The sequence below is a fragment of the Sus scrofa genome, chromosome 1 (assembly GCF_000003025.6).
Source record: "Sus scrofa isolate TJ Tabasco breed Duroc chromosome 1, Sscrofa11.1, whole genome shotgun sequence".
NCBI classification, from domain to species: domain Eukaryota; kingdom Metazoa; phylum Chordata; class Mammalia; order Artiodactyla; family Suidae; genus Sus; species Sus scrofa.
Window position 1 is genome coordinate 126,798,846 of NC_010443.5, and position 462,296 is coordinate 127,261,141.

Sequence of the window (462,296 nt, forward strand, 5' to 3'; positions counted from 1 at the left end):
AAGTGCAGAGGAAAAAAACCCTGACAAACCTGTCAACTAAGAATTCTGTATCCATCAAAATTAACCTTCAAAAATTAAAAAGGAGTTAAGACTTTCCCAGACAAACAAAAACTATGGAGGTAATCACTAGTACACCTGCTCTACAAGAAATGCTAAAGGGAGTCCCTCAGGCTAAAATAAAAGGACGCTAGAAAGTAACTTGAAGACATATGAAGGAATAAAGAACAATGGTAAAGGTAAACATAGGTAAATATAAAAACCAAAATTGTTGAAGTTTTTGGTTTTTAACTCATTTATGTTTTTTTAATTCATAAAAACAATAATTATATGTTCATTGGAACACAACGAATAAAGATGTAATTTGTGACAATGATAACATAAAGGAGGAAATGAAGCTGAAAAGGAACAGAGTTTTTTGTACTATTAAAACTAAATTGGTATTGATTCACATTTGAGTGTTAGAAAATTCAGATAGTAATTTTAATTCCCTGGGTAACCAATAAAGAAAAATACTAAACAAGATATAGAAAAAGAAATGGGAAGGGAATAAAAATAGTATACCAAGAAAATATTTGAATGTAGTAATAGAGGAATTTAAAAACAAATATGCTATTACATGTAAAAAGAGGAAAATGTCATAAGTGAGTTTTCCATTATCATTAATTACTTTATATGAAAGTGGATTAACCTCTGATAAAAGGCAGATACTAAAAGAATGAATAAAGAGAACATGATGCAACAGTATGCTATAGGAGACTGACTTTAGAGCAAAACCATAAATAGCCACCAAAAGAGAGGTGTAGTAGCTATGCTAATATTAGACAAAATTGACTTAAGACAAAAATTGTTACAAGAGACAAAGGAAGACATTATATATTGTTAAAATGGTCAATCTATCAAGAAGATATAACAGTTATAAATGTATATACAGGAGTTCCCGTCGTGGCGCAGTGGTTAACAAATCCAACTAGGAACCATGAGGTTGCGGGTTCGGTCCCTGCCCTTGCTCAGTGGGTTAACGATCCAGCGTTGCTGTGAGCTGTGGTGTAGGTTGCAGACGCGGCTCGGATCCCGCGTTGCTGTGGCTCTGGCGTAGGCCGGTGGCTACAGCTCCGATTCAACCCCTAGCCTGGGAACCTCCATATGCCGCGGGAGCGGCCCAAGAAATAGCAACAACAACAATAACAATAAATAAATAAATAAATAAATAAATGTATATACATACCTAACAATAGAGCACCAAAGTATCTGAAGTAAAAACTGACAGAATTGGAGTCTATATTCATAGTTGTAGATTCCAGTACTCAACTTTCAGTAATTAATAGAATGCTAGAAGACTATCAGTAAGGAAACAGAGGACTTGACCAACATTATAAATCAACTAGACCCAGCAGACATATATAGACCACTCTACCCAGCAATAGCATAATACACATTTTTCTCAAGTGCACATAGAACATTCTCTGGAATAGACCATATATTAGGGCACAAAAGTCTTACCAAGTTTTAGAAGATTAAAATCTTATAAATTATCTTCTCTGACTACAATTAAATGAAACTATATATCAATGACAGAAGTAAAACTGGAAAATTAACAAAAATGTGGAAATTAAACAACACACTCTTAAAAATTATAAGTGAAATGCAACTTAAACACAAAGCTAGCAAAAAAGAAGGATGTAAAGATTAAAGTGAAGATAAATGAAAGAATAGAAAACTGGAAGTTCCCATTATGGCGTAGCGGAAACAAATCCTACTAGGAACCATGAGGTTGTGGGTTCGATCCCTGGCTTCGCTCAGCGGGTTAAGGATCCAGCGTTGCCGTGAGGTGTGGTGTAGGTCACAGACACAGCTCAGATCTGGCATTGCTGTGGCTGTGGTGTAGGCTGGTGGCTACAGCTCTGATTAGATCCGTAGCCTGGGAACCTCCATATGCCACAGATACAGCCCTAAAAAAGAAAAAGAAAAAAAAAAAGAAAGAAAAATAGAGAAAATCACTGAAACCAAAAGTTTATTCTTTGAAAAACACCCACAAAACTGATAAACATTTACAAGACTGAGAGGGGAGGGAGGGAGAAGGAAGGAAGGAAGACAGGAAGCACAAAGAGACTGAAGTTACTAAAATCAGAAATGAGAGTAGGGATATTACTTCAGATCTTACAGAAATAGAAAAGAATAATAGAATACTATGATTAATTGCATACCAACACATTGAGTAACCTAGATGAAATAGAAAAAAAAAAACCCTAGAAACACAGAAATTACCAAAACCAACCCGAGAAGAAATTGAAAATCTGAACAGACCTATAACAAGAAATTGAATCAGTAATTAATACCTGCCAGCAAAGAAAATCCCAGGGTCAAACAAGCTCATTGGTGAATTCCACCAAACATGTTTTTGCCTGTTTGTTTTTAGGGCCACATCTGAGGCATATGGAAGTTCCTAGGCTAGGGGTCGAATCAGAGATGCAGCTGCTGGCCTATGCCACAGCCACACCAATCTGAGCCGCATCTGTGATCTATGCTACAGCTTGCCACAATGCCAGATCCTTAACTCACTAAGTGAGGCCAAGGATCAAACCCACATTCTCCTGGATACAACTTGGATTCTTAACCAGCTAAGCCATAATGGGAACTCCACCAAACATTTTTTTTAATATTTTTTAATTGAAGTATGGTCGATACACAATGTTGTTGATGTACAATGATATACAATGTTCTGCTGCGAAGGAAAGTGACTCAGTTATACATATTTATACACTTTTTAATATTCTTCTCCATTAGGGTTTATCATAGGACATTGGATATAGTTCTCTGTTCTATCCAATAGGATCTTGTTTATCCCCTCCATATATAATAGCTTAGATCTGCTAACTCCAGTCTTCCACTCCATTCCTTTCCCAGCCCCCTCCCCTTCTCTATGTCTGTGAGTCTGTTTCTATTTTATAGATTGGTTCATTTGTGTCATATTTTATATTTCACATACAAGTGATATCATATGGTATTTGTGTTTCTCTTTCAGACTTACTTCACATGGTATAATAATCTCTAGGTGCATCCATACTACTGCAAATGGCATTATTTCTTTTTTTTTTTATGGCTGAGTAGTAGTATTCTGTTATATACATGTACCACATCTTCTTTATCCTTTGATCTGTCAGTGGACATTTAGGTTGTTTCCATGTCTTGGATATTATGAATAGTGCTGCTATGAACATATATATGTATTTTTTCAAATTAAAGTTTTTTTCTCAATATATGCCCAGGAGTGGAATTGCTGGATCATATGGTAACTCTATCCTTAGTTTTATGAGAAACCACCATACTGTTTTCCATAGTGGCTGAACCAACTTGCATTCCCACCAACAGTGTAGGAGAGTTCCTTTTCTCACCACACCCTCTCCAGCATTTCTTATTTGTAGATTTTAGTGATGGCCATTATCACCAGTATGTGGTGATACCGCATTATAGTTTTGATTTGCATTTCTCTAATAACTAGCAATGTTGAGTATCTTTTCATGTGCTTATCGGCCATCTGTAGGTCTTCTTTGGAGAAATATCTGTTTTGGTCTTGTGCCCATTTTTCAATCAGGGTATTTGTTTTTTGGTTATTGGGTTGTATGAGCTGTTGGAATATTTTAGAAATGAAGCCCTTGTCAATCACATCACTTGCAATATTTTCTCCCAATTCATAGGTTGTCTTTTCATTTTTTTTAATGGTTTCTTTTACTGTACATGTGCTTAGAAGTTTGACTAGGTCCCATTTTTTAATTTTTGCTTTTTTGTTTCTTTTGCCTTGGGATCCCAACCTAAGAAAACATTGCTGCAATTTATGTCAGAGAATTTTTTGCTATGATCTCTTCTATGGGTTTTATGGTGTTGTGTCTTATATTTTAGGTCTTTAAGCCATTTTGAGTTTATTTTTGTTTATGGTGTAAGTGTGTGTTCTGACTTCATTGATTTATATGTGGCCATCCAGCTTTCCCAATACCACTTGCTGAAGAGACTGTCCTTTCTTCATTGCATGTTCTTGCCTCCTTTGTCAAAGATTGACTGTAGGTGTGTGGGTTTATTTCTGAGCTATCTATTCTGTTCCATTGATCCATATGTCTGGTTTTTTTTGTTTTTGTTTTTGTTTTTTTTTTTTTTGTCTTTTGTCTTTTTGTCTGTTGTTGTTGTTGTTGCTGTTGTTGCTATTTCTTGGGCCGCTCCCGCGGCATATGGAGGTTCCCAGGCTAGGGGTTGAATCGGAGCTGTAGCCACTGGCCTACGCCAGAGCCACAGAAACGCGGGATCCAAGCCGAGTCTGCAACCTACACCACAGCTCACGGTAACGCCGGATCGTTAACCCACTGAGCAAGGGCAGGGACCGAACCCGCAACCTCATGGTTCCTAGTCGGATTTGTTAACCACTGCGCCACGACGGGAACTCCCATATGTCTGTTTTTAGGCCACTGCCACACTGTTTTGATTACTGCAGCTTTTCAGTATTGTCAAAAGTTTGAGAGGGTTATGCCTCCTGCTTTGTTCTTTTGCCTCAGGACTGCTTTGTCAATTCTGGGTCTTTTTATGGTTACATATAAATTTTAGGATTATTTGTTCCAGTCCTTTGAAAAATGCCATGGTGATTTGATAGGGATCATGTTAAATCTGAAGATTGTTTTGGGTAGTATGGCCATTTTAACAATATTAATTCTTTAATTCTTTCAATACAAGAGCATAGGATATATTTCCATTTATTTATATAATCTTCAGTTTCCTTTATTAATGTTTTATAGTTCTCAGCATATAAGTATTTCACCTCCTTGGTCAGGTTTATTCCTAAGTATTTTATTTTTGGGGGTGCAATTTTAAAAGTGTTTTTTTTTTTTTTTTTTTTACATTCCCTTTCTGATATTTCATAGTTAGTGTAAAGAAATGCAACTGATGGGAGTTCCCATTGTGGCTTAGTGGTTGACAAATCCGACTAGGAACCATGAGGTTGAGGGTTTGATCCCTGGCCTTGCTCAGTGGGTTAACGATCCGGCGTTACCATGAGCTGTGGTGTAGGTTGCAGACGTGGCTCGGATCCCACGTTGCTGTGGCTCTGGCATAGGCCGGTGGCTACCTACAGCTCTGATTCGACCCCTAGCCTGGGAACCTTCATATGCCATGGGAGCAGCCCAAGAAATGGCAAAAAGACCAAAAAAAAAAAAGAAATGCAACTTATTTCTATATATTAATCTGTAGCCTCCTACTTGCTGAATTCATTTATCAGTTCTCGTAAATTTTGTGTGGAGTCTTTAGGGTTTTCTATGTGGAGTATCATGTCATCTGCATATAATGAAATTTTACCTCTTCCCTTCCAATTTAGATACCTAATATTTCTTTTTCTTATCTGATTGCTATGGCTAAGATTTTCAATACCATGTTGAATAGAAGAAGTGAAAGTAGGTATCCTTGCCTTGTTCCAGATTTTAGTGGAAAAGCTTTTAGCTTTTCACCATTGAATATTATATTGGCTATGGGTTTGTCATAATGGCTATTATTATGTTAAGATAATGTTCCCTTTATAGCTACTTTGGTAAGTTTTTATCATGAATTGACTTTGAATTTTGTCAAATACTTTTTTTCTGTATCTTTTGAGATGATCATGTGGTTTTTGTCTTTTCTTTTGTTTATGTAGTGTATCATATTGTTTCATTTATGTATGTTGAACTTCAGATGCATCCCACTTGGTCATGGTGTATGATCTTTTTTATGTGTTGTTGGATTCAGTTTGCTAATAATTTGTTGAAAATTTTTACATCTATATTCATCAAAGATATTGGGCTGTAAATTTTTTCTTTTTCTTTCTTTCTTTTTTTTTTTTTTTTTTTGGTGGTGGTGGTGGTATCAGGGTAATGGCTTCTCAGAATGTCATTGGGAGTGTTCACTCCTCTTCAATTTTGGGGGAGTTTGAGAAGGACCAGTATAAGTTCTTCTTTGTATATTTGGTCAAATTTGTCTGTGAAGCCATCTAGGCCAGGACTTTTGTTTATAGGGAATTTTTAAATTACATGTTCAGTCTCATTTCTAGTGATCAGTCTGTTCAAGTTATCTATTTCTTCTTGATTCAATTTCTATCAAACATTTAAAGAAGAATTAACATCACTCCTTCTTAAACTCTTTCAGAATATAGAAGGGAACATTTCCTAACTCATTCTATTAGGCTAGCATTATCCTGATATTAAAGCCAAATAAAGACATCACAAGAAAAGAAACTAATTTTAGTTTTCTTTTCACAAGAGAATGAAAGGCAACTCACAGAATGGTTTCTCAGGGGTGGCGGGGTGGGGGGAGGCAAAATTTGCAAATTTTATACCTGCTAAGGGTCTAGTATCCAGAATGTATAAAGAACTCCTATAACTCAACAGCAAAAAGACAATTTAAAAATGAGCAAAGGACTTGAATAGACATTTCTCCAAAGAAGACAGACAGATGGCCAACAAACACATGAAAAGATGCTCAACGGCATTAGAGAAATAAAAAAATAAAAACTACATGAGATACCACATCATACCCACTAGGATTGTTAGATTTTTTTTTTCATGGAAACAATAACGAATTAGAACCCTCATACACTGCTGTTGAAAATATGAGATGGTGCAGCTTCTGTGGAAAACAATTTGTTAGTTCCTCAAAAAATTAACCATAGGAGTTCCTGCTGTGGTACAGCAAGTTAAGGATCCAGCCTTGTCTCTGAGGCAGCATGAGTTTGATCCCCAGCCCAATGCAGTGGGTTAAGGATCCAGTGTTGCCACAGATGTGCTGTACATCACAGATGCAGCTTGGATTCAATCCCTGGCCAAGGAATTTTCATATGTCGTGACCACAGCCAAAAAAAAAAAAAGGAAAAAAGTTAACCATAGAATTACCATATGACCCAACAATTCTACTCCTAGATATATTCCCAAAAGAATTGAAAACAGATAGACAAACAAACACTTGTGCACAAATATTAATAGCAGCACCATTCACAGTAGCTATAGACGGAAACAACTGAAACATCCATCAGTTGATGAATGGATAAGCAAAATGTGGCATATCATTAAAATGAAAATTATTCAGTCATAGAAAGGAATGAAGCATTGACACATGCTACAGCAACATTATGCTACATAAAGGAAGCCAGACACAAAAGGTCACATTTAATATGATTCCATTTATATATATGAAACACCCGGAACAGGTAAATTCATAAAGACAGAAAGCATATTAGTTGTTGCCAGAGGCTAGGGGAGGGAGAAACAGAGCATGCCTTTTTTTGGGGGTAGGGGGGCTTTTTAGGCTGCACCCATGGCATATGGAGGTTCCCAGGCTAGGGGTCCAGTCAGAGCTACAGCTGCTGGCCACAGCCACAGCAACGCCAGAACCAAATCATGTCTCCGACTCTTACCACAGTTCATGGCAACGCTAGAACTTTAACCCACAGAGCAAGGCCAGGGATCAAACTTGCATCCTCATGGATGCTAGTCAGATTCATTTCCACTGAACCGTGACAGAAACTCCCAAGAGAGTGACTTCTTAATGGTATGGGGTTTCTTTTGGGGGTGATGAAAACATTTTGTAACTAGATAGAGGTAATGGTTGCACAATATTGTCGATGAACTAAATGTCACTGAATTGTATATTTTTAAATGGTTAAAAAAAATTTTAAATGGTTACTTTCATGTTATGTAAATTTTACCTCAATTAAAAAAGATTGGAGCTTTATCTGACTCCAAAGTCAGAATTTTTATGCTGAACAGTATCCTGCTTTGCAGAATTCTATATTTTAGCTATTATCATCAAAAGGAGCCAGCAGAAGTGGCTTCGATCTCAATACTTCAGAGTCTAATGAAATAAACATTCAGCAATGCCAGCTCTGTTCTAATGCCCATATTTGCTGGGGCATGAAATGGGTAAGATAGAGGCTCCACCCATGAGCTGCTCAAATCTGAGTTTCCACTGGCACTGTGGCAAAGTACAATGGGAATCCCCTTGCCTATTCTTCCTCATAAGCATGTGAAGGAAAAACCCAACCCACAGAACCAAGCTCCATACCCCCCCCGCCACCCCTACACACAGCTGCCCTTTGAGCGCATAGTTGCCTATGGGAGCTACGAAGGCCCTTGTGGTCGGCTCACAATTTTTGGACAGGTAATTTTATAGTCATGGATACACGGCATGTGGTTTAAAGTAGGAGAGAGCATAAACTCCTTGAGCTCATGGACTCCTCTTGTAAAGAGGATCATAGCTCGAGGCATGGGCCTCTCATTGTCCAGACCTCAGGGTGGTACTGCCCTCCACATTCCACTCACTCATTCTTTCTCATCTGAGCACTAACCATGACTTGAGCCTGGAATCAGCAAGGAGAGGCTGGCCCAAAAGCAGGCCTGGAGTTTCAACTCACAGGCCATGTTCTAACCAGAACTGAATTCTTAGAGTCTCAGGGGCCCTGTGGGGTTTGCCTGATCTAGCTGTCTGAAGATATTTTCATCTTCTGCAATTACTAAAATGATTTTGTCCACCTTAGACTTATAAATGCCAACATCCACTACTTCCAGTATGTATCATTACCTACTCTGTGCATTCTTATCCTTTCCTAAAGGCTAAAGCTAAGAGGCTGTGATTCAGGGGTATAAAAATAGGGACAGGAGTTCCCGTCGTGGCGCAGTGGATAACGAATCCGACTAGGAACCATGAGGTTGCGGGTTCGGTCCCTGGCCTTGCTTAGTGGGTTAACGATCTGGCGTTGCCGTGAGCTGTGGTATAGGACGCAGACGCAGCTCAGATCTCACATTGCTGTGGCTGTGGCGTAGGCCGGTGGCTACAGCTCCGATTGGACCCCTAGCCTGGGAACTTCCATATGCCGTGGGAACGGCCCAAGAAATAGCTAAAAAGACAGAAAAAAAAAAAAAAAAAAGGGACTGATGGAGTTCCTGTCGTGGCTCAGTGGTTAACGAATCCGACAAGGAACCATGAGGTTGCGGGTTCGATCCCTGGCCTTGCTTAGTGGGTTAAGGATCTGACGTTGCCATGAGCCGTGGTGTAGCTTGCAGACAGGCTCGGATCTCACATTGCTGTGGCTCTGACATAGACTGACAGCTACAGCTCCGATTGGACCCCTAGCCTGGGAACTCCATGTGCCACGGGAGTGGCCCAGGAAATGGCAAAAAGACAAGAAAGAAAAAAAAAAAAAAAAAACAGGGACTGAGATGAGACCTCCTCAAAGTAGGAGTATAATTTGTATAAAGGAGATAAGTATGTTTTAGGGGGACATTATAGATAGGTCCCTGATGCTTGACTAGGGGGTGTGGTCAAGGGAAGTATCTAGGATATCTAAGAGGGATTTAAAAGACCAGATCTTAGGCAGATAAAAGAAAGATTATTGAGGAGGAAATGAAATGTTAAATATACGTATACTGTTTTGTAATTTGCATATTGTTTCCTATGAAGGATGAAAAACTTAAATATAGAAAGAAGACTTATTATGAGGCAGAATCTCTGAGAATTGGTCCATGGGTTACTGTCATGTTCTTGAGAGGGAAAGTAGAACTCAGAACTTGCTCTGACACTTGAGTCAATGGTAGAATCGAGGAAATCCAGAATTCTAATCCTAAGACCAGAGCTGTCTCTGTCTGCTGTACATCCCCTTGAAAATTTGAGTATACAGAACTGCTTTATTATTCATTCCTAATCCTCCATTCCCAATTATAAGTTTGTATTTGCCTCTACTTTGGGACTTAATTTCACTCATACTCGAATCTGTGCTAGTCAGGAGAACGTGACTAAAAATCCTTTGCCTCACCCATTCTCACTGATGACTATTTTTCTGTTGCTCTCTTTCCATACCTAGATTTTCACTTCTACCTGTCCAAATGCTTTGGCTTGTGTCCCTAGACCTTTGCTCCCTAGTTTCCCACACTGCCTGTGTTCCTTAACCCTGACACCTCATATCCCCAAGCCTGGGTCTTCCCTGCCTGGGCTTAATATAGCCATTTTCTCTTGGAAGATTACCTCTTGGAATAGTGATTCTTTGAAGCTCCTATTGGACAAATATTAGAGTTTCTCATTCTAGTCTCCATTTCTCTTAGTTTCCTTCTCCTATTCGCTAACTCTGTAGTTCTTTGTCCTTTGCTCTGGACATTTCCCCTACTATTGTTTTATAGATGCTACTTATTTTTTGCTTATTTAAACATTGAATGAGGTGAATCAGCTATTTGCAAGAAACTTGCAAGAGGGTGGAGGCAGGATCTTTTTTGTTGTTGTTGTTGTTGTTGTTGTTGCTATTTCTTGGGCCGCTCCCGCGGCATATGGAGGTTCCCAGGCTAGGGGTTGAATCGGAGCTGTAGCCACCGGCCTACGCCAGAGCCACAGCAACGCGGGATCCGAGCCGCGTCTGCAACCTACACCACAGCTCACGGCAACGCCGGATCGTTAACCCACTGAGCAAGGGCAGGGACCGAACCCGCAACCTCATGGTTCCTAGTCGGATTCGTTAACCACTGCACCACGACGGGAACTCCAGGATCATTTTTAAGATGATTTTCTTTATGAAACAGTATGTGCATGAGTTCTTATAGCCCTTTCTTTTCTCCATGATCAGCATTGCAGGGTTGCTTATAATGCAGAGTCTATGTCCCTCACGCTGCCTCACCAATAGACTGCCTCCTACAAAAAATATGGCTGTCCTTGTCCAGCGCTCCATCTTCCCTAGATCTTAAATCTTTGTAACAAATGGGTATATCCAGCTTTCCTGTTCTCATTATTCAGTACAAGGACTTATGGGTCTTGAGTTACTTTCCTTGGAAAGCTGATGTCACTCTCACTTTATAAAATCTGTATCTGTAGGCATCCATTATCATGTTCCTGATTGACTTTCACTGTATTGGGCAGTACTTAATCATAGGTGGTTGTCCAGGCTTACAGATGTCTCTAGTTACATTACGAATAGTGCTTGTCTATCTTTCATTCTCCCTGTGGTTTTGAGTTAAAGAAGGATGCCTTTCCAAGAGGAGAAAAACATCAGTTTTTATTCTGCCATTTGAAAACCAAGGCTTAAATTGTTTTTGACAATTTATCCAATCTTTTCATGTATTCAGAGAAGGGCTGTGGGAAGAGAATGGGAAAGATATTTCAATATATTCCCTATGTATCATCTAGACCACATTGAGTAATGGACTTTCAGCAGTAATCAGTGTGGATGCCTCTCTTCAAAAATTACAAGTTGAATTTTCCTCCAGCCACAGGAATAAGGACCCAAAGTCAATATTAAGCAGTATTATAGGAAAGGCTATGTGATATTCTTTCTCCCCTCAATTTTTTTTTTTGGGGGGGGGTCTTTTGTCTTTTGTCTTTTTAGGGCTGCACTTGCAGCACATGGAGGTTCCCAGGTTGGGGTCGAATTGGAGCTGTAGGTGCCGGTCTACGCCACAGTCACAGACAGCAACGTGGGATCCGAGCCGCATCTGTGACCTATACCACAGCTCACGGCAATGCCGGACCCTCAACCCACTGAGCAAGGCCAGGGATCAAACCCGCAACCTCATGGTTCCTAGTCAGATTCGTGGACCTCTGAGCCACGACGGGAACTCCTCCAGTTTTGCGTTTTTTCAAAGGACCCCAGAATTCAGAATTCTCTACAACATGTTTCAAACTCATATTTCTGGTCTTATTTCCTACAGTTCTGTCATACAGTGAGAATTTTTAATTTGCCATCCTTTTGCATATTAATGATTCATTTAATTCCATTAACCAAAGATAACAAATGCTTTTCTAAAAGATTATTCGATTTTATTTTGTATTAGGCTGAATGAAAAATTCTGTGAAAGAGGAAAAAATATATATTTATTCTCCATCCTCTCTCAATATGTGCCTAGAGGATCAAACTCAGAAAATTATGCCCATCAGGGAGCATGAAAGGACAAAAATTATTGCATTTTAAGCCTTGTAAGACTGTCTTGAAAACTTTAAAATTAGATACATTCTGTATAAGATGAAACTTGTGGTAGAACCTGGCCAGTTGGAAGTGATTTAAGAGAAAGTCTTGCCTACCAGAACCAGTTTTTAATCTACGTGAATGCAGTATCTTTTGGAAGTAGATGCCACTTAGGAATTTATTTGATGTGTTTTATACATATATTTAAAATAGATTAGTGGTTTCTAGGACTGGGGCAAGTGGGAAATGAAGAGTGATTGCTAATGATACGGAATTTTAGGAGAGATGAAAATGTTCTAAAACTAGGTAGTGATGATGGTTGTACAGTTTTGTGAATACGCTAAAAAACCAGAGTTGTAAGTTTAGAAGGGTGAATTTTATGATATGAAAATACATATTTAATGTTATTAATTGTTGACATAATTGAATTGTTAACTCATTTTGCCAGTTGAGGTTTTGGCAGTTACCCTGACTTTCAAAAATACAGCCTCTGCTATAAAACAAGGGATACATTTACTCATATTAGCTAATATTTTCTGAGCATTCCTTGTGCAAAATGATTTCCACACATTAATTCTCACATAAGTTTATGGAAAAGATATTCTCATATAAGTTTTTAGAAAAGATATCCCAGTTTTAAGAAAACTGAAGCTTAAAGTGGTTAAATAACTTGCCAAAGCAACACAGTAATTAAGTAATGGAGTGGGGATTTGAACTGTTTATCTGACCCCAAAACACATTATCCTAATCACTGAGTCACCAGAGAGCCAGTCAGTGTTTTGTGAAATTGAATTTATTAAATGGGTCAAATTCGTGAGGCAAAAAAGCTACAATTTCCTACAGCTTTAGAGGGAAGAAGAATAGAATTAGAAACCAAAGAAGACTCTGAAGTTTTTCTACCTGGATATCTTAGGAAATCACGCCCACTGATAGCCCCTTAAGGAACGTCTGTCTAACTTTAAGGCAGAGGGAGAGAAATTCATTTCTCTAAAGCCCACGGCTGGCAGAAATCACTTTCTAAGAAAGCCCATCCTCTTCCTCTCACTACCAAGCATATTCTCCTAGAACAGAGAAAAAGCATGGAATAATGAAGTACTTGGAAATTTGCAGAAGAAATACTTAATTTTTCCCCAAGGTTTTTTGTTGTTGTTGTCGTTTTGTTTTGTTTTTGCTGAGAAGTTTTGGATTGTGAAATCATGGTTACTAAAATATTTAAGGGAACATGTTTTTTGGTAAGGGCATTTCTTGCATATTTAAGAGCATTTGCTGCTCAGCTTTTATTCCTTCAAACAAATGTTTTTAAAACTCTAATGGATTTTTTTTTCTTTTTAGGGCCACACCCATGGCATATGCAAGTTCCCAGGCTAGGGGTTGAATCGGAGCTGTCTGTAGCTGCTGGCCTACACCACAACCACAGCAACATGGGATCTGAGCTGCATCTGCAACCTACACCACAGCCCATGGCAACACCAGATCCTTAATCCACTGGAACCTGTGTTCTCTTGGATGCTAGTCAGATTCATTAACTGCTGAACCATGACAAGAACTCTGTTTTCAATCTAAAATAATAGTGATTGCATTAATAAGGAAAGTACATTTTTGTATAGTATTTAATTTTTTTCAAAAGTTTGTGATGGGTTTCATTACTTTCCTACCAACCTCTATTCTCTAAATTCTCAATTGTTCCAAGTCCAAGAGAGAATATAGAAGTTATAAGGTGCCACAAGTGAACTATTTCCTTGAATTTTATTTCATGCTCTTAGAGCCACACCCTCTTCTGTGATCTGGTTTTCTACATCATGCTTAGGAAACTTACCTCCATGAAGCTCTATCAACACGCCACCAGGGGGCAGAGGCAGGTACTTGACCAGAGCTTGATAGGCCTAGGACAGCTGCAGACCTGGAGTCTGTGACCTGTTAATTTGCTAAGAATGGGCCCAGAGCATGACAGAAGGAGGGAAAGTTCAGGAGCTGGGGAGAAGGAGAAGGCCAGAGTGAGGTCTGGCAGATTCCGTGACAGTTTGTCAGTTGCTTTGATCATCATTTGCTTAAGAGAATGAGAAAGCCTTTCACTGGGATGGCCTACTGACCCACTATTTTTTGTGAGGCAAGAAAAGGCAACTTATTTAGATTTGAGGTAGCAGTCTAATCTTAAGGGTCACATATCCCATTTTTGATCTAGGGTGTTCTACAAAAGAGGAAATAAACATTATAATTTGCCTATAAGTCTAACAAATGAGAACTAACCACCTCATCCATGCTTTCATCATGGCATTGAGACAGCAGCTAAGCGGCTTTAACAGAGAGCTATTCCACCTCTCAGACCTCACATTCCATTGAAACAGCTTGGACTCTATCTCTGAGGAAGTAACAGATGCCTGGAGAACTCCAGACCATAGGTGTTTTGCCAAATGTCCCTGGGAGTATGGGAGTGGAATATAACACCAGCTGAGAGCCATAGCTTTACACATTTCTATAATACCCTAGATCTTTGTACATGCTTGTACATAATTATTTTAATTGTTTGATTGCATGTCTGCCCCTTCTCTAAGTTGTGAACAACTGCTGGGTTGTGCTGTGTTTTGTTTACCTTGACAGTACATGGCATTCACTGGATCAAATTCTTTGTCAAGTAAATGGCTATGAAATGCTGATGACCTAGAAATCATGTCCCTATGTGAAAAAAAAATTTTTTTGTTTCATCTTGAATGTTTTGTTGTTGGCTTAAATCTTTAACAATGTTTAGTAAAAAAGAATACTAGCCTAGGGAGTTCCCATTATGTCTCAGCAGTAACGAACCCAGCTAATATCCATGAGGATGCAGGTTCTATCCCTGACCTCCCTCAGTGGGTTAAGATCTGGCATTGCCACGAGCTATGGTGTAGGTCACAGATGCAGCTTGGATCTGGTGTTGTGGCTGTGGTGTAGGCTGGCAGCTGCAGCTCTGATTCAACCCCTAGCCTGGGAACTTCCATATGCCTCCAAGTACAGCCCTAAAAAGATAAATAAAATATAATATAAAATAAAATACTGGCCTAGAAGAGAGAAGCCTAGTCTCCCACCAGAACAATGAATAACTTTGGCTAAGATGTTTAACTCCTATGGGCATCAGTTCTTCCATCTGTAAATTATGAATTCCTAAGATTCCCCTTCTACCTCCAAAGTCTGTGATTCCAAAACATGTATAGTAAGAGGTCCCAAATCTTACAAAGGGGCACTTCAAGTTTTTATTTCACTATTTGAAAACAAAGTTTTTGGAATGGGGGCAGTGGACAGTGATGTTTAATAACCTGCATACCAGATTTTACTGCATAATGGGTATCGGGTGAGAAACAAAAACAGAGTCATAAACTAAAGATACTTTTCTTTTCCCTTCAATTTTATCATATATAAAATAGAAATAATAACACTTACCTTACAGAATTGTTGTAAGAATTAAATGAGATGATGTATATAAAATGCTTAACAGTACTTGGCACACAGCACTCAATAAGGTCATGGCTATTATTGTTATTGCACTAACATTGGTATAGAAAATGGTTTTAAAACTTCTGCTCCCTCAAATTAACTTTCTGTCTTGAAATATAACAAGAAATATAAGTAGGTATTAATCTTCAAGAACTCCAGTGGGGCTAAGTATAAAGTTCGGTTTTCCATCTTCTAGACTCCAAGGAAGCTAGTGAGAAGTCAGAGTTATTTCCTCTTTTATGCCTCAGCAGCACCTAGCAGATATTTCAATCATAGCTTTTATTACACTGCATTATTTCTTTCATTGTATTATAACTATTTATTGTCACATTTTTTACCCACTAGCTATGAGTTTCTTGAAGACTGTCTCATTCCCTTTTAAATTACTTTTTAACATAGGCCTACCACACTATCAAAATTTAATAAACACTAGGTAAATGAGCAGATGAGTAAATGATTAATAAATGGTCTATGCCCAGCAGTGCACTGCACCTTCTCTTTTCTGGTTGGAGAACAGAGTAGCTGTTGTGTCTGTGACTTGGGTCTATTCTGAGGAAAGAAAGAAAGAAGTTTGTTCTCTAAAGGCCCTCATCTCAGCAAGGAAACCAAGTGCTGTAGGTAACTGTTGCCTCTATCTTGTCACATCACACCAGCAGCCCTCCTGTCCTCCCTTTAGAGGGTCAGTGATGCTGGCAGAGTCACACCTGGGGCCACATGCCTTCTCCATGCCACTCCACAGAAGAAAGGAGTATGTCCTGTAGGATGTTTTTGCCGAATGAAAGCTAAGGGGGCAGGGAAGGCCCCATATCAAATGCTACCATGATTATTGTCCCCCATATGGGAGGGTTTCCATGTTAGAGCTATCTATAAATGATCTCTGGATAGTGAAAAAGATTTCCTCAAAGTTAGAAACCTATCTGCAAAATATCATGAAACTGAACTATGAAATTGGAGGTGGAAAAAGAAAACTACATTTTACTTTCAAAGTACTATGTTCTAAAATAAATGTATAAAACTGTTATAAAGAAGGCTGGCAGCAGAGCCCACTGTTCGTAAACATGAATATCTCTTTAAGAACCACCAGTAGAACCCAGTCTTGCCTATCAGCCTCACATCCCACCCTAGCAAGAGAACACTGGAGGGGTCCAGGATTGGAGGGCGCTAGGATAGAAAGGCTTACAGACCAAGACCTGTGCCCTCCCTGAGACTTTCCTTGGTCCTGAGTCTCCCTGAGGCTGTCAAAAACGCCAAGGAGGAGTTCCCGTCGTGGCGCAGTGGTTAACAAATCCGACTAGGAACCATGAGGTTGCCGGTTTGGTCCCTACCCTTGCTCAGTGGGTTAACGATCCGGCGTTGCCGTGAGCTGTGGTGTAGGCTGCAGACTTGGCTCAGATCTCACATTTCTGTGGCTCTGGCGTAGGCTGGTGGCTACAGCTCCGATTTGACCCCTAGCCTGGGAACCTCCATATGCCGCGGGAGCAGCCCAAGAAATAGCAAAAAGACAAAACAAAACAAAACAAAACAAAAAAGCCAAGGAAACCAGTAGTTCCCTACTGGCTTCTGAACCCTGTGCACCTGGGGAAGTGCTGTTGCTGCTGCCTGCTCTCATTGAAGGGAGACCACTGTTTTAGAGACAAGATACTGAGCCAGCAATACCATTGAAACCTAATTTACTCTATTAACACTCCCGAGGATAGTCATACTAGTATGCAGATTTTAATAGCTAATTGATATAGCTAAACTTTTAGGAAACCTAAAAGTTTATCCCTCTGAATAATTTTAGGTTCTCTGAGAATAACTTATTTCTTCTGGCAGCAAGAATGAATTCATTGTTGCTCAGACAATAGAAAGAAAAATGATTGAGAAATAGCTCCAACTTCTCCACTCTCTCTCCCTTAACCCCTTTCTTCAACAGCTCAGTTTCAATCTGTGGTTGATAAAACCCCCACATATTATAGATCAAGAGGTTTGGCTTTAGTTCTCTGCTTTAACCTCAGAGAGCATTAGGAAATGGCAAATTAAAATTGCCAGCTTGTATCACTGTGAGGCTAACTTGGTCTAAAGCTAAATCAGTCATCAAGTGGATAAATTTAATTGTGCAGCCTCCTCTAATCCACTTATACTCTGGTCATGTGAGCTTCTACTCTTCCAAAAAGGTACCTGAAAGCTAAATCCAAACTGCCACAGCTATTCCCTCACTTCCCATCACTGCCACCTCACATCAACAACCATATCCCAAGAACTGCCGTAGCTCAAGAGACTTGGACAGCTCTGCTGGCTGTGCTAAGATGAAACTGATAACATCAAGGGCAAGAGAGTACCAGTACATTACCACATCCCTCAAACCAAGGTTACTTCATCCTTTTTCTTATACATTTCATAAAACGCACTTCTATTTGGAGAGGAAAATTAACGCCAGAATTTTTCCTTCCTAATTCTACCTCCATGTTTTCCCCTCAGTTTTCAAACAGTATCTTCATCCTTCACTGCTGTCATGCTGAGTCCTTAGGAATCTTTCTTTGGAGGCTCTCCTTCAGACCCTTTAATGGTTCCTTAGCAACTATAGAATAAAATCTAAACTCCATAACACAGCACACAATGCTCTACTCATGATGTGACCTTAATCTTTTTCTTTTTCTAGCTTTAGTTCTCACTTCTTCCCAAAGTCATATCATTAGTCAGCCAAGTTATTCACACTAATGTGCCCTGTGGCAGCTCCCTTCAGCTTTTGCTTGTACATCATGTTGGGTCCCTGCTGTTGCATAGATGTATACCTTGACTGTCTGTGATGTGTGAAGTCCCTATAGTATGCCTGGAACATAGTTATTTAATAAAAAGCAGGTGTACCTTCTTCCTTCAAATCTTTTTTTTCCTCGTCTTTTGTATTTTTAGGGCCGCACCCGCGGCATATGGAGGTTCCCAGGCTAGGGGTCGAATCAGAGCTGTTGCCACTGGCGCGCCAGAGCCACAGCAACGCCAGATTTGAGCCGCATCTGCAACCTATACCACAGCTCATGGCAATGGTGGATGCTTAACCCACTGAACGAGGCCAGGGATTGATCCTGAAACCTCATGATTCCTAGTCAGATTCGTTTCCCCTTCGCCACAATGGGGAACTCCAATTCTTAAGAGAGATAATCTGTCATGCTCCCACTAAAATAAACTCTTGATCCTTGCCTCATTGATTATACTCCACGTATCCCTATTAATCTTTCTTCCCTGATGAGCTGGGCTAGACTATGAAGTAATAAAAGTCAGTGTCCTTTGAGTTCCCGTTGTGGCTCAGTGGTAGCAAACCCAACCAGTACCAGGAGGATGCGGGTTCGGTCCCTGGCCTCGCTCAGTGGGTTAAGTATCCTGTGTTGCCATGAGCTGTGGTGGTAGGTCACAGACTCATCCCAGATCCCTCATTGCTATAGCTGTGGCATAGGCCTGCAGCTGCAGCTCCAATTCCCTAGCTTGGGAACTTCCATATGCTACACGTGCAGCCCTAAAAAGAAAATAAAAAAGAAAAAGTGACAGCGTCCTCAAACATATCTATGGTGATAGTAATTTAAAAAGTGGTTGCCTGTGGGGGATAGGGATTGACTAGATGGGCGCTTTCTGGAATGATGGAATTGTTCTTCATATTAACTGGGATTTTGGTCATATGAATATATACATTTGCCCCATTGCCCCAACCCACCTAATTATACACTGAAGATTGGTAAATCTTTTTTTTTTTTTTTTGCCTTTTAGGGCCATATGTGTGGCCTATGGAACTTCCCAGGCTATGTGTCAAATCAAAGGTACAGCTGCCTATGCCATAGCACATCAACACAGGATCTGAGCTGCCTCTGTGACCTACACTGCAGCTCACAGCAATGCCAGATCCCCAATCCACTGAGCTAGATCAGGGATCGAACCCACATCCTCATGGATACTAGTCAGATTCATTTCCGCTGTGCCACAATGGAAACTCCAAGATTAGTAAGTTTTTCTCTATCTGTAAAATTTATCTCAATTTTTCAGAAAAGTCAGAATCCCTTCTATTTTTCCCTCTAACACAGAGATCAAAAACTCAAATGTTTGCATAAGTTTGGCAGATAAGATAAATATGTTGTGGACTAGATAGAACACAAGAGGAGGGTCGAGGGCTCCTGGCAAGCTGGAGAGAATATGCTCTTTTTCCTGATCACATGGACAATACATGTAAAAGCTGAATCTGTATTTAATAGCTACTTCAGGTGTTGCGATCATTAGCCAAGTTTGTGATACATTGTGCTGTATCACAGAGAAATTAATAATTTCCAAAGTGAAAAGCATAAGATAGTCTATTGAAATGTAGGAATTTATACATCTAATTATTTAGAACTTTTGCCTTTTTTGTTATTTTTCTTCCTCATTTCATTTTGGAACATACAGAGAAACCCACAGAGCATACAAAGATATCACATTTATCTTGCATATCCTGTGCCATGTCAGACAACTGACATCTGGAGTGTGGGACATTGCAGAGAGTGCATTGAAGAGAATACAGACATGATGCTGGGATAGGCACTGCTCCATTGACATGACTGAGCCTCCACAGAGGAAAGCAACATTGCTACAACCACTGTAATTACAGAACAAACTTAACTGTACATTTCGTTCTGAAGGATAAGAAGCGAGCACAGAAGAAATCACATTCTCTATAATTTTAAAATGCAGACGGAAATCTGAGTCTTATGTGATTTTCTTCAAAAGAAAAAAGAGCTAGTGCGTGCGTGTGGTGGGGGGGGTGTAGGGAGTGGTTGCGAGGAGGGCTTCTCAAGTTCTGCGACGCAGCCAGGTTGCTGGAGGAGCTAGGATGGCAATGCAGTATTTCTTCACAGAGAAGCATGCCAATTTGTTGATTAGCTGACCAATATGGTGGAAGGCAGTCTTTGGCACAACAGGTCACAGAGAACAGAACCACGATTTTAGATTCCAGTGTGTTTAGACAACTCCTCAGGCTGGTTTCAAAAGCTACTAGGATTCCCAGCAGGCCACGGTGCCTGCCCATATACCCACCTCCACCCTGCTGATTGGAGTCAGAAGGACTGAATTCCTTCTACTGCAATGAAGTCAGGAAATCCAGAGAAACTAGGAGATATCACTCTTCATGGTCCATTAATTAAAGCAAAGTTTCCACTGGGAGTTCCCATGTGGCGCAGCAGAAACAAATCTGACTAGTATCCATGAGGATGCAGGTTCAATCCCTGGCCTTGCTCAGTGGGTTAAGGATCTGGCGTTGCCGTGAGCTGTGGTGTAGGTCACAGATTCAGCTCAGATCCTGCATTGTTATGGCTGTGGTGTAGGCTGGCGGCTGTAGCTCTGATTCACCCCCTTAGCCTGGGAACTTCTGTATGCCATGGGTGCAGCCCTAAAAAGCAAAAAAAAAAAAAAAAAAAAAAAAAAAAAAAGTTCCACTGCTCTAAATAATACCCAATATAATGGTTGCTTAAACCAGAATGAAGTTTATTCATCTTTCAAGTAAGAGCCCAAACTTGTAGGTGCTCTGGTTTACAAAGTTGTCAGTCTTTCAGGTTCCATCCATGTTCTTGCTCCATCATCTCTAGGATGTTGCCCTTATTTACATGACCCAAAATCCCACATGTGGCCAATTAAAACTTGATTGCTATGAGAAAGAAAGGAAAATTTGCTTTGAGGACAACCACCGGTCTCTGGCACACTATGACAACCAAGTCCACCCCTGCAGCATGAAACAAATCAAAAGTAGCCTTGGAGTTCCTGCTATAGCACAGTAGGTTAAGAATCCTACTGCCATGGCTAGGGTGGATCCCCTGCCCAGCACAGTGGGTTAAGGAATCCAGCATTGCCACAGCTATGACATAGGATTCAGTCCCTGGCCCAGGAACTTCCATATGCCATGGGTGGAACCATTAAAAAAAAAAAAAGTCTCATAGTATGTAGGAAATGAAAGATTTTTTGTATACTCCAGAGAGCAATTTTTCAAATCAGGCTTTTTGAGCTCAGTGCACTGAATGCCAACAACCCATAGCTTCTGCATAAGGACATGGAAAAATCTAGCTAGGGTGTCTGTCTGTCCTAAGCAACATAGTACACATCATATATAAATGCTGTGGTACTGATGGCAGCTGATTTTTTTTCAAACGAACTGGGCAATTTGTATTATGTTTAAGGGAAGTACACAGGCATTGCCTACAGAAGATATGGCCACATTCTGTCATTTACTCAGTTCAGTCTCTGAGTACCCATACTTACAAATTCAATACCATATATAACCAGGTACTGAGCCATTTAAAGTTTTTTCTTCCAGGGCATTATGGTAGGCACTGTTGGTCACATATACATCTCTGTCCCTCATCAAGCCCTCCTTATCACTGCCCACACAGCTGCCAGTTTGGCCTTGGAAACATGTGTTTCCCCTTGACCTCCTCCTTTCTTCAGTAATCACAACGGACTCATGGTGAGTTAGGTCAATCACTGCAGGCTCCAGAGATTCACAAGTGAGGTTAACTATTTCATCACTTTCTCCAAGTTCTAACAATTCTGCTTCCAAGATCACCTCAGGAATTGTGCTCCCTATCCCAGCTGTACGGAATTCTCATGTCTATCTGGACTTGACCCTGGTACCATAGGACATTTTTGTGTTCATTGTGCTTTTTGGATCCAATCTTCAGAGAAATAAGTGACGTGTGCTAAAGTTTACAGTGAATGCTAAAGTCCTCAGTGTCTCACAGCTGCTGCCCAGTCAGCCTCTGACATATAAGAATTTAGAGCCCAGATTTTCCAGGATATTTGAATTCTGATTCTGATTCCATTCCTATCTCTTCCTCCACAACTGCTGTGTTCCCACAGTGGGGTAGGGTGAGTCTTCTGAGAACCACTTATGAGAAAACACAATTTGAATTTTTAACTGAAAAAAAGAGAGAAAAGTTAAGCATTAGTAATATTTAAAATAATACTGACAGAGCATAACATATAGAGATATATAGAAAATATGTATACTCAAAAATTTTTGATAACTATGCATTTAAACAAAGTCTAATTTTTGTGTTCCTCCTCATTCCATCCCCTGATGGTAGTGGGGAGAAGGAGAAGCCCACCAGGCACTTACACTAAGAGAAGCACAAAGTCATTAAATACCAGGAAAGGATCATTACTTTATCCAAGATCCATTATGAGGATCTCAAGAAAACATTTATTTTTTTCAAAGTAAAAATGGAGAAACTAAAAAACTCTTTATATTGAGTTTCTAATAGCAAAGAAGAAATTAACTACTGAGGGTACATGAAAAAATGTTCAACTTCACTAATCATTAGAGAAATGCAAATCAAAACTAAAATGAGGTGTCTGTCGCCTCACTTTGGTCAGTATGGCCATCATCAAAAAAGTCTACAAATAGGAGTTCCTGTCATCGCTCAGTGGTTAACTAATCTGACTAGGAACCATGAGGTTTTGGGTTCGATCCCTGGCCTTGCTCAGTGAGTTAAGGATTCGGTGGTGTAGGTCGCAGACGTGGCTCGGATCCCAAGTTGCTGTGGCTCTGGTGTAGGCCGGTAGCTACAGCTCTGATTCAACCCCTAGCCTGGGAACCTCCATATGCTGAGGGAGTGGCCCAAGAAAATGGCAAAAAGACCAAAAAAAAAAAAAAAAAAGTCTACAAATAATAGGGAGTTCCCCTTGTGGCTCAGCAGTAATGAACCTGACTAGTATCCATGAGGATGCAGGTTCAATCCCTGTTCTTGCACAGTGGGTTAAGGATCCAGTGTTGCCATGAGCTGTGGTGTAGGTTGCATATGCGGCTTGGATTCTGTGCTGCTGTGGCATAGGCCGGCAGCCGCAGTTCCAGCTCTGATTTTTCCTCCATCCTGGAAACTTCCATATGTCATAGGTGTGGCCCTAAAAAAAAAAAAAAGTCTACAAATAATAAATGCTGGAGAGGGTATGGAGAAAAAGGAACCCCCCTGCATTGTTGGTGGGAATGTAAAATGGTACGGCTGCTATGGAGAACAGTATGGAAGTTCCTTAAAAAACTAAAAATAGAGATACCATATGATCCTGCAATCCCATTCTTGAGTATATATCCAGAGAAAACTATAATTCAAAAGGATACATGCACCCGTGTTTATTGTAGTACTATTTACAATAGCCAAGACATGGAGGCAGTCTAAATGTCCATCAACAGATAAACAAAGAAAGAATACACACACACACACACACACACACACACACACACACACACACACGCATACACACACTGGGATATTACTGAGCCATAAAAAAGAATGAAATAATGCCATTTGCAGCAACATGGATGGACATAGAGATTATCATACCAAGTGAAGTAAGCTAGACAGAGACAGATATATGATATCGCTTATATGTGGAATCTTAAAAAAAATGATACAAATGAACTTATCTATAAGACAGAAATAAACTCAGAGACATAGAAAACAAACTTATAGTTACTAAAGGGGAAATGGAGGGAAGGGATAAGTTAGGAGTTTGGGATTATCATATACACACTACCATGTATAAAATACCTCCAATTTGACCCCTAGCCTGGGAACTTCCATATGTCACAGGTACAGCCCTAAAAAAGCAAAAAATAAAAAAATAAAATAAAAATTAAATAGGTGGGGAGTTCCCGTCGTGGCGCAGTGGTTAATGAATCCGACTAGGAACCATGAGGTTGTGGGTTCGGTCTCTGCCTTGCTCAGTGGGTTAACGATCCAGCGTTGCTGTGAGCTGTGGTGTAGGTTGCAGACACGGCTCGGATCCTGCGTTGCTGTGGCTCTGGCGTAGGCCGGTGGCTACAGCTCCGATTGGACCCCTAGCCTGGGAACCTCCATATGCCGCAGGAGCGGCCCAAAGAAATAGCAGAAAGACCAAAAACAAAAACAAAAAAAAAAACCAAAAAAAAAAAAAATTAAATAGGTAGCCAACAAGGACCTACTGTATAGCACAAGGAAATAGATTCAATATTTCATAATAATCTATAAGGGAAAAGAATCTGAAAAAATATGTGTGTACATATATATATACACACACATATACATATACATTTACATATATATGTATAACTGAGTCAATGTGCTATCCACCTGAAACTAACACAAAATTGTAAATTAACAATTCTTCAATTAAGAAAAAAAAGGAATTAACTATTTAGTCCATGTATCTTGCCACGATTCCCTAACAGTGGCACCAAGTAGGGTTATGAAGAGTTTTATCCTAGATTCTTTCTAGGAAAGAGGGGATGGAGTTCAAGCATTTGCCAGAGAGAGATTTGGTTTGAGTTGAGGCTCTGTGACTTTGGGGCATGTGACCTAGATTAAGATCTCAAAACCACTGCATAAAAATAATTTTTAAAAAGTATTTTGTAACTTTAAAAACTATATAATTAAAAAACCACATCATTAGTTATCACTAGGGAAACTCAAAGCAAAGCCATAATTAGATACCATTTCACACCAACTAGGATGGCTATAATTAAAAAGATAGATAATAACAAGTGTTCCCCCGACACAGAAGCATCAAAATATATAAAGCAAATATTAACAGACATAAAGGGAGCAATTGACAGTAACATCATAATAGGGGACTTTACACCATATACATCATACAATGGAGTATTATTTAGCAATTAAAATGAATAAGGTGCTGATGCTTGGTATAATATGGATGATTTTTTAAAACATTAAGTGACAGAAGCCGATCACAAAAGACCACATATTATATAATTCCATTTATAGATCAAGAATAAGCAAATCCATAGAGATAGAAAGATTAGTGATTCATTAGGGCCAGGATGTGAGGGAAAATGGGGAGTGATGGCTAATCAGTACAGTGTTTCTTTTGAGGGGATGAAAATGTTCTTAAATTGAGAAAATGGTTGCACAACACTGAAACCCACTCAATTGTACATTTTATTTTTTAATTTTTTAAATCAGAAAATATCTAATTTATTATTATAATAAGAATATAAATGGAAAAAGTACTGAGAAGAGAATGATAAATCTAAACAATTGAAATTAGGGAATAACATTTTTTATGAAAAATAATCTTGACGTGTAGTTAACTTACAGTGTATTAGTTTTAGGTATACAGTACACTGATTCAGTTCTACAAACATATATATATATATACGCACACATATATATTTTTTCAGATTATTTTCCCTTATACTCAATACTGAGTATGGTTCCCTGTGCTATATAGTAGGTCCTTGTTGGTCATCTTGAATTTTACATTTTAAATAGGTGAATTGTATGGTTCGTAAATTATGTCTCAATAAAGCTCAATAAAGCTTTAACCAAAACAAACACCTAAGATGCCACAGTAATGATACACAAAAAAGGTGAGGGATGATCTGGATTTAGGCACAAGCACTAGTACCTGGTGAGGAGGTGTAGAGCTCCAGAATAAAACAGGGCAGCCCAGAGGAGGGTACAGTGCTCAAAGCTCTACCAGCTGCACCAACCTATTTAACAGGCATTTCTTCTCTTGGATCCCACAGACACCTGCCTCTAGTAGGATCACTACCCTCGTGATTGGCCTACCCCTCCTCTGCTCTGGGCCCAAGACTGAGAGAACCCTTGGGATGACACTAGGACCCTGAAAAGCGGTGTGCACCATGCTCGACTCCACCCAGGCACCTAGCAGCTCTTCAGTGATATAGATATTTTGTCCTGTCCCTCCCTGAGCTGCCCGGTAGCTACCCAGGAAGAATAGGGCAGTAAGCGTGCGCTCCAGCAGCATGCCCCTTTGCAGCTTCTCCGTGGCTTGTGGTCTGTCCTCTTGGGACCAAGCCTGAGCGAACCGAGCCCAGATGCCTGGCTACAGTGGGCCGGCAAAGAGGGCCAAGGAGCCAGACGCCAGGAAATGCCAAGGACAGAAACGGAGAAGCAGAGGGAGGGGGCGGCGCGGGAGGAGGTACTCATGGTGAACACGCCCAGGCTGGCAGCAGTGCTCAGTGAAGAATAGAGCCAAGGTCATGAAGCCTGGAATCGCAGTCCTTATTCCCACCTACTGTATGGTGGTAAACTCTGGGGTTTTCTGTTTTTAACCCTCTATTTTAGTTTCTCAACTGTCCAATCAAAAATCTGAGCCCAAGGTACTTCGTCATCAGTCTCTGGGCAGAAAGCGCTGTTCCAGGTTAGAAAAGGGGACTTTCCCATCCCTAGTCTTTCTCTGAAGTCTCATGTTTCCTTAGAAAGAGGAAGGGCGGGACTGAGTTTAGTTGATGTTGTTGTTGGGTTTTTTTGGTTGGTTTTTAGGTGGTTGTTTTTTGAGGGGGGGGATTTTGTGGTCTTTTTGGGTTCTTTGTTTGTTTTCTTTTTTTCTTTTTCCTATCACTAGATAAGCAATTTTCACTGTCTAGAAAAGTGGTTCTCAATGGAAGCAGTACGCCCCTCTAGGAGAAGTTTTGGGAATTAATAGGGCTGGTTTTGGTTGCTCCAGTGATGGGGGTCACTATGGGTATTTGAAAGCTAAGGGCAGGGAATGCCAGCCTACACACACGCATGCACACACGCACACACACTCTTTCTCTCTCTCTCTCTCTGTCTTCCTATGAAAAACAAACTTATAATCTTTATAACCTGGGCTTTACAATCACATATAAAAGTATGTTTCATCTTTCAATTATTTTAAATTTTCTCCTTGATTATTTATTGACCATTTAATATGCCAGGCCCATATATAATGAGTTTTCTAGGAGTGCAACTACCAGGCAACTCGAAGATATGATTTTGGTTTGTTTTGGGAATTTTATGTAGAGACTTTAACCACTTCAGAGAAACATACCATAGCCAGCAATACCCTATCTGAATTAGAACCATTGATATAATGCAACCCTCAGTTTTCAGTGTCTTGGGTCACAGAAATTTGAGGCCAGTTGTGAGCATCTGACACTTCTTTCACCAGTGTAGCCAGTCTAGAGCATTCACATACTCAGTTGCTTATCTTTCATAATCAAATTAGTGAAAGGATCACCATTAAACAGTTGATATAAAAAGAAGCTATTGGATCTGATTGGAGTTGTAACCTCTAATTTACACTGGAGTCTTAGGGACTGTGCCCAACTCAGTACCAAGCCCGAGCCTAAGTACTGACTCCTTGTCCTAGAAATCTGGCAGATAAGACTCTAGTACGCAAGTGACCTGCTTACTGTGTCATCAACAGTTAGCAGTTCAGAACTGTTCATTTTACAGGTAAGGAAACTGAGGCCAGGAAATGTTATAAGATTTGAAAGAGGATGAACTGTGACAGAGTCAGTACTAGACACTTTGGAAAATGCAGTTAGATTTTGTGAATGGGCTCTGAGCAAGATCATTCTCAGAAATCCTGAGACTGCCAGAAGAGAGCTCTGCCTGCAGGCTTACCTTTGGAGGAAGAGTCCACAGTGAGTAGGGACCATATTTTACCTAAGGCCTTTGGAAAAAGGAATTCCTCATTTCTTTTTTTTCACCAGCTCAGTGCCAAGAAGTTTTTCCTTGTACTTCCTTGCTGCAGTTTTTGATAATTTTACGTGTTCTAGTGAGCTGTGAAATGAAATAACCACTGGAAGTAAAATAAGTTGCCTAGAACTTTACATTTTACAGAGGTTTTATTATCATCATCCCCTTCTCAGAATAACTGTGAATGGAAAATGACTTAGACACTCCATATTTATTAGGTGAATGATTGAGCAAATAAGTGAATAAATTTCATGATTTAGGGATAACTTTTGCATTTTATGGATAAAGTGACAGAGTCAAGACAGTAATAAGACTTTTCCAATTTCTTTTGTCGAGTTAGGATTCAGACTTAAACAGTGATGTAACTTTTCCCCCATTTCTTTTGTGGAATTAGAATTTATTTATTTATTTATTTTTATTATTTATTTATTTATTTTTTTTTGTCTTTTTGCTATTTCTTGGGCCGCTGCTGCGGCATATGGAGGTTCCCAGGCTAGAGGTCGAATCGGAGCTGTAGCTGCCAGCCTACGCCAGAGCCACAGCAACGCAGGGTCCGAGCCGCGTCTGTGATCTACACCACAGCTCACGGCAACGCCGGAATCTTGACCCACTGAGCAAGGGCAGGGATCGAACCCGCAACCTCATGGTTCCTAGTCGGATTCGTTAACCACTGCGCCACGACGGGAACTCCGGAATTAGAATTTAAACTCAAGTTTAAGTTCAGTGGCATTCACACTTAGAAACAAGCTCTTAGAAACTTTGATTTTTTTTTTTTTTCTGTCTTTTTGCCTTTTCTTGAGCTGTTCCCATGGCATATGGAAGTTCCCAGGCTAGGGGTCGAATCGGAGCTGTAGCCACCGGCCTACACCACAGTCACAGCAACACGGGATCCGAGCCGCGTCTGCAACCTACACCACAGCTCACGGCAACGCCGGATCCTTATCCCACTGAGGAAGGGCAGGGACCGAACCCGCAACCTCATGGTTCCTAGTTGGATTCATTAACCACTGCGCCACGACGGGAACTCTGGAAACTTTGAATTTTTAATAGCAATTTGGGATTGTATGTGTTGTGGGCCCTGAAGAGGAAGTTAACAGGAAACCCATAGTAGCAGACTAATGCCACACCCTTGCTCTATGAGCACATCACCAGCTTTTGTATTTTGCTGCTAACAGCTAGCACCTGCACAGTAGCCCCTACAAATTACTGTCCAGCACTGGAGTGAGCTGGAAGTACCTAGGAGTTTTATATTTCACCCCACTGCACACTCCTGGCAGCCTATAGCCAAAGCCAGGGTGATGTGGACTACCAGAGCCTAGCTCCTTTCCTTTAAGGCAGAACAAACTCTGAGATATATCCTTTTGTTCCGAGCTCCTGTAAGTAGGTTGAGTATAGGACTTATGAAATCACACTCTCAGTTGGCTTCTTCCCATTCCCTATCCTTCATTCCCCATGCCCTATTGGTTTCTCCTGGAAGCCCTTTCTTAATAGTAAATCACTTAGTCCAGATCCTTGGCTTAGGGCCTGCTTCTGCAAGAACTCAATCTGAGACATTCACTGATTCTTCAGATAATGAAAATGGTATGCCCAGTTGCAGACAGCTGAGCATAACTATAAAACCATTTCAAATAACAGTATAGCATTGTGTGGCATCAAGAGTCCTCTGCTTTTTTTTTAAGTGAAAACAGTAAAAAGAGGAAGTGGCCCATGGGAGACGGGAGGCCTGCACATCACTGTGGTCTTCAGTTGGGCCTGTGTACTATAGAGATATAAATACCTCCTTAGTTTCATAAACTTTTTTTTTTTTTTTTGCTTTTTAGGGCCACACCCAAGGCATATGGAGGTTCCCAGGCTAGGGGTCTAATCCGAGCTGTAGCTGCCGGCCTACACCAGAGCCACAGCAGTGCCAGAGCTGAGCTGCATCTGCAACCTACACCACAGCTCACAGCAATGCAGGATCCTTAACCCACTGAGTGAGGAGGCCAGGGTTTGAACCCAAAACCTCATGGTTCCTAGTTGGGATTGTTTCTGCTGCACCACAACGGAAACTCCAGTTTCATAGACTTTTAAATCGTCTGTGCTGTGGAGGAACAAAGAAGGTGAATAACTTTGCATCCAATTAATGAGAAGATGTATGAAATTTAGTACATAGTGAGTGCTTGATACATGATCAAATTATGATTTTTGAAGTATATTTACTGTTTGTTTGTTTTTTTATTAGCCCTTCCTGTGCTTTCTAAAGTATCAGAATAGTTTTTAATGCGTAAAGTTTCCAATCATGGTACTCACAAATACTTTATTTCTTTTTAAGATATCTAGGGGGAGTTCCCGTCGTGGCGCAGTGGTTAACGAATCCGACTAGGAACCATAGGGTTACGGGTTCAGTCCCTGCCCTTGCTCAGTGGGATAAGGATCCGGCGTTGCTGTGAGCCGTGGTGTAGGTTGCAGACGCGGCTCGGATCCCGTGTTGCTGTGGCTCTGGTGTAGGCCAGTGGCTACAGCTCCATTCGATCCCTAGCCTGGGAACCTCCATATGCCGTAGGAGCGGCCCAAAGAAATAGCAAAAAGCCAAAAAAAAAAAAAAAAAAAAAAAAAAAGAGATATCTAGGAACCAAATAATAGTCTTCAGGGTTTTTTTAAATAAAGGCCTAGGATTTAAGAAAAATAGGCTAAATTTTTACCCCTAAAACCTTGACGGCTACATCACAGACAAAATACTGTTTTTATTAAAGAAAGACTTTGAGTTTTGCCTCAAGAGTTTACAGTATAAGAAGCATAAGCAAACAGCAACAGCCCAAACATATTGGGAAAGTAGTTGTTGACAAAAACAGAAAAGAACATTTGCTGGTTCTCTGTTATTTCCTTTTTTTGCCATTTTTTCATTGGGGATAGTGAGATATAAAAATTATTATTTCAGAAATTTAAAAGTAAACATAATAATGTGTCCATTTTTTTAAAGATAGAACAAAAATTTAAATTTCCTGAAATGCCAACCGCACCAAAATGAACACTAATAAGTGATCATCTCTAGATTATAGGATTAACAAGGATTTTTTTCTGCCTATGTAAACTTCCTATTTTAAAGTTAATAAACATATACTCAAATAATGAAAGTCGTAAAAATTCAAATCACATAGAAGTATGTAGAATTATATCTTAAAAAGTCTGCCTTCATCTTTCTCCTGCCCTTAGGTAAACATTGTTAAGAGATTGTTGTATATATTTCTGGACCTTTTCCTGTGGCTGTATCTGCTTGGAGAGGTTGAGAAAAAAGTTAAAAGGTTAATATAGTTTGTTTTAAATCTATAGAAAAATGATATCAGAGGTAGCACTTCAGCTTAGAGTACCTGAGATGGCAAATGCTGATGCTCTGAAGGAGGAGATGAACAGGATGATTGCCACAGATGCCAAGATCTGAGCATTATTCTTGAGAAATATTATGCACAAACCACTAAGAGTTACAGTCTCATCTCTTGATGTTTCCTTGTATCCTTGGAGCAACAGAGCAGTTCCAGGTTAAAGTTGATAAATTCTAACTCACATTTCTGTCTTTCTCTCTGTATTTGACTCTCTCTTCCTGGTATGTTTTTTCTCCCTTTACCTTAGTGAATTGACTTAGACCATGGCTCCCACCTTATGGCTTTTTCTCACTATCATTTGGTTTGGTCAGTTAAGATATGGGGTCCCTTCAGGCTGTCCCTGCAGTTCTAGAACCTGCATGCAATCATATGCTGTTTTTCTCTGATTTCTTCTGCCCTTGTAAATTCTTCTCAATAGGGAAATATAAGGAAATGCAAGAACTATTTAACAAAAAATAGCCCTAACATAAAATGGAGAATGATGGGTACACACTGAGAGAATCCAATGGGGTCCAAAAGGTGGTGTTCTTATTATAAAAGATTGCAGATGTTTATGATATTTTTCTTTATTTTTTAATTCGATGATGAGGTGGACAGTTTTATCTTTTGTCTTTTTAGGGCTGCACCTGTGGCATATGGAAGTTTCAAGGCTAGGGGTCGAATCAGAGCTGTAGCTGCAGGCCTCTGCGCAGCCACAGCAACACGGGATCTGTGCCTTGTCTGCAACCTACACCACAGCTCATGGCAATGCCGGCTCCTTAACCCACTGGGTGAGGCCAGGGATCAAACCCACAACCTCATGGATCCTAGTGGGGTTTGTTAACCACTGAGCCATGCAGGGAACTCCCAAGGGGGGCAATTTTAGAACAATTCTAAAATCAGTGTCCTGAAAGAAAAATTTTGTTTATCAATTGCCAAATAATCCTTCAAATAATCAATTTGCCTCAAGCTAAGAAACAGCTTCCTTGGGCCCTTTCACCAACGTAGTCTGGGGTGAGATCAGCCCTCTGCCTAGGAGAATGGAGGAGTCTTGTGGGTTCCACCCTCCTCCTGTCTGGCCAGGCCACGGTAGATGATGTTGGCTCAGCTGCCACTTCCTCTATCTAGTGTTTAGAAGGACAGGACACAGGCCATACTGTTGGCCATGGTGAGCAGCAGGAGGGAAACACTGCTGCGTAGGATCTGAGCCTACCTTGTTTCCTCTTCTACTCCTCCACTCCCATTCCGCCCCCAATCCCTCCACACCCTCCACCACATACGTATGGTTTCAGAAAAACATCAGCTGACACTCAGGAAAATGGCTTTTAGCAAATTGACTCTCTAACAAATTAGTCAGTCTTCTTTTATTTACTCCTTCATCTGTGCCTTGAGAAACTACTAAAAACAATTCAGGGCATTACCTACCAGACCTGCTTTTGCACGTGACACCAATATGAAATGCATGTGTTTGTGTATAATAGTTTACAGAACATATTTTCTAGAACCTTTTTTATTTTAGCAACATAGCATGGATATTCTTCCATGTTAGTATGTAAGATCGAATTCTTTATTACTACAATTGAGACTTTTTAATTTGCATTGCATAGTTATATTTAATAAGCTAAATTACGCTCCAGTATTTCTCCTCTTTGATCAGTCTCTTCTTCTGAAATGGAGGACTAAAGCATGGTCCAAATGGGCATTACATTGGACCATCAGCCAGCAAAGCAGCTTTTCACAAAATAGTTTTGTTGAGTGACATGGAACAAAAAGTCCTTTATGATGTAGCCCCATGGATCTCTACCTTGGCTGCACGTAAGAACTATCTAAAGATTTAAACAGTACTGTGAAAACTTATCTCCACACAAAAATCTTCCCACGCTATTTATAGCAGCTTAATTCATAATTGCCAAAATTTGCAACAAGCCAAGATGTCCTTCATTAGGTGAATGGATAAATAGACTGTGGTACATCCAAACAATGGAATATTATTCAAAGCTAAAAAATGAGTTACCAAGTCATGAAAAGACATGGAGGAACTTTAAATGTATATAACTACCTGAAAGAAGCCAATATGAGAAATCCACATACTGTGTGATTCTGGATATGACATTCAGGATAAGGAAAAACTATGGTGACAGAAAAAGATCAATGATTACCAAGGGTGGGAGGAATTAATAGGCAAAGCACAGAAGACTTTTAGGGAAGTAAAATACTCAGATACCATAATGATGGATACATGTCAATATACATAGTATATACTCATTGAACAAAACACCAAGAACAACCTTAAACTATGGACTTTGTTGATTAGGATGTGTCAGTGCAGGTTCATCAGCTGTAACAAACACCACTCTGGTGGAGGATGCTGATAATGGGCGAAGCTGTGCATGTATGGGGACGGAGGTATATGGGAAATCTCTGCATCTTCCCCTCAGTTTTGCTGTAAACCTAAAAACTGCTTTAAAAACATAAGGTTTTAATTTTTAAAGAAAAACAGTAATAGTAATACTGATAACTGGGCTCCATACTTACAGATTGTGATTTACTTGGTCTGGATGGGTGCCTGGGAAGCTGAGTTTTGTCCTGTTTTTTTAATAGACTATTTTTCAGAGTTGTTTTTTTTTGGGGGGGGTTGTTTGTTTGTTTTTGCTTTTCAGGGCCACACATGTGGCATATGGACGTTCCCAGGCTAGGGGTCGAATTGGAGCTGCAGCTGCCAGCCTATGCCACAACCACAGCAACATGGGATCCCAGCCACATCCGCAATCTACACCACAGCTTGTGGCAACACCGGCTCCTTAATCCACTGAGTAAGACCAGGGATCGAACCAACATCCTCATGGATACTAGTCAGGTTCGTTTCTGCTGAGCCATAATGGGAACTCCAAGCCGGTATTTTTAAAATAAGTTCCACAGGTGATTCAAATGTGCATCCAGGATAGAGAGTTCCCATCTAAGTTATCGATCTTCTCAGTTAAGTTCCTACAAGTCTTCCCCCAGGTACTTCCCCCAGGTAATTTATTTATCTTGCATCTTTTTAGGGCCACACCCTCGGCATATGGAGGTTCCCAGGCCAGGGGTCAAATCGGAGCTACAGCTGCTGGCCATGGCAATGCAGGATCCGAGCCATGTCTTCGACCTATACCACAGCTCACGGCAATTCCCAGGTCCTTAACCCACTAAGCAAGGCCAGGGATCGAAGCCACAACCTCATGGTTCCTAGTTGGACTCATTTCCACTGTGCCACAACTGGAACTCCCCCAACAGGTACCTTCACCACTGTTTGGAGTTTAGTCACACATGTCATAGCTCTGTACTTCTCATAATTTTACCCACTTACCTCAGGCACCATTTACCAACTGGAAGAACCACTACCCACCAAGTCTCAGCTCAAGCAAATGTCTTCCATAACACTTAAGTTTTTGTTTTTGATAATGTTTGGAAGTTAGTTAGTTGGATGAATGGATGGAGAGAGAGAGGGAGATAAAGATAGATAAATATTGGAGATAAGAAAACCCTAGTACAGAGTTAGTGGGAATGTAAATTAGTACAGCCTCTGTGGAAAACAGTGTGGAACTTCCTCAAGAAATAAAAACAGAACTACCATACAATCTACCTAAAGTTTTTGTTTCCCTGAATACATTTTCCTATCATCTAGTTCTTCAGGCATTCCTATGTATACTTTTTATCGCAATATATTTTAATTTTTCAAGTGCATGTCTGTCCCTCCACTAGGGTAATTTGAGAATAGTGTTGTTTTATCCACCTTGTCAGTACCTAGCACTAACTAACTCAAATTCATGATAAAATAAAAAAAATAAACAAGGCTAGTCATCAAGCATAAAATATGTCTTGAAATCGAAAAGTCTAGTGTTTCATTTAAGTATTGCTTGTTAAAATATGAAATACTCCAGATACTTTTGCTCCCTCTTAGAATCTGCACATTCATTATGTCTTGGCCCAGGGAACAGAATTCTGGTTAAAAGACAGAAGCTATAAAGCCTTAATTATAAGACAAGACACCATAAAACTCCTAAAAGAGAACCTAGGCAAAACACTCTGTGATGTAAATTGGACCAATGTTTTCTTAGGTCAGTCTACCAAGGCAATGGAAAATAAAAATTGGAGTTCCCATTGTGGCACAGAAACTTACTGCAGCAGATAGAATCTCTGCAGATGCTGGGAGCCACAAAGTGGCTAAGAAGAATAATCCTGTGTGAGGCCTAACTGTAAGCAAAGCTACAGCAGAGGCTGAAGAAACTGAAGCTGCAAAGCAGTTTTGAAGAATCCCCCAGCTGATCCTGTTTAGTAAAAATTTCTGAAATATGATTTCCTCTTCTAGTCTTGCGCTTCTTTTCTGTCTGACGCTTATGTGTGTTGTGAGTCATTCTTGGCTCATAATATTGGGAACTTTCTCAAATTCCTGCGCTTCCACCCAAGTATGGGCCATTATTTACTTATAAAACTAAGCCCTTGTTAAATAGGTTAAAAACAATTGAACCATGCATAAAGAACTTTCCTAAGAATGGGAAGTTTACCTTCAGAGGAGTAATAGTAAATATGCAGAACTACCATGTAGGCCTGGAGATCTTTGTTGGACTCTGGTCCGTCCCCATGGAGACAGATTAGGGGGTGGTTTGGGTGTTGCCCATGGCCCAACAATTGTGGATATTATAAGACAAGACATTTTTTTCCATAATAAACGCTACCTGTTGGGACCCAGCAGGTGGAAATTATTATTATAATTGGCAAGATTTTTTTGATATATAGATTTTATAATTAATAAAGATCTTTATAATAGATAAGGTCTATTTAAGACAGTTTATGTTCCCACAACCTGCTATTGGTTTGAGGTCAGCCTGACCTCGAAAGCAAGCCACGTGTGAATACCCCACTCCCCATCAATGGCTGTTCATGCCTGCTAGAGGAGCACAATAGGTAGCTTAGGCAAGAATATCTATCACCTTATGCAAAATCAATTGTTAAAGTAAAAATTAGATACCTATTATTCTGCTTGCTATTTACTTATTTTCTAAGAATAAAAGTACAGTTTGTATGTAATCTTCATTTAAAATCTAAAACTAAAAGAATACTTTGGAATAATAAATTAACATATATTGTTGTTTGTATAATCATGCATAAGAGTAAAATGTATAAAAGCTGATGCTCTCCTTTCAATAAACGGGTCATCTGCAGCACTTGCTGAGGGAGTTGGCTCCAATTCTTTCCGTGCCTGTTTGTAGCCCCTCCTCCTGTTCGTCATCTCCTGGCTGCTGGGGCTGGACCCCGGCATGCAGAAGTGTAGGTTCAATATCCAGCCGGTGCAATGGGTTAAAGAATCAGCATTGCCACAGCTGCAGCTAAGCTTTAATCCCTGGCCTGGGAACTTCCATATGCTGCAGGCAGGCGCAGCCATTAAAAAAAAAAAAAAAAAAAGGAAAAATAAATAAATAAATAGGACTTAAACTTATAAGATTTTGCACAGCAAAGGAAACTGTAAACAAAATGAAAAGACGACCTATGGATTGGGAGAAAATATTTGCAAATGATGCAACAGACAAGGGCTTGATTTCAAAAATATAAAAACAGCTCATATGATTCAATAACAGCAACAACAACAACAACAAAACAACCCAATTGAAAAATGGGCAGAAGACCTAAGTAGAAAGAAAGTCATACAGATGGCACGTGTATCTGCCATACTCATGGCAGAGTATGAAGACATACAGAGAAGGCCAACAGACACATGAAAAGATGCTCATCATCACAAATTATTTGAAAAATGCAAATCAAAACTACAATGAGTTGGAGTTGCTTTGTGGCTCAGTGGGTTAAGGATCTGGCATTGTGGCTGCTGCGGCTTTGGTTACAGCTTTGGTGCAAGTTTGATCCCTGGCCCAGGAACTTCTGAATGCTATGGGCATGGCCAAAAAAAACCAAACAAAGAAACAAAACAAAACAAAACAAAACAAAAAAACACAAAACCAAAAAACAAAGAACAAAACTACAGTGAGGTACAACTTCATACAGGTCAGAATGGCCATAATTATTACTGTATATAAAACAGATAATCAACAAGGACCTACTGTATAGCACAGCAAACTTTACTTAATGTTCTGTAATAACCTATGTGGGAAAAGAATCTGAAAAATAATGATGTATGTATAACTGAATCACTTTGCTGTACACTGAAACTAATACAACATTGTAAATCAACTCTACTCTAGTATTAAATAAAAATTAAATTTATATTTAATTATTTTTTGTCTTTTGGGGGCCACACTCACAGCTTATGGAGGTTCCCAGGCTAGGGGTCAAATCACAGCTGTAGTTGCTAGCCTATGCCACAGCCACAGCAACACAGGATCTGAGCTGAATCTGTGACCTACACCACAGCTCACGGCAACGCCAGATCCTTAACCCACTGAGCAGGGCCAGGGATCAAACCTACGTCCTCATGGATGCTGGTCAGGTTTGTTAACCACTAAGCCAAGACGGAACTCCTTAAAAATTAAATTTATAAAAAGCCTACAATTAATAAATATTGGAGAGGGCATGGAGAAAAGGGAGCCCTATTGAAGTGTTGGAGGAAATTGTAAATTTGTGCAGCCGCTAGGGAAAACAGTATGGAGGTTCATAAAAAAAACTAAAAATAGAGTTGCCATATGTTCCAGCATTCCCACTCCTGGGCTTATATCCAGACAAAACTGTAATTAGAAAAGATACATGCATGCTTATGTTTACAGAAGCACTATTGACAATACGAATATACAGAAACAACATAATGCCCATCGACAGAAGAATGAATGAAGAAGATTGTGTGTGCGTGCGTGCGTGTGTGTGTGTGTGTGTGTGTGTGTCTACAATGGAATACTACTCAGTCATTTAAAAAGAGTGAAATAATGGAGTTCCCTTGCGGCACAGCAGATTAAGGATCTGGCATTCTCAGTATAGTGGTTTGGGTCACTGCTGTGGCAAAGGTTCGATCCCTGGCTCAGAAAATTCCACATGCTGAGGGCAGGGCCAGAAAAAAAGAAGAATGAAATGATGCCATTTGCAGCAACATGGATAGAACTAGAGATGATGATATTAAGTGAAGTAAGAAAGAGAAAGACAAATACTATATGATATCATTTATATGTGAAATCTAAAATACAACACAAATCAACATATCTATGAAACAAAAACAGACCCAGAGATATATAGATAACAGATTTGCAGTTGTCAAGGCAGATGAGGAGAGGACTGGGAGTTTGATATTAGTAGAGGAAACTATTATATATAGTATGGATAAACAACAGGGTGCTACTGTATAACACGGAGAACTATATTCATTATCCTGTGATAAAACATTATGGAAAATAGTAAGAAAAGGAGTGCATAACTGAGTCACTTTTTTATACAGCAGAAATCAATACAATGTTATAAGTCAACAATACTTCAATAATTTTTTTCATAAAAAGACAGAAGCCAGGTCTCCCAGCAGACATATGTGTCCCCTAAGTCATTTAACTTCTTGGAGATGTAGTTCTTCATTTGTAAAATGCAGGCACTGATACACCTTCAACTGTGAACCAAACCTAACATATACATGAGGAGTTTCACTCTTGTCCGAGTGATAGTGGAAGACAATTTCCCTGTTTGAACAAAGGTGTTAGAAGGCATATGATATTTAAGTACTAAAAATCAAGTTTTACCATCAGTTTAGTTGGACAAACAAAATAAAAACAAGCACAACTATGTCTCAATCAAAAGATGTAAGAAGTAAATATGATTTTACATGACAAAATGTCAACTCTATAACATATTTCCAATAATTCTGACATTATCTTTTGAAAAATTTCCCAAAATTCTGAGAAAAATGACGAACTGGAGGTTTACTCTAAAGTTAGATTGCTGTTTTATTATCTAGTTTTATGTGCATTTGAAACTGAAGACTTTATACATGACCAAGATGTTTGATGTTAACCCTGAAATTCTTTCCTCCACATCTCTAGGCTACCGGCACCCCCTCTACATCTACCTGCTCAGACAGTTTAAACATGGAGACTACACCCAAGGTAGAATTACAAAGAAGACAACATTTGTGGTAACATCAATACGATTTCTGATTTATGTGCATAAAGTATAAAAGCTTATCAGTATTAAAAAGCAACAAATCAGAATTTGGATTCATCCAACCCAGATGCAGCATCTTCATAATCTGAAAACAAGGGGAGAAAACGTAATTAGCAAATACATTTATTTTATTTGAATTACAGATAGCACCACCAATTTATCTAACCTGTGCTGTAGGAATCACTGTGGGTCAAAGAAGTAGCTGCAAGCCACCTTCCAGACCCCTTACAGACCCCTTCCATACCCAGTTAGTTTATCCCACTGGTTCTCCCACAACCTTAGAGGAAAGAATGCTGGTATTAGAGATTAGATCCTGGCTCTACCATTTAGAAACTGTGTCTCTCTGGGAAGGGCACCCAAACTCTCTGATGTTCCTCACATTGATCGGCCAGGCCCAGGATGTAACAGGAAATCTGAACAGGTTTTCAGTGCCAAGGTTCCCTGTGGAGTAGAATTTCCCAGAAAAGCTGGATTATCCCCCTGTAAACTCCAAACGAAGACACAAAAGACGTGTCCAATGAATGCCTCCGTGCTTCATGCAGTTAGAGCTACTTGCAGGAAACATCGGCTGCAGTATCTTTATACTGAGTTACAACAGTCTGTTTCCATTTCTCTCCTGTACTGGACTGAGAGCCTCCAGAAGCAAACATAGTGCCCACACTGCTGAGAAACGGTACGTCTACAGAACCAGGTCCCTCCTGGCTTGTGGCTGAATAACAAAGCAACTGCCATGCAAAGGAAAGGACGGTTCCCTCTTGAAGGCCCAGAGATGCCCAGTGTAGAAATGGCAGAAGAAAGAGCAAACCCTTGCGAGTGCTGTGGGTAAATGCTGCCTCTGCCCTGTCACAGCAGCCCTGCGGCTCCTTCCTTTAGAGGGTCCGTGGTGCTGGCAGTGCCACACCCAGGGCCACATGCCTTCCTCACGCCACTCCACAGGAGGAGGGAATGTGACCCCATGGGATTCTTCTCTGCCTGCTGAACTGATGCCTTGATTAATGTCCTGCAGACAGTGAGTGCCAGCACCTTAGAGCTGTCTATAATAGTTCCCAGGACAGTGACATTTAAAAAGACCACTGTGAGGTTAGAAACTCACCTCTGTGATGCCGGTTAGTGGTCTCGATCTATGCAAAAGAAAATGGAGAAAGGAAAACAGTTAAAGTTTACTTTTGAAATACTGTGTACTAACAAGTGTCTGAAACTGTTATAATACAACTGGCAGGAGAGCCCCCCGTCCCTGACCATGAGCGCCTTGTTAGGACCCAACCTTGCCTGGTGGCCTAGATCCCACCCCAGCCAGACAACTGGAGGGGTCCAGGATTGGAGGGCACCAGGAGAGCAGGGCTTACAGACCAAGGCCTGTGCTTCCCTGAGACTCTCCTTGGTCCTGACTCTCCCCGAGGCTGTCAGGAAAGCCAAAGAAGCCACTAGGGAAGAACTGTTGGAAGTGCATGTGCACTTGTGCAAGTGCTGCTGCTGCTGCTGCTGCTGCTCCTTGCTCTCACTGCAGGGAGACCACTGTCTCAGGCACTGTGCCAAGCAGAGGTCTCTCAGAAGGTGCTACTAGACGGAGCTTTAATAAAGTCCCTGATAATCCCAGGATGCAGATGCTTTTAGGTCAGAGCAGCGTTCTGCTGTGGCTATGCTCAGATTCGGTTGGCAGCAGTGAAGGAAAGAACTTGAAAACTCACCCCACTTAACTATCTTGGGCTTATCGAGAGTCACGTGCTTCACGCGGCAGCTATACTGATCCACAGCGTTAGGAGTGAACTCAGTGTGGACCAGAAGGTAGAAAGACCAGTCCTTGCTGAAAGACAGGTCTGACTGCTCCGCGTTCATCTTCTCCCCGTTTTTCAGCAAATCAATTTCAATCTGGGGCGGATGGAACCCAGATACATAGCAGTTCAGGTAATTTGGCTTTCCGTTTTCCGCTGGGTGGCGTGAGTAAACCTGAACCTTCGGGGGACCTGAGGAACATCAAGGAAAGACAGATGAAACGCCAGAGGATTTCACCGGGGGCTACCTGTGTCTAAAGCCAGGTCAGGCACCAAGTGTTTAAACTTGGCCATCCATTTCTCCCAGCCCATTTCCCTTCAGGCCAAATGAGCTTCCATTTTTACACATTGCAGCATATGGAGGTTGCCAGGCTAGGGGTTGAATTGGGAGCTGTAGCTGCTGGCTTACACCACAGCCACAGCAATGCAGGATCGGAGCCCGGTCTGTGGTGTAGCTGCTGGCCTACACCACAGCTCATGGTAACACCAGATCCTTAACCCACTGAGCTTGGCCAGGGATTGAACTCCCAACCTCATGGTTACCAGTCGGATTCGTTTCCGTTGCACCACAGCAGGAACTCCACAGCCTCCGTTTTGAGGGATAAACCCTGACGTAGTGACTTGCCCACACAGTTCCCCTACACAGGCCTTTTAGGCTTTTTTTCTAGCAGATTTCTAGTAACATCTTTTTCTGTCAGTGGAGATTGTGCCAAATCGTTAAGGACCTTTCTGTGAGGCTCCCAAGAGCTTCTCATGGCTCCTCAGCAGACACTGAATTCGTGCTCACTCCAGCGTCTGCATGATTTGGTCCCACCTACTTCTCATGCTTCATTTCTCACTGCACAACCTTCCAGAGTAGCCACATCAAAAAACTCACATTATTGTGCCCTGTTTCAGCCCCGTCAGTTTTCTTCCTTATGTTTACTCCTTTCATTTTTGCCTCTTGCCTAGATCCACATCCAACAGACCTCTCGGTATGTGCCTAGTACACTGCCTGGCACACAGCAATTGTTCTGTAAGTGGCAGGTGTTGTTATTACTACCTCCTTGCTCAGGTTCCTGAGAGAGTCAACTCAAAGTAGGTTTGTACTTGGAGTTCCCGTTGTGGCGCAGTGGTTAATGAATCCGACTAGGAACCATGAGGTTGCGGGTTCGATCCCTGGCTTTTGCTCAGTGGGTTAAGGATCCGGCATTGCTGTGAGCTGTGGTGTAGGTTGCAGACACGGCTCGGACCCTGCGTTGCTGTGGCTCTGGCATAGGCCGGTGGCTACAAGTCCGATTCGACCCCTAGCCTGGGAACCTCCATATGCCGTGGGAGCAGCCCAAGAAAATGGCAAAAAAGACAAAAAAAAAAAAAAAAAAAAAAAGTAGGTTTGTACAAAACACAACCTTTTTACTATGTCCAGAGCCTATGTGACAAATCTGACTTTGTACCTGATTTCATGAGCTAGAAAACAAAGGAACAGAACCAAAAGGCCTAGAGGAGCTGGCAAACACCTTAAATGAGTGAGTTGGGATGGGTAAGAACAACAGGGAAGGGTGAGGACTGTAGCAAATGGGAGAAAACATACTCTCCATTAAGGCCAAGTGTGTGAGAATGGGATTCCCACTCTTAATCAGCATGTCAAGGTTGATTGCCATCATCTGCCAGGCTGTCAATATTGTATAATGCTGTAGAACAGTGGTTTCCAACATGGGATGCATGACTAGATCCTCCATGGGGATGTGGGAAAAAAGTACTGTCAGTTGTCTAAGTGTTTCTCTCAAAGTGGAGAGAAGTGTTACTGCTACTAAAAATACAGACTGACACTTCTACATGTCAATAACCCACCTTTAAATACAGCTACATTCAGGGTACATGGTTATAAAGGTCATCTCTTCCTCCATGTTCAGAAGGTGGGGAGGTGGGTAGTACCTGGTCAATGACCAGATGTACCTGCCTAGAGACACCCCATCATCAAAGAAAAGGTCCCTAGTCCCACCAAGAGCTAGACTGCAAATACCACGAAGCCCTGATATGTTTTCATAGTTAAAAATGAAGATAAATCAGAAATCTCTTTGCTTTTGAGCTTCTAGTAATTAGAACATAATAAATGCTAAAGTCATGAGAACACATGTTCATCCTGCCTGGAGTTCTCTCTTTGTGGTCTCTGCAAGACCATCACAATAATCTCTTCCAAGAAAGCAGCAATAGCAGAATCTGGTCAGCCACTGCTGGCTATGTGACTTTGGGAGAGCTGAGTTTCTATAGCTAAACTGAACAACTAACTTATGCCCACAGTGAAATGAAATCCACACACAGGAAACAGCACAAAATACAACCCCACAGGCATTCCCACTTAACACTTTCTTATATGTCTTCCAGAAACATTCTTGTGTATCTTCCAGGCATGGATTATTTTGGAAATTATCAAATTAAGATAGTTTTCATGTCGAGGGGGGGTTGTTTGTTTTTGTTTTGTTTTGTTTTTGCTTTTGGGGGCTGCACCTGTGGCACATGGAGGTTCCCAGGCTGGGGGTCGAACTGGAGCTACAGTTGCTGGCCTACACCACAGCCGCAGCTGCATCTGCGACCTACACCACAGCTCACGGCAACGGCGGGTCCTTAACTCACTGACTGAGGCCAGGGATTGAACCCACCACCTCATGGTTCCTAGTCGGATTCCTTTCCCCTGGTCACCATGGGAACTCCTCAGTTTGTTTGTTTGTTTGTTTGTTTGAAAGGCTTACATAGTCACTACCAAATATCAATAACAGTGATGACACACATAATGTTTTATATTGTCAACAACGTATAAGTTCCTTTTTCTCTTGATCAAAACAAAACAAAACAAAACCCGACTTCACAAAGGCTTTTGTGAGTGAGAAAAATCTGAGGGTCTGATACACTGCGGAGTATGTAGAAGGTACTGGAGTTCCACAGTGTCCTGACAGACAGCCTGGGTGAGCATGTTAATTACTCCTATCTGGAGTTTTGCGGCTGATAAACCTTCTGACTGATAAACCTTCGCTTACTCAAAACTGAAAGCAGACTCAGCTCATCGCAGAAAGAACCAGGCAAGGAGCCAAAGAGGAAGTCCTCTGTGAAGAAAGGCAACAGGGGCCATGGCGCCCAGCTTGCTCCCAAGAATCTCACCCTAGAAGGATGTGGAGAGCGCCCGGATTACAGCCAAAGGGCACACAACCCCGCCAAATGCTCCGGTCTGGCTCCCCTGTCTGCCCTTTGTCCCCGGTGTAATTAAGTTACTTCAAAACTCTTCGTGCCTCCCTTTCCTCATCTGTGACGTGCTGATGATAAGACATCTTGTTCGCCTCGAGGACGCATTTCACGATTAAATGGCAAACATATTTGGGGAAAGTACAGAAGGGCAGCTGAACCTGGCGGGTGCCTGGTCGAAGCTCAAGACCCTCAGGCTCCCAGCCGATTGACAGACCTGGACTTGGGGGCGACTCCACCCATTCGCCCGCCCCACCCCTGCGCTTTGGGACCCGCTAGCGGGTCCTCTGCTCCAGGTGCGCCTAGGGAGCCTGAAGTCCCTCCGAGCAGCGGAAGAGAACCCCTCCCCCACCTCGGTCGATCTGAAGCTTACCCGCACCCCGAGAGTCTACCGCTTCCCACCAGGCACCGGCGTGTCAGAGGTTCCCTCCGCCGAGCCCACACAAGCTGGACTCGCACCCGGTCCCCACACCTAGCCCACCCCACCGACTCCACAGCGAGGAAGCCCGGGGCTTGTCCACCGAGCCGGGAAGGGAAACTTGGCGAGCGGGACCTGACCCCCCCAGCGTTCGTGCCCAGAGTGCCCCCAGAGTTAGCGCCCGGAGTGCCCGATGGCTTGAGCGGGAGAGGCAGGGCTGGTAGAAGAGGGAAGAGGGAGGGGAGGAGGAGGACTCACGCGCGACCGCATCCAGGCCAGACAGTGAGAGCAGCCCGAGCAGGACCAAGGCCACGAGGGGAGCCATCGCTACTGGAGCGGTGCTGGCGGTGGAATGAGAGCTCGGCTCCCTGCCCGCATTTATAGCCCACGTCCAGGCTGCCAATCAGAACCCTGCCCGCCAGGCCCGTCACCCGTCTCTTAGCGAGCGCTGCCCGAGCAGGTTAGAATGAGGGACCAACCCGTTTTCAGTTTCATTTTCTAAGTCTTATGATGCGTAGGAAGGCAAAGGTTGGACTGGGTGGATTCACTCTCTGTACATCTTCGCCCTCCGATCTGGGCGGTGCACCCAAGCCTGGAGCGTGGGCCTTCTGCCCTAGCAAAGCAGTTTGCACCAACGTTCGCTTTTCAGATCAGCGCTAGAAATGCCGGGGGACTTTCATACCAAGCCCCAGGCATTTATGAACCCAGAAACTGTAGTTTTTAATCACGAAAACAGAAAACCAAAGCAGTTAAGGCTAAGGACAGAATGGAACCGGGCAGAATCAGAACATGGGTTCACAATTACAGCCTAGAAATAAGCTCTGGGGCTTTTGTACTCGTTGGACAAGAAGAAGAGTCCAGGCACCTCGAGGCCTCCTGAGGCCAGCTCAGAGAGCCAGCAGAAGTGAAGAAGGACCTTCTGGCTTCCTGAATCCCTCCAGGAAAGTTTCTTTTTGGAAAGCCCTGTGCCAACAAAGTCTTGCTTGTATCTTGTCTCTGTTGTTTAGGTAATCTTCTTTACTGTATTTTCTTTGTCTTGTTGATTTGGGGGAATTGACCATTGACAGTAAAAAATAAAAAGTCACTGCTTACAGCAGTAGAGCTTATAGACCTCTTGAATGACATCATTCCCATCCCGACACCACACAAGACTCGTGCTTAGCATAGAGTAGGTATTTGTGAAATGAGTGAATCAAATGAAGGAAGGAAGGAAAATTGGATCAAATATGTGAATAATCTCTAGGAGGCTTTGGGGTCTTTTTGTTTTGTTTTTCTTTTTAGGGCCGAATCTTGTGCATATGGAAATTCCCAGGCTAGGGGTAGAATGGGAGCTGCAGCTGCTGGCCTACACCTCAGCCACAGCCAGGCCAGATCCAAGCTACAACTGTGACCTAATCCCTAGTTTGTAGCAATGCCAGATCCTTAATCTACTGAATGAGGCCAGGGATCCAACCAACATCTTCATGGACACTAGTCGGGTTTTTAACCCACTGAGCTGCAACAGAACTCCTAAGGTTTGTTTTTATGTATAGGGAAACAAAGGCTAAGTACTAGATTTCAAACTGGTCTGATTCCATTGTCATTCATGCCTCAGACACTTAGAGGATAGAGGCCTGGGCAATTTTAGTGAGAATTTGGCTTGCTTCTACATTTAGGTCTAACCCAAAAAGTTAGACTTATAGACTAAGACTGTCAGTGCTAAGAGAGAGACTCCTTAAGAAAACCTGCCCTCCAGAGAGAGGTAGAATAAAAAGATGCTGCCATCCCAAGGTGACTAAGTCCAAGGGTCTTTCCTGGGGGAACAGAAGAGGAAGTGACCCTGGGGGTGGGGAGGAGCAGCAACCTGGGAAATCCCCTGGTTTGCAGCTGAAGGGAGTTGGGTCCTGCTTCCCCAAAGAGCCCAGCAAATGTCACCCTCATTTCTTTTACATATTTTTAGACCTTCTCATAATCTTTATTGTGGAGGTTGTGTGGACACCAGAGAAAGTGGGATCCTCTCCGAAGCCCTGGTGAAGGGAAATAATGCACAGGGAGAGCCTCAGGGAGTCCTAGCCCACAGAGAATGTTGTGCAATGATTAACAGATGTACCAGGATTATTGATGCTATTTACCTAGTTTTTCTACGGGCTCTACCTAGAACTCTTTTGAAATACAAGGGTAGTTGTTAGGCACATAGTCATGCGTAAAGACAGTCCTGCCCCTCTCATGTGTTTGTTTGTCGTTAACTCATTTAAGGCTCTTAAGGCCTGGATAGTTGGTGTTGAATTGTTTTCTAGTGCCCTGGGAGTATGGGAAGAGATGAAGCTGGAGGTTATCTCCCAGTATTGGGATGAGCAGCTGGAAACCAATTTGACAGTGGGTTTCGGTTTTGTTTTGTTTTGTTCTGTTTGTAATTTTTACTGAGGTACGGTTGATTAGTTTGACAGTTTTTTATTTATTATTATTATTGTTTTATTTTATATTATTTATTTTTTCCACTGTACAGCATGGGGACCAAGTTACACTTACATGTATACATTTTTTTTCCTCCCTTTGTTCTGTTGTGATATAAGTATCTAGACATAGTTCTCAATGCTACACAGCAGGGTCTCATTGTAAATCCATTCCAAGAGCAATAGTTTGCATCTGATAACCCCACGCTCCTGATCTCTCCCACCCCCTCCCTCTTCCCCTGGGCAGCCACAAGTCTATTCTCCAAGTCTATGATTTTCTTTTCTGTGGAAATGTTCATTTGTGCTGTATATTAGCCTCCAGTTATAAATGATATCATGTGGTATTTGTCTTTGTCTTTCTGGCTCATTTCACTCAGTATGAGAGTCTCTAGTTCCATCCATGTTGCTGCAATGGCATTATGTCATTCTTGTTATGGCTGAGTAGTATTCCATTGTGTTTATATACCACATCTTCCCAATCCAATCATCTGTCCATGGACATTTGGGTTGTTTCCATGTTCTGGCTATTGTGAATAGTGCTGCAATGAACATGAGGGTGCATGTGTCTTTTTTAAGGAAACTTTTGTCCAGATATATGCCCAAGAGTGGGATTGTGGAGTCATATGGTAGTTCTATGTATAGATTTCTAAGGTATCTCCAAACTGTTTTCTATAGTGGCTGTACCAGCTTATATTCCCACCAACAGTGGATGAGGGTTCCCTTTACTCCACACCCAGCATTTGTTATTTGTGGACTTATTAATGATGGCCATTCTGACTGGTGTGAGGTGGTATCTCACAAAAAAGAAAAAAAGTTTAACATATTTGGCCCCTTGATACAACCACTCCATCCTAGGTATTACCCAAGAGAAAATGAAAGTGTGTATCTGTACAAAGACTGGTTCACAAAGTTCAAAGTAGCTTTATTGGAAATAGATAAGCAGCAAGGACTTGCTTACTACACAGCACAGGGAACTCTACTCAGTATTCTGTAATAACCTATATGGGAAAAGAAATATGAGAAAGAATTGATATATACATATATATAAATAACTGAACCACACCAGAAACTAAGAAAACTTTGTAAATAAACTATACTCAATTAATTTTTTTTTAATTTTTAGAAAACTTAAAGAAGTTTTTTAAAAGGCAGCTTCATTGGTAATAACCAGAAACTAGAAACAATCAAAACTTCCATCAGGCAATTGGATAAATACATACTGGTAGCTATCTATTCAATGGAATACTATCAGCAATAAACAAGGAATGAACTATTGATACACACAGTAACATGGATGAAATACTCAGACTGAAAAAAGGAGCAAGGCAAAAGAGAGTACATGCTGTGTGGTTCTTTTTATTTAAACCTCTAGATAATGCAGATGAATCTATGTAACAGAACCAGATGGTTGGTTTCCAGGGGATGGAAGGAGCATCAGAAGCATAAGAAAACTTTGGGGTGATGGATATGTCCATTATCTTGAGTATGATGATGGTTTCTCAGGTGTGTACGTGTAGTAGAACTTATTAAATTGTAGACTTTATGTCAATTTTACCTCAATAAGTCCCCATTGAAAAGACCAACCGAAAGCACAGATGCCTGTATCATTGTTAGGCATTGTAGGCAGCCACCTGTATGGCCCTTTTTGGCAGTGTGGCCTTGTGGGGGTAGTCTGCAGCCTAAGCCCTGCTGGCCCCTTGGCTCCCCTTGTTGGTGGAGAAATTGGGTTCTCCTCTTCTTTTTTACTGCCCTTCCTGTCTCCTGGCATGCATAAGTTCCTGGCCAGGGATCAATCCCATGCCACAATAGAGGCCCTAACCAAAGCTGTGACAATGCATAATCCTTAACCCACTGAGCCACCAGGGAACTCTTGGGTTCACCTCTTGATCAATGTGGAACCAAAGGACACAACCAAGCCAAAGATCAGGAAAAGGAAGAATTTATTACTTGCAAGTTAAGTGAACACCAGGTATCTTTCCCAAAGCAGTGTCTCCTAGAACAGCAAAATTGTGGGAGCTTTAAGCTAAGGGTACATGCATATTCCTGAAGGTACTGGGAAGGGGGAGAGTCTAAGCTTTAGTTGAGTGAAGTCACAAGGGTCTGAAAAGTCAACATCATCATACGTTAAGTTATAATTGACCTGGTGATTGAATGCTTCAGGCTCATCTTTACCATTGAAACAGAACTGGAAGTCTTTATAATTGATATATTATTTTTACTACTTTTATACTTCTCTAGCTTGATAACAGCCATGAGTTCCTGCATTCTTTTATTCCTTTAAGGTCATTAATTACTGGGACCCGTTCAAGAACAAGCGCTGTGGCCAGGCTCAGATCACCAAATGGCTTCAGCCTAAAATGGCTTCTCTTATGTCAAGAAGGCCATGCCTGGTTCTTTCTCCCAGGACCCCCTCTCCTCTCTGATTACACCCTTCAGGCATGGAGGTAACAGGAGAGGAATGACAGAGGCAGCAATGCCTTAGAGATAGCCTGGTTCCTTCTCAGAACCTTTGCTCCTTTTTTTTGTGTCCCTATATTTGCTTCCTGGTTCTGGGGTGGGTAGAGACTATGCCCTGATCCTCTGCAGCCCCAAGGAACCTGGAATGGGTCCCGGCTTGGTCAATGAGTCTTTTATTCATTCAATATAGATTGATTAATTGACACTGTGCTGTGTACCATGCCCATTTTCTTCAGTTCAACCTGTTGAAGATGTCAGCTGAGGTGGAGTCATCTCTAATTAGAATAATTCTGATACTTTTTTCTCATCCCTGAAACTGACAGCTATTTCCTTCACATTTGGCCTCTTTCTTTTCTTCAAGAACAGAGTTTAGTTTATCCATCTGTTTTTTCATTTATTCAGTGAACAAATAGTTATTACATGCTTACTGTTACCAAGGAACAGTGCCTAAGAAGTTTGCTTCCTACTCAAAGTATATATGGTCTTTTTGTTGTTGTTGAAATCACTGTTCACTCTATAGCCTGTTCACTGAAAAGATGTCTTTTCATGTGGAAATATAGTTCATGTGCTAATGATGTTACTGGTTTCACAGTATTCTGCCTTTTAAGTATATCTTAGTTTGTTTAATCTTTTCCATAGTTAGCATTTAGATTTTTTCCCGATTTTTCACTCTGAACCAGTATAAAATGTTTATGAAAAATCATTAATCTAATTATAAAGATAGAAATATAAAATGTGTCCATCTTTGGGGTTCCTGTCATGGCTCAGTGGTTAACGAATCCAACTAAGAACCATGAGGTTGTGGGTTCCATCCCTGGCCTTGCTCAGTGGGTTAAGGATCTGGCATTGCCATGAGCTGTGGTATAGGTTGCAGACACAGCTTAGATCCCACATTGCTGTGGCTCTGGCGTAGGCTTGGCAGCTACAGCTCCGATTAGACCCTTATCCCGGGAACCTCCATATGCCTCGAGTGTGGCCCTAGAAAAGGCAAAAAGACATTAAAAAAAAAAAAAAAAGTGTCCGTCTTTTTCTCCAATAAGGACATAATGAAGTGGTACAACATTGGAAAGTAACTATATTTTAATAGAAAAGAACTTTTTTTAGTTTTAAAAAAGAGCATAATGGCACTGAGTCCAGTTTTTTAAGATATAAATCTTAATACTTTTTGATAAAAAACTGTTTTCTACTAAAGGCAAAACTTTATCAACATAGTAGCCTCATCTCACTCCATTGCATTATTTTCAGAATTAGGACTCTTATTTAAATATGACTTCATTTTATTATTTAATTTGAAGCTGTAGCATCATTAGTCCCTCAGTTGCACTACTCACATTTTCAAGTGCTCAGTGGCCACTTGTGGCTACTGAACAGTGCATAGAACACTTGCATCATCATAGAAGGTTTTGTTGGACAGAGTTATTCTATAATATGCCACTTTGGAGTCTTCAAAGTCTGTAAATACAAATAATCACTTTTTTAAAGTCATTGAAAGCATTCATATTAGTTAGCAAAATGTATTTTGTCAATTGTGAAGACCATCTTCTATAAATAATAGACATATTTGGTTGTTGGGACTTATCCTTGATTATGACAATTCCTTTAAACATGTCATTGTCTTGGTTTAGGATGAAGAAATAAAAGCAGCCACTATTCCTTACTCCTTGCCCCCTTTTCACCACCCACTTCTATATTCTTGGTTTGCAGTGAAAGAGGCTGTGGGGAAGGAGGTGAGGAAGGGAAAGGGGCAGAAAATCCTAGAGCAGTTTATATTCTCTTAGGTTGTATATAGAATTAATGTTATTAGGTGAACTAAAGAGTTGTTCTCTACTAATTCTGCGCATCTACCCTCACCACTGTGGATAGAAGAATATAATAAATAGTCTAAACTTTTTCCTTAGGTTTATATAGGAGGATTCTCCTAACAGTGGGAAACCACAGCAAGCCCAGACTGCTTGCTTTAGTGAAAATTATACTGTTCATCTCTGGATTTAATTTGAAAGATGGAAGGTGTAATGCAACTGTTTTGTATAGTTATAGAGAGGAGACATTGCAAAAGCCCATGAAGATCAAAATATCATAAATATTTGCAGGTGGTCTTTTAGCATGTTTGAATCTATGAATTACTATGTAATTTTATGTATTTTAGGGAAAGTAATCAGGGAGGGATATGAGCCTTGTCCAATATAGACCATATTTTGAAGACAGTACTGAAATAAAATATCTCTTTAATAGTTTTTTGTAATAAGTACATGTTGAATGATATTTGGGAATGGGAAGGTAAGTGATATATATTACAACTAGCTTCAGGAGTTCCCGTCGTGGCTCAGTGGAAATGAATCTGACTAGCATCCATGAGTCTGATCCCTGGCCTTGCTCAGTGGGTTAAGTATCTGGCGTTGCCATGAGCTGCGGTGTAGGTCGCAGACGCAGCTTGGATCCCAAGTTGCTGTGGCTCTGGCATAGGCCAGCAGCTGTAGCTTGATTAGACCCCTAGCCTGGGAACCTCCATATGCCACAGATGCTACGCTAGAAAGACGAAAACAAACAAACAAACAAACAAAAAACTAGTTTCACCTGTTTCTTTTCTCGGTGCAGCTACTGGAAAATTTAAAGTGATAAGTGTGGCAAACATTGGTGGCTAACATTGTATTTCTATTGGACAATATGCTGACCTAAACTGGCTACAGAGCTATTTACTGTGTCTCATCCTGAGAGCTCAAGGCAGCAGAAATCAAAGCACTCAGGCTTTTTTTTTTTTTTTTTCTTTTCTAGGGCCACACCCTCGGGGTCCGAGCTGCGTCTGCAATCTAAACCATAGCTCATGGCAGTGCCGGATCCTTAACCCACTGACTAAGGCCAGGGATCAAACCCGCAACCTCATGATTCCTAGTCAGATTCATTAACCACTGAACCACAATGGGAACTCCCAAGCTTCTGTTTTTTAAGTCAGAAGTATCTTCACCACCCTTGATTATAAAATTCCTTCTTTTTCTTTGAAAGACATCTGAAGGAGTTCCCTTGTGGCATAGCAGGTTAAGTATCCGGCATTAACTGCAGCAGCTTCAGTAGCTGCTGTGGCAGGGGTTTGATCCCTAGCCCAGGAACTTCCAGATGCCATGGGTGTGGCCTAAAAAAAAGTCTTAATTGTTCTTGTGAGGTCCCATGTGTAAGTAGGCTTTTTTTGATCTTCTGGTGTGCTGTCAGAAGGCATAGCGACATCATGGTCATCTTTATCTATTCCCTTAGCTACCTTCCAACGACTACCTGCTAAGGAGTGTTTGAACAATAACTGCCTAGAGTTGGGTTAAGTACTGTTTCCCTTTTGTTTTACGTGTTATGTTAACAGAATCAAACTTACGAGTTGTAAAATTGTGACCAATGAATTTGAAACAGTATCATTTTGTTTTATAGGTATATCCTTATTATCATAGACATGTCTGTCATTTCACAGTGACAGCATATTGTTGTTCACCAACAAATGTACCTTCCTACACATTATGTTTCCTGAAAGAGATGCTTAGAATAGGGTACTCTACTGTTTCACATTTCTCTTGCCTGTGCAGGCAGTGGACAGGATTATTGACACATAGCTCTGCAGAGGAATTCTCGTTTTGAGTGGTTTAGGTTGGATCTGTACCTTTGTTGATAAAGATGTTGATGGTGAGGGAGAGGAGAATACCTAGAAAGATAAGCATTTTTAAGCTTTTAGTTTTAGGGACTGGGATATAGGGAGAATGGTCAGTTCTGTAGTAAAACTTCCAGAGGAAAAAATACTCATGAACTTAAAATACTCAGCTGCTTTCCAGGATATATGTATTTACCCTGCATGGAGTTGTTTCTTAGTGGCTTAATGTCCTGGATGCCTAGATCACCTCTTAAAGAACTTTGACAAGATACATTAATCTCACTTTCTCCAGTTGAATATTTCCTGAAATGTTTCCTTTGGAAAGTCCACATTTCTGGCTCTCGAAACATACTAGCAAAAATTGAGTGCTTTTTTGTGTAGCCTTTTTTTTTTTTGCTTTTTATGTGCACTTGTGGCATGTGGAAGTTCCCAGGCTAGGAGTTGAATGGGAGCTACAGCTTCTGGCCTACACCACAGCCACAGCAACACTGGATCTGAGCCGCATCTGCAACCTATACCACGACTCACTGCAACACCGGATCCTTGACCCACTGAGCAAGACCAGGGATCCAACTCACATCCTCATGGATACTAGTCAGGTTTGTTACTGCTGAGCTACAAAGGAACTCCGTACTTCTGTTTTCTAATGTTTGAGAGGAATATGTATATATGTGAGTGTACACACACACAGAACAGCCTATTTATTGCAACTTGCTTATCTTAAAATAGGCTAATCTGTGACTTTCAGTATTTAGGGCCATTTCAAACCATTAGGATTTTTGGTCATAACTTCATATGAATGAAATAAACAAATATCTGAGTACAAATTGGAAATGTACTTTGATGGGCTAATTGCTCATTGTTTGGTTCACAAAAAAGGGTTAATTTCCTCTTCACTTATCAGCCAGAACTTCTTCCTACTGTGATATTTTTCATTTGTTTCAAATGGCCTTTTAACACTTTTTTCTTTTTTAAAAAATCTTTTCTCTATGTCTGAGTCTATTTCTGTTTTATAGTTATGTTCATTTGTGCCATATTTTAGATTCCATATGTAAGTGATATTGTATGGTATTTGTCCTTCTCTTTCTGACTTATTTCACGTAGTATGAGAATCTCCAGTGGCCAAAGGGGAGAAGCGAAGAAGTGGGATGGATGGGGAGTCTGGGGTTGGTAAATGAAAACTATTACGTTTAGAATGGATAAGCAATGAGGTCTTACTATATAGCACAAGGAACTATACTCATTCTCTTGGGATAGACCATGATGGAAGATAATGAGAAAAAGAATGTGTATACACACACACACACACACGCACACATACACACATGAATATGACTGGGTCACTATGCTGTACAGCAGAAATTGACTCAACACTGTAAATCAGCTATACCCTAATAAAAAATAAGTTTGATTTTAAAAAATCGTTGAGCAGGGATGATGAGCACATTTTAAGACTGTGTGCTTATTTATCTGTAGGTCATTTTCACCAACTAAAATATGTCCTTATGTGTAGAGTTGACTCCTAATCTTCTTCCTTGGAAAACAGTTTGACAGGTGAGGAGGGAGGAAAGCCACCTCAGCTGCTCTGGTGAGTGTAGGGTTCTTTTCCTCTGCATGTTTTGGCTGCATCCCAGGAGAACACTGAAGAGAGCACCAGACACTTCCTCAGGACAAATTTCACTGAAGTCAGCCCCTGTAACATCAGCCAGTGAAGACTACTGTTCTGTTCCCTGGAGTCAATTTAGGGATCTGTCCTGTCCAACTAAATGAGTGATCGCTATCCATTACCTGTTTACATCGGTGCACTTTAATTGTGTGACTTCTCCAGGAAGTTGACTGGGTGTTTCTTTTCTAAGAGTGCTCTGAAATATGAAAGTGTTTGTACCGTTCCGGCCTCCTGACACTAGTTCTTTCCCACCCCCACCGAACGTCAGTCCTCTCTTTTCGTTTATCAAGTCCTGTCCATGCTCTGAGTTCCACCTCTCTCGTAAAGTTATTCCTTATTAAAATTTCTTCCGTTTGTACATTTCTGCTCATTTTATGATTCTCCCCTTCAGACTTCTCGAGCACCTCTGCTTTGAACTACAGTTTGGCACTTCATTGGGTGTTCTTGTTTCTCTGATTGTGTGTGTGTGTGTGTGTGTATGTTTCCTATGGAGTTTGTAAGCTCCCTGTAAGTTCCTCATGGTTTGTTCATTCAGTTCACTGTCAGTGACTTTTCCGTCTAGTTTACCTTAGCTGTCCTTTCCCATAGTTATACCCTGGGCTTTGTCATTATGTGAAACTGCTCCTGCCATGAATCACTGTTCTGCACACCCCAATCTGGCCACAGTTGCTCCAGCTTTAGAGCTTGCTTACCCAAGTACCCCCACTTCTGTCATCTGGTGTCATTGGAATCCCAGTCCTTTGAGTTCACAAGTGAAGACAGGAGGGGGTCCTGTTTTCATGTCCCTCCCTTGGCAGCATAGATTCTGTGACCCGTCATTTCAGTCACTTTCTTGCATGTGCCCTAAACTCTTGCTCCTGCCCTGTGGTAGCACTTGGTCTGACAAATCCTTTTCTTTTATTCTGCCTTCTCATTCCCTGCACCCAAGCAACTGCACATCTGTGAGAGAACCAGAAAGGAAAATGGGGACCACTCTAAGTTCACACTCGCTACCTTCTGCGGTCTCTCATGTTGCCTGGAAATTTTACAATGACTTTTCATGAGTCCATTCTTTACAACAGTGGTATTAAACCTCCACTTTCCTCGAACCTCTGTTCATCTCTTTCCTTTCAGTTTACCTCCTACTTTATGAAAGAAGTGGAACCCATCTAAAGGGAGCCCTTTCAGTTTCTCACAGGAAATTGCAAATCCCCCCCACACCCTGTCCTGCACTCATCTTCTCCATCTTCCGTCCTCTTACAATGAAAGGGTTCCCTCCTCCCATGAAGGTCCATCCCTCTGTGTGTGCTCTGGATCCCATTCCTCCCCTCATCCTCAGGGACTGGTTTCTGTTTCCTCTCTTATCTACATCTCCAGCCTCTTTTGAGTATTAGGTCCACGTCCAGTTAATCACCAGGTCCTAGCCGTTCTGTCTCCCGAGTCTTTCTGGAATCTGTCCACTTGTCTTAACTCCTCTGCCATCACTGGTCCGTGCTGCTGTCCTCGCTTACTTGAACTAGCCTAACAGCCTTGTAATTACTCTCCTCATAGCTGTTCTCCCCCCGTCAAATCCATCCTCTGTGGAGTAGGCAGAGGGGTGATGTTAAAATGCATATCTTATTAGAGGACAGCCAGGTCTGAACATCGGGGGACAGGGTGTCTTTTCTCACTGTCACCTGGCCATCTCTAACTTCTTTTCGTCATCTCCTTGACAAATGTATGTCAATCTGTTCCCTTCAAATTGCTGAAAGGGTCAAAAGTTTATCATTTAAGTGCTCAGGGGGTTTACGTGCATCCCATTCTCCCCACAGCTGCTCTTCTGTGTCTGATCATATGGCTTCTTTGCTTAAAACCCTTCTTTAGCTTCTTTCTCTCCCAAGATCCAAGCTAAAAGTCTTGAAGCCTAGCCCCATCTGTCCCCTGCCAAGGTCATCCCTCACCATGTTGCTTCTCATTGACTATCTTTTGCCACCATAGCCTTCTTTATGCTTCTGAAATGTGACAGCCATCTCTTCATCTACACCTGCACTCATACTTTGTCTTCCTAATTCTTATGCATTCCCGTGGTCTCAGCCTCAGTCTTATTTGTGGGGGTGGTATAGTGAGAAAGTAAAAACTTTGCATTTTGGACACATTGACCCTGTTCAAATCTCTGAGCTTTAGTTTCCGTATCTACAAATGGGTGTAGATTTACCTCATAGGATGGTTGAAAAGTTCAATGAGATATTTTTATGTAATGTTTTTAGTGTAACAACAAATGCTCTTTTTATAAAGCTAATTTCCCTTAAAATTCAATTTCTTTTTAATTGGGATATAATTGACATATAACATATTAGTCTCAGATGAATATATAATGATTCAATATATGTGCATATTCCAAAATGGTTATCACAATAAATCTAGTAAACATCCATCACCACACACAGTTACAAGTGGGTGAAGTTCTGGGGTTGATTTTATCAGTCTGTCCTAAGCAATGGGGATAAGGAGTCCATGTCAGGGAAACTTAATGTCTTTATACTCCTCCTCTCTGTGACACCTCTCCACCTTGCATTTTTAACAGGAGCAATAGTAACACAAATTTGGGTTTGATCATCATTTATTGCTGTGCTTATTGTTTTTAAAACATAAACAAGACCCACGACACCTACTAGAGTGAAAGAACTCTAGAAGACATTCCTATTCAAGGCCCTAAGGGGATAAATGAAGACGATCATATTAATTATGACTACAACATGAAACTGGCCAAGATTTCCTTCCAAGTTGTTAGGTACAGAAAACTTCTTTTTGTTTTTTCTATTCAGGGCCGCACTGGTATATATGGAAGTTGCCCGGCTAGGGGTCAAATCAGAGCTGCAGCTGCTGGATTACACCACAGCTGTAGCCACACAGGATCTGAGCCACATCTGCAAGTTACACCATAGCTCTCTGCAACACAGGATCTTAAACCCACCGAGCAAGGCCAGAGATTGAACCCACATCCTCATGGATACTAGTCAGGTTCTTAACCTACTGAGCCACAATCGGAGCTCCCAGAAACCTCCTTTTTGCATTTACTTTATTATTTCCATTTTTTGTCTTGCTGACACCCTACCTTTTCACTCAAAATCTTTACAGAGATAGACACTTTTATACTCTTAAGTACATCTTTGCTTGGTTCCTGCTTTACTTAGTGCCTTTCACTGTCATAGAGTTCTGCCCTAACTTCCAGGTCTTAGAAAGCCCAGCTGTCATCGTTGCATTAAATAATAAAGAGCTACAAACTAGAGGATTCCTATTGTGCTCCATGGCTAGCATACTTCACATTTGGAGTTCCTTGAATCTGGTAGCCACAGTGACAGTGAGCCAAGCTGGACACTCACCTACAGAATATCTTGTATCAGATTGAAATCCATTGCTGAGAGGTGCTCTCATTTATTTTCTGCTGCCTGAGTGGTGGTAGTACCTACTTGCTCCTGTAAGAGTAGTCAGTGATGAAGACAATTTGGTGTTACTCTCCATAAATTTGTCTCATATGTTTGATTTTTATTTTTTTATTTTTAAATTATTATTGTTATTATTTGTCTTTTTGCCATTTCTTGGGCCCCTCCTGCGGCATATGGAGGTTCCCAGGCTAGGGGTCGAATCGGAGCTATAGCCCCCTGCCTACGCTAGAGCCACAGCAACATGGGATCTGCAACCTACACCACAGCTCACGGCAATGCTGGATCCTTAACCCACTGAGCAAGGCCAGGGATGGAACCCACAACCTCATGGTTCCTAGTCGGATTCAATAACCACTGAGCCACGACAGGACTCCATCATATGTTTGATTTTTAATTAAGGTTATTTGTGCTCAGCTAAATGCTAGAATACTGAGTCAGAAAGAGTTTAAGAGTAAAAAAGGTTGGGTTTAACCCAGGGGGTCTTTCACAGGACTTTAGCCTGTACAGGCAGTTGCAAACTGACAGCTTATGGGTCATGTATGAGTTTGGATTTATATTGCATGGCCAGCACCTCCTAGGACTTTTTAAAGAGATTTTATGTCTCATAAGCATGTAAAATTACAAGATTTCATACAAAATCTGGATTTCCAGTTGTTACTGAAAAATTAGAAGATCTGGCACCCTGGGGCTTCATTCCTTCATAGTAATTTATGGATTGGAGCTGGATTTCAGTGCTCTTAGATGGGCCACTTTTTCTCAGGTTAAGATTTCTTGTACTTCTCTTTCCACCTGCTTAGCCCCTGTAGGCATTTGGGTTTGGTATGTTAGGTATACCTTCTTCATTCAGCATATGTGTCATAACCTCCTGCAAAAAGGTACTGAGTGTTCTTTTTTTATTTTTAATTTTTAAAAAATTTTTTTATTTTAATTTTGTTTTGTTTTTTTTCTTTTTAAGGCCATACCTGTGGCATAGGGAGGTTCCAAGTCTAGAGGTTCCACAGCCACAGCAACATGGGATCCAAGCCACATCTGCAACCTACACCATAGCTCACAGCAACGCAAGATCTTTAACCTCCTGAGCGAGGTCAGGGATTGAACCTGCATCCCCATGGATGCTAGTCAGATTCATTTCTGCTGAGCCACAATGGGAAGTTCCTAAACATTTTAATTAAAGTATAAGTTAATTTACAGTGTGCCAATTTCTGCTGTATAGCAAAGTGACCCAGTCATACATACATACACACACACTCCCCTTCTTAAATTATCTTCCAATATGGTCTATTCCAAGAGATTGTACATAGTTCCCTGTGCTATACTGTGGGACCTCATTGTCTATCCATTCTAAAATGTAATAGTTTGCATCTACTAACCCCAAACTCTCAGTCCATCCCACTATCTCTCCCTCCTTCTTTGCAACCACAAGTCTGTTCTCTATGTCTGTGAGTCTGTTACTGTTTTGTAGATAGGTTCATTTGTGGCATATTTTAGATTCCGTATATAAGGGATATCATATGGTATTTGTCTTTATTTTTCTGACTTACATCACTTAGTATGATAATCTACAGTTGTATCCATGTTGCAGCAAGTGGCCTTATTTCATTCTTTTTTATGGCTGAGTAGTATTCCACTGTGTACAGATACCACATCTTTTTAATCCATTCATCTATTGACGGACATTTAAGTTGTTTCCTTGTCTTGGCTATTGTGAATAGTGCTACTATGAACATAAGTGTGTATGTATCTTTTTGAATTATAGTTTTGTCCCGATGTATGTCAAGGAGGGGGATTGCTGGATCATATGGTAGTTCTCTATGTAGTTTTCTGAGATACCGCCATACTATTTTCCATAGTGGTTATATCAATTTGCATTCCCACCAACAGTATAGGAGGATTCCCTTCTCTCCATACCCTCTCCAGCATTTGTTATTTGTAGATGTAATAGTGATAGCCATTCTGACCAGTGCGTGGGAACTCACTGTAGTTTTTATTTGCATTTCTGTAATAATTAGTGACATCAAGCATGTTTTCATGTGCCTACTGGCCATCTGTATGTCTTCTTTGGAGAAATATATATGTAGGTCTTCTGACCATTTTTCAATTGGATTGTTCATTTTTTGTTGTCAAGTTGTATGAACTGTTTATATATTTTGAAGATTAAGCCCTTGTCAGATGCATCGTTCACAACTCTTTTCTCCCATTCCATAGGTTCTCTTTTCGTTTTTTTTACGGGTTACCTTTGCTGTGCAAAAGTGTATAAGTTTGATTAAGTCTCATTTGTTGATTTTTGTTTTTATTTCTGTTGCCTTGGGAGACTGACCTAAGAAATCATTTGTATGGTTTATGTTAGAGAATGTTTTCCTGTGTTCTCATCTAGGAGTTTTATGATGTCATGTCTTATGCTTAAGTTTTAAGCTGGAGTTCCCATTGTGGCTCAGTGGTTAATGAATCTGACCAGGAACCATGAGCTTGTGGGTTCCATCCCTGGCCTTGCTCAGTGGGTTAAGGATCCAGCGTTGCCATGAGCTGTGGTGTAGGTTGCAGACAGGGCTCGGATCCTGCTTTGCTGTGGCTCTGGCATGGGCCAGCAGCTACAGCTCCAATTGGACCCCTAGCCTGGGAACCTCCACATGCCGCAGGAACAGCCCTAGGAAAGGCAAAAAGACAAATAATAATAAACTTTAAGCCATTTTGAGTTTATTTTTGTGCATGGTGTGAGGATGTGTTCTAGTTTCATTGATTTACATGCATCTCTCCAGTTTTCCCAGCACCGCTTGCTGAAGAGACTGTCCCATTTTATATTTTTGCCTCCTTTGTCAAAGATTAATTGACCACAGGTGTGTGGGATTATTTCTTGTCTCTTTGTTCTGTTCCATTGATACTTACATCTGTTTTTGTGCCAGTATCACACTGTTTTGATTACTATAGCTTTGCAGTATTGTCTAAAGTCCATTGATACTTATGTCTGTTTTTGTGCCAGTACCATACTGTTTTGATTACTATAGCTTTGTAGTATTGCCTCCAGCTTGCTTGCTGCTTGCTTTTTCGTTCTTTCTTTTTTTCAGCATTGCTTTTTCAATTATGGGTCTTTTATGGTTCCATATAAATTTTAGGATTATTTGTTCCAGTTCTTTGTAAAACGTCATAGGTAATTTCATAGGGATCATAGCACATATTTTTTATCTATTCATCAGTTGATAGACATTTAGGTGGTATTTCCTTTTTGGCTATTATGAATTATCCTGCTATGAATAGTAGTGTACTAGATTTTCTGTCATCATATATTTTCATTTCTCCTGGGTATAGACCTGGCAGTGGAATTATGGGGTCATTTAACTTTTTGAAGAACCACCAAACTGTTTTCCAGAGTGGCTGCACTATTTTACACTTCCACTAGCAATGTATGGGAGTTCCTGTAGCTCTCCATCCTCACTAACACTTGTTATTGTCCAATTTTTAAAAAATCATAGCCATACTAGTACCTGTGAAGTCAAAATGAAGTGGTATCTCATTGTGGTTTTGACTTGTGTTTTCCTAATGACTAAGGTGTTGAACACGTTTTCATATGCTTACTGGCCATTTGGAGAAATGTCTACCTTAATTTATTATTCATTTTTTAATTGAGTTGTTTTTACTGTTGAGTTCCAAGAGTTCTTTATATATTTTAGACATTTATGAAGTATATGATTTGTAAATATTTTCTCTTATTCTATGGGGTCTCTTTTCACCTTCTCAGTGGTATCCTATGAAACTCAAAATTTTTTAATTTTGGTGAAGTCACCTTTTACCTTTTATGAGTCATTCGTGCTTTTGGTGTCATGTCTAAGAAACCATTGCCTAATCTAAGACCATAAAGTTCTTTTACATGATTTTTATAGTTTTAGCTCTTACATTTAGGTCTTTAATGTATATTTATTATTTTTTGTGTATGGTATGATTAAGGCACCATCTTCATTCTTTTGTATGTGGATATTCTATTTTTCCTGCACTTTTTAAAAAAAATTTTTTTTAATGCTTTGTTTGTAGTTTACTCTCAATTACATTTGTAATGTTTTCAGTTTCTTTTTTTTTTTCCTTCTTCTTCAGTTCGAGAGTGTCTCGGCGGCATACCTAGATCACCGAAAGTAAACCAGGAGAGAACAAAACACGCGACAGGCGGGAACCCGGACCACTCGTACAGACGAGATGGCAGCCAGGCCATTGAGTCTTTCCAGCACCATTTGTATGAAAATTTACCTTTATTAAATATCAACATAGAAAATTTGAGTAGTAGAAGAAAAAAGAAAACTTGTCACTTATAAATCTGCTGTCCAAAGTGATCTTGTTTACTATTAGGATCATTTCCTTATAGTTATTTTTTAATATCTATGTTCATAATCAGGTGTTATCTCATTAATCTTAACAGTTTTATAGGTAAATACTGCTATTATTTCCATTTTGCAGAGGAAGGAATACAGAGAGGGTAGGAATTCTAATTCAGATATACTTGGACAGTAAGCAGTAGTGCCAGGATTTTGAACCCAGGCAACATAACTGCAAAGCCTCTGCACTTAGACAATATGCATGCATGTGTGAGTCAAATTAGGGTTGTGTGGCATAACAGTATTGTTCTGGCCTTCCTCTCCCTATTTACAAATGAATGAATATATATGATTTAAGTGACAACAACAATAATAAAATACATAGTCTTTCTTTTTTTTCTTTTTTAATGGCCACGTGTGTAGCACATATAAGTTCCTGGGCTTAGTATTGAGTCTGAGCCACAGCTGCTACCTACACTGCAGCTGTGGCAACACTGGATCCTTTAACTCACTCTGTCAGGCTGGGGATCAAACCCATGCCTCAGCACAAACTGAGTCACTCCAGCGGGATTCTTAACCCACTGTACCACAGCAGGAAGTCCTAAAATGCATAGTCTTGTTCTCACCATCCCAGCAAGAACTCGGTTATCCTCAAAACCTTTAAATTGATTGTGCGTGCTCATCCCCATTCTGTTCCCTTACTTGACCAGCCTCAGGGTTAACTACCATTCTGAAAGTTTCTACCATTCCCTTGTTTTTCTTTATTTTTCTATAAATATATGCCCAAATAATACTATTCAGTTTTGGCTACTGTTTAAATTTTTATAAAATAGAGTCACTGTATTTATCTTGGGGGGAGGGACTTGCTGGGATTTTTTTTCACTCTATTTTTTTGTAATTCATCTATATTAATTTTTATAACTACAGTTTGTTCATTTTCAGCCGGGTAGCATTCCATTGTCTGAATACATCTTATTTATCCAATTTTAGATTGTTTCCAGTTGTTTACTATTAGAAACAGTATTGCAGTAAACATTTTCTTTCACATCTATTGCAGCAAGTGTACAAGAGTTTCTCTAGTAGAATTTCTGGGTGATAGGGCATGTGCATCTTTAATTTTACTTCATAATACTCTATTTTACAAAGTTGTTTTGTCAGTTTATGCTTCTACCAGCAGTATGAGTTCTCATCAGGGGTATGTCTTTGCCAGTACTTAGCTATCCATATTTGTAAAACTTTTGCCAATCTGATGTGATGAGTTTTAATTTGCAGTATGGCAAGCATCATATATGTATATATGTGGGGGGGGTGTGTGTGTGTCTGTGTGCGTGTATTTTTTGGTAAAGTGACTATTCAACTATTTTGCCTACATTTTTTCTTCAAAAGGGGTATTGCCTTTTTCTTAATGGTTTGTAATGTTGGATATAGTCTAGATACCAATAGGTGTGGTGTATATGTTAATCTGCGGCTTGACTTTTTTTTTTTTTTTTTACTTTTTTTAGGGCCACACCCACGGCATGAGGAGGGTTCCCAGGTTAGGGGTCTAATTGGAGCTACAGCTGCTGGCTTACACCACAGCCACAGCAACACAGGATCCAAGCAGCATCTGCAACCTAAGCCATAGCTCTCAGCAACGCCAGATCTTTAACTCACTGAGCGAGGCCAGGGATCAAACCCACAACCTCATGGTTCCTAGTTGTATTTGTTTCTGTTGTGCCATGATGGGAACTCCCTTTTTATTTTCTTCGTGGGGTCTCTAATTTTAATGTAGTCCTAAATTCTAATGAGATTAATCAGTCTTTTGCTTTATGCATGTAATTTGTGGCTTCTATTTTGAGGTCATAAAAAATGGTTTTACATTTGTTCCTATGTTTAAATTTTTTATTTTCACTAAGTCCTTTTCCACTGGAACTTTTTGTGCACAGTGTGAAGTAGGGGCCTGTTTTTCCCTGACATACTGATTCTTTGTCTCAGCACCATTTTTGTCAAAAGTTCTTCCTTTTACTGTTGATCTGAAATGTCTTGTGTGTCAAGTTTCTGTATGTGCATGAGTTTGTTTCTAGGCTCTAGTCTGTTCCATTGATCTTTGTCCATTCCTAGGCCAATTTCTTCCTGTTTTACTATAAATCCCTCACATATATTATATATTATTCTTCAGGAGTGTCTTTGTCATTCTCTCTCCATTAACCCTCTTCCATCTTTTAGGGTCAGCTTGTCAAATTTCATGAAAAATTATTAAAATTTTTAAATAATTACATTAAATCTATAAATCAAGTTGGGAAGAAATGATATAGTTAGGATATTAAAATTCCTGTTCATAAACATATTCTCTCTCCCCATTTTTTTAGTCTTAATTTCTTTCAATGAAACATCATGATTTTTACAACTTTTCCATTAAGATCTTGATTTGTTTTATATCAGTGTATGCATCTGTATTTAAATACTATATATATTTAAATGTGCATATATATGTATATATTCAAACTGTATATTTGAATATATATAGCATATTTATTTACATATATATAAGTACTATGTATGTTGTTTCTTACCCGTACAAGGAAATATACATTTAACTTTTATATGCTGATTTTTGTGTTCAGCAAATTTATTAAATTCTCTTATTAATCCTAATAATTTATCTTTTAGATCTTATTGATTTTTCTATGTAGTTAATATTCATATGACATCAAAATAATAAAATTTTGTTTCTTCTCTTCAAATCTTTATTCTTTTTACCTTTTTTCCCTGTCTTCATTTGTTGCTGGGACATCTAGTATAATATCCCTCAGAAGTAGCAGTGGGCATCCTTATCTTATTTCTTATTTTCCCTGTAAAACACCTGCAATATATCTTTATTAATATGTATGTGTCTATTTATGTGTGTTAAGAAAATCTCTCCAAGTAAATTCACCTTTTTTTCCCAGCTATGAGATTTTTTTATTGTGTGTATTTGAGATTTTATTGAACACTTATTCTGAATCTTTTGAGATAACCATCTGTCACTATAATATACCATATGAATTTTTATTTTTATTGGGACATGTAACATTAAAATGTGCAGAATATAATGTAATTTTTAACTAAAAATTACAAAGTAAAATCTCTCTAGCCACCATCTATGTCAAGAAATAAAACACTCTGTGCCCTGTACAAGTTGGATACTAAATATTTGGTTTATATTTTTTGAGAGGATAGCATAGGAAATACAATGTATGTATTTAAATTACCAAAATGTTTATAACTTTAACCTGAGTAATATAAGGCCATTGAATGCTTCAGCATTGTTGATGCTTTCTATACTGATGTTATTTTTGTGTTTTATTTTCTACCACTTTGGCAATCACTACAATTGTTAGATTGATTTCTTTTTATACAAAATTGATACATTTCCTTTGTTCTTTGTTTCTTCTCACATCTTAGGTCTTCCCTTTTCCTGAGGTGTATCATTGAGAGGATCTGACAGGTACTGAAATATTAATTTTTATCTAATTATATCTACTTTGCTGTCACTTTTGAGAGATATTTGTCTTTCATATGGAATTCTAGGTAGGCAGTTGTTACACCATATTCATGATCTCTTTCTACCATGCTCTGGATCCCACATTTGAGAAGTTAGCTGTTGTTCCTTTGATAAGCCGAACACAAAATTTTACCATTGTTTAAATAGTGAAACAAAAATATAAAAGTGGGCACAACCAAATCCTCTCTAACAGATGTAAGAGATAGGTATGTTTTATATGGCAAAATGTTACATCCACTATAACAAATTTCCAAATTTTGAAAATTATTTTTCAAAAGATATTCCAAAATTAGAAACTGGAGGTTTATTTTTTTTAATTTTTTATTTATTTTTTGCCTTTTTTCCATTTCTTGGGCTGCTCCCCCGGCATATACACGTTCCCAGACTAGGGGTCGAATAGAAGCTGCAGTTGCCTGCCTATGCCAGAGCCACAGCAACGTGGGATCCAAGCCGCCTCTGCAACCTACACCACAGCTCACGGCAACACCAGATCCTTAAACGAATGAGCAAGGCCAGGGACCGAACCTGAAACCTCATGGTCCCTAGGATTCGTTAACCACTGAGCCACGATGGGAACTCCTGGAGGTTTACCTTAAACATAATTAACTTATTATCCAGTTTTGTATTCAGAGAACACTGAAGAGTTCAGATTTGACCAAGATGTTGATGTTAACCCTGAAATTCTTTCCTCCACATCTCTAGGCTACCAGCACCCCCTCTACATCTACCTGCTCAGACAGTTTAAACATGGAGACTACACCCAAGGTAGAATTACAAAGAAGACAACATTTGTGGTAACATCAATACGATTTCTGATTTATGTGCATAAAGTATAAAAGCTTATCAGTATTAAAAAGCAACAAATCAGAATTTGGATTCATCCAACCCAGATGCAGCATCTTCATAATCTGAAAACAAGGGGAGAAAACGTAATTAGCAAATACATTTATTTTATTTGAATTACAGATAGCACCACCAATTTATCTAACCTGTGCTGTAGGAATCACTGTGGGTCAAAGAAGTAGCTGCAAGCCACCTTCCAGACCCCTTACAGAGAGCATACCCAGTTAGTTTATCCCACTGGTTCTCCCACAACCTTAGAGGAAAGAATGCTGGTATTAGAGATTAGATCCTGGCTCTACCATTTAGAAACTGTGTCTCTCTGGGAAGGGCACCCAAACTCTCTGATGTTCCTCACATTGATCGGCCAGGCCCAGGATGTAACAGGAAATCTGAACAGGTTTTCAGTGCCAAGGTTCCCTGTGGAGTAGAATTTCCCAGAAAAGCTGGATTATCCCCCTGTAAACTCCAAACGAAGACACAAAAGACGTGTCCAATGAATGCCTCCGTGCTTCATGCAGTTAGAGCTACTTGCAGGAAACATCGGCTGCAGTATCTTTATACTGAGTTACAACAGTCTGTTTCCATTTCTCTCCTGTACTGGACTGAGAGCCTCCAGAAGCAAACATAGTGCCCACACTGCTGAGAAACGGTACGTCTACAGAACCAGGTCCCTCCTGGCTTGTGGCTGAATAACAAAGCAACTGCCATGCAAAGGAAAGGACGGTTCCCTCTTGAAGGCCCAGAGATGCCCAGTGTAGAAATGGCAGAAGAAAGAGCAAACCCTTGCGAGTGCTGTGGGTAAATGCTGCCTCTGCCCTGTCACAGCAGCCCTGCGGCTCCTTCCTTTAGAGGGTCCGTGGTGCTGGCAGTGCCACACCCAGGGCCACATGCCTTCCTCACGCCACTCCACAGGAGGAGGGAATGTGACCCCATGGGATTCTTCTCTGCCTGCTGAACTGATGCCTTGATTAATGTCCTGCAGACAGTGAGTGCCAGCACCTTAGAGCTGTCTATAATAGTTCCCAGGACAGTGACATTTAAAAAGACCACTGTGAGGTTAGAAACTCACCTCTGTGATGCCGGTTAGTGGTCTCGATCTATGCAAAAGAAAATGGAGAAAGGAAAACAGTTAAAGTTTACTTTTGAAATACTGTGTACTAACAAGTGTCTGAAACTGTTATAATACAACTGGCAGGAGAGCCCCCCGTCCCTGACCATGAGCGCCTTGTTAGGACCCAACCTTGCCTGGTGGCCTAGATCCCACCCCAGCCAGACAACTGGAGGGGTCCAGGATTGGAGGGCACCAGGAGAGCAGGGCTTACAGACCAAGGCCTGTGCTTCCCTGAGACTCTCCTTGGTCCTGACTCTCCCCGAGGCTGTCAGGAAAGCCAAAGAAGCCACTAGGGAAGAACTGTTGGAAGTGCATGTGCACTTGTGCAAGTGCTGCTGCTGCTGCTGCTGCTGCTCCTTGCTCTCACTGCAGGGAGACCACTGTCTCAGGCACTGTGCCAAGCAGAGGTCTCTCAGAAGGTGCTACTAGACGGAGCTTTAATAAAGTCCCTGATAATCCCAGGATGCAGATGCTTTTAGGTCAGAGCAGCGTTCTGCTGTGGCTATGCTCAGATTCGGTTGGCAGCAGTGAAGGAAAGAACTTGAAAACTCACCCCACTTAACTATCTTGGGCTTATCGAGAGTCACGTGCTTCACGCGGCAGCTATACTGATCCACAGCGTTAGGAGTGAACTCAGTGTGGACCAGAAGGTAGAAAGACCAGTCCTTGCTGAAAGACAGGTCTGACTGCTCCGCGTTCATCTTCTCCCCGTTTTTCAGCAAATCAATTTCAATCTGGGGCGGATGGAACCCAGATACATAGCAGTTCAGGTAATTTGGCTTTCCGTTTTCCGCTGGGTGGCGTGAGTAAACCTGAACCTTCGGGGGACCTGAGGAACATCAAGGAAAGACAGATGAAACGCCAGAGGATTTCACCGGGGGCTACCTGTGTCTAAAGCCAGGTCAGGCACCAAGTGTTTAAACTTGGCCATCCATTTCTCCCAGCCCATTTCCCTTCAGGCCAAATGAGCTTCCATTTTTACACATTGCAGCATATGGAGGTTGCCAGGCTAGGGGTTGAATTGGGAGCTGTAGCTGCTGGCTTACACCACAGCCACAGCAATGCAGGATCGGAGCCCGGTCTGTGGTGTAGCTGCTGGCCTACACCACAGCTCATGGTAACACCAGATCCTTAACCCACTGAGCTTGGCCAGGGATTGAACTCCCAACCTCATGGTTACCAGTCGGATTCGTTTCCGTTGCACCACAGCAGGAACTCCACAGCCTCCGTTTTGAGGGATAAACCCTGACGTAGTGACTTGCCCACACAGTTCCCCTACACAGGCCTTTTAGGCTTTTTTTCTAGCAGATTTCTAGTAACATCTTTTTCTGTCAGTGGAGATTGTGCCAAATCGTTAAGGACCTTTCTGTGAGGCTCCCAAGAGCTTCTCATGGCTCCTCAGCAGACACTGAATTCGTGCTCACTCCAGCGTCTGCATGATTTGGTCCCACCTACTTCTCATGCTTCATTTCTCACTGCACAACCTTCCAGAGTAGCCACATCAAAAAACTCACATTATTGTGCCCTGTTTCAGCCCCGTCAGTTTTCTTCCTTATGTTTACTCCTTTCATTTTTGCCTCTTGCCTAGATCCACATCCAACAGACCTCTCGGTATGTGCCTAGTACACTGCCTGGCACACAGCAATTGTTCTGTAAGTGGCAGGTGTTGTTATTACTACCTCCTTGCTCAGGTTCCTGAGAGAGTCAACTCAAAGTAGGTTTGTACTTGGAGTTCCCGTTGTGGCGCAGTGGTTAATGAATCCGACTAGGAACCATGAGGTTGCGGGTTCGATCCCTGGCTTTTGCTCAGTGGGTTAAGGATCCGGCATTGCTGTGAGCTGTGGTGTAGGTTGCAGACACGGCTCGGACCCTGCGTTGCTGTGGCTCTGGCATAGGCCGGTGGCTACAAGTCCGATTCGACCCCTAGCCTGGGAACCTCCATATGCCGTGGGAGCAGCCCAAGAAAATGGCAAAAAAGACAAAAAAAAAAAAAAAAAAAAAAAGTAGGTTTGTACAAAACACAACCTTTTTACTATGTCCAGAGCCTATGTGACAAATCTGACTTTGTACCTGATTTCATGAGCTAGAAAACAAAGGAACAGAACCAAAAGGCCTAGAGGAGCTGGCAAACACCTTAAATGAGTGAGTTGGGATGGGTAAGAACAACAGGGAAGGGTGAGGACTGTAGCAAATGGGAGAAAACATACTCTCCATTAAGGCCAAGTGTGTGAGAATGGGATTCCCACTCTTAATCAGCATGTCAAGGTTGATTGCCATCATCTGCCAGGCTGTCAATATTGTATAATGCTGTAGAACAGTGGTTTCCAACATGGGATGCATGACTAGATCCTCCATGGGGATGTGGGAAAAAAGTACTGTCAGTTGTCTAAGTGTTTCTCTCAAAGTGGAGAGAAGTGTTACTGCTACTAAAAATACAGACTGACACTTCTACATGTCAATAACCCACCTTTAAATACAGCTACATTCAGGGTACATGGTTATAAAGGTCATCTCTTCCTCCATGTTCAGAAGGTGGGGAGGTGGGTAGTACCTGGTCAATGACCAGATGTACCTGCCTAGAGACACCCCATCATCAAAGAAAAGGTCCCTAGTCCCACCAAGAGCTAGACTGCAAATACCACGAAGCCCTGATATGTTTTCATAGTTAAAAATGAAGATAAATCAGAAATCTCTTTGCTTTTGAGCTTCTAGTAATTAGAACATAATAAATGCTAAAGTCATGAGAACACATGTTCATCCTGCCTGGAGTTCTCTCTTTGTGGTCTCTGCAAGACCATCACAATAATCTCTTCCAAGAAAGCAGCAATAGCAGAATCTGGTCAGCCACTGCTGGCTATGTGACTTTGGGAGAGCTGAGTTTCTATAGCTAAACTGAACAACTAACTTATGCCCACAGTGAAATGAAATCCACACACAGGAAACAGCACAAAATACAACCCCACAGGCATTCCCACTTAACACTTTCTTATATGTCTTCCAGAAACATTCTTGTGTATCTTCCAGGCATGGATTATTTTGGAAATTATCAAATTAAGATAGTTTTCATGTCGAGGGGGGGTTGTTTGTTTTTGTTTTGTTTTGTTTTTGCTTTTGGGGGCTGCACCTGTGGCACATGGAGGTTCCCAGGCTGGGGGTCGAACTGGAGCTACAGTTGCTGGCCTACACCACAGCCGCAGCTGCATCTGCGACCTACACCACAGCTCACGGCAACGGCGGGTCCTTAACTCACTGACTGAGGCCAGGGATTGAACCCACCACCTCATGGTTCCTAGTCGGATTCCTTTCCCCTGGTCACCATGGGAACTCCTCAGTTTGTTTGTTTGTTTGTTTGTTTGAAAGACTTACATAGTCGCTACCAAATATCAATAACAGTGATGACACACATAATGTTTTATATTGTCAACAACGTATAAGTTCCTTTTTCTCTTGATCAAAACAAAACAAAACAAAACCCGACTTCACAAAGGCTTTTGTGAGTGAGAAAAATCTGAGGGTCTGATACACTGCGGAGTATGTAGAAGGTACTGGAGTTCCACAGTGTCCTGACAGACAGCCTGGGTGAGCATGTTAATTACTCCTATCTGGAGTTTTGCGGCTGATAAACCTTCTGACTGATAAACCTTCGCTTACTCAAAACTGAAAGCAGACTCAGCTCATCGCAGAAAGAACCAGGCAAGGAGCCAAAGAGGAAGTCCTCTGTGAAGAAAGGCAACAGGGGCCATGGCGCCCAGCTTGCTCCCAAGAATCTCACCCTAGAAGGATGTGGAGAGCGCCCGGATTACAGCCAAAGGGCACACAACCCCGCCAAATGCTCCGGTCTGGCTCCCCTGTCTGCCCTTTGTCCCCGGTGTAATTAAGTTACTTCAAAACTCTTCGTGCCTCCCTTTCCTCATCTGTGACGTGCTGATGATAAGACATCTTGTTCGCCTCGAGGACGCATTTCACGATTAAATGGCAAACATATTTGGGGAAAGTACAGAAGGGCAGCTGAACCTGGCGGGTGCCTGGTCGAAGCTCAAGACCCTCAGGCTCCCAGCCGATTGACAGACCTGGACTTGGGGGCGACTCCACCCATTCGCCCGCCCCACCCCTGCGCTTTGGGACCCGCTAGCGGGTCCTCTGCTCCAGGTGCGCCTAGGGAGCCTGAAGTCCCTCCGAGCAGCGGAAGAGAACCCCTCCCCCACCTCGGTCGATCTGAAGCTTACCCGCACCCCGAGAGTCTACCGCTTCCCACCAGGCACCGGCGTGTCAGAGGTTCCCTCCGCCGAGCCCACACAAGCTGGACTCGCACCCGGTCCCCACACCTAGCCCACCCCACCGACTCCACAGCGAGGAAGCCCGGGGCTTGTCCACCGAGCCGGGAAGGGAAACTTGGCGAGCGGGACCTGACCCCCCCAGCGTTCGTGCCCAGAGTGCCCCCAGAGTTAGCGCCCGGAGTGCCCGATGGCTTGAGCGGGAGAGGCAGGGCTGGTAGAAGAGGGAAGAGGGAGGGGAGGAGGAGGACTCACGCGCGACCGCATCCAGGCCAGACAGTGAGAGCAGCCCGAGCAGGACCAAGGCCACGAGGGGAGCCATCGCTACTGGAGCGGTGCTGGCGGTGGAATGAGAGCTCGGCTCCCTGCCCGCATTTATAGCCCACGTCCAGGCTGCCAATCAGAACCCTGCCCGCCAGGCCCGTCACCCGTCTCTTAGCGAGCGCTGCCCGAGCAGGTTAGAAAGAGGGACTTACCCGTTTTCAGTTTCATTTTCCAAGAAGTCTTATGATGCGTAGGAAGGCAAAGGTTGGACTGGGTGGATTCACTCTCTGTATGTCGTCCCCCAATCTGGGCGGTGCACCCAAGCCTGGAGCGTGGGCCTTCTGCCCTAGCAAAGCAGTTTGCACCAACGTTCGCTTTTCAGATCAGCGCTAGAAATGCCGGGGGACTTTCATACCAAGCCCCAGGCATTTAGGAACCCTGAAACTGTGCGTTTGTTTTTTTGTTTTTGTCTTTTTCCCTTTTCTAGGCCGTTCCCGCGGTATGTGGCGGTTCCCTGGCTAAGAGTCTAATTGGAGCTGTAGCCACTGGCCTCCGCCAGAGCCACAGCAACGAGGGATCCCAGCCGAGTCTGCAACCCATACCACAGCTCACGGTAACGCCGGATCCTTAATCCATTGAGCAAGGCCAGGGATCGAACCCACAACCTCATGGTTCCTTGTTGGATTTGTTAACCACTGAGCCACAACGGGAATTCCCCGAAACTGTGGTTTTTTAAATCGGGAAAACAGAAGCCCCAAACAATTAAGGCTAAGGACGGAGACTGAATGGTACCGGGCAGAATCAGAACATGGGTTCACAATTACAGCCCAGAAATACGCTCTGGGGTTTTTGGACTCTTTGGACAGGCCTCCTGAGCCTTCCTGAGGACAGCTCAGAGAAGCCTCCTTAGGTCAGCTCAGAGAGCCAGCCAGAGTGAAGGAGCACCTTCTGGCTTCCTGAATCGCTCCAGGGAAAAGTTCTTTTTGGAAAGCCCTGTGCCAACAAAGTCTTGCCTGTATCTTGCCTCTGTTGTTTATGTAATTTTCTTTATTGCATTTTCTTTTTTTTAATGATATTTATTTTTTCCATTATGTTTGGTTTACTTATTGCATTTTACTTTTTAAATTTTTTTATTTTATTACACAAATGAATTTATCACATCTGTGGTTGTATAATGTTCATAACAATCTGATTTCACAGGATTCCCATCCCACAGCCCAAGCACATCCCCCACCCCCCAAACTGTCTCCTCTGGAGACCACAAGTTTTTCAATGTCTGTGAGTCAGCATCTGTTCTGCAAAGAAGTTCAGTCTGTCCTTTTTTCAGATTCCACATGTCAGTGAAAGCATTTGATGTTGGTGTCTCATTGTATGGCTGACTTCACTTAGCATGATAGTTTCTAGGTCCATCCATGTTGCCAAAAATGCTGGTATTTCGTTCTTTTTGATGGCTGAGTAATATTCCATTGTGTATATGGCCCACATCTTCTTAATCCACTCCTCTGTTGATGGACATTTAGGTTGTTTCCATGTTTGGGCTATTGTAAATAGTGCTGCAATGAACATCGGAGTACGTGTGTCTTTGAGAGTCATGGTTTTCTCTGGGTAGATGCCCAGGAGTGGGATTGCTGGATCAAATGGTAGTTCTATGTTTAGTTTTCTGAGGAATCTCCATACTGCTTTCCACAGTGGTTGCACCAATTTACAGTCCCACCAACTGTGTACTAGGGTTCCTTTGTCTCCACACCCTTTCCAGCACTTATTTTTTGTAGACTTTTGGATGATGGCCATTCTGGTCGGTGTAAGGTGGTACCTCAGAGTGGTTTTGATTTGCATCTCTCTAATAATGAGCGATGTTGAACATCCTTTCATGTGTTTCTCGGCCATCTGTATGTCTTCTTTGGAGAACTGTCTGTTTAGATCTTCTATTTATTGCATTTTCTTTGTCTAGTTGATTTGGGAGGAACTGACCACTGACAGTAAAAAATAAAAGCCGTCACAACTTACAGCAGTAGAGCTTACAGACCTTTTGAAGGACATCATTCCTTGTGAATTTGTGAATAAACTCTAGAAGTTTGTTTCTGTTTTTTCTCATCAGGGACTCACCTCGTTCATATGGAAGTTCCTAGGCTAAGGGTTGAGTGGGATCTGCAGCTGCCAGCCACAGCTACAGCCACAGCAAAGCCAGATCTAAGCTGCATCTGCAATTTATGCTGCAGCTTGCAGCAATACAGGATCCTTTACCCACTGAGTGAAGCCAGGGATCCAACCCACGTTCTAATGTATACTAGTTGGGTTTTTAACCCACTGAGCCGCAACAGGAGCTCTTAGTTTATTTTTATGGATAGAAAAATGAAGACTAAGTACTAGATTTCAAACTGGTCTGATTCCATTGTCATTCATGCCTCAGACACTTAGAGGATAGAGGCCTGGGCAATTTTAGTGAGAATTTGGCTTGCTTCTACATTTAGGTCTAACCCAAAAAGTTAGACTTATAGACTAAGACGGTCAGTGCTAAGAGAGAGACTCCTTAAGAAAACCTGCCTTCCAGAGGTGGAATAAAAAGATGCTGCCATCCCAAGGTGACTAAGTCCAAGGGTCTTTCCTGGGGGAACAGAAGAGGAAGTGACCCTGGGGGTGGGGAGGAGCAGCAACCTGGGAAATCCCCTGGTTTGCAGCTGAAGGGAGTTGGGTCCTGCTTCCCCAAAGAGCCCAGCAAATGTCACCCTCATTTCTTTTACATATTTTTAGACCTTCTCATAATCTTTATTGTGGAGGTTGTGTGGACACCAGAGAAAGTGGGATCCTCTCCGAAGCCCTGGTGAAGGGAAATAATGCACAGGGAGAGCCTCAGGGAGTCCTAGCCCACAGAGAATGTTGTGCAATGATTAACAGATGTACCAGGATTATTGATGCTATTTACCTAGTTTTTCTACGGGCTCTACCTAGAACTCTTTTGAAATACAAGGGTAGTTGTTAGGCACATAGTCATGCGTAAAGACAGTCCTGCCCCTCTCATGTGTTTGTTTGTCGTTAACTCATTTAAGGCTCTTAAGGCCTGGATAGTTGGTGTTGAATTGTTTTCTAGTGCCCTGGGAGTACAGGAAGAGACAGGGCTGGAGGTCACCTCTAAATTCTGTGTTTACTACATCACAGACAACTGCTATTATACTTAAAATTCTTTAAAGATAGGATCTGACCTATTTGCTTAGAAAACCAATTTTGGAGTTCCTGTTGTGACTCAGGGGTAACAAATCAAAGTAATATCCATGAGGATTCAGATTCAATCTCTGGCCTTGCTCAGTGGGTTAAGTATCATGCATTGCTGTGAGCTGTGGTGTAGGTTGCAGACTTGGCTCAGTTCCCTCATTGCTGTGGCTCTGGTGTAGGCTGGCAGCTAAAGTTCCAACTTGACCCCTAGCCTAGGAACTTCCATAAGCCACACCTACAGCCCTAAAAAGCAAAAAGCAAAAAACCAAACCAAACCAAACTAAACAAAACAAAATTGAAAACCAATTTTAAAAGATCTAAACAAATATAGCAGATGAGTCCTCTCCTGTTTTGCAATGCCACCTCCGCCAGGAGTCCAGTTTTTGTTGGGCTTTTATGGCTGCTCCAGTGGCCTTCCAAGACTCTTGAACCATTATAGTCAGGTTAAGTACTGATCTCTCTAATAGAGGTACTCCAGCAAACCAAAATAATCCTCTAAAGATAGAATGTCCTACCCCTCGGTTTTGAAAAGAGAGGCTGTTTTCCCACTAACATGCTAAGTATCCCCGTGGGCCAGCCTCATTCTGGGTATCACCATGGCTCTGCCTGCTCCAGTTTTAGGTCTTTCAGCAGACTACTGGATTGATGGATTGATGGTGATGCTGGTGCTGGAGAGCAGGGTGTGGATGATGGCAGTGTTACTTACCTCTGTGTGTAATGTGTAGGTGAATCCACCTAGTGTTCCTTCCAGCTTGATGGGGTCTTCTATGGCTGTGGGGTGAGCCTTGACCTCAATGTCTCGTACCCCTATAGGGTCATTCTCATGCAATCATGCCCAACAATCAGTCTTGTATACCAATTTTGACATTTGAAACACTATTGAACTCCATGGGTGGGGGAACTTGGATCTTTTTGTTGGTCATATAGGCTATTATTAAGGTGAAGAGCCCCCTCATTTTGTTTGTTAACCAGGGATGAGGGGAACTCCCATTGTACCGGGAGTCAGAAGATACACCACACAAATAAACAACCTAGGGCCCTCTTCCAATTCCCAACTTCAAGTACAAGGGTTAGGGTGATTTCAATGGCTAACGTCCCCACCAGAACGTGTTCAAGTTAAGTCTCACACGGAATTCCTCAGGCTTCTACCGTGCGTAGACTGACCAGCTTCCAGTGGTGGCCAGAGCAGGGCTTAGCTCTCTCTGATGATGGCGAAGGGAGTCTCTGGAACTTAACCTTGAGGGGATTCTCAAGGTGCTGTACAGCCTCCCAGGTGTCTTTGTCAGCAGCAGATGCAGCCTTCTTGATTCTGGTGTGATGGATCCATGGGGTAATATCTGTAACCTTTATAGCAGTTGGGGTTGCTATCCGACCCTGAATTTACAAATGCTAATCAATAGCCACATCAAAGAATGTATCGAAGCCCATGTTCTACACCGACTACCTGAATTAATATTCTTCCTCAATCCCTCTGCCCCGAGTTGGAGACTGTAACTGTGGGGGAAAGGGGCGATGACCACTCTGACTTCTTCCTGCTGAAAAGGGGCATCATTAGGGGAGTTCCCGATGTGGCACAGTGTTTAATGAATCCGACTAAGAACCATGAGGTTGCAGATTCGATCCTTGGCCTTGCCCAGTGGGTTAAGGATCCAGCGTTGCCATGAGCTGTGGTGTAGGTTGCAGACGCTGCTCGGATCCTGCGTTGCTGTGGCTGTGGCATAGACTTGGCAGCTACAGCTCTGATTAGACCCCTAGCCTGGAACCTACATATGCCGCAGGTCAGGTGTGGCCCTAGAAAACACAAAAAAAGGGAGGGGGGGTCATTAGGGAAAGCAGTTAGGTCTCCACTCATGGGACAGTCAAGTGGGCTTTGATACATTGCTTTGGGTACCCCTTCTATCAACATTTTAAGGTTGATAGCTTTTAATCAGGATGTAATGATGCGAGAAATACATCATATAATTAATTATACAGGGTCTGAATAAAAGGATCAAGATCACAATGAATATGGTGAAGAAATATTTTCACCAGGAGGAGAAGATCAGCTGGTTCCACTGGGCAGCTGCAAAAGCTGGAGCTGGATAGGACATCTCATGAATCTATTGTTGAAGATCTAGCAGGGAATTCGACACATTCTGTGAACAATCAGGAATACAACATTTAGATTTTAAAATAGCACAGGTAACTTGTATGATTTTTCTGATTTCTCTGGCTGGTTATGAAATATTTGTATGCCTTGGTCAGCATGTAATTGAAAGCTACCTTATGTCCTTGTGAGGAGCATGATTTATGGCATCAACTTACTTTTCAAGTTAACTTACATATATTCTAAACAGTCACCACCATGCACAAAATTCTCTTCTCAGTGTCCACTTCCCACATGCCCCGTATCACTTTCTGTGTCCATATTAGTCTGTCCCTTATTTTCCAACCAGAGCAATCAGCTAAAGACAGACTATCTTTCTTTTGCCTTAATAAAATGAAATTCCATTCCTCATTTCTTCTATATTGAAAGCACACACATTCTACTTTTCTAAAGCAACCACGGACTGTCCTTTATAATTTCCAAAAACACATGTTTTTCTTATAGAGACCATCTCAGGGTGGCACTGATCATATCGATTAATCATTCTAAATACCTTTAGTTTCTGTTTAGTAACTGATGTCTCAGTGTCTCATTTGACTTCTGTTAAACCTAGGTATGATAAGATATTATACCTAATGTTGACAGCTGTAATGACATGTATGTGTTAATTAGATCAGCAAACTTCAATTCTAATTTCAGATATTAATTTAGTGCTGAATATTTCCCAGTTTACTTGAACCTAAAATTAATTCTGGCCAGTTAGTTATCTCCCATATTTTAAGAATTTATATATGCAAAGCCTTAGTCAAGGAAATGCAAAATAAAGGCGTCTTTTAAATCAAATAGAGTAACCCATGCTGCTGTTTCTGGAATTTGGGAAAGAAGAGTGTAGGGATTGGACACCATTGGATGTAATGGGACCAGTGTCTCATTTATTAGACAAAGGTCTTGTACGAGGAGCCAATCCCTGTTAAGTTTTTGCACTCCCAATATAGGAGTGTTACAAGGGCTGATACATTCAGTTAATAATCTGTTCTCTTATGCTTCCTATAATTGGGATAAGTGCCTGTCATGCCTTGGGTCTCAGATGATACTTCTTTTGGCAAAGAAAGAAATTCTGGTCTTTAAGACTTATTTCCACCAGTTGAGTATCCTTTGCTCTTCCTATGTTTCCTCCTATGGCCCAGACTTCTGGGTCAATATATACTTCCATTGAAGGCAGGCATAAACCTTGAGTAGGATCCATTGCCCTGTGCCTTTTTTTTTTTTTTTTTTTTTTTTTTAGGGCCGCACCCACAGCATATGGAGGTTCCCAGGCCAGGGGTTCAATCATAGCTGAAGCCGCCAGCCTATGCCACAGCCATAGCAACTTGGGATCTGAGCCACATCTGTAATCTATACCACAGCTCACCTGAGCGCTGGATCCCCAACCCACTGAGCAAAGCCATGGATTGAACCTGCAATGTCATGGTTCCTAGTCAGATTTGTTTCTGCTGCGCCATGATGGGAAATCCTCCATTGCCATGTGAGTTGAAGCTTTAACCTCTTACAAAATATCTCTTTCTAAAAGAGGAGTTGGACTCTCTGGAACAATCAGAAAGTCATGAGAGAAGAAAATGGATTCCCAGTCACAGATCAAAGGTTGTGTAAAAAATTTTGTAACTGGCTTGCCAGAAATATTAATGTGGCAGATGCGTGAGGGAGGGGCCCAGGATTGGAGAGGAGGACTGAAAAGTGGTTCCCGTATTCAGGAGGAAGTCAATAGGCTGTCTTCCTCTTTTAGAGTCACCCAGGGCTCCTGAGTGGTGATAAGGATAGGAGCTATTATGGAAATGTCCCTTCAGTCTTGAGGGGTCAACCCCAGAGACCTTCATCTTCAGGGGCAGTCGCTCTTCCTGTGATCTCCCCAACATATGGGGCATGGCCTAGGTGCTATGGTCTGAGTCTTGCGGCATTCCCCTTTAAAGGGTCCCTCTTTTCCACAGAGGAAACAGGCTCTGGGCATAGGTCTCTGCCCTAGTCCTTTCACCTTGAAACTCCCAGGTTGACTCCCTGTAGTGCCATAACTAGAGCCTCAGCCTTTTCTGTCTCTCCTCTTGTTCTCCTTTCATTCTTCCTGGCCCCGATTATAACATACTTGAGTTCCTACTCTGAGGAGGTGCTCCAGGTCCTGACCAGGGCCAAAAGCCAATTTTTGGAGCTTTCTCCATTTATCTGGCACCAATTGAGCTATGAATTTATCCTTAAGAATTATTCAGCCCTCCATTGTTTCTGGGTTCCTTGGTGTATGTTTTCTCAATGCCTTTCTGAGTCTTTCTAAGAAAGCTGATGGACTCTCTTGTTCTCCTAGTAAACCTCTGATAGTTTTTAATAGGCTTTACTCATGAGGCTTTTAATCCCTCAACTATACAAGTAATAAAATGATTTCTATGCCAATTATGGTTATCTCCCTCATCAACAGACCAATTGGGATCGCTCATAGGAACTGCCTGACACCCTGTGGGGAATCTTGTTCATTCATCTTCTAATCCGCCTCTGGCATTTATAGCATCATTCCATTCATCTTCCCCAGCTTTGAGCAGTTTTGAAGACTTTATGTATTTTTTCCACCTATACTCAATGTCTGTTTTCATAATAACATGACATCCTTCCAGGCTAACTCAAAGAACTGCATGAGACCCTGAAAGACCTCAATATATCTGGGTCATCAGCAAATTTTCCCAAATCTGTTTTTATTTGCCTTAAGTCCGGAAGTGAAATAGGTGTATGGGCCTGTATTTGGTCCCCATTCTCTGTTTGCTACTTCTTGTAAAGGGAGTAGAGAGATATATAACTTTGGCGCTGGAGGGGGGAGAGGAGGAGCCTTGAGCAGTATTGGAGAAGGCTCATTAACTTCTGGCTAATTGAAGAATAGTATTATAAGCTAGAGAGCTTTCAGACAGCCATCACTCTCCATCTGACAGATTATATAGTGGCCAGGCTTTTGTTCAAAAAAAATTAAATGTCAAACTTTTTCCAGTTCTTCAAGGCACATGTCAAAGGAGGATGTGTCTCCCATCCAAAAAAGAGAAAAGATCAGCATCCAGTGCCTATTGTCCCTTCTTGGTTATGTGAGGGCATCCCCTCTCTTATATGGATCAGCTAGACATTAGTGGTCAAATGTCCCATCCAACCTCAGGCTGACTGGAATTAACCACTCTTTACCAGTGTAGTCTGTTTTCCCATCATCCCTGCCTATTGCCTGTCTCTGGACAGAAGTAAAGAAAACCCAGGCATACAGGCCCTGCCCTGAGTTTTCGAATCCTAAGATGCTCACTATGACATGCCCTCTATTAATATTAGGAAAGTTTCTAAGCCACAGTTAACAGGTAAATTGGATGAACAGCAGAAAGCCAAACTGACTATGCTGAGGCTCTGAGGCTAAACACTTGGCCTAAATTGGATGAATACTAGCTATGAACTCCTTTTCCCCACAGGCCTGGTGGCAACTCAGGATGGTCTTAGCATCTAGAAGTCTATTTCCTTTGCCCCCACAGGGGCAATAGCAAAGGACGTGATGAAAGATCAGGTTAGTTTTATACCATAATCTTCAGAAAATCCCTTTTTGAAATCTTTGATCACACAGTCTACAACCATGGATTTAGACTTGGGCGAACCCCTGGTGTCTTTCTGTGGATCTTGTCTATGGCCTGATATTATGAGACCTTCTCTGACCTAGTGAGCAGTATCCCCAGTAGCTTTGCCTCCGCCACTCTTGAAAGCAAGACAGCTCCCACTCAGCTCGCTCTATGACCAGGGATAACACCTGCTTTGTTGCAATATCTCTGATCCATCTGGGCCCCCAGTCTCGGGAAGGCACTCTCAGACAACTTCTAATGTTTTGGGCAAAGGACAGGGGACCTGGTACTCAATCCTCCCTATACCCTGAACTGAGACGGGGATGACAGTCTTGTCTCCATTACTCAGATCCTGGGCCTAAGTGAACTGACAAAATGGGCAGTCCCATGGCTGGTTTGGAATCTGGGCCAGGAGTTCCTGGAGGCCCAGGGGCAAGGTCAAGTTAGATTATCTCCTCAGAGGAAGTTATGTCTCACAAGACGGGAGCACAGGGTCTCTGGCTCATGGGTTTCTGGGTTAGGTCCCACCCCATGTGGCTGCCCTGTGCAAGTGACACAGACAAAACAAGGGAGCATGCCCCCTTCTCAGAATGTCTGCCTGACCGCCCCCCTCTCAGGAGTTTAGGTGCCTCTTAGCAATTTGCTTGTTCATATAAGCCCTGAACTTGGATTGGACTCACAGGGAGGGAAGAGAACCCCCAGAGTCTGCTTCAGCCATAAGCCGTATGAGGACCCACTCGGACTGCAGGTTAGGACCCACTTGGACTCCGGACTCCGTAACTGCTAAGACCATGGAGTCACAAATTCGAACCTGAAGTGCAAGCGAATCAGGCCGCTCATTCACTCTCACATGCACTCAGAGGTTATCACAATGCCTCCCACTCCCTGGGAGTTCCTAACTAGTAGCTTGATCAAGCACAACTTTCGATTGGCTATGCCCGACAGTTGCTCCACCCAAGCAAGAGGTTCCTCTGCTTTGGCTCTGGAGCACTAGGACTACTACTCTGGTCAGGCACAGTTTCTGGAGGGGGAGAGTCTCCCTAAGAGGGTGATCAGTCCCCTCTTCTGCCCACTGGGGCAGGACCTGACTGGGGTTTGCCCCGGGGCCTTACCTTGTCCGGATGCCTTTCTGGTGAGTTGGTCTGTCTCTCCACTGAGTCCAGTCGGGGTTTGGTCACCTGGGAGTCAGGAATGCCACTCACAAAGGAGGACCCAGAATACCATCAGGTGATGTGCCGCCTCATTGGGTTTGAGGCTCCCGGGCGGCCTTGCCTCTATTCCAGTGGCTCAAGGGGTCAGAACGGTTGGAATCTCTCTGGGGCCTCCAGAAATGTTGCAGTGGCTGTCAGCAGCCCAAGGCCGGAGTGTACCAGCTCCAGCAGCTCTGTGGCTGCAGTGGATCAGCTCTTTTACCTGGCGAGAAACTAAGTGAGCACTTGGAGAGTTGGAGAACTCAGGTTTATTACGCCAGCGGGCTCAGAGGAGATCACTCTCCAGAGTCTGAGCCCCAAAGAGGGGTTTCACAAGGCTTTTATGGGCTAGTTCTTCCAGGTCCATGCTTGGCGGACTGGAGTGAGAACTGGCAAAGTAATAGATGTGGGGGTAAGTTTTACAGAAGCAGATGTGTGGGGGAGGGGTGATTAGAGGTAGTTGGCTGGGTTGGGGCAGTTTGGCCAGATTTTGCTTAGTTATCATGGCTGGGGTGTCTCCTTTCGACCTTTTTGTCAGGACATTTTCCCCTACAGGAGAACTCAGATTTATTACGCCAGCGGGCTCAGAGGAAATCACTCTCCAGCATCCGAACACCGAAGAAGGGTTTCACAAGGCTTTTATGGGCTACCTCTTCTGGGTCCATGCTTGGCTGGTTGGACTGGAGTGAGGTCAGGCAAGGTAGTAGATGCAAAAACTAGTTTACAGAAGATGTGTGGAGGAGGGGTGGTTGGGGCAGTTGGCTAGACTTTGCTTAGTCATCATGGCCGGGTCTCTCCTTTCTGCCTTTTTATCAGGACATTTTCTCCTACAGTTTTAGTGTTATCCTCCAGCATTGGGATGAGCAGATGGATTTTTTTTTTCCCTAATGACTTGTAAAACTTTATCTACTATGAATGTGTATTCCAAATAATATTTTCCAGAATGTAGAAGAACCAAAACTTTATACCCTCCTGTCAGAAATGTGAACTTGCACAACTATTTTGGAAAACAATTTGACAGGTTTTCTTTTCTCTCTCTCTCTCTTTATATATATATATATATACACACACACACACATATATATATATATATATATACACACATATATATATATATATATTTATTTATTTATTTATTTATTTATTTTTGTCTTTCTAGGGCTGTACTAGGCATATGGAGGTTCCCAGGCTAGGGATGTAGCTACATCAGAGATTTAGCTACCAGCCTGCACCACAGCCACAGTAACGCAGGCTCCAAGCCGCATCTGTGACCTACATCCTCGAACCCTCATCCTCATGGATACTAGTTGGATTCATTAACTGCCAAGTCATGAAAGGAATTCCCAGTTTTAGCTTTTTTTTAATTAAGAAAAAAAGTTGATTGAAGTACAATTGATTAGTTTGACAGTTTTTTAAAAGAAAAAAATTTTAACATACTTGGTCATTCGACCCAACCACGCCATTCTAGGTATTACCCAAGAGAAAATGAAAATGTATGTCTATACAAAGATTTGTTCACAAAGTTCAAAGTAGCTTTATTGGAAATAGATAAGCAGCAAGGACCTGCTTACTACACAGCACAGGGAACTCTACTCAGTATTCTGTAATAACCTATATGGGAAAAGAAATCTGAGAAAGAATTCTCAGAAACTAAGAAAACTTTGTAAATAAACTATACTCAATTAATTTTTTTTAATTTTTAGAAAACTTAAAGAAGTTTTTTAAAAGGCAGCTTCATTGGTAATAACCAGAAACTAGAAACAATCAAAACTTCCATCAGGCAAATGGATAAACACATACTGGTAGCAATCTATTCAATGGAATACTATCAGCAATAAACAAGGAATGAACTATTGATACACACAGTAACATGGATGAAATACTCAGACTGAAAAACAGAGCAAGGCAAAAGAGAGTACATGCTGTGTGGTTCTTTTTATTTAAATCTCTAGATAATGCAGATGAATCTATGTAACAGAACCAGATGGTTGGTTTCCAGGGGATGGAAGGAGCATCAGAAGCATAAGAAAACTTTGGGGTGATGGATATGTCCATTATCTTGAGTATGATGATGGTTTCTCAGGTGTGTACGTGTAGTAGAACTTATTAAATTGTAGACTTTATGTCAATTTTACCTCAATAAGTCCCCATTGAAAAGACCAACCGAAAGCACAGATGCCTGTATCATTGTTAGGCATAAGAAAAATGAAATTCTTGAACAGAAAGAAAAAGAAGGATATTGAAGTGGGAAGAAAATAGGAATAGGTTAAATCTCAAATGAGTCAGGTCATACCTCAGGGAAGCCCAGTCAGCAGTTTTCTGAGGTGGGCTCATCAAACAGCCAGAAAATCCAGGCCCACTGGAAGGAGAAGAATGGCCTTTCTTTTATGATTTCTGGCTTAGAGATCATAAGGTTTGTTTTCTTAGAAAGGCACTTCTTGGGAGCAATGTGGACAGTAGCCTGGGTAGACACACCCAGGGGACAGACAAGAAACCCTATCTGATAAGACTTTTCAGGGAAGGACCATTTTTGTTCACCTAAGTTCAGCTCATTAACACTTACTGAGAACCTACTCTGTTGTTGATACTGTGTTAAGTGCTGAAGGCAGAACGATGAAGACACATCTCTGTTCTCAAATGGGAGTGACGAATTCAGAATCAGAATTAGCACTCAGTGTGGTAGGTACAATGAGAAAAAGCTATAAGGGACAAAGAGTACACAAAAGAAGGGTAGTGCATCTGGCCTGGAACGGAGGAGGGTGTCTGAGAAGTCTTCCTGGAGGAGGTAAGGCCACAGCTGAGGTGTCTTCTCTTCATTCAAATATTTAGAATATTAGAATAAAACAGTTCAGTCAAGCATCTGAAGTCACCTTCTAATTAAAATAATTCTTTCTTCACAAATTTATTTAGCTTGTGTGATATAGTGAATGGTATATTACCTGCTAGAAAATACAGATTTAACCTCATTGGAAAGATAGTGGATACAGCAGAGATTGACAAAACATTTTAAATAAACTATACTTCAATCAAAAATTTTAAAAAGAAAAGATAGCAGAAAGGAAGTTCCTTTAATCAATAACTAAATATAACTCTCAGGCCAAGGGTGAGGGGTGCCCGAGGCAGGGAGAGACATCCAGGTGCAAAGTGATAATGAGAGAAGGCTCTGTCTGATCCTGTTCTCCCCACACAAACAGAAGCAGGTCACTATTTCTGAAACCCAAACTAGAAGTCAGGAAACTTGAAAACAGAAGGCTGGAGAGTCCATCAGCATGTGATCTGATGGAGGATTATGCCTTATGTAAAGGATGGGGGATGAAAACCATTGAGGTGCCTTAAGTTGGGAGGTGTCAGATCTGTCAGTCATCGGCATATGGGTGGTAGGAAAATGTGAGTGGATGAGGGATACCCAGCTGCGCAGGACTTTTAGAGGGATTCTTGATCATTTTGAGAATGTGATGAAAGCTCTAGACTGTCTTTCCAGAAATTTGCACCTGCTGGAGTTCCCTGGTGGCCTAGTGGTTAAGGATTCAGTATTGTCACTGCTGGGATTCAGGTTCAATCCAACGTCCAGAAACTTTAAAAGAAAAAAGAAAAAAATGCACATGTTAAAAATCACACAGACATCTATACAATTTCAGGGGACCTGCTGATGAAGAATATTTGACAGAAGAGAAAGGGAAGATGTGTGGGGAAGAGGTGTGAGGAAGTGGTTATTTGTGTAAAGGGAAGAAGATGAGCAGAGCAGAAACGGGGCCAAAGAAAGACGACCCAAGAAGTCAAGAAGGACCAGGAGAATGAAGTGTCAGGAAGCTGTGGGAGAATAGAGAAGTAAAGAGGCTGGGGTCAAAAGCCACAGGAGACTTCTGCTGAGGTAAGGACTGAAACATGTCATTTGCACTTAGTTGAGGAATGACCAGTAATTCAGAAGAGTATTGAAAATGATTTCTGAGGAGTAATGGATACTGATAGTTCTACATATTTTTTTTCTTTTAATCCAAGAGGTTTTTAGAGGTGACTTATGGATAGAAGTTGTGGTAAGGGTCCTGTCGTGATGGTGTGTTTGCAGAATACTAACATAAGGTTGAAAAATTGTCAGTGTTCTATAAAGAGAGTTGGGAGACTTAGGGATTAAGTCCATTGTATCTGCTAGGGCCTCCAATATGATGGAGTCAGAGCCAGAGAGCAATGGTTGAAGGAAGGGTATGCCTTGAGGAAATAGGCTTAGGTTGTTAGGTGGGAGAGGGAGGGATAAGGGGCAGTTAAAATAAGAAACAAAAACAAGAAAGTAATTTTGTTTTGCCCCTCTGGGGCTGCAAAAAGAAGTAATTTTGTTTTTAAGAATGAACTTATCCTGTTATTTCTATTCTTTGCTAACAGAAGAAAGAGGGGAAAATGGAGAGGCTGAAGACACAGAGGAGAGGAGCTGGCCTGAGGTGGCTGAAGGTATAGCATCCCAGAAGAGAGGCTGGACTGGAAAGCAGGAGGGACACCCCACCAGCAGAAGGAGGTAAGGAGGCCTGTGGGTCATATGCATTTCTTCCAAGTAGAAATTTAAGTAGACCAGCCCCAGTGGTCTCTATTTTCTCAGTAACATAAGGGGTGAGGTGGACTGCTGAGAGTCAGAGATGAGACTGTGCGTAGGGGATTTGAGGCCAGTGGTGTTATGTTTTAGGCTCGCCAATGACTGATGGATGAGAGAAGAAGTTGAACAAGAACAAGAACAGAATGGCTCAGCAGGCTGGTGGTGGAGATAGTCAGTCAGGATCCTGACAGGAAGCAAACAGCACATTCAAGTGGGATAATTGAGGAGAGTTTGGGGAAGAGACTACCTACCAAGCTGTGAGCAGGGTTAAGGGAAATGCATTAAGAATGTGAAGCACCCCCAGTTCCCGTCATGGTTCAGTGGTTAACGAATCTGACTAGGAAGCATGAGGTTGCGGGTTTGATCCCTGGCCTTGCTCAGTGGGTTAAGGATCCGGTGTTGCCATGAGCTGTGGTGTAGGCCGGTGGCTACAGCTCCAATTGGACGACTAGCCTAAGAACGTCCATATGCTGCAAGAGCTGCCCAAGAAATGGCAAAAAGACAAAAAAAGAAAAAAAAGAATGTGAAGCACCCAAGGACTAGCGAGAGTGAGGAAACTTTACCACACCTAGGTCTCAAGAGGCAAGAGGAGGAACAGATTCCAGACCTCAGAGAAAAAGGATATCCCTTAGAGGAGAGGACTGTCACTGGAGCCCATAGGATGCAGGTGTTGAAGTTACCTGCCAGCCAGGCAGCCTTCTGTCTCCAGGTTCTGGTAACGGCTCTATCCTCTGGCTCTTGCCCCAAAGTGCTAACAACCAACTATAACTACTAGTCCCAGGGGACCATACTCTTCCTTATGATCATACCGTATTCTTTATATACACTTATAAATATCCTTTTATTAAAATTCTATCTTTAAAAAATTTACTTTGATTAAAAGTACTCAACTTGAGGAGTTCCCATCGTGGCGCAGTGGTTAACAAATCCGACTAGGAACCATGAGGTTGCGGGTTCGGTCCCTGCCCTTGCTCAGTGGGTTAACGATCCGGCGTTGCCGTGAGCTGTGGTGTAGGTTGCAGACGAGGATCGATCCCGCGTTGCTGTGGCTCTGGCGTAGGCCGGGGGCTACAGCTCCAATTCGACCCCTAGCCTGGGAACCTCCATATGCCGCGGGAGCGGCCGAAAGAAATAGCAAAAAGACAGAAAAAAAAAAAAAGTACTCAACTTGAGTGTACTTTCTATTTCCTGTGGAAACCCTGACTATGTATGGTGTTTTGAAAAGACTTATAAACTCTGGAAAGAAGAAAAAGAAGGTGATATATATAAATAGTGTTAGAAAAATATGTAAATAGTGTTAGAAATAGAAAGGAGGACAAAGTACAGATATAGCCTGGATTTTAAAAATACTCTTCTACTATGAACGACTTTATACCAATAAATCTGAAAACTTATAAGAAGTGGAATGTTACTAGAAGACAAGACTAGAGGACAAGACAGTCTCAAGAAAAAAACTGACAACCAGAATAGATCTACAACCATTAAAGACCCTGAAATAGTGGATTAAAAATCTACCCATAAATGTGGAACAGCCCTTAGGTGTTTTATTCAGCAAATGTAAACATTTCTAACATATCTTTTTTTTTTTTCTTTTGCTTTTTAGGGCTACACCTGCAGCATATGGATGTTCCCAGACTAGGGATCTAATCGAAGCTACAGCTGCCGGCCACAGCCACAGCCATGACAGATCCAAGCACCATCTGCGACCTACACATCATCTTGAGGCAATGCCAGATCCTTAACCCACTGAACAAGGCCAGGGATTTAACCCTCGTCCTCATGGATACTAGTCAGGTTCTTTTCTGCTGAGCAAAAATGGGAACTTCCTAAGATATATTTTATCTGATCCAAAAATCCTATTAAGCTTTCTGTACTTCTTATTCCGTTCTGGGAAGTTCTATAGGCCGTGGGTGCCACTGTCTCATTCACTGCTGTACCCCAAGGTTAGCCCAGCCTTGGCTTAAACTTGGCATAAACCTAGGAAACATAAAGGATCAATAGACATGTAAGAATTCAAGCAAGGGTAGGGGACTTTTACAAAAGCCTCTACACATCTCAAGTGACACTTCAAACAGCCAAGAGAGGGCTGTGATCTGGCAGACTGGGCCTTAGTCCACCTGCTGTGCTACTAGTTGGTACAGAAAGTTCCTTGAGAATGAAACTCTGCCTGCAGCAATAGAATCTCCTAACACCTGGTCTCTATAACAGTCTGATAAGTCACTGCTGGAACAATGAAAGTCACAATTTGGCCCTTTCAATAATAATACCAGGGTAAATTATTAGGAAGTTTTGAGAAAAAAATAGCTGAACAACATTACCAAAAAGGCCTGAACCCAACTCAGCTACCTGAAAAGAGTTTCAGGAACTCGCAGGTACTTAAAAATTTTCCCTCAACCATATTGTTATGACCTATAGCAAAACTTTTGAAAAGAATATTTTTCTTGGAGTTCCCATCGTGGCTCAGTGGTTAGCAAATCTGACTAGGAACCATGAGGTTGTGGGTTCCATCCCTGGCCTTGCTCAGTAGGTTAAGGATCCGGCGCTGCCGTGAGCTGTGATGTATGTTGTAGATGCGGCTTGGATCTGGCATTGCTGTGGCTCTGGCATAGGCTGGTGGCTACAGCTCTGATTCAGCCCCTAGCCTGGGAACCTCCATATGCCACAGGAGTGGCCCAAAAAATGGCAAAAAGACAAAAAAAAAAAAAAAAGGAATATTTTTCTTTAGAGGCACCAAGAATCATGGATCCATAACCCTGAGGATAGGACCCTAACATGGGGATTTCCCATTGTGGCTCAGCAGTAACAAACCTGACTAGTATCCATGAGGATGCAGGTTCGATCCCTGGCTCCGCTCAGTGGGCTAAGGATCCAGTGTGGCCATGAGCTGTGGTGTAGGTCTGAGACACAGCTCAAATCCCATGTTGCTATGACTGTGGTATAGATTACCAGCTGCAGTTCTGATTAGACTCCTAGCCTGGGAACTTCCATATGCCTTGGGTGCAGCCCCAAATAGATGAAAAAGGAAAAAAAAGGGACCCTAATTTGGATTTCTGGTGTAGAGAATTAGCTTCATTTTCAGTTTCATCCAGAAGTTCTACAAAGCCATGTGTGAGCCAAGACATGGAAACAACCTAAATGTCCATCAACAGAGGAGTAGATCAAGAAGATGGTACATATACACAATGGAATATTACTCAGCCATTAAAAGGAATGAAATACTGGCATTTTTAGCAACATGGATGGACCTAGAAATTATCATGCAAAGTGAGGTCAGCCCATACAATGAAACACCAACATCAAATGCTTTCACTGACATGTGGAATCTGAAAAAAGGACAGACTGAACTTCTTTGCAGAACAGATACTGATTCATAGGCTTGGAAAAACTTATGGTCTCCAAAGGAGACAGTTTGGGGGTTGGGGGTATGTGCTGGGGTTGTGGGATGGAAATCCTATAAAACTGGATTGTGATGATCATTGTACAACTACAAATGTAATAAATTCATTGAGTAAAAGAAAAAAAAGAATTGAATTTACCTAATATATATATATATATATATATATAATATATATATATATATATATATAATTAAAATTAAAAAAAAAAAAAGCCATGTGTGGTTCAGGTGAACACAGGATTGGGGCACCAAACCCAGGATCACTGAAGGCCTTGATCAGGCTCACAAGGGTCTCAGGTTTTGCTACAATTGGTCCTGATGTGCTTGTTTTGTTGTTGTTTCCCTTTCATTATACTCCTGAACTTCTGAACCAGTTTTCCACTGCAGCAGCCAGAAAGGTATGGGTTTATCTGTATAACTCAAGCCAGAGTGTTTTTATCTTCTGTATTCACAGGGGTCCCTCGTCAGTGGGAGTGGATAGCAGGCTTAAACTCACAGGACACAGTGGAGGGCAAGCTAACTAGGTGGACCGCAGAGACCCACAGGTGTCCTGCCTTTAAGCACTGAGACCTTGGCTGCTAGGTAATCGCCTCAAGATCCACCCAGGGATTTCCCATCTAACTTAATGGGACAAAATTTAGGAATAAAGAGAACAGACCCTCACATAATTCCTATTAAGAGTGTGGAAAACAGGGACCCTCTTTTAAGACATCTGTCCCCAAATATCGATCTCAATAAGCTGAACTCACAACCCTGGAAGGTTAAAAATGCACTTTAATCCTCTTGCCCTTTCAAGGTTTTTTTTTTAATCCTAAGATTCTGTTCTGACATTTCTACCAAGATGTTGGGGATGCTGGCCCTTTAACAGGAGCAGGGGAGGGGCTGGGAATTTTAAAGGCAGGGGCGGCAAGCCTGCTTCAGCCCAGGCTGCCAGGGGGTAAACTGGGCAGGAGGGACAGTCACAGTCCTGGGGTGGGTGTTTGCAACCAGGCAGCTGTGAGCCCCCTCACTGTGCACAGATTCAGGCTGGAGGTGACTGTGGAAGTGCTTCTTCTCCACTCCCATCCTGGTTACTCATTTCTGCTGTCCTTTGCAGGACAGCTTCTTAGAGATGAGCTAATGAGGTCAGAGGGTGGGGGTTTGGGGCACTCTGAGAGCCAGGGATCCTGCCCCTTTAGATCAGAGCCAAAACTCCTCTGACATCCTTACTGGAGAGAGACATTGGCGGTTTGGGTGAGAACAGGGTCTCTGGGTCTCTTTCTGTCCCAGGTTGACCTTCCAGAGGCTAGCAGTGCTCTCTCACCAGAGGAAACAGCCATGGAGCACGTCCTCCAGCCTGCAAGGATGAAATACCTTCAAGGTAGTATCACCAAGTGGCTGTGTTATCTGATTCAAAGCCCAGGAATGAGGAGGTTTGCCGGTCTGGTTCTCGGGATAGACATGGCTTTGGGATCCAGATTGCAAGTTTTTTTCGTTATTAGCTACATGATGCTGAGTGAAGTGACTGAGATCACTTTTATGGGCCTTGTTTTCCTCACCTTCAGAGAGAAAGAATTAATACCAACCTTGTATGGTTGTTGTGAGAGTTAAATGAACATATATATGTAAAACACATGGTAGTCTAGGGTTAAGTTGCCCTGAGTTGGGACAGCTGGAACTTTTTTGATTAGAGAGGCCTGAAAAGGGCTGTGAGTGGGGTGAGCAGGTGGAGCCTGTGGTGGTACCAATGAGAGAGTGGAAGAGGGGGTGCAGACAGAGAAGGGGATTGGCACCTGCCGGGTTCCCTGTGCTCTGGTTGGGGGTGGTTAGGGGCCCCCTGGGGTAGCGAGGCTGAGTTAAACTCTGAGAACTGGTGCCTATGTTTGAAGTGAGTGCTGGAAAGGGCTTGTGAACAGAAGTGCTACAAAGAAGCTTCCTCTCTAGACCAGACTCCTTGAAACTGAAGCCCAGTCTACTTCCTCCTCAGGCCCCCACATAAAGCGAGGCCCAGGCAGGGCCTATGGCCCCTTGGCTCTTGAGGTAGAATTGGTTTCTGCCTCCCATTTGGAGAAAGAGGAACCAAATGAAGACGAGAAGAAGGAGGAGAAACAGGATCCAGATCTTGCCTCAGACCTCGAGGAGGAGGAGGAAGTGGAGGAGGAGGAAGGAGAGAATGACCTTGGAGATCCAGCTGTCCTCAGCGCTGTCCATAACACCCAGGTACCATGGCAGCAGGGGACAGCTGGCTGTAGCTACCCACCCCTCTCCTCTTCCCCACCACTTTCTACCGGCTTCTGGATGAACAGTTTCTATTTCAGGCTTGAAGCCCAGAGAGAGGCTCTCCTTACCCTCCTTCTTGCTTTCTGTCTCCTGCTTAGTTTCTATTGCTGCCCTCACCTCGAATCCAGGTCCTAGCAGGCTGTGCATCACCCAGAGATGCTGGCCCTGCTCTTGGTGAGGAAAGCGAGTCATCTTTGGTTCTGGGCCCATGTGTCTTTGCAGTCCATGTCTGGTAATTATTCCCTTGGATTCCTACAGCAGGGGAAGAAACGCAAAGATTCCCAGGTAGAAATGGACTTACTCAGACCCTGCTTCAACTTAAATTTTAAGAGGCCAGCCTTGCTTCCCTTCAGTGGAAGGAGAGGGTCCTGACCCTGTTAATTGAATCTGAGGGAAAGCCAGGCTGCCTCGGTCCTGGGTATTGGAGATGCTTGGTCTTGCTGCTTCCCTCCCCCCACCAACACAGGTGAATGGAGGAGATGCCACAGGGGCTCATTGGAGCCTGGGTTTTCCTCCCTCCCATTCCAGAAAGGTCTTCTCAGCTCCCCTGGAATCAAGGCCTCTGGTGTCCTGGGGATGTCACCTGCCTCCTTGCACTTTCAGTGGCAGGTGAGTCAATCCAGTCTGCACCCTGTGTGAGAGAAAGACTGGGTGCTGAAGAGTGGTATGCAGCCTGACCCTTCTTAAGATGACATGCAGTCTGCTCTTGACCTCCCTCTGGAGATTTAGCACCCAAAGCAAGGTGTGGGTATGGAAGTAGGGAGTCTCCCATCATGCAGAGAAACTCGGTAAACAACAGAGGTGATCCTGGGACAGCAGGCCTTCCTAAGAAAAGGACAGACTAGATCCTACTTCCATCTTTGAGGATATCTCAACACATGAGCACCACAGGGCCCAGGGATTTGTGGCCGAGGAGGGCTCCAGACGAGTCCCAAAAGAGACACATGAGTTTTGCCCCAGTGGCTGAAGACAAGGTCTGAGATAAGACCTGGTGGAAAGGGAGGGGAGTTGACCCACACACAGTAGGAAAACACAGGCCCCCACTTGGTTAGGGACTGAGGAGATGCTCCCTGGGATGTGACACACCTTTTGGAAGTGAGAGCAAGATCCAGGTCTGGTGCCCTCACCAGGGGCCTCAGGACAGCAAAACGTTAGGTGAGGTTCTTGAAGGAAAAGGCAGGTGAGGGTAGAGGGGCAGAAAGGCAGTCAGCACAAAAGCAGACTTCTCTTGGCAGAGATGCCCTTCTCCCAGACCCTAAATTCCTCTCCCAGACTCCGGACTACCTGGTGCCACTTCCCTTCCAGCCTGCCTTTCCCAGTGCCAGCTCTCCCACCAAGTACTTTGGACCTCCACTGCCCTCGCCAGACCCACCTCTCCTCGGCAGCCCATCGACCTCGTGGCCCCTTAGGCTCAGGTACTGGCCCCCAAAGTCCAGAATGAGCTGAGCTCTTCTCCAGAAGTCTCGGGAGGTAGTGGCAGAGGAGACGTGACTACCACTCTTCCAGCCGCCACCAGAAATACTCACTGAGATAGGTGTGAGGTAAAGTCCAATCCCTTCACCTCACAGAGGACATGGAAGCCCAGGGACTAATCTGAGGTCAGCTGGCATGGCAGAACTTAGACTAGGACTCAGAAGTCCTGATCTCCAGGCCAAATGGTTTTCTGTGTGTCAGGATTTCTTGCAGTCAAGTTTCAGGGAAACATGTGCTAGAGAGGGGAAGGCCCTGCTGAGCTAGGACAGTGATGCTTCACGAGGCTGGTGTTGGACAGGCCCATGAGCAGGTAGGGTCCCACAGATGTCCAGCAAGGTTCCCAGAGGCTAAAGAGATGAAGGTGGGGTAGGTGGGAGGCTGAGCGCACCCTCCCACACAGCCCATGTTTCTCTCTAAGTTTTCCCAGTCATCTGACCCAGCTCCACCCTCAGCACCAGCGGATCTTGAAGCAGCAGCAATCTAGTCAACCACCAAGGTAAAGCTTAGAGGAGAATTAGGGTTTGGGGGAGCCCCCTGCATGCTGAGTTCCCTTGTTCCTTCTTCTGGGATGCCTTCCCCATAGCCCTGCCAGCAAAGCCTCCCATACAGTGGCCCACCTCTGCACTCCCTCCCATCCTTCTTGACATCCTGCTCCCTGCTCACCACTTCTTGGAGAGTTTGCTGTTGGAGGGGTTTAAATTCTAACAGGACACTTGGCCTGGCTTGAAGTTCCCCAGCCAAGGAGCCTTGGTCTCAGCAGCCAGACCCTTATGCTAACCTCATGAGCCAAAAAGAGAAGGACTGGGTGGTAAAAGTGCAGATGGTTCAGCTGCAGAGTGAGAACCCCCGCCTGGATGACTATTACTACCAGGTGAGCCCAGGGGCCCTGCACAACCTCTGATCTTGGGATCAAGTGGGCCTGACTTCATGCGTCCTCAGAGATTCTCCCTTCAGCTCACCAGGGCCATGTGCCTTCAGGTGGGAGAGATGATTGCTAACAGATGGGGGCTGTATTTCTACAGCTGATTTCCAAACTCCTTCCTCTTCTACTCCTACATTTCAGCCAAATGGGATTATTTATGATTCCCCAAACACACTCTGAGGTTTTTGTCTCCATCCTTTGCCAGGCATTTCCCCTCTTCAGTCTTCAAATGAGGACTTTCTCATGTGGGTACACTTTGGTTTGTCTTGGAAATGACTTGTTTTAAATATCCATCTACTTTTACTTTTTAAGATCTAAAACACAAAAGAAGTAATAAGCGGTGGGGTTCAAATTTCTTGAACACATGCTGGCAGGCTTTGGGACTCCTTTCTGCCTGCTTCCTATCTGCCCTTTGTCCATGAGTTTATGAATTGCCTACATTCAACTCCAGAGGCCCCTGTCAAGGTTCCCACCTTTTAGCTCCTTCTTCTGGATAGTAGTTTCTTCCTTTGTTTGCACCAGGCTTCCAAACTCTTCTCCTTCTGGGAGTTCCCTGGCGGTCTATTGGTAAGATTCTGCACATTCACCACTGCAGCCTGGCAATCCCTGCTCTGGGAGCTGAGATCCCACATCAAGGTGTTGCAAGGTGCAGCCCGAAGAAAAAAAAAGAAAAAAGAAAAAAGGAAAAAAAAAAAAAAACCAAAAACTTAACAGGTGTAGAACTGTCCTAGATGCCAATTGACAGGAATACTTTCTTTGTGCTTCAAGCTGCTAATGGTCTTTGTGCTACCAGATAAGTCTGATTTCAGAGAGCACAGGTAGGCTCAGCAAACTAAAACAGGGAGGGAGAGGGTAGGGGTGTCTCATGTGTAACATGGTATAATGAATGCAGGAAGGTTGCAGACACTGGGACACGTTGGCATCCTGGCTCCCTGCTTTGCTCTCTGCCTTTGCATCAGATCTGATACTACCTCTTCAAGTCCTTAGGATGGGGATGCCAAGATACATGCCATGAGGCCCAGGGTGCCTAAGATGCTTTAGCATGGCTGCTAGAAGGGGCCTAAGGTGCCAGGAGCATTTCTGGAATGAACGCTCTTGGCAAAGGTGTGTTAGGAGGATGCACTGGAGAACCTTACTCCAAGTTCCACAGATGAGTGTGGACACATCTCTTCCATGGACTCTCAGGAATATTATCAGAAACTAGAGAAGAAGCAGGCAGAGGAAGAGCGGTTTGGGCGGAAGACCAAGGTTGAGTCCCTCAAGCTGGTCACACCTTATATTCAGAAGGCTGAAACCTATGAGTCAGGTAGGACTGGGGCTGAGCTGCCGGGTTGGACAGGCCATCTGGGTGGCCAGAGGTGGAAAGAAGAGGCCATGTGACTGCCTGGCTTCTTTTGTGTAGTGGTTCGAATCAAGGGTTCCCTGGGTCAGGTAGCTGTTTCGACGTGTTTCAGCCCTCGCCGAGCTATTGATGCTGTGCCCCACGGAACTCAAGAGCAGGTAGGAGTGTTTTCTTCCTGCAGCCTTTTCTCTCTCCCGTTTTGGAGCGAGGCCTAGAGCATTTAGGTTTGAGTTCAGACTGTGACCTAAGGTGAGGAAGAAGAGGTGTCAGACTGAGTAGTCTAGCCTTTCCAGCTCATTTTCTAGCTGGTGTAGGCTTGGGGGGCTGCTGCAGAGGTGTGGCTTACAGCCAGGGACTTTCTCTAGGAGACAGGAGCCGCAGGAAGTCAGAGGCTTCAGGTGTTGTACCGGATTGAGAAGGTAAGAGGTCAGCCTTAGTGCTGAGTTCCTTACCTCCCTTGAGAATAGCATATACTCACCTTGACCCCTTCTACCTCTCTCCCCATGCTCAAATTCCCAGATGTTCCTTCAGTTACTAGAGATAGAAGAGGGCCAGAAGGATGTGACTTCACAGCCCTGTGACCCTGAGCAGCAGAGCAACCAGGCTGAGAAGCTCTTCCAGGCCTTAAAGACCCATGAGCAGAATGATCTGGAGTAAGTGTGAGAGGGTCACACCTGGGCCCAGGAAGGAAAGGCTAAGGAGTTCCCTGGTGGCCTATGGCTTAAAAGTTAGGCATTGTCACTGCTATAACTCAGGTTTGCTCCCTGGCCCGGGAACTTCCTTCTGTCTTGGGGGCGCCAAAAAGACAATAGTTTCTGCCTCTCCTTCTGGCATGTAGAACTTTGCTCTGTAGAGTCTTGCAATGCTCCCCTCTGTCATCTGTAGGGAAGCAGCAGATGGCTTCCTCCAGGTGCTCTCCATCAGGAAAGGCAAAGCCCTAGTGGCCCGGCTGCTCCCCTTCCTGCCCCAAGATCGAGCTGTCAGCCTTCTTCTGACCATCACCCGCCATCTGCCTTTCCTGGTCAGGAGGGATGTGGCTGATCAGGTACTGTGGCATTGAGTGGAGGAAAGGAGGGTTTTGTGGACGGGTTAGGGGTGTTTCTTCCTCCAGGCTGTTTCTTCTCTTACTCCTCTCTGCAACCCTAAAGAAGCCAGAAAGAATACTTGGTAGGGGAGGGAATTACAGAACAAACCATCGCAGGAACAGCTGATCACCTTCAGGCACAATGAGCCAAGGAGAACCCATTGCTATACAGTTGCATAGGTATGAGTGAGCTCTAGATGATTGAGAAGATCAAGCTCCGTGTTAAGTGCTGAGCCCCACAGTACTTAGCTTAGGGGAAGGCATCCTAGAACGAGTGGGAACTGAAGGACCGGTGTTAGGGATGGAGACACCGGAGTGTGGTGTCTGGTAAGTAACCTAATGAGGAAGGGGTTAGAGGAAGGTCAGCAAGGAAAGAGGCTGGAGGTGAAGTTATCATGAGTCTGAGAGAGGTAATTTCTGACCTTCTTGCAGGCCTTGCAACTGTTATTCAACCCTCTGAGCAAATGTATCAGTCACTTGACATTCCAAGAACTCCTCCAAGGACTTCAGGGCCTCATGGAGCTACCACCTGGCTGCTCAGAGCGGCCGGTCACTGTGGTGCTTCAGAATCAGGTAACACATCTGGGAGGCCCCTGTCTTTCAACAGGTGCTCTCTGGAGTGGGGCCCATGCTCTGCTTTTTCAACACCTCTGTGATGCCGTGCTGCTGTCGTATCTAGAGTAGATGTCAACAAACCTTTTTGATAGTAAATCCTTTTTACTGAGAAATATTCTGAACCATACCACCTCCGTGTGTGTTTATAAATCACCTACATGGGAAGTTACTGTCGTGGCGCAGTGGTTAACGAATCTGACTAGGAACCATGAGGTTCCCTGGCCTTGCTCAGTGGGTTGGGGATCCGGCATTTCCGTGAGCTGTGGTGTAGGTTGCAGACACGGCTCAGATCCCACGTTGCTGTGGCTCTGGCGTAGGCTGGTGGCTACGGCTCCGATTTGACCCCTAGCCTGGGAATCTCCAAATGCCGCAGAAGCGGCCCTAGAAAAGGCAAAAGGGCAATAAAATAAAATAAAATGAAAAATTAAAAAAAAATCACCTACAAGGAACACTATGCTTATATTAGGTACATAATAAAATCAAGATGGGGCTCCAATGTGTATGTTTCATATCTTGTAAAACCCCATTGGGTTGTCTTGTGAACCCTTTTGGAAGACTTTGCCTAAAGCAACGCCTCTTAAAATGGGTCCACAGCCTACTGCATCCACCTCCTGGGTCTGTCACTGATCTACAGTCTCTGACCCTGGGGGTTGGAGATCACAAGTGCATTTAATCAACTCCCTGCCTGGAGAACCCTTTTGGTACAATCACAGCAGTGATTTCCTTGGAAAGAGCTCAAATTTCTCAGGCAGCCAGTGAGAACTTGATGGGTTATATAGGTGTCGGATTCCATGTGTCCCTGTGAATCTGCCCTTTTCATTGGGAAACAGTAGAGCTAGGGAAGCTCTGAAAGCCTCAGGTGGACCCTTTTTACCCTGGACACTTTAACACTTGCAGTTTGGAATATCTTTGCTCTACACTCTGCTGAGTCATGGGGAGCAGCTGGTATCCCTGGATTCTTCCTTAGAGGAACCCAACAGTGGCCGTACAGCTTGGTAAGATCATAAAGGTCTGGAAAACACCCTCAGTACCCCTGGGATGTGTAGGCTGAGCCAGGTGAGTTGTCTCCTGAGGTCTGCATTCAGGCATAGGGGAGGAGGTTGGACAGAGAAGGGAAGACTAGCAGAGCTGTAGCTGTTCTGCTTGTTTTCCTTTTTCTATAGTGCCCTAGACTGCTATTCCTCAGCAGACACAGTGTAAGGTAGTAATCAGAGAACAAGCTTTAAGAGCCAGACAGCCCAATGTTTGTATTCTGCCTCTGTCACTTACCAGCAACATAACATTGGGTACCTTACTTCACTTTTCTTAGTCTGTTTCCTCACCTACAAACTAGGGATCTAAGGAGATCTAAAGAGGTGTAAAGGCTAAACGAGATGAAAGATGGGTAAAGCACTAAGCACTGCCTGGCACATACCAAACATGCAGATGTTGTCTCTTATCTGCTGCAGGTACAGGGGGTGATAGCAAGCAGTGGTAGAAGGATAGTAAGAAACGTGGGTCTTGAGCATATTTCCTGCATCAATAGAAAGATGCTGATATATTTCTTTTTGTCTGGGCTCCAGGACAGACATGGTGGTTCTCACTGCCTGGGAGATAGCCCAGATGCCCACAGCCTCTCTGGCAGAACCCCTGGCTTTCTCCAGCAACCTCCTTCCCCTGTTCTGTCACCACGTGGACAAACAGTTGGTCCAGCAGCTGGAAGCTAGGATGAAGTAAGTTACTGTGGAAACAAGGTCATAGCCCCTTGTTTAAGCCCTAAATAGGTCCTGTCGCTTCTCTACTGCTTTTAAAGCAAGAGTAGGGAGGATAACTTGCTTTCAGAATTATTTCTAGACATTGGTATTTACAGACTGATGAGTCTGCTCCAGGTTAGGTCCCTATGTCCTGCAGGCCAATCTTTGAGTTTATTCCCAAGTGCTTTGGTCATTTGTCACTCCAAGCTATTTGCGGGCAAGAATTAATTTGAGAAACTGAACTGTTCATTCAAGAAATATTTGAAGATAACTTTTCTAGATGTAAACGCACGAAGCACATGTAGGTCATTTCTCCTTATAACATCATCTGCTGGAAAGAGACAGATAGTAATCCCATCACACAATTACTTCAGAAAACTGAATTGTTGGGAGTTAACACCTCTTCTCTTTATAGGTTTGCCTTGACCTACTGATGAGATTGTTCTGGAATATGTATATGTGGGAAGAGTTTAATCATTGGACACTAGCTATGTAGGGGTTATGCCAGCAGGGATCCAGAGAGTCTGAGGACAGTTCTGTCTTGATGTATTGGAGGTCTCTGCCCAAAGCAGTATCTCATGCCTTTCTTCAAAAATCTGAACTATGTGCCTAAAATGGCATGGCAAAATGAGGTATAATTAAAACAATAATAGAATGATGTGTTGCAGCATTTTTGTAAGTAAAGAGATGTAATGAAAACCATTTTCTTATGTGTGAAGCTTCACAATTGTCCTTAATGTAAGGGACAAGTCCTTGTTATGTCTAACAATAGTCTGACCTTGGAAACTGTTCCTGTGTTGCTGTTGTTTAATAAGTAGCCCTAGCTGAGCTAAGAGGGTTGCATAAAAGTACCTTCCTTGAGATGTGAAATGTTTGGTTTCCTTTGAGACACAAGGTCATGAAGTCATCAACAAACACAAAAAGAGTTCCTTTTTTCTGTGTATTTTTGCCATTGTGTTATTGTCATTAACAACAACAACAACAACAAAAGTTCCTTTCATGAACCAGGTACCCTTTTAGGGGGTGGTGTAACATGGTGACCAAGGAAAAGCCCCTGCTCTTCTGAAGCTTACATTCTGGTTGGAGAGGGACTAATGGAAGACGAGACATCAAGTAGTGATAAATACCATGGTGAAAACAAAACTGGATGATGAGTGACTGGAGTGGAATAGAAGGCCTGTCAGTAGAGGTTACAGTTAAGCTGGAAGAAATGATGAGTATTCCATGCAGAGGCACTAGTGGGCACAAAGCCCCCAAAGTGGGAATGACCTGAATGTATTTTGGGAAAAGAAAGAAGGAAAGTGTGGCTGAAGTATACAGATAAGGTGGGTGGGTGATGAGGTAGGAGCGAGGTGGGCAGGGTACACATCTGTAAGCTATAACTTTTTTTTTAATCTGGAATTGTGATGGGAAGCCATAATTTTAAACAGGGAGGTGACATGATGTGGTTTTGTTTTGAGAGTGTCTGACCGTTGAATTGTTAGGGGAACAGGAGCAAAAGCGGAGAAAAAATGTGTAGAAAGGTTTTTATTTGATTTTTCCTGAATCGGGGCAAGAATTGAAGAGCTGTGGGGACATGAAGCAAAGAAGAAGTTTGGAAAAGATTTTGGAAGAGCCGACAGACGTTACCAATAGGTTGGATATGGGTGGTAGTGAAACATCCAGGATGACTCTCAGGTGGAGTGAATGGTGGGTGCCAAGACTGAAGTGGGGGAAAAATGAGAAAAATACATTTGGGAGGGTTATAATCAACATTTTAGACATGGTACTATGAATCCTGTTAGAAATCCAAGTAAATGTATCAAGTAGGTCAAGAATAGTCCTGAGTTGGAGTTCCCGTTGTGGCTCAGTAGTTAACGAATCCGACTAGGAACCATGAGGTTGCGGGTTCAATCCCTGGCCTCGCTCAGTGGGTTAAGGATCTGGCGTTGCCATGAGCTGTGGTGTAGGTTGCAGATGCGGCACGGATCCTGAGTTGCTGTGGCTCTGGGATAGGCCGGTGGCTACAGCTCTGATTCAACCCCTAGCCTGGGAACCTCCATATGTCATGGGAGCGGCCCAAGAAATGGCAAAAAGACAAAGTCCTGAGTTAAAAGGAGAAGTTCAAGGATGAAGTCACAAAAGGAGGAGCTCTCAGCACATGGCTGTATTAGAAGTTAGGAGAGAGGAAGAGATGATGTAGGGAAAAAAGCCAACCTAGGGGACTGAAGGGGAGGTAATATGTAGAAAATCGGGGAAGTAGTGTCAGAGGAGTTGGAAAGAAAGTGCTTTAAGAATGGAGTGAGGAATAAGGAGAGAGTTAAGAAAGGAGTGAGGAATGAGGAGAGAGAAGTGGTGATTGGTTGTGGCAATAAGATCATTGACCCTGAGGGGTCGTTTTGGTAGAGATGGTGGCCTGAATAGAAGAGTTGAGGAGAATAAAGAGGGAATGACTACAAGAAGGATCAACTTGCAATCTTGTGAAAAGGATGTAGAGAAATGTGACCGTAGGTAGTAGTCAATGTATATAAAGGAAGGATTTTTTTTTTTTTTTTTTACTTTTTTTTAGGGCTGCATCTGTGATATATGGAGGTTCCCAGGCTGGGGGTCAAGTCAGAGCTACAATTGCCAGCCACAGCCACGGCAACACAGGAACCTAAACACATCTGTAACCTACACTACAGCTCATGGAAACCCACTGAGGGAGGTCAGGGATTGAACCCGCAATCTCATGGTTCCTAGTCGGATTCGTTAACCACTGCGCCATGACGGGAACTCCAATGGGTGTTATTTGATCTCAGCATCATGTCAACTTCCTCACGATGGATAGGTCCAGCTACCAAGGACACTGCACCACTCAGAGTGTGTGAGCAAAAAACAGCTCAGTAAGGAAGGCTGAGAGAAGAAGCAGGGACCAGCCTGCAATAGACAGGAGGCAGCTGGAGTGAGAAGGCAAAGGGTAATGCCACAGAGAGAGAACAGCTGTTGCAGCCTCCTTAGGGAGCTAATGGATGCCCTCACTTCTCATCAAAAATGAGCTTGATATTAAGACTGATCCGACTTTTTTGGAGTGGGTGGGAGTGGAACGCAGCGTGGCAGAGATGTGTAACTGGGCGGAATTTCAGCGCTGCTTTTTCCCAAAAAGTCACGAGACTGACAGCGGGTGGGCTGTACTGCGCATGCGCAGGAAGCAACTGCGCGCAGGGGACCGGAAGGAACAGCGGGCCCAGAATGACTGCAGAGAAGGCAGCAGGAAACGCTGAAGTCATGGAGCGGGTTTTACCCGTGTTGTTGGTGTCGGTCCCCTCCGAGGCAACGGGGCGGCTGGGATCCCGGGCGCAGCTGCACAGAGAACAGGAGGTCCTGGGGAGCCTGACAGCTGCAGGGTCCCTTCAGGTGCTTTCCTTGGCTCCGGGCGGCCGGGGCGGCTGCGGCTGCTGCCTGGACGGCCCTTTTCGGCAGTAAGTGCTGAGGCCTGGCCTGTCCGTGCAGGGGAAGCCAAGCCAAGGCTAGCCCCTTTGCTCCCCTCCTGTCCTAGAGGTAGCGAGAGAGGAATGACGACGGAGGGCAACGCCTCAGAGGCTGGCCTGGTTCTTTCTCGGAACCTTTTCTTCCCAAGTGGCGTCTCAGCCCGGTCCTTTCTGGTTTTGAGTGGTGGGAGACCATCCTGATCCTCTGCAGCTGCGGAGAAACTGGAATGGGTCTGTTTGGGCGCTGGTTGAGTAATTGTCGCCTTGCTTTGCAGCACGCCCATTTTCTGTTAAATCTGTTGGAGATGTCAGCTGTGGAGGGGGGGAATCCTCTGTAATTTGAATTAGCCTGTTTGTTTCGTTTTGTAAAATGGCCTTTTACTTCATTTTGGACTTTCCCTTTTCAAGGACAGAGCCTAGTTTTTCTACTCACTCATTCACTCAACAGATTCTCATGAGCTTTTTGTTCGTTAGCTAGTAGCAGTGCCTAAAAAGTGTAATGAGACAGTTCTTCTATGTGAGGTTGTATGGTTGGGAGAAAAGAGACATAATTTCAATCATGTATTACTTTCCACACTGTACATCATTAAGTTCGAGAGTACCTCCTGACTCTTCTAGTGGACTCTTTCTAATAACAGAAAACATGTTAGAAATATTCTGTTTACGGCTTAGTAGCCAGGGAAGATTCTTACCCTGGAGTCTCCAGATCCTATAACAGTGACTGACAGTAGAGATTCGTTTGTAAAATCAGTAAATGCTTTAGCCTGTTTCATGTTTGTCTTCCTTATTCCTGATCTCTAATTGCTAGGAAAGAACGCTTTCCTTACTGGAAGTTAGTTTATTGAACAATGTTAAGTACCTATGACCACAGCCCTGTAAAGAATGAGGCAGAAGAACTCTAGGTGTTTGAGAACCTAATAGAAGATAAGCAGAACACATATGAAATAATGGGGGCTTTCATAAACTATTATATAAAATTAGAGTGAGGGAGGATCAAGAGGGCTTCTTTTTAGTTTTTTTTAGTTGAATTAAATTTTAATTCAGTTAAAATACTTAAAAGGGTAGAAATAATGACAGGTTTATAGTGTGCAGAATTTGCATCCTAATTTTCTCAAGGAATATAAGGTCCTTTGTATACTGTTGAAATCACTGTACACTCTATAGTCATTTCACTGAAAATCTTGTTTTTCCACGTGTCAGTGTAGTTCTATATGCAAGTTATATCACTGGGTTTATAGTATTCTGTCTTTTAAATATATCTTAATTTGTTTAATTTTTTCAGTATTTGACATTGAGATTTTTCAGGTTTTCTGAGTAAACAGGAATTGACTATTTATGAAACATTATCAATTTAAATATAAAGACAAATAGAAAGTGTCAATATTCTTCTCTAATAATAACAATACCACCAAGTCCACTGTTTCTAGAAAAAACAACTTACTACTTCTGTAGAAAAAAACTTTTTTAAAAAGATGTAGCTTTTTCAGCATGGTGGTCTCAATCTCATTCCATTGCATTGTTTTTAGATTTGGGGCACTTTTATTTTTTTTTTAAAGTAACTTTATTTATTTTTGTATTTTTAGGGCCAAACCTTTGACATATGGAACTTCTGAAGCTAGGGGTTGAATCAGATCTGCAGTTGCTGGCCCACGCCATGGCCACAGCAATGCGGGATCTGAGCCTCTGCTGCAACCTACACCATAGCTCACAGCAACACCAGATCCTAAACCCACTGATCGAGGCCAGGGATTGAACCTGCATCCTCATGGATTCTAGCTGTTGGTAACCCACTGAGCTATAATGGGAACTCCTTAGAGTAACTTTATTTCATTATTTAATCTGAAGTTGTAGCATCATTAGTCTTTTTCCATCCTTGTTAGCCATATTGGTTGTTGGGTTTTTTTTTTTTTTTTTTTGGTCTTTTCTAGGGCCCCACTCGCGGCATATGGAGGTTCTCAGGCTAGGGGTCTAATCGGAGCTACAGCTGCCGGCCTATACCAGAGCCACAGCAACGAGGGATCCGAGCCATGTTTGCAACCTACATCACAGCTCAAGGCAACGCCGGATCCTTAACCCATTGAGCAAGGTCAGGGATCGAACCCGAAACCTCATGGTTCCTAGTTGGGTTCGTTAACCACTGAGCCACGGCGGGAACTCCTATTTTGATATTATAATACTTAAAATATTCTGTAATGGCCTGTCCAGCATGTTAGCCATTAGCTATTAGTTTCTCAGTTGCACTACCCACTTTCAAGTGCTCACTGGCCACATGTGGCTGTTGGACAGTGCAGATATGAAGGACACTTCCATTATCACAAAGTTTTTGTTGGGCAGAGCTTCTTACTGTGCTATTTAAGTCTTCAAAGTTTCTGAATATAAATAATCACTTTAAAAAAAAATCATTGAAAGCATTTAAATGAACAAAACATATTGTTAGGGAGTTCCCGTCTCGGGAGTGGCCCTAGAAAAGGCAAAAAGACCAAAAAAAAAAAAAAAATTTTTTTTGTTAGTTTTTAGCACCACCTCTTATAAATAATACAAGTATTTGGTGGTTGGAACTTATGCTTGATCATGACAAATTCCTTTAAACATGTCATTGTCAGGATTTAGGATGAAGAAATAAAACAGCCACCATTTCTTGTTCCTTGCCACCTTTTTACCACCCACTTCTATATTCTTGTTTTTCAGTGAAGGAGGCTGCGGGGAAAGAGGTGAAGAAGGGAAAGGAGGAAAGGGAAAGGGACAGGAAATCCTAGGGCAGTTTACATTCCCTTAGGTTGTATATAGAATAAATGCTATTAGGTAAACTAAAGAGTTGTTCTCTACTCGTCCTGTCCGTTTACCCTCACCACTGTGGGTAAATATTAATGTGGGTATAGAATATGATAAATAGTCTGTACTTTTTCCTTAGGTTTGTATGGGAGGATTCTCATAACAGTGGGACACCAACAGACAAGCCCAGACTGCTTGCTCTTAGTGAAAATTATGAACTGCTCATCTATGAGTTTAATTTGAAAGATGGAAGATGTGATGCAACCGTTTTGTATAGCTATAGTGAGGAGACATTGCAAAAGCTCATTGGAGATCAAAATGTCAGTAAGTATTTGCAAGTGGTCTTTTAGCATGTTTGAATCCATATAATTTTATATATTTCAGGAAAAGTTCTTACAGAGATGAAATCAGAAAGGGATAATCTCCCTTGTCCCATACAGTAGGCACCTAGCTACATGAGGCTACTAAGCCCTTAATGTAGTTAATATGAATTAATATGTCCTTTGCATGTCAAATACATTCCAGATTTGAAGAATTAGTATTTAAAAGTTTTTGAGTTATTACATGTTGATCTGATATTTTGACTATGGGGTAAATAATATATATTAAAATCAGTTTAACCTGTTTATTTTTTTAAATGCAGTTACTAGAAAATTTAAAATTACACGTGGGCTCATATTTGGTGGCGCACATTGTGTTTCTGTTGGACAGTGTGAGAGTGAGACAGAGCTGTTTGCTATATCCCATCCTGAAGGCTGAAGGCAGCAAAAATCAAAGCAGTCAGGCCTTTATTTTTAAGGCAGTAGTATCTTTGCCACCTTGGTTATAAGGTTCCTTCTTTTCCTTTTTTTTTTTTTTTTTTTCTTTTCTAGGGCGGCACTTGTGGCATATGGAGGTTCCCAGGCTAGCGGTCCAATCAGAGCTGTAGCTGCCATCCTATGCCAGAGCCACAGCAATGCTGGATCTGAGCCGTGTCTGCGGCCTACACCACAGCTCACAACAACGCTGGATCCTTAACCCACTGAGCAAGGCCAGGGATCGAGCCTGCAACCTCGTGGTTCCTACTCAGATTCGTTAACTACTGTGCCACGACTCCGTCTTTTCCTTTTTATAAAGAGTCTATGATTGTTCTTTTGGGGTCGTGTGTGTTAGTAGTCTTTTTAAATCTTCTGGTGTGCTGCCACACTCTGGCCATAAACAGAAGGCACAGAGACATCATAGGTCATCTTTATTTATCCCCTTACCTACTTTCCAATGACCATTTACTTAAGTGAGTTTGATCAATAATTGCCTAGAGTTGGGCTTAGTCAAATGTCTGTTCTTTTTTATTTTACCTGTTTGTGTTATGTTAACAGAATCATATTTACAAATTGTAAAATTATAACCAATGAGTTTGATACAATATTCTTTTGTTTTATAGGTATATCTTTATTATCTTTGAGAATTCTGTCATTTCACAGTAACAGATCATTATTATTCATCAACAAATGTATCGTCCTACACATTATATTTCCTGAAAGAAATGCTGACATTAGGGTACTCAGCTGTTTCACATTACCCTTACCTGCACAGACGGTGGACAGGATTATTGACACACAGCTCTGCAGAGGAATTCTTTTTGTTTTGAGTAGTTTAGGCTGGATCTGTATCCTTGTTGGTAAAGGTGTTTATAGGTCGGGGAGGAGAATACCTATAAAGATGGGCCTTGTAGGCTTTTAGGTTTAGGGACTGGACTATAGGTAGAATTGTTAGCTTTTCAGTAATGCTTTCAGGGAAAAAGATGTTCATGAACTTAAAATACTAGTTACATTGCTTTATATTCCATTCAAATGTTTTTCAGATTATAAGTATACATTGGTTTTATAGTCTTAATCGTCTTCTGCAGCCAAATGTTGTTTTTAAATTGTGTGTGTTCTACATTACCTTTTTATTCAGAATCTTCTTACCAAATACCTACTTTGTGCTTGTCCGAGGAAGGATTTAGAGGACTGCTTAGGATGTGATATACACATTTTCATGTATGAATGTAATATGTCTCTTATCTCTAATGATGATTCCATCATGCTAGACAATAATATAGTTTACATAACCATTTTTAATTTGTTTTTGGAAAGCATCATGGATTTTTTTGTATTTAGCAGATTCATAGGTCATCAACAAAATTATTTTTTAAAGAGTGACCCCTTGAATGTTTTTGGAACTTTGACCTCTGCATTTAAGAAGTAGTTCTTCTGCAGTTCCCGTCATGGTGCAGTGGTTAACAGAACCGACTAGGAATCATGAGGTTGTGGGTTTGATCCCTGGCCTCGCTCAGTGGGTTAAGGATCCCGCATTGCCGTAAGCTGTGGTGTAGCTTGCAGATTCGGCTTGGATCCCGAGTTGCTGTGGCTCTGGTGTAGGCCGGTGGCTGCATCTCTAATTAGACCCCTAGGCTGGGAACCTCCATATGTCACGGGTGCGGCCCTAGAAAAGACAAAAAGACAAAGAAGTAGCTCATCCTTTTACTTATATCATAGCCTGTATCAAAATTTCTGTTGTAGGAGTTCCCGTCGTGGCTCAGTGGTTAACTAATCCAACTAGGAACCATGAGATTGTGGGTTCGATCCCTGGCATCGCTCAATGGGTTGAGGATCCGGCCTTGCCGTGAGTGTGGTGTAGATTGCAGACGCTGCTCGGATCCTGAGTTGCTATGGCTCTGGCTCCGATTGGACTCCTAGCCTGGGAACCTCCATATGCCTCGGGTTTGGCCCTAAAAAAGACAAAAAAAAAAAAAAGAAAAAAAGAAAATTTCTGTTGTGAAAAATGTTATAGCATATTGGATTAACTTCATTTTTGTTGCCAGCAGAGCACAGTTATAGGACTGTGCTGTCCAACACAGTAGGCATATGTTGCTGTTGAGCACTTGAGATTGGCCAGCATGACTGAAGAACCGAATTCTTAATTTATTTAACTATCAGATTTAAAGTCTGATAATTGAATTGATTCAGTTATTGGAGAGCTTTTGAGTATATTTGGAACAACTTTGGTTGTTCCAAGTTCTCAAATATTAATTTTTGAAGTCTAAATACAGACCAGGTATTTCCAATGAAAATTCATCGTCTAAGTTGAGATGGACTGTAAATTTAAAATAACCAGATTTGAACACTTGTATGAAAAAAAGATGTAAAATACCTCAATTTTTTACAATTAAAAAAAAAAAATTATGACCTCACCCGAGGCATATGGAAGTTTCCAGGCCAGAGACTGAATCTGAGCAGCAACTGCAATGTACACCACAGTTGCAGCAAAGCCAGATCCTGTAACCCACTGCACTAGGCCAGGGATTGAACCCATGCCTCCATAGTGACCTTAGCACCTGCAGTCAGATTCTTAAACCACTGTGCCACAGCAGGAACTCCTCAATTTTTAAAAGATTTATTACATGTAGAGATGATAATATTTTGGATGTGTTGGGTTAAATAAATTCTTAAAATTAGGTTCACTGGCTTCCTTTTACTTTTTTAATAAGGCTACTGAGAGATTTACAATGACAGATAAGGCTTGCATTATGTTTCTTTTGGACGGCACTGTTGTAGAACACTAGTGGAAAATATTAGAGATGTTTCAGGACCTGGCACAGGGTGGAGATTTAGCAAGTATTGTTGAGCAAACTCTCTATCAGATCATTTATTGGTTCACCAACTTCATAGTCACCTGGTTAATGTGACAGGGTTGTTAGTGTCCATTTTCCTTCTGTTATTATTCCTATAAGGTTGGAGCATCAAAGTCTGTAACTCTATCTTGTCCTGTGTTTTAAATGGTTAGGTATACTTAAGACTGGCATTTTCTTTAACTCTTACTCAAAGACATTTTTGACATTGTGGATGGCAGACATGTAGCTCATGTGGACTTAGCACTTCATCAAGAAGATATGTGTAATGAACAGCCACAGGAGCCATCTACGATTTCTTCCTTTACTTCACTGAAAGTGTCTCAAGACCTCGATGTTATAATGATTGTCAGCTCCTCCAACACTGCAGTTGCTCTTAACTTAAATTTGTATTTCAGGTATGTGGATCACTTCCTTCTCTAATTTGAGGTGAATAATTGGACCCATAAGAGGTTAAAAATGTATGTGTTAGCTTTTTTGTTTGTTTTAACCAGTTTTCTTCCTCTATTTGTTGATCATGTTCTAGCTACTGCATAGTAAGCTTACAGTATAAAAATTTGTACAGACGACCACCTTTTTATTTCGGGATGCATGTCCAGGTTTGATTTTGATTTATATATGTTATATGTGGCTTATATCATCATAGATGAAGAGTAGTCAAGCACATTTTAAAAAGCCCTTGGCTATTATGCGTTATTTAATCACCTCTTGTCAACACTAGAGTAGAAGAGAAATGGGACTTAGCCTGTTTTAGTGTTGTGCCTTATGTAGCTCAGGGTTCTGACTGCCTAAGGGATCACTTTTCACTTTAGGGACTTTGAGAAGATATATTAACCTCGCTTTCTCCAGTTGAGAATTTCCTCAGGTGTTTCCCTTGGAAGGCCCACACTTTTAGCTTTCTAAATGTATTGGTAAAAATTGAGTACTTCCTTTTTTTTTTTTTTTCTTTTTCTTTTTACGGCTTCACCTGAGCATATACAAGTTCCCAGGCTAGGAGCTGAATGGGAGCTACAGCTTCTGGCCTACACCACAGCCACAGCAACCCTGGATCTGAGCCGCATCTGCAACCTATACCACGACTCACTGCAACACCGGATCCTTGACCCACTGAGCAAGACCAGGGATCCAACTCACATCCTCATGGATACTAGTCAGGTTTGTTACTGCTGAGCTACAAAGGAACTCCCTACTTCTGTTTTCTAATGTTTGAGAGGAATATGTATATATGTGAGTGTACACACACACAGAACAGCCTATTTATTGCAACTTGCTTATCTTAAAATAGGCTAATCTGTGACTTTCAGTATTTAGGGCCATTTCAAACCATTAGGATTTTTGGTCATAACTTCATATGAATGAAATAAACAAATATCTGAGTACAAATTGGAAATGTACTTTGATGGGCTAATTGCTCATTGTTTGGTTCACAAAAAAGGGTTAATTTCCTCTTCACTTATCAGCCAGAACTTCTTCCTACTGTGATATTTTTCATTTGTTTCAAATGGCCTTTTAACACTTTTTTCTTTTTTAAAAAATCTTTTCTCTATGTCTGAGTCTATTTCTGTTTTATAGTTATGTTCATTTGTGCCATATTTTAGATTCCATATGTAAGTGATATTGTATGGTATTTGTCCTTCTCTTTCTGACTTATTTCACGTAGTATGAGAATCTCCAGTGGCCAAAGGGGAGAAGCGAAGAAGTGGGATGGATGGGGAGTCTGGGGTTGGTAAATGAAAACTATTACGTTTAGAATGGATAAGCAATGAGGTCTTACTATATAGCACAAGGAACTATACTCATTCTCTTGGGATAGACCATGATGGAAGATAATGAGAAAAAGAATGTGTATACACACACACACACACACGCACACATACACACATGAATATGACTGGGTCACTATGCTGTACAGCAGAAATTGACTCAACACTGTAAATCAGCTATACCCTAATAAAAAATGTTTGATTTTAAAAAATCGTTGAGCAGGGATGATGAGCACATTTTAAGACTGTGTGCTTATTTATCTGTAGGTCATTTTCACCAACTAAAATATGTCCTTATGTGTAGAGTTGACTCCTAATCTTCTTCCTTGGAAAACAGTTTGACAGGTGAGGAGGGAGGAAAGCCACCTCAGCTGCTCTGGTGAGTGTAGGGTTCTTTTCCTCTGCATGTTTTGGCTGCATCCCAGGAGAACACTGAAGAGAGCACCAGACACTTCCTCAGGACAAATTTCACTGAAGTCAGCCCCTGTAACATCAGCCAGTGAAGACTACTGTTCTGTTCCCTGGAGTCAATTTAGGGATCTGTCCTGTCCAACTAAATGAGTGATCGCTATCCATTACCTGTTTACATCGGTGCACTTTAATTGTGTGACTTCTCCAGGAAGTTGACTGGGTGTTTCTTTTCTAAGAGTGCTCTGAAATATGAAAGTGTTTGTACCGTTCCGGCCTCCTGACACTAGTTCTTTCCCACCCCCACCGAACGTCAGTCCTCTCTTTTCGTTTATCAAGTCCTGTCCATGCTCTGAGTTCCACCTCTCTCGTAAAGTTATTCCTTATTAAAATTTCTTCCGTTTGTACATTTCTGCTCATTTTATGATTCTCCCCTTCAGACTTCTCGAGCACCTCTGCTTTGAACTACAGTTTGGCACTTCATTGGGTGTTCTTGTTTCTCTGATTGTGTGTGTGTGTGTGTGTGTATGTTTCCTATGGAGTTTGTAAGCTCCCTGTAAGTTCCTCATGGTTTGTTCATTCAGTTCACTGTCAGTGACTTTTCCGTCTAGTTTACCTTAGCTGTCCTTTCCCATAGTTATACCCTGGGCTTTGTCATTATGTGAAACTGCTCCTGCCATGAATCACTGTTCTGCACACCCCAATCTGGCCACAGTTGCTCCAGCTTTAGAGCTTGCTTACCCAAGTACCCCCACTTCTGTCATCTGGTGTCATTGGAATCCCAGTCCTTTGAGTTCACAAGAGAAGACAGGAGGGGGTCCTGTTTTCATGTCCCTCCCTTGGCAGCATAGATTCTGTGACCCGTCATTTCAGTCACTTTCTTGCATGTGCCCTAAACTCTTGCTCCTGCCCTGTGGTAGCACTTGGTCTGACAAATCCTTTTCTTTTATTCTGCCTTCTCATTCCCTGCACCCAAGCAACTGCACATCTGTGAGAGAACCAGAAAGGAAAATGGGGACCACTCTAAGTTCACACTCGCTACCTTCTGCGGTCTCTCATGTTGCCTGGAAATTTTACAATGACTTTTCATGAGTCCATTCTTTACAACAGTGGTATTAAACCTCCATTTTCCTCGAACCTCTGTTCATCTCTTTCCTTTCAGTTTACCTCCTACTTTATGAAAGAAGTGGAACCCATCTAAAGGGAGCCCTTTCAGTTTCTCACAGGAAATTGCAAATCCCCCCCACACCCCGTCCTGCACTCATCTTCTCCATCTTCCGTCCTCTTGCAATGAAAGGGTTCCCTCCTCCCATGAAGGTCCATCCCTCTGTGTGTGCTCTGGATCCCATTCCTCCCCTCATCCTCAGGGACTGGTTTCTGTTTCCTCTCTTATCTACATCTCCAGCCTCTTTTGAGTATTAGGTCCACGTCCAGTTAATCACCAGGTCCTAGCCGTTCTGTCTCCTGAGTCTTTCTGGAATCTGTCCACTTGTCTTAACTCCTCTGCCATCACTGGTCCGTGCTGCTGTCCTCGCTTACTTGAACTAGCCTAACAGCCTTGTAATTACTCTCCTCATAGCTGTTCTCCCCCCGTCAAATCCATCCTCTGTGGAGTAGGCAGAGGGGTGATGTTAAAATGCATATCTTATTAGAGGACGGCCAGGTCTGAACATTGGGGGACAGGGTGTCTTTTCTCACTGTCACCTGGCCATCTCTAACTTCTTTTCGTCATCTCCTTGACAAATGTATGTCAATCTGTTCCCTTCAAATTGCTGAAAGGGTCAAAGGTTTATCATTTAAGTGCTCAGGGGGCTTACGTGCATCCCATTCTCCCCACAGCTGCTCTTCTGTGTCTGATCATATGGCTTCTTTGCTTAAAACCCTTCTTTAGCTTCTTTCTCTCCCAAGATCCAAGCTAAAAGTCTTGAAGCCTAGCCCCATCTGTCCCCTGCCAAGGTCATCCCTCACCATGTTGCTTCTCATTGACTATCTTTTGCCACCATAGCCTTCTTTATGCTTCTGATATGTGACAGCCATCTCTTCATCTACACCTGCACTCATACTTTGTCTTCCTAATTCTTATGCATTCCCGTGGTCTCAGCCTCAGTCTTATTTGTCGGGGTGGTATGGTGAGTGATTAAGAGCCTGGGCTTATGATCACCTTTACCTGGTTCAAATCCAGTTCCACTGTTTCTCTGAGCCTCAGTTTCCCATATCTTCAAAAGAAGCTTATTTTACCTCATGAGGTTGTTGGAAGTCTCAAATATATTAGTTTAGGTAAAAGTTTTTTGGTTTGTTTTGGGGTTTTTTTTGTGTGTGCTTTTTAGGGCCAAATGTGAGGCGTATGAAAATTCCCAGGCTGGGGTAAAATCAGAGTTGCAGCTGCTGGCCTACGCCATAGCCACAGGAATACCAGATCCGAACTATGTCTGCGATCTATACCACAGTGCACGGCAACACTGGATCCTTAATCCACTGAGCAAGGCCAGGGATTGAACCCACTTCCTCATGGATACTAGTTGGATTCGTTTCTGCTGCACCACCATGGGAACTCCCTAGGTAGAAGTTTTAATTTCTTCCTAAACTTAAATTCCCCTAAGGGTCAAATTTTTAAATATTGATATATAATTGACATATAAAATTATATTAGTTTCAAGTACACACGTATATGGGTATATTGTGAAATGATTACTATAATCAATCTAGTTAACATTGATCTCCACACATAGTTACAAATGAATCACAATTTAAGGTTGACTTTGTATCACTCTGCCTTCCATTGCTATGCCTTGAACAATGGAGAATAGGAGTCGGAGTCAGGAAAACTTATTGTCTGTATACTTTCTACCTTTCTACGCCGACACCTCCGCCCCATACCCCCCTCTATTTTTTTTTTTTTTTTTTTTTTTTTGTCTTTTTGTCATTTCTTGGGCTGCTTCCCGCGGCATATGAAAGTTCCCAGGCTAGGGGTCTAATCGGAGCTGTAGCTGCCAGCCTACTCCAGAGCCACAGCAACGTGGGATCCGAGCCGCGTCTGCAACCTACACCACAGCTCACGGCAATGCTGGATCGTTAACCCACTGAGCAAGGGCAGGGATCGAACCCACAACCTCATTGTTCTTAGTTGGATTCGTTAACCACTGTGCCATGACGGGAACTCCACCCCCCTCTATTTTTAACAGGGGCAGTAATAACACAGATTTGGGGTTGATCATCATTTTTTACTGTGGCTATTATTTTTAAATATAGGCAACACCCAGGACACCTATTATGTGAAAGAACTCTAGAAGACATTCCTATTGAAGGCCCTAAGGGGATAGATGAAGATGATCCTGTTAATTCTGAGTACAACATGAAATTGACCAAGTTTTCCTTCCAAGTCGATAGGTACAGAAGCCTCCTTTTTGGATTGACTTTATTATTTCCATTATTTGTCTTGCTGACACTGTATCTTTTCACTCAAAGTCTTTACAGAGGTAGACGCTTTTATATTCTTCAGTGCACTTTTGCTTGGTTTCATATTTTACTTAGTTCCTTTTAGTGTGACAGATGGGAATTCTGCAGTTCTGCCCTATCTTCCAGGTCTTGGAAAGCCCAGCTGTCATCACTGAATGAAACAATAAAGAGCTCTAGGCTGGAAGATTACTGTTGTGCTCCATGGTTCCAGGATATTTTGCATTTGGAGTCCACTGAATCTGGTGACCACCGTACCTGTGTGCCAAGCTGGTCCTTCATTCTGCAGAATGTAATGCACAGCCAGTATAATTTTCCACAGAAAGGTCCTTCCAAGACCGTTGATCCAGGAAGATCATGGAAAAGAATGCGCATCAGTGAACAGGAGGAACCCTTTGAGCTTACATGTGTGTCTGTGACAGGCTTTACTGCACTGTTTACTTGGGCGGTGGAAAGGACAGGCTGTACCATTGCCCTATGGGATTTGGAGACCCAGGGCATGCAGTACTTTTCCCTGGGTAAAAGATGTATTCCTGTAGACAGCAGTGGAAGCCAGCAACTGTGCCTTGTTTTAACAGGTGAGAACATCTTGTATCAGATTGAGATTCATTGTGGAGAGGTGGTCTCATCTATTTTACCTCTGCTGACCAGGTGGTGGTAGTGCCTTCTGGTTCCTCTAAGCATAGCCTTTTATGGAGATAATTTGGTGTTAGTCTCAGTGATGTTGTCTCGGATTTTTTTTTTTTTTTTGGCCGCACCCTTGACATGTGGAAGTTCCCAGGCCAGGGATTGGACCCAAGACGCTACAGTGACAACACCGGATTCTTAACCTGGTGTGGTACAAGAGAGCTCCCTGAGATGTTCAGTTTGTAATTAAGTTCATTTCATTTCTGCTCAGCTGAATGCTGAAATACTGAGTCAGAAAGTGTTTAAGAGTAAGGTAGGCTGGTTTTAACCCAGGGAGTCTTTCATGGGACTTCAGTCACTTCACATAAATGTTGTAAGTTGGCAGCTCGTGAGCTATGTATGAACTCAAATTTATTTTGCTTGGCTTGCACTTCATAGAGTTTTTAAAACAATTTTATTTATTATAAACATGTAAAATTAGAGGATTTCACACAAAATCTAGATTTCCAGTTGTTACTGAAAAATTAGAAGATTTGGCACCCTTAGCCCCATTCCTGCACAGTAATTTATGGATTAGAGCTGGATTTCAGTGTTCTTAGATGGGCCACTTTCTTTCAGGTTAGGTTTTCTTGCACTACTCTTCCCACCTGCTTAGCCCTTGTAGGCATTTGGGTTTGGTATGTCAGGTATATATTGGTTTAGCATATATGTCATAATCTCCTATAAAGGTACTGAGTGTTCTCATAGAACTAACCATGTGTTTCTTCTTCAGTATCACAGGTTTTTTTTGTTTTGTTTTGTCTTTTCTAGGGCCGAACCCACGGCATATGGAGGTTCCCAGGCTAGGGGTCTAATCGGAGCTGTTGCTGCCAGTCTGTGCCACAAGCGCAGCAATGCGGGATCCAAGCCACGTCTGTGACATACACCACAGCTCACAGCAATGCTGGATCTTTAACCCATTGAGCAAGGCCAGGGATCCTGCAACCTCGTGGTTCCCAGTTGGATTCGTTAACCACTGAGCCACAACAGGAACTCCCCCACTTTAGTAATCATATTTTTCTGTGTGTTGAGAGCATGCTATTACTTGTTTTCTTTTAGTAAATCAGAAATGTGGTATCTTGGTAAATAGTTAAAGGTTCCAGGTATTGATTGTGGAAGATAGTACAGTTGTATTATTTAATAGGATGCATTGCTCTTAGGAGAATTTGCCTTGTGGTTAGTGTCTAAAAAATAACATTCTTTGAAAAATTATGGTGAATTTTTTAATTAAGGTCATATTTGTTACTGGTATTCAATAATATATTTGTAATTACAGTGGTGAAGTATTGAGTAATTAGAAATTAATTCCTATTATAATCCTAAAGCCTAAGTCCTAACAATTTATCAAAGCAAACTTTGGTTTCTCTTACAGAAAATGGACTCTCTCTGGTTTTGTTTGGTTTGACTCAGGAGGAGTTTTTAAATAGACTAATGATCCATGGAAGTGCCAGCACTGTGGACTCACTTTGCCATCTCAATGGTTGGGGGAGGTGCTCCATCCCCATACATGCCCTAGAGGTAACAGATTTAAATGTCTGTAGAACTTTGCTTGATTATTTTGTTATCTACTCTCATTTGATTAAAAATTTAGAAAATTCATCTAACCTAGCAGTGAAAGATCTGTAGTCTCTACCCATCCATTTTCTTAGTTTTGGCTATTTCATTATCCTAATTCTGCTTAGCAGTTTACCCTTTTTGGCTTTAAAAGATCTAAGATCATAATAAACACTATTTAAGACAAAATATTTTAATACATGGAGGCAAAAATAAGCTGATGAGAATAAATAACGTGGAAATAAGCTATGGACAGCTCTTATTCCTACTTTACTGTTCCTACTCTTCTAACCCAGCTGTAGTAGTGACATAACCTGAATTTATATGGCATTTTATAGTTCATAAACACTCTTTTCTATTCATTCTCTAAATTATCCTAAAATAATCACATGAGATGGGTTGGGTAGTTTTTATTCATTTCATTTTACAGATGAAAAACCTAAGGTTCAGAATGGTTGAGTGAGTGGCCCACAGCCATACTAATAAGGCAGGAGCTAGAATCAAAGTTGGGCACTTTGTCCTATACCACACAGGCATGAAAGGTAGAAAACTGGAAGTTAATAATGTTGGGTGCCAGTCTGTTTTGTTTTGTTTTTAAAACCCAGTTCCCACAGCATATCAAAGTTCCCAAGCCAGGGATTGAATCTGAGCTGCAGCTGCATCAATGCTGGATCCTTTAACCCACTGTGCTGGGCTGGGGAGTGAACCTATACCTCTGCATCAACCTGAGCCATTGCCAACAAATTTCAAACCTATTCTGCCAGTCTGTTTTTTTAATAACAGCTTTATTGAGATGCAAGTCACAAACTGTAAAATTTGTCCATCTAATGTACAACTCAGTGGTTTTTAGTATGTTTGGAGTTATAAAACCATTCCCACTATCAAATTCCAGAACATTTTTATCACCCCAAAAGAGAAACAGCACATGTATTAGCAGTCATTCCCAAATCTTCATAATTTCCAAACACTGATTTTTCTGTCTCTGTATTTGCCTATTCTGTACATTTCAGTTCAATGGAATTATAAAATATTGGTCTTTTCATGACTGGCTTCTTTCATTGATGGCGTTTCCCTTTTGGCTATCATGAATTATCCTTCTGTGAACAGCGGTGTTCTAGTTTTTGTGTCACCATCTGTTTTCATTTCTTTCTGGTATATACCTGGCAGTGGAATTACAAAGTCATTTAACTTTTTGAAGAACCATTAAACTTTTCCACAGTGGTTGCACTATTTTACATTCCTGCCAGCAGCAATATATGGGAGTTCTTATAGCTCCATATCCTCACCGGTACTTGTTACTGTCCATTTTTTTTTTTTTTTTTAACCATGGCCATCCTTTTATCTGTAAAGTCAAATTGAAGTGGTATCTCATTGTGATTTTGACTTGCATTTTCCTAGTGACTCATGTGTTCAACTTTCATATGCTTACTGGCCATTTGGAAAAATGTCTTCTTAAATTCTTTGTCTTATGTGTAATTGGGTTATTTGTCTTTATTGTTGCGTTCTAAGAGTACTTTATATATTCTGGATACTAGACCCTTATGAGATATATGATTTGCAAATATTTTCTCCTGTTCTATGGGATGTCTTTTTTTTTTTTGTCTTTTTGCCTTTTCTAGGGCCATGCCCGTGGCATATGGAGGTTCCCAGGCTAGGGGTCTAATTGGAGCTGTAGCTGCCAAGCCTACGCCAGAGCCACAGCAACACGGGATCTGAGCCATGTCTGCAACCTACACCACAGCTCATAGTGGTGATCCTTAACCCACTGAGCAAGGCCAGGGATCGAACCCGCAACCTCATGGTTCTTAGTCGGATTCGTTAACCACTGAGCCATGACGGGAACTCCTATGGGTTGTCTTTTTATCTTTCTTTTTTCTTTTTTTCCCCGGTCCATACCCATGGCATGGGGAAGCTGCACCACAGAAGCAACCTGAACCACTGCAGTGACAGTGCTGGATCCTTAACCTGCTTTGCCACAAGCAAATTCTGTCTATTTACACCCGCTCCTTTTTTTTTCCTTTTTAGGGCCAAACCTCCAGCTTATGGAAGTTCCCAGGTTAAGGGTTGAATTAGAGCTGCTGCTGCCAGCCTATACCACAGCCACAGCAGGATCCAAGCCTCATCTGTGACCTACACCATAGCACAAGGCCAGCCCAGATCATTAATCCACTTAGTGAGTCCAGGAATTGAACCCACATCCTCGTGGATACTAGTCAGTTTCATTACTGCTGAGCCACAATGGGAAGTCCCATTTCCATTTTGATGGTATCCTTTGAAGCACAAAAATTTTTAATTTTAATGAAATTGGCTTACCTGGGTTGTGTGTGTGTGTGTGTGTGTCACTTGTTCTTTTGGTGTCATATGTAAGAAATTAGTGCCTATTGTGAGGTCATGAAGATTTACTCTTTAAAAGAATTTTAGCGCTAACATTTAGATCTTTGATGCATTTTGATTAATTTTTGTGTGTGGTAAGTGGAAGGGACCCAATCTCATTCTTTTGTATGTGGATATTCAGTTGTTCCAGGATCATTTGTTGAAAAGCTTACCTTTATGTTCTGTAAAATATTATTGTAGAAAATTTGAGTAATGGGGCAAAAATAAAATTAGTGTCTTATAAATCTATTATCCAGAAATAATGATGCTTACTCTTAGGTTTTTTTCCCTATAGTTACTTTTCCTAAATATTCTTAATAATTGAGTATTATTAATTTTTTTATCAACCAATGGGTAAATACTGTTATTTATTTCCAGTCTATAGATGAGGGAACACAGAGGTTAGGAATTCTAATTCAGATATACTTGGACAGTAAGTAGTAGTGCCAGGACTTGAACTCAGGCAGTGCTACTGTGAAGCCTCTGCCTTTGTACATTGTGTGTGCCTGTGGTGAGTTTAATTACAGCATTGGTGTGGTATTACAGCATGGTAGTTTTGGCCTTAGTCTCCTCTCAAATACAGATGAGCAAATTTGTTGAGAGTCACTTATAGCCTATAAAGTACTCAGTTTTTATAAAATGTTCCATGTGCCTGAAAACTGAATGTGTATTTTCTAGTTGTCACAATGGTGCTTTTATCAGAAGTTGTTAGAATTTTCCTACTTTCCTCAATTTCTCTTTCTCTCTCTCTCTTTTTTTAATGGGCACACTTACAGCATATGGAAGTTCCTGGGGCAGAAATTGAATCTGAGCCAGAGTGGCAGTAACGCTAGATCCTTTAACCCACTGCCCTTGGATGGATCAAACCCAAGCCTCCGCAGCAACCTGAGCCGCTGCAGTCAGATTTTTTTTTTTTTTTTTTTTTGTCTTTTTGCTATTTCTTTGGGCCGCTCCCGGGGCATATGGAGGTTCCCAGGCTAGGGGTGGAATCGGAGCTGTAGCCACTGGCCTACGCCAGAGCCGCAGCAACGAGGGATCCAAGCCACGTCTGCAACCTACACCACAGGTCATGGCAACGCCGGATCCTTAAACCACTGAGCAAGGGCAGGGATTGAACCCGCAACCTCATGGTTCCTAGTTGGATTTGTTAACCACTTCGCCACGACGGGAACTCCCTTTCGGTCCTTTTTTGACTGCCCTCACAGCATTTGGAGTTCAGGAATCAGATCCCAGCTGCAGTTGCAACCTACACTCCAGCTGTAACAATGCAGGATCCTTAACCCACTGTGTGGGACCGGGGAACAAAACCTGCGTCCCAGGGTTCCAAAGTCGATCCTGTTGCCCCACAGTAGGAACTCCTGCAGTCAGATTCTTAGCCCACTGCACCATAGCAGGAACTCCTTTTTTCAATTTCTTAAAATCTCTCTGAGTCTTTGGATAATTTCTTTATATCACTCAATTTACTAATTCTCTTTTTGGCTATGTCTAATCTGGTACTAAATACATCTACTGAGTACTTAGTTTAAATTTTTATATTTCTTATTTCTAAAATTACTATTTTAAAGTTTTATTTTGAAATTACCTCTTCGCCCTTCACCAACTGTTAACATTTTGCCACATTTATTTTGACTGTATGTGTAGTTCTTGTTTTTCATGAACTATTTGAAAGTCGAAAACTTGAGAACTCTTCATCCTAAGCACTTTAGCATACATCACCTAAGAGTATTGACAATCTTACTTAATCATATGTAATTCAGTTTTTTTTAATCTCATCACCCAGTGCAAAGGCATAGTTTGTTTATGGGCTCCATCTAGTGGCAGTAATTTTTGTAGTTCATCCTCTTTTGGAGATTGTCAAGTAACTCTCACCAATACCTCTCACCCGGCCTGCCTGGCCTAACACCCAGAACTTTAGCTCATTGTTTCTTCAAGTGTGGTCCCCAGATCAGCAGTATCACAACTACCTGGGAATTTATCAAATTTTTAGGCCCTGCCTTAGATTTAGGGAATCAGAATCTCTGGGGACAGGGCTCAGCGATCCACATTTTAACAAGCTCACCAGGTGATTCTTCGGCACATTTCTCTAGGCTAGGAGTGGCAAACTTTCTGTCAAGGGCCAAGAAATAACTATTTTAGATTTTCTAGACAAATTTCTGTTATAGTTACTCAGATACGTCATTTTAGCCATTGACAGTATGTAAATGAACAGCTGTGACTGTTTTCCTATAAAACTTCTTTTACAAAGACAAGCAGGGGCTGATTTTTTGGTTGGTGGCTCCTGTTTTTCAGCCCCTGCTTCAGACCATCAGACATTTGCAGATACATTTGGGCAGTAGCAATTAGCTTTAGAGATTTACTTTTCTGGGTTTATCTTTCTGCTTGTTTTTATCTTCTGAAGATTTTTCTCACTTTCTTTTCAGTTCAGCTGGGCATTTAAAGATATATTTTATAAACACACATATAATTGACCCTTGATTAAAATAGGTTTGAGCCACACAGGTCCACTTCTATAATTTTTTTTCCATAGTAAATACTACACAATCTAAGTTTGTTGAATATGTGAATGTGGAACCTGTAATGCAGAGGGATGATGGTAAAGTTATATGCTGGTTTTCCACTGCACAAGAGGGTTGGCATACCTAACCTAAGTTGTTCAAGGGTCAGCTCTGTGTGTGTGTGTGTATCTGTGATATTTAAATATTCTATATAGAAATTTTCCTTAGATGCCTAATTAAAAATGGGAGTATTTTTTGCCTGCTTTTTCAGTTTAACTTTGTATTATACTACTTTAACATTTTAATTCAAAAAGACTATAACTTAACTGTGAGGATGATTCCCCAGGTAACTAACTTTGAATGGGTTTTAGAATTACAGAATGGTAAGAGCTGGAAGTGTTTGCTCATCTAACTTCCTATTTCTGCTGAAGCAGAAACTGATGTTCAGAATGGTTACAGAGACTTGCCCCAGGTCACAATGTCATTGTCAGAATTCTCACTTGAACTCAGGTATTCCTGCACCATAAGAGAGCCTTGTGTCTCTTTCCGTGTCAGCACATTAAGTTCTAAAGTTTAAAAAACAAAAATCTGTACTGGTGTTTTTTTCTATTGTAATTTTTTCCTGATTTTCTCCCATTTCAGGCAGGTATAGAAAATCGTCAGCTGGACACAGTAGATTTCTTCTTGAAAAGCAAGGAAAATCTTTTGAATCCATCCTCAAAATCTTCTGTACCTGATCAGTTTGATCACTTTCCATCCCACTTGTATTTAAAACGTAAGTAGAATAAATACTTCTGAAGTTTTATTTATCATTTTACCTTCTTAATCACCTTCAAATTATTGTTGTGCTTTCTGATGAGTTATTTCCTTGTCAGGACACAGTCATAACATTTTATATACTTTCTGGAATCTTAAGAATGTTGTGAGAATCTATAAGTGTTCTCGTTGTATGTTGGGTTAAATACTATAGTACATATCTTGCACTATACTTTATATTTTTAGTATGCAAGGAAGAGATGAACATTCAAATGCAAGAGAATTTTATCCAAAAGAGAATAACATTCATTCGTAGAATTTTCCACCCTTGCTACTGTCTGAGATGTTTAGTGACAGTGCAGCTGGCTGAGTTGGGAATTGGGACTTGTTATAAGAATTTTCAGCCTGACTCTCCTGCTTTTTTATCATATTACCAGCACTTCTTTTCAAGACTGTGGCTTTTGTTTTTAATAAATGGGAGCTCTACTTTTATTCCTGGACCAGGCAGTCATGGAAATCCTCTCTTTAGAGGAATAGGATAATAAGATGTTTTCATTTGTACATAAAATTTTATAATCTGCCATTTTTTTCACTCGATAATATAATATGGACATCTTTCTTGATAATAATAGAAGTATTTGTATATAGTGGCGTAGAAGTTCATTGTATGGGCTGTACCATAATTTACCCAGTGAAACTCCTATTACACATTTAGGTTGATTTCAGTTTTTACTATTATTGGCAGTGTGCCATAAGTGCTGTGTGTGTATGTATAGTTTTACATATATACAATGATTGGGATTAATTTCTAGATGTGAAATTCACAGGTCAAAGAGACACACAGTTTACATTCTTCAATGTTTTGATAAATTATCCTCTAGAAAAGTTTTACCAATTTGTACTCCTAGGTGGAGAAAATGACAACGTACTTTTTCCATCAGTGTAATGTTAGTTCTCACTGACAAGGTGAATTAGAAGTTTTCTTTTTAAAAATCATTCTCTTATTTTGAGTGCAGAGTTTGGTCTCCTCCTTTCTGAAATGCTAACTTTTCTTATGCTCCATTTGTTTTTCTAAGTCTGTTGAATTTGTAGAGAAAGGCCTCGTTTGTGGTGTTGAGGGGGTCTCGGTCAGCAGTTACATGGTCGTAACTCACTTCTACTATTTGGTTGTCAAGGATTTCTCTTTACTGTACTCTCACCTGCACTGCCCTACCCTCAAGGGTGGGGATGGTTCTGGAAACAAGAAGCATAGGACTAGCTTTACCTGCTCTTTCAGGGTAAAACCTGTGTTTCCCATCATTCTCATATAGATGCTGTTCTAGAGGTGGGGCTAATAGCTAAGGTCAACAGGAATCATATTTTTGCAGAGGATTCAAGGGCCTACATCCCTGCTTTCACCTGCGTTGATTAAAAGAATAATTTTGGAATAAGACAGACTTAAGTTCAAATTTTGTCTGTGCCACTTACTTTCAAATTGGCTTGGACAAGTTATTTATTCTCTCTAAACCTCACTTTCCTCATCTGTGGAAAGAGGGCCATAACACTTACCTCTCAGGTTATTGAAGGGAACAAGTGAAATAGCATTTATAAAACACTAAGTACAATACTTAAAATATATTAAGTGGTCAGAAAAATCATAGTGATTAATAATTCCAGTAAATAATGGCTAGTAGTAAGTAGTCGCTAAAATTTTTGTAAGCTTTTTGAGATGAAGACATTGGTCCTTATCCTATGTTTTAAGATATTACAGAATGATACATTTTAAAATGATTTTTATTTTTTCCTTTATAGCTGGTTTACAGTGTTCCGTGAATTTTCTACTCTGCAGCAAAGTGACCCAGTCACACACACACACATATTCTTTTTCTCACATTATCCTCCATCATGTTCTATCACAAGTGACTAGATAAAGTTCCCTGTACTATACAGCAGGATCTCATTGCTTATCCACTCCAAATGCAAAAGTTTTCATCTATTAACCCCAAGCTCCTTGTCAGTCCCATTCCCTCCCCCTCCCTCTTGGCAACCACAAGTCTGTTTTCCAAGTCCATGCATTACTTTTGTTTTTTTGGTTTTTTTTAGGGCCACACCTGTGACATATGGAGGTTCCCAGGCTAGGGGTCAAATCAGAGCTGTAGCTGCCGGCCTACGCCAGAGCCACAGCAATGCCAGATCCAAGCTGTTGTCTGCAACCTACACCACAGCTCATGGCAACACCGGATCTTTAACCCACTGAGCAAGGCCAGGGATTGAACCTACAACCTCATGGTTCCTAGTCAGATTTGTTTCTGCTGTGCCGTGACAGGAACTTCCCATGCATTACTTTTCTGTGGAAAGGTTCATTTGTGCTGTATATTAGATTCTAGATATAAGTGTTATCATAGGGTATTTGTTTTTCTCTTTATGACTTCTCTTAGTATGAGTCTCTAGTTACATCCATGTTTTTGCAAATGGCATTATTTTGTTCTTTTTTTATGGCTGAGTAGTATTCCATTGTGTATATATACCACATCTTTTTTTTTTTTTGTCTTTTATGGCTTCATCTACAGCATGTGGGAGTTCCCAGGTTAGGGGTCTAATTGGAGCTGTAGCCACTGGCCTATACCACAGCATAGCAATGAGGAATCTGAGCCACATCTACAACCTACACCATAGCTCACAGCAAAGTCAGCTCCTTAACCCACTGAGCAAGGCCAGGGATCAAACCCGTGTCCTCACGGATGTTAGTCGGGTTCGTTAACCACTGAGCCACGACGGGAACTCTAGTACCACATCTTCTTAATCCATTCCTCTGTCGATGAACATTGTTTCCATGTCTTGGCTATTGTGAATCGTGCTGCAGTGAACATACAGGTGCATATATCTTTTTCAGGGAAAGTTTTGTCTGGATATATGCCCAAGAGTGGGATTGCTGGATCATATGGTAGTTCTACATTTAATTTTCTGAGGTACCTCCATACTGTTTCCCATAGTGGTTGTACCAGGGTGATATTTTTGAATAGGTTAATTTTATTAGGAGTGTCCTGGTGTTCTTCATGTTTGTTTCTTTTTCCTCAGATGTGGAAGAGCTGACACCAGCATTGGATTTACTTTGCTCAGCAATTAGAGAAAATGATTCTGAAACCCAAAGCAAACACTTTTCAGAACAATTGCTTAATCTTACACTGTCTTTCCTTAACAAACAAATAAAGGAGCTTTTTATTCACAATGAAGGTAAGAACAGCAGCATAGAAGTGGGTAATTATCCCATTCTTCTGTCAGGACAGAGATATAAGTAGTCCTGTTGTGTGAGAGGGCATAAGCTAGCGTGCCATTTTCGGAGGTTGGGTACAGTCAGTGTGTAATTGAACATAGAGATAACTTGTACATTAGAAAAAGCTCAATGATTATTTTGTTTGACTTGAAAACACTGAGTTTGAATTTTGCCGTTTTGTGAACTTCTTTATCATTGTAATAGCTCATGGTATATTCTCTCTCTACACACACACACACAAACACACACACATTTATATATATGTGAAACTGGCACATTGGTGTTTTCTATAGAGCTAGATGAACATCTACAGAAAGGAGTGAACATTTTCACCAGCTACATTAATGAACTTCGAACCTTCCTGATAAAGTTTCCTTGGAAGCTAACGGATGCTGTAGATGAATATGATGTAAAAGAAAATGTCCCCAAAGTAAAGGAGAGCAATATATGGGAGGAACTCAGCGTTGAGGTAAATATGAGTAACTGTCACTTCTTTTATTTGCCAGATTCAGAGGATCTAAAAAAACATAGAAGAAACAGAATTTAGAATCTGTGCCCTTGTGATTCAGAATCTTTGACAAGGGTTTTCAGGATTTGTAGATTTTTGAATCTCTAGGTACAACTCCAAATTTGTCTATAAGTTTCATTTATTTAATACAGAACACAGATAGGCACCCTTTTTATGCCTGATCTGCCCATTTGGATCCAATGACAAATACCCAACCTCAAACTCATTGTGAAGTGTCACTCCTTCAATGTTTAGGGCCTGCACTTTGGACTAATGCATTCTACCTGCCCTTTGAACAAATCAAATTGCTGCTGGTGATTTGATTTTTTTAAATTAATTAATTATTTTGCTTTTTAGGGCCGCAGCCGTGGCACATGGAGATTCCCATGCTAGGGGTCCAATCAGAGCTATAGCTGCCAGCCTACACCGCAGCCACAGCAATGCCATATCCAAGCTGCATCTGCGACCTGCACCACAGCTAATAGCAACGCCAGATCCTTAACCCACTGAGTGAGGCCAGGAATCGAACCCAGAACCTCATGGTTCCTAGTCGGATTCATTTCCACTGTGCCATGGCAGAAACTCCTGGTGATTTGATTTTAGGAAAGTTTTATCTTATGACATTATTGCTTGGAAGTATATTCAATTTGAGTCCTATCTCAGGTTCTAGTTAAGATATTTTGCCAGTTAAATTTGCTGTACTCATCTACTTGCCTTTCTTATAGTAGAAATTAATATATGATGCCTTCTTTCTGACTTGGAACTGGAAGAATTCCTCCACCAGTCAGAGAATGTTGACATTGGAAAGACAAGAGCCAAAATAGCTTAACCCAGATAATGAGAATTGATAGGGTTTGAAAGTGATAAGATTGAGATTCCGTGAGGTCTGTAGGACTGCTGTTCTTGGGGTAGAAGGGTAAGAAGGTACCTGGTATGACTGCATTTTTTTTGTCTCTTAATCATTCTCTAGTCAAAAAAAATTACTGGATTTGGAGTTCCAATTGTGGCATAACGGAAACAAATTGGACTAGGAACCATGAGGTTTCGGGTTCGATCCCTGGCCTCGCTCAGTGGATTAAGGATCTGGCATTGCCATGAGCTGTGGTGTAGGTCGCAGACGTGGCTCCGATCTGATGTTGCTGTGGCTGTGGCTCCGATTGGACCCCTAGCCTGGGAACCTCCATATGCCGCAGGGGCGGCCCTAGAAAAGACCAAAAAAAAAAAAAAAAAAAAAAGAAATAAAATAAAATTGGATACAGAGTTTGAATTCCCATTGTGGCTTAGTGGATTTTCCTTCGATTCTTTTAGGCTGCTCTCTTCCAGTCTTCTTCACAGGTTTCATTTCCTGTTTCCCTCCTTTAATGTGCTCCAAGGCCTCATCCATGGTCATCTGCTCTTTTTACTTATTGTTTTTTTTTTTTTTTAGGTCCACACCCACAGCATATGGAGGTTCCTAGGCTAGGGGTCTAATCGGAGCTATAGCTGTGGGCCTACATCACAGCCACAGCAACGCCAGATCTGAGCTGCATCGGCAACCTTATGGTTCCTAGTTGGATTGTTTCCGCTGTGCCACGACGGGAACTCCTGCAGGCCACTGTGATAAAAGCTGTGGACCCTGTCTCTAAAAACATTCATATGATTGTGTGGATGTTCTTCCTATTATATAAATGACCCTTGCTTTTAAGATCCTAAGTTTTGGGATAAAACCCATCTCTCACACACAACACCCTTTATGGTGGAGACTCTGCTTTTCTTTCAAGTCTCTTCTGCTACTCTCTCTAGCTCTTTCTCCAGTTATATTAAGTAATTTGGAGTTCTTTCAAGGCTTGGTACTGTTCCTTGCCTTTATGCCTCTGCACATAATATTCACTCTTTTTGGAAGACATTCTTTTCTCAGTAAATGTATGTAATTCTTGTCTGTAAAACTTTTATTTATTTCATCAATCATCTTTACTAGGAAACCTTTTTTTTTTATTCCTCTTATTTAGTTTTTTTTTTTTTTTCTTTTTGACTGTACCCACAACATGCAGGCTCCTTAATCACTAGACCACCAGGGAACTCCCTCATCCCTCTTATTTATTTATTTTTTTTGCTTTTCAGGGCCACACCTGTGGCATATGGAGGTTCCCAGGCTAGAGGTCGAATCGGAGCTGTAGGTGCTGGCTTATGCTACCAGCCACAACAGCACAGGATCCAAGCCGAGTCTGTAGCCTATACCACAGCTCGAGGCAATGCCAGGTCCTTAACCTGCTGACCGAGGCCAGGAATCATACCTGCAACTTCATGGTTACTAGTCGGATTCATTTCCACTGTACCACAGTGGGAACTCCATTCCTCTTATTTAGATGTTCTTTTCTGGACCCTCCTTTCTGGAAACCTAGAATACTTGTATCTTCACCCTTATCATGCAGTACTATAATCAGTGCTTTATTTACATTTCGTCATTAGTCTAAAAGCTCCTTGGAGTTCCCGTCGTGGCGCAGTGGTTAACGAATCCGACTAGGAACCATGAGGTTGCGGGTTCGGTCCCTGCCCTTGCTCAGTGGGTTAACGATCCGGCGTTGCTGTGAGCTGTGGTGTAGGTTGCAGACGCGGCTCGGATCCCGCGTTGCTGTGGCTCTGGCGTAGGCCGGTGGCTACAGCTCCGATTCAACCCCTAGCCTGGGAACCTCCATATACTGCGGGAGCGGCCCAAGAAATAGCAACAACAACAACAACAAAAGACAAAAAAAAAAAAAAAAAAAAAAAAAAAAAAAAATTTCGTTAAAAGCTCCTGGAGAGCAGAGTCCAGTTTATATCCTGCATGAAATCTGGTAGTAGCTTTTCAGTGAGAGTCCCTTAGTGACATGCCCAGTAAATATATAAGTCCCATGTCAATAATCATAATAAGGTATTAAACTCAAAAAGCAAATGTTTTTCTTCCTTTTCCTAGGAAGTTATTGCTGATGCCATTTTAAATAACAAAATACCAGAGGCACAAACTTTCTTCAGGATTAACAGTCATTCTGCTCAAAGACTTGAGGAGTTGATTAAAATAGGCCTAGATTTGGTCTTTGACAGTTTGAAAAAGAACAATGTAAAGGAAGCCTCTGAGCTTTTGAAGAATATGGTAAGTAGCATAATCTGTTCATAAAGTCTGATCATAAAGTCTCTAATGTAAAAGTTCTGTATGTACTTAATACAATTTCCAGTTGATATAAAAATTGATTTGTATTCATTTGTGTCACAAAGTGAAAAATTTATGTAGCTTTTACTAGGCAATAATGACAATAATAACTGAGAAACATTCTTTGTTACTAAGAACTTTCTTGAAGAGATTTTTGATTGGAATTTCCATCATTTGTTGTCTATTAGATTTGTCTCTGTGGTTAGGAGACAGTGTTTCTCATAAAAGGTTTCACACACATGTCAGAGCATGCATAGGACCTCAGTATTTGTTGGGGGACATTCTTTATTGTTTATATGATCTCATATCTCCATTTGAACTTTCTAATGGCTTATACCTTTGCTTTGCGCTCCATGGTTTTACTTCATTTGAGAAGGGAATGTCCTAAGAGTAGAGTTCCTAGACTAAGCTGAGATCTGGCTGTCATCTGCATTGTTGGGGTCTTGCCCATGGTAACTTTCTGGAGGAAGTGAAACTATATAAGGGTTGTTGTTTATGTTGACTTTTGTCTTCAAGTGAATCATCATAGCAGATACCTGTAGTTTTGGTCCTATGGTAGCCTGACATTACTTAAATTGTGGGATGCGCTGCCTTTCTTTTGACAAAACAAAACACTTTAGGACTTTAGGTGTAGGCAGTAAATGTGAAATGATAAATGTGGAAAATGAATGTTAACAAGAGCAGAAAAGGAGTTCCCGTTGTGGCGCAGTGGTTAACGAATCCGACTAGGAACCATGAGGTTGCGGGTTCGGTCCCTGCCCTTGATCATGGGTTAACGATCTGGCGTTGCCATGAGCTGTGGTGTAGGTTGCAGACGCGGCTCGGATCCCGCATTGCTGTGGCTCTGGCGTAGGCCGGTGGCTACAGCTCTGATTCAACCCCTAGCCTGGGAACCTCCATATGCCGCGGGAGCGGCCCAAGAAATAGCAACAGCAACAACAACAACAACAACAACAACAACAAAAAAAAAACAAGAGCAGAAAAGCTGTGCAATTCTAACAAGGCACATGTATATAATAGAGAATACTTCTGTATTCATCATATGTTTATGTTCAGAATAGCTCCATTACAAAATGTAAGGTTTCTTGATTTTTTGTTTACTACAGGGCTTTAATGTAAAAGACCAGTTGCTCAAGATATGCTTCTATACAACTGATAAAAATATACGGGACTTTTTGGTACGTAAAGGTTAGATACGTAGTTTACATTTTCTAGTAAATGGTGGCGAAACTTCAGAATGAATCATTTTAATCTTCAGCTAATACCTAGTAAGTAAAAGTATGACAACTCCTTTGTGTTTTTAAATGATCATTTTGCATTTGTGCTGAAGGAAAATTTGTGTAAATACATATGTTACCTCAAAAATTCAAACAGTTCTTGGAGTTCCTGTCATGGCGCAGCAGAAATGAATCCCACTAGCAACCATAACGTTGTGGGTTGGATCCCTGGCCTTGCTCAGTGGGTTAAGGATCTGGCATTGCCATGAGCTGTGGTGTAGGTCACAGATGCAGCTTGGATCCTGCATTGCTGTGGCTGTGGTGTAGGCCAGCAGCTGAAGCTCTGATTTGACCCCTAGCCTGGGAACCTCCATATGCAGCGAGTGTTGCCCTAAAAAGAAAAAGAAAAGAAAAAAGAAAAAAAAGGAAAAAAATTGCAAAATACAGTTCTTAAATTGCATTTAATTTCAGTGGCATTTGTTTTTAAAATGTTTTTGATTTCAGTGTGATTGCTGCTTTAATTTCTTTTTATTCAAGGTTGACATTTTAAAAGAAAAAAAATATTTTTCTGAAAAAGACAAAGGAACTGTAGAGTTCGTGCATCAAGTTGAGAAGTTTTATTCAGGATCTTTCCAAGAAAATATGCAGATCCAGTCCTTTCCAAGGTAGTCTCATTAGCCCCCTCTTTATAACATGGGAAGAATATTATAGACAGTGTTTTGTTTTTAATTGTTAGTACAGACTTCTTCTGTGGAGTTTATATTCCTTATGAAGATAAAATTTACATCATCCAGAAGGGACTCAGGAATTCCTGCCATTTTAATATATGTGTAATCAGATACATATTTTTAAGGTAATAAATACAAAATTAAGTGTATTTAATTATGTGTTCCCAAAAGAATAGAGCTTCCTGAGCAGAGAGAAAGAAATGATGCTTTCTCCTCCAAAATTAAAAAAAAAAATTGTATCACTGTTTTAGGTATTGGATAAGGGAACAAGATTTTTTCAAGCACAAGTCTGTTTTGGACTCGTTCCTGAATTATGATCATAAAGATAAAGATAAACTTAACAAACAAGGTCATAAAATTGTGTTAAATTGGGCTCATTGGTGGCATCGACTAACACAAGAATCCATCCTTCTCCCCAGGATAAGTCCAGAAGGCAAGTCTGAACATAAAATCTGAACGTAAGAAATTAGGCACTGGTATTTGAATTTTGGTGTGTCTCTATTTTATAGTTCTTTTGGGGGAAAAAATACTCAGTTGCTTTAAAATGCATGTAATTATGTTAAGACCTTTTTCTTACCTTGAGGTTTTTGTAAGAGATTTATTATGTGATTGTGAAAGAAAAGTCATGTGGTTCAGTGAGTCGAGATTTCAAGGCTAAGAGTTCTCTTGTCAGCCTCAACATGGCTTATTTGTTTTTCCAAATAATCTTTGAGTTTCTTGTATAAACCCAGAATTTGTATCACATCAGGTGGGGAATAACTAACAGTGGTAAAGAGTGGTAATTCATAGGGGGTCAAATTCATGTTTTTTATTATAGCCGAAGTTTTTAATTATATTAAAGAAAAGAGAAAAGGAGGGCTGAAAAGATAATTAAAACACACAGATAATTCCCAAATTTCATTTAACCACTGTGGCATGAGAAGAAGCAACCTTTAGCTCTTCCAATAGCTGATGTATCAATTATAAAATGAACAGCAACACAAAAGAGGAATATAGTAAAAGAAGCAGAGGCCTGAATAATTCTTGCATGATATAAGTATTTGTCCAGATCATCATATTTATTCAGTTAATTAGTGTTGAGTTTTGTGTCAATAATCATAATTCATTGCTCTTCTCAAATGTATTTTGTTCTTAACATAGAATACAAATCATATTCTCCTGAAGCCCTTTGGAGATACCTCACGGCTCGCCATGATTGGGTCAGCATTATCTTGTGGATTGGAGAATTTCAGACCCAGAATAGTTATGCTTCACTTCAGCAGAATAAATGGCCCCCTCTGACTACTGATGTTATGGATCAGAATACTTGCTGCAACAACTACATGAGGAATGCAATTTTAGATAAGCTGGCCAGGTACTGTAACTGTGGGGGTGAATAAAAGGAAGAACAATAAAATATAGTGGTGTAATTTTTCCTTTGAAATGCCAAAATCCAGTGCAGCATTATTTTTGTTTGTTTGTTTGGTTTTTTTTTTTGCCTTTTCTAGGGCCTCTCCCATGGCATATGGAGGTTCCCAGGCTAGGGGTCTAATCAGAGCTTTTGCTGCCAGCCTACGCCAGAGCCACAGCAACTCAGGATCCAAGCGGTGTCTGTGACCTACACCACAGCTCACGGCAATGCCAGATCCTTAACCCACTGAGCAAGGCCAGGGATCGAACCTGCAATCTCATGGTTCCTAGTCGGATTTGGTAACCACTGCACCACAATGGGAACTCCCAGTGCAGCATTGTTTTATAGTATTTTAAAATTGGAAGGACATTACTGTTTATTGAGGTTTTAAAATCACATGCATTTAACACCACATAGTGAATGGGCTCTCAACTTCTAGATGAGGGTTCTTTCTGAAACATTGTATGTGCTTTGGTGGAGAAATGGTAAGCTGTCTGTGGAGCTGCAAGGAACAGGTGATAAGAGCTGAGATGAGGATTCCTTAGTATCCAAATCCTATAATGTCTTCCATTCTTCTCAGTACTATTCATTGCACCTGTATACCATATATGGCTTGAACTAAAGAGGATTGATCAACTAAGAAAATAGCGAGGAAGGAGTTCCCTGGTGATCCGGTGGATAGGATTTAGCACTTTCACCATGGTGGCCTGGTTTGGTCCCTGATTTGGGAACTGAGATCCCTTATCAAGGTATCTCTTGAAGTGATAACTTAAGATGTTAAACTTTTTAATTCATTTCTACAAGTAATTGTTAGCCTGTAGTTCCCATTGTGGCTCAGCAGTAATGAGTCTGACTAGTAACCATGAGGATGTGGGTTCAATCCCTAGCCTTGCTCAGTGGGGTAGGGATCTGGCATTGCCAGATCTGTGGTGTAGGTCATACACGTGGCTCAGATCCCAGGTTGCTGTGGCTGTGGTGTAGGCCAACAGCTGCAGCTCCTGTTTGACCCCTAGAGTGGGGATTTCCATATGCCGTGGATGTGGCCCTAAGGAAAAAAAAGAAAAAAAAGGAACCATGGTTATTAGCCTGAACCATGTGAACTTGTCATTTGTGGGGATCAAAAATTGTTGAATATCAATAATTTTATATAGCTCAACCTAATCTGTCTCCCTAAACTATCAAAATAATGTAAGGAGACTTAATGTATGTTAATTTTTACTTAAAATTATTTCAATTATATTATTTTGTATTTATGCTTATTGTGGAAGCATAGCTGTATTGTCCTATCCAACTTAAAAATGTGGAGAATGAGATCCGAAGAAGTTAAGAGCTTTGTCCAAGCCAGTTACTTACAGGTTTTAAGCATTCTATCTCTGACTTTCTATTCACTTTTCTTTGCACTAAATTCTTTTATTCTTGTTTACTAAAAGTTAAAATTTTGTATAACTTGTGTGCTTATCGGATATTTTGCTTAATTCTTGATTATTTAAAATGGCAATATATGTACAATTTAACATAAATTATGACACTAATGAATTAATGAGATCTACTCTAAGGGAAAAAAATCATACCACCTTGATAGATACAGAAAAGCACTTGATAAAATTCAACATGTATTTCTTTTTAGGGCCACACCCACAGCATATGGAGGTTCCCAGGCTAGGGGTCCAATGGGAGCTACAGCTGCCAGCCTACACCAGAGCTACAGCAACGCAGGATCCAAGCCGCATTTGCGATCTACATCACAGCTCATGGCAACGCTGGATCCTTAACCCACTGAGCAAGGCCAGGGATTGAACCTGCAACCTCATGGTTCCTAGTCAGATTTGTTTCTGCTGCGCCATGACAGGAACTCCCAATATCTATTTCTAATAAAAACTATTAGCAGACTAAGAAAAGATGCAAAAAAACCTCCTTAATTTGAAAAGGATGTTTAAAAAAATCTTCTAGCTAACATTATTCTTAATGGTGAAACATCACAAGCATTCCCTTTAGATTTGAGGCAAGATAAGCCTTCTATCACTTCTTCCCAAATTGATCCTTTTTTTTCTTTTCTTTTTTTTTTAGCTGCACCCACAGCATGTGGACATTCTGGGCCAAGGATCGAATCCAAGCCTCTGCTGTGCCACAGCAGGGACTCCCTGATCTTTAGATATAGTGCAATCTCAGTAAAAATCCCAGTAGTGGATTTGATAAGCTGATTGATTATGAATATTTATATGGAAATTCAGAGAGTCAAGAATAGCCCTGAAAAAGAAGAACTTGCCCTATCAGATATTTAAACTTACTCTAAAGCTATGGCATTAAGACAGTGGGAGTACCGGTGCAACGATAGACAAATAGACCAGTAGAACAGAATAGTGATCATAGAAACAGACTTAAATATATATGCTTACTTAATATATGACAGAGGTGGCCCTGCAGAATGTTTTCTTTTCTTTTTTTTTTTTTTGGAGGAAGAAACAGTCTTTTCAACAGATGGGGGTGGGATAAGTATTTAGGGGGAATTAAATTGGACCCTCTGCATTATGTCATGCATAAAATCAATCCCAGGTAGATTTTAAAACCTAAATGTCAAATGTAAAACTATAAAATTTTTAAAATATATAGAAAAATATCTTCATGGTCTTGGGAGTAGGATATGCTTCCTAAAAGGCCTGACAGGGCAAAGGAAGTCAACAGTTACTGAGACCAAGGGAACTGCCCATCAGGAGCTGTGTTCCTTAGTGGAGAGTGTCAGCCGGACTTCTGTCACCTAGCACAAAGGGCACCACGGTGTCCCCAGCCTCCCTTTTTTTTGGATTTTTATCTCTTGATGGTGGTCTCCCATAGGAGACCGAATGAAAACAGAAGCCTGAGCACAAAGGAGTCTCCTAGAGCAACCCATACAGGTGAGCCTCTTGAGACACAGAGCAGGAGAGAGCAGAGCTTGGATCTGGAGGGGAAAGATACCAGCACACATAGACATCTCAGCATAGAGGAAGCACAAATGGCCAACAAACATAAGAATATGTTCTTCATTTGCAGTCATGGAAATGTAAATTTATTTTACCAAAGTCCAGGAACAATGACCATTAAAGGTAGAGCAGATAAATAAATTGTAGTATTCGAATACTATATAGCAGTGAAAACTAACAAACTATAGCCACATGTATCAACATGGGTAAATCACACAATATTGAGTAGAAGAAATAAGACAACAATATATCCAGGATGTTCCATTCATACATAAAGTCTGAAAAAGTCAAAACCAAACCCCGGGAGTCCCCGTTGTGGTGCAGTGGTTAACAAATATGACTAGGAACCATGAGGTTGCAGGTTTGATCCCTGATCTTGCTCATTGGGTTAAGGATCCAGTGTTGCCATGAGCTGTGATGTAGGTCACAAACGCGGCTCGGATCCCGCATTGCTGTGGCTCTGGCGTAGGCCGATGGCTATGGCTCCGATTCCACCCCTAGCCTGGGAACCTCCATATGCTGCCGTCATGTCCCTGGAAAAGGCAAAAAGACAACCCCCCCAAAAAAAAAAAACCAAAAAAACCCCAAACCCTGTACTACTTAAGGTTACACACATGGCTGCTAAAACTATATGGGTGAATAAAAAGTAAGGAATAGTTATCATGAAAGTTAGGATAATAGTTACCACTGAGGGTAAAGTACATGTAAAGGGGGAGGAATACACTGAGAACTTCCAAGTATAATGTTCTATAATGTGGCTGGTGGCTATGTGGTGTTTTTCTGAACTCCACCTAATAAGTTTGCTATACTCCTTTGATGGTATGTGTGATGAATTTAATGGTAAATTTATAAAAAGTAAGATTTAAATGCACATTTCTATTCTTATTTAGTACTTGGTCTATCTAAATTATTCTGCTTTCATTTCTTAATGATTTTGTTTGGATATTTTGGTAAATTCCTCAGTGTCTAAGGCATCTAGCTTCAAGTTGCCACACTGAGTTGTACAGTTCCAATTAAAAACAAACAAAAAAATGGAGGTAGCTTAGTTTAGGTTTTTGAAATATTTAAGATAACTCAAGATTGTCATAACTACCTTAAAATACTACAGTGGTGCAGAAACCTTTATTGACAACTAGCCAAGGGTGTCAGAGCATATTTATGGAGTAAGAATTTCTGCGAGTTGTGGCACAGCAGAAACGAATTCAACTAGTATCCATGAGAATGTGGGTTCGATCCCTGGCCTTGCTCAGTAGGTTGGGGATCCAGCATTGCTGTGAGCTGTGATGTAGGTTGCAGATGTGGCTCAGATCCCTAGTCGCTATGGCTGTAACAAACTATAGCCACATGTATCAACATGGGTAAAGCACACAATATTGAGTAGAAGAAACAAGACAACAATATATCCAGGATGTTCCATTTCAACTCCTAGCCTGGGAACTTAGGCCGAGGGTGTGGCCCTAAAAGGCAGAAGAAGGAAAAAAAAAACAAAAAAGGATCAGCAGTCTTAATTTTTAATTACTTATCTTTAATTGAGATTACCTAACAATGGAAATGACTTGGTCTGCTTTGAATCTAGCAACTTAACTTGCCATCTTTTATTTAAATCTATCCAATAGGAATGGGATTTTTCTTACATCTGAACTAGAAGACTTTGAACTCTTTCTCCTAAGACTGAACCGTATTGGGGGCGTGATGCAAGATAGCCTCCCTGTTCAAAACTACAAGTCCAAAGAAGGTTGGGATTTCCATTCTCACTTCATTCTCTACTGTTTGGAATACAGTCTGCAGCATCTGCTTTATGTCTACCTTGACTATTACAAGTGAGTACTATGAATTAATTTGTCCTCGAGTAGGCCTTCACTGTCTTTCCATACTACTTTTGAATTTTAGGAAAATATTAAGCATTCTCAAGAGGAGTACTGATCTTTTTGAAGTAGTCCCCTCCCTGCTCTAACATTTGGTACATCTTTTAGTTCAGTAGTAGTTGTGTAAAGATTTTCAGAAACCTCTTTAAGTTCGAAAAAGCTGAAGATTTTTTGTTGTAAAAAACAATAAAATACAAAGTATCTTAAAGTACAAGTGTATCTTTTAATCTTATATAGAGTTGGTAAAATTTTCATCATGGTAGGAAACATTTTAAATGCTATGTGTCCAAAATACTCTCTATTTCAAGGTTGTAAGGCATGTGTAAAATGCAGGAGTGGGAGTAAATTGTGTTTTATTAATTATAAGTTTCTTTTTTAATGCTAGTTATCACCCGAGAAAACATAGTTGTAACTGTCTTATCCTTTATGTTAATCAGATAGTTTTTGTTTTTGTTGTTTTGTTTTATATACAGACTTAGTCCTCCAAATTGTCCCTTTCTGGAAAAAAAAGAATTGCATGAAGCTCACCCTTGGTTTGAATTTTTAGTTCAGTGTCGACAAGTTTCCAGTAATTTAACAGGTATGGGTATACTGTATTAAATACAAAATTGCTTTGGGTGAATATCTGGTCTGTTGAATGGAGTTTAAGTTGCAAACTCTTTAAATAAATCATTTAGCTGTAGGCAAATATTTGACCATAGTTTAGACTCGAGCTTTGTTTAAGAAGCAGACGACTACAAAGTTAGCCTCTTGACAGCCAAGTAAAGCCAGTCTTGAGCAGACAGCATTTGAGGTTATGTACCCTTTCCGCTTCAGACTCTTGCTCTGTTCTCTCTGGATCTTTCTCATCCTACCAGTTCATCACAGGCTGAATTCCTGCTCTGATAACTTGACACACTTGTTTCCATGGGAAGTAGTCTGTCTTCCAGGTGACTGCCCTTGAATCTTTTAGTAAGTAACTCCAGAAAGAGTGAAGACAAATCCGTAGTATGTGCAGGATTATTGAGTCTTTTGTAGTGGAGCCATTGATGGAGAGCCTGGCTGGTAGAAAAGCCCTGTGACCCCTGAGGGTTTAGTGTGTGTTACTCCAGAGGTTCAAGAAAGTGGCCAGGCCAAGCCACAACATAGGCAAGGAATGTCAACAGCCAGTCTTTCACTTTTATGTAATGCCCAGTTTCTTTCCAAATGAATACTTGTTGAGGGTTTTTTTGGCTTTGTTTTATTTTTGATGATCATAAAGTAATATATGTTCACTGTTTAAAAATGATAAAGGAAACCACAAACAACTATTAAGAAGATAACACCTCCATAGGTAGATAGCCTACGTGGACAGTAGGATAACTATCCATAGGTAACTCTTGATGTTTTTTTTTTTTTTTTTGGTCTTTTTTGCTATTTCTTTGGACTGCTCCCACGGCATATGGAGGTTCCCAGGCTAGGGGTCCAATCGGAGCTGTAGCCACTGGCCTGCGCCAGAGCCACAGCAACGCGGGATCCGAGCTGCATCTGCAACCTACACCACAGCTCACTGCAACGCCGGACTGTTAACCCACTGAGCAAGGGCAGAGACCGAACCCGCAACCTCATGGTTCCTAGTTGGATTCGTTAACCACTGCGCCACGACGGGAACTCCCTCTCGATGTATTTTAATGTACTTTGTTGTGGTTATTTTCCTCTATACTTTTTTTAAACCTAGTCTCTATTGTATTTTATTCATCCAGCAAATATTTATTGATTCCCTGCCTTGTGACAGTCTGTAAGTTGCTAGGGATATAACCAGAAACATCTATGTATTTGTATACTGCTTTTTTCATATAGTAATTATAACATAAGAATTTTCCTGTATTCTTAGAGACAATGACCATTTTATGTCTACATAATATTCATTGTGTAGAAATATTCTGATTTACTATGCTCTAATTTTTTGACATTAAAAATGTGTTTTCAGTTTTTTTCTATTATAAATATTAGTCTTGAATATATTTGAACATAAAGTTTTGTCCTTGTTTCAGATTATTTCCTCAGTATAGCTAGGTTCCTGGATTTTTTTTTGTTGTTGTTCTTTTTGTCTTTTTCTAGGGCCACACCAACAGCATGTGGAGGTTCCCAGGCTAGGGGTTGAATCAGAGCTGTAGCTGCCGACCTATGCTAGAGCCATAGCAATTCGGGATCCAAGCCGAGTTTGCGACCTACACCACAGCCCATGGCAATGCTGGATCCTTAACCCATTGAGCAAGGCCAGGGATCGAACCTGCAACCTCATGGTTCTTAGTCAGATTCGTTAACCACTGAGCCACGATGGGAACTCCCAGGTTCCTGGATTTAAAATTCCTGGGTCAGAGGTTATACACATTTTGAAGGTTCTTGCTATATGGCTACATTGCTTTCCAGGAGGGTTATACCATTTTTTTTCTCCTAAATCCCAGCTTCTGTGCACACTGACCAGCTCTGTATTTGAGGATGGACTTTAAAAAATCATTACCGACTTGATAGGTGATATATGGCATCTAATTATTATTTTAATGTACATTTCTCTATTGCTAATGAATTATATATTTTTATGTGTCAGATATTTATATTTCCTCATTTGTAAAGTGGTTCTTTTGTCCATTTATCTGTTAGAGTCATTATTTTGGGCTTTTTATGAGCTCTTTGTTAAAGACATTAATTCTGAGATTGTCATCTCTTGTTGATTTTTTCCCCCTTGTTCATTATTACCTTTCAGTTTTCTTTGAACAGAAGGTTTTATTTATATGTAAACAAATCTTTCTTTTTTCCCCCTTCATGATGTTTTCCTGTTGCTTTTAAACTTAAAAAGTCCTTCTTACTGTGGATAACGTTAAAAATTAATATTTTCCCTCAGAACTATGTAATTCTTAGTTTAGTATTTCTCTCTCTCAAGGAGAAAAATGTACTCTTTTATTTTTTAGATCCCAAACTGATCTTCCAGGCTAGCCTTGCAAATGCTCAGATACTGATTCCCAGCAACCAAGCCAGCATAAGCAGTATGCTATTGGAAGGACATACGCTCCTGGCCCTTGCTACCACAATGTATGCCCCTGGGGGTGTTAGCCAGGTATGGACAGCTCTTTTACCTGTTATGGCAAAATAGGACTGATTTTAAATTTAGCAGAGATATCTGTGGGTTTTCTAGATCTCAGTTGATATTGCAGTATAACCACTTATAAGTATTTCATTAAAGAGCATAAAACAAAGGTGGATTTTTAAACTTTATGTCATATCCTCTTAAGTTAAAAGGCAACTGATGTAGTCAGCTCTCCATAGCCTATGGCAGGGCGACTGTACTGCACCATTTTATATAAGGAACTTGAGCATCCATGGATTTTTGATATCCATGGGGGTCCTGGAACCAATACACTAAGGAAACCAAGGGGGTCTGCTAAATGTTTTGTAGAGATTCCCCACACCTTTTTGTTTTCTAATACTCCAGGTTTGTTTTCAGGATAGAGTCAAGATCTGATTGCTCCGTGGAGTAGGTATACTTTAAATCTGTGACATGGGAATTATTCTCTATTATTTGACCTCTTTGAGAGGGAAAAGGGAAATCATAATTTTTAGCTCCCTTAAAAACTCTTTTGAGGAACTCAGTGAAAATTTGTCCATCTCTGCTTTTTTGAAAGTATGGTGTGACTGGTTAGAGTGTACTTGAGAATGCTGTTAAACATCTAATCTTCAAAAGTTTGTTACTGATACTAGCTTAATTTAATACCATCTCTTAGATTCTTTGTAGTATACCTTAACTGCATGATTGTTTATTCCTCTGTTTTTAATCACTTGTCAGAAATTAGTCATAGAATAACTTGAGACTTGAGAGGGAAGAACCTAAGAGTCATCCAGTCTAGTAGATTTTTTTCTTTTAAAATATTTACTATTTAATACCTAATTAAATATTTAAATATTTTCCTGGCTGTGCCTTTTTTCAAATAGGTTTTCCATAAACAGTTTGAAAACCACTCATCTAGCTGGACTTTCTAATTTTCTAGATGAGGAAACTGAGGCCTGCCCGATACTAAATATCTTGCCTAAGGTCACACAGCTAATTTGTCTTAGAACCAGAATTAGGAGTTAGCATTGTGGCTCAGTGGTTAAGAACCTGACTACTATCTATGAGGAGCGGGTTTGATCCCTGGCCTTGTTCAGTGGGTTAAGGATCTGGTGTTGCCCTGAGGTGCAGTGTAGGTCACAGATGTGACTCTGATCCCGCATTGCTATGGCTGTGATGTAGGCCTGCAGCTGCAGCTCTGATTCGACCACTAGCCTGGGAACTTCCATATGCCACAGGTATGGCCGTAAAAAAAACAAACAAATAAACAAACCACAAAGAACACAAATTAGAACTACAGGCTTCTGATACCTTGTCCAGTGCTCTTTTTCATGACCACCTACTACTATCTCAAGCTAATTTTGTTTCACAGGGTTCTTGTGAAGAAAAGACTTAAATTTGGAGAAGATAAAACTTTACACTGTGTTATCTGTCTTTTTATTTAGGTTGTTCAGAATGAAGAAAATGAGAACTGTTTGAAGAAAGTAGATCCCCAGCTACTGAAGATGGCATTAACTCCTTATCCCAAGCTTAAAACTGCTCTCTTCCCACAGTACACTGCCCCTACTGTCCTGCCGTCTGATATTACACTCTACCACCTTATCCAGGTACGGTATTTAGGAGTATCCGTCAGGGTTCAGCCAAGAAAACAGAAACCATCCTAGGAGGCCATTTAATGTAGGGAATTATTTATACAAAGTGATAGGTGAGACAACCCCAGATTGATAAAGAACAGAGGCATCAACACCCCTAAGGCAGTAAGAAAATGATGTCAGCTAAACCCAGCAGCTGAAGCCTGTCTAAACTTACAACCAGGCTGCCTACTGGCAGCTGGGAACATAGAGGGTAGGACTGGAACCTTGCAGGAGACACCCCAGAAAACAAAAAAAGTGGGGGGAAATGTCCTGGTTTCTCCTCTTTCCACCTTTGATTTCCTACTCTGTTTCTTATGGCTAAACCTGTCTGGTAGCCGGAGGGCAAGTGAGTTTGGGAAACACAGGTTTTTTTGCAATTCAGGGCAGAGCATGAGAAAGGTGCAAATGGATCATCAAAAGCTGGTTCATTCCACCACTGATAACTCCTGACTGTCTCTTCTAATTGAATTTTTAATTTTTTTTTTGTCTTTTTAGGGCCACACCTGCAGCATATAGAGTTTCCCAGGCTAGGGATCTAATGGGAGCTATAGCAGCTGGCCTATGCCACAGCCACAGCAATGCCAGATCCGAGCTGCATCTGTAACCTACACCACAGCTCACGGCAACAGCGGATCCTTAACCCACTGAGCAAGGCCAGGGATTGAACCCGAAATCCCATGGTTCCTAGACAGATTCGTTTCCGCTGCACCATGACAGGAACTCCATTTCTCTTCTAATTGAATAGGGCTGTTTGTTTACTTAAATCACTGCTTAACCTTATCTTATTTTATTTTATTTTATTTTGGGGCTGTAGATGCAGCATAGGGAGGTTCCCAGGCTAGGGTTTGAATCGGAGTTGCAGCTGCTACGCCACAGCTGTAGCAAAGTGGGATCCAACCCGAGTCTGGGACCTGCACCACAGTTCAGGGCAATGCTGTATCCTTAACCTACTGAGTGAGGCCAGGGATCAAACCTGCATCCTTGTGGATTCTAGTTGGGTTTGTTTCTGCTGAGTCACAATAGGAACTCCTGCTTAACCTTTTTGTGGGACGAAGAACTCTAAGTATGTAAAAGAGTTATGAACTCTCTTCCCAGGAAAATTGCATACATTTTGCTTATATTTCTTTCAGTCAGCCTAAAATATAAGTGGTTTCAGGTTGTTCTTTGTTCCATTTTCAGGTTGGCTGATACAATTTTCAGTCTTTTTTTTTTTTGGAAATGTAGTCCTTCCTTAATAAACCACGGATTCTCACTTAATTTAAAGTTGCTCTTTCCTTAGCCATCCAAATCTTGACTTAATAATTCTATTATCTCTTTTATCCCTCCCACCATATATTTACAATCTTTGCTAAACCTTGGTCTACATGTTTCAATTTTTACATTTTTTAAATTAAATTAAATTTATCTTTTTGTCTTTTTAGGGCCACACCCACAGCATATGGAGGTTCCCAGGCTAGGGGTCTAGTCAGAGCTACAGCTGCTGGCCTACACCAAAGCCACAGCAACGCCAGATCCAAGCCACGTCTGTAACCTTCACCACAGGTCACGGCAATGCTGGAACCTTAACCCACTGATCAAGGCTAGGGATCGAACCTGCAACCTCATGGTTCCTAGTCAGATTCATTTCCACTGCACCACAATGGGAATTTCTGGTCTATAGATTTCAAACAGCCGTTGCTCCCTACTCTCAAGCCTTTTCTGTCTGGCTTGACCTTGGTCTACTATATATATATTTTTTTTTGCTATTGTTATTGATGGTTTGGTCATCATATTCCTTTAACCTTTGATCTAGTTGTCTCAGTCTTTCCTTTCCTGACCTGCCTCGGCACACCAATGTTTACATGGTAGCATTTTCTAGTCCTCTTGCCTTTTGACTCCAAAACTTTTTAGGGCCGCACCTGTGGCATATGTAAGTTTCCAGGCTAAGGGTAGAATCAGAGCTACCTGCTGGCCTAGGCCACAGCAACACCAGATCTGAGCCGTGTCTGTGACCTACACCATAGCTCATGGCAGCACCGGATCCTTAACCCACTGATTGAGGCCAGGGATCGAACCTGAAACCTCATGGTTCCTAGTTGGATTCATTTCCACTGTGCCACAATGGGAACTCCTCCAAAGCATTTCTGAGACCCAATTTTATGTTGTAATTGATGCTGTACACTTTGCTGAGCCACTTTGCAGACACGGTTTGAAGTAAGAAGAGTCTTTAAAGGGAATATAGCCAGTTTTCTTTTTATTAAAGTAGAAAAATGTTTCACACGCTCTTTATTTTTAGCTATGTTCAAAGAATTTGTCTAGAAAGTTGGCAGTTTTTAATTGCCCTGGATGGAGAAGGATAGTAGACTACCTGTGAGGCCCTTTCATACCATTTTGTTTACTTACTTTAGAACCAATTAACTTTTAACTCTAATTTGACTTTTCTCCTTTTTCAGTCATTATTGCCTTTTGATCCTAGCAGATTGTTTGGCTGGCAATCTGCCAACACACTGGCTATAGGAGGTGAGTCATCGTGGATTCTCCTTGCTTTAGAAGCACCTCAGCATTGTTGACAGTAGGAGTTTATATAAAGCCAACCTAGTTTTCCCACTGATTTCTGTTTTAAAAATAAAGACACATTCCACTGGAAAACATTTTCAAGGAGGCTGAATTGAGAACATACTGTGAGGTAAAAGTCATTGTATTAGGTCACTAGTGATGTACTTGCTGGGAAATGTAATGTGGACCTTCTGCTTAAATTTTTTCCTTTCCAAAAATCCTCATTCATTTGCAGCATAGTATTATAAAGGTTAAGAGGATAAGTGTTGGCAATAGACAAATCTTGGCTCTACCATAATAGTCATATGATCTTGGGCAAGTGATTTAACTGTTCTTCAATTTTCTATAAAATAAGGTAAGTACCAGTGTGAACTTCATATATTACATGAGAGTGAAAGGAGAGAAAGCATTTAAAAAGCTCTAGACCATAAAAATTTTTGATTTTTTTGTATCTCTCTTTTTTTTTTTTTTTTTTTGCAAGCAAAGTCTTTATTAAAGGAAAGCAGATAGTTCCCAGGGCTGCTGGGAGGAAGGAGAAGAGCCCTCCCATACATTTCTTAAACTCTTACTTTTTCTGTTTCTTTTTACTTTTTCATTTTGAGTTAGCCTTTAGTTTCATACTATGTGTCGTGCTTCCTGCCTATGTTACTCGAAAGTAGTTTTAAATTAGTACTTTGTACAGAATATATATCCCCCTGACATACATAAAAATGCATTTTTGCATTTTCTAATTGTCGGTTTTATGAGTTCAAATTTCAATATATTGAATTTATGTGATACCTAGTGCCCAGTGCAGTGCCAGGCCTGTAATAGATAGTCAATTGATATTTGTTCAGTACAGAATAAAGTAGTGCCTATTGTATCTCAAGTGAAAATACTAGGGAGTTCCCATTGTGGCTCAGCTGGTTAAGAACCTATCTAGTATCCATGAGGATATGGGTTCGATGCCTGGCCTCGCTCAGTGGGTTGAGGATCCCGCATTGCTGCGAGCAGCAGCATGGGTCTCAGACATGGCTCAGATCCTGTATGGCTGTGGCCGGTAGCTGCAGCTCCAATTTGACTCCTAGCCTGGGAACTTGCATATGCCACAGGTGCAGTCCTGAAAAAACAAACAAACAAAAACCCTCTTTTAATCTCAGTGAAGTTACTGGAAAGTAGACAGAAAGAATCCCACGTCCTGTTCTAATGTGGCTCCAACTCCATTGATTTAGCCAGAGTCCTAGCCCCCTAATGGGACTAACCTCTCCACTGGGCCCACTAGGAAATTAAAGGTAGTTCCCTGCCTGGTTGTTAGCAGTTTAAAACAGACCTGAGGAAATAAAGCACAAATTACATGAAACAGTTACCATGAAGACATAATACAGATTTGTAAAATTGGAGAGTTGTATTTAATTAGAATGTTTACTTCTTTTTCATATTATTTTACTACTGAAAGTAGCCATAAGGCAACTGCATGGTGATTTGGCTTCTGCAGCAGGTCAGAAAAGTTTCCCTTCAGGTAGAATTTTCTCTTAAACAAAATCTCCATACCGGCTCCCAAACCATGAAAAAATCAAGGTCTTATTTGAATAAAAAACTCAAAACTTTTCATTTCATTTTATATGAAATCAGCAAATATTTAATTAATGATTGGATGGTTTTATACATAATTATAAGTTACCAAAGTCATTCTGATCCTACAAAGAATACAGATAAAGCATGTGACAATTCCTTAATCTCAGAAGGTCTATACTTTTAAGTAATAGCTTTGTAAGATGACAGGCACCTCTAAAGTCTTCATCTTTTTTTTTTTTTTTTAATAAGACCCAAGTCATGATATAAAAACTATTTGGAGTTCCATGGCAGGGTACAACTTTATTTCAGAAATAATCTTTGAACTTTGAAAGTAAGAGCAGATGCACTCTTTTCCAGAACCAGTTCCTTAACAATTCAAAATGTTGTTTTATCTCATTTTTTTTAAATAGGTAGTAAGTGGTTAAGAAGCAATTGAAGATTAAGACTTGATTAGAATAGTTATCTCATACCAGCTTTTCACATCCAAATATCTTTTATCTTCATATTTCTCTAAAATGAGAAAAAAAAATTTTCATAATCCAGAGGAACTTTTTTTTTTTTTTTTTTTTTGTCTTTTTGCTATTTCTTGGGTCACTCCCTCAGCATATGGAGGTTCCCAGGCTAGGGGTCCAATCGGAGCTGTAGCCACAGGCCTACGCCAGAGCCACAGCAACGCGGGATCCGAGCCGAGTCTGCAACCTACACCACAGCTCACGGCAAAGCCAGATCGTTAACCCACTGAGCAAGGGCAGGGACCGCACCCGCAACCTCATGGCTCCTAGCGGATTCGTTAACCACTGCGCCACGACGGGAACTCCAAGAGGAACTTTTTTTTAATCATTTTTATTTTGTCCATTATAGTCAGTTTACAATGTTCTGTCAGTTTTCTACTGTACCACAAAGTGACCCAGACACGTATATATACACATTCTTTTTCTCACATAATCCCCCATCATGCTTCATCTCAAGTGATTAGATATAGTTCCCAGTGCTGTACACCAGGATCTCACTGTTTATCCATTACAAATTCAATAGTTTGCATCTGTTAACCCCAGATTTCCAGTCCACCCAACTCCCTCTCCCTCGCTCTTGGCAACAAGTCTGTTTTCCAAGTCCATGAATTTCTTCTCTGTGGAAAGGCTCATTTATGCCATATATTAGATTACAGATATAAGTGATCTCATATGGTATTTGTCTTTCCCTGACTTAATTCATTTAGTATGAGTCTCTAGTTCCATCCATGTCACTGCATATGGCATTATTTTGTTCTTTTTTATGTCTGAGTAGTGTTCCATTGTGTATATGTACCACATCTTAATCCATTCATCTCTCAGTGGACATTTACATTGTTTCCATGTCCTGGCTATTGTGAATAGTGCTGCAATGAACATAGGGGTGCATGTGCCTTTTTCAAGGAAATTTTGTCTGGATATATGCCCAAGAGTGGAATCGCTGGGTCATATGGTAGTTCTATATTTAGTTTTCTGAGGTACCTCCATACTGTTTTCCAATAGCAGTTGCACCAATTTACATTCCCATCAACAGTGTAATAGGGTTCCCTTTTCTCCACACCCTCTCCAGCGTTTGTTATTTGTGGCAGAGGAACTTTATTTTTTTTATTTATTTTCTTTTTTTCGTCTTTCTCTCTTTTTAGGGCCATACCTGCGGCATATGGAGGTTCCTAGGCTAGGGGTTCAGTCAGAGCTGTAGTTACCAGCCTACACCAGGGCCACAGCAACACAGGATCCGAGCCGCATCTGCGACCTACACCACAGCTCACACCACCGGATCCTTAACCCACTTAGCGAGGCCAGGGATCAAACCAGCATCCTCATGGATGCAAGTCAGGTTTGTTAACTGCCGAGCCACGATGGGAACTTCCTTTTTTTAATTTATTTATTTTCTTTTTTTGTGGCAGAGGAACTTTAAAATGAACTTGACTCGGGGTCACTTCTGTGGCTCAGGTTTGATTCTTGGCCTGGGAACTTCCACATGCCATAGGCACAGCAAAAAAAAAAATAAAAAAAAAAAATAAATAAATAAATAAAGTACTGATAGTGATAACAAAAGAAGATTATAGGAGGGTATTAACATGGAGAAAGGAATGTTCTTAAGGTGTTGGAGAAAGGTACAGTGAGTTGGCTTTGGTGAGTAGAGGATTCATATAAATACGATACAGAGGCATTTTGTTGTGTAATGAACTGCGTGAATGAATAAAAAGGCCCATTTGCACATCATTAGCAGAGATTTTGTAATTAAAGGGTTATTTGCATTCTGGACATAAAGGATCATCAAATGCAGAATTAAAGCATCTAAAATAACAAGTCAATGGGGTAAAGCATAATTTACAAGATTTTACATGGCTTTTTAGGTGCACATTTTTGTATAAAATGAGGGCTACTTCTACACATTAAAATAAAATTATTACATTTTGGTGGTTCAAAGTGATAGGGGTATAAAATAATTATAGCAACAAGTTTTCATTGCAGAGTTAAGTTTTCTACATGCAGATCTGAAATTAATCATGGTGAGGTGCAGAGGATTAATATTGCTTCACTTTCCCCTCAGATGCAGTGAGTCAGCTTCCACATTTCTCTAGCCCTGACCTGGTTAATAAATACGCTATAGTAGAACGTCTAAATTTTGCTTATTATTTACATCACGGACGACCATCATTTGCATTTGGTACTTTTCTGGTTCAAGAATTAACCAAGAGCAAGACTCCCAAGCAGCTGTGAGTATTTAAGACATAATCTGTACTCTTATTTTTACACACCCACTTATAAAAATCTACTAGAACACAGTAATTATATCTGGCTGGGAAATTATATATATTTTTCATTTGTGATTTTCTGTGTACTCCACGTTTTTAGACTTTAGCTTTTCTTTTGTAAATAGGATAAACTATAAAAATATGATTTTAAAAGATTTAAAATCATATTTTTTAAAAAATGATTCAGGAGCTTGCCAAATGTTAGCAGTTATAAAGAGGGAATTCTATAATGAGATGTGAGTTCTGTATTTAAGATTTTGGTCTTTTATAATACATTTTTATAAAGCACAGAATTGGGAGAAGTATTTGATATAATCACATTTTTATAAAGCACAGAATTGGGAGAAGTATTTAATATAACCAGCAGCTAAATACAGATTTATTTATTGGTTTATTTTATAGTTAACAAAGTAATGCAGCTTTATGGTAAAATATTGAAGTAGTTCAGAAGGGTGAAAAAAATGAAAGAAAAAAGTCTTTTAGCCTCTCATCTTCATTCTACATAATAAATAAACATAGTTAATTTCTTGTGTATTTTTCCTCAAATTTTTTTTTCTTTTTCTTTTTCTTTTTTTTTTTTTTTTAGTCTTTTTGTCTTTTCTAGGGCCGCTTCCCATGGCATATGGAGGTTCCCAGGCTAGGGGTCTAACTGGAGCTGTAGACGCCGGCCTGTGCCAGGGCCACAGCAATGTGGGCTCAGAGCTGCGTCTTTGACCTACACCACCACTCACAGCAACGCCGAATCCTTAACCCACTGAGCAAGGCCAGGGATCAAACCTTCAGCCTCATGGTTCCTAGTTGGATCCATTAACCACTGTGCCTCAATGGGATCTCCAAATTTTTTCTATTCATATAAAGTACATATATGAGGAATTCTCTTGTGGCTCAGCAGGTTAAGGATCCATTGTTGTCACTGCTGTGGCTCTGGTTACAACTGTGGTGTGGGTTCAGTCCCTGGCTTAGGAACTTCCACATGCTATAGGTGTGGCCAAATATATATATAAGTCCTTTAAAATGTATATGCTTTGGGTATTCCCATTATGGCGCAGCGGAAAACAAGTCAACTAGTAACCATGAGGATGCGAGTTTGATCCCTGGCCTTGCTCACTGGGTTAAGGATCCTGCATTGCTATGGATTGTGGTATAGGTCGCAGACAAGGCTTAGATCCCACATTGCTATGGCTGTGGTGTAGGCTGGCAGCTGCAGCTCCAATTTAATCCCTAGCTTGGGAACTTCCATATGCCCGCAGGTGTGACCCTAAAAATAAATAAATAAAATATATGTGCCTTATGAGGTTCAACTTTAGGTGGCATTAATTTCCTTGATAATTTTGTACATACTCATAGTTAATAAGATCACAAACTTTTGTAAGTTCTACACCATGTTCCCTGGATGAAGTTGGAAGCAAAAATTATTTGGACTACCAGTAGGTGTTTTAGAAGAAGTTAAAATATAAGGAAATGGGGGGGGGGGACGGCTATAGAGCCAGAAGACAACTTAAAGCTACCACCAACCTAAGTGGATGTGTACAAGGGGTGAAAAAAAGGAAGGGGAAGGAAGTAAAAAATCACGTGTGTCTGACACTCCATGTATCACTAATGTAATTCCATCTGTTTTTTTCTGGTGAGAAAAAATGTTCTTGTGCTGGTGTGATTTTGATTCCTTTGTTTTTCAGGATCCAGCAAGTAGGCAATGAAGCCTATGTTTTAGGGCTCTCCTCCTTCCACATACCTTCAATAGGAGCTTCCTGTGTTTGTTTCTTAGAATTGCTTGGCCTCGACAGCCTCAAGCTCAGAGTTGATATGAAAGTGGCCAATATAATTTTGAGCTACAAGTGCAGAAATGAAGATGCTCAGTACAACTTTATCAGAGAGTCTCTCGGTACAGTACATTTACCTTATGGCATTTGTTTCATTTAGAGGACAAGGGATGAGATCTAAGGCATTGGATTGTGAATGGCTGGGGAGGAAACAGTTACCTTCCTGTTTCAGCCTTTTCCTGCAGAATGTTTGTACTTGATCTTACTTTATTGGGCCCTTTAATGGGTTTCTGAATTGTCTTTGGGCCACACTCTTCAAACAGAAATGCCCAGTTTTTTTTATCTTTTCTTTATATTCTTTATATTTTTTTTATAGCTGAAAAACTATCTAAACTGGCTGTGGGTGAAAAGGCAACCACAGAAGAATTGCTTATTCTCTTAGAAGAAGCTATATGGAACAACATTCAGCAGCAGGAAGTAAAGAGGTTTGTGAGTTGCAATCCCAACCTCTTTTCCAGCAAGCTCTATTTTTCAGTCTTTGTCTGCCTGGTGATGTTTTCACCAATCCCCCTAGACCTTAACTTCTTACTCACCCCCATATAGCAGAAACTCAGTAAATGGATAATGGGTTTTAATTGCATCTTACCATCAGTGGAAGACGGATTATCTCTTTAGAGACAGGGTTTCCAAGAGATGGAGAAGAGCTTCGTCTCCTCCACTACCCTCCTGCCCAGAGAAGTCTCTTAATTGTTAAATGTTGACATCATTTCAGAAGGTGCAAGGTGGATCTCACAAAATTTGACTACAAGTGATGTCCTTAATTTTTTCTTGCTAATAGATGTCAGTTGATAATAGAAGGTGAGGTGATCATCTGTCCACAAAAGCCCCACCTCTTACATATTCCTGTCATCTTTCCTCTGTGGTATCCACTGGTGCTGACCCAGCCACCCCCACCCCTGGGAATGCACCATTCTCCTATATCTCCTGTCATTGACTTTGTTCTCAACAGTTTCCTTCCCATCAGGTACCCTGCCCTTAGTGAGGAAGCCCAGACACCTGTCAGGGCTCTGATACCTAAAGTGAATCATGCAAGAGAATTAAACACTCAATTTCTTGAATGACTGTTTTCTCAATTCTCCTAAAGATGATGCATAGCTAGTTTGATAGATACTTGGTTAAAACAATGAATTTGCCGGTATGCTAGGAAAGTTGTTGTGCATTATGGGTGAGTCTTTTATTTTTCAAAGCAGTCTAATAAACATTTGGTATTTATTGAAAGGCTTTTTTAGAGGATATATTGTAGTTGAATTTGTTTTTTTTTTGTTTTTTTTTTTTTTTACTAATTTTCCAGTTTAAAGCTATATTTCAAGAAGTCTTTTTCCTCTGCCACCCCCCACTTTCAATTACAGGTTATCCAGTGAATCCAGCAGCCAGTGGGCATTAGTGGTACAGTTCTGCAGGCTCCACGACATGAAACTGAGCACATCCTACCTTAGAGAATGTGCAAAAGCAAATGATTGGTTACAGTTTATTGTTCACAGCCAACTCCATAATTACCATCCAGAGGAGGTAAGCCACCAGTTGTTGCCAGTTATTCAAGAAGAGGAAATTGGAACACTACTCAGAAGACAATATTCTTTCTGTTGTGTATACATAGGCTTTTATTTGATATGATACTATTATTTTTTACTGAGATTTCAGTGGGTTGACGTCAAAGGACTAGTCATTACTACTAAAAGCTGATGGAAGAGTTTCTGTGACTCTAGATTGAATATGGGAAATTCACTCAAAAGCAACAAAAAACTTTATAAAATTATATGGTCACCTCTGACATGGTTCAGTCTGAGAAAGAACAATTTTGCCTGTGCTTTTCTCCAATATATTCAGCTCCAGCTGAAATTGGAAGTTGGTTGTCTTTTTTGATCATTAATCATCTAATGTTTTCTAGGTGAAATCTCTTCTCCAGTATTTCAGCCCTGTTCTTCAAGACCACTTAAGACTAGCTTTTGAGAACTTGCCCTCAGTCTCCAACTCCAGAATGGACAGTGACCAAGTCTGCAACAAGTTCCCACAGGAACTCCAGAGAAAGAAAGAAAAGACTGATTTCTTTGAAATTCTGCTCCAGTGCTCAGAGGTGCCAAACTCCTGGTGCTGGCTCCTAGCAGAAGCAGTGGAACAACAGGCTCCAATCCTTAGTGTCCTGGCCTCATGTCTCCAGGTAAGAATCATGAGAAGCCTGAATTAAGGACTCAGAGGGCAATTGGAAAAGTGGGAATGGCAGAGAAGGCTGATAATCAGGGAGGAAGTGGGGTGATGACAGGCTTTGCATATGTTTCCAAGGTCACTGCTACTTTCTGTGCTTTTCCAGCTTACGTTCCAGACCGTTTAGTGCACTTTCTTGTGTCTTGATGCTGAGTGACCTAAGTGGTCAGAGCCTTGGTTCCTGGTTGGCAGTCATAGTAAAGGATCCTTTGGTGGACACCACCTCTGCCTTTTGAGCAGGGAAAAGGATGCTTAGGACAATCCCTTGATCAGCAGTCTGTGGGGACGGTCTTGTTTTCTTATACTTAGTACATCCCTCCCTTCCACACACATCCCCTCAGTTTCTTGGCATTTTGACCTAGCACGCAGGATGGTTGTTCATTAGAGTTTGTTTCATGTTTGAAGGCTTTTCAAGTCATTTTAACCAATTAGTGAGGTACCTGTTCTAAACAGGAAATATCCATCTGTAGTTGTAACATTGCTGGAAACTTCCTCTGTCAGGTAATCCAGGCTCAGTCATTATCTTATTTTGAAAAATTCTTACCCAATGGCAGGATGCCAGTGCTATTCCTTGTCTCTGCGTTTGGATCATCACTTCTGTGGAGCACAGTGTTGCAGTTGAAGCAATGGGACACATTCAGGGCACAATAGAAGACCACACCTGGGACCTTGAGGACCTCTCAGTCATCTGGAGAACATTATTAACAAGGCAGAAGAGCAAAACTCTCATCAGAGGTTTCCAACTTTTCTTTAAGGTAGTGTTCATATCTTTCCTCAGTTTAAAAGGGTTACTTCACAATATCTGAGACTGGATTTTTTAATTATTCCTATTCCTGGATTTTTTTTTAAGCCAACAACAGATAATGATAGTAGAACTGCCATTTATGTAGCAAAGTGCTTTATATACATTGTTTTAGTCAATTCTCATAATAATCCGATATAGGAGTTCCTCTTGTAGCTCAGTGGAAACAAATCTGACTAGCATCCACAAGGACGCAGGTTTGATCCCTGGCCTCGTTCAGTGGGTGGAGAATCCAGTGTTGTGAGCTGTGGTGTAGGTTGCAGATGCAGCTCAAATCTGGCATTGTTGTGGCTATGGTGTAGGCTGGCAGCTACAGCTCCAATTGGACCCCTAGCTGGGAACCTCCATGTGCCACTGGTGAGGCCCTAAAAAGCAAAAAAACAAAACAATAATCCTATACAAAGTAATATTGACAATAATCCTATACAATATCGACAATAATCCTATGCAAAGTAATATTGTATAAGGATGTAATGAAGTGATAGTATCCTCATTTTACAGAGTGATACACCAAGGCTCACAGAACTTAAGTAACATGCTCATCAAAGTACTTTAGTAAGTTGTTTATTTATAGTTCAGATCCGAATTTTCTAATTCCAACACTTCTATCTTCTGATCAAAAAGTTCCACGGAAATGATGGAAATGTACAGACTGATGCCACAGACAAGCAGTAGGTTAACAGGTCGGTGGACATAGGCATTCCAGGGCTGCACCTAGAGGTGTCTAAGCACCATCTCCTGCTCACATGTAGTAGACCAAATATAGAATAGATAGAAAAGGGGGTGCAGCGGAAGTGAATCTGACTAGTATCCATGAGGATGCTGGTTTGATCCCTGGCCTTGCTCAGTGGGTTGAGGATCCGGCGTTGTTGTGAGCTGTGGTGTAGGTCACAGACGCGGCTCACATCCTTTGTTGCTGTGGCTGCGGTGTAAGCCAGCAGCTGTGTGCAGCCCTAAAAAGCAAAAAAAAAAAAAAAAAAAAAGGAATAGATAGAAAATGAACTGTTGAATAGTTGGACCTGACCTGAATATCTTTTTTAAAAAAGGAAATATAAATGTAACTTCCTTTCTTTTTAACATATATGATTTAATTCTACTACAAAGCTGATATTAATAGTATATTTTTTTACTTTAATCGCTCTTATATTGGCATTTTTCATTGAGAAAATAGTATTGAATAGGTTTCAGGTTTTCATAACTTCCAACTCTTCTCAAAGGATTCCCCATTACTATTGATGATGGAGATGTATGAACTTTGTATGTTCTTCAAGAATTATAAGGAAGCTGAAGCTAAACTTCTGGAATTCCAGAAAAGCCTTGAAACTGTAAGTTGGAATTAAAGTGCTCTTTCTTGCTGATTTGAAATTGGTTAAAAAAGTGGCCCGTTTTCAGCTCATAGTCAGAATATGGCAGCAGTTGAATAGTTGTTATGTGGTGTAATTGAAACTAAATCATTTGTACTGTTCCAGAGATGGAGAGGCAGGGCAGGGGTTGCAGTGACCTTGTTTACAGCGTATCAGTTGCCAGGGATGACAGAGAGGTTTCATCCAATGTGCTTATGAACTCTGATTAGTATCCTGGTGCTGCAGTCAGGCTCAGTGGGTAAAGGATAAATAGTATCTGCTATGGATGCTGCAGTGGAGTGTGGTGGTACATGGGCCATGTATTGAGAATTCAAAATAACTCCAACAGAATTGAGTATGAAGGGTGTTTAATATTGCTTTATTCATTGTGACAGAAAATAATGGCTTTTTCTCTCAATATTCTTCATGGTCTCTGTCCAGATGTTGCTGAGGCTTTACCTATTCAGATGCTTATTTCAAGGCCCGGTTAGCATTTGGAGCTAATTAACCCTATGGAAAAAAGAGGAAGTTATAAAAAAGGAAAAGGAGTATACCTTAGTCCTGCTTGGGGTTTCAACACTTGTCCCTTCTAACCCCAAAGTGCTTTATGATGAGACAAAACTATATACTGATTTTACTTAACAAATACATCACAGTGGAACCTCAGTATAGGCTTTTCCTCTCAATCACATTTCTCCTACCTGTAATGAAAATGTAAGAGTTACATTAGTTGAAAATTTTGAGTCAGTTATTCAAATATGCCTCAGGTTCCTAAATCACAGAAAATAGGGGCATTCATTTCCTTAACCTGTCACTCTCCATGATTGGGACCACACCAGGTATCTTCTTTTTTAGAAAAAAGATTTTTTTTAAATTGTGATAAATACACTTAACGTTTACTGTGTTAACCATTTTTAAATGTATAGTTTAATGGCATTAAATATATTCATGTTGTTGTGCTACCATCACCACTCTCTAACCCCATAGCTCTTTTCATATTATAAAACTGAAATTCTAGACCTATTAAACAATAATTCCGCATTCTCCAAAATCCCCTAGCTCCTAGCCCCTGTCAGTCACCACTTTCTTTCTGATTTTGAGTCCTCTAAGTACCTCAGAGAAGTGGAATTGTACACTATTTTCTTTTTGTGACTGGCTTATTTCACTTAACATAGTGTCCTTATGATTCATCCCATGTTGTAGCATGTGTCAGAATTTCCTTCCTTTTTAGTGCTAAATAATATCCTGTTATATTTGTACATCACATTTTGCTCATCCATTTATCTGTCGTGAATATTTGGGTTGCTTCTGTATTTAGCTTTTGTGAATTATACTGCTATGAATGTAGGATACCAATATCTAGAGACCCTACTCTCAGTTTGTTTGAACGTCTACTTAGAAATGGAATTGATGGATGATATGATGATTCTACTTTTGATATTTTGGGAAACTGCTGTACTATTTTCCACAGTAACTATGTAATTCCCACCAACAGTGTTGATGAGGAATTTTCCACATCCTCATCAACACTGTTGATTTTTGTTTTGTGGGCGTTTTGTGGGGTGGTTTTTTTGGGGTTGGTTTGTTTGTTTGTATTTTTAGGGCCATACCCACCGCATATGGAGGTTCTCAGGCTAGAGGTCAAATCAGAGCTGTAGTTGCTGGCCTACACCACATCGGAGCTGCATCTGTGACCTACACCACAGCTCCCGGCAACACTGGATCCTTAACCCACTGAGCAAGGCCAGGGATTGAACCTGCATCCTAATGGATGCTAGTCAAATTCGTTTCCCCTGAGCTACGACAGGAACCCCTTTTTTGGGTTTTTTGATAGTCATCCTGATGGTTGTGAGACAGTATCTCATTGTAGTTTTTTGTTTTTGTTTTTAAGGCCCATGCTCATGTTTATTTACTCATATTGCTTTCATTTTTTTTTTTTTTTTGTCTTTTTGTCTTTTGTTGTTGTTGTTGTTGCTATTTCTTGGGCCGCTCCCACGGCATATGGAGGTTCCCAGGCTAGGGCTCCAATCGGAGCTGTAGCCACCGGCCTACGCCAGAGCCACAGCAACGCGGGATCCGAGCCGCGTCTGCAACCTACACCACAGCTCACGGCAACGCCGGATCGTTAACCCACTGAGCAAGGGCAGGGACCGAACCCGCAACCTCATGGTTCCTAGTCGGATTCGTTAACCACTGCGCCACAACGGGAACTCCCATTTTTTTTTTTTTTTAATTCTTTCCTGGTGTCAGTTGTGGGGTTTTTTATTTTATTTTATTATTTTTTTTACAAGTTTAAAGGATTTAATGTAACTTAGTTTTAAAAATATTCTTTGATGTACACATAAGAAAATTTAAAAAGATCCTGAGGGATATATTGATATAGATATAGATAGACGTATATAACACATGCACACATATAGAATGTCACATCTCCCATTCCCTAGGCATCCAGGTCATCTGCCCAGAAACCACAGTTAACAATCTCTCATTTCTCTTTCCACAAAAATATTTGTCCTTTTTGTAAAATACAAATTCATGCTTATATAAGGTCATTAGTGTGTGTCAGTAAAAGAGCTTAGGCCACAGACCAGGAGAAAACACTTGCAAATCACTTATCTGATAAAAGACTTGCGTCTAGAATACACAAAGAACACTTAAAATTCAACAATAAGAAAATGTGCAAAATCTGTGTACCAATTGTAGATTATTGGTTTGCAGTTATTCTGAAGTTTTGATATGAGTCTATATATATATATATATATGTGGGATTGTTTTAAGTTGTTGGTCTCTTAATTGCAAGTGCATCTCCAGTGTCTTGCATTTGTACCCACCTCTTCTCATGATTTATGATTTTGGTGGCATAATTGTGCTTGGATAATTTCGTATCTTTACTGTACATATACCTTTACTGTCATTTGCAGTATTTTTGTTTCCTGTTGCGGCCTTTTCTTTTCCACCTAGAGAAGTTCCTTTAGTATTTGTTGTAAAGCTGGTATAGTGTTGCTGAATTCTCTTAGCTTTTGCTTATCTGTGAAGCTTTTGATTTCTCCTTCAAATCTGAATGAGAGCCTTGCTGGGTAAAGTAATCTTGACTAGAGGTTTTTTCCTTTCATCACGTTAAGTATATCATGCCACTCCCTTCTGGCCTGCAGAGTTTCTGCTGAAAAATCTGTTGATAATCTTATTGGGGGTCCCTTGTATGTTATTTGTTTTTTTCCCTAGCTGCTCTCAAGATTTTCTCTTTGTCTTTAATTTTGGTTAGTTTGATTAATATGTGTCTTGGGGTGTTCCTCCTTGGGTTTATTTTATTTTATTTTATTTATTTTATTTTAATTTAATTTTTTTGTGTTTTGTCTTTTTAGAGCCGCACCCATGGCATATGGAGGTTCCCAGACTAGGGGTCCAATCATAGTTATAGCTGCTGGCCTACACCACAGCCACGGCAATGTGGGATCCGAGCCACATCTTCAACCTATACTACAGCTCACAGCAATGCTGGATCCTTAATCCGCTGCGTGAAGCCAGGGATCAAACCCGAAACCTCGTGGTTACTAGTCAGGTTTGTTAACCACTGAGCCATCACAGGAACTCCTGGGTTTATTTTATATGGTACTTGTTGCACTTCCTGGATTCAAGTGAGTGGTTCCTTTCCCATGTTAGGGAAGTTTTTGGCTATTATCTCTTCGAATATTTTTTCTGAACCCTTCTCTCTCTCTTCTCCTTCTAGCACCCCTATAATACGAATGTTGGTGCTTTTAACGTCGTCCCAGGGTTCTCTGAGACTCTCTTTGTTTGTTTTCAATCTTTTTTCTCTTTGCTGTTCCACATCCATAATTTCCGCTAATCTGTCCTCCACCTTGCTTATTTGTTCTTCTGCCTCCTGTATTCTGCTGTTAGCTGCTTCTAGTGAATTTTTTATTTCAGTTATTGTATTATGCATCTCTTCTTGTTGAAGTTTTATATCTTGTATCTCTTTGGTGAGTGTTTCCTGTAAGTTATCCATCTTTGCCTCCAGTTTATTTCCAATGTCTTGCATCATCTTCATCATCAACAGTCTAAAGTCTTTTTCCTGGAGGCTGAGAATCTCCTGATCACTTAGCTGATTTTCTGGGTGTTTTTCTTTCTCCCTTATCTGAGTTATAGTTCTCTGTCTTTTCATTTTTATAGGTTTTTGGTGTGGTGACTTTTTTACAGATAATAGAGTTGTAGCCTCTCTTACTTCTGGTGTGGCTGAAGTCTGTATGGGGTCTTGCTGTAGGCTTCCTGATGAGAGGGACTGATGCCTGCCCATTGGTAGGTGGAGCTGATTCCTATCCCTCTGGTGGGTGGGGCTTTGTCTCTGGATGAGATTAGAGGCGCTATGTGCCTGGGGGTCTTTAGGCAGTCTGTTTACTGATGAGCGGGTCTGTGATCCCACCTGGATTGCTCTTTGCCATGGAGCTTCTCAGCACTGATGGGTGAGGCCAGATTTTCCCAAAATGACCACCTCCAGAGAAAGGCACACTTCTGAATATTCCCAAGAGCTTTGCTTCCAATGTCCTTTCCCCACAACAAGCCACATTCACCCCTGTTTTCCCAGAAGGTTCTCCAGGAACTGCAGTCAGGTTTGACCCAGATTCCTGTGGAGACTTTGCTTTGACCTGGGACCCAGTGCACGTGAAAATCCTTGTGCACCTTTTAAGAATGGGGTCTCCGTTTCCCCCAGTCCTGTGGCGCTCCTACACACAAGCCCCACTGGCCTTCAATGCCAGATGTTCTGGGGGTTCTTTTTCCCAGTGCCAGATCCCCTCACCTGGGAGTTTGATGTGGGGCTCAGAACTCTCACTCCTGTAGGTGAGTCTCTGTGAACCAGTTAGTTTCCAGTCTGCGGGGCTTTCAACCTGGGAGGTATGGGGTTACTTATATCACATAATCGCCCCTCTTACCTCTTGATGTGGCCTCCTCTTTGTCTTCTGGAGTAGGATACCTTTTTGAAAGTTTCTGGTCCATTTGGTTGAAGATTGCTCTCCCTTTAGTTGTAAATTTTGTTGTTTTTAGGAGAGAAGTTGAACTCCAGTCCTTATATTCTGCCATCTTCCTGGTAGCTCAAAAATGTGCAAAATCTGAACAGATAATTCACCAAAGACAATATACAGATGGCATACATAATAAAGTATATTGGAATAGATACTCAATATCATGTCATTTGGGAAATGCAAATTACAAAAATAGTATGCTGTTACACATCTATTAGAATGGTTAAAATACAAACTGGTACAGCATTTGCAGCGACATGGATGGACCTAGAAATTATCATCATAAGTGAAGTTAGTCAGACAGTGAGTCACCAGCATCATCTGCTATCACTTACATGTGGAATCTTAAAAAAGGACACAATGAATTTCTTTGCATAACAGATACTGACTCACAGACTTTGAAAAACTTACAGTTTCCAAATGAGACAGGTTGGCGGGGGATGGGCTGGGGGTTTGGGATGGAAATGCTATAAAATCAGGTTGTGATGATCAATGTATGACTATAAATATAATAAAATTCATTGAGTAATTTAAAAAATAAATAGGTAATTAAAAATATATAAATAAATGTTAATATATAAATTAACAAACTGGTGGTACCAAGTACTGGTGGGGATGTGGCCTGTTAGGATTTCTGTAACAAAATACAACCACCTGGGTGGTTTATAAACAAGAGAAAGTTTATAGTTCTGGAGGCTGGGCTGTCCATGAAAAAAATTTTTATTATGGTTCATTTACATTGTTCTGTCAGTTATTGTTGTACTTTTGATTTGCATTTCTTTAATGATTAGTGATGTTGTACATCTTTTCATGGGCTTATTAGCTATTAGTATATCTTCCTTGGAGAAATGTCTATTCAAGTCCTTTGTCCATTTTTTTTTTTCCTCTTTTTTTGTCTTTTTAGGGCTGCACCTGCGGCATATGGAGGTTCCCAGGCTAGGGGTCTAATCAGAGCTACAGCTGCTGGCCTACACCAGAGCCACAGCAACACCAGATCCAAACAGCGTCTGCGACCTCTGCCACAGCTCATGGCAACACCGGATCCTTAACCCACTGAGCAAGGCCAGGGATCAAACCCGCAACCTTATGGTTCCTAGTCAGATTCATTTCTGATGCGCTACTATGGGCGCGCTCCTTTGCTCATTTTGAATTGAATTGTTTGGTTTTTTGTCGTTAAGTTTTAGGAATTCTCTATATATTCTGGCTAGTAATCCCATATCATACATATGATTTGCAAGTATTTTCTCTCATTCTGTGTGTTGCCTTTTTACTCTGATGATAGTGATGATAGATGCACAAAATTTTAAAAGTTTTCTTGAAATCCAATTCGTGTATTTTTCCTTTTGCTACTCATGCCTGTGATGTCCTATCCAAGAAATTATTTCCAAATCCAGGGTTGTGAAGTTCTTGTCCTATGTTTTCTTCTAAGAGTTAAATTGTTTTAGGTCTTCTGTTTAGGTCCTTGGTCCATTTTGAGTTAATTTTTGTGTATGTTGTTCAGTAAGGGTCCAACTTCATTTTTTTTTGCATGTGTATATCCAGTTTTCCTAGCACCGTTTGTTGAAAAGACTGTTCTTTCTTCATTGAATGGTCTTGGCACCCTTGCAAGGTTATTTCTAGGCTTTTTATTCTATTCCATTTGTGTACATGTTTCTTTTATGCCAGTATAGTGTTGTCTTGATTACTTTATTGTCTCATGTTGTCTTGATTATGACATTTATAACAATGTAGTGTTGTCTTAATTACTTTGTAGTAAATTTTGAAGTCAGGAAGAGTGAGTCTTCTTTTTTTTCTTTTTTGGCGTTTTTTTTCAAGATTGTTTTGGCTATTCAGGGTCCCTTGAGATTCCATATGATTTTAGAATGGGTTCTTCTATTTCTGTTAAAAATACATCATTGAGATACTGGTAGGGATTGCATCGAATCTGTAGATCTTTGGGATAGTATTGAGATTTTAACTATATTAAGATTTCCATTTCATAAACATAGAATATGTTTCCATTTATTTATATCTTTAATTTCTTGCAAAAATGGTTTTTAGTTTTCACTGACAAGTCTTTTACCTTGTTGGTTAATTCCTAAGAATTTTTTTTTTTTTTTTTTTTATTGCTGCACTGTGGCATGTGGAAGTTCCCAGGTCAGGGATGGAACACACATCACAACAGTGACTGAGGCCACTGCAGTGACAATGCTGGATACTTAACCTGCTGCGCCACAAGGGAACTCCCCTAAGTACTTTATTCTTTTTTGATGCTATTGGAAATAGAAATGTTTTATAATTTCATTTTCAGATTGCTCAACGCAATGGATTTTTGTGTGTTGGCTTTGTATCTTGCTACAATGCTGAATTCATTTATACTAAGTTTTTTGTTTTTGAAATCTTTATATAAGATCATATTTGCTAACAGATAAATTTATTTCTTACTTTTCAACATGGATGCCTTTTATTTCTTTTTCTTGCTTAAACACTCTGGCTAGAATTTTCAGAACAGTGTTGATAGAAGTGGGGAAAGCAGGCATCCTTGCCTTCTTCCTGATCATAGAGGAATGCTCTCAGTCTTTTACCACTGAGTATGATGCTTGTGAGTTTTTCACATATGGCTTATTATGTGATGGTAATTTCCTTATATTCCTAGTTTTTTGTATGTTGAACAATTCTTGAATTCCAAGAATAAATCCCATTTGGTTATGGTGTGTAATCCTTTTAATATGCTACTGAATTCAGTTTGTCAGTCTTTTTTTGAGGATTTTTGCATCAATGTTCATAAGAGATATTGGTGTGTAGTTTTCTTGTAGTGTCTTTATCTGTCTTTGGTATCAAGATTACACTGTTTTCATAGAATAAGTTGAAAAGTGTTACCTCCTCTCCAGTTTTTGGGGAAAGATTAAGAAGGGTTTGTATTAATTCCTTAAAAGTTTGGTAGAATTAACTAGTAAACACATCAAGTGTATGGATTTTCTTTGTTGGGAATTGTTTTGGGTTTGGTCTCATTTTTTAGTTGGGAGGTTTTTGTTTTGTTTTGTTTTTTCGCTTTTTAGGGCCTTACTTGCAGCATATGGAAGTTCCCAGGCTAGGGGTCAAATCAGAGCTATAGCTGCTGGCCTACACCACAGCTTACAGCAACTCCGGATCCTTAATCCCCTGAGTGAGGCCAGGGGTTGAACCCACAACCTCAAGGTTCCTAATAGGATTTCGTTTCTGCTGCGCCACAGCAGGAACTCCTTAGTTGGGAGATATTTTACTACTGATTAAATCTCCTTACTATGTGTCTCTTCATATTATCTATTTCTTTATGATTTAGTCTTGATAGGTTTTGTGTTTCTAGGAGTTTGTCCATTTCATCTAGATCATCCAACTTTTTGGCATGTATTTGTTCATAGTACTCTCTCATGATCCTCTTTTTATTTCTGTAAAATAGTATTGTCCCCACTTTTATTTCTTATTTAGTAATTTGAGTCTTCTTTCTTTAAAAAAATGTTTATTTCCACAATTTTGTGAATTTTCCAGTTTCCTTTTGTTATTGACTTCTAACATCATCCCATTGTGGTTAGAGAAGATACTTCATGTGATATCTATCATTTAAAATCTATTGTGGCATTCCTGCTGGGGTGCAATGGAATTGGCAGCATCTTGGGAGTGCTGGAATGCAGGTTTGATCCCTGGCCCAATGTTGCGGCAGCTGTGGCTTGGGTCACAGCTTTGGTTTAGATATGATCTCTGGCCCAGGAACTCAGTATGCTGCAGGGTGGGCCAAAAAAATCTATTTGGACTTAATCACAGCTTAACATATGTTCTCTCCTGGAAAATATGCCATGTGAACTCAGTAAGAATGTGTTTTCTATTATTGTTGGGTAGAGTGTTCTGTGTGTCTCTTATAGCTAGTTGGTTTACTCTATGAAGTCCTCTGTCTCCTTACTTATCTCCTGTCATTGTTATTCTATCCATTTTGTAAGTGGAGTACAGGTGATATTGCAGGTTCAGTTTCAGAAACTGCAATAAAGTGAATATGCAATAAAGCAAGTCACATGAATTTTTTGGTTTCCCAATGCATACAAAAGTTATGTTTATACTATACTGTAGTCTCTTAGGTGACAATAGCATTATGTATGTGTGTGCATATGTGTGTGTGTATTAGAGTTCCCTGGTGGCTCATCAGGTTAAGAATCTGGTGTTGTCATTGCTGTGGCTTGGATTGCTGTTGTGGTGTGGGTTTGATCCCTGGCCTAGGAACTTCCACATGCTGTGGGTGTGGCTAAAATAAAATTAAAATAAAAACACTTTATTACTAAAAAATGCTAATCACTATCTGAGACTTCAGCAAGCACTTTTCGCAATTGTAACATCAAAGATCACTGATCACAGATCACCATAACAACTATAATAACAATGAAAAAGTTTGAAATACTGTGAGAATTACTGAAATGTAACGAAGAATAAGCAAATGCTCTTGGGAAAATTGTGTAGATAGACTTGCTTGGTGTGGGGTTGTGACAAATCTTCAATTTATAAAAAACACAATATCTGCAAAGCACAGTAAATGAAGTATGTCTGTATTAAAGTCACCAACTATTATTATAGAACTGTCTGTTTCTCCCTTCAGTTCCATCATTTTTTTTTTTTTTTTTAGTTCTTTTAGGGCCACATCCTCAGCATATGGAAGTTCCCAGGCTAGGGTTGAATTGGAGCTATAGATGCTGGTCTACACCACAATCACAGCAGCTTGGAGTCCAAGCCACATCTGTGACCTATACCCCAGCTCATGGCAATGTTGGATTCTTAACCCACCCATCAAGGCCAGGGATCAAACCCGCATCCTCATGGGTACTAGGTCAGCTTCGTTACCACTGAGCCATGATGGGTACTCCCATCAGTTTTTGCTTCATGTGTTTTGATAGTCTGTTATTAGGTGTGTAAATATTTTTGTTTGTTTTTGCTGTACTGAACCTTTTAATAATATATAGTGTCCTTTGTCTTTTATAACCTTTTTTGATTTAAAGTCTATTCTGTCTGATATTTGTATAGCCACCTTTGCTCTCTTTTGGTTGCTATTTGCACAGAATACCTTTTTCCATCTTTTCACTTTCAGTCTGTTTCTGTCTTTGTATCTCGTGAATCTCTATAACTGGACTATGTGTTTTTATCCATTCTGCCAACCTCTATATTTTAATTAGAGAGTTTAATCCATTTAAATTTGAAGTAATTACTGATAAGGAACTTCTGTTATTGTGCTATTTGTTTTCTATATGCTTTATAGCTTTTTTGTCTCTCATTTTCTGCATTACTGTTTTCTTTTGTGTTGATTTTTTTTTGTGATGAGATTTTTATTTATTTTTTTAAATTCCTTTCTCATTTCAGTTTGTGCCTATTCTGTAACTGTTTTCTTTGTGGTTACCATGGGGACTACACTTGACGTTCTAAAGTTTATAATACTGTAATTTGAGTTTATACCAGCTTAACTTCAATAACATACAAAAACTTTACAGCACTGTCCCCACCCCATTTGATTGATGATGTCACAAAACTACATATTTATATATCATGTGCCCCAGATTTGAACTAATAATTCTTTTCGAGGCATTAGTCTCTTAAATTATGAAGACAACAAGATTTGGAGTTACAGGTCAAAGTTAAAATAATACTAGCTTTTGCACTAATAGTTGTTCTTTTTCCTTTAAATGTATTGGTTTCTTAAACCACATAGAAAACAAAAAAATGTTGCTACAGTACTACTAATTTTTATGTTTTCCTGCATTATGTATCGATTAAGCTTTTATATTTGCCCCTGTTGCATATTTATTAAGCTCTTTATTTCTCCATATCACTTTGAGGTACTATCTAGTGTCATTTTATTTTACCTTGCAGGACTCCCTTGAGCATTTTTTGCAGGAAAGATATGGTAGCCTCAGACTCTCTCAACTATTGTTTACCTGGGAAGATCTTAATTTCTCCAACACATTTTTGTTTTTGGCTGCCCCATGGCACATGGAGTTCCCAGGCCAGGGATCAGATCCGAGCCACAGTTGTGACCTACACCACAGCTGTGGCAACACTGGATCCTTTAACCTACTGTGCCAGGCCAGGGATCAAATACCTGTGCCCTGGTGCTGCAGAGATGCAGCCAATCCCACTGTGCCACAGCAGGAACTCCCTCCATTACTTTTGAAGGATATTTTTGCCAGATATAGGATTCCTAGTTGACAGTTTTTTTCTTTGAGCACTTTGAATATATGGGCCCACTGCCTTCCGGCTTCCAAAGTTTCTGATGAGAAATCTGGTGATAATCTCACTGAGGCTTGGTTGTTTGTATGGGATCAGTTGCTTCTTTCTCATTGTTTTTCAGATTTTTCTTTTTGTCTTGGAAAGTTGATTATAATGTGTCTCATTTCGGGTCTTTGAGTTCATCTTACTTGGAGTTTGTCAAGCTTCTTGGATGTTTATATTCATGTCTTTCATCAATTTTAGGATATTTTCAGCATTATTTCTTCAAATAATCTCTTTATTCCTTTGTCCTTCTGGGACTCTTATGTTGCCTATGTTGGTCCACTTTATGATGTCCCATAGATCTCCTAAAGAAATCTGTTTGACAGAAATTCCCTTGTGGGACAGTAGGTTAAGAATCTGTCTGGTGTTGCCACAGCTGTGGTGCAGGTTACAACTGTGGTGTGGGTTCAGTCCCCAGCCCAAGAATTTTCACATGCTGTGGGTGCAGCCAAAAAAAAAAAAAAAGAAAAGAAATCTGTTTGATTTTCTTTAGTCTTTTTCTTTTTCAGACTTAATAGTTAACATTGTCCTTTCTTTAAGTTCACTGTTTTTTTTCCTTCTGCCTTTTCTAGTTTTTTTCTGCTTCCTTTGAATCTTTTTAGTGAATTTTTTGTTTCAGTTATTGTACTTTTTAGCTCCAGAATTTGTTTTCTGTCTCTTTATTGGTATTTTCATTTGCTCACACATTATTTTCCTAACTCTCTGTATATCTTCTGTGGTTCTTTGAGCACCTTTAGTTTATTTAATTTTTTATTTTTTGGCCACTCCATTGCACATGGAGTTCCTGGACCAGGGATCAGATCTGAGCCACAGTTGTGACCTACACTGCAGCTACAGCAATGCTGGATCCTTTAACCCACTGCACTGGGCCAGGGATCAAACCTCTATCCTGGTACTACAGAGACAGTGCCAATCTTGTTGTACCACAGTAGCAACTCCTAAGCATCTTTTAAATTAAAGTCTTTGTTTGGTGTATCTGCCCTTAGGTCTTTTTTAGGACACTTTCTATTAATTTTTTTTCTCTCTTTGGATGGACCATATTTCCTGTTTCTTTGTATGTCTTGTGATTTTCTGTTGAATGCTAAAAGTTTGAATCTAATAATGTAGTAAATCTGGAAATCAGATTTACCCCTTCCCACGGTTTGCTATTTTTTGTTATTATTTTTGTTTTTCTGATTGTTGTAGGCTATACCAAGGGTAAGCCTGAGGTGTAAACTCAAGGTCTTCTCAGGCCTTTTTTGAGCCTTTTCCTGGGCATGCAGAATCACTTTATAAATTTTTTTTTTTTTCTTTTTAGGGCCACACCTGTAGCATATGGAAGTTCCCAGGTGAGGGGTCAAATCAGAGCTACAGCTGCTGGCCTGTGCCACAGCCACAGCAACAAGGGATCTGACCCATGTCTGTGACCTACTCCACAGCTCATGGCAATGCCAGCTCCTTAACCCACTGAGAGAGGCCAGGGATTGCACCTGCATCCTCATTGATTCTAATTGGGTTCATTAACTGCTGAGCCATGAAGGGAAATCCACTTTATAATTTTCCTTGTATATGCAGTTGTTTTTTAATATCCTATTATTCAATGTCTGACTCCTGAAAGGGGAAAAAGCAAAAAATGAAAAGGGGAAGAAAAGGGCAGAAGCCTTTTAAATTCCCTGGAAGTCACATCAGCTGAGGGGGGGAAAAGCTTACAGCAATAGTGGAGGTGAAATAATAATGTCTCTCTGCCTCTTAATTTGCTCTGTGATCAGAAGCAGCAGACAGAGATATTTGAAGGACCCAGGGTCCTTTTTGCTGCCCCCAGCAATTTGAGTGCAAGCTCCTCTAAGAACATGTGCAAGCTTCCTGACAGGTAGCTAGGAGTGAGAAATGGATAGCAGCTACTGTGCTAAGGACAGAAATTGACCGAAATTATCCACAATTTACCTTCCAAGTCATCTTCTAGAAGTTGCAAGCCTTCTACAGATTCCAGAGTTTCCAAATAGTTACATGTTGGAAATGGACAGATCGTGCCAAGTAATTGTTGTCTAGGTAGGGAGACAGAATCCTGGTGTTTTTGACTCTGCTGTTCCTTCCCTCATACACATATACTTTTTTTTGAGGTATTTATTTATTTATTTATTTAGCCTGTATGGGTCCATATGCGGCACATGGAAGTTCCCAGGTGAGGGGATAGATCAGAGCTACAGCTGCTGGCCTATGCCACAGCCACAGCAATGAGGGACCTGAGCCGAATCTGTGACCTACACCACAGCTCACTGCAATGCCGGATCCTTAACCCACTAAGCGAGGCCAGGGATCAAACCCACATCCTCATGGATACTGGTCGGTTTCATTATTGCTAAACCACGACAGGAACTCCAGAATTTATTTTTTAGAGTAGTTTTCGTTCACAACAAAATTGAAAGGAAGTTACAGAGATTTCCCATGTACCACCTTTCCCTACACTTGCATAGCCTTAGTCATTAGTCACCAGAATGATCCATTTGTTACCATGGATGAACTTATATTGACACATGATAATCACCCACAGTCCATAGTTTACTTTAGGGTTCACTCTTGGTGTACATTCTTTGGACGTATATTTGGACAAATGTATAATGACATATACCCATTTTTGCAATATCATACAGAATATTTTCACTGTCCTAAAAATCCTCTGTGCTCTGCTTATTCATCCCTCCCTGTCCCTACCCCTTGGTAACCACTGATCTCTTACTGTCCTCCATAGTTTTGCCTTTTCCCGAAGGCAGTAAATTGTAATTATACACAATGTAGACTTAAGACTTGCTCCTTTGTTAGAAACGGTGAGGGGAAAAGGAGGCAGAGAGGCAAAAGGAGGCAGAGAGGCAGAGACGGGAGCAGTGAGATCTCAAGCAGCTTTCTCAACCAACGGAGTGGCAAGGTGCATCAATCAGAGAGAATTCCAGCTTCTTGCAGCTTAGGGACCAGCTAGCTACATAGGGAAAGGGGTAGTTTCTATTTTTAGCACAGGTTTGTGATAGAGTAAGAAATAGGGAAGATACAAGTTATGTTGTTAGAATTTAACAGTTTCTCCAGCTATTTTTGTCTTGCAGCTTTGTGTTTCATTTTGTATAGTTACCACCTAACACCTTCCACTTAGTAATATACATTTAAGGTTCTTATGCATCTTTTTCATGGGTTTAAAGCTCATTTATTTCTCTCTCTCTCTTTTTTTTTTTTTTTTTTTTTTTTTTGTCTTTTGTCTTTTTAGGGCCACACTGGTGGCATATAGAGGTTCCCAGGCTAAGGGTTGAATCGGAGCTGTAGCTGCCGGCCTACACCACAGCCATAACAATGTGGGATCCAGGCTGCGTCTGTGACCTACATAGCTCATGGCAATGCTGGATCCTTAACCCACCGGGCAGGGCCAGGGATCAAACCCGTGTCCTCATGGGTACTAGCCAGGCTCGTTAACCACTGAACCACAACAGGAACTCCAAAGCTCATTTCTTTTTAGTGGTGAATAATACTACATTGTCTGGATATACCTCAGTATGTATATCCATTCACAAACTGAAGGTCATCTTGGTTGCTTCCAAGTTTTGGCAGTTATGACTAAACATAAACATCCATGTGGAGGTTTTTGTGTGGATGTAAGTTTTCAGCTCATTTGGGTAAATACCAAGGAGTACTGGATCATATGATGAGAGTATGTTTAGTTTTGAAGAAGCCACCAAACTGTCTTCCAAAATGGCTATAGTGTTTTACATTCCCACCAGTGATGAATGAGAGATCCTTATGGCTCCATATCCTTGTTAACTTTTGATATTGTCAAAGTTCCAGATTTTGGCCATTCTAATAGGTATATTGTGATATGTCATTGTTGTTTTAATTTGCATTTCGCTGATGACATCGTATGGATCTTCTTTTAATATGCTTATGGGCCATCTGTATATGTTCGTTCTTTGGTGAGGTGTCTATTAAGGTCTTTGGCCTATTTTTTTTTAATAGGGTTGTTTGATTTCTTATTGTTTAATTTTAAGAGTTCTTTGTATATTTTGGATAATAGTCTTTTATCAGATACGTCTTTTGCAAGTATTTTCTCCCAGTCTGTGGCTCGTCTTCTCATTCTCTTGACATTGTCTTTTGTACTGCAAAAGGTTTTAAATTTTAATGAAGTCCAGCTTATCAGTTATTTCTTTCATGGAGTCTTTCTTTGCTGTTTTATCTAAAAAGGCATCACTGGAGTTCCAACTGTGGCTCAGTGGGTTAAGAACCCTGCTAGTATCCATGAGGATGCAGGTTTGATCCCTGGCCCCTCTCACTAGGTAAAAGGCATCACCATACCCAAGGCCATCTTCTTACTATCCACGGCTCTTGACCTCCTTAATCAATAGAAATTGATGAGCAGCCAAACAGGAAAATTTAGGCAAGGCTTTATTTGGGCCCCTGCTGCAGCGGGGGGAAGCAAAAATAAGCAACAGGTTACCTTGCTTGCTCACTCCCCAAGGCGGGGGTGAACTAGTTCCTTATATGGGGCCAGGGCAGGGGCGGGTACAGAAATCAGGCCAGAGGGTGGCTTAGGTGGTATGCCCACCCCTTTGGTGATGTTGTTTGCAGGGGCATGTGTTGTACCCTACTTTTGCTCTTGAATCTTAGGAAGTGGCAGTTGGAGTTTTAAGGATTTTGTTCATTCCACAGCAACTCACAGGGCTACTGTTTTAGCAGTCATTAGCTTGGGGGTATTTGCATTGCTTCATTCCATAGTTAGCATTCAGTATTTGGGTTTCTTTCCCATTTATGACTTTTACATATACGACTCTCTACACCTGATATCCCTTGAGGAGAGAAACTACAAAGCTGCCAAGGAGGGATTATTTTTGCTACTCCTCTGATCTGTACTACCAATTCCTGCTGTTTGGAAAGGACCTGAATAAGACTTTGTAATGGGAGATGCCTTTGATGGTATCCTGGTATTCTTAGACATTCCCAAGTTGGGAGGTTTTGATTTGCTATTCCTATGAAATCACTTTCTCTGGCCCTTTCTTTTTTTCCATAGCTTGAAACAGCAACCCCAAGGGTCCATGCTATCATCCCTGCCCCTTGGCTGAAGGAGCACGTCTGTTTTCTTTTGAAGCTTATGCTGCAGCAGTGTAGGACCCAGTATGAGCTGGGAAAGCTTTTGCAGCTGTTTGTTGGAATACAGCATCTCTTCTCTGATGGTAAGATAATCCTTACAGTTAAGTTGCTATTAGGAGGTTAATTTACTTAATCTTGAATGTATTTTAGAAGGGAATTCAGAAAATTAAAATCCATATGATATAAAACATTGCCTTTATAGCCCAGAATGGGGTGTAAAGAAGAGGTTTAACTTGTCGTGGTTAAAGCATTTAAAACATATCACAAATAGTGCAATAGAATATAACACAAATAATACAGCTATCTACTCATTCTGGCAAATAGCCAGATTTCCCCCTACTGGCCTCTGACCACCCTGTCACTATCATTCTTTATTTCTGACAAGTAACCCTAACATGTCATTGTTACACAAGGTCACACACTTGTTTCAGGAATGCTTAATTTATTTTGAAAGTTTCAAGAGACCAACTGTTTGCCTGTTTTTAGCAGATTCCTCCAGACACTGGCAGTCTCTAGTCTTGTTGCTGATTGAGTGAAATTAATATTGCTTTGCCTTCTTTTCTGCTAGTTTGATAATTTTAAGTTTTTGTTGCGTGATAATAGCGTTCTTACACTAGATGCTGGCATTTTTCACTATTTAGGGTTATTTTATCACATTTTAAATCACAGATGTTCAGCTTGAGAGCTCACATTTGCACAGGACAGTGATGGAATGCATGGGCTCTGTGCCAATGTTGTAGGCTGTGGGGCTGATGACTAGAAAGAAAGGGTAAATGTGTCCAAAAGGTAGTGTATATAAGTGTATATAAGCTGATACTTATCAGTTACTCTATAGACCAAACAGTAGATCCTTTTCTGTATTAACTTTAATTTTTTTCAGAAATGAATTTCCTGTTTTCTTGCCAGAGTTATGCTAACCTTAAAAAAATACAGGGATTGTCTACATTGTTAACTGTTACTTTAATTTATTCATATAAATATGGTTTTTATAGAATATTTGAATGTGTATACCATGTATAATACTTAGGGAAAAGAAATATATATATTTTTTAATCCATGTTTTATATGATGCCAGCAAAGAAACCCAGCACACCCACACTGCTGGCTGTTGTGCAGGGTGTCTCACTGTCACAGGAACTACCTAAAGTCAGGTCACAGCCCAGCAGGCAGCATTGGGTGCAGGCTCCTTTGGAATGTCGTTCATGCCCCTTCGTTGTGGTAGAGCACACATAGGCTCTATTTGGAGTAGGAGAAACAGCCAAACAATTTGTTGGCAGAGAATTCCTAATGTTATTGAGGATAAGGATTTTTAGGGCAGACAAAAATATTATACAATTTTACTTATATGGGGAATCTAAAGAATGAATGAACAGGAGTTCCCCTTGTGGCGCAGCGGAAACAAACCCAACTAGTATCCATGGGGACGTGGATTCGATTCCTGGCCCCGCTCAGTGGGTCAAGGATCCAGCATTGCCATGAGCTGTGGTGTAGGTCGCAGATGCTGCTGGGATCCCACGTTGCTATGGCTATGGCTGTGGGCTGGCAGCTGCAGCTCCAGTTCAACCCCAAACCTGGGAACTTCTACATGCTGCGGGTGCAGCCCTGAAAAGCAAGAAAAAAGAAAAATGAATGAACAAACATAACAAAACAGAAATTGACTCATAGATACCAAGAACAAACTTGTGGTTGCCAGAGGGGAGGAAGGAGGAGAGGGTGGGCAAAATAAGTGAAGGGATTAAGAGGTACAAATTTTCAGTTATAAAATAAATAAGTCATGGGGATGTGATGTACAGTATAGGGAAGTGTAATAACTTTGTATAGTGGCAGATAGTAATTAGACATCATTTTATAATGTATAAAAACAGAATCACTATGTTGTAGTGATTCTAAACTAATATAATATTATAACTAACATTATAATACCACTAGTATTAAATAAATAAAACAAATAATAAGTATTATTATTAGTAAGCCACTTATACTCAATTAAAAGTCATTTGACTTAAAATTATACTCAATTAAAAAAAGAGAATTTCCTAGGGACATCAGGAAATGCTTAGCCGGGTCTCCCTGGGTTAAATTAGATGCCTGGAGGATTAAGTGGTGCTACATTCTGAAGACAGTGTATCGCATTACATACACTGTCAGTTTGGCTATTGACCAGCTGCAGTTTTAGCTGTCCTACTAATTCTGTTTCTTGATCCACATGATGCATGATGCCTGAATTGAATGAATGAGTGAACAATCATAAAAACAAATTTGTCCAAGGTAGGAGAAAAATCTAGAAAAAGATGGAATTAACCTGAATCAATGGCCAAATCTTCCCAAGGTTAACTGAGTTGCTAATACATAGTAGGCCCCCAGTGTCTGCCCTGAATATAAAGCTAGATGTGTAGGTGGAGTCTGTGTGCTAATCTCTAATAGTTCTTACTATGCAGGAGCTGCATTTTTCTTCCTCTGCCAGCCAACAAGAACAAAAAGCAGGTTTTCGTTTTCCCTGTAATTACATTATTATGTTAAACATACATACTCTCCCCTCATATTTAGTTACCCTTGAAATGCCACGGCAGTATTTTACAGTTTAAGTGTTTATATCTGCTTCTCTTTGCCACAGGTCCAGATGTGAAGAAGCTATGTGTCCTTAGCCAAATTTTGAAGGATACATCCATAACCATTAATCATGTAATTATTACCAACTACAGCCTAGAAAATTTTCAACATGAATGTAAGTCTATTTTGGAAAAGCTAGAGACAGATGGACAGTTTGCCTTGGCCAGGAGGGTAGCAGAATTAGCTGAGCTACCTGTGGACAACTTGGTTATTGAAGAGGTATTATTATATTAGTCTTTTAAGTTATATATATGTATATATTTTTTTCTTTTTCTTTTTAGGGCCACACCTATGGGATATGGAGGTTCACAGGCTGGGGTCAAATTGGAGCTGCAGCCGCCGGTCTATGCCACAGCCACAGCAGTGTGGGAGCCAAGGTGCATCTGGGATCTACACCACAGCCCATGGCAACACCAGACCCCCAACCCACTGTGCAAGGCCAGAGACAGGGATCAAACCTGTGTCCTCATGGACACTAGTCAGGATTGTTAATGCTGAGCCACGACAGGAACTCCAAAATTTTAGCATTTTGAAGCAGCATAAAACAGAGAATCCAGTGAGATATGTAATTTATCTGAGATGATGCTTTTTCACTTTTGACATATACATTATTTTCAGAAATGGATGAGCCTAGAATACCCATTTTTGAAGAATGGTTGTTTTAAATTTAAATTTAGCTTATAGGACGTGCTATAACTATTTTACACTGAATAGAAATAAATACAAGGTGGCTTCAGGAGTTTCCATGTTGGCTCAGTGGATTAAGGATCTGGCATTGTCACTGCTGTGGTGCAGGTTTGATTCCTGGTCTTGGAACTTCCACATGCTAAGGCCAAGATGCGCGCGCACGCGCGTGTGTGTGTGTGTGTGTGTGTGTGTGTATGGAACATATATTTATATATATATATGTTGGCTTCCTCTTTTTTTTTTTTTTTTTTTTTTTTTTTTTTTTTGTCTTTTTGCCTTTTCTAGGGCCACTTCCCACGGCACATGGAGGTTCCCAGGCTAGGGGTCTAATCGGAGCTGCAGCCACCAGCCTACGCCACAGCCACAGCAACACGGGATCCGAGCTGTGTCTGCAACCTACACCACAGCTCGTGGCAACACCGGATCCTTAACCCACTGAGCAAAGCCAGGGATTGAACCTGCAACCTCATGGTTCCTAGTCGGATTCTTTAACCACTGCGCCACGACGGGAACTCCAATGTTGGCTTCCTCAATTAGATAAATTTACAATTCTTTTTCATACCTTAACTTTCCAGAAAAAAAATCTGTAGCCATCCTTCATGTTCCTGAATTGATTTGGATTTTAACGTGTATGGTATATTTAGGGAGCATTAGAATTTATGATATTTTTTATTCACATTTATCTTTACTTATAACTTAATGTATATGATACTTCTTTATCCCCAGGAGAAGCTAAAAATTGCTTTGTTAAATTTCACAGATAACGCAGGAAATGCGGGCCTTAAAACACATTGACCAGTCGTCTCTGAAACAAGCAAGAATTGACTTCTGGAAAAAATGTCATGAGAATTTTAAGAAAAATTGCATTTCAAGCAAAGCAGCATCTTCCTTTTTCTCAGCCCAGGCTTTTAAGGCATGTGAGTGCCCAGCTGAGAAGGGATGGAGCAACACTGAGGAGCGCCATCTGCTGCTAACACTAGCAGGGCACTGGCTTTCCCAGGAGGACCCGGTGCCTCTGGAAGAGCTGGAGGAGTTAGAGAAGCAAATCTGGCTCTGCCGTATCACCCAGCACACTCTCAGAGGAAATCAGGAGGAAATAGAGCCCAGATGTTCTCAACACATCTCAACTAGTGGTGAACTTTCCTTTGACAGTTTAGCCAGTGAGTTTTCATTCTCTAAGTTGCCTGCTCTGAACACATCAAAGTACTTAAAACTTAATGGCCTTCCTTCCAAAGACAACTGTGAGAATAGACTGGATTGGAAGGAGCAGGCATCCCTAAACTTTTTGATTGGGCACCTATTGGATGATGGCTGTGTGCATGAAGCAAGTAGAATATGCCGGTATTTTCATTTCTATAACCAAGATGTTGCTTTGGCATTGCACTGCAGAGCACTGGCTTCAGGGGAAGCTAGTGTGGACGACATGCACCCAGAGATGGGTGCTCTCCTACGAAGTGCTGAGCTGCTTGAGGAAGAAGAAGAAACTGGCATTCCTCTAAGGAAAGTCCAAAGCAGTAAGTGAAGGAGGTGAAATTGCCCTGAGGCCTATGAGGTGCTTTTGGCATTCTCTCCTGAAAGAAAGCGTCCCTTTGAGCACACTAGTTAAACTAAGTTAAGAGTAATCCACAAACTAGGTAATTAGCTAGTCAATGAAATAGAAACACCTATGTCTTTTAACTAGCTTAGTAGCAAATTTAGTGGGAATCTTTCTGACTTGTAGCTAGTTCACTGAAATTTATTGTATATAATCATGTTTCCAATTGTACATGACCATATATAGAAATACGGTTGATTTCTTTATGTTAAACTTGAATCCTGTGACCTTGCGAAACTCACTTATCCTAGGAGTTTTCTTATAGATTCCTTGGGATTTCTATAGAGACAATTATATCTATGAATAGAGGCAATTCTATTTACCTCCTTTCCAATCTATTTGCCTTATTTTCTTGCTTTATTCCTCTAGCAAGAATTTCCAGTATGATGCTGGATAGGAGTGGTGAGTGGACATCCTTGCCTTGTTACTGATTTTAGGGAAGAAGCATTCAGTTTTTTGAAGATACCCTTTGTCACGTTGAGGAAGTTCCCTTCTGTTCTTCATTTGCTGAGAGTTTTTATCATGAATCAGTGTTTAATTTTGTGGTGTTTTTGCTGCATCCATTGATAAGATTGTGGGGTTTTTTTTTCTTTCTTTCTTTAGATTAGTAATACAGTACATTGGAATTCCAGTTGTGGCTCAACAGGCAAAGAATCGACTAGTATCTGTGAGGATGCAGATTCTATTTCTGACCTCGATTAGTGGGTTAAGGCTCTGGTGTTGCTGTAAGCTGCATAGGTGGCAGATGTAGCTCAGATCTGATGTTGCTTGGGGCTGTAGTGTAGGCTGACAGCTGTAGCTCTGATTTGACCCCTGGCCTGGGAACTCCATATGCTGCAGGTGTCGGCCTAAAAAGAAAAAAAAAATAAAGTGATACAGTAGATTACAGTAATTTATTTTTTTCTTATTGAACCAGCTTTTGCATTCCCAAGATAAACCTCACTTTGTTATAGTGCATTATACTTTTTGATATATTTGCTATTTTTTGATAATTTTTACATTTATGTTCATGAAGAATATTGATCTGAGAGTTCCCATTGTGACCCAGGGGAAAGGAATCAGACAAGTATCCATGAGGATCCTGGTTCCATTCCTGGCATTGCCGTGAACTGTGGTGTAGGTCACAGACTCGGCTTGGATCCTGCATTGCTATGGCTGTGGTACAGGCCGGCAGCCATAGCTCCTATTTGACGCCTAGCCTGGGAATTTCGATATACTGAGGGTACAGCCCTAAAAAGAAAAAAAAAAAAATTGCTCTGTACATCTTCTTTTCTTTCTTTTGTTCTTTTTTCTTTTTTGTACTATCTTTTTTTTTTTTAATCAGGGTAATGCTAGTTTCATGAGTTGGAGAGTACACCCTATTCTGTTTTCTGGAGAATATTATGTGGAATTGGTGTTATTTCTTCTTTAAATGACCAGTAGAATTTACAAGTAAAATCGTCTGAACCATTTTTAACTACATATTTAATTTATTTAATAGTTATACAACTAATCAGGTTATCTTTTTCATCTTGGCTGAGTTTTGGTAGTTTGTGAGGTTTTTTTTGTTGTTTTGTTTTGTTTTGTTTTGTCTTTTTAGGGCTGCATCTACAGCATGTGGAGGTTCCCAGGCTAGGGGTCCAGTCAGAGCTGTAGCCGGTGGCCTATGACACAGCCACACCAGTTCCAAACCGGGTCTTCGACCTACACCACAGCTCACAGCAGTCCTTAACCCACTGGGCAAGGCCAGGGACTGAACCTGCATCCTCATGGTTACTAGTCAGATTGATTACCATTGAGCCACAGCGGGAACTCTGTAGCTTGTGGTTTTGGAAGAAATCTTTTTTTCCTGCCTTTGGGTTACTTGAACGTTTTTTAAATTCTTCTATTTTAATTTGTGATTTAGACTGTGTATATCTTTGCATAGTTTTTTTGATTGCTCTAGAGATTATATTATACATTCTTAACTTTTCACAGTCTACTTAAAATAATATTTTCCTACCTCAACTGAAGGTTTTACCACCTACCACCATGTAGGTCACTTTACTTTTCTTCCTTTATGTACTAGTTGCTTTACTATATTACATATACATACATTGAAAAATCTCATCAAACAATGCTGGTTTTTTTTAGCTTTCAACTGAAAAATATAGTTTAAAAAACTCAGGAGTAATTTATTATATTTACTCAGATATTTGTAATTTTTATTGCTCTTCCTTTATTTCTTATGTTCTAGGTTTTCTCCTTAGAGTTGCTGGTTTGAAACAGATTCTCTTAGTTTTACTTCATCAGTTTTTCTTCATCTGAGAACATCTCTATTGTGCTTTCACTCCTGAAGGCTGATTTTTGCTGGATATAGAGCATTTATTATTTTCTTGTTGCGCTTAAAAATATTCTGCCACTTTCTTTTGACCTCCATGGTATTTGATGAATAATATGCAGTTATTTGAATCATTCTTCCCCAGTAGATAAAGGATTTTTCTCTTGTTGCTTTTAAGACTTTTTTTTCAGTCTTCAGTCTTCAGCAGTTTGTTGATAGCATCACTGGGCATGTGTTTTTGAGGATTTATCCTACCTGAGGGTCACTGAGTTTCTTAAACATATTGGTTTATGTGTTTCACCAAATTTAGGTAGTTTTCAGACATTATTCTTTTCAAATATTTGATTTCCTTCTGGGACTCCAGTGACATGAGTCTTAGAACTTTTTTTATTCTCACAAGCCCTTGAGGCTTTGTTCGTCTTTCTCTGTTGTTCAGATTGGATAATTTCTATTCATCTTTTTTCAATTTCACTGACTTCCTCTGGTATTTCCACTCTATTAGTTTTTTAATTCATTTATTTCTGTGATTTTGAAATTTCAGTTCTAAAATTTCCATTTTCTTCTTATTTATGCCTTTTTTGGGGGAGGATGAAGGAGAAAAAGATAACTTTTATTGCTTTGCCAGGCAGAGGAGGCCACAGCAGGCTAATGCCTTAAAGATTGTGACCACTTCTTTATACCCTCTACTTCTTTGCTGAGACTTTGTATTTTTCTCTTTGTCTTAAGAGTGTTCATAATTGCTTGTTAGAACATTTGTAATAGATGCTTTAAAGTCTTTTTTTGGTAATTTCAAAATTTATGTCATTTTAGTCCTGGGTATCGTCTGTTGTCTTATATGAGTTGAGATTTTCTTATATGACCATTGTTGTATGCTGAGTAATTTGGGGTTATATATTGGACATTTTGAAGAGTGTGTTATGAGATGTGTTGTTTAAATCCTATGAAGAATGTTGATATGTTTTTAGCAGGCAGTTGACCTGGTTAGGTTCAGTCTACAACTTCCAACCCACTTTCTGTGGGCTGTGGTTCTAACATCAGTTCAGTGTTCAAATTCTTTGTGGTGCTGTTCACATCCATCCTGTGCGCAGCATCCTATGTTGGTCTGCAACCTGGTAGTCGTCTCCTTGATTCATTTCTCAAAATCTTGGATGTGTTGGTTAGGATCAGATCCATACATGCAAAGCTCAGGAATGAGCTCTAATGTTTATAAACAACTTTATTGTGTTGCTTTCCTGAATCTCTCTCCCAAGTATTTTCTGGTTGCCTAAGGCTTCCCTTTTCAGTCTTCTGGACAAAGCTAGATGTTTAGTTACCCTCTTCTGTCATTCGCTTCCCTGACTGCCTGCACCTAGGGCCAGCTGACAGGAGGGTAATGCAAAAAGGAACCAGATATTCACTACCCTCTTTGGACAAGAGCACCTCTGATCTTTAAAGAGACTCTGTGTCTTGACTCTTGCCAGCTGCTGCTGCAGCCCCTCCCACCATGGCCAAGGGGTTGCTTAGGACCTGGGGCCAGAGAGAATGGGCAGTAAGAGTTCCCTTTTTGCTCTGTGAGCCCATCCTCGAGGACATCTCCTGAAGCCTACCCTCATGCTTGGTTCTGGGTTTCAGGTAGCATTACATTCAGTCTGGAAGTTACTAGAGGGAGAAAATGGTAATTCAGGTCATCTTCAGTCCAGCTGCTGCTACTGTTTACTTTTCAGAGTCCTCATATAGCACTGCATGCACTGTGTCCAGGTTTTCTATTGAGTCCAGGGGGAGAGACCTAGAACTGGAAACCCCAGTTTTTTTTTAAGCAGGGGAAATAATATAGTCTGAGTTATTTTTTGTCTCTAAAGCTTATTTTTTATGAGTACTATCTTTTTTTGTTTTTGTTTTTTTTCATTTGTTTGTTTGTTTTGCTTTTTAGGGCCCTTCCTGCAGCATATGGAAGTTCCCAGGCTAAGGGTGGAATCAGAGCTACAGCAGCCAGCCACAGCCACAGCAACACTGGATCTGAGCTGCATCTACGATTTACACCACAGCTCAGGGCAATGCCAGATCCTTAACCCACTGAGGGAGGCCAGGGAGCAAACCCATGTCCTCATGGATTCTAGTTGGGTTCGTTAACTGCCGAGCCACAACAGGAACTCCCAAGAGTAATATCTTAAATGCAAAAGTATTATATACTTCCGTAACAAACTCAAAATACATAAATGCACAAAGTAAACAGTGAAAGTCAATTACCCATTCAACACCACTCCCCCAAAGTCCCCAGAATAACATATTTTACTTGCTCGATATGCATTATTTTCTATATGTAGACTTGCACACATACACAATTTATTTTCTACAAAAATGCAATTATATTGTTCTACCTATAATTCTACATTTTTCACTGTCAGTACACATAGATTGTCCTCATTCTTTTAATGGCTGCAGATTTGACTATATGAATGCACTATGATTTTTTTTAAACAATGGTTTACTCTGATAGATTTAAAATTTTCCAAGTTTGTTTTTGCTATTAGAAACAGTGTTATAGGGAGTTCCCGTCATGGCACAGTGGTTAACGAATCTGACTAGGAACCATGAGGTTATGGGTTCAATCCCTGGCCTTGCTCAGTGGGTTAAGGATCCAGCGTTGCCGTGAGCTGTAGTGTAGGTCGAAGATGCAGCTCGGATCCTGTGTTGCTGTGGCTGTGGATCCCCTGTTGCTGTGGCCGTGGTGTAGGCCAGTGGCTGCAGCTCTGATTCGACCACTAGCCTGGGAGCCTCCATATGCGGTGTGAGCAGCCTAAGAAATGGCAAAAAGACAAAAAAAAAAAAAAAAGAAAGAAACAGTGTTATATAAACATTCTTTTCTACTTTTTTTTCCTAACAGAAACCTTGCATCAAATTTAAAAAGTTTTATTTTAGGCTGAGAGCTTTTTTTTTTTCCCTTCCTTTTTTGGCTGCCCCAAGGCCTATGAAGTTCCTGGGCCAGGGACTGAATCTGAGCTGGAGTTGCTACCTACACTACAGCTGTGGCAGCACTGGATCTTTGACCCACTGTGCCAGACCAGGGATCAAACCTGCATCCTTGCTGCTACAGGGACACTGCCATCCCTTAGAAACTCCAAGGATAAGGGATTTTTTTTTTTTAATCAAGAACATATTTGAATTTCACTTTACCTTTCAGATATCTAGATGATCCTTGAATTTTTTTTTTTTTTTTTTTTTTTTTTGCTTTGCTTTTTTAGGGCCGCGCCTGAAGTATATGGAATTTCCCAAGCTAGGGGTTGAACTAGAGCCGCAGCAGCCAGCCTACACCATAGCCAGAGCAATTTGGGATCTGAGCCACATCTGTGACCTACGCCACAGCTCACCGCAACACCAGATCCTTAACCCACTGTGTGAGGCCATGGATCAAATCCACATCCTCATGAATATTAGTCAGATTTGTTTCTGCTGTGAACTCTGATCCTTGATTTTTGTGATTTGCATTTTATTTATTTATTTGTTTATTTCTCTCTCTTTTTTTTTTTTTTCAATTTAGAGAAGTCCCTTTCAGTATTTCTTTTAGAATGGGTTTAGTATTGCTGTACTCTTTTAGCTTTTGTTTGTTGGAGAAATTCTTTTTTTTTTTTTTTTTTTTTTTTGTCTTTTTGCCTTTTCTTGAGCTGCTCCCGTGGCATATGGAGGTTCCCAGGCTAGGGGTCGAATCGGAGCTGTAGCTGCCAGCCTACACCAGAGCCACAGCAACGCGGGATCTGAGCCGAATCTGCGACCTACACCACAGCTCACGGCAACGCCAGATCTTTAACCCACTGAGCAAGGCCAGGGATCGAACCCGCAACCTCATGGTTCCTAGTCGGATTTGTTAACCACTGCACCACGACGGGAACTCCTGTTGGAGAAATTCTTTATTTCCCCTTCTATTTCCAATGATATTCTTGCTGGATAGAGTATTCTAGGTTGCAGATATTTTCCTTTCAGCACTGTAAATATATCTTGCCACTCCCTTCTGGCCTGTAGTGTTTCTGTAGAGAAATCAGCTGATAGCCTTATTGGGGTTCCCTTATAATTAGTGCTTTGCTTTTCTCTTGCTGCCTTTAGAATCCTCTCTTTAACTTTTGCCATTTTTATTATAATATGTCTTGATGTGGGCCTGTTTGGGTTCAACTTGTTTGGGGTGCTCTGTGCTTCTTGTATCTTGATATCAGTATCGTTTAGATTTGGAAAGTTTTCAGCCATAATTTCTTCAAATATATTTTCAGTCCCCTTTTCTTCTTCTTTTCCTTCTGGAATTCCTATTATGCATAGATTGGCCTGCTTTATGTTATCCCATAGGTCTCTTATATTGCTTTTATGTTTTTTTTATTTGGTTTTCTGTCTGCTGTCCTGATTGGGTGATTTCCATTATTTTATCTTCCACATCACTAATTCGTTCCTCTGCATTATTCATTCTGCTCATTATTGCCTTTAGCTCAGTTTGTATCTCTGCAAATGAATTTTCTAGTTTTTCTTGGCTCCTCCTTATATTTTCTAGTTCCTCTCTAAAGGAATCTGCATTACTATTCATATCCTCTCTTAATTCCTTTAGTATTTTCAATACCTCCCTTTTGAACTCAGTGTATGTCAGACTGCAGAGGTCTGTTTCCTTGTTTGCTGCTTCATGTGAATCATGTTCCTTTAACTGGGAATGGTTTCTGAGCTTCTTCATCTTGCTTATATTTTTCTTTTTCTGTGAATTTATGGAAGCCAACCTGTAGTCTTGGAGGACTACTTCTATGCAAAAGCACGTCTTTGTATTTTGTGGGGGGTTATTTATTTTGGGGGTGGGAGTTTGAATACTTGCTGTTTCTTTCTTCGGTGTGAGCAGGCTGTTGTTCCCAGGATGCCCAGTGTGTTTTCAGGGAGAAGGAGGCGATGGGTAGGGCCAGCAGTCAGTGCCTGATTGTTGGACTCTCAACAGCAGCAAGGACCTGCAGGAAGGTGGCACAGGCTACTCCTAGTTGCAGGGCCCTGGGAAGTGGTAATAAGCTCTAGGCAGATCTTCAAGGTGACCAGAGCATTTGGCAGTAGCAGCAGCAGGGTGCGTGAGTCCCCAGGGGAGTGAGAGCAACAACAGCTTGTGTTCGATTGCAGTGCTCTCCTCTGAGGTGATTGGAACCACAGGTGGTGCCTGTTCGGGGACCCCTTGTGGGAGCAGGCCATGACCTTCTCTAGAGTCAGTGATAACTGTGGTGGTTGGCCCCCCCCACCTGTAGACCATGCATGAAGCAACCTGTCTCACTTAGCCCACATAGGAGGTGTTGTACAGCTTGCTCTTAGTTGCAGGATCCTGGGAAGTGACAAGAGATCAGGTGTGTGGGTACTGCCTGGAATGTTTGGCCGTGGCAGCAGCAGGACGGGTGTGCTCCCAGAGATGCGAGAGCACCGACAGGTGGTGTTCAGTCACAATGCCCTCCTCTGTGGTGCCGTTGAGGTGAATGGGGCTGCAGGTGATTTTTGTTCAAGTGTCCGCAGTGGTGGTAGGCCACGCCCACCTCTGGAATCAGGGATATCTGCAGCAGTTTGCCCCCGCCGACCACAGACCACGCAAAAGGCACCCTGTCCCACCTAGCCCACGCAGGAGGTGCTGCACCAGCTGCTCCTAGTTGTAGGGTCTTGGGAAGGGACAGTGACCAAGTGTCTAGGTGCCGCCCAGAGCATTTGGCAGTGGCAGCTGCAGGGCGGGTGTGTTCCTAGGGGAGTGAGAACAACAGCATATGGTGTGCTTGGTTGCAGTGCCCTCTCTTTTTCTTTTTTGCCAACCCCTGAGGTGAATGGGGTCGAAGGTGGAGCCCACTCACAGGCCCCCAGTGGTGACAAGCCACACCTCCCCTGGCCTTTGAGACGACTGCCGGGGTCTGCTCCTGCCACCTGTAGATTGTGCAAGAGGCACCACTTTGCACTTAGCCCCCTGATACCCTTAGCCCACGCAAGAGGTGCCTGGCCACTGGTAGCCTGCACAACAAGCGCCCAATCTGCCCTAAATGAGCAAGAGGCTTCTCACCACCCTTGGCCTGCACCAGAGCTGCTCTGCCCTCTGAGAGCCTGCAGGCATGAGCACACTCTGGTGCAGGCAGTTTCCTGTGGCCGTCTGCCCCTCCTCTCTCCTCCCCAACAATGGTGCCTTGCCTGTCCTGCGGGTTTGGACCTTCTCCTGGGTTCCCTCTGCCCTGGCATTCCCCTCCTCAGCCTGTGGCGAATCGCTCCCCCGCCCGTGGCGCACTGCTCCTTAGCCCCTCATGCCGTCCCCACACAGCCAGCCCCAATTCTGTCCCTGGGACTGACCTCCAGAGCCTGAGTCTCAGCGCCCAGCCCCTGCCTGAGCGTCTCAGGATGTGGTGTCCAGGCCGATGGTTCAGATGATCTGTGTGGCTCTCTGCTGTTCTCAGTCCAGCTGCTGCACTTTTCCCAGCGACTTTGAGGTCCCGCCAACTCAGGTGATCTTTCCGTCAGTTAGGTGGCTTCCCAGGAGATGGGTTCCTTTTCTCCTTCACAGCTCTCTCTCAGGATTGCTAGTTCTGCCCTGATTCCTTTTCTCTCTCTCTCTTTTTTTCTTTTGTCCTACCCAGTTAATCTCAAGAGTTTCTTGCCCTTTTTGGAGGTTTAAGTTCTTCTGCCAGCACTCAGTTGAGATTCTCTGCGAGTCATTTTACATGTAGATATGTTTTTTTGATGTGTTTGTGGGAGAAGGTGAGCAGGACCTCTTCCTCCTCTGCCGTCTTGCTTCGCCTCCCCTGATTTGCATTTTAGAATATGCAAAGAGCGCTAAGTGTGTGGAAGATTGAGTTGGGGAGAGGAGAGGCTGGCAGCAAGAGACAGAAACAGTGCCTCAGATGCAGGGTGATAAAGGCTGGAACTAAGGCAGTGATTGGAAAGATGTTTTGGAGATAGAGTCAGATAGACCCGTGACATTTGATCTAAGGGGAAATTGGTGCAGGCAGTTTCCTGTGGCCGTCCGCCCCAGGGACGGGAGGGAATATGTGTAGAGGAGAATCTAGCAGTCATCTTTGGTGATGGTCTCTAGAGTGTTCATTAGGTAGCTTTGAGTCTTTTGAAGCCTGTGAGGCCTTTGAAGTATCCCAGTCTGGGATTTCCTGGAAGAAGATACCAGAAAAGGTTTAAGGGAGGTGTGAGCCTTGTGAGAAGTGGTCTCAGAGCCAGGGGGATGTCACAGGTGCAGTGAAGGAAGCTGTGAGCAGAGAAGTACAGTCATAGGGTACTGGAAAGAGGCCTGAACTTACCAGCTTAAAGCCCTCCTCAAACCTGTATTTGTTCCCAGCTTCAAGTTTGGATAGTCAGTCATTTGTGATGCTGCCCCCCAGTGATGAAGTGGTGACTCATCTGGAAACTCTGACAAGCAAATGCCTCCATGGGAAGAATTATTGCCGGCAGGTCCTGTGTCTGTATGAACTTGCCAAGGTATGTGCCAAAGGGTGGGGTCTCCACAGGAGGCTCCTTCTGAGGGGGAGGGAAGTGGGAAGTTAGAGGTAGATTTTGGACATCACCCTTCAGATTAAAATCATGACCTGGGAGCAGAGGTCCCTGTAAATCCATCCCTGGAGAGCAGTGGGGAGTACGTCAGGCCAAGGGCTGGGGCAATTTGAGTGCTGGCTGCAGTTCACCTAATCAGAAGCTAGGGCAGGACTTCTCACTTCTCTCAGCCCCTGGTTCTTGATCTATAGATGATTTGATGAGGGTCTCTTCCTGCCCTAATATCTTAGGTTTCCCATATGGAGCTTTCAGTATGGGAAAGAGCCCAAAATAACATTAAATGGAATATAATGACTATAAAGACAGGAGCCAGAGCAGCCAGGAATTGTTTGTGGCTTTCTGAATGAAAAAGAAAAAGAGTAAACTCTAAGTGCAGAGAAAGAGCATGGAGAGGAGGCTAAGCACTAAGAGCCCACCTTGGACTCAGACACTTCTTTGGAAATTGAGGGTTTTTTGCTGCCATGGGAATGGTAAAGAAAGGGCTCTGCGTTTTATGTAACTTTGTCTTTTTTTTTGTCTTTTTGTCTTTTTTAGGGCTCCACCCGAGGCATACGGAAGTTCCCCAGGCTAGGGGTCCAATCAGAGCTACAGCTGCTGGCCTGTACCACAGCCACAGCAATGCAGGATCTAAGCTGCGTCTGCAACCTATACCACAGCTCACAGCGATGCCAGGTCCTTAACCCATAAAGCGAGTCCAGGGATCGAACCCTTGTCCTCATGGATGCTAGTCGGATTTGTTAACTGCTGAGCTGCAACAGGAACTCCAGGTTTCATAATTTTTGAAAAGCTCAGTGTTCAGTGAGAGCTAAGTCACCTGACACTTTCTGAAGACAAACCTTTCTCTTGCTTGTGTTCAGCTCATTGGCAAAGAAACAGAAAGGGCTAGAAAATAATGTTTTGTTTCTTCTAAGATTACTGTTCGGACTGAGTGATCTTTAAGCTTAGAGCATTATGGCATCTGTCCACATCAGATTTCAGGAAGGTCTGTCTTCTGCTGGCTTATTCCTGGCTCCCAATGATGACCTGGGTTGGCTTTGCCTTCCTCTCAGGAGTTGGGCTGTTGCTACACAGATGTCGCTGCCCAGGATGGTGAGGCCATGCTTCGGGCAATCCTGGCCTCTCAGCAGCCTGATCGATGCAAGCGAGCCCAAGCCTTCATCAGCACCCAGGGCCTCGAGCCAGACACAGTGGCTGAACTTGTGGCGGAAGAGGTGACCCGGGAGCTGCTGACCCCATCAGAGGGAACAGGTGCCCTACCTTTCAGGCCTCCCCGGGCTTTCAGACCACATTCTCAAGTTCCCAGTGTTAAGAATTTGCTGTTATGCTCATATACTTCTTGTGCGTTGTCCTTTCAAGTTGCCAGGTTGCACTTGTAAGAGAAAAACATACTGCATTTATTTGGTTGTTGTTGCTTTTTGTTTATTGTTTTATGATTGTATTTAGAGTAGCTGTGCCTTTTTCTGAGCTAATGAACTCCTACTGTCCTGTAAGATGCAGCTCAGCCAAGGTATTTGAGCACAAGAGGAGAGCTGCCCTGGGAGCTCCTTCAGCATTACCTCCCGGTGCCCAGACCTGCGCAGAGTGGGCCTCCTGCCCTGGGGCTCTTGTCTTTCTCTCACCTCTCTCAAGGTAAAACTAGCACCTTTCCCCCCATCTTTTTGTACAGGACATAAGCAGATCACCCCAACAGAGGAAAGCCAGTCATTTCTTCAGCTGACTACTTTGTGTCAAGACCGCACCTTGTTAGGCATGAAGTTGTTGGATAAGATTTCCTCTGTACCCCATGGGGCACTGTCTTGCAGTAAGTTCTTGGCTATTTTTCTTAAATTTTTTTTTTCTTATTTTTCTTAAGCAGGTCTCCAAGAAGTCTTCTTGGGGTTCAGTCTTTTCAAAATTCTGTTTGGATCCTTGTTCCTTCTCTGGATCCCTACTCCTCTAGGATTGGTTGTAAATTCTTAGTAGAAAGCCCTAAGTTCATTGAAGAAAATTTAGAAAATATGTATATAGAAAAGCAGCAAAATTTAAAATCACACAGAGGAGTTTCTGTTGTGGCTCAGGAGGTTAATGAATTAAATCTTTATAAAAATTTAAGCCAAGTTTTAAGAGTCAAGAGCTGGAGTTCCTGTTGTGGCTCAGAGGATTACAAACCCAACTAATATCCATGGAGGATATGGGTTTGATCCCTGGTCTTGCTCAGTGGGTTAAGGATCAGGCATTGCTGTGAGCTGTGGTGTAGGTCGCAGACATGGCTCAGATCTGGCGTTGCCATGGCTGTGGCGTAGGCTGGCAGCTGTAGCTCATATCTGACACCTACCCTGGGAACTCCCACATGCCATGGGTGCAGCCCTAAAAAGACTAAAATAAAATAAAATCATGCAGAATAGTAACCTTTCAACATTTGGCATGTTTACCCTATTTTACTCTTATATCATCCTGTAAAATGGTTATTATATCCCCCATTTTAGAAGAAAGAAACTGAAGCTTTAGAGAAGTTGATTAATTAAATCTATTAAAATCTATTAATTAAACCTATTAAGTGGCAGAGCTGGCATTTGAACCCTGCGTGATTTCAAAGACTGCTTACTTTTCAGTGTCTTGACTCATTATACACATTCAGTTGCATGTGTTCCTCATCTTTTTCTATGCAAATATACAGGTTTTTATTTTTCAAAAATGGCATTATACTGTGGTTACTGTTTATAATTCTGAATATGCTGTCATATATTTCCTTGACATTGACTATTCTTCTGTATCATTTTTAATGATTACATAGTATTTCTCTTTTTTCATTTTATTTATTTATTTATTTATTTATTTGGAGCTGTAGCTGCTGGCCTACCCCACAACCACAGCAACATGGGATCCAAGGCATGTCTGTGACCTTTGTACACCACAGCTCATGGCAATGCCAGATCCTTAACCCACTGAGTGAGGCCAGCGATCGAACCTGCATCCTTATGGATGCTAGTCAAGATTCGTTTCTGCTGAGCCACGATGGGAACTCCTTTTCATTTTTTAAAATTTCATTGAAGTATGGTTGATTTATAATGTGATAATTTTACGTAGTATTTCTCTCATATGTAATTTTAACACATATACCCTATTGTACAACCTATGGATTGCTTCCACTTTTCTGCTGTTTTAAACCACTGTTAGCAGACATGCTTATATAGGCATCTCTGTACATATCCATGACTATTTCCATAAGACAAATTCTCGATTCAGGAGTATGCCCATTTTTAAGGCTTAATATATATATTGCCAAATTTTACTTCAGGAAAAATATTCACTTCTCACTCCCTCTTAAGCATTGTATATCATTTTCTGGAACCCATTAATACTCTACAAGCAATTTGATAGACACAAAAAGCATTTTACTGATGTTTAGTGAACAAATAAATGTATATTTTAAGAAGTTGAACAGTTTTATTTTGAAAATAGCCTTCTGTATCCTTTTTCAGTTTAGCAATATCAGTTACTGTGTACTAACTGTGTTCAAGGTACTTTAAAAATCAGAGATCTAGTGCACAAGTTAAGCACCAGTCCTGGAGCTCACAGACTAGGGGTACAATCTATAGGAAGAGCCAGATGGATGACGTCAGGAAAGGTTTTGGGAGGAAATGTGCAAAGTAAGGCCTGAAGTGTTGGTGGTTTGCAGAGGGCCCCAGAGGGCACAGCATGTATTAAGGCTGAGAACCCTTTTCTGTCTTCTAACATTGTGAGTGTTTTTCCTGTTTTGCTTTTCAGTTGTGCTTAGAGTGATTTTGTGTAGTAGTTTTAAATTTATATGTAGTCTAATCTTAATCTAGAAAGGCTGTAGAAGCACAGAGCATTAAATAACACTTGATTAGGGTAAGACTCTCCACTGAGATACTGAGAATACCTTTGGACTCATGTTGGCAGGTACTCCATCAGTTTGCAGAAAGTTTCGCCATCTTTAGAAAGCTGGGGTTCTTTGTTGTCATTTGGGGGAGCCTTTTGGAAATACTGTCACTATATGCAGGCTGTCTTTGAGGAGAGAGTTAATCCCTATGTTATCACTGAGAGAAGAATGGACTTCGTCAATGGGCTGACCTAGAGCTAGATCTGGTGAGGTCAGGGGTCTCAGAGGACTGGTGGGAGAGCCTTTGCTAGACAGGCCCCTTCACTCTTCTGCCCAGGAACAGAGCTAGACAGCAGGTGGCCAGGGTTGACAATCCTGTCTTACCAGTGCCCACTCCACCCAGCCACAGAGCTGCTGATCCTGGCTCATCACTGCTTCACACTAACATGCCACATGGAGGGGATCATCCGAGTCCTGCAGGCCGCCCGGCTACTCACAGACAACCACTTGGCCCCCAGTGAGGAGTACGGGCTGGTGGTAAGTCACCCTCTCACTGCCTCCCCAACCCCCATCCCAAGGAAGCCTCTGTTAGAGCAGAGAGGCTGGAGACCAGTTCAGAGCTGCTCCGATCTTCAGGAATTTGCTCCTCTGGATACCACTACCTACTTGGTAACTGGTTAGGCAGCTCAACCCTCTGCTCCAGACTATTTCTGTCAGAATCAGAGATTGTTCCATAGGAAAGGAAATCAAGAGGATTCCCGCCATGCTCTAGGACCGTCGTTCTGCTTACCAGGCAGTTAGCTTTTCTAGATAGCTAAGTTAGCTTTTCCAAACTAAGACAGCAGTTTCCCGCCAAACAAGGTTCAGATCTGCCTCTTATATCTGAATTGAAATAAGCTGACAACTCAAGCCTCCTGGACCTCAGCCAAATCCTTTTGTCTTGAAACTGACCCAAGTGGCTGAGCAAGGCTTTGAGTGCTGTAATGAGTGGTAGAAAGAAGAAAAGTGCCTGCCCAGGAGGATGGCACTTGATAGTCATGTTTAGAGACAACTGAGGAGGGAACAGCCAGTGATATTTCAATGACTAGCATTTCTGAATCCTTTAGCGAAGGCCTCTACTGGGTACACTGGATGGGAGGGAGGGAAATAGGCAAGGAGAAAAGGAGTTAAGCATGGCAGCCTGGCTACTGGCCTTTCTTCCTGTTGGAACTTGGCATTTGAAAGCAGCCAAACTATCGGGATAGTGGTCTGGCTCAGAGAACCCCAAGTGATGCTGATGCAGGCTGCCCTCTCCCTTTGCAGGTGCGTCTCCTCACTGGCATTGGAAGGTACAATGAGATGACCTACATATTTGATTTGCTGCATAAAAAGCACTATTTTGAGGTACTGATGAGGAAGAAGTTGGATCCGGTAGGTGTACGGTTTTTTTTTTTTATGGTATTACTATACTTGATTTTTGTTGTTGTTTTATTTTATTTTCCCACTGTACAGCAAGGGGATCCAGTTATCCTTACATGTATACATTACATTTTTTCCCCTTTCTTCTGTTGCAACATGAGTATCTAGACAAAATTCTCAATGTTACTCAGCAGGATCTCCTTGTAAATCTATTCTAAGTTGTGTCTGATAAGCCCAAGCTCCCGATCCCTCCCACTCCCTCCCCCTCCCATCAGGCAGCCACAAGTCTCTTCTCCAAGTCCATGATTTTCTTTTCTGAGGAGATGTTCATTTGTGCTGGATATTAGATTCCAGTTATAAGTGATATCATATGGTATTTGTCTTTGTCTTTCTGGCTCATTTCACTCAGGATGAAATTCTCTAGTTCCATCCATGTTGCTGCAAATGGCATTATGTCATTCTTTTTTATGGCTGAGTAGTATTCCATTGTGTATATACCACATCTTCCGAATCCAATCATCTGTCGATGGACATTTGGGTTGTTTCCATGTCCTGGCTATTGTGAATAGTGCTACAATGAACATGCGGGTGCATGTGTCTCTTTTAAGTAGAGTTTTGTCTGGATAGATGCCCAAGAGTGGGATTGCGGGGTCATATGGAAGTTCTATGTATAGATTTCTAAGATATCTCCAAACTGTTCTCCATAGTGGCTGTACCAGTTTACATTCCCACCAGCAGTGCAGGAGGGTTCCCTTTTCTCCACACCCCCTCCAGCACTTGTTATTAGTGGACTTATTAATGATGGCCATTCTGACTGGTGTGAGGTGGTATCTCATGGTAGTTTCGATTTGTATTTCTCTTATAATCAATGATGTTGAGCATTTTTTCATGTGTTTGCTGGCTATCTGCATATCTTCCTTGGAGAAATGTCTATTCAGGTCTTTTGCCCATTTTTCCATTGATTGATTGGCCTTTTTGCTTTTGGGTTGTATAAGTTGTTTATATATTCTAGAGATTAAGCCCTTGTCGGTTGCATCATTTGATGTACAGTATTTTTGAGCTGCAGTATGATAGGTACTAATGACATTCAGGAGTCTTAGGTTTTTGGACTTCCAGGATAAGGAGGGAGAGAATTAAGGACCTCCCTAGGACATATGCTGAAACCAGTAGCTTAAGGTTACAATTACGTGGACAGATGCTAAATAATGAAGAAAATGAGTTTGTGCACCTTCACCTCAGTCTCTGTCACTTACCTGCCTTACTGTCTCAATGCCTACTTTGTTTGGCAGGGGCAGAAACCCTTCCTGAGAGCCATGTGGAAATGGACAGACCAGCTTGGATGGCTATGTCTGAGGGATTTTAGAGCGGGGCATTTTCAGGAGTTCCAGTTGTGGCACAGCAGAAATGAACCTGACTAGTATCCATGAGGATGTGGGTTCAATCCCTTGCCTTGCTCGGTGGGTTAAGGATTGGCCATTGCCATAAGCTGTGTTGTAGGTCAAAGATGCAGCTTGGATCTGGTGTTGCTGTGGCTGTGGTGTAGGCCGGCAACTGCAGGGCCAATTCAAACCCTTGCCTGGAACTTTCATATGCTTCAGATGCGGCCCTTAAAAAAAGCAAAAATTTTAAAAATTAAGAAAAAAACAGAGTGGAGAATTTTCAGGGGACTCTCAGAAAGTGTGTTGCTAAAAGATGTTCAGAAATGAATGCCAAGCTCTGGGCCTGGAAAGCTGTGGAGCTATTTATGATGATGCCATGAAGAAGCCTGGGAAACAAAGACATGACTTGCCAGGACTTAGGTCTCTGGGTGCCTGTCTGTCCTCAACAAACTGTGTGACACTAGGCATGTCACTCACAGAGCCTCTGTTTCCAAGTCATTCATTGGCTGATTCATTGTTTCAGCCCATTTCTAAGGATTTAAAAATCTAGGTGCACTTTTGACTTCCAGGAACTTGGACCTACCCAAGCAAGATTAATGCATATTCAATGTTAAGATACTTGGAAAACAGAATACCGCAGAAAAAAAGCCCTGTGTGTTTAGCTATTATCTGGAGACAGGCACTGCTACCAATTTGGTATAGGCCCATTCCTCGCACATATACCCACAAATATATATACATACATGTTTACGTATTAACAAATTTCTGTCAGGCTGTGCAGACAGGAATTGGTCTGCTTTTCTAGTTAACAATAAGCATGAGTATTTCCCAAATCAACATCGATTTTAATGTTTACGTGGTGTTCTCTTAGACCTTATTCTGGACATCTGGATTATTTCTCATCATTTGCTAGTAAATGTCCTTGTTACATCCACCTAATTAGCACTTTCCATTTTTTCTTCTTCTTTTTTTTTTTTTTTGTCTTTTCTAGGGCTGCTCCTGTGGCATATGGAGGTTCCCAGGCTAGGGGTCTAATTGGAGCCGTAGCCATCGGCCTACGCCAGAGCCACAGCAACGCGGGATCTGCACCACATCTGCAACCTACACCACAGCTCACGGCAATGCCAGATCCTTAACCCACTGAGCAAGGCCAGGGATCGAACCCTCAACCTCATGGTTCCTAGTCGGATTCGCTAACCACTGAGCCACGACGGGAACTCTTCTGCTCACTTTAGAAGAATCCTTTAGAAGTTCAGAATCCTAAAAGCAGAGTTGTTAGAATAATGCATGCATGCACTTTTAAGTTCCCTTCTGACAGGTCTTACCATTCACGCTCTCACCAGCAGAGATGTGCCAGTTTCCTTATACTCAAGATAGCATAAATTTTTGCATTCATTTTTGCTTATCTCTTCCTTTTCCTTGGTAGTTTTTGAGGAACGTTCAGAATCAAAGAACTCAGCCAGTCCTGTCAGCCTTGCAGTTCCTGGTTGACACCCTGTCATACCCTTTTTTTTCTCCTGGGCAGAGTGGTACCCTGAAGACAGCCCTGCTGGACTACATCAAACGTTGTCGCCCTGGGGACAGTGAGAAGCACAACATGATTGCCCTGTGCTTCAGCATGTGCCGGGAGATCGGGGAGAACCATGAGGCAGCTGCCTGCATCCAACTGAAATTGATTGAGTCTCAGCCTTGGGGTAAGCAGAGGTCACAGCAGCAACCCAGGGCAATGCTGTTGGCCAGAGAAGGTTCTTGGGGCTAAGGAAGAGCCATGAGACTAATACGCACCTCAGCTTCTACATTCATTCAGTAGAGCCCAGGAGGGCAGATAGGAGAATGGAGGGGGACTTGGAAGGCATTTACCCTCTTGTAGCCTGTGCATCCAGGAATGTCATCGGTCCAGAACCAGATGTATAGTGATGCTGAGTCAGCCTGCCTTGTGTTCCAGAGAAAAATGAATTAGATGATGCAGTGAATCCTATTCTAGAGTGTGTATACTTTTGGCCCAATAGCCCTTCCCTGAGACATACCTGCCTCCCTACGAACCTGAGCTGGGATGTTTCTACAGCCCACCCAACTGCTGAATGGGATGAGAGTAGCCAGCTTTGAGAGTCAGACACACCCGAGTTTTTTTACACTCCTGCAGAGGACAGCCTCAAGGATGGGCACCAACTGAAGCAGCTGCTGTTGAAGGCCCTGACTCTGATGCTGGATGCAGCAGAGAGTTATGCCAAGGTAATCATGATAATCTTATTCCACACTGGCCATGGGGTTTGGTGTCTACAGTAAGAATAATTTTGTTCTGTTGCTCAAAAGTTCACAGGGGAGATGATGGCATCAAAGTCTTTCTTGACCTGTGCCTACCTCTACCCTTATCCCTCAGGATTCCTGCGTGCGACAGGCCCTGCATTGTCACCGGCTCACCAAGTTGATAACACTGCAGATCCACTTCCTGAACACTGGCCAGAACACAATGCTCATCAACCTGGGCCGCCACAGGCTGATGGACTGTATCATGGCACTTCCTCGGTTCTACCAGGTAAGCAAGGCAGAAAAATCTAGCCAATGCTGCCAGCATCCATTCCTGCTGTTCCTCTCATGAGACCCAGAGGGTGAGTGACTTGCCTAAGGTCTCAGGGTTAGTGACAGAACCAAGACACTCCGGCTCTCCTGATACCATACTGCCTTTTCATAGCTGTATTTCTGACCAGCATACTGTTTGGGCAGAGGTTGGAGAAGAGTGAGACAGTACTGTCTCCTTGGCCCACACTATTAGGCCAGCAGAGAGGCAGACACCTTTGCACAGTTGAGTTTCAGGGAAGCATCCCTACCACTGGTCCTGGGAGCATCTCTTAACCCCAGCATTTCCAGAATAGGTTAGCATAGGGAGCCAGGGCTTCCAGGAGGCAGGCTCTACTCCTTTACTGGGGAGGGGTGGTTATCAGAGAATTAGCCCTTTCACTCTTCTCAGAGTTGAGTTAGAAAAAAATTTTTTCTAATTTTTTTGTCATTCAGTGGCTCGAATGTTGGATTTTAGTTCCCAGACCAGGGCTTAAACCCTGGTTAACAGCAGTGAAAACACTAACCACTAAGACTATCAGGGAATTCCTGAGAAAAATATTCTTGATTAGCAGTTCTTTTAACCGTTGTGAGGAAGATTAAAAATACTGGAGGTGTCTGGGTTGAAAAGGGATGGGAAACTCCTCACCAACCCTGATACATAGAGCCTTTTTAATACTAGGGTATTGATCACATTCACTGTGTGAAATGTACAGTATTAAGTTTTCTAGAACCGCCTACCTTCAATTTTACATCAGATAGGCTCTAATGGTATCCTGCTTCACCTCCATCCTTTTAAGGCTTCTATTGTGGCTGAAGCCTATGACTTTGTTCCTGATTGGGCTGAAATTCTATACCAACAAGTGATTCTTAAAGGAGACTTTAATTACTTGGAAGAATTTAAGCAGCAAAGATTATTAAGATCCAGTATATTTGAAGAGATTTCAATGAAGTAAGTATTAAAATGCCTTTGCTTTGAGACCAGGCACGGGTTAAGAATTTTATGGCTAAGTGTAACATGCCTATAGCTACCTCTCTGCTTGAGACAGTAAAGAGATATTAATACCCAGAATGATATCTTTCAACAAATTTACACAGATGAATGAGAATAATATGTTTATGGTGCCCTGTACTTAAAATAGGATACTTAGCTTACCTGAGGTGCCCAAAACATTAAACATCAAAACATGTAGAGTACTGAACTCATTCTAATAAAAATTTTTTTTTTTTTGGCCTTTTTTAGGGCCACACCCAAGATATGGAGGATCCCAGGCTAGGGGTGGCATCAGAGCTGTAGCTGCTGGCCTACGCCTACACCACAGCTCATGGCAACACTGGATCCTTAACCCACTGAGCATGGCCAGGGATGGAACCTGCCTCCTGATGGCTACTAGTCAGATTCATTTCTGCTTGAACCATTATGGGAACTCCAAGATATTCATTGTTTTTGTTGTTGTTTTTTTTTTTTTTGTCTTTTTAGGGCTGCACTGAGGCATATGGAGGTTCCCAAGCTAGGGGTCTAGTTGGAGCTGTTAGCTGCTGGCCTACGCCACAGCCATGAGGGATCTGAGCCACATCTGTGAGCTACACCACAGCACATGGCAATGCCGGATCCTTAACCTGCTGAGCGAGGGCAGGGATTGAACCCACATCTTCATGGTTCCTATTCGGATTCGTTTCCGCTGCACCATGACGGGAACTCCCAAGATACTCATTTTTAATGAAGTAATTTCATTGTGTATCAAGCACCCCTAATATGAGTCTGAGATGATTTCCCAGACTCAAGCATCTTCTCCTCTGTAGGTAGTGTTAAGTATCAGGGCTGATAGCCTTCAGGTACTGTATCTTTTTTTTTTTTTTTTTTTTTTTTTGGGGGGGGCGGCTGTGTCCACAGCATGCAGACCATCCCGGGCCAAGAACTGAACCCAAGCCATAGCAGTGACAATGCTGTATCCTTAAACCTGCTGAGTCACCAGGGAACCTGAGATACAGTATCATAACCTGTACACTTTTCTGTTTCTTTGTCTAGATGTAAACATCATCAACCTACCGACCTGGTTGTGAAAAACCTGAAGAAGTTACTCACATATTGTGAAGATGTCTACTTGTATTACAAGTTGGCATACGAACACAAATTTTATGACGTTGTAAATGTGCTTCTGAAGGACCCTCAGACAGGCTGCTGTCTAAAGGACATGCTAGCAGGTTAGATGGAGTCAGATGACATGAGGATAGTTACTGCCAGGAACTGATAAGTGCCTGATTTTCTTGTACTGAAATAAATAAACGAGATGTTTGTGGTCAGAGAAGAATAATGCACTGGGGATCTCTGATGTCTGACTATAAAACCTCAGGGCTGACCATACCAGTCCTTTGTGAATAGTGGGTAAAGAATGAGAGCATTTTCACAAGGACATTCCTATTTTAAAATGATTGTTCATCTATACCATTTTATAAAGATACTAGTATTATGACTGATAGCTCCATCTTCCTCAGGATAGCTTCTACTTTAGGATATGATACGATATTCTAGTAAAAAATACCTGTGCCTGCAGATTCCAGTTTCAAAGGAATTTAATATTATTTACACAGTTAAGGAACAGATGATACATTTCCATTTGTTAGAAACTGATGTCTATAATAAAATAGATTTTTAAATTCAGTGTATGTCATTATTACTGCTAAGGAAATCTTAGCTCTTGTCTACCTTAAAACAATCTTTATTGGCTGTAATTATTGCTAGGTAGTCATTGCTTTGTTAATTCCTCAAATCATTTAGATGGTCCTGCTTCCATTTAGTGGTCTACAGAGCTTTGATTGAGGCTCCTACTTCCAATGTAAGAGAAATTTAAAACATTTTTTGCTCTGTCCCTGCTTTTGTTTCTGTGGCAGTTTCAAAAAATGATGCCAACAACAAATTTAGTTAAACCGCTTAAAAGAAAATACCTAACAGAAGATCACCCAATCTATGCTTACAGCCATAACCTGAGTTATAACCTTAATTACTCCAAATAAATAGTTATTACTTAAGCCTTAATATCTAAATAACTAAGTACTTTCCCCAAATAAATAAGAGGACAGCAGCTCTATACCTTTGTTGCTCTAGAGTGACACTATTAAGGACCTGGCAAATTATTTTTGTTTTAAAGCTACATCTACTCATCAAGTACTTACTAATCTCTGTAAGTATATTGAGAACTCTAGTCCCAAGAGCTTTGTTCTATACTCTCCAAAGGTATCTCTTGGGAGGTAACACAAAATTTAAGTCCTTACAATAGTAACTTTATTAAATTAGTTGCTTTATAAAACATTGCAGATGTCATAATTGTTAACATAACAATTTACCAAACTGTAATTAACTGGTGCAGTTTGCTGAGCATGTTTTATAAAGGAAAGGAAATGCCAAAACCCTGTTAAAGTTGTCCATTGCAGCCTAGGAGAACAGAAGAGGTTTGTTTCTCAGACACTTAAATCAGGCAGATAAAACAGGTAGAGTTCCCCTCCCCCATCTGAAGCACTCCATTGGTAGAATAGTCTGATAAATAGAAACTAGACAGTCTATGCATTCAAGAGATTCCACAACTTGCAATGCAGTAATGGAGAGGTTTACCTTCTTCAGCTTCAAAGTTGGAGGGTTTTGGTCTTTTAATTTTTAAGTATCAAACTAGTGCTTTTCAGTCGCCGTATCTTCAGAGATAAGCAGTCTTCTTCACAATGTATTTTTAATATCCTCACGCTCAATTTTAAGACAAAGCAATTTTAATACTAGGTGCATACCACATGCCCTTGCTGCAGACTGCTTTTCTTGACAAGTTATGAAGTAGTTCAAGGAGGTATGGTTAAGGCTGTATTACTGAATGGTGCTGGTAAATACTACACAATTTTTTGTCATGTTGCAACCTTTGTTTCCAATTTAGTGACTGCTGCTATGGAATCAGATAGCAACAATGACAACATTATTAGGTTTTTTTTTTTGTTTTTTTTTTTTAAACTATGATTTAGTAGCAACGAAGGTTCCCAATTTTAACCCCTTGGCAGCAAGATCCAAGTTCCCTCATTTGCACATTAGCACCTAAGTGTCAAGGAGTTAAATAAACAGCACAAAAGATACTGCACTTCTGATTGTAGCATTTGGCAGAACTGAAAGGAAAGGAAGTTGTGCTACATGTTGAAGGGATTGTGGGCAACAGAAAGAAGACACCAGGAGAAGATAAAATGTCACATGAAGTCTTCATAGTCTTGTACATATCCTCCATCATAACCACCATAATCTGCGAGATCATCTTTCATGGTGGCCTTTAATCCCCCTCCAGGAACCACACCTTTCTTCTTCTTTTTGGCTTTGCTTTGCTGAAGACAGAAGAGAGTTAATTCATGAGACTTTATCTACTACAGGCATCTTATATCAATATACCAAGGCTTCTGGTCCCAGAAAAACCTAGTTCTCTAGGGGAGATCCCAGACCTAATCCAGGGTAATTTATTAATTCAGAAAAAGATGGACATGACTGTAAACAAAAGGATGGTAATGGCACTCACATTCTTGGTCCTCTTCTAATATAAAGGGCACTGGTGAACTGCTTGACTTGTCAGGCTCCTATTACACTTGTTAAGAATATTATGTCTATACCTCAATCCTAATTAAATACACATTTCCCACACAGCTTGCTCTTACCTTTTCTTGTTTCTGTTTTTCACTGCAGAGTACAGTCAATGAATTGGTAATCTTTTTCAAGTCATCAATTTCCACTAAAAAAAAAAAAGCATACCAAAATTAATTTTAATTTAATTTTGGAGAGTAAGTACAAGCAAAATATATATTCTTCCACAGTGTTGTAAGATACCAATTTGTCCATCATTAACTTCAGTAACTTTGAAAAGGCTATTATTTCTCCTGTTTAACATGATAGAGAATCACTCAGTTTATGGCTAGGCTCACAAATCAGAACTCTTTAAAGTAAAATGGCAAACTCAGCAACAAAAGTTTATAATGACCTGTAACCACCAAGACACCTCTGCTCAACCAGGGAGACAGTGCAAGTGTCTTCATAGCTCACAGTGCTCCCTTTTCTTTTTTCCATTCTAAAGACGCTAAGAAAACCGTGAGTTACAGAAATAACACATTCCTGATGCCTCAATGAGGAGTGTCTGAATGAACATGGAATGACAATTCTTAAACCTAGAGATGATAACTCTCATCCTGTGGCTGCCTCCATTTTCCAGCACAGGAAATCTCAGAAATCTAAGTGCTCTACCATGAAAAAGCCTGTTTAGTGGATAACATATCCTTCTATCTTAGCTGGAAACAGACATGAATTTTTAGCTACCAAAAAAAAGTGTTCAGTTTTGATTAGAGAGCACCTTCAAAAACAGGGAAAACTGGAGCTCCCCTTGTGGCTCAGCAGGTTAAGGACCCTATCAAATACAGCACTGACCAAATTCAGAACCCCACATTAGTAATAATTTCCCAAAGAAAACCCAATTTAAAATTGGGTAGAATTTCTTTTTATCAATCTTAAAAACAGCAAATACTAGCAAAGCCAATCCCTTCCACCTTAGTGCTATATCCACCCTGGCTGTCACTCCCATATCCCTGCCCCTGAAATGTATGACTCTTCTCAGGGCAGGAAACCAAGTTCAAGGACCCAGAGAATGCTGCCACCTCTGTTGAGCATGGGCTTCCTCATTTATAAAATGAACAGACACGCACTGTGGTCTCATTCAGCTCTAAAATTCTTTATGATTTTCCCCCAATGACACTCTCCTAGCCCCCTTCAATATGTAATTAGATAAAAGAAGCAGCTAGTGTTTTATTAGCTGTTGTGCCAACAAGCACCGATGTCTCTGAGAAGCTGCTGTAAAAGGATTTAGAAGGCATCCTCCAAAGACAAAAATCCACTCAAGGTATCTTTGCAGAACAACATTCCCAAGCTAACTGCTAAAAAGCAAATCCTTAAGTATATTACAGCTTTCCTTCCCCACAAAGTCAATCTCCATCCTCCTGAGAATAACGTGCCCTTAGTAAAATCCATCCACAGAGGCCAGAGGTTAGAGTTACTTACATGAAATACACACATCTCGAACTAAGGCTTCCAAAAAACTGGCATAATATAATGACTTTTCATATTGTGTAATTTTATCTTTTAGCAACTTTCCAAACTCTGTGAAGTCATCTCTTGAAGATGGGTTCATGGCATCTATTCCATAAATTGTATTATTAACACCTGTAGAAGAAAGGTAACACTGAAAACATCAAATATTTTTTTAAGTTTAGAGACCAATTAGATAACTGAGTGACCTTGGTATTTCATTCTAAAGCAGAGATTCAGAGTTCCCGGCATGGCTCAGTGGTTAACAAATCCGACTAGGAACCATAAGGTTCGATCCCTGGCCTCGCTCAGTGGATTAAGGATCCGGCGTTGCCATGAGATGTGGTGTAGTTTGCAGATGCGGCTTGGATCCCGAGTTGCTGTGGCTGTGGCGTAGGCTGGCGGCTACAGCTCCAATTCGACCCCTAGCTTGGGAACCTCCATGTGCCACAGGAGCGGCCCAAGAAATGGCAAAAAGAAAAAAAAAAAAGATATTTTATTATTTTTTTTGTCTTTTCTAGGGCCACACCCACGGCATATGGAGGTTCCCATATCAAATCGGAGCTGTAGCCGCCGGCCTATGCCAGAGCCACAGCAACACGGGATCCGAGCCGCGTCTGCAACCTACACCACAGCTCATGGCAACGCTGGATCCTTAATCCACTGAGCGAGGCCAGGGATCAAACCTGCAACTTCATGGTTCCTAGTAGGATTCGTTTCCACTGTGCTATGATAGGAACTCTTAAAAGCAGAGGTTCTTAAGCTGAGTCCACTGAATTGCTTGGACAGGATTCAAGTGGTTTGTACATAATTATTGCATCACAAGTTATTTCAATATTTTGATACCTATTTCAATACAACAAATTTCCTTTCTAAGTAATAAAACCCTGAGTGTTTTACACATTTAAAACACTATATTGGAGTTCCCTGGTGACCTAGTGAATTAAGGACCCAGGGTTGTCACTGCTGTGGCTCAGGTTGCTGCTGTGGCAAGAGTTGAATTCCTAGCCTTGGAACTTCTGCATGCCACAGGTGCAGCCAAAAAAAAAGTAAAAAACATTATATTAAGGGGCCCACAGGCTTCACCGGACTGCCGAAGGAGTCCCTGGCACATAAGGGTTTTTGTCTAAGAATACCACAGAAAAGTGGCAAGAAAAAGAAAAAAGCAGAGCAAGGAAAGATAGTTCCAGTGAAAGTATCCAGCTCACTAGTATCAGAAGCTAAGCAGGAGTAAACCATGTGTTAAATCCCAATAGAAAAATGAATCTGACCTAAAAGGATTCTAGGCTATGAGACATTATGCTTCTGTATATGCCTCAATAGTCAAGTAAATTAGTTGTTAACGTACCATTAATTCAGTATTTTAGTGTGAGAAACACAACACTAAATTCCTATTAACAAAATGATCACTGTGTGAATACATGTTTTTCCCTTTTAATCTATAATTGGTGTCCCATCTTAGAATTTACAGCTACCACATAAGCCCTTCTCTTTAATAAACACATGGGTGGCTTTTGCCATTCTATGAAGACAGGATAATAGCCAAGTGCCCTCTGTAGCAGTGTACTAAAAAACATGCCAAGCACATGCCAGTGCACAAGAGCATCCATGGCAACTCTTGATATTGTTAGAGATCCACTGAGAGATAAAGTCACATTTCCAATAGAAAGGAGAATGATCACTAGAGTCAGCCTGCTTGATCCATCTTAAAGAAGGGGGAGGGGGAATCAAGATAACTAGATCATTCTTGGCTCCAGGTTTCAACTCAAAGTTATTCAACTATTTCAACATGATAGTCTATTCTGAAAAATACTCTTATCAGTAGAGACAACAACTGTTAAATGAAGCGAGAGCTTTTAACTATTTCTCTGGCCATGTTTCTTACTTTACCTTCTATACCACGTAAATCACCCCCTGGAACACTCTGAACTTCTGTATTTACAGAATCCTGAACATTATCTACAGTCAGTTCAGTGTGTAAGTCTCACAGCTACAAAACTCTTCACAAAAGCTGATAAATTTCATAAAGCTGATAAATACATTTAAAGCAGCAGTACACTTTATTTGGGTTTAAAGACTTTTGGCCATACCCGCAGTATGTGGAAGCTCCCAGGCCAGCGATCAAACCTGAGCCACTACAGTGACAATGCCAGATCCTTAACCCGCTGTGCCACAAGGGAATTTCTTTAACGACTTTTTATCTTAATAATCTTTTATATGATACTCAATATAATTATTCAAAATTCTGAACATGTATCTCATTCTACTTTAAATAATGAAATCTCAAAATATAAACGAGATTAAAAACTGCTTTCTAATATCTAAATAAGCTAGTATCGTGTTTCTTCAAATAAGATATCTTCTGGAGTTTTCATTGTGGCTCAACGGTAATGAACCCGGCTAGTATCAATGAGGATGCAGGTTCGATCCCTGGCCTTGATCTGTGGGTTAAGGATCCAGTGTTGCCGTGAGCTATGGTGTAGGTCACAGATATGGGTTGGATCTCATGCTCCTATGGGTGTGGTATAGACCGGAAACTGCAGCACTGATTACCCCTAGCCTGGGAACCTCCATAAGCTATAGGTGTCCTAAAAAAGCAAAAAGCAAACAAACAAAAAAACCACCCCGAATTTTCATAACTAGTAAGACTGCCGCAGTATTCACCTGGAATTACAATACTGCACTCCTATCACACCTCCACTTACCAAAAGTTTCTTTTGCTAATTCGAGGTCTGACTCTTCCTGTAGTTTCTTTAGCCGTAGTTTATCTGCTAGTTGTTCTTCTGGAGTTAGCACTTTAGGTTCTTCAGGCTCTTCTAACTAAAATGAGACAGAAATGAAGTTTTAGAAGGGCTAGGACTATAACGGACCCAGTACACTTCTGTACTACATGAATTTTTTACCTAAACATGTAAATAATAAAAGACACTTATAAGTATTTACTGTATTTGAGGCATTCTTCTAAACATTTTAGATATTCTTACCCCAATTTTAAAGGAAAGAAATTTGAGGCACAGAGAGGTTAAACTGTCCTTTGTAAGAGGTAACACAGGTGATAATTTGATAAGAGTTGAGATGTGAAAACTGGGTTTACTTTATAATTATTTTAAACTAGGGAACTGAGACTGTAGGTAAGGTGAAAATGGCACCCTCATATACTCTGGCTAAGGCTGTATATGGAAACCACCTTTCTATACCTTTCTAGTAATATGCATCAAATCTTAAAAATACTCTTCTATGCTTATTTCTTTAATTGATTTAATTTTTTATTTTTCGGCCAAGCCCATGGCATGCAGAAGTTCCCACGTGAGGGATTGAGCCCATGCCACAGCAGCAACACAAGCCACAGCAGTGACAAGGTCAGATCTTTAACCCACTGAGCCACCAGTCATTTTAAAGAGAGAAAAAGAGACACTCTAGGAGATTTAGGATACATTAACAATGAAGTACAATGAAAGGTCCCTGTCTAAATAAACCATATTTAAAGACATTTGGGGACAATTAAATAAATTTGTATAAACTGTATCGGTTGATGTTTAAAAAGTACTGTTCATTACATTAGGAATGTGAACATGTGAGACATATTCTTGCCTTTTCAGAGATGCAAACCAAGTATTTAAAGATGAAATGCATAATGTTTATTTACTTGATTATATTTTAGAAAAGAAAGAAAGAAAGAAAGCAAAAACAGATGAAGCAAGTGTAGCAAAATGCACCCACGGCATGCAGAAGTTCCTGTGCCAGGGAACAAACCCATGCCACAGCAGTCACAATACTGGATCCTTAACCCACTGAGCCATAGGGAACTCTTTATATAGTCTCTTGAAATTTTTAAATGAAAACTCAAAAAAATAAAGCTCTCTATGATCTATGGAAAGATCTCCATGATAAATAAAGCAAGGTGAAAACTAAAAAAGGGGGGGAATACAACTATAATGTTGTATCCAAAGACAAAGTCACCTGGAAGACATAAGAAGCCAGTATCAGAGTTCCAATTGTGGCGCAGTGGAAACAAATCCAACTAGGAACGATGAGGCTGCAGGTTCGATCCCTGGCCTCGATCAGTGGGTTACAGATCTGCCGTTGCCTTGAGCTGTGGTGTAGGTTGCAGATGCGGTTCGGATCTGGCGTTGCTGTGGCTGTGGTGTAGCCCGGTGGCTGTAGCTCCAATTTGACCCCTAACCCGGGAACCTCCATATGCTGTGAGTGCGGCCCTGAAAAAACAAGAAAAGAGAAAAGAAGAAAGAAAGGAAAAAACAAAGGAAGGAAGAAACCAGTATTTACTTATGGGAGAGAGGGAGAAATAGGACAAATGAGTGAAGAGATGGGAGTGCTTCTTAACACTGTTTTGATTTTTTGGTGGGCTGGGGGCACAACCATAGCATATGGAAGTTCTTGGTCAAGGGATCAAATCCAAGCCACAGCTGCAGCAATGCCAGATCTTTAACCTGCTATGCCACAGTGGGAACTTCACTGTTTTGATTTTTGAATCATGTAAATGTTTTTTATTCAAAAAGTAAATTAACATAAAATTCCTGATCTTGCTCCAAATAATCAAGAACAAAAACATTTATATAGTACATGACAGAGAAATGGACACTTGTGTATTTCACTCAATATGTACACTGCAAATAAAAGACTAATTGCAGCTAGCAGAAGTGCAGGCCCTGACAAAAATCACTGGCTACAGTCACAACACAATCATAACCATTCTCAAATGTCTGAAAACTTAAAAGGCATTCTAATTTATAAAGCTTCTGGGTTTGGTTTTTGTAAAAACCACAAATTCAGTTTGTTTTGGGATCACCTTATCCAGTGGTGTCCATTTACAGTCTTTACAAAGCTCTTCAAATGATTAGGTAATGTTTGCCTCCTGTTAAGATACTGTACCACTACTGATGTGAGAATTCTGTATTTTAGAAAATGAATAGGGAGTCCCAGTCATGATTCAGACGAAGCAAATCTTAGTAGTATCCATGAGGACACAGGTTCTACCCTTGGCCTCGCTCAGTGGGTTAAGGATCCGGCGTTGCTGTGAGCTGTGGTGCAGGTTGCAGATGCGGCTCGGATCTGGTGTTGCCATGGCTGTGGTGTAGGCCAGAAGCTGTAACTCCAATTCAACCCCTAGCCTAGGAACCTCCACATGCCTCTGATGTGGCCCTAAAATAAAGACAGGAAAAAAAAAAAGTATTTACCCTCTTTTTAATTTCTTCTTGCCTTTTCTTCTGTTGCCGTTCTTTCTCTTTTATCTTCTCTGCTATTTTTTTCTTTTCTGAAATTTTTACTTCTGAAAGTAAAGACGTTTCAATCAGTTATCTTGAATATTTTCCACATCCTCTATTTTCTCCTCTAACAGAAAAGGGGCAGAGGTCTAATTGCATTATGTTTTAAAAAGAGAGAAGAGATGCAGGGAGGAGAGAAGGAAGTAGGAGTGGAAGGATGTTGGTTTCTAAAAATACCAAATTTTCTAATTTTGCAGGCATTTTGTCATTTGTCTTAAGTATCAGAAATTCAGTAAGATATAAAACCAAAAATGGAGGAACCCTAGTGACTTACCTGGTTTTACTTCTGCTTCCTCTTTTTTTTCATCATCATCATCATCATCCCAGTTATCCTAAAGAAAAAGGACTTCCATGAATACTTCTTGCATGTTTACTTTTCCATGTGATCTTTACTATCAGCCTACCTCCACAGAAACAAGCTTCTTGGTATTTGGGGGAGAGCTGCGTTAAATTTACAAATTATTTTGGGAGAATTGACATCTTTTAATGTTGAACTGCCCTAGCCCAGAAAAGCGCTATCTTTACATTTGTTCAAGCCTACTTTTTTTATCTTTCAAGGAATGTTTTTAAGGTTGCTCTCTTATAGGTTCTGTGCATTTCTCTTTAGATTTTAACCCTGAGTATTTCATCTTCTCTGTTGCCATTGTATATAGGTTTTTTTTTTTTTTTTTTTTTAATGTCCTCTAGCTGGTCATTATTTTAGCATATTTTTTCTTTTTATGTCCTCTAACTGGTTATTATTTAGCTTTTTACATTTGTTCAAGCCTACTTTTATATCTTTCAAGGAGTGTTTTAAGGTTTCTCTCTTACAGGTTCTGCACATTTCTCTTTAGGTTTGTCCCTGAGTATTTCATCTTCTCTGTTGCCATTGTAATATAGGTTTTTTTTTTTTCTTTTTGTTTTTATGTCCTCTAACTGGTTTTTGTATGTTAGTTCTATATCCTGCTACCTTGCTGAATTCTTTTATCACTCAAGTTAGTTCCACCATTCATTTTCTAGGGTTTGCAAGGTATACTACCAAATCATCTACAAACAAGAGATAGCTTTCTTTCTTTGCCAATTCCTGTGCCTATACAATTGATTTCTTTCATCTAATTGCACTGGTGAAACCTCTAGTACAGTGTGAATGAACAGTGGCAGATAAAATGAGCATCACTGCCTTGTTCTTCTCTTAAAGGAAATGCCTTTAGTGCTTCCCCATGAAGTGTTACGCACCCCACCACATTTACGCAGGAAAATTTATCCATTTTTTTCTTTTATTGCCTCTGGAGTTCAAGTCAGTTAGAAAGTCCTTTCTGGAGTTCCCGTCGTGGTGCAGTGGTTAACGAATCCGACTAGGAACCATCAGGTTGCGGGTTCGGTCCCTGCCCTTGCTCAGTGGGTTAAGGATCCGGCGTTGCGTGAGCTGTGGTGTAGGTCGCAGACGCGGCTCGGATCCCACGTTGCTGTGGCTCTGGCGTAGGCCGGTGGCTACAGCTCGGATTGGACCCCCTAGCCTGGGAACCTCCATATGCCGCGGGAGCAGCCCAAGAAATAGCAAAAAAGACAAAAAAAAAAAAAAAAAAAAAGAAAGTCCTTTCTTAAAGTATTTTTTGGGAGTTCCTGTTGTGGCTCAGCAGTAATAAACATGACAAACATTCAAGAGGATGAGGGTTCGATTCCTGGCTTCTTTCAGTGGGTTAAGGATTTGGTGTTGCCGTGAGCTGTGGTGTAAGTCACAGATGCGGCTCGGATCCCAAGTTGCTGTGGCTATGGCGGAGGCCAACAGCTACAGCTCTGATTCAACCCCTAGCATGGGAACCTCCATATTTTTAGGGCGGGTGCAGCCCTAAAAGACAAAAAAAATTCCACTTTTCTCATATTTTATAATAACTATAGGAGTTCCCATTGTGGTGCAGTGGTTAACGAATCCAACTAGGAACCATGAAGTTGCGGGTTCGGTCCCTGCCCTTGCTCAGTGGGTTAAGGATCTGGCGCTGCCGTGAGCTGTGGCACAGGTCGAAGACGCGGCTCGGATCCTGCATTGCTGTGGCTCTGGCATAGGCTGGCAGCTACAGCTCCAATTCGACCCCTAGCCTGGGAACCTCCATATGCTACAGGATTGGCCCAAGAAATGGCAAAAAGACAAAAACAAAACAAAACAAAACAACACCTATAAACGGACTATAATGGAATATAATCTTTAAAAATTGTGAATCACTATGTTGTGCACCTGAAACTTACAATACTGCACATCAATTATACCTCAATTTAAAAAGGTCCATCTTTGCCCCATGATTTACCATACACTACTTGGTCTATTTTTGCTTTCTACTCTATTCCACTGGTCTATTGTCTTTTCACATACCAGTCCTATAATGTTTTAAGTAGAGGCTTTATATATTTTTCTAGATAGCTAGAAAGAATTTTAATGACAAAATCGGTATGTGAGAACATAGTTTCTTCTAGCTAAATGGGATTGCCATCACAAGATGCAAAGAACAGTTTTAAGAAAAGAAGCAACAAGAGTTCCCGCTATGGCACAGTCGGTTAAGAACATGACTGCAGAAGCTCAGATGCTGCATAGGTTGCAGCTGTGACTCAGATTCAATCCCTGGCCAGGGAACTTCCATATGCCCCAAGAGCAACCATAAAAATTTAAAAAAAAAAAAAAAAAAAAAAGGCAATGAAGGTAGAAATGATTAATATCTACAACTTCTTGATCAACAAGTGTTCTTTTTTTTTTAAAAAAATTGGGACATACAGTTACTTTACAATGTTGTTAGTTTTAGGTGTACAGCAAAGTGATTCAGTTATACATATGTATATATTCATTCTTTTTTGGATTTCTTTCCCATTATAGTATGTTTTTATGTAAGCTGGGGATAATGTTCCTTTGCAGGTTTTCAAGTTTTTTAGTGTTTTATTGGCCATTCTTGCATGTTTGCTTTTTCATATTAACTTTTACACTGCCTTGTCTAATGCCACAAAATAGCTTCTTCATTAACAATTAAAACATGAGACAACCAAGCCAAAACTAATAGCCCTTGAATAATTCAGTTGTTTTAAATGAAAAATTGAGAAGGCTTTATTTTATACTTCTTACTTTCCTAAATGTAAAAGCACCCACTATTCTAGCCCATAGCTTGATTATTTCAAACAATATTCTTCTATACAACACAACCCTTGTTAATGAATTAAATCTTTACAAAAATTTAAAGGCAGTTTTGAAAGAGTTGAGCTGGAGTTCCCTCTGTGGCTCAGCAGGTTATGAACCTGACTAGTATCTATGAGGATGTGGGTTTGATCCCTGGCCTTGCTCAGTGGATTAAGGATCCAGTGTTGCCATGAGCTGTGCTGTAAGTTGCAGATGTAGCTTAGATCACACCTTGATGTGGCTGTGGTACAGGCTGGCAGCTGCGGCTTATATTTGACCCCTAGCCTGGGAACGTCCATATGCTGTAGGTATGGTTCTAAAAAGCAAAAAATAAAATAAAATTTTTAAAAGAGTTAAGAACTGATCAACAGCTTCATCAAACTCACTCCCCAACTTGGGTGGGGCACTTTGAGGTAGATCTACACTCTGTCTTTTCTGTACTTAACACAGTCACTGAGCTAAGTATAAACCAATTATCAAGCAATCTCCTAAAGGCTTCTCAGAATTTAGTAAAGGCTTCTCAGAATTTAGAAGGTTTAATAGAGAAAGACACAGCCCTGTGTTTAAATAGGGCTTTAATCTATAGGTAGCCTGACACCACTACCTCAGCAACCATCAGGCACACTATGACTTGCCATTTGAAGCCGAGCCACAGGATGGCAAATGCAATGCAGGAGGCCCTGACGCTACTGGAAGAGGGAGAGGCTGAGTAATATGCCAGAATTATGATGCCAAGCTTCTGGTTTTATAACAAGACAGGTCATAAATCTGAAAGTCTAAGTATATAAACTAGCCAAGTCTTGACTCTTAATAAAATCTGTAAATCCAAAGAAATAATAATTAAAAAAAACTGATTAAGTCTGCCATGGGGTCTACAAGCAGTGGGAAGGACTTTGTATAAAAGTATTTTTTTTATAATAACCTTACTTTTGCAATTTAACCCAAGTTCATAGTTAAGACACTGAAAGCAAACCAGATAGTCACAGAACATCTAAGATATTGGAGTTAGAAATTAGAGAGTAAATGTTTATATTGCCCTGCTGGCTTGCTTAAGTGCTTGTATCAATACACCATAGTACAAAAGGAACCAGAGAGCTAAAAATAAAAGTTAACTATCAGGAGTTTTTGGTTGTCGTTTTAATCTTCACAGAACATAGGGAAGCTGGGTCTGTGAGTGATATGCTGCTTATGTGGTGCTTCAGATAGAAGGAACATGTGCTTACTTCCAGGGGATGTTTATTTATAACTCCCTACTAATAATAGTGATGATACTAATAATCATAATAGATAGCATTTACTGAGTGCTTACTTTGCACCAAGCACTGCAAAGGACTTTACATAGAGTAATAGAGTTAATCTTCACAAAAGTCCTATAAGGTGGTGTTATATCCCCTTTTACATAGAAGGATACTATCCCATGATTTCAGTGAAAAATAACGAAGGAATGTGTTCTGAACAGGCCCAAATTCCTTTAAAGTGACTTTTTCTTCTTCTTTTTTTTTTTTTTTCCCGCCTTTTCTAGGGCTGCTTCCATGGTATATGGAGGTTCCCAGGCTAAGGGTCTAACCCAGAGATGTAGCCTCTGGCCAGAGCCACAGCAATGCCAGATCTGTTCTGAGTTTGTAACCTACACCACAGCTCAGGGCAATGCAGGATCCTTAACCCACTGAGTAAGGGCCAGGGATCAAACCCACAACCTCATGGTTCCTAAGTCGGATTCGTTAACCACTGAGCCACGATGGGAACTCCTAAAGTGACTTCGTACCCGAGTCCTCAAGTATAAAATAAATACCTGGGAACTAGGTCCCTCCATACCAAAATTTGTTCTTTCAATTAGCTCTATAATGAGCTCCCCTGGAATTACAGGAAATCTCATCAAAGAGAGGAGTTATGGCACTTACTAAGATATACCCAGTGCAACTATGTCCGTTATTCATCTCAAAATGATCTGTGATGGATTTTTACTAATTTTTTTTTTTGTGTGTGTGTCTTTTTAGGGCTGAACGTGCAGCATATGTAGGTTCCCAGGCTAGGGATTGAATCAGAGTTGCAGCTACTGGCCTACACCACAGCCACAGCAACATCAGATCTGAGCTGTGTTTGCGACCTACGCCACAGCTCACAGCAATGCCGGATCCTTAACCAACTGAGCAAGGCCAGGGGTCAAACCCATGTCCTCATGGATACTAGTTGGGCTTGCTACTGCTGAGCCATGACGGGTACTCTGACTTCTACTAATTTTAAGAAACAAGTCTAGCAGCCTCTGGTAGTAGGAGGACAAGAAGGGAGAAGTATAATTGAAAATGAGGAGTTCCCGTCGTGGCTCAGTGGTTAATGAATCCGACTAGGAGCCATGAGGTTTTGGGTTCGATCTCTGCCCTTGCTCAGTGGGTTAAGGATCTGGCATTGCAATGAGCTGTGGTTTGGATCCTGAGTTGCTGTGGCTCTGGCGTAGGCTGGCAACTACAGCTCCGATTGGACCCCTAGACTGGGATCCTCCATATGCCGTGGGAGCGGCCCAAGAAAAATGGCAAAAAGACAAAAAAAAGAAAAAGAAAAGAAAAAAGAAAATAAGCAGTTCCATCTCAATAACTCTATCACAGAGAAACAGACACAAAGGGTAGCAGTACGGTTTGATGCTGATGTTCCTCAGCTCCCTCTACATAAAACACTGCCCCACCCATATCACTACTCCTTCAGTATCTTATTCACGCCAACTTCATGTCCCACCTCTATCCCGTCCCTGGTTTCCCTATCAAAGCATAAACCTTATTCCAGACAGTTTTTAAACCGTCTCATCAGTGCAAACATGAGGAGGTTACCCAGAATTCCACTATACAATCAATTTTAGTGGCAAAACAAGTGGTTCCTATCAATTAGTCCTGGAAACAACCATGACATCTGCTCTTCCAGTTCATAAAAGGACCATGAAAAGCAAGCCTTGCCTTATCATAATATCATAAATTGACTATACTTCAATAAAACATTTAAAAATGGAGAGAGAGAGAGAGAGAGAAAAAAAAAGCAGCCTTTGCCTGTCACCCTTACCTTATAGTGCTTGAAACAAGTCTTGCCCTGATGTTACTCCCACTTTAGGGACAAGTCCCTAAAGAAGGGAGCATGGTGATGTCAGCCAAAAATGACTGACCATACTTCCAATAGATGTAATCTCAGATGCAGAAGGCCAGGTAGCTTTCCCAGGAACTTAGTTTTTACTTCTTCAGTTATAAAAGTACATAAAAAGTAGGATATCTAAATCTGCCCAATTTTCCATAAACATCACAATTTTGTAAATGCTAACAATCAATTCAGATAAAATGCAAGGTTCCTAGAGAAACACCTAAAATTAACTCTTGAAATAGGGAGTAAATCTATAATTTAGTAAGCCCTAAATGACTCTTTGGTTCAAGAGATTACCTATCAATATCCAATTAAATTCTTCACTCAATTATTTTTGGTAGCCAATAAATCCTCTAAAAATAATATCCAATTTATCTCTCAAAGTATCAACCAGGTTACTCTCCTAAAATGCCTAGTTTCCTTAGAAGAGAGACTATTTATAAACTACCCACTTATCTATACTCTTGTTCTATAGATACACACCCAGCATCATTTGAGCTGTTTTCTTCTGAAAGGGATGGCTGCTTTTCAAGTTTAAAGCCTGCTTCCCAATCGAATATGAATAAGAACTGAAACAAAACAAATTTTTTAAATCCTTTCTTTTTATTTCTAATAATGCAGCCAGTATTTGGTTAGTCTGTCATTTTTACAATGTACAACTACACAATGTCACATGCAATGAGAGAACACATTTAGGGCTGAAAATGCTTTCCAACTTAAGCAAGATATATTTATAGATCGTCAAATAGACGTAGCTTCAAATGAGCAGTAAAATTCTTCTGTCCCATAGCAATAACCCATTAACTGAAATATACTCCTCCCTCCTTTTCCTCTTTTAAGTAGTTTGGCTTAGATAAAGCATAATCTCTTGCAGGAAACGTCTTTTACTGGTTTTCTGTAAGCTGTATCAACCTACTCTGACAGACTTCAGAACTCTAGTGAGCTCCTGCCATAGGCAGACCTACCAGCAAAGTCTACTTTTTAAAAGAAGCCCAAATATTTTTCCATCACCTCAGAAATATGCTGGTCTCTAGAAGCCATGGTACCCGCCTCAATAAATTCTACTTCATTTAATTCAATTCATTAAGTTTTCAACATCCTATTATGGCTTAGCATTCAGCTGAATTCCATCTTGATGCCAACTTCTCTCATATTCAGAACTGTTATCAATCAAATTCTTGGTTAAGCTAGGTCAAGAATAAGACAATGAACACTAAACAAGTGGCGTATTTATTTTCAATGGTACAGCATGATAATTAAATGAGGTTAAGTATTTTTCAGTAACAAACATGCTTCCTAACTAAAAACTTCCTAGTTTATAAAACCTGTTAGGGTATTGAAATGATATAGTTAGTACTGTCTTCAAAATAATCTGGTTGGGAGAGGAGAGCAGTAACTGGGGATATAGAAGAAATAAGATTGGTCATGGGTTTACTAAATTTTTCTTTGTACTTATTTCTCACAAGAAGTTACACACACATACTTGCAGATACCATTTCCTAGCAAAATGCCCACCTTCTGAGAATTTCCCAACAATCTCCCATTTCTCTGAAATGTAGATCCCTTACTTCAGAAGTGCTGTTTCCAAAGCTTGAAAAATGTCCTTACTCTAGTATATTTAAACTATTAAACAGGATTGAAGTCTAACAGGCAGTTCAATGGGTAGGATAAGGCAGGCAGTTTTCTATTAAGTCAGTTCTTTAGGATCTTCCCAGGAACTTCTGCATGCCACAGGGGCAGCAAAAAAAGAAAAAACTCAAAAAACAAACTCTACACATTCTGAATAAATGTAGCTTCGAATATGTTTTACTGAAATGACAGGAAACTAGTAAAATGGAGTAAAAGTTGTTTTGTTCCTGCTTGCACCAATGGATGGATACTCACTGCCTTCTTAACAGTCTACACATCATTCCAGCAACACGGAAAGAATCCAGAGATACATGCCAAGCAAACAATTCTCCCCACTGCCTCTGCATAACATCAGGAGGATAATAAGAAAGGGAAAATAATTTGACAGGAAAGTACGCTCCCTAGTTCTCACTTTTCTTTTTTTCTTTGTCTTTTTGACTTTTCTAGCCCCGCTCCCAAGGCATATGAAGGTTCCCAGGCTAGGGGTTTAATTGGAGCTGCAGCCACAGGCCTACGCCACAGCCACAGCCACAGCAACAAGGGATCCAAGCCGGGTCTGCAACCTACACCACAGCTCAGGGCAATGCTGGATCCTTAACCCACTGAGCAAGGCCAGGAATCAAACCTGCAACCTCATGGTTCCTAGTCAGATTCGTTAACCACTGCGCCACAACAGGAACTCCCTAATTCTCACCTTAAATGGGAAGAAGCTTGGGCTTTCCCTCATGAATATTAACAGTTCTATAGTTTCACCCAAATCCACTCTGTCACTTTCAGACAGCTCCTTGCAAAGTCAAGGGCATCAAAATGCTATGTCTACTTAAAGACAGTAAACTACTGGAACAAGTTACTCTAACACAGACCTCAGTTTTCCTTTCATTTCTCAGGACATTACAAACGACATTAAACCTATACTCTTAAATAAACACTGGATGCTGACATAAACTGAAGAACTTAACTGTTTCTACATACTTTACTTTTGAAGACTTTTAAAAAAATTCACATACAGTATTATTTAAGGACTAGGAGTATTTTTCCTGCTGGAAACTAAACTTTGCTTGCATCCCCTTACAAAAGGATTAAGTGCTAAAACATGAGAATTCAGAAATTTGGTATTATAGCTATCCCTTTTTTGGCTGCACCCACGACATGTGGAAGTTCCTGGGCCAGGGATCAAACCCACGCCACACAACAACTCAAGCTGCTGTAGTGACAATACCAGATCCTCAACCCTCTGAGCCATGGAACTCCTACCCCTCTTTTTGAAAGTTCACTTTACACCACTTCGGAACGCTTTTATGAATACCTACATTGGCACCTGTGTTCACTAGATGAAAGAAATCCAAAGAGGATTTTTGCTTTTGTGACAAGTGAAAACAGTATTCAGCATTTGTTTTGCCAGGAGCCATTAGAGAGGCAGCGTGCATCCCAAGCAGCAAGACTTGCATTGCTAAGCTCCTTTCCCAAGCTACCCAGTATCTCAGCATCAAGGTACCATACACAGCTTTGCACTGTATCTGTAAGCATTTGTGCTTTATCTTGATTTATTTTGTGCATCTGTTAGCAAGATGTGTCCTAAGGTTAACTGCTTCTTTTAGCTTAGGAAAGGTTTCATAGCAATGCTCTATTTTGGGGGGTAGCAGGGAAAACCTGTACTCACTAACATTGAAGGTGACAAATTTCAACTCTAGATTGGTAACCTCTGAGCACGCAAAAACTTGCTTGATAACCATGGTCATTCCATTCAAAACAAATTCACAGTAAACAGCCATTGTGGAGAGAACTTACTCCTTCAAGCTTAATAAACCACAAACTGTGGCACAAAAATAACCCTCAGCTACTAGATCTACACAGCCTTAACAAATTTTCCATTAACCAGAAAAATTAAGACTACATCCTCAAGTGAGACGGAATTAACATTTATTGAACGCCTACCAAGTGCCAGGTAACTATGCTTAATGCTTGACACATTATCTCATTTAAAATGCAAAAGGAGTTCCCGTTCCCGTAGTGGCACAGTGGAAAGGAATCTGACTAGGAACCATGAGGTTGTGGGTTCAATCCCTGGCCTCGCTCAGTGGGTTAAGAGTCCGGCATTGCTATGAGCTGTGGTGTAGGTCGAAGACTCGGCTGGGATCTGGTGTTGCTGTGGCTGTGGTGGTGTAGGCCCGCAGCTACAGCTCTGATTAGAACCCTAGTCTGGGAACAAAGGTCTGGGAACCTCCATATGCAGCAGGTGCAGCCCTAAAAAAAGCAAAAAACAAAAACAAAACCCCCCAAAAAATAGAAAATGCAAAATAATTTCCTGAGGTAGCTTCTGTGAAGACTGGGAAACTTAAAAAATTTAAAAATTCTTTATAGAAAATGTCAAGACAACAGCATAGATTCTGGTCTGTCTGATTCCAAATTCCAGGAATCAAACTACTCCATGGATACCTTATCTTAGAAATCTTTGGAGAAACTAAACAGAAATAAACCAATATTTCAACATGGAAATAAAATGAACAAGTTCAGCTTTCTATTCCAAGATCTACATCAAAGTTTCTGTAAAAGAAGTACGCTATTTGTATAAAAGAAAGAAATTCTGCACTTAAAAATGACTGGACAAGATGATCTTTATGGTCCCTCACCAATTAAAAATGTCCAAAATTAATTTCAAGTGGCTAGAACTGTATTTATCAGGATTGATGGCATTTATATCAAATAATTTCAGGCACGCTACCTCATGATATTAATCCAGACTACTTTATTCAAACTTCGTATTTTGGTAATTCTTTCCTGATTTCTCTAGTTGTTTCTTCTCACTCATTCCTAATTTTCTTAACAGATGTCTTAACTCCTACAACCACTATGCACAGAAAAAGTAAAAGGATAAATCTGAACTAAAGGTTCAAGACAGAAAATCTGCCACCACGTAGGGAGGTAACTAGTATCTTGCAATGAGGCTAACACAATCCATTCTCATGTCTACACAACATGTAAATGAAGCATCTAAGTATCTTCACAATACTATTGCTCATTTATTAATCCCAAGGTCTGCAAAACTCAAATCATACTTGAACCTCAGGCAATTCAATGAATTGAACATCCACCTCATCAGATTCAGGAGAAAAGGGTACAATCTAAAAAAGGCAATATTAATATGAAGCTCATAGTGATTATCTAGCTTAAATTTTTTTCAACACAAGCAGAAGGACTTGTAGGGTTGTCAAAGTGAGCTGAAGGGTAAACATTCACCAAATGAATCAAAACCATAAAAAAAATTTCCAAATCATACAAAACTTGATTTTCACAAAAATGAAGTATTTGAGAACTTAGTTAATAAGTCTTAACATTCCACCCTTGAGACTCTGTAGATACTTGAAAACAAAAACAAAAACAAAAACAAAACGCAGTAGTCATAATGTCATCTGAAGTCTTATGATGAGCCCCCAGGAGTTTTCATAAACAAACAGCGAGAGTAAGTTGGGTTCAAATCTATAAGGCATAGGAAAAACACACAAAAAATCACTGTCTCCCTCGTCTTCTCCAACCTTCAAATCTTCATTATTTCCTTATGCTTTCGTGTGTAGGTTATTAAAAACTCACTCTGTAAACCTCTCCATTTTTCAGGTCGCTGTGTGGACTACCCAGGTTTCTGACCACTAACTGCTAGCTATCTCAATACTCAGTTCACCCTTTTACCATAGGGTGGGAGAAAGGAAGCTAAAAATTCTTTCATTTGCGTGGGGGGAAAAAAAGGTGGCTGAAATTAAATCATAATATTTCACTCCTCTAACAGCTCGAACAAACTCTTCAAATGAAGCTTGGGATGTAAATGAGTTACTGGCCTGGGGAAACCTGAGCTCGAAAAAGCAATGGGGTGCAAGACTTTCCATATGGGATAAGCCAGAGGCTCCATCCTCAACTTCCCAGTCTCACCACTGAAGAGCAGCTCCGGACCGCGAAGTTTGCACGTGGGCCGGTCCAGCCTCTGCTGTCACCTCCCGTCGCCAGTTGGCGAGTGGGATCCAGGCCGGAGTGCGGTCCTTCAAAGGGATGGGGCTGGCGTCCTCGCCAAGGAAATCCGAGAGACCACGCTATCGGCCTCCGGCCCCCAGGGCCGGCGAGCGAGGGGAACAGGGCACCACCAGGCCCTACGCTTGCGCCTAGACCCACAGCCCGCAGGCCGGGGCGGCGCCTCTGGGCCCAGAGTCCGTCCGACCGACCGCCCCTCGGCGAGCACCCCGGCCCGCGACGGCGCCAGCTCGCTCCCGCGCTGGCCGGAGCCCCGACCCGCACCCACCTTGACGTCCTCGTCCTCGTCCTCGCCTTCCCAGCGGTCCCCGCCGGCGGTGCCGCCGCCCCCCACCTTCCGCACTGGGTCATCCACGGAGAACGTGTCTGCGTCTACGGAAGAGAGCGAGCTGTGTTAAAGCTTGCTTGGGCGTGGGGCTGGCGCCAGCCCCGGCCTACCCCCGGAACTTCTCCTCACCCCAAGAATCGGAGTCCCCCGCCGCTGCTGCCGCCGCCGCCGCCGCCATCTCGCGCCGGGTATGAGCGTGTGTGAGGCGACAGCGAGCGAGGAGTTAGCGCGGCAGTGAGTCACTGGATCTGCTCTCGTTTGCCGGCGCGGGGCAGGCTGGGACTGTGGCTGACTTAACGCCGGGGCCCAGGCTCCTCCCCCTCTGGCGGCGGCGGCGGCGGCGATGCTCTCGCGGGCGGGAAGGGGGCGTGGAACGCGGTGGGCGAGGCGGAGCGTCCAGTACCCCACGCACCCAGCAGGGTGGTCCTGTCTGCTAGTGGGGTGGGGAGAGAGGAAGAGGCTAGGAGGCAGCCACCCTACGCCCTGGGGAGAAAAATGTAAGTGCGGCGAAGTTAGCAGGGCAGTCCTTTTCCCGGTGCTTGGCTCTCTCCTGCCCTTGCCATCCTAACCCATACCCGCCCGGACCGGTCGGGTGCGCCCTCCTTCTGTTCACATGGATCGCCACCCTTGGCCTCTGGCTGGTCCCAAGGAAACCCGCAGCCTCTCCACGCGGCACTCAGAAGTGGGCTCTGAACGCCGAGCCCGCCTGTGGCGGCAGTCGCCTGGCTCCCCGACCCCAGGAGGGTGCGGTCGCTGGCGGAACGAGGCGGGATCCCTCTGGAAGCCGGTGGTGCATGGGGCGGCCAGGAAGAAGCGAATAGAGAGGGCCAAGCTCCTGGCAGTCTTCCCAGTCAGGGTGTTCAGTCAGCTCCTGGCACGTTTGCCTCCAGGTAGTCACGAAGATATGGAAGGGAGTCCCCATGTTCAAGAATTTTTCCTTCCTGTGAGCCCCCTGAAGTCAATACATTATTCATTCTTTTCGCAGAATAATTTCGGAACTCGATCTGCGCTAAGCGTAAGCTCTAGCCTTGTCCTCGCTCACTCAAGTATAGACATATAAACAAATTTCGACACAGTGAGATGACTGCAACAAAAAGGCATTGTGAGGTTTAGTGTAAAAGGATAGCATTAACCGCAGAGAAGAGAGGTAGGATATATGAAAGGCTACCTGAGGGTAAGTGAGGCCGATAAAGAGTTTTAAAGACCAACCAAGTGAAATGTGTTCAGTGCCTTTTATGCTTGTGGTCCCTGTTCTGACTGAATGGCGCAATCAGAGATAAGCTGAAAAGATAAATTTATAATACTAAAGGGTTTAAGATGAGCTAAGCTGCACCTAGCTTGGGCCACTGAGCTCCACTTCAGGATTTTAAAAGGTGAGCTGTTAAACATATTTTTGTTTTTGTTGTTTTCTTAATTTCTTAGTTTTGAATATGTAACATACGTACTTGGTACAACATTCATTCAAATGGGTATATAGGATGATCAGCCATTATGTTCTTTCTGGTGGCAACCAGTGTTCCCCATTTCTTATGTATCTTTTTCAGTGAGTCTACAAATAGACCACATTTTATAAAGATGGTCTTCCAAAAGATATTCTGCAGCCCAGTTACTCAAAGTTTTTTCCTGATCAGCCACACTTGGGAGTTTGTTAGAAATGTAGAATCTTAGATCCCAGCCCAGAATCAGAATCTGCCTTTTAAGAAGATCTGAGGATGGGGAGTTCCTTTTGTGGTCTAGTGGGTTAAGAACCTGACTAGTACCCATGAGGTTGCCAGGTGGATCCCTGGCCCCGCTCAGTGGGTTAAGGATCTGCTGTCGCTGCAAACTTTGGTTTAGGTCGAAGTTGCTGCTCTGACCTGGTGTGGCTGTGGCTGTGGCATAGGCCAGCAACTGTATCTACGATTGGACCCCTAGCCTGGGAACTTCCATATGCCACAGGTCTGGCACTAAAAAGAAAAAAAAAAAAAAAAATCTGTGGATGACTGTGAAGCATGAGAGGCTTTAATCCCTTTATAAAGAGGGATTGGAAGGAGGCAAGACTGGTGGCAAGGAAAGGCTAGGAAGAATGTAAGGTACCTAGGGCACAATCTGTTTTTATTCAAAGTTTTATCTCCAGCATTTGGCACAGTATCTAATACATTAGTAAATATTTTATGAAGTGAGACTACAACCCTAAAGTAAGGCAATGGCAATAGAGATGAAGGAATCAATGTGAGAAATAATTAAAAGTCAGAATCAACAGAATTTAGTGACTGGTGATTAATTTTGTGTCAGTTGGGGTAGGCCATGGTACTGTTTTGGGTTAAACAGTAGTCTAGTTGTTGCCGTGAATATGTTTTTTTGTTTGTGATTAACCTTTAAATCAGCAGACTTTGAATAAAGCAAATTACACTCTGTAACGTGATGGGTCTCATCCAGTCAATTGAAGACATTAAGAAAAACACTGAGGAAAAAGAAATTCTGCCTCCTGACTGCCCGTGGACTCTGCAGCATCAGCTCTTCTGTGGGTCTCCAGCCCGCTGACCTGCCCTGCAGATTTCAGACTTGCCAACTCCCACAATTACGTGAGCCAATTTCTTAAAATAAATCTTTCTTCCTTTACGTGCACATCCTATTGGTTCTGTTTCTATGAATAATCCCAGTATAGTGACTGACTGGATATGGAAGAGGAGGGGAAGGGAGCAGTAGAGGATCATGCCTTTGGACACTGAGTGAGTGGAGGTAACACCTGGCAGCTATCCTTGCTCTCTTTTCCCATCTACCCCTTAAATTCAGACCATCACCAAGGTCTGCAATTTACTTCCAGTATTAATCTTGAATTTATATAATTATCCCCCTGTGTCGTGCTTCCACCTTAATCCAAGCTTTCTATAGACTCTTCTACTATAACAACCTTCCAGTTGTTTTCTTTCTTTTACTCTTCCCCCTCCACAATCCGTTCACTACACACCAGGCAGTTTATTTAAAAAATGTAAATCAGGAATACCTGCTGTGGCTCAGTAGGAAAGAATCTGACTAGTATCCATGTGGACGCAGGTTGATCCCTGGCCTTGCTCAGTGGGTCAAGGATCCAGAGTGAGCTGTGGTATAGGTTGCAGATGAGGCTCCGATCTGGCGTGGCTGTGGTTGTGGCCTAGACCAGCAGCTGCAGCTCCAATTCAACCCCTAGCCTGGGAACCTCCATACGCTGAGGCTGAGCGTGAAGCCCTAAAAAGAAAAAAAGAAAAAAAAAATGCAAATCAGATCATCACACCCCTTCCTCCCAGTTGAAATCCTGCCTCCCATCAACCCTCTTATGCCATTCTTTCCCATTAATATCATTGCTGCTGGCCCTCTGAGGCTGCTTAAGCCTTTCCCTATTTTTGGACTTTGTATTTGCTGTTCTTTCTACCTACAGTGCTCTTGCTTTCTTCCTTTCTTTTTTAAGAAATTTTACCAGAGTATATTTGAATTTATCTTAGTTTCAGGTATACAGCAAAGTGATTCAGTGATACATATATATACTCTTTTTCAGATTCTTTTCACATGTAGGTTATTACAGTATTTTGAGTGGAATTCCCTGTGCTCTATAGTAGGTCCTTGTTGGTTATCTATTTTATATATCATGTGTGTATTACAGTGCTCTTTCCATACCTCTTTACATGGCTTTCCTTCCTCCTTAAACCCAAAGTTCAAATGTTACCTTTGCAGAAAGCACTTCCCTGATCTCTGTCCAGCAAGGGGCCTCACCCAATTACTCTAGCTCATCACTCTGTTTTTGTCATAGATTTATGACAATCTCCAGTGATCTTGTTTACTTATTTAATATCTGTTTAGAGCACAGGGATTTTGTCTGTGTTCTTTGCTGCTGTATTCCCAGTGCCTCACATGTAGTAAATGCTCCATAAATGTTTCTGAAAATGACTGGTGTTTCTCATCATAATAAGGAATGAGGATGAGTTTTAGCCACATGGATCCTGACATTACTATGAGACATTCAAGTAGAAATGTCTAGTATACATGGAGAGCTCTGAGCTACAGACAGTGGATTAGGAGTTATCTGATGATAGTGGTAGATGGAATCATGTGAGAGTAGAGGCCGTATGAAGATAGGATAGAATGAGAAGAAACCTTGAAGGATTTCAGTACTTACAAGTAGCCAGGGGAGTTCCTGTCGTGGCTCAGTGGTTAACAAATCCTACTAGGAACCATGAGGTTGCGGGTTCGATCCCTGGCCTTGCTCAGTGGGTTAAGGATCCGGCGTTGCCGTGAGCTGTGGTGTAGGCTGGCAGCTACAGCTCCGATTGCACCCCTAGCCTGGGAACCTTCATATGCTGTGGTACAGCCCTAGAAAATGCAAAAAGACAAAAAGACAAAAAAAAAAAAAAAAAAAAAGTAGCCAGGGAAAGAGTTCCTGCTGTGGAACAGTGGGTTAGGGATCCCGTTTCTCTCTGTGGAGGTGCTGTTTCAATCCTTGGCCTGGGGCAGTGGGTTAAGGATCTGGCATTACTGCAGCTGTGACATGTGTAGGTCACAGCTGCAGCTTGGAACTGATCCCTGGCCTAGGAATTTCCATATGCTGTGAATGCAGCTGAAAAAGAAAAGCAGGGGAAAAAAAAAGTAGCCAGAGAAAAAAGGGTTTAAGTAGTAAGTTTAAAACAAACAAACAAACAAACAAAAAAACGTTGTATCCTTCCAATTCTACTACATTTGGTTTTTTTTTATATATAAATTTTAAAATACTATGTAATATAGTGTATTTGAAAATTCACTATTGGGAGTCAGGAGACCTGGACTCTAATCATTCAAATCATCACATTATATAGAACTGAGCACTGGACACTTGTGGTGAGCTGTGGGAAAAGCTCACAATGATTTCTCCTTTTCTGCAAATTGTCCTAATGTACAAGAGTACATGGCTTCCCAAGCCATATTTACTCCCTTACTATCACTGATCTGGGCAGGGGGTTCAGAAACTGATTAACTATGAAGCTAATAAAAGTGTAGCTTTAGGGCCCCTAATTGCATAGGTCCCTCCATTCTTTAAGAAAGTCCTCCAAATTGTATATACTTCAAACTATAAAATCTAGGTATTAGTAGGTAAGATATTAGTTGCTCATTGGAACTATCAAAATCTCCAAAGATTATCCTTGAATGCATAGTATCCAAGTCCTTATATAATTTTCTCCCTTGAATCTGGGCTAGCCCTATGATTCATTTTTGACCAGTAGAACAGGACTGAAGTCACCCAAAGCTAGGCTATAACAAGCCTTGCAGCTTCTACCTGCATCTTTTGGAATGCTTACTCTGGTAGAAGCCAGTTGCTATTTAAGAAGTCTTACTACCCTAAGATTGCCATGTTGTTTCAAGCTAACCTCATGGAAAAACTGTTTAGGGAGAGAAAAGTACTCAGCAAGCCCCTGGCCGTTCCAGGTTATGCCAGCAGATGCCAAACTTGGGAGCAAAGAAGCCACCTTGGACATTCAGCCTAGTTGAGCCTTCAGATGATTCTATCACTAACTACCATTTGAAGGCAACCACAGAAGAACCCAAGCAAGAGCTGCCCAGTTGAACCCAGTCAACCACACATCTGTGAAACTTATCTTAAGCCTCTTAAGTTTTGAGGTGAATCATTATACAGTGATAACAGAAAGATTCTCTTTCCTAGGACTTTAGAATTTGGAACTCAAGGAGTTCCTGTCGTGGCTCAGTGGTTAACAAAATCGACTAGGAACCATGAGGTTGCAGGTTCGATCCCCAGCCTTGCTCAGTGGGTTAAGGATCCAGCATTGCCGTGAGCTGTGGTATAGGTCGAAGACACGGCTCAGATCCCGAGTTGCTGTGGCTCTGGCAGAAGACAGGGTCTACAGTGCCAATTAGACCCCTAGCCTGGGAACCTCCATATGCCGTGGGAGTGGCCCTAGAAAAGGCAAAAAAAGACCAAAAAAAAAAAAAAAATGAATTTGGAACTCAAGACTCTCGGGGCCTGGTTGTTGGCAGATGACAGCAGCCTGAAGGGAAGACCTCCTGCAGAAGTGATGATTTCCAAAGCCACCTTATTTCCTCTTGCCTTCCCTTGAGGTCCACCTGTCCAGCTCTTCCTTAAATGCCATGAGATACCCTAGTATCCTTCCAATAAATTCCCTTATTGGCCTCAGCTAAAATTTTTAACAAGTATATGCTAGTTGTTTTATGTGCAGATAAGAAATCTTGAGAGCCTAAGCTCTGCTATAGTTAAGTCCGTTTGGCACATAGTAGGCACTTTACTGTTGAATGACTGCATGAATAAATTTCTGTGGAGAACTGGGTTTCTTTTCAAAGAAAAACTCGCCCATTAGGCCACTGTTTCTCCTCTTGAAATGCAGTCTCAAAAGAAATTTCATACAGCTGGGTCCCAAAGAAAGATGCTTTTTAAAATTATGTTACTAGTATAATAGGAAATAATAAATAATTGGCTAAGAAGGTGTCAGATTCAAATACCCCAAGGTGGAGACTCAGGAAAGCAAGACTGTATTATTTCTGAAGTGATAATGTAGTCACCTGTATTAACTTATCTGAAGATGTTCTAAGACAATGTATCTTCAAACAAACAAAAAATATTAACAAGGTGAAATATAGGGGAAGTGAAGCCAAAGAACAAGATTTTGACAGACCCCAGAGAAAAGGCTAAGCCGACCTACAAACTGCTGGCAGATACCTAGTAGAGATGAAGATGAGGGCATCCTGTTGACTTGATAGTAGCCATTATGATTCTCTTTCAGTAGACTTTCTCTCTGGTTCTACCCTTACCAAGCAGGCATCTGATTGTGATTTAGTTTCATTTAAGGAGGAAACCTGCTGACAGTAAATGAATGAAATTGAAATTTGACCTAAAAATTTTTGTGAGTTTACTTAGCATGAACTAATTCCTCTGAACCTCATCAATTCTGAGTTGCACATTCAGAATCAATTTTCTTATAAGTAGAAATCCAAACTTTGAAATGTGAGCTCACTCATTGTTTCATTTATTCAACAAATAATCACTGAGTGCCTACCCTGTTCCAACTACTATTGCAGGCTCTGGGCATATTCACTTCAAGGTATTAAACCACATGCAATTGAAAATGAGGTGTGAGGGAGTTCCTATTGTGACTCAGTGGGTTAAGACCTGACATTATCTCTGTGAGGGCGCAAATTCAATCCCTGGCTTTGGTCAGTGGGTTAAGGATCCAGCATTGCCGCAAGCTGTGTGTAGGTCACAGATGTGGCTCGGGGGAGCCAGTGTTGCTGTGGCTGTGGCCCAGACCTCAGCTGCAGCTATAATTTGACCTCGAGCCTGGGAACTTGCATATGCCACAAGTGCAGCCCTAAAAAGAAAAAAGATTGTGTTATCAGTACTCTCAAAGCCAGCTTTTTTCCTTCATGATCCTTTTCCCAACAAATAATGTCCATCTCCATCGCCAGTGTCATGTTTGCTTTCTTCTGTCACCCACAGAACCTGGCACAGTAAGGCAGTGTTTTAAAATGAATTTTACTGTTCACAAATATTGTTATATAACAAATAAAATATTTGTTTTCTCATGGTTCAGGAGATTAAGGATCCAGCATTGTCACTGCAGAGGCTCTGGGGGCTGCTGTGATAAGGATTCAACCCCTAGCCCAGAAATGTCTGCATGCTGCAGGTGCGGCCAAAAAAACATTAAAGCTCATTATATGGGCATGGCTAAAAGATCTAGTGCATTTGATTCACCCATTATTAAGAGACTTGTAACTTGGCAAGTCATTTATATCATCCTGACATCCCAACTATTTAGCATACTTCTCAAGACATTTAATAATCACTTTAATTTCCTCATCATCCATTACTTAACATTCAGCATTATTTTCATCAAACATGTTCTTAACAATCATAGGTGACCTCTCCATTACTTCTATAGTCTTTTTTTTCCAAATGACTGCTTACAGCTCGGGTCTTTATTAAAAATTCTCCGACATATTTGATACTATAAAACCCTGATTCTACTGCCCATTCCTGCCTCCGCTATCTTCATATATCTCCCCAAACCCTGTAAATATCTCCCATACAAGGAACTGCTTTAACATTTCCATCCTGGGGTAAACAAGTCCTACTGTATAGCACAGGGAACTATATTCAGTATCCTGTGGTACACCGTAATACAAAAGAACATTAAAAAAAAAATGACTCACTCTACTATACAGCAGAGATTAATACATTATAAATCAACTATAAAACTAAAACTAAAAACTAAGATTTCCATCCTGGTAGTTACCTTATATATGTTTCATAACCCATTTTACAGATGAACAAATTTAGACTCAGAATTGCTCTATTAATGGGATGAGGTCTTAAGTTCCTGAATTCAGGCCTTTTGACTCTAAACTCTCTTCCTTTTTATTAACCATACCCCTTAATTCAGCTGTTCACCTCAAGTCCAATCATTTATTTCTCAAAGTCTACTGGGGTAACTCTCAAACCTGTGTGCATTAAACTCCTTTGAAGCTTAGGGAAAATAGTTGCCAAGAGTCTCATCACAGCCAGCACCTGGTGGGGAGAGGAATGAAGACATGTTGGCCAAAGGGTACAGAGTTCTAGTTGTTTGAGAGTCTGATATTCCAAGAGTCTAATGTCTAGCATAGTGATTACAGTTAACCATACTGTACTGCATTCTTTAAGGTTGCTGCTTTGAGAATAGATTTTAAATGTTATCACAATGACAGAAAAGGTAATTATGTGAGGTAAACGTTGTGTTAACCTTATGGTAGTAAACATTTCACATGTGTATCAAATCATCACAATGTTTACCTTAAATTTACATATGTCAATTTTACTTAGTAAAGTTTGAGGGAGGAAAGTCTCATCAGAAAATGGGGTAGGACCAACTCATTATATTTTGGGGGGTCTGATATCAGCAGCTTGGTATGGGATCTCAGTTCACAGATCAGGGGTTGATCCGTGGTGAAAGCAATGAGTCCTAACCATTAGACCACCAGGGTAATCCCCCAGCTCACTATTTAGTAGTTACACTGGTTCAGGTTATTCAGCCTATATGTAAAGTATTTCCTCATCTTAGCTCACCATAATTCTGGTTCCTTCTTGCCATCTTATCTCTTGCTTTCCAAAACTAACCCCTTTATTACTCAGGTTTTATTCCAGAAATTAGGAATGTCATTCCTGGAGTTCGCTTGTGGCACAGCAGGTTAAGGATTGGGCATTGTCACCGCAGTGGCTCAGGAAAAAAAAAGAAATGTCATTCCCCCTGAAGTAATTACTTTGAGAAATGGTAAATAAGAGACCTTAGTTCTAATTCCAACTTTGTAATCTTGGGAGGACACTTTTTCTAACCTGTAAAATAAGGATGAACAGGTAGAAGATAGAATGTTCTTCTAGTTTAAAAGTTGTTATTTTGGGGGGAAGGGGGACTGTGCCCTGGGCATGCTTATAAGTTCCCAGGCCAGAGCAGTGACCTGAGCCACCGCAGTGACAACACTGGATCTTTAACCTGCTGTGCCACTAGGGAAATCCAAAAATTGTACTTTTAAAATCCAGGGACTAGTTTGTGCCACAGACTTTTGCACTGAGTTAATAAATTCCTTTATAAGAACATTTTGGTTGCTAAAGTGATTTTATAAAAAACTTGGAAAGCTTTGTACTTATGTACAAACATGACTATACAGAAAAGCCAAGGCTCTTCTGGGAAACAGGAAATAGCCTATTGGAATACCTGAATTCAGGTCTCCCAGAACAGTTGTGAGGGTCATGGTCCCCTGAGCTTTGGTTTCCTTATCTGTTTCTCTTTATCTGTAACATACTCTATGTTCCTTACAGATTATCAAAAAGGAAAGCTATGTGAAAAAAACAAAAGTGTTTACTTGTGAACAAAAAAAGCACTATACAAATATAACCTATTAGATATATTGTTTCCAGTGGCTGATAAAGTATCACCAAAGAAAAGTGCTTCCATAAAAGTTTTATTTATCCCCACAACAACCCTGTGAGGTAGGGTGATCAGGGCATTTGAAATGAGAAAACTAAATCTACATTACTTGTTCACGGCTATACTGCATAGTAAATATGTAGAAATTAAACTGAAATTTTTAAATGTTCATGACTTTATATTGACTCACGTGGAAAAAGGCAGAGAAAATATTAACTCCCCCCTACCTTAATGCCAAAAGGACACTGCCTTGAAAAATCCCATTTCAAAAGATGAAAGTAGTATTTCATTGCTTATTTCTACAAAGATTTATAAAATAAAAAAATAGTGAAATATTTTACAGTTAATATATATAATGGTCTCATTCAGGGATATGTCCTTCAGCTGAGTATATGATCAACTATTCCAAGTGCTAGAAATGCAAATCTTTAAAATAATGAAAGACAAGAATGATAATGAGCAGTAGCCTCAATCTTCTTTATTATTCCTCCATGTATCTTGAATAAGTTCTGTGAAATCTGGTCCCAGTTTAAAAAGGAAAAAAAAAAAAAAAAAAAAAAAAAACTCTACCACAAAGAGATGTCTGGTAAACTTTATTTTGTTCCTACTCTCAATTCTCAAACCACTGTCACATTATTTAAAGCAGTGATTTCCCAAACCTGGCTATTAGAATCACTTGGAGAGCTTTTAAAAAATAAAGACTTCTCAGGCCCCACTCTAGACCCAGTAAGACAATTTTGCAGAGGCCCAGCCGCAGGAATCTGTATTTCAGAGTAATTCTAATCGACAGTCAGGTTTGGGAACCACTGATGTATTTTATAACACTAATAACTAATATCAAAACCATAAAGTAACTAAGTATAAACTTGTTGCTCTACTCTCCCCCTTTTAAAAATTTCTCAAAACGCACTATAACCTCGGAACTCTTGCCTCTGGGCAAGTAACTGCAATTCAAGATACAGAGAAACATTTTACAAAAACGTATACTAGTGAGCGAGACTTGAATTCCGATAATAATTTAAGTAGCATTTAAATATAAGATACCGAGTTCTGTGGTTCTTATTCTGAAATTTTAAAATGTATTTTATACAGGTTCCTAGCAGGCTTTTTTAACTCAGGGGAAGACATGAAAAGTAATGACATAATAAGCACATAAGCACTGAAAAAATACTATATTCAAATATAGCTCATGAGAGGAATAAGAAAGTGAATGAATGACAACCTCAGGCCTTTTGGCCCATACATTTTTGTTCCCAGTCCACTCTTCCCCTATAAGGGGAAATAAAATAAACATTCTTTCCTAGTTGCTTGGCATAGTTATTCGGTGGGTAACTATTAACACTAATTTAGATACACAAGATTAAAAGAGATAACAAATAAATACCTACGAAGACAAAGAGAAGTCAGGTCAGAAAATCTTAACTAGCTAATGATGTAGTATATAACACCATCATGTTAGTACAATTAAATGAAGGCTTCAGTGTCCTTTACATTTCAGCTTAATGTGATTGATACAAAACGTGGAAGAGATCTGGTCCTTATGAAGAAGTCTGTGCTCGTGGTAAAGATTTGTAGAAATAATGAAATGCTTTCTTCATTGATGAGGTGAAGTTTCTTTGCTTTTCAGGAAGTTGACTGAACAAAACAATGAAAAACAAACTTCTTTAGATGGTTGAATCAAAGTAATATCTAGCTGAAAAAGTCATTGGCCAAAGATAACTTCTTTAAAAAAAGATTTTAACTACCCCCCCAAAAGCCCCCCAAAACCAAACAAACCAGGAAAACCAGAGAAATATATATAAAAAAAAATGTACACATCCATTTTCACTGACAGTTACAAGAAAATAGCCATTTATAGAAGTTACAATGTTTTCAATGAATTCCCCCCCCCAAAAAAAATTGGGGAGAAACAAGATAAAGCCATCGGGTAAATAAATATACATACTAGCTAATATAAAACAATTTATGCTTTCAAATTGTTAACTCTCTTTTAAGACCCAAGGAGAAATATGGTGATATAAATCTGATTAGGGCTACATATATTACATGGAATTAAAAAACACAACTGATTAAAACATCCTAACAATAATACAAATATTTAAAAGAATGTCTTTAAAAGTCAGACATTTATCACTGGAAATATCACAATTATAATATGTACTTCAGAGTTGTGATGTGTATATAGGTCACTTTTGCTGTCTCTTATCAGGTATCCATCTCTCCTGCATTTACTACAGTCAGCTTTTAAGAGTTCATGTTCCTGTGTGAACTAAAGGGGTTGGGCACATCTCAATTCCTTAAACACCTCCATTTAGCTACATGGAAGTAGATAACATCTATCAATATATAAAGGAAAGGGGTCATAAGATAAAACATATTAAGATGGAATAACAAATTGATTTATTTATTTTGGCCGTACCCATGGCATGTGGTAGTTCCCGGGCCAGGGATCAAAGGTCAAACCCACTCTGCATTTGCAACCTGCGCCACAGCTCTGCCAACGCTGCATCCTTAACCCACTGTGCCACATGGGAACTTAAAAAAATTTAAAATGACTCAAGTAATGAAGAAAAATATATTAAGTTGATCAGGAAATTTTTAGGCCATATAAAAATTTCCTTTAGTTTATATATTTTTAAGAATCTTGTTAGGCTTGATTCATTTGTCAGCTGACTTAAAGGAACTATCCTAGTGGGGGATTGAAAACAGCTTTACCAATAATAAAAGATGATTAAAGGTTGGTGTTTATTTAAAGTGCCCACAGGCACAATGGTATATATAGGTGCTTACACTTCCCTTTTACTTACGGGAAAGCCCTTTGAGACTGTATTTACTTAATTAGAAAAGCCTTCAGCAATTACAATGCACGCTGAAAGTTTAGATCTTATATAGGTTTTGGGTTTTGCTGTTTGAACATTAAAAAGGGAGCAAGGAGAAATGTAACTAGGTTCACAATTTTGAGCAAGAGCATATGTAAAGGTAACGTATGTACATTTTATTTCAAGAAAGACAGAAGACAAACAGCATAAAGATGCCCAGATGCCCTAAAGATAAATACATTTCAAAGATTCTCATTAAAATGAATCTATATTTTTTCCTGCAAGCAAAATACCTTTCTTTAAATTAAAAGAAAAACAAAAAACCCCCCAGTATTCTGAATTGCAAATGCTTTTGCTTTTTTTTTTTTGCAGAAAATCTGCCATGATTATTTTTTTAATGAATAAGGAGTTTCCACAAAACAGGCTTGCTCTACATGCTAGATTTTTAAACAGTTCAGTGACACAATATGCTAACTACATACACAACAGATAATATAGTAAGAAAACACTCAACCTGATGAAAAGTTAAAATCTTCATTAATACACTGAAAATTGACATAACTCATGCCTTTAAAATCAAAAATACAAAAATTAAATGTTTTCCTAAAAAGATTTCCTTATTTTAAGGATTCATTTGAAAATGAAGCTGCATGTAATTTGTACAATAAGTTGTACAAGTAAACAGGTAATATACATAAAAAATTAAGTGACATACTCCTCAATTATCAGTTGTCCACCTTTAATTTCCAATACTGTACTTTCTTAACAAGCATACAAAATATCAAACTTCTCTTTAGAAAAAGTGCCGTTCTTTGACATCCTTTACACAAAAACAGTCTGAGCCTGTGGCATGTTAATGCAGTCGAGAGGCAAAGCATAACTAACTTTTACAAATTCTACCTTCCATAAAAAGCCTCCCGAAAAGGAGATTACACGCCACTATAAAAATATCAACCTCTTGTGGTAGCTGCATTAGAGAACCAAGGCTTGAAGACTATTTTCATATAGCATAGAAAACCACTATGAGAGCATATTAACTGCATTGGTGGCTTGGGAGTTTACTGTGCCACAGGATTATGCATAGCTACTGTAAGGTACCAAGACTGTTACACAGAGTTTTAAATTGATTGTAACCGAGAGCATAACAGAGGTACTACCAGCCCATGCAAAAGAACTAAAAATACTGAATCACTGTGCTGAATACTTCATTCTTGGAGAAAACCAAAGGCAGCAGTAACCAAATCAAGCCCAAGAGGTGACCAAACTCATTCTCCTCAAAGATTGGTGAGCACAGTGAAGTCTGAGGTATACCTTTATCCATCAAATCTGTGTGACACTGCAAGATATTACCACTTGGGAACACATGCCATCACAATGGTTTAAATCTTCTGAATATTAGTCATTCATATATTCTTATCTACCCAGTCTCTTGATTTTCTGAAAAGATTCGCCTACAGTAGAATATTACAGAAACAAAATATAAATGCATGTCTTTCTAAATGAAACTTACATGGACTAAAAAGTAGAGAATATTTTTAAACAAATATACAATATGCAGGCAGACAAAGCAGGAAAACGGCCATTCAAATGTATAATAAAAAACTAAAAATTGACTATTTCCAGAAAACTATGAAGCGCCTCAACTAATAGGAATGCATAATGAAATTCTAATCTAATACAGGTCAAAAATGTAAAAAGGTTATAAACCTTAACAGGAAAAATAAAACAACTTTTACTGGCCATTCCTGTTGAAATGAGAATTTTAAAGTAACAGAAAAGTGGCTACAAACCCACTTAGAGCACCAAACAGAGAGAAAATAAAAGTCCATTTTCATCTCTGTTATTATCATAAAATCCTGTGTGACTACAGGTCAAACTGCTGGTGGCAGAAACAGAATTCTTTATAAACTGCAGATGTCCTGTACATAAAAAAATTTCACTGGAGTTGCACTAGTTCTAAAGACTCTTCTGTTTTAGCCTACCTACTGTATGTATTCAATCTGAGATAAAGTCTCTTTCTGTAACCCTTGATTATTATTGGGCACCAAAGATAAGAAAAGCAAGACGGGGTACAAAAATGCAAAATTTCAACAGTAATGGCAATGTTTTTGTCTTAGTCCAAAAGGGTCCTGCATTCTCTCCCCCTTCAGTGATTTGATAAGTCTTTGTACTTAATCTGGGGGCAGCAAATCATGCAAGCGAAATCTGTCTCTGATGTGAGGTCGAACATCTTCATTCTGTGTGGAGAAATTGATATTTAAAAGTTATGTAATTTCAAAGACATGATCCTCATAACATTATGAACATTCTTAGCAGAGAAAATATACCACATTCACTTTACAACTTACATTACTTTGCCAAATAAAAAGAGAGTATACAAGCAATTAAGTAAACTTCAGATGGGGGGGAAAAAAAGCCTGTCATTAATGTTTTAATATTGTAAGAGCAATTATGCAATAAGAGTTCAAACCAAAACAAATGTCAAGCATTAAGTCACTGAATTCTATGTTACACAGTAGTTTTAAAATTAATCCATGGATATAGGAGTAAAAAATTCCCAGAATTAAGACAAAGTTTCAGTAATGTAAGCATTCTAGGCTTGAACTACAAAGTCAATTTTACATAACTGGTTACTGACTTGCAAGAGGAAGTTTGGTGAAATTTTAAATGTATAAATTTTTAAATGCTGATAAACACGATTTTAATATAATTTATAAGTTTCAAAAATGCTTGTAATCTTTTTTCAACCTCTGCCCCAATCTCCCACCATGCTGACTTAAAATTCAATACACATAAAGCAATTAAAAAGATTTATTTCAAGAGTTGAGGCAACAAAAACCTAACAAAAAGATAAATCATAAGTTATACTTACCAGTTCTACTAGCTTCTCCAGAAATGGAATCAGTTTTAGAAGTTCATTGTCATTTTTATCCATAAACCAGCTTTCTATAGGGATTCCATTAGATAGCTAAAATGATAAATAATTAAATTCTTTTTATTTATATTTTGCCTACTTTGGAAGAATTTAAAAGAAATAATAAATACTAATCATAAGTTTCTTTATAAAGGAATGTCATCAGAGTTTATTCTTGTCATATTCTTAAACAACTTAATAGTGCAAGAAATAGCTGTTAGGGAATAAATTGACACCTAATTGGTTTTTCAGTATCATTTCTTCTTAGTTTTATATAAAAAACAAGAAAGATTCATTAAAACAAGTTTTATATTAATATAACTAAAAAATATTATTCATTCAAGAAATACTTATTAGTCAAATGCTACAGGCATTCTGAATGAAGGAGTATTGCCAATCTAAATAGAGACCACTATCAGAAAGCATATGCTCTTACACAGGGACTGTGTCCCATTCATTGTTTTACTCCCAACCATGAACAAGATAAACATAGTAGGAATGTATAATAAATTGACTCAGTGTTATTTCATTGAAGAGTCCGAAAACAAAAATACAAACCGTATTTGTTTTACAGTAAATAATCTCTAGGATAAAATATCTTTTAACATTTATACAGAACACTGTGTTTGAGGCAGAGGATAACTGAAATTATTTTATATACAAACCAATTCTGAAAAACATATTTCAAAATGTAAGCAAATAAAAATAGTGACTTAAACAGTATCATGTGCAATTTTCACCCTTTTATTCTTTTTTATGTTTTATTATGGACATTTTGAAACACAAAAGGGCAAATCTTTTTTTTTTTTTTGGGTCGCTCTGTCTTTTAGGGCCACACCCCGCGGCATATGGAGGTTCCCAGGCTAGGGGTCCAATTGGAGCTACAACAGGGCCACAGCAACGCAGGATGAGAGCCACATCTGCGACCTACACCACAGTTCACAGAAATGCCGGATCCTTAACCCACTGAGCAAGGCCAGGGATCGAACCTGTCTCCTCACAGATGCCAGTCAGGTTCGTTAACTGCTGAGCCACAAAAGGAACTCCTGAAGGGCAAATCTTGTTTCATTGACACCCAATTCACTTTCCACTCTTCCCAGTCTCACTGATTTATAGTGAATAAAATCTCAGATATATCACATGAACATATTCATAATGTAAAATATATCTTACAAGGATGGCCCATCTCTAGTTGAAATTATACTTTGTATTTCAAAGAATCATTGACAAAGTGTGCAAATATATTGACAAAATAATCTAAGAAAATATTTCAGAACATCATGTCAAACAGACCAGAAGAACATGTTAAGCCATTTGTAATTCTGTTTACAGTTATTGATTTAAGTGATAAGAATGCTCTTAAATGAAATATATCTTATAGTCCCTTCTTATTTAGACTTACTACTCAGATTTTTATTTATGTTGTACTTCATTTAAAAGAAAATTTCCACAAGGAACATACCAATTTGGCATTTCTAATTCTGAAAGATGACACTACACAGGAAAATTCTACCAGTGAAAATTCTGTCATCCCATCTTACTACTTGGTAGCATTTGTCTGAGCTGGTTTAGCAACCCTCTTCCTACCTGATATGCAAAGGCTTGTGGTGAGTTGTCAATTATGATAGTTTTTGAAAGGTCTCTTCCAAGGATATTTAAGTCTTTTATATAGTTTCCTTGTACACAAACACAATGTTCACGGAAAAGCCGGTGCCTAAACAAGAATAAAAACGAATTAACTTTAAAAAAAATCTGTAAAAAGCATAACATATACTGAAACATATACACAATACACATACCAGGCTTTACAAGTTAAGCCTTATCATTTTCTCTCACAAAGAAAATTTAAATAGAAGTGTGGGCCTAAGCTTTGGGCTACAGTTTTAATATATTCTTAGCAATTATTGAAACCTTATAACCAAGTATTATCATGCCTTAAAGAACTCCGGTTTACCCCAAAATTTATGTTAAATGATAAAAAACTCTGTAAATTGTTTTTGTAATTTATTTACCCAGGAAAGCTCAGTTCAGATGAAGCATCTGGTTGTCAGCGAGGTCCTGCTTTTTAACCAATTTTCCAGATGGTTGACTGAGGCACAAGGAGGTCAAGTGACTTGCCCAAGGTCACAGAGTAAGTCAGTGGTTAGCCCCGCAATGGAACCCAGGATCCTCCTGACTCCCAGTCCTTTGCTCTAACCAGAAGACCACACAGCCTCCCTATCCCTGCACATGCCAGAATAGAAAGTATAAGAAGGAATGTTTCTGTGTTGGCATTAGAAAAATATGTTTTTAGTTTCTCTTATAGTTTTTGAGGAAGGATGCAGAGGCCAAAACATTCCATCATTTCAACTTTTCCCAAACACGCACCTTTATTTTAATTATGTGTGTGTGATCATTTGAAAAAACAAGGACTGAATGAAATGAATTCAGATTTAGTTAACAAATGTAAACTGATTTTTCACCAATGAAACTGAAAAATGCTACATCATTTTAAAAGCTATTAAAAGTTTTATAATAATATTTACTTATAATAATTATATAATCTCTAAATATTACTAGTAACTGATACAGATCACCTAAAAATACTCCATATGTATTACATTAATAATTTGGTAATTTGGCTTCTTGGTGTCTTAATCCTACTAAATTTTTCTAGGAGCTAGGGTTTACACATACCTGTATTTTTAATTATACAATTTCAAGAAATGGGCATTTTCTACCAACAAAATCTGTCAAAGATCTAACAACAACAAAACTCAAACTTTGAAATATCAGTGCCAGTGGTAATGGCAAAGAGAAAAAAATTTTTTTTTTTTTTTTTTTTGTCTTTTTTTGCTATTTCTTGGGCCGCTCCTGCGGCATATGGAGGTTCCCAGGCTAGGGGCTGAATCGGAGCTGCAGCCACTGGCCTACGCCAGAGCCACAGCAACGCGGGATCCGAACCGCGTCTGCAACCTACACCACAGCTCACGGCAACGCCGGATCCTTAACCCACTGAGCAAGGGCAGGGACCGAACCCGCAACCTCACGGTTCCTAGTCGGATTCGTTAACCATTGCGCCACGACGGGAACTCCAAAAGAGAAAAAATTTTAAAACCAGACAAAATGTATATAAACAGTTCTTTCCCCTTATTATAAAGAATACCGCAAATTAAACATTCATGAGTTAAGTGATCATCTGCCTCTGAAAGGTTTTTAAAGACAGTCCAACTTTGAAAAAAGCAAGACTAGACAAAAGAATTTAATAAGCCCAGGTTGGACCTAAAGTAAGATTCCATATTTTATTTGTATAAACATTTAGATATGTGGAAATTGGAGAGGTAGTTACAGCACATGCATGCAAGCCACTACTAATAACTCTTTTCCAAGAGCAGCACTCACCAGAGACAGGAGACAACTGAATATGGAGTAGATACTAAAAATTATTTTAATTAGCTTATTCTAAACTCCTTCCAGTTATTCAGTAATCTAAGGGTCAACAGCATGTATTTGCAGTTTTAGAAAGAAACTACCTTTGCCAGCCATCAAATTTTCATTCCGACTCAAAGGATTTAGAGATCATAGGAATTTGAGTCTATCTTGTCACCAACAGATTATTCCCTATAGCACTCTAATGAATTCAATATACTGTTCAAAAAGTTTTTCCTGTTTTAAGTTTTCAAAATACTACTAGATAACAAACAAATTTAAACTCCCAAATGTGTAGATTTTAGAAAACTAGTTTAAAAGCAGGGTTTTAATTTGTAACATTATCTTGCATAACTATGATTTGTCCCCTAGTAAAATGAAAGCTCCAAAAGGGAAGGGCTTGTGTTGCTCACCACTGTTCCCTGGAACATTGGAAGCGTAGAAGAGAAATCTTCAGAATGAATGAAGAGCAAAAATCACTTGTATGCATTTTTTAAAATTAGGCAAAATGAGCATAAATAATATACTTTCATGAAATAGAAAATACCATTCTCATTTGTGTGTCTGAGGTTGCTCATGTGGAAGATAAAATATCAGTGCCAATGGGAACTCTGGGACAAATTTTGATCCTTTAGATAAAAAAAACCCAACAAACCACCATAGTTCTATTTATAAGAAAAAACCCTCCTAAATGTGGACATTAGAAAAAGCCTTTCACCATAGTTGAAACCATTCAATAATAAAAGTACTACTGACATGAGAAAATAATTTTAGGATTTTCCACTAAGATAATATGGTAGGAAGTATTCAAGAAAATGAATACCTAGGTGTCTTTTAGGAGCCTTTTGTGGCATCTCTCTCTCAGCTCTTGATCAAAACTCAAAGATTAACTCCTACTATCTGAGAGGATGTAGTACGACTGCTGAGTCTTGAGATCTCACTTTGGTTGATAGAAATAATGAAACTAATTTTCAAATTGTTTTAAATAAATTACCCAAGGCTCTCCAACCTAACCAGGAACACACTGCATCTGCTGGCTCAGGACACACACAAGGAACTGAGTCCAGATCAGGATAACTTGAGTGACTAAACCAAATGCAATTTCCAACTAGAGTCATGTAACATTTTCTTTCCATGGAAGATAAATTTGCTCTTGAAAAAAGCAAAAGAGTTTAATTTGATCCTTTCTGTTAAAATTAATTTTTATTTCTCTATGCCGTTAAAAAGGTGACATAACATGCATTATCTCAGAGACATAAGGAAGTGAGAACATCATGCACACAGTGAAAAATTCCACATACCCCCAATCTCCCCCAGTCCAAAAAGAAATGAGGATACAGATGTACAAGTAAATAAATTCATTTGATCTTTGTATCCTTTAAAGAACGTCTGTCTGGAATTAAATAATAAAGAACTCTTAAAGAGTTTGGGGGCTTTAAAAAAAATTCACTTATTTTCACCATTTAACACAACAAATCTCTATATATGCAGCCAACTAAAAATGGCTATTAAAATTAAATAGAATCATAGTAATTTCATAGATCAGTGCGACAGACATTTTCACTATTTCTTAATTAAATTTACCTGACCAGTTGCTTTTTAGGGTCTAGTATGTTCAGTAACTTGTCTGCATACACCTTCTTAGAAGCAGTAAAAAGAATGATCTACAAATTCAGGGGAAAAGAAGTAATCATTATACATGATCTAAATATGGGTATTATATTGAATAAAATAAAAATACTTATGTAATTAGCTTAAGTATGTTTACCTCATACATCTGAGACATTCGTTCCAGGAATTCCCTGAAGAATGGTCTTAATCTCACGTAAACCTAAAAAAATACAAAGATAGTCTTTAGGGAATAAATATATAAAACATAAACAACCTATTTATAAGATATGTTCTAACTTTGGATATGATTTAAAAGTTCATGTGTTAAGGTAATACAAAAGTATACTAAGTACCACTCAACCAAATGTATTTCACATACCAAAAGTCACTTAAAAGAATCTTTTGGTAGGGTAGTAATAATCATTGGTAATCATTTCACTTTTTAATAATTAAACAGCAGCACACAATATAATAGCACTTTGTGGAATATAATTTTAATAAACACTTAAACTAAAAATGGCAGGTTTCCCTCTGAGATTTTGATCCACCAATCAACTCCATCTTCCAGCCAGGTAGCATCCATCCAATTATTAGGCAGGCTGTGTATCCACCTCTAGCTGACCTGTCTCAATGACCTTCTTCAATAATTACTCAGAATTTCTTCTCATCAATCACGGGCTAAGAGTATTTTTATTATTATTATTATTTTTTTTTTTTTGCTTTTTAGGGCCGCACCCATGGCATATGTAAGTTCCCGGGCTAGGGGTTGAATTGGAGCTATAGCTGCTGGCCTACCCCACAGCTACAGCAACAGTGGATCCAAGCTGAGTCTGCAACCTACGCTGCAGCTCACAGCAACACTGGATCCTTAACTGGTTGAGTGAGGCCAGGGATTGAACCTGCAACCTCATGGTTCCTAGTCGGATTCATTTCCGCTGCTCCACGACGGGAACTCCAGAATACTTCTATTTTAAATTGCTATTACAGTAAACAATTTTCAAGAAAGAGATGTCTGGATTGGTGGGTTTTAATTAACTGGAATTTCTTTTCAGAAATCAGTCTTCTACATTTACTGCTTCATATGTGGTATCTAAATTAGCACTATTGGGCTTCTTGAGATTAAAAATATAATAGTCAAACATACTGGTTATCAAAACCAACTGACAGTATCAGGAAAGACTACAGTACCCAAAGAACTAACTTACATACATTACTTTCTTATTTTCGTGTCTGTTTTCTTGCCTACATTTCTTGTAACTCTTGAAATATACTCAATATTCAAAAAGCACAGAAATATAAGCCATAAAAAAATCACTAAAAGTGATTTACAAAAGATTTTGACTCCTTTAAATTGTATTTGACAAAAATTTATAAAAGGAAAATTTTGTACTCCACTCAAAAGGTAGTTACTGACATCAAACAATAAACCACAAACACCAAATACTCATAGGACACCTATGTACCAGATTCACTGGATTCAACAAAACAAAACTGTGAAGGCAACAAATTCAAAATCTAGGCTTCATGGATTTTAATGACAAACTTCAACATACATACAAACAAAAATGCCCTCATGATAAAAATCTAGCTCTGGGAATGTTTTGGGGCAGAACAGGCAAAGGATTCTAGGAGGGAGGAACTATGTACTATCAATCTTGGTAATTTCCAAAGCCCAAAAGGCATGATTCCAAATATGCCTTTGGAATCATGATAAAAGTAACTGATAAAAATCTGCTAAGCAAATTAAATAGAACTACCTTAAGTCAACAATACAAACAGAGTCAAGCCTATATAAGGACAAATACTGAATTTCCTTAAGAAATGATCACTTGTGAAAGGCAAATTTTAAATAATTATTAATCTTACTCTATCCCAGCCTATGGGCTAGAATAATAAAGGTTTACTCATTTTAATCCTAGTAGGCACTTTATTTCATTTCTTTGTTGTTGTTTTGCGGGGTAGGGTATGCCCAGGGGCATATGGAAGTTCTGGGCCAGGGACTGAACCACAATGGTGACAATGGTAGGATCCTTAAGCCTCTGAGCCCTAAAGAACTCCCCCAATTTCTTGACTAATCAAAAACAAAGTAAGACACACCCCCATCCCTAGCAAATAAAAACAAGGAAATCCTTAGTCTCCAATCACTAGGATGAGGTACAAAAAAATTTTTTTTGTCTGTACTTATGGCATACTGAGGTTCCCAGGCCAGGGACTGAACCTGCACCAATGCAGGATCCTTAACCTGCTGTGCCACATAGGAACTTCAAGAGGCACAAAATTTTTAACTAGAGTTACTCTTCTAATTAACTTTGATATTTACATTTTAAAATATCTGGTATAGTTTTCAACACATCTGGTAATGCAAGTAAGTGATAGACTTAAATATATGAGAAAATTATGGAACTTTTCAGAATACTTCTGTGATGGTTAAGGAAAAAAAAAACATCAATTCTGGGTTTGAAAAAAATACTTTTTCAACTACTTTTATCTCATGGAGGATGATAAACCATGAACCACCAGTGCCTTTTTGTTTTTTGCTAAGGCTTATCAGTTAAATGCATTTAATAACCAATAATATTTCATTTTGTATATGTATAAATATTTTCATTTGCTTTCAGTATCTATCAAAATGTGAACACTAACACACTTCCACTGCAGAAGAATACTTCTATTTAAACAATATTATCCAAGCATAAGTGAAACACTGTACATAATAAGGTGACATTTTCTAATTTCTTACAAATTGACTTCCAGATTAGGTCAAAACCCTAGTTATCTATGTATTCTACTACTTTGACTACACAAATATGAAAAGTATCTTAAAATATGACATTGATTTTCATAATGTGCATGTTTATTAGGGATAAAAGGTGGCACTGATGAATATAATGCTACAGTGTTTCCTTACAATGAGAACAGAATAACTATTGACTGTAAAAGTTCCTATCCTCAAAAGAGATTCACCATATGAACAGTGTTTCAGGGTTAAAAGACATAGGCAGAAACTGAGATGGTTAGTTAAAAATAAAAGAATGTAGAAAGGTACAAAGTAATAGGGAGCAGGGGTAGGCTTGGAACCATATAAGGTTCTGCCATGTGCAACAAAGGCAAATGGAAACACACATAAGAACAGCAGGGTCTAAGTCATTTGCATGGATATATTAAAGCAAAAAATACATAGAAGTCAAGAAACACTAAGTACTGTCCAGGAGGAAACAAAGAAAAATTGTAGTATGTATAATACAGTGAGACTACAATCACTTATTGTTAGGTCAGAGACACACAAATATACAGATACACAGATAGACATGAATTCAAATGCTTCAAAATCTATTCTACAGATGTTTAACTCCGTTTTTCATCCTAACCTTCTCATAACAACAGATTCCGGTCCCAAGCTGCCTACTTCCTATTTTCTACATTCTTCCACTTCTTAGCATTTCAGCAACCATCCTTCAAACGAGCCACTCTTTAAAACCATGCAAAACCTAGTCCCAAATATAAGACTAGGCCGTAAGTTTCATTTCAGGATGGTATACATATGTTCCTCCAAATATACAGTGAATATTCCACCTACATAACCAACAGTTTTAATCTATCACTAAACCAAATATATTTTGAAAAACTCAGTTTTAAAGTAATTCATAATGCTCTAAAAAGGAACAATTAAAAATACCATATCAAATAAGACTTACTACTTCACAAAGATGTTTATGTTGTGAATATACTCATTACGTAAAACATTTTTTGTACACTTCATACCTGTGACACAATTTATTTTGCAACTGGAAGTTTGTACTTCTTAATCTCCCTCACTTATTTCATTATATGTTCATGATATAAACTTTTAAGACAAAATCTACTAGGATAATGTCTGCAAAATAGGGATAATGAACTAATCCTGTATAATATATTATACTAAAACTTAAAAATATATTAGAGAAAAATAACATCACACTAGCAATACACTAATACTACTTGATATGAACAATATCTGACTGCCTGTACTTTCTTAAGTATTAAGACAGGAGAATATCCTGTAATTATATAAGACTAGCCTAGAAGGCCATAAATGCTCAAAAGAACTAGATTTAATAAAAGTCATTAAAATAGCAATCCAGTTATAAAATGATTATAAATATTTTATGATTGTCTAATCTCTAATTCACATCTATGTATGCAATGTCAAGTTATATACACTAATTTCTTTCTTTCTTTTTTCAGCTGCACCTGCGGCATATGGAAGTTCCCAGGGCCAAGGACAGAACCCCAGCCACACCTGCACCCTACACCATAGCTGTTCCAGGACACCAAAGTGTTGCTACCTAAAAAGCAGCAAGCCCTGTTGAAAAAGATCAGATACTGGATTTTGAAGTTATCTCTTTTTACATCCTCACTTTTAGTAAGTGTGAAAATCAAGTGTGGGGGAAAAAAAAAAAAACAAACAGCTGAGGCAATGCTGGATCCTTAATCCACTACACCAAGCTGGGGATCAAATCTGCACCACCACATACATAACACCAGATCCTTAACCCGCTGCACCACAGCAGGAACTCCACTAATTTCTGATTACTAGTTTACCAAGCCATTATCAAAGCATAACCAAAAGAGAGAGAGAGAGACAGAGAGAAAGAGGAAGAGGAAAGAAAACATGCAAAGATAAACAATTTGTGGGAAAGTGATTAAGAAAAAAATGTCTTACATGTGGGATCTTTTTAGGAAAAATATTTCTAAATAGTTTTTTTTGTTTTGTTTTGTTTGGTCTTTTTGCCTTTTCTAGGACCGCTTCCTGCAGCATATGGAGGTTCCCAGGCTAGGGGTCTAATCAGGCCAGCCTACACCACAGCCACAGCAATGCAGGATACGAGCTGCATCTGCAACCTACACCACAACTCACAGCAACACCAGATCCTTAACCCACTGAGCAAGGCCAGGGATGGAACCCGCAACCTCATGGTTCCTAGTCGGTTTCGCTAACCACTGCGCCACGACGAGAACTCCTCTAGTTTAAGCACAGATAACACCAACACTAACATATTCAAAAAGATACATCTTTATTAGTTTTTCCATGAAATCCTTTGAACTTACTGCTGCAATGAGTAACGGGGTAAAGTCAGTGGTATTCACCCAATTACGAGTATGGCACCTTTAAATTAAAAAAAAAAAAGATTGATGGATGCTATTTAATCAGCAGTAAGAATTATAGCAGTAGAAAACTAACAACACTGAAGAACGTAAAGAATGACATGCTCCAGGTATTAGCAGATACCACAGGTGTTCAGGGGGCTCTGCCAACTTTTTTAACCTTTCTGGTACACTTGAGTTTCTTTATCTAGAAAATGGGTGTAATAACATTACATAAAGTTGTTGTATTCAATAAGTTATACATGTAAGGCACCCAGAACAGTGCCTGGCACACTGAGACTGCCAACAGCTATTGTCACTATCCATTTAGTTATTTTGAAGTAATCAGCCATGAGAAGAATAGCTGGAATTAACAGGGTTTTACGGGGGCAGAACTGGGCAATCTCAACTCTAAAGAAAGCTATAGCTATACTTTTAGAAGAGGTAAAGTAAGTCAGTTGAATACTTAACTATTTAATTTAGTTAATATTTTCTTAGCATCAACACCAGAGAACAGAGACAAAACCCAAACCTTCTCCATATAAAGAGGGTTGCTTAGATAGGCCCTGTGGAGGCCTCAACTTCATAACCCATTGGGTTATGTTTACAAGTCATCTTTTGCTTCAAACAGTTCCAATAAGGGGTAGATGGCTGCTGGGGATAGTGGATCAATCTGAGGATGAACAGGTAAATACTAAAACATCAGAACCAACAAAAACAAACAAAACCCCCAAACTAAAACCTTCTACAAAACCTTACACTATATTAACTAGAAATAAATTTGAAGGGGAATTTTCTTACAGAGTCCAAATGGGATAAAATGCTTATTAATTACTGTATTCACATAGAAGATATACTAAAAATAAGCAATGAAGCATAGTTTTCAAGTCATGGCCTATATATATACACATATATACACATACACACACACACACAACTTTTAAACTTAAAAAGGTACATACACATTTTGACTACATAAACTATTAATGTGTTTCTATTAAATTTATTCATTTTAAAAGGAAAAAAAAAAAACCCCACAAATGTTGCCTTTAAAAACAAGGTTGGGATTAACATATACATACTCTATATAAAATAGGTAACTAACAAGGACCTATTATATAGCAAGGGAAATCTACTCAATACTCTGTAATAACCTATATTGGAAAAGAATCTGAAAAAGAATGGATGTGTGTATAACTGATTCACTTTGCTGGATACCTGAAACTAACAGCTTGTAAGTAAGCTATATTCCAATAAAATTTTTTAAAAAAATTCTTAATTTTGAAGGCTCCAATTTAATATGCTTAGTAATCAACTATTACCTCTCCTAGATTTATAGAATATTTTCAGCTGTTAAGCAAGAGCTTTCTGTAGATTCTGTAAATGAACTACTTCTAATTTTAAGATATTACTCATAGATAATACAAAAACCATGATGAAAAACTTAGTATCAATAAGTAACTATACTTACTAGAAAGTTACTTTAAAATTTTTTAATATTGACTTATAATAAATTATCAAAATAGTGTTTTCTACTAGCTGTAAAATATTACTTTTATCCTCAATACTAAGAGTCCACGACTCCAGATGTTTTATTCAAGGTACAAATATACATACTACTTTTGTACAATAAAATTATGTTTAATGAATGTCAAAACAAAATGCCTCTTGTTTAGTATCAATTTAAGTCAGAGCTTGAGGGGAGGAAAAACTTGATTAGGTATTTACTAACAACACTCTTCATTTAAATGATTGCTTTTTTCCTCATGAAGCAAAAATAATGCTGACTTTTCTGGGAAAGACTGTGGAAGAGAGATGCCACTGACCCTCTACTTCTATTGTGGTATAAAATATTTGATATCCTTATGAAAATTACTCTAGGCTGTAAGTTTCCCAAAAAACAAACAAGCTATAATAATGGAGAAGAGGCTGAGCTTTGCTAAACATGGGGTTTCCCACCCACCTCACCCCCCAACTTTTCCCATAAAAGCAACCTCTACTGTTAAAACAAAGCATCCTTTAGCAATTAGCTCCCTACAGGATCCTATCTCTCCTTGAGTGCTTACCACAATCTGATTTCTGGACAGCTGACCCAAAGTTTGTTGATTTTACTGATCTTCAGAAAGCCACTGACTGGCTAAAGTCTTATTGGTGAACAGAGTCAAAAATCAGATGCCCCTGCCATACTTTACAGAATGAGGAGTTGGACAACACAGTTACGTTTGGTTGCACTGTGGTGAAACATATGAGGCATCTTCTTTTTGTCTTCAATTAGCCACGTTTGGGCTGAGTAGCTCTATAACATCTTCAAAAAACTGAGCTCCAGTTCTTGATGGAGACAGAGGAAGGTCATTGAGGAGGTGGTTCAGCTCAAGAGCTAAGTGAAAAATCTGTCTTTTGATTCACTCCTGCTTGTGGATAGAAGTCATCTTCTGGATGGAAGAGGGAGTGAGATGACCTAGAGTCTTGAATTGGTGGATCTGCAGGAACAGAAACTAAATACAGTGGAGACCTCTTAACTGAGTAACACCACGAGATGGTTTCCTGACAATGTGTCAATATAAGCTAAAATAAAGATTAAAACACGTGCATTGGAAATTATCATGCACTTGTTTTTCCAGATATCAAAATGCATTTGTACCAGTCTATGAATAAATACTTTTCCCAATATCTAAATGTAAAACAATCCATGGAAAAACTACCAATTAAGGGGAGGCGGGAGGCCCATTCAAACAAAAATCTATATACTTTGTCTTTGTGAATGCTATACCCTCACTTTAAAAACTCAGTCCTTTCATATGACTTTTTCTCCAAACATACAAACTGTAATCTGTCTGTCTACATAGTGTCAGTCGTTAACCTATATCAAAATTTTGTGTTCAATCTTTTAGGTTTCTTTATCTCTTACAGAAATGGAAATTCAAATATACTCAAGGTACTGAACTGAGGTTTAAATAATCTACCTCCTCATATATTCTAAGACTTGCATTAATTGAATACTATATATCAATCAAAAGAAGAGTATACATCATGAAGTAAGGCAATCTTTAAATGTGAGCAGTGACCACCTTAAATTTCCCTCAAACTTTCATCTGAGAAAAACTAAGAAAGACATAACTAGATTACAGTGGATCTAATTTTAAATCTATGTATGAACCAGAGTTTTGGTGAACATTTGATTACTTACTTCCACTTAGAATTTAAATATGTAAGTTTACGGCATATATTCTAATACTTATTAGACCAAGGGTCAGCAAACTATGGCCTTTGAGCCAAATCCAGACCATGGCTTATTTTTGTAAATAAAGTTTTATTGGGACACAAACATGTTTATTTTATCACGTATAGTCTATGGCTACTTTCATGCTACACTGGCAGAAAGTAGTAGAAACACAGACTGCGAAATCTAAAAAATTAACAACTGGCCCTATATAGGAAAAAGTTTGCCAACCCCTGATATAGATAATTATTGAAACATATATAACACAATTTACATTTTCAATGTTTTGAAAGAAAGAGAGTAACAAACAAAATCAGCTATAGTTCTACCATAACAAACTTACCACAAAAAGAAAGTAAAAGTAAAGTCCCAAGAGGACACTTTATCTGGCTTTGATTCAGAGGAAGAATTTGATCCCTACTTAACATTACTATTTAAGAGTATATATACATAAATGTTATAGAATTGACAGATTCAAGAGTATATCAAATGTCATGAAACTGTTCCCTTAAAAATGGTTAATTTTATGTTGTGAATTTCACCTTGATAAATTATTTTTTGAAAGAGTATATACAGGATTTTACAGGTTTCTGCCTTTAAGTGAGCCACATTATACTGTAGTGGTTAAATATGTAAGTTACATCTTACCTAATAATGTGGTTTCTCCAAAATGTCTTAGATCATCCCAGACCCTTGTGTATATCTCTTCTTTGCCAGTAGATGGAGACAACACCACTGAAAGTTTAAAAGACATCATTCCCTGTTTAAAGGGAGCTTGCTGGTCTGAAAACTGGGGGAACCCTAACCCAGGATTTCTTCAAAGTTATTTTTTTTTAAAAGACAGAATGGCTATGACAAAACCAGAAATAGAAGGTAATATACTCAATATTAACTATGGGCATCCTCAAAAACTTACTGAAAGGGAACTAAACTCTGTGCATGATATAGTAACAAAGTCATGATATTAAAACTCAAATATCTCTAAACTTCCTGCTCACTGCTCCTGTTTTAAGCTAATCATTTTTCTGTTTCAGAAAGCATAACTCAACTATTTAAGAAAAAGAGTTCTCTGAATATCCACAGAGGTAGATGCAGTCCATATGAAGTTTTTTCAAGGTATTAGTCATATGTACTGCTAGGAGCATTTTACTCAAAATAAGATGACCATCTAGACCCAGATGAAATAATCAGAATATCATAAAGATGAGAATTAAAGAAGAAATGGTGGAAGCAGTAAGAAAAAATACAATTTTATGGTCACGCTGAAAAGAAATACTCATGAAAAGACTCAAACTTATCTACTCTCCAAGTTTCTTATTTACTAATAAAAATTACATAAACCAAAACCACCTGCAAGAAATTTCAAATTTGGAAGCTTAAGTCACCTCAAAATAATTATCTCTTTCCAAATTCAAAGCCTGAAAGGCCACTGTTTTTAAGGGCAATTCTGAACATAAAAATAAGATTAACAAGCTAAGAAGAAAGAATATATTTGCCACAAGACTCCTGTCCTTAAAGTGCACTAAACAAGAACAACCTATTCAGCTGAAAATGTCTGAAGAAAAAGATTTACCTTAAACAAATGATATCCAGTTAAAAAGGAATACAAAAAAACTTAAAATTCTTTATTTTTATGTATATTTTGCTCATCCTGTGATCACATATCAAAATCAGTTTACATAAAAGGGAAATAAATATAGTAAGGAAAATAAAGTAGAACTGACAATAACTGCTTAAATAAATCATCTTATGACTAATTACAAGATGAGGTAAAGCAGACCCTGAACCACAAACTCTAAAAATCTAACTCTAAAATTTTATGATTCCTGAGAGATAACTATCATGCCAAGAAAACTACACCCTCATTCTAACTGCCTATTAAGAGCATATAAACAACTATAAACACCTTTTCATTATTCATGTGGTAAATATTCTGTGGCTTTTAGTTAATCTTTGGGTTGGCTTCCCCTCAACAAACAACAAAGTTTTTGACCCTTTCTCAATCCTTCAACAACTAGTATATATGAAGACAATGTGAATTTAATAACAACCGCCACAACTGAAAGGCACTCTGCAGTTTTCAAAGTATATTCACACATATTAACCCAAATTTTATGATAGAAAAATCTCAAACATAAGTAAAACCAAGCCAACACACGCAATTCACAGTGAAATGTAAATGATGTTTGTATGTATTTACATTGTTACCTGTCCATCAATACAGATGAGGGAGAAATGCTTATATTCCATTTTTTTAAAGTTAAAGCAGTAACTAGAAGAGTGTCCTGGAATTATGTTATTAATATAAAGTAGATCTATCACACTACAACCTACAGACCATATTACTACAAAAGGCAATAAAAAAACGACCAACAAGGGATGAGATTTATTTATGTTAATTGGGTTTTGGAACAATACCACCACCACCAGATGTTAATCTGGCAAGTTCTTCTTAGGGATCTAAGATGTCAGTGCTCCTGCCTCCACCTGCTGGCAAACAGATTATGAAACTAGCAGAGATCACTGGGTAAAAAAGTTCAAATTTTTTTTGGTAACAAATTAATGTTGTTTTATGTGGTTATTTAGCATGATGCTACTTTGTGTTAACAAATCATTAAAATATTGATGAAATCCACTGGGAATAAACACATAACACTTCAGCAAAAAAAAAAAAAAAAATTTCACAAAAGATTTCTTGGTTCAGAATATCTTAACAGGCCAAAACTCAAGTTAAAAAATTTTAATTACCTGATAAATGACATCTTGGAAAAGGACTGGAAAAGTAAGTGCTGCATCTTCTAGCTCATTTAAACTACAGTGTACTAGTGTTTCATCCTTAAAATAAAAAGCACATACTGAATGAACCAAGATATTAAAAGACATTTCAAATGGTAATTTTATATATTCATGACCACCAAAAACATTTATCAAAGCACCCATTCATATATGGAATTTTATATTTATAATACAGAACTGTGTGTGGAATAGCAATTTGGGATAGAATTTCTAAGTCACTGGTTCTCAGGTATGGCCCCTAAAAAGAGAAAAGCAGCATCAGCATCATCTGGAAACTACTTGTTAAAAATTTTAAATCTCCAGCTCCACTTCTGATAATTTATACTCAGCAAGAAGTAGAGAGAGGAGTGCAGGGAATTTGTTTTTAATAAGCCCTACAGGTGATTTGGATGTATGTGCAAGTTTGATGACCACTGTTATGAGTTCTATAGTTTCCAACTTTCTGTTAGGTAAACCACATATATATTCTTTTTTTTTTTTAAATAATTTGCCAATGCTAGTTTAGAATCTAATTAGTAAAAAAAAAAAAAAAAATGTTCTATTCATACATAGCTCCTTATCCTTAAACCTTTTATAAAGAATTTTATTTCAGAAAATGGATATTTTAGTATCTGTTGAATTTTCCAAAGATACAAACATTGTTTAACTAAATTAGCAGTCAATCAAGACTTGTCATCTTTGATTACCAAGCCCTGTTTTCTCATTACGAGTATAAGGTGAAGATCATTAAATTTAAGATATGTGCAAATATTTATATTTCTCAAATCCTGAATGATTATAAAACAAGGCTTCCATTTGTAGAAAGTGACAGTACTTAAAAAATAAAGCTGCTAACAACTACCCCCCAAATTTTTCAAAGTGTTTAAGATGAATTAAAATGAAACACAAATGTTCATACCTTGTGATTCCACATCTTATTAGCTGGAGTGTTTCTTTTAACCTAAAGTTAAACTCTGGGGAGGCAAAGAGCAAAACATACTCTAGATATGCCTCATTTTCTTTTAATAGCATATCAGACTACACAATTCAAGGTATTCTCTTAGCATCTTTAGAAAGGTATTCTCTTTTCTATAACTGAATCACAGTAATTTTACTAATTCTTCATTTACAGCCTATCTAAATTTTGATCATTCTTCTTTATCCAATTCTGTAAAATTACTTATTTATGTTCACCAATTCTTTTTATAATTTTTTTTGGGGTCGCACCCACAGCACGTGGAAGTTCCCAGGCCAGGAATCAAACCCAAGCCACAGCAGCTACCTGAACCGCCACAGTGACAATACCAGATCCTTAACCTGCTATGCCACAGCGGGAACTCCTTGTGCTCACCAATTCTTTTCTTTTTTTCTAATTATTACCTTCACATTGAATTGAAAATTACATAGCCAAACTTGCTATCATGACATCAACTGTCAATACAAAAAAATCTATCCAAATCTCCTTTCACTAATTTGTACATCAAATCTAAACTACTCATAATCAGGGAGCTCCTGTCGTAGGTCAGCGGAAACAAATCTGAGTAGTATCCACAAGGACACAGGCTTGATCCCTGACTTGCTCAGTGGGTTAAGGATCCAGCATTGCCACGAGCTGTGGCATAGGTTTCAGACATGGCTTGGATCCTGCACTGTGGTGTAGGCTGGCAGCTAGAGCTCCAAATCAACCCCTAACCTGGGAACCGCCATATGCAGTGGTGTAGCCCTAAACAAACAAACAAAAAACCCTACTCATAATCAGTTTCAAAATTTTCTCTTCTATCTATTCTCTAATGAACACCTTAAATACTAAGGACTTCCATATACTTATATCTCTTTCCCTAGGTAAAGGCTAAACTGCTGAACTCTCTGAACAGAACTGCATGTGCCAGATTTACCCAGATAATTTTTTTTAATGAAAACAAACCCACATCTCTAAAATATTACATAACAGAAACGGGTTTTGTTTTTGTTTTTTGGCTATTATCAAGAAGTTGCAAGCAGATGGTAAATAATCATGGCTATATATTAAATTTGGTTTGGAAAAGATAAGATATATAAAGTTTCTAAAGCTCTTATGGTACCCTAAAATATAAATTTTTAAATCATACCAAGAAAGCATATTAAAAGTTTTATGAGTTAGCATAGGAGGTCACACTTTGAGATTTTATTAATAAAGTTATTGGTATTAAATAATATGCAAAAAAAAAAGGAACAGGAAAAGGAGTATGGTCTTGCATAAAATTAACTCATTTTAAAAAAAAGGTGAAATACAGGCATGAAATCGAACTCACTGGGAGATTTCAAGAAAATCATTTAGAATGGATAAGCAATGAGGTCTTACTATATACAGCACAGGGAACTATATCCAATCTTTTGAGACAGACCATGATGGAAGATAATATAGAAAAGGAATGTGTGTGTGTGTATATATATATATATATATATACATATACATATATATATACACACGACTAAATTATTGTAAATCAACTATACTTTAATAAAAAAAATAAAAAATTGAAAGACATAGGAGTATGGAGGAAATAATTTAATTTAAAAAGAAAAATAAAGCCTAATTTATTTTCAAAGGGTACTGAATACCAACAAAATGAGTGGCCCTGGCATTAGATAGTGCTTAAAATAAAAATATTTCAGAACACCTAAGACATGTTTATAGTACATGTACATGTAAGGCTATTCATTCACTTCTATTCTATTCTAACTCTACAGATAATATACTTACCAAGTCTAAAACTAGGGAGAATTCTGGTGTGCTTCTTGTTTTCAATGGAAGAGCAGGTTTCCTATTTAGTTGTTCTTCTGTCAGTGGTGGAACATGTTTGATGAAATAATAGCTATAAATCAAATTTTAAGAAAATTTCAACTTTTTGCAAATATGAAACACATTATTAAATTCAGCCCATCTTTAAATATTTAATTAAATAATGCATATTTAATGCAAATATTTAATTAAATAAATTTATTAACCTAATAAACCCAGCTTATAAAACATCTAAGTAAAACACACAAATTTGGATTTCAGTAATTCAGTAAAAGTATTAATACCTATAGGCCAAATGCTCTTTGTAATAAACCATTCAGCCATCCCTCCACACAAGTACTTTCATTCAGTTCCAAGAAGGAAAGAGGAAAAACCCAAAAAACTCACGGGTCAAACACTTCCCAGTCTTCTTCATAGGTGGCCTCTGCATGGGCTGATGAGTAACCACTATCTGGAGTTACTGGTGCTATTTAATAAAGTGAGAAACAAAATGTTGCTTTTACTTAATGCTTCCATGAAGTATGCATTTTTATTGCTTTTATTAAGATCCTCCTGAAGCCCTGTGTATTTTAGGTTAAAAATAAGACTGAAATAATTTGTAAAGAGTATTTAAAAGCAAATCTATTGGAGTTTCTGGTGTGGCACAGCAGAAACAAATCCAACTACGAACCATGAGGTTGCAGGTTCGATCTCTGGCCTTGCTCAGTGGGTTAAGGATCCGGCGTTGCCCTGAGTTGTGGCATAGGCTGCAGATGTGGCTCTGATCCTGCACTGCTGTGGCTGTGGTGCAGGCTGGCAGCTAGAACTCCAATTCAACCTCTAGCCTGGGAACCTCCATATGCCACAGATATGGCCCTAAAAAAATAAATAAATAAATAAATAAAATAAAATAAAAGTATTAACACAAAGATCTAACTCTGGATCCAAAGGAAAAAAATACCATTACAGACAAAATAGCAAGCTGTAACAGTTAGCAAAATTTAAATCCCTAACAGCTAAGAGAAAATTTACTACTTATTACTAGAAAAATACACTTCACAAAAATTCCATTTCTTTCTTCTTTTTTTCTTTTGGCTTTTTAGGGCCACACTTGCAGCATATGGAGGTTCCCAGGCTAAGGGTCCAATTGAAACTACAACTGCCAGCCTATGCCAGAGCCACAGCAATGCCAGATCCTAGCCGCGTCTGCAACTTAAACCACAGCTCACGGCAATGCCAAATCCTTTAACCCACTGAGCAAGGCCAGGGATCGAACCCACAACCTCATGGTTCCTAGTCGGATTAGTTTCCACTGCACCACGATGGGAACTCCAAAAATTCCATTTCTAATTGGATGATATTTCTATGTATAACCATTAAAATTTCATTGTGCTCTTTATAGCAATAATACTTCACAAAGTGCACTGTACATACAGGCAAGTCAATATATGTATGCTGACAACAGACCCAAAGGCATTTTTTTGGGGGGTCTTTTTAGGCTGAAACTGTGGCATATGGAAGTTTGGAGCTGTAGCTGCCAGCCTACACACAGCTACAGCAACACAGGATCCAAGCCATGTCTGTGACCCACACCACAGCTCACAGCAATGCCGGATCCTTAACCCACTGAGCAAGGCCTGGGATCAAACCAACATCCTCATGGATACTAGTTGAGTTCGTTACTGCTGAACCACAACAGGAACGTCCCCAAAGGTAGTTTTTAACCTAAGATCCCTGAACAGTATTTAAGAGGTCCATGAACCTCTGATGATTGGTTAAAAATGTTTTGTACATTTTTCTAGGAACCTCAAGGTTGTCTATGATCTTAAAAGTTAAGAAATGATGCTCTATACAGAAATCATTGCTTTAAAAGACCCATTATTTTACTTCTCATTTATAAGCAACTTAAAAATAATCAAGAAGCAATTCTACATTCCACGACACATAGTTCATTCTGTGTTTGAGCTAAAATTAAATCAACTGATATAAAATTCCCAACATAATTTCTGAAGCTCTAAGACAATATTTACAACTTAAATTCAAGGAAGGGACAAAGATAACTTACAAACTAAACAGGTAATGTCTTGCAGATGAAAGTTTAAGTAGTAGATAGAGACTGAATATTTGTGTTGCCCCAAAATTCATACATTGAGTCTAATATCCAATGTGATGGTATCTGGAGATGGGAGTCTTTTGGAGATCATGAGGTCATAGGTCATAATTGGAAACCTCACAAATAAGACTAATGCCCATATAAAAAAGATCCCTAAGAGCTCACATGGCATATGAAGACACAAAGAGAAGACAGCTATCTATGAACCAGAAAGCAGGTCTTCACCAGACAGTGAATATGCTGGGACTTTGACTTTAGATTTCCTAGCCTCCTAAACTATGAGAAATAAATTTTTGTTGCTTATATGCCACATAGTCTAATGATAGTTTGTTAGAGCTTCCCAAAAGGACCAAGAGAGTAAACCTCAATAAAAACTGCTGTACTCTGTCTATGGGAATGGAATACTGGTAGATAATAGTCTTTCGAGACAAAAACTTATCCCTTTTTGTTATAATCATGTATTCATACTTTCTGAAACAGAGCCAATACAGTATTTATGTTCAATAAATGACAACAGATGTAAAGCAGAATTTTCGTTCACCTCTAACAATTTTATGCCAGTAGCAGTTCACTAGTACAAGAGAAAAAACTGAAAACATCTTCCTACCACTTTACTGTTTCAGATTCCTATTAACCTCGGAGAAAAGGAGAAAGGAAGTAATTAGTATTTTAGTAATTCTGTGCTAAACATTTTTAATACTTCATCTCATTTGATCTCTAAAATCTCTAAAAAGTTACACAGTAAGTAAATGGTAGAGCCGGCCCCCTTACTTCTTGTTCCTTTTGGCTACATTCTTAAAGTTGAGGAAAAGGAACACTTCTGTCACTAACACTCGTCTTTTTTGGGGAGTGGGGTGCCAACGCTAGAGGCAGGCAGATGGGCCTGAAGCATGTGGAGTTTTCAGCCAGGGACTGAACCTGAGCCACAGGAGTGACGACACTAAATCTTTAACCACTATGTCACCAGGAAATCCAAGAGTCATCTTTTAAGATCAGCAAAACTTTTCTTTCTTTCCTCTCATAAGCCTCCTAGAGTAACTGCAACATTTTACTCATTTATTTGTAACAGTACTCACTACACTTTACAGTAATTTTTGTGTACACTTAACTCAATTAGATCACATACTCCTCAGGATCAATGAACATATCTTATTTATCTTTATAAACAGGGTCCAACATAACAAATAAGTGATTAATTAAAATGTTAAGCAAATGAATAAGACAAATGGAATAAATCTCTTCCTCTCTAGAAACTAAAGTTACAGAAATCCCTTCTCCATCTTTACAGTTGTCAGAAAAAATAATACAAAGTGTTATCCAGAAGCACAAAAACAGGAAAAAAAAAATCAAATAAGAAGCCAAGAGCTCTGACTTCAGTCTTTATCTTACCACTCAATAGCCTGTAACACTAAACAAAGTAATCAACAGTTGGAGTTCCCGTCATGGTTCAGTGGTTAACGAATCCGACTGGGAGCCATGAGGTTGTATGTTCAATCCCTGGCCTTGCTCAGTGGGTTAAGGATCTGGCGTTGCCGTGAGCTGTGGTGTAGATCACAGACACGGCTCGGATCCCACGTTGCTGTGTCTCTGGCATGGGACGGGCAGCTACAGCTCCAATTAGACCCCTAGCCTGGGAACCTCCATATGCCTCGGGTGAGGCCCTAGAAAAGACAAAAAAACAAAAAACAAAAAAACAAAGTAATCAGCATTAAATAATATGTCAACAATAGGTTCATTTGCAAGTCTTTTCAACCCAAGAACATTATTCATGTTGATTTGCTTGTGAGATTCACTATTACTCTTAAACTATAAGATTATAATAGTTTATGGATATTTATATTTCACAAACGTAAAATTTTTTATTATGGTGCTTTTCTCTTTAAATTGGTATAGGGTGGCACTGTATGGAAGTTCCATAATTGTATGTATTTTTTCTTTACATGTTTTCTGCTGCTTCAATGATTTTTTTAAGTTTCCTCTTTATATCCGAGAGATCATCATTTTACTTCTAATGCCAAACTCTATTTATTTATTTATTTTTTTTGTCTTTTGCCTTTTCTGGGGCCACTCCCATGGCACATGGAGGTTCCCAGGCTAGGGGTCTAATCGGAGCTGTACCCACCAGCCTACACCAGAGCCACAGCAATGCGGGATCCAAGCCGCGTCTGCGACCCACACCACAGCTCACAGCAACACCGGATCCTTAACCTACTGAGCAAGGCCAAGGATCGAACCCACAACCTCATGGTTTCTAGTTGGATCTGAGCCACATCTGCAACCTACACCACAGATCACGGCAACACCAGATCCTTAACCTACTGAGCAAGGCCAGGGATTGAACCCACAACCTCATGGTTCCTAGGCGGATTCGTTTCCACTGCACCACAATGGGAACTCCTAAGATCTCCTTCTGAAAAAAGATGTCCATCTTCAGTTTTATTTCTGTTTTTAAGCATAATGGAACATACTTTCATCTTTTAGTCTTATATGTCTATCTACCATAACCCTCCGAAGTAATAAATTCTGATTTCAAATTTCTACATTTCCATGACGGCTGGCTTGGGGACCCAATGATTATGTTAGCCCTTTAAAAGGATCCAGGACTGGGTTGCAAAGTTGGGGTATAAGGACAGATCTAGGAACAAGAGTTTCTTTGGGAATGTCATCCATATATGAAACAAATCTGAAGGTATGGAACTACCTCTACACAGGGACTTTAGACCTCAAGGATCTAAGACTGATGTAATTATAATAAATATATTAATGAATATATTATTTTGTTAGCTGTGTTAAATTTCCCCTACTAGTAAGATTGGTACAAATAATTAAACTGTAAAATGACTGATATATAGTCAAAACAACCTTTAAGAAACTGAATTTCAAAATGACTGGATTTGGGGGAGAAGGATTTATTTCCAATTTTAACTTTCTTAACTTCAAGAAAGAAAAATTTATGAAATTAATCTGCCTACTTAAGAAATAGTTTTTGCAGTTCCCGTTGTGGCTCAGCGGTTAACAAACCTGACTAGCATCCATGAGGACTCTGGTTTGATCCCTGGCCTCACTCAGTGGGTTAAGGATCCGGCACTGCCATGAGCTGTGGTGCAGGCTGGCAGCTACAGCTCCAATTTGACCCCTGGCCTGGCACCTAGCCTGGGAACTTCCATATGCCACAGGTACGGCCCTAAAAAGACAAAAGACAAAAAAAAAAAAACACAAAAAAAGAAATACTGTGTTTTTGTAAACCATTTATGAAGGTATACAAGGAAAAATAAGGAATCTTTTTCACCTGTAAGGGGTGGGATATCACGATTAACTGTTTCTTCTGCTTCTTCTAAACCATTATTTATTGATGGCCTCACTTGAACTGCTTGACTTGAGTAAGCCGCTCCATTGGTTGATGTAGTAGTACTGGTAGTAATTTCATCCACCTGTTCCATATCAAGTTGTTTTACTATTTCTTCAGCTTCCACAGCCTGTCCCGGGGAATCGGATCCTGATGTTCCTGAAATCATGATTCGGTGTACATTAATCATTATTTAAGAGCTCACAGTGGGTGGGGAAAGATGGGAACAAACTTTTTGTTGTTGTTGTTTGTTTTTGGCCACATGCATGGCAAGCAGAAGATCCCCAGAATTGAACCTGCACCATAGCAGTGATCCAAGTTCTCTGCAGTGACAACGCCAGATCCTTAACCCACTGAACCACAGGAAAACTCCAAGATGGGAGGGAACAAAATTAAAACAAGTAATAAATAATCCTTAGATATCTAATGCACAGTATAGTGAATATAGACAACACTGTATTATAATCATCAAACTTGCTAATAATGAGACTAGAATTTCATTATTCCAAACACTAAAAGAGAATAATTACACAACATGAGAGAGCACATGATCATAGACCACCGAATCAACATGTTATACACTTTAAATTTACAGACTATTATATGTCAAATATATTCATAAAAATAAAAACTAAATTCAACACAAAGCTAAGAATACTTTTTTTTTTTTTTTTTTTTTTTTTGCTTTTTAGGGCAGCACCTACAGCATATGGAGGTTCCCAGTCTAGGGGTTTAATCGGAGCTACAGCTGCTGGCCTATGCCACAGCCACAACAATGCCATATCCAAGCTGCATCTGCATCTTCGACCTACACCACAGCTCACGGCAATGCCGAATCCTAAACTCACTGAGCGAGGCCAGGAATCGAACTTGCAAAGTCATGGTTCCTACTCGGATTCATTTCCGCTGTGCCATAACAGGAACTCCTAAGGACACTATTTTTTTTTTTTTTTTTTTTTGTCTTTTTGCCTTTTCTAGGGCCGCTCCTGTGGCATATGGAGGTTCCCAGGCTAGGAGTCTAGTAAGAGCTGTAGCCACCAGCCTACACAAGAGCCACAGCAACGGGGAATCCGAGCCACATCTGTGACCTACACCACAGCTCACGGCAACACCGGATCGTTAACCCACTGAGCAAGGCCAGGGATCGAACCTGCAACCTCATGGTTCCTAGTCGGATTTGTTAACCACTGCACCACAACGGGAACTCCTAACCATGGAATTTTCATTAAAGCAAATATCATTTATTAAGTGCCTACTATGTGCTGGGCAACACATATATTTTTCATTATCCCCAAATGGCTCCTGACCTTTCCAATACTAAGCATCCTAGCCATTTTGTGCAGTTCTATTTTTTAAACCGGAAATAGTTATCTAAAAATGAGCTGTTTCCCTAACCATGAGAACTTGTTAATTCAAAGACATAAGAACAATATCTCAACAATATTCCATCTCAGTAACAAAGGCAGAAGTTAGCTTCCTCATGATATTCAACCATCACCTAGATGAACCTTCTACCTAATTTTTCTTCCACTATGGACTGACACCCAACCCTCCATTTCTTTATGGAATCCTCCAAATATCATTTTCAAATTAAAATCAACCTTCAAAAACTCAATTTCTCACAGGATATTCCTTCCCCCTCATTGCTTTAGATTTAACCTCTTTCCAAAAAACATCTTTTCCAAATACCCTTCTCTCAAAGCTATTTATTCTCCCATACTCAGTGTACTCACACAATCAATTCATTTACCTCCACTGCTGTTACCAGATCACTGGTTTTCCACTAGTGTGCAAAAACATCTGCTCCTTTGAGATTGATGTCACCTGGATGTAAAACTCTTCACCTATCCCCTCTACTGTCATCTACCTTCTATTTCAGCATCCTCTCTCAATTAGAGAGGAATTTAACACCTAGCTACCAGTTTACTGCTGTATTAATGCCAGTATAGTTGTTATTACAGATGATGTCAATGACTCATCCAATAATTGACCCTCAAAGGTCTTGCCCTCTTTAGTTCCATCTACATTCATAGGGCTATTTAGTAGTTATTACATGGCCTTAACCTGGACACTACCACTGAGAAACCGTTTACCTCTGAAACCTAAAATTCAAATCATTAATCCCCTACCACAACCTCATAATCTTCTAAATATCTATCTCATATTTTTACTATGTGTGATCTTCATGTTTGATAAAAAGCCAGGCTTTTATCCAAACACACCTCTCAAGGGCTTCTTCTCCATCCTCCCCATCTAGTTAGACGTCATAGTGAATCATTTAAACCATTCTCAAACCAGCAGCCTCAGTGTTCTTGCTTCCCTGTCTTTCCACTGTTATTCATCATAGAAATACTTCTTGAATCTAACTAACAGGCTTCTTAGGCACTAGTCCCAGGCTGTTAAAGGAAATAATAAATTATAAAAATTGGCTGTACTCCAAATAAAACCCTCTAATCTTAGCTCGGCCTATAGCATGATGCTCAGTACTTCTGTGTAGTGTATGTGAGACATTCAGCTTCTTTTACTTATACCCAGTAGCAAACATTTCTAAACCTTCAACACTGTCTACAATCCCTGACACCAGAATCTTCTCAGCAAGTAATACCACGTCTTCCTTCAAAGAAAAAATTCTAATTACCAAACATCAACTACTTCTGCCCAAACATTTATTTCTGCACATACTTTCTTTCCTCCAGAATCTGAGAAAAATGTGTATTCCTCTTGATTCAATTCTAATCCTACCTATTCTCTTGATCCCATCCCTAACAGTAGATTCTACAAACTTTCATCAGTTATTCTTTTTCCTTTATTTTCAAGCTCTTCCTATTAGTCTCTTCCCTGAGGCTTAAAAACATGTTCATTTCTCACAAATACAAACCACCCCTTGAGACTTTGCGACTGCTCTAATTTTTTTCATATTCAAGTTCCATATAACAGTAATCTTTGATCCCTTTCTATTTTACTCTTTTAACCCATGGATTTTAGACTTCAAATTCCAACCACTCCTCTGAAAATCTTCTGGCAAATGAGACCAATGACCAATTAATTACCAGGTTCAGTGATGTCGTTCCAATGCTCATTTCCTTTCATTCTATCTTTCCGATTGTTTGACCCTGGGTTTTGATAGTCTCTCTTCTTTTGGCTTCCATGGCACAAGGTCTCTCCTGGTTTCCTCTATTCCCCTTTTTGCCCAGTCCTTATATGTTTTCCCCAAAGACTGTGGTCTCAGTTTGATGAACCAAATGGACAATTTACTCCACTGGTTTCAATTAATATTTATAAGCTTATAATACTATGCTCCATTGCTTAAATCCAGATTTCTAAGCTCCATACCTGAATGACAGATTATTACTAGACATTTTTATTTGGTTGTTTCATGGCATCTCAAACTTGGCATGGTCCAAATTAAATTCAATTATCTATTTGCTAGGAACTTACTTCTCTCCAAAATCTAATGTCGTGTACATCTTTGTCTCTTCTTTCACTTCCAATCTGTACCCAAAATTTGTCCATTCATTATCTCTAATCCTTTCCTTTTCTAATACCACAATTAAGGTGGTGTGAAGTCTCACATGGACTACAAATCTATTAATTGTTCTCCCTGCATCTAGCCTATTTAACACTACTGCCAAGCAGAGCTTTAGAAAACACACCTGTTCATATTATTCACAGTTTAAAACATTTCATAATCCTCCATTACTAAGTATAAAGTTCAAATACCTCACCAAGTTAGATCTATAATCTGACAACTTTATAATTCTCCTATCTTATCTCTTCCTGTGCACTCTTCAAATCCAATGCCCCACAGATCTATGACAATCTAATTTCTGTTTCTGAAATACACTATCCCTTTGTTCACACTGCTCCTGGACCTGGAATGCCCTTAATTACCATTCAGGATTTAGCTTTTCTATGAAGCCTATTGTGAGCCATCATCTAGAACACAAGACCAGTCCATTCTTTGCACTTATAAAAATATATTATACATCTCTTCATTTGGTAAAAGTAATAATCTCCTAGAGGGTAGGAAGCATGTGTTAATGACCTTTGACTCTCCAGTGACTAGCACAATGGCTGGAACATAGCAGATGCTCAATATCTTTTGAATGAACTGAAATCTTCACCCGCTTATATGTGATTATTCTCTCTCATGGATTAAAAGTTTCAAGAATTTAAAGAACTGGTCCAAGGTAAAATGATTCAAGAGTGGCAGGGCTGAAAACAAATTTAAAACAAGTTTAACTCCAAAGCCCCTTCTTTTCCCACTGCACCAACATTTCCAAAGACGTCTTTGCAGGCACTAGTTTTTAAAAACATTAATAGATGTTCCACAGAAACGAGTGCTTGGTCAAATACATCTAGGAAATACTGGCTTAAACAAAATTAAAGATAGGTAACTGTTTCACCTAAATTCACAGAGACAGAGAAAGTTAAGCAAAATGAAAAGACATAAGAACTACTTTCGACTGAAAGAGCAAAAGAAAAATCCCGAAAAAATAAGCAATTAAACTTAAAAATTTACCATGCTTTGGGATTAAGATGGCAGAGTAGAAGGACTGGAGCTCACCTTCTTTCATAAAAGCAACAAAATGACAAGCAACTGCTGAACAACCTTCAATCAAATAAAGTGCAAACTATCAAAAAAGATGCCCTACTCCAAAAGACAAAGAGGAGGCCACATCAAAAGGGCAGGAGGGATGATTATGTGATATAAGCAACCCCGTACCTGCTGCATGGGCAGCCCACAGACTGGAAAGTAACTGTATCACAGAGCCTCACCCACAGGAATGAGAGTTCTGAGCCCCATGTCAGGTTACCACACCTGGGGATCTGGCATCTGGAAGAGGAGCCCCCGGGGCATTTGGCATTGAGGCCAGTGGGGCTTGTGTGCAGGAGCTCCACAGGACTGGGGGAAACTAAGACTCAAAGGTGTACACAAGCTTTCATGTGCACTGGGTCCCAGAGCAAAGCAGAGATTCCAAAGGAATCTGGGTCAGACGTGACTGCAGTTCGTGGAGGATTTCCTGGGAAAACAGGGGGTGACTGTGGTTCGTTGTGGGGAAAGGATATTGGGAGAAAAGGTCTTGGGACTAATCATCAGCCTGTGCTCCCCAAGAGGTGGCCATTTTGAAAAAATATGACCCCACCCATCAGGGCTGAGAAGCCCCAGGCTCAACAATAATCTGAGTGGAAACACAGCCTCACCCATCAGCAAACAGGTACTGGCACCCCTGTAACACAGATATTGGTGCGTTTAACACTGTCCCAGAGTTCTTTCAGACTGTCTTCATTTCTTTTCAATCTTTTTTCTTTTCTGCGTTAGTGATTTCCACTAGTCTGTCTTCCACCTTGCTTATTTGTTCTTTTGTCCCCTGTATCCTACTGTTGGTTGCTTCTAGTGAATCTTTTATTTCAGTTATTTTTGCATCTCTGCAAAATACACAGCCACCTTTAATCTCACCCAGAGACAAAGCCCCCCCCACCAGAGGGATAAGAATCAGCTCCACCTACCAGTGGGCAGGCACCAGTCCCTCCCATCAGGAAGCCTGCAGTAAGCCCCTGTACCAATTTCAGCCACAAGCAGGGCAGATATCAGAAGCAAGAGAGGCTACAACCCTATTGTCTGCAAAAAGGAGACCACACCAAAAATCTATACAAAATGAAAAGGCAGAGAATTATGACTCAGATAAAGGAACAAGAAAAACAAAAACAAAAAACAAAAAAAAAAACCCAGAAAAGCAGCTAGGTGATCTGGAGATTACCAACCTCTGTGAAAAAGACTTTAGACTTATGGAGTTCCTGCTGTGGTGCAGCAGAAACGAATCCAATTAGGAACCATGAGGTTGAGGGTTTGCTCCCCGGCCTCGCTCAGTGAGTACAGGATTAAGCATTGCCATGATCTGTGGTGTACGTCACAGATGTGGCTCGGAACCTAAGCTGCTGTGGCTCTGGTGTAGGCTGGCAGCTGTAGCTCTGATTGGACCCCTAGCCTGAGAACCTCCATATTTTATGGGTGCGGCCCTAAAAAGCCAAAAAAAAAAAGACTTTAGACTTATAATAGTAAAGAAGATTCAAGATCTTGGAAATAAACTGGAAATATCTTCATAAATTACAAGAAACACTGAGCAAAGAAATACTGAAATAAAAAATTCACTATAAGGAACCAAAAGCAGAATACAGGTGGCAAAAAAATGAATAAGCAAGGTGGAGGACAGACTAGTGGAAATTACTGATGTGGAAGAGAAAAGATAAAAAGGTTCAAAAGAAATGAAGATGGTTTAAGAGAACTCTGGCACAATGTTAAACACACCAACATCCATATTATAGGGGTGCCAGAAAGAGAAGAAAGAAAGGGTTAGAGAAAATACTTGAGGAGATAATGGCTGAAAACTTCCCTAACATGGGAAAGGAATCACTCACTCAAATCCAGGAAACACAACGAGTACCATGTAAAATAAACCCAAGGAGGAAAACCCCGAGATACATACTAATTGGACTGATCAAAACTGAAGACAAAGAGAAAATATTGAAAGCAGCTAGGGAAAAAGCAATATAGGGAACTCAGATAAGGTTATTGGCAGATTTTTCAGCAGAAACTCTGCAGGCCAGAAGGGAGTGGCACGATATACTTAAAGTGATAAATAGGAAAAACCTCCAACCAAGATTACTCTACCCAGCAAGACTCTCATTCAGATTTGAAGGAGAAATTAAAAGCTTTACAGATGAGCAAAAGCTAAGAGAAATCAGCACCAACTAAATCAGCTTTACAAAAGGTGTTTACTAAAGGAATTTCTCTAGGTGGAAAAGATAAGACCACAACTAGAAACAAAAATCCTACAAGTGACAAGGCCCACTGATAAAGGCATACATATAGTTAAGGAAGGAAATCATCCACATGCAAATATCTACCGAAACTAGAAATCCTGAGAAGAGGAGGGTACAAATGCAGGACACAGGAAATGCACTTGCAATTAAGAGACCAACAAACTAAACAATCTTGTGTATATCCATCTTGTATGTATGAAATCAGATATTAATTATTAGAAAAGGTAGGACACCAGCTATTTTTTTAAAAAATATGTTGAGCAGTTCCCATTGTGGCTCAGCAGAAAGGAATCTGACTAGTATCCATGAGGATGCAGGTATGATCCCTGGCTTTGCTCAGTGGGTTAAGGATCTGGCATTGCTGTGAGCTGTGGTATATATAAATCACAGACGCAGCTTGGATTTGTCATTGCTGTGATTGTGGTGTAGGCTGGTAGTTACGGCTCTGATTCGACCCCTAGCCTGGGGACCTCCATATGCCATGGGTCCGGCCCTAAAAAAATAAAATAAAACAATAAAAAATATGTTGAGAAATAGGCCATTTAAAAATTTTTTTTGCAAAGGCATTATACAGTGGAAACCTTCAATTCACATAAATTAGGATACATTCAATATTTGTTTAAATTTAAGATCCTTGGGTGGGGAAGGGACTAGCAAATGATAATAAAAATAAATTGTTTTATAAAAAATAACCTAGTGTCAGCTCACTTAAAATATTCAACAAATTATACTTTACTGATCCAGAACATTAAAAATGCTTCTCAATTCTCTGTACATACTCTAAAGATACACAAGCCATCCCAACACAGAAAAAATAATACTTTCCCTGCAGCCCAAAGTTTACCATCTAGCTTTTCAGACAGTTAAAAGCAGAGTTGATTTACTTCAATAGATCTGAACATAACCTACAATTATTTCAAGTGACTTAAAAAAAAAAAAAAAAAAAAAAAAAGACCTTTTTAGAAGCTGTGTGTTTTTAATGGGACTGAAAACAAACATAAGATGCTAACAAAAACATGGCAATAAAATCAAATAGATTTTTAAAAGAAACCAAACAGGAAAATTATTAATTTTTAAAATACAGTTTATGGTTAGTGACATATTTACCATTTTTATTTGCTGGTGAAAAAAAGTTGAAGACAGGAGAAAATATGGTCCCCAACAGCGTAGTCCTTGGAGGACTGCCAGAGGAAGGATTATCTTCTAATTTTCCATTTTGTTTTACATGTTGATTTGTCATTTCATAACTACCAGCTTCTAAGAAAGAAACAAAAGAAAAAAGTTGCAATCTGGAAAACATACTTTTCTAAATGTGTTCCAAAACATTCATTACAAAGATAACTTTTTTCCTTCAAAATACGTAATAAAAACTGATTAACATTAATGTTAAAAGGAGTTTCCGTTGTGGCTCAGCGGTTAAGGAACCCAACTAGCATCCATGAGGACGCAGGTTTGATCCCTGGCTTTGTTCAGTGGGTTAAGAATTTGGCGTTGTAATGAGAATTTGGTGTAGGTAGCAGACATGGCTCGGATCTAGCATTGCTGTGGCTCTGGTGTAGGCCAGCGGCTACAGCACTGATTGGACCCCTAGCCTGGGAACCTCTATACACCACAAGTATGGACCTAAAAAGATAAAAAAACAAATAAACATTAATGTTAAAAAAGCTTATCATTTAAATAAATCTTGAGGTAAGTCACAAATAAACCAATCTTTATAACAACTTTATTTTATATTTGGATTTATAAAAATAAATTTTGCAATTACATAGACTGAAAGGCTTCAAAATCAACACAATGTAACATAAAATGAAATAAATTCTCTGTAAATAAAGCAAAATACAATATGAAAAACAGATGCAAGATTTTGCCTTTGTTTATTGACATTCTGCGATGCTGCCACTTCACAAAACTTGCCCTCCTATCTATTTCTAATGAATAATAGCTAATTAAATAGAGGCAACTAACTCTACCAAAACAGAAGACCATGTATAGAGCAGTGTCAAAAATTACTTATGGATATTGAGGCACCATTTTAGAGTAGTTAGGAAGAATAATCATATTTCTTTTTAAAGTTTCTTATAAATAAAACGATTTAATGGGTTTTTAAAAAATATAAAATAAAAATTAGTTCAAAAAAATGTCTGGGTAAGTCATCCTTGACTGTCCACAACTTTACCACATCTCTTTTCTTCTTCACTAGAGCTCTTTTAACTAGTTTATCCCTTTTCTCTCTGATGGTCAATTCTAACAATAGAGATATATCACTGCATTAAGAGGAAAAGAAGTAAGGAATTATTATCATTGTTGTATTCAAAATAGCACTGGTTAAAAGGGAGAAGTCCATGCTCTAAAGTGCTATTTTTTATAGCTTTCTTTGCTTGTCCATCTTATTTTTCTCCTTTTTGACTTTGAGGAGCTGGTCAGCAACACAATAAGGTGCTGAAATAGATCAGGGTTTATAAACAGCAGCACTAGCAGCTTTGGGGCTGTATAATTCTTTGCTATGGGAGAAATGTTCTGTGCATTGTAGGATATTTAGCAGTATTCCTGACCTCCGACCGCTAGATGTCAATTTCTGTGGAGGAATTGCTACTTGACATCTCCATACATTGTGGTAAACCAAAAAGGTCTCCATACATTGAAAAGAGGGAAAGAAACACTCCTGGTTGAGAACAACTGACCCGAGAGCTCCAAATCCCCTCTTGGCTCTGAAATTCCATGACTCAGAAATAGATTCTTTATACATATTTTAAATAAATTAAGTGATATTTATTACCGTTTTAAGAAATGAAAACTTGTTGCTTCACATACCTTTTCAAGCTAAATAGTATAAAGTTAGTTGCTTTGCCTTTACCTGTCACTTTAACTCATCAAAGTAGATTTATATTAGGAAGGTAAATATTTTTATTTACCTTATACTACTAATATTTAATCCAAATGAAATTACAAAAATAAGGCAGAAACTACTCAAAGTAGATTTTTAAAAACAGAAAACAAAGTGTCAAGTGAGATCTCTGCTTATACCTAATAAGGCAATATCTAAACATTAACAAACCTCCATTTACTTGACTTTTCCGTCTTACTCGAGATATCTGTTTGTTAGGCTTTTCTCCTGCTCTTGGTGTTGATGTGATCAAATTATTATCTATATCACGTTCAATTTTACTCCGTTTCGAGGGATTTTCTCTCTCTTCCTTAAGATATAAGAGGAAAAAACATCCATTGAATAGTCATTCTGCTTTATAGGTTACAGTTTAAAATAATAGAGTGATATGCACCCCCATGTTCACTGTACTACTTAGAATAGCCAAGATGGAAACAACATTTAAGCAGTCACCAACTGATGAATAGATAAAAAAGACTACACACACCATACAAAAAAAAATATGAAATCTTGCCATTTCTGATAACACAGATGGATCTTAAGAGCATTATACTGAAAGTCAGACAGAGAAAGACAATTATATATGACCTTACTTAGACGTGGAATTAAAAAACAAAAACTGGAATTCCTGTCATGGCTCAGCAGTAATGAACCTGACTAGTATCCATGAGGACACCAGTTCAATCCCTGGCCTTGCTCAGTGGGTTAAGGATCTGGCATTGCTGTGAGCTGTGGTTTAGGTCGCAAGACGCGGCTCAGATCTAGTGTTGCTGTGGATGTGGTGTAGGCCAGCAGCTACAACTCTGATTCGACACCTAGCCTGGGAACCGCCATATGCCATGGGTGTGGCTCCAAAAAAAAAAAAGAAAGAAAAAAAAAAAAAGACAACAAAAAAACAAAAACAAAACAAACCAAAAAATCCCACCAAATTCATAGATACAGAGGACAGACTGGTGGTTTCAAGAGGCAGGGAGGGCAGGGAGGTGAGGATGGGTGAAATGAGTAATTGGAGTCAAAAGGCACAAAAGTTTATAAAATAAAGAAGTCACAGTGATGTAATTTATAGCATGATGATTATAGTAAATAATACTGTATTGCATACATGAAAGTTGCTATGAGAGTAAATCTTGAAAGTTCTCATCAAGTGACTCAGCAGAAACGAAGCTGACTAGCATCATGAGGACACAGATTCGATCCCTGGCCTTGCTCTGTGGGTTAAGGATCCAGCATTGCTGTAAGCTGTGGTGTAGGTCACAGATGCAGCTTGGATCTGGTGTGGTTATGGCACAGGCCAGCGGCTACAGCTTCAATTCCACCCCTAGCCTGGGAACCTCCATATGCCGTGGGTACAGTCCTAGATGTCGACTAGACTCACTTTGGTGAGTGCTCATTTTGCAATATAAAAAAATACTCTATCATGCTATATACCTGAAACTAGTATAATGTTGTATGTCAATTACACATAGATCTTAAAAAAGGATAAAATATGCCATGATATCCTTTTTCCTCTTTTTTCATATCCAGGAGAAACAAACAGAACTAATAACTAATAGTTGGAGAAAACAGAAAAGAGTTGATAGTGTCATAAGAGTATTTATTAATGCAATTACAATACACAAATACAATTACAGCATCCTAACATTTCAGATCCCTTCCCCAAGTCCATTAAATTTTCATGCTACTGAAATGCTGAATTTCACAACGTGCTCTAAATTTTCAGCAGTTTTCCTTGCTTTTAGAATCACTCAAAAGAACAGGTGTCATTTCCTTGAGAGACCACTACTGGAATCTGCTGGTATATCACATATTACCAAAAATGACATAAAAATAACAGGGCCTGCCACGCACCTAATACCAACCTCAATTCTTTAAATGTACAAATCAACACTAGGGAATCTACTCCTTAACAAAGCTCTCTATATGGGGCAAATCCACATGACCACTTTACACTATTTTTGCAATACAGACTTATGATTTTTTTCCTGGACTAGCAATATGCAGGTACAATATACTCTCTTGTGATGCTGGGGGTCAGTGGCAGTGAGCTACAGCTTCCACTTAGCCACTTGATCATGAAGGTAAACCACTTACAAATATTAAATTACATGAGATACTCAACACTTTATTATGAAATGGGTTTCGTGTTAAATGATTTTGCCAACTGTAGACAATGTATTAAGCATGTATTAAGGTAGGCTAGGCCAAGCTATCATGTCCGGTAAGTTAAGTAGGCACTTTCAACTTACAGTGGGTTTATCAGGACATAACCCTATCATAAGTCAAGAAAAATCTGTATTACTAACTAAAATAGTATACTCCATACAATAGCCTGATTTGTCTCCATTTATATAACCATTTTTCTCATTTGTACAATTCTTCTAGTAATCTACCACATAAGCGATTTACTTACATTGTTGTAATATTGGTCTATATAATATAATCTCTTGCTGTTTTAATGAAAGTGCCTGAAATCTTTTGATAAGAATTAGATTTTCCCACAGAAAATACTACTATGCATTTTCTAAAGGTTGAATATTATTTTATTATTTTTGAAACAAACCTTGGTATTGTAAATGGCCAAAATTATAACTCCCTATATGGATAAAAATAGAAAAAATAGGGAGTTCCCATCGTGGGGCAGTGGTTAGCGAATCCGACTAGGAACCATGAGGGCGCGGGTTCGATCCCTGCCTTTGCTCAGTGGGTTAACGATCCGGCATTGCTGTGAGCTGTGGTGTAGGTCGCAGATGCGGCTCAGATCCTGTGTTGCTGTGGCTCTGGTGTAGGCTGGCAGCTACAGCTCTGATTTGACCCCTAGCCTGGGAACCTCCATATGCCGCAGGAGCAGCCCAAGAAATGGCAAAAAAGACAAAAAAAAAAAAAAAGAAAAAAAAAAGAAAAAAGAAAAGAAAAGAAAAAATATAATACTGCAAATATCATTCAATATAGAATTTTACTTTTACTCAGCAGTTTCTCTAATTTCAGGTAGGTTCATCAAAACAACATCATTATAGCACAAATAATGCTTCAGTGACCCAGAAAATAATTCTTCAAATTTCTGTTTAACATTTCCCCCTGCATCTAAAAATGATGAATAGGAAACTTCATATCCCAAACATTGGATCTCTAGCATAGAAATATAGTTCTTTTTATAAAGCCCTTTAAGAACAGAAATAATGCCAGAAAGCCTTACTACACTAAGCTCCAGCATTTTCTTGAAGAAGTGTCTTGGTACATCTGCTATAACATAAATACATACACACACATCCCTAGAAATCTCATTCTGCAACCCTAAGCGAAGGTGATGGGGAAAAACGAAAAACGAAAAACAAAAAACACATAACCAAGCTTATGGGAAAAAACTGGGTCCAGAAGTACAGTGGGGCAGACTAGCCAATGCTCCTCTAACTCTGTAATCACAGCACTAAGAAAACCAATGTTTGGGACCTCCAGAGAGAACCTGGACACACCAGTCAAGCTGCTAAGAGCAGCTGAAAAGTTATCATAGAGCTTAATAAAATGTATTAAAAATGAGAAGTAGAAACAAAGGTTTATGGGAGCTAAGAAGTGGAGCTTCACGCCAGGAAGAACGCTAAAGTGACACAAATGGAAACGCAAATTGCCATATAAGAAGAGTCCCTGCTAGACCAAGGTGTACCTCCCTGGGATGGAATTCCTGCCATAAGATACTGCTTTTAATTAAAAACTTTATGTGTAACATAAAATTAAACCTCCATTACTCAGGATCCCCTTGTCTAGTTTAGGAAAAATCAGGTATAAACCAAAATCCAACCATGTTATAGTGAAAATATTTCCTTATTTACCAGTAGTGTATAAGCTTACTGATAATGTGGTGTTACCACATACAGTAGAAAAGGCTATTCTGTAGTCAACTAAGAATACATTCAAATACTTTAGCTTACATCTCTAAAGAGAAAGAGGGATCTATTAAGACTAGGGTTAAAGGCCTGCAGTCACTGACAATAAAATCCTATTCTTCAGAATAATGCATTCAAATATCTGATGATGCTCCAATTCTGCAAGACAACTCATCACCAAATCCTAGTCTTTCTTAAATATTTAAGTATATCTTCTTTGGAGAATTGTCTGTTTAGATCTTCTGCCCATTTTTGGATGGGGTTGTTTGTTTTTTTGGAATGGAACTGCAAAAGTTGTTTATAAAGTTTGGAGATTAATCCCTTGTCAATCGTTTCACTTGCAAAGATTTTCTCCCATTCTGTGGGTTGTCTTTTTGTGTAAAGAAGACATACAGATGACCGAGAAACACATGAAAAGATGTTCAGCGTCACTCATTATTAGAGAAAAGGAAATCAAAACCACGATGAGGCACCACCTTACACCAGCCAGAATGGCCATCATCCAAAAGTCTACAAACAATAAATGCTGGACAGGGTGTGCAGAAAAAGGAACCCTAGTACACTGTTGGTGGGATTGTAAATTGGTGCAACCACTGTGGAAAGCAATATGGAGATTCCTCAGAAAACTAAACATAGAACTACCATTTGATCCAGCAATCCCACTCCTGGGCATCTATCCAGAGAAAACCATGACTTGCAAAGACACATGTACTCCAATGTTCATTGCAGCACTATTTACAATAGCCAAGACATGGAAACAACCTAAATGTCCATTGACAGAGGAGTGGATCAAGAAGAGGTGGTCCATACACAATGGAATATTACTCAGCCATCAAAAGAACGAAATACCAGCATTTTTAGCAACATGGATGGACCTAGAAACTATAATGCTAAGTGAAGTCAGCCATACAATGAGACACCAACATCAAATGCTTTCACTGATATGTGGAATCTGAAAAAAGGACAGAATGAACTTCTTTGCAGAACAGATGCTGACTCACAGACATTGAAAAACTTATGGTCTCCGGAGGAGACAGTTTGGGGGGTGGGGGGATGTGCTTGGGCTGTGGGATGGAAATCCTCTGAAATCAGATTGTTATGATCATTATAAAACTACAGATGTGATAAATTCATTTGAGTAATAAAAAAAATGAAAAAAAATTTAAGTATACAATTTAGGGACATATTTAGATACAACATGATTTCTAGAAGAGGAACTAGAAAAAACATTTCTACACTGGAGTTTCCTTTGTGGCGTAGCAGAAACAAATCTGACTAGGAACCATGAGGTTGTGGGTTCAATCCCTGGCCTCACTCCAGTGGGTTAAGGATCTATCATTGTTGTGAGCTGTGGTGTAGGTCTCAGATATGGCTCAGATCCTGTGTTGCTGTGGCTGTGGCATAGGCCAGCAGCTGTAGCTCCAATCTGACCCCTAGCCTAGAAACTTGCTCATGTCCCAAATGTGGCCTGAAAAAGCAAAGCAAAACAAAACAAACAAAAAAAACCCATACCTACATTACCGTACAGGTTATTTTAATAAATTTAAATACAAAGTCTCTGCAATTTGTATTTTTTAAAGTTGACTCTAAGATTGACTTTTAAGGAAAAAATCTTGGGAAGGTGGTGTTCTTAAATCTCTGAATTCCAAAGGAAACAGAACTAAAGAGACAACAAAAACCCAAGGGCAGAATTCCCATTGTGGCTCAGTAGATTGAGAGAACCCAGCCAGTATCCATGAAGATGAGGGTTTCTCAGCACGTTAAAGAATCTGGCATTGAAAAAAAAAAAAAAAAAAAAAAAAAAAAAAAAAAAAAAAAGGAGTTCCCGTCGTGGCGCAGTGGTTAACGAATCCGACTAGGAACCATGAGGTTGCGGGTTCGGTCCCTGCCCTTGCTCAGTGGGTTAACGATCCGGTGTTGCCGTGAGCTGTGGTGTAGGTTGCAGACGAGGCTCGGATCCCGTGTTGCTGTGGCTCTGGCGTAGGCCGGTGGCTACAGCTCCGATTCAACCCCTAGCCTGGGAACCTCCATATGCCGCAGGAGCGGCCCAAGAACCAAGAGATAGCAACAATAACAACAACCAAAAGACAAAAAAAAAAAAAAAGAATCTGGCATTGCCAGAGCTGCAGTACATGGCTTGGATCTGGCATTCCTGTGGCTGTGATGTAGGCTGGCAGCTGCAGCTCGTATTCAACCCCCGGCCTGAGAACTTCCATAAGCCACAGGTACAACCATTTAAAAAACAAAAAGCAAAAAAGACCAAAAACCCAAGGGCAAATTTATAAGAAAATCAGGAAACAAGTTATCTTCCCAAACTCCAAGCAAATGAGGACAAACTAACAACTATAACACTGGTGTAACTGTAAGTACCAGTGCAGAAGAAAGCAAAGGAATGCAAAAAAGTGTGTGACACATCTGAGAACAGAAGTCCAGAAAGCATAGCAGGCCAATTTGATGACAGCAGGTGAAATAGGATAGGAAGTTTCTATCCAATGCAATAGCAAAGGAGTCAATAGTGAGACTGAAAAAGGAGCACTTTAGCTCCTATGAACTCTTGAAATTGACCACCTATGGCTCCCTTCTAGAACATGGCTCCACATGAGGGTATCTGCTGGGAATGGAACCAAAATTTCACTGTAGAAAAGGCACAAGAGAAAATGAAAGAGAAATTTCAGAAGAACATTGGGTAGGGATAGAGAGACAGGAAAACTCAAAAGCAATCGCTGTATTTTTAAAAACTATACGAAAACAACAAAACTAGTTAGTAAAGATACCCTGAACCTTACAATCTTCTAAAAATTTACAAAAATCTCATCTCCTACAAGAAAGAGTACATGTCTATCAACAGACGAATGGATAAAGATGTGGTATACATATGCAATGGAACACTACTCAGCCTTAAAAAGAATGAAATAATGCCATTTGTAGCAACATGGATGGACCTACAGATTATCACACTAAGTGAAGTAAGTCAGACAAAGACATATATATATATTATATGACCTCACTTATATGTGGAGTCTCAAAAAAAATAAATAAATAAAAAGGAACTTACACACAAAAGAGAAACAGACCTGCAGACATAGAAAACAAACTGAAAATTATCAAAGGGGAAAGGAAGGGGAGGGATAAATTAGGAGTTTGGAATTAACATATACATATTACTATATATAAAACAGATAACCAACAAGGACCTAATGTATAGCACAGGAACCTATACTCAATATTTTGTAATAAACTATAATGGAAAAGAATCTGGAAAAGAAAACACACACACATATGTATTAACTGAATAATTTCGCTATATACCTGAAATTAACATGACACTGTAAATCAACTGTACTTCAATATAAAATTTTTTAACAAACAAAAAGAAAGTATAGCTCTCAAATCCCATACAAAATTATTATAGTAAAACACACAAGGAGTAAACTAACATCTCTTCAGATAAAGAAAGCATGTCAGAAAAACTTCATATGCTGCAGATGCAGCCCTAAAAAGCAAAATAAATAAGAGTGAGAGAACAGATAAAAATTATAAACTGTATTTCAAAAAAACCCCAAAAACATTAGGAAAGTGGTATGGAACATACACCAGAGTGAGAAAAACTCATAAATGAAGACACAGAACTAATAATTAGAAATAAAAGAAACCCTTTTTGGCAATAAAAACAAAACTAAAACAAACATTAGGTAAGTAAATAAATTATGCCTTTAAGAGAAATAGAAAATAAAATAAGGGGAAAAAATTTAAGACATCAAATTGGCAAGAAACAGAAATCTTTTTAGTTGTTCACTTTAAGGCATTATGAGACAGAAAAGATTTCCAGCTGATCTGCATGAGAAATACCAAATGAAGTTCTTTAGGCATAAAATAAATACCACCAGGTGGAATCCTAAATCTGAAGAAAAGAATGAACACTACCAAGGCAAATATATGAATAAATACAAAAGATTTTTGCATTCAATACTTCTATTGTGCTCTTACCAGCTGTCTTGAACACTTACACCTCCTACAATCTTTGTAGCTCATTATGATCCAATAAACTCAAGGAATCTCAAAAGTTTATATATATATGGAAACAAAGAGTATTCTTGTTGTTTTGCTTTACAATAATATTAACTTTGATTTTTAAATTTTTATCTAAAATACTCATTTTAGAATTTAGTAATTTATTTTATTCTTTAAATTATTTTTTTCATTGGACCATGCCCGTGGCATGCAGAAATTCCCAGGCCAGGGATCAAGCCACAGCAATTACAACAAGCTATACCAGTACCAATGCTGAATCTTTAACCACTAAGTCACCCAGGAACTCCTAGTAATCTTTTAAATAAAAAGTAAGTTTATAATTTATAATTAAGAACAGGCTATTGGATAGAAAGAGGGAGATCTGGCAATTTGTGATTTTAATCCATTGGTACAAGTGATGAAAAGAAACTGACACAGAATTCTCTGACTCACAAAATGGGGAAAACCACTCCAAAGAAACTGAATGAAACAGTAAATTTACAAATGAAAATATGATAAAAGCTATTTTCCCCTTGGTTGCAAAATTACTGTTTTCTTACTGTGTCTTATGCTATAGAATATATTCAAATAGAATTATGGTGCAAATTCAGTTACACTGTCATGTGAGAACAATCACATCAGTTTTTTTAAAAAAAGAAAATCAATACTTTAAACGTACACATGACCAGATCTTTAAAAGCCAAAAAGTTACAGCTTTTCTTTTCTAAAAAAAAAAAAAAAAAGTTTTATTGAAGGTTGATTTACAATGTTGTGATAATTTCTGCTTAGAACAAAGTGATTCAGTTATACATACACTCTTTTTCAGATTCTTTTCAAACTAAAATTACAAAACCAAGTGAGGTATCTTAAGGAACAAGTTATCATATTGCATTGGTTGAAAAAGTATACATAATATATGAGAGACTTATAAACTCTTGCACAGTATGATGGTGCTGAAAGCCTGCTCAATAACAAGTCAAAGAAACAGGCACTTCCACTTTCTAATGATGAAATAAATCACTGAATTAAACACAACTGTAAATACAGAAAATGAGCTAATACCTGGTCTGTAGAACTATACTTCAGCCTTACTAATACGGCTGGACTTTCCGTTTTAACTGTATTTATCTGACACTAATATCAACAAACCATCAAAGATCTTTACTGTGAATGTATGGAAACAAACACAGACGGTGAACAAATTTTCTTTGCATCTCAGTTTATCCTGGAATAACTTGTGTTGAAATTTGAGATGACTGTGTAAAATCAATGGTTTATAGCTTCTGCCACTTTGGCATAAATCAGGGCATCAACACTAACAGGCGTCAACACCTACCATATTTTTCACTACCATGCACTTGCAAAGGGGAAAAAAGTCAGTTCTACTTGAGAATGTCTTTTATGGGAGTTCCCTGGTGGTCAAGTGGGTAAAGAATCTGGTATTGTCACTGCTATAGCTCAGGTTCAATCTGTGGCCGTGGAAACTTTTGCATGTCACAGATGAAGCAAAAACAAAAACAGAAACAAAAAAAACTTTGATGAAGCAGTGAAATTAATTAAATCTCGACCCTTAAATATGTGTTAACATTCTGTAAGACAAGATGGGAAGTACATATAAGGCACTTCTGCAGTAAACTATACTTTCACAACTGTCTTTGGAAAAGCATGTGAGTGACTAAGTTGTAAAGTCAATTAGAACACTTCTGATGGAAAGCCATTTTTATCTGAAGTAGATTACTTTCTAAAAACTGAACAAAGCAAGCCTGTCACTTCAAGAAAAACTTACTTTTTGTTGCCGACAATAAAAAAAAAATTTGGGTTTTCAAGCAAAAACTGGTATTTTAGAAAACACGGACAAAGCACCATGAGACTGACAGCTTCCCAGTACTTAACGATTGTTCCGTGGAAATCAGTGGGTTTGTTCACAAATGTGATTTTAAAAAAATGAATAATGAAATATCAATGTGCATATATATGTGGGAAATCTACATAATTCAGTGAACCAATATTTTCCAAATAACCAGTGTACAATGTTACAAAATCATATATAGGTAAAAGTGCAAGACAGACCAACAAAAAGACCACTGCAGTACTTTCAAATTCAATCTTGGAACAAGAACTTAAGATACTACACCAGAGTTCCCGTTCTGGCACAGTGGTTAACAAACCCGACTAGCATCCATGTGGACAAGGGTTTGATCCCTGGCCCTGCTCAGTGGGTTAAGGATCTGGCATTGCCGTGAACTGCAGTGGAAGTCGCAGACACAGCTCGGATCCCACGTTGCTGTGGCTGTGGTGTAGCTTGGCAGCTGTAGCTCCAATTAGACCCCTAGCCTGGGAACCTCCATATGCCACAAGTGCAGCCCTCAAAAGGGGTGGGGGTGGGGGGGAAGACACTACACCCATTACACCATTTGTCAAGTTTTGGTATAGTATCTGTAATTATCTAAAAAGGATATTAAAATACTCCTTCCTTTTCTAAATACGTATGAGTATGGCTTTCTTTACATGTTTCAAAAAACTACATTCTACAAAGCCACCATTAAAGAGATTTATAAAACTGTAAATAATGTCATTTCCCACTAATTTTCTTTTTTTAAAAAAATAGTTAAAATGCTATTTATATCAACATGTAATGGGTTTAGAATTGCAATTTTGACATTTTTAAAAATTCCTCAGTTTTAATAACTAATGAGATATATATGACCTACATAAACAAATGTTCTTTAGAGTTTCCAATAACTTCTAAGAAGGTAAAGGATCCAGAGTTCATAGAGAATCACTTGCTCGAGAGGGACTACTAATGAAATCACAAGAGAAAAGTTAAAAAGTCATCCCCACAAATGAGGAAAAATTCTGAACTGGAAAGAGCTGACACATGATAGTCAAAAGGTAGAGAGTTTCTTTGGGTGATTACATAAATGGTCTAAAATTGCTGCAGTAATGGCGGCACAACTCTGTACATGTACTAAAAGCTACTAAATTTATACTTTAAGTTTCTGAGTTTTACGGTATGTGAATTATATCTCAATAAAGCTACCATAAAAAAATAAACATATCTATCATATAATCCAGCAATGCCAATTTCAGTTATATATTCAAAATTAATTTAAATATATGCCCACACATAGATTCAAAACAGAATTAATCATAGCAACTTCACTCATGGTAGCCAAAAGCCATAAATAATCCAAGTGGATAAACAAATTATGTAGTATACTCATACAATAGAATACTACTTGAGGCATGGGGGAGGAAGGGAGGGGATAAATTACAAATACATGCAGTAACACAAATGAATTCAACAACTTTATGTTGAGTGACATAAACAAGTATTCATATGGAATTCCATGTATTCACATGGAGCTCTAGAAAAGATTTATACAATATATAATGATAAAAAGCAGATCAACAATGGTTGTCTAGGGTGATTATGTTTGCAAGATTGTCTGCAAAAATTCTAAGGGTACTTGTTGGTCATAGGTGTATAATTCTATTAAAATTCATGAAAACATATACTTTAAACCAGTGTGTCTTATTATATCCCATAAAATTAATTTTTTAAGTCTCCATATGTCTTGGCTGTGGCCCTAGAAAGATTTAAAAAAAAAAAAGGACTTGAATTATTATTATTATTATTTTTTTTAATGTCTTTTTGCCATTTCTTTGGCCGCTCCCGCAGCATACGGAGGTTCCCAGGCTAGGGGGTCAAATCGGAGCTGTAGCCACCGGCCTACACCAGAGCCACAGCAACGCAGGATCCGAGCCGCGTCTGCAACCTACACCACAGCTCACAGCAACGCCGGATCCTTAAACCACTGAGCAAGGCCAGGGATTGAACCCGCAACCTCATGGTTCTTAGTTGGATTCGTTAACCACTGTGCCACGACGGGAACTCCAGGACTTTAATTATCAAATGAATCTAGAAATTTCACATAGTACCAGGTCAGTACAGCAAAGTATATTTAAATATGTTAGAAACAAACAACTAACTACAAAGTAGAAACTTTAAATGTATTATTAAAATATCTGATCACAAAACATGAAATATGTAAGAATAAGACGCATGAAAGTCATATAAGAACTTTACATTATGGGTAAAAATTTGAGAACACCTATATGAACATAAATATGTACATGATGATCATAAACCAGCAGGCTCAATGTTAAGACATCCATTCTCACTAAATGACCTACATATTTGATACAATCTCTAATATAATTCAAGGCTTTTTAAGAGATAGACAAGCTAATTCTAAAATTTACATGTAAGTATAAAGGATCTAAAATAATAAAACAAACTTGAAAAAGAACTAAGAACATTCATACTATCTCATTTCAAAACTCACTATTAAAGCTGCAGTAGTAAGTACAGTACAGATGTAAAGATATACAGATCAATGTAACAGAAGACATTTCAAAAACAGATTCAAACTTTTTTTCTTTTGCTTTTTAGGGCTGCACCCACGGCATATGGAGGTTCCCAAGCTAGGGGTCCAATTGGAGCTGCAGCTGCTGGCCTACACAACAGCCACAGCAATGTGGACTCCAAGCTGCATCTGAGACCTACACCACAGCTCATGACAAAGCCGGATCCTTAACCCACTGAGCAGAGCCAGGGATCGAACCCGCAACCTCATGGTTCCTAGTTGGATTCTTTTCCACGATGCCATGACTGGAACTCCCCAAATTTAATTGTTTTTTTTTTTTTGCTATTTCTTGGGCCGCTCCCACGGCATATGGAGATTCCCAGGCAAGGGGTCCAATCGGAGCTGTAGCCACCGGCCTACGCCAGAGCCACAGCAACGCAGGATCCGAGCCGCGTCTGCAACCTACACCACAGCTCACGGCAACACCGGATCGTTAACCCACTGAGCAAGGGCAGGGACCGAACCCGCAACCTCATGGTTCCTAGTCGGATTCGTTAACCACTGCGCCACGACGGGAACTCCCCCAAATTTAATTTTTGACTTTCAAGCAAAATACCAATTAATCTAATGTAGAAAGGAAAATCTCTAACAAATGTTTTCTGGCTAGATATTCAGAGAGGGGAAGGGGAAAGAGGCAGAACTTTCCCTTTCATCTCATTCACTCCTCTATATATTTACTATGGTCTCATGAGTTATTTCTTTCATTCTAGAGGTTACAATTTGTACTACTAAAGCTTTAGAATAAGATATTTCTTCAAAGAACACTGATTCTTTTTAGTAGAAGACAGTATTTAGAAACTTAAGATCTGGGTGCGAGGAACACGTAGTTCAGCAGACCAAGCAAGGAAATATAAGAATATACCAGTGTATGCAGGTACATGTGTGGGTACAAAAGGGGGGAAGGGAAGGGTAGGGTGGGAGGAAGAGAATATGAATATGAATAAATAAAACCAATTCTTTTCCTTCATTAAATCCAACCATCAGCATGGGCTTCTAATTTTTCTTCAGTCCATAATAAACAGTAAATTAGCATAGTTGTTAAAGAACACATCTAGAGAGATGTGCTTATTACACAAACAAGTGAGATTTAACTTTGGAAGGAAGATAATTCCCAAATAAAACTATGAAGCTTGATAATACAAAGGTTAAAGAGAATTAAGTTTTCATCTAATCATGTTTTTGTTTTTGTTTTTTTTTTTAAGGGCCCCAACCGTTTCATATGGAAGTTCCTGGGACTAGGGACCAAATCGGAGCTTGTAGCTGCAAGCTTACGACAGAGCAACGCAGGATCCGAGCTGCCTCTGTAACCCACTCTGCAGCTTGCAGCAACACTGGATCCTTAACCCACTAAGTGAGGCCAGGGATCAAACCTGCATCCTCATGAATACTAGTAGGGTTCTTTTTTTTTAGGGCTGCACCTGTGGCATAGGGAAGTTTACAGACTAGGGGTCAAAAAGGAGCCACACCTGACAGCACAGCCACACCAAGACCAGATCCAAGCCACCTCTGCGACCTACACCACAGCTCACAGCAAAGCCGTGTCCATGACCCACTGAGAAAGGCCAGGGATCAAATCTGCATCCTCATGGATATTAGTTGGATTCATTTTCGCTGTGCCACAACGGGAACTCCCACTAGTCAGGTTAACTTGCCACAACAGGAACTCCTAATCATGTTTTTCAAACTAAGGACCAAAACCCATCAGTAGGATCATAAAATCAATTTGAAGTATGAAAATTGCCTTTAAAAAAAGAATAAGAAAAAACAAAAAAGAAAAATCACAGCACATCAAGTCATTAAGGGTGAATTCTGTTTCATATATATGCATGTAGTATATAAGATGTGATGTCTTTCTGTGGATCATAATTAAAAGATCTAAACTGATTTAATATAACAAGAAACTGATGACTCCTAACTATGACAGCATAACACTATTTAAGTATGAACAGAGAAAAAGGAGTTCCCGTAGTGGTGCAGTAGAAACGAATCCGACTAGGAACCATGAGGTTTTGGGTTCGATCCCTGGCTTTGCTCAGTGGGTTAGGTTCCGGCATTGCCCTGAGCTGTGGTGTAGGTTGCAGACAGAGCTCAGATCCTGCATTGCTGTGGCTATGGTGTAGGCCGGCAGCTCGGCAGCTGTAGCTCTGTTTAGACCCCCAACCTGGGAACTTTCACATGCTGCGGGTATAACCCAAAAAAAAAGGAAAAAAAAAAAAAAAACCCCACAAAAAACAAAAAAGAACAGAGAAAAAGACCATTTTGTTATGGGAAAATTCTAGAAACCAACTATTTAGAAAAGTACAGAGATCACTGGTATAAAGAAAATATATTTTACTTGTGAGGCCTTCCTTCACTTCAAATGTGTATCAGAAATCTCATCATGCTAAGAGCATAAAGACCCTGTACAAACAATTCCTGAGTGCTCTTACTGACAATTACATAATTTTGAAATGAGGGAAGTGGTAAATTACTGAGTCATAAAGTCTGGATTTGAAACAGACCAGAGATTTCATTCCTTCTGTTATGGGCTGAGCTTGTGTGCCCTAAAATTCCTATTGGAAGCCCTAAGGCTGACAATCTGAGAATGTAATCATATTTGGAGATAGGGCCTTTAAAGAGGTAATTAAAGTCAAAGTGGGGTTATCAGGATGGGCCCCAATCCAAATATGGGCCCCAATCCAAAAATTAAAATAAATGGTGTCCTTAAAAGATGAGGAGATTACAACACAGACACCAAGGGGCAACCATATGAGGACACAGCAAGAAGCCTTGACAATCTGCAAGTCAAGGAGTGAACTTGACTCAAAAAAAAATCCAACCTGGAAACACCTTGATCTTAGACTTCTAACTGCCAGAACTGTGAGAAAGTAAACTTCTGTTTTTTAAGCTATCTAATCTGTGATATTTTGTTATGGCAGACTATTATTATATACACTAGTAAACTAATACACATCTGTTACATAAACATATGTTTAAATTATCTGAATACTCTCATGACTAATTTATGCCAAACTAAGATTAGAATACAGATTAAAACTTATTAGCAATATAAAATGGGACAGTGGGAGTTCCCGTCATGGCGCAGTGGTTAACGAATCCGACTAGGAACCATGAGGTTGCGGGTTCGGTCCCTGCCCTTGCTCAGTGGGTTAACGATCCGGTGTTGCCGTGAGCTGTGGTGTAGGTTGCAGACGCGGCTCGGATCCCGCGTTGCTGTGGCTCTGGCGTAGGCCGGTGGCTACAGCTCCGATTGGACCCCTAGCCTGGGAACCTCCATATGCCACGGGAGCGGCCCAAGAAATAGCAACAACAACAACAACAACAACAACAACAACAACAAAGACAAAAGACAAAAATAAAATAAAATAAAATGGGACAGTGATAGTAAACTGGCAAGAATACCAGTAGCCATTCAAACTAAAAATCATAATACTAAAATAGAGCAAAAAGGTTGGCTAATATGCAGAGACCAATTTTCAAAGAAGCAGACTCCTAAGACAAGCATGAAAGCAAGTCAGACACCTTAGAAGGAAGACAGCTCAAAAGAGAAAGCAAGAAGTCTTGTCTAAAAAGTTCAATTCTGGAGTTCCACTGTGGTGCAACGGGATCAGTGGCATCTTGGGAGTGTTGGGACACAGGTTCGATCCCCAGTCCAACACCAGTGGGTTAAGGATCTGGCATTATGGCAGCTATGGCTTATGCTGCAACTGTGGCCCGGATCTGATCCCTAGCCCAGGAACTCCACATGCCACGGGGAAGCCAAAAAATTAAAATAAATAGATAAATAAATAAAAAGTTCAATTCTGACTACATAATTCTGAAAGTCCAAAAGAGACTTAAGAAATTAAGAAACCAGTGGCAGCATAGGGAGTTATCTAATTTGGTTTTTAAAAAGGATACTTGGAAAAATAAGAGAAGTAGTCTTTTATCCAGTCAGAAAGACTTAAGAAAGAGGATGATGATATATGCAAAAAAACACTAGGTGAAAAACTTTCCTAGAAAAAGAATAAGCTTCAAATTTCGAGCTGATGATAGAATATAAATAAATGAAAAAACAAGCATAGGAAGACTCAATTCTTATTTACTGTCATCAAGAAAAATTTTCAGTCCTTACACAAGATAAGTGATGCTATAAAGAAAGTATCTTGGCTACTCTGACATAGAATGGTATAGGAAAAAAGAGCATAAGTATCAGAGTCAAACTGCACTTGGGTTTAAATCTCAGTATTATCACTTACTGGAAAGGTAGTAGTGCACAATGACTAATAATGTAGGCTCTGACAAGGGTATCTGGGTTTCAATTTCAGTGTTGCTACTTAAAGTTAAATAACCCTGTACAAGTTATTTAAGGCTATGTTTCCTCACATGTAATACAGCGATGATAGCAACTACATCATATGGTTTGAAGGCTTAAAGAACTTATTAACTTAAAGCACCAAGAACAATGCAGGACATACAGTAAGTGCTCAATTAACTGTTGTTGTATTTGTTTCTTATTGTTATATTTTACACTTGCCAAGCTATTTATTATAATTATAATTGTTATAATTAACATTGTACAAGTTACCTAAACTCACTAAGTCTCAGTTTTTCTCTTCTGTAAAATGTCAAAAGATGGTTATAAGGATTGAAATGATACTGGATATAAACATTCCGCATTTATAAAATATTCAAATAATATTCAATAAACATCAGCTACAAACTCCTACACCAATTTTTTAGTTTAATTTTTATTTCTTACTGGAGTATAGTTGATTTACAATGTTGTGTTAATTTCAGGTGTTCAGCAAAGTGATTCAGTTATACCCTGTAAAAATTTTGAAAAAGACAACATTGTATTTAAAATATGAACATAAAAGTAAGCATTGTATGGAAACACAGTAAAATTTTAGAATGTAATCAAGAAGACGGTTTAATAACAATGTAGATAAGAAATAACAATTAGAACCCAGAATAAGCTCATTAGGAATAATACATGACAAGATAATCTTTTAATTTACTTCTAACATAGAATTAGTTGACTGGGAAAAGAAACAGTACACCCTCATTTCAGTAAGGTATTCAAGTACTAATTTTCATAATAATTTTATAGAATATAATAATGAAATCTGGGATGAACCACAGTACAATTAAATAAATTTGTAGCTGTTGGAAAAACTGCTTAAAAATATTAATTAATGAAGAATACATTAGTTTGTAAACAAGTTTTTAGTAATCCTATCCTATTTAAGATCTCTTAGTAAATAGGCATCAATGAAAAATCCTGCATTTTGGTTAAAAATAAATAAATCGAGAGCAATTTCTATTAAAACAACAACAACAAAAAAAAAACCAAGTCAAAAAGATACATGCAGTGTTCCCGCTGTGACACAATAGAATCGATGGCATCTTTGCAACACCAGGACGCAGGTCTGATCCTCAGCCCAGTTCGGTGGGTTAAAAGATCCAGCACTGCCACACCTGTGGCATAGGTCACAACTATGGCTTGGAAATGAGCCCTGGTCTAGAAACTCCATATGCCACAGGGTGGCAAAAAAAAAAAAAAAGATACATGCACCCCAGTGTTCATATCAGCACTATTTACAATAGTCAAAACACAGAAGCAATCTAAGTGTCCATCAACCGATGAATGGATAAAGATGTGGTATACATACACAATGGAATGTTAACCATAAAAAATAATTAAATAATGCCATTTGCAGCAACATGGATGGACCTAGGGGTTATCATACTAAGTGAAATAAGATAGAAAAAGACAAATATGATATGATATCACTCACATATGAAATCTAAAAAAGAAAATGATACAAATGACCTTATTTACAAAACAGACTCACAGACAGAGAAAAACTCATGGTTACTGAAAGGAAAAAGAGCAGGGGGATAAACTAGGAGTTTGGTATTAAAAAGGAGTTTCCGCAGTGGCAAAATAGCTTGAGGATGCTACCGCAGGAGTTCCCATTGTGGCTCAGTGGGTCAAGAACCTGACTAGTATCAATAAAGATGCAATCCCTGGCCTCATTCAGTGGGTTAAGAATACAGCACTGCAAGAAGCAATACAAGTCACAGAGATGGCTCAGATCCCACATTGATGTGGCTGTGGCATAGGCTGGCAGCTGCAGCTCCAATTCAACCCCCTCTTGCCTGGGAACTTCCAATATGCCTCAGGTGCAGCCCTAAAAAGATAAAAAAAAAAAAAACAGATTGTGACCTCAACAGCTCTGGTTGCTGCAAAGGCGCAGGTTCAATCCCCTACCTAGCACAGTGGGTTAAAGAATCCAGCACCGCCACAACTACAGCAAAAATGGCAGCTGTGGCTCGGATTCAACCCCTGTCCCAGGAACTTCTGTATGCCACAGGTGCAGCCATTTAAAATAAAACAAACAAACAAAAAAAAAGATACACACTATTACATGCAAAATAGACAACAAGGACCTACAGTATAGCACAGGGAACTATATTCAATACCTCATAATAAACTGTAGTGGAAAAGAACATAAAGAATATATATATACACACACACACACACATATATATATACACACACATACATCTATGTGTAACTAAATCATTTTACTGTACACCTGAAACTAAAACACCGTAAATCACCCATATTTCAATAAAAAACTTCTTAAAAAGAAAGAAAAAAGGAAAACCCTGAGTGTTTTCATTAACATGGGCAAAATTTACTGATCAAAAAAGACATCTAAAACTACAAAAAGAGAAAAAAGCATGATGATATGATGCCATATTAATAGAAGAATGTCTAGATCAAAGAAATTAAGTATGAACAGAAGTCTTCACTTCTGGTTGCTTATTACCTCTCATGAACAAGAGAAAAGGCTGACCAAGATGGTGACCTGTATCATATAATGTCATATAATGAAAACTAGAAATATTTAGCCAGGACAGTGACTGAGGGTTTGCACTTGCATGTGGAAAACAAGAACATATGAAAAAGCAAAGGGTGGAGTTCCCGTCGTGGCGCAGTGGTTAACGAATCCGACTAGGAACCATGAGGTTGCGGGTTCGGTCCCTGCCCTTGCTCAGTGGGTTAATGATCTGGCGTTGCCGTGAGCTGTGGTGTAGGTTGCAGACGCGGCTCGGATCCTGCGTTGCTGTGCCTCTGGCGTAGGCCGGTGGCTACAGCTCCGATTCAATCCCTAACCTGGGAACCTCCATATGCCGCAGGAGCGGCCCAAGAAATAGCAACAACAACAACAAAAGACAAAAAGACAAAAGACAAAAAAAAAAAGCAAAGGGTAGGTATATTTTCTTCAAGATGTGGAAGAATTTTACAACACTGAATTGTTCAGAGAATGAACTGACACAGAGTAATACTCTCATCGACAGAGTCTAATGCCAAACCATTTGGAATGTAAAGATAAAGGAATCCATGTTTCTGGAAGGAATCTGATCTTTGCTACACAATAATACTAGAATACTTCTAGGTTTATATAAATAAACTCCAAAAACTTTTAAAAATTCTATTTAAAATTAACAAAGGGAGTTCCCTGGTGGTCTAGCAGGTAGGATTCAGCACTTTCATTACTGGGGCCTGGGTTTAACCCCTGGTCTGGGAACTGAGATCACTTATCAAGCCGCTATATGCCTCATACAAAAATAAAACCAAGAAATTTTACTTATATTATTAGAAAAAACAAAACCAAATAAAGCCACCAAAACAATGAGGAAAATTCTATAAACACAGAATGCTTTTTTTTTTTCCTGGCTGCACCTGTGGCATGTGGAAGTTCCTAGGCTAGGGAATCAAACCTTCCCACAACAGTGACCCAAGACTCTGAAGTGATAACACTGGGTCCTTAACCTGCTGCACCACAAGAGAACTCCTGAACATAGAATACTTCTAAATCTTGGCCAATGGTTCACAGGAACTAGGTTTTGTTAGTTCTATGACGACAAAATCTATCACTATGAATAAACCATCACACTTATTTTTCTACTTATAAAAGTGATAAATTTACATTATAACAAAAAACATAAAAACATTTATCATATAAAATATGACATACTTATAAAATATATGATATACTTATCATATATGTATAAATATATATTATGTATTTATATATCATATATATTTGGTTGCTGCTGTGGCATGGGCTCAATCCCTGGCCCAGGAATTTCTAGAGCATGCCTCTGGTGTGGTCAAAATAAATAATAATCCCAAGAAAGAACACAAAGGTAGTCAACAGTGATAACAAAATCCACATAAAATGAATGGTAACACTATCCATTTAGAGAGCGCAATACAATTTCTCAAACTGCTTTTCCATCTGTTTGCCATTTAATTTAAAAACAACTCTGAGGGGAGTTCCTACCTTGGCTCAGAAGTAACAAATCCGACTAGGATCCATGAGGACGCAGGTTTGATCTCTGGCCTCACTCAGTGGGTTAAGGATCCGGCATTGCCATGATGCCATGAGCTGTGGTGTAGGTCACAGATGTGGCTCAGATCCTGTGTTGCTGTGGCTGTGGTGTGAGCCAGCAGCTAGAGCTTCGATTTGACCCCTAGCCTGGGAACCTCCATACGCAATGGGTGTGGCTCTAGAAAGACTTGAAAGAAGGAAGGGAAGGGAAGGGAAGGGAAGAAAGATAGAAAACGACTCTGAGGCATAAAAAGCGGTTAATATTAGTCCCATTTTACTGTCTTCCTGAGGCTCAGAGGGGCAAATGACTTTCCTTAGATCATTCAAATTGGTTCCAGCGTATACATCTGGGGGTCAGTGTCCATTCTTTCTTTAATAACTGTTTTCTCTTTAATGAATAACATTTGCATTGTACAAATGTTAGAATTCAGATAGACAAGAGAAACTATGCCATAATTAGACAATGTATTAATATTAACATAAAACTTTAACTCATCTTTGAAACAAAAAAAAAGGAAGGGGAAAAACAACTCAGGTAAATAAATAAGAAAAAATTTCTTTTACTTGTCATAAATAGTATGATGAAAAAACAGAAGGCTAAGTAGATCAGTTAAGTAGAATGAATAATGTTTTCTTGACTGGCCATTAATTATTTTACATGTAAATACTCTTAACATCAAAAAGTGGGCTCCAGGAGTTCCCGTCGTGGCGCAGTGGTTAATGAATCCGACTAGGAACCATGAGGTTGCGGGTTCGGTCCCTGCTCTTGCACAGTGGGTTAACGATCCGGCGTTGCCGTGAGCTGTGGTATAGGTTGCAGAAGCGGCTCGGATCCCGCGTTGCTGTGGCTCTGGCGTAGGCTGGTGGCTACAGCTCCGATTCAACCCCTAGCCTGGGAACCTCCATATGCCGTGGGAGCGGCCCAAGAAATAGCAACAACAACAACAACAAAAAGACAAAAAGACAAAAAATAAAAAAAAATAAAAAATAAAAAAGTGGGCTCCAGCAATACTGAATTTCTCTCTCTTTTTTTTTTTTTTTTAAAAAAAAACTACACTGTAAGCATGGGGAAATTGTTAGGCCAAGCAGGGCTCAAACTTGTGCGGCAGCAACTTGAGCCACAGCAGTGACAACTCCAGATCTTTAACCTCCTGAGCCACCAGGGAACTCCTTAAGTTCTCATCTTCACATGCTTAAAAAACAACCCAAACTTCACTTTTAATGTTATAAGTAAGGTAAAGCGTTTACCTTGGGTGTGCTTCCTTTAATAAATTTTTTAATTGAAGACAATAAGCCGGTTTCATTCTTCGGTGGTTTTTCTCCTCCTGAAGGCAGGCTATCGTCAACCTCTGAGTATTTCCTCTTTGCTCTGGCAGTGCGTTGTGTTTGGATTTGATTTGATTGCTGAGAAGCTTTCCGTGTTCTCAGCCTCATGTTTTATGGGTGCCACATGTAAAACTGTAAGAGAAAAATAATAAGGGTTATTACAATTAAACCTAGCGTACTGACATGTGCCCAGCTTATATAACAAAAATCTCATTAAAAAGAAGTCCAAGTCTATAGGAGATTGAAATGAGAAACCTAATATTTTAATTCTAAGGCATAAACGCTCTGAACTCTATAAACATTCTCTCAGATAACCTTCCCACAACTTCATATGCTATGATCAAATTAATAAAGAGTAACACCAAAGAGTGTGCATGTTTCTTCAAGAGCACTATGTTGCCTCCACCCATGCCAACATTATCATTCATTTAATCTCTCATTCATTCATTCATTCAACAAATATTTACTGGGCACTTAACCACATTCTAGGCACTGGGGTAGGTAAATATCTAGTAAAACAACCCTCTGGAGCTCACAATGTAATGGAAAATACCCTTAGTCAACAAATTAATTCATGAGTTTATACTAATAATAACAATTCTATTGATCAACAAGCATACAAGTTTAATAAGAATGGCTGGATGGTACAATCACTATGGAAAACAGTATGGAGGTACCTCAGGAAACTAAATATAGAATTACCATATAATCCAGCAATCCCACTCCTGGGCACACATATGGACAAAACTTTAACTGAAAAAGACACATTCAAGCCTATTTTCACTGCAGCACTATTCATAATAGCCGAAACATGGAAACAAATGTCCATCAACAGATGAATGAATTAAGATGTGGTACACATACACAATGGAATACTACTCAGCCATGAAAAAGAACAAAATAATGCTCTTTGAAGCAACATGGATGGAACTAGAGACTCTCATACTAAGTGAAGTAAGTCAGAAAGAGAAAGACAAATACCATATGGTATTACTTACATCTGGAATCTAATATATAGCACAAATGAACCTATCTACAGAAAAGAAACAAACTCATGGTAGTGGAGAGCATACTTGTGGTTGTCAAGGAGGAGGGAGTGGGATGGACTGGGAGTTTGGGGTTAGTAAATGCAAACTGTTGCATTTAGAGCAGATAAGCAATGAGACCTTGCTGTATAGCATAGGGAACTATATTTAACCACGTGTGATGGAACATGTTGGAGAATAATGTGAGAAAAAGAATACACACACACACATATATGTACGACTGACTGTACAGCAGAAATTGACAGAACATTGTAAATCAACTGTAATAATAAATTTTTAAAAAAGTGGCCCCCCCAAAAAAAACTTCACCAAAAAAGTCCTAAAGTATCTCTCCAAATTACTGTTTTCATCACCAAATGGTGCTCAGTTTTTAGTTGTGATCCCCAAATAAAATAAATATTGCCTTTTCTCCTAAGGAGTCAATGTGAACTTCTAAAGGGATTTACTCAAGGCATGTATTATTTACCTAAAAACCCTATTTAGTAAAATAATCTTATTATGAGGGAAAAGAGTCTGCAAAATACATATAATTGAATCACTGTGCTTTATGCCTGAAACTAACATGATACTGTAAATCAGCTATACTTCAATAAAATAATTTTAAAATAAAAAAGAAATAGGAGTTCCGTGGTGGCCTAGCAGGGTAAGGTTCTGACATTGTTACTGCTATGGCTCAGGTCACTGGCATGGCACAGGTTCAATCCCTGGCTTCTGCATGCTGTGGGCATGGTCAATAAGTAAATTAAAAGTATTTTAAATAAAATAAAAACCCTATTTACAGTACATAAATTTTGTCTTAATTCCTTTGTTCTTCACCACAGCACTCCTCAGAAAACTACCGATACATAGCAAATGTATGGGAGAATTTCCCAAAAATAAAGTTATTTTTATTCAACTTTTGTAAAATGTTTTTGAAATATTTTCAAAAATACCTACAAGTGAACCTATCTTAAACCTAGAATCATTACATGGAAATTATAAAAACTTATCAAATAATATACTGATATAAAGTAGGCCTTACTAAAGACATAAGGGCTAGTTAAGTCCTATGAGGTTCAGCTCATTAAAATTTAAATACTTACTGAACATCTGATACAAAAATGGTGATAAATGGGTAAAAATGATAATCTCGTCCCATGAAAATCAAAAAGTCTAGCAGGTAATCATATATACATATCATAGTGTATATATAAAATGCTAGATCATTCTTTATGGAGAAAATAAAGGTTTTGGGAAAGTTTAAGAGAATGATCTTTTGAACTTAAAAATAACCAGTGGATATTCACTGGAAAGAAAAACAAGTACATTTAAAGAAGAAAGCTGAAATGCAGAGTTTTGACCAATTCCAATAGTAAGTTATAAAAAGTATACTTAACAGGTCTAAAAGAGATGGAACAGTCAAGCACTCATAAACTTTCAAAATGGACCACTCACAAAACAGATCCAGAAAACACACACTTTTCAATTTCACATGGTCTGTCTCTGTGAGATAGACCATATGCTGGGCCTGAAAACAAATTTTGAAATTTTTTTTTTTTTTTTTTTTTGTCTTTTGTCTTTTTTGTTGTTGTGTTGTTGTTGTTGTTGTTGCTATTTCTTGGGCCGCTCCCGCGGCATATGGAGGTTCCCAGGCTAGGGGTTGAATCGGAACTGGAGCCACTGGCCTACGCCAGAGCCACAGCAACGCGGGATCCGAGCCGCGTCTGCAACCTACACCACAGCTCACGGCAACGCCAGATCGTTAACCCACTGAGCAAGGGCAGGGACCGAACCCGCAACCTCATGGTTCCTAGTCGGATTCGTTAACCACTGCGCCACGACGGGAACTCCTGAAAAATTTTAAGACTAAAATCTCACAGGAGTTCCCATCGTGGTGCCATGGTTAATGAATCCGACTAGGAACCATGAGGTTGCGGGTTCGGTCCCTGGCCTTGCTCAGGGGGTTAAGGATATTGCACTGCCGTGAACTGTGGTGTAGGTTGCAGACATGGCTCGGATCCTGCATTGATGTGGCTCTGGTGTAGGCCAGTGGCTACAAATCCGATTAGACCCCTAAACTGAGAACTTCCATGTGCCATGGGAGCAGCCCAAGAAATGGCAAAAAAAGACAAAAAAATAACAAAAAAACAACTTACAAAGTATGTTCTTTGACCACAATTATTAATCAAAAACAAACAAAAAAATTTTTTTGGCCACACCCAAGGCATGCAGAAGTTCTGGAGCCAAGAATCAAACCCACACTGCAGCTGCAACCCAAGCCACAGAAGTGACAGCGCCAGATCCTTAACCCACTGCACCACCATGGAACTCTCCTCAAAATCTTAGACAGTACCACATACTTGAAATTTTCTTAAATTTATAAACCACGAGTCAAAAAAAAAAAAAAAATTCACAAGGGAAATACAAAGTATTTAGAAATGAAAAACAACAGAAACAGAGCATATCAAAATTTCTGGTAATTCTGTAATAAACAGCACTTAGAGGGAAATTATAAACATGCATGCACATAACAAGAGTCCCCAAATATATACAATCTAAAATGAAAAACAGGCAATTGAACAAAAGGTGGAGACCTTAATACTGCACTTTCAATAATGAATAGAAGAGTTTCCTCAGGTCTCAGGAAGTTAAGGATCTGGCATTGTCTTTGTTGTGGCTCTGGTTACTGCTGTGGTGCAGGTTCGATCCCTGGCCCAGGAACTTCCACATGCCACAGGTGAGGACAAAAAATAAAAAGAAGCCCTCTCCCACATAATGCATAAAACATCTAGATAAAAGATCAACAAAGAAATAGAAGAACTGAACAATCCTTGAGACTTAAGAGACATATATATGTAATACTCCACTCAAGAACAAAAAACACGTTTTTCTCAACTTACGTATATTCTCAATGACTGACTACAAACTATACAAAACAAGTCTCATTTAAAAGGGCTGAAATCATACAAGTCTAGAATCTCCAACCATACTGGAATTAGAAATCACAAAGAAGGAAATTCTAAGAAATCAATAAATATGCAGAAATTAAACAACAAACTCATAAATAAACACTGTCAAAGACGAAATCACAAGGAGAATTAGAAAATACTTCACTACAAATGAACACTAAAACACAACACATGAAAACTCATGGGATGTCCCCAAAAGCAGTGCTCAGAGGGAAATTTAGAGCTGAAAATACCAGTATTTTTTTAAAAGACTTCAAATCAACTTTTCAAAAAGCCTTTTAGCAGGCTTAAAAAAATAGGAAGAGAAAAGTAAACTAAATCTAAAGCAAGTATAAGAAAGAACATTATGAGAAATAGAGGAGAACAAAGTTCCCGTCATGGCTCAGCAGTAAACAAACCCGACTAGTATCCATGAGGACGCAGGTTTGATCCCTGGCCTTGCTCAGTGGGTTAAGGATATTGCACTACCATGAACTGTGATGTAGATCACACACGAAGATCAGACCCCACACTGCTGTGATTGTGGCTGGCAGCTACAGCTCCAAATTGCTGGAGCTAGCCTTGGAACCTCCATATGCTGTGGCTGCAGTCTTAGAAAAAAAGAAGAAGAAGAAATAGAGGAGAAAGAGGAGAATTAAATCAGATACATTTTTCTGAAATCAATGAAGCCAAAAGTTGGTTCTCTGAAAAGGTCAACAAAATTGACAATTTTTTTTCCTTTTTATGGATGCACCTGCTGCACATGAAAGTTCCAGGCTATGGGTCATACTGAAGCTGCACCCTATACCACAATCAAAATAAAATCAGACCTCAGTCACAACTGTGAACTACTACACAGCTTGAGACAATGCTGGAGCCTTAACTCACTGGGCAAAGCCAGGGATTGGATCCACATCCTCACAGAGACTACATCAGGTTCTTAAACCACTGAGCCACAAAAGGAATTCAAAAACTGACAAATCATTTGTTTTGTCTTTTTTTTTTTTGGTCTTTTTGCCTTTTCTAGGGCCACACCTATGGCATATGGAGGTGGGGGTCTAATCAGATCTGTAGCCACCAGCCTACGCCACAGCCACAGCAACGCGGGATCCGAGCCGTGTCTGCGACCTACACCACAGCTCACGGCAACGCCAGATCCTTAACCCACTGAGCAAGGCCAGGGATCGAACCTGCAACCTCATGGTTCCTAGTCGGATTTGTTAACCACTGAGCCACGATGGGAACTCGAACAAATCTTCAGAATTAGCCAAGAAAAAAGGAGAAAAATCTACCTACAAAAATCAGGAATGAATGAATATTAATACCAAACTTACAGAAATAAAATGTATTATAAGGGAATACTATAAAAAACTGTACACCAACTAATGAGATAACCTAACCTAGATTCAATGGACACTTTTCTAGAAAGACACAACAAAAATAGACACAAGCTCTGATCACAATGGCATGAAACCAGAAATCAACAACAGAAGAAGAAATTAGAAGAAACTAACTACATGGAGACTAAACAACATGCTACTAAAAAACCCATGGGTCAATGAGGAAATCAAAAAGGAAATTAAAAAATACCTCGAGACAAATGATAATGAAGACACAACCATTCAAAATCTACAGGATGCTACATAAGCAGTGCTTAGAGTGAAATTCACAGTAATACAGATCTTCCTCAAAAAAGAAAAATCTCAAATTGAAAACTTAACCCACCTCCTAAATGAATTAGAAAAAGAACAAACAAAACCTAACATCAGCAGAAGGAAGGAAATCATAAAGATCAGAGAGGAAATCAGTAAAACAGAGATTCACAAAAAACAACAGAAAAAAAATCAATAAAACCAAGAGCTGATTCTTTGAAAAGGTAAACAAAACTGACAAACCTCTGGCCAGACTCACCAAGAAGATGAGGGAAAAAACCTGAAAACAAAAAAAATAAGAAATGAAAAAGGAGAAATCACAATGGATACTGCAGAAACACAAAAAACCATAAGATAATACTATGAACAATTATATGCCAACAAATCTGACAACCTAGAAGAAAGAGAAAACTTTCTAGAGACAGCCTGCCAAAAATGAATCAAGAAGAAATAGATCAACTGAACAGATGGATCTCTAGAAGTGAAATTGAATGTGTAATAAACACAGTCCCTACAAACGAAAAGTCCAGTACCAGATGGTTTCACAGGTAAATTCTACCCAACATATAAAGAGGAACTCATACCCATCCTCCTTAAACTTTTCCAAAATGTTGAAGGAGAAGGAACACTCCCAAAGACATTCTATAATGCCACCATCACCCTAATTCCAAAACCAAAGATACCACCAAAAAAGAAAATTACAGGCCACTATCTTTGATGAATATAGATGCAAAAGCTCTCAACAAAATTTTAGCCAAGCAAATCCCACAACACATAAAAAAAAAATCACACACCACGACCATGTGGGAATCATCTCAGGTTCACAAGGATGGTTCAACATACGCAAATCAATCAATATCATAAATCACATTAACAAAAGAAAAGTCAAAAACCACATGATCATTTCAATAGATGCAGAAGAAGCATCTGACGAAGTCCAACATCCACTCATGATAAAAACTCTTACCAAAGTGGGTATAAAGGGGACATACCTTAATATAATAAAAGCCATTTATGACAAGCCCACAGCAAATATAATACTCAATGGAGAAAAGCTGAATGCCTTCACACTAAAATCTAGAACAACACAAAGACGCCCACCCTCACCACTTTTATTCAACATAGTATTGGAAGTCCTAGCCACAGCGACCAGACAAACAAAAGAAATAAAAGGTATCCAAATTGGAAGAAAGTAAAACTGTCACTGTATGCAGATGACATGATACTATATATAGAAAACCCTAACACAAAAACTACTCCAACTGATCAACAAATTCAGCAAAATAGCAGGATACAAGATTAACATGCAGAAATCGGTTGCACTTCTATATACTAACAATGAAATATTACAAAAGGAATACGAAAATACAGTATTTTTAAAAATTGCACCCCAAAAAATTAAATACCTAGGAATAAACCTGACCAAGGAGGTGAAACTTATATGCTGAGAACTATAAGACATTAATCAAGGAAATTAAAGAGCACACAAAGAAATGGATGCTCCTTGGTTAGCAAAATCAATATCATAAAAATGGCCATACTACCCAAAGCAATCTACAGAGTCAATGCAATCCCTATCAAATTACTCATGACAGTTTCCACAGAACTAGAACAAACAATCCAAAAATTTATATGGAACCACAAAAGACCCAGAATTGCCAAAGCAGTCCTGAGGAACCAAAACCAAGCAGGAGGCATTAACTCTTCCAGACTTCAGGCAATATTACAAAGCCACAGTCATCAAGACAGTGTGGTACTGGTACCAAAACAGACAGACAGACCAATAAACAGAATAGAGAATCCAGAAATAAACCCAGTCACCTATGGTCAATTAATCTTCTCCAGAGGAGGCAAGACTATCAAATGGGAAAAAGACAGTCTTTTCAGGAAGTGGTGCTAGAAAAACTGGACAGCTGCATGTAAATCAGTAAAACTGTAACACACCCTCACACCATGCACAAAAATAAACTCAAAATGGCTGAAAGACTTAAAAGTGAGACAAGACACCATCAAACTCCTAGAAGAGAACCTAGGCAAAACACTCTCTGACATCAACCACATAAATGTTTTCACAGGACAGTCTCCCAAGGCACCAGAAACAAAAGCAAAAATAAACCAACGGGACCTAATCAAACTTAAAAGCTCTTGCACAGCAAAGGAAACTGTAAAAAAAACCCAATAAGACACCCCACAGAATAGGAGAAAATAGTTTCAAATGATGCAATTGACGAAGGCTCAATCTCTAAAATATACAAACAACTTACGTAACTCAACAGCAAAAAAGCCAGCAACCCAATGGAAAAACGGACAAAAGACCTGAATAGACATTTCTCCAAAGATATACAGTTGGCCAACAAGCACTTGAAAAAAAGCTCAACATCACTGATTATTAGAGAAATGCAAATCAAAACTACTATGAGGTACCACCTCACACCAGTCAGAATGGCCATCATTAATAAGTTCACAAATAAATGCTGGAGAGGGTGTGGAGAAAAGAGAACCCTCCTGCACTGTTGGTAGGAATGTAAATTGGTGCAACCACTATGGAAAACAGTATGGAGGTACCTCAGAAAACTAAATACAGAACTACCATACGACCCAGCAATCCCACCATTGGGGATATAACCAGACAAAACTTTCCTTGAAAAAGACACATGTACCTTTATGTTCACTGCAGCACTATTCACAATGGCCAAGACATGGAAACAACCTAAACGTCCATCAACAAATGAATGAATGAAGAAGATGTGGTATGTATACACAATGGAATGCTACTCAGCCTTAAAAAAGAACAAAATAACGCCATTTGCAAAATAATGTCATTTTGCCATTTGCACTAATGGAACTAGGGACTCTCATACTAAGTGAAGTAAGTCACAAAGAGAAAGACAAATACCATATACTATCACATACGTAGAATCTAATAACAGCACAAATGAACCTTTCCACAGAAAAGAAACTCATGGACTTGGAGAACAGACTTGTAGTTGCCAAGGGGGAGGGGAAAAGAGTGTGATGGAATGGGAATCTGGGGTTAATAGATGCAAACTATTGCCTTTGGAATGGATAAGCAATAAGATCCTGCTGAATAGCACTAGGAACAATATCTAGTCACTTATGATGGATCATGATGGAGAATAATGTGAGAAAAAGAATGTATGTATGTATGTGTGACCGGGTCACTTTGCTATACAGTAGAAAATTGACAGAACACTATAAACCAGCTATAACGGAAAAAATAAAAGTCATTAAAAAAAGGAAATAAGAAGCAAAGCAGGACTCTGCCCTCTGGAACTCTCCTTTGCCCTCTGGAACTCTCCTTTGCCCTTCCGGCCTCCTCCTCTGCCTCTCCTCTAAGTAAAATCTGAACAAGTTAAGAAAAAAAGGAAATAAAACCTTTCTATAAAATGAAAAAAAAAAAAGACAAGAAAAAAACAGAATATCTGTAATATTCACAGTGATAGACTGAATTAATAATAACAAATACTTGCCCTTAAAGAAAAGCCCAGGCCCAAGTGACTTCACTGGTGAATTTTACCAAATGTTTAAAGAACTAACACCAATCTTACTCAAATTCTTCCAAAAAACAGAAGATCACCTCCCAACTTAAACAATGAGGCAAGCATTACTCTGATATCAAAGTCAAACAAAAACACTTTAAGAAAACTACGAGTCAAGAACATAAAATGGGAAAAGGAAAGTCTATTCAGCAAGCATTGCTGGGAAACCTGGACAGCTGTATGCAAAGCAATGAAACTAGAACACACCCTCACACCATGCACAAAAATAAACTCCAAATGGCTGAAAGACTTAAATATACGACAGGACACCATCAAACTCCTAGAAGAAAACATAGGCAAAACACTCTCTGACATCAACATTATGAATATTTTCTCAGGGCAGTCTCCCAAAGCAATAGAAATTAGAGCAAAAATAAACCCATGGGACCTCATCAAACTGAAAAGCTTTTGCACAGCAAAGGAAACCAAAAAGAAAACAAAAAGACAACTTACAGAATGGGAGAAAATAGTTTCAAATGATGCAACGGACAAGGGCTTAATCTCTAGAATATATAAGCAACTTATACAACCCAATCAATCAATGGAAAAATGGGCAAAAGACCTGAATAGACATTTCTCCAAAGAAGATATACAGATGGCCAACAAACACATGAAAAAATGCTCAACCTCGCTGATTATAAGAGAAATGCAAATCAAAACTACCATGAGATACCACCTCACACCAGTCAGAATGGCCATCATTAATAAATCCACTAATAACAAGTGCTGGAGGGGCTGTGGAGAAAAGGGAACCCTCCTGCACTGCTGGTGGGAAAGTAAACTGGTACAGCCACTATGGAGAACAGTTTGGAGATACCTTAGAAATCTATACATAGAACTTCCATATGACCCTGCAATCCCACTCTTGGGCATCTATCCGGACAAAGCTCTACTTAAAAGAGACACATGCACCCGCATGTTCATTGCAGCACTATTCACAATAGCCAGGACGTGGAAACAACCCAAATGTCCATCGACAGATGACTGGATTCGGAAGAGGTGGTATATATACACAATGGAATACTACTCAGCCATAAAAAAAGGATGACATAATGCCATTTGCAGCAACATGGATGGAACTAGAGAATCTCATCCTGAGTGAAATGAGCCAGAAAGACAAAGACAAATACCATATGATATCACTTATAACTGGAATCTAATATCCAGCACAAATGAACATCTCCTCAGAAAAGAAAATCATGGACTTGGAGAAGAGACTTGTGGTAGCCTGATGGGAGGGGGAGGGAGTGGGAGGGATCGGGAGCTTGGGCTTATCAGACACAACCTAGAATAGATTTACAAGGAGATCCTGCTGAATAGCATTGAGAACTATGTCTAGATACTCATGTCGCAACAGAAGAAAGGGTGGGGGAAAAAACTGTAACTGCAATGTATACATCTAAGGATAACCTGACCCCCTTGCTGTACAGTGGGAAAATAATAAAAAAAAAAAGAAAACTACGAGTAAAGTTCCTGTAGTGGCTTAGCAGCTTAAGAATGCAACATTGGTTCATCATAAGTGACTACAGAAAAAACAATGTATACTTCTACGTGGAACTAGGTCACCATGCTGTATAGTAGAAAACTGACACAACACTGTAAACTAGCTATAATGGGAAAAAAAAAATCATTATATAAAAAGTTAAAGTAAAATAAAATAAAATTTAAAAAAAAATGTGGATTTTCTGTCGTGGCCCAGCAGAAACAAACCTGACTGGGAACCATGAGGTTGTGGGTTTGATCCCTGGTTGTGAGTTAAGAATCCAGCGTTGCCGTGAGCTGTGGTGTAGTTTGCAGATCCTGCATAGCTATGGCTCTGGAGTACAGTGGTAGCTGCAATTCTGACTGGGCCATTAGCCTGGGAAGCTCCATATGCCGTGGGTGTGATCACCCCCACAAAAAAAATAATAAAAGCAAAGAATGCAACATTGTCTCCATGAGGACATGCAGCCTTACTCAATGGGTTAAGGATTTTGCATTCCCACAAGCCGCAGCAAAGGCCTACAGTTACAGCGCCAATTCACCCCCTAGCCCAGGAACTTCCATATGCAGATTCAGCCATTAAAAAAAAAGAAAACTACAGGTCAATTTTCCTTAGGAAAACAGATACAAATACCCTCAGCAAAATACTAGCTAACCAAACCCACCAGCTTATTAAAATACAGGAGGTCCCGTTGTGGCTCAGCAGGTTACAAACCGAACAGTATCCATGAGGACGCAGGTTTGCTCCCTGGCCATGCTCTGAGTTAAGGATCCAGTGTTGCTATGAGCTGTGGTGCATGTCACAGACGTGGTTCAAATCCCATGTTGCTGTGGCTGTGGGTATGGCGTAGGTTGACAGCTACAGCTCCAATTTGACCCTAGCCTGGGAACTTGAACTTCCAAATGCTGCAGGTACAGCCCTAAAAAGCAAAAAAAAAAAAAAAAGGATCATACAACATCATGACCAAGTGGGATTTATGCAAGGCTAGTTTAGTATGAAAACTAATCAATCTAATATACCATATTAAAAGATACTCCAAATGATCATATTAATTGATGGAGAAAAGAATGTGACCAGATCCAAAATACTTCCACAATAAAAAATACTCAATAGGAAGTTCCCATCATGGCTCAGCATAAACGAATCTGACTAGCATCTATGAGGATGCAGGTTTGACCCCTGGCCTCGCTCAGTGGGTTAGGGATCCAGTGTTGCCGTGAGCTGTAGTGTAGGTTGCAGACACGGCTTAGATCTGACATTGCTGTGGCTGTGTTGTAGGCCAGCAGCTACAGCTCCAATATGACCTGGGAACCTCCATGTGCCACAGGTTCAGCCCTAAAAAGACCAAAAAACAAACAAACAAACAAAAAGAACAACAAAAAAAGAAAAACAAACCTCAACAAACCAGGAATAGAAAGGAATTCTTCAACCTGATAAAAGACATCTATAAAAACCCCATATTTCATATTGAAAAGCTAAGATTAAGAATAAGACAAGGATGTCTACTCTCACTACTTCTATTCAATATTTTACTGGAGGTTCTAGCCAATTAGGGAAGAAAAAGAAATCCATGTTATAACAGACAAGGTAAAACCATTTCTTTGTAGATGACATGATCTTGTATAAAAAATAAAATCAATAACCAGGTATGAATACTCTTCATATATATTAACATTTTTCTGTTCACCAAAGTACACCAGTGAGAAAATCAAAAGGCAAGCAACAAATTGAGAATATTCACAAAACATATATCCTGTAAAAGAATTTGTATGCAAAATATAAAGCCTTAAAACATAGTAAAAAAAAGGCAACAGAAAAAAATGAACAGAAGATTTGAGAAGATACTTCATAAAATCTAGATGACTGGCCACAAGCATAAGAAATGATACTCAACATTATTCATCATCAGAAGTGCAAGTTAGAAATATAACGGCCTAGTAATCCACATCTACTTGAATTGTAAAAAGACTATATAAATGGCAGCAAGGATGTAGAACAATGAGTGCTCTTGCATTCTGCTGTTGGGAATGTAATTTCAGCAAAAGTTGAGCAATTTCTAATAAACAACACATAGTCCTTTGATCCAATAATTTCACCAAGTTTTGATCCAAGAGAAATGTAAACATGTCCACAATATGCTTTTTTACCAAAATGTTCCAGGCAGCGTAATTTACAACAGCCCCAAAGTGGGAACAACGAAAATGTCCAGCAACAGAAAGATGAGTAATGTTTTGTTTTATACAGTGGAATAATAATCAGAAACAGAAAGCAACAATTACTATTAACATCAAAAACATGAGAGAATCTCACAGACACTAAGCAATGGCAGATCCAAAAGAGAATGCATTTAGTGATACCACTAAAAAGAAATTCTATCAGAGGCAAAAATCATAAAAGGAGAAAAAATATCAGAATAAAAGTTCCCTTGGGGAAAGGAAATGTTCTATACTGTGATAAGGCTGTAAGTTTATTTGTCAAAACTTACAGCTAAGATGTTATGCATTTCAGAGTATATAAATTTTACCTAAACACCTGTAAAAAGTTCTCAGAAACAATAACAATCAGGAAAGAAGGAAGAAGTTGGGAGATCCAATGGAAAAGACAAAACGTTAATTACTATTGAAACCGAGAGATGGTTATATGGAGAGTAAACAATGTTGACACCATTGTTTACTTTGTGCATAGGTTTGATATTTTCCATTACAAAATAAGAACTGGAGTTCTCGTCATGGCTCAGTGGGTTAAGAACCTGACTAGTATCCATGAGGATGAGGGTTCAATCCCTGGTCTTGCTGAGTGGATTAAGGATCCAACATTGCTGTGAGCTGTGGAGTAGGCCAGCAGCTGCAGCTCCTATTTGATCCCCTACCTAGCGTGGGAACTTCCACATGCCACAAGTGAGCCCTTCAAAAGACAAAACAACAACAACAAAAATCCTGACCATCAGAGCTACTAAAAGAGTTCAACACCAAGAATGTTGAACAAAGTCAAAACAGAGTAGAACGGATCAAAGAGAATGTTAGAAAAAGTGGGAAGAGGAATTTAAATTAAGCAATCTCAGAGAACAATCCTCCATATTTTCAAACACTGTAAGAAAACAACAGAAAGCTCCACTAAAGCCAAAACCTATGTTGAACGAAACCTCCATCTAAAAGCTCAGGAAAACAAATTTCACATTAAAAGGTAAAAAAAATCAGGTCAGAGTCCATATAGTTATAATAAGGAAAAAAAAGAGAAGCAGAATAAAATCTTTGGAGTTCCTGTCGTGGCGCAGCAGAAGCGACTCCAACTAGGAATCATGAGGTTGTGGGTTCAATCCCTGGCCTCGCTCAGTGGGTTAAGGCTCCAGTGTTGCCATGAGCTGTGGTGTAGGTCACAGATGTGGCTCAGATTGGGCCTTGCTGTGGCTGTGGCGTAGGCTGACAACTACAGCTCCAATTTGACCCCTAGCCTGGGAAAAAAAGACAAAAGACAAAAAATAAATAAAATAAAATAAAATCTCTAACTTCCTAAAAACAATATAATTACAAAAGGTAACCCCACAAAAACAGATCACAACTGTAAACTACTTCCAAATAAGCTTAAAAACAAATTCAATAGAGTTCCCTGGTGGTTAAAAACACGAATTCAATGGAGTTCCCTAGTGGCTTAGTGGGTTAAGGATCCAGCATTGTCACTGCTGTGGCCCTGGTTACTGCTGTGGCACAGATATGATCCCTGCCCTGGGAACTTTCGTGTGCTATGAGTGTAGCAAAAAAAAAATCTACCAATACAAGAACAAATTAAACCAAAATTCAGGGGGGCAGGGATGAAATGACAACTCAGAAAAAATTAAAGAGCAAAGAAAAAAATTACTTTAGAAGTAAAAGCTGAAAAAAAGAATAAAGAGGAGTTCCCGTCGTGGCGCAGTGGTTAACAAATCCAACTAGGAACCATGAGGCTGCAGGTTTGATCCCTGGCCTTGCTCAGTGGGTTAAGGATTCGGCGTTGCTGTGAGCTGTGGTGTAGGTTGCAGACGCGGCTCAGATCCTGCGTTGCTGTGGCTCTGGCGTAGGCTGGTGGCTACGGCTCTGATTAGACCCCTAGCCTGGGAACCTCCACATGCCGAGGGAGCGGCCCAAGAAATAGCAAAAAAAGACAACAACAAAAAAAAAAAAAAAAAAAAAAAAGAATAAAGAAGTAAATGAGGAGTTCCTATTGTGGCTCAGCAGAAATAAATCTGACTAGTATCCACGAGGATACAGGTTTGACCCCTGGCCTTGCTCAGTGGGTTAAGGATCCAGCATTGCTGTGAGCTGTGGTGTAGGTCACAGATGTGGCTTGGACCTGGCATTGCTGTGGCCTTGGTCTGCCGGGCCAGCAGCTACAGGTCCAATTCGACCCCTAGCCTGGGAACCTCCATATGTCGCAGGTGCAGCCCTAAAAAGACACACACACACACACACACACACACACACACACACACACACACACACAACACTAAACTTTTCAACAGCAATGCTTCAGGTCAGAAGAAGAATGGAGTAACATTTAAAATACAATAATCAAGGAAAAAACAGTAAACCAAGGATTTTATGTCCAACAAATATAACTTATAAGAATGATTATAGACAAACTATCAACATGCAAGAGTTCTAGGAATAAGCCTACCAGGGAGCCCTTCCTGAAAAAATAGAGCACTTCAGAAAACCCAAATGACTACAGTTATTCCGTAAGAGCCAACAGTGAGCATCAAACATAAAACATACAGTTACTTGCAGTTATGTAATAGCTATATTCTCTGACAATGAAAATGTAGACTCAACCACTTAAAAATGAGGGAAGAGTAGGGAGAACACAGCAAAAAAGTATATAGGGCTTTGATAATCACACGTATTATCCCCAAATCCCCCAGTACTGGCATTGTTATTCCAAGACTGCTGTGAGATAAATATAATTAATATTTAAATTTCTAATTCCAAGTTTGCCATCTACTGAGTCCTTGAGAACCAAGACACAGTACGGAACAAAAAACAGAGATATAAGATAGATAAAGTTAAAATAAAATCCCTGGAATTCTGACTAGGCCAAGTTAACAAATCCTCTCCCTATAAAGCAATATTACAGCTGGACAAAATGACAAAAGCCACCTTATCAGCCCTCTGGAAATCAACCAAAGCATTAAATGATTTGACAGTGCTTATAAAAGTGCTCAACTATGGGTAAAAACATTAGGAGTCTATGCTATTCTTATCTGGGACTGCTCCACTTCCCTGACCCCATCTGCAAGCCCCCAAAGATCGGCAGGCTAAAAGCACTGGCAGCTTTGAGGTTACCATAAAAAAAAGATTCACATGATTTAGAGTAGTTGGACAATGACCACACTTAGTAGCATCATTGTATAAGTGACAATTTTGGCATAAGTAATAATTTTTGTGGCAGAACTAGGAGGGCCAACAGCTCTACTAGCCTGAAGTTGTTAGGTGGTTAGGACAAGAATATCCCTGACTGAGCTAGCATACACGCACAGCAGAGACTAAAAAGGGCCCAAGCTATCCAAAGAGTCTTGGCTAACTCTGCAGCTGCACTTATGAACAAAAGATATAAAAAATGAACCAGTGGAAATAAGAGCTGAAACAGACTTGGGAAAGGCCTGAACTTTGAATGTGCACCCCACACAAATCCATAGGTAGAAACAAGAAGCATTACTTCACAAGATGTGTTCAATAGTTAACGGACTATCGAAGGCTATGCAGACAAGGGTGTATCCCAGTAAGCCAAGCTTAAAAATTTTTAAAACAAAGATTAAAATAAGAAAGAAAAAAAAAAAATAACTAAGTGGAGATACCAGTGGCTACATGCTGCAGGGGGACATATTTCACAGATTTTACCTATGGAAGCTACTAAACAAACAATGACCTTCAAGGGAAAAAGTCCTAAATCCAGAGTGGCTATATGTTAGAGTAAATGGCTGACTTTCAACAAAAAAAATCATGAGAAATGCAAAGAAACAGGAAAATATGACCCAAACTCAGGGGAAAAATACAGTGAATATATATTATGTGCCAGGCTTACAACAACCCAAGGAGAGGAAGGAGTAACTACTTAGTCTACATATGATAAAATTCACTCTTGATCCCTTATGAGTTTGAAAACTTCTCTACTTCAGGTGGACATACCACATTTTTTCTGATTATAAAACATATGTGAGAGGACTTTCGGAGCACAAAAATATGAAAAAAGCTCATGAAATTCCTCAATCCAGAGATGACTGAAATGTGGTTACTATTACTCTGCTGAAACTATATAGATATTTTAATCTACAGTAGTTAGAATTACATTACATCTGTTATGATCTGACTGGTTTCTTCCCTTTTTATATTTGAACTCATTACTAATATTCTTTTAAAAATCCAAGGACATAATTTTTAATGGCCATACAATATTTCAATATACAGATAAATGTTCTACAATTTATATGATCACTGACTTGTTAGAAAAATAAAAATTTTCAAAATTACTAGTATCACCTCGAATCCAATAGCTTTGTATATAAATTTCAGTCCACATATCTGATTTTGTCCTGAAGATAATTTCTTAGGGAATTTATTGGGTCAAAAATTGTTAATGTTTGGTAGTACCTCAGTACCTCTAGGAATACTAGCAAACTGCTTGTTGGAAAGATGGTTTCAACCAGCAGGACAGAAAAAGTACCTATGGCTGAATGCTCATCAAAATTTACTTATTTATTTATTTACTTAACTTACTTACTTATGGCCCACCCAGAGCATGTGGAAGTTTCCAGGCCAGGGATGGAACCTGTACCATAGTTGTAGGCTGCACCACAGCTACAGTTATGCTGGATCCTTAACCCACTGCATCACAAGAGAACTTACCAGGATTTATTTTTAATTTTAAAAATGCTTGCTAATTTACAGTAAACATTACTTTAAATTACAATCATAGGAGTTCTGGCAGGAGCTCAGTGGTAATGAACCAGACTAGTATCCATGAGGATGCGGGTTCGATCCCCAGCCTCACTCATTGGGTTAAGAATCCAATGTTGCATACAGACTTCAGCCACAAGGAGGGCAGACACCAGAAGTAAAAGGCTACAACCCTATTATCTGTAAAAAGATCACCACACCAAAAACCTACAAAAATGAAAAGACAGAGAACTATAACTCAGATGAGGGAGAAAGGAAAAACCCCATAAAATCAGCTAAGTGATGAGAAGATTCTTAGCCTCCAGCAAAAAGACTTTAGATTGTTGATGCTGAAGATGATGCAAGACACTGGAAATAAACTGGAAGCAAAGATGGATAACTTACAGGAAACACTGACCAAAGAGATACAAGATATAAAACTTAAGAAGAGATGCAAAATACAGTAACTGAAATAAAAAATTTACTAGAAGCAAACAACAGCAGAAAACAGGAGGCAGAAGAACGAATAAGCAAGGTGGAGTACAGATGAGTGGAAATTACGGATGCAGAAAAGAGAAAAAAGATTGAAAACAAATGAAGAGAGTCTCAGAGAACTCTGGGATGACGTTAAAAGCACTAACACAGTATATATACACAATGGAATACTACTCGGCCATAAAAAAGAATGACATTATGCCATTTGCAGCAACATGGATGGAACTAGAGAATCTCATACTGAGTGAAATGAGCCAGAAAGACAAAGACAAATACCATATGATATCACTTATAACTGGAATCTAATATTCAGCACAAATGAACATCTCTTCAGAAAAGAAAATCATGGACTTGGAGAAAAGACTTGTGGTTGCCTGATGGGAGGGGGAGGGAATAGGAGGGATCAGGAGCTTGGACTTATCAGACACAACTTAGAATAGATATACAAGGAGATCCTGCTGAATAGCATTGAGAACTTCGTCTAGATACTCATGCTGCAACAGAACAAAGGGTGGGGGGAAAATGTAATTGTAATGTATACATGTAAGGATAACCTGACCCCCTTGCTGTACAGTGGGAAAATAAAAAAATTAAAAAAAAAAAAAAAAGCAGCACCAACATTCCTATTATAGGGGTGCCAGAAGGACAAGAGAGAGAGAAGGGGACAGGAACAGATATTCCAAGAGATAATATTCCAAAAACTTGCCTAACATGGGAAAGGAACCACTCACTCAAATCCAGGAAGCACAACAAGTACCATGTAAAACAAACCCAAGGAGGAATACACCAAGACACATATTAATCAAACTAACCAAAATTAAAGACAAAGAGAAAATCTTGAAAGCAGCTAGGGAAAAGAAACAAATAACATACAAGGGAACCCCGGTTATCAACAGATTTTTCAGCAGAAACTCTGCAGGCCAGAAGGGAATGGCATGATATACTTAACGTGATGAAAGGAAAAAACCTCCAACCAAGATTACTTTACCCAGCAAAGTTCTCATTCAGATTTGAAGGAGAAAGCAAAACCTTCACAGATAAGCAAAAGTTAAGAGAATTCAGCCACACTAAACCAGCCTTACAACAAATACCAAAGGAACTTCACCAGGCAGAAAAGAAAAGACAGCAACAGGAAAGAAAAATTCCGCAAATGACAAAGCTCACCAGTAAAGGTATATATACAGTAAAGATACAAAATCATCCATGCACAATTATACCACCAAAATCAGAAATCATGAGAAGAGGTGGGTACAAATGCAGGACACTGGAGATGAATTTGCAATTAAGAGAACAACAACTTAAAACAATCTCATATGCATGTAGACTCTAATATCAAAACTTCAGCATATCTGCAAACCAAAAATCTACAATTGATGCACAAACAAGGAATCTCTGAAGAAGAAATGTATCTCATAATAAATAAGCACATAATCCACCATGAAGGGGGTCATTTGACATCATTCTTGGAATGCTGAAGTCTTCTTAGAACTGATTCTGATTTCCTCTCCATCAAAGAATTTATGATAATTATAACTAAATAATGCAACTGTACAATTAAATAATACAGTTCTACAATTGCATCATTAATAACCACTTCTCTCCATGGTACAATGTAAGGTCTATAATGTCTTGTATATCACATCACCTAGAATGGTGTAATGCCTATATTAAAAAAAAAAAAAAAAAAAGAAAAAAAAAAAGGATCCGATGTTGCAACCACTATGAGGTACCACAATTACACCAGTCCAGAATGGCCATCATCAAAAAGTCTACAAACAATAAGTGCTGGAGAGGGTGTGAAGAAAAAGGAACCCTAGTACACTGTTGGTGGGATTGTAAATTGGTGCAACCGCTGTGGAAAGCAGTATGGAGATGCCACAGAAAACTAAACACAGAACTACCATTTGATCCAGCAATCCCACTCCTGGGCATCTATCCAGAGAAAACCACAACTCACAAAGACACATGTACTCCCATGTTCACTGCAGCACTATTTGCAATAGCCAAGACATGGAAACAACCTAAATGTCCATTGACAGAGGAGTGGATCAAGAAGAGGTGGTACATATACACAATGGAATATTACTCAGCCATTAAAAAGAACGAAATACCAGCATTTTTAGCAACATGGATGGACCTAGAAATTATCATGCTAAATGAAGTCAGCCATACAATGAGACACCAACATCAAATGCTTTCACTGACATGCGGAATCTGAAAAAAAGGACAGAATGAACTTCTTTGCAGAAGAGATGCTGACTCACAGACATTAAAAAACTTAAGGTCTCAGGAGACAGTTTGGGGAGTGGGGGGATGTGAAAAAAAAAAAAAGAAAGAAAGAAAAAGAAAAAGAAGAATCCTATGTTGCCATGAGCTGTGGTGTATGTCGCAGACACAGCTTGGATCCCAAGCTGATGTGACTGTGGCAGAAGCCGGCAGCTGCAGCTCGACCCGTAGCCTGTGAATTTCTATGTGCCATACATGCAGCCCTAAAAAGCAAATAAATAAATAAATAATAATCATAAATCGTAAAACTAAATGTTTTAATTCTATTTATAGGTTACTCGCATTTCCCATTTTGGTGAATGCCTGTACATGCACTTTTCTCTTTTCTTCTCTAAAAAATCTAAAACACTAAAGTTGAAAAAGACTTCAGTTCAACCTCCCCAACCAAAGTAGAAATCTCTCAGGTAGCATTCCTATCTAACATCTGCTAGAATGTGTAAAGAGACATAAAGTTCACCATTTCACAATGTAAATACTCAGAAATGTTTTTTTTTTTTTGGTCTTTTCTAGGGCAGCAGCCACAGCATATGGAAATTCCCAGGGTAGGGGTCTAATCAGAGCTATAGCTGCCAGCCTACACCACAGCCACAGCAACACAAGATCTGAGCCACGTCTGCGACCTACAGCTCAAGGCAATACCGACCAGATCCTTAACCCACTGATCAAGGCCAGGGATTGAACCTGCAACCTCACGGTTCCTAGTCAGATTCGTTAACCACTGAGCCACGATGGGAATTCCCAGAAATGTTAAATTCTAATCAAAAAAATCTTTTAAAAACAGAACTGAGTAAACCTGCAAATATACACTGCCAATCCCTTATTTAACAAATGTCTAAAGAATTTCTAAGGAGAATTTAACTCCAGCAACTTGGTTAGGCATAACTTTCCTTGTTTTAAACACAAAGTTTTAAAAAAGCTATCATTTTAATACTTAAAAACAGATAGTATATAACTTTTTCAATTTGCCAATTACAGCCTAATTTAGAGGAGTTTAGATATCTTCATTATTTCCTCCCCAACTCTCCCAGATAATGGAACTATATGTAATACTTTAAAATAACCTGTATTTCCAAAGATCTCAATAAATATTTGCTAAATTTAATCTTTACATTTCCTGCAAACTCCTAAAATAAAGACTTCAATGTTAAAGCTTACCTGAATAAACATAATTGGACCAAGTATACTATCAAAGCACTGGGTAAAAAGTATTAGGATGGTTTTCTTGTAGATTTCCTATCTGCTGACTTCAGAAAAACCAATTGCCAACCTACTCTTGTCAAAAATAAAGTATTTTATCTATATTTATTTGAACATGGAAAAGGTAAAAGTGATATATAACCAACAGCTATCCTTTACTAATCACTGTAATCACTGTAATACAAAACACTGTCCTAAGCCCTAAGACATTATTTCACTTAAAACAAATTTGTGTCCATTATTTCCCTTACATTTCATTTGTTTATTTTTTTCAATATTTCCATTTCATGACTGAAAGAAAATGAGATGGAGACAATGACAGAATTGCTTTAATTTCTGGATAATTTTAATAAAAATAATAAGCAATGTAAAAAGTCTATCATCAATGAAAAATTCAAATGAATTAAAGTTATCAAAAGTTTCAAATTCTTATCACCTTCAATTTTTTTTTTTACTTCTGCTCCTTTTCTAAATAGTCATTTACAATGGGTGATTTTTCCTACAAACAAAAGGTTAAGGAAGGTTAAGAGAAGAGGTCTAAGAAAACATAAGAAAAATTACAGAGGAGGTGCTGACCACAAGATAGTTTGGGGGGAACCACAGTGTTTTGGTAAGAGGAAAAAGTAATCTAGGGCCAGTTGAGAAATAATTTCTCTTTCTTTACTATCAGTTTAGCCAATCTGAACCTTTTCCTTTGGTTTAAACCAAGAAGGCAAGAGAGTTTATCCCAAGCAACCTGAGGCCAAAGAAGTTATGGAATTACAAACTACAGCTCTAGAAAAGAGAGCTCCCCTGACTAGTAATTGGAATTCTGCCTTTAAGATTAATTTTTATGTATTAACTGGGTTCTTCCTATGTAAAAAGTTGGGGGGAAAAATACCACTATCAGCATAACAAGAAGAAAAAAAAAAAAAAACTAAACCAGAGAACTGAACCCACCAGAGAGAGAGCTAAGGACCCAGGTCAATCAAACCAAGATATAAGAAAAAACAAGCCTTGGAGTTCCCTGGTGGCCTAGCAGGATGCTGCTGTGGCTCAGTTTCGATCCCCGGCCCAGGAACTTCCACATGCCACAGGTGTCTTTTTTTTAAAAAAAAAAAAAAAGACAAGCCTTTCCTAGGACAGACAAGATGTAAGCCCTGGCTCACCTGTGGCAGAGCAAGGACAGAGACAGTGATGCCATAAAAGCAAGTAAAAAGAACTTATCTTAAATTCTTACTCCTGGAATTCCCGTTGTGGTGCAGTGGTTAACGAATCCAACTAGGAACCATGAGATTGTGGGTTCAATCCCTGGCCTTGCTCAGTGGGTTAAGGATCCGGCATTGCTGTGAGCCGTGGTGTAGGTCGCAGACGCGGCTCGGATCCCACATTGCTGTGGCTGTGGTATAGGCCAGTGGCTACAGCTCCAGTTAGACCCCTAGCCTGGGAACCTCCATATGCTGTGAGAGCGGCCCTAGAAAAGGCAAAAAGACAAAAAATAAAAATAAAATAAAATAAAATAAATTGTTACTCCTGGGAGTTCCTGTTGTGTTCAGCATTAACAAATCCAGCTAGTATCCATGAGGATGCAGGTTGGATCCCTGGACTCGCTCAGTGGGTTAAGGATCTGGTGTTGCCGTGAGGTGTGGTGCAGTTCACAGGCACAGCTCAGATCCCACAATGCTATGGCTGTGGCATAGGCCAGCAGCTGTAGTTCTGATTTGACCCCTAGCCTGGGAAGTTCCATGTGCTTTAAGTGCGGCTCTAAAAAAAAATCAAAAATAAACAAACAAACAAATAAATTAAATTGCTTCTCCTAAAGGCAAAGTGTGGGCTAGCATAAGCCACTACTACTCTTTAGGAACAGGAGACACAATGGAATCCAGATCTATTTATAGGATCTTTGCCACAGACCTCCACCTGGTGCTCCAGTCTATGGGAACATGAGACTGGAGAGAGTCTTCTGTAATGCAGGGCTGGAAGAACAGAGCAGACTCTACTATGGGGGGAGAGAGTTTAAAAAAAAAAAAAAATCAGAGCCCCAACCAGATACTTCTTCCCATGGTACAAAAACTTTAAGGCTCGGGGAGGGGCAGCAAGTCCAGTCACACACTCCCACTCCAGCATAAGTCTAAACATCATTAAGGATAAGAGCAGAGTGAAAGAAAAATCTCCTCTACCAATCCCTCTAGAGAAAGGGCCAGAAACTATCTTGGGCCCAGGATCTTATACCAGTGCCATCAGAACTCCTACCACTGAGGTAAGTTTTTCCAAAACAGGACCTGTAAAGATACATGGCCTAGTGTGGAGTACAAAGGCAAGATCCCTGAAACAGCCCCACTTCTGATGCCCAGACAAACAAGATAAGATTGAGACTGGACCAGGACAACAGAGATTCCTGGCTCTACCACTAGGTTAACAAGCACCAATGAACATAACAGTAGTCTACTGCTGGGCGAGGATCAGAAGCACCTAGACTACAGAGATGCACAGGCACAGAGGGAAAGCCAAAATCTGTGAGTCAATCAGAAAACTGAGAAACACCTTCTCATATCTCCACTTCCAGCCTAAGCAAAAAGTAACCTAGTGAAATTTGAAGCCAATGGTGCACCTGTAGCATCCTTTGCGACAACAAAACCAAACTTCAGCTTGGGAGAACCCATGGTGAAGAGTGTTAAGGATACCACTGCAGGAGTTCCCACTGTGGCTCAGTAATTATGAACCAACTAGCAAGCAGGTTCGATCCCTGGTGTCAATCAGTGAGTTAAGGACCTGGTGTTGCCACGAACTGTGCCATAGGGTGCTCAGATCCTTCTGTGGCTGTGTTACAGGCTGGCAGCTGCAGCTCCAATTCGACTCCTAGCCTGGGAACTGCCAATGCCACACATGTGGCCCTAAAAAGCCAAAAAAAAAAAAAAAAAAAAAAAAAAATCCCAACGCAGTGGCTCGGGGTCGCTAGGAGGCATGAGTTCCTGGGCCCAGGTTAAAAGATATGGCATTGACAGAAAAGAAATGCATGGACTCGGAGAACAGATTTGTGGTTGCCAAGGGGGAGGAGGAGGGAGTGGGATGGACTGGGAGTTTGGGGTTAAAAGATGAAAACTATTGCATTTGGGTGGATAAGCAATGAGACCCTGCTGTATAGCAAAGGGAACTATATCTAGTCACCTGTGATGGAACATGATGGACGATAAAGTGAGAGAAAGAATACACACACACACACTCACGTCTGTGACTGGGTCCCTTTTCTGTACAGTAGAAAATTAACAGAACACTATAAACCAAGTATAATGGAAAAAATAAAAATCACTTAAAAAGTTAAAATATTGAGGAAACATTGTAAATCAACTATAATTTAAAAAAATTTTTAAATGGAGTTCCCGTCATGGCACAGTGGTTAACAATCCGACTAGGAACCATGAGGTTGTGGGTTCGATCCCTGGCCTTGCTCAATGGGTTAAGGATCCAGCATTGCCGTGAGCCATGGTGTAGGTTGCAGATGCGGCTCAGATCCTTCGTTGCTGTGGCTCTGGCGTAGGCTGGTGGCTACAGCTCCAATTAGACCCCTAGCCTGGGAATCTACATATGCCACGGAGTGGCCCTAAAAAAAAAAGCAAAAAAAGATTAAAAAAAAATTTTTAATGAATTTTTTATATACAGCAAACTAACCTTCTATTAAACTTGCCAGTTACCTTTAAAAATTTTTTTAAATAAACAAAAGATCTGGCATTGCCACAGCTGCAGCTCAGATTCAATCTGTGGCCCAGGAATTTGCATATGTCATGGGTGAGGCCATGAAAAGAAAAAAAAGGAAAAAAAAATCAATGAAGTTAAAAACAGAAAACAATAAAACCAAAAGATGATGTTTTTTAAAAAATGACTTAATTGATAAACCTCTAGCAAAAATGAGTGGGAAAAAAAGAGGGAGAAGACACGAATTACCATTTTAGGAGTGGTAGCGCAAACATCACTATATATCCAAGAGACATCAAAAGAAAAATAATGGAATATTACAATTTTATGCCCATACATTCAACAATTTAGATGAAATGACCAAATTCCTCAAAAAAATATGTATCACCAAAACTCACAAGAACAAATAACCTTATCAGCCCCACATTTAAAAAACTGAAATTGGAGGAAAAGTCTCCAAAACTCAATATTCCAGATCCAGATGGCTTCACTGGAGAATTCCACTAAAAATCTTTGAAAAAAAAACAAATAACACCCCCAAACGCAAACAAAATCTACACAAACTCTTGTAGAAAACAGAAGAGAAGGGGCCTCTCACAAACTCATTTTATGAGGGCAGCATTACCAGACCAAAACCAAACTAAGACAATACATATTAATTGAGCCAAGTACAGGAAAGAAATTGTTTACATAATATCTGTAATAATATAATTACCTAAACTGAAAATATAAGAGAGTCTTACACATATAGCCTCATCTTGGCAATTCTATTTATGTTAGAATTTAACCATCCTCTAGGTGCTTTAAAGGAGTTCCATTACTAGACAAGCTCTTTTTCTTTTTTTTTTTTGTCTGTCTTTTTAGGGCCGCACCTGCCGCATATGGAGGTTCCCATGCTAGGGGTCTAATCGGAGCTGTTGCTGCCGGCCTAAACCACAGCCACAGCAATGCCGGATCTGAGCTGCATCTGCAACCTACACCACAGCTGACAGCAACACTGGATCCTTAACCCCTGAGTGAGGCCAGGGACCGAACCCGCAACCTCATGGTTAGTAGTTGGATTCGTTTCTGCTGTGTCAAGACGGGAACTCCAGCTCTTTTTCCATTATCAGTAATAATAAATTAAAACAAGTAAGGATCAGGAAATAAGTACACCAGGGAAATAAATCTACTACTAATGAATGAAAATGATACAATTTAAGTAGATTACATCACACACACACACACACACACAAAACCACAGCAATGACTGCAACAACATTTTAAGCTTAAGAACTCATGACATGGAGGAGGGAAGTACATAATGTAAAACATTTCCACTTTTCCAACATTTGAACCAGATTTCTTAAGGAACAGAAAAAGCTGATTGTTTAGCAATCTAAAACTTGGCAATAAAGTTTGCTTTCTATGTACCTGCAGCCCAACTAAAAGAATTAATTGGTGGTAAAGGGTGGGGGACTCTTCCAAATTGCAACATTAATTCTTGTAGCTGCTCTATCATCTCTAAATTTCAGACTCTCATTCAACAGCTTTCTCTACACTTTTATTCTGCACTTCAAATTCCACTTACCCAAAGTTGAATTCCCATTCCCAAACCTGCTCTTGATTTTGTATTTTTCCTATTATATTATTTTTATTTTCTTTCTTTCTTTTTTTTTTTTTTTTTTGGTCTTTTTAGGGCCACGCCCATGGCATATAGAGGTTCCCTGACTAGGGGTTGAATCAGAGCTGTAGCCACTGGTCTACACTACAGCCACAGCATCATTAGATGGAAACTGCATCTGCAACCTACACCACAACTCACAGCAACGCCAGATCCTTAACCCACTGAGCAGGGCCAAGGATCGAACCTGAGTCTTCTTGGATACTAGTCAGATTTGTTTCCGCTGAGCCACAGCGAGAACTTCATTTTTTTTTTCTTACTATACTCTTGATCACAAGTACTCTTCCTACTCAATCAAGCCAGGAACCTTTCTAAATACCTAATCACCAAATTCTGATGATTTCACCTCTTAAAATATTTGTCTCGTCCCATTTAAATCCATCCTTGGCACTCTGCAGATTTGCCTATTCCTTCCCACCGACTGCCTTCAAAATAAAAACTAAACTCTGGCGTTATATATAAAACCCTCCAAGATCTACCTCTCTGTCTTTTTTCGTTGCTATTTGCTGCCTCACTCTTTGCAATCCAGCTTAACAATGGTTTCCTGCCCACACTGTGCTGTACCATGCTTCTGCCTTTTTCTCTACCTCAAACATCCCTTCCTTTCAACTAATGCTTATCCCCATCATTTAAAGCTCAATCCAAGTATCACGCACCCCAATAAGTAAACACTTCCACATGCCCAAGCCTGTGTAACCCTATGTTTATCTCTCCTCAGCTCTTAACAAAGCATATTTGTTTATATTTCTTTAACTGCATTAGACTGTAAGAGTCTTGAAGGCAGAAATCTTATTTGTAACTCCAACCACCTGGCACACAAGATAGCTGCATCTTTGTAACTCAAATTCTTCTCATTTCCTTCAAAGTGACCAGAGAATGGGGGAAAAATTATGTCACTGAAACACAAACAATCTTCGATGCAGTAATCAATTTGGGCTCAGAAAAAGAGGCCTACAAAAAACACTAAAAATATCCCTTCCTCATAAGATTTCCTTCCTCTTCACAAAATCCCTGACCCCAAGCAATATTTGATGCCAACAATTATGGTTGCAAATTGCCTTGTTAACAAGATTATAATAATGATACAAGCATAAACTCAGCTGATCATTTGCTATTGAGGCCTTGAGTATACAAATTTCTATCAAAAAAACAAAACAGAAATTCTTAACTAATTATCTATGACTAACCTGATGTGTATTCTTTCAAATAAATTTTTGCTGAATAAGAGAAAGAAGAGGGAAACAAAAGAGGGTAAAAAATATATAAATACAGAAAACTGTAAAAAGATCACAAAGCAAACTTTAAAGCTAACTAAGTCTGGGTTCCAATATAAAACTTTATATATAAAATTATACACACACATATAAATTAACAATTGTCTATATAAAGAAAAATATGCATCCAAGGTTCTGGAGTAGGCTCCTGAGCAAGTAACTAGGGGAACAGTCCCTAGAGTAGGACATACATATCAGTTCTGAATTTTCCACTATTTAGTTCTAACACTGATTAAGTCTTGCAAGCATTCTAGCACTTCACTTCCTCAACAGCAAAAGAAGTTAATGGACATCAGATCTTTGCATTTTACAACATGTAAATTTTACCTAAAAAAAGAGCTGTCAAAACAGGAGATGAGTCATTAATTAATCTAAGCTGTTTCCATTCTTCTGTCACATACAACTCATCTAGAAGCACTCTAATAGAGACAAACATTTACTACTTGTTAAAAAGTCTTCAGAAGGTTCATCACTAAGGAAACAAAGACTAGATGACCCTTTTGGTCTCCTCTAGCTTTACATTTCCATAGGTTTGTAATATTCTATTACAAATGGCATCACTACTTAATTTATATTAATGAAAGAAAAACCTGAAAAACACTACCTTAGCTGACACTAAATGACATGTGCAAAAGTGTCAGCATCTGTTTTCTCTGCCTATATTTCCAGCCTGAATAATATGAAATCAACAGGTTTAGATACTACAACTGTCCACTACCTTCCCTGGTCCTTCATTAAATTACTTTAGAGAGGGAAGAGATTTCTTGGTCCCTTCCATTTATCACCTAATAAAAGTCAAAAGTCAACTAGGGCAGAAGGATTAAGTGGACGAGTATTATATGAAGAATCAACTCTAAAACAAGGAGATTCTTTTCATCAAACCCTTCCCAACAAAGCAGTGATAGAATGGTCTTTGGAGGTCATGATTATTTCATGTACAACTTACTTTTTTTTAATAAGATAATATTATAGACTTCTTTAAAAACTACTAAATATAACAAACTTATAATCAAAAACATTTGAAAAATATAGGAAGTATACAAAACATAAAAGATAAAAAATAAAAATTAAAAAAAATTAAAAATTAAAAAAGTTGCTGAATTAGATTGATAAAATTATGGGTCTTTTTCCTTTCAAATTTTTCTTCAATGAACAACAACAAAAAAAAGATGCATTTCCTAAAACCATGATCAATTCATTTTCTCTACAGAAAAAGAACATACGGTTTGTTACATTATTGATGACCTAACATTCAATGAAAACATGAACTGATTTTTTTAAAGATGGCATTATTCAGTTTGTTGATCACTGAAAATACTTCAGGCATAGCCACTCACGCACATGTTTTAAAATACTATTATCAGCACCTCAAATTAAAACTTTGTATATAATCAGCAGAAATATTATTAAGGCAAAATCAATATTTGTTATGTACAGAAAAAGACAGTATGTATTCTGCTGAGGACAAACTTAGTATTTCTTTCGCCCAAGTTTTAACAGAACAGCAATTTGGAGATTGTTTTAATTTTAACTACCTACAATAAATATAACCTACACATCTTATAAAAAGAGGATTTCATTACACGGCATAAGGGAAATTCATACCATTAAAACTTTATAACAAAATGTGCTATTTTAGCAAAAATATAAAGCTACAAACTCATAAAAACTGGGTACTATAACATTCATGAGAAACTTGTCAAAAGTACCTGAGAAACTTGTCACTATAGTCTATCACTCTTCATCGTATTACTATCCCTTCTAAAGAATATATACATTCCAACATATGCAATTTTTAAAATTTACTGGAGTTACCTATATACATGCAAGTTACCATGTACTTATTGGATACATTAACACAGAAAATTTGAAGATTAAAAAAAGTGAAGTTAATTTTGGCAAAATTTTGCTAAAAGTGCTTATTTAAGTAGTTCTCACCAAAACCAGGCAAGGGGAGAGATATAACTACTTATTTATTCTCTTTCAATAAAATGTTCTACATAAATAAAATTAATTTTGTATTCAACTTACTCTCAAGCCAGTAGAAATATGAAACTCTCAGAACACAATAGTGACAGTAAGAACAGAATCAAGGATACGTTGACAAAAAGGAAAAAATAGTTGTTATCTAATAATCTCTGAGTACCTAAAATAATTTCCTACTATTCTTATTACTATCTACCAAGGAAAAACTAATCATTATGATTGAGCTAAACTGAAGACAAGAAATTTTAAGATGAGTAAATTTTTATTTAAATTACTAGTCAAAGATGAGGTATAATTATAATTCTCTAACAGAAGTGCCCTCTTGTTTACTACTACTAAAATAATAGCAAAATAAAATAAAATGGTATATTCCCAATGAGATGAAAATGCGTGATTGTTGTTTGAAATGTGATTGTCAATGTTTTTCAAATAATTTTATTGGCACATCAGAAATTTAAAGGATGGTACTGTATTATTTAACTAAATACACTAAAGCAGGTACTTGTAAGATCAATGAGAGGTTAATCATTTTCAACTAACTAGAATAATCATATATATATTTGGGGAACACCAGGAAGAAAGCAAGTACTCCTAAAACAAATAATCAAAGTTGTCGTCAGTTGAAAAGATACTTATTGATTCTGAATATTTTTCTTTAGCAAATACACTCTTAATAAAATGTACTTTTAAATTCCTAAACATTACTTTAACTAGTCAACATGAGAAACTTAAAATATCATGGTATGATTTAACAGAGTCTTAATCTCCCTTTCTTATTTATTTTTAGCAATGGCTCTGCTTTTTTAGTTCTCAATTTCTCCATTTGGAAGTGTTTAGTCCAAAGAAAGAAAACATTCTTCCTAAACTATATATAAGCCACTATTATTAAATAGAATCCCAATTATTTCTGAAGTATTCAAGTGCCTTCTAATACTACAATTTTGTTTCTTTAATCAAAGTAATAAACACATTTCCTTGTCCTAAAATTATTATAGCTATTATGAAAATCTGACTCTAGAATCTCAATTTAAAGCACAGTTGATGATTCATGTTTAATTTAGATATACTTCCTTTTTTACAATCTCTCTAAATTAGTACAGGAGAGCCTATGATTACCAGAAAATACTGGGTTCCTATTATAATCAGTCAGCTTTAGTGGGACCTTGCATTAATGCTAGAAGACTTTTTATGTAAATATTTTACAACAATTTTTTTTTCAATGGCATTTTAGTGTTTTCCCTCACTCTTCTCTAAAAATACCATACTAAATGGGGGACCTTCGGATGAGATAAGCAAACAAAAGGGCTGGCCAAATCTAAAGCCATGTCTGTCCTTAAGATCCTACAATTTTTCTTGGGATCACATTTAGTCTCACTTCTCACTACTGTCAGATTCACAAGATTCTCAAAGACCCCACGTACCCCAAGATTCTCGCTATAACTGTACTCCAACCATGCCTTTCTCTCTCAGACAATGTTCTTATATGCCACACCTCTCCCGATCACAGTGCAAGAAGCTTCTGTATTCCACTGCCTCTGAACTCTCACCTTCTTGTGGTATCAGCAAATTTATCTGATAAAACTAATTGGTCCTAATATTGTCAATAAAAGCAATACTTTTAAGGTTTCTCTTCCAAAGAATATGATTTTAAACAAAACATTTTAGAAAGATTCCCTAACATGAAGGAGAAAGACAAAGTTTGGCATCGGCAATTCTCAAATTATACCACCCAGTCAACCACACAGTCTAGCTATTTGTAATGTAGACCCAATTACAATTCAATAACTTTAAATTAAAAATTAATGTGGTCATACAACCCGTCGTGAATATATACCTGGCTTAGATATATGTCTCATGGCAAATGCAAAGTGGAAACTAAAAGTAATTGTTTGGTTTTATCTTCAATCCCATCTTTCTTAAATCTTCTCATCTTCAAAGTAAAGCAAAGGACCCCTAGAGCAATCCAGTTAAAATGTCAGGTAATTTTTTTAACCTACCCAGAAAAATTACTTACGGTATATCATATGAGGTTTTCTCAGCACATTTGGTATACATGATTAAAGTGTCTTTTCTAAGGTATGCTTTCACGACAGCGTGGAAATTAGAAATTTAGTTAGATCTTGTTTATCACCAATTCTGACAAAATAATTTGCTCTTTAGCGCATTAATCCAAAAATCTATGACTGAGATAATTTAATACCATTTCATTCAATCTTCAATTAACCCTATAGTTACAAGTCTAGAACATCCTTTCTGAACAAAAGTTTGTTTTTTTAACCAGAATTGTATGGACTCTGTTAAATAATATTCTTGTGAAGAAGCCTCTCAACCAGAAATCTCAAACATGCGATCAGCTAGATGAATTTAGGAAAAGACAAAACACACCTAATTCTGAGTTTCTTAACAACGGGAAATGAAATGTCCAAGAACACACCATGTAGAATATTATAAAACATAACAATCCTATTTGGTTTTTCTATAAAGTCCTATTTGTAATGTCTATACAGCTACAAATCCACAGAGGTTAAGGACTATGTGACGTGAGTTGTCTTTCAACCTACACTGAGAAGAGCATTAAAAGAGCTGAATGAATGAAGAATTAAAAACAATTTATGAGAGTTCTTAAAGACCAGTCTACATACAATGCTCACTCAGCTATTTGTAAAACAAATTTTATTAAAAACATTAATGCTCGATAAATTACCCCAAAGGTCATTAAAGTACAGACAAAACCTACACTAGAACAATAATTTTACATCCTTTTAAGTCATACATTTGGCCCTATTTTTGGAACAAATTGGCACAGCAAGTATCCAACATGACCTCACCTCCACTTCCCACTCTTTATTCTTTAGGTTTAGAAGGTAAGTATGAAATTCAACTCAATCCTAAAAGACTGCTTCATTTAAGTGCTACATTTTGCCTTGACTTTCTTTATGACCTTGGAAGGAATCTACCAAATAACAACTATTTTGATGTTTCCATGTTTCTGTTTATTAATGAAATTTAATCTGTTTATTAATGAAATTTAATATGCTAACAATGTGGAAGTCTTTTAAACTGAACCTAGAGAGCAGAAAGCCTGAGTTACAAAACATCAAATGATATGTAATGCGAACCACATTTTTAAAACCTAGTTTGACTAGTTAAAAATAAAAAACTACAAAGTTTGGGCCTCAAATTCAACAAGATTGAAAAACAAGTTCTGCAAAACACCAACAGCCTCCTTATTACCTCTCTTTATGGACAACTGGTCTGCAATGTGGAAGAGAAGAAAAAATAAAAGTAGCTTTAACAAGCCATGTCCTTGCTTTTATAAGGATAACAGGTGAACAACAAACGAAAATTTAAAACTTGGCAAAGAATGAGGAGACTGTATATAAAGAAATCTACAATCTGAAAATTACGAAGCTAAGTATCTTTTAAGCTACCAATTTGTATATCTACGTTGGGCAATAATCTTGGTATTACTGCTTTATTAGCATTAGAGAGATAAATCCCTGCCTTGGAGGAACATCTACTAAGTACATGTCATTTCAGAATCTTAGTGCAGTTTACGGGCAGTGTCTCTGTAGGTTTCCCTAAGGTACTCTTAAGGGCTTACCATCATTCAAACATCCAGCTACCGCTAGGGTGAGAAGTAAATAAACACAATTTACTTATGCAATATATTTACCCCGGAATTATAGTCAAGAATGCAAAAGTAAGCACCCATACAGGCATTTAACACCCAAAGAAAGCGTAGAATACTACGGACGATGAGATTCACCCTTAATCGACCACTATAGAAACCAGAGGCCTTCCACATGAGCTGTTCTTTACCAGCACTCTTGATTGAAAAAGTAACAATGTCAACTCAATATTTTAACAGCACAAAAGACAAACAGAACTCAGTGAAATCTTTTCTTCCAGATCCTTAAAAGGTGCTTATAAAAACTAAGAGAGAGCAACGCCCCCCTAAAAACACCTTACTAGAAAAAAAGAAATACCCAAAACATCAGGTGGGTCAGGGTTAGAAAAGCTGATCTAACCCAATTACCCGGAGGGACCACAAGGTTTGGAACTAGGGACGTGAGATCGGGGTGGGGGTGGGTAGGAAAGTGAAATCTAACCCCAGAAATCACAACACAGGCCGCAGCCTGAGAGCTGAAGCTGGCGGGAAGTGAGCTCTCTTTCTGTTCCCAGGGGAAAGTCCAGAGAAGAGAGGCTCCACACAGCGGACGTACGAGGCGCCAACAGTGCCTGCCTACTAAGGCGCCGGAGCCGCTGGAGAACCAGGTTGAGAAGGGGAGGAGATCCCGGCAGACGGCCCTGGGAAGAGGAGGAGGACTAAGGTTGGAAGCCGCGGCAGCGTCTGGACGAGGGGAATTACCTAACTGTGACGACAGAGAAGTGTCCTCAGGCTCCGGCGATGGTCCCGACTGCGCAATGTGCGGTGTCTTTCCCCCTTAGCCCGCAGCAGCAACAGAACCAGCTCCTTCAGCCAGTCGCCATTTCCCGCCTACCGACCTGCTGCACCGCACGGACAGGGACCCGGATGGAAAGCGGCCTCTCCGCGCAGGCGCCTTGACTTCCTCCTCCCCCTCCCGCCACAATTCCGAGAGGTGGGAGGGAAGGAATGCAGGCAGCCACGGCGTAGCGGGCGGGGGGAGCCAAAAAAACAACTTTACTTCCGTGAAGAGCGTTAGAGTTCCCGCCGGCGGAAGAAACTCGCGATCCCGAATTCCTGACAAAAACTGAACAAAGGACCTTGGTACCAAGTGGAGTAACAAGGAAAAAATCTAGCAGGCTACGCCAGTGCCTGGGGGATGTTTGTACTTTAGGGGCCTCCGTAGCTGGTTGTGGAGTGGTCGCAGGGGGAGTAGGGAATAAAGCGTTGGGAGTGGAGAGGCGGGGACCCGAAAGACGGTTTTTCCTCCCACTGCTAACGGAACTGCTTAGGCAGAGCGGGGAGGGGGTGCGCGCCCTAGCCCTGGAGGCGGGGCTTACGAACGCTGAGCGCAACCTGGCTGCTAGGGTTTAGTAACCCGGGTGCGCCAGGTGGGTGGAGCCGAGTGAGAAGGGGTGGTACTTAACGGCTTGGCGCGCTGGAGGAGGAGGTGGTGTGTAGAGAGCAATGCCCGAGGCCAGGTTAAGGCGAATTCTTGGTCTGTCCTGGCGTCCCGGTGGCACCTGAAGAGCCTTTTTCCAGCTCACTGCCTAGAAGGCACAGCAGTTGCTGTGGGTTGTATAAACCTACGCCACGCGTGTTGGCTGTGGTTGTGCTAAGTTAGATCGTAAAAACGAAGGAATTCATACCTGCAGGCCTGGGTCAAAGGACAGCCAACCTCACGCGGTGAAAATGAATCAGTCCCGAGCGTCCAGTGCTAGTGGAATGACAGAAAAGCAAGCATGGTGATTGGGAGAGCATTATCTATTAAAACTCCAGGCCACTCTCGTTATCCAATCAAGAAATATTTATTGAAAAACCACAATGTCTGAGGACCATACTAGATGAGAGGAATGTAACAGTGAACAAGGCAGACGGAAATACTGACTTCCCAGAGTCTGCAAATTGTTGAAGAAGGCAAAAAAACAATTTAAATACCGTGTGATAAAATGATTACAAGAAGGGGTTCTTCACACGCATTGAAAAAGCGCAAGGAAGGGTACCAGTGAGGAGGTCTGGAAACGTTTTAATGAAATGACATGTAAGTGAGATAGGAAGAGTTGATGTTACAAAGGAAGAGTTGATGTTACAAAGGAAGAGTTGATGTTACAAAGGAAGAGTGTCTAGACAAGGAAAAACGAGATGGAAAAGTCCAAAGAGGAGATTGCGTTGAGCATTTGGGGAAGTTGTTCTGTTCTTGGGATGGTGGAAAGAGATGAGGCTGAGGTAAGGACAGAACCTTGTGAATCTGGTTGTTGATGTTTCAAAGTGTGGAGCAGATGAGTTGTCTTCTGAAAGCCTTATATACTACAGATCTTGTGAGAACTCAGAATTCACTTGAGTCCTAAATCTTCCTGGTACAAGAATGCTCTGAATACAACATTTCTTGAGAGGCAGTAGTATACAGTATGTAAAACTGGAAATAGTTCACAAAATAATAGATTTCAGAAAAACTAATTGAAAATCAGAAGATAACTACTGATTGTCCAGTGTGTATCATGGAAAGCAAAAGCATATTAAATAATTACCCCCGATTACTGAAATAATTATTAAATGATTACTACAAGGAGTTGAAAACTTACGTCTACACAAGTGTTTATAGCAGCTTTATTCATAATTGCCAAAATTCAGAGCAACCAAAGTGTCCTTCAGTAGGTGTAGATAAACTGTGGTACATCCATACAATGGAATATTATTCAGCTAAAAATAAATGAGCTATCAAGCCATGAAAGGACATGGAGGAATCTTAAATGTATATTATTAAGTGAAAGAAGTCAATCTGAAAAAGCTATATAACTGTATGATTCCAACTACATGATATTATGAAATACTCAAAACTTTAGAGACAATAAAAAGATAAGTGGTTTCGAGGGGGTTAGGGGTAAAGGAGGAGGCCTAAATGGAACATAAGGGATTTTTAGGGCAGTGAAACTATTCTATATGATATAATAATGATGGATATATGTCATTATACATTTATCCAAATCCACAGGATATACAATAAAAAGTGTGAATCCTGACATAAACTAAGGACTTTGGTTGATAATGTTATGTCACTGTTGGTTTATCAATTATAACAATTCTACACTGGTGCAGGATGTTGATAGGCTGTATGTATGTAGGAATGGGGTAGGTGGGGATGCTCTGTACTTTCTACTCAATGTTGCTGTCAACCTAAAACTGTCCTAAAACGTAAGTCTATTGTTAAGTGTGCTTTGAACGTATGTAAACATACGTATTCAACTGTAAGTTTCATGAACTCTACCCAATCAAATATTTCCAATGACAATTTAGTATCCAAAATAAGATGTTTTGTAAATATAAAGTATGCACTACATTTCAGATTTCGTATAAAAGAATATAAAACATCTCAGTAGTATTCCAAATTGATTACATACTAAAATGATATATTGGTTAAATATCAGGATTTCACTTGATTTTTTATTTTTATTTAAAATTTTTTTTTTTGCTTTTTAGGACCACATTTGTGGCATACGGAAGTTACCAGGCTAGGGGTTGAATTGGAGCTACATCTGCTGGCCTACATCACAGCTACAGCAATGCCATATCCAAGCCGTGACTGTGACCTACACCACAGCTCACAGCAATGCAGGATCCTTAACCCACTGAGCGAGGCCTTAACCCACTGAGCAAGGCAAGGGATTGAACCTGCATCCTCTTGAATATTAGGTTTGTTACTGCTGAGCCAGAATGGGAGCTCCTGATGGATCTTATTTTAGCACGTACATCAGTTATTTAGTGGTCACCTTAAACTAGTATAGGCTTGATTGTCTCCCATGCCAACCTTTTTATTTTTATTTTTTTTGGCTACTTCTGTGGGATACGGAAGTTCCTAGGCCTGAAATTAAACCAAAGCCACAGCAGTGACAGTGCCAAATCCTTAACTGCTAGGGCACCAGGAAACTCCCTCCCATGCCAATCTTGTCAGAGCTCATTACGGCAGTCTTTACTCCTAAAGTGCAACCTTTCTAGTGTTTCAGCTGGAACCCACAGTTGTGAAGATGTCTACCTTGGCAGGCCCAGAAACTCAGTGTCCCTTAGCACTGTTTTTATGCCAACACTGCTTGACCTTTGGTGTTTCCATTCCAGTCTCACCTTGCAGCAACTGTTATCTGGTAAGCATCAGGTGGTCTTGCTATGGTTATATACAGCCTGTTCTCAGCCGTGGACTTGTGGGGACCCCTCTATGGACTCCTGGGGCCACCTTTCTGAACAGCTTCCTCCTTTTCAATGCCCCATCCCATAGATTCCAACACTGCCCACTGTGATTGCTATCGTCCTGGCTTAGCACTCCAGTCTCTTTATACCATAGGAAGCAGGTGATTGTGGGGCTCAAGTGCTTAGGTTCCTTTCTCTCAGAAATTTTAGTTTTGTGCTACCTGAAAGCAGCTGCTTAATATATTTTGTCCAATTATATAGTTGCTACTAATCCAGGGGCTATCATAGTCAGAAGCAGAAGCCTCCCTTCCCTCAGAATTTTTTGAAGTGGAAACAGGGAAAAAGGAGCAGCCCTCCTTAGGTAACAAAACTAAGAAAATACGACCTGCTAGAAGTCTTGGTTAGAGCCTTGAGAGGGAAGCTGATGTGAAAGAATGAAGGTAACACATAGAAAGAAACAGCAATGGAGAGCTCCTGTCGTGGCCCAGTGGAAACAAATCTGACTAGGAACCATGAGATTGTGGGTTCAATCCCTGGCCTCATTCAGTGGGTTAAGGATCTGGTGTTGCCGTGAGCTGTGGTGTAGGTCAAAGACGCGGCTCAGATCTGGCGTGGCTGTGGCATAGGCCGGCAGCAACAGCTCCAATTCGACCCTAGCCTGGGAACCTCCATGTGCTGCAGGTGCAGCCCTAAAAAAAAAAAAAGAAGAAAGAAAGAAAGAAGAAACAGTAATGGAAGTTGGCGAAACAAATTTGGCAGCATTCAATCCTTGTCTCCCAAGTCCAGGAGACACCTGCCCTGCCCTATATGATGTTGGCTTTCATGGACCATTAAATCCCCCCCCTTTTCTGGTTTGTTGGTTTAATTTTCAACAAAATTTTTTTTTTGCTTTTTAGGGCCACACCTGGAGCATATAGAAGTTCCCAGGGTAGGAATCGAATCAGAGCTACAGCTGCCAGCCTACACCACAGACACAGGAACTCGGGATCTGAGACACATTTGTGACCTACAACACAGCTCACAGCAATGCCAAATCCTTAATCCACTGGGAGGAGCCAGGGATCAAACCTGTGTCCTCATGGATACTAGTCGGGTTTACTACTGCTGAGCCCATGGTGGGAACTCCTCATTTGGAACTTTTTTTTTTTGTCTTTTTGTCATTTCTTGGGCCACCGCCATGGCATATGGAGATTCCCAGGCTACGGGTTGAATCGGAGTTGTAGCCACTGGCCTATGCCAGAGCCACAGCAACGCCAGATCCGAGCCACGTCTGCAACTTACACCACAGCTCATGGCAACGCCGGATCCCTAACCCACTGAGCAAGGCCAGGGATCAAACCCGCAACCTCATGGTTCCTAGTCAGATTCGTTAACCACTATGCCACAACAGGAACTCCCCGTCATTTGGAACTCTTAATGAAATAATCTACTAAAAGGAACTGGACCTAAGTCCATTTAGAACTGAATGTGATGTTAAGACTCAATAACTTTGACTTGAGAAATGTATTCATGTCATACTGTTTGTCTTACTGGAGCTGTACAGCAAGACGTGAAAGAAGTTTCCAAGGGCAGTCATTGTGAGAAGTGACTATCTGCCTCATAAATATGTTGCTGTTGTTGTTTACAGATTCTCTGCCCTCATATTCTACCAAATTTTGTTGGTACAGGATAATACAAATGAAAAGTCAAAAAGGTACATGATCTTAATATGTTTTAAAATAAGGAGACATGTTTTAGATAGGAATTTGGAATCATCCTTCCATGTGTATTTCACCTGGAATCATCCTTCCATGTGTATTTTATGTTCTGCATTTTGTGTTTGTGGGTCAGCAACAAATAACCTGAACTTAGAAGGTTCTCTGTATCTTACCCTTTCTATACTTCTTGAGTCTCTCTTCTCTCCTCTTGCTCATGATTCTCTAGCCTCATAACTGCAGTGTTTCAGTTATGTGAAAACTGGTTATTTGGAACTGAGTTTTAGTTATTTACAATATCTCATCACTATTTAAAATTATTTGATTCCATATAATAAAATCTATGGCTAGATATGCCAAAAAATTTTTTTAAAAATAAAATTATCTGATTTATGTGTTTACATGTATATTGTTTGACTGCTCCCACTTGAATGTAAACTCCATGAGAATAGAATAATACTTGAGTGTAAACTCCCACTTGAATGTAAACTCCAGAAACCTGGTCGATATTAACCTACTGCAATATTCTTACTATCTAGAACAATGCTGGGCATGTAGGAAGCATTCAAAATTTGTTGAATAAACTAGCATTAAACAGCTTAGTGTAAAAATTTCTGCCATTCTTGTTTAGCTTTGCTTAAAATGAATTCTAAATTTACTGAAATTTTAGTGTTAAATGTAACTATTTGCATCACATGAGTGTGATGTGTGTTTATGTATCAGAATCAGCAAAATAGTAAGAAACAAGTTTAATTTTTAATTTATTAGAACCCAGTAAGTATGATTTTAAAAGCAGAGTTTCCATCAAATTAACATTCCCCCCCCCCTTTTTTTCTACATGCACCCATGGCATGTGGAAATTCCTAGGCCTGGGACTGAACCTGAGCCACATCAGCAACCAGAGCCGCATCGGTGATACCTGATCTTTAACCCACTGAGCCACCAGGGAACTCCCAAATTTACATTTAATTCAGGGCAAAAATACATTTTAAAAACCTAAATCTTAAGGCAAAAGTAAAACACTGTAAAACCAGCATGTCTAATACAGACTGCAAAATGTCAGAATTTTAAGAGACATAGTATTTTATAGCACTAAAATGTTAATACAGTCAGAAATATTATCAATTGGTCCATGATTTCTCAGTTTACAAAATGTCTAGACTGCTAATTGAAGAAATTTTGCTCTGTAAGTAATAGCTACCATATAACCAAGTGATTGCTTTTAATGACAAAGGAACTAAGGCAGGAAATTTCATGGTTTTCATGTGTAAAGATTTTACAGTATTAAGTATAAAGTATTACTAGGACTATGTTTTATTTATTTATTTATTTATTTATTTATTTACTTATTTTTTTTGTCTTTCGTCTTTTTTTTTTTGTTGTTGTTGTTGCTGCTATTTCTTGGGCCGCTCCCACGGCATATGGAGGTTCCCAGGCTAGGGGTTGAATCGGAGCTGTAGCCACCAGCCTACACCAGAGCCACAGCAACGTGGGATCCGAGCCGCGTCTGCAACCTACACCACAGCTCACGGCAACGCCGGATCGTTAATCCACTGAGCAAGGGCAGGGACCGAACCCGCAACCTCATGGTTCCTAGTCGGATTCGTTAACCACTGCGCCACGACGGGAACTCCTAGGACTATGTTTTAGATTCATCTTCCCACCCTAAATTCCAAAAAGTGTACAATTCCCTTTAATTCCATTTTTTAAAATTCTGTGAACTATCATACCTAGTCATTATAGACCTGACTCTACTCACACAGTAAAGGCATGAATCACCTACTTTGATATGGTAAAAAAAACAATTTTAGTAAACCACTATATCTTCTCTTGGTTGCCAAATAATTTTAAACCAAAGTCTAAGAATTTTTGCACCTCCAATAAGTGAACAACGTATTTTTTTTCTAAAGTCTGAATTTTGACTAGAACCTGAGTACAAGGAGGGGAGAAGAAAACATCTCATGTTTACATGCAGTTAACAGCAGCCCTTCTGAAAAACAGAATTAACAAGCTTAAATTTATCATGATCAAAACCTTTTATTTGGGGGAAAGAGGGTAAGATTTAAAAGTGCTTTCAATCAGAAAACAAGGATTAGCTAGCTTACACATTCTACTGAAGAGTGTCAAAAAAGACAAATGCATTTAAAATAATTTTGTAAGTCTAGCAAATATGAGTTTTATGGGTTCTCAGCTAACATATTAAGTAAATACAAAGATTCTTTGTCTTTATTACAAACTTTTAAACTATTTTAATAAAATGGCTGTAGACCTCACTGTACTTCTATTTATCTGTGCATTAATAAAAACCTGTTAAAATTCCTTATTTAATACTTCTGAAAAAGTCTAGTCAAATAAGGTCACTAAAACTATCAGAGAAGCTTTGAAATACTGATTAAAAATTCATTTCAAGGTTGATTTAGCCTCTTTCAGAATCTGGCATTTAAATCATTAATATCTTCACCAGCTTTAACTCTGAAAATATAAAAAATTTAGCCAGTACTAGTTATAACTAAACAGTACTGGTATTATGTGAAAAAATAAAAACTGAAAATATATTGTCAATCATGCATTTCAAATTTCATGAACTAAGCACGGTATAAATCATAAATATTGTTATGTCTTTGCAGATTATCTCAACTTCCATCAGGCCTCAGCTGAAAGCTTATCTGCCAAAACACATCAGTACTCATGTAAAATAAAAGGAGTAGGGAAGTGATTTTGTACACTGCTGCCCAGTGTTTGGCTTCCCGGTTCCCCTCTTTTTTATGTCACTATTCTAGGTATAATTCCCTGAAGAGCATGAGATGAAGGGTACATTAAACAGAACACCTGTTGGACTAATAAGACTATATTACTGCATAAAAAGTTTTTCAGCTTAATAACTGTTCTCATTATGGTTATGCTATGTGCAACATATAAACTGTACAACCATTTTTCCTGTTTGTCTACCTGTGGAAAGAATTGGGCTCAACAAAATGTAAAATATACATTAGTTTGCTTTAAATACAAAGATTACAGTTTTGCTTTCTTTGTTTTTGGCTCAACTGTAACATAACAGCAGAAGTCTCTGCTTTAATAATACAATATGAAAAGTTCACATATGTACATGGGTACATTTCTTCATTAAAATTTTTCCTTAAATCTATCTCAATGTATCTTTACAGCTGATACAACTGATCTTTACAACAAAACTCAAAATTGACAAAGTAGAAATGATTCCATTTTACAGCACTTTAGGTTTTTGAAGTTTTCCTTTACGGTTTAAAGGACATCATTGAAACGTTGCTTTCCATAGTCTGCAGGATCCATTTGAAGTTCACGTTCTTCATCATCTGTGAGGAAAATAATCAAGTATCAAGAATATTATTTTTAAAATCACTCACAGAAATCCAATCAAATAATGCCTCTTTTTTCCTCTTCGGCCTTAATGTAGTTTTCCACTTATTATTTTACACCTTCTGCAAGTAGTGTTCTATTTCTTAGCTGCTTTAGGCTAATGATTGAAAAGTCTGTAACGGTTTTAGAAGATCACTTAATTTTAAATCTTGTGATGACGGAGAAGAAAGAAAGAATGGAAGGAAAAGAAGGAAGGACGAACGAGGAGAGAGGGAGGAAGGGGTAGAGGGAGGGAGAGAGAAAAGGAAGGAAGAAGAAAGAGGATGAAAGAAACAAGTTAATAAAGCTTTAGGAACCCACAAGTACTGAGGAGTTGATCCTTTTATATAAATATTTTTTTATATATATAGATGAAAGTTTTTTAAATTAAAGCTTTGGTAGAAATCTTTATACACTCTTTTTTTTTTTTTTTTTTAAGTTCTATTTTAGGGCTGCACTTGCGGCATATGGAGGTTCCCAGGCTAGGGGTCAAATAGGAGCCACAGCTGCTGGCCTACGCCAGAGCCACAGCAACGCCAGATCTGAGCCATGTCTTCGACCTACACCACAGCTCATGGCAACACTGGATCCTTAACCCACTGAGAAAGGGATCAAACTCACAACCTCATGGTTCCTAGTCAGATTCATTTCCGCTGCACCACAACGGGCACTCCTCTTTATACATTCTCATGCCTTTAAAAACCAAACATTTTTTTTCTCATCATAAAATTAATCATACTCATCATGTAAAAATTAGAAAATAAAAGGAAAATAAAAGTTACAATCCTCAAATTTAACATTTTAGTGAATTTCTTTGCTAGTCTGTAAAGAGCTTACCAGCAACTTCCTAAATGGAATATAGTAACCCAAAATTTAAACTTTTCTTTACCAAAACCTACTACATAATATTGTTAGACAGTAAGATTCTCAAAGTCACTTTGAGTAGCTATATCATATGACTCCATATAGTGCTTTGGAGTTTTACTTAATTGGCTACTAGCATGTTTTTCTGGCTCCTTCTTGATAATCACCTGTCACATCACTAATCTCAGCTTAACTGCCAACAATTCTTCTTTTCTAATTTTATAGTTATTTATAACTACAGGTTTTGAAATAAGTGCTGAGAGTACTCAAATTAGTATTTTAATCAGCCTAAGAAGCTCCCTTTTTAGTACATGGTTTTTAATGAAATCTTTGGGCTCCTCCACAGCTTCAAAAATAACTTCTGTTACTTTCTGGTTCACAGTTACAATTCTCCAATAGGTTAGTTTCTGAAAGACTGAAATATTACTATCATAACTATCTAGGAAATAAATTTTATATAATTTAAATAGTTGTATGTTGGATTCCAAATTCATATTTATACCATAGCTTTCTCAAATCCACTCTTTTAGGTTTGATAGGTTTTCCACTCTCAGTTTCTCTAGTATATCCTATGCTAAAATTTTCTCCAAAAAAGATGCCATGTGGTGTATGTACTATGTATGTGTATTTGTATGTACCATGTGGTATATATACTGTATCAACTTTCCATAATGATGTTTTCTTATTTTTTCTTTACATTTAGGCATTAAAAATGCTAAACAGGAATTCCCTTGTGGTACAGCAAGATAAGGATCTGGCATTGTCGCTGCAACAGCTTGGGTTGCTGCTGTGGCACAGGTTTGATCCCAGCCCGGGAACTTCCTAATGCCACAGATGCAGCAAAAAAAAAAAAAAAAAAAAAAAAAAAAAAAAAAAAAAAAATTGCCAAACAATCTAAGTTTCTCTTATGCTTCAGTAACATTCCTACTAGAGTTCCCATTCTGGCTCAGCTGGTTAAAAACCTGAGTAGTATCCATGAGGATGCAGATTTGATCCCTGGGTTAAGGATCTGGCATAGGTAGGTCACAGATGGAGCTCAGATCCTGTGTTGCTATGGCTGTGGTACAGGCCTGCAGCTGCAACTCCAATCTGACCTCTAGCCTGGGAACTTCCATATAATTGCAAGTATCCTAGAAATAAACAAAACTCAAAAAACAAAAAAAACCCAAAAATTTATTTCTAAAGTTTATAAAAACTCGCTTTTAGAATTGTAGGCAATCATTCTGCATATTCTAGCAAACTGAGTTCATATTTTTAATATTGTAATTCAATAGGAATAACTCTAAACCTGTTATACATAAAGGATGAAATTAAACCTATAATCACATTTGTATTTTGAAAATAATACTAATCATTCACTTATCAAAGAACTCTTTGTACTTTAAAAATTATCTTAGTTTTAAGATGGAAAATATTCACTGGTACCTTTCCAGAAAGGTCTCCTGTTATGGGACCTCACCTTATTGCTATAAAGACATCTTTCAGGACTTTTAGTAATTAAATGAGAGAAGAAAGAAAGAAGGGAAGGAGGAGAAGGAAGGAAGAAAAGGAGAGCAGTGTTAATAAAAACTACTGGCTCAGACACTTAACAAACATGATCTAGTTCCTAAACCTCTTTATAGCTCTAATAACCTTCTCAGTAGAAGAGGGGTAACAACTATTTTTCCTACCTCAAAGTAAATGAACGCATAAGGAGGCAGTCTTCACTTCCAAAGTCCTCTATAAATGTAAGGGGTTTGTTGATTTTATCTATTTATGCTCTTTATTTTTTTATTTTATTTTATTTTTTGTCTTTTCTGCTATTTCTTGGGCCGCTTCCGCGGCATATGGAGGTTCCCAGGCTAGGGGTCGAATCGGAGCTGTAGCCCCTGACCTACGCCAGGGCCACAGCAACACGGGATCCGAGCCGCGTCTGCAACCTACACCACAGCTCACGGCAACGCCGGATCCTTAACTCACTGAGCAAGGGCAGGGATCAAACCCGCAAACTCATGGTTCCTAGTCGGATTCGTTAACCACTGAGCCACGACGGGAACTCCATATTTATGCTCTTTATTTAGCATAATTTTAACATGGTGCCTTCACATTGCTTTTCAGAATTTCATTGGACTTTTGACTGCCTTTTTCTTTTTTTTTCATTGAGCTATCATCTACATTAACCAGAATCCACTTTCAGTATAGTTATTCTAACCAGAATTCAAGTTTCTACCAACAACCTCTTTCCATTTATCTATAAGTATGACATTACAAAATTACCTAATCTGATACAGAATAACAGATAACCACTAAAAATAATTATATAGACTAATATTTCATTTACAAAAAGCAGCAAAATCTGTAAATAGCTCATCAATATACACTCTTAAAGGAAATATTAAAATATTCATAATTTATCAGATAATTTCTAAATTTGCTCTTAAGTCAAGGAAAGACCATTTCTATAAAGCAAACTCTACCAAGCAAGAATGCTTTGGGGATATAAGACAGTGAGGCTCTGCTAAAAATGTATAAATTAATCCATGGGCCCAAAGTTCAATTATCCTCTAAAGCAGGCAGCCCAGGGAAAAAATTCTACACTTGCTTTCACTTTTTTAAAAATTTATTTTATTCAACAAACACTTATACAGAGCTTACAGTATGGAAGACCTTGTTCTAAGTGCTGAATATTTATATCTTATAATCCACATAACAATTGTTGAGTTAGGTAATATATTTATCCCTATTTTACAGATGAGGGTTTTGAGGCATAGAGGTATAGGTAATTTACAAGGTCACAAAGCTAGTAAGTGATGATCTAGGCAGTCTGGCTCCAGAATCCAGGCACTTAGGCACTAGGTTAAACCTCCCTCCATAGATATACTTAGTAATGTGCATTTTGTATTCTATTAAAAAAACTTAGAACTTCTATAGGATTAAAGGTAAGACTAATGGGAATTTGTAAATATCCATATTCTTCTTACAATAAAGAATGAATTAAAAGCTATATCCATCAGATGTGCGGTGTTTTCAGAGCTAATCTTCAAGCTAATCTTTTGGATGGGTCACTACAATAAGTCAGGAAAAAGTGTTTACACTAATGTAAATAATATTCCTTTTAGGATGCTTCAGGAAATCAGGAATTAAAAATCAAAATAAACTAAGACTAAACACAGGAAAAACAGACTTCACTTAATTCTACAAGAAAACACTCTGCAGGTAATACTGACCCAAATGATCAATATGCATGGACAGAAATCAGAGATAAAGCTGGAATTCTTTAGCTCCCTATTGGCAAAAATGCTGCCAAAGCCTCCATATCATAATCCAGAATTTCAGAGACCAAATCCAGTGTCCTTAGCTGAAGCCAGAATCTCAGTCCTGCAGCTGGAATCTCTAATTCAAGGGACTCAACAGCTTAAGAAAACTGCTCCTAATACTAGGGAGGGCAGAGCAGAACCCCTACTGCTAGAACCTAAATAGTGCTTCTGAAGTACTTGCTTCAATTTTTGATATCTCTGGCTGCAGAGTTTCAATGGTGGCAATAAAGTTTCCACTTTCTTTCCAGGGTTTAGGGTAAGACGGTGTTTCAAGCATGTTGAGATATGAAACATCTTTTAAGACGGTGTTTCAAGCATGTTGAGATATGAAACATCTTTGTCCCTAGTACTTGTGTTATATGTAATGATTCCACTGTGAATGTGACCACAGAATTTTAGAACTGAGAAAGACTATCTATTATAGTTAAAAACTCTCACATTAGAGATGAAAAATGGTGGCCCAAAGAGTACAAATGAGTTGAAAAGGAAAATACAGCTGATCTCTTAATTTTCAGGCTAATGTTTTTTCCATTACTGCCTGCTTTGGCTGCAAGTGAAAACTGGCCTGAGAACCCAAGCATTATTTCTACATTAAAGTTATGAAGAAATGCTTTTAAATTCTAAATATTCTAACTTAATAATAAACATTTGGAATACGTATTGTTGATAAACTAGGGAAAAACCATAATTCTCCCTCCCTACTTTTTGGACAGTTAATATTATACCTAAAGAATCTCTGAAAACATGTTTAAAGTTATTTAAACATGTTAATACTGGGTCTCCAGTATTCCTTTTCAGTCAATTCACCCAAACTTCTCCCTCTTTATTTGCTGGAGCTGATGTTCTTATATCTTTCTGTACCCTATGATAAGGGAGTCCTTTTGCAGCTGCCCTATCCTTATCTAGTGAACCTTAAAATAGGATAAAAAATGTTAAATGGCAATCTACAGCTCCAGTAAGGTTCACTTGCAAACGAGGAAATCCCCAAATATAACCATCCCCTCCCTACTTCATGAAGATATCAGCTTAGGTCATTTCCTTATATTCCATAGAATGGATGAATTTATTTTCTTGTGAAAGGAGAAGCAGGGGCAGCATGACCGTACTGGAGACCTAAAGTAGAAAGTGGCAATGAGAACTAGGGGTGGGAGAGGGAAAAGAGCATAGGAAAGAGAGAAAGAAGGCACTGAAGATAAATGTACCTATTAATGGATAAAAATCATCAAAAAATTAAACTGAAATTTTGTAATAAAGGTCATCAACATTAAGCCAAATATAAGGTATGATTTTCAATTACTGTTTAAATTAATTTCTCTAATAAAAACCTCAAAATTATCCAATGAGATGATAGAAGCCCCTATGAAAGAAAACTGGAGAATGTTTAAAATGTAAACCAAGCAAGATTATAAGACCAGAAGTTAGTGGTTACTAACCTAGACACATTTATGATAGTAAAAGCTCAATGAGAAAGGCATAAAATTATCAGTTAATAATATTTACCAAGGGCCCTATGTATGCTAAGTACTACTAGAGGGAGAGGAGTAAATACAAAGGCAGAAAAGGATACAAACAAAATAGAAGGCAAAATAAATGAAAATTCCTGCCCTCCGAGAGCTTACAATCTAATTGGTGATATGATATGCATGCTTGAAGAAGCCTTAAACAAAAAACCTTATATATAATTGCAAACAAATATAATCCATATTACAAAAGCAATGAGAAAGAAATGGTAAAAAATGTATGAAAAATGAATGAGATTGTAGAAAAATGGATGAGTAAAAGTTTTTCCAATGATACCAAAAAATGTTTGAGAAGTTCTCACTAACATATCCTCATATAACTTCTAGCATTTATTAATCTTTCTATTCTCAAAAATCATTCTTTCAAAACTAGAATATACTATCAAAACAATACCTAGGTGGAAGTGAGAGTCTCCAGTGTCCCTTTTCTATTAACTATGAGGTATTCTAGGACAATTATATTTTCTCCTAAGTTTTATAAAAACAATTATTGTCATGAACCTAAATAAAATTTAATTACTTTAAAAAGAGTTAAAGAAGAAATCAAGACAGGTTACATTGAAAGATATTTCATGCAACATATTATTAAAGTGAATACATCACACATTAAATTCATAATCAATTTTTATAGAAAAGAGAAAAAGCTCCACCAAAAATACGAAACAATATAAGCAGGCAGAAAACAGGCTTAGAAACTTGCAGTAAAGCAAACATACTCTGATATGCATGCATGGGTAGGGCTGCATGCACACAAGTAGATTCTGAACTTTCACTAAGTTAAAAGCTCAGAAGTAACAAAGTAAACAAGGAAAATATGTTGAATCTGTGTATTAAACACAAAACAGACAAATCTTCACAAACTGATTGTTAAGTATAAATTTTCAACCTCTCAGAAAAAAAATTCAAAAACAGCCTTCCTTTGCTGAATTATTAGTGAAACTAAACTTATCTTCAGTGTGGAAGAGACCATTCCCTTTGTGGCTATCTGGTCAATATTAGTACCTAGAATAATGAAATGCTTTCAGATGAGAAACCGGAAAAGAATTATTTTCTGGGAATATTTTCCTTGGGTAAGTCCATAGCCATTTTAAACAATTTAATTCTAAAATTTCTGAAGAGTCTGCATTTCAAATTGTAACTATAATCAATAATACATATAAAATAATAACTAAAAATGAAAATAATTACATGATGTAAAGATCTACATATACCATTATCATAAATGGTTTTCAAAATAAAAAGGAAAAACTGCAGAGAACCTCTTCGTATTGAGATTGTACTGCTATTTGTAAGTGGGGAAAATTCTACACAAATTCAACCAAAAAACTTAGAGGTGGATTTCATGGTCACAGCATGGAGGCCAGGCCCACGCTCACCTTGGACGTCTTCCTCTCCACCATCACCATCTTCTTCCTCATTGTAAGCCAGCTCAGCCTGCTTGTCTGCCTCATACTCACCTACGTTACCATCATCCCCATTATAATCCGCCAGTTTAGAGCCATGCTGCGGATCAACAGGGGATTCATTCTCATCAAAGAATCGGCCTGTGAAGTAGGTAGAGGATTAATTCAAGAGTAAAGAGAGAAGAAAAGAAGGGACCTATGCTGGAGGTAGACCAGAAAGTAGACAAGTGAAACCTGGCAACTTTCAGGGTACTGGTTATAAAAAAGACACATTTTGTGAAGGTTATCCAAGACAAAAGGAAATAAGAATGAAGACTGAAAATAATTTTAAGAACTTCTCTTAATTTTAAGTACTTGCTACTTAAGGTAGCAATGTTTTCTTAAAGAAAAAGGCACAATTTTCAGAATTGCTTTCCTAATAACCAACAACTTCTGATAAAAGTATTTGTCTAATTTAACACTTTAGGAGAAGAATAATTTTTTTTACTAGATATATTACACACTTGAAATTTAGAGCCATTTATTGCTTTATGAAATAACTTTCCATGAATAATTTTGGTAACTTTTCTTATCAAAGTAAATGAGTACCTTGTAGGTTAGTTTCTTTTTGGATATTAAGACAAACTAACATACCAGAGTGCTATCTCAAGTTTCTTCAGTAACAGTGATTCACTATAGCCATGGATTTCCAAGGAGGGTAGTAAAGAGAGTAAACTATGAGAATTCCTAGTGGTATTATGTGTCTTGAAAAACATCCCAAGTAATTCTGATTTATTTTTTATCATTTCCCAAACAAGATATAGTCTTTTTAGGGCAGCACCTGTGGCACATGGAAATTAGGGGTTGATTCAGAGCTGTAGCTGCCGGCCTATATCACAGCCATAGCAGTGCAGGATCCAAGCTGCATCTGAGCCTCGTCTGTGACCCACACCACAGTTCATGGCAACACTGGATCCTTAACCCACTGAGTGAGGCCAGTGATCAAACCCGCATCCTCATGGATACTAGTCGAGTTCATTACCACTGAGCCATGATGGGAACTCTTCAAATCAGATTTTTAAAAGCCAATGACAGAGGATGTTTTAAGGCTATTATATCATACACATTCTTAACAACTGGTAATCAAGAAGAGCAATAGACATAACATCTAAAATAGAAAGCTATCCAACAATATTCAACAACTGGACATTGAAAATAAAAATGTTAAGGAAACTAAGGTCTGACTCACAAACACAAATTAAACTCTATTTTGACATTAAATCTAAGTAGCACAAAAGTAAATCTTATTCAAATCCCTAAAATATGAATAACAGCTTACTGATGTTATAAGAATTTAAGACTTTAAGAAATTATAAAAACTTTCTATGATATATTTAAAACTTTTAGATTATTTTTCTTTTTAGGGCCACACCCATGGCATATGGAAGTTTCCAGGCTATGGGTTGAATCGGAGCTGCAGGTGCCGGCCTATGCCACAGCCACAGCAATGCCAGATCCGAGTCTCATCTGTGTCATACACCATAGCTCACAGAAACACCAGATACTTAACCAACTGAGCAAGGCCAGGGATTGAGCCCATATTCTCATGGATATTAGTTGGGTTCATTACCACTGAGCCACAATGAGAACTCCTAGAATTATATTTTTAAAATTCATATTGCAGTGAAAAAATCAGGAAAAAAATTAACAACATCCTCTGCTTGGAAAGAAAGGTCAAGTACAAACAGAATTATGGAGGTATTGGTCAGTTCTAGAGATGGCTTACCACATCATCAGGCAGGTCCATGAGGATGCGGAATTGATCCCTGGCCTCGCTGAGTGGGTTAAGGATCTGGCGTTGCCGTGAGCTGTGGTGTAGGTCACAGTTGCAGCTCGTATCTGGCGCTGCAGTGGCTGTGGCATAGGCTGGTGGCTACATCTCCAATTCAACCCCTAGCCTGGGAACCTCCATGTGCCTCAGGTGCAGCCCTAAAATAGCAAAAAAAGAGAAGACATCCAGATGGCCTACAGGTATATGAAAAGATGCTCAACACTGGTAATTATCAGAGAAATTCGAATCAAAACCACAATGAGATATCACCTCACACTGGTCAGAATGACTATCATCAATAAGTCTAAATAATAAATGCTGGAGAGGGTGTGGAGAAAAAGGAACACTTGTACACTGATGGTGGGAATGGAAATTGATGCAGCCATTAGGGAAAACAGTATGAAAGTTCCTCAGAAAAACTAAAACTAGAACTACCATGTGATCCAGCAATTTCACTCTTGGATATACATCTGAAGAAAATGAAAACACTCATTCAAAAAGACATATGCTTCCCAATGCTCAGTTTGTTTATAACAGCCAAGATATGGAAGTTACCTGTCTCTCAAGAGATGAATAGTTAAAAAAAGATGTGAGGTATACACACACACACACACACACACACACACACTACTACTTAATACTATTTAACTATAAAAAAGAGTGAAATTTTGCCATTTGCAACAACATGGATGGGCTGGGAAGGTATTATGCTTAGTGAAATAAGTCAGATAGAGAAGGACAAACACCATGTTATTATCACTTATACGTGGAATCTAAAAAGTAAAACAAACTAATGAATATAACAAAACAGAATCAAGACTTACAGATATACAGAACAAAATAGAGGTTACCAGTGAGGAGAGAGAAGGGGGAGGTTCAATATAAGGGTAGGCGATTAAGAAGTACAAACTACTATGTATCAAATATGAAGTTCCCATTGTGGCACAGTGGAAATGAATCTGACTAGGAATCATGAGGTTGCGGGTTCGATCCTTGGCCTCGATCAGTGGGTTAAGGATCCGGTGTAGCCATGAACTGTGCTGTAGGTCATAGACTCGGCTCAAATCTGGTGTTGCTGTGGCTGTGGTGTAGGCTGGCAGCTGTAGCTCTGATTGGACCCCTAGCCTGGGAACTTCATATGCCATGGATACAGCCCTAAAAAGCAAAATAAATAAATAAATTAACAGATATATTGTTCAACAGCAGGAATATAGCCAATATTTTATAATTACTTTATTTATCTTTTCTTTTTAGGGCTGCACCTGAGGCATATGGAAGTTCTGCATCCTCATGGATCCTAGTTGGGTTACCGCTAAGCCACAACAGAAATTCCCTATAACTTTAAATGGAGGCTAATCTATACAAATTTTGAACCACCTGACAATTATATTGTAAGTCAACTGTATTGCAATTAAAAAAAAAGTCAATCAGAAGAATAGTTAACAAATTTTACTCACAAAGGCTATTTTTGGGGGGTGGGTTCAGGGAACAGTCTACAATAGGAGACTGAAGTAAATGGCATTAATAAAAAAGAGCATGGTTCCTGGTTGCTCCCAGGTTTCCGCCCAAAAAAATAAATAGACAAAAAAATAAGAGCACAATGTCATCTTAAACCTACTCTAGAATAGAGTTTGGTATATACAGTAAATAAATAAATGGAAAGTTGATAAAATAGAGTTAGAAAAGAAAATAACAGAGTTAAAGAAAACAAATGGTTATATAAAAGTTAAAAGTAAAAACAGTGACAACAGAAGAACAGGTAAGCTATTTGTGAGAAAGAAACCATGTCTCCTAACAATAGTAATACAAAAAAAATTTTTTTTTGGTGGTTTTTATTATTAGCTGTTTCTCTAATGATAAATGAGGCTAGTGTAAAAAGAAAAAGGGAGATTTACAGTAATCTATATTTTGTTTTTCTTTTCTTTTTCTTCTTTTTTTTTTTTTTTTTTTTGCTTTTTAGGGCTGCATCCACAGCATATGGAAGTTCCCAGGCTAGGGGTCCAGTCGGAGCTACAGATGCAGGTCTACACCACAGCCACAGCAACGCAGGATCCGAGCCTCATCTGCAACCTACACCAGAGCTCACAGCAATGCCGGATCCTTAACTCACTGATTGAGGCTAGGGATGGAACCCAAAACCTCATGGTTCCTAGTCAGATTTGTTTCCACTGCACCAGGACAGGGGCTCCTATATTTTCTTTTTCTTAATATGCAATATGATGGACAAAATACCTGAAACAGTTAAGTCATCTTTATATAATGTGAATTACTGTTTTAAACATAAAAACATTTTAAAATGGTAGTTACTAGTGAGTTTCTCCAGGTACACTATTTCCTCCAAGAAAATATTTTCATTCTTTATCAGAGTTATAACAGACCAAAAAATTAGCCTAAAAAATTTACTCTAAAATACAGCCAATTTAACTATTACTATCAGACGTGGTATATTAATCAAAGAAATGGCTGTCCTGTACCTATTATAATATCCCAACAGAACATTTTACAAAGTTCTTCTGTTTTTTAAAGGTGTGTGATGATAAGACTAGCTTGAATTCAGTCATAAAGTTTTCATACTACAATTACAGTGACACTCAGAGATTATCAGAAAACCAATAACAAGAATGGATGACCAAAGTAGTAATTAATGTTGTCATATACACACTATGATAGACAACAAGGGAAAAAAAAAAAAAGAGAGTCAACAACATAAACTTGTGGTTATCAGACAAACTTCACAGAAGACAGTGAATGAATATGACTACATAAATAAAAATGCATAATGCTGATTAATACAACAGACTACTAAATCACATGATTTTTGAGCAAAATATTTGCAAAAAATTATACAAGGGAGAAATCAATGTGGGTTAGAGCTAGAAAGGAAGGACTCAAAAAGAGGCAAATATATTGGACCATGACAGAAAGAAGGAAAGAAGCATTCAAAGAAGTAAGAATGAAGATGGAGTATTCAGGAGACAGTAAAGAGATTAATTCAACTGGATTTATACCACAAAGTAGAAAAGGTAAGTTTTTGGTTTTTTTTGGTTTTTTGTTTGTTTGCTTTGGGGGTTTTTTTGGGGGGGGTATTTTATTTATTTATTTTTGGTTTTCTTTTTATGGCTGCACCTGCAGCATATGGAAGTCCTGGGCTAGATGTCAAGTTGGAGTTGCAGCTGCTGGACTATGTCACAGCCACAATACCACCAGATCCGAGCCACATCTGCAACCTACGCTGCAGCCTGCAGCAGCACTGGATCCTTAACCCACTGAGAGAGGCCTGGGATCAAACCTGCATCCTCACAGACACTGTAGGGTTCTTAATCCACTGACCCACAATGGGAACTCCTGAAAGAGGGAGTTTTGACAAGTAAATTGAGAATTGACCTTTAAAGTAAGAGATTTATTCTGCTGGGATATTAAAAAAAAAAAGAGGTGGCAAATGAAGTTAGAGATTTAAAAGACTTCCTATATCTACTTTACAAGGTCACTGTTAGAATAAATGACAAAAGTATCTAAAACACTCTTTCATCCATCTATCCAACAAAGGTTCGTTGTTGTATGTGATAACGTATTATGCTAGATACTGTGATACAAAAATAAACTTACCATCTCCATCTCCATAACTCAGTGTAGTAAGGGAGACAACCATGTAAAAAATATAATTATTTGTGATGCTATGTGTGCTGTAACACAGTGATCTAGAAAGTGACATGGAGACTGTTGCTACTGTTGGTTTCTATTTGACAGACGAAGGATGAACTTTATGTAGGAGGCAATAGGCAGTTGTCATATTTAATCTCTCTGAGAAGAGGAATCTAATCTGCTTTATGTACCATAGCACTCCACTACCCATTTAACTAAGGATCTATGAGGATTTAGACTAGGAAGATATCAGAGGAGTATGTTAGGAAGAGATGAGTCAAATACATTTAAAAGTGACAAACAATACATGGCACAATGGAGTAGAAAGAGTCAATGAATGATTCTATAATCCCAGCCTGGAAACTAAAATAATGGTCTTTATAGCCCAAATGGAACAATTGGGAGGGTACAGGAAAGCAAATGCTGCTTCAGATATACTGAGTTTAGGATTACAATAAGATTTCCAAATAAAATATTTTACAGACACATGGAAATATGGAACTAGACTCTGGTTGCAAATCAAGGGCTAGATGTGTAGATTTAAGACTCATAAATGTAAAGATGATAAGTGAAATTATTAGAAGATAATTTCTCTTTGAAAGTAACTATTTACAGAAAACAGCTGTAAATCAAAGGCATGACCTTGGGGAATGATTATATTTAATAAAGGAAAAAGAAAGTATTGAGGGTAAAGTAATCACATTATGGTATAAACCTGTGATGTGTTTCAATGGGAATTAAATATTAGACTTCATCTCTACAGCATTTTACCTATTTAAAGATTTTTAATTCATTTCTCTGAGTAACCACAATGTTAAAGCTGTGTGCAGGAAGTTCCCTGGTGGCCTAGCAGTTAAGGATCCAGCATTGTTCTGTGGTGGCTTCTGTGGCGTGGGTTCAGTCCCCAGCCTGGGAACTTCAGCATGTCATAAGCGTGGGAAAAAACAAAAAACAAAAAACCTGCTAAAACAATTGAATTTTGCTATAATATAAAGATATTTGGTGATCCAAACTAAATATAATTAACATATTATTCCCCTAGCTGGACACAAGTTGTTTTTTGGCTGTGCCTGTGGCATGCAGAAGTTCCTGGGCCGGAGACTGAAACCACACCACAGCAGTGACCCAAGTCACTGCAGTGACAATGGCAGATCCTTAAAGTGCTGTGCCACAAGGGAACTCCACAAAATTCAATTGTGTACTTGAATATTTCATTTTCACTCTGGTGGCTGGTTGAAAATGATTAATTTAGAGCCTATCAGTAACCAGATAGCTTCATCTCAACAGTTTAAACACAAGCCCACAAAGAAAGAAGCAACACATACACTAGCTTTTGAATGTCTTTCAGCAATATTAAGTTGGAAGAACAAATCATAAGAGATTATTAACACACTTTTCAGTTCACTTTAAATAATATGTATTTAAATACATTCTATGTCTTTCTATAAGAATAAGAATGATAGATATTCTTTAAAACATCTTTAACATCAGACTGAAAACTTTAAAAACCTGTAGAAAATGAAAGGATAATGACAAATAAGTAAACATTTCTCAATCACAATCTAGTTCAGTCATAAGAACTAGAGCACATATTTTAATTCTGTATTATAAATCAAACCAAGATAAATCATTTTTTTACTTTATTAGTTCAAGATTCATTTATGTGTTTCAATTTTTCAATTATTCTATTAAAAAGAAACTTCTATTTTTCATATCATTCTTTTAATATATAACCACTTATAAACAAAATGAATCATTCTGAATTGGTTATAATAACTCTAGAGAAGAAAGAACTTGGAATTTTATTCTAAAGAAGGCAAACTTTTTTTCATCTATCGGTAGTATTCATTCTGTACTATTCATTTGGCATTTAACACACTCAACTGACTCTTGCATTATTCAATTTAACACCCACAGTTTTGACTATTTCAAGTACCCTCAAGGTCCATGACAAGTAATAACTTATAATTGTTGAGACATGAGTTAGATTCATGAGGCTGGGAGGATGAGGTGTGCAAATTATGACAAAAATATTACTATCAGCTTTCCTCACAAAACTAAATATAGGGAACACTAATAGGCTTTGGAACTAACTAATGAGTTTCTTTGATTTCATTACTGGGAACATTTTGGGGCAAAAAGACCACAATTATTCTGCATCTAAAAGTTTAAGACTTGCATGTAGTAGACACAGAAAAGTATCTGTCAGTATACTAAACTTACAGAAAGTAAAGAGAAACCAAGGAAATGAAAGAAGCATGGTCACTAGAAGTTACTGCTAATGGCATCTGAAGAATCACTCCTCCCATTCCCAGTGCAGAGGTTCAACTGCTCTTTTCCCTTCTTTACAGGCTGTTTTTTTGTTATTTTGTTATTTTTTTCCTTAAGACCAATACAATGGTGGGAAGGAAAAAGGGAAGGGAAGTACACAATTTAATTTGCTTCAAGATAAAACATTGTACTCCATGCATCTTCTTTTTATCTTCCACCAAACCTACTAAACTAGTCTTAGCACCAGATTAGGATAAATGGGCCTGAGGTGGGAAGTAATTAGATAATTTTTGAAGAACTAATACCAGGCACACATTTTACATATATATATAACAACTGTATTAATCTAATGACACTACATTTCAAGTTTGGTATGCAAATATCCTCCAATATTAATTATTTAATTTGGAATACACAAGGCAATAAAATAAATGATTAACAAATTATTTTATGCCAAACTTGATTCTTTTATGCCTTTTCAAATCCATATCAAGAAAAAAAGTTGGAGTTCCCATCATGACTCAGTGGGTTAAGAACCTGACTAGCATCCATGAGGATGAGAGTTCGATGCCTGGCCTCACTCATTCACTTGGTGGATTAAGGATCTGGCATTGCCATGAGCTGTGGTGTTGGTTACAGACATGGCTTGGCTCCCAAGTTGCTGTGGCTATGGCATAGACTGGCAGCTGCAGTTCTGATTTGACCCCTAGCCTGCGAACTTCCATATGCTGTGGGTGCGGCCCTAAAAAAAAAGAAAGAAAAAAGTATCATCACAAGACAACATTATACTATACTGAAGGGAGATGGGATTAAGATGGCAGAGTTGAAGGACTTAATCACTTTTTCTCACGAAAACACCAAAATTACAACCAACTGCTAAACAACCATCAGCAAAATAGACTGGAAACAATCAAAAAAGATATCCTACACCCAAAGACAAAGAAGCCACATCAAGACAGTCACAAAAGAGCAGTTGAACCTCTGTGCTGGGAATGGGAGGGATGCTTTAGCGATATAAGCAATCCCATACCCACCAGGTGGGCAACCCACAGACTATACAGTAACTATAGCAGAGGCTCTCACGCAGGAGTGAGAGTTCTGAGCTCCACGCCAGGTTCCCACACCCAGGGGCCTGGCATTGGGAAGAGGAGCCCCTGCAGCATTTGGCATTGAAGGCCAACAGGGCTTAAGCACAGGAGTTCCACAGGACTAGGGGAAACAGAGACTCCACTCTAGGAGGGCGCATATAGGATTTTCTGTGCACTGGGTCCTAGGGTGAAACAGAGACTCTTTACAAATCTGGGTCAGACCTTTTTGCAAGTCTTGGAGGCTCTCCTGGGAAAACAGGGGACAGCTGTGGCTCACCATGGAGGAAGGATATTGAAGGTAGAGGTCTGGGGAATAGTTATCAACGTGAACTCCCTTGAAGGTGTCCATGTTGGAAAAAATTTGGCCCCACCCATTAGGGCTGAGAAGCCCCAGGCCAAACAACAAAAAGGGTGGGAACACAGCCCTACCCATCAGCAAACAGGCCACCTAAAATCCGCCTAGGTACACAGTGGCCTATAATCACACCCAGAGACAAAGCCCCACCCACCAGAGGGACAAGAATCAGCTCCAGCTACCAGTGGGCAAGCACCAGTCCCTTCCATCAAGAATCCTGCAACAAACCCCTGTACCAATTTCACCCACAAGGGGGCAGACACCAGAAACCAGAGAGGCTACAACCCTATAGCCTGAAAAAGGAGACCATACAAAAATTTATACAAAATGAAAAGAGAGAAATATGACCCAAATGAAGGAACAAGAAAAAAATCCCAAAAAACAGCTAAGTGATCTGGAGATTAGCAACCTCCATGAAAAAGACTTCAGACTAATGATACTAAAGATGATTCAAGATCTTCTTTGAAGATAAACTGGAGGCAAAGACTGATAAATCATAAGAAACATTGAAGAAACAGAAGATTTAAAGATTAAGCAAGCAGTGATGTAAAATATAGTATATTGAAGAATGGAATAAATTACTTATTCAAATATTTCACAAAAAATTCTTTTTAATGTAGCACTGTGACTTACATTTATGAAAGTTTAAAAGATTTTTCCATTTTTTATTATTAAATATTTTCAGATAGAGAAGTGTGGAGAATATAACAAACATATTCCCATCATCCAGAGCTTTGTCAAATATTAACATTTTTTTGCCATATTTGTTTCAGAACTTTTAAATAAATAAAACATTAAAGATATAATTAAAGTTCCTTGGGTACATTTCCCTAGCATTCCACTCCTACCACAAAGTAACCTCTACCTTAAATTGGGTGTTCAGAAACCCCATGAAGATTTATGTATTCACAGATAGCCAATAGGCGCATGAAAAGATGTTCAACATCACTAGTTATTAGAGAAATGCAAATCAAAACTGCAATGAGAATGGCCATTCTCACACCAGTCAGAATGGCCATCATTAAAAAGTCTACAAATACAAGTTCCCGTTGTAGCTGAGCAGAATCCATGAGGATGAAGGTTTGATCCCTGGCCTCACTCAGTGGGTTAAAGGATCCAGTGTTGCTGCAAGCTGCAGTGTAGGTCACAGACATGGCTCAGATCCCACATTGTGGCTGTGGCATATGCCAGCAGCTGCAGCTCTGATTTGACTTACTTATGCTGCAAGTGTGGCCCTAAAAAAAGACAAAAACAAAAACAAACAAAAAACAAAACAAAAAACAAACGAACAAAAAAACCAGTCTACAAATAACAAATGCTGGAGAGGGTGAGGAGAAAAGGGAACACTTCTACCCTTTTGGTGGGAATGTTAGTTAGTGCAAGCACTATGGAGGTTTCTCAGAAAACTAAAAATAGAATTACTATATATGGTCCAGCAATCCCACTCCTGGGCATGTATCTGGACAAGACTATAATTCAAAAAGATACATGCACCCCTATGTTCATAGCAACACTATTCGTAATAGCTAAGGCATGAGCACAAATTAAATGTTCACTGACAGATGAATGGATAAAGAAGATGTGGTACATATACACAATAGAATACTACTCAGTCATGAAAAATGAAATAATGCCATTTGCAGCAACATGGATGCAACTAGAGATTTTTATAACTAAGTGAAATGTCAGAAAGAGAAAGACAAATACTATATCACTTATATGTATAATCTAAAATATGGCACAAATGACGCTATCTGCAAAATAGAAACAGATTCATATACACAGAGAATAGACTTGTGGTTGCCAAGGGGGAGGAGGTGGAAGAGGGATGGAGTGGGAAGCTGAGGTTAGCAGATTTAAGCTATCACATATAGAATGTATAAATAAGGTTCCTACTATAGCTCAGGAAACTATATTCAATATCCTATGGTAAAACACAATGGAACCCAATATTTTTTAAAAAGAATATTTCAATTATACATGTAGACTGAATCACTTTGCTATACACAGGGAAAAGAAATTAACATAGTGTAAATCAACTTCAATTAAAAAAAAAAAAAGGAGTTCCTGTCGTGGCTCAGTAGTAAAAAACCTGACTAGTATTCATGAGGATGTGTGTTCAAACCCCAGACCTGCTCAGTGGGTTAAGGATCTGGCATTGCCACGAACTGCAGTGTAGGTCAGAGATATTGCTTGGGACCTGCACTGCTGTGGCTGTGGCATAGGCCAGTAGCCACTCCAATTTGACCCTATCCTGGGAACTTTCATATGCTGCAGGTGCGACCCTAAAAAGAGAAAAAGAAAAAAAAAAAAGGATTTATGTATTCCTTAATAAATAGCATTGAATCACAGGTCTTTAAACTTTGCATGTATGGTATGTGGGCAGGAAAGTGTTAACTCAGCACCCTGGATTGCTGAAAGCCTATAAATTCCAAAGAAAGACTTATCTTTAGGACTGGCCCTTGGCTTGGATCTTGGGAGATAAGTTCTGAACCCTTGGGCCCATGCTATACTAATTTGATTGGATAATTTACTTTAATAAAGTGATTTTTGGTGAATATTTCTTTTTGCTAGGTGGAAGCAGGTAGGGCTACAGTCTGAGTAGCTGACCTCAGTCACACGATGTCAGTGACCTCCAATAAAATCCCTGGATACCAAGGATCACATGAGATTCCCTGGTTAGTAACACTTCACACGTGTTGTCACACTTTTTTGCTGGAAGTATTAAGCACAGCTCCATGCAACTTCCCTGGAAGGAGACAAGTGGAATCTTGCATCTGCTTTCTCTTGTACCTTGCTCAATGAGGCTTTTCCATTTACCAATTTTACTCAGTGTCCTGCTGTACTAAACTGTAGCTGTGAGTGTAAGTTTTCCAGGTCCTGGGAGCTCTTCTGTTGAATCACCAAGCCTAAGGGTGGTCCTGGGGGACTCCCAACACAGCATCTTAATATATCTATTCTGCAACTTGATTTATTTCCTCCACATTATGCTTCTGAAATTTATCCATGTTGTTAAATATAGCTTTATTCATTTAACTCCTATATATTATTCCATCGTGTGTATGGTACCTATGCCTTGATATTATCACAGTGATGAATATGTTTTCAATTTTCAATATAATAAACAAATACTCTTATACATGTTTCCTTAAACATAAGAATGTTTGTAGGTAACATTACGTCCTAAGTTGCATGGTATGTGCATCTTCTCACTCTTATGACTGATCTTTCAATTAACTGAAGTTCTTAATTTTAATAAAGCCCAATTTATCATCTTCATTTATGGTTAGCTTTCGGGGTGTTAACCAGTTTCAGAAATCTCTGCCTACTTTACATCATGAATATATTCTCCTGTTTTCTTCTGGAAAGTTTATTAGCTTTAAATTTTAAATTAGCAATCAATCTTGAATTTAATTCCCTTGTGAGATGGGGGGCCAAGGTTATTATTTTTCCATTTGGCTATCCAAGTAAGCCATTGCTACTTATTTTTTTGGCCATGCCTGCCGCATGCAGAAGCTCCTGGGACAAGAATCGAACCTGCACCACAGTAGTGACCTGAGATGTGCTACAAGGGACCTCTGAGGCAGCACTACTTATTAAAAAGACTATCCTATGCATTGCAGTATCCCCTTTGTCAAAAGTCAAGTGACCATATATATGTGGTCAGTTCCTGTATTCTCTATTCTGTCCCATTGGTCCATTTGTTCATTCTTGTGCTAATACCACAGTGCTTAATTTATCAATAATAATTTTTAAAATGTCTTAGTATCTGGTAGTGGACATCACTAAGTTTTGTTCTTCTTATAGACTATTCTTAAGACATATATATGTATAGCTGAATCACTTTTGATGTATACCAGAAACAACCACAACACTGTAAATCAACTATACTTCAAAAAAAAGTAACTTGCAAAAAGCTAAAATAAACTTTTTTAAAAAACTAAAAAGTTTCTTTTTTAAAATTTCATTTTATATGTTTATTGGTGACATACAGAAATATAATTAATTTTTATATTAACCCTAAATCCAATAACTTTGCTAAATATATGAATTAATTATTTTGGCTATGTCTGTGGCATACAGAAAGTTCCTGGGCCAGGGACCAAACCGGAGCCACAGGAGCTCCCACTGTGGCTCAGTGGTAACAAACCCGACCAGTATCCATGAGGATGCGGGTTTGATCCCTGGCCTTGCTCAGTGGGTTAAGGATCTGATGTTGCCATGAGCTGTGGTGTAGGTCACAGACATGGCTTGGATCCTGCATTGCTGTGGCTGTGATATCGGGGCAGCTGTAGCTTACATTCAACCTCTAGCCTGGGAACTTCCATATGCCACAGGTGTGACCCTAAAACAAACAAATTGGAGCCATAGCAGTAACCTGAGCCACAACAGTGACAAAACTGAGTCTTAATCACTAGGCCACAGGGAACTACTTAAAAAAAATGTATTTAATACTTTGCAGACTGTTTTTGAATTTTCTTCATATAAAACATATAAAATCATCCTAAAATATTATCATTTTATCAGTTTTATTTCCTTTCTAATCTCTGTACTGTTTGTTTTGTTTTCTTATACTTCATTTCACTGACTAAGATTTACAATGAGAAGATGAATAAATGTGATGATAGTGGTTACCTAGTCTTTTGGATTTCAGGGGAAAGATTTTGATAGTTCACCATTAAGTACATTTGTGGACAGGATTTTTGCAGATACTGTTTATCAGATTAAGGAAATTACCTTCTAAATCTAGTTTGCTTAGCATACGTTTTTCTGTTTACCTTCTAAACCTAGTTTTCTTAGATTATTTTTTTCTGGTTTTTTTGGCCGCACCCACAGCGTACGGAATTTTGTGGGCCAGGGATGGAACCTAAACCACAGCAGTGAAAACATCAAATCCACAACTGCTAGGCCGACAGGGAACTCCCTAGAGTTTGTTGTTTTGAATGAATACATGTTGAATTCCCTCAAATGCTTTCTTTGCATCTACTGAGATAATTATTTGATTTTTCTCATACATTTGGTAAATATGATTACATAGACTCCTTTTCAAATATTAAATAACCTTGCACTTTGAGAATAAATCCAACATAGTCATTATGTAAATAATTTTAATTTATCTCTGGACTTAATTTACTAACATTTATTCAAGATTTTTTAATATCTATGTTAATATGGACTATCCTGTAATTTTTTTCCCCATAATACCCTTAGTTTTGCTATCCAACTTATGCTAGCTTCATTAAATGAGTTGGTAAGTATGTCCACCTTTTTAAGTCTCTGAAAGAGTTCATGTTAGATTAGTTGGATTTATTCCGGAAATGTTTGGAAGAATTTGCCAGGGAAACCATTTAGGCATGAAAATTTCTTTAAGGAAAGGTTTTCTGTTGTGGTGGTGGTTGTGTTTTTTTATTTTTTTTTTCGCCACCCCATGGCATATGGAATTCCCAGGCCAGGGATCGGATCAGAGCCACAGCTATGGCCTGGGCCAGGGATCAAACCTGTGTCCCAGCTGTTCCATTGCACCAGAGTGGGAACCTCTCAATTAAGGAAAGGCTCTAAATTACATATTCAATATCTTAGATAGACATGCATCAGATTTCCCTTATCTTCCTGGATCAGTTTGTATACAGGTGTTCTTCTAGGATGTCCATTTCTTCTAAATTTTCAAATGTTTTCACACTAATTCATAATACTTCATTAAATATCATCTAATATTATTTGTAGGATCTATATTGATGCTTTTTGATTCTTGACGTTGTTAATTTGTGCTATCTCTTTCCTTTTATTTTATTTTTTTTTGTCTTTTTGTCTTTTCTAGGGCCGCTCCCACGGCATATGGAGGTTCGCAGGCTAGGGGTCTAACCGGAGTTGTAGCCGCCAGCCTACACCACAGCCACAGCAACGCGGGACCCGAGCCGCACCTGCGACCTACACCACAGCTCACGGCAATGCCGGATCCTTAACCCATTAAGCAAGGCCAGGGATTGAACCCACAACCTCATGGTTCCTAGTCAGATTTGTTACCCACTGAGCCATGATGGGAACTCCAATCTCTTTCTGTCTTAATTTGTACTAAGGACCTTATTATTATTATTATTATTTTTTGGTCTTTTCTAGGGCCACATCATATGGAGGTTCCCAGGCTAGGGGATTAATTGGAGCTATAGCCGCCAGCCTACCAGAGCCACAGCAACGCGGGATCCAAGCTGCGTCTGCAACCTACACCACAGCTTACAGCAACACTGGACCCTTAACCCTCTGAGCAGGACTAGGGCTCGAACCTGCAACCTCATGGTTCCTAGTCAGATTCGTTAACCACTGAGCCACGAAGGGAACTCCAGGACCTTATTTTCACTAACCTTTTCATAGAACCAATTTCTGGTTTTATTGATTTCATTATCAATATTATATAGTGATATTGAATTTAGGAATCTAGCCAAACTCTCTTATTACTTAAAGCAGCATCTCTTTTAGGGTGTAGTGAGACTTTTGATTACCTATTCAACTTATTTAGTGGTTACTGGTTTATCTAGGTTTTCAAATCCTCTTGAGCCAATTTTTCTAACTGATTTTCTAAAAACTATACATTTGATCTGTTTTCAAGTTTATTGTCAAAGTTTTTAGAATATTATTTCTTCCATTTTTTCTTCATTAATAGTACTAGAGGTATGTTTATGTTAGGTTTGGGGGGGTTATTTTAGGTTTTGCTCCTAATTATTCTTTATTTTGTTTCATTTATGACTCCTCTTTATTTTTTTCCTCCCTTCTACATTGTTTAGGTTTCTTTTGCTCCCTCTTTCCCTGGGCCAGATATATTTGGGTTCTAACCCCGTCTCAGCTATTTACTAACTAAGTAATCTTGAAAGTGTTATAAAACTTCATCATGTCTGTTTCTAGTTTATAAAATGAGAATAATGATAGTATATACACATATGTTTGCTATGAGTTTGTATATATAAACACTTTAGAACAGCAACTGGCACATACTAACCATTCCGATGTTGGCTATTATTAGTCAAAGTTTTATAACATCATCATCATAACAGGAGAGGTTCACCTATTACCACCATTACTACTACCACTACCGTTTGGAGGTTGAATTCAACTGATTTAGTGTTTAAGTCTCTTTTTTAAAAATGCTTTTTTTTTTTTTTTTTTTGTCTTTTTGCCATTTCTTGGGCTGCTCCCGCGGTATATGGAGGTTCCCAGATAGGGGTCCAATTGGAGCTGTAGCCACCAGCCTACACCAGAGCCACAGCAACGCAGGATCCGAGCTGTGTCTGCAACCTACACCACAGCTCACGGCAATGCCAGGGATCCCACTGAGCAAGGCCAGGGATCGAACCCGCAACCTCATGGCTCCTAGTCGGATTCGTTAACCACTGAGCCATGACGGGAACTCCTAAAAAATGCTTTTGAGGCCATAAATTTAGCGGTAAATACTATTTTAGATGTATCCCTCACATTTTGATATGTGTGGCATTTACGTTATTGATAGGTTCTTTTGAAATTCCCATTTTAAATCTCCCCCCAAAGAGTTATTGACGCTTTAAAATTTATAATACAGGGGAGTTCCCGTCGTGGCGCAGTGGTTAATGAATCCGACTAGGAACCATCAGGTTGCGGGTTCGGTCCCTGCCCTTGCTCAGTGGGTTAACGATCCGGCGTTGCCATGAGCTGTGGTGTAGGTTGCAGACACGGCTCGGATCCCGCGTTGCTGTGGCTCTGGCATAGGCCGGTGGCTACGGCTCCGATTCGACCCCTAGCCTGGGAACCTCCATATGCCGCGGGGAGCGGCCCAAAGAAATAGCAGAAAGACAAAAAAAAAAAAAAATTTATAATACAGGGTTTTAAAATACTATTCACACTATAAATTGCTTGAAATTTATTAAGACTATCTATGACAAAGGATCTAGGCAACTTCTGTAATTATTCCATGAGTACTTGAAAAATGTTATTCTTTAAGTGATGGGATCAATATACATTTATATATACTTGAATATACTTGATAGTTTTTGCTTCAATATTTCTATAGTCTTGGTAATTTATAAGCTTTGACAAAGTTTATTAAAACCCGCATTAATTATATAGTTGTCAATTACCCCTTAAAATTGCATCAACTTTTTGCCTTCCTATGTGCCAGCTATGTATTTAGAGGAGTATTTCCTTTTCTCTCTCTCTCTCTCTTTTTAGGCCTTGCCTCGCAGCATGCAGAAGTTCCTGGGCCAGGGATTGAACCTGTGCCATAGCAGTGATCCAAGCCTCAGCAGTGGCAACACCAGATTCTTAGCCACTAGGCCACCAGGGAATTCCTCAACTTAACCATTTTTAAGTGTGTTCAGCGGCACTAAATACATTGACAGTGTTATACAACCATCACCAACATTTATGTTCAGAACATTTCTCATCTTCCCAAACTAAAACTCTATATTCATCCTCCCTTCCCCTCCCCACCCCTTGTTGACCATGATTTTACTTTCTGTTTCTATGAATTTTACTACTCTAGGTACCTCATATAAGTGGACTCACAAGAGTATTTGTTCTTTTGTGACTAGCTTATTTTACTTATCATAATGTCTTGAAGGTTCATCTATGTTGTAGAATGTATCAGAATTTCCTCCCTTTTTAAGGATGAATAATATTCCAGCATACATATATGCTGTATTTTGCTTATTCATTTTTGAACACTCGGGTTGCTTTCACTTGTTGGCTGTTGTGAAAAACGCCACTATAAGTATGAATATACAAATACTTGTTCAAGTCTTGGTTTTAAATTCTTTGGGGTATATACTAAGAAGTGAGAAACTTCTTTTATAGTTCTTTTATTTTCACATTTTCCATGTGTCTGCGTTTAAGATTTAGTTGTAACACTATAGTTGGATTCGGTTTGTGTATCTTTTACCACCTCCTTTAACAGGTAACTTTAATCTGTTTATAGAGTTTTTGTAGTATTTGATCTTTTTTTTTTTTTTTGTCTTTTTGCCTTCTCTAGGGCCGCTCCCACGGCATATGGAGGTTCCCAAGCTAGGAGTCTAATCGGAGTTGTAGCCGTCGGCCTTCGTCAGAACCACAGCAACTTGGGATCCGAGCTGCGTCTTCAATCTACACCACAGCTCACAGCAACGCCAGATCCTTAACCTACTGAGCAAGGCCAGGGATCGAACCCGCAACCTCACGGTTCCTAGTCAGATTTGTTAACCACTGAGCCACTACGGGAACTCCTGTAGTATTTGATCTTATTTCTTTAATTTTACTGTTTAGACTCCTTTCTTTGGATTTTCTTCTTCCTTTCTTTTAATATAATCTCCTATTCCTCCTCAACCCATTGAATACACTTTCATTTTGTCCTTGCTGTTCTTATTAACTGGTATATATAACATTCTATGTTGGTAGTTATTTTCTACTCATCACAACGAAGATACTATTCCATTATCATTTGGCACTTAATTTGCCAATGAAAAATCTGCTGTCAATATAATCAGGTCCTGGTGCTAAAAAATAAGCCTGACTTTTATTTTATTCTTTTGTCCTTAAGGGCCAAATTCCTGAAAGCCTCATTTCTAGACCTGGAACTTAATAGGATCAATCATTCAATTCCTTTCATCATCTTGTATTTTTGTTTCATTTCTTTTTCTTTTTTTTTATAAACAGCCACACCCATGACATATAGAAGTTCTCAGGCCACAGACTGAATCCGAAACACAGCTGTAATCTATGGTGTAAGCTGCAGCAATGCCAGATTCTTGATCACACACCTCCACAGTGACAGGAGCTGCTGAAGTTGGATTCTTAACCCACTTCACAACAGCAGGAACTCCCTTTTGTTTCATTTCTTTTTTTTTTTCTTTTTTTCTCTTAGGGCTGCACCCGCAGCATATAGAAGTTCCCAGGCTAGGGGTCTAACTGGAGCTGTAGCTACCAGCCTACGCCACAGCCACAGCAATGCCATATCGAAGACACGCCCTCGACCTACACTGCAGCTCACAGCAACACTGGATCCTCAACCCATTGAATGGGGCCAGGGGTTGAAGCTGTGTCCTCATGGATACTAGTCGGAATCATTTCCACTGAGCCACAACAGAAACTCCAAGGAGTTCTCTCTTTTTTTGTCTTTTTAGGGCCATACCCATGGCGTATGGAAGTTTCCAAGCTAGGAGTCAAATGGGAGGTGTAGCTGCTAGCCTACACCACAGCCAAAGCAACGCAGGATCCAAGCCGCATCTGCAAACTACACCACAGCTCACAGCAATGCTGGATCCTTAATCCACTGAGACAGGCCAGGGATCAAACCACATCCTCATGGATACTAGTCAGGTTCATTACTGCTGAGCCACAAAAGGAACTTCTCACTTCTTGACTATAGTAATCTTTGGTGTGTTTCTGAAATTATCAATATCCTTTTAGTTCTCTCTTTTTTATATATTGTCTGTTGTTATGTGTGTGAGTACAGCGGATGTATCAAAAGTGAATGAACTCACTAAGCCATCTAGATCAGAGGTTGAAAAATACTTAAAAAAATCCAGGAGTCCCCATTGCAGCTTAACAGTAATGAACCCGATTAGTATCCATGAGGATGCAGGTTCCATCCCTGGCCTCACTCAGTAGGTTAAAGATCCGGCATTGCTGTAAGGTGTGGTGTAGGTCACAGACACAGCTCAGACCTTGTATTGCTATGGTGTAACATAGGTCAGCAGCTGAAGCTAGGATTCGACCCCTAGCCTGGGAACTTCCATATGTCGCAGGTGTGGCCCTAAAAAGACAACAACAAAAAATCAACACATAAAATCATGTACTCTCTGATACACTAGCTTATCTCACCAATGTTGTTCAGGAGAATCATTAACCACAATTTAAAAAATGAATCTCTGGAGTTCCCGTCATGGCTCAGCGGAAACAATCTAACTAGGAACCATGAGGTTGTGGGTTTGATCCCTGGCCTCGCTCAGTGGGTTAAGGATCCGGCATTGCCATGAGCTGTGGTATAGGTCACAGATGCGGCTTGGATCTGGCGTTGACAATGGCTGTGGTGTAGGCTGGCGGCTACAGCTCTGATTCGACCCCTAGTCTTGGAACCTCCATATGCCATGGGTGTGGCCCTAAAAACACAGAAAAAAAAATCTCTGATGGTACTTAAACTTCAATATAGCAGGCTATACATAAAAGACCATATGAGAAACAGCTTAATCAACAACTATCACCTACAATTTTGAAATTCTTGTGACTTTCAGTACAGGCCCGACATTTGAAATGAAATGTTTTCTCAATTGCATCTAAATAGAGTATGCCCCTCCCAACTGACAAACAGATGGGCCTTCCATGGATTCTCAATTTCAATTACTTTGCAGGATGTCTGACTATTTCTTTCAAGTGTGCCTCCAGGATACTCTAAAGTGTCTCCTAAACAATATTTTGTGTCACCATATAGTGTACATTCTACATATTAGGCTAAACCAACCAAATATATTTTCTAAATACAGCAAAACATGTCAACAAATTACCCAGCCATTTTTGCATGATATGGCAAGACAAAATTAAATTTTATTGATACAGAAGTGTATTGGAGTTCCCGTCGTGGCGCAGTGGTTAACGAATCCGACTAGGAACCATGAGGTCTCGGGTTCGGTCCCTGCCCTTGCTCAGTGGGTTAACGATCCGGCGTTGCCGTGAGCTGTGGTGTAGGTTGCAGACGCGGCTCGGATCCCGCGTTGCTGTGGCTCTGGCGTAGGCCGGTGGCTACAGCTCCAATTCAACCCCTAGCCTGGGAACCTCCATATGCCGCAGGAGCGGCCCAAGAGATAGCAACAATAACAACAACAAAAGACAAAAAAAAAAAAAAAAAAAAAAGAAGTGTATTAATAAAATATGATATACTAAGCTATAAAACAAAAATACTAAATTTAGAACTGCCAAAAAATTGTGGTTATTGTATACAGTCTAAGATTTTCCCCCTATGTCAAGTAGTCAGTTTCAATAAAATTTTCAACTTGTTCTAATGGCATATCATTTGGTACCTACAGAATCAAGTACTTTTATATTCATTTCCTGTTTATACTTATATTATTTGTACTTGTTGATCTCCCTATATATACTTTTGGTCTCTAGATGAAGTAAAATCAGATGAAGATACAAACTGAGATTATATCTGCCCTGTCTCCATGATGCAAAAGGAGGCAGGACAGAAAAAGATTCTTTCACATATTTAGACCCTTTCTTCCTATTCCTACTTCATGTTTTCCATTTATCAGCAAGGCCTCAGTATGGTAACAGTACTCTGTCTCTGGCATTTTTCAACATAGTATCTTTTTTTCTCAAGACAACAATCTCCCCATTTATCATTTTTTCAATATTGCTTCTTAGTCCTTGCTCCTTCTTTGCTGACTTTCACTTAATACTTCCGTCTTGAGCCCAGTCTAACCTCATGTACCTCTCTATACTGCCATGGATTCCAAGTATCTAAGCTCCTTCCCTGGATCAACTACAAGTTTTCTATTCTATATTATCATGCTATAGAAAGGGCCATAAAGTCAAATGCCTCCAAGTATCAGACAAGCAAGCTAAATAGAGGCCTTATATTAGAGTGCAATTACAAGAAGTGGGAAAAGGCGAGCCTTATTCTAAGGAGAATAGTCATAATAGTTCCAGTGATTATGTCAAACATTCTAGTTTAAGAGAATTAGATATTGGAAATTTTACATGAAATCTCTTGATTTTTAAATACTGACAATTATTTCAGATTTTTAAAAATCACTGTGTGACAGAGATCCTGTTGTGGCTCAGCAGGTTAAAAAACTGACATAGTGTTGGTGAGGATTCAGGTTCAATCCCTGGCCTTGCTCAGTGGGTTAAGGATCTGATGTTTCTGCAAGCTGTGGTGTAGCCTGCAGATGCAGCTTGGATCTGGTGTTGCCAGGGCTGAGGCATAGGCCTTCAGCTGCAGCTCTGATTTAATCCCTAGCTCTAGAACTTACGTATGTTGCAGGTGTGGCCATAAAAAGAAACAAAAAAAAAAAAAATTACTGTCTGTGCCAAACAAAACTAATAGGCTAGCTGGATACGGCCATGGGTAATTTGTTTTCAATCTCGGCAAAGAATTATTTTTGCTATTTACCAAAGTTTTGGTAACAAAACATAGATCTAACATAACACAAGATCAGATTCTTCAAATTCAACTAAAGCATGGCTGTTCCTATAAGGCTTAATCTCCCTAATAAACAAATACACATATCCCTCATCTGCTATTCCAAACATTCTCTATTACCTATTTTGAATACAAATGTAAAAATGAAATTAATAATTAAAACCATGGAGGGGAAAAAAATGCCCTTAATGCTTACTCATGAAGAATAAAATAAAAATAAAATGGGAAAATATTTTAAAAAGACAATGGAAATAGAAATATGGTATATAAAAACTTAACACATGTAACCAAACAACGAAGAAAAAATTGTAGTTACAAATGCATAATGTTTTATTTAAGTGAATATATTAGTAAGAAGGAAAAGTGTGAAGAATTAAAAAGCTTAACAAGGGTATAAAGAGACAAGTCACAAGTAGCAAAGAATAAAGTAAAAGGCAGGTTGAAAATTAAAAAGTGGCAAAATTAGCAGTTGGGTTTTGAAAAGTAAAAAACTTAACCCATAAACTATATTTTAAAAGAGCGAGAGAGACTATAAAAGTTTCAAGACTAAGAATTTTGTAATAAAGAAATTAAAAGTAGGAAAATTCCCATATAATAATATAATTTATGACCAAGTAATCATTTTCATTATATGACTATGAACAGAACTATAAAATCCCAAAAGTGATGGAATAAGATTAATAAATGCTTGCTATGCACATGCAACTTTGGGAAAACAAAAAAAATAAGACACAGTTCCAGCCCTTATGGAGTTACCACTCTAATAGAGATGACATATATTTATAAACAGTTACAGGACTCAGGACACAATAGCCAGCACTGCTGTTTCTTTAATCTTTGTTTTATAGATTAAATCTTTTCCTTTTTTCTCTTAAGCTATCTACAACCTAGCAATTTGGTAAAGTATACATCTGGGGATATATTTTATCTCCACTGATCCCTCTAGAATTCAGAAGTTCTTAGTGTTAAATCTTATCTTCATGGTAACATTAGTTGTTTAAGTTCAATAAGAATCTGCTCTCCTTATAATAGAACACACTTGGAAACTGGCAAGATTGTGACTGGAATATCATATTTGAGAATGATGCATAAAGTCAGTTATGACCAGACAGCTTTATGGAACTAAGGCTAAATTTAAAGAGTCAATACTTATATAAAGTTCCCCCTTTGGAAAAACTAACATATACCTGCCACACAGCATTCCCAGCTTTACAGGTGAATAAGGAAGGTCACTTCTTGGCAGGCCCAGGAACTTCAGGATATCTTGGGAATCTCAAGATGATAGGAATTTACATTAGTCTATATGTACTGTGTGTCCTGGGCTTGCCTTCCTAGCTTCCAGAGGCTTTTAAAGGTTCAATCTGAGATTCCTCATGAAAAGTTCCAGCAAAGAAACGTCAAAAGATCGATGTGGTCAATCACTATTCTTGCTTCACTTATATGTTCAGACCAACTTTAATGAGACTAGACTTATTTTAAAAACTAATTAGTCTAAATTTGATTTTTCTTTGATAGAAATGGGGGTGATCATAGAGAGAAAAATGGTTCAATAGAAAATGACAGCATACCCTTGTGGCTGTTAAATACCAGTCTTTAAGATTTTGTTACCTACCTGCAAACTAGACTACATTCCGAATCTAGTTTCTTCCAGTATCTGGCTGCAACTCTCCAAATTAAAGTTTCCAATTTTTCTCCCACCCTTCTAACTTTGAATCACTAAAACCTAAAACTATCCTTTCCCCCAAAGCCTTACAAGCTGAAGATAGACAGTTTGATATAAATATAAACTTCAAAGAAGTCACCACAACAGTTCACATATGAACAACTTTTGTGCCTGCTGCTATGTAGGCCACTTAGATCATTTGATGACATCACCAGACTTTCAAGGAAAATCTATCCTTGAAATAAAAGGTATTATCAATGCCTGTCCTCATTCTATCTGAAGATGCTTCAAAACCAACATCTAGAAAATCTTGGCTGACTGCCTTCTGGACTAAAAAACTGAGTTTATAGTTTATACTAATCATTAACCTTTATTTTTCTTATTTTTCTCTTAAAATACCCAGGACTGAGATCAATTCAATGGGTTGTGGGACAATCTAACAACTGTCTCTGGAATGACAGGTTTTAGAACATGCAACCTGAAAATGTAGCATCTTGAAAGATTAAATATTTCAAGCTGAAGAAAACTGAGAAAGGCAATGTATAGAAAGGATTTTCTAACCTTCCCCTAATGTGAGTGTTGCCCTCCCTATTCCTGGAGTAAAGGAACATCTTATACCAAGACAGAAGTATATCTGAACAAATGAGTCTTGATAAATTTTCCTCAGTTTACTACTTAAACTTACCTCATACCCTTTGTCCTATCATTTCTTTCCACAACTTTCCATGCTGCATTAGACCTATAATTAAAACATTCAGGAGTTCCCGTCGTTGCTCGGTGGTTAACGAATCCGACTAGGAACCGTGAGGTTGCGGGTTCAACCCTGGCCTTGCTCAGTGGGTTAAGGATCTGGCGTTGCTGTGAGTTGTGGTGTAGGTTGCAGACGAGGCTCGGATTCCCGCGTTGCTGTGGCTCTGGTGTAGGCCGGTGGGTACAGCTCCGATTCAACCCGTAGCCTGGGAACCTCCATATGCCACAGGAGTGTCCCCAGAAAAGGCAAAAAGACAAAAAGAAAGAAAGAAAAATTCAATGCTAAATATTTTGTATTGATTAGAAAAAGAATAGTTGGGCCTAAAATGTGTCTGTACTATAGTGAGATACCAGATTATACTATTTAATTATATAACAGCTAAAGAATAAAACTAAGAATTTGGAAGGAATTTTCAATTGCCAAAGACCCATTAATCTGAGCAAGGTAAATGTATGTGATTTGAAGACTGAATAACAAATTTGTTGAAGGGATCTAAATTGGAGGGAGAAATTAGTCTAATACTAGAGATGTGCACTTCAAACACTAACCCAGAAGAAACAAAAAATTGGCAAATATGTTCTCAATTCTGCACTAATTATCAGCTCAGAGGACTGAGTCTATGAGTTCCAGACATGAATAATGAACACTCATCTGAATTAAAACTGTAACTTGTTTATTGGAAAGGGAAACCTCTTCTTTGTGAACAGGGCACTGAACATTTTTTAAATTTCAGAGATAACTCAAGAAAAGAGGAAACTTCTGCAGTATATCAACATTCTCATTTACCATTTCAGTTACTTGGAGGTAAAATTTACCTTAATGTTAGTGTAAAATATTAATCTTGCTATGATATTTTAAAAAGAAGATATCACTCAAAAATAGAAAAAAGACAAAAAATACTATATACACATTTCACTGACTCTAAGATGGACTTTTTCACATTTAATACTGTTAACCTCAGGATGCATCTTTGAAGCAATGATGTGTCATAGTGTAACTGACAGCAACTTTTCTCCTTTCTTGGTGGGTAAAAAAAAATAAGTGTTCACCTTAAAATTAATGACTTTTTTTTCTTTTTTTCTTTTTAAGGCTATACTCACAGCATATGGAAGGTCCCAGGCTAGGGGTCTAATCAGAGCTACAGCTGCCAGCCTACGCCACAGCCACAGCAACACAGGATCCAAACTTCATCTGTGACCTGCACCACAGCTCATGGCAATGCCAGATCCTTAATCCACTGAGCAGGGCCAGGGATTGATCATGGTTCCTAGTTGGATTCGCTTCTGCTGTGCCACGATGGGAACTCCAAAATTAATGACTTTTAGATTCAATGAAATATGTGTGTTCTGTCTTCTATCTTCTCCGTTTAAACTGAATGAGTATCTCTCCCCTATTTGTACTGCCTTTGCCTCTTTTTTCTTGCCTTTAAAGATGTATTTCAAAGAATATCCCACTATTCTCTAATATTTGCATAAGTATTGAGTATTAGGTGTATGTATACATATTTTACATACATATATTATTAAGCATATAATTACACAGTTAGACATATTATTATGGAACATGCTGAAATTAGAGAATCTGAAGTTATCTCATTAAGGGGGAGAGACAACGGAGAGGAACTCCTCAGTTTAGGTAGAGAAATTCATACAGTATTTATATAGTCATGTTTGGTTCTTACCAATAGCTTATTGCACAATAAGAAGTGGAGACAGTCACCTTGACACTGATAGAAAACAGAATGAAGATTAAAAACTTTCTTAGATACCACATCCTAAAAACTTTTCATTCATTTTATATTTCTTCTCAGTTATATCCAAATGATGTTGGTAATAATAACGTAAATTTCTCTAAACTAAACTCCTTCTGCGTAAATCTTATTTTCATAATGTAAAATCATTATGTAAATTTTTCTGTACCAGTGTGTTAAGCCATATTTTTCATATACATTAGTTGTTTTAAAAAATGAAAATAAGATTAAACATTCAGGTTTAACCATTTATTTGGGTTGTAATTTCCTTTTGAAGGGCCCTGTGTCATGTAAAATCTATATGCAGTAAACTTGTATGCTTTTTCCCCCTGTTAATCTTTCTCAGTTTAATTTTCAGACCCAGCCAGGGATCCTAAAAAAGTCAAGGAAAACTTTTTTCTCCTCTACAACAGCTAATTACAGAATGACATGGCATATATAATAATGAAAATATGTTCATTGTACTGAAGTACAGTTATTCCTTGAACAACATGGGGGGTTAGGGGCACCGATCCTCCACACAGTCAAAAATCTGCATATAACTTATTGCTGGGCCTCCATATATGCAGTTCCACGTCCTTGGATTTAACTAACTGTAGACAGTGTACTACTACATATTTACTATTGGAAAAAAAATCCACATGTAAATGGATCCATGTAGTTCAAACTCATACTGTTCAAAGGTCAACTACAGGGTGAAAAGGGAATGACTGACTTGGTCCAGATGATATAGATATGAAGAAAAGCTTTATCAGATAGATGCTAGTAGAGCACAGTTATGAAGTAAGATTCAGAGTTTGCCAGAAATAGAACAAGAAAGGGAAATATCAGCATTCCTATTGTAGCTCAGTAGTAACAAACCCAACTAGTATTCATGAGGATGTGGGTTCGATCCCAGGCCTCACTCAGTGGGTTAAGGATCCAGCACTGCTTTGAGCTGTAGTATAGTTCACATATGGCTTGGATCCCGTGTTGCTGTGGCTGTGGCAGCTACAACTCTGATTCTACTCCTAGCCTGGGAACTTCCATATGCCGTGGGTGCGCCCAAAATTAAATATTTTTTCCAAAACTCAAAAGTAGTATAGAGGAGGAAGTGTGAAAAGGCAATGAACCTGAAGATAAATAATCCACATACTAGTCCTAGTGTTAAGGGAACACTGACTGAAACTGCCACCTTGGCCAGGCATGACAATAGCTGCTTGTATGAGTTGTCTCAGAACAGGAGGCCCTGATGAAGAACATGGTACTGCCCTGAAGACCAACTGGGAGAATTTGGGAAAGGCTGATAAGAGGGAGGAGCCAAACTCCCAGAATCCTTGGTGCTGGAATTCATCTTGCCTGAGGGTTATGCGTGCCACCAAGAAGGACTCTGAGCCAGACCAAATATGTGTTGAGCAAGATGACTGGCCAGAGAAAACCCAGCAGCTAGCCCCATTCCCATAAAACTTGAGACTATAAGCCATGTGGCAGAGTAGTTCTCCTGGATTACCTTACTCTGCTGCTCTCCGCCCGGGCGTCCCTTTCCAATAAAGTCTTGCTTTGTCAGCATGTTTCCTCAGACAATTTCTGAGTGTTAGACAAAAGCCCATGCTTGGGCCCTGGAAGGGGTCCCCCGTCCTGCAACACTAGTTGTTCCACTATTTACCTTAAGTAAATTAATTCTCTAGATTTAATTTCCTTGTCTGTAAAATAAAGAAATCACATAAAAGTAGAGTCTCAAACTTTGATGTAAACATAAATAAGGTCTAGGGTAGAGCTTGAAATCTTTTTAACAATCACAGGTGATGTGGATGCTGCTAGTCCAAAGTAGTGAGTAGCAGGGTAGTAGATTATCTCAAATGGTTTCTGTATGTAACTTAAAAGTTTATTTTAAATAATTCTTCTGGAGTTCCCGTTGTGGCGCAGTGGTTAACGAAGCCGACTAGGAACCATGAGATTGCGGGTTCGGTCCCTGCCCTTGCTCAGTGGGTTAACGATCCGGCGTTGCTGTGAGCTATGGTGTAGGTTGCAGACGCGGCTCGGATCCTGCATTGCTGTGGCTCTGGTGTAGGCCGGTGGCTACAGCTTCAATTAGACCCCTAGCCTGGGAATCTCCATATGCTGTGGGAGCGGCCCAAGAAATAGCAAAAAGACAAATAAATAAATAAATTCTTCTACCAGATAGATATTTTTAGGCAAATATGATTTTGAAAAGGATAAAACCAAAGAAAAAACCCATAAGATTAAAAAAAGAATAAAAATTTAAAACTACATTTGAAGACTAGCGATAGAATTTGATATACTAATAGTAAAAATCTCCTGGAATAACAGAGAAAAAATTAGTTTTTCAAAAAATTTTAAGGTAAATTCAGATTATTATAAAGCAAACCCATATATGACAGTGAAACTGAGCAGCAGGACCCTGTGCAGCCCTCCTGAGTAGGAAAAGCCTTTCAGCCTCCTAGATCTTCCCTGAGTTCCAAAGGGTAGATTCAAACAGTTACTAATTAGGGGAGTAAGGGAAAAAGAAACAAAGGAAAGGTAGTCAAGAAACAATAGTGCAGTGATGGGGCAGGGTCCCCGTTCCTCTTCAAGGGATTTATACAACAATCTGATACCTATCTGAGTTCTTCTACAGGAACTAAAGCCCTCACCCAGATGGAGAATGGTAACTTCAGGTTGAATATAAGCACATAGACCCAAGACTGGCTGGAACCAGGAGGCCGATAATGGAGATTCCAGGAACACCACTCTGTTACCTCATCATCAATCAGAGGAAGGTCATACACCCTATACAGTCTTCCCCACCAAATGTTGCCTATAAAAATGCTTCCCAGAAAACCACCTGAGAGTTCAGATTGTTTTGAGCATGAGCTGCCCATTCTCTTTGCTTGGCATTGCAATAAACCTTTCTCTGCTTCAAACTCCAAACTCGGTTTGTTTGGCCTCTATATGCGTTCACATGAACTTGAGTTCAACAACAATACTGTGATTTTTTTTCTTTCTTCTTCTCCCCCCCCCTTTTTTTTTCTGGCCCACCCCCAAGGCAAATGGAGTTGCTGGGCCATGGATCAGATCCGAGCCACAGTTGCAACCTACACCACAGCTGCAGCAACAACTTTAACCCACTGAGCTGGGGTGGGGATCAAATTGTGTCCTGGTGCTACAGAGATGCTGATGATCCCATTGTGCCACAGCAGGAACTCCAATATTGTGATTTATAATAAGAAATATATAGGAGTTCCCATTATGGCTCAGCAGTAGCAAACCCAACTAGTAGGATTCAAATCCGATCTCTGGCCTTGCTCAATGGGTTAAAGGATCCAAGCTGTGGCTGTGGCATAGGCCTGGGACTACAGCTCTTATTCAACCACTAGCTTGGGAACTTCCATATGCTGTGGCAAAATAATGTCATTTGCAGCAACATGGATGGAACTAGAGACTCTCATACTAAGTGAAGTGCCAGAAAGAGAAAGACAAATACCATATGATATCACTTATATCTGGAATCAAATATATGGCACAAATGAACCTTTCTATAGAAAAGAAACAAACTCATGGACTTGGAGAATAGACTTGCGCTTGCTGAATGGGAGGGAGTGGGATGGATTGGGAGTCTGGGGTTAGCAGATGCAAACTATTGCATTTGGAGTGAATAAGCAATGAGATCCTGCGGAAGAGCACAGGGAACTATATCTAGTCACTTGTGATAATGTGAGAAAAAGAATGTGTGTATATATGTATTTTTTAATATATTTTTTCTGTTAGAAATAAACCAGCAGATTCTAAAATTCACATGGAATTGTAAGAGATCCCAAATAGTCAAAATAATCTCATAATGGAGGACAAAACTGGAGGACTCACACTTTCCAATTTCCAAATTTACTACAACATTAATCAAAACACTGTTGTACTGGCATCTGGTCTGAACAGAATAGAACTGAGAATCCAGAATAAACCCAAAAATGTACGGTCAATTAATTGCTGACAAGAATGCCAACACTGTTCAATGGAGGAGAGAAGGTTTCTTCAACAAACAGTGCTGAGACAACCAAATACAGACCTTTGCCTCATACCATATATAAAACATTAACTTAAAACAGATAAAAGATCTACATAGAAGAACTAAAACTGGAGTTCCCTTGGAGCAAGCAGTTAGGGATTTGGCATTAACACTGCACCGGCTAAGGTCACTACTGTGATGTGGGTTTAATCCCTGACCTTCCACATGCTGTGGGTGTAGACAAAAGAAAAACAAAAGAGCTAAAACTACAATTGTAATTACTACTTTGCAACATATACAAATGTTGAATTGGTATGCTGTACACCTGAAACTAATATAATGTTGTAGGTCAATTATACCTCAATTTTTGAAAAAGAGCTAAAACTATAAAATTCTTAAAAGAAAACATGACATTTGACATGGCAAAGGTTTCTTAGATAATGACACCAAAAGCATGAACAAAAGAAAAAACAGATAAATTGGACTTCATCAAAATTAAAACCTTTATGCATCACAGAACACTATCAAAGAGTAAAAAGACAACAACAGAATGGAAAATAACTGCAAATCATAAATTTGATAAGGGTCTAGTATCCAGAATATATAAATAATGCTTAAAACTCAACAACAAACAACTCAATTTTAAAACAGGCAAAGGACTTCAATAGGCATTTCTGCAAAGATATACAAAAGGCCAACTAGTACATGAAAAGATGCTCAATGGCATTAGTCATTAGGGAAATGCAAATGAAAATCACAATGAGATATACACAGGCACTAGGAGGTCAATAGTAAAAACAACAACAATGGAGGGTTCCCACTGTGGCTCAGTGGGTTAAGAACCCAACTAGTATCCATGAGGATGTGGGTTCAATCCCTGGCCTCACACAGTGGGTTAAGGATCCAGTGTTGCTGTGAGCTGCAGTGGAGGTCACAGATGTGGCTCGGATCTGGCCGCTGCAGCTCCAATCTGACCCCTAGCCTGGGAACTTACAAATGCCACAAGTGCAGCCCTAAAAAAAATAAACAAATAAAAACAAAAAACCCAATAACAATGGAAAACATTAAGTGTTGACAAGGATGTGGAAAAACTGGAACTCTCAAGCATTGCTGATGGAATCACAAAATGGTGCAGCTGCTGTGGAAAACAGTTTGGCAGTTCCTTCTAAAGCTCAAGATAGAATTACCATATGACCTAGAAATTCTACATCTAGGTATATACTTAACTGAAAACAGATGTTCAACAAAAGCTTGTAAAATTCATAGCAGGGCTATTCACAATAGCCAACATGTGGAAACAATTTGAATGTCCATCTATGGATGAATAAATAAAGCATATTTATATAATTGAATATTATCCAGCCATAAAAGGAATAAAGTACTGATACCTGCTACAATATGGCTGAAGCTTGAAAATGTTATGCTAAATACAAGAACCCAGATACAAAAGTCTACATTGTATGGTTTCATTTACATAAAATATCCAGAAGAGGTGAATTCACAGTCAGAAAGCAGATTAGTCACTGCCAGGGTAAGAAAAAAATGGGGAGTGATAAATTGTGTACTTTGGTGAATTTTATATGTATTTTACCACAATTTTTAAATTATTTTAAATTAAAAAAACCCTTTCACATGATAAAATATAACGAAGTCTCATATCACAAAAGGCAACAGAAAAGGAAAGCTGTGGAAAATGTAACTTAGAAATGCTAGCACCTGAATTATTTACACAGATATAACACAAAGATATAGGATCGATTTTCAAAGTTATCAGGCTCAGTGGTCAAAACTGATGCACAGAATATATACCAAGATATAATTACAGTAAAATTCCTTACATAAAAATGGACAGGCCAACAGAAAGTACATGTCTATTAAAACATCTTTAAGGAATCGTTATACTCTAAATCTTTAAAACAGTAAAACAGTTACAAAGCAAATGTGGCCATGCCATTGGGAAATAAGTAAATTTAAATATCTCTATGACAGACTGTCCTAGAGAATAATCTGACAATATGTAACAGGAGCTACTAAGTTAATGAAGTGCTTTGACCTAGTAAATTCAGTTAGAGGACTATACTTTTAAAGTAACATCCAAAGTAGGAGTAGCAGGAAATAATTTGAAAGAAAGTCATAACAGCTAACATGAGAAAATATAAAATAATTTAAATAATCAATTAAAAAGTAGAGCTAAATAAACTGCTATTATTGCTTAAACACAATGGAATATATGCATATGCCTCTGTGTACACATATATACACATTTTTAAATGACAATTACATAACTATTGGATAGGTTAAAATCCATGTAAGAAATAACATCAAAGTCAGTCACACAATAGTGCTCACACTGATTTCAACTCTCTCTCTCTATATATATATATATTGAAAAGAATTTGGAGAAAGATTTTAAAATTCATAGGTTTTTTTTTTTTTTTTTTTTTTTTTTTTTTTTTTTTTTTTTTTTTTTTTTTTTAATGGATGCACCCACAGCATAAGGAAGTTCCTGGGCCAAAGACTGAACTCAAGCCTAGCTACGACTTACACTAAAGCTAAAGCAATGCTGAATCCTTTAACCCAACACGCAGGGCCCAGGGTCCAACCTGTACATCCAACTGCTGCAGCTGGATTCTTAACCTATTGTGCCACACTGGGAACTCAACAGACTTTGAAAAAAATATAGGGAGTTCTCTTGTGGTGCAGCAGGTTAAGGATCCTGTGTCATCACTGCAGTGGCCTAAGTTGCTGCTGTGGTGTGGGTTCAACCCCTGGCCCAGGAACTTCCACATGCTGAGAGCATGGCCAAAAATACATAAATAAAGTATAGAAAGTAGTAATTTCCTGGTAATCATTTTCCAATCACATTTTCTCTTTCTCTCTCTTTTTTTTTTTTGCCATGCCTGAGGCACATGGAAGTTCCTGGGCTAGGGATCAAACCTGTGCCACAGAAGTAACCAGGGCCACAGCAATGACAACACCGGTCCTTAACCTGCTGAGCCACCAGAGAATTCCTCCGATCACATTCTTTACCCAAAGATCGGTAAAAAGAGAAATAAGACAATAATAAAAATTTTAATAGAAGAAACAATTTTTATAGAATAAATTCTTAAGTGATCAAATTATTTTATCTTAGTAAGGTTATGACATCACTATAAACCTCTTTTTGTTGAGATAAAAGTTTTAAAGGTAATCCTTCAATCAGACTTGGAGGAAATATTTATTCACTGTATTTAAAATGTTAGCCACATTCTCGCAAATAAAAATATTTTTCATATAATACTTCAGTCAAGAAACACAGATATGCTTAAAAATATCAAAGAAGGAAAGTCAACTAAATGTACATAAACTGTATATTCATATAGATGTATAAATATGAATAACTATCATAAAACCAATAAAAATATCTTGAATAAATTAAAAATGTAATACTGTGCAGTTCTCACTGTACAAAGAACCCATGTACATATTACTGCTTAAACACTGCTCTGAACAGTTGTTGCCATAGAAACCATCATTATAAGTAAACAAAAGCAAACTGGAACTTTTAGACATTCTGTCTGTTTCAGAATTTGAAGAGAAGACTGAAAGAGCAGAACAGTGAAAAGTACAGTTTTAAGAGAGCTGACTTAAGAGACACTGTCCTGCCCCAAATTCTATTACCAAAATTTTTTCTCATACTTCCTGACAATCTACCAATTAGACAATTATGCTGATTAATAGGTATCCTGCATTTATCAAAATCAATGCCTCTGAAACAAGAAGTCTTACTTCATAAAATAGTACTATGAATTTGTTCAATTTCTTTCACTTCTTTCCTAACACCTAAATGAAGCTGACTGCAACTGGAGGGAATGGTTTTAGAAACAGCAATGAGCCTTCTACTATGGAAGTCTCCACAGGTCTCTCTTTCTTCCCGAAACCATTTATCAAAACTCTTTATCTTCCCTCCCTAATCAAAGTTTACATTTATTACCCTAAAAAACTTCTCTTTTTTTACTTTTCAAAAAACTTTTACATTCATAAGAACTAATAGCGTTGTTTTAAAACTAACTCACCTGAAATTTATTATTTAACATTGCAAACAAGAGCTTTTTAAAGTCTTCTTTAAAATCTCTATCCATTTCAAACCTGCTTTTTCTTTTAAATTTTATCATCATACTTTATATGTATACAGCTTTATTATACATTCATTAGAGATAGTAATAATGAAGATCTTAACTGAATCTTGTAACTAAATACATTATACTTAAAGAAATCTTTTCAGCATAATACTCATCAACTGATTCTTACTTTGCTTCAATTTATGGAAATCACCGGCTCTGTCCTTGGTAGCCTGTTTTAGAATATCTGCTTGAATTCTGGGTTCATTCTCCAAGTTAGGGCCTGGAATTATACGCTGAAGAGGATTGGAAGGGTTCTGTTTTGAAGTTCTGGGGTTTCCATTGTGGTTGACATGAGAATCTATGGCATAAAAACATTAAATTAAGGTCATATTTGCAGAAGAACTTCATAAGACCTACTTTAGGAGTTCCTGCTGTGGCACAGTGGGTTGAGAATCTGACTGCAGTGGCTTGGGTTGCTGTGGAGGCATGGGTTCAATCCTTAGCCCAGTGCAGTGAGTTAAAGGATCCAGCATTGCCGTAGCTGCAGTATAGGTAGCAGCTGCAGCTTGGCTTCAAGCCCTGGCCCAGGAACTTCCATATGCTGCAGGTATGGCCATTAAAAAAAAAAAAAAAAAAAGAGGCGTGCCCATCATTGTTCAGCAGAAGGGAATTTGACTAGTATCCATGAGGATACAGATTCGGTCCCTGACCTCGCTCAGTGGGTTAAGAATTCGGCATTGCCATGAGCTGTAGTGTAGGTCACAGACACAGCTCTGATGTGGTGTTGCTGTGGCTGTGGCGTATGCTGGCAGCTGTAGCTCTGATTGGACTCCTATCCTGGGAACTTCCATATGCTATGGGTGCAGTCATACAAAGCAAAAAAAAGAGCAAAAAAAAAAAATATCTGCTTTAGAAAAGGTAAGACGCACTGTTATCTGATACTGGGTAGTCAGCTAGCTTTTTTAAAAGAAGCTTTATTTTATTCCTTTAATTAAATCTTAAAACCAATTTTTTTTTTTTTTTTTTTTTTTTTGGCTGCAACCACAGCATACAAAAGTTCCCAGGCCAGGGATCAAACCTGTGCCACAGCAGCAACCTGAACCACGGCAGTGACAATGCCAGATCCTTAACCTGCTGTGCCACAGAACTCCTGACAACGTGATTTTTAGTTGTGTGAAGTTGACTAATCATTCCCAGGTGAGTATTTTTAGTACTGACTATAAACCTATTCACCAGTGGGATATATAACAGAAACCCAAGGATTAAGACAGCAGTGATACTTGTATCTTTTTTTCCCTCCAAATTCTATATTGCTCTCAGACATCTCAGAAATCCCAAAAGGCTTTTAGAATTCCTAATCTCAAAGTTACTCTCATCTACACAGTGACATACCTGTTAACTCTTGATTCTTTCTTATTGGTATCTCCTGGATATAACTTTTCCCCATACCCCCTTTTTTCTTCATCAAAGCCTTGATACAGATCTTTATTACAATTAATGTTAATCATACCAATTCTCATTTTAAGGGAACATATCTGTAAAATTGAGTAGGTATGTAGTAGAAAACAAACAGATAAGTGCGGCAAAGGGAGTTTAATATGGGTGGATCTCTTAATTTATTGAAGATCCCTGTGAGATAAATCTGAACATATTTTGAAGAAGGTAAATACATATACACTGATCATGAAGAAAGGGAATATAGTCCAGAACAGCAGAACAAATAATTCTGCTCTTAATAACCCATTAGACAGAGTACATTTTTAAATGATTTCTCTGCATTTTATCGGTCATTTGATAATATTTAATATTAACTAGAAGAATAAATGCTACTTCACTGTGTTGCTAAATTACCTGTTTTATTCACTACATAACAATACATGACTAGTAGGAGTTCCTGTCATGGCACAGTGGAAACAAATCCGACTAAGAACCATGAGGTTGCGGGTTTGATCCCTGGCCTTGCTCAGTGGGTTAAGGATCTGGCGTTGCTATGAGCTGTGGTGTGGATCGCAGACTTGGCTCAGATCTGGTGTTGCTGTGGCTGTGGTGTAGGCTGGCAGCTACAGCTCCAATTAGACCCCTAGCCTGGGAACCTCCATATGCCTCGGGTGTGGCCCTAAAAAAGACAAAAAAAAAAAAAAACCAAAAAACAAAAAACAATACATGACTAGTAAACTGATTTTCAAATGGAATTATAAGAATAAAACTTCAATACCTTGAACTATATTTGGGGACAGAGGCTGTCCAGTTGGAAGATGGGATATTGTTTGATGACTTTCATATTGAGAAAAGGAAAGAGGGGGTTTCTTTAAACCTAAAAGAAAAAAATAGATAATATTATTCCCAGTGATATTATGATTTCTAAAAACCAAGCACCATGAATCAATATTTACATTGCACTAATCCTACTTTCTTCTTCTAATTTTGTAATCCTTATATTGGAAAATTAATTAATTAATTTATGGTTATTAATTGGTACATTGCACTGTTCACACATTTTGGTAATCAATAAATCTGACAGGAATACAAGAATCTGACAGAATACAAGACAGGAACTCTGTCCCACCCCATTCACCATTATATCCCCAACACCTAGAATAGTGCCTAGCATATAACAGGAGCTCAACTAAAATTTGATGAATGAATAAATAAATCTTTTCAGATACAATGAGACCTTTTTATAAAGATAATACAAATAAAAACTGACATTTACAAATTAGGTAAAGCTATAAGAATATGCTAGTCTAAGGTTCTCAGATTTTAAGCAAAAACTAAATATTTTTGAAGAGGGAAGTTTTGACTTTTGCACAAAGGACTTTACTAGCAAAGATTAATTTTCTTCCTTAAGGAACAGAGGCAACAGGGAAAGATATCATTTTTTACTTACTCCACTGCAACCTTGGGCTGCTTAATGTGATACAAAGGCAGAGAGCAAAGAAGGTAACTAGAGAGAGGGAAATAGGTGAAGAGGAAAAAAAAATAGCCCATTTATAAGATACACTTTGTGGTACATTTTATTCCTCTAAAACTCTGGTGTGGCAGACACGATACTTTGTTACCCTATTTCATTATATTTTTCCTGGGCACACAAGATCAGCCTTCCTTAGAGTAATGGGCCAGAAAACTGGGTTCTGACCATGAGGTGTAAGTGAAACTGAATGTGCCACTTCAAAGTAGGTCAATAAAATTTTCTATGCAAATCACCTATAGTCCCTCTTCCCTCTGCCACAACTTAAGAGGCTACATATGAAGGTGGCCGCATCAAATAATGTAAGAGGAAACTGCTTGGAGGAGAGCTGTGAAGAGTCATCCAACCTCCATCAGACTGTAATGTGAACAATAAATGAAACTTAATTGCTTTACACAACTGCAATTTGGGCATTATTTGTTAATACATCACAGCTTCATCAATCCTAGCTGGTATACCTGAGTTATTTTTATAATCCTCAAAGTTTATACTTCAATGACTCTATTTCATTTATTATTATACAGATTTCTAAACTTAAGGACCCTTACTCTAAGAAAGAAACCTACTCAAATTTACAGAAAGATGAGGTTTTCTATATCTCACTGTGTTCCCATTTCCTTGCTCCTATTGCCAGATGCAATATCCAGCACCCACCTCTGCACATAAGACAGGTAAATAACACCAATTAGCTAACGTCTTGAAAGGTCAGTACTTCACCAGGTTTAACAATACAATTTTGACTTGTTAACAGGTTCAGCACCTGGTAGGTAAATTAGAAAGAGAAGTCAGTCCTAGTCTACAAATGTGTTAACTTGTTGGACCCTAGCTGGCTCTATTATAAACCAGAAGAGAGGGCATCAACAAGAAGTGACCATACATGTTTTTTTTTTAACTGAAGTATAAATGATTTACAGTGTTGTGTTAATTTCTGTTATACAACAAAATGATTCAGTTATACATACCTTTTTAATATTCTTTCTCATTATGGTTTATCTCAGGATACTGAATATATAGTTCCCTGTGCTATAGTAGGACCTTGTTGTCTATCCATTTTACATGTAATAGTTTGCATCTACTAACCCTAAACCCAGTCCATCCAAACCCATCCACACCCTTGACAACCACAAGTCAGTTCTCTATGTGTGTAAGCCTGTTTCCATTTCATAAATAAGTTTATTTGTATTATATTTTAGATTCCACATATAAGTGATATCCTAAGGTATTTGTCTCTCTCTTTATGAGTTACGGATCATACATGTTCTTAGCTTTATTAAATAATGCCTTTTTCCCAAGAACAAGGTGATTAGAGGCAACACTATGCAAATTTAGATAGGAAGAAAAACATGGATTAAAAGAGCCTTTATAAAACACCCAGAAGAGGGAGTTAGCTTGTGGCACAGCCTGCATTCTCACTGATGTGGCACAAGTTCTGTCCCAGGCCCGAGAACTTCCACATGCCGAGGATACAGGCAAAAACAAAAAATTAATTAATGAATTAATTAAATAAAATAATTTTAAAAATCACCCAGAAGATTCAGTACTGGTATATAGGCATATCGCCTGATATTGCAGGTTTGGTTCCAGATCACTATAATAAAGCAAGTATTGCAATAAAGCGAGTCACACACATTTTTTTGGTTTCCCAGGCCATATAAAAGTTATGTTTACACTCTTCAGTAGTCTATTAAGTGTACAGTGGTATTATGTCTTAAAAACGTACAAACCTTAACTTAAAAATACTTCATTGCTAAAAAATGCTAACCATTACCTGAACCTTTAGCAAGTCATAATCTTTTGCTGGTGGAAAGTTGGAAATACTGTTAAGAATTACCAAAATATGAGATAAGGAAATGCTCACATGAAATGAGGAAATGCTGTTGGGAAAATGGCACTGATTTGCTTGACACAGGGGTGCCACAATCCTTCAATGTGTAAAAAACATAGTCTGTGAAGTGCAATAAAGCTAAGCACAATAAAACACACTATGTCTGTAGTAGAAACCATACACTGATTCCTCAGCATCTGTAGGGACTGGTTCCAGGACACCTCCACCTTCATGCTCAAGCTCCTTAGCCCTCCTTATCCACATTTCTGCATCTGAGGATTCAAACAACTGTGCAGTGTAAAGGTAGTACACAATCCATGGCTAGTTGATTCCACTGATAAGGAACTGGAGAACACGACTATGGTAATATGGAACCTAATAAATTTGACATGAATTGATACATTTCTATAGGAGTTCCCGTTGTGGCTCCGTGGTTAGCGAATCCGACTAGGAACTGTGAGGTTGCGGGTTCGATCCCTGGCCTTGCTCAGTGGGTTAAGGATCCGGCGTTGCTGTGAGCTGTGGTGTAGGTTGCAGACGCGGCTCAGATCCAGCGTTGCTGTGGCTCTGGCGGAGGCCGTTGGCTACAGCTCCAATTCGACCCGTAGCCTGGGAATCTCCATATGCCGTGAGAGCAGCCCAAGAAATGGGGGAAAAAAATTTTTTTCTATAAAAATTTAGAAAAATAGAGATGCACAAAGGAGTTTAAATTGAGCTGTAATTCCACCGCTTAAAGATAACCACTGCTACCATTTTATCTGTTTTTTTTCCCTGTACATTATAGCATAACTTAAAAATTAGGAAACCATCATATATACTATTTTATAATCTAATTTTTTATTTTATACATATTTCTCTATACCATTCCATTTTCTTCTACAAAATTCCTAAATGGTAGTACTGAATCAAAATTTCCAATTTAATAGGTTTGACTAGAAAGATTTGGGTAAAGAATTGCCACCAGGACTTTAAAGATCCATAAACCCCAGCAGCTAAGCCAGTTGGTAGATAGACTTTTACTACTTAGGAAAAAGTAATGGGTGTTCTGTAAACACTTTGGTTTCTACACTTTTACTTTGATTTTTTATTTACTTTCCTTGAAAAGTCCCTTTAAGAAAAACTCTCGGAGTTCTCTCATGGTGCAGCAGGTTAAGGATCCAGCATTGTCAGTGCAGTGGCTCTGTTCAGTGCTGTGTCGAGGGTTCAATTCCTGGCCCCCAAACTTCCATATGACATGGGTGTGGCCAAAAAAAGAAGATTTTTTTTTAAAAGGAATAAAAAGAAAAAATCCAGCCTTGTTTTTGTTGACCTAAGGGGAAAGGTGATTTATTTATACCCAGTAAAAAATAGAGGCTTTCCCAAAAGCCAGAATTAATAGTTACAAGTTAGTGGTACCAAAACAACTGAAGAGCTAGAAAACAACTAGTGGACTTGAAGATAATTAAGAGTGCTAATCCCGCTCTCCAATTTTGTATAGGGTTCTTACAACTTTTTTTCTATACACATATAATTATCTAATGTTCCCCCCATAAAAATGAGATTATAGTGATTATACTGTATTTGCTTTCTTGCAACTAGCTTTTTTCATTAAAAAAACCTCATATATATATTTTTTTCTTTTTTCTTTTTAGGGCTGCACCTGTGGCACATGGAAGTTTCCTGGCTAGGGGTCAGATCGGAGCTGCAGCTGCCAGCCTACGCCACAGTCACAGCAATGATGGATCCAAGCCGTGTCTATGACCTATGCCACAGCTCATGGCAACGCTGGATCCTTAACTCACTGAGCAAGGCCAGGGATTAAACCCACATCTTTACGGATACTAGTCAGGTTCTTAATCCACTGAGTTCCACAATAGAAACTCCAAGATATATTTATATGTTAATATAGCTCAACATCATCTTTTTTTTTTTTTTTTTTTTTTTTGGTCTTTTCGCCTTTTCTAGGGCTGCTCCTGCAGCATATGGAGGGTCCCAGGCTAGGGATCTAATCAGAGCCGTAGCCACCAGCCTGCGCCAGAGCAACACGGGATCTGAGCCGCGTCTGCAACTTATACCACAGCTCACGGCAACGCGGGATCCTTAACCCACTGAGCAAGGCCAGGGATCGAACCCGCAACCTCATGGTTCCTAGTCAGATTCGTTAACCACTGCGCCACAACGGGAACTCCAACATCATCATTTTTAATGACTACATATACATATACATTCTATGACACAACAAATTTAATGAACTAATAAGCCTATCTATAACATTTACATGGTTTCCAATTTGTCATTATAATTTTATGATGAGCATTCTTTTTTTTTGAAGTTATAGGATTTTTATTACTCAATGAATTTTATTACATTTATAGTTGTACAATGATCATCACAACCAAATTTTATAGCATTTCCATCCAACCCCTCAGTGCATCCCCCCACTCCCCAAAATGTCTCATTTAGAAACCATAAGTTTGCCAAAGTCTGTGAGTCAGGATCTTCTGCAAAGAAGTTCATTGTGTCCTTTTTTTAGATTCCACATATACATAGCATTTGCTGTTGGTGTCTCGTCTGACTGACTTCACTTGGCATGGTAATTTCTAGATCCATCCATGTTGCTGCAAATGCCATTGTTTCTTTCCTTTTAATGGCTGAGTAATATTCCATTGTGTATATGTACATCGTCTTTATCCATTCCTCTGTTAATGGGCCTTTAGGTTGTTTCCATGTCTTGGCTATTATATATACTGCTGCAATGAACATTGGAGTACATGCACATTTTTTTTTAATATTTTTTTTTATTTTCCCACTGTACAGCAAGGGGGTCAGGTTATCCTTACATGTATACATTACAATTACATTTTTTTCCCCCACCCTTTCTTCTGTTGCAACATGAGTATCTAGACAAAGTTCTCAATGCTATTCAGCAGGATCTCCTTGTATATCTATTCTAGGTTGTGTCTGATAAGTCCAAGCTCCCGATCCCTCCCACTCCCTCCCCCTCCCATCAGGCCGCCACAAGTCTTTTCTTCAAGTCCATGATTTTCTTTTCTGAGGAGATGTTCATTTGTGCTGGATATTAGATTCCAGTTATAAGTGATATCATATGGTATTTGTCTTTGTCTTTCTGGCTCATTTCACTCAGGATGAGATTCTCTAGTTCCATCCATGTTGCTGCAAATGGCATTATGTCATTCTTTTTTATGGCTGAGTAGTATTCCATTGTGTATATATACCACTTCTTCTGAATCCAATCATCTGTCGATGGACATTTGGGTTGTTTCCACGTCCTGGCTATTGTGAATAGTGCTGCAATGAACATGCAGGTGCATGTGTCTCTTTTAAGTAGAGCTTTGTCCGGATAGATGCCCAAGAGTGGGATTGCGGGGTCATATGGAAGGTCTATGTATAGATTTCTAAGGTATCTCCAAACTGTTCTCCATAGTGGCTGTACCAGTTTACATTCCCACCAGCAGTGCAGGAGGGTTCCCTTTTCTCCACACCCTCTCCAGCACTTGTTATTTGTGGATTTATTTATTTATTTATTTATTTTTTTGTCTTTTGTCTTTTTGTTGTTGTTGTTGCTATTTCTTGGGCCGCTACTGCGGCATATGGAGGTTCCCAGGCTAGGGGTCGAATCAGAGCTGTAGCCACCGGCCTACGCCAGAGCCACAGCAACGCTGGATCCGAGCCGCGTCTGCAACCTACACCACAGCTCACGGCAACGCCGGATCGTTAACCCACTGAGCAAGGGCAGGGACAGAACCCGCAACCTCATGGTTCCTAATGGTTCCTAGTCGGATTCGTTAACCACTGCGCCACGACGGGAACTCCCTATTTGTGGATTTATTAATGATGGCCATTCTGACTGGTGTGAGGTGGTATCTCATGGTAGTTTTGATTTGCATTTCTCTTATAATCAGCGAGGTTGAGCATTTTTTCATGTGTTTGTTGGCCATCTGTATATCTTCTTTGGAGAAATGTCTATTCAGGTCTTTTGCCCATTTTTCCATTGATTGATTGGTTTTTTTGCTGTTGGGTTGTATACGTTGTTTATATATTCTAGAGATTAAGCCCTTGTCCGTTGCATCATTTGAAACTATTTTCTCCCATTCTGTAAGTTGTCTTTTTGTTTTCTTTTGGGTTTCCTTTGCTGTGCAAAAGCTTTTCAGTTTGATGAGGTCCCATGGGTTTATTTTTGCTCTAATTTCTATTGCTTTGGGAGACTGAACTGAGAAAATATTCATAATGTTGATGTCAGAGAGTGTTTTGCCTATGTTTTCTTCTAGGAGTTTGATGGTGTCCTGTCGTATATTTAAGTCTTTCAGCCATTTGGAGTTTATTTTTGTGCATGGTGTGAGGGTGTGTTCTAGTTTCATTGCTTTGCATACAGCTGTCCAGGTTTCCCAGCAATGCTTGCTGAATAGACTGTCTTTTTCCCATTTGATGTTCTTGCCTCCCTTGTCAAAGATTAATTGACCATAGGTGTCAGGGTTAATTTCCGGATTCTCTATTCTGTTCCATTGGTCTGTCTGTCTGTTTTGGTACCAGTACCACACTGTTTTGATGACTGTGGCTTTGTAGTATTTCTTGAAGTCTGGGAGAGTTATGCCTCCTGCTTGGTTTTTGTTTCTCAGGATTGCTTTGGCGATTCTGGGTCTTTTGTGGTTCCATATAAATGTTTGGCTTGTTTGTTCTAGTTCTGTGAAAAATGTCATGGGCAATTTGATAGGGATTGCATTGAATCTGTAGATTGCTTTGGGTAGTATGGCCATTTTTACAATATTGATTTTCCCAATCCAGGAACATGGAATATCTTTCCATTTCTTTACATCTTTGATTTCTTTGATGAAAGTTTTATAGTTCTTGGCATATAGGTCCTTTACCTCCTTGGTCAGGTGTATTCCGAGGTATTTGATTTTGTGAGGTGCAATTTTAAAAGGTATCGTATTTTTGTATTCCTTTTCTAATGTTTCATTGCTGGTATACAGAAATGCAACTGACTTCTGAATGTTAATCTTATATCCTGCTACTTTGCTGAATTTATGAATCAGTTCAAGGAGTTTTGGGGTTGAGTCCTTAGGGTTTTCTATGTATAGTATCATGTCATCTGCATACAGTGACAGTTTGATCTCTTCTCTTCCTATATGGATGCCTTTTATTTCTTTTGTTTGTCTAATTGCTGTGGCTAGGACTTCCAAAACTATGTTGAAGAGCAGTGGTGAGAGTGGGCATCCCTGTCTTGTTCCAGATTTGAGTGAGAAGGCTTTATGATGAGCATTCTTGTAAGTACATGAAAGTAAATTCTCAGGCATGTACTAAGCACTAGGTCAATGACTACATGTATTTAAACAAATTAAGGAAAACTAAATAAATGTGAGTTGGAAGACAACAAAAGTATGGGAAAAAAATCAGACACCAAAAAGACTGCAAACGATTACGTATGATATTAAAGTTATGATATATATTATGATACATTTTACCTAGGTCTTCTCCATTGAGGACCACTGAGAACCACGGGAAAATATACAAGTCAACAGAGAATAGCACTGCTACTCTCATATAATATCAATAATAACTAGGCTGCTAGAATACATATCATTGATTAAGCTAGTATTAAGGAAAATTATCAAAGACAAAGTGACAAAACCTATTTATCATGAAACAAAGGATGCAAAGCCATTAGGGTACATAGCTTTTATCCTACCACTATGATACTGGGTTTGCATTTTTTTATAAAGGAGTGCTTTCAATATGGAAATTCAATCATTCTACAATATTTATCAAGTGTCTACCATATACTAAGCGCTATTCTAAAAAGCTACTGATTTAGCAGTACACAAAACAGACCAAGTTTATTGGATAGATCACAATAAGTAAATTTAAAAGTATGTATAGAATATAAATTTCGGAGTGAAAAATGCTATACGTAAATTAAAAGGAGGCGTGATAGAGTAGCAGGAGTTTCTATTTTAGATAGTTTGGCCAGGGGAGGCATATTTGAGCAGAGGTATGAGTGAAATGTGAAGGAAGAACATTGAGGCAGAGACCAGCAAGCACAAACAAAGGCCTTGTGACAAAAGCAGGCACAACATATCTGAGAAAAGTAAAGAAAGCAGTGAGGGGAAAGTGGTAGAAATGAAGTCAGAGGGGAAAGAAGGGGCCATATTAAAGTCAATGAACAATAAGACACTTTAGGCACAGTAGTTAGCGGGCTGGCAGGGGGATGAGGGCTGGGACTAAACTCATAACTCCTAAGGAAACAATAATAATACTAATTATAGTAATAGTACCTCCCACTTTCTAAATACTTAGTATGAACCAGACATTAGTCTCATGTCACTCTCAAATCTATCTTAGATAGATATTTCCTTTCACAGAAGAGGAAACTGAAATTCATGATAGTAGAGATGAGACACCCCTCTTATGTGACTTCAAGTTTTTTGGTTTTTTTGCTTTTTATGGCTGCACCCACGGCATATGGAGGTTCCCAGGCTAGGGATCCAATTGGCGACAACCACAAGCCCACAACTGGCCACAGCCATGCAGGACCTGAGCTGAGTCTGTGACCTACACTACAGCTCACAGCAACGCCGGATCCTTAACCCACTGAGTGAGGCCAGGGATCAAACCTACAACCTCACGGTTCCCAGTTAGATTCGTTTCCATTGCGCCACGACGGGAACTCCGAGACTTAAAGTTTTTTTTTTTTTTTTTTTTGTCTTTTTGCTATTTCTTGGGCTGCTCCTGCGGCACATGGAGGTTCCCAGGCTAGGGGTCTAATCGGAGCTGTAGCCCCTGACCTACGCCAGGGCCACAGCAACGCGGGATCCGAGCTGCGTCTGCAACCTACACCACAGCTCACGGCAATGCCGGATCGTCAACCCACTGAGCAAGGCCAGGGATCGAACCTGCAACCTCATGGTTCCTAGTCGGATTCGTTAACCACTGCGCCACGACGGGAACTCCCACTTAAAGTTTTTAATAGTCATTTCTGGAGAACCTGGCTGTTATAGTTACAAAAAGCGATAAGTTTAGCGTTAATCCTCCTTGACTTCTCTATTAGCCCTCAGTTGCAGCCTCTAGCCTATATGCCAAAAAAGAACTGTCCTTGATTTTCACTCTTATTTTCTTATTTCAATGGCAGGGCTACAATTTTAAAAATGTTCATACTCCCAGTTTCCTAATTCAGAAGAAGGAACATGGACTTGTAAGAAGTGGTGCTCAAATCTGAGAGAAGTTAAGTTTTACAGATACCACCCCCAGACGAACTGAATATGGGGATAGTATCTAGGTATCTGTATTTATTAAAAGCTCCAAAGGTGGTTCTATTGTACAGCCAAGAGAATAAAAGCTATAATAAAGAGCATGGGCTTTGGACTTAGACCAGGGCTCAAATCATGGCTCTGTAATTTGCTAACTGTATGACTTAAGTGCCTAATTTCTTTTTCTTTTAATTAATGAATTTTATTATATTTGGTTGTACAATGATCACCACAACCAAATTTTGTAGCATTTCCAGCCGAAACCCTCAGTGCACCCTCCCATTCCCAAACCTGTCTCATTTGGAAATCGTAAGTTTTTCAAAGTCTGTGAATCAGGAGTTCCCGTCGTGGCGCAGTGGTTAACGAATCCAACTAGGAACCATGAGGTTGCGGGTTCGGTCCCTGGCCTTGCTCAGTGGGTTGACGATCCGGCGTTGCCATGAGCTGGGGTGTAGGTCACAGATGCGGCTCGGATCCCGCGTTGCTGTGGCTGTGGTGTAGGCCGGTGGCTACAGCTCCGATTGGACCCCTAGCCTGGGAACCTCCGTATGCCGTGGGAGCGGCCCAAGAAATAGCAAAAAGACAAACAAAACAAAACAAAACAAAAAAAAACAAAACAAAAAACAAAAAAAAGTCTGTGAATCAGTATCTGCTCTGCAAAGAAGTTCATTATGTCTTTTATTTAGATTCCACATGTAAGTGATAGCATTTGATGTTGGTGTCTCATTGTCTGACTGACTTCACTTAGAATGATAATTTTTAGGTCCATCCATGTTGCTGCAAATGCCCTTACTTCTTCCCTTTTAACGGCTGAGTAATATTCCATTGTGTATATGTACCACATCTTCTTTATCTGCTCCTCTCTTTTTCTTTTCTGGCTGTGCCATGGCACATCACGTGAAAATTTCCAGGGCAGGGATTGAACCCTCACCTCAGCAGTGACCCAGCTGCTGCAGAGACAATGCCAGATCCTTCACCTGCTACACCACAAGGGAACTCCAGTGCTTAATTTCTGAAGACTCGGCCTTCATCCATTTGCCCTGAATGATCAATCTGGGGATAAGAATATCTGCTAATGGATTATGACAAAAACCTAGCAAATACCAGGTTTTAAACATATTCTAAACATTTAGAGTAGTTAAAGTTAAGTATTTATCCTTAGAGTGAAAAATAATCAGATTCAGTTTGAGGAAACAAATACGTGAATGTGAAACTACCAGCTCCAATCAATTTATTGAGCCTCCTGATGATATTTGCTTGTTTGACAACCTATTTTGATTCCTTTTTTCTTAATCACAGCTAATATAAATTATGATCCCATAAAATATGACAGTAAAAAAATATTTTTCAATTATAAACCAAAGTATCATTAGAAGTTTATGTACCTTTAGTAGCAGTTTTCAGGAATATGTACAGTTTGATATCATACTAGTATAAGAGTTTTTTTCTACAACAAATAATGTCCTATTCTACATAATGTGTGTGTGTGTTTCTTTTTTGGCCGCACCATGGCATCTGGAAGTTCCTAGGCCATGGATCGAATCGAAGCCGGAGCTGTGACCTGCACCACAGCCACAACACTGTTCACTTAACCACTGTGTCACAGTGGGAACTCCTAATTTGTTTTTTCTGTAAAAAAACAGATCTCTTTAAAAACTTGTTCTTAAAGGGCTACATAGTGAATATTTTAGGCTTGTGGGCCATACTCAACTCTACTCTTCTAACACAAAGGCAGTCATCAACAATATGAGCATAATAATGTTTCAATAAAACTATCTATTAAAACAGGCAACCAAGGTGTAGTTTGCCAATTTTTGTCTTATAAGATGCCTAAGAGGAGTTCCTGTCGTGGCGCAGTGGTTAATGAATCCGACTAGGAACCATGAGGTTGCAGGTTCAATCCCTGGCCTTACTCAGTGGGTTAAGGATCCGGCGTTTCCCTGAGCTGTGGTGTAGGTTGCAGACTCAGCTTGGATCCTGAATTGCTGTGGCTCTGGCGTAGGCCAGCAGCTACAGCTCCGATTCGACCCCTAGCCTGGGACCCTCCATATGCTGAGGGTGTGGCCCTAAAAAAAGACCAAAAAAAAAAATCATAATAATAGCAATGGCAGCTAAGATTTATACGGTACTGGCTATGTGCCAGGCACTATTCTTGGTGCTTTACATTTAAACCTCACATCCACCCTATGAGGATTATTATCCTATTGTTATTATTATTATCCTATTTCATAGATAAGGATAAGGGCAAATAAATGGTAATATGTTTATTAAAACATAGAGCCAAGGATTTGAATCCAGGCAGTTTGACTCAGAGACCACTGCCCCACCACTAAGGATATTCTGATAATTCAACTATACACATTTACTGGAACCTTGCCACATGCAAGGCATGATCATACTGGGAGCTCAAGATACAAAGATACAACATGGCTTTCCTTTGTGTTTGCATCTGACTGGCTATACAGCTCAAAGTTTGCTTTCACCAGAGACTATATCAAAATAATCATTACACTCAAAATACATCTCTAGGAGTTTCTGTTGTGGCTCAGTGGAAACAAACCCAACTAGTATCTATGAGGATGTGGGTTCAATCCCTGGCCTTGCTCAGCAGGTTAAGGATCTGGTGTTCCTGTGAGCTGTAATGCAAGTTGCAGACATGGCTCAGATGTGGCATTGTTGTGGCTATGGCTGTGGCTGGCAGCTGTAGCTACGATTAGACTCCTAGTCTGGGAACCTCCATATGCTGCAGGTGCGGACCTAAAAAATACCAAAAAACAAAACAAAACAATTCTCTAGGTAATTGAGGATAACTGTTATTGTTATGAATAATGATTTTCAAAGCAAAGCACCAATAGTTAAAAGAGGTTCAAAAATTACCCAGAGGACCTCTGGTTTTGCTTCTGCACATAAGGAGCTTAGAGGTTGCCACTCTGTCCTAACAAGAAAAAAGCTAAACAGGCAGAAAAACCAGCAACTCTTCTTGGGTGCATAAGAGAGAGGAAGACACAGGATAAACTCTTACCACGACTGGAGAGACAGTCAAATACAGGGAGTCTTTGCTTACAGGAGAGACTAATGAACAGAAATTGCCACAGGAACCAATGCCAGGGAAGGAAAACCTGAATTGTAACAGATTAACTGCCAGAGGTTCAGTATGGACAACTTGGAGTTAAAAACTCCAAGGGAACCTGGTCACAGGTAGGACTCCCACAATACTGTGAGATTTATCTCTGGGAGCTCAACTAGGTTCCCATGGTAAATACTGGACAAAAATCCCCTCAAGCAGGGGGAGGGCAAAAGGAACCATTTTAAAATACACGAAGGCACTCTGTTTTTCTTAATAAGATCTGCCCTCTGTAGAAACTAGTTAAACAGAGCCTAACTCTGCTAGGGTATTATCAGAGTCTAAGCGAGCTGGGGAAGGGAAATATCCAACTATACCTCACTCCAGCCATCCTGTCCCACCTAAGGGGGGAGAGGAGAAAAACTGGGAAACATATATGAAGTTCACAGTACAGAGGCACAGACACACTAAAAGACTGATATCTAGTCATAGGACTGTAGAATGCTTCCCCCACCCCAACTCACCACCACATTACTTAAGATCCATTTACAACAGTTCCTTTTTGTATATCATGTCAAGGTATCAATAAAAAATTGCAAGACACACTGAAAGGCAAAAAAAAAAAAAAAAAAAAAAAAGCAATTTAAAAATAGAGAGTTTTAAAACCAGACATGGTAGAAATGTTGAAATTACCAGACCAGGAATTTAAAATAACTATGATTAATATGCTAAGGACTCTAATGGATAAGGTAGACAGCATGCAAGAACACACAGGTAATATTTAAGCACAGAGATAAAAATCCTATAAAGAACCACAAAGAAATACTAGAGGTCAAAAACACTGTAAAAGAAATGAAGAATGCCTTTAATGGGCTTATTAGTAGACTGGACAAGGCCGAGGAAAAGCAATCTGAGCTAAAGGATATATCAATAGAATCTTCAAAAACTAAAAAGCAGGAGTTCCCGTCGTGGCGCAGTGGTTAATGAATCCGACTAGAAACCATGAGGTTTCGGGTTCGGTCCCTGCCTTTGCTCAGTGGGTTAACGATCCGGCGTTGCCGTGAGCTGTGGTGTAGGTTGCAGACGCGGCTCGGATCCTGCGTTGCAGTGCCTCTGGCATAGGCCGGTGGCTACAGCTCCGATTCAACCCCTAGCCTGGGAACCTCCATATGCCGCGGGAGCGGCCCAAGAAATAGCAACAACAACAACAACAACAAAAAAAGACAAAAGACAAAAGACAAAAAAAAAAAACTAAAAAGCAAAGAGGACAAAGACAGGAAAAAAAATGGAACTGAATACCTAAGACAAGTATAAAAGGTGTGAGAAATGCATAATGACAATACCAGAAGGAGAAAAAAGAGAGAAAAGAACAGAAGAAATATGTGAAATAACAATGACCCAGAATTTCCCCAAATTAATGTCGAACACCAAACCACAGATCTAGGAAGCTCAGGGAACACCAAGTAGGATAAATTCAAAAACAAACAAAACAAAACTATTTTTTCACAGCATATCATTTTCAAATTACAGAAAATCAAAGATAAAGAAAAATTAATCCACTTGTATACTGTTTGTAGGAATGTCATCAATGGGTGCAGCCACTGTGGAAAAAAGTATGGAGGTTTCTCACAAAACTAAAAATAGAACTACCATATGACCTAGCAATTCCACTCCTGGGTGAATATTTAAAAAAAAAAAAATGAAAACACTGATTTGAAAAGATACATGTAACCAGTGTTTATACCATAGCACCATTATTTAAATAGCCAAGATATAGAAGCAACCTATGTGTCCATCAACAGAAGAATGTATAAAGAAGATGTGGTATATACACACACATACACACAAACACACACCAGAAATATTACTCAACCATAAAAAAAAATGAAACTTTGCCATTTTGGCAACATGGGTGGACTTGGAGGGCATTATGCTAAGTAAAATAAGTCAGAGAAAGGCAAATACTGAATGACATCACTTATATGAGGAATCTAAAAAATACAACAAACTAGTGAATAAAACAAAAAATACGTAGACTCAGATATAGGGGACAAACTAGTGGTTATCTAGGGAGAAGGAAGGGGAAGAGGGCAGTATAAGGAGGGCAATATAAACGTAAGGGGAACAAAAGGGGGTAATTATGGGATTATATGAAATTATGTGTGTGAAAGTTTTAATTTTTAAATTTTTTTTTTATTTTTTGTCTTTTTAGGGTAGCACCTGTGGCATATGGAGGTTCCCATGCTAGGGGTTGAATCAGAGCTGTAGCCACTGGCCTACACCACAGTCACAACAATGCCAGATCTGAGCTGTGTCTGCAACCTACACCACAGCTCACGGCAATGCCAGATCCTTAATCCACTGAGTGAGGCCAGGGATCAAACCTGTGTCCTCGTGGATGCTAGTTAAATTCGTTACCACTGAGCCACAATGGGAACTCCTGAAATTTTTTAAAACTGTAAAGCACTATACAATTTAACAAATTTTTCATTCAATTAAATAAAAGTAAGCACAACATAAAGCGATTAATCAATCCAAAATTCAGTGAGTCTAGGACTAGAGTAAGGACTGCAAAAATTCAGAAAAATACATGATCTTGATCTCAACATTTCTTTAAATTATTATCTACGTTAATGGTTCTAAAAGTTTAGCAAAAGATCAAAATTACCTGGAGAGCTTATTAAAACACGGACGACTACATTTTAAAATAATTTCTCAGTATTTATTTTCTCAAATAAGACCTGCAGTAGGTCTGGAATGGAACCTAAGAATTTGCATTTCTAACATTAGCTCCTGGGTAATGCTAATACCGCTGGTCCAGGAACCACACTGTATGAATCACTGGATAACTTCATTGCCTTACAAACAAAACATGCTCATCCTCACTCCTTTTTTTTTGCTTTTTAGGGCTGCACCTGCAACATATGGAAGTTCCCAGCTAGGGGTCAAATCAGAGCTACAACTGCCAGCCTACATCACAGCCACAGCAATGCAAGATCCAAGCCACATCTGCAACCTATACCACAGCTCACAGCAATGCCAGATACCCAACCCACTGAGCGAGGCCAGGGTTCAAACCCACATCTTCATGGATACTAGTCAGATTCATTTCTGCTGAGCCACAATGGGAACTCCCCTCACTCCTTATTTTTAAACTCATATCCTTGCTCTTGTCCAGACCTTTAAGGGAATATATGATGAATTGGAAACTCAAAAGAATATAAGTATGAAAGAACTTGAGAAGGGTATAAAACTATACAAATGAAAGGACTAATGGTTCATTCATTTGGACCTCAGACACTCAAAAATTTCAGCCATATACAATGAGCTATAACCACAGAAGTAATCATGGAGATTGAAAAGGAATAAAAACACCTAAGAAGAACCAAAGATGTGTTATTACTTCCTATTTTCTCCATCATAATAAACTGGATTTGGCAGGGAAGGGTATTTATGACAGCCAAGAAACACAGAAATGGCAAGAAAAACAGAGGTACGAAAAACAAACAAACAATGGGATTAGGATAGCAGCAGTGATACAGGCTAAGTGGAAATGGATAAGAGCATGTCTGTCTTCATTTCTTAATGAAGAAAATAGCTATATACTGAACAGAAGTGGTCATAAAAGAATAAAAAGAAAAAATAATGAGTAACTGATTAACTGAAAAGACAAGCCACGTTCTAAAACCCACATGAGGGTATTATTTTGCCATATTAAAGCATTATCAACAACACAGCAATCTAGGAACATTTAGTCTCAAAGAAATAAGCCATATACACTTTAAGTAAAAAACAGCTCCAACACACCATAACTTCAAGGAGAAATAACTCTGAGTCATTAAGGCCAGGCACTATAAAACTCCCAGAGGAAAACATAGGCAGTACACTCTTTGACATAAATCACAGCAACATCTTGTTTGATCCATCTCCTAAAATAATGACAATAAAGACACAAACCAAAGGGACCTAATCAAACTCAAGATCTTTTGCAGAGCAAAGGAAACCATTAAAAAAACGAAAAGACAACCCACAGAATGGGAGAAAATCTTTGCCAAAGATGCAACAGACAAGGGCCTAATCTCCAAAATACACAACCAACTCATGCAACTCAACAAGAAAAAAAACAAACAACCCAAGTGAAAAATGGGCAGAAGACCTAAACAGACATTTCTCCAAAGACAACATACAGATGGCCAACAGTTGTAAGAAAAAATGCTCAATATCATTAATTATTAGAGAAATGCAAATCAAAACCATAATGAGGTACCACCTCACACCAGTTAGAATGGCCATCATTAACAAGTCACCAAAAACAAATGCTGGAAAAGGTGTAGAGAAAAAGGTACCCGCTTCCATTATTGGTGGGAATGTGAACTAGTACAACCACTATGGAAAACAGTCTGGAGGTACCTCAGGAAACTAAATATAGGGCTACCACATGATCCAGCAATTCCACTTCTGGGCATATATCTGGACAACACTTTCATTGAAAAAGATACATGCACTCCTATGTTCACAGCAGCACTATTCACAATAGCCAAGACATGGAAACAACCTAAATGTCCCTAATCAGATGAATGGATTAAGAAGTGGTACATATATACAATGGAATATTACTAAGCCATAAAAAGATGAACTAATGCCATTTGCAGCAACATGGTTAGATCTAGAGACTCTCATCCTAAGTGAAGTAAGCCAGAAAGAAAAAGACAAATACCATTTGATATCACTTATTTGTGGAATTTAAAATATGGAACAGATGATCCTATCTAAAAATAACAAACGAACAAAAAACACTAACAGATCATGTCAGAGAAGAGCAGACTTGGGGTTGGGGGTGGGGGAAGGAGAGGGAGTGGGATGGATAGGCATTTTGGGAGTTTGGGAGATGCACACTGTTGTATTTGGAATAGATGGGCAATGGAATCCTACTGTACAGCACAGGGAAATGTGTGTGATTGGGTCTCTTTGTTGTACAACAGACCCTGATGAAACATTGTAAATCAACTATACTTTAATAATAAAAATAAAAAAAATAACTGAGTCATCAAGAAAGCATTCAAATAAGATTGACTCTTAAGGCAAAAACAAGTACTTTACATATTTTAGCAAAATTTTTCATAAAAATTATATCCAAAACAAGTCCTGGCAATTAATAGGTAATTAGCTAGAAATACTGATAATCCACATAACTGTGATTTTGCTCAGCTGTTACTCAAAAAAGAATAGACTCACATGAAAAATAATATGATCACTTTAGTTAAATATTCTAATAACTTTTACTTACCAGTGGGCAGATCTTCAGCTTTTGCAACATCATTTTCTTCTATTTCAGGCATTCCTGCATCACCACCTCCTTTGATTTGTTCTGCCCAAGTGACAAAAAATATAATTCTATATTTTTCCTTACATAAATTGAAAATATTTTGAAGGAACATAATCAGTCTGTAAAGCAATAAGCTACACCAACTGAATAGCTTTGCATCTTGCTTTGGACATAGTTGTAACTCTAAAACAACTTAGTATTTTTTCTTCTCTACTAAAGGATCCAAATTTGAAACAATACACACAACTTAGTCATAACTGAACTAAAATCAAACAATAATCTCTATGACTGAAAATGTTCACTTCAAAATGAGAAGAAAAGTGAATATGCTATTAATATAAAATCATAGTAGTACCTTTCCCATGTGGATTGTGATTGCTTGAGGGTTCTTTATTCTTGTCTGCAGCATTCTCCTCTACTTTTGGGATGTTTCTAGGCACTGCATGATTGTTTATATCCAATTCATTTCTATTTTTTGATTCAAACTTGTGGGTCTCTTGCTGTTAGATAAAAATTTGGTAACAGTAAGTATTTTTCAGTTCAAAATATGAAACTTTAATACAACTTTTAATCAAATATTCTCCAAGAGTTCATTTTTTTGGAAATATATACCATGGGTCCAAATTTCAAACACTTGGAGATGTGGGATAAAACATTACTTTCTTTTCAGTTTTTATACCTCATATAAAGTCAAAGAATAAGTAACATTTTAAAAATTCCCTAATTATAATAAATGCCCTAAAATGTTTGGCAGAGGTAATTCTTTTTCTCTTTGGCTATGGTGAGGGAGTGATTGTGCAAGAAGACAGTCTTGGGGAGCACTCTACAGTTGGGCATTATCCTGGGTGCTACTGGTAGGGTGGGTTCTGTAAAGGCTATGTTGTAACCAAGCCAGGACAGCAGGCAGCAGAAGGTTGGCACACAGGTGCTCCCTCAAGTGTGACAGATGGCTACTGATATCGTCAGCTTTTTCCCCAAGCAGAAATAGCGAGGGTGGAAAAGAGGCAAACTTCTTCCCAGGTACACTGGCCACTCAAGCACAGGAAGGAATGGCAGAACCATACCATACACAAGCGCGTGCTCCCAGCAACTTGCTTCAACTAATCATATCACCTCCTTGGAAACTTGAGCCTTCAGGTTTATGATTAGGCCTGACTCAATTCTTTGGGGGTTGAGCTGCCTCAGTGAAAAACTGGGAGGCAAGGAGTCAAGTACACATGCTTAGATTGCGGTTGCCATATTAGTATTTAATACATGTCTAAATGCTTTGTCAACTCCAAAGCTCTATGCAATGTAATTATTGGTAACCTAAAAAACAATAGTACTAAAAAATCTACAGGACATCTAGAAAGATAAGGGACAAATTGTAAGAATTTTTCACAATGAAGAAGAAAAGATGCTTTGACAATCAGGTGTAGATATTCCAGTGTACTTGGCAGATAAAATCAACAACAAACATTTGCACAATATTTCATGGTTTATAAATTGTTTTCAAATCTATGCTCTAGTAAAGACAGATGAAAAGTTTGGGGAAAAACAAAATACAACTGTGACTTGAAGTTAAGTAGCTTGTCTAAGACTACAAAGCTACAAAATTGTGGAGAAGGAATTCAAACCACAGTCTTTTTCACTACCAGTTTTGGGGAACTTGGTAAGCTATAGCCAATGAACTGTTGATGAGTAAAACGATAAACTGAAATTGCTGAACATGTTTGCATGAAGGCCAAAGATGAGAAAACCCATGAAGCACAAAACCCACCTGAGCAGCCATTCTGCATCTTTGTGCATCTTCACTAAAATGCTACATCATAAGACTACTTCCATAGTACTCCATTACTTCTTTTTTTATTAAAGTATAGTTGATTACAATGTTGTGCCAATTTCTGCTATACAGTTTTTTAAAATTTATTTTATTTTATGTTTTTTTTGGCTGTACCTGCAGCATGTCAAAGTTCCTGGACCAGGGACCAAACCTATGCTATAGCAGTAACCAGAGCCACAGCAGTGACAGTGCTATACCTGCTAAGCCACCAGGGAACTCCTCCACTGCTTTTTGACATGGATAAAACAAACAATACTAAACAAAACTTAAAAGTCAACAAACTACTAAATGAAAAATTTAGATTTACAAAAAAGTAATTACCCCTCACTCAATTTCTCTTAACGTTTTTAAGGCCATACCTGCAGCATATGGAAGTTCCTGGGCTAAGGGTCAAATCAGAGCTGCATCTGCAGGCCTACACCACAGCCACAGTAACACCAGATCTGAGCCACATCTGCAACCTATGCCACAACTTGGGGCAATGCCTGATCCTTAACCCACTGAGCAAGGTCAGGGATCAAATGGCATCCTTATAAATACTAAGTTGAGTTCTTCATCTGCTAAGCCACAATGGGAACTCCTCTCTTAATGTTAACAATTATATAGCTTGGTACATTTGCAAAATTAAGAAATTCAAAATTAGTATAGTATTAACTAAACTCCAGACTTTATTTAGAACTCACCACTTTTTCCATTAAGTCCTTTTTCTGTTCCAAGATCCAATCAAGGATACTACATTGCATTTTTTTTAATTTAAAAACTTTTTTTTTAACTACACTGCATTTAAGTCCTCAGGTCTTCTTAGTTACCTCTGGTCTATAACAATTTCTCTTCCTTTGTATGATGAAAGAAGTATGCAAATGAGTAAGGCTGTGTTCTAATAAAATTGTATTTCTAGACACTAAAATGTGAATTTCTCATAATTTTCCCACATCATAAAATATACTTTTAATTTTTCAACCATTTTAAAATGTAATAGCCATTTTTTGTTCACGGGCAGTATGAAAACAGGCAGGAGGTTGGATTTAGTTTGCTTACCCCTTCCCCAGAGTAATTTCTAAGAAAGGCACGTGCTTGGTTTAAAAAAAAAAAAAAGCCCTGAACACAACTTATGCTTTTTTTTATACAGTTTACAATGGGTCTGCTCTTATGAAAAACAACTCTATATGTGTGAATGAGTCACTTTTCTGTACAGCAGAAATTTAAGGAACATTGTAAATCAACTGTATTTTAATAACATAATTTTAAAAAAGAAAAACAACTCAAATTCCATAAAATCAACTAGTTACAGCAGTTGAAGAACAGGGAATGAGGATGAGGCACAGAATTAGGCAGCCGGGGTGTCACCCAAGAAAGGAGAATTCTTTTAAGCATCTCTATTCCTCCCCAGCTTGTTACATTTAAGGCAGGATAAGGGCAAAGAAGAACTAGAGAGAATGTTAGTAATTAATAATATAGAGACAGCCTAGTATAGGTGAAAAGGAGAGATCTACACTTGCCAGGAAAAAGGGAAAAGCTCATATATGTATTTTTTGGGAGAAGAGAGCAAATTTATCCCATTATTTATATACTGGGCTTGTAATAACATAATTGCAACAGCAAGCCTCTCTTCCTCTTCCTTTTTGTGTTCTACTATGCTCCTCTAACCATCCAGTAGTATTTCAATAACACCTTCCAGCTTCCCTCAAGGCCACTATAAAAGCTCACTCAGGCCTGCCATCTTCCAGCAACCTACCCCCATGTCTTTTCAAGGTAGACTGCAGATAGGCAGTCCACTTGAACCCACTTTGTAAAATCAAAAAATTATTGCTCTTAATGTCATGACACAAAAGAGTGAAAATGCTAAGAATGAAAATCTGGTTTCCTTAACTCCTAGTCCTTTAGGTGAGATGCTACCAAATCCGAAGATGAATACTTTTCACTATTCAATCTCTCTTTACTTTAAATCACAAGACTTTATAAAAACCACAGTTAGTCATATGAAAGTACAGGATGTAAAAAAAAAAAAAAAAAATCAATGTTCTAAGGACTAGTAAACTTCAGACAAATTCCCTCCACTACCAGCAGGAACTTCATAATATATATCAAGTGGAAATGTATGAACTAATAAAAGAATGTGCCACCCTTTAAAACATGAACCAAAATAGTGCCTAAGGTTTCATTTTTGTGTTTCAAGAATGGAATTCAGAATAACAAAGAAGGATAATTAAGAGTTTCTCGATATTTTTTTCTATTTCTTAAAAGCATAAAATAAGAAGTAATTGAATTTTCAGTAAAATGGTATCCATTTTAAATCTGAGAAATAAACGGCAAAAATTATTATTATTACTTTTTTTGGCTACATCAGTGGCATGTGGAAGTTTTGGGGCCAGGGATCAAATCTGTGCCACAGAAGCAACCCAAGCCACTGCAGTGACAACCCTGGATACTTAACCTGCTGAGCCACATGGGAACTCCCAAAATTTATTTTTAAAAGTCAGATAAAAGATATTTAGCTTAAAATTATTTTTAAGAGTTGAAGTTATATGTTTGCTAGTGTTTAATTTACTTGGCAGTGCTGTAAGCCATTTTTAGAATTAGGCAGGCCAAAATACTTAAAAATATAATGTTTTATGATAAAAATACAAAATTTAACTTCTAAATTGTAAGATTTATAATAAGAACATATTTTGATTTAAGTATTTTTAAAATTTACCTTTTGTTCCTGCAAAAACTGGTCTGCTAATTTTTTAATATTTTCTTCATGCTGAGCTCTTAATTCCTTGATCTGTTGTCCACACTGAAAACTAAGTTACAAAGTCATTCTTTTAGACTATATTATCTTGTATTGGTTCTCAAAGTTGTCTAGAAGTTGAAACACACATTTATAAAGATAAAGCATTCAGTTAGCAGGAGAGTTGGTAGGGAGAACAAAAAGCAGAAATAAAAATAGCTCATAGTCAAAATTCTTAAAAATATCTGAATCTTTAATAGAGGATAAAAATGTTGATACAGCTAATCAAAAAAACAAATTAGAAAGATGAAAATTTATTTTTATAAATTACATTTATATAGAAAAAATATCAAAGACAATTTCAATCACAGAATAGTAAAACATCTCAGAAGAGAAAACTGTGAACCAATATACAGTAATGGATAAGAAAAGCTAGAGAATTATGAGAGTTGGTAAGTGGCAGCAGATGATTCATCAAATAATTAGTACTTTAAATACAATAATAAAAGACTAAACCATAAGGAGAGCAAGAATACAAGAAACTAATAAATAAGACATAATGGAGGTAATAAGAGAAAAAGTAAAGGAACATCAGACAAAGATTATGAATTTCTCCTGGACAAGCAGTCAGAGGATACAAACAGGTCATTCATGCAAAAAGAAACAATAAATATATAGAAAAACATTACCTTCTTCCATTTAAAATGTAAATTAAACTTCCTATATGTATATATAGTACTATCTTATTCCTATACTAGCAAAATTTAGTTAGAATTATAAAAGCTAATGTTGGCGGGGCTACGAAGAAACATTTTCGTTATAAATTCACATAGTCATTTAGAAAGCAATCTTTCATATATGTGATGAGAGTAACAAAATCAATAACACATTCTGTCTCAGAAATTCTCTATTTGAGAATATACACCAGCGAAATAACATAAGAAGGAGAAAATCATTTTTGCACAAAGATTTTTCACAGCTGATAGTCATAACAGTGAGAAAAGAAAAACTTCTACAATGGTCCAGCAATTAGACTAAACAAGCTTTGGTACACTAACATGCTCAAATAATATATTAACCTCTAGGTATGTCAATCTTTAACCTTAAAGATATATGGAAAATTACTGAATACTGTTAGGTTAAAATACATATATGTGAACATAAGCATATTGATAACCTACATGAGTAAGAAGTCAGAAGTGGATAAACAATGCTTTAAAATACAGGGAGTTCCCGTTGTGGCTCAGAGGAAACAAACCTGACTAGGATCCATGAGGATGCAGGTTTGATCCCTGGCCTCGATCAGTGGGTTAAGGATCCAACGTTGCCGTGAGCTGTGGTGCAAGTTGCAGATGCAACTAGGATCTAGTGTGGCTGTGGCTGTGGTGTAGGCAGGCAGCTGCAGTTCCAATTTGACCCCTAGCCTGGGAACCTCCATATGCCTCAGGTGCAGCCCTAAAAATAAAATAAAATACAATACAGTAAATCCGCCTAATTTGGGGGAGGAGGGTGCAAACTTAAAAAATAGTGTAAACTGATTCAGGATATAATAAAGCCTTTTAAAGAGAGATTGCTAGAAAGGACCCTCAGAGGTTCCCAACCTCATCACCTACAGTGTAGATGTATAAGCAAGGGGACTGAAGTGCAGAGGAGAAAGAGCTGGCGTTTAGTCCCTTAGCTATTCTGGGGACATCTCCCAGTGCTAGCTTAATCTTCTGGATGACCCTCAAAAAGGACCACAGAATCTTGGAGTTCCCATCATGGCACAGTGAAAACAAATCTGACTATGAACCATGTGGTTGTAGGTTCGGTCCCTGGCCTCACTCAGTGGGATAAGGATCCGGTGTTGCCATGAGCTGTGGTGTAGGTCACAGATGCGGCTCAGATCTGGCATTGCTGTGGCTCTGGCGTAGGCCGGGAGATATAGCTTCAATTAGACCCCTAGCCTGGGAACCTTCATGTACCGAGGTGTGGCCCTAAAAAGACAAAAGAAAAAAAAAAAAAAAAAAAAAAGAACCATAGAATCTTCTTCAGTCTCTGCCCTATCTAAACCAATAAAAATCAAGCCTTGAAAGATTTTCTGTCTCAGAATGAATTCTACTACGGGGTAGATTTAACATGGCTTGTAAGAGCTATTTTCATGTTGTTCAACCTATCTAAATAAAAGAGAATGGATTTCAACAAGGCATAAAGACAACAGAAAAGGAATTTAAAAGACCTAGTAAAATGAAAGAAGAAAAACAGAAGACAGGAAGGAAGAAACAAACTGTCTGAAAGTTGAATAAATATTTAAGATTCATAAACATTTGTTACATGTAGAATCTTACCTCTCATATTCTAATCTCTTCACAAGGTAAGTATTGTTTTTCCTATAGTCCTGAAGCTGGTCTTCCTGTCGAAGAAACTCCTGGCGAAGCTCAGCAAGTTGCTCTATCCACAGAAGGTAAGAACCAAAGGAATAAAGTTTACTTAGTTTAATGCTTCCTATTGATAAGGTATGGGATTTTTCAAAATTATATACAGTCCTCAGTTTCTTATACTCTCAGGGAGTTAAGTTATACAATTAGTATCACATTGAACAGCGTTTTTTAACACATGCATGGACAATAAAATTTGTTTTTTAAAAAAGAGCCTCAGTGGCTTTCACATTAATCAGAAATATTTTAAAAATTCTCTTTAAACCTCTTTAAACCTCTCTGCTTCATAAAAGTAGGGGAAAAATAATATTTTTTTAGATGTGTTGGCTATGGGGACAGAATTCAATTCATTTTAAAATCACGTTTGATTCCCAACTCAGGTACCAATCACTCTGATCTCATTTCTAGTTCTGCTACTGAGGCTAGGTCCACATATATCAAAATTCCATTTTCAAAGCTTATAATCTATGGACTACAGCTAAAAGTTTTAGTTGTAATGAATAACAGGAAATTCCCAGCTGGATAGTAAATTAAAAGCTGGGCCAAATGTTCTTTAGTGAGCTTTAATCCATAATCACTGGCCCCACATTTTTCCAGAGTCAGTCCCTTTTCATCTCACCCTATAAATATAAAAGAAATTCAGCCAGAGAATAGAAACGTCAGTTTCTTGGACAGAGGATTAAAAATCAGCCAACAACCTTAGCAGTTAAGCAAAAGTAGTTAAGAAAGTCTTAATTTTTATAAATGGGAACAGAGGTCTATTCTGTATAAGCAACATTTACTTACTAAGACTAAAATATAATATCTAATCACAACGTACCAATATTATCACTATAACGTCTACTTTTCATGGAAGGCTTACAGAATTTGTCTTATTATTTTAAAAATACTCTAAAAGTGCTTGTGATGTAAATTTTTAAAAAGCATATATAAACATATATTTATAGCATAAACATATCCACATGAAAAAACAGACTAATATAAAAACACGTCAAAATTCTATCTATGATTATGTCTTGTGGTAGGATCCTGAACATATTTTTTGCTACACTTTCTTAATTTTATTGTGGAATCATAACTATGTTAATGAGAACAAATAAAAATTGTGAATTCACATGAATGTTCACTGAGGCATATAAATAAAAAGTAGCATAATTATAGCTATTGTACAGTATTAATAATCAAATATGAAAAATAAACGATTTATATAGAATGCATATAATTATAATTAGGCTTGCCTAGTCAAGCCATTTTTACTATTATTTTTATTTTAATTGATATATAACATTGTATAAGTTTAAGGTATACAACATGTTGCTTTGATTCACTTATGTACTGTGAAATGACTGCCATCACAGCATTAGCGAGCACTTCTACCATCTCATATAATTACCAATTTTTTTGCAGTGAAAACATTTAAGATCTACTCTCTTAGCAACTTTCAAATACATAATACAGTATTGTTAACTATAATCACCATGTTATATATTAAGATCACCAAAATTTATTCATCTTATAACTAACAGTTTGTATTCTTTTATACCCAGTATCTCATTTTCCACACATACCCCTGCCCCTGGTAACCACCATTCCACTCTATTTAGTCAAGTCACATTTTAAATTTCTCCTCTTACTGTATTAATTCTCCAAGACATAAATATGACTGATGTCTGTAATTTTTCACTCATTACCCCCCACCCTAGATAAAAGTAAGAAATCTGAGGCCAGGTTTCCCTGGATAACATATTCAGCTTGTTACCTGATCCCTGGTACCATCTACTAAGAAATAGAGGGCTAGAGGTAGCCTCAGCTAAGGATGTTGATTCTACAAAGAAAATGAGATACCAGAAGGAGGCAGTGACATAAGGCCTTGTCATTTGCAGACAGTCAGCCAGTTCTGTGAAGCTGTACTCAGGCAGCAAAGATTCTAGAACTGAAAAGTTACTACAATTAAAAAATAAACCGTAAGAAAAGGAGTTCCCATTGTGGCTCAGGGGTAAACAAACACAACTAGTACCCATACAGACATGGGCTCAATCTCTGGCTTCGCTCAGTAGGTTAAGGATCTGGAGTTGCTATGAGCTGTGATGTAGGTCACAGACAGGCGAGGATCTGACATTTCTGTGGCTGTGGCATAGGCTGGCAGCTGTAGCTCCGATTTGACCTCTAGCCTGGGAACTTCTATATACTGCTGGTGTGGCCATAAAAAACAAAAAAATCAAATCATCACTACCTACAAGCTACTAGGGAATGGACCTCAATTGATAATCTTTAGGACTCATTCAGGTTTCTATTTCCTACACAGTAAACTAACTGAAGCCGCTAAGTTTACCTTCAAAATGAACCGGAGGCTTAGTGTGACTCTGAGATTTGTGTTGGCTTCTCTGCCTCACCACAAAGCTTCTCACTAACAATGTTCGAGATATCTTTATCAGGAAATAAAGTTTCAATTTTTAAATTTTTTTAGGGCTACACCCACAGCATATGGAGGTTCCCAGGCTAGGGGTCAAATCAGACCTGTAGCTGCTGGCCTATTCCACAGCCACACAGGATCCGAGCCATGTCTGTGACCTACACCACAGCTCACACCAACACTGGATCTTTAACACACTGAGCAAGGCCAGGGATCAAACCTGCAGCGTCATGGATGCTAGTAAGATTTGTTAACTGCTGAGCCACGAAGGGAACTCCAAGTTTTCATTTTTAAATAGAGATAAAAGATTTAAAATTCAATTGACAAAAACGTAAGATATCAGTATGAGTGAGTTCCAGTCCATGTAAAATATAGATTCTAAGCTATTTGAATCCAGGAAAAGGTAGGGAGCCAATTGATGCTTTGAGTGGGTCAAAACAAAGACTTGAAGCCAAACTAAATAGACAAAATTTTCCTGTATCACAATTTTACTTTCAACTGATTGCCATGTATTTCCTTATTTTTGAAATCAAAGATACTCTATATGGCTGCTCTAGGTCAACACAGCAGGAATCTCTGAGCAACTTAATTTGAGAGCAGGTTCCAGGTGGATTGTGCAGGGTAGTCTAGCTCTGACAGTAATACCAAGGGTACGCTAGAGAAGGACATAGCCATAATCCTTCAATGTAACTTCAAAAGATTGGGATGTGGGTAAGAAAGGGGGTTGACAAGGATGAGCTTTTAAAGCAAAAAAAAAAAAATTTTTCTTGAAAATTTTGATTTCAAATTTTCTTTCAGTAATAGGCATAAAAATAAGGTAAGCTATTCAAAATAAATACGTGTATACTAGAATGTTTATTTACTTTCTCATTAAATTAACATCAACTCCCAATTCAAGAAAATATTAACTACTATAAGGGTCTTAAAAGGAACTTGATGTGTATTAATTCTATTATATCCAATATTAATTTCAATGAAAATAGCCAAATATTGGGCAGGGGGAGGTTGTCAACTTGTCAAGAGGTTTGTTTCAGTAGAAATAGTTTCTGAGGTATAAAAGTCACATTAATGAAATTCAATCTCAATCTCTTCAGTAACTGCACTAAAACCAAAAGTTGCAGTTCTAAAGTTCAAATCAAAGCCTTTTTCTCTGCTAGAGTATCATACAAAATATCAAAACATCTCAAGATCTACTTCAACACACATAGTACAATAAAGATTTTTACTCAGTAATATAGGCTGTTATTTTCTCTGATATATGCTAGCAAAAGCTGCAGAACTCCATATTCAATTGATCTATTACTATTTATAAGAAGCATACTTTGATGACAATCAGAATCATTTGTAAAAACTGCAAGGTAGAAGCAGCACTGACAGTGCGCCATCTTCTGTGTCATCCTGTGTACTCCTGTGAGTCAAAAGAGTAGAAGAGGGACACAAATGCAGCAAAAACAAACATGGCCACCAAGGAAGTGATTTTTTAACAGAAAATCAAAGCTGTTCTAAAACATAAATAGCAAAGAATTAGTAATTCCTATTTTGGGGTTATAACACACAAATACTGCTACTTTCTAATGGTTTTGCTAGGCAGCTTAGGTTGGCTTATTCAAGAGGATGTTAAAAATACGTTACCTAATTCTATCTAAAGGGTTCAAAATGGTTATAAAGACGTATTTATGAAATTAGAGAGCATGTATTACCCACATATATAAACTCAGAGTCACTGCATGCAAAGTTTTAAAATATATAGTGTCATAACCAAAGGCAGTGAGGGAGAAGAAGGATAGTCCTCAGACTCCCAAGGCCAGCGATAGTGTAAAGTAATGTAAGCAGAGCACAGAGCTTGTCCTCTTTACCTATTATTTTTCATAAAAGTTTTAGTTATTTCTTATCACTTCATCTAAGTGAAAAAGATCTATCTATCTATCTATCTACCTATCTATCTAATCTAGCTACCTACCTATCTAATCTATGTATGTCCGTCCCTTTCCCTCTTCTCTTCCCCTCTAGGTTTCTTCCTGGTTTCTGTTCCAGGTTTCTTTGTTCCCAGAGTATCCAGAGCATTAAGCTTAGAGGACCCGCCCAAAGCATCCCTAGACCGGAATGGATTATTTTAGCAGACCAGACACACTACAGAGAGATTATCCCTTACCTTTTCCCTAGAAATGTGATGGTCTCTGAAACTATATCTCAATTTTCTTTGAGGATTCTTTCAACATTCCATTATATGATCTGTCTACAGCACAAGACTAAAATGCAGACCTCAAATGTTAACTTGTCTTTATACATACAAAGCAACATCAAAATTGTTTATTATATTTTAAGACAAAAGACAAATGTTTTGCTATCAGAGGACCTTTGTTCAAATATTCTATTTCATTTAGCTATCTAACTTGAGGATTTCTTAATTCTTCAGAATTTTAGGCATTTAGTGACCTTTATTGTTAATCTGTAATTAAGATGCTTACCTTTTAAATGACGTATGTCAGCCATCTGATATGATATGTTGTTCTGTAGTTTAACCTAAAAAAAAAAGTTTTCATTTTACTCAAGAATATAGTTTTGCTCATATTTAGTTTTTTTGCTCATATTCACTTTGAGCTTGATCATAAATACAAAATAGAAATAAAAGGGAGTTCCCGTCGTGGCGCAGTGGTTAACGAATCCGACTAGGAACCATGAGGTTGCGGGTTCGGTCCCTGCCTTTGCTCAGTGGGTTAACGATCCGGCGTTGCCATGAGCTGTGGTGTAGGTTGCAGACGCGGCTCGGATCCCGCCTTGCTGTGGCTCTGGCGTAGGCTAGTGGCTACAGCTCCGATTCGACCCGTAGCCTGGGAACCTCCACATGCCTGGGAACCTCCACATGCCGTGGGAGCGGCCCAAGAAATAGCAAAAAGACCAAAAAAAAAAAAAAAAAAAAAAAAAAAAAAAAAAAAAAAAAAAAAAATAGAAATAAAAGTCTTTAAGTTATGTATACTACACCAGTTTCCAAAATGAATTAGAGATAAATTCTGATTCTGTAATACTCATTTTAAATTTGCACAAGAATGTTCATTTTACTTAAAATATAGTATAATAATTTTCAGGTTTAAAATTTTTAGTTGAATATTGCTTAATGCTGTTTTTTCAAAATCTTATCAGAATATTTTTAACTATATTAAGAATTGTTTGAATCAATTAATGTGAAATTAAAAATAATTATTGTTTATCAAGCTTGCACAGAATGACAGATACTACACAGGACACACTGTTGTAGTCACTGTCCTCTAGGAGCCAGTATACAAGAACACCTGGAACCTAAAAGAGTACCAAAACATGACTCAAATTAAGGCTTATCGCTTAATTTAAAAATTAAGGCCTTGGATAGCCAGGATGTCATATATAAAGAATTACTGTGTCTCAGTTCTTGCTTAAACAGTTTTCACCTAATTATAAAATGCAACTAAAGTATCACTATAAACAGGTTCTCCTGTCAACCTCAAGAGTAACATTACTTTGAAAGGCATAGACTGATTCATATTGATCAAAAGCAGCACCACCAGTACAAAAATAATTATGCTAAATACAACCTCAATCTCTAATGTAAAAATATTTTTAACTTTTCACCTTTAAATAATTATAGATGCATAGAAAACTGCAAAGATAGCACAGAGAAGTCCCATATACTCTTCACACAATTTCCCCCAATTGGTACATCTATTTTTTTTTTAATTGAAGTATAGCTGATTTACAATGTTGTGTTAATTTTTGCTGCACAGCAAAGTGATTCAGTTATACACACACACACACACACACATTCTTTTTTAAAATACTTTTCCATTATGGTTTATCATAGGATATTGAATATAGCTCCCCACGCTATACAGTAGGAACTTGTTGTTTATCCATTCTGTATTTAACAGTCTGCATCTGCTAACCCCCGCCTCCCACTATATCCCTCCCCCAACTCCCTTCCTTTTGGCAACTACACATCTGTTCTCCAGGTCCATGAGTCTATTTCTGTTTCACAGATAGGTTCATTTGTGTCATATATTAGATTCCACATACAAATGATATGATATTTATCTTTCTCTTTCTGAATTACTTCATTTACTTTGATAATTTCTAGTTGCATGCATGTTGCTGCAAATGTTCATTATTTTGTTCTTTTTATGGCTAAGTCATATTCCCCAATGGGCACATCTTATGTAACTATAGAACAACATCAAAACCAGGAAACTGAGGAGTTCCCATCGTGGTGCAGTGGTTAACGAATTCGACTAGGAACCATGAGGTTGCAGGTTCCATCCCTGCCCTTGCTCAGTGGGTTAACGATCCGGCGTTGCCGTGAGCTGTGGTGTAGGTCACAGATGCGGCTCAGATCCCACATTGCTGTGGCTCTGGTGTAGGCCGGTGGCTACAGCTCTGATTCGACCCCTAGTCTGGGAACCTCCATATGCCGCGAGAGCAGCCCAAGAAATGGCAAAAAAAAAAAAAAAAAACAACCAGGAAACTGATATTGGTACAATGTGTGTGTATAGTTCTATGTCATTTTACTATATGCATAGATTCATGTAACCATCAAAAAAAAAAAAAAAAAAAAAAAGATACAGAACTATTCTATCATCACAAATATCTCCCTCATGCTGTCCTTTATAGTCAAACCTATCCTCCTTCCCCACTACTGCTGATCCCTGGTAACCACTAATTTGTTCTCCATCTCTGAAACTGTGTCGCTTCACGAATGTTATATATAGAATCATATAGCATATAACCTTTTGTGATTTTTCTTGTTAGTATAGTGCATAGTTGTATATAGCAATAGTTCATTCCTTTTTACTGCTGAGTAGTATTCTGTGATATGAATGTGATATGAATGTTTAAGCATTTAACTACTATAGAATGTTTTGGTGGTTTCTAGTTTTTGACTATCATAGATATAGCTGCTACGAAAAAGCGTGTGCAGATTTTCACATGAACATTAGCTTTTATTTCTCCCGGATATATGCCCAGGAGTGAGATTCTTGGGTTGCATGGTAAGTCTACATTTAGTTTTTGAGAAAGTGCCACATTATTTTTCAGAGTGTCCATGATATTTTCAGTTACATCTGAAGAACTTACTCTGCCAAGGTACTGGATGGGAGAGTATAAAACACTTAGAAAACATGAGAGCAGTCTCAAATAATCAGTAGGCAAGGCAGCATTTGTTTTATTTTATTTTTAAAACTCAATGAATTTTACTATACCATTTAAAGTAGTATAATTACTGTAAGATTTCAGAGATGATTCCTATCTAGTGTGATCAGAAAAGTTTCGAGGAAGGGCTTTTATCTGAATTAAGCAAGGAAGGCTAGGTAAAACTCTAAATAGATAGAGGGCATTTCAGATACAGGAGGTGGCATAAGAAAAAGTACAGAGGCAAGAAAGCATGAGATGTATGAAGACCCCACCAAAGTACTGTTTGGTTAAAGCAAATGATACAGAGGAAATAACAGTGAGGAAGAAGGTCAGAAAAAAGACTATGGCGGGCTCTTTGGCCCCAACTAGAGTCTATTCTTTAATCTGAGAGCCACTGACTTTCAAATTTCAAATGAAAGTTTATCCATTAACAAATAACTAATGAAATTAGACCTACTCTAAGTTTGAAGCAGGGGCTGGCCCTCTTTGTTTTCCCCTCAAGTCCTGAGGGTTTCAAAGAATGAAATTTAAAATATAATGCTGATATTCAGTTGTAAAAAGGAGCTAGTTACTGGTACATAGATGAACCTTGAAAATATTATATATATTAAGTAAAAGAAGCCAGTCACAGAAAGACAAGTATTGTACGATTCCACTAATATGAAATGTTCAGGTCACACAAATCCACAGGGACAGAAAATAATTAGTGGTTGCCAGGGGCTGAAGGGAGAAGGAATGACAAGTGGCTTCCTAATGGACACAGGGTTTCTTTTTGGGATGATAAAAATGTTCTGGAATTAAATAGGGAGATGGTCACACAACTTCACAAATATACTAAAAACTACTGAATAGCACACTTTAAAAGGGCAAATTTTATGATATGTGAATTAAATTAATTTTTTAGTGCAAAAAATAAAAACAAAAATGTTGAGGGTACTATGGGGCACTATGTTGGAAACTGCAGATAAAATAACAGAGAAACAATAGGCACTCAAGTTTATTATTTAGGAGAGTCAGTCAAGTAAATAAGCAATTATAATAAAGCAAAATAAATGCTATTATTGGGTTCTACAGACATGATGGGAGGACTTGGTAGAAGCATTTAAATCCAACCTGGGGGGAATGAAAGGAGGTTTCTGGAGATGATGATGACAGCTGAAATAAGTCCAGCAGGAAGCACAGTGATCAGCCAGGTGGAAATAGGGAGAGGGTAAGGAAACATGTGTCGAAACTTAGAAATGGAGTTCCCGTCATGGCTTTGTGGTTAACGAATCCGACTAGGAACCATGAGGTTGCCGGTTTGATCCCCAGCTTTGCTCAGTGGATTAAGGATCCAGCATTGCCATGAGCTGTGGTGTAGGTCGCAGATACAGCTCGGATCCTGCATTGCTGTGGCACTGTGGCGTAGGCTAGAGGCTACAGCTCCGTTTAGACCCCTAGCCTGGGAACTTCCATATGCTGTGGGAGTTTTTCTTACACCCTAGAAAAAACAAAACAAACAAACAAAACATTTAGAAGTGAAAAACACTGCACATCAATTACAGAAACTGCAAGCAGTTCTAAGAAGATCTAAGCTGGAACAGAGTTAAGGAAAACAGCAAGTGATATGTCTAGAAAGGCAAGCAAAGTCTACATTACGAAGAGCCTTGCCAAGGAATGTTGAATACATTCCTCTAGCTACAACCAATCATTTCTTCTTTTTGCTTTTTTTTAGGGTCTCATCTGTGGTCTATGAAGTTCCCAGACTAGAGGTTGAATCAGAGCTGCAACTGCTGGCTTACAACATAGCCCACTGCAACCCCAGATCCTCAACCCACTGAGCAAGGCCAGGGATTGAATCCGAGTCCTCATGGATACTAGTCAGGTTTGTTACTACTGAGCCACAACAGGAGCTCCTATGGTCAATCTTTAAAAGATTTCAAACAATGCAGTGAAATGCAATTTGCATTTTGAAAAGTCAATCTGGTTTCAGTAAGATGAGTGGACCAAAGGGACAAGACTAGAGAGGCCAGGTAGGAAAATAGGAGAGTTGGGGGACAAATGTTGTTTTTCAGATGAGAGAGTGTTAGTTTAAGCCGGGGTGGGCAAACTATAGTCTGTGAGCCAAATCTGGCCTGCTGCCTATTTTTGTATGGATGGCAAACTAAGGGTGGTTTTTACATCGTTAAATGGGTGGAGAGAAAAGCCAAAAGAATATTCCATGAATTATATGAAATTCAAATTTCAGTGTCTATAAATAAAGTTTTATGAGAAACAGCCACATCCATTCATTTCCATATTGTCTATGGCTACTCTGGAGCTGCAGTGATTGTGACAAAGACCTATGGCCTGCAAAGTCTAAAACATTTACTATCTAGTCCTTTACCAAAAAAGTTTACCAATCCTTGGTCTAACCTAATAGAATGAGAACAGAGAGATATGTATGTGAGAGATATTAAAGGGGAAGAATCAATAGTCTTACTGATTGACTGGATACAGGAGTAAAAGAAGAAACATGAAGGATGATGTTTAGATTTCTAGAGTAGAAGGTCTAGATGAATAAAACTAATACGACTTAACAGGGAAACAGCAGAAACAGACTTGGGGTGGAAGGGAGAAGTGGGGTGATGATTTTTTTTTCAGATTTAGACCTACTGAATTTGAGGCACTTGTGACACACCCAAGAAGAGATCTTTAGTAGGAAGTTGGATATCCAGATCTTGATTCTGGGCATAGATGATTTGAAAGTCATTAGCATACAAATAGCAATTAAAGCCCTGGGAATGAGATCACTGATGAAAAGCTGCAACAGGCACAGGAGAAACTGACACAAACAGCTGTGTGATCTGTTGACCACTAGGAAGTGCTCTCTAATAACTTTTAATTAGCCTATGTCTACTTTCTTTCCCACATCCTTTACAATAGTCCCCCTAATCCATGGTTTCGATTTTTGTGGTTTCAGTTACTGGCAGTCAACTGTGGCCTGAAAATTCCAGAAATAAACAATTCATAAGTTTTAAATTGCATGCTATTATGAGTAACATGATGAAATCTATGGTGACCCACTCTATTTTGCTTGGGATCCCTAACCATCAATATTATCTGCTACTAACATCTAACCACTGACAGTACCATGGCTCAATGATCCAAGATCACCCAAAGCAAGCAATGCTTCTTCTGACCTACAACTATAAGGTCAAGAGTAGTCTAATGCTACATTACAAATGCCTATGTCATTTGTCTCATTTCATCTCACCATGCAGGCATTTTATCATCTCACATCATCGCAAGGAGGGTGAGTAAAAGAGTTCCTACTATGGCTTAGCGGGTTAAGAACCAAACTAATATCCATGAGGATGCAGGTTTGATCCCTGGCCTTGCTCTATGGGTTAAGGATCTGGTGTTGCCTCAAGATGTAGCACAGGTCACAGATGCGGCTTGGATCTGGTGTTGCTGTGGCTGTGGTATAGGCCTGCAGCTGCAGCTCCAATTCAACCCTTAGCCTGGGAACTTCCATATGTCATAGGTGGACCCTAAAGAGAAAAAAGAAAAAAAAAAAAAGGATAAGTATAGTACAACAAGATATTGTGAGAGAGATGGACCACATTCACATCTTTTACTATAGTATATTGTTATAATTGTTCTATATTATTGTTAATCTCTTACTGTGCCTAATTTACAAATTAAACTCTATCATAGCTATGTATGTATGTAAAAAACATAGTATATATAGAGTGTAGTGCTATCTGTGGTTTGGGTGTACACTGGGGGTCTTGGAATCTGTACCCCGTGGGTAAAGAGAGATTATTATATTTTCATGATCCAGTTTCTTTTTGCATTTTTTGTCCTTCCAAAGAACATAGCCATCCTTTATGCTTGTTTTCAAAAAGTCTGCATTATTTTGTTCTTTATCCATTTTTATGATGCTATTTCAGTTTCTCTGTACTCCACTTTAAACTTATTTTTGAAACTGCTACAGAAATGCTATTCTTGAATACTAGGCTACGAGTGGCCTCAGCTTCCTGGACTGTTTCTTTTTTATCCTTTTACTCTTAAAAATTTTTTTTAATGGAGGGAAAATTCAATACATAGACTATAAAAATAGTAAAGATATTATGGGCAATACTATTTCATTATCACTTTAATTTTCTCTTCAATCTTTGTTATTGAGAATAGAGATGCTGATCCCAAAAGCGCATATATAAAGTCCTCACATTTTCAAAACTGCTCTGGAACAATATATTTCACATGGTAATAAAGAGAAAAATCATAACCTGTCTAAATAAAAGCCTTTCTTAATCCAAATAGAATGAATTTATTTCCCATCTCATTCCTTGGCCATGCAAGGATTTTCCAGTTAGCTTCTCAGACCCTCTTTATGGCATATTGTTCCCCTGGCATCTCATTTTCTCTGTTATTTCTGTCAAACTTTCTAGCAGGAAAAATCTCACAAAAATCTTATATTCAGTGTTTGGAATTATCAGCAGGTACCAGTTCTCAATTTCTCTCACTTCCTATTAACACTGGTTTCATTATGCTAGTTATCTCACCTTCCATATGCCTTTAAACAGAGGTGCCAATGATTTGCTCAAAGAGCTCACAGAGCCCAACTGGGAGATCATTAAACACAGAAGTTCCCTTCCTTCTACAGTAATTTTATTATGTTGCTCAGCTGTAGAATCTAGATGGCTGCTATTAAATTATATGTTCACTTTTTTGACATTGCAGTATTACAGGGATGATACCTTCTCTCTCCACAGATACAATCCAATCCTCAAAATTCTTATCTAGCTACTAAAATGGTTTAACTAAGAATTCTTCTAACTCTCAATCTAATACTTTTAAGGAAATCTGATAATGTTTTTAACTGTCATAACACTCCTTTGTAATCTTGCAAAATCTAAGAACGTAAAGCAACCATTTAATTTTGGCTTTAATCTTATGTTTTCTACCATCTTGGGTCTGTTTATAAAGGCTTCTCCCACTTGGTTTTGATTTTTAATGTTTGTTTCAACTTTTTCAATTTGTTTTTCTTATTTTTAGGCCTTTTGTTAACCATTTCTGCATAAAGATAGCTCTGTTTAGTTCTTTAACTTCTTTGGCTTTAACCCTTCCTCTGAGAGCCTTCACTTCTTTTAATACTTCCACCACTTCCTCATCTTCAAAAGGAAGCTGACTATTCCTCCTCGTAGTTTTAATTTCCATAGTTCTAACAGGAACTTGCTTATCTTGTAAATGACTCTACTAAAATTTGAGCTCTTACTACTACATGATTGAAAAATAAGGTATTTCACTTTGCAACATATACTCTGTTGAACTGGCAATGCTATAGGCAATACTGGCAATACTATGGAATACAGATGATCCTCTGCATCCCTCTTTTTAAATAAAGGACTTGAGCATCCATCTTTGCACAGGGGTTCCTGGAACCAATCCCCTTCAGTAGTGAGGGACAACTATGCCTTCTTTTTTCCTAAGTATATTTCAGACAAGTAATAGTATATAAACACTAAGAAGTATTATTTAATCATCATTTTATAAATGGATTCTCACTACCTGGCTTCTTAGGTGCCTTTTGGATTACTTTCAGACTTTTCCCCTAATATCCTTATTTACAATACGCAAGAAAGACACCAAATGATCACTTTCTTTTTCAAATTTCTTTGAGGATTTGAGTTAGATGTGTGTAGATAGACACACATATATTCACAAACATAGTCCCATCCCTTTGCCTAATTTACATCTATAGTCAGCTGGAGAAAGTCTCGTATTAAGTCCTTTCTAAAACAAAATATTCTTCTATCACAGGCCGTCCTATTTCCAACAAGAATGTCTTTCCTACCCCCAAGGTTTATCAGAAATGAGAATTCCATGAGAACTCTCATTCAACTCTTTGTAGTCAGCATCTAGCATACTGCTTGACTCTCATTCATCCCTTTGTATTCAGCATCTAGCATACTGCCCGACCCCAATAAACACTAAATAAGTGTTTGCTGAATGGCTCCTTAGACTTTTACGTTCCATATTCTTTGTACTACATAATCTCCTACTTCAAGTTGTACTTTATCCTTATTTGTATAATTCTAATTATTCTTCTATACTTCTGAAATCCCTCATTTATTTCCCTTTGTTATCAACTTCATTGCCTTAGTTAGGCTTTACTTTATCTCTCCCCTTCTGTAATACTTGTTTCTGTAGTATTTGGAGACCATCCATAACTGATCGTCCATGCTGCCTTTGGCCTTTTCCATGTGTTTAGAACACATGGAAAATCTCTCAACATGTGTTTAAAACCCTTCCTGGGACCTTTTCTTTCTTCCCTCTTCTAAGGTGTATATGTTCTTTATCTCTTCTTTCAGTAAGAATTATCTTCTCCTGCTATTTTCCTATAGCACTTCTTCCTCATCCCCAGCTACTTCATCTATTTTCCTCTAATATTTCTTCCTCTAATACTTAAAATTTAATATTTCTACCCCCTCTTCTTGAAGCTCTCTTAATGCTTTCCCCATCCTACAGAGCTACTTTGAATTAATTTTGGCAGCTGTTACTAGCTCAGTTGCTCTGCTTTTCTTCTCATTCTGGGACCTTGAAAATGGCTCAGCTGTGCATGCTTCACTTTCATTATGACCTGTTCTCAGGCAGTCAGCACAACTATGACCACCAATCCCAAAGGTTATATACAATTGGCTTTTTACAGATGTCGTTTCTGGCTCCTTTTTCTCCACATCAGAAACATTTTTCCTAATCATATCTCATATTCAGATGATTTCTAGAGACAATACTATCTTTTGTAACATAACTGCCAAATCTGGCTAATCATCAGAATTACCTGGGGAGAGGAATTCCCATTGTGGTTCAGTGGGTTAACAACCCAACTAGTACCCATGAGGATTCAGGTTCAATCCCTGGCCTCAATCAGTGGGTTAAGGATCCAGTGTTGCCACAAGCTGCAGTACAGGTGGCAGATGCAGCTCAGATCCAGCATTGCTACAACTGTGGTGTTGGCCGGCGACTACAGCTCAGATTAGCCCCCTAGCCTGGGAACTTCCATAAGCCACAGGTGTGGCCCTGAAAAAAGGAATCGCCTGGGAAGATTTAAGAAATACATATTCTTGAGAGTTTCCACTATGGCACAGTGGGTTAAGAATCCAACTACAGTGGTACTAGTCACTGTGGAGGCGTGGGTTCAATCCCCAGTCCAGTACAGTGGGTTAAAGCAGCCAGTGTAGGTTGTAGCTGCAGCTTGGATTCAATCCTTGGCCTAGGAATTTCCATATGCCTTGGGTGTGGCCAAAAAAGAAAGAAAAGAAATATACATTCTTGATTCCCCAGCCCCACTCCAATCCAATTCAGCAGTCTCAAGATGGACCCAGGAATGTTTTTTTTAAAAAAGCTAAAGGAGTTCCTACTGTGGCACAGTGGGTTAGGAATTCAATTGCAGCGGCTCAGGTTGCAGCAGAGGCAGAGGTTGGATCCATGACCCAGGTGCAACCATTAAAAAAAAAAGAAAAAAGCTAAAGTCATTCTGATAAGCAGCTATGTTTAGCAACTGCTCATCTATCGTGGCTTTGGCTGGCACCTATACCAGCTGGATCAAAGTGGAATATCATTTGTAATAAATAAGTATTAAATGCCTATTTTCTGCCAGGCCTTGTGGTAAGTGCTATACTAGTATTATTGCATTTAGTCCTCACAACCACCCTGAGGTGAGCTTTCCATTTCACAAATGAGGAAATTTTGCTCCATATCACATGCCTATAGTAGATTCTGGATATTCTCCTAAGTAGTTCCAGATTAGGGTCTCTGCTCATGACCACTGAGCATATACTACTTTAGTAGTAGTTAACAGGTGACTAACTTTTTGTTCTTATGACTCATACATTGCATAAACATTCAGTGAACATTCCAAATACACCTGCAACTCTTACTTAGTTAATTAGTCTCTCCTGAAGCAAGTTTTAGTTTAAGCTATACCCAGTTACATTTTTATTTATCAAAAACAATTTTTTTTCTTTTTCAGCCACACCTGCAGCATATGGAAGTTCCTGGGCCAGGGATCAAATCTGAGTTGCTGCAACCAATGTCACAGCTGCAGCAACTCCATAGCTTTAACCCCATGTGCTGGGCTGGGGACTGAACCCACAGTGCCTCAGAGACAGTGCCGGATCCTTAACCTGCTGAGCCACAGAAGGGACTACTACAATTTAAAGAGAATAAGCAAGGTCTTTGGTTTTAGTTGGCTATAATGAATCACTACGAAGTTTTTTTATTCACTCATTCATTTTTTTAAAGTCATTTATAAAGCATTTACTGAGTATCCACTATGTGCTAGGCCTGAGGATACAAAGTTTTTGGTTTTGATCTGTTAAGAAGAGTCACAAAGAAGGAGTTCCCCCTGTGGCACAGTGGGTTAATGATCCAGCTTATCTCTGTGGAGGGACCAGTTCAATCACCAGCCCAGTGAAGTGGGTTAAGGATCTGGTGTTGCTATATCTGTGGCATAGGTTGCAGCTGCAGTTCCGATTCGATTCCTGGCCCAGGAACTTCCATATGCTACATGGTAGGCGAAAAAGAAAAAAAAAAAAAGAGAAGAGTCACAAAGAATCACTGAAGTTTGTTTACTCATTCATTCTGTCAGCCAGTCATAAAGAAAGCATTAATTGAACACATACTAAGTGAAAGACACTCTAGGAGGCCTAGAAATACAGCAATATATAAGAAATAGGACAGAGACCTGGATAAAGGATATATATTTTGAGGTCATCAACATAACAAGTTTTCTGAGTGAATATGATTATTTAGGAATAGAGTAGAAAGAGAAGAGGATCTCAGATAGAAAACTATGAACTATAACACTTAATGATAAATAGAAGTGAAGCCAGTAAAAGAGGCTAAGAACTCAGTATATGTGAGGATGCAGTTTTATCCCTGGCCTAGCTCAGTGGGTCAGGGATCCTGCATTGTCATGGCTGTGGTGCAGGCCAGCAGCTACAGCTTCAATTTGACCCCTAGCCCGGGAACTTCCCTAAAAAGATTTAAAAAAAAAAAAAGTAAATAAGGAGTTTGGCCCTAAATAGCTTTATCTGCAGCCACAAATTCCCTTCCTTCTCACCATGTACCTTGCATTCCACTCTCCTACTGAACTGCTTGACCTATAAGGGTACAACATACTTTCAAACTTTCCTGACTTCATTTACCCCTTCTGTTCCTTCTGTCCTTACCTCTTTCCAAGTTTGGTGACCTACTCTTTGTCTAGTAGGATTCATATTCAGTGAATCTTTTCTTTCCTGACTTCCTGAGGCAGTTAATCAACTGTTCCTTTATACTTTCAAATCCCTTTGTAAACAGTCCTACTGTGGCATTTAATCATGCCCTATGGATTATTTCTCTATTTATGGATTATTTCTCCCTTTAGATCAAGTTCCTTGAGGACTAATATTGAATCTTATCTCTCCATCCCTAGAACCTAACATATGATAGATACTTAACTTTCCCAAATAAATGACTTAGGCAAATAATGTGCTTTGAAAAATCATAAAGTACTATGTCAGGAAAAGGACTTATTTAATTTTACCCTTTGTGAATTTAAGGTAGTTTGAAACAAGTCCCTGATGATAGGCAGCATATAACACAAATCAAATTTTTTTACTATGCTTACATTAACTAATCCTAAGGTTTTCTTCTCTTCATATAAATGCTAAATTGAACAAGGAAAATATTTCTGAGTTTTTCAATGAACAAAATACTAACTAGATATACTATGATACATTTCAAAGATACATTCTCTGTGTGACAGAAAGATAATTAATTGATTATGAGTGGCTTTCTATCAGAATATTTTGATCGTGTATTCCAGAAAAGCAGCGTAATCAGGTATGTGAGTAATATCTGCAGTAACCCCAGCACATATTATGCATGCCTTGGTTAAGAGCCAGTGCAAACTGCTGACTCAATCATCCAATATTTACTGAGTCCATACATGGTGAATAGTACCAAATACAGTATGTGTTTACAAAGTTTAGACTAGATTTTTATAGTCAATAAATTCACAATAGAAAGCTGGAAGACATGAAAAAATAGATCCAGCATAAATGTACAGATACAGTTATTCATTCAACAGTTATTTATTAACTGGGTATAAGCCAGGTATTTAAAACATATGCAGATTACAAAATACGGACTATGCCTATAACTCAACAACAAAAAAACAAACAAAAAAAATCAAAAAATGGGCAGAAGACCTAAATAGATATTTTCCAAGAAGACATACAAAAGGCCAATAGGCACATGAAAAAATGCTCATCATCACTAATTATGAGAGAAATGCAAATGAAAACTACAATGAAGTACCACCTCACACCAGTCAGAATGGCTATCATTAATAAGCCTACAAATTAACAAATGCTAGAGAGGGTATGGAGAAAAGGGAACCCTCCAACACTGTTGGTGGGAATGTAAATTGGTATAACCACTATGGAAAACAGTATGGAGGTTTCCTCAGAAAACCAAATATAGAACTACTATGCATGATTCAGCAATCCCACTCCTGTGCATATATCTGGACAAAACTTTTTTTTTTTTGTCTTTTTTTTTTTAGGGCTGCACCTGTGGCATATGGAGGTTCCCAGGCTAGGGGTCGAATCGGAGCTATAGCTGCCGGCCACAGCCACAGCCACAGCCATGCCAGCTCCAAGCCGTGTCTGCAACCTACACCGCAGCTCATGGCAACGCCAGATCCTTAACCTACTGAGTGAAGCCAGGGATCGAACCCACAACCTCATGGTTCCTAGTCGGATGCGTTAACCACTGAGCCACAACGCGAACTCCTGGACAAAACTTTCATTGAAAAAGATACATGCACCCCTACATTCATGTATGTTGTATACATGCAGCACTATTCACAACAGCCAAGACACAGAAAAAACCTAAATGTCCACTGGTAGCTGAATGGATTAAGATGTGGTACATATATACACAGTGGAATACTATTCAGCCATCACAAAGAACGAAATAATGCCACTTGCAGCAACATGGATGGAACTAGAGCTTCTCATACTAAGTGAAGTAAGTTAGAGAAATAAAAATGCCATATGATATCACTTATATGTGAAATCTAAAATATGACATAAATGAATATATTTACAGGACAGAAATAGACTGACAGACATGTAGAACAGACTTGTGGTTGCCAAGGGGGAGGAGGGAGGGAGTGGGATGGACTGGGAGTTTGGGGTTAGTAGATGCAGACTATAACATTTAGAATGGATAAGCAACGAGAACCTGCTGTATAGCACAGAGAATTATATCTATCTCTTGGAACAGACCATAATGAAAGATAATATAAAAAAGGGAGTGTGAATATATATATGACTAGGTTTATATATATATATATATATATATATACACACACAATGTAATTCAACTATTCTTTAATAAAAATATTTTTAAAATATTAAAAATCAACTATAATAAAAATATTAAAAATAAGATTAAGCTCTTCTACTACATCTTAATAAGCAATAAAATATCTCAAGTACTGAAGAAAAAAAAAGAATCCTATTGCAGTGGCTCAGGTTGCTGCGGAGGAATAGGTTTGATCCCCAGCCCAGGCACAGTGGGTTAAGGGATCCAGCATTGCCACAGCTGCGGTGCAGGTTGAAGCTGCAGCTCAGATTCAATCCCTGGCCCTAGAACTTCTGCATGCCACAAGTGTGGCCATAAAAAAAAGCAAGTAACAAAACAAAACAAAAAAACCTTTTCGCCTGGAATACATACCGCCACAGTACCCAGCTTTTTCTTCCTCTCTCTCTCTCTCTGACTACTCTTTCTTGGTCATTAAAACCTATTCCTCCTTTACCGTTATATGTGGCAAGGCTCTGTCTTACATATTCGTCATCTTACTCTATAACCTAGGCCATTCCCATAACCTCAACAATAATAGACTTAAATCTATTCCTAGCTTGTCCTTCCTACTGAGTTCCAGAAGTGTATTTTCAACTGCCTACTAGATATTTCATAGATTTCTCAAACTTTACCTACCTAAAATTGCATTCTTCTTGATCTAACTTCTAAGGTTCCTCCCTCAAACCACAGCACCTTGCTAATTCTATTTCTCTCCATTTCTGCGCCTTAAGGACCGAGTGTTTCTCCATTAAGGTGCTATCGGCATTTGAAGCAGAACAGTTCTTCATTGCCAGGGCTCTCTTCTGCAATACAGAACATCTAGCATTCCTCTGGCTCCATGCCTAAACAACATTAACACTCCCCGGTCATCAGTGCTAACAAAAATGCCTCCTGAGGTTGCTATTTCCCAGCTAAGAATTGCTTAGCTGAAAACTCCATTATCTCTCATCTGTACTACTAAAAAGATTTTTAAATAAAAATTTTATAATTATTTTCCCTACATCTACTTTTTCTCTCCTCTAATCAATTCTCTATTCTGCAGACAGAATAGTGTTTTAAGCCCAATTTGATCAAGTAGCTCCCCTACTTAAAATCCTTCAATGTTTCTGAACTTAGGAGAAGGTATTTAGTCATTAAATACAATGTTAGCTGTGGGATTTTGATAATATTCCTGATGAATATGAGGAAGTTTCTGTCTATTCCTACTTTGCTGAGAGTTTTAATCATAAACGGGTACTAAATTTTGTTAAATGCAAATCCTCTCTCCAAGGATTTGCATACCACTTCATATCACCCCTTCTATTTAACGCTGTACTGGAGGTCCTAACCAGTACAATAAAGCAAGAAAAAAATAAAATAAAAAGCATCCAACTGGAAAGGAGGGAAGAACTCTTTATTTGTAGATGGCATGATCCTATCCAGAAATAATTTTAAAGAATCAACCAAGGAGTTCCCGTCGTGGCGCAGTGGTTAACGAATCCGACTAGGAACCATGAGGTTGCGGGTTCGGTCCCTGCCCTTGCTCAGTGGGTTAAGGATCCGGCGTCGCTGTGAGCTGTGGTGTAGGTTGCAGACGCGGCTCGGATCCTGCGTTGCTGTGGCTCTGGTGTATGCCGCCTCCATATGCCGAGGGAGCAGCCCAAGAAATAGCAAAAAGACAAAAAAAACAAAACAAAACAAAACAAAACAAAAAAAAAAGAATCAACCAAAAAGCTACTACTACTGAGTTCTAATGGCTTTTTGAGGAATCCTTAGAATTCCTTAGCTTCCATTAGTACCAGACCTACTACTAAGTTCTAGCGCAGGGAAATGATCAATATACAAAAATTAGTGGCACTTCTATACACCTGCAAAGAACAAGTGGAAAGTGGAGTAAAAGATACAATTCCATTTTTGATAGTATCAAATTCATTAAATACTCAGGGATAAATATAATAAAATGCGTGTGTGTTGAACACTGAAAATTATAAAATGTTGCTGTAAGAATTTAAAGAAGACCTAAAAAATAGAGATACAGTATGTTCAAGGATTGGAATGTTCAATTCACTCCAAATTGACAAAGAGATTTATTACAGGTGGAACTGTATCACCTAAAAGATATGTTTAAGTCCTAACTCCTCAGTAACTGTGAATATGACATTATTGGGAAATAGTGTCATTGAAGATATAACCAAGTTAAAATAAAGTCATAATGGATTAAGGTAGGCCTTAATCCAATATGACTGGTATCTTTATAAGAAGAGAAAACAGAATTAGGGAAGAGACTGCCATGTGTAGAGACAAAGACACACAGACATACTGGGAAAGACAGCCATGGAAGATAGAGACAGAGACTGAAATTATACTGCCATTAGCCAAAGAACACTTGAGGATATCAGTAGAAGAACCTTCCCCTAGAGGCTGAAGTTAGATTGCAAAAATATCTGTAAGCTATGTTAAGGCAATAGCAAGCCATTGATTAGTTTTCCCCTACTTCTACTGCAAGTTTTAATTTTTTTTAATAACTTGGTTGTTAATTTACATACAATAGACCACATCTATATGCAGTGTGATGACTTTTGATAACTTTATACATCTATGTAACCACCACCACAATCAAGACTTTTACCACCCCCTCAAAGTTTCCTCTCGTCCCTTTGCCTTCCCTCCCCCTACCTCTGGCCTCAGGCAACAACTGTTCTCTTTTGTATTACTATGGAGTAGTTTGCTTTTTCTAAACAGTTTTGTAAGTGGAATCACAAGTACATACTCTTTCACACCATGCTCTTTTCACTCAGCATGATGCTGCTTAGATTCATCTATGTTGATGAGTGATCAATGATTCATTCCTTTTTATTGCAGTATGGATTTATCACATTTTGTTTATCCACTCACCTGCAGGTGAACATTTGGGTTTTTCCAGTTTTTGTTTTTTGTAAATATAGTTACTATAAATATTTGCATATATATCTTTGTTAGTCATGTTTTTACTTCTCTTGGGCAAATACCTAGCAGTGAAGTGGCTGGGTCTATTTATAACATAAATATTAAACTTTAAAGTTATATTTAACTTTATAAGGAATTGCTAAGTAGTTTGCTAAGTAGTTAACACTATGTTAACAAGGCTGCACCATTTTATATTCTCACCAGCAGTATATGAGAATTCAGCTGCTCTACAACCATACTAACACTTGAGAATTATCAGTAATTTAGCTGCTCTACAACCATACTAACACTTGGTATTATCAGTAATTTCATTTTAGTCATTATAATTGGTATATAGCAATGTCTCATTGTGGCTTTAATGTGCATGTTCTTTCTTCCTTTTTTTCTTTTTAGGGCAGCACCCATGGCAAATGGAAATTCCCAGGCTAGGGGTCGAATCAGAACTATAGCTGCCAGCCTACATCACAGCCACAGCAACATGGGATCCTTAACCTACTGAGTGGGGCCTGGGATCAAACCCACATCCTCATGGGTACTAGTCAGGCTTGTTACCCTGAGCTGGGAACTCCTAATTGGCATTTGTTTGATGACTAATTTTACTGAGCATCTTTTCACACTACTTATTTGCTATTCACAAATCTTTGAGGATTTATGAATAAATCTGCTCACATGCCACGAAGCATATGGAGGTTCTGAGGCTAGGGTCAATTGGAGCGGTAGCTTCTGGCCTACGTCACAGCCATAGGCACATCAGATCTGAGCCTCATCTGCAACCTACACCATAGCTCACAGCAACGCCAGATCCTAAACCCACTAAGCAAGGCCAGGGATTGAACCTTCGTCCTCATGGATGCTAGTCAGACTTGTTTCTGATGAGCCATGACAGGAAATCCTGTCTGTTCAAATTTTTTGCTCATTTTAAAAAATTGAGTTGTCTTATGATTAAGTTGTAAAGAGTTTTTATATATTCTGACACTTTTTTCTTCCAGTTTTACTGATATACTTGACATACAGCACTGTATAAGTTTAAGGTGTACAGCATGATATGACTTAGGTCATGAAATGATTATCAGTAAGTTTAATGCATTCATCATCTCATACAGATATATAACGAAATAGAAAAAAATTTTTCTTGTGATGAGAACTCAGGGTTTACTCTCAACTTTCATCTATAGTATATAGCAGTGTTGATTATATTTATCATATTATATATCCCTAGTATTTATTTATATTATAACTGGAAGTTTGTTTGTACCTTTTTTCCACCTTCATCCAATTTCCCCTCTCCCAACCCACTGCCTGTGGTAACCACAAATCTGATCCATTTTACTCCAAGTTTGTCTGCAACACTATGTTAATTCCTATTACATAACATCAGTAATTTGGCATTTCTATACATTTCAAAATGATCACCACACTAAGTCTAGTCACAATGTCACCATACACAGGTAATACATGGCTATTTACTATATTCTCTATACTGTACATAGCAATCTATATCTATGTAGATATGATTAAGTTGCTGATCTCTTAAATTCAAATGCATTTTAACAATCTTGCATTTTTCCTCCATCCCCAACATTTACTGTTTTTGACAACACACTTTACATCTTTTTGTTTTGTGTATCCCTTAACTATTTCTTTTTATGGCTTTTTTTCTTTTTATGCACCTGTGGCATATATAAGTTACTAGGCTAGAGGGTGAATTGGAGCTGCAGCTGTAGGCCTACGCCAAAGCCACAGCCACATCAGATATGAGCCACATCTGCGACCTGGCCTCAGTTTGAGGTAACACCAGATCCTTAAGCTGACTGAGGCCAGGGATTGAATCTGTATCCTCACAGGCATCATGTCAGGTTCTTAACAGCTGAGCCATGGCAGGAACTCCTCCCTTAACTATTTATTGCAGATACATATGATTTTACTACTTTTGTCTTTTAATGTTCCTACTAGTTTTATACATGGCTGATTTACTATCTTTATAGTATATTTGCCTTTATATTGAGATTTTTCCTTTGTAATTTTCTTATTCCTAGTTGTGGCTTTTTCTTTTTCACTTAGAGAAGTCCCTTTAACATCTTTTGAAAAGCTAGTTTGGTGATGCTGAACTCTTTAACACTTCTGCTTGTCTGTAGAACTTCTCATTTCTCCATCAAATCTGAATGAAAGCCTTGCCAGGCAGCATATTTCTGGTTGTTAGGTTTTCCCTTTCATCACTTTTAAATATATTGCATCACTCCCTTCAGAACCTTATGAGAGTTTCCTTGTACATAACTTTTTTCCTTGCTGTTTTTAATATTCTTTAATTTTTGTTCTTTCAATTACAGTGTGTCATGGTGTCGTCCTCTTTGGGTTGATACTATTTGGGTCTCTCTGTACTTCCTGGACCTAGGTATGTTTTCTTTCCCAGGTTATGGAAGTTTTCAGCTATTTCTTCAGTTATGTTCTCTGCCCTTTCTTTCTTCTCTTTCTGGCATCCACATAATGTGAATATTACGCTTGATGTCTTCTCAGAGGTCTTTGAATTGTCCTCATTTCTTTTTTCTGTTTATTTTCAGTGATTTCCACTACTCTGTCTTCCAGCTCCCTGATCCACTCCTCTGTATCATCTAATCTACTGTTGATTCCTTCTAGTGTATTTTTCATTTCAATTATTATATTCTTCAACTCTCTTTGGTTCTTCTTTATATTTTCTAACTCTCTGTTAACAAGTTCTAACTTCTCACTCTGCTCATGTAATCTCCTGAGTTCTTTGAATATCTTTATGATCACTACCTATTTGGTAGACTGCCTGTCTCCACTTCACTTAGCTCTTCTTAGCTCTTCACTTCTCTTCATTTGGAATATATTCCTCTGTTGCCTCATTTTTCCTAATTAGCTGTTTTTATTTCTACATCTGGCAACATATTTCAGAAACACACTTCCCACTGGTCATCAGTGCTAAATGCTCTACAGGTATCCCCTATGTGAGCTGCAAGCGCCCTTCTATTGTGGCAGTCTGACTACTGTGGGCAGTCTGGTAAGTATGGCTTGCTCCAGGTCCTGCTGGTTGCCAGGATTTGCCTAGAGTGGAGGCTTCTGGCCATTGGCTGGTAAGGCTGGGTCACGAGGCTGCTGGATAAGAGCACTGGAGTCCTATGGCTAGTTCTGGCTCACTGGTGAGTGGAACTGGATCCTGGAGTAGCTGGCTGAGGTTTCCAAGATGTCTTGGAGCTGGTATGGGCCTGCTGGTGGGTGGGTTTGGGACCCAGGGGGGAATCCACCTGCCAGCTTACCTGCAGGTAGAGCAGAGTTCCTGGGTCTCTGGCTGTAGGGCCCTAGGGATCCTGGAGCTGGTGTTGGCCTGCTGGTTGGTGGCTTGGTTCTGGTATGGAAAGCTGCTGATACAATTCTTCTGTCCAATAAAGGTATTGCGAATATTTCTTCCAATCCATATCTTGTTTTTCCTCTCTTTTATTTTAAAATAGGAATAAGGCACAAAGTTTTAAATATTTTATTTTATTTTATTTTATTTTATGGCTGTACCCACAGCATATGGAAGTTCCCAGAGAAGGCATTGAATCTGAGCCACAATTGTGACCTATGGCACAGTTGCAGCAACACTGGATTCTTTAGGCCAGGGTGGGGATCAAACCCATACCTCTGCAGCAACCCATGCTGTTGCAGTCAGATTCTTAACCCACTGTGCCACTGTAGGAACTCCCAAAGCTTTATATTTTGATGGTCCAATTTATCGATTTTTTTCTTTATGATTTATGCTTTTGTGCCCTAAAAATCCATGCCTATCCAAAGTCACAAATATTTTCTTCTGTGTTGTCTCCCAGAAGATATATAGTTTCATCTGTTACATTTAGGTTCATGATCCATTTCAAGTTAATTTTATATAAGTTGTAAGGCAGCACAACGTAAACAAAACTGCTACCAACCCTGTTGCCATAAAGGTAATTTAATATCTTTTGCTGAAAATACTCTCCTTTCCCCATTAAAATTCTTGGGACTTTTGCCAAAAATTAACTGGCCATATATCTGTGGGTCTATTTCTGTACTCTATTGTGTTCCAATGATTTATATGCCTATTTTAAAAAATAATTTCCCACTGCCTTGATTAGCCTAACTTTACAGCAAATCCTGAAATCAGGGAGTATAAGTCCTCCAAACTGATCATTTTAAAAACTGTGTTGCTATTCTAGGTTATTTGAATTTCCATATACATTTTAGAATCAGCTTGTCAGTTTCTTCAAGAAAAATTTAAAAAACAAGAAGTCTGAAGTTTTTATTGAATCTTGTATTAGTTTCCTAGAGCTATTATACTAAAGCGCCACAAACTCAGTGACTAAACAACCAAAATTTATTCTCTCACAGTTCTGGAAGCTAGAAATCCAAAATTAAGTTGACTATAGGGCCAGGCTCTCTATCTGAAGGCCCAAGAGGAGGATCCTTCTTTGCATTTTCTTAGCTTCTAGTGGTCGCTGACAACCCTTGGGCATTCCTTGGCTTATAAATGCATCACTCCGGTCAAGGCCTCCCTCTTCACATGGCCTTCTTTTCCCTGTATATCTGTGTAGCCAAATTTCTTCTTCTTAAAAGGTCATAAGAATGGGGGGGGGGGGTGAGTTCCCATCATGGCACAGTGGTTAACAAATCCGACTAGGAACCATGAGGTTGCTGGTTCGATCCCTGGCCTTCCTCAGTGGCTTAAGGATCTGGCATTGCTGTGAGCTGTGGTGCAGCTGCAGACGCAGCTCGGATCTGGTGTTGCTGTGTCTGTGGCATAGGCCGGCAGCTACAGCTCCGATTAGACCCCCTAGCCTGGGAACCTCCATATGCCGTCAGAGGGGCCCTAGAAAAGGCAAAAAGACAAAAAAAAGAAAAAAAAAGAAATTGGATTAGGGCCTACCCTAAGCTAACAATCCATGACTCCCTGTATCAGCACTAAAGATTATTGGAACAAATTTAAAATATGGCCCTTCCTCAAGGAACTTAAAATTTTGTTGAGAAGACAAAGTTAACACATAAGAAGCTATTATGAAAAATGAAAAATAGTACAGCTTAAACAATAAATTTAATTGTGTACAAAGAAGAAAAAGCATGTTCCAGGTCAGAAGTCCCAGAGATACCAAAAGACTGGTATGACAGAGAGACAGAAAAAAGGCAAGAAGCTAAGAGTCAAATAACAGAAACAAAGACACAGAAGCAGGAATTAAGATGACATAGAAAGGCAGGTGATGAGACAAAGGTAAGCAAAACAACACATCCAGAACACAGTTTGGGTCAGGAAGTAGTGAGAGGCACAGTAGTTGGAGCCCCTGCGTGGAAGGCCTTAAACGTTAGACAGCAAAATTCTGATTTGACACAGTGAGTAATACAACTACTCTGAAAGTAAGGTCTGAGGAAGATCACTTGCTTAATGGGGAGAAATAACTGAAAAAAAGAGAGTCCAGGGCAAGGATACTAGTTAGGAAGTTCCTGCTTCCTTTCTAGTCAACTCTCTATTCTGCAACAATAGTAATGTTTTTTCACTCAATCTGATTAACTCCTTTGCAGGGTTGAAACAATGAATGAAATGCTGAAGGAATGAAAGAGGACACCAAAATTTCTAACTTCAGTCTCAATAATGGTTGCATGCACCTAATAGGGACCAAGAAGGTAGAAAAGGAATATACTTTGGAGAGGAGGTATGAGTTCTGCATGGTTTATGAATAATTTAAGGTAGCAATTAAATGACAGCTAGAATTTGGCCAGATTATGACTGGGAGGCAGAGGCAAAGGGAGGAATTTCCATGTGCAGCATATCAGGAGAAATGCATAAGGCTGATCCTCATTATAGAGAGAAAGGCAGGCTCCAGGGAGTCACCTGAGACATAGGAGTCAATTTAAAAGGGAACCAGAGGTAGAGTCAGACAACCAGGAGCAAAGGGTGAGGCAGCCTGGCCAGGGCTGGGACCGGATCTTAATCAGGAACTCGGACAGAGTCCCATCCTAGAGAGAAGGCAGGACAGAAATAAGGAAGTAGTTGTGGAATAATAATGGCTAACACAACACATATTCAACGTTTCCTTTTTTTTTTTTAACTATGTGGTAGACATTGTTCTAAGCATTTAAATGAATTTAATCATTTAACTTTACAAGAATGAGAAAGATAATTATTTTTGTCTTCATTTTACAGATGAGGAACCAAGGCACAGAGAAGTGATTTGTCCAAGATTTTACACATATTAAATGGCAGAGCCAGGAGTTTGAACCCACGATAATGAACACCTATTATGTTCCAGGATTTTTATATATACTTATTCGGTATGTGTATGAATGTTGTGTACACACACACACACACAGTAAGAATATCTTCTGGGGGAAAAAAAGCAATATGCTTCCCATCCTCCTTTCTGTCACATGACCTTTTTACCCCTTTTCCTACCCAAGCAAAGGTATATACTGCCTCAAGGAGGATTACGGTGGTGAAAGAGCAAAAGAGGTCAGAAAGAGGAAAGAAAAAGCAATGTGTGTGTCACAGATTACGCCTATCATGGGCTGAACTCTGTTCCCCCAAAACCCATATACTGAAGTTTCAGCCTTTAGTATCCCTAGCTTATTTGGAAATCGGGTCTTTAAGAGGTGATTAAGTTAAAATCATCCTAATCAAAAATGACTGGTGTCCTTATAAGAGACACCAGGCATGCAGGAACATAGCAGCACAACTAAATGATGACAAAGCAGCAAGAAGGTAGCCATCCTCAAGCCAAGGAAAGAGGCTCCAGAAGAAATCAACCTGCTGGCACCTCAACCTTCGACTTCTAGATTTCAGAACAGTCAGAACATAAATTTCTGTTGCCTTTTTTTAGGGCCACAGGTGGGGCATTTGGAATTTCCCAGGCTAGGAGTCCAACTGGAGCTACAGCTGCCAGCCTATACCACAGCCACAGTAATGCCAGAACTGAACCATATCTGTGACCTATACCACAGCTCACGGCAACGCTGGATCTTTAACCCACAGAGTAGGGCATGGATCCAACCTGAGTCCTCATGGATACCAGTCAGGTTCCTTTCCACTGAGCCATGATGGAAACTCCTCTGTTGCTTTTTGGTCAACCAATCTGTGGTACTTTATATGGCAACAGCTAGCAAACTAATACACACCTCAAGGATAAAACCATTTATGGAGGGAGGCACACACACAAAAAATTAAGTAAATGTAGGGGGACTCTCAGAGAAGTAGAGCTTGTTTCTCACTTCCCTGAACAATTTCAAGCTCCCTTAAAGAATTTGTGTATTCTAGGGAGTTCCCATCGTGGCACAGTGGTTAACGAATCTGACTAGGAACCATGAAGTTGCGGGTTGGATCCCTGGCCTTGCTCAGTGGGTTAACGATCCGGCGTTGCCGTGAGCTGTGAGCTCGGATCCCGCATTGCTGTGGCTCTGGCGGAGGCTGGCGGCTACAGCTCCAATTAGACCCCTAGCCTGGGAACCTCCCATATGCCGCAGGAGCGGCCCAAGAAATGGCAAAAAGACAAAAAAAAAAAAAAAAAAAAAAAAGAATACACACACACACACACAAAGAATTTGTGTATTCTAGGAGTTCCCTCCCTGGCACAGCGGAAATGAATCCGATTAGGAACCATGAGGTTGAGGGTTCAATCCCTGGCCTCTCTCAGTGGGTTAAGGATCTGGTATTGCTGTGAGCTGTGGTGTAGATAGCAGACACAGCTCAGATCCTGTGTTGCTGTGGCTGTGGTGTAGGCTGGCAGCTAAGGCTCTGATTTGACCCCTAGCCTGGGAACCTCCACATGCTGTGGGAATGGCCCTAAAAAGCAAAAAAAAAAAAGAATTCCTGTATTCTAACAGTGCAGGTAACGGACTGAAAATCGCAGGATAGCATAATAAATTAGAAGATGTCCAATATCACCTGATTCCTGTGGAGCTGGATTCCTAGATTTCCAAAGATAGCCTAACAGTAGCAATGAACATACCCAACACCTAGGTCTTGATTTCCAATACCATTTTCCAATAAAAGGAATCAGGGCTCCTTGGACTAGGATTTTTGGACTGGGACAAGAAGTAAACAAGATAAGCCTGAGCATCTTAGCCCAGCCAGAAAGTTAAGGGAGGAGTATGTCACAACGATAGGGTACTATGTCAAAGGAATATAGGAGGCAACTGAAAGAGCTCCCAGTGGCCAAAGTTGAAACAACAAAATAAATAAAGTAGCACTGGTTTATAACCTAAAATATAAAATATCTAGTAGTCCATACTGATATAAATAAATGATTAAATAAATTAACAAATAAGAGAGAAGAGACAAAGGTCCATGCAGAAAAATTCAAACAATTTATACAGATAATCTGCCCTTAAGGAAATAGATCATAACTCCCAACTCATTAAGTGTTGCCTGAACATAGTAACTTCCTTCCAAAGAGTACAGCATGGGAAAGGAGAAGGAAAAAAAAGAATAACTTTACAGTGGAGAAATCTGACACATACTACCTGAAGCCAGGTGACCAAGGTTAGCATCTAGTGATAAGTCATTTTTGGAAATGTTCCCTTGATATGCTATGTGACGAAAATGGCACATCTGTGGTCTTCCTCCCCCGAGTCTACTCCTGAGAAAAGATTCAAACAAATCCCAATTGAGGAATATTCTAAGAAATACCTGACCGATAATCCTCAAAATTGTCAAGATGATCAAAAACAAGGAGTCTTAAAAAACTGTCACAACCACAAGAAGCCCAAAGAGACATGACAACTAAATGCAACAGAGAACCCTGGATGGGATCCTGGAACAGAAAAAGGGCATCAGGGAAAAACTGAGAAAATCTGAAAAAGTATGGACTTCAGCTAATAATAGTGTATCAATAGGGCTTCACTAATCATGACAAATATGTCATATTAATGCAGGATATTAATAACAGGAGAAACTAGGGGTGGGGTGTGAGGAAACTTTCTGTACTATTTCTTGCAATAATTCCATAGGTCTAAAATGTTCTAAAATAGGGGGGCTTTTTGAGTTTTTTTGTCATTTTGTCTTTTCTAGGGCTGCACCTGTGGCATATGGAGGTTCCCAGGCTAGGGGTCGAATCGGAGCTGTAGCCACCGGCCTACACCAGAGCCACAGCAATGCGGGATCCGAGCTACCTCTGCGACCTACACCACAGCTCAGGGCAACGCTGGATCCTTATCCCACTGAGCAAGGCTAGGGATAGAACCCACAACCTCATGGTTCCTAGTCGGATTCATTAACCACTGAGCCAGGATGGGAACTCCATTTTTTTTTTTTTTTTAATGTAGCCTGCGCAAGGACTTGCTTGCCAACACTCCCTACACACACATCCTACCTAAGGCAGCTAGCTCATCAGGGCAAAGGGAATTTTGGTGTGGAACATCTGTAGAGTGGAGAAGGATATATAGGGAGGTGATGCCACCATATGATCCTGGTCTCCGAGAGTGTCAAGGAAGTACCCAGTTAGGCTTCCAAATACCACTGTTGATACTTAAAGACTCTGGCTTGAGGAACCCCAAACCACATGCAGATCTGTGGTCACTGCTCACATTGTCCTGGGGACGTATATGATTTAACCTACAACTCAGATATTACCACGACAGTAAGAATATTAATAGTCAAGACACCTTAGGCTGCAACTAAAGAAATCTCAACTTGACTAGCTTAAACAATAAGGAAATTTTTAAAATCTCACATAACAAGTGCCAATATTCTATTGTAACATTCTACTCTGTCATCTTCAGTGCCTCAGCCATTCCTTAACTAACTCTCCAGGCAATCTAGTTGCTTCAATTTCAGGAAATCACATGCACAAACAACATCTGGCTCTTTGGAAGAGTACTGGTCAGGTATTTTATAGAATGTCCCTGAATATGAGCTTATGATTAGACTGGAGATTTTTGATTTGGGGGAAGAATACCACAGAGGTGCAAGTGTGACTCTTTTATGGAGCAAGGAAACTTCTCCCTCAAAACTCACTAGCTAGGCCCCTCCTAAACTAATCACTGGGAATAATGAAATTACCACAGTCAGTTTAGACCAAACAGGACCCAGCTCTGAGTCACAGGGAAGGAATATCCTTGGGGCTGTGTGTGTGTGTGTGTGTGGTGTGTCTGTGCATGGGTTTTGTCTGCAAAAAACGAAGGGGGTATGAATGACTAGAGGGCCACTGCCAGTGTCTGCTATAGGTAAAAACCCTGAAAGGCAGAACCTTTACTCTAAAAAGACTACATTAACATGATTAAACATTAAAAAAAGTCTACTTTAAAATGGAAGACACTTTTAATTGCCAAATTTACTTCTCCTTTCTCCAACACTAATCACCACCCAGAGGAATTTTATGTCATTTATAGAAAATAAATCCCTCCTCCCAGCTCTTGAGCAAGGGGGTAGCAAGAATAAAGAAAACACTTATGAAAGACAAATTTCATCTATACCTCATTTAGACCAAGATAACCCTTGCTATTGACAGCTCAAAGCTTCTTCATTAACCCCAAGAACAAACATTCACAAACACTCCAACAATGATACTACAGCTAGTTCAAAACATGAACCTTGACATACAAATAAGAGATACAGATTTGTGAACCAGATGCATAGAGTATTAGCCAAACAATAGTTAAGTTACCTAGGGCAACATTTCCCAAACTAGTATGCTTTGCTACATTCTTCTGTACCATGGTAACAAACAGGGCATTGAAAACAGAAGTCTTTGATCAAATTAACTGAGATTTTGTTAAAAAAAATTAAATACGCTCCTTTACTAAAATATTTCTCAGAGCCTTTATATGCTAGCAGGCATCTCCAAGAGAGGAATATATACTTAAACCATGTAACATTGCCCTCCAAAAAGAGGTTTTCCTTTATTCTCCTATCTATAAACAATTCCTAGGGCAGTATTCTGTTCAATAACATCTTGAGAAATACTGCTCTAGGGGAAAGCAAAGGGCCAGGAATAAAGTCTATTATTATTAGGCAGTTGGAGGAGAAAAAAATATCCAGTAAAGAATATAATGAAGAAAGCAGGAAACAAATCTGGAAAGTTAAATGATACAGAAGTGAGAAAGGAGATAGTTTCCCAAAAAAACTAGAGATAATCAATTACTGAAAGATTAAACAGAATGAGAATTAAAATGTTTTTTGGATTTGACGAGCAAGACTTCAAGAGAACAACTTCAGAAAACATGAGGAAAGAAGGTTGGCAAACGGAATTTAAAAAAAAAAAAAAAAAAAAAAAAAAAGAGTTCCCATTGTGGCTCAGTGGTTAACGAATCCGACTAGGAACCATGAGGCTGCAGGTTCGATCCCTGGCCTTGCTCAGTGGGTTAACGATCCGGTGTCACCCTGAGCTGGTAGGTCGCAGACATGGCTTGGATCCGGCGTTGCTGTGGCTCTGGTGTAGGCCGGCGGCTACAGCTCCAATTCGACCCCTAGCCTGGGAACCTCCATATGCTGTGGGAGCGACCCAAGAAATGGCAAAAAGACAAAAAATAAAAATAAACATAAAAGATTAGGATGGGGATGAAAAAAGAAACTGATTTAGTATTTATAGACCACCAATAACTGGAGGTTAGCAGTGACAGTAAAAACAAGACATTGGTTGATTGGAAGAAAGGAGTATATACAAGGATAAAAATAATTTTAGAACAGCCAACACCTACACTTTTTTGAAGGTAAAAGTGAAAACCTACCTAAAGAAACTGATAATTATAATCCAAGAGATGAAAGAAATGGAATCCAGAGTATAAATTACCGGAATACTTACCTTTTTTTCCCAGACTGGAGAGAATTTGAATAATAAAGCCTAACCATTAAAGTCTGAAGACCTCATTTCAATACTCTGAAATTTCATGGATTTCTGCCTACTCCATCCAAGAGAATTTTTCAGTCTATAGAATTCAGTATGTAGTATGCTTATAAATTTGCCGACCTGTTGCTCTTCTCAGAAGCTGCCTATATTAATGTGAAGGTGTAAATTATTAAAAAAGCACTTACCTGAGGGTCTCAATCTTCATGAAATAAGAAGTAAGATAGAGGCTGGTGACAATAAGGAAACTGGAGCTCAGGAGATTTTAATTTAAAATGACTTACTACAAATAATTTTAATATACAATATAAAAACTTATAATAATAATAACAGGAACACACAAAAAACAATGTGAAGATTACCAAGAAAGGGTCCAGAATGGAAGACATCTACTTATTCTACCTAAAAATTTTCACACTCTAGTATATCAACAGAAGTTGCATAGGACATAAGTTAATAATATAATAAACATATATAGTTATATATGTTAAGAAGTTAATATTATAATTCATAAGTTAATAACATAATTCCCAATACTCTGGTGAGAACAAAGACTATTCAGTACCGGGTCTAGTTCCAGTCTAGCTCTAAACTTTTTAAATTTAAACTTTGTATGGCTGTCCACCCAGTAAAACACCAACCCTAATAGCTACTTAAGCATACAAAATTTCATTTTTTTATTTCCTTTCAATATCAGTGAGGAAAATGACATAAGACTGTTGGCTTAGAACATATTTTTAGATTCTATCTTTTTGGCTAATTCATTAAGAATTCAAATTGTGTAGATAATTTTTGATTAAATATGTCCAAGTCACAAGTATGGCTCATATATGGTTCCAGAACCCATCCATCAGAACATTATCGTCACAAAAAAAGGCAGTAATAGCTGATCTTTAACTGCTTAATACAGAGCCCTATAGAGATAGTCGAAAAATATATGGTGACCATATATTTAAGTAATAATAAGTAGTTAGAGGAGGCCCCATTCTTTAAATAAAGAAATTGATAATGATCGGTGTGCACGGAATAAAAGATAAGGCAATAATACACCAAACCTAGCATTCTCCAGATCTGTCCATCTGTAAACGTAAGGCGGCCGGCCACATAGGCCAAATGTTTACAACTGCCAGCTCAGCAGCTGAGCTTGGAGAAAAGGCGGCATCCACACACAGGCCACTCTTGAGAACCAGAACTTAGAGCTAGTTTCGTCTGGAAGGGACCGGAAAATGTGGTGGTGATAAACTGGCTAAGGTCTAACAGAAATAGGGTTGTTAGCGGTAAGGGTAGCCTCCGAGGCTGCAATTCTGGAAGGCATAAGGCAACCGGGATCAGGCTAAACAACCCCACCACGAAGCTGAAAAAAATATATATATGGGAATTGAGGGGAGAGGACTGGTCCTTACCTTGTCATCCTCGCATCTTTTCCCGAGGCCCTCCCTGGCCTGCAGCCGGCTGCTGAGGCGGCCGTAGTCGGCCTCTTTCTGGTCAATCTGTTTCTTGTGCGAGTCCACCAAGAGCAGGAGGTCCGAATTGCGCTTCTCCAGGCGCCCGCGGGCTACCTCTGTGCGCTGGACCTGGCCCTGCAGCTCGGCCACTTCCTCCTGAAGCAGGACGTGGCGGGAGGAGATGCTCCAGTAGTTGAAGGCGAGGACAGCGATCACGACCAGCAGGACCACCAACACGAAGGAGGGCAGGCGGCCCGCCCGCCGGTTGGCCCCGAAACCGACCATGGAGCCGAAGCAGGCTGTGCCCGGGAGCCTCAGCGCCAACACCTGCAGGCAGAAGCTCAGGCCGCGGCTGCCGAGTTGCCTGGGGGACGCAGCCCCAGGGCCAGCTGAAGGAGGAGGCGGGCGGAATCGTCCGCCTGTAAGCCGGAGAAGGGGGCGGGGCCGCAAGCCGCTGGACCCTCCCCGCCCCCTCTCCTCAAATCCGGCCGACGCGCTTTCCCGAGGCTTTGAATTAGATTCTGCAACAGCTGGGCGGAACCGGAGAAGCAAGCCGCTGGCACCCGAGGTCCAACACCTCAGGGTTAGGAGGCGGGGAAAAGAGCCGGAAGGGGGTGGATTTAACTCGGGCCCCGCCCATTGTCTGAGTCCGGGTCGCCAAGGGGGCCATTTCCTAGTTTCCGCCAACACCCCCTCTTCTCGCGAGAAAGTGGGCTGCTCTCGATCTTCGCAGTCTTATCTCGCGAGGGTTATCCCTGTCAGGAAGAGTGTTGTATTTATTTTGGCGACTTGGGTTAGCTCGTGTACCTGAATCGGATCCCCTTCAGCTTTTACCTGCTCAATTCCCTTGCCCCGGGGTCTAGGAATGCCTATCCTGCTCTGTCCCTCGTGAGAGTTTTTTGTTTTTGAGGACATCTGAGGCAGCGACCGCTATGTAGGGAACACATAGGTGAGCTGCGGGCAGAAAGGGCGACTGGAAAGATTTTGTACTTGCTTCAGTAGATTTTCTCGCTTGTGCTAACAATGTGGAGGAAAAAATAACAACTAAAAAAAAAAATGCCATAAAATAGCGGTGCCCCGAACATTAAGGAGAAAAGCCAGAGAAACTAAGCTTTAGGACTAAAAGAGGGTGGTTCCAGCCCGCTTTCCAAGGTTACTGCCTCCACCAAGGGAAAGAATTCCAGAATTGTGTGAGCCCCTGTTCTTAAACTCACTGCTGCTTTTGCCTGGAGCTGGGCTTCCAAGTAGAAAGTCCAAAAGCTGCCCACAATGAATGATAACTTAACGCTGATACTGACAGCAAGCACGTTTTGGAGTTGATGTGATAGCTGTCTTACAAATTGTTTTTGCATGCTTAATCTCTTTATCTCTCAACAACACAGTTTTACAGATGAGGAATCCAACACACAAAAATATACCAGAAACTTTCTCAAAGTGCCATATCTTGTTTGAGACAAAACCAGTCTTGAGTCTGGTCACTGGTCTCTAACATCATTGCTGTTTGCATTACACCAGGCTGACTGCTGCTATATGTTCGCCATTAATTACAGTGATGCAGAAAAAGTAACCTCTTTTGCATATTTCTTGCATAAAAGTTTTAAAAGTTATTGATGCTATCCTGTTTAAGGAGAAAATGGAGTCCCTTTATTTTTCAGACCTCAGGATCAAGAACTTCCATAAGCATAAAACCCCCCAAACACAAAAACTTTGGTATTTTCATTTGAATCAGAGTGGTATGATGTTGAGGCAGGAAGATTTGTCATCTTTGAATAATTAGTATTCCCGTCCATTTCAAAAATAAAGTTACTTGCCTAATAGTCCTAGGGTAGCCTGGAAGAATTATTGCACCTTCAAAGAATGATGATTTCTCTCTCAGAGATACAGAAAAACACCACCAACATTATTAATATTTACTTCACATCAAACTTGAGCCCTTTGCTCTGGCATAAGATCTAAGAAATCTCAAGTCTCAAAAGACAAGCAGACTTTGGCAAAAAGGAGCAAGGCAAAAATGGGAAAACCCTGACTGTAATGGATCCACCTGTTCTTTCCTCAACTTCATAAGGAAGTTGGCCTTGCTTTGCTTAGCCAGCAGTTAAAAATTAACCTATAAAATGATGTTAACTGCTTAAGATGTTACTCTTTCCTAAAGCGTTTTTTATGGAATTCTGGCATGCAAAATATATTATTTACAAAACATTCACATATATTTTTTCATCAGACGCTTAAAGAACTATCTACTTAGTACTATTATTCCATTTTCCAGATATGGAAGTAACTTGCTCAAAATCATACATCTAATAAATGACGGGGTTGGAGTTCCCATCGTGGTTCAGTGGTTAACGAACCTGACTAGGAATGAGGTTGCGGGTTCAATACCTGGCCTTGCTCAGTGGGTTAAGGATCCAGAGTTGCCATGAGCTGTGGTGTAGGTCGCAGATGCAGCAGCTCGGATCTGGCATTGCTGTGGCTGTGGTATAGGCCAGCAGCTACAGCTCCAATTCAACCCCTAGCCTGGGAACCTCCATATGCCGTGGGTGTGGCCCTGGAAAAGACATTAAAAAAAAAAAAAAAAAAGCAGTGTTGAAGCTTGAAAAAAATTTTTTTGTTTTGATGGTTACCCCTTCAAGCTCTTCCCCCTAATGGAGATATCATGAAGACAGTGCATATGTGCCTTCATATAGATGCTTCTAGATTAGGCATTAAACAATTCGAGGTAAAGTCTATTCCTTAAGCCAAGTGATCAAGGTTAACAACAACATTGATAAGTCATGTTGATATGTACCCTTGATATGATGTAATGATAGTAGCACTCTGTGGTCTTCCCCAAACTCATAACCCTATTTAATCACGAGGAAAATATCAAACTAATCTCAGTTGAGGGATAGTTCTAGAAAATACCTGACCAATAATCCTACAGACTAACAGTCATAGAAAATAAGGAAAGTGAAAAACTTTCACAACCAAAAGAGGGTAATGTAGTTACCTAGATAGGACCCTAGAGTGGGTAAATGACAGGTGAAAACTGAGGAAATTTGAATAAACTATAGACCTATAATTAATAATGTTATGGAGTTCCCAGCATGGTGTGGTGGGTTAAGAATCCAACTGCAGCGGCTTGAGTCACTGCAGAGACACAGGTTTGACCCCCAGCCAGTGCAGTGGGTTAAGGACCCCAAGTTGCTGCAGTAGCAACATAGGTTGCAGCTGTGGCTCAGATTGAGTACCTGGCTGTGGAACTTGCATATGCCTTGGGTGTAGCCATAAAATTTTAAATAATAATAATAATGTTTCATTATTGGTTGATTGTCTCAAATGTGCCATGCTAATACAGGGTGTTAATATATGGGGAAAATGAGATGTAGGGTACATAGGAACTGTAGTATTTTTACAGATTTTTATATTTCTAAAGCCATTCTAAAATTTTTAAAATTAGTTTTAAAAATTTCCAGAGTTCCTATCGTGGCGCGGTGGTTAACGAATCTGACTAGGAACCATGAGGTTGCGGGTTCAGTCCCTGCCCTTGCTCAGTGGGTTAAGGATCCGGCGTTGCCGTGAGCTGTGATGTAGGTTGCAGACTCGGCGCAGATCCCACGTTGCTGTGGCTCTGGCAAAGGCTGGCAGCTGCAGCTCCGATTCGACCCCTAGCCTGGGAACCTCCATATGCTGCAGGAGCAGCCCAAGAAGTGGCAAAAAGACAAAAATAAAATAAAATAAATAAAAAGTTCCTATTTGGGGAGGTATCTTTTATGTTATCAAGTATAGATGTAAATATATTCATATCATTGGAAAGGCAGTATAAACTAAATAAATAATATTTTAAGATTTAATTGAAAGGAAAGCATCCATTCTAGAGCAGCAAGTGAGGTTAAATTATAGAAATTTATAACTTGTTTTTATATATCTAAAGGCAAAAATCATGTTTTTTTTTTCTCTCGTACAATCTTGACCTTTTCTTGAGCTAAAACAGTGTTCGGCATATGTTGTCTTTAGTAAACATTGACTTAAAATTTTTGATGTGCTGAAGTTTAGTAGAGTTTTTTCCTCAATATTTAGGACATCGAGTAGAACTAGGTTGGAGAAGGTGGCAGCTCATAGGAATAGGAAACATGCAAATTGTTAGGCAAGTTCTCTCCATTGCAAATGAAAAAAAAAAAGCTAAAATGGTTTAAGCAATATTTAAGTAAGAAATATGTTTGAGTGATACTAGGATAATTCACAGTACTACTGGAAGAGATTATTATAGATTATTTCTGTTTCTGCCCTCTGATTCACTTTATTCTCTCCTACACCAGATGGCCCTTTTCCTCGTAGACAGGAAATGTGGCCCCAACATCCCTAGGGAGACATCCTGCCAGTTCTATGATCTGAGAAGCAAGGCTTTTTTTTTTTTTTTTTTTTTTTTTTTCTAGCTAGTACAAAAATGACCAGGGAAGGATTCTGGTTGTCCAAACCTGATCATGTGCACAAAACTAGTAACTATTACTGTGGCCAGGTGGGTGAGGTATTATGATTGCTCCAGCATGGGACACTCCTTTTGTGGCCAGTGGGTTGCCAGATGCCAAGAAACAAAGTGTTGGATTGACCAAAACAAATCATGTTAGCTACTACTGAGATTTCTTTTTCCCGACATGTATTACTTCCATTCCAATTAAAAACAGTAAATGACTGAATAAAGTCATGGCATCCCAGGTTGGTTTCCACAGGAAATAAACTCTGAAATGGGGATTAGTAATAGGAAGGTTTTTTTAGGGAGTGTTCCTGGGGTCACCACCCACAGAAGGGAAGGAAAGGGAGGAAAACAGGATGGGCAGAGAGAGAAGCTGGGCTGCTATGAAGTCTCAATGAAAGCCTCAGCTACCACCACCTCTTCAAAGTTGTCATCATTTGGAGGGATCCAGGCCTTTATAACCCCACATCAAACAGGTTTTAGATAGCTAGGGGGAAAGGTATAGCAGGCTGTGTGCTAACTCTAGTCAATTAGTAACAATGCCTGGATTGCTGAACGTATGTATGTGTGCATGTATTTATTTGACTTACAATGTATTAGTTTCAAGTGTACAGCAAAGTAAATCAGTTAAATATATACACATTATTTTTCCCATATAGGTGATTACAGAATATTGAATAGATTTCCCTCTTCTGTATAGCAGGTCCTTGCCAGTTATCCGTTCTATACACGGTAGTGTGTATATGCCAATTCCATCCCCCCATTTTATCCCTCCCACTATGGTTTCCCCTTTGGTAGCCATAAGTTTGATTTTGAAATCTGTGCATCTGTTTCTGTTTTGTAAATAAACTCTTTTGTATCATTTTTATTGGATTCCACATGTAAGTGATAATATCGTATGATATTTGTCTTTGTCTGACTTACTTCCCTTAGTATGAGAATCTCTAGGCCCATTCATGTTGCTGCAAATGGCATTATTTTGTTCTTTTTATGGCTGAGTCATATTCCATTGTATATATGTACCACATCTTCTTCATCCATTCCTCTGTTGATGAACGTTTGGGTTGCTTCCATGTCTTGGCTATTTTGAATAGTTCTGTAATGAACATTGGCATGCATGTATCTTTTTGAATTATGGTTTCCTCCAGATAGATGCCCAAGCATGGGATTGCTGAATCATATGGTAGTTTTAAATTTACTTTTTTAAGGAACCTCTATACTGTCCTCCATGGTGGTTGCACCAGTTTACATTCCCATCAACAGTGTGGGAAGGTTCCCTTTACTCCACACCTTTTCCAGCATTTATTGTTTGTAGACTTTTTGATGATGGCCATGCTGACTGGTGTGAGGTGGTACCTCCTTGCAGTCTTGATTTGCATTTCTCTAATAATTAATTTTGCTGAGCATCTTTTCATGTGCTTTTTGGCCATCAGTATGTCTTTGGAGAAATGTCTGTTTAGATCTTCTGATCATTTTTTGATTTTTTTTTATATAAAGCTGCATGAGATATTTGTGTATTTTGGATATTAATTCCTTGTCAGGTGCTTCTTTTGCACATATTTTCTCCTAGTCCATAGTTGTCTTTTCATTTTTTTTATGGTTTCCTTAGCTGTGCAAAATGTTGGAAGTTTGATTCGATCCCATTTCTTTATTTTTGCTTTTGTTTCTGTTGCCTTGGGAGACTGACATAATAAAATGTTCACACAATTTATGTCAGAGAATGTTTGGCCTGTGTTCTCTTCTAGGAGTTTTATGGTATCATGTCCTATATTTAGGTCTTTAAACCATTGTGAGTTTATTTTTGAGTATGGTGTGAAAGAGTGCTTTAGTTTCACTGAGTTACATGAAGCCATCCAGCTTTACAGCACCACTTGTTGAAGACACTGTCTTTTCTCCATTGTATATGCTTACCTCCTTTGTTGTGGATTAATTGACTGTAGATGTGTGGGTTTATTTCTGGACCATTTATGTTCCATTGATCCATATATCGGTTTTGATGCCAATGTCATACTGTTTTGATTATTGTAGCTTTGTAGTATAATCCGAAGTCTGGAAGGGCGATGCCACCAGCTTGGTTCCTTTCCTCAGGATTGCTTTGACAATTCTGGGCTTTTTGTGGTTCCATATAAATTTTAGGATTATTTGTTCTAGTTCTGTGGAAAATGTTATGGGTATTTTGATAGGGATTGCATTAAAATCCATAGACTGGTTAGGTGAGTGTGGCCATTTCAATGATATTAATTCTCCCAATACAAGAACATGGGATTAAATGAAATTTTAAAATATTCACTCTTGTGGCATTATGTTACTGGAATCCTACTTTGTTCAAGGCTTTAAATCATGGTGTGTGAATTAATTAATTGACTAAGGAATTAATAAAAATCAATTGAGTGTCTACTGTGTGCCAGATAGGTAGCCAGGATTGCAGAGCATACAGCAGAGACAGAAAGGTCCTTCCAAAGCTTTCAGTCTTTTCTTCTTTACTAATACCTAACCAGGGAACTAGTCTGTTACCTCCTGTAAAACATTTTTGGCACCTCCCATGACTTGCTGCTCCCAAGCAGAACTGACCACTATCTTACTGTGTGTGCCTTCATGATGTTCATTAGGTTTCTATCATAGCACTTTATTTTGCTGTGACATATCTGCCTCTTACTAAACTTTTAGTAGTTGTTTTTCTGCAGGATCATAGTAACTGATAGTAGGGAGTACGCTGTGATTTTGTTTTGACCTCACATCATTACACTTTCTTTCTCTTCTCCAATGACAGCTTGCTTATTTCCTCCCAGTTTTGGATTTGTCTGAAACATTTTCTTGATACTCTTCCTAACCATTTGTGATTATTTTTTTAATATTATCAAATTATGGAATTTTAGAACAGGAAGGAAATTTAGAGATTGCCTAATCTAAAACTTCCATTTTATAAATGAAGATGAAAATCCAGAGAAGTAATGTGACTTACTCGAAATTATTCTCTTTCAAAGGTTAAAAACAGACCTAGGATCAGAATCCAAGTTTTTGTCAAGATTCAGCATAAATCCTCTCTCTCTGAAATCTTCCTCCAAGTTCCTGCTCAGCTCATGTCTGTCTTTTCTGAATTGTGCAGTAATGGTCTACAGATTGCATCACTTTGGAGATAATCATTTGGCCTTTCATTGTTACTCAACTATTTCACACTTGTGTATCTTGACTGACCAGAAAGCACAGATTTTGTCACTTTATTCTCTCTGATCTTAGCAGGTAGCACCGTGGCTAGTAGACACAATAGGAATTCAGTAAATATTTTTGACTATTTAATCACCACTTCTCATATATCTTTCCAAAATATAGTGAGTCTTGTTCATTAACATTTTGCTTCTATTTCTTTTGTAATTTTAAAAAACTGGACTTAGATTCTTGGCAACCAACAAAACGACGGTCATGCCTCTGCACAGTCTGCTGCAATGTATTTTTTTTCTGGACTTGGCAGAAAACCCAAGGTTTCTGCCCTATTTTTTTGTTTTCTGTACTGCAGCTCATCTAATCTTCTAGCTCTTGGTGGCTTTCTCTGCTAGACCTTGTTCTGTAGAATGACCCAATTTAATGTGTCCTTATTTAATGTTGTGGGACTTTATGTGGAGCTAATTTAAAGTGATGAACCTATAATTTTCCATACATGTATGTATGTATATATGTATTATTTATTTATTTATTTTTGGCTACACCCATGGCATGTGGAAATTTTGTGGCCAGGAATGGAACACACACCATAGCAGTGACAGTGCCAGGTCCTTTACCCACTGAGCCACCAGGGAACTCCCAAACCTGTATTTATTAATTTTGATTTCCTGATACAGTGCACTTGCAGTGATGTTAGTATGGCACTACAATAAATCCTCTTGCAGGAGGATTTATTCAGGCAGGAGACACAGCCGTGAGCAGGGCCAGTCATGTGTCATATAGTGCCCTTTAAGCAGATCCTCATTTATCCACTGTCTGTGCTTTAAGTATAAGCTAAACCCCCTTTTTTTTTTAACCTGCATAATTATTCACTGGATCTGTTTGTTTCTGCATGCTGTTTGTGTTGTTTTTGCAGTGCAACCCCCTCATCTATATCAAGGAAACACAATGATGGATTGAACTCACTTCACTGTTCCTACTCAGGTACTGTGTTTTGATTTGTCAGTATCTTGGAGAAGCAGCACATTGCATCCCAAGACAGAACAGAAGCCAGTGTTTGCAAAAGACCATATTTTCCAGCAGAATAGTATAGTAACTTTGAAATACTAATATGTTTTGAAATCTGTCTCTGAATACTTTCTTGTTAGCATTATACCAGTTTATTTTGGCATCTGGGCATAATTAGGATTATTTAAACTACCCACTACTGTTATTCCACATAGTATTGGAAGTACTAGCCACAGCGATCAGACAAACAAAAGAAATAAAAGGTATCCAAATTGGAAGAGAAGAGGTAAAATTGTCCCTGTATGCAGATGACATGATACTATACATAAAAAACCCTAAGGACTCCACACAAAAACTACTTGAACTGATCAACATATTCAGAAAAGTAGCACGATCTAAGCTTAACATCCAGAAATTAATTGCATTTTGGTATACTAACAATGAAATATTAGAAAAGGAATACAGAAATACAATACCTTTGAAAAGTGCACCGCAAAAAATCAAATATCTGGGAATAAATCTGACCAAGGAGGTGAAAGATTTATATACTAAGAACTGTAACACATTAGTCAAGGAAATTAAAGAGGATTCAAAGAAATGGAAATTAAAGAGAATTCAAAGAAATTCCATGCTCCTGGATTTGAAAAATTAACATTGTAAAAATGAAAAAAAAAAAAAAAGCTCCCGTCATGGCATAGTGGAAACGAATCCTACTAGGAACTATGAGTTTGCAGGTTTGATCCCTGGCCTTGCTCAGTGTGTTAAGTATCCAATGTTGCTGTGAGCTGTGGTGTAGGTCAAAAACACAGCTTGGATCTAGTGTTGCTGTGGCTCTGGCTTAGGCCAGCAGCTATAGCTCTGATTAGACCCCTAGCCTTGGAACCTCCGTATGCCACGGGTGCAGCCCTAAAAAGACAAAAGACAAAAAAAAAAATTGTAAAAATGCCCATACTACCCAAAGCAATCTACCGATTCAATGCAATCCCTATCAAATTACCCTGACATTTTTCACAGAACTAGAACAAACAATCCCAAAATTTATATGGAACCACAAAAGACCCAGAATTGCCAAAGCAATCCTGAAGAACAAAAACCAAGCAGGAAGCTTCAGGCAACATTACAAAGCCACAATAATCAAGACAGTGTGGGGAGTTCCTGTCGTGGTGCTGCAGAAATGAATCCAACTAGGAACCATGAGGTTATGGGTTTGATCCCTGGCCTTGCTCAGTGGGTTAAGGATCTGGCATTGTCATGAGCTGTGGTATAGGTTGCAGACGCGGCTTGGATCCAGCATTGCTATGGCTGTGGTGTAGGCCGGCAGCTGTAGCTCCAATTTAACCCCTAGCCTGGGAACCTCCATATGCCATGGGTGTGTTCCTAAAAAGCAAAGGAAAAAAGACAGTGTGGTACTGGTACCAAAAGAGATATACAGACCAATGGAACAGAATAGAGAACCCAGAAATAAACCCAGATGATTATGGTCAATCTTCAACAAAGGAGGCAAGAATATAAAGTGGGGAAAAGACAGTTGTTTCATTAAGTGGTGCTGGGAAAACTGGATAGCTGCGTGTAAATCAATGTAACTGGAACACACCCTCACACCATGTGCAAAAATAAACTCAAAATGGCTTAAAGACTTAAACATAGACAAGGTACCATCAAACTCCTAGAAGAGAACATAAGCAAAACATTCTCTGCTATCGACCTTACAAATGTTTTCTCAGGTCAGTCTCCCAAGGCAACAGAAATAAAAGAAAAAATAGGGAGTTCCCATCGTGACTCAGTGGCTAATGAATCTGACTAGGAACCATGAGGTTTCAGGTTCAATCCCTGGCCTTGCTCAGTGGGTTGAGGATCCGGCGTTGCTGTGAGCTGTGGTGTAGGTTGCAGACATGCCTCATATCCCACATTGCTGTGGCTCTGGTGTAGCTGGTGGCTACAGCTCCGATTCAACCCCTAGCCTGGGAACCTCCATATGCCATGGGAGCGGCCCAAAGAAATAGCAAAAAGACAAAAAAAAAAAAAAAAAAGACAATTTACAGAATGGGAGAAAATAGTTTCAAACAATGTAATTGACAAGGGCTTAATATCTAAAGTATTATACAACTCAAAAGCAAAAAAGCAAAAAAAAAAAAAAAAAAAAAAAGCAAAAAAGCGGAGTTCCTGTGGTGGCGCAGTGGTTAACAAATCCGACTAGGAACCATGAGGTTGCGGGTTCGGTCCCTGCCCTTGCTCAGTGGGTTAACGATCTGGCGTTGCCGTGAGCTGTGGTGTAGGTTGCAGACGCGGCTCGGATCCCGCGTTGCTGTGGCTCTGGCGTAGGCCGGTGGCTACAGCTCCGATTCGACCCCTAGCCTGGGAACCTCCATATGCCGCAGGAGCGGCCCAAGATACAGCAAAAAGACAAAAAAAAAAAAAAAAAAAAGAAAAAAAGAAAAAAAGCCAGCAACCCTATTGAAAAATGGGCAAAAGACCTGAATAGACATTTCTCCAAAGATATACACATGGCCAACAAGCACATGAAAAAATGCTCAACATCACTGATTATTAGAGAAATGCACATTAAAACTATGATGATGTACCACCTCATGCCAGTCAGAATGGCCATCATTAATAAATCCACAAATAACAAGTGCTGGAGGGGCTGTGGAGAAAAGGGAACCCTCCTGCACTGTTGGTGGGAATGTAAATTGGTACAACCACTATGGAAAACAGTATGGAGGTTCCTCAGAAACTATATACAGAACTACCATATGACCCAGCAATCCCACTCTTGGGCATATATCCAGACAAAACTTTCCTTGAAAAAGACACATGCACCCATATGTTCATTTCATCACTATTCACAATAGTGAAGACATGGAAACAACCTAAATGTCCATTGACGGATGAATGGATTAAGAAGATGTGGTATATATACACAATGGAATGCTACTCGGCTGTAAAAAAGAACAAAAACAATGCCATTTGCAGTAACATGGATGGAACTAGAGACTGTCATACTAAGTGAAGTAAGTCAGAAAAAGAAAGATAAATACCATATGATATCACTTATATCTGGAATCTAATATATGGCACAAATGAACCTTTCCACAGAAAAGAAAATCATGGAAAACCACAACAGACTTGTGGTTGCCAAGGGGGAGGGGGATGGAATGAGATGGACTGGGAATTTGGGGTTAATAGATGTAAACTATCACCTTTGGAATGGATAAGCAATGAGTATAGTATAGTTTCCTGCTGTATAGCACTGGGAACTATATTTAGTCACTTAAGATGGAGCAGGATAATGTGAGAAAAAGGAATGTTTATATGTATGTGTGACTGGGACACCTTGCTGTACAGTAGAAAATTGACAGAACACTGTAAACCAGGTATAATGGAAAAAAATAAAAATCTTTAAATTAAAAAAAGGATTACTTAAAATATATATATATTAGGAGTTCCCTGGTAGCCTAGTGGATTAAGGATCTGGCATTGCCATTGCTGTGGCTCGGGTCATTGCTGTGGCTGGGTTTGATCCCTGACCCGGGAAATTCTGTTTGCCATGAGTGCAGGAAAAAAAAAAAAAAAAAAAAAAAGGTGTTTCAGAGAAAATTTATTCATTTCTGTAGCCAAATAACTGGTATGTGACTAGATTATACCCTGGGCACACTGTGCTATTTCATGCCCTCAATCCTTAAATGCACTCACTTCTCATTCTCTTTCCTTGAAAGCACTCCCTTCTCATTCACTAACTGTGATCCTATCTGAATGTCTCTTCTCTAAAGATTTCTTCTTTTTGCTTCATTACACCTAACTTACCTATCTGATACTACAATTATTTTACCTATATCACAGCTTTTAGTTTACATATTTATCATCCTGTTAGACTGTGAGATCTATAAAGATGAGAACTTTGTCCCATTTATCTTTCCATCGTCTAGTGTTATGGCTCCCATATATTATGTTTTTTCTAAAATTTTATTGGAATATAATCAGTTAATAATGTTGTTTGAAGTGTACAGCAACGTGAAACAGTTATACATATACATATATCCATTCTTTTTCAGATTCTTTTCTCATATAGGTGATTACAGAATATTGAATAGATTTCCCTCTTCTGTATAGCAGGTCCTTGCCAGTTATCCGTTCTATACACGGTAGTGTGTATATGCCAATTCCATCCCCCCATTTTATCCCTCCCACTATGGTTTCCCCTTTGGTAGCCATAAGTTTGATTTTGAAATCTGTGCATCTGTTTCTGTTTTGTAAATAAACTCTTTTGTATCATTTTTATTGGATTCCACATGTAAGTGATAATATCGTATGATATTTGTCTTTGTCTGACTTACTTCCCTTAGTATGAGAATCTCTAGGCCCATTCATGTTGCTGCAAATGGCATTATTTTGTTCTTTTTATGGCTGAGTCATATTCCATTGTATATATGTACCACATCTTCTTCATCCATTCCTCTGTTGATGAACGTTTGGGTTGCTTCCATGTCTTGGCTATTTTGAATAGTTCTGTAATGAACATTGGCATGCATGTATTTTTTGTTTTTGGTCTTTTTTTTTTTTTTTGCTATTTCTTGGGCCGTTCCCGCGGCATATGGAGGTTCCCAGGCTAGGGGTTGAATCGGAGGTGTAGCCACCAGCCTACGCCAGAGCCACAGCAATGTGGGATCTGAGGCATGTCTGCAACCTACACCACAGCTCACGGTAATGCCGGATCGTTAACCCACTGAGCAAGGGCAAGGACCGAACCCGCAACCTCATGGTTCCTAGTTGGATTCGTTAACCACTGCGCCACGACGGGAACTCCTGTATCTTTTTGAATTATGGTTTCCTCCAGATAGATGCCCAAGCATGGGATTGCTGAATCATATGGTAGTTTTAAATTTACTTTTTTAAGGAACCTCTATACTGTCCTCCATGGTGGTTGCACCAGTTTACATTCCCATCAACAGTGTGGGAAGGTTCCCTTTACTCCACACCTTTTCCAGCATTTATTGTTTGTAGACTTTTTGATGATGGCCATGCTGACTGGTGTGAGGTGGTACCTCCTTGCAGTCTTGATTTGCATTTCTCTAATAATTAGGTGTTTTTTTGTTTGTTCGTTTGTTTGTTTTTTGTCTTTTTGCCATTTCTTGGGCCGCTCCTGCGGCATATGGAGGTTCCCAGGCTAAGGGTCCAATTGGAGCTGTAGCTGCCAACCTACGCCATAGCCACAGCAACTCGGGATCCGAGCCGCATCTGTAAACTACACCACAGCTCACGGCAACGCCGGATCCTTAACCCACTGAGCAAGGCCAAGGATCAAACCCGAAACCTCATGGTTCCCGGTCGGATTTGCCAACCACTGAGCTGCAATGGGAACTCCTCTAATAATTAGTTTTGCCGAGCATCTTTTCATGTGCTTTTTGGCCATCAGTATGTCTTTGGAGAAATGTCTGTTTAGATCTTCTGACCATTTTTTGATTGGGTTTTTTTTTTTTATATAAGCTGCATCTTTTGCATGTATTTTCTCCTAGTCTGTAGTTGTCTTTTTATTTTGTCTATGGTTTCCTTTGCCTTGATTTCCTCTTTCATTTCTTTAGCGATCCATTAGTTGTCACATATATGTTTGATGGATGAATGAAAAAGATCCGTGCCTTCTGGATGTAGTTAACTCATCCTTATTCTCTCTACCACATGTAAGGAAAATCCTAAAAGCCTGAATGTTTCACATATATATACATTTTTTTCTTTTTCTTTTTATGGCCACACCCCTGCCACATGGAGGTTCCCAAGCTAGGGGTCAAATGGGAGCTACAGCTGCTGGCTTATGCCACAGCCACAGCAATGCCAGATTCAAGCGACATCTGCAAGCTTCACCACAGCTCACAGCAACACCAGATCCTTAACCCACTGAGTGAGGCCAGGGATTCAACCTGCATCCTCATCGATGCTAGTCAGATTCATTTCCACTGAGCCACAACAGTAACTCCTGTTTTTTTTTTTTTAAATGGAAATTATTTAGTATTTTTCTCTTTATAGAAGTGAAAATAATTTAATAGTTTACCTTCATGCTTCTGAAAGTAATGCATTCTCAGAACAACAAAACCAGATAATCAGAAAGGAAAAGCAGAAAGTGAAAATTGCCCATGATTCCACCCATCCAAGTATAACCACTAGTAATATTTTAGATCTTTCCCAACTTTTTTCTATCTTCATACATACACATAAATTATAAAACAAAAATTTTGTGACCTTCTTTTTCACTTAACAATATCTTGGAAGGAACTTTCCATGTCAACCAATTTTAGCACTACATATTCACTTTTCATAAATGCATAGGAGGATGTACTTTATTTTATTTAACCAATCCCTATAGATGGACATTAATTATTTTAGGTAAATTCTTATAGTTACATGGAGCAAGTACCCCACTGCCAGATACTTAAAAAATATAAATAAGACCTTCCCAGATTGTCTCAGGCAGAAAGAGGGTGTATTTATTAAGATATATATAGATTGAATTTAGAACCAGAAACACATCTATTAGGAATAAAGCTCTAGGAACCAGATACTCTTTCTGGTGCTTCTACCTCTCTTTTCCATGTTTCTTTAATAGTCCCTTCTTCCTCATGGTGTTTCCTTCCTCTAAACTTCCACTCACACATAGTTTTGGGCTGACTTACTCCAGACTCTTTATGCTATTTGTTCATTTTCTGTTCTTGCTTCTCAATCTGTAGAAGTTCAAATATTTTTATTCCATATCCAAAATATGATCTTGTTCACTCCACTTTGAATCCGCTAGTACAGAGACTAAAAAAATAAGTGGCAAGAGATGAGGATGAAGAGGTAAGTGTGGGCCAGATTATGGAGAGGATATATTAAGGGGTCTGGATTTTTACCTAAGAGTAATAAGAAGCCATAAACATTTTTAAGAGAAAGTGACACAATCAGATTTATGATTTAGAAAGATTTTCTAGCCAAGTGTGATTGTGTCTCTTGTATAGGGATAGCATATATAAGGCCAGTTAGGAGACTGTTGCAGTAATTCAGGTGAAAAATGATAGAGTCAGGGAAACATGAGGTTTTTTTGCTTGTTTGTTTTTACTTTTTTAATTTAAATTTTTTTTAAGGCCACACTTGCAGCATATAGATGTTCCTAGGTCAGGGCTCAAATGGGAGCTGCAGCTGCAGCCTAAGACACAGCTTGTGGCAATGCCGGATCCTTAACCCACTGAACAAGGCCAGGAATCGAAACTTCATCCTCACAGAAACAATGTCAAGTCATTATCTTGCTGAGCCACAATGGGAACTCCATGGAAACAACTTTTAATTTGGACAACTGAATGAATACTGGGGCCATTCACTGAAATAGGGAACCCTGACGAACTAATAAGAAGTTTCTTTGTAAATAAACTTAAGGCTATTACTCTAGCTGCATAAGTTTTTACACCTGTAGAGAAAAATAGCACATCACTTTACTATGTCCTTGAACATCTTCATCTGATGATCTGTGATCTTTCTATTTTCTGAAATCTATGTAAGAGCTGTGCTGTAGTTGTCTTTAGTTCTTTTGTTTGTTTGTTTGCTTTGTTTTGTTTTGGCTGCTCCCATGGCATGTGGAAGTTCCTGGGCCAGGGATTGAACCCATGCCACAGCAGTGATCCAAGCTGCTGCAGTGACAAGCCAGATCCTTAACCTGCTGTGCCACAAGGGAATTCCTAGTTGTCTTTAGTTTTAAGCTGTAAATCTAACTTTTACTCCTCTGGCTTTATCCTCTATCATGATGAAATCAGTTTTCTTGACTGAATATCATGTCACATTGTTCGCCTCCTCCTTCCAGTGTGTAGGAGATACATAAAAAGAAAATACTAAAATTTTCTTCTGATAATGAACTCATAAAGTATGATCATCCCTGTGCCCTTCTTCTTTCCTTCTTTTTTTTTCCCTCTGGAAGCTGTGTTGGAGGAAACATCTGTCCAGACTATTTTTCACTTGCAGAAAATATTAGGATGGCTGACCGATGGTATGGAAAATGGGATTCCACAGGAAAAAGAAGCAGAATCCTTGTTCAGTCAGCTAGTTTCATAACAAGACACGACAATTCCTTGATCTAGGAGGGGAATAGTAATTGGGGCTTTGAAGGTTTTATGATGTCCGGTGTTCTTCACATCTGGACATGCCTTTTATTCCCCAAGTAGGACCTACCTGAACAAGATTGATGGCCAATTCTGATCATGCTTGAAGCAGACCTCTCTCCACTGCCTTCTTTCCTTTTTCCTCTTCCACTGAGGGGTAGTTTTTGAATGGGAGCAAATTAAGTCTAAGAATTTACCAACTTGAAACACTGCTTGTTAGAATAAATGTCTTGGAGTTCCCACTGTGACACAGTGGGTTAATGACCTGGCTTGTCTTTGTAGAGGTGCCAGTTTAATCCCCGGCCCGGTGAAGTGCATTAAGGATCCTGCATTGCTGCAGCTGTAGTGTAGGTAGCAGCTCTGGCTCAGATTCAATCCCTGGCTGAAGAACTTCCATATGCCACAGGGCAGCCAAAAGAGAAAAACATAATACATAAATAAATAAAAGACTAAATGTCTTATTGCTTCTCTGCCTTTGGGCTAAGATCAAGTGTAGAATATATGTCTTAGCTATAGTACTATTTATCTATATCTATAATTTTGGCTAAAGTAGTAGGACCTGACACATCTCACCTAAATCCGTTGAATTATTCCTCCAAATCATTATCCAAGGGTTAACAAGGGTTTACCTCTTGCTTAGAATATTTTAAAGATTGTTTACATATCCTTGATTAGAGTTTTATAAATGGTTACATAGGAGTTCCTGCTGTGGTGCATTGAAAACAAATCCAGCTGGGAACCATGCGGTTGCGGGTTCAATACCTGGCAGTGGGATAAGGATCCGGTGTTGCCATGAGCTGTGGTGTAGGTCATAGATGCAGCTCGGAGCTGGCGTTGCTATGACTGTGGCGTAGGCTGGCAGCTACAGTTCTGATTAGACCCCTAGCCTGAAAACTTCTATATGCCATGGGTGCGGCCCTAAAAAAAAAGACAAAAGACAATAAATAAATGGGTACACAGAAACACCATTTCCATGGGGTACTCAATACATGGGGGTGGGGGTAGTGTGGGGATCCATGGAGCAAATCATTTTGGTAAGCCCTTCATTTTTCTACTTTCCTCTTGAAGATTCACAAATTACATCAAGATATTAAAGTCCTGAGAAGTTTTAAAGAAAACTATTAACTTTTTAAATTTATAAAGTTCACCCATTTAAAGTGTATAATTCAATGATTTTTGGTGTCTTTTCAGAGTTCTGCAACAATCACCACTATCTACTTTAAGATCATTTTCATTATTCTGAAAGAAACCTGGAAGACATCACTCTTGTTTCTCCCCCACTAGGTCTAGACCTACTTTCTTTTTCTATGGATTTGCCTTTTCTGGACATTTCATATAAATGTACTCCTACAACATGTGGTCCTTTGTGACTGTCTTCCTTCACTAAGCATAAGGTTTGATCAGCTGTCTTTCTTAGCTGAATTCTTTCACTTACCATATTTGTAGCTGGTATCAGTACTTAATTATTTTTAATTTATTATTTACAAATAATGCTGCTATAAACATTCATGTCCAAGGAAACCTAGTTACTTTGCATGTGTTGAATAGCAGGATGAGACTATAGTCACATGACTGTAAGTATGTAGATATCACAAACTGTCATTTGGAGAGCTAAACTGTCACCTGGAAAATATTGTATTGACTTAGGCTTAGGTTGTTCTTTTTCCACAAAATAATGCATATAAATTATAGGGAAGGAAAGAACATACCAGATGTACTACCATGTTCCAAAAATATTTACATGCTTACCACTTTATAATATTTCTAGTGGAGAAGGGAGTAAACCTATCTTTTAGTGCTCCAAATGAGAAAGAAGAAGTAGTTGGATGTCTTCACTGTCAATCTTGATTGAAAGAGGAGAGGGCAAGTCACCTGGGAGGCAGCAGTAACCAGTCATGTCTCAAAGGAAAGATGGGGTCAATCTCAGTTTCTCTGCTTGAAACATTGACAAAATTCCAGAAGCAGAATCATCAGGAGCAGGTAGGTGGCTGAAAAGCCAGTGCCAGTAATATCCAGTTATTAATGCTCTCTTGAGTGAAAAAATAAGGAAACTATGTTTAAGAACCATTTTAACTGATGCCTGCCTCTTGGAGAGCTGACATTTTCACTTACTGAAACTACTAATTAATTCATGTCTTTGTTTTAAAACTCTTCTGTTTTTTTCACATATCCGTTGACAACTTCCTTACAATTAATGTCCCATGGAGCCTACCTTGGGAAATGCTGCTCTGGTTACCTCTGTTTTAACTTCATTCCATGAACTAATTATTTCTCTTTGGGTCAAAGACTGTTATCCTTTCCTAACAACAATCATTTGAGATTTCATAAAACATCAAATACAGAACTTAACAGCCTGGCCATTTCCCTATATTTGTGTCTTAGGGCAGTTCAGTTAATTTATAATATAGACCCGGAGTCAAAATGATTTATGCTCTTTATTTTATTTTATTTATTTTATTTTTTGTCTTTTGCCTTTTGGGGCCGGTCCCGTGACATATGTAGGTTCCCAGGCTACCTGTGGCATATGTAGGTTCCCAGGCTGGGGGTCTAATCGGAGCTGTAGCCACTGGCCTATGCCACAGCCACAGCAACTCGGGATCCGAGCCCCGTCTGCAACCTACACCACAGCCCACAGCAACGCCGGATCCTTAACCCACTGAGTGAGGCCAGGGATCGAACCCGCAATCTCATGATTCCTAGTCGGATTTGTTAACTGCTGAGCCACGACGGGAACTCTGATTTATGCTCTTTAAATGAGTATTCAAATCCTGAAGTTCAAAAACTGGTCGAAAAGATTGCTCTTAGTGGAAATGTGGAAAAACTGAACTTCAGTGAATGTGGTGGCCAAAGCAGAGCTCTAAATTCCAGAGGTTAGATTACTTTAAATCATTATCTTTTCTAAAAGAGGAGAGCAGGGATACGAATTCTAAAAACAAGTCATAATACTACTGAAAGTCAATTATAATGCATATTCATTGGAGTAACAAATTTACTTCTCTTTTTTAAAATTTATTTTTTATTGAAGTATAGTTGATTTACAATGTTGTTTTAGTTCCTGGTGTACAGCAAAGTGATTCAGTTAAAAATATATATATTTCTTTTTTTTTCTTTTTCAAATTCTTTTTCATTATGGTTTATTACAGGATGTTGAATATAGTTCCCTATGCTATAAAGTAGGACCTTGTTGTTTACCCATTCTATCTGTAATAGTCTGCATCTACTAATCCCAAACTCCCAATGAAACCTTTCTAATCATGTTTCACTTACATTAATGCTACATTTTTCTAATAAGCCAGTAGTTCCCTATAGCACACATGAAGGATGATGACCACAAATGTGACTCTCTTCTAGAGTTATTGTAATTCCCAGTACAAGCAGAAATTCTATCCCTTTATTTCCCATTCCTGAAAATATATTAGAATGCAAGCAAATGAGAATGAGGTTGGTAATAAAAGGAACTACAACTTACTTTTTCTGGTAGGGAGCTCTGTTGAGTTTAACCAAGCTAGTAGTATTCTTGGAAAAACATCTCAAGTCACAATCAGAATCAGACCTATTACAAGTAATTAAGGGTGAGATGGGAGTAATTGAGGCGCAATAGAAGACCTATTTCGAGGAGAGAGTGCCTCTTAGAAAGAACTCATCCCAGAGGAAGAAATAATTAAACATTGCCTTTCTCAGTTTAGGTCTTGTCTTTTAAATATTCTTGTACCATTGATAAACCTTGTACCACAGGAAGCATTATAAAATGACCACTATCACAGACTCAGAGAACAGAAGAGTGAGGGCATCACCAGGAGGAAATGTTCACAGCTCATCCTTATCTGGTTTCTACTCTTTATCTGCCTGAGCCCTTATGTATTTCATTAGGTTTCAAAACTTTCCCATGCTAGTTCCCATCGCGGCACAGAGGAAATGAATCCGACTAGGAACCATGAAGTTTCAGGTTTGATCCCTGGCCTTGTTCAATGCAAAGGATCTGGTGTTGCCATGAGCTGTGGTATAGGTCACACAGATGTGGCTCAGATCTGATGTTGCTGTGGCTCTGGTGTAGGCCAGCTCCTGTAGCATCTATTCAACCTCTAGCCTGGGAACCTCCATATGCCGCAGGTGCAGCCCTAAAAAGCAAAAAAACAAAAACCAAAAAAACTTTCCCATGCTGCTACCATGGCTCTCCATTGCTGAGATTGAGAGGCACTGAATCTCATATTGACTCCAAAAGAGCAAAGTTTCTTAAAAGTGACACTAATGACATTTTGGGACAGTTAAGTCTCGGGGGTGGGTCCTTTTCCATGCATTGTGAGATGTTTAGTAGTATTCCTGGTCTGTACCTACTAGATGTCAATAGCATCCCTTCCCCTCGGTTGTGAGAACCAAAAATGTCTCCAGACATTGCCACATTCCTCCAACGGGAAAATGGCCCCTAAATTGAGAATCACTGTGATGGAGACATGAAAGTTTCTTTTAATTCAGCTGAGTTTTATAAAGCAAAAATATGTTTAATATTTTCTAAGGAAACTGGGGGTTACAATACAAAGCACAAAAACCTTGCATTAATAAGCAGCCATGCTGGTTATCCAATATTGATAATGTACATAATACCACTAAATTGTTCACTTAAAAACAATTAAAAAGGGAGTTCCCATCGTGGCGCAGTGGTTAACGAATCTGACTAGGAACCATGAGGTTGTGGGTTCGATCCCTGGCCTTGCTCAGTGGGTTAAGGATCTGGTGTTGCCGTGAGCTGTGGTGTAGGTGGAAGACGCGTCTCAGATCCCGCGTTGCTGTGGCTCTGGTGTAAGACGATGGCTACAGCTCCGATTAGACCCCTAGCCTAGGAATCTCCATATGCCACAGGAAGCGGCTCTAGAAAAGGCAAAAAGACCAAAAAAAAAAAAAAAATTAAAAAGGAGTTCCCACAGCAGTGCAGTAGGTTAGTGACCCAGCATTGTCTTTGTGGCAGTGCCCATTTAATTCCTGGCCCGATGCAGTGGATCTGGTATTGCTGCAGCTATGGCCTAGGTCAGGGCTGTAGCTCAGATTCAGTCCCCGGCCTGGGAACTTCCATACCATGGATATGGCCAAAAAAAGAAAAAAAAGAAAAGGAGTTCCCATTGAGGCTCAGCAGTTAAAGAACCCAACTGGTATCCATGAGGAGGTGGGTTCGATCCCTGTCCTTGATCAGTGGGTTAAGGATCCAGCATGAGCTGTGGTGTAGTTCACAAATGTGGCTCAGATCCTGCCTTGCTGTGACTGTGACGTAGGCCGGTGGCTACAGCTCCGATTCAACTCCTAGCCTGGGAGCTTCCATATGCCAAGGGTGCAGCCCTAAAAAAGACAAAAAGTAAAAAAAGAAAATAAGAAAAAGAAAAAATGGCCAGAAAGGTAAATTTAATGTTATGTATATTTTATTACAGCTTTTTAGAAGAAACAGTAGCATTGGTCAAGTACGGAAATTTATGAATCTAGTTTAAACTTTAATGACAGATGAGCATTACTTGTATAGTTTCCTAAACTGAGTGAGGTTCTTCCTTTGTCTTAACGTTGTCTCAGGAGCTCTAAGAGTCACTTTGTTAGGAAACAATTTTTTTTGGCCACACTCATGGTGTGTAGAAGTTCTGGGGCCAGGGATGGACCTGTGCCACAGCTGTGACCCAAGCCACAGCAGTGACAACACCAGATCCCCGATCCACTGCACCACCAGGGAACTCCCAAATATTTTAATTTCTGTTTTGTGCCGGGTATCTGAGGCGACTCTCCTAGCCAGACAAGATATCAGGCTACTGATTAGCTCATTATTCACCATCTGAAAGGACCATTATAATAAAAGGGATTTTGGAGATCACCTTGTTTTATAGGTGAATAAAACTGAGCTCAAAACAGGTTGAGCAACTTGAGCAGGATCATGGAACTCCTTGAAGGGTGAACTAGGCCCAGGACCAGATAGAGTTCAGTATTCGTGTTGCCAAATTACACTAAAGCCCATCTGTGAACATATATTTTTATTACAGACTGTCAGTGCCTTTTGTGAATTATAGTCATTTTTATAAAGAAGGAAAATGTTTAATGGGAAGAAAATAAATGAAGATTAACAGGAGCGAAATCCTAGAAGTAAATATGTCATTGAGAAGTGACCGAAGAGCAACAGCATCTATTCTAAGGAAATAAGATATACTAGTTCTACACAATGAAATAGATATACAGTTGCATTGTTTTAAAAGGTTTTGAAAATTTGCCTTCAAGAAACCCTGTTTCGAAGGGTGTTCCCATCATGGCACAGTGGTGATGAATCCAACTAGGAACCATGAGGTTTTGGGTTGGATCCCTGGCTTCGCTCAGTGGATTAAGGTTCCAGTGTTGCCGTGAGCCATGGTGTAGGCTGCAGACGAGTTCAGATATGGCGTTGCTGTGGCTGTGGCGTAGGCCAGCGGCTGTAGCTCCAATTCGATTCCTGGCTTGGGAACCTCCATATGCAGCAGGTGCGGCCCTAAAAAGCAAAAAAATAAAATAAAAATAAAATAAAATAAAGAA

General features: G+C 39.3%; 6 protein-coding genes and 2 long non-coding RNA genes across 29 annotated transcripts; 3 read left to right on the top strand and 5 right to left on the bottom strand.

Annotated features, from left to right (window-relative positions):
• On the bottom strand, window positions 38,876-45,198 carry B2M (beta-2-microglobulin). 3 transcript variants are annotated; one of them, XR_002345114.1, is made up of 5 exons: window positions 44,982-45,137; window positions 41,006-41,281; window positions 40,411-40,438; window positions 39,697-39,758; window positions 38,876-39,402 (listed from the first exon to the last, which is right to left on the bottom strand). XR_002345114.1 is itself a non-coding variant. In XM_021096362.1 (4 exons), the coding sequence occupies exons 1-3, from the start codon at window positions 45,046-45,048 to the stop codon at window positions 40,425-40,427; spliced, it is 357 nt and encodes a 118-aa protein (XP_020952021.1). In that variant the 5' UTR covers window positions 45,049-45,198; the 3' UTR covers window positions 38,886-39,402; window positions 40,411-40,424. The 3 variants fall into 3 exon arrangements, 1 of the variants encoding a protein (XP_020952021.1); XR_002345118.1 differs by having other exon boundaries at window positions 39,641-39,758; XM_021096362.1 differs by lacking the exon at window positions 39,697-39,758 and having other exon boundaries at window positions 38,886-39,402; window positions 44,982-45,198.
• On the top strand, window positions 45,300-64,054 carry LOC110261204. The gene is made up of 2 exons (XR_002345119.1): window positions 45,300-45,730; window positions 62,391-64,054. It is a non-coding gene; the product is annotated as an uncharacterized LOC110261204 (long non-coding RNA).
• On the bottom strand, window positions 66,922-79,656 carry B2M (beta-2-microglobulin; the record flags this gene model as incomplete). The annotated part of the gene is given in 5 exon segments (NM_213978.1): window positions 66,922-67,036; window positions 68,041-68,068; window positions 68,636-68,911; window positions 72,612-72,694; window positions 79,645-79,656. Coding segments are annotated over 3 exon segments (357 nt in total). The 3' UTR covers window positions 66,922-67,036; window positions 68,041-68,054.
• Window positions 85,685-91,102, top strand: LOC110261210. Its single transcript, XR_002345158.1, has 3 exons — window positions 85,685-86,594; window positions 87,101-87,230; window positions 91,077-91,102. It is a non-coding gene; the product is annotated as an uncharacterized LOC110261210 (long non-coding RNA).
• Window positions 91,619-199,169, top strand: SPG11 (SPG11, spatacsin vesicle trafficking associated). Of its 15 annotated transcripts, none has more exons than XM_021096391.1 (54): window positions 91,626-91,734; window positions 91,972-92,062; window positions 92,669-92,901; window positions 93,490-93,570; window positions 94,234-94,376; window positions 94,853-94,930; window positions 95,164-95,305; window positions 96,542-96,662; window positions 96,759-96,856; window positions 97,064-97,117; window positions 97,218-97,351; window positions 97,584-97,743; window positions 98,215-98,355; window positions 99,295-99,392; window positions 99,960-100,109; window positions 106,491-106,675; window positions 107,772-107,996; window positions 110,197-110,398; window positions 115,421-115,558; window positions 115,754-116,202; window positions 117,663-117,808; window positions 123,355-123,487; window positions 126,526-126,681; window positions 127,015-127,190; window positions 130,162-130,338; window positions 131,502-131,573; window positions 132,150-132,277; window positions 132,592-132,773; window positions 133,481-133,694; window positions 138,304-138,507; window positions 139,026-139,132; window positions 141,483-141,628; window positions 143,062-143,223; window positions 145,683-145,749; window positions 149,908-150,073; window positions 151,789-151,994; window positions 152,249-152,357; window positions 153,282-153,441; window positions 153,821-154,090; window positions 154,689-154,889; window positions 156,154-156,261; window positions 172,576-172,738; window positions 175,270-175,484; window positions 176,713-177,466; window positions 187,140-187,279; window positions 188,401-188,599; window positions 189,018-189,152; window positions 191,578-191,711; window positions 192,477-192,584; window positions 195,477-195,645; window positions 196,095-196,183; window positions 196,332-196,487; window positions 197,308-197,459; window positions 198,537-199,169. In XM_021096391.1, exons 2-54 carry the CDS (start codon window positions 92,020-92,022, stop codon window positions 198,715-198,717), a joined length of 8,760 nt encoding a protein of 2,919 aa, XP_020952050.1. In that variant the 5' UTR covers window positions 91,626-91,734; window positions 91,972-92,019; the 3' UTR covers window positions 198,718-199,169. The 15 variants fall into 15 exon arrangements, 13 of the variants coding, with proteins under 13 accessions (XP_020952134.1, XP_020952142.1, XP_020952121.1 ...); XM_021096419.1 differs by having other exon boundaries at window positions 97,230-97,351; XM_021096425.1 differs by having other exon boundaries at window positions 94,267-94,376.
• EIF3J (eukaryotic translation initiation factor 3 subunit J) lies at window positions 199,768-220,419 on the bottom strand. The gene is made up of 8 exons (XM_003121533.6): window positions 220,237-220,419; window positions 220,048-220,151; window positions 208,152-208,209; window positions 207,791-207,882; window positions 205,301-205,415; window positions 202,569-202,730; window positions 201,182-201,255; window positions 199,768-200,857 (listed from the first exon to the last, which is right to left on the bottom strand). The coding sequence occupies exons 1-8, from the start codon at window positions 220,283-220,285 to the stop codon at window positions 200,726-200,728; spliced, it is 786 nt and encodes a 261-aa protein (XP_003121581.3). The 5' UTR covers window positions 220,286-220,419; the 3' UTR covers window positions 199,768-200,725.
• Window positions 230,600-326,902, bottom strand: CTDSPL2 (CTD small phosphatase like 2). 5 transcript variants are annotated; one of them, XM_021096504.1, is made up of 14 exons: window positions 326,375-326,565; window positions 297,741-297,761; window positions 291,779-291,988; window positions 269,993-270,131; window positions 268,045-268,194; window positions 260,056-260,271; window positions 255,062-255,140; window positions 254,636-254,747; window positions 251,866-251,952; window positions 240,931-240,993; window positions 240,747-240,826; window positions 237,342-237,468; window positions 235,713-235,808; window positions 230,600-235,077 (listed from the first exon to the last, which is right to left on the bottom strand). In XM_021096504.1, the coding sequence occupies exons 3-14, from the start codon at window positions 291,962-291,964 to the stop codon at window positions 235,012-235,014; spliced, it is 1,401 nt and encodes a 466-aa protein (XP_020952163.1). In that variant the 5' UTR covers window positions 291,965-291,988; window positions 297,741-297,761; window positions 326,375-326,565; the 3' UTR covers window positions 230,600-235,011. The 5 variants fall into 5 exon arrangements, with proteins under 5 accessions (XP_020952163.1, XP_020952183.1, XP_020952153.1 ...); XM_021096524.1 differs by lacking the exon at window positions 297,741-297,761 and having other exon boundaries at window positions 268,045-268,191; window positions 326,375-326,902; XM_021096494.1 differs by lacking the exon at window positions 297,741-297,761 and having other exon boundaries at window positions 326,375-326,563.
• CASC4 (cancer susceptibility 4) lies at window positions 333,542-439,643 on the bottom strand. Of its 2 annotated transcripts, XM_021096541.1 has the most exons (10): window positions 438,993-439,643; window positions 408,796-408,850; window positions 403,825-403,927; window positions 401,480-401,570; window positions 397,318-397,462; window positions 396,924-397,004; window positions 378,751-378,849; window positions 376,723-376,893; window positions 341,956-342,123; window positions 333,542-334,856 (listed from the first exon to the last, which is right to left on the bottom strand). In XM_021096541.1, exons 1-10 carry the CDS (start codon window positions 439,317-439,319, stop codon window positions 334,786-334,788), a joined length of 1,311 nt encoding a protein of 436 aa, XP_020952200.1. In that variant the 5' UTR covers window positions 439,320-439,643; the 3' UTR covers window positions 333,542-334,785. The 2 variants fall into 2 exon arrangements, with proteins under 2 accessions (XP_020952200.1, XP_013848515.2); XM_013993061.2 differs by lacking the exon at window positions 341,956-342,123.

Coding starts and splice junctions, on each gene's coding strand:
- B2M (XM_021096362.1), bottom strand. CDS start 45,048: ATGGCTCCCCTCGTGGCCTTGGTCCTGCTCGGGCTGCTCTCACTGTCT. Junction 41,282..44,981: donor TGGCCTGGATGCGGTCGCGC/GTGAGTCCTCCT, acceptor GATGTTCCTCAG/GTCCCCCGAAGGTTCAGGTT.
- SPG11 (XM_021096391.1), top strand. CDS start 92,020: ATGGAGCACGTCCTCCAGCCTGCAAGGATGAAATACCTTCAAG. Junction 150,074..151,788: donor AGCAAGACTCCCAAGCAGCT/GTGAGTATTTAA, acceptor TTTGTTTTTCAG/GATCCAGCAAGTAGGCAATG. Junction 156,262..172,575: donor TCCAGAAAAGCCTTGAAACT/GTAAGTTGGAAT, acceptor TTTTTTCCATAG/CTTGAAACAGCAACCCCAAG.
- EIF3J (XM_003121533.6), bottom strand. CDS start 220,285: ATGGCGGCGGCGGCGGCGGCAGCAGCGGCGGGGGACTCCGATTCTTGG. Junction 207,883..208,151: donor GGAAGCAGAAGTAAAACCAG/GTAAGTCACTAG, acceptor CTTTACTTTCAG/AAGTAAAAATTTCAGAAAAG. Junction 201,256..202,568: donor TCGAGATGTGTGTATTTCAT/GTAAGTAACTCT, acceptor TTTTTTTTTTAG/TGGAAATTGATGACTTGAAA.
- CTDSPL2 (XM_021096504.1), bottom strand. CDS start 291,964: ATGAGGCTGAGAACACGGAAAGCTTCTCAGCAATCAAATCAAATCCAA. Junction 270,132..291,778: donor TTAAAGGAAGCACACCCAAG/GTAAACGCTTTA, acceptor TTATATCTTAAG/GAAGAGAGAGAAAATCCCTC. Junction 260,272..268,044: donor TTCACCAGCAAATAAAAATG/GTAAATATGTCA, acceptor TCATGATTTCAG/GAACATCAGGATCCGATTCC.
- CASC4 (XM_021096541.1), bottom strand. CDS start 439,319: ATGGTCGGTTTCGGGGCCAACCGGCGGGCGGGCCGCCTGCCCTCCTTC. Junction 376,894..378,750: donor GTCCCCAAATATAGTTCAAG/GTATTGAAGTTT, acceptor TTTATGCCATAG/ATTCTCATGTCAACCACAAT. Junction 334,857..341,955: donor TGGAGAGGAAGACGTCCAAG/GTGAGCGTGGGC, acceptor TTTTCCTCACAG/ATGATGAAGAACGTGAACTT.